The sequence below is a fragment of the Schistocerca serialis genome, chromosome 2, assembly GCF_023864345.2.
Source record: "Schistocerca serialis cubense isolate TAMUIC-IGC-003099 chromosome 2, iqSchSeri2.2, whole genome shotgun sequence".
Lineage (NCBI taxonomy): Eukaryota > Metazoa > Arthropoda > Insecta > Orthoptera > Acrididae > Schistocerca > Schistocerca serialis.
The window spans coordinates 3512624-4089339 of NC_064639.1; positions in this window are offsets into that span (position 1 = coordinate 3512624).

Below are 576716 nucleotides of genomic sequence, written 5' to 3' on the forward strand. Positions count from 1 at the left end.
GGTCCAAGGGATACAGTAAACCTGGAGTGAAGCATCGGAATCTATAACTAGTGTCAATGGAATGGTTCAAAGCATAGACAGCAAGAAGAGTCAGTCTTCTTGTACTTAGGTCGGCATTGTGCGTTTTGTATTTAATTCCGATGCAATTTCTGAGTTTCATCGTCAATTAGAAAGTCCAAGGTATACAGTAAACCTGAAGTGAAGCATCGGAATCTATAACTAGTGACACAGGAATGGTTCAGAACATAGTCAGTAAGAAGAGTCAGTCTTCTTGTACTTAAGTCGGCATTGTGAATTTTGTATTTAATTCCGATGCAATGTCTGTGTTTCATCGTCAATAAGAAGTTCAGAGGGATACAGTAAACCTGAAGTGAAGCATCGGAATCTATAACTAGTGACAGAGGAATGGTTCAAACATAGTCAGTAAAAAGAGTCAGTCTTCTTGTACTTAGTTCGGCATTGTGCGTTTTGTATTTAATTCCGATGCAATTTCTGTGTTTCATCGTCAATAAGAAGGTCCAAGGGATACAGTAAACCTGTGATGAAGCATCGGAATCTATGACTAGTGTAACCGGAATGGTTCAAAACATAGTCAGTAAGAAGAGTCAGTACTCTTGTACTTAAGTCGGCATTGTGCCTTTTCTATTTAATTCCGATGCAATTTCTGTGTTTCATCGTCAATAAGAAGGTCCAAGGGATACAGTAAACCTGGAGTGAAGCATCGGAATCTATAACTAGTGTCAATGGAATGGTTCAAAGCATAGACAGTAAGAAGAGTCAGTCTTCTTGTACTGAAGTCGGCATTGTGCCTTTTCTATTTAATTCCGATGCATTTTCTGAGTTTCATCGTCAATTAGAAAGTCCAAGGTATACAGTAAACCTGAAGTGAAGCATCGGAATCTATAACTAGTGACACAGGAATGGTTCAAAACATAGTCAGTAAGAAGAGTCAGTCTTCTTGTACTTAAGTCGGCATTGTGAATTTTGTATTTAATTCCGATGCAATTTCTGTGTTTCATCGTCAATAAGAAGTTCAGAGGGATACAGTAAACCTGAAGTGAAGCAATGGAATCTATAACTAGTGACAGAGGAATGGTTCAAACATAGTCAGTAAGAAGAGTCAGTCTTCTTGTACTTAGGTCGGCATTGTGCGTTTTGTATTTAATTCCGATGCAATTTCTGTGTTTCATCGTCAATAAGAAGGTCCAAGGGATACAGTAAACCTGTGGTGAAGCATCGGAATCTATGACTAGAGTAACCGGAATGGTTAAAAACATAGTCAGTAAGAAGAGTCAGTACTCTTGTACTTAAGTCGGCATTGTGCCTTTTCTATTTAATTCCGATGCAATTTCTGTGTTTCATCGTCAATAAGAAGGTCCAAGGGATACAATAAACCTGGAGTGAAGCATCGGAATCTATAACTAGTGTCAATGGAATGGTTCAAAGCATAGACAGTAAGAAGAGTCAGTCTTCTTGTACTGAAGTCGGCATTGTACCTTTTGTATTTAATTCCGATGCAATTTCTGTGCTTCATCGTCAATAAGAAGGTCAGAGGGATACAGTAAACCTGAAGTGAAGCATCGGAATCTATAGCTAGTGCCACAGCAATGGTTCAAGTCATTGTCAGTAAGAAGAGTAAGTCTTCTTGTCCTTATGTCGGCATTGTGCCTTTTGTATTTAATTCCGATGCAATTTCTGTGTTTCATCGTCAATAAGAATGTTTAAGGGATACAGTAAACCTGAAGTGTAGCATCGGAATCTATAACTAGTGTCACGAGTATGGTTCAAAGCATAGTCAGAAAGAAGAGTCAGTCTTCTTGTACTTAAGTCGATATTGTGCCTCTTGTATTAAATTCGGATGCAATTTCTGTGTTTCATGGTCTATAGGAAGGTCAGAGGGATACAGTAAACCTGAAGTGAAGCATCGGAATCTATAACTAGTGTCACAGGAATGGTTCAAACATAAACAGTAAGAAGAATCAGTCTTCTTGTACTTAAATCGACATTGTACCTTTTCTATTTCATTCCGATGAAATATCTATGTTTCATCGTCAATACGAAGGTCCAAGGGATACAGTAAACCTGAAGAGAAGCATCGGAATCAATAACTAGTGTCACAGGAAAGGTTCAAAAGCATAGTCAGTAAGAAGCGTCAGTCTTCTTGTACTTAAGTCGGCATTGTGACTTTTCTATTTAATTCTGATGCAATTTCTGTGTTTCATCGTCAATAAGAAGGTAAAAGGGAAACAGTAAACCTGGAGTGAGGCTCCGGAATCTATAACTAGTGTCACAGGAATGGTTCAAACATTGACAGTAGGAAGAGTCAGTCCTCTTGTACTTAAGTCGGCATTGTGCCTTTTCTATTTAATTCCGATGCAATTTCTGTGTTTCATCGTCAATAAGAAGGTCAGAGGGATACAGTAAACCTGAAGTGTAGCATGGAAATTTATAACTAGTGTCACAGGAATGGTTCAAACATTGACAGTAGGAAGAGTCAGTCCTCTTGTACTTAAGTCGGCATTGTGCCTTTTCTATTTAATTCCGATGCAATTTCTGTGTTTCATCGTCAATAAGAAGGTCCAAGGGATTCAGTAAACCTGGAGTGAAGCATCGGAATCTATAACTAGTGTCACGAGAATGGTTCAAAACATAGTCAGTAAGAAGAGTCAGTCTTCTTATACTTAAGTCGGCATTGTGAATTTTGTATTTAATTCCGATGCAATTTCTGTGATTCATCGTCAATAAGAAGGTCAGAGGGATACAGTAAACCTGAAGTGTAGCATGGAAATCTATAACTAGTGTCACAGGAATGGTTTAAAACATAGACAGTAGGAAGAGTCAGTCTTCTTGTACTTATGTCGATATTGTGCCTTGTGTATTTAATTCGGATGCAATTTCTGTGTTTCATCGTCTATAGGAAGGTCAGAGGGATACAGTAAACCTGAAGTGAAGCATCGGAATCTATAACTAGTGTCACAGGAATGGTTCAAACATAAACAGTAAGAAGAGTAAGTCTTCTTGTACTTAAGTCGGCATTGTGCCTTTTCTATTTCATTCCGATGCAATATCTGTGTTTCATCGTCAATAAGAAGGTCCAAGGGATACAGTAAACCTGAAGTGAAGCATCGGAATCTATGACAAGTGTCACCGGAATGGTTAAAAACATAGTCAGTAAGAGTAGTCAGTCTTCTTGTACTTAAGTCGGCATTGTGCCTTTTCTATTTAATTCCGATGCAATTTCTGTGTTTCATCGTCAATAAGAAGGTCAGAGGGATACAGCAAACCTGATGTGAAGCATCGGAATCTATAACTAGTGTCACAGGAATAGTTCAAAACATAGACAGTAGGAAGAGTAAGTCTTCTAGTACTTAAGTCGGCATTGTGCCTTTTGTATTTAATTCCGATGCAATTTTCTGTGTTTCATCGTCAATAAGAAGGTCAGAGGGATACAGTATACCTGAAGTGATGCATCGGAATCTATAACTAGTGTCACAGGAATGGTTCAAATCATAGTCAGTAGCAAGAGTCGGTCTTCATGTACTTAAATCGGCATTGTGCCTTTTGTATTTAATTCCGATGCAATTTCTGTGTTTCATCGTCAATAAGAAGGTCCAAGGATACAGTAAACCTGAAGTGAAGCATCGGAATCTATAACTAGTGTAACAGGAATGGTTCAAAACATAGACAGTAGGAAGAGTCAGTCTTCTTGTACTTAAGTCGGCATTGTGCCTTTTGTATTTAATTCCGATGCAAATGCTGTGTTTCATCGTCAATAAGAAGGTCAGAGGGATACAGCAAACCTGAAGTGAAGCATCGCAATCTATAACTAGTGTCACAGGAATGGTTCAAAACATAGTCAGTAAGAAGAGTCAGTCTATTTGTACTTAAGTCGGCATTGTGCCTTTTGTGTTTAATTCCGATGCAATTTCTGTGTTTCTTCGTCAATAAGAGGGTCCAAGGGATACTGTAAGCCTGAAGTGAAGCATCGGAATATATAACTAGTGTCACAGGAATGGTTCAAAACATAGACAGTAAGAAGAGTAAGTCTTCTTGTACTTAAGTCGGCATTGTGCCTTTTGTATTTAATTCCGATGCAATTTCTGTGTTTCATCGTCAATAAGAAGATCAGAGTGATACAGTAAACCTGAAGTGAAGCATCGGAATCTATAGCTAGTCTCACAGGAATGGTTCAAAACATAGACAGTAAGAAGAGTCAGTCTTCTTGTACTTAAGTCGTCATTGTGCCTTTTCTCTTTAATTCCGATGCAATTTCTGTGTTTCATCGTCAATTAGAAAGTCCAAGGTATACAGTAAACCTGAAGTGAAGCATCGTAATCTATAAATAGTGACACAGGAATGGTTCAAAACATAGTCAGTAAGAAGAGTCAGTCTTCTTGTCCCTAAGTCGGCATTGTGCCGTTTGTATTTCATTCCGATGCAATTTCTGTTTTTCATCGTCAATACGAAGGTCGAAGGGATACAGTAAACGTGGAGTGTAGCATCGGAATCTATAACTAGTGTCACCGGAATGGTTCAAAACATAGTCAGTAAGAAGAGTCAGTCATCTTGTACTTAAGTCGGCATTGTGCCTGTTGTATTTAATTCCGATGCAATTTCTGTGTTTCATCGTCAATAAGAAGGTACAAGGGATACAGTAAACCTGGAGTGAAGAATCGGAATGTGTAACTACTGTCACAGGAATGGGTCAAATCATAGTCAGTAAGAAGAGTCAGTCTTTTTGTACTTAAGTCGGCATTGTGCCTTTTGTGTTTAATTCCGATGCAATTTCTGTGTTTCATCGTCAATAAGAAGGTCCAAGGGATTCAGTAAGCCTGAAGTGAAGCATCGGAATCTATAACTAGTGTCACAGGAATGGTTCAAAACATAGACAGTAAGAAGAGTCAGTCTTCTTGTACTTAAGTCGGCATTATGCCTTTTGTATTTAATTCCGATGCAATTTCTGTGTTCATCGTCAATAAGAAGGTCAGAGGGATACAGTAAACCTGAAGTGAAGCATCGGAATCTATAACTAGTGTCACAGGAATGGTTCAAAACATAGACAGTAACAAGAGTCAGTCTTCTTGTACTTCGGTCGGTATTGAGCCTTTTGTATTTAATTCCGATGCAATTTCTGTGTTTCATCGTCAATAAGAAGGTCCAAGAGAGACAGTAAACCTGAAGTGAAGCATCGGAATCTATAACTAGTGTCACAGAAATGGTTCAAAACATAGACAGTAAGAAGAGTCAGTCTTCTGGTACTTAAGTCGGCATTGTGCCTTTTCTATTTAATTCCGATGCAATTTCTGAGTTTCATCGTCAATTAGAAAGTCCAAGGTATACATTAAACCTGAAGTGAAGCATCGGAATCTATAACTAGTGACACAGGAATGGTTCAAAACATAGTCAGTAAGAAGAGTCAGTCTTCTTGTACTTAAGTCGGCATTGTGAATTTTGTATTTAATTCCGATGCAATTTCTGTGTTTCATCGTCAATAAGAAGTTCAGAGGGATACAGTAAACCTGAAGTGAAGCATCGGAATCTATAACTAGTGACAGAGGAATGGTTCAAACATAGTCAGTAAGAAGAGTCAGTCTTCTTGTACTGAAGTCGGCATTGTACCTTTTGTATTTAATTCCGATGCAATTTCTGTGCTTCATCGTCAATAAGAAGGTCAGAGGGATACAGTAAACCTGAAGTGAAGCATCGGAATCTATAGCTAGTGCCACAGCAATGGTTCAAGTCATTGTCAGTAAGAAGAGTTAGTCTTCTTGTCCTTATGTCGGCATTGTGCCTTTTGTATTTAATTCCGATGCAATTTCTGTGTTTCATCGTCAATAAGAAGGTTTAAGGGATACAGTAAACCTGAAGTGTAGCATCGGAATCTATAACTAGTGTCACGAGTATGGTTCAAAGCATAGTCAGAAAGAAGAGTCAGTCTTCTTGTACTTAAGTCGATATTGTGCCTCTTGTATTAAATTCGGATGCAATTTCTGTGTTTCATGGTCTATAGGAAGGTCAGAGGGATACAGTAAACCTGAAGTGAAGCATCGGAATCTATAACTAGTGTCACAGGAATGGTTCAAACATAAACAGTAAGAAGAATCAGTCTTCTTGTACTTAAATCGACATTGTACCTTTTCTATTTCATTCCGATGCAATATCTATGTTTCATCGTCAATACGAAGGTCCAAGGGATACAGTAAACCTGAAGTGAAGCATCGGAATCAATAACTAGTGTCACAGGAAAGGTTCAAAAACATAGTCAGTAAGAAGCATCAGTCTTCTTGTACTTAAGTCGGCATTGTGACTTTTTTATTTAATTCTGATGCAATTTCTGTGTTTCATCGTCAATAAGAAGGTAAAAGGGAAACAGTAAACCTGGAGTGAGGCTCCGGAATCTATAACTAGTGTCACAGGAATGGTTCAAACATTGACAGTAGGAAGAGTCAGTCCTCTTGTACTTAAGTCGGCATTGTGCCTTTTCTATTTAATTCCGATGCAATTTCTGTGTTTCATCGTCAATAAGAAGGTCAGAGGGATACAGTAAACCTGAAGTGTAGCATGGAAATTTATAACTAGTGTCACAGGAATGGTTCAAACATTGACAGTAGGAAGAGTCAGTCCTCTTGTACTTAAGTCGGCATTGTGCCTTTTCTATTTAATTCCGATGCAATTTCTGTGTTTCATCGTCAATAAGAAGGTCCAAGGGATTCAGTAAACCTGGAGTGAAGCATCGGAATCTATAACTAGTGTCACGAGAATGGTTCAAAACATAGTCAGTAAGAAGCGTCAGTCTTCTTGTACTTAAGTCGGCATTGTGACTTTTTTATTTAATTCTGATGCAATTTCTGTGTTTCATCGTCAATAAGAAGGTAAAAGGGAAACAGTAAACCTGGAGTGAGGCTCCGGAATCTATAACTAGTGTCACAGGAATGGTTCAAACATTGACAGTAGGAAGAGTCAGTCCTCTTGTACTTAAGTCGGCATTGTGCCTTTTCTATTTAATTCCGATGCAATTTCTGTGTTTCATCGTCAATAAGAAGGTCAGAGGGATACAGTAAACCTGAAGTGTAGCATGGAAATCTATAACTAGTGTCACAGGAATGGTTTAAAACATAGACAGTAGGAAGAGTCAGTCTTCTTGTACTTAAGTCGATATTGTGCCTTGTGTATTTAATTCGGATGCAATTTCTGTGTTTCATCGTCTATAGGAAGGTCAGAGGGATACAGTAAACCTGAAGTGAAGCATCGGAATCTATAACTAGTGTCACAGGAATGGTTCAAACATAAACAGTAAGAAGAGTAAGTCTTCTTGTACTTAAGTCGGCATTGTGCCTTTTCTATTTCATTCCGATGCAATATCTGTGTTTCATCGTCAATAAGAAGGTCCAAGGGATACAGTAAACCTGAAGTGAAGCATCGGAATCTATGACAAGTGTCACCGGAATGGTTCAAAACATAGTCAGTAAGAGTAGTCAGTCTTCTTGTACTTAAGTCGGCATTGTGCCTTTTCTATTTAATTCCGATGCAATTTCTGTGTTTCATCGTCAATAAGAAGGTCAGAGGGATACAGCAAACCTGATGTGAAGCATCGGAATCTATAACTAGTGTCACAGGAATAGTTCAAAACATAGACAGTAGGAAGAGTAAGTCTTCTAGTACTTAAGTCGGCATTGTGCCTTTTGTATTTAATTCCGATGCAATTTTCTGTGTTTCATCGTCAATAAGAAGGTCAGAGGGATACAGTATACCTGAAGTGATGCATCGGAATCTATAACTAGTGTCACAGGAATGGTTCAAATCATAGTCAGTAGCAAGAGTCGGTCTTCATGTACTTAAATCGGCATTGTGCCTTTTGTATTTAATTCCGATGCAATTTCTGTGTTTCATCGTCAATAAGAAGGTCCAAGGATACAGTAAACCTGAAGTGAAGCATCGGAATCTATAACTAGTGTAACAGGAATGGTTCAAAACATAGACAGTAGGAAGAGTCAGTCTTCTTGTACTTAAGTCGGCATTGTGCCTTTTGTATTTAATTCCGATGCAAATGCTGTGTTTCATCGTCAATAAGAAGGTCAGAGGGATACAGCAAACCTGAAGTGAAGCATCGCAATCTATAACTAGTGTCACAGGAATGGTTCAAAACATAGTCAGTAAGAAGAGTCAGTCTATTTGTACTTAAGTCGGCATTGTGCCTTTTGTGTTTAATTCCGATGCAATTTCTGTGTTTCTTCGTCAATAAGAGGGTCCAAGGGATACTGTAAGCCTGAAGTGAAGCATCGGAATATATAACTAGTGTCACAGGAATGGTTCAAAACATAGACAGTAAGAAGAGTAAGTCTTCTTGTACTTAAGTCGGCATTGTGCCTTTTGTATTTAATTCCGATGCAATTTCTGTGTTTCATCGTCAATAAGAAGATCAGAGGGATACAGTAAACCTGAAGTGAAGCATCGGAATCTATAGCTAGTCTCACAGGAATGGTTCAAAACATAGTCAGTAAGAAGAGTCAGTCATCTTGTACTTAAGTCGGCATTGTGCCTGTTGTATTTAATTCCGATGCAATTTCTGTGTTTCATCGTCAATAAGAAGGTACAAGGGATACAGTAAACCTGGAGTGAAGAATCGGAATGTGTAACTACTGTCACAGGAATGGGTCAAATCATAGTCAGTAAGAAGAGTCAGTCTTTTTGTACTTAAGTCGGCATTGTGCCTTTTGTGTTTAATTCCGATGCAATTTCTGTGTTTCATCGTCAATAAGAAGGTCCAAGGGATTCAGTAAGCCTGAAGTGAAGCATCGGAATCTATAACTAGTGTCACAGGAATGGTTCAAAACATAGACAGTAAGAAGAGTCAGTCTTCTTGTACTTAAGTCGGCATTATGCCTTTTGTATTTAATTCCGATGCAATTTCTGTGTTCATCGTCAATAAGAAGGTCAGAGGGATACAGTAAACCTGAAGTGAAGCATCGGAATCTATAACTAGTGTCACAGGAATGGTTCAAAACATAGACAGTAACAAGAGTCGGTCTTCTTGTACTTCGGTCGGTATTGAGCCTTTTGTATTTAATTCCGATGCAATTTCTGTGTTTCATCGTCAATAAGAAGGTCCAAGAGAGACAGTAAACCTGAAGTGAAGCATCGGAATCTATAACTAGTGTCACAGAAACGGTTCAAAACATAGACAGTAAGAAGAGTCAGTCTTCTGGTACTTAAGTCGGCATTGTGCCTTTTCTATTTAATTCCGATGCAATTTCTGAGTTTCATCGTCAATTAGAAAGTCCAAGGTATACATTAAACCTGAAGTGAAGCATCGGAATCTATAACTAGTGACACAGGAATGGTTCAAAACATAGTCAGTAAGAAGAGTCAGTCTTCTTGTACTTAAGTCGGCATTGTGAATTTTGTATTTAATTCCGATGCAATTTCTGTGTTTCATCGTCAATAAGAAGTTCAGAGGGATACAGTAAACCTGAAGTGAAGCATCGGAATCTATAACTAGTGACAGAGGAATGGTTCAAACATAGTCAGTAAGAAGAGTCAGTCTTCTTGTACTGAAGTCGGCATTGTACCTTTTGTATTTAATTCCGATGCAATTTCTGTGCTTCATCGTCAATAAGAAGGTCAGAGGGATACAGTAAACCTGAAGTGAAGCATCGGAATCTATAGCTAGTGCCACAGCAATGGTTCAAGTCATTGTCAGTAAGAAGAGTTAGTCTTCTTGTCCTTATGTCGGCATTGTGCCTTTTGTATTTAATTCCGATGCAATTTCTGTGTTTCATCGTCAATAAGAAGGTTTAAGGGATACAGTAAACCTGAAGTGTAGCATCGGAATCTATAACTAGTGTCACGAGTATGGTTCAAAGCATAGTCAGAAAGAAGAGTCAGTCTTCTTGTACTTAAGTCGATATTGTGCCTCTTGTATTAAATTCGGATGCAATTTCTGTGTTTCATGGTCTATAGGAAGGTCAGAGGGATACAGTAAACCTGAAGTGAAGCATCGGAATCTATAACTAGTGTCACAGGAATGGTTCAAACATAAACAGTAAGAAGAATCAGTCTTCTTGTACTTAAATCGACATTGTACCTTTTCTATTTCATTCCGATGCAATATCTATGTTTCATCGTCAATACGAAGGTCCAAGGGATACAGTAAACCTGAAGTGAAGCATCGGAATCAATAACTAGTGTCACAGGAAAGGTTCAAAAACATAGTCAGTAAGAAGCGTCAGTCTTCTTGTACTTAAGTCGGCATTGTGACTTTTCTATTTAATTCTGATGCAATTTCTGTGTTTCATCGTCAATAAGAAGGTAAAAGGGAAACAGTAAACCTGGAGTGAGGCTCCGGAATCTATAACTAGTGTCACAGGAATGGTTCAAACATTGACAGTAGGAAGAGTCAGTCCTCTTGTACTTAAGTCGGCATTGTGCCTTTTCTATTTAATTCCGATGCAATTTCTGTGTTTCATCGTCAATAAGAAGGTCAGAGGGATACAGTAAACCTGAAGTGTAGCATGGAAATTTATAACTAGTGTCACAGGAATGGTTCAAACATTGACAGTAGGAAGAGTCAGTCCTCTTGTACTTAAGTCGGCATTGTGCCTTTTCTATTTAATTCCGATGCAATTTCTGTGTTTCATCGTCAATAAGAAGGTCCAAGGGATTCAGTAAACCTGGAGTGAAGCATCGGAATCTATAACTAGTGTCACGAGAATGGTTCAAAACATAGTCAGTAAGAAGAGTCAGTCTTCTTATACTTAAGTCGGCATTGTGAATTTTGTATTTAATTCCGATGCAATTTCTGTGATTCATCGTCAATAAGTAGGTCAGAGGGATACAGTAAACCTGAAGTGTAGCATGGAAATCTATAACTAGTGTCACAGGAATGGTTTAAAACATAGACAGTAGGAAGAGTCAGTCTTCTTGTACTTAAGTCGATATTGTGCCTTGTGTATTTAATTCGGATGCAATTTCTGTGTTTCATCGTCTATAGGAAGGTCAGAGGGATACAGTAAACCTGAAGTGAAGCATCGGAATCTATAACTAGTGTCACAGGAATGGTTCAAACATAAACAGTAAGAAGAGTAAGTCTTCTTGTACTTAAGTCGGCATTGTGCCTTTTCTATTTCATTCCGATGCAATATCTGTGTTTCATCGTCAATAAGAAGGTCCAAGGGAAACAGTAAACCTGAAGTGAAGCATCGGAATCTATGACAAGTGTCACCGGAATGGTTCAAAACATAGTCAGTAAGAGTAGTCAGTCTTCTTGTACTTAAGTCGGCATTGTGCCTTTTCTATTTAATTCCGATGCAATTTCTGTGTTTCATCGTCAATAAGAAAGTCAGAGGGATACAGCAAACCTGATGTGAAGCATCGGAATCTATAACTAGTGTCACAGGAATAGTTCAAAACATAGACAGTAGGAAGAGTAAGTCTTCTTGTACTTAAGTCGGCATTGTGCCTTTTGTATTTAATTCCGATGCAATTTTCTGTGTTTCATCGTCAATAAGAAGGTCAGAGGGATACAGTATACCTGAAGTGATGCATCGGAATCTATAACTAGTGTCACAGGAATGGTTCAAATCATAGTCAGTAGCAAGAGTCGGTCTTCATGTACTTAAATCGGCATTGTGCGTTTTGTATTTAATTCCGATGCAATTTCTGTGTTTCATCGTCAATAAGAAGGTCCAAGGATACAGTAAACCTGAAGTGAAGCATCGGAATCTATAACTAGTGTAACAGGAATGGTTCAAAACATAGACAGTAGGAAGAGTCAGTCTTCTTGTACTTAAGTCGATATTGTGCCTTGTGTATTTAATTCGGATGCAATTTCTGTGTTTCATCGTCTATAGGAAGGTCAGAGGGATACAGTAAACCTGAAGTGAAGCATCGGAATCTATAGCCAGGAATGGTTCAAAACATAGACAGTAAGAAGAGTCAGTCTTCTTGTACTTAAGTCGTCATTGTGCCTTTTCTCTTTAATTCCGATGCAATTTCTGTGTTTCATCGTCAATTAGAAAGTCCAAGGTATACAGTAAACCTGAAGTGAAGCATCGTAATCTATAAATAGTGACACAGGAATGGTTCAAAACATAGTCAGTAAGAAGAGTCAGTCTTCTCGTCCCTAAGTCGGCATTGTGCCGTTTGTATTTCATTCCGATGCAATTTCTGTTTTTCATCGTCAATACGAAGGTCCAAGGGATACAGTAAACGTGGAGTGTAGCATCGGAATCTATAACTAGTGTCACAGGAATTGTTCAAAACATAGGCAGTAAGAAGAGTCAGTCTTCGTGTACTTAAGTCGGCATTTTGCCCTTTGTATTTAATTCCGATGCAATTTCTGTGTTTCATCGTCTATAAGAAGGTCAGAGGGATACAGTAAACCTGAAGTGAAACATCGGAATCTATGACTAGTGTCACCGGAATGGTTCAAAACATAGTCAGTAAGAAGAGTCAGTCATCTTGTACTTAAGTCGGCATTGTGCCTGTTGTATTTAATTCCGATGCAATTTCTGTGTTTCATCGTCAATAAGAAGGTACAAGGGATACAGTAAACCTGGAGTGAAGAATCGGAATGTGTAACTACTGTCACAGGAATGGTTCAAATCATAGTCAGTAAGAAGAGTCAGTCTTTTTGTACTTAAGTCGGCATTGTGCCTTTTGTGTTTAATTCCGATGCAATTTCTGTGTTTCATCGTCAATAAGAAGGTCCAAGGGATTCAGTAAGCCTGAAGTGAAGCATCGGAATCTATAACTAGTGTCACAGGAATGGTTCAAAACATAGACAGTAAGAAGAGTCAGTCTTCTTGTACTTAAGTCGGCATTATGCCTTTTGTATTTAATTCCGATGCAATTTCTGTGTTCATCGTCAATAAGAAGGTCAGAGGGATACAGTAAACCTGAAGTGAAGCATCGGAATCTATAACTAGTGTCACAGGAATGGTTCAAAACATAGACAGTAACAAGAGTCAGTCTTCTTGTACTTCGGTCGGTATTGAGCCTTTTGTATTTAATTCCGATGCAATTTCTGTGTTTCATCGTCAATAAGAAGGTCCAAGAGAGACAGTAAACCTGAAGTGAAGCATCGGAATCTATAACTAGTGTCACAGAAATGGTTCAAAACATAGACAGTAAGAAGAGTCAGTCTTCTGGTACTTAAGTCGGCATTGTGCCTTTTCTATTTAATTCCGATGCAATTTCTGAGTTTCATCGTCAATTAGAAAGTCCAAGGTATACATTAAACCTGAAGTGAAGCATCGGAATCTATAACTAGTGACACAGGAATGGTTCAAAACATAGTCAGTAAGAAGAGTCAGTCTTCTTGTACTTAAGTCGGCATTGTGAATTTTGTATTTAATTCCGATGCAATTTCTGTGTTTCATCGTCAATAAGAAGTTCAGAGGGATACAGTAAACCTGAAGTGAAGCATCGGAATCTATAACTAGTGACAGAGGAATGGTTCAAACATAGTCAGTAAGAAGAGTCAGTCTTCTTGTACTTAGGTCGGCATTGTGCCTTTTGTATTTAATTCCGATTAAATTTCTGTGTTTCATCGTCAATAAGAAGGTCCAAGGGATACAGTAAACATGTGGTGAAGCATCGGAATCTATGACTAGTGTAACCGGAATGGTTCAAATCATAGTCAGTAAGAAGAGTCAGTACTCTTGTACTTAAGTCGGCATTGTGCCTTTTCTATTTAATTCCGATGCAATTTCTGTGTTTCATCGTCAATAAGAAGGTCCAAGGGATACAGTAAACCTGGAGTGAAGCATCGGAATCTATAACTAGTGTCAATGGAATGGTTCAAAGCATAGACAGTAAGAAGAGTCAGTCTTCTTGTACTTAGGTCGGCATTGTGCCTTTTCTATTTAATTCCGATGCATTTTCTGAGTTTCATCGTCAATTAGAAAGTCCAACGTATACTGTAAACCTGAAGTGAAGCATCGGAATCTATAACTAGTGACACAGGAATGGTTCAAAACATAGTCAGTAAGAAGAGTCAGTCTTCTTGTACTTAAGTCGGCATTGTGAATTTTGTATTTAATTCCGATGCAATTTCTGTGTTTCATCGTCAATAAGAAGTTCAGAGGGATACAGTAAACCTGAAGTGAAGCAATGGAATCTATAACTAGTGACAGAGGAATGGTTCAAACATAGTCAGTAAGAAGAGTCAGTCTTCTTGTACTTAGGTCGGCATTGTGCGTTTTGTATTTAATTCCGATGCAATTTCTGTGTTTCATCGTCAATAAGAAGGTCCAAGGGATACAGTAAACCTGTGGTGAAGCATCGGAATCTATGACTAGTGTAACCGGAATGGTTCAAAACATAGTCAGTAAGAAGAGTCAGTACTCTTGTACTTAAGCCGGCATTGTGCCTTTTCTATTTAATTCCGATGCAATTTCTGTGTTTCATCGTCAATAAGAAGGTCCAAAGGATACAGAAAACCTGGAGTGAAGCATCGGAATCTATAACTAGTGTCAATGGAATGGTTCAAAGCATAGACAGTAAGAAGAGTCAGTCTTCTTGTACTGAAGTCGGCATTGTACCTTTTGTATTTAATTCCAATGCAATTTCTGTGCTTCATCGTCAATAAGAAGGTCAGAGGGATACAGTAAACCTGAAGTGAAGCATCGGAATCTATAGCTAGTGCCACAGCAATGGTTCAAATCATTGTCAGTAAGAAGAGTTAGTCTTCTTGTCCTTAAGTCGGCATTGTGCCTTTTGTATTTAATTCCGATGCAATTTCTGTGTTTCATCGTCAATAAGAAGGTCCAAGGGATACAGTATACCTGGAGAGAAGAATCGGAATGTGTAACTACTGTCACAGGAATGGTTCAAAGCATAGACTGTAAGAAGAGTCAGTCTTCTTGTACTTATGTCGGCATTGTGCCTTTTGTATTTAATTCCGATGCAATTTCTGTGTTTCATCGTCAATAAGAAGGTCGAAGGGATACAGTAACCCTGATGTGAAGCATCGGAATCTATAACTAGTGTCACAGGAATGGTTCAAAACATAGTCAGTAGAAAGAGTCGGTCTCCATGTACTTAAATCGGCATTGTGCGTTTTGTATTTAATTCCGATGCAATTTCTGTGTTTCATCGTCAATAAGAAGGTCCAAGGGATACAGTAAACCTGTGGTGAAGCATCGGAATCTATGACTAGTGTAACCGGAATGGTTCAAAACATAGTCAGTAAGAAGAGTCAGTACTCTTGTACTTAAGTCGGCATTGTGCCTTTTCTATTTAATTCCGATGCAATTTCTGTGTTTCATCGTCAATAAGAAGGTCCAAGGGATACAGTTAACCTGGAGTGAAGCATCGGAATCTATAACTAGTGTCAATGGAATGGTTCAAAGCATAGACAGTAAGAAGAGTCAGTCTTCTTGTACTGAAGTCGGCATTGTACCTTTTGTATTTAATTCCAATGCAATTTCTGTGCTTCATCGTCAACAAGAAGGTCAGAGGGATACAGTAAACCAGAAGTGAAGCATCGGAATCTGTAGCTAGTGCCACAGCAATGGTTCAAATCATTGTCAGTAAGAAGAGTTAGTCTTCTTGTCCTTAAGTCGGCATTGTGCCTTTTGTATTTAATTCCGATGCAATTTCTGTTTTTCATCGTCAATAAGAATGTCCAAGGGATACAGTATACCTGGAGAGAAGAATCGGAATGTGTAACTACTGTCACAGGAATGGTTCAAAGCATAGACTGTAAGAAGAGTCAGTCTTCTTGTACTTATGTAGGCATTGTGCCTTTTGTATTTAATTCCGATGCAATTTCTGTGTTTCATCGTCAATAAGAAGGTCGAAGGGATACAGTAACCCTGATGTGAAGCATCGGAATCTATAACTAGTGTCACAGGAATGGTTCAAAACATAGTCAGTAGAAAGAGTCGGTCTCCATGTACTTAAATCGGCATTGTGCCTTTTGTATTTAATTCCGATGCAATTTCTGTATTTCATCGTCAATAAGAAGGTCCAAGGGATACAGTAAACCTGAAGTGAAGCATCGGAATCTATAACTAGTGTCACAGGAATGGTTCAAAACATAGTCTGTAGGAAGAGTCAGTCTTCTTGTACTTAAGTCTGCATTGTGCCTTTTGTATTTAATTCCGATGCAATTTCTGCATTTGATCATCAATAAGAAGGTCAGAGGGTTACAGTAAACCTGAAGTGAAGCATCGGAATCTATAACTAGTGTCTCAGGAATGGTTCAAAACATAGACAGTCAGATGGATCAGTCCTCTTGTACTTAAGTCGGCATTGTGCCTTTTGTATTTAATTCCGATGCAAATTCTGTGTTTCATCGTCAATAAGAAGGTCAGAGGGATACAGTAAACCTGAAGTGAAGCATCGCAATCTATAACTAGTGCCACAGGAATGGTTCAAAACATAGTCAGTAAGAAGAGTCAATCTTCTTGTACTTAAGTCGGCATTGTGAATTTTGTATTTAATTCCGATGCAATTTCTGTTTTTCATCGTCAATAAGAATGTCCAAGGGATACAGTATACCTGGAGAGAAGAATCGGAATGTGTAACTACTGTCACAGGAATGGTTCAAAGCATAGACTGTAAGAAGAGTCAGTCTTCTTGTACTTATGTAGGCATTGTGCCTTTTGTATTTAATTCCGATGCAATTTCTGTGTTTCATCGTCAATAAGAAGGTCGAAGGGATACAGTAACCCTGATGTGAAGCATCGGAATCTATAACTAGTGTCACAGGAATGGTTCAAAACATAGTCAGTAGAAAGAGTCGGTCTCCATGTACTTAAATCGGCATTGTGCCTTTTGTATTTAATTCCGATGCAATTTCTGTATTTCATCGTCAATAAGAAGGTCCAAGGGATACAGTAAACCTGAAGTGAAGCATCGGAATCTATAACTAGTGTCACAGGAATGGTTCAAAACATAGTCTGTAGGAAGAGTCAGTCTTCTTGTACTTAAGTCTGCATTGTGCCTTTTGTATTTAATTCCGATGCAATTTCTGCATTTGATCATCAATAAGAAGGTCAGAGGGTTACAGTAAACCTGAAGTGAAGCATCGGAATCTATAACTAGTGTCTCAGGAATGGTTCAAAACATAGACAGTCAGATGGATCAGTCCTCTTGTACTTAAGTCGGCATTGTGCCTTTTGTATTTAATTCCGATGCAAATTCTGTGTTTCATCGTCAATAAGAAGGTCAGAGGGATACAGTAAACCTGAAGTGAAGCATCGCAATCTATAACTAGTGCCACAGGAATGGTTCAATACATAGTCAGTAAGAAGAGTCAATCTTCTTGTACTTAAGTCGGCATTGTGCCTTTTCTATTTAATTCCGATGCAATTTCTGTGTTTCATCGTCAATAAGAAGGTCCAAGGGATACAGTAAACCTGGAGTGAAGCATCGGAATCTATAACTAGTGTCAATGGAATGGTTCAAAACATAGACAGTAAGAAGAGTCAGTCTTCTTGTACTTAAGTCGGCATTGTGCCTTTTGTATTTAATTCCGATGCAATTTCTGTGTTTCATCGTCAATACGAAGGTCAGAGGGATACAGTAAACCTGAAGTGAAGCATCGGAATCTGTAGCTAGTGTCACAGGAATGGTTCAAATCATTGTCAGTAAGAAGAGTTAGTCTTCTTGTCCGTAAGTCGGCATTGTGCATTTTGTATTTAATTCCGATGCAATTTCTGTGTTTCATCGTCAATAAGAAGGTCCAAGGGATACAGTAAACCTGGAGTGAAGATTCGGAATGTGTAACTAGTGTCACAGGATAGGTTCAAAGCATAGACTTTAAGAAGAGTCATTCTACTTGTACTTAAGTCGGCATTGTGCCTTTTGTATTTAATTCCGATGCAATTTCTGTGTTTCATCGTCAAGAAGAAGGTCCAAGGGATACAGTAATCTTGAAGTGAAGCATCGGAATCTATAACTAGTGTGACAGGAATGGTTCAAAACATAGTCATTAGAAAGAGTCGGTCTTCATGTACTTAAATCGGCATTGTGCCTTTTGTATTTAATTCCGATGCAATTTCTGTGTTTGATCAACAATAAGAAGGTCAGAGGGTTACAGTAAACCTGAAGTGAAGCATCGGATTCTATAACTAGTGTCTCAGGATTGGTTCAAACATAGACAGTAAGAAGAGTCAGTCTTCTTGTACTTAAGTCGGCATTGTGCCTTTTGTATTTAATTCCGATGCAATTTCTGTGTTTCAACATCAATAAGAAGGTTAGAGGGATACAGTAAACCTGAAGTGAAGCATCGGAATCTGTAACTAGTGTCATAGGAATGGTTGAAAACATAGACAGTATGAAGGATCAGTCCTCTTGTACTTAAGTCGGCATTGTGCCTTTTGTATTTAATTCCGATGCAATTTCTGTGTTTCATCGTCAATAAGAAGATCAGAGGGATACAGTAAACCTGAAGTGAAGCATCGGAATCTATAACTAGTGACACAGGAATAGTTCAAACATAGAGAGTAAGAAAAGTCAGTCGTCTTGTATTTAAGTCGGCATTATGCCTTTTCTATTTAATTCCGATGCATTTTCTGTGTTTCATCGTCAATAAGAAGGTCAGAGGGATACAGTGAACCAGAAGTGAAGCATCCGAATCCATAACTAGTGTCACAGGAATGATTCAAACATATTCAGTAAAAAGAGTCAGTCTTCTTGTACTTAAGTCGTCATTGTAACTTTTGTATTTAATTCCGATGCAATTTCTGTGTTTCATCGTCAATAAGAAGGTCCAAGGGATACAGTAAACCTGAAGTGAAGCATCGGAATCTATAACTAGTGTCACAGGAATGGTTCAAAGCATAGTCAGTAAGAAGAGTCAGTCTTTTTGTACTTAAGTCGGCATTGTGCCTTTTGTGTTTAATTCCGATGCAATTTCTGTGTTTCATCGTCAATAAGAAGGTCCAAGGGATACAGTAAGCCTGAAGTGAAGCATCGGAATCTATAACTAGTGTCACAGGAATGGTTCAAAACATAGACAGTAAGAAGAGTCAGTCTTGTTGTTCTTAAGTCGGCATTGTGCCTTTTCTATTTAATTCCGATGCAATTTCTGTGTTTCATCGTCAATAAGAAGGTCCAAGGGATACAGTAAACCTGGAGTGAAGCATCGGAATCTATAACTAGTGTCAATGGAATGGTTCAAAACATTGTCAGTAAGAAGAGTTAGTCTTCTTGACCTTAAGTCGGCATTGTGCCTTTTGTATTTAATTCCGATGCAATTTCTGTGTTTCATCGTCAATAAGAAGGTCCAAGGGATACAGTATACCTGGAGAGAAGAATCGGAATGTGTAACTACTGTCACAGGAATGGTTCAAAGCATAGACTGTAAGAAGAGTCAGTCTTTTTGTACTTATGTCGGCATTGTGCCTTTTGTATTTAATTCCGATGCAATTTCTGTGTTTCATCGTCAATAAGAAGGTCGAAGGGATACAGTAACCCTGATGTGAAGCATCGGAATCTATAACTAGTGTCACAGGAATGGTTCAAAACATAGTCAGTAGAAAGAGTCGGTCTTCATGTACTTAAATCGGCATTGTGCCTTTTGTATTTAATTCCGATGCAATTTCTGTGTTTGATCATCAATAAGAAGGTCAGAGGGTTACAGTAAACCTGAAGTGAAGCGTCGGAATCTATAACTAGTGTCTCAGGAATAGTTCAAAACATAGACAGTCAGATGGATCAGTCCTCTTGTACTTAAGTCGGCATTGTGCCTTTTGTATTTAATTCCGATGCAATTTCTGTGTTTTATCGTCAATAAGAAGGTCCAAGGGATACAGTATACCTGGAGTGAAGCATCGGAATCAATAACTAGTGTCACAGGAATGGTTCAAAACATAGACAGTAGGAAGAGTCAGTCTTCGTGTACTTAAGTCGGCATTGTGCCTTTTGTATTTAATTCCGATGCAAATTCTGTGTTTCATCGTCAATAAGTAGGTCAGAGGGATACAGCAAACCTGAATTGAGGCATCGCAATCTATAACTAGTGCCACAGGAATGGTTCAAAACATAGTCAGTAAGAAAAGTCAGTCTTCTTGTACTTAAGTCTGCATTGCGCCTTTTGTATTTAATTCCGATGCAATTTCTGTGTTTCAACATCAATAGGAAGGTCAGAAGGATACAGTGAACCAGAAGTGAAGCATCCGAATCCATAACTAGTGTCACAGGAATGGTTCAAACATAGTCAGTAAACGGAGTCAGTCTTCTTGTACTTAAGTCGGCATTGTAACTTTTGTATTTAATTCCGATGCAATCTGTGTTTCATCGTCAATAAGAAGGTCCAAGGGATACAGTAAACCTGAAGTGAAGCATCGGAATCTATAACTAGTGTCACAGGAATGGTTCAAAGCATAGTCCGTAAGAAGAGTCAGTCTTTTTGTACTTAAGTCGGCATTGTGCCTTTTGTGTTTAATTCCGATGCAATTTCTGTGTTTCATCGTCATTAAGAAGGGCCAAGGGATACAGTAAGCCTGAAGTGAAGCATCGGAATCTATAACTAGTGTCACAGGAATGGTTCAAAACATAGACAGTAAGAAGAGTCAGTCTTCTTGTACTTAAGTCGGCATTGTGCCTTTTCTATTTAATTCCGATGCAATTTCTGTGTTTCATCGTCAATAAGAAGGTCCAAGGGATACAGTAAACCTGGAGTGAAGCATCGGAATCTATAACTAGTGTCAATGGAATGGTTCAAAGCATACACAGTAAGAAGAATCAGTCTTCTTGTACTTAAGTCGGCATTGTGCCTTTTGTATTTAATTCCGATGCAATTTCTGTGTTTCATCGTCAATACGAAACTCAGAGGGATACAGTAAACCTGAAGTGAAGCATCGGAATCTATAGCTAGTGTCACAGGAATTGTTCAAAACATTGTCAGTAAGAAGAGTTAGTCTTCTTGTCCTTAAGTCGGCATTGTGCCTTTTGTATTTAATTCCGATACAATTTCTGTGTTTCATCGTCAATAAAAAGGTCCAAGGGATACAGTAAACCTGGAGTGAAGAATCGGAATGTGTAACTAGTGTCACAGGATAGGTTCAAAGCATAGACTGTAAGAAGAGTCAGTCTTCTTGTACTTAAGTCGGCATTGTGCCTTTTGTATTTAATTCCGATGCAATTTCTGTGTTTCATCGTCAAGAAGAAGGTCCAAGGGATACAGTAAACCTGAAGTGAAGCATCGGAATCTATAACTAGTGTCACAGGAATGGTTCAAAACATAGTCAGGAGAAAGAGTCGTTCTTATGTACTTAAATCGGCATTGTGCCTTTTTTATTTAATTCCGATGCAATTTCTGTCTTTCATCGTCAATAAGAAGGTCCAAGGGATACAGTAAACCTGAAGTGAAGCATCGGAATCTATAACTAGTGTAACAGGAATGGTTCAAAACATAGACAGTAGGAAGAGTCAGTCTTCTTGTACTTAAGTCGGCATTGTGCCCTTTGTATTTAATTCCGATGCAAATTCTGTGTTTCATCGTCAATAAGAAAGTCAGAGGGATACAGCAAACCTGATGTGAAGCATCGGAATCTATAACTAGTGTCACAGGAATAGTTCAAAACATAGACAGTAGGAAGAGTAAGTCTTCTTGTACTTAAGTCGGCATTGTGCCTTTTGTATTTAATTCCGATGCAATTTTCTGTGTTTCATCGTCAATAAGAAGGTCAGAGGGATACAGTATACCTGAAGTGATGCATCGGAATCTATAACTAGTGTCACAGGAATGGTTCAAATCATAGTCAGTAGCAAGAGTCGGTCTTCATGTACTTAAATCGGCATTGTGCCTTTTGTATTTAATTCCGATGCAATTTCTGTGTTTCATCGTCAATAAGAAGGTCCAAGGATACAGTAAACCTGAAGTGAAGCATCGGAATCTATAAATAGTGTAACAGGAATGGTTCAAAACATAGACAGTAGGAAGAGTCAGTCTTCTTGTACTTAAGTCGATATTGTGCCTTGTGTATTTAATTCGGATGCAATTTCTGTGTTTCATCGTCTATAGGAAGGTCAGAGGGATACAGTAAACCTGAAGTGAAGCATCGGAATCTATAGCTAGTCTCACAGGAATGGTTCAAAACATAGACAGTAAGAAGAGTCAGTCTTCTTGTACTTAAGTCGTCATTGTGCCTTTTCTCTTTAATTCCGATGCAATTTCTGTGTTTCATCGTCAATTAGAAAGTCCAAGGTATACAGTAAACCTGAAGTGAAGCATCGTAATCTATAAATAGTGACACAGGAATGGTTCAAAACATAGTCAGTAAGAAGAGTCAGTCTTCTCGTCCCTAAGTCGGCATTGTGCCGTTTGTATTTCATTCCGATGCAATTTCTGTTTTTCATCGTCAATACGAAGGTCCAAGGGATACAGTAAACGTGGAGTGTAGCATCGGAATCTATAACTAGTGTCACAGGAATTGTTCAAAACATAGGCAGTAAGAAGAGTCAGTCTTCGTGTACTTAAGTCGGCATTTTGCCCTTTGTATTTAATTCCGATGCAATTTCTGTGTTTCATCGTCAATAAGAAGGTCATAGGGATACAGTAAACCTGAAGTGAAACATCGGAATCTATGACTAGTGTCACCGGAATGGTTCAAAACATAGTCAGTAAGAAGAGTCAGTCATCTTGTACTTAAGTCGGCATTGTGCCTGTTGTATTTAATTCCGATGCAATTTCTGTGTTTCATCGTCAATAAGAAGGTACAAGGGATACAGTAAACCTGGAGTGAAGAATCGGAATGTGTAACTACTGTCACAGGAATGGTTCAAATCATAGTCAGTAAGAAGAGTCAGTCTTTTTGTACTTAAGTCGGCATTGTGCCTTTTGTGTTTAATTCCGATGCAATTTCTGTGTTTCATCGTCAATAAGAAGGTCCAAGGGATTCAGTAAGCCTGAAGTGAAGCATCGGAATCTATAACTAGTGTCACAGGAATGGTTCAAAACATAGACAGTAAGAAGAGTCAGTCTTCTTGTACTTAAGTCGGCATTATGCCTTTTGTATTTAATTCCGATGCAATTTCTGTGTTCATCGTCAATAAGAAGGTCAGAGGGATACAGTAAACCTGAAGTGAAGCATCGGAATCTATAACTAGTGTCACAGGAATGGTTCAAAACATAGACAGTAACAAGAGTCAGTCTTCTTGTACTTCGGTCGGTATTGAGCCTTTTGTATTTAATTCCGATGCAATTTCTGTGTTTCATCGTCAATAAGAAGGTCCAAGAGAGACAGTAAACCTGAAGTGAAGCATCGGAATCTATAACTAGTGGCACAGAAATGGTTCAAAACATAGACAGTAAGAAGAGTCAGTCTTCTGGTACTTAAGTCGGCATTGTGCCTTTTCTATTTAATTCCGATGCAATTTCTGAGTTTCATCGTCAATTAGAAAGTCCAAGGTATACATTAAACCTGAAGTGAAGCATCGGAATCTATAACTAGTGACACAGGAATGGTTCAAAACATAGTCAGTAAGAAGAGTCAGTCTTCTTGTACTTAAGTCGGCATTGTGAATTTTGTATTTAATTCCGATGCAATTTCTGTGTTTCATCGTCAATAAGAAGTTCAGAGGGATACAGTAAACCTGAAGTGAAGCATCGGAATCTATAACTAGTGACAGAGGAATGGTTCAAACATAGTCAGTAAGAAGAGTCAGTCTTCTTGTACTTAGGTCGGCATTGTGCCTTTTGTATTTAATTCCGATTAAATTTCTGTGTTTCATCGTCAATAAGAAGGTCCAAGGGATACAGTAAACATGTGGTGAAGCATCGGAATCTATGACTAGTGTAACCGGAATGGTTCAAATCATAGTCAGTAAGAAGAGTCAGTACTCTTGTACTTAAGTCGGCATTGTGCCTTTTCTATTTAATTCCGATGCAATTTCTGTGTTTCATCGTCAATAAGAAGGTCCAAGGGATACAGTAAACCTGGAGTGAAGCATCGGAATCTATAACTAGTGTCAATGGAATGGTTCAAAGCATAGACAGTAAGAAGAGTCAGTCTTCTTGTACTTAGGTCGGCATTGTGCCTTTTCTATTTAATTCCGATGCATTTTCTGAGTTTCATCGTCAATTAGAAAGTCCAACGTATACTGTAAACCTGAAGTGAAGCATCGGAATCTATAACTAGTGACACGGGAATGGTTCAAAACATAGTCAGTAAGAAGAGTCAGTCTTCTTGTACTTAAGTCGGCATTGTGAATTTTGTATTTAATTCCGATGCAATTTCTGTGTTTCATCGTCAATAAGAAGTTCAGAGGGATACAGTAAACCTGAAGTGAAGCAATGGAATCTATAACTAGTGACAGAGGAATGGTTCAAACATAGTCAGTAAGAAGAGTCAGTCTTCTTGTACTTAGGTCGGCATTGTGCGTTTTGTATTTAATTCCGATGCAATTTCTGTGTTTCATCGTCAATAAGAAGGTCCAAGGGATACAGTAAACCTGTGGTGAAGCATCGGAATCTATGACGAGTGTAACCGGAATGGTTCAAAACATAGTCAGTAAGAAGAGTCAGTACTCTTGTACTTAAGCCGGCATTGTGCCTTTTCTATTTAATTCCGATGCAATTTCTGTGTTTCATCGTCAATAAGAAGGTCCAAAGGATACAGAAAACCTGGAGTGAAGCGTCGGAATCTATAACTAGTGTCAATGGAATGGTTCAAAGCATAGACAGTAAGAAGAGTCAGTCTTCTTGTACTGAAGTCGGCATTGTACCTTTTGTATTTAATTCCAATGCAATTTCTGTGCTTCATCGTCAATAAGAAGGTCAGAGGGATACAGTAAACCTGAAGTGAAGCATCGGAATCTATAGCTAGTGCCACAGCAATGGTTCAAATCATTGTCAGTAAGAAGAGTTAGTCTTCTTGTCCTTAAGTCGGCATTGTGCCTTTTGTATTTAATTCCGATGCAATTTCTGTGTTTCATCGTCAATAAGAAGGTCCAAGGGATACAGTATACCTGGAGAGAAGAATCGGAATGTGTAACTACTGTCACAGGAATGGTTCAAAGCATAGACTGTAAGAAGAGTCAGTCTTCTTGTACTTATGTCGGCATTGTGCCTTTTGTATTTAATTCCGATGCAATTTCTGTGTTTCATCGTCAATAAGAAGGTCGAAGGGATACAGTAACCCTGATGTGAAGCATCGGAATCTATAACTAGTGTCACAGGAATGGTTCAAAACATAGTCAGTAGAAAGAGTCGGTCTCCATGTACTTAAATCGGCATTGTGCGTTTTGTATTTAATTCCGATGCAATTTCTGTGTTTCATCGTCAATAAGAAGGTCCAAGGGATACAGTAAACCTGTGGTGAAGCATCGGAATCTATGACTAGTGTAACCGGAATGGTTCAAAACATAGTCAGTAAGAAGAGTCAGTACTCTTGTACTTAAGTCGGCATTGTGCCTTTTCTATTTAATTCCGATGCAATTTCTGTGTTTCATCGTCAATAAGAAGGTCCAAGGGATACAGTTAACCTGGAGTGAAGCATCGGAATCTATAACTAGTGTCAATGGAATGGTTCAAAGCATAGACAGTAAGAAGAGTCAGTCTTCTTGTACTGAAGTCGGCATTGTACCTTTTGTATTTAATTCCAATGCAATTTCTGTGCTTCATCGTCAACAAGAAGGTCAGAGGGATACAGTAAACCAGAAGTGAAGCATCGGAATCTGTAGCTAGTGCCACAGCAATGGTTCAAATCATTGTCAGTAAGAAGAGTTAGTCTTCTTGTCCTTAAGTCGGCATTGTGCCTTTTGTATTTAATTCCGATGCAATTTCTGTTTTTCATCGTCATTAAGAATGTCCAAGGGATACAGTATACCTGGAGAGAAGAATCGGAATGTGTAACTACTGTCACAGGAATGGTTCAAAGCATAGACTGTAAGAAGAGTCAGTCTTCTTGTACTTATGTAGGCATTGTGCCTTTTGTATTTAATTCCGATGCAATTTCTGTGTTTCATCGTCAATAAGAAGGTCGAAGGGATACAGTAACCCTGATGTGAAGCATCGGAATCTATAACTAGTGTCACAGGAATGGTTCAAAACATAGTCAGTAGAAAGAGTCGGTCTCCATGTACTTAAATCGGCATTGTGCCTTTTGTATTTAATTCCGATGCAATTTCTGTATTTCATCGTCAATAAGAAGGTCCAAGGGATACAGTAAACCTGAAGTGAAGCATCGGAATCTATAACTAGTGTCACAGGAATGGTTCAAAACATAGTCTGTAGGAAGAGTCAGTCTTCTTGTACTTAAGTCTGCATTGTGCCTTTTGTATTTAATTCCGATGCAATTTCTGCATTTGATCATCAATAAGAAGGTCAGAGGGTTACAGTAAACCTGAAGTGAAGCATCGGAATCTATAACTAGTGTCTCAGGAATGGTTCAAAACATAGACAGTCAGATGGATCAGTCCGCTTGTACTTAAGTCGGCATTGTGCCTTTTGTATTTAATTCCGATGCAAATTCTGTGTTTCATCGTCAATAAGAAGGTCAGAGGGATACAGTAAACCTGAAGTGAAGCATCGCAATCTATAACTAGTGCCACAGGAATGGTTCAAAACATAGTCAGTAAGAAGAGTCAATCTTCTTGTACTTAAGTCGGCATTGTGAATTTTGTATTTAATTCCGATGCAATTTCTGTTTTTCATCGTCAATAAGAATGTCCAAGGGATACAGTATACCTGGAGAGAAGAATCGGAATGTGTAACTACTGTCACAGGAATGGTTCAAAGCATAGACTGTAAGAAGAGTCAGTCTTCTTGTACTTATGTAGGCATTGTGCCTTTTGTATTTAATTCCGATGCAATTTCTGTGTTTCATCGTCAATAAGAAGGTCGAAGGGATACAGTAACCCTGATGTGAAGCATCGGAATCTATAACTAGTGTCACAGGAATGGTTCAAAACATAGTCAGTAGAAAGAGTCGGTCTCCATGTACTTAAATCGGCATTGTGCCTTTTGTATTTAATTCCGATGCAATTTCTGTATTTCATCGTCAATAAGAAGGTCCAAGGGATACAGTAAACCTGAAGTGAAGCATCGGAATCTATAACTAGTGTCACAGGAATGGTTCAAAACATAGTCTGTAGGAAGAGTCAGTCTTCTTGTACTTAAGTCTGCATTGTGCCTTTTGTATTTAATTCCGATGCAATTTCTGCATTTGATCATCAATAAGAAGGTCAGAGGGTTACAGTAAACCTGAAGTGAAGCATCGGAATCTATAACTAGTGTCTCAGGAATGGTTCAAAACATAGACAGTCAGATGGATCAGTCCTCTTGTACTTAAGTCGGCATTGTGCCTTTTGTATTTAATTCCGATGCAAATTCTGTGTTTCATCGTCAATAAGAAGGTCAGAGGGATACAGTAAACCTGAAGTGAAGCATCGCAATCTATAACTAGTGCCACAGGAATGGTTCAAAACATAGTCAGTAAGAAGAGTCAATCTTCTTGTACTTAAGTCGGCATTGTGCCTTTTCTATTTAATTCCGATGCAATTTCTGTGTTTCATCGTCAATAAGAAGGTCCAAGGGATACAGTAAACCTGGAGTGAAGCATCGGAATCTATAACTAGTGTCAATGGAATGGTTCAAAACATAGACAGTAAGAAGAGTCAGTCTTCTTGTACTTAAGTCGGCATTGTGCCTTTTGTATTTAATTCCGATGCAATTTCTGTGTTTCATCGTCAATACGAAGGTCAGAGGGATACAGTAAACCTGTAGTGAAGCATCGGAATCTATAGCTAGTGTCACAGGAATGGTTCAAATCATTGTCAGTAAGAAGAGTTAGTCTTCTTGTCCGTAAGTCGGCATTGTGCATTTTGTATTTAATTCCGATGCAATTTCTGTGTTTCATCGTCAATAAGAAGGTCCAAGGGATACAGTAAACCTGGAGTGAAGATTCGGAATGTGTAACTAGTGTCACAGGATAGGTTCAAAGCATAGACTTTAAGAAGAGTCATTCTACTTGTACTTAAGTCGGCATTGTGCCTTTTGTATTTAATTCCGATGCAATTTCTGTGTTTCATCGTCAAGAGGAAGGTCCAAGGGATACAGTAATCTTGAAGTGAAGCATCGGAATCTATAACTAGTGTGACAGGAATGGTTCAAAACATAGTCATTAGAAAGAGTCGGTCTTCATGTACTTAAATCGGCATTGTGCCTTTTGTATTTAATTCCGATGCAATTTCTGTCTTTCATCGTCAATAAGAAGGTCCAAGGGATACAGTAAACCTGAAGTGAAGCATCAGAATCTATAACTAGTGTAACAGGAATGGTTCAAAACTTAGACAGTAGGAAGAGTCAGTCTTCTTGTACTTAAGTCGGCATTGTGCCTTTTGTATTTAATTCCGATGCAAATTCTGTGTTTCATCGTCAAAAAGAAGGTAAGAGGGATACAGCAAACCTGAAGTGAAGCATAGGAATCTATAACTAGTGTCACAGGAATGGTTCAAAGCATAGTCTGTAAGAAGAGTCAGTCTTCTTGTACTTAAGTCTGCATTGTGTCTTAACTATTTAATTCCGATGCAATTTCTGTGTTTCATCGTCAATAAGAAGGTCAGAGGGACACAGTAAACCAGAAATGAAGCATCCGAATCCATAACTAGTGTCACAGTAATGGTTCAAAACATAGTCAGTAAAAAGAGTCAGTCTTCTTGTACTTAAGTCGGAATTGTGCCTTTTGTATTTAATTCCGATGCAATTTCTGTGTTTGATCAACAATAAGAAGGTCAGAGGGTTACAGTAAACCTGAAGTGAAGCATCGGATTCTATAACTAGTGTCTCAGGATTGGTTCAAACATAGACAGTAAGAAGAGTCAGTCTTCTTGTACTTAAGTCGGCATTGTGCCTTTTGTATTTAATTCCGATGCAATTTCTGTGTTTCAACATCAATAAGAAGGTTAGAGGGATACAGTAAACCTGAAGTGAAGCATCGGAATCTGTAACTAGTGTCATAGGAATGGTTGAAAACATAGACAGTATGAAGGATCAGTCCTCTTGTACTTAAGTCGGCATTGTGCCTTTTGTATTTAATTCCGATGCAATTTCTGTGTTTCATCGTCAATAAGAAGATCAGAGGGATACAGTAAACCTGAAGTGAAGCATCGGAATCTATAACTAGTGACACAGGAATAGTTCAAACATAGAGAGTAAGAAAAGTCAGTCGTCTTGTATTTAAGTCGGCATTATGCCTTTTCTATTTAATTCCGATGCATTTTCTGTGTTTCATCGTCAATAAGAAGGTCAGAGGGATACAGTGAACCAGAAGTGAAGCATCCGAATCCATAACTAGTGTCACAGGAATGATTCAAACATATTCAGTAAAAAGAGTCAGTCTTCTTGTACTTAAGTCGTCATTGTAACTTTTGTATTTAATTCCGATGCAATTTCTGTGTTTCATCGTCAATAAGAAGGTCCAAGGGATACAGTAAACCTGAAGTGAAGCATCGGAATCTATAACTAGTGTCACAGGAATGGTTCAAAGCATAGTCAGTAAGAAGAGTCAGTCTTTTTGTACTTAAGTCGGCATTGTGCCTTTTGTGTTTAATTCCGATGCAATTTCTGTGTTTCATCGTCAATAAGAAGGTCCAAGGGATACAGTAAGCCTGAAGTGAAGCATCGGAATCTATAACTAGTGTCACAGGAATGGTTCAAAACATAGACAGTAAGAAGAGTCAGTCTTGTTGTTCTTAAGTCGGCATTGTGCCTTTTCTATTTAATTCCGATGCAATTTCTGTGTTTCATCGTCAATAAGAAGGTCCAAGGGATACAGTAAACCTGGAGTGAAGCATCGGAATCTATAACTAGTGTCAATGGAATGGTTCAAAACATTGTCAGTAAGAAGAGTTAGTCTTCTTGTCCTTAAGTCGGCATTGTGCCTTTTGTATTTAATTCCGATGCAATTTCTGTGTTTCATCGTCAATAAGAAGGTCCAAGGGATACAGTATACCTGGAGAGAAGAATCGGAATGTGTAACTACTGTCACAGGAATGGTTCAAAGCATAGACTGTAAGAAGAGTCAGTCTTTTTGTACTTATGTCGGCATTGTGCCTTTTGTATTTAATTCCGATGCAATTTCTGTGTTTCATCGTCAATAAGAAGGTCGAAGGGATACAGTAACCCTGATGTGAAGCATCGGAATCTATAACTAGTGTCACAGGAATGGTTCAAAACATAGTCAGTAGAAAGAGTCGGTCTTCATGTACTTAAATCGGCATTGTGCCTTTTGTATTTAATTCCGATGCAATTTCTGTGTTTGATCATCAATAAGAAGGTCAGAGGGTTACAGTAAACCTGAAGTGAAGCGTCGGAATCTATAACTAGTGTCTCAGGAATAGTTCAAAACATAGACAGTCAGATGGATCAGTCCTCTTGTACTTAAGTCGGCATTGTGCCTTTTGTATTTAATTCCGATGCAATTTCTGTGTTTTATCGTCAATAAGAAGGTCCAAGGGATACAGTATACCTGGAGTGAAGCATCGGAATCAATAACTAGTGTCACAGGAATGGTTCAAAACATAGACAGTAGGAAGAGTCAGTCTTCGTGTACTTAAGTCGGCATTGTGCCTTTTGTATTTAATTCCGATGCAAATTCTGTGTTTCATCGTCAATAAGTAGGTCAGAGGGATACAGCAAACCTGAATTGAGGCATCGCAATCTATAACTAGTGCCACAGGAATGGTTCAAAACATAGTCAGTAAGAAAAGTCAGTCTTCTTGTACTTAAGTCTGCATTGCGCCTTTTGTATTTAATTCCGATGCAATTTCTGTGTTTCAACCTCAATAGGAAGGTCAGAAGGATACAGTGAACCAGAAGTGAAGCATCCGAATCCATAACTAGTGTCACAGGAATGGTTCAAACATAGTCAGTAAACGGAGTCAGTCTTCTTGTACTTAAGTCGGCATTGTAACTTTTGTATTTAATTCCGATGCAATCTGTGTTTCATCGTCAATAAGAAGGTCCAAGGGATACAGTAAACCTGAAGTGAAGCATCGGAATCTATAACTAGTGTCACAGGAATGGTTCAAAGCATAGTCCGTAAGAAGAGTCAGTCTTTTTGTACTTAAGTCGGCATTGTGCCTTTTGTGTTTAATTCCGATGCAATTTCTGTGTTTCATCGTCATTAAGAAGGTCCAAGGGATACAGTAAGCCTGAAGTGAAGCATCGGAATCTATAACTAGTGCCACAGGAATGGTTCAAAACATAGACAGTAAGAAGAGTCAGTCTTCTTGTACTTAAGTCGGCATTGTGACTTTTCTATTTAATTCCGATGCAATTTCTGTGTTTCATCGTCAATAAGAAGGTCCAAGGGATACAGTAAACCTGGAGTGAAGCATCGGAATCTATAACTAGTGTCAATGGAATGGTTCAAAGCATACACAGTAAGAAGAATCAGTCTTCTTGTACTTAAGTCGGCATTGTGCCTTTTGTATTTAATTCCGATGCAATTTCTGTGTTTCATCGTCAATACGAAACTCAGAGGGATACAGTAAACCTGAAGTGAAGCATCGGAATCTATAGCTAGTGTCACAGGAATTGTTCAAAACATTGTCAGTAAGAAGAGTTAGTCTTCTTGTCCTTAAGTCGGCATTGTGCCTTTTGTATTTAATTCCGATACAATTTCTGTGTTTCATCGTCAATAAAAAGGTCCAAGGGATACAGTAAACCTGGAGTGAAGAATCGGAATGTGTAACTAGTGTTAGAGGATAGGTTCAAAGCATAGACTGTAAGAAGAGTCAGTCTTCTTGTACTTAAGTCGGCATTGTGCCTTTTGTATTTAATTCCGATGCAATTTCTGTGTTTCATCGTCAAGAAGAAGGTCCAAGGGATACAGTAAACCTGAAGTGAAGCATCGGAATCTATAACTAGTGTCACAGGAATGGTTCAAAACATAGTCAGGAGAAAGAGTCGTTCTTATGTACTTAAATCGGCATTGTGCCTTTTTTATTTAATTCCGATGCAATTTCTGTCTTTCATCGTCAATAAGAAGGTCCAAGGGATACAGTAAACCTGAAGTGAAGCATCGGAATCTATAACTAGTGTAACAGGAATGGTTCAAAACATAGACAGTAGGAAGAGTCAGTCTTCTTGTACTTAAGTCGGCATTGTGCCCTTTGTATTTAATTCCGATGCAAATTCTGTGTTTCATCGTCAATAAGAAGGTCAGAGGGATACAGCAAACCTGAAGTGAAGCATAGGAATCTATAACTAGTGTCACAGGAATGGTTCAAAACATAGTCTGTAAGAAGAGTCAGTCTTCTTGTACTTAAGTCTGCATTGTGTCTTAACTATTTAATTCTGATGCAATTTCTGTGTTTCATCGTCAATAAGAAGGTCAGAGGGATACAGTAAACCAGAAATGAAGCATCCGAATCCATAACTAGTGTCACAGGAATGGTTCAAAACATAGTCAGTAAAAAGAGTCAGTCTTCTTGTACTTAAGTCGGCATTGTGCCTTTTGTATTTAATTCCGATGCAAATTCTGTGTTTCATCGTCAATAAGAAGGTCAGAGGGATACAGCAAGCCTGAAGTGAAGCATCGCAATCTATAACCAGTGTCACAGGAATGGTTCAAATCATAGTCTGTAGGAAGAGTCAGTCTTCTTGTACTTAAGTCTGCATTGTGCCTTTTGTATTTCATTCCGATGCAATATCTGTGTTTGATCATCAATAAGATGGTCAGAGGGTTACAGTAAACCTGAAGTGAAGCATCGGAATCTATAACTAGTGTCTCAGGAATGGTTCAAATCATCGACAGTAAGAAGGATCAGTCCTCTTGTACTTAAGTCGGCATTGTGCCTTTTGTATTTAATTCCGATGCAATTTCTGTGTTTCAACATCAATAAGAAGGTCAGAGGGATACAGTAAACCCGAAGTGAAGCATCGGAATCTATAACTAGTGTCACAGGAATGGTTCAAAGCATAGTCAGTAAGAAGAGTCAGTCTTTTTGTACTTAAGTCGGCATTGTGCCTTTTGTGTTTAATTCCGATGCAATTTCTGTGTTTCATCGTCTATAAGAAGGTCCCAGGGATACAGTAAGCCTGAAGTGAAGCATCGGAATCTATAACTAGTGTCACAGGCATGGTTCAAAACATAGACAGTAAGAAGAGTCAGTCTTCTTGTACTTAAGTCGGCATTGTGCCTTTTCTATTTAATTCCGATGCAATTTCTGTGTTTCATCGTCAATAAGAAGGTCCAAGGGATACAGTAAACCTGGAGTGAAGCATCGGTATCTATAACTAGTGTCAATGGAATGGTTCAAAGCATAGACAGTAAGAAGAGTCAGTCTTCTTGTACTTAAGTCGGCATTGTGCCTTTTGTATTTAATTCCGATGCAATTTCTGTGTTTCATCGTCAATACGAAGGTCAGAGGGATACAGTAAACGTGAAGTGAAGCATCGGAATCTATAGCTAGTGTCACAGGAATGGTTCAAAACATTGTCAGTAAGAAGAGTTAGTCTTCTTGTCCTTAAGTCGGCATTGTGCCTTTTGTATTTAATTCCGATGCAATTTCTGTGTTTCATCGTCAATAAAAAGGTCCAAGGGGTACAGTAAACCTGGAGTGAAGAATCGGAATGTGTAACTAGTGTCACAGGATAGGTTCAAAGCATAGACTGTAAGAAGAGTCAGTCTACTTGTACTTAAGTCGGCATTGTGCCTTTTGTATTTAATTCCGATGCAATTTCTGTGTTTCATCGTCAAGAAGAAGGTCCAAGGGATACAGTAATCTTGAAGTGAAGCATCGGAATCTATAACTAGTGTCACAGGAATGGTTCAAAACATAGTCATTAGAAAGAGTCGGTCTTCATGTACTTAAATCGGCATTGTGCCTTTTGTATTTAATTCCGATGCAATTTCTGTCTTTCATCGTCAATAAGAAGGTCCAAGGGATACAGTAAACCTGAAGTGAAGCATCGGAATCTATAACTAGTGTAACAGGAATGGTTTAAAACATAGACAGTAGGAAGAGTCAGTCTTCTTGTACTTAAGTCGGCATTGTGCCTTTTGTATTTAATTCCGATGCAAATTCTGTGTTTCATCGTCAAAAAGAAGGTCAGAGGGATACAGCAAACCTGAAGTGAAGCATAGGAATCTATAACTAGTGTCACAGGAATGGTTCAAAACATAGTCTGTAAGAAGAGTGAGTCTTCTTGTACTTAAGTCTGCATTGTGTCTTAACTATTTAATTCCGATGCAATTTCTGTGTTTCATCGTCAATAAGAAGGTCAGAATGACACAGTAAACCAGAAATGAAGCATCCGAATCCATAACTAGTGTTACAGGAATGGTTCAAAACATAGTCAGTAAAAAGAGTCGGTCTTCTTGTACTTAAGACGGAATTGTGCCTTTTGTATTTAATTCCGATGCAATTTCTGTGTTTGATCAACAATAAGAAGGTCAGAGGGTTCCAGTAAACCTGAAGTGAAGCATCGGAATCTATAACTAGTGTCTCAGGATTGGTTCAAACATAGACCGTAAGAAGAGTCAGTCTTCTTGTACTTAAGTCGGCATTGTGCCTGTTGTATTTAATTCCGATGCAATTTCTGTGTTTCAACATCAATAAGAAGGTTAGAGGGATACAGTAAACCTGAAGTGAAGCATCGGAATCTATAACTAGTGTCATAGGAATGGTTGAAAACATAGACAGTATGAAGAATCAGTCCTCTTGTACTTAAGTCGGCATTGTGCCTTTTGTATTTAATTCCGATGCAATTTCTGTGTTTCATCGTCAATAAGAAGATCAGAGGGATACAGTAAACCTGAAGTGAAGCATCAGAATCTATAACTAGTGACACAGGAATAGTTCAAACATAGAGAGTAAGAAAAGTCAGTCGTCTTGTACTTAAGTCGGCATTATGCCTTTTCTATTTAATTCCGATGCATTTTCTGTGTTTCATCGTCAATAATAAGGTCAGAGGGATACAGTGAACCAGAAGTGAAGCATCCGAATCCATAACTAGTGTCACAGGAATGGTTCAAACATAGTCAGTAAAAAGAGTCAGTCTTCTTGTACTTAAGTCGGCATTGTAACTTTTGTATTTAATTCCGATGCAATTTCTGTGTTTTATCGTCAATAAGAAGGTCCAAGGGATACAGTAAACCTGAAGTGAAGCATCGGAATCTATAACTAGTGTCACAGGAATGGTTCAAAGCATAGTCAGTAAGAAGAGTCAGTCTTTTTGTACTTAAGTCGGCATTGTGCCTTTTGTGTTTAATTCCGATGCAATTTCTGTGTTTCATCGTCAATAAGAAGGTCCAAGGGATACAGTAAGCCTGAAGTGAAGCATCGGAATCTATAACTAGTGTCACAGGAATGGTTCAAAACATAGACAGTAAGAAGAGTCAGTCTTGTTGTACTTAAGTCGGCATTGTGCCTTTTCCATTTAATTAAGATGCAATTTCTGTGTTTCATCGTCAATAAGAAGGTCCAAGGGATACAGTAAACCTGGAGTGAAGCATCGGAATCTATAACTAGCGTCAATGGAATGGTTCAAAACATTGTCAGTAAGAAGAGTTAGTCTTCTGGTCCTTAAGTCGGCATTGTGCCTTTTGTATTTAATTCCGGTGCAATTTCTGTGTTTCATCGTCAATAAAAAGGTCCAAGGGATACAGTAAATCTGGAGTGAAGAATCGGAATGTGTAACTAGTGTCACAGGATAGGTTCAAACATAGTCAGTAAAGAGAGTCAGTCTTCTTGTACTTAATTCGGCATTGTAACTTTTGTATTTAATTCCGATGCAATTTCTGTGTTTCAACATCAATAAGATAGTTAGAGGGATACAGTAAACCTGAAGTGAAGCATCGGAATCTATAACTAGTGTCATAGGAATGGTTGAAAACATAGACAGTATGAAGGATCAGTCCTCTTGTACTTAAGTCGGCATTGTGCCTTTTGTATTTAATTCCGATGCAATTTCTGTGTTTCATCGTCAATAAGAAGATCAGAGGGATACAGTAAACCGGAAGTGAAGCATCGGAATCTATAACTAGTGACACAGGAATAGTTCAAACATAGAGAGTAAGAAAAGTCAGTCGTCTTGTACTTAAGTCGGCATTATGCCTTTTCTATTTAATTCCGATGCATTTTCTGTGTTTCATCGTCAATAAGAAGGTCAGAGGAATACAGTGAACCAGATGTGAAGCATCCGAATCCATAACTAGTGTCACAGGAATGGTTCAAACATACTCAGTAAAAAGAGTCAGTCTTCTTGTACTTAAGTCGGCATTGTAACTTTTGTATTTAATTCCGATGCAATTTCTGTGTTTCATCGTCAATAAGAAGGTCCAAGGGATACAGTAAACCTGAAGTGAAGAATCGGAATCTATAACTAGTGTCACAGGAATGGTTCAAAGCATAGTCAGTAAGAAGAGTCAGTCTTTTTGTACTTAAGTCGGCATTGTGCCTTTTGTGTTTAATTCCGATGCAATTTCTGTGTTTCATCGTCAATAAGAAGGTCCAAGGGATACAGTAAGCCTGAAGTGAAGCATTGGAATCTATAACTAGTGTCACAGGAATGGTTCAAAACATAGACAGTAAGAAGAGTCAGTCTTGTTGTACTTAAGTCGGCATTGTGCCTTTTCTATTTAATTCCGATGCAATTTCTGTGTTTCATCGTCAATAAGAAGGTCCAAGGGATACAGTAAACGTGGAGTGAAGCATCGGAATCTATAACTAGTGTCAATGGAATGGTTCAAAACATTGTCAGTAAGAAGAGTTAGTCTTCTTGTCCTTAAGTCGGCATTGTGCCTTTTGTATTTAATTCCGATGCAATTTCTGTGTTTCATCGTCAATAAAAAGGTCCAAGGGATACAGTAAATCTGGAGTGAAAAATCGGAATGTGTAACTAGTGTCACAGGATAGGTTCAAAGCATAGACTGTAAGAAGAGTCAGTCTTCTTGTACTTAAGTCGGCATTGTGCCTTTTGTATTTAATTCCGATGCAATTTCTGTGTTTCATCGTCAAGAAGAAGGTCCAAGGGATACAGTAAACCTGAAGTGAAGTATCGGAATCTATAACTAGTGTCACAGGAATGTTTCAAAACATAGTCAGTAGAAAGAGTCGGTCTTCATGTACTTAAATCGGCATTGTGCCTTTTGTATTTAATTCCGATGCAATTTCTGTCTTTCATCGTCAATAAGAAGGTCCAAGGGATACAGTAAACCTGAAGTGAAGCATCGGAATCTATAACTAGTGTCACAGGAATGGTTCAAAACAATGTCAGTAAGAAGAGTTAGTCTTCTTGTCCTTAAGTCGGCATTGTGCCTTTTGTATTTAATTCCGATGCAATTTCTGTGTTTCATCGTCAATAAAAAGGTCCAAGGGATACAGTAAATCTGGAGTGAAGAATCGGAATGTGTAACTAGTGTCACAGGATAGGTTCAAAGCATAGACTGTAAGAAGAGTCAGTCTTCTTGTACTTAAGTCGGCATTGTGCCTTTTGTATTTAATTCCGATGCAAATTCTGTGTTTCATCGTCAATAAGAAGGTCAGAGGGATACAGCAAACCTGGAGTGAAACATAGGAATCTATAACTAGTGTCACAGGAATGGTTCAAAACATAGTCTGTAAGAAGAGTCAGTCTTCTTGTACTTAAGTCTGCATTGTGTCTTAACTATTTAATTCCGATGCAATTTCTGTGTTTCATCGTCAATAAGAGGGTCAGAGGGATACAGTAAACCAGAAATGAAGCATCCGAATCCATAACTAGTGTCACAGGAATGGTTCAAAACATAGTCAGTAAAAAGAGTCAGTCTTCTTGTACTTAAGTCGGCATTGTGCCTTTTGTATTTAATTCCGATGCAATTTCTGTGTTTCATCGTCAATAAGAAGATCAGAGGGATACAGTAATCCTGAAGTGAAGCATCGGAATCTATAACTAGTGTCACTGGATTGGTTCAAATATAGACAGTAAGAAGAGTCAGTCTTCTTGTACTTAAGTCGGCATAGTGCCTTTTGTATTTAATTCCGATGGAATATCTGTGATTCTTCGTCAATAAGAAGGTCAGAGGGATACAGTAAACCTGAAGTGAAGCATCAGAATCTATAACTACTGTCACAGGAATGGTTCAAAACATAGACAGTAAGAAGAGTCAGTCTTCTTGTACTTAAGTCTGCATTGTGCCTTTTGTATTTAATTCCAATGCAATTTCTGTGTTTCATCATCAAAAAGAAGGTCAGAGGGATACAGTAAACCTGAAGTGAAGCATCGGAATCTATAACTAGTGTCTCAGTAATGGTTCAAAACAGAGACAGTAAGAAGGATCAGTCCTCTTGTACTTAGTCGCATTGTGCCTTTTGTATTTACTTCCGATGGAATTTCTGTGTTTCATCATCAATAAGAAGGTCAGAGGGATACAGTAAACCTGAAGTGAAGCTTCGGAATCTATAACTAGTGTCACAGGAATGGTTCAAATGATAGACAGTAAGAAAAGTCAGTCGTCTTGTACTTAAGTCGGCATTGTGCCTTTTGTATTTAATTCCGATGCAATTTCTGTGTTTCATCGTCAATAAGAAGCTCCAAGGGATACAGTAAACCTGGAGTGAAGAATCGGAATCTATAACGAGTGTCACAGGAATGGTTCAAATCATAGACAGTAAGAAGAATCAGTCTTCATGTACTTAAGTCGGCATTTTACCTTTTGTATTTACTTCCGATGGAATTACTGTGTTTCATCATCAATAAGAAGGTCAGAGGGATACAGTAAACCTGAAGTGAAGCATCGGAATCTATAATTAGTGTCTCAGGAATGGTTCAAAACATAGACAGTAAGAAGGATCAGTCCTCTTGTACTTAGGGTGGCATTGTGCCTTTTGTATTTAATTCCGATGCAATTTCTGTGTTTCATCGTCAATAAGAAGATCAGAGGGATACAGTAAACCTGAAGTGAAGCATCGGAATCTATAACTAGTGTCACAGGAATGGTTCAAAACATAGACAGTAAGTAAAGTCAGTCTCTTGTACTTTAGTCGGCATTGTGCCTTTTCTATTTAATTCCGATGCAATTTCTGTGTTTCATCGTCAATATGAAAGTCAGAGGGATACAGTAAACCAAAATTGAAGCATCCGAATCCATAAGTAGTGTCACAGGAATGGTTCAAAACATAGTCAGTAAAAAGAATCAGTCTTCTTGTCCTTAAGTCGGCTTTGTGCCTTTTGTATTTAATTCCGATGCAATTTCTGGGTTTCATCGTCAATAAGAAGATCAGAGGGATACAGTAATCCTGAAGTGAAGCATCGGAATCTATAACTAGTGTCACAGGAATGGTTCAAAACATAGACAGTAAGAAGAGTCAGTCTTCTTGTACTTAAGTCGGTATTGTGACTTTTGTATTTAATTCCGATGCAATTTCTGTGTTTCATCGTCAATAAGAAGGTCCAAGGGAGACAGTAAACCTGAAGTGAAGCATCGGAATCGATAACTAGTGTCACAGAAATGGTTCAAAACATAGACAGTAAGAAGAGTCAGTCTTCTTGTCCTTAAGTCGGCATTGTGCATTTTGTATTTAATTCCGATGTAATTTCTGTGTTTCATCGTCAATAAGAAGGTTGAAGGGATACAGTAAACCTGAAGTGATGCATCGGAATCTATAACTAGTGTAACAGGAATGGTTCAAAACATAGTCAGTAAGAAGAGTCAGTCTTCTTGTCCTTATGTCGGCATTGTGCATTTTGTATTTAATTCCGATGCAATTTCTGTTTTTCATCATCAATAAGAATCTCCAAGGGATACAGTAAACCTGGAGTGAAGCATCAGAATCTATAACTAGTGTCAATGGAATGGTTCAAAACATAGACAGTAAGAAGAGTCAGTCTTCTTGTACTTAAGTCGGCATTGTGCCTTTTGTATCTAATTCCGATGCAATTTCTGTGTTTCATCGTCAATAAGAAGGTCAGAGGGATACAGTAAACCTGAAGTGAAGCATCGGAATCTATAGCTAGTGTCACAGGAATGGTTCAAAACATTGTCAGTAAGAAGAGTTAGTCTTCTTGTCCTTAAGGCGGCATTGTGACTTTTGTATTTAATTCCGATGCAATTTCTGTGTTTCATCGTCAATAAGAAGGTCAGAGGGATACAGTAAACCTGAAGTGAAGCATCGGAATCTATAACTAGTGTCTCAGTAATGGTTCAAAACAGAGACATTAAGAAGGATCAGTCCTCTTGTACTTAGTCGGCATTGTGCCTTTTGTATTTACTTCCGATGGAATTTCTGTGTTTCACTATCAATAAGAAGGTCAGAGGGATACAGTAATCCTGAAGTGAAGCATCGGAATCTATAACTAGTGTCACAGGAATGGATCAAATGATAGACAGTAAGAAAAGTCAGTCGTCTTGTACTTAAGTCGGCATTGTGCCCTTTGTATTTAATTCCGATGCAATTTCTGTCTTTCATCGTCAATAAGAAGCTCCAAGGGATACAGTAAACCTGGAGTGAAGAATCGGAATCTATAACGAGTGTCACAGGAATGGTTCAAATCATAGACAGTAAGAAGAGTCAGTCTTCATGTACTTAAGTCGTCATTTTGCCTTTTGTATTTACTTCCGATGGAATTTCTGTGTTTCATCATCAACAAGAAGGTCAGAGGGATACAGTAAACCTGAAGTGAAGCATCGGAATCTGTAATTAGTGTCTCAGGAATGGTTCAAAACATAGACAGTAAGAAGGATCAGTCCTCTTGTACTTAGGGTGGCATTGTGCCTTTTGTATTTAATTCCGATGCAATTTCTGTGTTTCATCGTCAATAAGAAGATCAGAGGGATACAGTAAACCTGAAGTGAAGCATCGGAATCTATAACTAGTGTCACAGGAATGGTTCAAAACATAGACAGTAAGTAAAGTCAGTCGTCTTGTACTTTAGTCGGCATTGTGCCTTTTCTATTTAATTCCGATGCAATTTCTGTGTTTCATCGTCAATATGAAAGTCAGAGGGATACAGTAAACCAAAATTGAAGCATCCGAATCCATAAGTAGTGTCACAGGAATGGTTCAAAACATAGTCAGTAAAAAGAATCAGTCTTCTTGTTCTTAAGTCGGCTTTGTGCCTTTTGAATTTAATTCCGATGCAATTTCTGTGTTTCATCGTCAATAAGAAGATCAGAGGGATACAGTAATCCTGAAGGGAAGCATCGGAATCTATAACTAGTGTCACAGGAATGGTTCAAAACATAGACAGTAAGAAGAGTCAGTCTTCTTGTACTTAAGTCGGTATTGTGACTTTTGTATTTAATTCCGATGCAATTTCTGTGTTTCATCGTCAATAAGAAGGTCCAAGGGAGACAGTAAACCTGAAGTGAAGCATCGGAATCGATAACTAGTGTCACAGAAATGGTTCAAAACATAGACAGTAAGAAGAGTCAGTCTTCTTGTACTTAAGTAGGCATTGTGCCTTTTCTATTTTATTCAGATGCAATTTCTGTGTTTCATCGTCTATTAGAAAGTCCAAGGTATACTGTAAACCTGAAGTGATGCATCGGAATCTATAACTAGTGACACAGGAATGGTTCAAAACATAGTCAGTAAGAAGAGTCAGTCTTCTTGTACTTAAGTCGGCATTGTGCCGTTTGTATTTAATTCCGATGTAATTTCTGTGTTTCATCGTCAATAAGAAGGTTTAAGGGATACAGTAAACCTGAAGTGATGCATCGGAATCTATAACTAGTGTCACAGGAATGGTTCAAAACATAGTCAGTAAGAAGAGTCAGTCTTCTTGTCCTTAAGTCGGCATTGTGCATTTTGTATTTAATTCCGATGCAATTTCTGTTTTTCATCGTAAATAAGAAGCTCCAAGGGATACAGTAAACCTGGAGTGAAGCATCAGAATCTATAACTATTGTCAATGGAATGGTTCAAAACATAGACAGTAAGAAGAGTCAGTCTTCTTGTACTTAAGTCGGCATTGTGCCTTTTGTATTTAAGTCCGAAGCAAATTCTGTGTTTCATCGTCAATAAGAAGGTCAGAGGGATACAGCAAACCTGAAGTGAAGCATCGCAATCTATAACTAGTGCCACAGGAATGGTTCAAAACATAGTCAGTAAGAAGAGTCAGTCTTCATGTACTTAAGTCGGCATTTTGCCTTTTGTATTTACTTCCGATGGAATTTCTGTGTTTCATCATCAATAAGAAGGTCAGAGGGAGACAGTCAACCTGAAGTGAAGCATCGGAATCTATAACTAGTGTCACAGAAATGGTTCAAAACATAGACAGTAAGTAGAGTCAGTCTTCTTGTACTTAAGTCGGCATTGTGCCTTTTCTATTTTATTCCGATGAAATTTCTGTGTTTCATCGTCTATTAGAAAGTCCAAGGTATACTGTAAACCTGAAGTGAAGCATCGGAATCTATAACTAGTGACACAGGAATGGTTCAAAACATTGTCAGTAAGAAGAGTTAGTCTTCTTGTCCTTAAGTCGGCATTGTGCCCTTTGTATTTAATTCCGATGCAATTTCTGTGTTTCATCGTCAATAAAAAGGTCCAAGGGATACAGTAAATCTGGAGTGAAGAATCGGAATGTGTAACTAGTGTCACAGGATAGGTTCAAAGCATAGACTGTAAGAAGAGTCAGTCTTCTTGTACTTAAGTCGGCATTGTGCCTTTTGTATTTAATTCCGATGCAAATTCTGTGTTTCATCGTCAATAAGAAGGTCAGAGGGATACAGCAAACCTGAAGTGAAGCATAGGAATCTATAACTAGTGTCACAGGAGTGGTTCAAAACATAGTCTGTAAGAAGAGTCAGTCTTCTTGTACTTAAGTCTGCATTGTGCCTTAACTATTTAATTCCGATGCAATTTCTGTGTTTCATCGTCAATAAGAGGGTCAGAGGGATACAGTAAACAAGAAATGAAGCATCCGAATCCATAACTAGTGTCACAGGAATGGTTCAAAACATATTCAGTAAAAAGAGTCAGTCTTCTTGTACTTAAGTCGGCATTGTGCCTTTTGTATTTAATTCCGATGCAATTTCTGTGTTTCATCGTCAATAAGAAGATCAGAGGGATACAGTAATCCTGAAGTGAAGCATCGGAAACTATAACTAGTGTCACAGGATTGGTTCAAACATTGACATTAAGAAGAGTCAGTCTTCTTGTACTTAAGTCGGCATAGTGCCTTTTGTATTTAATTCCGATGGAATATCTGTGATTCATCGTCAATAAGAAGGTCAGAGGGATACAGTAAACCTGAAGTGAAGCATCAGAATCTATAACTACTGTCACAGGAATGGTTCAAAACATAGACAGTAAGAAGAGTCAGTCTTCTTGTACTTAAGTCTGCATTGTGCCTTTTGTATTTAATTCCAATGCAATTTCTGTGTTTCATCATCAAAAAGAAGGTCAGAGGGATACAGTAAACCTGAAGTGAAGCATCGGAATCTATAACTAGTGTCTCAGTAATGGTTCAAAACAGAGACAGTAAGAAGGATCAGTCCTCTTGTACTTAGTCGGCATTGTGCCTTTTGTATTTACTTCCGATGGAATTTCTGTGTTTCATCATCAATAAGAAGGTCAGAGGGATACAGTAAATCTGAAGTGAAGCTTCGGAATCTATAACTAGTGTCACAGGAATGGTTCAAATGATAGACAGTAAGAAAAGTCAGTCGTCTTGTACTTAAGTCGGTATTGTGACTTTTGTATTTAATTCCGATGCAATTTCTGTGTTTCATCGTCAATAAGAAGGTCCAAGGGAGACAGTAAACCTGAAGTGATGCATCGCAATCTATAACTAGTGTCACAGAAATGGTTCAAAACATAGACAGTAAAAAGAGTCAGTCTTCTTGTACTTAAGTCGGCATTGTGCCTTTTCTATTTTATTCAGATGCAATTTCTGTGTTTCATCGTCTATTAGAAAGTCCAAGGTATACTGTAAACCTGAAGTGAAGCATCGGAATCTATAACTAGTGACACAGGAATGGTTCAAAACATAGTCAGTAAGAAGAGTCAGTCTTCTTGTACTTAAGTCGGCATTGTGCCGTTTGTATTTAATTCCGATGTAATATCTGTGTTTCATCGTCAATAAGAAGGTTTAAGGGATACAGTAAACCTGAAGTGATGCATCGGAATCTATAACTAGTGTCACAGGAATGGTTCAAAACATAGTCAGTAAGAAGAGTCAGTCTTCTTGTTCTTAAGTCGGCATTGTGCATTTTGTATTTAATTCCGATGCAATTTCTGTTTTTCATCGTCAATAAGAAGCTCCAAGGGATACAGTAAACCTGGAGTGAAGCATCAGAATCTATAACTAGTGTCAATGGAATGGTTCAAAACATAGACGGTAAGAAGAGTCAGTCTTCTTGTACTTAAGTCGGCATTGTGCCTTTTGTATCTAATTCCGATGCAATTTCTGTGTTTCATCGTCAATAAGAAGGTCAGAGGGATACAGTAAACCTGAAGTGAAGCATCGGAATCTATAACTAGTGTCACAGGAATGGTTCAAAACATAGACAGTAAGTAAAGTCAGTCGTCTTGTACTTTAGTCGGCATTGTGCCTTTTCTATTTAATTCCGATGCAATTTCTGTGTTTCATCGTCAATATGAAAGTCAGAGGGATACAGTAAACCAAAATTGAAGCATCCGAATCCATAAGTAGTGTCACAGGAATGGTTCAAAACATAGTCAGGAAAAAGAATCAGTCTTCTTGTCCTTAAGTCGGCTTTCTGCCTTTTGTATTTAATTCCGATGCAATTTCTGTGTTTCATCGTCAATAAGAAGATCAGAGGGATACAGTAATCCTGAAGTGAAGCATCGGAATCTATAACTAGTGTCACAGGAATGGTTCATAACATAGACAGTAAGAAGAGTCAGTCTTCTTGTACTTAAGTCGGTATTGTGACTTTTGTATTTAATGCCGATGCAATTTCTGTGTTTCATCGTCAATAAGAAGGTCCAAGGGAGACAGTAAACCTGAAGTGAAGCATCGGAATCTATAACTAGTGTCACAGAAATGGTTCAAAACATAGACAGTAAGAAGAGTCAGTCTTCTTGAACTTAAGTCGGCATTGTGCCTTTTCTATTTTATTCAGATGCAATTTCTGTGTTTCATCGTCTATTAGAAAGTCCAAGGTATACTGTAAACCTGAAGTGATGCATCGGAATCTATAACTAGTGACACAGGAATGGTTCAAAACATAGTCAGTAAGAAGAGTCAGTCTTCTTGTACTTAAGTCGGCATTGTGCCGTTTGTATTTAATTCCGATGTAATTTCTGTGTTTCATCGTCAATAAGAAGGTTGAAGGGATACAGTAAACCTGAAGTGATGCATCGGAATCTATAACTAGTGTAACAGGAATGGTTCAAAACATAGTCAGTAAGAAGAGTCAGTCTTCTTGTCCTTAAGTCGGCATTGTGCATTTTGTATTTAATTCCGATGCAATTTCTGTTTTTCATCATCAATAAGAATCTCCAAGGGATACAGTAAACCTGGAGTGAAGCATCAGAATCTATAACTAGTGTCAATGGAATGGTTCAAAACATAGACAGTAAGAAGAGTCAGTCTTCTTGTACTTAAGTCGGCATTGTGCCTTTTGTATCTAATTCCGATGCAATTTCTGTGTTTCATCGTCAATAAGAAGGTCAGAGGGATACAGTAAACCTGAAGTGAAGCATCGGAATCTATAGCTAGTGTCACAGGAATGGTTCAAAACATTGTCAGTAAGAAGAGTTAGTCTTCTTGTCCTTAAGGCGGCATTGTGACTTTTGTATTTAATTCCGATGCAATTTCTGTGTTTCATCGTCAATAAGAAGGTCAGAGGGATACAGTAAACCTGAAGTGAAGCATCGGAATCTATAACTAGTGTCTCAGTAATGGTTCAAAACAGAGACATTAAGAAGGATCAGTCCTCTTGTACTTAGTCGGCATTGTGCCTTTTGTATTTACTTCCGATGGAATTTCTGTGTTTCACCATCAATAAGAAGGTCAGAGGGATACAGTAATCCTGAAGTGAAGCATCGGAATCTATACCTAGTGTCACAGGAATGGATCAAATGATAGACAGTAAGAAAAGTCAGTCGTCTTGTACTTAAGTCGGCATTGTGCCTTTTGTATTTAATTCCGATGCAATTTCTGTCTTTCATCGTCAATAAGAAGCTCCAAGGGATACAGTAAACCTGGAGTGAAGAATCGGAATCTATAACGAGTGTCACAGGAATGGTTCAAATCATAGACAGTAAGAAGAGTCAGTCTTCATGTACTTAAGTCGGCATTTTGCCTTTTGTATTTACTTCCGATAGAATTTCTGTGTTTCATCATCAATAAGAATGTCAGAGGGATACAGTAAACCTGAAGTGAAGCATCGGAATCTATAATTAGTGTCTCAGGAATGGTTCAAAACATAGACAGTAAGAAGGATCAGTCCTCTTGTACTTAGGGTGGCATTGTGCCTTTTGTATTTAATTCCGATGCAATTTCTGTGTTTCATCGTCAATAAGAAGATCAGAGGGATACAGTAAACCTGAAGTGAAGCATCGGAATCTATAACTAGTGTCACAGGACTGGTTCAAAACATAGACAGTAAGTAAATTCAGTCGTCTTGTACTCTAGTCGGCATTGTGCCATTTCTATTTAATTCCGATGCAATTTCTGTGTTTCATCGTCAATATGAAAGTCAGAGGGATACAGTAAACCAAAATTGAAGCATCCGAATCCATAAGTAGTGTCACAGGAATGGTTCAAAACATAGTCAGTAAAAAGAATCAGTCTTCTTGTCCTTAAGTCGGCTTTGTGCCTTTTGAATTTAATTCCGATGCAATTTCTGTGTTTCATCGTCAATAAGAAGATCAGAGGGATACAGTAATCCTGAAGTGAAGCATCGGAATCTATAACTAGTGTCACAGGAATGGTTCAAAACATAGTCAGTAAGAAGAGTCAGTCTTCTTGTCCTTAAGTCGGCATTGTGCATTTTGTATTTAATTCCGATGCAATTTCTGTTTTTCATCGTCAATAAGAAGCTCCAAGGGATACAGTAAACCTGGAGTGAAGCATCAGAATCTATAACTATTGTCAATGGAATGGTTCAAAACATAGACAGTAAGAAGAGTCAGTCTTCTTGTACTTAAGTCGGCATTGTGCCTTTTGTATTTAAGTCCGATGCAAATTCTGTGTTTCATCGTCAATAAGAAGGTCAGCGGGATACAGCAAACCTGAAGTGAGGCATCGCAATCTATAACTAGTGCCACAGGAATGGTTCAAAACATAGTCAGTAAGAAGAGTCAGTCTTCATGTACTTAAGTCGGCATTTTGCCTTTTGTATTTACTTCCGATGGAATTTCTGTGTTTCATCATCAATAAGAAGGTCAGAGGGAGACAGTCAACCTGACGTGAAGCATCGGAATCTATAACTAGTGTCACAGAAATGGTTCAAAACATAGACAGTAAGTAGAGTCAGTCTTCTTGTACTTAAGTCGGCATTGTGCCTTTTCTATTTTATTCCGATGAAATTTCTGTGTTTCATCGTCTATTAGAAAGTCCAAGGTATACTGTAAACCTGAAGTGAAGCATCGGAATCTATAACTAGTGACACAGGAATGGTTCAAAACATTGTCAGTAAGAAGAGTTAGTCTTCTTGTCCTTAAGTCGGCATTGTGCCTTGTGTATTTAATTCCGATGCAATTTCTGTGTTTCATCGTCAATAAAAAGGTCCAAGGGATACAGTAAATCTGGAGTGAAGAATCGGAATGTGTAACTAGTGTCACAGGATAGGTTCAAAGCATAGACTGTAAGAAGAGTCAGTCTTCTTGTACTTAAGTCGGCATTGTGCCTTTTGTATTTAATTCCGATGCAAATTCTGTGTTTCATCGTCAATAAGAAGGTCAGACGGATACAGCAAACCTGAAGTGAAGCATAGGAATCTATAACTAGTGTCACAGGAATGGTTCAAAACATAGTCTGTAAGAAGAGTCAGTCTTCTTGTACTTAAGTCTGCATTGTGCCTTAACTATTTAATTCCGATGCAATTTCTGTGTTTCATCGTCAATAAGAGGGTCCGAGGGATACAGTAAACCAGAAATGAAGCATCCGAATCCATAACTAGTGTCACAGGAATGGTTAAAACATAGTCAGTAAAAAGAGTCAGTCTTCTTGTACTTAAGTCGGCATTGTGCCTTTTGTATTTAATTCCGATGCAATTTCTGTGTTTCATCGTCAATAAGAAGATCAGAGGGATACAGTAATCCTGAAGTGAAGCATCGGAAACTATAACTAGTGTCACAGGATTGGTTCAAACATTGACATTAAGAAGAGTCAGTCTTCTTGTACTTAAGTCGGCATAGTGCCTTTTGTATTTAATTCCGATGGAATATCTGTGATTCATCGTCAATTAGAAGGTCAGAGGGATACAGTAAACCTGAAGTGAAGCATCAGAATCTATAACTACTGTCACAGGAATGGTTCAAAACATAGACAGTAAGAAGAGTCAGTCTTCTTGTACTTAAGTCTGCATTGTGCCTTTTGTATTTAATTCCAATGCAATTTCTGTGTTTCATCATCAAAAAGAAGGTCAGAGGGATACAGTAAACCTGAAGTGAAGCATCGGAATCTATAAATAGTGTCTCAGTAATGGTTCAAAACAGAGACAGTAAGAAGGATCAGTCCTCTTGTACTTAGTCGGCATTGTGCCTTTTGTATTTACTTCCGATGGAATTTCTGTGTTTCATCATCAATAAGAAGGTCAGAGGGATACAGTAAACCTGAAGTGAAGCTTCGGAATCTATAACTAGTGTCACAGGAATGGTTCAAATGATAGACAGTAAGAAAAGTCAGTCGTCTTGTACTTAAGTCGGTATTGTGACTTTTGTATTTAATTCCGATGCAATTTCTGTGTTTCATCGTCAATAAGAAGGTCCAAGGGAGACAGTAAACCTGAAGTGAAGCATCGGAATCTATAACTAGTGTCACAGAAATGGTTCAAAACATAGACAGTAAATAGAGTCAGTCTTCTTGTACTTAAGTCGGCATTGTGCCTTTTCTATTTTATTCAGATGCAATTTCTGTGTTTCATCGTCTATTAGAAAGTCCAAGGTATACTGTAAACCTGAAGTGAAGCATCGGAATCTATAACTAGTGACACAGGAATGGTTCAAAACATAGTCAGTAAGAAGAGTCAGTCTTCTTGGACTTAAGTCGGCATTGTGCCGTTTGTATTTAATTCCGATGTAATTTCTGTGTTTCATCGTCAATAAGAAGGTTTAAGGGATACAGTAAACCTGAAGTGATGCATCGGAATCGATAACTGGTGTCACAGGAATGGTTCAAAACATAGTCAGTAAGATGAGTCAGTCTTCTTGTTCTTAAGTCGGCATTGTGAATTTTGTATTTAATTCCGATGCAATTTCTGTTTTTCATCGTCAATAAGAAGCTCCAAGGGATACAGTAAACCTGGATTGAAGCATCAGAATCTATAACTAGTGTCAATGGAATGGTTCAAAACATAGACAGTAAGAAGAGTCAGTCTTCTTGTACTTAAGTCGGCATTGTGCCTTTTGTATCTATTTCCGATGCAATTTCTGTGTTTCATCGTCAATAAGAAGGTCAGAGGGATACAGTAAACCTGAAGTGAAGCATCGGAATCTATAACTAGTGTCACAGGAATGGTTCGAAACATTGACAGTAAGTAAAGTCAGTCGTCTTGTACTTTAGTCGGCATTGTGCCTTTTCTATTTAATTCCGATGCAATTTCTGTGTTTCACCGTCAATATGAAAGTCAGAGGGATACAGTAAACCAAAATTGAAGCATCCGAATCCATAAGTAGTGTCACAGGAATGGTTCAAAACATAGTCAGGAAAAAGAATCAGTCTTCTTGTCCTTAAGTCGGCTTTCTGCCTTTTGTATTTAATTCCGATGCAATTTCTGTGTTTCATCGTCAATAAGAAGATCAGAGGGATACAGTAATCCTGAAGTGAAGCATCGGAATCTATAACTAGTGTCACAGGAATGGTTCATAACATAGACAGTAAGAAGAGTCAGTCTTCTTGTACTTAAGTCGGTATTGTGACTTTTGTATTTAATGCCGATGCAATTTCTGTGTTTCATCGTCAATAAGAAGCTCCAAGGGATACAGTAAACCTGGAGTGAAACATCAGAATCTATAACTAGTGTCAATGGAATGGTTCAAAACATAGACAGTAAGAAGAGTCAGTCTTCTTGTACTTAAGTCGGCATTGTGCCTTTTGTATCTAATTCCGATTCAATTTCTGTGTTTCATCGTCAATACGAAGGTCAGAGGGATACAGTAAACCTGAAGTGAAGCATCGGAATCTATAGCTAGTGTCATAGGAATGGTTCAAAACATTGTCAGTAAGATGAGTTAGTCTTCTTGTCCTTAAGGCGGCATTGTGACTTTTGTATTTATTTCCGATGCAATTTCTGTGTTTCATCGTCAATAAGAAGATCAGAGGGCTACAGTAATCCTGAAGTGAAGCATCGGAATCTATAACTAGTGTCACAGGATTGGTTCAAACATAGACAGTAAGAAGAGTCAGTCTTCTTGTACTTAAGTCGGCATAGTGCCTTTTGTATTTAATTCCGATGGAATATCTGTGATTCATCGTCAATAAGAAGGTCAGAGGGATACAGTAAACCTGAAGTGAAGCATCAGATTCTATAACTACTGTCACAGGAATGGTTCAAAACATAGACAGTAAGAAGAGTCAGTCTACTTGTACTTAAGTCTGCATTGTGCCTTTTGTATTTAATTCCAATACAATTTCTGTGTTTCATCATCAATAAGAAGGTCAGAGGGATACAGTAAACCTGAAGTGAAGCATCGGAATCTATAACTAGTGTCTCAGTAATGGTTCAAAACAGAGACAGTAAGAAGGATCAGTCCTCTTGTACTTAGTCGGCATTGTGCCTTTTGTATTTACTTCCGATTGAATTTCTGTGTTTCATCGTCAATAAGAAGATCAGAGGGATACAGTAAACCTGAAGTGAAGCATCGGAATCTATAACTAGTGTCACAGGAATGGTTCAAAACATAGACAGTAAGTAAAGTCAGTCGTCTTGTACTTTAGTCGGCATTGTGCCTTTTCTATTTAATTCCGATGCAATTTCTGTGTTTCATCGTCAATATGAAAGTCAGAGGGATACAGTAAACCAAAATTGAAGCATCCGAATCCCTAAGTATTGTCACAGGAATGGTTCAAAACATAGTCAGTAAAAAGAATCAGTCTTCTTGTCCTTAAGTCGGCTTTGTGCCTTTTGTATTTAATTCCGATGCAATTTCTGTGTTTCATCGTCAATAAGAAGATCAGAGGGATACAGTAATCCTGAAGTGAAGCATCGGAATCTATAACTAGTGTCACAGGAATGGTTCAAAACATAGACAGTAAGAAGAGTCAGTCTTCTTGTACTTAAGTCGGTATTGCGACTTTTGTATTTAATTCCGATGCAATTTCTGTGTTTCATCGTCAATAAGAAGGTCCAAGGGAGACAGTAAACCTGAAGTGAAGCATCGGAATCTATAACTAGTGTCACAGAAATGGTTCAAAACATAGACAGTAAGAAGAGTCAGTCTTCTTGTACTTAAGTCGGCATTGTGCCTTTTCTATTTTATTCAGATGCAATTTCTGTGTTTCATCGTCTATTAGAAAGTCCAAGGTATACTGTAAACCTGAAGTGATGCATCGGAATCTATAACTAGTGACACAGGAATGGTTCAAAACATAGTCAGTAAGAAGAGTCAGTCTTCTTGTACTTAAGTCGGCATTGTGCCGTTTGTATTTAATTCCGATGTAATTTCTGTGTTTCATCGTCAATAAGAAGGTTTAAGGGATACAGTAAACCTGAAGTGATGCATCGGAATCTATAACTAGTGTCACAGGAATGGTTCAAAACATAGTCAGTAAGAAGAGTCAGTCTTCTTGTCCTTAAGTCGGCATTGTGCATTTTGTATTTAATTCCGATGCAATTTCTGTTTTTCATCGTCAATAAGAAGCTCCAAGGGATACAGTAAACCTGGAGTGAAGCATCAGAATCTATAACTAGTGTCAATGGAATGGTTCAAAACATAGACAGTAAGAAGAGTCAGTCTTCTTGTACTTAAGTCGGCATTGTGCCTTTTGCATCTAATTCCGATGCAATTTCTGTGTTTCATCGTCAATAAGAAGGTCAGAGGGATACAGTAAACCTGAAGTGAAGCATCGGAATCTATAGCTAGTGTCACAGGAATGGTTCAAAACATTGTCAGTAAGAAGAGTTAGTCTTCTTGTCCTTAAGGCGGCATTGTGACTTTTGTATTTAATTCCGATGCAATTTCTGTGTTTCATCGTCAATAAGAAGCTCCAAGGGATACAGTAAACCTGGAGTGAAGAATCGGAATCTGTAACTAGTGTAACAGGAATGGTTCAAAACATAGACAGTAAGAAGAGTCGGTCTTCTTGTACTTAAGTCGGCATTGTGCCTTTTGTATTTAATTCCCATGCAATTTCTGTGTTTCATCGTCAATAAGAAGGACCAAGGGATACAGTAAACCTGAAGTGAAGCATCGGAATCTATAACTAGTGTCACAGGAATGGTTCAAATCATAGACAGTAGGAAGAGTCAGTCTTCTTGTACTTAAGTCGGCATTGTGCCTTTTGTATTTAAGTCCGATGCAAATTCTGTGTTTCATCGTCAATAAGAAGGTCAGAGGGATACAGCAAACCTGAAGTGAAGCATCGCAATCTATAACTAGTGCCACAGGAATGGTTCAAAACATAGTCAGTAAGAAGAGTCAGTCTTCATGTACTTAAGTCGGCATTTTGCCTTTTGTATTTACTTCCGATGGAATTTCTGTGTTTCATCATCAGTAAGAAGGTCAGAGGGAGACAGTCAACCTGAAGTGAAGCATCGGAATCTATAACTAGTGTCACAGAAATGGTTCAAAACATAGACAGTAAGAAGAGTCAGTCTTCTTGTACTTAAGTCGGCATTGTGCCTTTTCTATTTTATTCCGATGCAATTTCTGTGTTTCATCGTCTATTAGAAAGTCCAAGGTATACTGTAAACCCGAAGTGAAGCATCGGAATCTATAACTAGTGACACAGGAATGGTTCAAAACATAGTCAGTAAGAAGAGTCAGTCTTCTTGTACTTAAGTCGGCATTGTGCCGTTTGTATTTAATTCCGATGTAATTTCTGTGTTTCATCGTCAATAAGAAGGTTTAAGGGATACAGTAAACCTGAAGTGATGCATCGGAATCTATAACTAGTGTCACGAGAATGGTTCAAAACATAGTCAGTAAGAAGAGTCAATCTTCTTGTACTTAAGTCGGCATTGTGCCTTTTCTATTTAATTCCGATGCAATATCTGTGTTTCATTGTCAATAAGAAGGTCAGAGGGATACAGTAAACCTGAAGTGAAGCATTGGAATCTATAACTAGTGTCACAGGAATGGTTCAAAACATAGACAGTATGAATAGTCAGTCTTCTTGTACTTAAGTCGGCTTTTTGCCTTTTGTATTTAAGTCCGATGCAATTTCTGTGTTTCATCGTCTATAGGAAGGTCAGAGGGATACAGTAAACCTGAAGTGAAGCATCGGAATCTATAACTAGTGTCACAGGAATGGTTCCAACATAAACAGTAAGAAGAGTCAGTCTTCTTGTACTTAAGTCGGCATTGTGCCTTTCCTATTTCATTCCGATGCAATATCTGAGTTTCATCGTCAATAAGAAGGTCCAAGGGATACAGTAAACCTGAAGTGAAGCATCGGAAACTATAACTAGTGTCACAGGAATGGTTCAAAACATAGACAGTATGAAGAGTCAGTCTTCTTGTACTTAAGTCGGCATTTTGCCTTTTGTATTTAAGTCCAATGCAATATCTGTGTTTCATCGTCAATAAGAAGGTCAGAGGGATACAGTAAACCTGAAGTGAAGAATCGGAATCTATAACGAGTGTCACAGGAATGGTTCAAATCATAGACAGTAAGAAGAGTCAGTCTTCATGTACTTAAGTCGGCATTTTGCCTTTTGTATTTACTTCCGATGGAATTTCTGTGTTTCATCATCAATAAGAAGGTCAGAGGGATACAGTAAACCTGAAGTGAAGCATCGGAATCTATAATTAGTGTCTCAGGAATGGTTCAAAACATACACAGTAAGAAGGATCAGTCCTCTTGTACTTAGGGTGGCATTGTGCCTTTTGTATTTAATTCCGATGCAATTTCTGTGTTTCATCGTCAATAAGAAGATCAGAGGGATACAGTAAACCTGAAGTGAAGCATCGGATTCTACAGTCCTGGAAATTGAAATAAGAACACCGTGAAGTCATTGTCCCAGGAAGGGGAAACTTTATTGACACATTCCTGGGGTCAGATACATCACATGATCACACTGACAGAACCACAGGCACATAGACACAGGCAACAGAGCATGCACAATGTCGGCACTAGTACAGTGTATATCCACCTTTCGCAGCAATGCAGGCTGCTATTCTCCCATGGAGTCGATCGTAGAGATGCTGGATGTAGTCCTGTGGAACGGCTTGCCATGCCATTTCCACCTGGCGTCTCAGTTGGACCAGCGTTCGTGCTGGACGTGCAGACCGCGTGAGACGACGCTTCATCCAGTCCCAAACATGCTCAATGGGGGACAGATCCGGAGATCTTGTTGGCCAGGGTAGTTGACTTACACCTTCTAGAGCACGTTGGGTGGCACGGGATACATGCGGACGTGCATTGTCCTGTTGGAACAGCAAGTTCCCTTGCCGGTCTAGGAATGGTAGAACGATGGGTTCGATGACGGTTTGGATGTACCGTGCACTATTCAGTGTCCCCTCGACGATCACCAGTGGTGTACGGCCAGTGTAGGAGATCGCTCCCCACACCATGATGCCGGGTGTTGGCCCTGTGTGCCTCGGTCGTATGCAGTCCTGATTGTGGCGCTCACCTGCACGGCGCCAAACACGCATACGACCATCATTGGCACCAAGGCAGAAGCGACTCTCATCGCTGAAGACGACACGTCTCCATTCGTCCCTCCATTCACGCTTGTCGCGACACCACTGGAGGCGGGCTGCACGATGTTGGGGCGTGAGCGGAAGACGGCCTAACGGTGTGCGGGACCGTAGCCCAGCTTCTTGGAGACGGTTGCGAACGGTCCTCGCCGATACCCCAGGAGCAACAGTGTCCCTAATTTGCTGGGAAGTGGCGGTGCGGTCGCCTACGGCACTGCGTAGGATCCTACGGTCTTGGCGTGCATCCGTGCGTCGCTGCGGTACGGTCCCAGGTCGACGGGAACGTGCACCTTCCGCCGACCACTGGCGACAACATCGATGTACTGTGGAGACCTCACGCCCCACGTGTTGAGCAATTCGGCGGTACGTCCACCCGGCCTCCCGCATGCCCACTATACGCCCTCGCTCAAAGTCCGTCAACTGCACATACGGTTCACGTCCACGCTGTCGCGGCATGCTACCAGTGTTAAAGACTGCGATGGAGCTCCGTATGCCACGGCAAACTGGCTGACACTGACGGCGGCGGTGCACAAATGCTGCGCAGCTAGCGCCATTCGACGGCCAACACCGCGGTTCCTGGTGTGTCCGCTGTGCCGTGCGTGTGATCATTGCTTGTAGAGCCCTCTCGCAGTGTCCGGAGCAAGTATGGTGGGTCTGACACACCGGTGTCAATGTGTTCTTTTTTCCATTTCCAGGAGTGTATAACTAGTGTCACGGGAATGGTTCAAAACATAGACAGTAAGTAAAGTCAGTCGTCTTGTACTTTAGTCGGCATTGTGCCTTTTCTATTTAATTCCGATGCAATTTCTGTGTTTCATCGTCAATATGAAAGTCAGAGGGATACAGTAAACCAAAATTGAAGCATCCGAATCCATAAGTAGTGTCACAGGAATGGTTCAAAACATAGTCAGTAAAAAGAATCAGTCTTCTTGTCCTTAAGTCGGCTTTGTGCCTTTTGTATTTAATTCCGATGCAATTTCTGTGTATCATCGTCAATAAGAAGATCAGAGGGATACAGTAATCCTGAAGTGAAGCATCGGAATCTATAACTAGTGTCACAGGAATGGTTCAAAACATAGACAGTAAGAAGAGTCAGTCTTCTTGTACTTAAGTCGGTATTGTGACTTTTGTATTTAATTCCGATGCTATTTCTGTGTTTCATCGTCGATAAGAAGGTCCAAGGGAGACAGTAAACCTGAAGTGAAGCATCGGAATCTATAACTAGTGTCACAGAAATGGTTCAAAACATAGACAGTAAGAAGAGTCAGTCTTCTTGTACTTAAGTCGGCATTGTGCCTTTTCTATTTCATTCAGATGCAATTTCTGTGTTTCATCGTCTATTAGAAAGTCCAAGGTATACTGTAAACCTGAAGTGATGCATCGGAATCTATAACTAGTGACACAGGAATGGTTCAAAACATAGTCTGTAAGAAGAGTCAGTCTTCTTGTACTTAAGTCGGCATTGTGCCGTTTGTATTTAATTCCAATGTAATTTCTGTGTTTCATCGTCAATAAGAAGGTTTAAGGGATACAGTAAACCTGAAGTGATGCATCGGAATCTATAACTAGTGTCACAGGAATGGTTCAAAACATAGTCAGTAAGAAGAGTCAGTCTTCTTGTCCTTAAGTCGGCATTGTGCATTTTGTATTTAATTCCGATGCAATTTCTGTTTTTCATCGTCAATAAGAAGCTCCAAGGGATACAGTAAACCTGGAGTGAAGCATCAGAATCTATAACTAGTGTCAATGGAATGGTTCAAAACATAGACAGTAAGAAGAGTCAGTCTTCTTGTACTTAAGTCGGCATTGTGCCTTTTGTATCTAATTCCGATGCAATTTCTGTGTTTCATCGTCAATAAGAAGGTCCAAGGGATACAGTAAACCTGAAGTGAAGCATCGGAATCTATAGCTAGTGTCACAGGAATGGTTCAAAACATTGTCAGTAAGAAGAGTTCGTCTTCTTGTCCTTAAGGCGGCATTGTGACTTTTGTATTTAATTCCGATGCAATTTCTGTGTTTCATCGTCAATAAGAAGCTCCAAGGGATACAGTAAACCTGGAGTGAAGAATCGGAATCTGTAACTAGTGTAACAGGAATGGTTCAAAACATAGACAGTAAGAAGAGTCAGTCTTCCTGTACTTAAGTCGGCATTGTGCCTTTTGTATTTAATTCCCATGCAATTTCTGTGTTTCATCGTCAATAAGAAGGACCAAGGGATACAGTAAACCTGAAGTGAAGCATCGGAATCTATAACTAGTGTCACAGGAATGGTTCAAAACATAGAAAGTAAGAAGAGTCAGTCTTCTTGTACTTAAGTCGGCATTGTGCCTGTTCTATTTAATTCCGATGCAATTTCTGTGTTTCATCGTCAATAAGAAGGTCAGAGGGATACAGTATACCTGAAGTGAAGCATCGGAATCTATAACTAGTGTCACAGAAATGGTTCAAAACATAGACAGTAAGAAGAGTCAGTCTTCTTGTACTTAAGTCGGCATTGTGCCTTTTCTATTTTATTCCGATGCAATTTCTGTGTTTCATCGTCTATTAGAAAGTCCAAGGTATACTGTAAACCTGAAGTGAAGCATCGAAATCTATAACCAGTGACACAGGAATGGTTCAAAACATAGTCAGTAAGAAGAGTCAGTCTTCTTGTACTTAAGTCGGCATTGTGCCGTTTGTATTTAATTCCGATGTAATTTCTGTGTTTCATCGTCAATAAGAAGGTTTAAGGGATACAGTAAACCTGAAGTGATGCATCGGAATCTATAACTAGTGTCACGAGAATGGTTCAAAACATAGTCAGTAAGAAGAGTCAGTCTTCTTGTACTTAAGTCGGCATTGTGCCTTTTCTATTTAATTCCGATGTAATTTCTGTGTTTCATCGTCAATAAGAAGATCAGAGGGATACAGTAATCCTGAAGTGAAGCATCGGAATCTATAACTAGTGTCACAGGAATGGTTCAAAACATAGACAGTAAGAAGAGTCAGTCTTCTTGTACTTAAGTTGGTATTGTGACTTTTGTATTTAATTCCGATGCAATTTCTGTGTTTCATCGTCGATAAGAAGGTCCAAGGGAGACAGTAAACCTGAAGTGAAGCATCGGAATCTATAACTAGTGTCACAGAAATGGTTCAAAACATAGACAGTAAGAAGAGTCAGTCTTCTTGTACTTAAGTCGGCATTGTGCCTTTTCTATTTTATTCAGATGCAATTTCTGTGTTTCATCGTCTATTAGAAAGTCCAAGGTATACTGTAAACCTGAAGTGATGCATCGGAATCTATAACTAGTGACACAGGAATGGTTCAAAACATAGTCTGTAAGAAGAGTCAGTCTTCTTGTACTTAAGTCGGCATTGTGCCGTTTGTATTTAATTCCAATGTAATTTCTGTATTTCATCGTCAATAAGAAGGTTTAAGGGATACAGTAAACCTGAAGTGATGCATCGGAATCTATAACTAGTGTCACAGGAATGGTTCAAAACATAGTCAGTAAGAAGAGTCAGTCTTGTTGTCCTTAAGTCGGCATTGTGCATTTTGTATTTAATTCCGATGCAATTTCTGTTTTTCATCGTCAATAAGAAGCTCCAAGGGATACAGTAAACCTGGAGTGAAGCATCAGAATCTATAACTAGTGTCAATGGAATGGTTCAAGACATAGACAGTAAGAAGAGTCAGTCTTCTTGTACTTAAGTCGGCATTGTGCCTGTTCTATTTAATTCCGATGCAATTTCTGTGTTTCATCGTCAATAAGAAGGTCCAAGGGATACAGTAAACCTGAAGTGAAGCATCGGAATCTTTAACTAGTGTCACAGGAATGGTTCAAATCATAGTCAGTAAGAAGCGTCAGTCTTCTTGTACTTAAGTCGGCATTGTGCCTTTTCTATTTAATTCTGATGCAATTTCTGTGTTTCATCGTCAATAAGAAGGTCCGAGGGAAACAGTAAACCTGGAGTGATGCACCGGAATTTATAACTATAATGGTTCAAAACATAGACAGTAGGAAGAGTCCGTCCTCTTGTACTTAAGTCGGCATTGTGCCTTTTCTATTTAATTTGGATGCAATATCTGTGTTTCATCGTCAATAAGAAGGTCCAAGGGATACAGTAAACCTGGAGTGAAGCATCGGAATCTATAACTAGTGTCACAGGAATGGTTCAAAATATAGACAGTAAGAAGAGTCAGTCTTCTTGTACTTAAGTCGGCATTGTGCCTGTTCTATTTAATTCCGATGCAATTTCTGTGTTTCATCGTCAATAAGAAGGTCAGAGGGATACAGTATACCTGAAGTGAAGCATCGGAATCTATAACTAGTGTCACAGGAATGGTTCAAAACATAGTCAGTAAGAAGAGTCAGTCTTCTTGTCCTTAAGTCGGCATTGTGCCTTTTGTATTTAATTCCGATGCAATTTCTGTTTTTCATCGTCAATAAGAAGGTCCAAGGGATACAGTAAACCTGGAGTGAAGCATCGGAATCTATAACTAGTGTCACAGGAATGGTTCAAAACATAGGCAGTAAGAAGCGTCAGGCTTCGTATACTTATGTCGGCATTTTGCCCTTTCTATTTAATTCCGATGCAATTTATGTGTTTCATCGTCTTTAAGAAGGCCCAAGGGATACAGTAAACCTGAAGTGAAGCATCGGAATCTATGACTAGTGTCACAGGAATGGTTCAAAACATAGTCAGTAAGAAGAGTCAGTCTTCTTGTACTTAAGTCGGCACTGTGCCATTTCTATTTAATTCCGATGCAATTTCTGTGTTTCATCGTCAATAAGAAGGTCCAAGGGATACAGTAAACCTGGAGTGAAGCATCGGAATCGATAGCTAGTGTTACAGGAATAGTTCAGAACATTGTCAGTAAGAAGAGTCAGTCTTCTTGTCCATAAGTCGGCATTGTGCCTTTGGTATTTAATTCGGATGCAAATTCTGTGTTTCATCGTCAATATGAAGGTCCAAGGGATACAGTAAACTAGAAGTGAAGCATCGGAATCTCTAACTAGTATCACAGGAATGGTTCAAAACATAGACAGTAAGAAGAGTTAGTTTTCTTGTACTTAAGTCGGCATTATGCCGTTTGTATTTAATTCCAATGCAATTTCTGTGTTTCATCGTCAAGAAGAAGGTCAGAGGGATACAGTAAACCTGAAGTGAAGCATCGGAATCTATAGCTAGTGTCACAGGAATGGTTCAGAACATTGTCAGTAAGAAGAGTCAGTCTTCGTGTCCATAATTCGGCATTGTGCTTTTGGTATTTAATTCCGATGCAAATTCTGTGTTTCATCGTCAATACGAAGGTCCAAGGGATACAGTAAACCTGGAGTGAAGCATCGGAATCTGTAACTAGTGTCACAGGAATGGATCAAAACATAGACAGTAAGAAGAGTGAGTCTTCTTGTACTTAAGTCGGCATTGTGCCTTTTGTATTTAATTCCAATGCAATTTCTGAGTTTCATCATCAATACGAAGGTCAGAGGGATACAGTAAACCTGAAGTGAAGCATCGGAATCTATAACTAGTGTCACAGGAATGGTTCAAAACATAGACAGTAAGAAGGGGCAGTCTTCTTGTACTTAAGTCGGCATTGTGCCTTTTGTATTTAATTCCGATGCAATTTCAGTGTTTCATCGTCAATAAGAAGGTCCAAGGGATACAGTAATACTGAAGTCAAGCATCGGAATCTATAACTAGTGTCACAGGAATGGTTCAAAACATAGCCAGTAAGTAGAGTCAGTCTTCTTGTACTTAAGTAGGCATTGTGCCTTTTGTATTTAATTCCGATTCAATTTCTGTGTTTCATCATCAATAAGAAGGTTTAAGGGATACAGTAAACCTGAAGTGAAGCATCGGAATCCATAACTAGTGTCACAAGAATGGTTCAAAAAATAGTCAGTAAGAAGAGTCAGTCTTCTTGTACTTCAGTCGGCATTGTGCCTTTTGTATTTAATTCCGATGCAATTTCTGTGTTTGATCGTCAATAAGAAGGTCAGAGGTATACAGTAAACCTGAAGTGAAGCATAGGAATCTATAACTAGTGTCACAGAAATGGTTCAAACATAGACAGTAGGAAAAGTCAGTCTTCATGTACTTACGACGGCATTGTGCCTTTTGTACTTAATTCCGATGCAGTATCTGTGTTTCATCGTCAATAAGAAGGTCAGAGGGATACCGTAAACCTGGCGTGAAGCACCGGAATCTATAACTAGTGTCACAGGAATGGTTCAAAGCATAGACTGTAAGAAGTGTCAGTCTTCTTGTACTTTAGTCGGCATTGTGCCTTTTGAATTTAATTCCGATGCGATTTCTGTGTTTCATCGTCAATAAGAAGGTCCCAGGGATACAGTAAACCTGATGTGAAGCATCGGAATCTATAACTAGTGTCACAGGAATGGTTCAAAACATAGTCAGTAAGAAGAGTCAGTCTTCTTGTACTTCAGTCGGCCATGTGCCTTTTGTATTTAATCCCGATGCAATTTCTGTGTTTTATCGTCAATAAGAAGGTCAGAGGGATACAGTAAACCTGAAGTGATGCATCGGAATCTATAACGAGTATCACAGGAATGGTTCAAAACATAACCAGTAGGAAGAGTCAGTCTTCTTGGACTTAAGTCGGCATTGTGCCTTTTGAGTTTAATTCCGATGCAATTTCTGTGTTTCATCGTCAATGAGAAGGTCCGAGGGAAACAGTAAACCTGGAGTGAAGCACCGGAATTTATAATTATAATGGTTCAAAACATAGACGTTAGGAAGAGTCCGTCCTCTTGTACTTAAGTCGGCATTGTGCCTTTTCTATTTAAATTCGATGCAATATCTGTGTTTCATCGTCAATAATAAGGTCCAAGGGATACAGTAAACCTGGAGTGAAGCATCGGAATCTATAACTAGTGTCACAGGAATGGTTCAAAACATAGACAGTAAGAAGAGTCAGTCTTCTTGTACTTAAGTCGGCATTGTGCCTGTTCTATTTAATTCCGATGCAATTTCTGTGTTTCATCGTCAATAAGAAGGTCAGAGGGATACAGTATACCTGAAGTGAAGCATCGGAATCTATAACTAGTGTCACAGGAATGGTTCAAAACATAGTCAGTAAGAAGAGTCAGTCTTCTTGTCCTTAAGTCGGCATTGTGCCTTTTGTATTTAATTCCGATGCAATTTCTGTTTTTCATCGTCAATAAGAAGGTCCAAGGGATACAGTAAACCTGGAGTGTAGCATCGGAATCTATAACTAGTGTCACAGGAATGGTTCAAAACATAGGCAGTAAGAAGCGTCACTCTTCGTGTACTTAAGTCGGCATTGTACCTTTGGTATTTAATTCCGATGCAATTTCTGTGTTTCATCGTCAATAAGAAGGTCAGAGGGATACAGTAAACCTGAAGTGAAGCATTGGAATCTATAACTAGTGTCACAGGAATGGTTCAAAACATAGACAGTATGAAGAGTCAGTCTTCTTGTACTTAAGTCAACATTTTGCCTTTTGTATTTAAGTCCGATGCAATTTCTGTGTTTCATCGTCTATTGGAGGGTCAGAGGGATACAGTAAACCTGAAGTGAAGCATCGGAATCCATAACTAGTGTCACAGGAATGGTTCCAACATAAACAGTAAGAAGAGTCAGTCTTCTTGTACTTAAGTCGGCATTGTGCCTTTTCTATTTAAATTCGATGCAATATCTGTGTTTCATCGTCAATAAGAAGGTCCAAGGGATACAGTAAACCTGGAGTGAAGCACCGGAATTTATAACTATAATGGTTCAAAACATAGACAGTAGGAAGAGTCCGTCCTCTTGTACTTAAGTCGGTATTGTGCCTTTTCTATTTAAATTCGATGCAATATCTGTGTTTCATCGTCAATAAGAAGGTCCAAGGGATACAGTAAACCTGGAGTGTAGCATCGGAATCTATAACTAGTGTCACAGGAATGGTTCAAAACATAGGCAGTAAGAAGCGTCAGGCTTCGTGTACTTATGTCGGCATTTTTCCCTTTGTATTTAATTCCGATGCAATTTCTGTGTTTCATCGACTTTAAGAAGGCCCAAGGGATACAGTAAACCTGAAGTGAAGCATCGGAATCTATGACTAGTGTCACAGGAATGGTTCAAAACATAGTCAGTAAGAAGAGTCAGTCTTCTTGTACTTAAGTCGGCACTGTGCCATTTCTATTTAATTCCGATGCAATTTCTGTGTTTCATCGTCAATAAGAAGGTCCAAGGGATACAGTAAACCTGGAGTGAAGCATCGGAATCTATAGCTAGTGTTACAGGAATGGTTCAGAACATTGTCAGTAAGAAGAGTCAGTCTTCTTGTCCATAAGTCGGCATTGTGCCTTTGGTATTTAATTCGGATGCAAATTCTGTGTTTCATCGTCAATAAGAAGGTCCAAGGGATACAGTAAACCTGGAGTGAAGCATCGGAATCTGTAATTAGTGTCACAGGAATGGATCAAAACATAGACAGTAAGAAGAGTCAGTCTTCTTGTACTTAAGGCGGCATTGTGCCTTTTGTATTTAATTCCGATGCAATTTCTGTGTTTCATCATCAATACGAAGGTCAGAGGGATACAGTAAACCTGAAGTGAAGCATCGGAATCTATAACTAGTGTCACAGGAATGGTTCAAAGCATAGACAGTAAGAAGGGGCAGTCTTCTTGTACTTAAGTCGGCATTGTGCCTTTTGTATTTACTTCCGATGCAATTTCAGTGTTTCATCGTCAATAAGAAGGTCCAAGGGATACAGTAAAACTGAAGTCAAGCATCGGAATCTATAACTAGTGTCACAGGAATGGTTTAAAACATAGCCAGTAAGTAGAGTCAGTCTTCTTGTACTTAAGTAGGCATTGTGCCTTTTGTATTTAATTCCGATTCAATTTCTGTGTTTCATCATCAATAAGAAGGTCCAAGGGATACAGTAAACCTGAAGTGAAGCATCGGAATCTATAACTAGTGTCACAAGAATGGTTCAAAAAATAGTCAGTAAGAAGAGTCAGTCTTCTTGTACTTCAGTCGGCATTGTGCCTTTTGTATTTAATTCCGATGCAATTTCTGTGTTTGATCGTCAATAAGAAGGTCAGAGGTATACAGTAAACCTGAAGTGAAGCATCGGAATCTATAACTAGTGTCACAGGAATGGTTCAAAACATAGACAGTAGGAAAAGTCAGTCTTCTTGTACTTAAGACGGCATTGTGCCTTTTGTATTTAATTCCGATGCAATATCTGTGTTTCATCGTCAATAAGAAGGTCCAAGGGATACAGTAAACCTGAAGTGAAGCATCGGAATCTATAACTAGTGTCACAGGAAAGGTTCAAAGCATAGTCAGTAAGAAGCGTCAGTCTTCTTGTATTTAAGTCAGCATTGTGCCTTTTCTATTTAATTCTGATGCAATTTCTGTGTTTCATCGTCAATAAGAAGGTCAGAGGGATACCGTAAACCTGGCGTGAAGCACCGGAATCTATAACTAGTGTCACAGGAATGGTTCAAAGCATAGACTGTAAGAAGTGTCAGTCTTCTTGTACTTTAGTCGGCATTGTGCCTTTTGAATTTAATTCCGATACGATTTCTGTGTTTCATCGTCAATAAGAAGGTCCCAGGGATACAGTAAACCTGATGTGAAGCATCGGAATCTATAACTAGTGTCACAGGAATGGTTCAAAGCATAGTCAGTAAGAAGAGTCAGTCTTCTTGTACTTAAGTCGGCATTGTGCCTTTTGTATTTAATTCCGATGCAATTTCTGTGTTTCATCGTCAATAAGAAGGTCCAAGGGATACAGTAGACCTGAATTGAAGCATCGGAACCTATAACTAGTGTCACAGGAATGGTTCAAAACATAGACAGTAGGAAGAGTCAGTCTTCTAGTACTTACGTCGGCATTGTGCCTTTTCTATTTAATTCCGATGCAATTTCTGTGTTTCATCGTCTATAGGAAGGTCAGAGGGATACAGTAAACCTGAAGTGAAGCATCGGAATCCATAACTAGTGTCACAGGAATGGTTCCAACATAAACAGTAAGAAGAGTCAGTCTTCTTGTACTTAAGTCGGCATTGTGCCTTTCCTATTTCATTGCGATGCAATATCTGAGTTTCATCGTCAATAAGAAGGTCCAAGGGATACAGTAAACCTGAAGTGAAGCATCGGAATCTTTAACTAGTGTCACAGGAATGGTTCAAATCATAGTCAGTAAGAAGCGTCAGTCTTCTTGTACTTAAGTCGGCATTGTGCCTTTTCTATTTAATTCTGATGCAATTTCTGTGTTTCATCGTCAATAAGAAGGTCCGAGGGAAACAGTAAACCTGGAGTGAAGCACCGGAATTTATAATTATAATGGTTCAAAACATAGACAGTAGGAAGAGTCCGTCCTCTTGTACTTAAGTCGGCATTGTGCCTTTTCTATTTAAATTCGATGCAATATCTGTGTTTCATCGTCAATAATGAGGTCCAAGGGATACAGTAAACCTGGAGTGAAGCATCGGAATCTATAACTAGTGTCACAGGAATGGTTCAAAACATAGACAGTAAGAAGAGTCAGTCTTCTTGTACTTAAGTCGGCATTGTGCCTGTTCTATTTAATTCCGATGCAATTTCTGTGTTTCATCGTCAATAAGAAGGTCAGAGGGATACAGTATATCTGAAGTGAAGCATCGGAATCTATAACTAGTGTCACAGGAATGGTTCAAAACATAGTCAGTAAGAAGAGTCAGTCTTCTTGTCCTTAAGTCGGCATTGTGCCTTTTGTATTTAATTCCGATGCAATTTCTGTTTTTCATCGTCAATAAGAAGGTCCAAGGGTTACAGTAAACCTGGAGTGTAGCATCGGAATCTATAACTAGTGTCACAGGAATGGTTCAAAACATAGGCAGTAAGAAGCGTCACTCTTCGTGTACTTAAGTCGGCATTGTGCCTTTGGTATTTAATTCGGATGCAAATTTTGTGTTTCATCGTCAATAAGAAGGTCCAAGGGATACAGTAAACCTGGATTGAAGCATCGGAATCTGTAACTAGTATCACAGGAAAGGTTCAAAACATAGACAGTAAGAAGAGTTAGTTTTCTTGTACTTAAGTCGGCATTATGCCGTTTGTATTTAATTCCGATGCAATTTCTGTGTTTCATCGTCAAGAAGAAGGTCAGAGGGATACAGTAAACCTGAAGTGAAGCATTGGAATCTATAACTAGTGTCACAGGAATGGTTCAAAACATAGTCAGTAAGAAGAGTCAGTCTTCTTGTACTTAAGTCGGCATTATGCCTTTTCTATTTTATTCCGATGCAATTTCTGTGTTTCATCGTCTATTAGAAAGACCAAGGGATACAGTAAACCTGAAGTGATGCATCGGAATCTATAACTAGTGTCACGAGAATGGTTCAAAACATAGTCAGTAAGAAGAGTCAGTCTTCTTGTACTTAAGTCGGCATTGTGCCTTTTCTATTTAAATACGATGCAATTTCTGTGTTTCATCGTCAATAAGAAGGTCAGAGGGATACAGTAAACCTGAAGTGAAGCATTGGAATCTATAACTAGTGTCACAGGAATGGTTCAAAACATAGACAGTATGAAGAGTCAGTCTTCTTGTACTTAAGTCAACATTTTGCCTTTTGTATTTAAGTCCGATGCAATTTCTGTGTTTCATCGTCTATAGGAAGGTCAGAGGGATACAGTAAACCTGAAGTGAAGCATCGGAATCCATAACTAGTGTCACAGGAATGGTTCCAACATAAAAAGGAAGAAGAGTCAGTCTTCTTGTACTTAAGTCGGCATTGTGCCTTTTCTATTTACATTCGATGCAATATCTGTGTTTCATCGTCAATAAGAAGGTCCAAGGGATACAGTAAACCTGGAGTGAAGCACCGGAATTTATAACTATAATGGTTCAAAACATAGACAGTAGGAAGAGTCCGTCCTCTTGTACTTAAGTCGGCATTGTGCCTTTTCTATTTAAATTCGATGCAATATCTGTGTTTCATCGTCAATAAGAAGGTCCAAGGGATACAGTAAACCTGGAGTGTAGCATCGGAATCTATAACTAGTGTCACAGGAATGGTTCAAAACATAGGCAGTAAGAAGCGTCAGGCTTCGTGTACTTATGTCGGCATTTTGCCCTTTGTATTTAATTCCGATGCAATTTCTGTGTTTCATCGTCTTTAAGAAGGCCCAAGGGATACAGTAAACCTGAAGTGAAGCATCGGAATCTATGACTAGTGTCACAGGAATGGTTCAAAACATAGTCAGTAAGAAGAGTCAGTCTTCTTGTACTTAAGTCGGCACTGTGCCATTTCTATTTAATTCCGATGCAATTTCTGTGTTTCATCGTCAATAAGAAGGTCCAAGGGATACAGTAAACCTGGAGTGAAGCATCGGAATCTATAGCTAGTGTTACAGGAATGGTTCAGAACATTGTCAGTAAGAAGAGTCAGTCTTCTTGTCCATAAGTCGGCATTGTGCCTTTGGTATTTAATTCGGATGCAAATTCTGTGTTTCATCGTCAATAAGAAGGTCCAAGGGATACAGTAAACCTGGAGTGAAGCATCGGAATCTGTAATTAGTGTCACAGGAATGGATCAAATCATAGACAGTAAGAAGAGTCAGTCTTCTTGTACTTAAGGCGGCATTGTGCCTTTTGTATTTAATTCCGATGCAATTCCTGTGTTTCATCATCAATACGAAGGTCAGAGGGATACAGTAAACCTGAAGTGAAGCATCGGAATCTATAACTAGTGTCACAGAAATGCTTCAAAGCATAGACAGTAAGAAGGGGCAGTCTTCTTGTACTTAAGTCGGCATTGTGCCTTTTGTATTTACTTCCGATGCAATTTCAGTGTTTCATCGTCAATAAGAAGGTCCAAGGGATACAGTAAAACTGAAGTCAAGCATCGGAATCTATAACTAGTGTCACAGGAATGGTTTAAAACATAGCCAGTAAGTAGAGTCAGTCTTCTTGTACTTAAGTAGGCATTGTGCCTTTTGTATTTAATTCCGATTCAATTTCTGTGTTTCATCATCAATAAGAAGGTCCAAGGGATACAGTAAACTTGAAGTGAAGCATCGGAATCTATAACTAGTGTCACAAGAATGGTTCAAAAAATAGTCAGTAAGAAGAGTCAGTCTTCTTGTACTTCAGTCGGCATTGTGCCTTTTGTATTTAATTCCGATGCAATTTCTGTGTTTGATCGTCAATAAGAAGGTCAGAGGTATACAGTAAACCTGAAGTGAAGCATCGGAATCTATAACTAGTGTCACAGGAATCGTTCAAAACATAGACAGTAGGAAAAGTCAGTCTTCTTGTACTTAAGACGGCATTGTGCCTTTTGTATTTAATTCCGATGCAATATCTGTGTTTCATCGTCAATAAGAAGGTCCAAGGTATACAGTAAACCTGAAGTGAAGCATCGGAATCCATAACTAGTGTCACAGGAATGGTTCAAAAAATAGGCAGTAAGAAGCGTCAGGCTTCGTGTACTTATGTCGGCATTTTGCCCTTTGTATTTAATTCCGATGCAATTTCTGTGTTTCATCGTCTTTAAGAAGGCCCAAGGGATACAGTAAACCTGAAGTGAAGCATCGGAATCTATGACTAGTGTCACAGGAATGGTTCAAAACATAGTCAGTAAGAAGAGTCAGTCTTCTTGTACTTAAGTCGGCACTGTGCCATTTCTATTTAATTCCGATGCAATTTCTGTGTTTCATCGTCAAGAAGAAGGTCAGAGGGATACAGTAAACCTGAAGTGAAGCATCGGAATCTATAGCTAGTGTCACAGGAATGGTTCAGAACATTGTCAGTAAGAAGAGTCAGTCTTCTTGTCCATACGTCGGCATTGTCCTTTGGTATTTAATTCCGATGCAAATTCTGTGTTTCATCGTCATAAGAAGGTCAGAGGGATACCGTAAACCTGGCGTGAAGCACCGGAATCTATATCTAGTGTCACAGGAATGGTTCAAAGCATAGACTGTAAGAAGTGTCAGTCTTCTTGTACTTAAGTCGGCATTGTGCCTTTTGTATTTAATTCCGATGCAATTTCAGTGTTTCATCGTCAATAAGAAGGTCCAAGGGATACAGTAAAACTGAAGTCAAGCATCGGAATCTATAACTAGTGTCACAGGAATGGTTCAAAACAGAGCCAGTAAGTAGAGTCAGTCTTCTTGTACTTAAGTAGGCATTGTGCCTTTTGTATTTAATTCCGATTCAATTTCTGTGTTTCATCATCAATAAGAAGGTTTAAGGGATACAGTAAACCTGAAGTGAAGCATCGGAATCTATAACTAGTGTCACAAGAATGGTTCAAAAAATAGTCAGTAAGAAGAGTCAGTCTTCTTGTACTTCAGTCGGCATTGTGCCTTTTGTATTTACTTCCGATGCAATTTCTGTGTTTGATCGTCAATAAGAAGGTCAGAAGTATACAGTAAACCTGAAGTGAAGCATCGGAATCTATAACTAATGTCACAGGAATGGTTCAAAACATAGACAGTAGGAAAAGTCAGTCTTCTTGTACTTAAGACGGCATTGTGCCTTTTGGATTTAATTCCGATGCAATATCTGTGTTTCATCGTCAATAAGAAGGTCCAAGGGATACAGTAAACCTGAAGTGAAACATCGGAATCTATAACTAGTGTCACAGGAAAGGTTCAAAACATAGTCAGTAAGAAGCGTCAGACTTCTTGTATTTAAGTCAGCAATGTGCCTTTTCTATTTAATTCTGATGCAATTTCTGTGTTTCATCGTCAATAAGAAGGTCAGAGGGATACCGTAAACCAGGCGTGAAGCACCGGAATCTATAACTAGTGTCACAGGAATGGTTCAAAGCATAGACTGTAAGAAGTGTCAGTCTTCTTGTACTTTAGTCGGCATTGTGCCTTTTGAATTTAATTCCGATGCGATTTCTGTGTTTCATCGTCAATAAGAAGGTCCCAGGGATACAGTAAAACTGATGTGAAGCATCGGAATCTGTAACTAGTGTCACAGGAATGGTTCAAAACATAGTCAGTAAGAAGAGTCAGTCTTCTTGTACTTAAGTCGGCATTGTGCCTTTTCTATTTAATTCCGATGCAATTTCTGTGTTTCATCGTCAATAAGAAGGTCAAAGGGATACAGTAGACCTGAATTGAAGCATCGGAACCTATAACTAGTGTCACAGGAATGGTTCAAAACATAGACAGTAGGAAGAGTCAGTCTTCTAGTACTTAAGTCGGCATTGTGCCTTTTCTATTTAATTCCGATGCAATTTCTGTGATTCATCGTCAATAAGACGGTCAGAGGGATACAGTAAACCTGAAGTGAGGCATCGGAATCTATAACTAGTGTCACAGGAATGGTTCAAAACATAGACAGTTGGATGAGTCAGTCTTCTTGTACTTAAGTCGGCATTGTGCTTTTTGTATTTAATTCCGGTGCAATATCTGTGTTTCATCGTCAATAAGAAGGTCCAAGGGATACAGTAGACCTGAATTGAAGCATCGGAATCTATAACTAGTGTCACAGGAATGGTTCAAATCATAGACAGTAAGAAGAGTCAGTCTTCTTGGACTTAAGTCGGCATTGTGCCTTTTGTATTTAATTCCGATGCAATATCTGTGTTTCATCGTCAATAAGAAGGTCCAAGAGATCAGTAAAACTGAAGTGAAGCATCGGAAACTATAACTAGTGTCACAGGAATGGTTCAAAGCATAGTCAGAATGAAGGGTCAGTCTTCTTGTACTTAAGTCGGCATTGTGCCTTTTCTATTTAATTCTGTTGAAATTTCTGTGTTTCATCGTCAATAAGAAGGTCCAAGGGATACAGTGATCCTGAAGTGAAGCATCGGAATCTATAACTAGTGTCACAGGAATGGTTCAAAGCATAGTCAGAATGAAGCGTCAGTCTTCTTGTACTTAAGTCGGCATTGTGCCTTTCTATTTAATTTTGTTGAAATTTCTGTGTTTCATCGTCAATAAGAAGGTCCAAGGGATACAGTGAACCTGAAGTGAATCACCGGAATCTATAACTAGTGTCACAGGAATGGTTCAAAGCATAGACAGTATGAAGAGTCAGTCTTCTTGTACTTTAGTCGGTATTGTTCCTTTTGTATTTAATTCCGATGCAATTTTTGTGTTTCATCGTCAATAAGAAGGTCCAAGGGATACAGTAAACCTGAAGTGAAGCATCGGAAACTATAACTAGTGTCACAGGAATGGTTCAAAGCATAGTCAGAATGAAGCGTCAGTCTTATTGTACTTAAGTCGGCAATGTGCCTTTTCTATTTAATTCTGTTGAAATTTCTGTGTTTCATCGTCAATAAGAAGGTCCAAGGGATGCAGTGAACCTGAAGTGAAGCATCGGAATCTATAACTAGTGTCACAGGAATGGTTCAAAACATAGACAGTAGGAAGAAGCGGTCTCCTAGTACTTAAGTCGGCATTGTGCCTTTTGTATTTAATTCCGATGCAATTTCTGCGTCTCATCGTCAATAAGAAGGTTTAAGGGATACAGTAAACCTGAAGTGAAGCATCGGAATCTATAACTAGTGTAACAGGAATGGTTCAAAACATAGACAGTAGGAAGAGTCAGTCTTCTTGTACTTAAGTCGGCATTGTGCCGTTTGTATTTAATTCCGATGCAATATCTGTGTTTCATCGTCAATAAGAAGGTCCAAGTGATACAGTAAACCTGAAGTGAAGCAACGGAATCCATAAGCAGTGTCACAGGAATGGTTCAGAACATAGTCAGTAAGAAGCGTCAGTCATCTTCTACTTAAGTCGGCATTGTGCCTTTTCTATTTAATTCTGATGCAATTTCTGTGATTCATCGTCAATAAGAAGGTCCAAGGGATACAGTAAACCTGGAGTGAAGCACCGGAATCTATAACTAGTGTCACAGGAATGGTTCAAAACATAGACTGTATGAAGAGTCAGTCTTGTTGTACTTTAATAGGTATTGTGACTTTTGTATTTAATTACGATGCAATTTCTGTGTTTCATCGTCAATAAGAAGGTCCAAGGGATACAGTAAACCTGAAGTGAAGCATCGGAATCTATAACTAGTGTCACAGGAATGGTTCGAAACATAGTCAGTAAGAAGCGTCAGTCTTCTTGTACTTAATTCGGCATTGTGCCTTTTCTATTTAATTCTGTTGAAATTTCTGTGTTTTATCGTCAATAAGAAGGTCCAAGGGATACAGTAAACCTGGAGTGAAGCACCGGAATCTATAACTAGTGTCACAGGAATGGTTCAAAACATAGACTGTAAAAAGAGTCAGTCTTCTTGTACTTTAGTCGGCATTGTGCCTTTTGTATTTAATTCCGATGCAATTTCTTTGTTTCATCGTCAATAAGAAGATCCAAGGGATACAGTAAACCTGAAGTGAAGCATCGGAATCTATAACTAGTGTCACAGGAATGGTTCAAAACATAGTCAGTAAGAAGAGTGAGTCCTCTTGTACTTAAGTCGGCATTGTGCCTTTGGTATTTAATTCCGATGCAATTTCTGTGTTTCATCGTCAATAAGAAGGTCCAAGGGATACAGTAAACCTGGAGTGAAGCATCGGAATCTATAACTAGTGTCACAGGAACGGTTCAAAACATAGACAGTAAGGTGAGTCAGTAATCTTGTACTTAAGTCGGCATTGTGACTTTTCTATTTAATTCCGATGCAATTTCTGTGTTTCATCGTCAGTAAGAAGGTGAGAGGGATACAGTAAACCCGACGTGAAGCGTCGGAATCTATAACTAGTGTCACCGGAATGGTTCAAAACATAGACATTTGGAAGAGTCAGTCTTCTTGTACTTAAGTCGGCATTGTGCCTTTTGTAGTTAATTCCGATGCAATTTCTGTGTTTCATCGTCAATAAGAAGGTCCAAGGGATACAGGAAACGTGAAATAAACCATGGGAATCTATAACTATTGTCAAGGGGAATGGTTCAAAACATAGTCAGTAGGAAATGTCAGTCTACATGTACTTAAGTCGACATTGTGCCTTTTGTATTTAATTCCGATGCAATTTCTGTGTTTCATCGTCAATAAGATGGTCAGAGGGATACAGTAAACCTGATGTGAAGCACCGGAATCTATAACTATTGTCACAGGAATGGTCTTCTTGTGCTTAAGTCGGCATTGTGCCTTTGTATTTAATTCCGATGCTCGTTCTGTGTTTCATCGCCAATAAGAAGGTCCAAGGGATACAGTGAACCTGAAGAGAAGCATCAGAATCTATAACTAGTTTCACAGGAATGGTTCATATCATAGACATTAGGAAAAGTCAGTCTACATGTACTTATGTCTCCTATGTGCCTTTTGTATTTAATTCCGATGCAATTTCTGTGATTCATCGTCAATAAGAAGCTCAGAGGGATACAGTAATACTGAAGTGAAGCATCGGAATCTATAACTAGTGTCACAGGAATGGTTCAAAACATAGTCAGTAGGAAGAGACCGTCTTCTTGTACTTAAGTCGGCATTGTGCCTTTTGTATTTAATTCCGATGCAATTTCTGTGTTTCATCGTAAATAAGAAGGTCCAAGGGATACAGTAAACCTGGAGTGAAGCATCTGAATCTGTAACTAGTGTCACAGGAATCGTTCAAAGCATAGACAGTAATAAGAGTCAGTCTTATTGTTCTTAAGTAGGCATTGTGCATTATTTATTTAATTCCGATGCAATTTCTGTGTTTCATCGTCAATAAGAAGGTCTAAAGGATTGAGTAAACCTTGAGTGAAGCATCGTAATCTATATCCAGTGTCACAGGAATGGTTCAAAACATAGTCAGTAAGAAGAGTCTGGCTTTTGTACTTAAGTCGGCATTGTGCCTTTTCTATTTAATTCCGATGCAATTTCTGTGTTTCATCGTCAATAAGAAGGTCCAAGGGATACAGTAAACGTGAAGTGAAGAATCGAAATCTATAACCAGTGACACAGGAATGGTTCAAAACATAGACAGAAGAAGAGGCAGTCTTATTGTAGTTAAGTCGGCATTGTGCCTTTTGTATTTAATTCCGATGCAATTTCCGTGTTTCATCGTCAATAAGAAGGTCAGAGGGATACAGTAAACCTGAAGTGAAGCATCGGAATCTATAACTAGTGTCACAGGAATGGTTCGAAACGTAGACAGTTGGAAGAGTCAGTCTTCTTGTAATTAAGTCGCCATTGTGCCTTTTGGATTTAATTCCGATGCAATTTCTGTGTTTCATCGTCAATAAGAATGTCCAAGGGATACAGTAAACCTGAAATGAACCATCGGAATCCATAACTAGTGTCACAGGAATGGTTCATATCATAGACATTAGGAAAAGTCAGTCTACATGTACTTATGTCTCCTTTGTGAATTTTGTATTTAATTCCGATGCAATTTCTGTGATTCATCGTCAATAAGAAGCTCAGAGGGATACAGTAAACCTGAAGTGAAGCATCGGAATCTATAACAAGTGTCACAGGAATGGCTCAAAACATAGTCAGTAGGAAGAGACAGTCTTCTTGTACTTAAGTCGGCATTGTGCCTTTTGTATTTAATTCCGATGCAATTTGTGTGTTTCATCGTTAATAAGAAGGTCGAAGGGATACAGTAAACCTGAAGTGAAGCATCGGAATCTATAACTAGTGTCACAGGAATGGTACAAAACATAGACAGTAGGAAGAGTCAGTCTTCTTGTACTTAACTCGGTATTGTGCCTTTTCTATTTAATTCCAATGCAATTTCTGTGTTTCATCGTCAATAAGAAGGTCAGACTGATACAGTAAACCTGAAGAGAAGCATCGGATTCGATGACTAGTGTCACAGGAATGGTTCAAAACATAGAGAGTTGGAAGTTTCAGTCTTCTTGTACTTAAGTCGGCATTGTGCCTTTTGTATTTTATTCCGATGCAATTTCTGTGTTTCATCGTCAATAAGAAGGTCCAAGGGATACAGTAAACGTGGAGTGAAGCTTCGGAATCAATAACTAGTGTCACAGGGACGGTTCAAAACATAGACAGTAAGATGAGTCAGTATTCTTGTACTTAAGTCGGCATTGTGCATTTTCTACTTAATTCCGACGCAATTTCTGTGTTTCAACGTCAATAAGAAAGTCCAAGAGATCAGTAAAACTGAAGTGAAGCATCGGAACCTATAACTAGTGTCACAGGAAGGGTTCAAAGCATAGTCAGAATGAAGCGTCAGTCTTCTTGTACTTAAGTCGGCATTGTGCCTTTTCTATTTAATTCTGTTGAAATTTCTGTGTTTCATCGTCAATAAGAAGGTCCAAGGGATACAGTGATCCTGAAGTGAAGCATCGGAATCTATAACTAGTGTCACAGGAATGGTTCAAAGCATAGTCAGAATGAAGCGTCAGTCTTCTTGTACTTAAGTCGGCATTGTGCCTTTCTATTTAATTCTGTTGAAATTTCTGTGTTTCATCGTCAATAAGAAGGTCCAAGGGATACAGTGAACCTGAAGTGAATCACCGGAATCTATAACTAGTGTCACAGGAATGGTTCAAAGCATAGACAGTATGAAGAGTCAGTCTTCTTGTACTTTAGTCGGTATTGTTCCTTTTGTATTTAATTCCGATGCAATTTTTGTGTTTCATCGTCAATAAGAAGGTCCAAGGGATACAGTAAACCTGAAGTGAAGCATCGGAAACTATAACTAGTGTCACAGGAATGGTTCAAAGCATAGTCAGAATGAAGCGTCAGTCTTCTTGTACTTAAGTCGGCATTGTGCCTTTTCTATTTAATTCTGTTGAAATTTCTGTGTTTCATCGTCAATAAGAAGGTCCAAGGGATGCAGTGAACCTGAAGTGAAGCATCGGAATCTATAACTAGTGTCACAGGAATGGTTCAAAACATAGACAGTAGGAAGAAGCGGTCTTCTAGTACTTAAGTCGGCATTGTGCCTTTTGTATTTAATTCCGATGCAATTTCTGCGTCTCATCGTCAATAAGAAGGTTTAAGGGATACAGTAAACCTGAAGTGAAGCATCGGAATCTATAACTAGTGTAACAGGAATGGTTCAAAACATAGACAGTAGGAAGAGTCAGTCTTCTTGTACTTAAGTCGGCATTGTGCCGTTTGTATTTAATTCCGATGCAATATCTGTGTTTCATCGTCAATAAGAAGGTCCAAGTGATACAGTAAACCTGAAGTGAAGCAACGGAATCTATAAGTAGTGTCACAGGAATGGTTCAGAACATAGTCAGTAAGAAGCGTCAGTCATCTTCTACTTAAGTCGGCATTGTGCCTTTTCTATTTAATTCTGATGCAATTTCTGTGATTCATCGTCAATAAGAAGGTCCAAGGGATACAGTAAACCTGGAGTGAAGCACCGGAATCTATAACTAGTGTCACAGGAATGGTTCAAAACATAGACTGTATGAAGAGTCAGTCTTGTTGTACTTTAATCGGTGTTGTGACTTTTGTATTTAATTACGATGCAATTTCTGTGTTTCATCGTCAATAAGAAAGTCCAAGGGATACAGTAAACCTGAAGTGAAGCATCGGAATCTATAACTAGTGTCACAGGAATGGTTCAAAACATAGTCAGTAAGAAGAGTGAGTCCTCTTGTACTTAAGTCGGCATTGTGCCTTTGGTATTTAATTCCGATGCAATTTCTGTGTTTCATCGTCAATAAGAAGGTCCAAGGGATACAGTAAACCTGGAGTGAAGCATCGGAATCTATAACTAGTGTCACAGGAACGGTTCAAAACATAGACAGAAAGGTGAGTCAGTAATCTTGTACTTAAGTCGGCATTGTGACTTTTCTATTTAATTCCGATGCAATTTCTGTGTTTCATCGTCAGTAAGAACGTGAGAGGGATACAGTAAACCCGACGTGAAGCGTCGGAATCTATAACTAGTGTCACCGGAATGGTTCAAAACATAGACATTTGGAAGAGTCAGTCTTCTTGTACTTAAGTCGGCATTGTGCCTTTTGTAGTTAATTCCGATGCAATTTCTGTGTTTCATCGTCAATAAGAAGGTCCAAGGGATACAGGAAACGTGAAATAAACCATCGGAATCTATAACTATTGTCAAGGGGAATGGTTCAAAACATAGTCAGTAGGAAATGTCAGTCTACATGTACTTAAGTCGACATTGTGCCTTTTGTATTTAATTCCGATGCAATTTCTGTGTTTCATCGTCAATAAGATGGTCAGAGGGATACAGTAAACCTGATGTGAAGCACCGGAATCTATAACTATTGTCACAGGAATGGTCTTCTTGTGCTTAAGTCGGCATTGTGCCCTTGTATTTAATTCCGATGCTCGTTCTGTGTTTCATCGCCAATAAGAAGGTCCAAGGGATACAGTGAACCTGAAGAGAAGCATCAGAATCTATAACTAGTTTCACAGGAATGGTTCATATCATAGACATTAGGAAAAGTCAGTCTACATGTACTTATGTCTCCTATGTGCCTTTTGTATTTAATTCCGATGCAATTTCTGTGATTCATCGTCAATAAGAAGCTCAGAGGGATACAGTAATACTGAAGTGAAGCATCGGAATCTATAACTAGTGTCACAGGAATGGTTCAAAACATAGTCAGTAGGAAGAGACCGTCTTCTTGTACTTAAGTCGGCATTGTGCCTTTTGTATTTAATTCCGATGCAATTTCTGTGTTTCATCGTAAATAAGAAGGTCCAAGGGATACAGTAAACCTGGAGTGAAGCATCTGAATCTGTAACTAGTGTCACAGGAATCGTTCAAAGCATAGACAGTAATAAGAGTCAGTCTTATTGTTCTTAAGTCGGCATTGTGCATTATTTATTTAATTCCGATGAAATTTCTGTGTTTCATCGTCAATAAGAAGGTCTAAAGGATTGAGTAAACCTTGAGTGAAGCATCGTAATCTATATCCAGTGTCACAGGAATGGTTCAAAACATAGTCAGTAAGAAGAGTCTGGCTTTTGTACTTAAGTCGGCATTGTGCCTTTTCTATTTAATTCCGATGCAATTTCTGTGTTTCATCGTCAATAAGAAGGTCCAAGGGATACAGTAAACGTGAAGTGAAGAATCGAAATCTATAACCAGTGACACAGGAATGGTTCAAAACATAGACAGAAGAAGAGGCAGTCTTATTGTAGTTAAGTCGGCATTGTGCCTTTTGTATTTAATTCCGATGCAATTTCCGTGTTTCATCGTCAATAAGAAGGTCAGAGGGATACAGTAAACCTGAAGTGAAGCATCGGAATCTATAACTAGTGTCACAGGAATGGTTCGAAACGTAGACAGTTGGAAGAGTCAGTCTTCTTGTAATTAAGTCGCCATTGTGCCTTTTGGATTTAATTCCGATGCAATTTCTGTGTTTCATCGTCAATAAGAATGTCCAAGGGATACAGTAAACCTGAAATGAACCATCGGAATCCATAACTAGTGTCACAGGAATGGTTCATATCATAGACATTAGGAAAAGTCAGTCTACATGTACTTATGTCTCCTTTGTGAATTTTGTATTTAATTCCGATGCAATTTCTGTGATTCATCGTCAATAAGAAGCTCAGAGGGATACAGTAAACCTGAAGTGAAGCATCGGAATCTATAACAAGTGTCACAGGAATGGCTCAAAACATAGTCAGTAGGAAGAGACAGTCTTCTTGTACTTAAGTCGGCATTGTGCCTTTTGTATTTAATTCCGATGCAATTTGTGTGTTTCATCGTTAATAAGAAGGTCGAAGGGATACAGTAAACCTGAAGTGAAGCATCGGAATCTATAACTAGTGTCACAGGAATGGTACAAAACATAGACAGTAGGAAGAGTCAGTCTTCTTGTACTTAACTCGGTATTGTGCCTTTTCTATTTAATTCCAATGCAATTTCTGTGTTTCATCGTCAATAAGAAGGTCAGACTGATACAGTAAACCTGAAGAGAAGCATCGGATTCGATGACTAGTGTCACAGGAATGGTTCAAAACATAGAGAGTTGGAAGTTTCAGTCTTCTTGTACTTAAGTCGGCATTGTGCCTTTTGTATTTTATTCCGATGCAATTTCTGTGTTTCATCGTCAATAAGAAGGTCAAAGGGATACAGTAAACGTGGAGTGAAGCTTCGGAATCAATAACTAGTGTCACAGGGACGGTTCAAAACATAGACAGTAAGATGAGTCAGTATTCTTGTACTTAAGTCGGCATTGTGCATTTTCTACTTAATTCCGACGCAATTTCTGTGTTTCAACGTCAATAAGAAGGTCCAAGCGATACAGTAAACCTGAAGTGAAGCATTGGAAACTATAACTAGCGTCACAGAAATGGTTTAAAATATAATCAGTAAGAAGAGTCTGTCTTTATGTACTTAAGTCATCATTGTGCATTTTCTATTTACTTCTGATGCAATTTCTGTGTTTCATCGTCAACAAGATTGTCCAAGGCATACAGTAAACCTGGAGTGAAGCATCGGAATCTATGACTAGTGTCACAGGAATGGTTAAAAACATAGTCAGTAAGAAGAGTCAGTCTTCTTGTACTTAAGTCGGCATTGTGCCTTTTGTATTTAATTCTGATGCAATTTCTGTGTTTCATCGTCAATAAGAAGGTCAGAGGGATACAGTAAACCTAAAGTGAAGCATCGGATTCTATAACTAGAGTCAAAGGAATGGTTCAAAACATAGACAGTAAGAAGAGTCAGTCTTCTTGTACTTAAGTCGGCATTGTGCCTTTTGTATTTAATTCCGATGCAATTTCTGCGTCTCATCGTCAATAAGAAGGTTTAAGGGATACAGTAAACCTGAAGTGAAGCATCGGAATCTATAACTAATGTAACAGGAATGGTTCAAAACATAGACAGTAGGAAGAGTCAGTCTTCTTGTACTTAAGTCGGCATTGTGCCTTTTGTATTTAATTCCGATGCAATATCTGTGTTTCATCGTCAATAAGAAGGTCCAAGAGATACAGTAAACCTGAAGTGAAGCAACGGAATCTATAAGTAGTGTCACAGGAATGGTTCAGAACATAGTCAGTAAGAAGCGTTAGTCATCTTCTACTTAAGTCGGCATTGTGCCTTTTCTATTTAATTCTGATGCAATTTCTGTGTTTCATCGTCAATAAGAAGGTCCAAGGGATACAGTAAACCTGGAGTGAAGCAGCGGAATCTATAACTAGTGTCACAGGAATGGTTCAAAACATAGACTGTATGAAGAGTCAACCTTCTTGTTCCTTAATCAGTATTGTGCCTTTTGTATTTAATTCCGATGCAATTTCTGTGTTTCATCGTCAATACGAAGGTCCAAGGGATACAGTAAACCTGAAGTGAAGCATCGGAATCTATAACTAGTGTCACATGAATGGTTCGAAACATAGTCAGTAAGAAGCGTCAGTCTTCTTGTACTTAATTCGGCATTGTGCCTTTTCTATTTAATTCTGTTGAAATTTCTGTGTTTCATCGTCAATAAGAAGGTCCAAGGGATACAGTAAACCTGGAGTGAAGCACCGGAATCTATAACTAGTGTCACAGGAATGGTTCAAAACATAGACTGTAAGAAGAATCAGTCTTCTTGTACTTTAGTCGGCATTGTGCCTTTTGTATTTAATTCCGATGCAATTTCTTTGTCTCATCGTCAATAAGAAGGTCCAAGGGATACAGTAAACCTGAAGTGAGGCATCGGAATCTATAACTAGTGTCACAGGAATGGTTCAAAACATAGTCAGTAAGAAGAGTGTGTCCTCTTGTACTTAAGTCGGCATTGTGCCTTTTGTATTTAATTCCGATGCAATTTCCGTGTTTCATCGTCAATAAGAAGGTCAGAGGGATACAGTAAACCTGAAGTGAAGCATCGGAATCTATAACTAGTGTCACAGGAATGGTTCGAAACGTAGACAGTTGGAAGAGTCAGTCTTCTTGTAATTAAGTCGCCATTGTGCCTTTTGGATTTAATTCCGATGCAATTTCTGTGTTTCATCGTCAATAAGAAGGTCCAAGGGATACAGTAAACCTGAAGTGAAGCATCGGAATCTATAACTAGTGTCACATGAATGGTTCGAAACATAGTAAGAAGCGTCTGTCTTCTTGTACTTAATTCGGCATTGTGCCTTTTCTATTTAATTCTGTTGAAATTTCTGTGTTTCATCGTCAATAAGAAGGTCCAAGGGATACAGTAAACCTGGAGTGAAGCACCGGAATCTATAACTAGTGTCACAGGAATGGTTCAAAACATAGACTGTAAGAAGAATCAGTCTTCTTGTACTTTAGTCGGCATTGTGCCTTTTGTATTTAATTCCGATGCAATTTCTTTGTTTCATCGGCAATAAGAAGGTCCAAGGGATACAGTAAACCTGAAGTGAAGCATCGGAATCTATAACTAGTGTCACAGGAATGGTTCAAAACATAGTCAGTAAGAAGAGTGAGTCCTTTTGTACTTAAGTCGGCATTGTGCTTTTTGTATTTAATTCCGATGCAATTTCCGTGTTTCATCGTCAATAAGAAGGTCAGAGGGATACAGTAAACCTGAAGTGAAGCATCGGAATCTATAACTAGTGTCACAGGAATGGTTCGAAACGTAGACAGTTGGAAGAGTCAGTCTTCTTGTAATTAAGTCGCCATTGTGCCTTTTCTATTTAATTCCGATGCAATTTCTGTGTTTCATCGTCAATAAGACGGTCAGAGGGATTCAGTAAACCTGAAGTGAAGCATCGGAATCTATAACTAGTGTCACAGGAATGGTTCAAAACATAGACATTTGGAAGAGTCTGTCTTCTTGTATGTAAGTCGGCATTGTGCCTTTTGCAGTTAATTCCGATGCAATTTCTGTGTTTCATCGTCAATAAGAAGGTCCAAGGGATACAGGAAACGTGAAATAAACCATCGGAATCTATAACTATTGTCAAGGGGAATGGTTCAAAACATAGACAGTAGGAAATGTCAGTCTACATGTACTTAAGTCGGCATTGTGCCTTTTGTATTTAATTCCGATGCAATTTCTGTGTTTCATCGTCAATAAAATGGTCAGAGGGATACAGTAAACCTGATGTGTAGCACCGGAATCTATAACTAGTGTCACAGGAATGGTCTTCTTGTGCTTAAGTCGGCATTGTGCCTTTGTATTTAATTCCGATGCTCTTTCTGTATTTCATCGCCAATAAGAAGGTCCAAGGGATACAGTAAGCCTGAAGAGAAGCATCAGAATCTATAACTAGTGTCACAGGAATGGTTCAAAACATAGTCAGTAAGAAGAGTCAGTCTTCTTGTACCTAAGTCGGCATTGTGCCTTTTGTTTTTAATTTCGATGCAATTTCTGTGTTTCATCGTCACTAATAAGGTCAGTGGGATACAGTTATCCTGAAGTTAAGCATCGGAATCTATAACTAGTGTCGCTGGAATGGTTCAAAACATAGTCAGTGAGATGAGTCAGTCTTCTTGTAGTTATGTCGGCATTGTGCCTTTTGTATTTAATTCCGATGCAATTTCTGTGTTTCATCGTCAATAAGAAGGTCAGAGGGATACAGTAAACCTGAAGTGAAGCATCGGAATCTATAACTAGTGTCACAGGAATGGTTCGAAACGTAGACAGTTGGAAGAGTCAGTCTTCTTGTACTTAAGTCGCCATTGTGCCTTTTGTATTTAATTCCGATGCAATTTCTGTGTTTCATCGTCAATAAGAATGTCCAAGGGATACAGTACACCTGAAATGAACCATCGGAATCTATAACTAGTGTCACAGGAATGGTTCATATCATAGACATTAGGAAAAGTCAGTCTACATGTACTTATGTCTCCTTTGTGAATTTTGTATTTTATTCCGATGCAATTTCTGTGATTCATCGTCAATAAGAAGATCAGAGGGATACAGTAAACCTGAAGTGAAGCATCGGAATCTATAACTAGTGTCACAGGAATGGTTCAAAACATAGTCAGTAGGAAGGGACAGTCTTCTTGTACTTAAGTCGGCATTGTGCCTTTTGTATTTAATTCCGATGCAATTTGTGTGTTTCATCGTTAATAAGAAGGTCGAAGGGATATAGTAAACCTGAAGTGATGCATCGGAATCTATAACTAGTGTCACAGGAATGGTTCAAAACATAGAGAGTTGGAAGTTTCAGTCTTCTTGTACTTAAGTCGGCATTGTGCCTTTTGTATTTTATTCCGATGCAATTTCTGTGTTTCATCGTCCATAAGAAGGTCCGAGGGATACAGTAAACCTCAAGTGAAGCATTGGAATAAAAAACTAGTGTCACAGGAATGGTTCAAAACATAGAGAGTAGGAAGAGTCAGTCTTTTTGTACTTAAGTCGGCATTGTGCTTCTTCTATTTAATTTCGATGCGATTTCTGTGTCTCATCGTCAATAGGAAGGTCCAAGGGATACAGTAAAACATGAAGTGAAGCATCGGAATCTATAACTAGTGTCACAGGAATGATTCAAAACATTGTCAGTAAAAAGAGTCCGTCTTCTTGTACTTAAGTCGGTACTGTGCCTTTTGTATTTAATTCCGATGCAATTTCTGTGTTTCATCGTTAATAAGAAGGTCCAAGGGATACAGTAAACCTGTAGTGAAGCAGCGGAATCTATAACTAGCGTCACAGGGACAGTTCAAATCATAGACAATAAGATGAGTCAGTTTTCTTGTACTTAAGTCGGCATTGTGCTTTTCATATTTAATTCCGGTGCAATTTCTGTGATTCATCGTCACTAAGAAGGTGAGAGGGATACAGTAATCATGAAGTTAAGCATCGGAATCCATAACTAGAGTCACAGGAATGGTTCAAATCATAGTCAGTAAGAAGAGTCAGTCTTCTTGTAGTTAAGTCGGCATTGAGCCTTTTGTATTTAATTCCGATGCAATTTCTGTGTTTCATCGTCAATAAGAAAGTCCAAGGGATACAGTAAACCTGAAGTGAAGCATCGGAATCTATAACTAGTGTCACAGGAATGGATCAAAACATAGACAGTAGGAAGACTCAGTCTTCTAGTACTTAAGTCGGCATTGTGCTTTTCTATTTAATTCCGATGCAATTTCTGTGTTTCTTCGTCAATACGACGGTCAGAGGGATAAAGAAAACCTGAAGTGAAGCATCGGAATCTATAACTAGTGTCACAGGAATTGTTCAAAACATAGACAGTTGGAAGAGTCAGTCTTCTTGTACTTAAGTCGGCATTGTGCCTTTTGTATTTAATTCCAATGCAATTTCTGTGTTTCATCGTCAATAAGAAGGTCCAAGCGATACAGTAAACCAGAAATGAACCATCGGAATCTATAACAAGTGTCACAGGAATGGTTCAAAACATAGACAGTAGGAAAAGTCAGTCTACATGTAATTAAGTCGGCATTGTGCCTTTTGTATTTAATTCCGATGCAATTTCTGTGTTTCATCGTCAATAAGAAGGTCAGAGGGATACAGTAATCCTGAAGTGAAGCATCGGAATCTATGACTAGTGTCACAGGAATGGTTCAAAACATACTCAGTAAGAAGAGTCAGTCTTCTTGTACTTAAGTTATCATTGTGCCTTTTCTATTTAATTATGATGCAATTTCTCTGTTTCATCGGCAATAAGAGGGTCCAAGGAATACAGTAAACCTGGAATGAGGCATAGTAATCTATAACTAGTGTCACATTAATAGTTCAAAACATAGACAGTAAGAAGAGTCATACTTCTTTTACTTCATTCGGCATTGTACCTTTTGAATTTAATTCCGATGCAATTTCTGTGTTTCATCGTCAATAAGAAGGCCCAAGGGATACAGTAAACCTGGAGTGATGCATCGGAGTCCATAACTAGTGTCACAGGAATGGTTCAAAACATAGACAGTAAGAAGAGTCAATCTTCTTGTACTCAATTCGGCATTGTGCCATTTGTATCTAATTCCGACGCAATTTCTGTGTTTCATCGTCAATAAGAGGGGCAGAGTGATAGAGTAAACCTGAAGTGAAGCATCGGAATCTATAACTAGTGTCACAGGAATGGTTCAAAACATAGTCAGTAAGAAGAGTCAGTCTTCTTGTACTTAAGTCGGCATTGTGCTTTTTGTATTTAATTCCGATGCAATATCTGTGTTTCATCGTCAATAAGAAGGTCCAAGGGATACAGTAAACCTGGAGTGAAGCTTCGGAATCAATAACTAGCGTCACAGGGACGGTTCAAAACATAGACCGTAAGATGAGTCAGTTTTCTTGTACTTAAGTCGGCTTTGTGCTTTTTGTATTTAATTCCGATGCAATTTCTGTGTTTCATCGTCACTAAGAAGGTCAGAGGGATACAGTAATCATGAAGTTAAGCATCGGAATCTATAACTAGAGTCACAGGAATGGTTCAAAGCATAGTCAGTAAGAAGAGTCAGTCTTCTTGTAGTTAAGTACTCATTGTGCCTTTTGTATTTAAATCCGATGCAATTTCTGTGTTTCATCGTCAATAAGAAACTCCAAGGGATACAGTAAACCTGAAGTGAAGGATCGGAATCTATAACTAGTGTCACAGGAATAGTTCAAAACATAGACAGTAGGAAGAGTCAGTCTTCTAGTACTTACCTCGGCATTGTGCCTTTTCTATTTAATTCCGATGCAATTTCTGTGTTTCTTCGTCAATACGACGGTCAGAGGGATAAAGAAAACCTGAAGTGAAGCATCGGAATCAATAACTAGTGTCACAGGAATTGTTCAAAACATAGAGAGTTGGAAGAGTCAGTCTTCTTGTAGTTAAGTCGGCATTGGGCCTATTGTATTTAATTCCGATGCGATTTCTGTGTTTCATCGTCAATAAGAAGGTCCAAGGGATAGAGTAAACCAGAAATGAACCATCGGAATCTATAACAAGTGTCACAGGAATGGTTCAAAGCATAGTCAGTAAGAAGAGTCAGTCTTCTTGTAGTTAAGTACTCATTGTGCATTTTGTATTTAATTCCGATGCAATTTCTGTGTTTCATCGTCAATAAGAAACTCCAAGGGTTACAGTGAACCTGAAGTGAAGCATCGGAATTTTCAACTAGTGTCACAGGAATGGTTCAAAGCATAGTCAGTATGAAGAGCCAGTCTTCTTGTACTTAAGTCGGCATTGTGCCTTTTGTATTTCAATCCAATGCAATTTCTGTGTTTCATCGTCAATAAGAAGGTCCAAGGGAGACACTAAACCTGGAGTGAAGCATCGGAATCTGTAACTAGTGTCACAGGAATGGTTTAAATCATAGACAGTAAGAAGAGTCAGTCTTCTTGTACTTAAGTCGGCATTGTGAATTTTGTATCTTATTCCGATGCAATTTGTGTGTTTCATCGTCAATTAGAAGGCCCAAGGGATACAGTGAAACTGAAGTGAAGCTTCGGAGTCTATAACTAGTGTCACAGGAATGGTTCAAAGCATAGGCAGTAAGAAGGGCCAGTCTTCTTGTACTTAAGTCGGCATCGTGCCTTTTGTATTTAATTCCGATGCAATTTCTGTGTTTCATCGTCAATAGGAAGGTCCAAGGGATACAGTAAACCTGGAGTGAAGCATCGAAATCTGTAACTAGTGTCACAGGAATGGTTCAAAAGATAGACAGTAAGAAGAGTCAGTCTTCTTGTACTTAAGTCGGCATTGTGCATTTTTTATTTAATTCCGATGCAATCTCTGTGTTTCATCGTCAATAAGTATGTCCAAGGGATACAGTAAACCTAGAGTGAAGCATCGGAAACTAAATCTAGTGTCACAGGAATGGTTCAAAACATATTCAGTAAGTAGGGTCAGTCTTCTTGTACTTAAGTCGGCATTGTGCTTTTTTGTATTTAATTCCGATGCAATTTCTGTGTTTCATCGTCAATATGAAGGTCCAAGAGATACAGTAACTCAGGACGGAAGCATCGGAATCTATAACTAGTGTCACAGGAATGGTTCATAACGTAGACAGTTTGAAGAGTCAGTCTTCTTGTACTAAAGTCGGCATTGTGCAGTTGTATTTAATTCCGATGCAATTTCTGTGTTTCATCGTAAATAAGGAGGTCCAAGGGATACAGTATACCTGAAATGAACCATCGGAATCTATAACTAGTGTCACAGGAATGGTTCAAAATATAGACATTATGAAAAGTCAGTCTACATGTACTTAAGTCTGCGTTGTGCCTATTGTATTTAATTCCGATGCAATTTCTGTGATTCATCGTCAATAACAAGGTCAAAGGGATACAGTAAACCTGAAGTGAAGCATCGGAATCCATAACTAGTGTCACAGGATTGGTTCAAAACATTGTCAGTAAGAAGAGTCAGTCTTCTTGTACTTAAGTCGGCATTGAGCCTTTTGTATTTAATTCCGATGCAATTTGTGTGTTTCATCGTTAATAAGAAGGTCCAAGGGATACAGTAAACCTGAAGTGAAGCATCGGAATCTATAACTAGTGTCACAGCAATGGTTCAAAACATAGACAGTAGGATGAGTCAGTCTTCTTGTACTTAAGTCGGTATTGTACCTTCTCTATTTCATTCCGATGTAATTTCTGTTTTTCATCGTCAATAAGATGGTCAGAGGGATACAGTAAACCTGAAGTGAAGCATCGGAAACTATAACTAGTGTCACAGGAATGGTACAAAACATAGAGAGTTGGAAGATTCAGTCTTCTTGTACTTAAGTCGGGATTTTGCCTTTTGTATTTTATTAGGATGCAAATTCTGTGTTTCACCGTCCATAAGAAGGTCCGAGGGATACAGTAAACCTCAAGTGAAGCATCGGAATAAAAAACTAGTGTCACAAGAATGATTCAAAACATAGAGAGTAGGAAGAGACAGTCTTTTTGTACTTAAGTCGGCAATGTGCTTTTTCAATTTAATTCCGATGTGATTTCTGTGTCCCATCGTCAATAGGAATGTCCAAGGGATACAGTAAACCTGAAGTGAAGCATCGGAATCTATAACTAGTGTCACAGGAATGGTTCAAAACATAGTCAGTAAGAAGAGTCCGTCTTCTTGTACTTAAGTCGGCATTGTGCTTTTGTATTTAATTCCGATGCAATTTCTGAGTTTCACGCCAATAAGAAGGTCCAAGGGATACAGTAAACCTGAAGTGAAGCATCAGAATCTATAACTAGTGTCACAGGAATGGTTCAAAATATAGTCAGTAAGAAGAGTCAGTCTTCTTGTACTTAAGTCGGCATTGTGCCTTTTGTATTTAATTGTGATGCAATTTCTGTGTTTCGTCGGCAATAAGAAGGTCCAAGGCATACAGTAAACCTGAAGTGAAGCATCAAAATCTATAACTAGTATCACAGGAATGGTTCAAATCATAGACAGTAGGAAGAGTCAGTCTTCTTGTACTTAAGTCGGCATTGGGCCTTTTCTATTTAATTCCGATGCAATTTCTGGGTTTCATCGTCAATAAGAAGGTGCAAGGGATACAGTGAAACTGAAGTGAAGCATCGGAATCTATAACTAGTGTCACAGGAATGGTTCAAAACATAGTCAGTAAGTAGAGTCAGTCTTCTTGTAGTTATGTCGGCATTGTGCCTTTTGTATTTAATTCCGATGCAATTACTGTGTTTCATCGTCAATAAGAAGGTCAGAGGGATACAGTGAACCTGAAGTGAAGCATCGGAATCTATAACTAGTGTCACAGGAATGGATCAAAACGTAGACAGTTTGAGGAGTCCGTCTTCTTGTACTAAAGTCGGCATTGTGCCTTTTGTATTTAATTACGATGCAATTTCTTTGTTTCATCGTCAATAAGAAGGTCCAAGGGATACAGTAAACCTGAAATGTACTATCGGAATCTATAACTAGTGTCACAGGAATGGTTCAAAACATAGACATTAGGAAAAGTCAGTCTACATGTACTTAAGTCTGCTTTGTGCCTTTTGTATTTAATTCCGATGCAATTTCTGTGTCAATAAGAAGGTCAGAGGGATACAGTAAACCCGAAGTGAAGCATCGGAAACCATAACTAGTGTTACAGGAATGGTTCAAAACATACTCAGTAAGAAGAGTCAGTCTTCTTGTACTTAAGTCGGCATTGTGCCTTTTGTATTTAATTCCGATGCAATATCTGTGTTTCATCGTTAATAAGAAGCTCCAAGGGATACAGTAAACCTGAAGTGAAGCATCGGAATCTATAACTAGTGTCACAGGAATGTTTCAAAACATAGACAGTAGGAAGAGTCAGTCTTCTTGTACTTAAGTCGGCATTGAGCCTTTTCTCTTTAATTCCGATGCAATTTCTGTGTTTCATCGTCAATAAGAAGGTCCAAGGATACAGTGAAACGGAAGTGAAGTATCGGAATCTATAACTAGTGTCACAGGAATGGTTCAAAGCATAGTCAGTAAGAAGAGCCAGTCTTCTTGTACTTAAGTCGGCATTGAACATTTTCTATTTAATTCCGATGCAATTTCTGTGTTTCATCGTCAATAAGAAGGTCCAAGGGATACAGTGAATCTGAAGTGAAGCATCGGAATCTATAACTAGTGTCACAGGAATGGTTCAAAGCATAGTCAGTAAGAAGAGCCAGTCTTCTTGTACTTAAGTCGGCATTCTGCCTTTTGTATTGAATTCCGATGCAATTTCTGTGTTTCATCGTCAATTAGAAGGTCCAAGGGATACAGTAAATCTGGAGAGAAGCATCGGAATCTGTAACTAGTGTCACAGGATTGGTTCAAAGCATAGACAGTAAGGAGAGTCAGTCCTCTTGTTCTTAAGTCGCCATTGTGCATTATTCTTTTAATTCCGATGCAATTTCTGTGTTTCATCGTCAATAAGAAGGTCCAAGGGATATAGTAAACGTAGAGTCAAGCATCGGAATCCATATCTAGTGTCACAGGAATGGTTCAAAACATAGACAGTAAAATGAGTCAGTCTTCTTGTACTTAATTCGGCGTTGTGCCTTTTGTATTTAATTCCGACGCAATTTCTGTGTTTCATCGTCAATAAGTAGGTCCAAGGAATACAGTCAACCTAGAGTGAAACATCGGAATCTATATCTAGTGTCTCAGGAATGGTTCAAAACATAGTCAGTAAGTAGAGTCAGTCTTCTTGTACTTAAGTCGGCATTGTGCCTTTTGTATTTAATTCCGATGCAATTTCTGTGTTTCATCGTCAATATGAAGGTCCAAGGGATACAGTTATCCTGAAGTTGAGCATCGGAATCTATAACTAGTGTCACAGGTATGGTTGAAAACATAGACAGTAGGAAGAGTCAGTCTTCTTGAACTTAAGTCGGTATTGTGCATTCTCTATTTAATTACGATGCAATTTCTGTGTTTCATCGTCAATAAGAAGGTCAGAGGGATACAATAAACCTGAAGTGAAGCATCGGAAACTATAACTAGTGTCACAGGAATGGTACAAAACATAGAGAGTTGGAAGATTCAGTCTTCTTGTACTTAAGTCGGGATTTTGCCTTTTGTATTTTATTAGGATGCAAATTCTGTGTTTCACCGTCCATAAGAAGGTCCGAGGGATACAGTAAACCTCAAGTGAAGCATCGGAATAAAAAACTAGTGTCACAAGAATGATTCAAAACATAGAGAGTAGGAAGAGACAGTCTTTTTGTACTTAAGTCGGCAATGTGCTTTTTCAATTTAATTCCGATGTGATTTCTGGGTTTCATCGTCAATAAGAAGGTGCAAGGGATACAGTGAAACTGAAGTGAAGCATCGGAATCTATAACTAGTGTCACAGGAATGGTTCAAAGAATAGTCAGTAAGAAGAGCCAGTCTTCTTGTACTTAGTCGGCATTGTGCCTTTTCTATTTAATTGCGATGAAATGTCTGTGTTTCATCGTCAATAAGAAGGTCCAAGGGATACAGTGAAACTGAAGTGAAGCATCGGAATCTGTAACTAGTGTCACAGGAATGGTTCAAAGCATAGTCAGTAAGATGAGCCAGTCTTCTTGAACTTAAGTCGGCATTGTGCCTTTTGTATTTAATTCCGATGCAATTTCTGTGTTTCATCGTAAATAAGAAGGTCCAAGGGATACAGTAAACCTGGAGTGAAGCATCTGAATCTGTAACTAGTGTCACAGGAATGGTTCAAAGCATAGACAGTAAGATGAGTCAGTCTTCTTGTTCTTAAGTCGGCATTGTGCATTTTTTATTTAATTCCGATGCAATTTCTGTGTTTCTTCGTCAATAAGAAGGTCCAAGGGATACAGTAAACCTAGAGTGAAGCATCGGAATCTATATCTAGTGTCACAGGAATGGTTCAAAACATAGACAGTAGGAAGCGTCAGTCTTCTTGTACTTAATTCGGCATTGTGCCTTTTGTATTTAATTCCGACGCAATTTCTGTGTTTCATCGTCAATAATAACGACAGAGGTATACAGTAAATCTGAAGTGAAGCATCGGAATCTATAACTAGTGACACAGGAATGGTTCAAAACATAGACAGTAAGAAGAGTCAGTCTTCTTGTACTTAAGTCGGCATTGTGCCTTTTGTATTTAATTCCGATGTAATTTCTGTGTTTTATCGACAATAAGTAGGTCGGAGGGATACAGTAAACCTGAAGTGAAGCAACGAAATCTATAAGTAGTGACACAGGAATGGTTCAAAACATAAACAGAAGAAGAGTCAGTCTTCTTGTACTTAAGTCGGCATTGTGCCTTTTGTATTTAATTCCGATGTAATTTCTGTGTTTTATCGACAATAAGAAGGTCGGAGGGATACAGTAAACCTGAAGTGAAGCAACGAAATCTATAATTAGTGACACAGCAATGGTTCAAAACATAGACAGTAAGATAAGTCAGTCTTCTTGTACTTAAGTCGGCATTGTGCCTTTTGCATTTAATTCCGATGCAATTTCTGTGTTTCATCGTCAATAAGAAGGTCCATGGGAACCAGTAAACCTGACATGAACCATCGGAATCTATAACTAGTGTCACAGGAATGGTTCAAATCATAGACATTAGGAAAAGTCAGTCTACATGTACTTATGTCTGCTATGTGCCTTTTGTATTTCATTCCGATGCAATTTCCTTGATTCATCGTCAATAAGAAGGTCCAAGGGATACAGTAAGCGTGAAATGAACCATCGGAATCTATAACTAGTGTCACAGGAATGGTTCAAATCATAGACATTAGGAAAAGTCAGTCTACATGTACTTATGTCTGCTATGTGCCTTTTGTATTTAATTCCGATGGAATTTCCTTGATTCATCGTCAATAAGAAGGTCAGAGGGATACAGTAAACCAGATGTGAAGCATCGGAATCCATGACTAGTGTCACAGGAATGGTTCAAAACGTAGTCAGTAGGAAGAGTCAGTCTTCTTGTACTTAAGTCGGCATTGTGCCTTTTGTATTTAATTCCGATGCAATTTGTGTGTTTCATCGTTAATAAGAAGGTCACAGGAATGGTTCAAAACATAGACAGTAAGAAGAGTCAGTCTTCTGATACTTAAGTCGGCATTGTGCCTTTTTTATTTATTTCCGATGCAATTTCTGTGTTTCATCGTCAATAAGAAGGTCAGATGGATACAGTAAACCTGAGGTGAAGCATCGGAATCTATAACTAGTGTCACAGGAATGGTTCAAAACATATCCAGTAAGAAGAGTCAGTCTTCTTCTACTTAAGTTGGCATTGTACCTTTTGTATTAAATTCCGATGCACTATCTGTGTTTCATCGTCAATAAGAAGGTCCTAGGGATACAGTAAACCTGAAGTGAAGCCTCGGAGTCTACAAATAGTGTCACAGGAATGGTTCAAAGCATACTCAGTAAGAAGAGCCAGTCATCTTGTACTTAAGTAGGCATTGTGCCTTTTGTATTCAATTCCGATGCAATTTCTGTGTTTCATCGTCAATAAGAAGGTCCAACGGATACAGTAAACCTAAAGTGAAGCATCGGAATCTTTAACTAGCGTCACAGGAATGGTTCAAAACATAGACACTAAGAAGAGTCAGTCTGCTTGTACTTAAGACGGCATTGTGCCATTTCTATTTAATTCCGATGCAATTTCTGTGTTTCATCGTCAATACGAAGGTCCCAGGGATACAGTATACCGGAAGTGAAGCATCGTAATCTATAACTAGTGTCACAGGAGTGGTTCAAAACATAGTCAGTAAGAAGAGTCAGTCTTCTTGTACTTAAGTCGGAATTGTGCCTTTTGTATTTAATTCCGATGCAATTTCTGTGTTTCATCGTCAATAAGAAGGTCCAAGGGATACAGTAAACCCGAAGTGAAGCATCGGAATCTATAACTAGTGTCACAGGAATGGATCAAGATAGAGTCAGTAAGAAGAGTCAGTCTTCTTGTACTTAAGTCGACATTGTGCCTTTTGTATTTAATTCCGATGCAATTTCTGTGTTTCATCGTCAATAAGAAGGTCAGAGGGATACAGTAAACCCGAAGTGAAGCATCGGAATCTGTAACTAGTGTCACAGGAATGGTTCAAATCATAGACAGTAGGAGGAGTCAGTCTTCTTGAACTTAAGTCGGGATTGTGCCTTTTCTATTTAATTCCGATGCAATTTCTGTGTTTCGTCGCCAATAGGAAGGTCCAAAGGATACAGTAAACCTGAAGTGAAGCATCGGAATCTATAACTAATGTCACAGGATTCGTTCAAACATAGACAGTAGGAAGAGTCAGTCGTCTTGTACTTAAGTCGGCATTGTGCCTTTTGTATTTTGTTCCGATGCAATTTCTGTCTTTCGTCGCCAATAGGAAGGTCGAAAGGATACAGTAAACCTTAAGTGAAGCATCGGAAACAATAACTAATGTCACAGGATTCGTTCAAACATAGTCAGTAGGAAGAGTCAGTCTTCTTGTACTTGAGTCAGCATTGTGCCTTTTGTATTTAATTCCGATGCAATTTTTGTGTTTCGTCGTCAATACGAAGGTCCAAGGGATACAGTAAACCAGAAGTGAAGCATCGGAATCTATAACTAGTGTCACAGGAATGGATCAAAACATAGTCAGTAAGAAGAGTCAGTCTGCTTGTACTTAAGTCGCCATTGTGCCTTTTGTATTTAATTCCGATGCAATATCTGTGTTTCATCGTTAATAAGAAGGTCAGAGGGATACAATAAACCTGAAGTGAAGCATCGGAATCTACAACTAGTGTCACAGGAATGGTTCAAATCATAGTCAGTAAGAAGAGTCAGTCTTCTTGTACTTAAGTCGGCATTGTGCCTTTTGTATTTAATTCCGATGCAATTTCTGTGTTTCATTGTCAATAAGAAGGTCCAAGGGATACAGTAAACCCGAAATGAAGCATCGGAATCTATAACTAGTGTCACAGGAACGGTTCAAAACATAGACAGTAAGAAGAGTCAGCCTTCTTGTACTTAATTCGGCATTGTTTCTTTTGTATTTAATTCCGATGCAATTTCTGTATTTCATCGTCAATAAGAAGGTCCAAGGGATACAGTAAACCAGAAGGGAAGCATCGGAATCTATAACTAGTGTCACAGGAATGGATCAAGATATAGTCAGTAAGAAGAGTCAGTCTTGTTGTACTTAAGTCGGCATTGTGCCTTTTGTATCTAATTCCGATGCAATTTCTGTGTTTCATCGTCAATAAGAAGGTCCATGAGATACAGTAAACCTGAAGTGAAGCATCGGAATCCATAACTAGTGTCACAGGAATGGTTCAAAGCATAGTCAGTAAGAAGAGTCAGTCTTCTTGTACGTAAGTCGGCATTGTGCCTTTTGTATTCAATTCCGATGAAATTTCTGTGTTTCATCATCAATACGACGGTGCAAGGGATACAGTAAACCAGAAGTGAAGCATCGGAATCTACAACTAGTATCACAGGAATTGTTCAAATCATAGTCAGTAAGAAGAGTCAGTCTTCTTGTACTTAAGTCGGCATTGTGCCTTTTCTATTTAATTCCGATGCAATTTCTTTGTTTCATCGTCAATAAGAAGGTCAGAGGGATACAGTGGACCTGAGGTGAAGCATCGGAATATATAACTAGTGTCACAGCAACGGTTCGAAACATAGACAGTAAGAAGAGTCAGTCTTCTTGTACTTAAGTCGGCATTGTGCATTTTCTATTTAATTCCGATGCAATTTCTGTGTTTCGTCGCCAATAAGAAGGTCCAAAGGATACAGTAACCCTGAAGTGAAGCATCGGAATCTATAACTAATGTCACAGGAATGGTTCAAACATAGACAGCAGTAAAGAGTCAGTCTTCTTATACTTAAGTCGGCATTGTGCCTTTTGTATTTAGTTCCGATGCAATTTCTGTGTTTCATCGTCAATAAGAAGGTCAGAGGGATACAGTAAACCTGAAGTGAATCCTCGGAATCTACAACTAGTGTCACAGGAATGTTTCAAAACATACTCAGTAAGAAGAGCCAGTCATCTTGTACTTAAGTAGGCATTGTGCCTTTTGTATTCAATTCCGATGCAATTTCTGTGTTTCATCGTCAATAAGAAGGTCCAACGGATACAGTAAACCTGAAGTGAAGCATCGGAATCTTTAACTAGCGTCACAGGAATGGTTCAAAACATAGACACTAAGAAGAGTCAGTCTGCTTGTACTTAAGACGGCATTGTGCCTTTTCTATTTAATTCCGATGCAATTTCTGTGTTTCATCGTCAATACGAAGCTCCAAGGATACAGTAGACCGGAAGTGAAGTATCGTAATATATAACTAGTGTCACAGGAGTGGTTCAAAACATAGTCAGTAAGAAGAGTCAGTCTTCTTGTACTTAAGTCAGCATTGTACCTTTTGTATTTAATTCCGATGCAATATCTGTGTTTTATCGTTAATAAGAACGTCAGAGGGATACGGTAAACCTGAAGTGAAGCATTGGGATCTACAACTAGTGTCACAGGAATGGTTCAAATCATAGTCAGTAAGAAGAGTCAGTCTTCTTGTACTTAAGTCGGCATTGTGCCTTTTGTATTTAATTCCGATGCAATTTCTGTGTTTCATAGTCAATAAGAAGGTCCAAGGGATACAGTAAACCCGAAGTGCAGCATCGGAATCTATAACTAGTGTCACAGGAATGGATCAAGATAGAGTCAGTAAGAAGAGTCAGTCATCTTGTACTTAAGTCGACATTGTGCCTTTTCTATTTAATTCCGATGCAATTTCTGTGTTTCGTCGCCAATAGGAAGGTCCAAAGGATACAGTAAACCTGAAGTGAAGCATCGGAATCTATAACTAATGTCACAGGATTCGTTCAAACATAGTCAGTAGGAAGAGTCAATCTTCTTGTACTTGAGTCAGCATTGTGCCTTTTGTATTTAATTCCGATGCAATTTTTGTGTTTCGTCGTCAATACGAAGTTCCAAGGGATACAGTAAACCAGAAGTGAAGCATGGGAATCTATAACTACTGTCACAGGAATGGATAAAAACATAGTCAGTAAGAAGAGTCAGTCTGCTTGTACTTAAGTCGGCATTGTGCCTTTTGTATTTAATTCGGATGCAATATCTGTGTTTCATCGTTAATAAGAAGGTCAGAGGGATACAGTAAACCTGAAGTGATGCATCGGAATCTACAACTAGTGTCACAGGAATGGTTCAAATCATAGTCGGTAAGAAGAGTCAGTCTTCTTGTACTTAAGTCGACATTGTGCCTTTTGTATTTAATTCCGATGCAATTTCTGTGTTTCATCGTCAATTAGAAGGTCCAAGGGATACAGTAAACCTGAAGTGAAGCATCGGAATCCAAAACTAGTGTCACAGGAATGGTTCAAAACATAGTCAGTAAGAAGAGTAAGTCTTCTTACGTAGGCATTGTGCCTTTTGTATTTAATTCCGATGCAATTTCTGTGTTTCATCGTCAATAAGAAGGTCAGAGGGATACAGAAAGCCTGAAGTGAAGCATCGGAATCTATAACTAGTGTCACAGGAATGGTTCAAAACATAGGCAGGAAGAAGATTCAGTCTTCTTGTCCTTAAGTCAGCATTGTGCCTTTTGTATTTAATTGCGATGTAATTTCTGTGTTTCATCGTCAATAAGAAGGTCCAAGGGATACAGTAAACCTGGAGTGAAGCGTCGGACTCTATAACTAGTGTCACAGGAACGGTTCAAAACGTAGACAGTAAGAAGAGTCAGCCTTCTTGTACTTAATTCGGCATTGTTTCTTTTGTATTTAATTCCGATGCAATTTCTGTGTTTCATCGTCAATAAGAAGGTCCAAGGGAGACAGTAAACCTGAAGTGAAGCATCGGAATCTATAACTAGTGTCACAGGAATGGTTCAAAACATAGTCAGTAAGAAGAGTCAGTCTTCTTGTACGAAAGTCGGCATTGTGCCTTTTGTATTCAATTCCGATGAAATTTCTGTGTTTCATCATCAATACGACGGTCCAAGGGATACTGTAAACCAGAAGTGAAGCATCGGAATCTACAACTAGTGTCACAGGAATTGTTCAAATCATAGTCAGTAAGAAGAGTCAGTCTTCTTGTACTTAAGTCGGCATTGTGCCTTGTCTATTTAATTCCGATGCAATTTCTGTGTTTCATCGTCAATAATAAGGTCAGAGGGATACAGTGGACCTGAGGTGAAGCATCGGAATATATAACTAGTGTCACAGCAATGGTTCGAAACATAGACAGTAAGAAGAGTCAGTCTTCTTGTACTTAAGTCGGCATTGTGCATTTTCTATTTAATTCCGATGCAATTTCTGTGTTTCGTCGCCAATAAGAAGTTCCAAAGGATACAGTAACCCTGAAGTGAAGCATCGGAATCTATAACTAATGTCACAGAAATGGTTCAAACATAGACAGCAGTAAAGAGTCAGTCTTCTTATACTTAAGTCGGCATTGTGCCTTTTGTATTTAGTTCCGATGCAATTTCTGTGTTTCATCGTCAATACGAAGGTCCAACGGATACAGTAACCTGAAGTGAAGCATCGGAATCTATAACTAGTGTCACAGGAATGGTTCAAAACATAGACGGTAAGAAGAGTCAGTCTTCTTGCTCTTAAGTCGGCATTGTGCCTTTTGTATTTAATTCAGATGCAATTTCTGTGTTTCATCGCCAATGAGAAGGTCAGAGGGATACAGTAAACCTGAAGTGAAGCATCGGAATCTATAACTAGTGTCACAGGAATGGTTCAAAACATAGGCAGTAAGAAGATCCAGTCTTCTTGTCCTTAAGTCGGCATTGTGCCTTTTGTATTTAATTCCGATGCAATTTCTGTGTTTCATCGTCACTAATAAGGTCCAAGGGATACAGTAAACCTAAAGTGAAGCATCGGAATCTATAACTAGTGTCACAGGAATGGTTCAAAACATAGAGAGTAGGAAGAGTCAGTCTTCTTCTACTTAAGTTGGCATTGTACCTTTTGTATTTAATTCCGATGCACTATCTGTGTTTCATCGTCATTACGAAGGTCCAAGGGATGCAGTAATCCTGAAATGAAGCATCGGAATCTGTAACTAGTGTCTCAGGAATGGTTTAAAACATAGACATTAGGAAGATTCAGTCTACATGTACTTAAGCCGGTATTGTGCCTTTTGTATTTATTTCCGATGCAATTTCTGTGTTTCATCGTCAATAAGAAGGTCAGAGGAATACAGTAAACCTGAAGTGAAGCATCGGAGACAATAACTAATGTCACAGGATTCGTTCAAACATAGTCAGTAGGAAGAGTCAGTCTTCTTGTACTTGAGTCAGCATTGTGCGATTTGTATTTAATTCCGATGCAATTTTTGTGTTTCGTCGTAAATTAGAAGGGCCAAGCTATACAGTAAAAATGAAGTGAAGCATCCGAATATATAACTAGTGTCACAGGAATGGTTCAAAACATACTCAGTAAGAAGAGCCAGTCATCTTGTACTTAAGTAGGCATTGTGCCTTTTGTATTCAATTCCGATGCAATTTCTGTGTTTCATCGTCAATAAGAATGTCCAACGGATACAGTAAACCTGAAGTGAAGCATCGGAATCTTTAACTAGCGTCACAGGAATGGTTCAAAACATAGACACCAAGAAGAGTCAGTCTGCTTGTACTTAAGACGGCATTGTGCTTTTTCTATTTAATTCCAATGCAATTTCTGTGTTTCATCGTCAATACGAAGGTCCAAGGGATACAGTAAACCGGAAGTGAAGCATCGTAATCTATAACTAGTGTCACAGGAATGGTTCAAAACATAGTCAGTAAGAAGAGTCAGTCTTCTTGTACTTAAGTCAGCATTGTGCCTTTTGTATTGAATTCCGATGCAATATCTGTGTTTCATCGTTAATAAGAACGTCAGAGGGATACAGTAAACCTGAAGTGAAGCATCGGGATCTACAATTAGTGTCACAAAAATTGTTCAAATCATAGTCAGTAAGATGAGTCAGTCTTCTTGTACTTAAGTCGGCATTGTGCCTTTTGTATTTAATTCCGATGCAATTTCTGTGTTTCGTCGTCAATAAGAAGGTCCAAGGTATACAGTAAAAATGAAGTGAAGCATCCGAATATATAACTAGTGTCACAGGAATGGTTCAAAACATATCCAGTGAGAAGAGTCAGTCTGCTTGTACTTAAGACGGCATTGCGCCTTTTCTATTTAATTCCGATGCAATTTCTGTGTTTCATCGTCAATAAGAAGGTCAGAGGGATACAGTGAACCTGAGGTGAAGCATCGGAATCTATAACTAGTGTCACAGGAATGGTTCAAAACATAGACAGTAGGAAGAGTCAGTCTTCTTGTGCTTAAGTCGGCATTGTGCCTTTTCTATTTAATTCCGATGCAATTTCTGTGTTTCGTCGCCAAGACGAAGGTCCCAAGGATACAGTAAACCTGAAGTGAAGCATCCGAATCTACAACTAATGTCACAGGATTCGTTCAAACATAGACAGTAGGAAGAGTCAGTCTTCTTGTACTTAAGTCGGCATTGTGCCTTTTGTTCTTTGTTCCGATGCAATTTCTGTGTTTCGTCGCCAATAGGAAGGTCGAAAGGATACAGTAAACCTGAAGTGAAGCATCGGAGACAATAACTAATGTCACAGGATTCGTTCAAACATAGTCAGTAGGAAGAGTCAGTCTTCTTGTACTTGAGTCAGCATTGTGCGATTTGTATTTAATACCGATGCAATTTTTGTGTTTCGTCGTCAATACGAAGGTCCAAGGGATACAGTAAACCAGAAGTGAAGCATCGGAATCTATAACTAGTTCACAGGAATGGATCAAAACATAGTCAGTAAGAAGAGTCAGTCTGCTTGTACTTAAGTCGGCATTGTGCCTTTTGTATTTAATTCCGATGCGATATCTGTGTTTCATCGTTAATAAGAAGGTCAGTGGGATACAATAAACCTGAAGTGAAGCATCGGAATCTACAACTAGTGTCACAGGAATGGTTCAAATCATAGTCAGTAAGAACAGTCAGTCTTCTTGTACTTAAGTCGGCTTTGTGCCTTTTGTAATTAATTCCGATGCAATTTCTGTGTTTCATCGTCAATAAGAAGGTCCAAGGGATACAGTAAACCCGAAGTGAAGCATCGGAATCTATAACTAGTGTCACAGGAATGGATCAAGAGAGAGTCAGTAAGAAGAGTCAGTCATCATGTACTTAAGTCGACATTGTGCCTTTTGTATTTAATTCCGATGCAATTTCTGTGTTTCATCGTCAATTAGAAGGTCCAAGGGATACAGTAAACCTGAAGTGAAGCATCGGAATCTATAACTAGTGTCACAGGAATGGATCAAGTTATAGTCAGTAAGAAGAGTCAGTCTTGTTGTACTTAAGTCGTCATTGTGCCTTTTGTATCTAATTCCGATGCAATTTCTGTGTTTCATCGTCAATAAGAAGGTCCATGGGATACAGTAAACCTGAAGTGAAGCATCGGAATCTACAACTAGTGTCACAGGAATTGTTCAAATCATAGTCAGTAAGAAGAGTCAGTCTTCTTGTACTTAAGTCGGCATTGTGCCTTGTCTATTTAATTCCGATGCAATTTCTGTGTTTCATCGTCAATAATAAGGTCAGAGGGATACAGTGGACCTGAGGTGAAGCATCGGAATATATAACTAGTGTCACAGCAATGGTTCGAAACATAGACAGTAAGAAGAGTCAGTCTTCTTGTACTTAAGTCGGCATTGTGCATTTTCTATTTAATTCCGATGCAATTTCTGTGTTTCGTCGCCAATAAGAAGGTCCAAAGGATACAGTAACCCTGAAGTGAAGCATCGGAATCTATAACTAATGTCACAGGAATGGTTCAAATATAGACAGCAGTAAAGAGTCAGTCTTCTTATACTTAAGTCGGCATTGTGCCTTTTGTATTTAGTTCCGATGCAATTTCTGTGCTTCATCGTCAATACGAAGGTCCAACGGATACAGTAAACCTGAAGTGAAGCATCGGAATCTATAACTAGTGTCACAGGAATGGTTCAAAACATAGACAGTAAGATGAGTCAGTCTTCTTGCTCTTAAGTCGGCATTGTGCCTTTTGTATTTAATTCAGATGCAATTTCTGTGTTTCATCGTCAATGAGAAGGTCAGAGGGATACAGTAAACCTGAAGTGAAGCATCGGAATCTATAACTAGTGTCACAGGAATGGTTCAAAACATAGGCAGTAAGAAGATCCAGTCTTCTTGTCCTTAAGTCGGCATTGTGCCTTTTGTATTTAATTCCGATGCAATTTCTGTGTTTCATCGTCACTAATAAGGTACAAGGGATACAGTAAACCTAAAGTGAAGCATCGGAATCTATAACTAGTGTCACAGGAATGGTTCAAAACATAGACAGTAGGAAGAGTCAGTCTTCTTCTACTTAAGTTGGCATTGTACCTTTTGTATTTAATTCCGATGCACTATCTGTGTTTCATCGTCATTACGAAGGTCCAAGGGATGCAGTAATCCTGAAATGAAGCATCGGAATCTGTAACTAGTGTCACAGGAATGGTTCAAAACATAGACATTAGGAAGACTCAGTCTACATGTACTTAAGCCGGTATTGTGCCTTTTGTATTTATTTCCGATGCAATTTCTGTGTTTCATCGTCAATAAGAAGGTCAGAGGAATACAGTAAACCTGAAGTGAAGCATCGGAGACAATAACTAATGTCACAGGATTCGTTCAAACATAGTCAGTAGGAAGAGTCAGTCTTCTTGTACTTGAGTCAGCATTGTGCGATTTGTATTAAATTCCGATGCAATTTTTGTGTTTCGTCGTCAATTAGAAGGGCCAAGGTATACAGTAAAAATGAAGTGAAGCATCCGAATATATAACTAGTGTCACAGGAATGGTTCAAAACATACTCAGTAAGAAGAGCCAGTCATCTTGTACTTAAGTAGGCATTGTGCCTTTTGTATTCAATTCCGATGCAATTTCTGTGTTTCATCGTTAATAAGAACGTCAGAGGGATACAGTAAACCTGAAGTGAAGCATCGGGATCTACAATTAGTGTCACAGAAATTGTTCAAATCATAGTCAGTAAGATGAGTCAGTCTTCTTGTACTTAAGCCGGCATTGTGCCTTTTGTATTTAATTCCGATGCAATTTCTGTGTTTCGTCGTCAATAAGAAGGTCCAAGGTATACAGTAAAAATGAAGTGAAGCATCCGAATATATAACTAGTGTCACAGGAATGGTTCAAAACATATCCAGTGAGAAGAGTCAGTCTGCTTGTACTTAAGACGGCATTGCGCCTTTTATATTTAATTCCGATGCAATTTCTGTGTTTCATCGTCAATAAGAAGGTCAGAGGGATACAGTGAACCTGAGGTGAAGCATCGGAATCTATAACTAGTGTCACAGGAATGGTTCAAAACATAGACAGTAGGAAGAGTCAGTCTTCTTGTGCTTAAGTCGGCATTGTGCCTTTTCTATTTAATTCCGATGCAATTTCTGTGTTTCGTCGCCAATACGAAGGTCCAAAGAATACAGTAAACCTGAAGTGAAGCATCCGAATCTACAACTAATGTCACAGGATTCGTTCAAACATAGACAGTAGGAAGAGTCAGTCTTCTTGTACTTAAGTCGGCATTGTGCCTTTTGTTCTTTGTTCCGATGCAATTTCTGTGTTTCGTCGCCAATAGGAAGGTCGAAAGGATACAGCAAACCTGAAGTGAAGCATCGGAGACAATAACTAATGTCACAGGCTTCGTTCAAACATAGTCAGTAGGAAGAGTCAGTCTTCTTGTACTTGAGTCAGCATTGTGCGATTTGTATTTAATACCGATGCAATTTTTGTGTTTCGTCGTCAGTACGAAGGTCCAAGGGATACAGTAAACCAGAAGTGAAGCATCGGAATCTATAACTAGTTCACAGGAATGGATCAAAACATAGTCAGTAAGAAGAGTCAGTCTGCTTGTACTTAAGTCGGCATTGTGCCTTTTGTATTTAATTCCGATGCGATATCTGTGTTTCATCGTTAATAAGAAGGTCAGTGGGATACAATAAACCAGAAGTGAAGCATCGGAATCTACAACTAGTGTCACAGGAATTGTTCAAATCATAGTCAGTAAGAACAGTCAGTCTTCTTGTACTTAAGTCGGCATTGTGCCTTGTCTATTTAATTCCGATGCAATTTCTGTGTTTCATCGTCAATAATAAGGTCAGAGGGATACAGTGGACCTGAGGTGAAGCATCGGAATATATAACTAGTGTCACAGCAATGGTTCGAAACATAGACAGTAAGAAGAGTCAGTCTTCTTGTACTTAAGTCGGCATTGTGCATTTTCTATTTAATTCCGATGCAATTTCTGTGTTTCGTCGCCAATAAGAAGTTCCAAAGGATACAGTAACCCTGAAGTGAAGCATCGGAATCTATAACTAATGTCACAGGAATGGTTCAAACATAGACAGCAGTAAAGAGTCAGTCTTCTTATACTTAAGTCGGCATTGTGCCTTTTGTATTTAGTTCCGATGCAATTTCTGTGTTTCATCGTCAATACGAAGGTCCAACGGATACAGTAACCTGAAGTGAAGCATCGGAATCTATAACTAGTGTCACAGGAATGGTTCAAAACATAGACGGTAAGAAGAGTCAGTCTTCTTGCTCTTAAGTCGGCATTGTGCCTTTTGTATTTAATTCAGATGCAATTTCTGTGTTTCATCGCCAATGAGAAGGTCAGAGGGATACAGTAAACCTGAAGTGAAGCATCGGAATCTATAACTAGTGTCACAGGAATGGTTCAAAACATAGGCAGTAAGAAGATCCAGTCTTCTTGTCCTTAAGTCGGCATTGTGCCTTTTGTATTTAATTCCGATGCAATTTCTGTGTTTCATCGTCACTAATAAGGTCCAAGGGATACAGTAAACCTAAAGTGAGGCATCGGAATCTATAACTAGTGTCACAGGAATGGTTCAAAACATAGAGAGTAGGAAGAGTCAGTCTTCTTCTACTTAAGTTGGCATTGTACCTTTTGTATTTAATTCCGATGCACTATCTGTGTTTCATCGTCATTACGAAGGTCCAAGGGATGCAGTAATCCTGAAATGAAGCATCGGAATCTGTAACTAGTGTCTCAGGAATGGTTTAAAACATAGACATTAGGAAGATTCAGTCTACATGTACTTAAGCCGGTATTGTGCCTTTTGTATTTATTTCCGATGCAATTTCTGTGTTTCATCGTCAATAAGAAGGTCAGAGGAATACAGTAAACCTGAAGTGAAGCATCGGAGACAATAACTAATGTCACAGGATTCGTTCAAACATAGTCAGTAGGAAGAGTCAGTCTTCTTGTACTTGAGTCAGCATTGTGCGATTTGTATTTAATTCCGATGCAATTTTTGTGTTTCGTCGTAAATTAGAAGGGCCAAGCTATACAGTAAAAATGAAGTGAAGCATCCGAATATATAACTAGTGTCACAGGAATGGTTCAAAACATACTCAGTAAGAAGAGCCAGTCATCTTGTACTTAAGTAGGCATTGTGCCTTTTGTATTCAATTCCGATGCAATTTCTGTGTTTCATCGTCAATAAGAATGTCCAACGGATACAGTAAACCTGAAGTGAAGCATCGGAATCTTTAACTAGCGTCACAGGAATGGTACAAAACATAGACACCAAGAAGAGTCAGTCTGCTTGTACTTAAGACGGCATTGTGCTTTTTCTATTTAATTCCGATGCAATTTCTGTGTTTCATCGTCAATACGAAGGTCCAAGGGATACAGTAAACCGGAAGTGAAGCATCGTAATCTATAACTAGTGTCACAGGAATGGTTCAAAACATAGTCAGTAAGAAGAGTCAGTCTTCTTGTACTTAAGTCAGCATTGTGCCTTTTGTATTGAATTCCGATGCAATATCTGTGTTTCATCGTTAATAAGAACGTCAGAGGGATACAGTAAACCTGAAGTGAAGCATCGGGATCTACAATTAGTGTCACAAAAATTGTTCAAATCATAGTCAGTAAGATGAGTCAGTCTTCTTGTACTTAAGTCGGCATTGTGCCTTTTGTATTTAATTCCGATGCAATTTCTGTGTTTCGTCGTCAATAAGAAGGTCCAAGGTATACAGTAAAAATGAAGTGAAGCATCCGAATATATAACTAGTGTCACAGGAATGGTTCAAAACATATCCAGTGAGAAGAGTCAGTCTGCTTGTACTTAAGACGGCATTGCGCCTTTTCTATTTAATTCCGATGCAATTTCTGTGTTTCATCGTCAATAAGAAGGTCAGAGGGATACAGTGAACCTGAGGTGAAGCATCGGAATCTATAACTAGTGTCACAGGAATGGTTCAAAACATAGACAGTAGGAAGAGTCAGTCTTCTTGTGCTTAAGTCGGCATTGTGCCTTTTCTATTTAATTCCGATGCAATTTCTGTGTTTCGTCGCCAAGACGAAGGTCCCAAGGATACAGTAAACCTGAAGTGAAGCATCCGAATCTACAACTAATGTCACAGGTTTCGTTCAAACATAGACAGTAGGAAGAGTCAGTCTTCTTGTACTTAAGTCGGCATTGTGCCTTTTGTTCTTTGTTCCGATGCAATTTCTGTGTTTCGTCGCCAATAGGAAGGTCGAAAGGATACAGTAAACCTGAAGTGAAGCATCGGAGACAATAACTAATGTCACAGGATTCGTTCAAACATAGTCAGTAGGAAGAGTCAGTCTTCTTGTACTTGAGTCAGCATTGTGCGATTTGTATTTAATACCGATGCAATTTTTGTGTTTCGTCGTCAATACGAAGGTCCAAGGGATACAGTAAACCAGAAGTGAAGCATCGGAATCTATAACTAGTTCACAGGAATGGATCAAAACATAGTCAGTAAGAAGAGTCAGTCTGCTTGTACTTAAGTCGGCATTGTGCCTTTTGTATTTAATTCCGATGCGATATCTGTGTTTCATCGTTAATAAGAAGGTCAGTGGGATACAATAAACCTGAAGTGAAGCATCGGAATCTACAACTAGTGTCACAGGAATGGTTCAAATCATAGTCAGTAAGAACAGTCAGTCTTCTTGTACTTAAGTCGGCTTTGTGCCTTTTGTAATTAATTCCGATGCAATTTCTGTGTTTCATCGTCAATAAGAAGGTCCAAGGGATACAGTAAACCCGAAGTGAAGCATCGGAATCTATAACTAGTGTCACAGGAATGGATCAAGAGAGAGTCAGTAAGAAGAGTCAGTCATCATGTACTTAAGTCGACATTGTGCCTTTTGTATTTAATTCCGATGCAATTTCTGTGTTTCATCGTCAATTAGAAGGTCCAAGGGATACAGTAAACCTGAAGTGAAGCATCGGAATCTATAACTAGTGTCACAGGAATGGATCAAGTTATAGTCAGTAAGAAGAGTCAGTCTTGTTGTACTTAAGTCGTCATTGTGCCTTTTGTATCTAATTCCGATGCAATTTCTGTGTTTCATCGTCAATAAGAAGGTCCATGGGATACAGTAAACCTGAAGTGAAGCATCGGAATCTACAACTAGTGTCACAGGAATTGTTCAAATCATAGTCAGTAAGAAGAGTCAGTCTTCTTGTACTTAAGTCGGCATTGTGCCTTGTCTATTTAATTCCGATGCAATTTCTGTGTTTCATCGTCAATAATAAGGTCAGAGGGATACAGTGGACCTGAGGTGAAGCATCGGAATATATAACTAGTGTCACAGCAATGGTTCGAAACATAGACAGTAAGAAGAGTCAGTCTTCTTGTACTTAAGTCGGCATTGTGCATTTTCTATTTAATTCCGATGCAATTTCTGTGTTTCGTCGCCAATAAGAAGGTCCAAAGGATACAGTAACCCTGAAGTGAAGCATCGGAATCTATAACTAATGTCACAGGAATGGTTCAAATATAGACAGCAGTAAAGAGTCAGTCTTCTTATACTTAAGTCGGCATTGTGCCTTTTGTATTTAGTTCCGATGCAATTTCTGTGCTTCATCGTCAATACGAAGGTCCAACGGATACAGTAAACCTGAAGTGAAGCATCGGAATCTATAACTAGTGTCACAGGAATGGTTCAAAACATAGACAGTAAGATGAGTCAGTCTTCTTGCTCTTAAGTCGGCATTGTGCCTTTTGTATTTAATTCAGATGCAATTTCTGTGTTTCATCGTCAATGAGAAGGTCAGAGGGATACAGTAAACCTGAAGTGAAGCATCGGAATCTATAACTAGTGTCACAGGAATGGTTCAAAACATAGGCAGTAAGAAGATCCAGTCTTCTTGTCCTTAAGTCGGCATTGTGCCTTTTGTATTTAATTCCGATGCAATTTCTGTGTTTCATCGTCACTAATAAGGTACAAGGGATACAGTAAACCTAAAGTGAAGCATCGGAATCTATAACTAGTGTCACAGGAATGGTTCAAAACATAGACAGTAGGAAGAGTCAGTCTTCTTCTACTTAAGTTGGCATTGTACCTTTTGTATTTAATTCCGATGCACTATCTGTGTTTCATCGTCATTACGAAGGTCCAAGGGATGCAGTAATCCTGAAATGAAGCATCGGAATCTGTAACTAGTGTCACAGGAATGGTTCAAAACATAGACATTAGGAAGACTCAGTCTACATGTACTTAAGCCGGTATTGTGCCTTTTGTATTTATTTCCGATGCAATTTCTGTGTTTCATCGTCAATAAGAAGGTCAGAGGAATACAGTAAACCTGAAGTGAAGCATCGGAGACAATAACTAATGTCACAGGATTCGTTCAAACATAGTCAGTAGGAAGAGTCAGTCTTCTTGTACTTGAGTCAGCATTGTGCGATTTGTATTAAATTCCGATGCAATTTTTGTGTTTCGTCGTCAATTAGAAGGGCCAAGGTATACAGTAAAAATGAAGTGAAGCATCCGAATATATAACTAGTGTCACAGGAATGGTTCAAAACATACTCAGTAAGAAGAGCCAGTCATCTTGTACTTAAGTAGGCATTGTGCCTTTTGTATTCAATTCCGATGCAATTTCTGTGTTTCATCGTTAATAAGAACGTCAGAGGGATACAGTAAACCTGAAGTGAAGCATCGGGATCTACAATTAGTGTCACAGAAATTGTTCAAATCATAGTCAGTAAGATGAGTCAGTCTTCTTGTACTTAAGCCGGCATTGTGCCTTTTGTATTTAATTCCGATGCAATTTCTGTGTTTCGTCGTCAATAAGAAGGTCCAAGGTATACAGTAAAAATGAAGTGAAGCATCCGAATATATAACTAGTGTCACAGGAATGGTTCAAAACATATCCAGTGAGAAGAGTCAGTCTGCTTGTACTTAAGACGGCATTGCGCCTTTTATATTTAATTCCGATGCAATTTCTGTGTTTCATCGTCAATAAGAAGGTCAGAGGGATACAGTGAACCTGAGGTGAAGCATCGGAATCTATAACTAGTGTCAAAGGAATGGTTCAAAACATAGACAGTAGGAAGAGTCAGTCTTCTTGTGCTTAAGTCGGCATTGTGCCTTTTCTATTTAATTCCGATGCAATTTCTGTGTTTCGTCGCCAATACGAAGGTCCAAAGAATACAGTAAACCTGAAGTGAAGCATCCGAATCTACAACTAATGTCACAGGATTCGTTCAAACATAGACAGTAGGAAGAGTCAGTCTTCTTGTACTTAAGTCGGCATTGTGCCTTTTGTTCTTTGTTCCGATGCAATTTCTGTGTTTCGTCGCCAATAGGAAGGTCGAAAGGATACAGCAAACCTGAAGTGAAGCATCGGAGACAATAACTAATGTCACAGGCTTCGTTCAAACATAGTCAGTAGGAAGAGTCAGTCTTCTTGTACTTGAGTCAGCATTGTGCGATTTGTATTTAATACCGATGCAATTTTTGTGTTTCGTCGTCAGTACGAAGGTCCAAGGGATACAGTAAACCAGAAGTGAAGCATCGGAATCTATAACTAGTTCACAGGAATGGATCAAAACATAGTCAGTAAGAAGAGTCAGTCTGCTTGTACTTAAGTCGGCATTGTGCCTTTTGTATTTAATTCCGATGCGATATCTGTGTTTCATCGTTAATAAGAAGGTCAGTGGGATACAATAAACCTGAAGTGAAGCATCGGAATCTACAACTAGTGTCACAGGAATGGTTCAAATCATAGTCAGTAAGAACAGTCAGTCTTCTTGTACTTATGTCGGCTTTGTGCCTTTTGTATTTAATTCCGATGAAATTTCTGTGTTTCATCGTCAATAAGATGGTCCAAGGGATACAGTAAACCCGAAGTGAAGCATCGGAATCTATAACTAGTGTCACAGGAATGGATCAAGAGAGAGTCAGTAAGAAGAGTCAGTCATCATGTACTTAAGTCGACATTGTGCCTTTTGTATTTAATACCGATGCAATTTCTGTGTTTCATCGTCAATTAGAAGGTCCAAGGGATACAGTAAACCTGAAGTGAAGCATCTGAATCCAAAACTAGTGTCACAGGAATGGTTCAAAACATAGTCAGTAAGAAGAGTAAGTCTTCTTAAGTAGGCATTGTACCTTTTGTATTTAATTCCGATGCAATTTCTGTGTTTCGTCGTCATTAAGAAGGTCAGAGGGATACAGTAAGCCTGAAGTGAAGCATCGGAATCTATAACTAGTATCACAGGAATGGTTCAAAACATAGGCAGTAAGAAGATTCAGGCTTCTTGTCCTTAAGTCAGCATTGTGCCTTTTGTATTTAATTGCGATGTAATTTCTGTGTTTCATCGTCAATAAGAATGTCCAAGGGTACAGTGAACCTGGAGTGAAGCATCGGACTCTATAACTAGTGTCACAGGAACGGTGCAAAACATAGACAGTAAGAAGAGTCAGCCTTCTTGTACTTAATTCGGCATTGTTTCTTTTGTATTTAATTCCGATGCAATTTCTGTGTTTCATCGTCAATAAGAAGGTCCAAGGGATGCAGTAAACCTGAAGTGAAGCATCGGAATCTACAACTAGTGTCACAGGAATGGAACAAGTTATAGTCAGTAAGAAGAGTCAGTCTTTTTGTACTTAAGTCGGCATTGTGCCTTTTGTATCTAATTCCGATGCAATTTCTGTGTTTCATCGTCAATAAGAAGGTCCATGGGATACAGTAAACCTGAAGTGAAGCATCGGAATCTATAACTAGTGTCACAGGAATGGTTCAAAACATAGTCAGTAAGAAGAGTAAGTCTTCTTGTTCTTAAGTCGGCATTGTGCCTTTTGTATTTAATTCCGATGCAATATCTGCGTTTCATCGTTAATAAGAACGTCAGAGGGATACAGTAAACCTGAAGTGAAGCATCGGAATCTATATCTAGTGTCACAGGAATGGTTCAAAACAGTCAGTAAGAAGAGTCAGTCTTCTTGTACTTAAGTCGCCATTTTGCCTTTTGTATTTAATTCCGATGCAATTTCTGTGTTTCATCGTCAATAAGAAGGTCCAAGGGACAGTAAACCTGAAGTGAAGCATCGGAATCTGTAACTAGCGTCACAGGAATGGTTCAAAACATAGACACTAAGAAGAGTCAGTCCGCTTGTACTTAAGACGACATTGTGCCTTTTCTATTTAATTCCGATGCAATTTCTGTGTTTCATAGTCAATAAGAAGGTCAGAGGACTACAGTGGACCTGAGGTGAAGCATCGGAATCTATAACTAGTGTCACAGCAATGGTTCGAAACATAGACAGTAAGAACAGTCAGTCTTCTTGTACTTAAGTCGGCATTGTGCATTTTCTATTTAATTCCGATGCAATTTCTGTGTTTCGTCGCCAATAAGAAAGTCCAAAGGACACTGAAGTGAAGCATCGGAATCTGTAACTAATGTCACAGGAATGGTTCAGACATAGACAGCAGTAAAGAGTCAGTCTTCTTATACTTATGTCGGCATTGTGCCTTACGTATTTAGTTCCGATGCAATTTCTGTGTTTCATCGTCAATAAGAAGGTCCTAGGGATACAGTAAACCTGAAGTGAAGCCTCGGAATCTGCAACTAGTGTCCCAGGAATGGTTCAAAACATACTCAGTAAGAAGAGCCAGTCATCTTGTACTTAAGTAGGCATTGTGGCTTTTGTATTCAATTCCGATGCAATTTCTGTGTTTCATCGTCAATAAGAAGGTCCAACGGATACAGTAAACCTGAAGTGAAGCATCGGATTCTTTAACTAGCGTCACAGGAATGGTTCAAAGCATAGACACTAAGAAGAGTCAGTCTGCTTGTACTTAAGACGGCATTATGCCTTTTCTATTTAATTCCGATGCAATTTCTGTTTCATCGTCAATACGAAGGTCCAAGCGATACAGTAAACCGGAAGAGAAGCATCGTAATCTATAACTAGTGTCACAGGAATGGTTCAAAACATAGTCAGTAAGAAGAGTCAGTCTTCTTGTACTTAAGTCAGCATTGTGCCTTTTGTATTTAATTCCGATGCAATATCTGTGTTTCATCGTTAATAAGAACGTCAGAGGGATACAGTAAACCTGAAGTGAAGCATCGGGATCTACAACTAGTGTCACAGGAATTGTTAAAATCATAGTCAGTAAGAAGAGTCAGTCTTCTTGTACTTAAGTCGGCATTGTGCCTTTTGTATCTAATTCCGATGCAATTTCTGTGTTTCATCGTCAATAAGAAGGTCCATGGGATACAGTAAACCTGAAGTGAAGCATCGGAATCCATAACTAGTGTCACAGGATTGGTTCAAAACATAGTCAGTAAGAAGAGTCAGTCTTCTTGTACGTAAGTCGGCATTGTGCCTTTTGTATTTAATTCCGATGAAATTTCTGTGTTTCATCATCAATACGACGGTCCAAGGGATACAGTAAACCAGACGTAAAGCATCGGAATCAGTAACTAGTGTCACAGGAATGGTTCAAAACATAGTCAGTAAGAAGAGTCAGTCTTCTTGTACTTAAGTCGCCATTTTGCCTTTTGTATTTAATTCCGATGCAATATCTGTGTTTCATCGTCAATAAGAAGGTCCAAGGGACACAGTAAACCTGAAGTGAAGCATCGGAATCCGTAACTAGCGTCACAGGGATGGTTCAAAACATAGACACTAAGAAGAGTCAGTCTGCTTGTACTTAAGACGGCATTGTGCCTTTTCTATTTAATTCCGATGCAATTACTGTGTTTCATCGTCAATAAGAAGGTCAGAGAGATACAGTGGACCTGAGGTGAAGCATCGGAATCTATAACTAGTGTCACAGCAATGGTTCGAAGCATAGACAGTAAGAACAGTCAGTCTTCTTGTACTTAAGTCGGCATTGTGCATTTTCTATTTAATTAGGACGCAATTCCTGTGTTTCGTCGCCAATAAGAAGGTCCAAAGGATACAGTACCTCTGAAGTGAAGCATCGGAATCTATAACTAATGTCACAGGAATGGTTCAAACATAGACAGCAGTAAAGAGTCAGTCTTCTTATACTTAAGTCGGCATTGTGCCTTTTGTATTTAGTTCCGATGCAATTTCTGTGTTTCATCGTCAATAAGAAGGTCCTAGGGATACAGTAAACCTGAAGTGAAGCCTCGGAATCTACAACTAGTGTCACAGGAATGGTTCAAAACATACTCAGTAACAAGAGCCAGTCATCTTGTACTTAAGTAGGCATTGTGCCTTTTGTATTTAATTCCGATGCAATTTCTGTGTTTCGTCGCCAATAGGAAGGTCCAAAGGATACAGTAAACCTGAAGTGAAGCATCGGAATCTATAACTAGTGTCACAGGAATGGATCAAAACATAGTCAGTAAGAAGAGTCAGTCTGCTTGTACTTAAGTCGGCATTGTGCCTTTTCTACTTAATTCCGATGCAATATCTGTGTTTCATCGTTAATAAGAAGGTCAGAGGGATACAATATACCTGAAGTGAAGCATCGGAATCTACAACTAGTGTCACAGGAATGGTTCAAATCATAGTCAGTAAGAAGAGTCAGTCTTCTTGTACTTAAGTCGGCTTTGTGCCCTTTGTATTTAAATCCAATGCAATTTCTGTTTTTCATCGTCAATAAGAAGGTCCAAGGGATACAGTAAACCCGAAGTGGAGCATCGGAATCTATAACTAGTGTCACAGGAATGGATCAAGGTAGAGTCAGTAAGAAGAGTCAGTCATCTTGTACTTAAGTCGACATTGTGCCTTTTGTATTTAATTCCGATGCAATTTCTGTGTTTCATCGTCAATTAGAAGGTCCAAGGGATACAGTAAACCTGAAGTGAAGCATCGGAATCCAAAACTAGTGTCACAGGAATGGTTCAGAACATAGTCAGTAAGAAGAGTAAGTCTTCTTAAGTAGGCATTGTGCCTTTTGTATTTAATTCCGATGCAATTTCTGTGTTTCGTCGTCAGTAAGAAGGTCAGAGGGATACAGTAAGCTTGAAGTGAAACATCGGAATCTGTATTTAGTGTCACAGGAATGGTTCAAAACATAGGCAGTAAGAAGATTCAGGCTTCTTGTCCTTAAGTCAGCATTGTGCCTTTTGTATTTAATTGCGATGTAATTTCTGTGTTTCATCGTCAATGAGAAGGTTCAAGGGATACAGTGAACCTGGAGTGAAGCATCGGACTCTATAACTAGTGTCACAGGAACGGTTCAAAACATAGACAGTAAGAAGAGTCAACCTTCTTGTACTTAATTCGGCATTGTTTCTTTTGTATTTAATTCCGATGCAATTTCTGTGTTTCATCGTCAATAAGAAGGTCCAAGGGATGCAGTAAACGTGAAGTGAAGCATCGGAATCTATAACTACCGTCACAGTAATGGTTCAAAACATACTCAGTAAGAAGAGTCAGTCTTCTAGTACGTCAGTCGGCATTGTGCCTTTTGTATTTAATTCCGATGAAATTTCTGTGTTTCATCATCAATACGACGGTCCAAGGGATACAGTAAACCAGAAGTGAAGCATCGGAAACAATAACAAATGTCACAGGATTCGTTCAAACATAGTCAGTAGGAAGAGTCAGTCTTCTTGTACTTGAGTCAGCATTGTGCCTTTTGTATTTAATTCCGATGCAATTTTTGTGTTTCGTCGTCAATACGAAGGTCAAAGGGATACAGTAAACCAGAAGTGAAGCATCGGAATCTATAACTAGTGTCACAGGAATGGATCAAAACATAGTCAGTAAGAAGAGTCAGTCTGCTTGTACTTAAGTCGGCATTGTGCCTTTTGTATTTAATTCCGATGCAATATCTGTGTTTCATCGTTAATAAGAAGGTCAGAGGGATACAATAAACCTGAAGTGAAGCATCGGAATCTACAACTAGTGTCACAGGAATGGTTCAAATCATAGTCAGTAAGAAGAGTCAGTCTTCTTGTACTTAAGTCGGCTTTGTGCCTTTTGTATTTAAATCCAATGCAATTTCTGTGTTTCATCGTCAATAAGAAGGTCCAAGGGATACAGTAAACCCGAAGAGGAGCATCGGAAACTATAACTAGTGTCACAGGAATGGATCAAGGTAGAGTCAGTAAGAAGAGTCAGTCATCTTGTACTTAAGTCGACATTGTGCCTTTTGTATTTAATTCCGATGCAACTTCTGTGTTTCTTCGTCAATTGGAAGGTCCAAGGGATACAGTAAACCTGAAGTGAAGCATCGGAATCCAAAACTAGTGTCACAGGAATGGTTCAGAACATAGTCAGTAAGAAGAGTAAGTCTTCTTAAGTAGGCATTGTGCCTTTTGTATTTAATTCCGATGCAATTTCTTTGTTTCGTCGTCAACAAGAAGGTCAGAGGGATACAGTAAGCTTGAAGTGAAACATCGGAATCTGTATCTAGTGTCACAGGAATGGTTCAAAACATAGGCAGTAAGAAGGTTCAGGCTTCTTGTCCTTAAGTCAGCATTGTAACTTTTGTATTTAATTGCGATGTAATTTCTGTGTTTCATCGTCAATGAGAAGGTTCAAGGGATACAGTGAACCTGGAGTGAAGCATCGGACTCTATAACTAGTGTCACAGGAACGGTTCAAAACATAGACAGTAAGAAGAGTCAACCTTCTTGTACTTAATTCGGCATTGTTTCTTTTGTATTTAATTCCGATGCAATTTCTGTGTTTCATCGTCAATAAGAAGGTCCAAGGGATACAGTAAACCTGAAGTGAAGCATCGGAATCTATAACTAGTGTCACAGGAATGGTTCAAATCATAGTCAGTAAGAAGAGTCAGTCTTCTTGTACGTAAGTCGGCATTGTGCCTTTTGTATTTAATTCCGATGAAATTTCTGTGTTTCATGATCAATACGACGGTCCAAGGGATACAGTAAACCAGAAGTGAAGCATCGTAATCTATAACTAGTGTCACAGGAATGGTTCAAAACATAGTCAGTAAGAAGAGTCAGTCTTCTTGTACTTAAGTCGGCATTGTGCCTTTTGTATTTAATTCAGATGCAATCTCTGCGTTTCATCGTTAATAAGAACGTCAGAGGGATACAGTATACCTGAAGTGAAGCATCGGAATCTATATCTAGTGTCACAGGAATGGTTCAAAACAGTCAGTAAGAAGAGTCAGTCTTCTTGTACTTAAGTCGCCATTTTGCCTTTTGTATTTAATTCCGATGCAATATCTGTGTTTCATCGTCAATAAGAAGGTCCAAGGGACACAGTAAACCTGAAGTGAAGCATCGGAATCTGTAACTAGCGTCACAGGAATGGTTGAAAACATAGACACTAAGAAGAGTCAGTCTGCTTGAACTTAAGACGGCATTGTGCCTTTTCTATTTAATTCCGATGCAATTTCTGTGTTTCATCGTCAATAAGAAGGTCAGAGGGATACAGTGGACCTGAGGTGAAGCATCGGAATCTATAACTAGTGTCACAGCAAAGGTTCGAAACATAGACAGTAAGAAGAGTCAGTCTGCTTGTACTTAAGACGGCATTGTGCCTTTTCTATTTAATTCCGATGCAATTTCTGTGTTTCATCGTCAATACGAAGGTCCAAGGGATACAGTAAACGGGAAGTGAAGCATCGTAATCTATAACTAGTGTCACAGGAATGGTTCAAAACATAGTCAGTAAGAAGAGTCAGTCTTCTTGTACTTAAGTCAGCATTGTGCCTTTTGTATTTAATTCCGATGCAATATCTGTGTTTCATCGTTAATAAGAACGTCAGAGGGATACAGTAAACCTGAAGTGAAGCCTCGGAATCTACAACTAGTGTCACAGGAATGGTTCAAAACATACTCAGTAAGAAGAGCCAGTCATCTTGTACTTTAGTAGGCATTGTGCCTTTTGTATTCAATTCCGATGCAATTTCTGTGTTTCGTCGTCAATAAGAAGGTCCAAGGCATACAGTAAACCTGAAGTGAAGCATCCGAATCTATAACTAGTGTCACAGGAATGGATCAATATATAGTCAGTAAGAAGAGTCAGTGATCTTGTACTTAAGTCGGCATTGTGCCATTTGTATTTAATTCCGATGCAATTTCTGTGTTTCATCGTCAATAAGAAGGTCCAAGGGATACAGTAAACCTGAAGTGAAGCATCGGAATCTATAACTAGTGTCACAGGAATGAATCAAGGTATAGTCAGTAAGAGGAGTCAGTCTTCTCGTACTTAGGTCGGCACTGTGCCTTTTGTATTTAATACCGATGCAATTTCAGTGTTTCATCGTCAATACGAAGGTCCAAAGGATACAGTAAACCTGAAGTGAAGCATCGGAATCTATAACTAGTGTCAGAGGAATGGTTCAAAACATAGTCAGTAAGAAGAGTCAGTCTTCTAGTACTTCATTGGGCATTGTGCCTTTTGTATTTAATTCCCATGCAATTTCTGTGTTTCATCGTCAATACGAAGATCCAAGGGATACAGTAAACCAGAAGTGAAGCATCGGAATCTATAACTAGTGACACAGGAATGGTTCAAAACATAGTCAGTAAGAAGAGTCAGTCTTCTTGTACTTAAGTCGGCATTGTGCCTTTTGTATTTAATACCGATGCAATTTCAGTGTTTCATCGTCAATACGAAGGTCCAAAGGATACAGTAAACCTGAAGTGAAGCATCGGAATCTATAACTAGTGTCAGAGGAATGGTTCAAAACATAGTCAATAAGAAGAGTCAGTCTTCTAGTACTACATTGGGCATTGTGCCTTTTGTATTTAATTCCCATGCAATTTCTGTGTTTCATCGTCAATACGAAGATCCAAGGGATACAGTAAACCAGAAGTGAAGCATCGTAATCTATAACTAGTGACACAGGAATGGTTCAAAACATAGTCAGTAAGAAGAGTCAGTCTTCTTGTACTTAAGTCGGCATTGTGCCTTTTGTATTTAACTCCGTTGCAATTTCTGTGTTTCATCGTCAATAAGAATGTCCAAGGGATAGAGTGAACCTGAGGTGAAGCAATGGAAACTATAACTAGTGTCACAGGAATTGTTCGAAACATAGACAGTAGGAAGAGTCAGTCTTCTTCTACTTAAGTTGGCATTGTACCTTTTGTATTTAATTCCGATGCACTATCTGTGTTTCATCGTCATTAAGAAGGTCCGAGGGATGCAGTAATCCTGAAATGAAGCATCGGAATCCATAACTAGTCTCACAGGAATGGTTCAAAATATAGACAGTAGGAAGATTCAGTCTACATGTACTTAAGTCGGTATTGTGCCTTTTGTATTTATTTCCGATGCAATTTCTGTGTTTCATCGTCAATAAGAAGGTCAGAGGGATACACTAAACCTGAAGTGAAGCATCGGAATCTATAACTAGTGTCACAGGAATGGTTCAAATCATAGTCAGTAAGAAGAGTCAGTCTTCTTGTACGTAAGTCGGCATTGTGCCTTTTGTATTTAATTCCGATGAAATTTCTGTGTTTCATGATCAATACGACGGTCCAAGGGATACAGTAAACCAGAAGTGAAGCATCGTAATCTATAACTAGTGTCACAGGAATGGTTCAAAACATAGTCAGTAAGAAGAGTCAGTCTTCTTGTACTTAAGTCGGCATTGTGCCTTTTGTATTTAATTCAGATGCAATCTCTGCGTTTCATCGTTAATAAGAACGTCAGAGGGATACAGTATACCTGAAGTGAAGCATCGGAATCTATATCTAGTGTCACAGGAATGGTTCAAAACATATCCAGTAAGAAGAGTCAGTCTTGTTGTACTTAGGTAGGCATTGTGCCTTTTGTATTTATTTTCGATGCAATTTCTGTGTTTCATCGTCAATAAGAAGGTCCAAGGGATACAGCAAACCTGAAGTGAAGCATCGGAATCTTTAACTAGTGTCACAGGAATGGTTCAAAACATAGACACTAAGAAGAGACAGTCTGCTTGTACTTAAGACGGCATTGTGCCTTTTCTATTCAATTCCGATGCAATTTCTGTGTTTCATCGTCAATAAGAAGGTCAGAGGGATACAGTGAACCTGAGGTGAAGCATCGGAATCTATAACTAGTGTCACAGGAATGGATCCAAACATAGTCAGTAAGAAGAGTCAGTCTGCTTGTACTTAAGTTGGCATTGTGCCTTTTGTATTTAATTCCGATGCAATATCTGTGTTTCATCGTTAATAAGAAGGTCAGAGGGATACAATAAACCTGAAGTGAAGCATCGGAATCTACAACTAGTGTCACAGGAATGGTTCAAATCATAGACAGTGGGAAGAGTCAGTCTGCTTGTACTTAAGTCGGCATTGTGCCTTTTGTATTTAATTCCGATGCAATTCCTGTGTTTCATCGTCAATAAGAAGGTCCAAGGGATACAGTAATCCCGAAGTGAAGCATCGGAATCTATAACTAGTGTCACAGGAATGGATCAAGATATAGTCAGTAAGAAGAGTCAGTCTTCTTGTACTTAAGTCGACATTGTGCCTTTTGTATTTATTTTCGATGCAATTTCTGTGTTTCATCGTCAATATGAAGGTCCAAGGGATACAGTAAACCTGAAGTGAAGCATCGGAATCGTTAACTAGTGTCACAGGAATGGTTCAAAACATAGACATTAAGAAGAGTCAGTCTGCTTGTACTTAAGACGGCATTGTGCCTTTTGTATTTAATTCCGATGCAATTTCTGTGTTTCATAGTCAATAAGAAGGTCAGAGGGATACAGTGAACCTGAGGTGAAGCATCGGAATCTATAACTAGTGTCACAGGAATGGTTCAAAACATAGACAGTAGGAAGAGTCAGTCCTCTTGTACTTAAGTCGGCATTGTGCATTTTCTATTTAATTCCAATGCAATTTCTGTGTTTCATAGTCAATAAGAAGGTCCAAGGGATACAGTAAACCTGGAGTGAAGCATCGGACACTATAAGTAGTGTCACAGGATCGGTTGAAACATAGACAGTAACAAGAGTCAGCCTTCTTGTACTTAAGTCGGCATTGTTTCTTTTGTATTTAATTCCGATGCAATATCTGTGTTTCATCGTCAATAAGAAGGTCCAAGGGATACAGTAAACCTGAAGTGAAGCATCGGAATCTGTAACTAGTGTCACAGGTATGGATCAAGAAGTAGTCAGTAAGAAGAGTCAGTCTTGTTGTACTTAAGTCGGCATTGTGCCTTTTGTATCTAATTCCGATGCAATTTCTGTGCTTCATCGTCAATGAGAAGGTCCATGGGATACAGTAAACCTGAAGTGAAGCATCGGAATCCATAACTAGTGTCACAGGAATGGTTCAAAACATAGTCAGTAAGACGAGTCAGTCTTCTTGTACGTAAGTCGGCATTGTGCCTTTTGTATTTAATTCCGATGAAATTTCTGTGTTTCATCATCAATGCGACGGTCCAAGGGATACATTAAACCAGAAGTGAAGCATCGCAATCTATAACTAGTGTCACAGGAATGGTTCAAAACATCGTCAGTAAGAAGAGTCATTCTTCTTGTACTTAAGTTGGCATTGAGCCTTTTGTATTTAAATCCGATGCACTATCTGTGTTTCATCGTCATTAAGAAGGTCCAAGGGATACAGTAAACCTGAAATGAAGCATCGGAATCTATAACTAGTGTCACAGGAATGGTTCAAAACATAGACAGTAGCAAGATTCAGTCTACATGTACTTAAGTCGGTATTGTGCCTGTTGTATTTATTTCCGATACAATTTCTGTGTTTCATCGTCAATAAGAAGGTCAGAGGGATACAGTTAACTTGAAGTGAAGCATCGGAATCTATTACTAGTGTCACACGAATGGTTCAAAACATAGTCAGTAAGAAGAGTCAGTCTTCTTGTACTTAAGTCGGCATTGTGCCTTTTGTATTTAATTTCGGTGAAATTTCTGTGTTTCATCGTCAATAAGAAGGTGCAAGAGATACAGTAAACCTGAAGGTCAGCATCGGAAACTATAACTAGTGTCACTGGAATGGTTCAAACATAGACAGTAAGAAGAGTCAGTCTTCTTGTACTTATGACAACATTGTGCCTTTTCTATTTAATTCCGATGCAATTTCTGTGTTTCATCGTCAATAAGAAGGTCAGAGGGATACAGTGGACCTGAGGTGAAGCATCGGAATCTATAACTAGTGTCACAGCAATGGTTCGAAACATAGACAGTAAGAACAGTCAGTCTTCTTGTACTTAAGTCGGCATTGTGCATTTTCTATTTAATTAGGATGCAATTTCTGTGTTTCGTCGCCAATAAGAAGGTCCAAAGGATACAGTAACCCTGAAGTGAAGCATCGGAATCTATAACTAATATCACAGGAATGGTTCAAACGTAGACAGCAGTAAAGAGTCAGTCTTCTTATACTTAAGTCGGCATTGTGCCTTTTGTATTTAGTTCCGATGCAATTTCTGTGTTTCATCGTCAATAAGAAGGTCCTAGGGATACACTAAACCTGAAGTGAAGCCTCGGAATCTACAACTAGTGTCACAGGAATGGTTCAAAACATAGGCACTAAGAAGAGTCAGTCTGCTTGTACTTAAGACGGCATTATGCCTTTTCTATTTAATTCCGATGCAATTTCTGTGTTTCTTCGTCAATACGAAGGTCCAAGGGATACAGTAAACCGGAAGTGAAGCATCGTAATCTATAACTTGTGTCACAGGAATGGTTCAAAACATAGTCAGTAAGAAGAGACCGTCTTCTTGTACTTAAGTCAGCATTGTGCCTTTTGTATTTAATTCCGATGCAATATCTGTGTTTCATCGTTAATAAGAACGTCAGAGGGATACAGTAAACCTGAAGTGAAGCCTCGGAATCTACAACTAGTGTCACAGGAATGGTTCAAATCATACTCAGTAAGAAGAGCCAGTCATCTTGTACTTAAGTAGGCTTTGTGCCATTTGTATTCAATTCCGATGCAATTTCCGTGTTTCGTCGTCAATAAGAAGGTCCAAGGTATACAGTAAACCTGAAGTGAAGCATCCGAATCTATAACTAGTGTCACAGTAATGGATCAATATATAGTCAGTAAGAAGAGTCAGTGTTCTTGTACTTAAGTCGGCTTTGTGCCTTTTGTATTTAATTCCGATGCAATTTCGGTGTTTCATCGTCAATAAGAAGGTCCAAGGGATACAGTAAACCTTGTGTGAAGCATCGGAATCTATAACTAGTGTCACAGGAATGGTTCAAAACACAGACAGTAAGAAGAGTCAGTCTTCTTGCACTTAAGTCGGAATTGTGCCTTTTGCATTTAATTCAGATGCAATTTCTGTGTTTCATCGTCAATGAGAAGGTCAGAGGGATACAGTAAACCTGAAGTGAAGCATCGGAATCTATAACTAGTGTCACAGGAATGTTTCAAAACATAGGCAGTAAGAAGATCCAGTCTTCTTGTCCTTTAGTCGGCATTGTGCCTTTTGTATTTAATTTCGATGCAATTTCTGCGTTTCATCGTCAATAATAAGGTCCAAGGGATTCAGTAAACCTGAAGTGAAGCATCGGAATCTATAACTAGTGTCACAGGAATGAATCAAGGTATAGTCAGTAAGAGGAGTCAGTCTTCTCGTACTTAGGTCGGCACTGTGCCTTTTGTATTTAATACCGATTCAATTTCAGTGTTTCATCGTCAATACGAAGGTCCAAGGAATACAGTAAACCTGAAGTGAAGCATCGGAATCCATAACTAGTGTCACAGGAATGGTTCAAAACATAGTCAGTAAGAAGAGTCAGTCTTCTAGTACTTCATTGGGCATTGTGCCTTTTGTATTTAATTCCCATGCTATTTCTGTGTTTCATCGTCAATACGAAGGTCCAAGGGATACAGTAAACCAGAAGTGAAGCATCGGAATCTATAACTAGTGACACAGGAATGGTTCAAAACATAGTCAGTTAGAAGAGTCAGTCTTCTTGTACTTAAGTCGGCATTGTGCCTTTTGTATTTAATTCCGATGCAATATCTGTGTTTCATCGTTAATAAGAAGGTCAGAGGGATACAGTAAACCTGAAGTGAAGCATCGTAATCTATAACTAGTGTCACAGGAATGGTTCAAACAGTCAGTAAGACGAGTGAGTCTTCTTGTACTTAGGTCGGCAATGTGCCTTTTGTATTTAACTCCGTTGCAATTTCTGTGTTTCATCGTCAATAAGAAGGTCCAAGGGATATAGTGAACCTGAGGTTTAGCATCGGAAACTATAACTAGTGTCACAGGAATTGTTCAAAACATAGACAGTAGGAAGAGTCAGTCTTCTTCTACTTAAGTTGGCATTGTGCCGTTTGTATTTAATTCCGATACAATATCTGTGTTTCATCGTTAATAAGAAGGTCAGAGGGATACAATAAACATGAAGTGAAGCATCGGAATCAATAACTAGTGTCACAGGAATGGTTCAAATCATAGTAAGAAGAGTCAGTCTTCTTGTACTTAAGTCGGCATTGTGCCTTTTGTATTTAATTCCGATGCAATTCCTGTGTTTCATCGTCAATAAGAAGGTCCAAGGGATACAGTAATCTCGAAGTGAAGCATCGGAATCTATAACTAGTGTCATAGGAATGGATCAAGATATATTCAGTAAGAAGAGTCAGTCTTCTTGTACTTAAATCGACATTGTGCCTTTTATATTTAATTCCGATGCAATTTCTGTGTTTCATCGTCAATGAGAAGGTCAAAGGGATACAGTAAACCTGAAGTGAAGCATCGGAATCCAAAACTAGTGTCACAGGAATGGTTCAAATCATAGTCAGTAAGAAGGGTAAGTCTTCTTAAGTCGGCATTGTGCCTTTTGTATTTAATTCCGATGCAATTTCTGTGTTTCATCGATAATAAGAAGGTCAGAGGGATACAGTAAGCCTGAAGTGAAGCATCACAATCTATAACTAGTGTCAGTGGAATGTTTCAAAACATATCCAGTGAGAAGAGTCAGTCTTGTTGTACTTAAGTCGGCATTGTGCCTTTTGTTTTTATTTTCGATGCAATTTCTGTGTTTCATCGTCAATAAGAAGGTCCAAGGGATACAGTAAACCTGAAGTGAAGCATCGGAATCTTTAACTAGTGTCACAGGAATGGTTCAAAACATAGACATTAAGAAGAGTCAGTCTGCTTGTACTTAAGATGGCATTGTGCCTTTTGTATTTAATTCCGATGCAATTTCTGTGTTTCATCGTCTATAAGATGGTCAGAGGGATACAGTGAACCTGAGGTGAAGCATCGTAATCTATAACTAGTGTCACAGGAATGGTTCAAAACAGAGACAGTAGGAAGAGTCAGTCTTCTTGTACTTATGTTGCATTGTGCCTTTTCTATTTAATTCCGATGCAATTTCTGTGTTTCATCGTCAATAAGAAGGTCCAAGAGATACAGTAAACCTAAGTGGAGCATCGGAAACTATAACTAGTGTCACTGGAATGGTTCAAACATAGACAGTAAGAAAAGTCAGTCTTCTTGTACATAAGTCGGCATTGTGCCTTTTCTATTTAATTCCGATGCAATTTCTGTGTTTCACCGTCAATAAGAGGGTCAGAGGGATACAGTGAACTTGAAGTGATTCAACGGAATATATAACTAGTGGCACCGGAATGGTTCAGAACATAGTCAGTAAGAAGAGTCAGTCTACTTGTCCTTAAGTCGGCATTGTGCCTTTTGTATTTAATTCCGATGCAATTTCTGTGTTTCGTCGCCAATAAAAAGGTCCAAAGGATACAGTAACCCTGAAGTGAAGCATCGGAATCCATAACTAATGTCACAGGAATGGGTCAAAACATAGACAGTAGGAAGATTCAGTCTTCTTATACTTAAGTCGGCATTGTACCATTTGTATTTAGTTCCGATGCAATTTCTGTGTTTCATCGTCAATAAGAAGGTCCAAGGGATACAGTAAACCTGAAGCGAAGCATCGGAATCTATAACTAGTGTCACAGGAATGGTTCAAAACATAGTCAGTAAGAAGAATCAGTCTTCTAGTACTTTAGTCGGCATTGGACCTTTTCTATTTAATTCCGATGCAATTTCTGTGTTTCATCGTCAAAAAGAAGGTCAGAGTGATTCAGTAAACCTGACGTGAAGCATCGGAATCCATAACTAGTGTCACAGGAATGGTCCAAAACATAGACAGTAAGAAGAGTCAGTCTTCTTGTACTCAAGTCGGCATTGTGCCTTTTGTATTTAATTCCGATGCAATTTCTGTGCTTCATCGTCAATAAGAAGGTTAGAGGGATACAGTGGACCTGAGGTGAAGCATCGGAATCTGTAACTAGTGTCACAGGAATGGTTCAAAGCATAGTCCGTAAGAAGTGTTAGTCTTCTTGTACTTAAGTAGGCATTGTACCTTTTGTATTTAATTCCGATGCAATTTCTGTGTTTCATCGTCAATGAGAAGGTCCAAGGGATACAGTAAACCTGAAGTGAAGCATCGGAATTTATGACTAGCGTCACAGGAACGGTTCAAAGCAGTCAGTAAGAAGAGTCAGTCTTCTTGTACTTAAGTCGGCATTGTGTCTCTTGTATTTAATTCCGATGCAATTTCTGTGTTTCATCGTCAATAAGAAGGTCCACGGGATACAGTAACCCAGAAGTGAAGCTTCGGAATCCATAACTAATGTCACAGGAATGGTTCAAAACATAGACATTAGGAAGAGTCAGTCTTCTTATACTTAAGTCGGCATTGTGCCTTTTGTATTTAGTTCCGATGCAATTTCTGTGGTTCATCGTCAATAAGAAGGTCCTAGGGATACAGTAAACCTGAAGTGAAGCATCGGAATCTTTAACTAGTGTCACAGGAATGGTTCAAAGCATAGTCAGTAAGAAGTGTCAGTCTTCTTGTACTTAAGTAGGCATAGTACCTTTTGTATTTAATTCCGATGCAATTTCTGTGTTTCATCGTCAATAAGAAGGTCCAAAGGATACAGTAAACCTGAAGTGAAGCATCGGAATCAATAACTAGTGTCACAGGAATGGATCAAGATATGGTCAGTAAGAAGAGTCAGTCTTCTTGTACCTAAGTCGGCATTGTGCCTTTTGTATTTAATTTCGGTGAAATTTCTGTGTTTCATCGTCAATAAGACGGTCCAAGAGATACAGTAAACCTGAAGTGGAGCATCGGAAACTATAACTAGTGTCACTGGAATGGTTCAAACATAGACAGTAAGAAAAGTCAGTCTTCTTGTACATTAGTCGGCATTGTGCCTTTTCTATTTAATTCCGATGCAATTTCTGTGTTTTACCGTCAATAAGAGGGTCAGAGGGATACAGTGAACATGAAGTCATTCAACGGAATATATAACTAGTGTCACAGGAATGGTTCAGAACATAGTCAGTAAGAAGAGTCAGTCTACTTGTCCTTAAGTCGGCATTGTGCCTTTTGTATTTAATTCCGATGCAATTTCTGTGTTTCGTCGCCAATAAAAAGGTCCAAAGGATACAGTAACCCTGAAGTGAAGCATCGGAATCCATAACTAATGTCACAGGAATGGGTCAAAACATAGACAGTAGGAAGATTCAGTCTTCTTATACTTAAGTCGGCATTGTACCATTTGTATTTAGTTCCGATGCAATTTCTGTGTTTCATCGTCAATAAGAAGGTCCAAGGGATACAGTAAACCTGAAGCGAAGCATCGGAATCTATAACTAGTGTCACAGGAATGGTTCAAAACATAGTCAGTAAGAAGAATCAGTCTTCTAGTACTTTAGTCGGCATTGGACCTTTTCTATTTAATTCCGATGCAATTTCTGTGTTTCATCGTCAAAAAGAAGGTCAGAGTGATTCAGTAAACCTGACGTGAAGCATCGGAATCCATAACTAGTGTCACAGGTATGGTCCAAAACATAGACAGTAAGAAGAGTCAGTCTTCTTGTACTCAAGTCGGCATTGTGCCTTTTGTATTTAATTCTGATGCAATTTCTGTGCTTCATCGTCAATAAGAAGGTTAGAGGGATACAGTGAACCTGAGGTGAAGCATCGGAATCTATAACTAGTGTCACAGGACTGGTTCAAAGCATAGTCCGTAAGAAGTGTGAGTCTTCTTGTACTTAAGTAGGCATTGTACCTTTTGTATTTAATTCCGATGCAATTTCTGTGTTTCATCGTCAATGAGAAGGTCCAAGGGATACAGTAAACCTGAAGTGAAGCATCGGAATTTATGACTAGCGTCACAGGAACGGTTCAAAGCAGTCAGTAAGAAGAGTCAGTCTTCTTGTACTTAAGTCGGCATTGTGTCTCTTGTATTTAATTCCGATGCAATTTCTGTGTTTCATCGTCAATAAGAAGGTCCACGGGATACAGTAACCCAGAAGTGAAGCTTCGGAATCCATAACTAATGTCACAGGAATGGTTCAAAACATAGACATTAGGAAGAGTCAGTCTTCTTATACTTAAGTCGGCATTGTGCCTTTTGTATTTAGTTCCGATGCAATTTCTGTGGTTCATCGTCAATAAGAAGGTCCTAGGGATACAGTAAACCTGAAGTGAAGCATCGGAATCTTTAACTAGTGTCACAGGAATGGTTCAAAGCATAGTCAGTAAGAAGTGTCAGTCTTCTTGTACTTAAGTAGGCATTGTACCTTTTGTATTTAATTCCGATGCAATTTCTGTGTTTCATCGTCAATAAGAAGGTCCAAAGGATACAGTAAACCTGAAGTGAAGCATCGGAATCAATAACTAGTGTCACAGGTATGGATCAAGATATGGTCAGTAAGAAGAGTCAGTCTTCTTGTACCTAAGTCGGCATTGTGCGTTTTCTGTTTAATTCCGATGCAATTTCTGTGTTTCATCGTCAAAATGAAGGTCAGAGGGATACAGTAAACCCTAAGTGAAGCATCGGAATCCATAACTAGTGTCACAGGAATGGTTCAAATCATAGTCAGTAAGAAGAGTCAGTGCTCTTGTACTTAAGTCGGCATTGTGCCCTTTCTATTTAATTCCGATTCAATTTCTGTGTTTCATCGACAATAAGAAGACCCAAAGGATACAGTAACCCTGAAGTGAAGCATCGGAATCCATAACTAATATCACAGGAATGGTTCAAATCATAGACAGTACGAAGAGTCAGTCTTCTTGTACTTAAGTTGGCATTGTGACTTTTGTACTTAATTCCCATGCACTGTCTGTGTTTCATCGTCATTAAGAAGGTCCAAGGGATACAGTAATACTGAAATGAAGCATCGGAATCTATAACTAGTGTCACTGGAATGGATCAAGTTATAGTCAGTAAGAAGAGTCAGTGCTCTTGTTCTTAAGTCGGCATTGTGCCTTTTCTATTTAATTCCGAAGCAATTTCTGTGTTTCATCGTCAAAAAGAAGTTCAGAGGGATACAGTAAACCTGAAGTGAAGCATCGGAATCTATAACTAGTGTCACTGGAATGGTTCAAATCGTAGACAGTAGGAAGAGTCAGTCTTCTTGTACTTAAGTTGGCATTGTGACTTTTGTACTTAATTCCCATGCACTGTCTGTGTTTCATCGTCATTAAGAAGGTCCAAGGGATACAGTAATACTGAAATGAAGCATCGGAATCTATAACTACTGTCACTGGAATGGTTCAATACATAGACAGTAAGAAGAGTCAGGCTTCTTGTACTTAAGTCGGCATTGTGCCTTTTCTATTTAATTCCGATGCAATTTCTGTGTTTCATCGTCAATAAGAACGTCCAAGGGATACAGTAAACCTGAAATGAAGCATTGGAATTTATAACTAGTGTCACAGGAATGGTTCCAAATATAAACAGTAGGAAGATTCAGTATACATGTACTTAAGTCGGTATTGTGCATTTTGTATTTATTTCCGATGCAATTTCTGTGTTTCATCGTCAATACGAAGGTCAGAGGGATACAGTAAACTTGAAGTGAAGCATCTGCATCTATAACTAGTGTCACAGGAATGGTTCAAAGCATAGTCAGTAAGAAGAGTCAGTCCTCTTGTACTTAAGTCGGCATTGTGCCTTTTCTATTTAATTCCGATGCAATTTCTGTGTTTCATCGTCAATAAGAGGGTCAGAGGAATACAGTGAACATGAAGTGAAGCATCGGAATCTACAACTAGTGTCACAGGAATGGTTCAAAGCATCGTCCGTAAGAAGTGTCAGTCTTCTTGTACTTAAGTAGGCATTGTACCTTTTGTATTTAATTCCGATGCATTTTCTGTGTTTCATCGTCAATAAGAAGGTCCAAGGGATACAGTAAACCTGAAGTGAAGCATCGGAATCAATAACTAGTGTCACAGGAATGGATCACGATATGGTCAGTAAGAAGAGTCTGACTTCTTGTACCTAAGTCGGCATTGTGCGTTTTCTATTTAATTCAGATGCAATTTCTGTGTTTCATCGTCAAAAAGAAGGTCAGTGGGATACAGTAAACCTGAAGTGAAGCATCGGAATTTATGACTAGCGTCACAGGAACGGTTCAAAGCAGTCAGTAAGAAGAGTCTGTCTTCTTGTACTTAAGTCGGCATTGTGTCTTTTGTATTTAATTCCCTTGCAATTTCTGTGTTTCATCGTCAATAAAAAGGTCCTAGGGATACAGTAAACCTGAAGTGAAGCATCGGAATATACAACTAGTGTCACAGGAATGGGTCAAAGCATAGTCAGTAAGAAGAGTCAGTCTTCTTGTACTTAAGTAGGCATTGTACCTTTTGTATTTAATTCCGATGCAATTTCTGTGTTTCATCGTCAATAAGAAGGTCCAAGGGATACAGTAAACCTGAAGTGAAGCATCGGAATCAATAACTAGTGTCACAGGAATGGATCAAGATATGGTCAGTAAGAAGAGTCAGTCTTCTTGTACCTAAGTCGGCATTGTGCGTTTTCTATTTATTTCAGATGCAATTTCTGTGTTTCATCGTCAAAAAGAAGGTCAGAGGGATACAGTAAACCTGAAGTGAAGCATCGGAATCTATAACTAGTGTCACAGGAATGGTTCAAAGCATAGACAGTAGGAAGAGTCAGTCTTCTTGTACTTAAGTTGGCATTGTGACTTTTGTATTTAATTCCGATGCACTATCTGTGTTTCATCGTCATTAAGAAGGTCGAAGCTATACAGTAAACCTGAAATGTAGCATCGGAATCTATAACTAGTGTCACAGGAATGGTTCAAAACATAGACAGTAGGAAGATTCAGTCTACATGTACTAAAGTCGGTATTGTGCCTTTTGTATTTATTTCCGATGCAATTTCTGTGTTTCATCGTCAATACGAAGGTCAGAGGGATACAGTAAATTTGAAGTGAAGCATCTGCATCTATAACTAGTGTCACAGGAATGGTTCAAAGCATAGTCAGTAAGAAGACCAGTCCTCTTGTACTTAAGTCGGCATTGTGCCTTTTCTATTTAATTCCGATGCAATTTCTGTGTTTCATCGTCAATAAGAGGGTCAGAGGAATACAGTGAACTTGAAGTGAAGCATCGGAATCTATAACTAGTTTCACAGGAATGGTTCAAAACATAGTCAGTAAGAAGAGTCAGTCTTCTTATCCTTAAGTCGGCATTGTGCCTATTGTATTTAATTCCGATGCAATTTCTGTGTTTCGTCGCCAATAAGAAGGTCCAAAGGATACAGTAACCCTGAAGTGAAGCTTCGGAATCCATAACTAATGTCACAGGAATGGTTCAAAACATAGACAGTAGGAAGAGTCAGTCTTCTTATACTTAAGTCGGCATTGTGCCTTTTGTATTTAGTTCCGATGCAATTTCTGTGGTTCATCGTCAATTAGAAGGTCCTAGGGATACAGTAAACCTGAAGTGAAGCATCGGAATCTACAACTAGTGTCACAGGAATTGTTCAAAGCATAGTCCGTAAGAAGTGTCAGTCTTCTTGTACTTAAGTAGGCATTGTACCTTTTGTATTTAATTCCGATGCAATTTCTGTGTTTCATCGTCAATAAGAAGGTCCAAGGGATACAGTAAACCTGAAGTGAAGCATCGGAATCAATAACTAGTGTCACGGGAATGGATCAAGATGTGGTCAGTAAGAAGAGTCAGTCTTCTTGTACCTAAGTCGGCATTGTGCGTTTTCTATTTAATTCAGATGCAATTTCTGTGTTTCATCGTCAATAAGAAGGCCCAAGGGATACAGTAAACCTGAAGTGAAGCATCGGAATCAATAACTAGTGTCACAGGAATGGTTCAAAACATAGACAGTAGGAAGATTCAGTCTACATGTACTAAAGTCGGTATTGTGCCTTTTGTATTTATTTCCGATGCAATTTCTGTGTTTCATCGTCAATAAGAAGGTCAGAGGGATATAGTAAACCTGAAGTGAAGCATCGGAATCTATAACTAGTGTCACAGGAATGGTTCAAACATAGACAGTAAGAAGAGTCAGTCTTCTTGTACTTAAGTCGGCATTGTGCCTATTCTATTTAATTCCGATGCAATTTCTGTGTTTCATCGTCCATAAGAGGGTTAGAGGGATACAGTAAACCTGAAGTGAAGCCTCGGAATCTTCAACTAGTGTCACAGGGTTGGTTCAAAGCATAGTCAGTAAGAAGAGTCAGTCTTCTTGTACTTAAGTCGGCAATGTGCCTTTTGTATTTAATTTCGATGCAATTTCTGCGTTTCATCGTCAATAAAAATGTCCAAGAGATACAGTAAACCTGAAGTGGAGCATCGGAATCTATAACTAGTGTCACAGGAATGGTTCAAACATAGACAGTAAGAAGAGTCAGTCTTCTTGTACTTAAGTCGGCATTGTGCCTATTCTATTTAATTCCGATGCAATTTCTGTGTTTCATCGTCAATAAGAGGGTCAGAGGGATACAGTAAACCTGAAGTGAGGCATCGGAATCTATAACTAGTGTCACAGGAATGGTTCAAATCATAGACCGTAGGAAGAGTCAGTCTTCTTGTACTTAAGTCCGCATTGGGCTTTTTCTATTTAATTCAGATGCAATTTCTGTGTTTCGTCGCCGATAAGAAGACCCAAAGGATACAGTAACCCTGAAGTGAAGCATCGGAATCCAAAACTAATGTCACAGGAATGGTTCAAATCATAGACAGTGAGAAGAGTCAGTCTTCTTATACTTAAGTAGGCATTGTACCTTTTGTATTTGGTTCCGATGCAATTTCTGTGGTTCATCGTCAATTAGAAGGTCCAAGGGATACAGTAAACCTGAGGTGAAGCATCGGAATCTACAACTAGTGTCACAGGAATGGTTCAAAGCATCGTCCGTAAGAAGTGTCAGTCTTCTTGTACTTAAGCAGGCATTGTACCTTTTGGATTTAATTCCGATGCAATTTCTGTGTTTCATCGTCAATAAGAAGGTCCAAGGGATACAGTAAACCTGAAGTGAAGCATCGGAATCAATAACTAGTGTCACAGGAATGGATCACGATATGGTCAGTAAGAAGAGTCTGTCTTCTTGTACCTAAGTCGGCATTGTGCGTTTTCTATTTAATTCAGATGCAATTTCTGTGTTTCATCGTCAAAAAGAAGGTCAGTGGGATACAGTAAACCTGAAGTGAAGCATCGGAATTTATGACTAGCGTCACAGGAACGGTTCAAAGCAGTCAGTAAGAAGAGTCTGTCTTCTTGTACTTAAGTCGGCATTGTGTCTTTTGTATTTAATTCCCTTGCAATGTCTGTGTTTCATCGTCAATAAGAAGGTCCTAGGGATACAGTAAACCTGAAGTGAAGCATCGGAATATACAACTAGTGTCACAGGAATGGGTCAAAGCATAGTCAGTAAGAAGAGTCAGTCTTCTTGTACTTAAGTAGGCATTGTACCTTTTGTATTTAATTCCGATGCAATTTCTGTGTTTCATCGTCAATAAGAAGGTCCAAGGGATACAGTAAACCTGAAGTGAAGCATCGGAATCAATAACTAGTGTCACAGGAATGGATCAAAGCATAGACAGTAGGAAGAGTCAGTCTTCTTGTACTTAAGTTGGCATTGTGACTTTTGTATTTAATTCCGATGCACTATCTGTGTTTCATCGTCATTAAGAAGGTCGAAGCTATACAGTAAACCTGAAATGTAGCATCGGAATCTATAACTAGTGTCACAGGAATGGTTCAAAACATAGACAGTAGGAAGATTCAGTCTACATGTACTAAAGTCGGTATTGTGCCTTTTGTATTTATTTCCGATGCAATTTCTGTGTTTCATCGTCAATAAGAAGGTCAGAGGGATACAGTAAACCTGAAGTGAAGCATCGGAATCTATAACTAGTGTCACAGGAATGGTTCAAACATATACAATAAGAAGAGTCAGTCTTCTTGTACTTAAGTCGGCATTGTGCCTATTCTATTTAATTCCGATGCAATTTCTGTGTTTCATCGTCAATAAGAGGGTCAGAGGGATACAGTAAACCTGAAGTGAAGCATCGGAATCATCAACTAGTGTCACAGGAATGGTTCAAAGCATAGTCCGTAAGAAGTGTCAGTCTTCTTGTACTTAAGTAGGCATTGTACCTTTTGTATTTAATTCCGATGCAATTTCTGTGTTTCATCGTCAATAAGAAGGTCCAAGGGATACAGTAAACCTGAAGTGAAGCATCGGAATCTATAACTAGTGTCACAGGAATGGTTCAAACATAGACAGTAAGAAGAGTCAGTCTTCTTGTACTTAAGTCGGCATTTTGCCTATTCTATTTAATTCCGATGCATTTTCTGTGTTTCGTCGCCAATAAGAAGACCCAAAGGATACAGTAAACCTGAAGTGAAGCATCGGAATCCATAACTAATGTCACAGGAATGGTTCAAATCATAGACAGTGGGAAGAGTCAGTCTTCTTGTACTTAAGTTGGCATTGTGACTTTGTACTTAATTCCGATGCACTGTCTGTGATTCATCGTCATTAATAAGGTCCAAGGGATACAGTAAACCTGAAGTGAAGCATCGGAATCTATAACTAGTGTCACTGGAATGGTTATAACATAGACAGTAAGAAGAGTCAGGCTTCTTGTACTTAAGTCGGCATTGTGCCTCTTCTATTTAATTCCGATGCAATTTCTGTGTTTCACCGTCAATAAGAGTGTCAGAGGGATACAGTGAACATAAAGTGAAGCATCGGAATCTATAACTAGTGTCACCGGAATGGTTCAAAACATAGTCAGTATGAAGAGTCAGTCTTTATGTCCTTAAGTCGGCATTGTGCCTTTTGTATTTAATTCCGATCCATTTTCTGTGTTTCATCATCAATAAGAAGGTCAGAGGGATACAGTAAACCTGAAGTGAAGCATCGGAATCAATAACTAGTGTCACAGGAAAGGTTCAAAGCAGTCAGTAAGAAGAGTCAGTCTTCTTGTACTTAAGTCGGCATTGTGTCTTTTCTATTTAATTCCGATGCAATTTCTGTGTTTCATCGTCAATAAGAAGGTCCAAGGGATACAGTAAACCTGAAATGTAGCATCGGAATCTATAACTAGTGTCACAGGAATGGTTCAAAACATAGACAGTAGGAAGATTCAGTCTACATGTACTAAAGTCGGTATTGTGCCTTTTGTATTTATTTCCGATGCAATTTCTGTGTTTCATCGTCAATAAGAAGGTCAGAGGGATATAGTAAACCTGAAGTGAAGCATCGGAATCTGTAACTAGTGTCACAGGAATGGTTCAAACATAGACAGTAAGAAGAGTCAGTCTTCTTGTACTTAAGTCGGCATTGTGCCTATTCTATTTAATTCCGATGCAATTTCTGTGTTTCATCGTCAATAAGAGGGTCAGAGGGATACAGTAAACCTGAAGTGAAGCATCGGAATCTTCAACTAGTGTCACAGGGTTGGTTCAAAGCATAGTCAGTAAGAAGAGTCAGTCTTCTTGTACTTAAGTCGGCAATGTGCCTTTTGTATTTAATTTCGATGCAATTTCTGCGTTTCATCGTCAATAAAAATGTCCAAGAGATACAGTAAACCTGAAGTGGAGCATCGGAATCTATAACTAGTGTCACAGGAATGGTTCAACCATAGACAGTAAGAAGAGTCAGTCTTCTTGTACTTAAGTCGCCATTGTGCCTATTCTATTTAATTCCGATGCAATTTCTGTGTTTCATCGTCAATAAGAGGGTCAGAGGGATACAGTAAACCTGAAGTGAGGCATCGGAATCTATAACTAGTGTCACAGGAATGGTTCAAATCATAGACCGTAGGAAGAGTCAGTCTTCTTGTACTTAAGTCCGCATTGGGCTTTTTCTATTTAATTCAGACGCAATTTCTGTGTTTCGTCGCCAATAAGAAGACCCAAAGGATACAGTAACCCTGAAGTGAAGCATCGGAATCCAAAACTAATGTCACAGGAATGGTTCAAATCATAGACAGTGAGAAGAGTCAGTCTTCTTATACTTAAGTAGGCATTGTACCTTTTGTATTTAGTTCCGATGCAATTTCTGTGGTTCATCGTCAATTAGAAGGTCCAAGGGATACAGTAAACCTGAAGTGAAGCATCGGAATCTACAACTAGTGTCACAGGAATGGTTCAAAGCATCGTCCGTAAGAAGTGTCAGTCTTCTTGTACTTAAGTAGGCATTGTACCTTTTGTATTTAATTCCAATGCAATTTCTGTGTTTCATCGTCAATAAGAAGGTCCAAGGGATACAGTAAACCTGAAGTGAAGCTTCGGAATCAATAACTAGTGTCACAGGAATGGATCACGATATGGTCAGTAAGAAGAGTCTGTCTTCTTGTACCTAAGTCGGCATTGTGCGTTTTCTATTTAATTCAGATGCAATTTCTGTGTTTCATCGTCAAAAAGAAGGTCAGTGGGATACAGTAAACCTGAAGTGAAGCATCGGAATTTATGACTAGCGTCACAGGAACGTTTCAAAGCAGTCAGTAAGAAGAGTCAGTCTTCTTGTACTTAAGTCGGCATTGTGTCTTTTGTATTTAATTCCGATGCAATTTCTGTGTTTCATCGTCAATAAGAAGGTCCTAGGGATACAGTAAACCTGAAGTGAAGCATCGGAATATACAATTAGTGTCACAGGAATGGGTCAAAGCATAGTCAGTAAGAAGAGTCAGTCTTCTTGTACTTAAGTAGGCATTGTACGTTTTGTATTTAATTCCGATGCAATTTCTGTGTTTCATCGTCAATAAGAAGGTCCAAGGGTTTACAGTAAACCTGAAGTGAAGCATCGGAATTAATAACTAGTGTCACAGGAATGGATCAAGATATGGTCAGTAAGAAGAGTCAGTCTTCTTGTACCTAAGTCGGCATTGTGCGTTTTCTATTTATTTCAGATGCAATTTCTGTGTTTCATCGTCAAAAAGAAGCTCAGAGGGATACAGTAAACCTGAAGTGAAGCATCGGAATCTATAACTAGTGTCACAGGAATGGTTCAAACATAGACAGTAAGAAGAGTCAGTCTTCTTGTACTTAAGTCGGCATTGTGCCTATTCTATTTAATTCCGATGCAATTTCTGTGTTTCGTCGCCAATAAGAAGACCCAAAGGATACAGTAAACCTGAAGTGAAGCATCGGAATCCATAACTAATGTCACAGGAATGGTTCAAATCATAGACAGTGGGAAGAGTCAGTCTTCTTGTACTTAAGTTGGCATTGTGACTTTGTACTTAATTCCGATGCACTGTCTGTGTTTCATCGTCATTAATAAGGTCCAAGGGATACAGTAAACCTGAAGTGAAGCATCGGAATCTATAACTAGTGTCACTGGAATGGTTATAACATAGACAGTAAGAAGAGTCAGGCATCTTGTACTTAAGTCGGCATTGTGCCTCTTCTATTTAATTCCGATGCAATTTCTGTGTTTCACCGTCAATAAGAGTGTCAGAGGGATACAGTGAACATGAAGTGAAGCATCGGAATCTATAACTAGTGTCACCGGAATGGTTCAAAACATAGTCAGTATGAAGAGTCAGTCTTTATGTCCTTAAGTCGGCATTGTGCCTTTTGTATTTAATTCCGATGCATTTTCTGTGTTTCATCATCAATAAGAAGGTCAGAGGGATACAGTAAACCTGAAGTGAAGCATCGGAATCAATAACTAGTGTCACAGGAAAGGTTCTAAGCAGTCAGTAAGAAGAGTCAGTCTACTTGTACTTAAGTCGGCATTGTGCCTTTTGTATTTAATTCCGATGCAATTGCTGTGTTTCATCGTCAATAAGAAGGTCCTAGGGATACAGTGAACCTGAAAAGAAGCATCGGAATCTACAACTAGTGTCACAGGAATGGTTCAAAGCATAGTCAGTAAGAACAGTCAGTCTTCTTGTACTTCAGTAGGCATTGTACCTTTTGTATTTAATTCCGATGCAATCTCTGTGTTTCATCGTCAATAAGAAGGTCCAAGGGATACAGTAAACCTGAAGTGAAGTATCGGAATCTATAACTAGTGTCACAGGGATGGATCAAGATATGGTCAGTAAGAAGAGTCAGTCTTCTTGTACTTAAGTCGGCATTGTGCCTTTTCTATTCATTTCCGATGCAATTTCTGTGTTTCATCGTCAAAAAGAAGGTCAGAGGGATACAGTAAACCTGAAGTGAAGCATCGGAATCTATTACTAGTGTCACAGGAATGTTTCGAAGCATAGACAGTAGGAAGAGTCAGTCTGGTTGTACTTAAGTTGGCATTGTGCCTTTTGTATTTAATTCCGATGCACTATCTGTGTTTCATCGTCATTAAGAAGGTCCAAGGGATACAGTAAATCTGAAATGTAGCATCGGAATCTATAACTAGTGTCACAGCAATGGTTCAAAACATAGTCAGTAACAAGATTCAGTCTTCATGTACCTAAGTCGGCATTGTGCCTTTTCTATTTAATTCCGTTGCAATTTCGGTGTTTCATCGTCATTAAGAAGGTCCAAGGGATAAAGTATACCTGGTGTGAAGCATCGGAATCTATAACTAGTGACACAGGAATGGTTCAAAGCATAGGCAGTAAGAAGATTCAGTCTTCTTGTCCTTAAGTCGGCATTATGCCTTTTGTATTTAATTCCGATGCAATTTCTGTGTTTCATCGTCAATAAGAAGGTCCAAGGTTTATAGTAAACCTGGAGTGAAGCATCGGAATCTATAACTAGTGTCACAGGAATGGTTCAAATCATAGACAGTAAGAAGAGTCAGCCATCTTGTACTTAAGTCGGCATTGTGCCTTTTGTATTTAATTCCGATGCAATTTCTGTGTTTCATCGTCACTAAGAAGGTCCAAGGGATACAGTAAACCTGAAGTGAAGCATCCGAATCTACAACTAGTGTCACAGGAGTGGTTAAAAGCATAGTCAGTAAGAAGAGTCAGTCTTCATATACTTAAGTCGGCATTGTGCCTTTTGTATTTAATTCCGATGCAATTTCATTGATTAGTCGTCAATAAGAAGGTCCAAGGGAAACAGTAAACATGAAGTGAAGCATCGGAGTCTATAACTAGTGTCAATGGAATGGTTCAAACATAGACAGTAGGAAGAGTCAGTCTTCTTGTACTTAAGTCGGCATTGTGCCTTTTGTATTTAATTCCGAGGCAATATCGGTGTTTAATCGTCAATAAGAAGGTCCAAGGGATACAGTAAACCTGAAGTGAAGCATCGGAATCCATAACTAGTGACACACGAATGGTTCAAAACATAGGCAGTAAGAAGATTCAGTCTTGTTCTCCTTACGTCGGCATTGTGCCTTTTGTATTTAGTTTCGATGCAATTTCTGTGTTTCATCGTCAATAAGAAGGTCCAAGGTATACAGTAAACCTGGAGAGAGGCATCGGAAACTATAACTAGTGTCACACGAATGGTTCAAAACATAGACAGTAAGAAGAGTCAGCTTTCTTGCACTTAAGTCGGCATTGTGCATTTTGTATTTAATTCCGATGCAGTTTCTGTGTTTCATAGTCAATAAGAAGGTCGGAGGGATACAGTAAACCTGAAGTGAAGCATCGGAATCTATAACTAGTGTCACAGGAATGGTTCAAAACAGTCAGAAAGAAGAGTCAGTCTTCTTGTACTTAAGTCGGCATTGTGCCCTTTCTATTTAATTCCGATGCAATTTCTGTGTTTCACCGTCAATAAGAGTGTCAGAGGGATACAGTGAACATGAAGTGAAGCATCGGAATCTATAACTAGTGTCACCGGAATGGTTCAAAACAGAGTCAGTATGAAGAGTCAGTCTTTTTGTCCTTAAGTCGGCATTGTGCCTTTTGTATTTAATTCCGATGCATTTTCTGTGTTTCATCATCAATAAGAAGGTCAGAGGGATACGGTAAACCTGAAGTGAAGCATCGGAATCAATAACTAGTGTCACAGGAATGGTTCTAAGCAGTCAGTAAGAAGAGTCAGTCTTCTTGTATTTAAGTCGGCATTGTGCCTTTTGTATTTAATTCCGATGCAATTGCTGTGTTTCATCGTCAATAAGAAGGTCCTAGGAATACAGTGAACCTGAAAAGAAGCATCGGAATCTACAACTAGTGTCACAGGAATGGTTCAAAGCATAGTCAGTAAGAACAGTCAGTCTTCTTGTACTTCAGTAGGCATTGTACCTTTTGTATTTAATTCCGATGCAATCTCTGTGTTTCATCGTCAATAAGAAGGTCCAAGGGATACAGTAAACCTGAAGTGAAGCATCGGAATCTATAACTAGTGTCACAGGGATGGATCAAAATATGGTCAGTAAGAAGAGTCAGTCTTCTTGTACTTAAGTCGGCATTGTGCCTTTTCTATTCATTTCCGATGCAATTTCTGTGTTTCATCGTCAAAAAGAAGGTCAGAGGGATACAGTAAACCTGAAGTGAAGCATCGGAATCTATAACTAGTGTCACAGGAAAGGTTCAAAACATAGATAGTACGAAGAGTCAGTCTTCTTGTACTTAAGCCGGCATTGTGCCTTTTCTATTTAATTCCGATGCAATTTCTGTGTTTCATCGTCAATAAGAGGGTTAGAGGGATACAGTGAACATGAAGTGAAGCATCGGAATCTATAACTAGTGTCACTGGAATGGTTCAAAGCATAGTAAGTAAGAAGAGTTAGTCATCTTGTCCTTAAATCGGCATTGTGCCTTTTGTATTTAATTCCGATGCAATTTCTGTGTTTCATCGTTAATAAGAAGGTCCAAGGTATACAGTAAAAATGAAGTGAAGCATCGGAATCCATAACTAGTGTCACAGCAATGGTTCAAAACATAGTCAGTAACAAGAGTCAGTCTTCATGTACCTAAGTCGGCATTATGCCTTTTCTATTTAATTCCGTTGCAATTTCGGTGTTTCATCGTCATTAAGAAGGTCCAAATGATAAAGTATACCTGGTGTGAAGCATCGGAATCTATAACTAGTGTCACAGGAATGGTTCAAAACATAGACAGTAAGAAGAGTCAGTCTTCTTGCACTTAAGTCGGCATTGTGCTTTTTTCATTTAATTCCGATGCATTTTCTGTGTTTCATCTTCAATAAGAAGGTCAGAGGGATACAGTAAACCTGAAGTGATGCATCGGAGTCTATAACTAGTGACACAGGAATGGTTCAAAGCATAGGCAGTAAGAAGATTCAGTCTTCTTGTCTTTAAGTCGGCATTGTGCCTTTTGTATTTAATTCCGCTGCAGTTTCTGTGTTTCATAGTCAATAAGAAGGTCGGAGGGATACAGTAAACCTGAAGTGAAGCATCGGAATCTATAACTAGTGTCACAGGAATGGTTCAAAACAGTCAGAAAGAAGAGTCAGTCTTCTTGTACTTAAGTCGGCATTGTGCCTTTTGTATTTAATTCCGATGCAATTTCTGTGTTTCATAGTCAAAAAGAAGGTCCAAGGGATAAAGTAAACCTGAAGTGTAGCATCGGAATCTGTAACTAGCGTCACAGGAATGGTTAAAATCAGAGACACCAAGAAGAGTCAGTCTGCTTGTACTTAAGACGGCATTGTGCCTTTTCTATTTAATTCCGATGCAATTTCTGTGTTTCATCGTCAATAAGAAGGTCAGAGGGATTCAGTGAACCTGAGGTGAAGCATCGGAATCTAGAACTAGTGTCACAGGAATGGTTCAAAACATAGACAGTAAGAAGAGTCAGTCTTCTTGTACTTAAGTAGGCATTGTGCCTTTTATAATTAATTCCGATGAAATTTGTGTGATTCGTCGCCAATAAGAAGGTCCAAAGGATACAGTAAACCTGAAGTGAAGCATTGGAATCCATAAATAATGTCACAGGAATGGTTCAAACATAGACAGTAGGAAGAGTCCGTCATCTTATACATAAATCGGCATTGCCTTTTGTATTTAGTTCCGATGCAATTTCTGTGTTTCATCGTCAATAAGAAGGTCCTAATGATGCAGTAAACCTGAAGTAAAGCATGGAAATATACAACTAGTGTCACAGGAATGGTTCAAAACATAGTCAGTAAGAAGAGTCAGTCTTCTTGTACTTAAGTAGGCATTGTCCCTTTTGTATTTAATTCCGATGCAATTGCTGTATTTCATCGTCAATAAGAAGGTCCAAGGGATACAGTAAACATGAAGTGAAGCATCGGAATCTACAACTAGTATCACTGGAATGGTTCAAATCACAGTCAGTAAGAAGAGTCAGTCTTCTTGAACTTAAGTCGGCATTGTGCCTTTTGTATTTAATTCCGATGCAATTTCTGTGTTTCATCGTCAATAATAAGATCCAAGGGATACAGTAAACCTGAAGTGAAGCATCGGAATCTATAACTAGTGTTACAGGAATGGATCAAGATATAGTCAGTATGAAGAGTCAGTCTTCTTGTACATAAGTCGGCATTGTGCCTTTTGTATTCAATTCCGATGCAATTTCTGTGTTTCATTGTCAATACGAAGGTCCAAGGGATACAGTAAACCTAAAGAGAAGCATCGGAATCCATAACTAGTGTCACAGGAATGGTTCAAAACATAGACAGTAGGAAGCGGCAGTCTTCTTGTACATAAGTCGGCATTATGCCTTTTCTATTTAATTCCGATGCAATTTCTGTGTTTCGTCATCAATAAGAAGGTCCAAGGGATACAGTAAACCTGAAGTGAAGCATCGGAATCTATAACTAGCGTCACAGGAATGGTTCAAAATATAGACAGTAAGAAGAGTCAGTTTTCTTGTACTTAAGTAGGCATTTTGCCTTTTGTATTTAATTCCGATGCAATTTCTGTGTTTCATCGTCAATAAGAAGGTCCAAGGGATACAGTAAACCTGAAGTGAAGCATCGGAATCAATAACTAGTGTCATAGGAATGGATCAAGATATGGTCAGTAAGAAGAGTCAGTCTTCTTGTACCTAAGTCGGCATTGTGCGTTTTCTATTTATTTCAGATGCAATTTCTGTGTTTCATCGTCAAAAAGAAGGTCAGAGGGATACAGTAAACCTGAAGTGAAGCATCGGAATCTATAACTAGTGTCACAGGAATGGTTCAAAGCATAGACAGTAGGAAGAGTCAGTCTTCTTGTACTTAAGTTGGCATTGTGACTTTTGTATTTAATTCCGATGCACTATCTGTGTTTCATCGTCATTAAGAAGGTCGAAGCTATACAGTAAACCTGAAATGTAGCATCGGAATCTATAACTAGTGTCACAGGAATGGTTCAAAACATAGACAGTAGGAAGATTCAGTCTACATGTACTAAAGTCGGTATTGTGCCTTTTGTATTTATTTCCGATGCAATTTCTGTGTTTCATCGTCAATAAGAAGGTCAGAGGGATACAGTAAACCTGAAGTGAAGCATCGGAATCTATAACTAGTGTCACAGGAATGGTTCAAACATATACAATAAGAAGAGTCAGTCTTCTTGTACTTAAGTCGGCATTGTGCCTATTCTATTTAATTCCGATGCAATTTCTGTGTTTCATCGTCAATAAGAGGGTCAGAGGGATACAGTAAACCTGAAGTGAAGCATCGGAATCATCAACTAGTGTCACAGGAATGGTTCAAAGCATAGTCCGTAAGAAGTGTCAGTCTTCTTGTACTTAAGTAGGCATTGTACCTTTTGTATTTAATTCCGATGCAATTTCTGTGTTTCATCGTCAATAAGAAGGTCCAAGGGATACAGTAAACCTGAAGTGAAGCATCGGAATCTATAACTAGTGTCACAGGAATGGTTCAAACATAGACAGTAAGAAGAGTCAGTCTTCTTGTACTTAAGTCGGCATTTTGCCTATTCTATTTAATTCCGATGCATTTTCTGTGTTTCGTCGCCAATAAGAAGACCCAAAGGATACAGTAAACCTGAAGTGAAGCATCGGAATCCATAACTAATGTCACAGGAATGGTTCAAATCATAGACAGTGGGAAGAGTCAGTCTTCTTGTACTTAAGTTGGCATTGTGACTTTGTACTTAATTCCGATGCACTGTCTGTGATTCATCGTCATTAATAAGGTCCAAGGGATACAGTAAACCTGAAGTGAAGCATCGGAATCTATAACTAGTGTCACTGGAATGGTTATAACATAGACAGTAAGAAGAGTCAGGCTTCTTGTACTTAAGTCGGCATTGTGCCTCTTCTATTTAATTCCGATGCAATTTCTGTGTTTCACCGTCAATAAGAGTGTCAGAGGGATACAGTGAACATAAAGTGAAGCATCGGAATCTATAACTAGTGTCACCGGAATGGTTCAAAACATAGTCAGTATGAAGAGTCAGTCTTTATGTCCTTAAGTCGGCATTGTGCCTTTTGTATTTAATTCCGATCCATTTTCTGTGTTTCATTTTCAATAAGAAGGTCAGAGGGATACAGTAAACCTGAAGTGAAGCATCGGAATCAATAACTAGTGTCACAGGAAAGGTTCAAAGCAGTCAGTAAGAAGAGTCAGTCTTCTTGTACTTAAGTCGGCATTGTGTCTTTTCTATTTAATTCCGATGCAATTTCTGTGTTTCATCGTCAATAAGAAGGTCCAAGGGATACAGTAAACCTGAAATGTAGCATCGGAATCTATAACTAGTGTCACAGGAATGGTTCAAAACATAGACAGTAGGAAGATTCAGTCTACATGTACTAAAGTCGGTATTGTGCCTTTTGTATTTATTTCCGATGCAATTTCTGTGTTTCATCGTCAATAAGAAGGTCAGAGGGATATAGTAAACCTGAAGTGAAGCATCGGAATCTGTAACTAGTGTCACAGGAATGGTTCAAACATAGACAGTAAGAAGAGTCAGTCTTCTTGTACTTAAGTCGGCATTGTGCCTATTCTATTTAATTCCGATGCAATTTCTGTGTTTCATCGTCAATAAGAGGGTCAGAGGGATACAGTAAACCTGAAGTGAAGCATCGGAATCTTCAACTAGTGTCACAGGGTTGGTTCAAAGCATAGTCAGTAAGAAGAGTCAGTCTTCTTGTACTTAAGTCGGCAATGTGCCTTTTGTATTTAATTTCGATGCAATTTCTGCGTTTCATCGTCAATAAAAATGTCCAAGAGATACAGTAAACCTGAAGTGGAGCATCGGAATCTATAACTAGTGTCACAGGAATGGTTCAACCATAGACAGTAAGAAGAGTCAGTCTTCTTGTACTTAAGTCGCCATTGTGCCTATTCTATTTAATTCCGATGCAATTTCTGTGTTTCATCGTCAATAAGAGGGTCAGAGGGATACAGTAAACCTGAAGTGAGGCATCGGAATCTATAACTAGTGTCACAGGAATGGTTCAAATCATAGACCGTAGGAAGAGTCAGTCTTCTTGTACTTAAGTCCGCATTGGGCTTTTTCTATTTAATTCAGACGCAATTTCTGTGTTTCGTCGCCAATAAGAAGACCCAAAGGATACAGTAACCCTGAAGTGAAGCATCGGAATCCAAAACTAATGTCACAGGAATGGTTCAAATCATAGACAGTGAGAAGAGTCAGTCTTCTTATACTTAAGTAGGCATTGTACCTTTTGTATTTAGTTCCGATGCAATTTCTGTGGTTCATCGTCAATTAGAAGGTCCAAGGGATACAGTAAACCTGAAGTGAAGCATCGGAATCTACAACTAGTGTCACAGGAATGGTTCAAAGCATCGTCCGTAAGAAGTGTCAGTCTTCTTGTACTTAAGTAGGCATTGTACCTTTTGTATTTAATTCCAATGCAATTTCTGTGTTTCATCGTCAATAAGAAGGTCCAAGGGATACAGTAAACCTGAAGTGAAGCTTCGGAATCAATAACTAGTGTCACAGGAATGGATCACGATATGGTCAGTAAGAAGAGTCTGTCTTCTTGTACCTAAGTCGGCATTGTGCGTTTTCTATTTAATTCAGATGCAATTTCTGTGTTTCATCGTCAAAAAGAAGGTCAGTGGGATACAGTAAACCTGAAGTGAAGCATCGGAATTTATGACTAGCGTCACAGGAACGTTTCAAAGCAGTCAGTAAGAAGAGTCAGTCTTCTTGTACTTAAGTCGGCATTGTGTCTTTTGTATTTAATTCCGATGCAATTTCTGTGTTTCATCGTCAATAAGAAGGTCCTAGGGATACAGTAAACCTGAAGTGAAGCATCGGAATATACAATTAGTGTCACAGGAATGGGTCAAAGCATAGTCAGTAAGAAGAGTCAGTCTTCTTGTACTTAAGTAGGCATTGTACGTTTTGTATTTAATTCCGATGCAATTTCTGTGTTTCATCGTCAATAAGAAGGTCCAAGGGTTTACAGTAAACCTGAAGTGAAGCATCGGAATTAATAACTAGTGTCACAGGAATGGATCAAGATATGGTCAGTAAGAAGAGTCAGTCTTCTTGTACCTAAGTCGGCATTGTGCGTTTTCTATTTATTTCAGATGCAATTTCTGTGTTTCATCGTCAAAAAGAAGCTCAGAGGGATACAGTAAACCTGAAGTGAAGCATCGGAATCTATAACTAGTGTCACAGGAATGGTTCAAAGCATAGACAGTAGGAAGAGTCAGTCTTCTTGTACTTAAGTTGGCATTGTGACTTTTGTATTTAATTCCGATGCACCATCTGTGTTTCATCGTCATTAAGAAGGTCGAAGCTATACAGTAAACCTGAAATGTAGCATCGGAATCTATAACTAGTGTCACAGGAATGGTTCAAAACATAGACAGTAGGAAGATTCAGTCTACATGTACTAAAGTCGGTATTGTGCCTTTTGTATTTATTTCCGATGCAATTTCTGTGTTTCATCGTCAATAAGAAGGTCAGAGGGATACAGTAAACCTGAAGTGAAGCATCGGAATCTATAACTAGTGTCACAGGAATGGTTCAAACATAGACAGTAAGAAGAGTCAGTCTTCTTGTACTTAAGTCGGCATTGTGCCTATTCTATTTAATTCCGATGCAATTTCTGTGTTTCGTCGCCAATAAGAAGACCCAAAGGATACAGTAAACCTGAAGTGAAGCATCGGAATCCATAACTAATGTCACAGGAATGGTTCAAATCATAGACAGTGGGAAGAGTCAGTCTTCTTGTACTTAAGTTGGCATTGTGACTTTGTACTTAATTCCGATGCACTGTCTGTGTTTCATCGTCATTAATAAGGTCCAAGGGATACAGTAAACCTGAAGTGAAGCATCGGAATCTATAACTAGTGTCACTGGAATGGTTATAACATAGACAGTAAGAAGAGTCAGGCATCTTGTACTTAAGTCGGCATTGTGCCTCTTCTATTTAATTCCGATGCAATTTCTGTGTTTCACCGTCAATAAGAGTGTCAGAGGGATACAGTGAACATGAAGTGAAGCATCGGAATCTATAACTAGTGTCACCGGAATGGTTCAAAACATAGTCAGTATGAAGAGTCAGTCTTTATGTCCTTAAGTCGGCATTGTGCCTTTTGTATTTAATTCCGATGCATTTTCTGTGTTTCATCATCAATAAGAAGGTCAGAGGGATACAGTAAACCTGAAGTGAAGCATCGGAATCAATAACTAGTGTCACAGGAAAGGTTCTAAGCAGTCAGTAAGAAGAGTCAGTCTACTTGTACTTAAGTCGGCATTGTGCCTTTTGTATTTAATTCCGATGCAATTGCTGTGTTTCATCGTCAATAAGAAGGTCCTAGGGATACAGTGAACCTGAAAAGAAGCATCGGAATCTACAACTAGTGTCACAGGAATGGTTCAAAGCATAGTCAGTAAGAACAGTCAGTCTTCTTGTACTTCAGTAGGCATTGTACCTTTTGTATTTAATTCCGATGCAATCTCTGTGTTTCATCGTCAATAAGAAGGTCCAAGGGATACAGTAAACCTGAAGTGAAGTATCGGAATCTATAACTAGTGTCACAGGGATGGATCAAGATATGGTCAGTAAGAAGAGTCAGTCTTCTTGTACTTAAGTCGGCATTGTGCCTTTTCTATTCATTTCCGATGCAATTTCTGTGTTTCATCGTCAAAAAGAAGGTCAGAGGGATACAGTAACCCTGAAGTGAAGCATCGGAATCTATTACTAGTGTCACAGGAATGTTTCGAAGCATAGACAGTAGGAAGAGTCAGTCTGGTTGTACTTAAGTTGGCATTGTGCCTTTTGTATTTAATTCCGATGCAATTTCTGTGTTTCATCGTCACTAAGAAGGTCCAAGGGATACAGTAAACCTGAAGTGAAGCATCCGAATCTACAACTAGTGTCACAGGAGTGGTTAAAAGCATAGTCAGTAAGAAGAGTCAGTCTTCATATACTTAAGTCGGCATTGTGCCTTTTGTATTTAATTCCGATGCAATTTCATTGATTAGTCGTCAATAAGAAGGTCCAAGGGAAACAGTAAACATGAAGTGAAGCATCGGAGTCTATAACTAGTGTCAATGGAATGGTTCAAACATAGACAGTAGGAAGAGTCAGTCTTCTTGTACTTAAGTCGGCATTGTGCCTTTTGTATTTAATTCCGAGGCAATATCGGTGTTTAATCGTCAATAAGAAGGTCCAAGGGATACAGTAAACCTGAAGTGAAGCATCGGAATCCATAACTAGTGACACACGAATGGTTCAAAACATAGGCAGTAAGAAGATTCAGTCTTGTTCTCCTTACGTCGGCATTGTGCCTTTTGTATTTAGTTTCGATGCAATTTCTGTGTTTCATCGTCAATAAGAAGGTCCAAGGTATACAGTAAACCTGGAGAGAGGCATCGGAAACTATAACTAGTGTCACACGAATGGTTCAAAACATAGACAGTAAGAAGAGTCAGCTTTCTTGCACTTAAGTCGGCATTGTGCATTTTGTATTTAATTCCGATGCAGTTTCTGTGTTTCATAGTCAATAAGAAGGTCGGAGGGATACAGTGAACCTGAAGTGAAGCATCGGAATCTATAACTAGTGTCACAGGAATGGTTCAAAACAGTCAGAAGGAAGAGTCAGTCTTCTTGTACTTAAGTCGGCATTGTGCCCTTTCTATTTAATTCCGATGCAATTTCTGTGTTTCACCGTCAATAAGAGTGTCAGAGGGATACAGTGAACATGAAGTGAAGCATCGGAATCTATAACTAGTGTCACCGGAATGGTTCAAAACAGAGTCAGTATGAAGAGTCAGTCTTTTTGTCCTTAAGTCGGCATTGTGCCTTTTGTATTTAATTCCGATGCATTTTCTGTGTTTCATCATCAATAAGAAGGTCAGAGGGATACGGTAAACCTGAAGTGAAGCATCGGAATCAATAACTAGTGTCACAGGAATGGTTCTAAGCAGTCAGTAAGAAGAGTCAGTCTTCTTGTATTTAAGTCGGCATTGTGCCTTTTGTATTTAATTCCGATGCAATTGCTGTGTTTCATCGTCAATAAGAAGGTCCTAGGAATACAGTGAACCTGAAAAGAAGCATCGGAATCTACAACTAGTGTCACAGGAATGGTTCAAAGCATAGTCAGTAAGAACAGTCAGTCTTCTTGTACTTCAGTAGGCATTGTACCTTTTGTATTTAATTCCGATGCAATCTCTGTGTTTCATCGTCAATAAGAAGGTCCAAGGGATACAGTAAACCTGAAGTGAAGCATCGGAATCTATAACTAGTGTCACAGGGATGGATCAAAATATGGTCAGTAAGAAGAGTCAGTCTTCTTGTACTTAAGTCGGCATTGTGCCTTTTCTATTCATTTCCGATGCAATTTCTGTGTTTCATCGTCAAAAAGAAGGTCAGAGGGATACAGTAAACCTGAAGTGAAGCATCGGAATCTATAACTAGTGTCACAGGAAAGGTTCAAAACATAGATAGTACGAAGAGTCAGTCTTCTTGTACTTAAGCCGGCATTGTGCCTTTTCTATTTAATTCCGATGCAATTTCTGTGTTTCATCGTCAATAAGAGGGTTAGAGGGATACAGTGAACATGAAGTGAAGCATCGGAATCTATAACTAGTGTCACTGGAATGGTTCAAAGCATAGTAAGTAAGAAGAGTTAGTCATCTTGTCCTTAAATCGGCATTGTGCCTTTTGTATTTAATTCCGATGCAATTTCTGTGTTTCATCGTTAATAAGAAGGTCCAAGGTATACAGTAAAAATGAAGTGAAGCATCGGAATCCATAACTAGTGTCACAGCAATGGTTCAAAACATAGTCAGTAACAAGAGTCAGTCTTCATGTACCTAAGTCGGCATTATGCCTTTTCTATTTAATTCCGTTGCAATTTCGGTGTTTCATCGTCATTAAGAAGGTCCAAATGATAAAGTATACCTGGTGTGAAGCATCGGAATCTATAACTAGTGTCACAGGAATGGTTCAAAACATAGACAGTAAGAAGAGTCAGTCTTCTTGCACTTAAGTCGGCATTGTGCTTTTTTCATTTAATTCCGATGCATTTTCTGTGTTTCATCTTCAATAAGAAGGTCAGAGGGATACAGTAAACCTGAAGTGATGCATCGGAGTCTATAACTAGTGACACAGGAATGGTTCAAAGCATAGGCAGTAAGAAGATTCAGTCTTCTTGTCTTTAAGTCGGCATTGTGCCTTTTGTATTTAATTCCGCTGCAGTTTCTGTGTTTCATAGTCAATAAGAAGGTCGGAGGGATACAGTAAACCTGAAGTGAAGCATCGGAATCTATAACTAGTGTCACAGGAATGGTTCAAAACAGTCAGAAAGAAGAGTCAGTCTTCTTGTACTTAAGTCGGCATTGTGCCTTTTGTATTTAATTCCGATGCAATTTCTGTGTTTCATAGTCATAAAGAAGGTCCAAGGGATAAAGTAAACCTGAAGTGTAGCATCGGAATCTGTAACTAGCGTCACAGGAATGGTTCAAATCAGAGACACCAAGAAGAGTCAGTCTGCTTGTACTTAAGACGGCATTGTGCCTTTTCTATTTAATTCCGATGCAATTTCTGTGTTTCATCGTCAATAAGAAGGTCAGAGGGATTCAGTGAACCTGAGGTGAAGCATCGGAATCTAGAACTAGTGTCACAGGAATGGTTCAAAACATAGACAGTAAGAAGAGTCAGTCTTCTTGTACTTAAGTAGGCATTGTGCCTTTTATAATTAATTCCGATGAAATTTGTGTGATTCGTCGCCAATAAGAAGGTCCAAAGGATACAGTAAACCTGAAGTGAAGCATTGGAATCCATAAATAATGTCACAGGAATGGTTCAAACATAGACAGTAGGAAGAGTCCGTCATCTTATACATAAATCGGCATTGCCTTTTGTATTTAGTTCCGATGCAATTTCTGTGTTTCATCGTCAATAAGAAGGTCCTAATGATGCAGTAAACCTGAAGTAAAGCATGGAAATATACAACTAGTGTCACAGGAATGGTTCAAAACATAGTCAGTAAGAAGAGTCAGTCTTCTTGTACTTAAGTAGGCATTGTCCCTTTTGTATTTAATTCCGATGCAATTGCTGTATTTCATCGTCAATAAGAAGGTCCAAGGGATACAGTAAACATGAAGTGAAGCATCGGAATCTACAACTAGTATCACTGGAATGGTTCAAATCACAGTCAGTAAGAAGAGTCAGTCTTCTTGAACTTAAGTCGGCATTGTGCCTTTTGTATTTAATTCCGATGCAATTTCTGTGTTTCATCGTCAATAATAAGATCCAAGGGATACAGTAAACCTGAAGTGAAGCATCGGAATCTATAACTAGTGTTACAGGAATGGATCAAGATATAGTCAGTATGAAGAGTCAGTCTTCTTGTACATAAGTCGGCATTGTGCCTTTTGTATTCAATTCCGATGCAATTTCTGTGTTTCATTGTCAATACGAAGGTCCAAGGGATACAGTAAACCTAAAGAGAAGCATCGGAATCCATAACTAGTGTCACAGGAATGGTTCAAAACATAGACAGTAGGAAGCGGCAGTCTTCTTGTACATAAGTCGGCATTATGCCTTTTCTATTTAATTCCGATGCAATTTCTGTGTTTCGTCATCAATAAGAAGGTCCAAGGGATACAGTAAACCTGAAGTGAAGCATCGGAATCTATAACTAGCGTCACAGGAATGGTTCAAAATATAGACAGTAAGAAGAGTCAGTTTTCTTGTACTTAAGTAGGCATTTTGCCTTTTGTATTTAATTCCGATGCAATTTCTGTGTTTCATCGTCAATAAGAACGTCCAAGGGATACAGTAAACCTGAAGTGAAGCATCGGAATCTATAACTAGTGTCACAGGAATGGTTCAAAACATAGTCAGTAAGAAGAGTCAGTTTTCTTGTATTTAAGTCAGCATTGTGCCTTTTGTATTTAATTCCGATGCTATTTCTGTGTTTCATCTTCAATAAGAAGGTCAGAGGGACACAGTAGACCTGAAGTGAATCATCGGAATCTATAACTAGTGTCACAGGAATGGTTCCAATTATAGTCAGTTAGAAGAGTCAGTCTTCTTGTACTTGATTCGGCATTGTGCCTTTTCTATTTAATTCCGATGCTATTTCAGTGTTTCATCGTCAATAAGAAGGTCCAAGGGATACAGTAAAGCTGAAGTGAAGCATCGGAATCTATAACTAGTGTCACAGATATGGTTCAAAACATAGTCAGTAAGAAGAGTCAGTCTTCTTGTACTTAAGTCGGCATTGTGCCTTTTGTATTTAATTCCGATTCAATTTCTGTGTTTCATCGTCAATAGGATGGTCAGAGGGATACAGTAAACCTGAAGTGAAGCATCGGAATCTAGAACTTTTGTCACATGAATGGTTCAGAACATAGACAGTAAGAAGGGTCGGTCATCTTCTACTTAAGTCGGCATTGTGCCTTTTGTATTTAATTCCGATGCAATTTCTGTATTTCATTGTCAATAAGAAGGTCCAAGGGATACAGTAAACCTGAAGTGAAGCATCGGAATCTATAACTAGTGTCACAGGAATGGTTCAAAACATAGACAGTAAGAAGAGTCAGTCTTCTTGTACTTAAGTCGGCATTGTGCCCTTTTCAAATTAAGTCCAATGCAATTACTGTGTTTCATCGTCAATACGAAGGTCAGAGGGATACAATAAACCTGAAATGAAGCATCGGAATCTCTAACTGGTGTCACAGGAATGGTTCAAATCATAGCCAGTATGACGAGTCAGTCTTCTTGTACTTAAGTCGGTATTGTGCCTTTTGTATTTCATTCCGATGCTATTTCTGTGTTTCATTGTCAATAAGATGGCCAAAGGGATACAGTAAACCTGATGTGAAGCATCGGAATCTATAACTAGTGTCACAGGAATGGTTCAAACATAGTCAGTAAGATAAGTCAGTCTTCTTGTACTTAAGTCGGCATTGTGACTTTTCTATTTAATTCCGATGCAATTTCTGTGTTTCATCGTCAGTAAGAAGGTGAGAGGGATACAGTAAAATTGACGTGAAGCGTCGGAATCTATAACTAGTGTCACAGGAATGGTTCAAAACATAGACAGTAAGAAGAGTCAGCTTTCTTGCACTTAAGTCGGCATTGTGCCTTTTGTATTTATTTCCGATGCAGTTTCTGTGTTTCATAGTCAATAAGACGGTCGGAGGGATACAGTAAACCTGAAGTGAAGCATCGGAATCTATAACTAGTGTCACAGGAATGGTTCAAAACAGTCAGAAAGAAGAGTCAGTCTTCTTGTACTTAAGTCGGCATTGTGCCTTTTGTATTTAATTCCGATGCAATTGCTGTGTTTCATCGTCAAAAAGAAGGTCCAAGGGATAAAGTAAACCTGAAGTGTAGCATCGGAATCTGTAACTAGCGTCACAGGAATGGTTCAAATCAGAGACACCAAGAAGAGTCAGTCTGCTTGTACTTAAGTCGGCATTGTGCCTTTTCTAATTAATTCCGATGCAATTTGTGTGATTCGTCGCCAATAAGAAGGTCCAAAGGATACAGTAAACCTGAAGTGAAGCATTGGAATCCATAAATAATGTCACAGGAATGGTTCAAAACATAGACAGTAGGAAGAGTCAGTCATCTTATACATAAATCGGCATTGCCTTTTGTATTTAGTTCCGATGCAATTTCTGTGTTTCATCGTCAATAAGAAGGTCCTAGGGATGCAGTAAACCTGAAGTGAAGCATGGAAATATACAACTAGTGTCACAGGAATGGTTCAAAACATAGTCAGTAAGAAGAGTCAGTCTTCTTGTACTTAAGTAGGCATTGTCCCTTTTGTATTTAATTCCGATGCAATTGCTGTGTTTCATCGTCAATAAGAAGGTCCAAGGGATACAGTAAACCTGAAGTGAAGCATCGGAATCTATAACTAGTGTCACAGGAATGGATCAAGATATAGTCAGTAAGAAGAGTCAGTCTTCCTGTACTTAAGTCGGCATTGTGCCTTTTCTATTTAATTCCGATGCAATTTCTGTGTTTCATCGTCAAAAAGAAGGTCAGAGGGATACAGTAAACCTGAAGTGAAGCATCGGAATCTATAACTAGTTACACAGGAATGGTTCAAAACATAGACAATAGGAAGAGTCAGTCTTCTTGTACTTAAGTTGGCATTGTGCCTTTTGTACTTAATTCCGATGCACTATCTGTGTTTCATCGTCATTAAGAAGGTCCACGGGATACAGTAAACCTGATATGAAGCATCGGAATCTATAGCTAGTGTCACGGGAATGGTTCATAACTTAGACAGTAGGAAGATTCAGTCTACATGTACTTCAGTCCGTATTGTGCCTTTTGTATTTATTTCCGATGCAATTTCTGTGTTTCATCGTCAATAAGAAGGTCAGAGGGATACAGTAAACCTGAAGTGAAGCATCGGAATCTATAACTAGTGTCACAGGAATGGTTCAAAGCATAGTCGGTAAGAAGAGTCAATCTTCTTGTACTTAAGTCGGCATTGTGCCTTTTGTATTTAATTCCGATGCATCTTCTGTGTTTCATCGTCAATAAGAAGGTCCAAGAGATACAGTAAACCTGAAGTGGAGCATCGGAATCTATAACTAGTGTCACCGGAATGGTTCAAAACATAGACAGTAGGAAGAGTCAGTCTTCTTGTACTTAAGTCAGCATTGTGCCCTTTTCAATTTAATTCCGATGCAATATCTGTGTTTCATCGTCAATAAGAAGGTCAGAGGCTTACAGTGAACCTGAGGTGAAGCAACGGAACCTATAACTAGTGTCACAGGAATGGTTCAAAACATAGACAGTTGGAAGAGTCGGTCTTCTTGTACTTAAGACGTCATTGTGCCTTTTCTATTTAATTCCGATGCAATATCGGTGTTTCATCGTTAATAAGAAGGTCAGAGGGATACAGTAAACATGAAGTGAAGCATCGGAATCTACAACTAGTATGACTGGATAGGTTCAAATCACAGTCAGTAAGAAGAGTCAGTCTTCTTGTACTTAAGTCGGCATTGTGCCTTTTGTATTTAATTCCGATGCAATTTCTGTGTTTCATCGTCAATAATAAGATCCAAGGGATACAGTAAACCTGAAGTGAAGCATCGGAATCTATAACTAGTGTTACAGGAATGGATCAAGATATAGTCAGTATGAATAGTCAGTCTTCTAGTACATAAGTCGGCATTGTGCCTTTTGTATTCAATTCCGATGCAATTTCTGTGTTTCATTGTCAATAAGAAGGTCCAAGGGATACAGTAAACCTAAAGAGAAGCATCGGAACCCATAACTAGTGTCACAGGAATGGTTCAAAACATAGACAGTAGGAAGAGGCAGTCTTCTTGTACATAAGTCGGCATTGTGCCTTTTCTATTTAATTCCGATGCAATTTCTGTGTTTAGTCATCAATAAGAAGGTCCAAGGGATACAGTAAACCTGAAGTGAAGCGTCGGAATCTATAACTAGCGTCACAGGAATGGTTCAAAACATAGACAGTATGAAGAGTCAGTCTTCTTGTACTTAAGTAGGCATTGTCCCTTTTGTATTTAATCCCGATGCAATTGCTGTGTTTTATCGTCAATAAGAAGGTCCAAGGGATGCAGTAAACCTGAAGTGAAGCATCGATATCTATAACTAGTGTCACAGGAATGGTTCAAAACATACACAATAGGAAAAGTCAGCCTTCTTGTACTTAAGTCGGCATTGTGCCTTTACTATTTAATTCCGATGCAATTTCTGTGTTTCATCGTCAATAATAAGGTCAGAGGGATTCAGTGAAACTGAGGTGAAGCATCGGAATCTATAACTAGTGTCACAGGAATGGTTCAAGATATAGTCAGTAAGAAGAGTCAGTCTTCATGTACTTAAGACGGCATTGTGCCTTTTCTATTTAATTCCGATGCAATTTCTGTGTTTCATCGTCAATAAGAAGGTCAGAGGGATTCAGTGAAACTGAGGTGAAGCATCGGAATCTATAACTAGTGTCACAGGAATGGTTCAAAACATAGACAGTAAGAAGAGTCAGTCTTCTTGTACTTAAGTCGGCATTGTGCCTTTTCTAATTATTTCCGATGCAATTTCTGTGTTTCGTCGCCAATAAGAAGGTCCAAAGGATACAGTAAACCTGAAGTGAAGCATTGGAATCCATAGATAATGTCACAGGAATGGTTCAAAACATAGACAGTAGGAAGAGTCAGTCATCTTATACATAAGTCGGCATTGTGCCTTTTGTATTTAGTTCCGATGCAATTTCTGTGTTTCATCGTCAATAAGAAGGTCCTAGGGATGCAGTAAACCTGAAGTGAAGCATCGAAATATACAACTAGTGTCACAGGAATGATTCAAAACATAGTCAGTAAGAAGAGTCAGTCTTCTTGTACTTAAGTAGGCATTGTCCCTTTTGTATTTAATTCCGATGCAATTGCTGTGTTTTATCGTCAATAAGAAGGTCCAAGGGATACAGTAAACCTGAAGTGAAGCATCGGAATCTATAACTAGTGTCACAGGAATGGATCAAGATATAGTCAGTAAGAAGAGTCAGTCTTCCTGTACTTAAGTCGGCATTGTGCCTTTTCTATTTAATTCCGATGCAATTTCTGTGTTTCATCGTCAAAAAGGTCAGAGGGATACAGTAACCCTGAAGTGAAGCATCGGAATCTATAACTAGTGTCACAGGAATGGTTCAAAACATACACAATAGGAAGAGTCAGTCTTCTTGTACTTAAGTTGGCATTGGGCCTTTTGTATTTAATTCCGATGCACTATCTGTGTTTCATCGTCATTAAGAAGGTCCAAGGGATACAGTAAACCCGATATGAAGCATCGGAATCTATAACTAGTGTCATGGGAATGGTTCTTAACTTAGACAGTAGGAAGATTCAGTCTACATGTACTTCAGTCCGTATTGTGCCATTTGTATTTATTTCCGATGATATTTCTGTGTCCATCGTCAATAAGAAGGTCAGAAGGATACAGTAAAAATGAAGTGAAGCTTCGGAATCTATAACTAGTGACACAGGAATGGTTCAAATCATAGTCGGTAAGAAGAGTCAGTCTTCTTGTACTTAAGTCGGCATTGTGCCTTTTGTATTTAATTCCGATGCAACCTCTGTGTTTCATCGTCAATAAGAAGGTCCAAGAGATACAGTAAGTCTGAAGTGGAGCATCGGAATCTATAACTAGTGTCACCGGAATGGTTCAAAACATAGACAGTAAGAAGAGTCAGTCTTCCTGTACTTAAGTCGGCATTGTGCCCTTTTCAATTTAATTCCGATGCAATTACTGTGTTTAATCGACAATAAGAAGGTCAGAGGGATAAAGTAAACCTGAAGGGAAGCATCGGAATCTCCAAATAGTGTCACAGGAATGGTTCAACACATAGTCAGTAAGAAGAGTCAGTCTTCTTGTACTTAAGTCGGCATTGTGCCTTTTGTATTTAATTCCGATGCAATTTCTGTGTTTCATCGTCAATAAGAAGGTCCAAGGGATACAGTAAACCTGAAGTGAAGCATCGGAATCTGTAACTAGCGTCACAGGAATGGTTCAACACATAGACACTAAGAAGAGTCAGTCTGCTTGTACATAAGACGGCATTGTGCCTTTTCTATTTAATTCCGATGCAATTTCTGTGTTTCATCGTCAATAAGAAGGTCAGAGGGATACAGTGAACCTGAGGTGAAGCATCGGAATCTATAACTAGTGTCACAGGAATGGTTCAAAACATAGACAGTTGGAAGAGTCGATCTTCTTGTACTTAAGTCGGCATTGTGCCTTTTCTAATTAATTCCGATGCAATATCGGTGTTTCATCGTTAATAAGAAGGTCAGAGGGATACAGTAAACATGAAGTGAAGCATCGGAAACTACAACTAGTGTCACAGGAATGGTTCAAAACATACACAATAGGAAGAGTCAGCCTTCTTGTACTTAAGTCGGCATTGTGCCTTTAGTATTTAATTCCGATGCAATTTCTGTGTTTCATCGTCAATAAGAAGGTCAGAGGGATTCAGTGAAACTGAGGTGAAGCATCGGTATCTATAACTAGTGTCACAGGAATGGTTCAAGGTATAGTCAGTAAGAAGAGTCAGTCTTCATGTACTTAAGACGGCATTGTGCCTTTTCTATTTAATTCCGATGCAATTTCTGTGTTTCATCGTCAATAAGAAGGTCAGAGGGATTCAGTGAAACTGAGGTGAAGCATCGGAATCTATAACTAGTGTCACAGGAATGGTTCAAAACATAGACAGTAAGAAGAGTCAGTCTCCTTGTACTTAAGTCGGCATTGTGCCTTTTCTAATTATTTCCGATGCAATTTCTGTGTTTCGTCGACAATAAGAAGGTCCAAAGGATACAGTAAACCTGAAGTGAAGCATTGGAATCCATAAATAATGTCACAGGAATGGTTCAAAACATAGACAGTAGGAAGAGTCAGTCATCTTATACATAAGTCGGCTTTGTGCGTTTTGTATTTAGTTCCGATGCAATTTCTGTGTTTCATCGTCAATAAGAAGGTCCTAGGGATGCAGTAAACCTGAAGTGAAGCATCGAAATATACAACTAGTGTCACAGGAATGGTTCAAAACATAGTCAGTAAGAAGAGTCAGTCTTCTTGTACTGAAGTAGGCATTGTCCCTTTTGTATTTAATTCCGATGCAATTGCTGTGTTTTATCGTCAATAAGAAGGTCCAAGGGATACAGTAAACCTGAAGTGAAGCATCGGAATCTATAACTAGTGTCACAGGAATGGATCAAGATATAGTCAGTAAGAAGAGTCAGTCTTCCTGTAGTTAAATCGGCATTGTGCCTTTTCTATTTAATTCCGATGCAATTTCTGTGTTTCATCGTCAAAAAGATGGTCAGAGGGATACAGTAACCCTGAAGTGAAGCATCGGAATCTATAACTAGTGTCACAGGAATGGTTCAAAACATACACAATAGGAAGAGTCAGTCTTCTTGTACTTAAGTTGGCATTGTGCCTTTTGTATTTAATTCCGATGCAATTTCTGTGTTTCATCGTCAATAAGAAGGTCCAAGGGATACAGTAAACCTGAAGTGAAGCATCGGAATCTATAACTAGCGTCACAGGAATGGTTCAAAACATAGACACTAAGAAGAGTCAGTCTGCTTGTACTTAAGACGGCGTTGTGCCTTTTCTATTTAATTCCGTTGCAATTTCTGTGTTTCATCGTCAATAAGATGGTCAGAGGGATACAGTGAACCTGAGGTGAAGCATCGGAATCTATAACTAGTGTCACAGGAATGGTTCAAAACATAGACATTTGGAAGAGTCGATCTTCTTGTACTTAAGTCGGCATTGTGCCTTTTCTATTTAATTCCGATGCAATATCGGTGTTTCATCGTTAATAAGAAGGTCAGAGGGATACAGTAAACATGAAGTGAAGCATCGGAAACTACAACTAGTATCACTGGAATGGTTCAAATCATAGTCAGTAAGAAGAGTCAGTCTCCTTGTACATAAGTCGGCATTGTGCCTTTTGTATTCAATTCCGATGCAATTTCTGTGTTTCATTGTCAATAAGAAGGTCCAAGGGATACAGTAAACCTGAAGTGAAGCATCGGAATCCACAACTAGTGTCACAGGAATGGTTCAAAACATAGACAGTAGGAAGAGGCAGTCTTCTTGTACATAAGTCGGCATTGTACCTTTTCTATTTAATTCCGATGCAATTTCTGTGTTCCGTCATCAATAAGAAGGTCCAAGGGATACAGTAAACCTGAAGTGAAGCATCGGAATCTATAACTATCGTCACAGGAATGGTTCAAAACATAGACAGTAAGAAGAGTCAGTCTTCTTGTACTTAAGTCAGCATTGTGCATTTTGTATTTAATTCCGATGCTATTTCTGTGTTTCATCTTCAATAAGAAGGTCAGAGGGATACAGTGAACCTGAGGTGAAGCATCGGAATCTATAACTAGTGTCACAGGAATGGTTCAAAACATAGACAGTTGGAAGAGTCGATCTTCTTGTACTTAAGTCGGCATTGTGCCTTTTCTAATTAATTCCGATGCAATATCGGTGTTTCATCGTTAATAAGAAGGTCAGAGGGATACAGTAAACATGAAGTGAAGCATCGGAAACTACAACTAGTGTCACAGGAATGGTTCAAAACATACACAATAGGAAGAGTCAGCCTTCTTGTACTTAAGTCGGCATTGTGCCTTTAGTATTTAATTCCGATGCAATTTCTGTGTTTCATCGTCAATAAGAAGGTCAGAGGGATTCAGTGAAACTGAGGTGAAGCATCGGTATCTATAACTAGTGTCACAGGAATGGTTCAAGATATAGTCAGTAAGAAGAGTCAGTCTTCATGTACTTAAGACGGCATTGTGCCTTTTCTATTTAATTCCGATGCAATTTCTGTGTTTCATCGTCAATAAGAAGGTCAGAGGGATTCAGTGAAACTGAGGTGAAGCATCGGAATCTATAACTAGTGTCACAGGAATGGTTCAAAACATAGACAGTAAGAAGAGTCAGTCTCCTTGTACTTAAGTCGGCATTGTGCCTTTTCTAATTATTTCCGATGCAATTTCTGTGTTTCGTCGACAATAAGAAGGTCCAAAGGATACAGTAAACCTGAAGTGAAGCATTGGAATCCATAAATAATGTCACAGGAATGATTCAAAACATAGACAGTAGGAAGAGTCAGTCATCTTATACATAAGTCGGCTTTGTGCGTTTTGTATTTAGTTCCGATGCAATTTCTGTGTTTCATCGTCAATAAGAAGGTCCTAGGGATGCAGTAAACCTGAAGTGAAGCATCGAAATATACAACTAGTGTCACAGGAATGGTTCAAAACATAGTCAGTAAGAAGAGTCAGTCTTCTTGTACTGAAGTAGGCATTGTCCCTTTTGTATTTAATTCCGATGCAATTGCTGTGTTTTATCGTCAATAAGAAGGTCCAAGGGATACAGTAAACCTGAAGTGAAGCATCGGAATCTATAACTAGTGTCACAGGAATGGATCAAGATATAGTCAGTAAGAAGAGTCAGTCTTCCTGTAGTTAAATCGGCATTGTGCCTTTTCTATTTAATTCCGATGCAATTTCTGTGTTTCATCGTCAAAAAGATGGTCAGAGGGATACAGTAACCCTGAAGTGAAGCATCGGAATCTATAACTAGTGTCACAGGAATGGTTCAAAACATACACAATAGGAAGAGTCAGTCTTCTTGTACTTAAGTTGGCATTGTGCCTTTTGTATTTAATTCCGATGCAATTTCTGTGTTTCATCGTCAATAAGAAGGTCCAAGGGATACAGTAAACCTGAAGTGAAGCATCGGAATCTATAACTAGCGTCACAGGAATGGTTCAAAACATAGACACTAAGAAGAGTCAGTCTGCTTGTACTTAAGACGGCGTTGTGCCTTTTCTATTTAATTCCGTTGCAATTTCTGTGTTTCATCGTCAATAAGATGGTCAGAGGGATACAGTGAACCTGAGGTGAAGCATCGGAATCTATAACTAGTGTCACAGGAATGGATCAAAACATAGACATTTGGAAGAGTCGATCTTCTTGTACTTAAGTCGGCATTGTGCCTTTTCTATTTAATTCCGATGCAATATCGGTGTTTCATCGTTAATAAGAAGGTCAGAGGGATACAGTAAACATGAAGTGAAGCATCGGAAACTACAACTAGTATCACTGGAATGGTTCAAATCATAGTCAGTAAGAAGAGTCAGTCTCCTTGTACATAAGTCGGCATTGTGCCTTTTGTATTCAATTCCGATGCAATTTCTGTGTTTCATTGTCAATAAGAAGGTCCAAGGGATACAGTAAACCTGAAGTGAAGCATCGGAATCCACAACTAGTGTCACAGGAATGGTTCAAAACATAGACAGTAGGAAGAGGCAGTCTTCTTGTACATAAGTCGGCATTGTACCTTTTCTATTTAATTCCGATGCAATTTCTGTGTTCCGTCATCAATAAGAAGGTCCAAGGGATACAGTAAACCTGAAGTGAAGCATCGGAATCTATAACTATCGTCACAGGAATGGTTCAAAACATAGACAGTAAGAAGAGTCAGTCTTCTTGTACTTAAGTCAGCATTGTGCATTTTGTATTTAATTCCGATGCTATTTCTGTGTTTCATCTTCAATAAGAAGGTCAGAGGGACACAGTAGACCTGAAGTGAATCATCGGAATCTATAACTAGTGTCACAGGAATGGTTCCAATCATAGTCAGTTAGAAGAGTCAGTCTTCTTGTACTTGATTCGGTATTGTGCTTTTTCTATTTAATTCCGATGCTATTTCAGTGATTCATCGTCAATAAGAAGGTCCAAGGGATACAGTAAAGCTGAAGTGAAGCATCGGAATCTATAACTAGTGTCACAGATATGGTTCAAAACATAGTCAATAAGAAGAGTCAGTCTTCTTGTACTTAAGTCGGCAATGTCCCTTTTGTATTTAATTCCGATTCTATTTCTGTGTTTCATCGTCAATAGGATGGTCAGAGGGATACAGTAAACCTGAAGTGAAGCGTCGGAATCTAGAACTTTTATCACATGAATGGTTCAGAACATAGACAGTAAGAAGGGTCGGTCATATTCTACTTAAGTCGGCATTGTGCCTTTTGTATTTCATTCCGATGCTATTTCTGTGTTTCATCGTCAATAAGAAGGCCAAAGGGATACAGTAAACCTGAATTGAAGCATCGAAATCTACAACTAGTGTCACAGGAATGGTTCAAACATAGTCAGTAAGATGAGTCAGTCTTCTTGTCCTTAAGTCGGCATTGTGACTTTTCTATTTAATTCCGATGCAATTTCTGTGTTTCATCGTCAGTAAGAAGGTGAGAGGGATACAGTAAACCTGACGTGAAGCGTCGGAATCTATAACTAGAATCACAGGAATGGTTGATAACATAGTCAGTAAGGACAATCAGTCTTCTTGTACTAATGTCGGCATTGTGCTTTTTCTATTTAATTGCGATGCAATTTCTGTGTTTCATCGCCAATAAGAATGTCCAAGGGATACAGTAAACCTGAAGTGAAGCATCGGAACCTGTAACTAGCGTCACAGGAATGGTTCAAAACATAGACAGTAAGAAGAGTCAGTCTTCTTGTACTTAAGTCGGCTTTGTGCCTTTTCTATTTAATTCCGATGCAATTTCTGTGTTTCATCGCCAATAAGAAGGTGAGAGGGATACAGATAACCGGAGGTGAAGCATCGGAATCTATAACTAGTGTCACAGGAATGGTTCAAAACATAGACAGTAAGGAGAGTTAGTCTTCTTGTAATTAAGTCGGCATTGTGCCTTTTGTATTTAATTCCGATGCAATTTCTGTGTTTCATCGTTCATAAAAAGGTCCAAGGTATACAGTAAAAATGAAGTGAAGCATCGGAATCCATAACTAGTGTCACAGGAATGGTTTAAAACATACTCAGTAACAAGAGTCAGTCTTCTTGTAACTAAGTCGGCATTGTGCCTTTTCTATTTAATTCCGTTGCAATTTCGGTGTTTCATCGTCATTAAGAAGGTCCAAGGGATACAGTATACCTGGTGTGAAGCATCGGAATCTATAACTAGTGTCACAGGAGTGGTTCAAAACATAGACAGTAAGAAGAGTCAGTCTTCTTGCACTTAAGTCGGCATTGTGCCTTTTGTATTTAATTCCGATGCATTTTCTGTGTTTCATCGTCATTAAGAAGGTCTGAGGGATACAGTAAACCTGAAGTGAAGCATCGGAATCTATAACTAGTGTCACAGGAATGGTTCAAAAAATAGGCAGTAAGAAGATTCAGTCTTCTTGTCCTTAAGTCGGCATTGTGCCGTTTGTATTTAATTCCGATGCAATTTCTGTGTTTCATCGTCAATAAGAAGGTCCAAGGTATACAGTAAACCTGGAGTGAAGAATCGGAATCTATAACTAGTGTCACAGGAATGGTTCAAATCATAGACAGTAAGAAGGGTCAGCCATCTTGTACTTAAGTCGGCATTGTGCCATTTGTATTTAATTCCAATGCAATTTCTGTGTTTCATCGCCAATAAAAAGGTGCAAGGAATACAGTAAACCTGAAGTGAAGCATCCGAATCTACAAGTAGTGTCACTGGAGTGGTTAAAAACATAGTAAGTAAGAAGAGTCAGTCTTCATGTACTTAAGTCGGCATTGTGCCTTTTGTATTTAATTCCGATGCAATTTCATTGTTTAGTGGTCAATAAGAAGATCCAAGGGAAACAGTAAACCTGAAGTGAAGCATCGGAGTCTATAACTAGTGTCAATGGAATGGTTCAAACATAGACAGTAGGAAGAGTCAGTCTTCTTGTACTTAAGTCGGCATTGTGCCTTTTGTATTTAATTCCGAGACAATATCTGTGTTTAATCGTCAATAAGAAGGTCCAAGGGATACAGTAAATCTGAAGTGAAGCATCGCAATCCATAACTAGTGTCACAGGAATGGTTCAAAACATAGACAGTAAGATGAGTCAGTCTTCTTGAACTTAAGTCGGCATTGTGCCTTTTCTAATTAATTCCGATGCAATTTCTGTTTTTCGTCGCCAATAAGAATGTCCAAAGGATACCGTAAACCTGAAGTGAAGCATTGGAATCCATAAATAATGTCACAAGAATGGTTCAAAACATAGACAGTAGGAAGAGTCAGTCATCTTATACATAAGTTGGCATTGTGCCTTTTGTATTTAGTTCCGATGCAATTTCTGTGTTTCATCGTCAATAAGAAGGTACTAGGGATGCAGTAAATCTGAAGGGAAGCATCGGAATCTCCAAATAGTTTCACAGGAATGGTTCAACACATAGTCAGTAAGAAGAGTCAGTCTTCTTGTACTTAAGTCGGCATTGTGCCTTTTGTATTTAATTCCGATGCAATTTCTGTGTTTCATTGTCAATAAGAAGGTCCAAGGGATACAGTAAAGCTGAAGTGAAGCATCGGAATCTATAACTAGTGTCACAGATATGGTTCAAAACATAGTCAATAAGAAGAGTCAGTCTTCTTGTACTTAAGTCGGCAATGTGCCTTTTGTATTTAATTCCGATTCTATTTCTGTGTTTCTTCGTCAATAGGATGGTCAGAGGGATACAGTAAACCTGAAGTGAAGCGTCGGAATCTAGAACTTTTGTCACATGAATGGTTCAGAACATAGACAGTAAGAAGGGTCGGTCATATTCTACTTAAGTCGGCATTGTGCCTTTTGTATTTAATTCCGATGCAATTTCTGTGTTTCATCGCCAATAAGAAGGTCCAAGAGATACAGTAAACCTAAAGTGGAGCATCGGAATCTATAACTAGTGTCACCGGAATGGTTCAAAACATAGACAGTAAGAAGAGTCAGTCTTTTTGTACTTAAGTCGGCATTGTGCCCTTTTCAATTTAATTCCGATGCAATTACTGTGTTTAATCGACAATAAGAAGGTCAGAGGGATAAAGTAAACCTGAAGGGAAGCATCGGAATCTATAACTAGTGTCACAGGAATGGTTCAAAACATAGACAGTTGGAAGAGTCGATCTTCTTGTACTTAAGTCGGCATTGTGCCTTTTCTATTTAATTCCGATGCAATATCGGTGTTTCATCGTTAATAAGAACGTCAGAGGGATACAGTAAACATGAAGTGAAGCATCCGAATCTACAACTAGTGTCACAGGAGTGGTTAAAAACATAGTCATTAAGAAGAGTCAGTCTTCATGTACTTAAGTCGGCATTGTGCCTTTTCTATTTAATTCCGATGCAATTTCTGTGTTTCATCGTCAAAAAGAAGGTCAGAGGGATACAGTAACCCTGAAGTGAAGCATCGGAATCTATAACTAGTGTCACAGGAATGGTTCAAACCATACACAATAGGAAGAGTCAGCTTACTTGTACTTAAGTCGGCATTGTGCCTTTAGTATTTAATTCCGATGCAATTTCTGTGTTTCATCGTCAATAAGAAGGTCAGAGGGATACAGTGAACCTGAGGTGAAGCATCGGAATCTATAACTAGTGTCACAGGAATGGTTCAAAACATAGACATTTGGAAGAGTCGATCTTCTTGTACTTAAGTCGGCATTGTGCCTTTTCTATTTAATTCCGATGCAATATCGGTGTTTCATCGTTAATAAGAAGCTCAGAGGGATACAGTAAACATGAAGTGAAGCATCGGAAACTACAACTAGTATCACTGGAATGGTTCAAATCATAGTCACTAAGAAGAGTCAGTCTTCTTGTACATAAGTCGGCATTGTGCCTTTTGTATTCAATTCCGATGAAATTTCTGTGTTTCATTGTCAATAAGAAGGTCCAAGGGATACAGTAAACCTGAAGTGAAGCATCGGAATCCACAACTAGTGTCACAGGAATGGTTCAAAACACAGACAGTAGGAAGAGGCAGTCTTCTTGTACATAAGTCGGCATTGTACCTTTTCTATTTAATTCCGATGCAATTTCTGTGTTCCGTCATCAATAAGAAGGTCCAAGGGATACAGTAAACCTGAAGTGAAGCATCGGAATCTATAACTATCGTCACAGGAATGGTTCAAAACATAGACAGTAAGAAGAGTCAGTCTTCTTGTACTTAAGTCAGCATTGTGCATTTTGTATTTAATTCCGATGCTATTTCTGTGTTTCATCTTCAATAAGAAAGTCAGAGGGACACAGTAGACCTGAAGTGAATCATCGGAATCTATAACTAGTGTCACAGGAATGGTTCCAATCATAGTCAGTTAGAAGAGTCAGTCTTCTTGTACTTGATTCGGCATTGTGCTTTTTCTATTTAATTCCTATGCTATTTCAGTGTTTCATCGTCAATAAGAAGGTCCAAGGGATACAGTAAAGCTGAAGTGAAGCATCGGAATCTATAACTAGTGTCACAGATATGGTTCAAAACATAGTCAATAAGAAGAGTCAGTCTTCTTGTACTTAAGTCGGCAATGTCCCTTTTGTATTTAATTCCGATTCTATTTCTGTGTTTCATCGTCAATAGGATGGTCAGAGGGATACAGTAAACCTGAAGTGAAGCGTCGGAATCTAGAACTTTTATCACATGAATGGTTCAGAACATAGACAGTAAGAAGGGTCGGTCATATTCTACTTAAGTCGGCATTGTGCCTTTTGTATTTAATTCCGATGCAATTTCTGTATTTCATCGTCAATTAGAAGGTCCAAGGGATACAGTAAACCTGAAGTGAAGCATCGGAATCTCTAAATGGTGTCACAGGAATGGTTCAAATCATAGTCAGTAAGACGAGTCAGTCTTCTTGTACTTAAGTCGGTATTGTGCCTTTTGTATTTCATTCCGATGCTATTTCTGTGTTTCATCGTCAATACGAAGGCCAAAGGGATACAGTAAACCTGAATTGAAGCATCGAAATCTACAACTAGTGTCACAGGAATGGTTCAAACATAGTCAGTAAGATGAGTCAGTCTTCTTGTCCTTAAGTCGGCATTGTGACTTTTCTATTTAATTCCGATGCAATTTCTGTGTTTCATCGTCAGTAAGAAGGTGAGAGGGATACAGTAAACCTGACGTGAAGCGTCGGAATCTATAACTAGAATCACAGGAATGGTTGATAACATAGTCAGTAAGGACAATCAGTCTTCTTGTACTAATGTCGGCATTGTGCTTTTTCTATTTAATTGCGATGCAATTTCTGTGTTTCATCGCCAATAAGAATGTCCAAGGGATACAGTAAACCTGAAGTGAAGCATCGGAACCTGTAACTAGCGTCACAGGAATGGTTCAAAACATAGACAGTAAGAAGAGTCAGTCTTCTTGTACTTAAGTCGGCTTTGTGCCTTTTCTATTTAATTCCGATGCAATTTCTGTGTTTCATCGCCAATAAGAAGGTGAGAGGGATACAGATAACCGGAGGTGAAGCATCGGAATCTATAACTAGTGTCACAGGAATGGTTCAAAACATAGACAGTAAGAAGAGTTAGTCTTCTTGTAATTAAGTCGGCATTGTGCCTTTTGTATTTAATTCCGATGCAATTTCTGTGTTTCATCGTTCATAAAAAGGTCCAAGGTATACAGTAAAAATGAAGTGAAGCATCGGAATCCATAACTAGTGTCACAGGAATGGTTTAAAACATACTCAGTAACAAGAGTCAGTCATCTTGTACCTAAGTCGGCATTGTGCCTTTTCTATTTAATTCCGTTTTAATTTCGGTGTTTCATCGTCATTAAGAAGGTCCAAGGGATACAGTATACCTGGTGTGAAGCATCGGAATCTATAACTAGTGTCACAGGAGTGGTTCAAAACATAGACAGTAAGAAGAGTCAGTCTTCTTGCACTTAAGTCGGCATTGTGCCTTTTGTATTTAATTCCGATGCATTTTCTGTGTTTCATCGTCATTAAGAAGGTCTGAGGGATACAGTAAACCTGAAGTGAAGCATCGGAATCTATAACTAGTGTCACAGGAATGGTTCAAAAAATAGGCAGTAAGAAGATTCAGTCTTCTTGTCCTTAAGTCGGCATTGTGCCGTTTGTATTTAATTCCGATGCAATTTCTGTGTTTCATCGTCAATAAGAAGGTCCAAGGTATACAGTAAACCTGGAGTGAAGCATCGGAATCTATAACTAGTGTCACAGGAATGGTTCAAATCATAGACAGTAAGAAGGGTCAGCCATCTTGTACTTAAGTCGGCATTGTGCCTTTTGTATTTAATTCCAATGCAATTTCTGTGTTTCATCGCCAATAAAAAGGTGCAAGGGATACGGTAAACCTGAAGTGAAGCATCCGAATCTACAAGTAGTGTCACTGGAGTGGTTAAAAACATAGTCAGTAAGAAGAGTCAGTCTTCATGTACTTAAGTCGGCATTGTGCCTTTTGTATTTAATTCCGATGCAATTTCATTGTTTAGTGGTCAATACGAAGATCCAAGGGAAACAGTAAACCTGAAGTGAAGCATCGGAGTCTATAACTAGTGTCAATGGAATGGTTCAAACATAGACAGTAGGAAGAGTCAGTCTTCTTGTACTTAAGTCGGCATTGTGCCTTTTGTATTTAATTCCGAGACAATATCTGTGTTTAATCGTCAATAAGAAGGTCCAAGGGATACAGTAAATCTGAAGTGAAGCATCGCAATTTATAACTAGTGTCACAGGAATGGTTCAAAACATAGACAGTAAGATGAGTCAGTCTTCTTGAACTTAAGTCGGCATTGTGCCTTTTCTAATTAATTCCGATGCAATTTCTGTTTTTCGTCGCCAATAAGAATGTCCAAAGGATACCGTAAACCTGAAGTGAAGCATTGGAATCCATAAATAATGTCACAAGAATGGTTCAAAACATAGACAGTAGGAAGAGTCAGTCATCTTATACATAAGTTGGCATTGTGCCTTTTGTATTTAGTTCCGATGCAATTTCTGTGTTTCATCGTCAATAAGAAGGTACTAGGGATGCAGTAAACCTGAAGGGAAGCATCGGAATCTCCAAATAGTTTCACAGGAATGGTTCAACACATAGTCAGTAAGAAGAGTCAGTCTTCTTGTACTTAAGTCGGCATTGTGCCTTTTGTATTTAATTCCGATGCAATTTCTGTGTTTCATTGTCAATAAGAAGGTCCAAGGGATACAGTAAAGCTGAAGTGAAGCATCGGAATCTATAACTAGTGTCACAGATATGGTTCAAAACATAGTCAATAAGAAGAGTCAGTCTTCTTGTACTTAAGTCGGCAATGTGCCTTTTGTATTTAATTCCGATTCTATTTCTGTGTTTCTTCGTCAATAGGATGGTCAGAGGGATACAGTAAACCTGAAGTGAATCGTCGGAATCTAGAACTTTTGTCACATGAATGGTTCAGAACATAGACAGTAAGAAGGGTCGGTCATATTCTACTTAAGTCGGCATTGTGCCTTTTGTATTTAATTCCGATGCAATTTCTGTGTTTCATCGCCAATAAGAAGGTCCAAGAGATACAGTAAACCTGAAGTGGAGCATCGCAATCTATAACTAGTGTCACCGGAATGGTTCAAAACATAGACAGTAAGAAGAGTCAGTCTTTTTGTACTTAAGTCGGCATTGTGCCCTTTTCAATTTAATTCCGATGCAATTACTGTGTTTAATCGACAATAAGAAGGTCAGAGGGATAAAGTAAACCTGAAGGGAAGCATCGGAATCTCCAAATAGTGTCACAGGAATGGTTCAACACATAGGCAGTAAGAAGAGTCAGTCTTCTTGTACTTAAGTCGGCATTGTGCCTTTTGTATTTAATTCCGATGCAGTTTCTGTGTTTCATCGTCAATAAGAAGGTCCAAGGGATACAGTAAACCTGAAGTGAAGCATCGGAATCTGTAACTAGCGTCACAGGAATGGTTCAAAACATAGACACTAAGAAGAGTCAGTCTGCTTGTTCTTAAGACGGCATTGTGCCTTTTCTATTTAATTCCGATGCAATTTCTGTGTTTCATCGTCAATAAGAAAGTCAGAGGGATACAGTGAACCTGACGTGAAGCATCGGAATCTATAACTAGTGTCACAGGAATGGTTCAAAACATAGACAGTTGGAAGAGTCGATCTTCTTGTACTTAAGTCGGCATTGTGCCTTTTCTATTTAATTCCGATGCAATATCGGTGTTTCATCGTTAATAAGAACGTCAGAGGGATACAGTAAACATGAAGTGAAGCATCGGAAACTACAACTAGTATCACTGGAATGGTTCAAATCATAGTCAGTAAGAAGAGTCAGTCTTCTTGTACATAAGTCGGCATTGTGCCTTTTGTATTCAATTCCGATGCAATTTCTGTGTTTCATTGTCAATAATAAGGTCCAACGGATACAGTAAACCTGAAGTGAAGCATCGAAATCCACAACTAGTGTCACAGGAATGGTTCAAAACATAGACAGTTGGAAGAGGCAGTCTTCTTGTACATAAGTCGGCATTGTGCCTTTTCTATTTAATTCCGATGCAATTTCTGTGTTCCGTCATCAATAAGAAGGTCCAAGGGATACAGTAAACCTGAAGTGAAGCATCGGAATCTATAACTAGCGTCACAGGAATGGTTCAAAACATAGACAGTAAGAAGAGTCAGTCTTCTTGTACTTAAGTCGGCATTGTGACTTTTCTATTTAATTCCGATGCAATTTCTGTGTTTCATCGTCAGTAAGAAGGTGAGAGGGATACAGTAAACCCGACGTGAAGCGTCGGAATCTATAACTAGTGTCACAGGAATGGTTCAAAACATAGACAGTAAGAAGAGTCAGTCTTCTTGTACTTATGTCGGCATTATGCCTTTTGTATTTAATTCCGATGCAATTTTTGTGTTTCATCGTCAATAAGAAGGTCCAAGGGATTCAGTAAACCTGAAGTGAAGCATCAGAATCTATAACTAGTGTCACAGGAATGGTTCCAAACATAGACAGTAGGAAGAGTCAGTCTTCTTGTACTTAAGTCGGCATGGTGCCTTTTGTATTTAATTCCGATGCAATGGATGTGTATCATCGTTAATAAGAAGGTCCAAGGTATAGAGTAAACCTGGAGTGAAGCATCGGAATCTATAACTAGTGTCACAGGAATGGTTCAAATCATAGACAGTAAGAAGATTCAGCCATCTTACACTTAAGTCGGCATTGTGCCTTTTGTATTTAATTCCGATGCAATTTCTGTGTTTCATCGTCACTAAGAAGGTCCAAGGGATACAGTAAACCTGAAGTGAAGCATCCGAATCTACAACTAGTGTCACAGGAGTGGTTAAAAACATAGTCATTAAGAAGAGTCAGTCTTCATGTACTTAAGTCGGCATTGTGCCTTTTCTATTTAATTCCGATGCAATTTCTGTGTTTCATCGTCAAAAAGAAGGTCAGAGGGATACAGTAACCCTGAAGTGAAGCATCGGAATCTATAACTAGTGTCACAGGAATGGTTCAAAACATACACAATAGGAAGAGTCAGCTTTCTTGTACTTAAGTCGGCATTGTGCCTTTAGTATTTAATTCCGATGCAATTTCTGTGTTTCATCGTCAATAAGAAGGTCAGAGGGATTCAGTGAAACTGAGTTGAAGCATCGGAATCTGTAACTAGTGTCACAGGTATGGTTCAAGATATAGTCAGTAAGAAGAGTCAGTCTTCATGTACTTAAGACGGCATTGTGCCTTTTCTATTTAATTCCGATGCAATTTCTGTGTTTCATCGTCATTAAGAAGGTCAGAGGGATTCAGTGAAACTGAGGTGAAGCATCGGAATCTATAACTAGTGTCACAGGAATGGTTCAAAACATAGACAGTAGGAAGAGTCAGTCTTCTTGTACTTAAGTCGGCATTGTGCCTTTTTTAATTATTTCCGATGCAATTTCTGTGTTTCGTCGCCAATAAGAAGGTCCAAAGGATACAGTAAACCTGAAGTGAGTCATTGGAATCCATAAATAATGTCTCAGGAATGGTTCTAAACATAGACAGTAGGAAGAGTCAGTCATCTTATACATAAGTCGGCATTGTGCCTTTTGTATTTAGTTCCGATGCAATTTCTGTGTTTCATCGCCAATAAGAAGGTCCTAGGGATGCAGTAAACCTGAAGTGAAGCATCGAAATATACAACTAGTGTCACAGGAATGGTTCAAAACATAGTCAGTAAGAAGAGTCAGTCTTCTTGTACTTAAGTAGGCATTGTCCCTTTTGTATTTAATTCCGATGCAATTGCTGTGTTTTATCGTCAATAAGAAGGTCCAAGGGATACAGTAAACCTGAAGTGAAACATCGGAATCTATAACTAGTGTCACAGGAATGGATCAAGATATAGTCAGTAAGAAGAGTCAGTCTTCCTGTACTTAAGTCGGCATTGTGCCTTTTCTATTTAATTCCGATGCAATTTCTGTGTTTCATCGTCAAAAAGAAGGTCAGAGGGATACAGTAACCCTGAAGTGAAGCATCGGAATCTATAACTAGTGTCACAGGAATGGTTCAAAACATACACAATAGGAAGAGTCAGTCTTCTTGTACTTAAGTTGGCATTGGGCCTTTTGTATTTAATTCCGATGCACTATCTGTGTTTCATCGTCATTAAGAAGGTCCAAGGGATACAGTAAACCCGATATGATGCATCGGAATCTATAACTAGTGTCATGGGAATGGTTCTTAACTTAGACAGTAGGAAGATGCAGTCTACATGTACTTCAGTCCGTATTGTGCCTTTTGTATTTATTTCCGATGATATTTCTGTGTCCATCGTCAATAAGAAGGTCAGAAGGATACAGTAAAAATGAAGTGAAGCATCGGAATCTATAACTAGTGTCACAGGAATGGTTCAAATCATAGTCGGTAAGAAGAGTCAGTCTTCTTGTACTTAAGTCGGCATTGTGCCTTTTGTATTTAATTCCGATGCAACTTCTGTGTTTCATCGTCAATAAGAAGGTCCAATAGATACAGTAAACCTGAAGTGGAGCATCGGAATCTATAACTAGTGTCACCGGAATGGTTCAAAACATAGACAGTATGAAGAGTCAGTCTTCTTGTACTTAAGTCGGCATTGTGCCCTTTTCAATTTAATTCCGATGCAATTACTGTGTTTAATCGACAATAAGAAGGTCAGAGGGATAAAGTAAACCTGAAGGGAAGCATCGGAATCTCCAAATAGTGTCACAGGAATGGTTCAAGACATAGTCAGTAAGAAGAGTCAGTCTTCTTTTACTTAAGTCGGCATTGTGCCTTTTGTATTTAATTCCGATGCAATTTCTGTGTTTCATCGTCAATAAGAAGGTCCAAGGGATACAGTAAACCTGAAGTGAAGCATCGGAATCTGTAACTAGCGTCACAGGAATGGTTCAAATCATAGACACTAAGAAGAGTCAGTCTGCTTGTACTTAAGACGGCATTGTGCCTTTTCTATTTAATTCCGATGCAATTTCTGTGTTTCATCGTCAATAAGAAGGTCAGAGGGATACAGTGAACCTGAGGTGAAGCATCGGAATCTATAACTAGTGTCACAGGAATGGTTCAAAACATAGACAGTTGGAAGAGTCGATCTTCTTGTACTTAAGTCGGCATTGTGCCTTTTCTATTTAATTCCGATGCAATATCGGTGTTTCATCGATAATAAGAAGGTCAGAGGGATACAGTAAACATGAAGTGAAGCATCGGAAACTACAACTAGTATCACTGGAATGGTTCAAATCATAGTCAGTAAGGAGAGTCAGTCTTCTTGTACATAAGTCGGCATTGTGCCTTTTGTATTCAATTCCGATGCAATTTCTGTGTTTCATTGTCAATAAGAAGGTCCAAGGGATACAGTAAACCTGAAGTGAAGCATCGGAATCCACAACTAGTGTCACAGGAATGGTTCAAAACATAGACAGTAGGAAGAGGCAGTCTTCTTGTACATAAGTCGGCATTTTGCCTTTTCTATTTAATTCCGATGCAATTTCTGTGTTCCGTCATCAATAAGAAGGTCCAAGGGATACAGTAAACCTGACGTGAAGCGTCGGAATCTATAACTAGTGTCACAGGAATGGTTCAAAACATAGACAGTAAGAAGAGTCAGTCTTCTTGTACTTAAGTCGGCATTGTGCCTTTTGTATTTAATTCCGATGCAATTTTTGTGTTTCATCGTCAATAAGAAGGTCCAAGGGATTCAGTAAACCTGAAGTGAAGCATCAGAATCTATAACTAATGTCACAGGAATGGTTCCAAACATAGACAGTAGGAAGAGTCAGTCTACTTGTACTTAAGTCGGCATGGTGCCTTTTGTATTTAATTCCGATGCAATGTATGTGTATCATCGTTAATAAGAAGGTCCAAGGAATAGAGTAAACCTGGAGTGAAGCATCGGAATCTATAACTAGTGTCACAGGAATGGTTCAAATCATAGACAGTAAGAAGAGTCAGTCTTCTTGTACTTAAGTCGGCATTGTGCCTTTTGTATTTAATTCCGATGCAATTTCTGTGTTTCATCGTCACTAAGAAGGTCCAAGGGATACAGTAAACCTGAAGTGAAGCATCCGAATCTACAACTAGTGTCACAGGAGTGGTTAAAAACATAGTCATTAAGAAGAGTCAGTCTTCATGTACTTAAGTCGGCATTGTGCCTTTTCTATTTAATTCCGATGCAATTTCTGTGTTTCATCGTCAAAAAGAAGGTCAGAGGGATACAGTAACCCTGAAGTGAAGCATCGGAATCTATAACTAGTGTCACAGGAATGGTTCAAAACATACACAATAGGAAGAGTCAGCCTTCTTGTACTTAAGTCGGCATTGTGCCTTTAGTATTTATTTCCGATGCAATTTCTGTGTTTCATCGTCAATAAGAAGGTCAGAGGGATTCAGTGAAACTGAGGTGAAGCATCGGAATCTATAACTAGTGTCACAGGAATGGTTCAAGATATAGTCAGTAAGAAGAGTCAGTCTTCATGTACTTAAGACGGCATTGTGCCTTTTCTATTTAATTCCGATGCAATTTCTGTGTTTCATCGTCAATAAGAAGGTCAGATGGATTCAGTGAAACTGAGGTGAAGCATCGGAATCTATAACTAGTGTCACAGGAATGGTTCAAAACATAGACAGTAAGAAGAGTCAGTCTTCTTGTACTTAAGTCGGCATTGTGCCTTTTCTAATTATTTCCGATGCAATTTCTGTGTTTCGTCGCCAATAAGAAGATCCAAAGGATACAGTAAACCTGAAGTGAAGCATTGGAATCCATAAATAATGTCACAGGAATGGTTCAAAACATAGACAGTAGGAAGAGTCAGTCATCTTATACAAAAGTCGGCTTTGTGCGTTTTGTATTTAGTTCCGATGCAATTTCTGTGTTTCATCGTCAATAAGAAGGTCGTAGGGATGCAGTAAACCTGAAGTGAAGCATCGAAATATACAACTAGTGTCACAGGAATGGTTCAAAACATAGTCAGTAAGAAGAAACAGTCTTCTTGTACTTAAGTAGGCATTGTCCCTTTTGTATTTAATTCCGATGCAATTGCTGTGTTTTATCGTCAATAAGAAGGTCCAAGGGATACAGTAAACCTGAAGTGAAGCATCGGAATCTATAACTAGTGTCACAGGAATGGATCAAGATATAGTCAGTAAGAAGAGTCAGTCTCCCTGTAGTTAAGTCGGCATTGTGCCTTTTCTATTTAATTCCGATGCAATTTCTGTGTTTCATCGTCAAAAAGAAGGTCAGAGGGATACAGTAACCCTGAAGTGAAGCATCGGAATCTATAACTAGTGTCACAGGAATGGTTCAAAACATACACAATAGGAAGAGTCAGTCTTCTTGTACTTAAGTTGGCATTGGGCCTTTTGTATTTAATTCCGATGCACTATCTGTGTTTCATCGTCATTAAGAAGGTCCAAGGGATACAGTAAACCCGATATGAAGCATCGGAATCTATAACTAGTGTCATGGGAATGGTTCTTAACTTAGACAGTAGGAAGATTCAGTCTACATGTACTTCAGTCCGTATTGTGCCTTTTGTATTTATTTCCGATGATATTTCTGTGTCCATCGTCAATAAGAAGGTCAGAAGGATACAGTAAAAATGAAGTGAAGCATCGGAATCTATAACTAGTGTCACAGGAATGGTTCAAATCATAGTCGGTAAGAAGAGTCAGTCTTCTTGTACTTAAGTCGGCATTGTGCCTTTTGTATTTAATTCCGATGCAACTTCTGTGATTCATCGTCAATAAGAAGGTCCAAGAGATACAGTAAACCTGAAGTGGAGCATCGGAATCTATAACTAGTGTCACCGGAATGGTTCAAAACATAGACAGTAAGAAGAGTCAGTCTTCTTGTACTTAAGTCGGCATTGTGCCCTTTTCAATTTAATTCCAATGCAATTACTGTGTTTAATCGACAATAAGAAGGTCAGAGGGATAAAGTAAACCTGAAGGGAAGCATCGGAATCTCCAAATAGTGTCACAGGAATGGTTCAACACATAGTCAGTAAGAAGAGTCAGTCTTCTTGTACTTAAGTCGGCATTGTGCCTTTTGTATTTAATTCCGATGCAATTTCTGTGTTTCATCGTCAATAAGAACGTCCAAGGTATACAGTAAACCTGAAGTGAAGCATCGGAATCTATAACTAGCGTCACAGGAATGGTTCAAAACATAGACACTAAGAATAGTCAGTCTGCTTGTACTTAAGACGGCATTGTGCCTTTTCTATTTAATTCCGATGCAATTTCTGTGTTTCATCGTCAATAAGAAGGTCAGAGGGATACAGTGAACCTGAGGTGAAGCATCGGAATCTATAACTAGTGTCACACGAATGGTTCAAAACATAGACATTTGGAAGAGTCGATCTTCTTGTACTTAAGTCGGCATTGTGCCTTTTCTATTTAATTCCGATGCAATATCGGTGTTTCATCGTTAATAAGAACGTCAGAGGGATACAGTAAACATGAAGTGAAGCATCGGAAACTACAACTAGTATCACTGGAATGGTTCAAATCATAGTCAGTAAGAAGAGTCAGTCTTCTTGTGCATAAGTCGGCATTGTGCCTTTTGTATTCAATTCTGATGCAATTTCTGTGTTTCATTGTCAATAAGAAGGTCCAAGGGATACAGTAAACCTGAAGTGAAGCATCGGAATCCACAACTAGTGTCACAGGAATGGTTCAAAACATAGACAGTAGGAAGAGGAAGTCTTCTTGTACATAAGTCGGAATTGTACCTTTTCTATTTAATTCCGATGCTATTTCTGTGTTTCATCTTCAATAAGAAGGTCAGAGGGACACAGTAGACATGAAGTGAATCATCGGAATCTATAACTAGTGTCACAGGAATGGTTCCAATCATAGTCAGTTAGAAGAGTCAGTCTTCTTGTACTTGATTCGGCATTGTGCTTTTTCTATTTAATTCCGATGCTATTTCAGTGTTTCATCGTCAATAAGAAGGTCCAAGGGATACAGTAAAGCTGAAGTGAAGCATCGGAATCTATAACTAGTGTCACAGATATGGTTCAAAACATAGTCAATAAGAAGAGTCAGTCTTCTTGTACTTAAGTCGGCAATGTGCCTTTTGTATTTAATTCCGATTCTATTTCTGTGTTTCATCGTCAATAGGATGGTCAGAGGGATACAGTAAACCTGAAGTGAAGCGTCGGAATCTAGAACTTTTGTCACATGAATGGTTCAGAACATAGACAGTAAGAAGGGTCGGTCATATTCTACTTAAGTCGGCATTGTGCCTTTTGTATTTAATTCCTATGCCATTTCTGTATTTCATCGTCAATAAGAAGGTCCAAGGGATACAGTAAACCTGAAGTGAAGCATCGGAATCTCTAAATGGTGTCACAGGAATGGTTCAAATCATAGTCAGTAAGACGAGTCAGTCTTCTTGTACTTAAGTCGGTATTGTGCCTTTTGTATTTCATTCCGATGCTATTTCTGTGTTTCATCGTCAATAAGGCGGCCAAAGGGATACAGTAAACCTGAAATGAAGCATCGAAATCTACAACTAGTGTCACAGCAATGGTTCAAACATAGTCAGTAAGATGAGTCAGTCTTCTTGTACTTAAGTCGGCATTGTGACTTTTCTATTTAATTCCGATGCAATTTCTGTGTTTCATCGTCAGTAAGAAGGTGAGAGGGATACAGTAAACCTGACGTGAAGCGTCGGAATCTATAACTAGAATCACAGGAATGGTTGATAACATAGTCAGTAAGGACAATCAGTCTTCTCGTACTTATGTCGGCATTGTGCTTTTTCTGTTTAATTGCGATGCAATTTCTGTGTTTCATCGCCAATAAGAATGTCCAAGGGATACAGTAAACCTGAAGTGAAGCATCGGAACCTGTAACTAGCGTCACAGGAATGGTTCAAAACATAGACAGTAAGAAGAGTCAGTCTTCTTGTACTTAAGTCGGCATTGTGCCTTTTCTATTTAATTCCGATGCAATTTCTGTGTTTCATCGTCAATAAGAAGGTCCTAGGGATGCAGTAACCCTGAAGTGAAGCATCGAAATATACAACTAGTGTCACAGGAATGGTTCAAAACATAGTCAGTAAGAAGAGTCAGTCTTCTTGTACTTAAGTAGGCATTGTCCCTTTTGTATTTAATTCCGATGCAATTGCTGTGTTTTATCGTCAATAAGAAGGTCCAAGGGATACAGTAAACCTGAAGTGAAGCATCGGAATCTATAACTAGTGTCACAGGAATGGATCAAGATATAGTCAGTAAGAAGTGTCAGTCTTCCTGTACTTAAGTCGGCATTGTGCCTTTTCTATTTAATTCCGATGCAATTTCTGTGTTTCATCGTCAAAAAGAAGGTTAGAGGGATACAGTAACCCTGAAGTGAAGCATCGGAATCTATAACTAGTGTCACAGGAATGGTTCAAAACATACACAATAGGAAGAGTCAGTCTTCTTGTTCTTAAGTTGGCATTGGGCCTTTTGTATTTAATTCCGATGCACTATCTGTGTTTCATCGTCATTAAGAAGGTCCAAGGGATTCAGTAAACCCGATATGAAGCATCGGAATCTATAACTAGTGTCATGGGAATGGTTCTTAACTTAGACAGTAGGAAGATTCAGTCTACATGTACTTCAGTCCGTATTGTGCCTTTTGTATTTATTTCCGATGATATTTCTGTGTCCATCGTCAATAAGAAGGTCAGAAGGATACAGTAAAAATGAAGTGAAGCATCGGAATCTATAACTAGTGTCACAGGAATGGTTCAAATCATAGTCGGTAAGAAGAGTCAGTCTTCTTGTACTTAAGTCGGCATTGTGCCTTTTGTATTTAATTCCGATGCAACTTCTGTGTTTCATCGTCAATAAGAAGGTCCAAGAGATACAGTAAACCTGAAGTGGAGCATCGGAATCTATAACAAGTGTCACCGGAATGGTTCAAAACATAGACAGTAAGAAGAGTCAGTCTTCTTGTACTTAAGTCGGCATTGTGCCCTTTTCAATTTAATTCCGATGCAATTACTGTGTTTAATCGACAATAAGAAGGTCAGAGGGATAAAGTAAACCTGAAGGGAAGCATCGGAATCTCCAAATAGTGTCACAGGAATGGTACAACACATAGTCAGTAAGAAGAGTCAGACTTCTTGTAGTTAAGTCGGCATTGTGCCTTTTGTATTTAATTCCGATGCAATTTCTGTGTTTCATCGTCATTAAGAAGGTCCAAGGGATACAGTAAACCTGAAGTGAAGCATCGGAATCTGTAACTAGCGTCACAGGAATGGTTCAAAACATAGACACTAAGAAGAGTCAGTCTGCTTGTACTTAAGACGGCATTGTGCCTTTTCTATTGAATTCCGATGCAATTTCTGTGTTTCATCGTCAATATGAAGGTCAGAGGGATACAGTGAACCTGAGGTGAAGCATCGGAATCTGTAACTAGTGTCACACGAATGGTTCAAAACATAGACATTTGGAAGAGTCGATCTTCTTGTACTTAAGTCGGCATTGTGCCTTTTCTATTTAATTCCGATGCAATATCGGTGTTTCATCGTTAATAAGAAGGTCAGAGGGATACAGTAAACATGAAGTGAAGCATCGGAAACTACAACTAGTATCACTGGAATGGTTCAAATCATAGTCAGTAAGAAGAGTCTGTCTTCTTGTACATAAGTCGGCATTGTGTCTTTTGTATTCAATTCCGATGCAATTTCTGTGTTTCATTGTCAATAAGAAGGTCCAAGGGATACAGTAAACCTGAAGTGAAGCATCGGAATCCACAACTAGTGTCACAGGAATGGTTCAAAACATAGACAGTAGGAAGAGGCAGTCTTCTTGTACATAAGTCGGCATTGTACCTTTTCTATTTAATTCCGATGCAATTTCTGTGTTCCGTCATCAATAAGAAGGTCCAAGGGATACAGTAAACCTGAAGTGAAGCATCGGAATCTATAACTAGTGTCACAGATATGGTTCAAAACATAGTCAATAAGAAGAGTCAGTCTTCTTGTACTTAAGTAGGCAATGTGCCTTTTGTATTTAATTCCGATTCTATTTCTGTGTTTCATCGTCAATAGGATGGTCAGAGGGATACAGTAAACCTGAAGTGAAGCGTCGGAATCTAGAACTTTTGTCACATGAATGGTTCAGAACATAGACAGTAAGAAGGGTCGGTCATATTCTACTTAAGTCGGCATTGTGCCTTTTGTATTTAATTCCGATGCAATTTCTGTATTTCATCGTCAATAAGAAGGTCCAAGGGATACAGTAAACCTGAAGTGAAGCATCGGAATCTCTAAATGGTGTCACAGCAATGGTTCAAATCATAGTCAGTAAGACGAGTCAGTCTTCTTGTATTTAAGTCGGTATTGTGCCTTTTGTATTTCATTCCGATGCTATTTCTGTGTTTCATCGTCAATAAGAAGGCCAAAGGGATACAGTAAACCTGAAACGAAGCATCGAAATCTACAACTAGTGTCACAGGAATGGTTCAAACATAGTCAGTAAGATGAGTCAGTCTTCTTGTACTTAAGTCGGCATTGTGACTTTTCTATTTAATTCCGATGCAATTTCTGTGTTTCATCGTCAGTAAAAAGGTGAGAGGGATACAGTAAACCTGACGTGAAGCGTCGGAATCTATAACTAGAATCACAGGAATGGTTGACAACATAGTCAGTAAGGACAATCAGTCTTCTTGTACTAATGTCGGCATTGTGCTTTTTCTATTTAATTGCGATGCAATTTCTGTGTTTCATCGCCAATAAGAATGTCCAAGGGATACAGTAAACCTGAAGTGAAGCATCGGAACCTGTAACTAACGTCACAGGAATGGTTCAAAACATAGACAGTAAGAAGAGTCAGTCTTCTTGTACTTAAGTCGGCATTGAGCCTTTTCTATTTAATTCCGATGCAATTTCTGTGTTTCATCGCCAATAAGAAGGTCAGAGGGATACAGATAACCGGAGGTGAAGCATCGGAATCTATAACTAGTATCACAGGAATGGTTCAAAACATAGACGGTAAGAAGAGTCAGTCTTCTTGCACTTAAGTCGGCATTGTGCCTTTTGTATTTAATTCCGATGCATTTTCTGTGTTTCATCGTCATTAAGAAGGTCTGAGGGATACAGTAAACCTGAAGTGAAGCATCGGATTCTATAACTAGTGTCACAGGAATGGTTCAAAAAATAGGCAGTAAGAAGATTCAGTCTTCTTGTCCTTAAGTCGGCATTGTGCCTTTTGTGTTTAATTCCAATGCAATTTCTGTGTTTCATCGCCAATATAAAGGTGCAAGGGATACAGTAAACCTGAAGTGAAGCATCCGAATCTACAACTAGTGTCACAGGAGTGGTTAAAAACATAGTCAGTAAGAAGAGTCAGTCTTCTTGTACTTAAGTCGGCATTGTGCCTTCTGTATTTAATTCCGAGACAATATCTGTGTTTAATCGTCAATAAGAAGGTCCAAGGGATACAGTAAATCTGAAGTGAAGCATCGCAATCCATAACTAGTGTCACAGGAATGGTTCAAAACATAGACAGTAAGATGAGTCAGTCTTCTTGAACTTAAGTCGGCATTGTGCCTTTTCTAATTAATTCCGATGCAATTTCTGTTTTTCGTCGCCAATAAGAATGTCCAAAGGATACCGTAAACCTGAAGTGAAGCATTGGAATCCATAAATAATGTCACAAGAATGGTTCAAAACATAGACAGTAGGAAGAGTCAGTCATCTTATACATAAGTCGGCATTGTGCCTTTTGTATTTAGTTCCGATGCAATTTCTGTGTTTCATCGTCAATAAGAAGGTACTAGGGATGCAGTAAACCTGAAGGGAAGCATCGGAATCTCCAAATAGTGTCACAGGAATGGTTCAACCCATAGTCAGTAAGAAGAGTCAGTCTTCTTGTACTTAAGTCGGCTTTGTGCCTTTTGTATTTAATTCCGATGCAATTTCTGTGTTTCATTGTCAATAAGAAGGTCCAAGGGATACAGTAAACCTGATGTGAAGCATCGGAATCCATAACTAGTGTCACAGGAATGGTTCAAAACATAGACAGTAGGAAGAGGCAGTCTTCTTGTACATAAGTCGGCATTGTGCCTTTTCTATTTAATTCCGATGCAGTTTCTGTGTTCCGTCATCAATAAGAAGGTCCAAGGGATACAGTAAACCTGAAGTGAAGCATCGGAATCTATAACTAGCGTCACAGGAATGGTTCAAAACATAGACAGTAAGAAGAGTCAGTCTTCTTGTACTTAAGTCAGCATTGTGCTTTTTTTATTTAATTCCGATGCTATTTCTGTGTTTCATCTTCAATAAGAAGGTCAGAGGGACACAGTAGACCTGAAGTGAATCATCGGAATCTATAACTAGTGTCACAGGAATGGTTCCAATCATAGTCAGTTAGAAGAGTCAGTCTTCTTGTACTTGATTCGGCATTGTGCCTTTTCTATTTAATTCCGATGCTATTTCAGTGTTTCATCGTCAATAAGAAGGTCCAAGGGATACAGTAAAGCTGAAGTGAAGCATCGGAATCTATAACTAGTGTCACAGATATGGTTCAAAACATAGTCAATAAGAAGAGTCAGTCTTCTTGTACTTAAGTCGGCAATGTGCCTTTTGTATTTAATTCCGATTCTATATCTGTGTTTCATCGTCAATAGGATGGTCAGAGGGATACAGTAAACCTGAAGTGAAGCGTCGGAATCTAGAACTTTTGTCACATGAATGGTTCAGAACATAGACAGTAAGAAGGGTCAGTCATATTCTACTTAAGTCGGCATTGTGCCTTTTGTATTTAATTCCGATGCAATTTCTGTGTTTCATCGCCAATAAGAAGGTCCAAGAGATACAGTAAACCTGAAGTGGAGCATCGGAATCTATAACTAGTGTCACCGGAATGGTTCAAAACATAGACAGTAAGAAGAGTCAGTCTTCTTGTACTTAAGTCGGCATTGTGCCCTTTTCAATTTAATTCCGATGCAATTACTGTGTTTAATCGACAATAAGAAGGTCAGAGGGATAAAGTAAACCTGAAGGGAAGCATCGGAATCTCCAAATAGTGTCACAGGAATGGTTCAACACATAGTCAGTAAGAAGAGTCAGTCTTCTTGTACTTAAGTCGGCATTGTGCCTTTTGTATTTAATTCCGATGCAATTTCTGTGTTTCATCGTCAATAAGAAGGTCCAAGGGATACAGTAAACCTGAAGTGAAGCATCGGAATCTGTAACTAGCGTCACAGGAATGGTTCAAAACATAGACACTAAGAAGAGTCAGTCTGCTTGTACTTAAGACGGCATTGTGCCTTTTCTATTTAATTCCGATGCAATTTCTGTGTTTCATCGTCAATAAGAAGGTCAGAGGGATACAGTGAACCTGAGGTGAAGCATCGGAATCTATAACTAGTGTCACAGGAATGGTTCAAAACATAGACAGTTGGAAGAGTCGATCTTCTTGTACTTAAGTCGGCATTGTGCCATTTCTATTTAATTCCGATGCAATATCGGTGTTTCATCGTTAATAAGAACGTCAGAGGGATACAGTAAACATGAAGTGAAGCACTTAAGTCGGCATTGTGCCATTTCTATTTAATTCCGATGCAATATCGGTGTTTCATCGTTAATAAGAACGTCAGAGGGATACAGTAAACATGAAGTGAAGCATCGGAAACTACAACCAGTATCACTGGAATGGTTCAAATCATAGTCGGTAAGAAGAGTCAGTCTTCTTGTACATAAGTCGGCATTGTGCCTTTTGTATTCAATTCCGATGCAATTTCTGTGTTTCATTGTCAATAAGAAGGTCCAAGGGATACAGTAAACCTGAAGTGAAGCATCGGAATCCACAACTAGTGTCACAGGAATGGTTCAAAACATAGACAGTTGGAAGAGGCAGTCTTCTTGTACATAAGTCGGCATTGTGCCTTTTCTATTTAATTCCGATGCAATTTCTGTGTTCCGTCATCAATAAGAAGGGCCAAGGGATACAGTAAACCTGAAGTGAAGCATCGGAAACTATAACTAGCGTCACAGGAATGGTTCAAAACATAGACAGTAAGAAGAGTCAGTCTTCTTGTACTTAAGTCGGCATTGTGACTTTTCTATTTATTTCCGATGCAATTTTTGTGTTTCATCGTCAGTAAGAACGTGAGAGGGATACAGTAAACCTGACGTGAAGCGTCGGAATCTATAACTAGTGTCACAGGAATGGTTCAAAACATAGACAGTAAGAAGAGTCAGTCTTCTTGTACTTAAGTCGGCATTGTGCCTTTTCTATTTAATTCCGATGCAATATCGGTGTTTCATCGTTAATAAGAAGGTCAGAGGGATACAGTAAACATGAAGTGAAGCATCGGAAACTACAACTAGTATCACTGGAATGGTTCAAATCATAGTCAGTAAGAAGAGTCAGTCTTCTTGTACATAAGTCGGCATTGTGCCTTTTGTATTCAATTCCGATGCAATTTCTGTGTTTCATTGTCAATAAGAAGGTCCAAGGGATACAGTAAACCTGAAGTGAAGCATCGGAATCCACAACTAGTGTCACAGGAATGGTTCAAAACATAGACAGTTGGAAGAGGCAGTCTTCTTGTACATAAGTCGGCATTGTGCCTTTTGTATTTAATTCCGATGCAACTTCTGTGTTTCATCGTCAATAAGAAGGTCCAAGAGATACAGTAAACCTGAAGTGGAGCATCGGAATCTATAACTAGTGTCACCGGAATGGTTCAAAACATAGACAGTAAGAAGAGTCAGTCTTCTTGTACTTAAGTCGGCATTGTGCCCTTTTCAATTTAATTCCGATGCAATTACTGTGTTTAATCGACAATAAGAAGGTCAGAGGGATAAAGTAAACCTGAAGGGAAGCATCGGAATCTCCAAATAGTGTCACAGGAATGGTACAACACATAGTCAGTAAGAAGAGTCAGACTTCTTGTAGTTAAGTCGGCATTGTGCCTTTTGTATTTAATTCCGATGCAATTTCTGTGTTTCATCGTCATTAAGAAGGTCCAAGGGATACAGTAAACCTGAAGTGAAGCATCGGAATCTGTAACTAGCGTCACAGGAATGGTTCAAAACATAGACACTAAGAAGAGTCAGTCTGCTTGTACTTAAGACGGCATTGTGCCTTTTCTATTGAATTCCGATGCAATTTCTGTGTTTCATCGTCAATATGAAGGTCAGAGGGATACAGTGAACCTGAGGTGAAGCATCGGAATCTGTAACTAGTGTCACACGAATGGTTCAAAACATAGACATTTGGAAGAGTCGATCTTCTTGTACTTAAGTCGGCATTGTGCCTTTTCTATTTAATTCCGATGCAATATCGGTGTTTCATCGTTAATAAGAAGGTCAGAGGGATACAGTAAACATGAAGTGAAGCATCGGAAACTACAACTAGTATCACTGGAATGGTTCAAATCATAGTCAGTAAGAAGAGTCTGTCTTCTTGTACATAAGTCGGCATTGTGTCTTTTGTATTCAATTCCGATGCAATTTCTGTGTTTCATTGTCAATAAGTAGGTCCAAGGGATACAGTAAACCTGAAGTGAAGCATCGGAATCCACAACTAGTGTCACAGGAATGGTTCAAAACATAGACAGTAGGAAGAGGCAGTCTTCTTGTACATAAGTCGGCATTGTACCTTTTCTATTTAATTCCGATGCAATTTCTGTGTTCCGTCATCAATAAGAAGGTCCAAGGGATACAGTAAACCTGAAGTGAAGCATCGGAATCTATAACTAGTGTCACAGATATGGTTCAAAACATAGTCAATAAGAAGAGTCAGTCTTCTTGTACTTAAGTAGGCAATGTGCCTTTTGTATTTAATTCCGATTCTATTTCTGTGTTTCATCGTCAATAGGATGGTCAGAGGGATACAGTAAACCTGAAGTGAAGCGTCGGAATCTAGAATTTTTGTCACATGAATGGTTCAGAACATAGACAGTAAGAAGGGTCGGTCATATTCTACTTAAGTCGGCATTGTGCCTTTTGTATTTAATTCCGATGCAATTTCTGTATTTCATCGTCAATAAGAAGGTCCAAGGGATACAGTAAACCTGAAGTGAAGCATCGGAATCTCTAAATGGTGTCACAGCAATGGTTCAAATCATAGTCAGTAAGACGAGTCAGTCTTCTTGTATTTAAGTCGGTATTGTGCCTTTTGTATTTCATTCCGATGCTATTTCTGTGTTTCATCGTCAATAAGAAGGCCAAAGGGATACAGTAAACCTGAAACGAAGCATCGAAATCTACAACTAGTGTCACAGGAATGGTTCAAACATAGTCAGTAAGATGAGTCAGTCTTCTTGTACTTAAGTCGGCATTGTGACTTTTCTATTTAATTCCGATGCAATTTCTGTGTTTCATCGTCAGTAAAAAGGTGAGAGGGATACAGTAAACCTGACGTGAAGCGTCGGAATCTATAACTAGAATCACAGGAATGGTTGACAACATAGTCAGTAAGGACAATCAGTCTTCTTGTACTAATGTCGGCATTGTGCTTTTTCTATTTAATTGCGATGCAATTTCTGTGTTTCATCGCCAATAAGAATGTCCAAGGGATACAGTAAACCTGAAGTGAAGCATCGGAACCTGTAACTAACGTCACAGGAATGGTTCAAAACATAGACAGTAAGAAGAGTCAGTCTTCTTGTACTTAAGTCGGCATTGAGCCTTTTCTATTTAATTCCGATGCAATTTCTGTGTTTCATCGCCAATAAGAAGGTCAGAGGGATACAGATAACCGGAGGTGAAGCATCGGAATCTATAACTAGTGTCACAGGAATGGTTCAAAACATAGACGGTAAGAAGAGTCAGTCTTCTTGCACTTAAGTCGGCATTGTGCCTTTTGTATTTAATTCCGATGCATTTTCTGTGTTTCATCGTCATTAAGAAGGTCTGAGGGATACAGTAATCCTGAAGTGAAGCATCGGATTCTATAACTAGTGTCACAGGAATGGTTCAAAAAATAGGCAGTAAGAAGATTCAGTCTTCTTGTCCTTAAGTCGGCATTGTGCCTTTTGTGTTTAATTCCAATGCAATTTCTGTGTTTCCTCGCCAATATAAAGGTGCAAGGGATACAGTAAACCTGAAGTGAAGCATTCGAATCTACAACTAGTGTCACAGGAGTGGTTAAAAACATAGTCAGTAAGAAGAGTCAGTCTTCTTGTACTTAAGTCGGCATTGTGCCTTCTGTATTTAATTCCGAGACAATATCTGTGTTTAATCGTCAATAAGAAGGTCCAAGGGATACAGTAAATCTGAAGTGAAGCATCGCAATCCATAACTAGTGTCACAGGAATGGTTCAAAACATAGACAGTAAGATGAGTCAGTCTTCTTGAACTTAAGTCGGCATTGTGCCTTTTCTAATTAATTCCGATGCAATTTCTGTTTTTCGTCGCCAATAAGAATGTCCAAAGGATACCGTAAACCTGAAGTGAAGCATTGGAATCCATAAATAATGTCACAAGAATGGTTCAAAACATAGACAGTAGGAAGAGTCAGTCATCTTATACATAAGTCGGCATTGTGCCTTTTGTATTTAGTTCCGATGCAATTTCTGTGTTTCATCGTCAATAAGAAGGTACTAGGGATGCAGTAAACCTGAAGGGAAGCATCGGAATCTCCAAATAGTGTCACAGGAATGGTTCAACCCATAGTCAGTAAGAAGAGTCAGTCTTCTTGTACTTAAGTCGGCTTTGTGCCTTTTGTATTTAATTCCGATGCAATTTCTGTGTTTCATTGTCAATAAGAAGGTCCAAGGGATACAGTAAACCTGATGTGAAGCATCGGAATCCATAACTAGTGTCACAGGAATGGTTCAAAACATAGACAGTAGGAAGAGGCAGTCTTCTTGTACATAAGTCGGCATTGTGCCTTTTCTATTTAATTCCGATGCAATTTCTGTGTTTCATCGCCAATAAGAAGGTCCAAGAGATACAGTAAACCTGAAGTGGAGCATCGGAATCTATAACTAGTGTCACCGGAATGGTTCAAAACATAGACAGTAAGAAGAGTCAGTCTTCTTGTACTTAAGTCGGCATTGTGCCCTTTTCAATTTAATTCCGATGCAATTACTGTGTTTAATCGACAATAAGAAGGTCAGAGGGATAAAGTAAACCTGAAGGGAAGCATCGGAATCTCCAAATAGTGTCACAGGAATGGTTCAACACATAGTCAGTAAGAAGAGTCAGTCTTCTTGTACTTAAGTCGGCATTGTGCCTTTTGTATTTAATTCCGATGCAATTTCTGTGTTTCATCGTCAATAAGAAGGTCCAAGGGATACAGTAAACCTGAAGTGAAGCATCGGAATCTGTAACTAGCGTCACAGGAATGGTTCAAAACATAGACACTAAGAAGAGTCAGTCTGCTTGTACTTAAGACGGCATTGTGCCTTTTCTATTTAATTCCGATGCAATTTCTGTGTTTCATCGTCAATAAGAAGGTCAGAGGGATACAGTGAACCTGAGGTGAAGCATCGGAATCTATAACTAGTGTCACAGGAATGGTTCAAAACATAGACAGTTGGAAGAGTCGATCTTCTTGTACTTAAGTCGGCATTGTGCCATTTCTATTTAATTCCGATGCAATATCGGTGTTTCATCGTTAATAAGAACGTCAGAGGGATACAGTAAACATGAAGTGAAGCACTTAAGTCGGCATTGTGCCATTTCTATTTAATTCCGATGCAATATCGGTGTTTCATCGTTAATAAGAACGTCAGAGGGATACAGTAAACATGAAGTGAAGCATCGGAAACTACAACCAGTATCACTGGAATTGTTCAAATCATAGTCGGTAAGAAGAGTCAGTCTTCTTGTACATAAGTCGGCATTGTGCCTTTTGTATTCAATTCCGATGCAATTTCTGTGTTTCATTGTCAATAAGAAGGTCCAAGGGATACAGTAAACCTGAAGTGAAGCATCGGAATCCACAACTAGTGTCACAGGAATGGTTCAAAACATAGACAGTTGGAAGAGGCAGTCTTCTTGTACATAAGTCGGCATTGTGCCTTTTCTATTTAATTCCGATGCAATTTCTGTGTTCCGTCATCAATAAGAAGGTCCAAGGGATACAGTAAACCTGAAGTGAAGCATCGGAAACTATAACTAGCGTCACAGGAATGGTTCAAAACATAGACAGTAAGAAGAGTCAGTCTTCTTGTACTTAAGTCGGCATTGTGACTTTTCTATTTATTTCCGATGCAATTTTTGTGTTTCATCGTCAGTAAGAAGGTGAGAGGGATACAGTAAACCTGACGTGAAGCGTCGGAATCTATAACTAGTGTCACAGGAATGGTTCAAAACATAGACAGTAAGAAGAGTCAGTCTTCTTGTACTTAAGTCGGCATTGTGCCTTTTCTATTTAATTCAAATGCAATTTCTGTGTTTCATCGTCAATAAGAAGGTAGGAGGGATTCAGTGAAACTGAGGTGAAGCATCGGAATCTATAACTAGTGTCACAGGAATGGTTCAAGAAATAGTCAGTAAGAAGAGTCAGTCTTCATGTACTTAAGACGGCATTGTGCCTTTTCTATTTAATTCCGATGCAATTTCTGTGTTTCATCGTCAATAAGAAGGTCAGAGGGATTCAGTGAAACTGAGGTGAAGCATCGGAATCTGTAACTAGTGTCACAGGAATGGTTCAAAACATAGACAGTAAGAAGAGTCAGTCTTCTTGTACTTAAGTCGGCATTGTGCCTTTTCTAATTATTTCCGATGCAATTTCTGTGTTTCGTCGCCAATAAGAAGGTCCAAAGGATACAGTAAACCTGAAGTGAAGCATTGGAATCCATAAATAATGTCACAGGAATGGTTCTAAACATAGACAGTAGGAAGAGTCAGTCATCTTATACATAAGTCGGCATTGTGCGTTTTGTATTTAGTTCCGATGCAATTTCTGTGTTTCATCGTCAATAAGAAGGTCCTAGGGATGCAGTAAACCTGAAGTGAAGCATCGAAATATACAACTAGTGTCACAGGAATGGTTCAAAACATAGTCAGTAAGAAGAGTCAGTCTTCTTGTACTTAAGTAGGCATTGTCCCTTTTGTATTTAATTCCGATGCAATTGCTGTGTTTTATCGTCAATAAGAAGGTCCAAGGGATACAGTAAACCTGAAGTGAAGCATCGGAATCTATAGCTAGTGTCACAGGAATGGATCAAGATATAGTCAGTAAGAAGAGTCAGTCTTCCTGTACTTAAGTCGTCATTGTGCCTTTTCTATTTAATTCCGATGCAATTTCTGTGTTTCATCGTCAAAAAGAAGGTCAGAGGGATGCAGTAACCCTGAAGTGAAGCATCGGAATCTATAACTAGTGTCTCAGGAATGGTTCAAAGCATACACAATAGGAAGAGTCAGTCTTCTTGTACTTAAGTTGGCATTGGGGCTTTTGTATTTAATTCCGATGCACTATCTGTGTTTCATCGTCATTAAGAAGGTCTAAGGGATACAGTAAACCCGATATGAAGCATCGGAATCTATAACTAGTGTCAGGGGAATGGTTCTTAACTTAGACAGTAGGAAGATTCAGTCTACATGTACTTCAGTCCGTATTGTGCCTTTTGTATTTATTTCCGATGATATTTCTGTGTCCATCGTCAATAAGAAGGTCAGAAGGATACAGTAAAAATGAAGTGAAGCATCGGAATCTATAACTAGTGTCACAGGAATGGTTCAAATCATAGTCGGTAAGAAGAGTCAGTCTTCTTGTACTTAAGTGGGCATTGTGCCTTTTGTATTTAATTCCGATGCAACTTCTGTGTTTCATCGTCAATAAGAAGGTCCAAGAGATACAGTAAACATGAAGTGGAGCATCGGAATCTATAACTAGTGTCACCGGAATGGTTCAAAACATAGACAGTAAGAAGAGTCAGTCTTCTTGTACTTAAGTCGGCATTGTGCCCTTTTCAATTTAATTCAGATGCAATTACTGAGTTTAATCGACAATAAGAAGGTCAGAGGGATAAAGTAAACCTGAAGGGAAGGATCGGAATCTCCAAATAGTGTCACAGGAATGGTTCAACACATAGTCAGTAAGAAGAGTCAGTCTTCTTGTACTTAAGTCGGCATTGTGCCTTTTGTATTTAATTCCGATGCAATTTCTGTGTTTCATCGTCAATAAGAAGGTCCAAGGGATACAGTAAACCTGAAGTGAAGCATCGGAATCTGTAACTAGCGTCACAGGAATGGTTCAAAACATAGACAGTAAGAAGAGTCAGTCTTCTTGTACTTAAGTCGGCATTGTGCCTTTTCTATTTAATTCCGATGCAATTTCTGTGTTTCATCGTCAATAAGAAGGTCAGAGGGATACAGTGAACCTGAGGTGAAGCATCGGACTCTATAACTAGTGTCACAGGAATGGTTCAAAACATAGACAGTTGGAAGAGTCGATCTTCTTGTACTTAAGTCGGCATTGTGCCTTTTCTATTTAATTCCGATGCAATATCGGTGTTTCATCGTTAGTAAGAAGGTCAGAGGGATACAGTAAACATGAAGTGAAGCATCGGAAACTACAACTAGTATCACTGGAATGGTTCAAATCATAGTCAGTAAGAAGAGTCAGTCTTCTTGTACATAAGTCGACATTGTGCCTTTTGTATTCAATTCCGATGCAATTTCTGTGTTTCATTGTCAATAAGAAGGTCCAAGGGATACAGTAAACCTGAAGTGAAGCATCGGAATCCACAACTAGTGTCACAGGAATGGTTCAAAACATAGACAGTAGGAAGAGGCAGTCTTCTTGTACATAAGTCGGCATTGTACCTTTTCTATTTAATTCCGATGCAATTTCTGTGTTCCGTCATCAATAAGAAGGTCCAAGGGATACAGTAAAACCTGAAGTGAAGCATCGGAATCTATAACTAGTGTCACAGGAATGGTTCCAATCATAGTCAGTTAGAAGAGTCAGTCTTGTTGTACTTGATTCGGCATTGTGCTTTTTCTATTTAATTCCGATGCTATTTCAGTGTTTCATCGTCAATAAGAAGGTCCAAGGGATACAGTAAAGCTGAAGTGAAGCATCGGAATCTATAACTAGTGTCACAGATATGGTTCAAAACATAGTCAATAAGAAGAGTCAGTCTTCTTGTACTTGAGTCGGCAATGTGCCTTTTGTATTTAATTCCGATTCTATTTCTGTGTTTCATCGTCAATAGGATGGTCAGAGGGATACAGTAAACCTGAAGTGAAGCGTCGGAATCTAGAACTTTTGTCACATGAATGGTTCAGAACATAGACAGTAAGAAGGGTCGGTCATATTCTACTTAAGTCGGCATTGTGCCTTTTGTATTTAATTCCGATGCAATTTCTGTATTTCATCGTCAATAAGAAGGTCCAAGGGATACAGTAAACCTGAAGTGAAGCATCGGAATCTCTAAATGGTGTCACAGGAATGGTTCAAATCATAGTCAGTAAGACGAGTCAGTCTTCTTGTACTTAAGTTGGTATTGTGCCTTTTGTATTTCATTCCGATGCTATTTCTGTGTTTCATCTTCAATAAGAAGGCCAAAGGGATACAGTAAATCTGAAATGAAGCATCGAAATCTACAACTAGTGTCACAGGAATGGTTCAAACATAGTCAGTAAGATGAGTCAGTCTTCTTGTACTTAAGTCGGCATTGTGACTTTTCTATTTAATTCCGATGCAATTTCTGTGTTTCATCGTCAGTAAGAAGGTGAGAGGGATACAGTAAACCTGACGTGAAGCGTCGGAATCTATAACTAGAATCACAGGAATGGTTGATAACATAGTCAGTAAGGACAATCAGTCTTCTTGTACTTATGTCGGCATTGTGCTTTTTCTATTTAATTGCGATGCAATTTCTGTGTTTCATCGCCAATAAGAATGTCCAAGGGATACAGTAAACCTGAAGTGAAGCATCGGAACCTGTAACTAGCGTCACAGGAATGGTTCAAAACATAGACAGAAGAAGAGTCAGTCTTCTTGTACTTAAGTCGGCATTGTGCCTTTTCTATTTAATTCCGATGCAATTTCTGTGTTTCATCGTCAATAAGAAGGTCAGAGGGATATAGATAACCGGAAGTGAAGCATCGGAATCTATAACTAGTGTCACAGGAATGGTTCAAAACATAGACAGTAAGAAGAGTCAGTCTTCTTGTAATTAAGTCGACATTGTGCCTTTTGTATTTAATTCCGATGCAATTTCTGTGTTTCATCGTTCATAAAAAGGTCCAAGGTATACAGTAAAAATGAAGTGAAGCATCGGAATCCATAACTAGTGTCACAGGAATGGTTTAAAACATACTCAGTAACAAGAGTCAGTCTTCTTGTACCTAAGTCGGCATTGTGCCTTTTCTATTTAATTCCGTTGCAATTTCGGTGTTTCATCGTCATTAAGAAGGTCCAAGGGATACAGTATACCTGGTGTGAAGCATCGGAATCTATAACTAGTGTCACAGGAATGGTTCAAAGCATAGACAGTAAGAAGAGTCAGTCTTCTTGCACTTAAGTCAGCATTGTCCCTTTTGTATTTAATTCCGATGCATTTTCTGTGTTTCATCGTCAATAAGAAGGTCTGAGGGATACAGTAAACCTGAAGTGAAGCATCGGAATCTATAACTAGTGTCACAGGAATGGTTCAAAAAATAGGCAGTAAGAAGATTCAGTCTTCTTGTCCTTAAGTCGGCATTGTGCCTTTTGTATTTAATTCCGATGCAATTTCTGTGTTTCATCGTCAATAAGAAGGTCCAAGGGATACAGTAAATCTGAAGTGAAGCATCGCAATCCATAACTAGTGTCACAGGAATGGTTCAAAACATAGACAGTAAGATGAGTCAGTCTTCTTGTACTTAAGTCGGCATTGTGCCTTTTCTAATTAATTCCGATGCAATTTCTGTTTTTCGTCGCCAATAAGAATGTCCAAAGGATACCGTAAACCTGAAGTGAAGCATTGGAATAAATAAATAATGTCACAAGAATGGTTCAAAACATAGACAGTAGGAAGAGTCAGTCATCTTATACATAAGTCGGCATTGTGCCTTTTGTATTTAGTTCCGATGCAATTTCTGTGTTTCATCGTCAATAAGAAGGTCCTAGGGATGCAGTAAACCTGAAGGGAAGCATCGGAATCTCCAAATAGTGTCACAGGAATGGTTCAACACATAGTCAGTAAGAAGAGTCAGTCTTCTTGTACTTAAGTCGGCATTGTGCCTTTTGTATTTAATTCCGATGCAATTTTTGTGTTTCATTGTCAATAAGAAGGTCCAAGGGATACAGTAAACCTGAAGTGAAGCATCGGAATCCATAACTAGTGTCACAGGAATGGTTCAAAACATAGACAGTAGGAAGAGGCAGTCTTCTTGTACATAAGTCGGCATTGTGCCTTTTCTATTTAATTCCGATGCAATTTCTGTGTTCCGTCATCAACAAGAAGGTCCAAGGGATACAGTAAACCTGAAGTGAAGCATCGGAATCTATAACTAGCGTCACAGGAATGGTTCAAAACATAGACAGTAAGAAGAGTCAGTCTTCTTGTACTTAAGTCAGCATTGTGCTTTTTGTATTTAATTCCGATGCTATTTCTGTGTTTCATCTTCAAAAAGAAGGTCAGAGGGACACAGTAGACCTGAAGTGAATCATCGGAATCTATAACTAGTGTCACTGTAATGGTTCCAATCATAGTCAGTTAGAAGAGTTAGTCTTCTTGTACTTGATTCGGCATTGTGCCTTTTCTATTTAATTCCGATGCTATTTCAGTGTTTCATCGTCAATAAGAAGGTCCAAGGGATACAGTAAAGCTGAAGTGAAGCATCGGAATCTATAACTATTGTCACAGATATGGTTCAAAACATAGTCAATAAGAAGAGTCAGTCTTCTTGTACTTAAGTCGGCAATGTGCCTTTTGTATTTAATTCCGATTCTATTTCTGTGTTTCATCGTCAATAGGATGGTCAGAGGGATACAGTAAACCTGAAGTGAAGCGTCGGAATCTAGAACTTTTGTCACATGAATGGTTCAGAACATAGACAGTAAGAAGGGTCGGTCATATTCTACTTAAGTCGGCATTGTGCCTTTTGTATTTATCTCCGATGCAATTTCTGTATTTCATCGTCAATAAGAAGGTCCAAGGGATACAGTATACCTGGTGTGAAGCATCGGAATCTATAACTAGTGTCACAGGAAAGGTTCAAAACATAGACAGTAAGAAGAGTCAGTCTTCCTGCACTTAAGTCGGCATTGTGCCTTTTGTATTAAATTCCGATGCATTTTCTGTGTTTCATCGTCATGAAGAAGGTCTGAGGGATACAGTAAACCTGAAGGGAAGCATCAGAATCTATAACTAGTGTCACAGGAATGGTTCAAAAAATTGGCAGTAAGAAGATTCAGTCTTCTTGTCCTTAAGTCGGCATTGTGCCTTTTGTATTTAATTCCGAGACAATATCTGTGTTTAATCGTCAATAAGAAGGTCCAAGGGATACAGTAAACCTGAAGTGAAGCATCCGAATCTACAACTAGTGTCACAGGAGTGGTTAAAAACATAGTCAGCAAGAAGAGTCAGTCTTCTTGTACTTAAGTAGGCATTGTGCCTTTTGTATTTAATTCCGATGCAATTGCTGTGTTTCATCGTCAATAAGAAGGTCCAAGGGATACAGTAAACCTGAAGTGAAGCATCGGAATCTATAACTAGTGTCACAGGAATGGATCAAGATATAGTCAGTAAGAAGAGTCAGTCTTCGTGTACTTAAGTCGGCATTGTTCCTTTTCTATTTCATTCCGATGCAATTTCTGTGTTTCATCGTCAAAAAGAAGGTCAGAGGGATACAGTAGACCTGAAGTGAAGCATCGGAATCTGTAACTAGCGTCACAGGAATGGTTCAAAACATAGACACTAAGAAGAGTCGGTCTTCTTGTACTTAAGTCGGCATTGTGCCTTCTCTATTTAGTTCCGATGCAATATCGGTGTTTTATCGTTAATAAGAAGGTAAGAGGGATACAGTAAACCTGAAGTGAAGCATCGGAATCTACAACTAGTATCACTGGAATGGTTCTAATCATAGTCAGTAAGATGAGTCAGTCTTCTTGTACTTAAGTCGGCATTTAATTCCGATGCAATTTCTGTGTTTCATCGTCAATAAGAAGATCCAAGGGATACAGTAAACGTGAAGTGAAGCATCGGAATCTATAACTAGTGTCACGGGAATGGATCAAGATATAGTCAGTATGAAGAGTCAGTCTTCTTGTACTTAAGTCGGCATTGTGTTTTTGTATCCAATTCCGATGCAATTTCTGTGTTTCATTGTCAATAAGAAGGTCCAATGGATACAGTAAACCTGAAGTGAAGCATCGGAATCCATAACTAGTGTCACAGGAATGGTTCAAAACATAGACAGTAGGAAGAGGCAGTCTTCTTGTACTTAGGTCGGCATTGTGCCTTTTCTATTTAATTCCGATGCAATTTCTGTGTTTCGTCATCAATCAGAAGGTCCAAGGGATACAGTAAACCTGAAGTGAAGCATCGGAATCTATAACTAGTGACACAGGAATGGTTCCAAACATAGTCAGTTAGAAGAGTCAGTCTTCTTGTACTTGATTCGTCATTGTGCCTTTTCTATTTAATTCCGATAAAATTTCTGTGTTTCATCGTCAATAAGAAGGGCTAAGGGATACAGTAAACCTGAAGTGAAGCATCGAATTCTATAACTAGTGTCACAGGAATGGTTCAAACATAGTCAGTAAGATGAGTCAGTCTTCTTGTACTTAAGTCGGCATTGTGACTTTTCTATTTAATTCCGATGCAATTTCTGTGTTTCATCGTCAGTAAGAAGGTGAGAGGGATACAGTAAACCTGAGGTGAAGCGTCGGAATCTATACTTAGTGTCACTGGAATGGTTCAAAACATAGACAGTAGGAAGAGTCAGTCTTCTTGTACTTAAGTCGGCATTGTGCCTTTTCTGTTTAATTCCGATGCAATTTCTGTGTTTCGGCGCCAATAAGAAGGTGCAAAGGATACAGTAAACCTGAAGTGAAGCATCGGAATCTGTAACTAATGTCACAGGAATGGTTCAAAACATAGACAGTAGGAATAGTCAGTATTCTTGTACTGTAGTCTGCATTGTGCCTTTTGTATTTAATTCCTATGCAATTTCTGTGTTTCATCGTCAATAAGAACGTCCAAGAGATACAGTAAACCTGAAGTGAAGCATCGGAATCTATACTTAGTGTCACGGGAATGGTTCAAAACATAGTCTGTAGAAAGAGCCAGTCTTTTTGTACTTAATTCGGCATTGTGCTTTTTGTATTATTTCCGATGCAATTTCTGTGTTTCATCATCAATAAGAAGATCCAAGGGATACAGTAAGTGTGAAGGAAAGCATCGGAATCAATAACTAGTGTCACAGGAATGGTTCAAAATATAATCAGTAAGAAGAGTCAGTCTTCTTGTACTTAAATCGGCATTATGCCTTTTGTATTTAATTCCGATGCAGTTTCTGAGTTTCATCGTCAATAAGAAGGTCCAACGGATACAGTAAACCTGAAGTGAAGCATCGGAATCTAAAACTAGTGTCACAGGAATGGTTCCAAACATACACAGTAGGAAGAGTCAGTCTTCTTGTACTTAAGTCGGCATTGTGCCTTTTGTATTTAATTCCGATGCAATTTATGTGTATCATCGTTAATAAGAATGTCCAAGGGATACAGTAAGCCTGAAGTAAAGCGTCGGAATCTATAACTAGTGTCACAGGAATGGTACAAAACATAGACCGTAGGAAGAGATAGTCTTCTTGTACTTAAGTCGGCATTGTGCCTCTTCTATTTAATTCCGACGCTATTTCTGTGTTTCGTCATCAATAAGAAGGTCCAAGTTATACAATAAACCTGAAGTGAAGCATCGGAATCTACAACTAGCGTCACTGGAATGGTTCAAAACGTAAACAGTAAGAAGAGTCAGTCTTCTTGTACTTAAGTCGGCATTGTGCCTTTTGTATTTAATTCTGATGCAATTTCTGTGTTTCATCGACAATAAGAATATCCAAGGGATTCAGCAAACCTGAAGTGAAGCATCAGAATCTATAACTAGTGTCACAGGAATGGTTCAAAACATAGTCAGTAAGAAGAGTCAGTCTTCTTGTACTTAAGTCGGCAATGTGCCTTTTGTATTTAATTCCGATGCAATTTCTGTGTTTCATCGCCAATAAGAAGGTCCAAGGGATACAGTAAACCTGAAGTGAAGCATCGGAATCTATAACTAGTGTCACAGGAATGGTTTAAAACATAGACAGTAGGAGGAGTCAGTCATCTTGTACTTAAGTCGGCATTGTGCCTTTTGTATTTCATTCCGATGCAATTTATGTGTTTCATCGTCGATTAGAAGGTCCAAGGGATACAGTAAACCTGAAGTGAAGCATCGGAATCTATAACTAGTGTCACAGGAATGGTTCAAAACATAGTCAGTGAGAAGAGTCGGTCTTCTTGTACTTAAGTCGGCATTGTGCCTTTTCTATTTAATTCCGATGCAATTTCTGAGTTTCATCGTCAATAAGAAGTACCAAGGGATACAGTGAACCTGGAGTGAAGCATGGGAATCTATAACTAGTGTCACAGGAATGGTTCAAAACATAGACAGTAAGAAGAGTCAGACTTCTTGTACTTAAGTCGGCATTGTGCCTTTTGTATTTAATTCCAATACAATTTCTGTGTTTCATCGTCACTAAGAAGGTCAGAGGGATACAGTAAACCTGAAGTGAAGCATCGGAATCTATAACTAGTGTCACAGGAATGGTTCAAAACATAGTCAGCAAGGAGAGTCAGTCTTCATGTACTTAAGTCGGCATTGTGCCTTTTGTATTTAATTCCGATGCAATTTCGGTGTTTCATCGTCAATAAGAAGGTCCAAGCGATACAGTAAACCTGGAGTGAAGCATCGGATCTATAACTAGTGTCACAGGAATGGTTCAAAGCATAGACACTAAGAAGATTCAGTCTTCTTCTACTTAAGTCGGCATTGTGCCTTTTGTATTTAATTCCGATGCAATTTTTGTGTTTCATCGTCAATAAGAAGGTCCAAGGGATTCAGTAAACCTGAAGTGAAACATCGGAATCCATAACTAGTGTCACAGGAATGGTTCAAAAATAGACAGTAGGAAGAGGCAGTCTTCTTGTACTTAAGTCGGCATTGTGCCTTTTCTATTTAATTCCGATGCAATTTCTGTGTTTCGTCATTAATAAGAAGGTCCAAGGGATACAGCAAACCTGAAGTGAAGCATCGGAAGCTATAAATAGCGTCACAGGAATGGTTCAAACATAGACAGTAAGAAGAGTCATTCTTTTTCTACTTAAGTCGGCATTGTGACTTTTGTATTTAATTCCGATGCAATTTCTGTGTTTCATCGTCAATAAGAAGATCTAAGGGATACAGTAAACCTGAAGTGAAGCATCGGAATCTATAACTAGTGTCACAGGAATGGCTCAAGATATAGTCAGTATGTAGAGTCAGTCTTCTTGTACTTAAGTCGGCATTGTGCCTTCTGTATCCAATTCCGATGCAATTTCTGTGTTTCATTGTCAATAGGAAGGTCCAAGGGATACAGTAAACCTGAAGTGAAGTATCGGAATCCATAACTAGTGTCACAGGAATGGTTCAAAACATAGTCAGTAAGAAGAGTCAGTTTTCTTGTACTTAAGTCGGCATTGTGCTTTTTGTATTATTTCCGATGCAATTTCTGTGTTTCATCATCAATAAGAAGATCCAAGGGATACAGTAAACCTGAAGTGAAGCATCGGAATCAATAACTAGTGTCACAGGAATGGTTCAAAATATAATCAGTAAGAGGTGTCAGTCTTCTTGTACTTAAGTCGGCATTGTGCTTTTTGTATTATTTCCGATGCAATTTCTGTGTTTCATCGTCAATAAGAAGGTCCAAGCGATACAGTAAACCTGGAGTGAAGCATCGGAATCTATAACCAGTGTCACAGGAATGGTTCAAAGCATAGACAGTAAGAAGAGTCAGTCTTCATCTACTGAAGTCGGCATTGTGCTTTTTGTATTTAATTCCGATGCAATTTTTGTGTTTCATCGTCAATAAGAAGGTCCAAGGGATTCAGTAAACCTGAAGTGAAGCATCGGAATCTAAAACTAGTGTCACAGGAATTGTTCCAAACATAGACAGTAGGAAGAGTCTGTCTTCTTGTACTTAAGTCGGCATTGTGCCTTTTGTATTTAATTCCGATGCAATTTATGTGTATCATCGTTAATAAGAAGGTCCAAGGGATACAGTAAATCTGAAGTGAAGCATCTGAATCTATAACTAGTGTCACAGGAATGGTACAAAACATAGACAGTAGGAAGAGATAGTCTTCTTGTACTTAAGACGGTATTGTGCCTCTTCTATTTAATTCCGACGCTATTTCTGTGTTTCGTCGTCAATAAGAAGGTCCAAGTTATACAATAAACCTGAAGTGAAGCATCGGAATCTACAACTAGCGTCACTCGAATGGTTCATAACATAAACAGTAAGAAGAGTCAGTCTTCTTGTTCTTAATTCGGCATTGTGCCTTTTGTATTTAATTCTGATGCAATTTCTGTGTTTCATCGTCAATAAGAATATCCAAGGGATTCAGCAAACCTGAAGTGAAGCATCGGAATCTATAACTAGTGTCACAGGAATGGTTCAAAACTTAGTCAGTAAGAAGAGTCAGTTTTCTTGTACTTAAGTCAGCATTGTGCCTTTTGAATATAATTCCGATTCTATTTCTGTGTTTCATCTTTAATAAGTAGGTCAGAGGGACACAGTAGAGCTGAAGTGAAGAATCGGAATCTATAACTAGTGTCACAGGAATGGTTCCAAACATAGTCAGTTAGAAGAGCAGACTTCTTGTACTTGATTCGGCATTGTGCCTTTTCTCTTTAAGTCCGATGCAATTTCTGTGTTTCATCGTCAGTAAGAAGGTGAGAGGGTTACAGTAAACCTGGGGTGAAGCGTCGGAATCTGTAACTAGAATTACAGGAATGGTTCATAACATAATCAGTAAGGACAATCAGTCTTCTTGTACTTAAGTCGGCATTGTGCTTTTTCTATTTAATTTCGATGCAATTTCTGTGTTTCATCGCCAATAAGAAGATCCAAGGGATACAGTAAACCTGAAGTGAAGCATCGGAATCTGTAACTAGCGTCACAGGAATGGTTCAAAACATAGACAGTAAGAAGAGTCAGTCTTCTTGTACATAAGTCGGCATTGTGCTTTTTCTATTTGATTCCGATGCAATTTCTGTGTTTCATCGTCAATAAGAAGGTCAGAGGGATACAGATAACCGGAGGTGAAGCAACGGAATCTATAACTAGTGTCACAGGAATGGTTCAAAACATAGACAGTAGGAAGAGTCAGAATTCTTGTACATAAGTCGGCATTGTGCCATTTCTATTTCATTTCGATGCAATTTCTGTGTCTCGTCGCCAATAAGAAGGTGCAAAGGATACAGTAAACCTGAAGTGAAGCATCGGAATCTGTAACTAATGTCACAGGAATGGTTCAAAGCATAGACAGTAGGAATAGTCAGTCTTCTTGAAATGAAGTCTGCATTGTGCCTTTTGTATTTAATTCCGATGCAATTTCTGTGTTTCATCGTCAATAAGAACGTCCAAGGGATACAGTATACCTGAAGTGGAGCATCGGAATCTATACTTAGTGTCACGGGAATGGTTCAAAACATAGTCAGTTGAAAGAGCCAGTCTTTTTGTACTTAAGTCGGCATTGTGCTTTTTGTATTATTTCCGATGCAATTTCTGTGTTTCATCATCAATAAGAAGATCCAAGGGATACAGTAAACCTGAAGTGAAGCATCGGAATCAATAACTAGTGTCACAGGAATGGTTCAAAATATAATCAGTAAGAAGTGTCAGTCTTCTTGTACTTAAGTCGGCATTGTGCTTTTTGTATTATTTCCGATGCAATTTCTGTGTTTCATCGTCAATAAGAAGGTCCAAGCGATACAGTAAACCTGGAGTGAAGCATCGGAATCTATAACTAGTGTCACAGGAATGGTTCAAAGCGTAGACAGTAAGAAGAGTCAGTCTTCTTCTACTTAAGTCGGCATTGTGCCTTTTGTATTTAATTCCGATGCAATTTTTGTGTTTCATCGTCAATAAGAAGTTCCAAGCGATACAGTAAACCTGGAGTGAAGCATCGGAATCTATAACTAGTGTCACAGGAATGGTTCAAAGCGCAGACAGTAAGAAGAGTCTGTCTTCTTGTACTTAAGTCGGCATTGTGCCTTTTCTATTTAATTCCGATCCAATTTCTGAGTTTCATCGTCAGTAAGAAGGTGAGAGGGATACAGTAAACCTGAGGTGAAGCGTCGGAATCTATAACTAGAATCACAGGAATGGTTCATAACATAGTCAGTAAGGACAATCAGTTTTCTTCTACTTAAGTCGGCATTGTGCATTTTCTATTTAATTGCGATGCAATTTCTGTGTTTCATCGCCAATAAGAAGGTCCAAGGGATACAGTAAACCTGAAGTGAAGCATCGGAATCTGGAACTAGTGTCACAGGAATGGTTCAAAACATAGACAGTAAGAAGATTCAGTCTTCTTGTACTTAAGTCAGCATTGTGCCTTTTCTATTTAATTCCGATGCAATTTCTGTGTTTCATCGTCAATAAGAAGGTCAAAGGGATACAGATAACCGGAGGTGAAGCATCGGAATCTATAACTAGTGTCTCAGGAATGGTTCAAAACATAGACAGTAGGAAGAGTCAGTCTTCTTGTACTTAAGTCGGCATTGTGCCTTTTGTATTTAATTCCGATGCAATTTATGTGTATCATCGTTAATAAGAAAGTCCAAGGGATACAGTAAACCTGAAGTGAAGCGTCGGAATCTATAACTAGTGTCACAGGAATGGTACAAAACATAGACAGTAGGAAGAGATAGTCTTCTTGTACTTAAGTCGGCATTGTGCCTCTTCTATTTAATTCCGACGCTATTTCTGTGTTTCAACGTCAATAAGAAGGTCCAAGTTATAGAATAAACCTGAAGTGAAGCATCCGAATCTTCAACTAGCGTCACTGGAATGGTTCATAACATAAACAGTAAGAAGAGTCAGTCTTCTTGTACTTAAGTCGGCATTGTGCCTTTTGTAATTAATTCTGATGCAATTTCTGTGTTTCGTCATCAATAAGAATATCCAAGGGATTCAGCGAACCTGAAGTGAATCATCGGAATCTATAACTAGTGTCACAGGAATGGTTCAAACATAGTCAGTAAGAAGAGTCAGTCTTCTTGTACTTAAGTAGGCATTGTGCCATTTGTATTTAATTCCGATGCCATTTCTGTGTTTCATCGTCAATAAGAAGGTCCAAGGGATACAGTAAACCTGAAGTGAAGCATCGGAATCTATAACTAGTGTCACAGGAATGGTTCAAAACATAGACAGTAGGAGGAGTCAGTCATCTTGTACTTAAGTCGGCATTGTGCCTTTTGTATTTAATTCCGATGCAATTTATGTGTTTCATCGTCAATAACAAGGTCCAAGGGATACAGTAATCCTGAAGTGAAGCATCGGAATCTATAACTAGTGTCACAGGAGTGGTTCAAAACATAGTCAGTGAGAAGAGTCGGTCTTCTTGTACTTAAGTCGGCATTGAGCCATTTCTATTTAATTCCGATGCAATTTCTGAGTTTCATCGTCAATAAGAAGTACCAAGGGATACAGTAAACCTGGAGTGAAGCATCGGAATCTATAACTAGTGTCACAGGTATGGGTCAAAACATAGACAGTAAGAAGAGTCAGTCTTCTTGTACTTAAGTCGGCATTGTGCCTTTTGTATTTAATTCCGATGCAATTTATGTGTATCATCGTTAATAAGAAAGTCCAAGGGATACAGTAAACCTGAAGTGAAGCGTCGGAATCTATAACTAGTGTCACAGGAATGGTACAAAACATAGACAGTAGGAAGAGATAGTCTTCTTGTACTTAAGTCGGCATTGTGCCTCTTCTATTTAATTCCGACGCTATTTCTGTGTTTCAACGTCAATAAGAAGGTCCAAGTTATAGAATAAACCTGAAGTGAAGCATCCGAATCTTCAACTAGCGTCACTGGAATGGTTCATAACATAAACAGTAAGAAGAGTCAGTCTTCTTGTACTTAAGTCGGCATTGTGCCTTTTGTAATTAATTCTGATGCAATTTCTGTGTTTCGTCATCAATAAGAATATCCAAGGGATTCAGCGAACCTGAAGTGAAGCATCGGAATCTATAACTAGTGTCACAGGAATGGTTCAAACATAGTCAGTAAGAAGAGTCAGTCTTCTTGTACTTAAGTAGGCATTGTGCCATTTGTATTTAATTCCGATGCCATTTCTGTGTTTCATCGTCAATAAGAAGGTCCAAGGGATACAGTAAACCTGAAGTGAAGCATCGGAATCTATAACTAGTGTCACAGGAATGGTTCAAAACTTAGTCAGTAAGAAGAGTCAGTTTTCTTGTACTTAAGTCAGCATTGTGCCTTTTGAATATAATTCCGATTCTATTTCTGTGTTTCATCTTTAATAAGAAGGTCAGAGGGACACAGTAGAGCTGAAGTGAAGAATCGGAATCTATAACTAGTGTCACAGGAATGGTTCCAAACATAGTCAGTTAGAAGAGCAGACTTCTTGTACTTGATTCGGCATTGTGCCTTTTCTCTTTAAGTCCGATGCAATTTCTGTGTTTCATCGTCAATAAGAAGGCCTAAGGGATACAGTAAACCTGAAGTGAAGCATCGGAATCTATAACTAGTGTCACAGGAATGGTTCAATCATAGTCAGTAAGATGAGTCAGTCTTCTTGTACTTAAGTCGGCATTGTGACTTTTCTATTTAATTCCGATGCACTTTCTGTGTTTCATCGTCAGTAAGAAGGTGAGAGGGTTACAGTAAACCTGGGGTGAAGCGTCGGAATCTGTAACTAGAATTACAGGAATGGTTCATAACATAATCAGTAAGGACAATCAGTCTTCTTGTACTTAAGTCGGCATTGTGCTTTTTCTATTTAATTTCGATGCAATTTCTGTGTTTCATCGCCAATAAGAAGATCCAAGGGATACAGTAAACCTGAAGTGAAGCATCGGAATCTGTAACTAGCGTCACAGGAATGGTTCAAAACATAGACAGTAAGAAGAGTCAGTCTTCTTGTACATAAGTCGGCATTGTGCTTTTTCTATTTAATTCCGATGCAATTTCTGTGTTTCATCGTCAATAAGAAGGTCAGAGGGATACAGATAACCGGAGGTGAAGCAACGGAATCTATAACTAGTGTCACAGGAATGGTTCAAAACATAGACAGTAGGAAGAGTCAGAATTCTTGTACATAAGTCGGCATTGTGCCATTTCTATTTCATTTCGATGCAATTTCTGTGTCTCGTCGCCAATAAGAAGGTGCAAAGGATACAGTAAACCTGAAGTGAAGCATCGGAATCTGTAACTAATGTCACAGGAATGGTTCAAAGCATAGACAGTAGGAATAGTCAGTCTTCTTGAACTGAAGTCTGCATTGTGCCTTTTGTATTTAATTCCGATGCAATTTCTGTGTTTCATCGTCAATAAGAACGTCCAAGGGATACAGTATACCTGAAGTGGAGCATCGGAATCTATACTTAGTGTCACGGGAATGGTTCAAAACATAGTCAGTAGAAAGAGCCAGTCTTTTTGTACTTAAGTCGGCATTGTGCTTTTTGTATTATTTCCGATGCAATTTCTGTGTTTCATCATCAATAAGAAGATCCAAGGGATACAGTAAACCTGAAGTGAAGCATCGGAATCAATAACTAGTGTCACAGGAATGGTTCAAAATATAATCAGTAAGAAGTGTCAGTCTTCTTGTACTTAAGTCGGCATTGTGCTTTTTGTATTATTTCCGATGCAATTTCTGTGTTTCATCGTCAATAAGAAGGTCCAAGCGATACAGTAAACCTGGAGTGAAGCATCGGAATCTATAACTAGTGTCACAGGAATGGTTCAAAGCGTAGACAGTAAGAAGAGTCAGTCTTCTTCTACTTAAGTCGGCATTGTGCCTTTTGTATTTAATTCCGATGCAATTTTTGTGTTTCATCGTCAATAAGAAGTTCCAAGCGATACAGTAAACCTGGAGTGAAGCATCGGAATCTATAACTAGTGTCACAGGAATGGTTCAAAGCGCAGACAGTAAGAAGAGTCTGTCTTCTTGTACTTAAGTCGGCATTGTGCCTTTTCTATTTAATTCCGATCCAATTTCTGAGTTTCATCGTCAGTAAGAAGGTGAGAGGGATACAGTAAACCTGAGGTGAAGCGTCGGAATCTATAACTAGAATCACAGGAATGGTTCATAACATAGTCAGTAAGGACAATCAGTCTTCTTCTACTTAAGTCGGCATTGTGCATTTTCTATTTAATTGCGATGCAATTTCTGTGTTTCATCGCCAATAAGAAGGTCCAAGGGATACAGTAAACCTGAAGTGAAGCATCGGAATCTGGAACTAGTGTCACAGGAATGGTTCAAAACATAGACAGTAAGAACATTCAGTCTTCTTGTACTTAAGTCAGCATTGTGCCTTTTCTATTTAATTCCGATGCAATTTCTGTGTTTCATCGTCAATAAGAAGGTCAAAGGGATACAGATAACCGGAGGTGAAGCATCGGAATCTATAACTAGTGTCTCAGGAATGGTTCAAAACATAGACAGTAGGAAGAGTCAGTCTTCTTGTACTTAAGTCGGCATTGTGCCTTTTGTATTTAATTCCGATGCAATTTATGTGTATCATCGTTAATAAGAAAGTCCAAGGGATACAGTAAACCTGAAGTGAAGCGTCGGAATCTATAACTAGTGTCACAGGAATGGTACAAAACATAGACAGTAGGAAGAGATAGTCTTCTTGTACTTAAGTCGGCATTGTGCCTCTTCTATTTAATTCCGACGCTATTTCTGTGTTTCAACGTCAATAAGAAGGTCCAAGTTATAGAATAAACCTGAAGTGAAGCATCCGAATCTTCAACTAGCGTCACTGGAATGGTTCATAACATAAACAGTAAGAAGAGTCAGTCTTCTTGTACTTAAGTCGGCATTGTGCCTTTTGTAATTAATTCTGATGCAATTTCTGTGTTTCGTCATCAATAAGAATATCCAAGGGATTCAGCGAACCTGAAGTGAAGCATCGGAATCTATAACTAGTGTCACAGGAATGGTTCAAACATAGTCAGTAAGAAGAGTCAGTCTTCTTGTACTTAAGTAGGCATTGTGCCATTTGTATTTAATTCCGATGCCATTTCTGTGTTTCATCGTCAATAAGAAGGTCCAAGGGATACAGTAAACCTGATGTGAAGCATCGGAATCTATAACTAGTGTCACAGGAATGGTTCAAAACATAGACAGTAGGAGGAGTCAGTCATCTTGTACTTAAGTCGGCATTGTGCCTTTTGTATTTAATTCCGATGCAATTTATGTGTTTCATCGTCAATAACAAGGTCCAAGGGATACAGTAATCCTGAAGTGAAGCATCGGAATCTATAACTAGTGTCACAGGAGTGGTTCAAAACATAGTCAGTGAGAAGAGTCGGTCTTCTTGTACTTAAGTCGGCATTGAGTCTTTTCTATTTAATTCCGATGCAATTTCTGAGTTTCATCGTCAATAAGAAGTACCAAGGGATACAGTAAACCTGGAGTGAAGCATCGGAATCTATAACTAGTGTCACAGGTATGGTTCAAAACATAGACAGTAAGAAGAGTCAGTCTTCTTGTACTTAAGTCGGCATTGTGCCTTTTGTATTTAATTGCAATACAATTTCTGTGTTTCATCATCACTAAGAAGGTCAGACGGATACAGTAAACCTGAAGTGAAGCATCGGAATCTATAACTAGTGTCACAGGAATGGTTCAAAACATAGTCAGCAAGGAGAGTCAGTCTTCACGTACTTAAGTCCTCATTGTGCCTTTTGTATTTAATTCCGATGCAATTTCGGTGTTTCATCGTCAATAAGAAGGTCCAAGCGATACAGTAAACCTGGAGTGAAGCATCGGAATCTATAACTAGTGTCACAGGAATGGTTCAAAGCGTAGACAGTAAGAAGAGTCAGTCTTCTTCTACTTAAGTCGGCATTGTGCCTTTTGTATTTAATTCCGATGCAATTTTTGTGTTTCATCGTCAATAAGAAGTTCCAAGCGATACAGTAAACCTGGAGTGAAGCATCGGAATCTATAACTAGTGTCACAGGAATGGTTCAAAGCGCAGACAGTAAGAAGAGTCTGTCTTCTTGTACTTAAGTCGGCATTGTGCCTTTTCTATTTAATTCCGATCCAATTTCTGAGTTTCATCGTCAGTAAGAAGGTGAGAGGGATACAGTAAACCTGAGGTGAAGCGTCGGAATCTATAACTAGAATCACAGGAATGGTTCATAACATAGTCAGTAAGGACAATCAGTCTTCTTCGACTTAAGACGGCATTGTGCATTTTCTATTTAATTGCGATGCAATTTCTGTGTTTCATCGCCAATAAGAAGGTCCAAGGGATACAGTAAACCTGAAGTGAAGCATCGGAATCTGGAACTAGTGTCACAGGAATGGTTCAAAACATAGACAGTAAGAAGATTCAGTCTTCTTGTACTTAAGTCAGCATTGTGTCTTTTCTATTTAATTCCGATGCAATTTCTGTGTTTCATCGTCAATAAGAAGGTCAAAGGGATACAGATAACCGGAGGTGAAGCATCGGAATCTATAACTAGTGTCTCAGGAATGGTTCAAAACATAGACAGTAGGAAGAGTCAGTCTTCTTGTACTTAAGTCGGCATTGTGCCTTTTGTATTTAATTCCGATGCAATTTATGTGTATCATCGTTAATAAGAAAGTCCAAGGGATACAGTAAACCTGAAGTGAAGCGTCGGAATCTATAACTAGTGTCACAGGAATGGTACAAAACATAGACAGTAGGAAGAGATAGTCTTCTTGTACTTAAGTCGGCATTGTGCCTCATCTATTTAATTCCGACGCTATTTCTGTGTTTCGTCGTCAATACGAAGGTCCAAGTTATAGAATAAACCTGAAGTGAAGCATCGGAATCTTCAACTAGCGTCACTGGAATGGTTCATAACATAAACAGTAAGAAGAGTCAGTCTTCTTGTACTTAAGTCGGCATTGTGCCTTTTGTATTTAATTCTGATGCAATTTCTGTGTTTCGTCATCAATAAGAATATCCAAGGGATTCAGCGAACCTGAAGTGAAGCATCGGAATCTATAACTAGTGTCACAGGAATGGTTCAAACATAGTCAGTAAGAAGAGTCAGTCTTCTTGTACTTAAGTAGGCATTGTGCCATTTGTATTTAATTCCGATGCCATTTCTGTGTTTCATCGTCAATAAGAAGGTCCAAGGGATACAGTAAACCTGAAGTGAAGCATCGGAATCTATAACTAGTGTCACAGGAATGGTTCAAAACATAGACAGTAGGAGGAGTCAGTCATCTTGTACTTAAGTCGGCATTGTGCCTTTTGTATTTAATTCCAATGCAATTTATGTGTTTCATCGTCAATAACAAGGTCCAAGGGATACAGTAATCCTGAAGTGAAGCATCGGAATCTATAACTAGTGTCACAGGAGTGGTTCAAAACATAGTCAGTGAGAAGAGTCGGTCTTCTTGTACTTAAGTCGGCATTGTGCCTTTTCTATTTAATTCCGATTCAATTTCGGTGTTTCATCGTCAATACGAAGGTTCAAGCGATACAGTAAACCTGGAGTGAAGCATCGGAATCTATAACTAGTGTCACAGGAATGGTTCAAAGCATAGACAGTAAGAAGAGTCAGTCTTCTTCTACTTAAGTCGGCATTTTGCCTTTTGTATTTAATTCCGATGCAATTTTTGTGTTTCATCGACAATAAGAAGGTCCAAGAGATTTAGTAAACCTGAAGTGAAGCATCGGAATCTAAAACTAGTGTCACAGGAATGGCTCCTAACATAGACAGTAGGAAGAGTCAGTCTTCTTGCACTTAAGTCGGCATTGTGCTTTTTGTATTTATTCCGATGCAATTTCTGTGTTTTATCGTCAATAAGAAGGTCAGAGGGATACAGTAACCCTGAAGTGAAGCATCGGAATCTATGACTAGTGTCACAGAAATGGTTCAAAACATAGACAGTAGGAAGAGTCAGTCTTCTTGTACTTAAGTCGGCATTGTGCCATTTGTATTTAATTCCGATGCAATTTCTGTGTTTCATCGTCAATAAGAAGGTCCAAGGGATACAGTAAACCTGAAGTCAAGCATCGGAATCTATACCTAGTGACACAGGAATGGTTCAAAACATAGTCAGTAAGACGAGTCAGTCATCTTGTACTTAAGTCGGCATAGTGCCATTTCTATTTAATACCGATGCAATTTCTGTGTTTCATCGTCAATAAGAAGGTCCAAGGGATACACTAAACCTGAAGCATCGGAAGCTATAACTAGTGTCACAGGAATGGTTCAAAACATAGACAGTAAGAAGAGTCAGTCTTCTTGTACTTAAGTCGGCATTGTGCCTTTTCTATTTAATTCCGATGCAATTTCAGTGTATTATCGTCAATAAGAAGGTCCAAGGGATACAGAACACCTGAAGTGAAGCATCGGAATCTATAACTAGTGTCAATGGAATGGTTCAAAACATAGACAGTAAGAGGAGTCTGTCTTCTTGTACTTAAGTCGGCATTGTGCCTTTTGTATCTAATTCCGGTGCAATTTCTGTGCTTCATCGTCAATAAGAAGGTCAGAGGGATACAGTAAACATGAAGTGAAGCATCGGAATCTTTATCTAGTGTCTCAGAAATGGTTCAAAACATAGACAGTGGGAACAGTCAGTCTTCTTGTACTTATGTCGGCATTGTGCCTTATGTATTTAATTCCGAAGCAATTTCTGTGTTTCATCGTAAATAAGAAGGTCAGAGGGATACAGTAAAACTGAAATGAAGCATCGGAATCTAAAATTAGTGTCACAGGTATGGTTCAAATCATAGACAGTAGGAAGAGTCAGTCTTCTTGTATATAATTCGGCATTATGCCTCTTGTATTTAATTCCGATGCAATTTCGGAGTTTCATCGTCAATAACAAGGTCCAAGGGATAGAGTAAACCTGAAGGAAGCATCGGAATCTATAACTAGTGTCACAGGAATGGTTCAAAACATAGTCAGTAAGAAGAGTCAGTCTTCTTGTACTTAAGTCGGCATTGTGTCTTTTCTATTTAATTCCGATGCAATTTCTGTGTTTCATCGTCAATAAGAAGGTCCAAGGGATACACTAAACCTGGAGTGAAGCATCGGAATCTATAACTAGTGTCACAGGAATGGTTCAAAGCATAGACTGTAAGAAGAATCAGTCTTCTTGTACTTAAGTCGGCATTGTGCCTTTTCTATTTAATTATGATTCAATATCTGTGTTTCATCGTCAATAAGTCGGTCAGAGGGATACAGTAAACTGAAGTGATGCATCGCAACTATAACTAGTGTCACAGGAATGGTTCAAAACATAGTCAGTAAGAAGAGTCAGTCTTCATGTACTTAAGTCGGAATTGTGCATTTTGTATTTAATTCCGATGCAATTTCATTGTTTCATCGTTAATAAGAAGGTCCAAAAGATACAGTAAACCTGAAGTGAGGCATCGGAATCAATAACTAGTGTCAAAGGAATGTTTCAAACATAGACAGTAAGTAGAGTCAGTCTTCTTGTACGTAAGTCGGCATTGTGCTTTTTGTATTTAATTCCGAGGCAATTTCTGTGTTTCATCGTCAATAAGATGGTCCAAGGGATACAGTAAACCTGAAGTGAAGCATCGGAATCCATAACTAGTGTCACAGGAATGGTTGAAAACATAGACAGAAAGAATAGCCTGTCTTCTTGTACTTAAGTCGGCTTTGTGCCTTTTGTATTTAATTCCGATGCAATTTCTGTGTTTCATCGTCAATAAGAAGGTCAGAGGGATACAGTCACCCTGAAGTGAAGCATCGGAAACTATGACTAGTGTCACAGAAATGGTTCAAAACATAGACAGTAAGATGAGTCAGTCATCATGTACTTAAGTCGGCATTGTGCATTTTGTATTTAATTCCGATGCAATTTCTGTGTTTCATCGTCAATAAGAATGTCAGACCGATACAGTAAACCTGAAGTGAGGCATCGGAATCTATAACTAGTGGCACAGGAATGGTTCACAACAAAGACAGTCAGAAGAGTCAGTCTTCTTGTACTTGAGTCGGCATTGTGCCTTTTGTATTACATTCCGATGCTATTTCTGTGTTTCATCGTCAATAAGATGGTCCAAGGGATACACTAAACCTGGAGTGAAGCATCGGAATCTATTACTAGTGTCACAGGAATGGTTCAAAACATAGACAGTAAGAAAAGTCAGTCTTCTTATACTAAAGTCGGCATTGTGCCTTTTGTATTTAATTCCGATGCAATTTCTGTGTTTCATCGTCAATAAGAAGGTCGGACCGATACAGTAAACCTGATGTGCGGCATCGGAAACTATAACTAGTGTCACATGAATGGTTCACAACATAGACAGTCAGAAGAGTCAGTCTTCTTGTACTTGATTCGGCATTGTGCCTTGTGTATTAAATTCCGATGCAATTTATGTGTATCATCGTTAATAAGAAGGACCAGGGGATACAGTAAATCTGAAGTGAAGCGTCGGAATCTATAACTAGTGTCACAGGAATGGTACAAAACATAGACAGTAGGAAGAGATAGTCTTCTTGTACTTAAGTCGGTATTGTGCCTCTTCTATTTAATTCCGACGCTATTTCTGTGTTTCGTCGTCAATAAGAAGGTCCAAGTTATACAATAAACCTGAAGTGAAGCATCGGAATCTACAACTAGCGTCACTGGAATGGTTCATAACATAAACAGTAAGAAGAGTCAGTCTTCTTGTTCTTAATTCGGCATTGTGCCATTTGTATTTAATTCTGATGCAATTTCTGTGTTTCATCGTCAATAAGAATATCCAAGGGATTCAGCAAACCTGAAGTGAAGCATCGGAATCTCTAACTAGTGTCACAGGAATGGTTCAAAACATAGTCAGCAAGGAGAGTCAGTCTTCACGTACTTAAGTCCTCATTGTGCCTTTTGTATTTAATTCCGATGCAATTTCGGTGTTTCATTGTCAATAAGAAGGTCCAAGCGATACAGTAAACCTGGAGTGAAGCATCGGAATCTATAACTAGTGTCACAGGAATGGTTCAAAGCGTAGACAGTACGAAGAGTCAGTCTTCTTCTACTTAAGTCGGCATTGTGCCTTTTGTATTTAATTCCGATGCAATTTTTGTGTTTCATCGTCAATAAGAAGGTCCAAGCGATACAGTAAAACCTGGAGTGAAGCATCGGAATCTATAACTAGTGTGTCAGGAATGGTTCAAAACGTAGACAGTAAGAAGAGTCTGTCTTCTTGTACTTAAGTCGGCATTGTGCCTTTTCTATTTAATTCCGATCCAATTTCTGTGTTTCATCGTCAGTAAGAAGGTGAGAGGGATACAGTAAACCTGAGGTGAAGCGTCGGAATCTATAACTAGAATCACAGGAATGGTTCATAACATAGTCAGTAAGGACAATCAGTCTTCTTGTACGTAACTCGGCATTGTGCATTTTCTATTTAATTGTGATGCAATTTCTGTGTTTCATCGCCAATAAGAAGGTCAAAGGGATACAGTAAACCTGAAGTGAAGCATCGGAATCTGTAACTAGTGTCACAGGAATGGTTCAAAACATAGACAGTAAGAAGAGTCAGTCTTCTTGTACTTAAGTCAGCATTGTGCCTTTTCTATTTAATTCCGATGCAATTTCTGTGTTTCATCGTCAATAAGAAGGTCAAAGGGATACAGATAACCGGAGGTGAAGCATCGGAATCTATAACTAGTGTCTCTGGAATGGTTCAAAACATAGACAGTAGGAAGAGTCAGTCTTCTTGTACTTAAGTCGGCATTGTGCCTTTTGTATTTAATTCCGATGCAATTTATGTGTATCATCGTTAATAAGAAAGTCCAAGGGATACAGTAAACCTGAAGTGAAGCGTCGGAATCTATAACTAGTGTCACAGGAATGGTACAAAACATAGACAGTAGGAAGAGATAGTCTTCTTGTACTTAAGTCGGCATTGTGCCTCTTCTATTTAATTCCGACGCTATTTCTGTGTTTCGTCGTCAATAAGAAGGTCCAAGTTATACAATAAACCTGAAGTGAAGCATCGGAATCTTCAACTAGCGTCACTGGAATGGTTCATAACATAAACAGTAAGAAGAGTCAGTCTTCTTGTACTTAAGTCGGCATTGTGCCTTTTGTATTTAATTCTGATGCAATTTCTGTGTTTCGTCATCAATAAGAATATCCAAGGGATTCAGCGAACCTGAAGTGAAGCATCGGAATCTATAACTAGTGTCACAGGAATGGTTCAAACATAGTCAGTAAGAAGAGTCAGTCTTCTTGTACTTAAGTCGGCATTGTGCCATTTGTATTTAATTCCGATGCCATTTCTGTGTTTCATCGTCAATATGAAGGTCCAAGGGATACAGTAAACCTGAAGTGAAGCATCGGAATCTATAACTAGTGTCACAGGAATGGTTCAAACATAGTCAGTAAGAAGAGTCAGTCTTCTTGTACTTAAGTCGGCATTGTGCCATTTGTATTTAATTCCGATGCCATTTCTGTGTTTCATCGTCAATAAGAAGGTCCAAGGGATACAGTAAACCTGAAGTGAAGCATCGGAATCTATAACTAGTGTCACAGGAATGGTTCAAAACATAGACAGTAGGAGGAGTCAGTCATCTTGTACTTCAGTCGGCATTGTGCCTTTTGTATTTAATTCCGATGCAATTTATGTGTTTCATCGTCCATAACAAGGTCCAAGGGATACAGTAATCCTGAAGTGAAGCAACGGAATCTATAACTAGTGTCACAGGAATGGTTCAAAACATAGTCAGTGAGAAGAGTCGGTCTTCTTGTACTTAAGTCGGCATTGTGCGTCTTCTATTTAATTCCGACGCTATTTCTGTGTTTCGTCGTCGATAAGAAGGTCCAAGTTATACAATAAACCTGAAGTGAAGCATCGGAATCTTCAACTAGCGTCACTGGAATGGTTCATAACATAAACAGTAAGAAGAGTCAGTCTTCTTGTACTTAAGTCGGCATTGTGCCTTTTGTATTTAATTCTGATGCAATTTCTGTGTTTCGTCATCAATAAGAATATCCAAGTTATTCAGCGAACCTGAAGTGAAGCATCGGAATCTATAACTAGTGTCACAGGAATGGTTCAAACATAGTCAGTAAGAAGAGTCAGTCTTCTTGTACTTAAGTCGGCATTGTGCCTTTTCTATTTAATTCCGATGCAATTTATGTGTTTCATCGTCAATAACAAGGTCCAAGGGATACAGTAATCCTGAAGTGAAGCAACGGAATCTATAACTAGTGTCACAGGAATGGTTCAAACCATAGTCAGTGAGAAGAGTCGGTCTTCTTGTACTTAAGTCGGCATTGTGCCTTTTCTATTTAATTCCGATGCAATTTCGGTGTTTCATCGTCAATAAGAAGGTTCAAGCGATACAGTAAACCTGGAGTGAAGCATCGGAATCTATAACTAGTGTCACAGGAATGGTTCAAAACATAGACAGTAGGAGGAGTCAGTCATCTTGTACTTAAGTCGGCATTGTGCCTTTTGTATTTAATTCCGATGCAATTTATGTGTTTCATCGTCAATAACAAGGTCCAAGGGATACAGTAATCCTGAAGTGAAGCAACGGAATCTATAACTAGTGTCACAGGAATGGTTCAAACCATAGTCAGTGAGAAGAGTCGGTCTTCTTGTACTTAAGTCGGCATTGTGCCTTTTCTATTTAATTCCGATGCAATTTCGGTGTTTCATCGTCAATAAGAAGGTTCAAGCGATACAGTAAACCTGGAGTGAAGTATCGGAATCTATAACTAGTGTCACAGGAATGGTTCAAAGCATAGACAGTAAGAAGAGTCAGTCTTCTTCTACTTAAGTCGGCATTTTGCCTTTTGTATTTAATTCCGATGCAATTTTTGTGTTTCATCGACAATAAGAAGGTCCAAGGGATTTAGTAAACCTGAAGTGAAGCTTCGGAATCTAAAACTAGTGTCACAGGAATGGCTCCAAACATAGACAGTAGGAAGAGTCAGTCTTCTTGCACTTAAGTCGGCATTGTGCCTTTTGTATTTAATTCCGATGCAATTTCTGAGTTTTATCGTCAATAAGAAGGTCAGAGGGATACAGTAACCCTGAAGTGAAGCATCGGAATCTATGACTAGTGTCACAGAAATGGTTCAAAACATAGACAGTAGGAAGAGTCAGTCTTCTTGTACTTAAGTCGGCATTGTGCCTTTTGTATTTAATTCCGATGCAATTTCTGTGTTTCATCGTCTATAAGAAGGTCCAAGGGATACAGTAAACCTGAAGTCAAGCATCGGAATCTATAACTAGTGACACAGGAATGGTTCAAAACATAGTCAGTAAGTAGAGTCAGTCATCTTGTACTTAAGTCGGCATAGTGCCATCTCTACTTAATACCGATGCAATTTCTGTGTTTCATCGTCAATAAGAAGGTCCAAGGGATACACTAAACCTGAAGCATCGGAAGCTATAACTAGTGTCACAGGAATGGTTCAAAACATAGACAGTAAGAAAAGTCAGTCTTCTTGTACTAAAGTCGGCATTATGCCTTTTCTATTTAATTCCGAGGCAACTTCCGTGTTTCATCGTCAATAAGAAGGTCTGAGGGATACAGTAAACCTGAAGTGAAGCATCGGAATCTATAACTAGTGTCACAGGAATGGTTCAAAACATAGTCAGTAAGAAGAGTCGTCTTCTTGTCCTTAAGTCGGCATTGTGCCTTTTGTATTTAATTCCGGTGCAATTTCTGTGTTTCATCGTCAATAAGAAGGTGCAAGGGATACAGTAAACCTGGAGTGAAGCATCGGAATCTATAACTAGTGTCACAGGAATGGTTCAAAACAGAGACAGTAAGAAGAGTCAGCCTTCTTGTACTTAAGTCGGCATTGTGCCATTTGTATTTAATTCCGATGCAATTTCTGTGTTTCATCGTCAATAAGAAGGTCCAAGGGATACAGTAAACCTGAAGTCAATCATCGGAATCTATAACTAGTGTCACAGGAATGGTTCAAAACATAGTCAGTAAGAAGAATCAGTCTTCATGTACTTAAGTCGGCATTGTGCCTTTTGTATTTAATTCCGATGCAATTTCATTCTTTCATCGTTAATAAGAAGGTCCAAGGGATACAGTAAACCTGAAGTGAAGCATCGGAATCTATAACTAGTGTCAATGGAATGGTTCAAACATAGACAGTAGGAAGAGTCAGTCTTCATGTACTTATGTCGGCATTGTGCCTTTTGTATTTAATTCCGAGGCAATTTCTGTGTTTCATCGTCAATAAGAAGGTCCAAGGGATACATTAAACCTGAAGTGAAGCATCGGAATCTATAACTAGTGTCACAGGAATGGTTCAAAACATAGACAGAAAGAAGAGTCAGTCTTCTTGTACTTAAGTCGGCATTGTGCCCTTTGTATTTAATTCCGATGCAATTTCTGTGTTTCATCGTCAATAAGTAGGTCAGAGGGATACAGTAACCCTGAAGTGAAGCCTCGGAATCTATAACTAGTGTCACAGAAATGGTTCAAAATATAGACAGTAAGATTAGTCAGTCTTCATGTACTTAAGTCGGAATTGTGCATTTTGTATTTAATTCCGATGCAATTTCTGTGTTTCATCGTCAATAAGAAGGTCAGACCGATACAGTAAACCTGATGTGCGGCATCGGAAACTATAATTAGTGTCACATGAATGGTTCACAACATAGACAGTCAGAAGAGTCAGTCTTCTTGTACTTGATTCGGCATTGTGCCTTGTGTATTAAATTCCGATGCTATTTCTGTGTTTCATCGTCAATAATAAGGTCCAAGGGATACAGTAAACCTGAAGCCAAGCATCGGAATCTATAACTAGTGTCACGGGAATGGTTCAAAGCATAGACTGTAAGAAGAATCAGTCTTCTTGTACTTAAGTCGGCATTGTGCCTTTTCTATTTAATTATGATCCAATTTCTGTGTTTCATCGTCAATAAGTAGGTCAGAGGGATACAGTAAACTGAAGTGAAGCATCGAAATCTATAACTAGTGTCACAGGAATGGTTCAAAACATAGTCAGTAAGAAGAGTCAGTCTTCATGTACTTAAGTCGGAATTGTGCATTTTGTATTTAATTCCGATGCAATTTCATTGTTTCATCGTTAATAAGAAGGTCCAAGGGATACAGTAAACCTGAAGTGAGGCATCGGAATCAATAACTAGTGTCAAAGGAATGTTTCAAACATAGACAGTAAGTAGAGTCAGTCTTCTTGTACGTAAGTCGGCATTGTGCTTTTTGTATTTAATTCCGAGGCAATTTCTGTGTTTCATCGTCAATAAGATGGTCCAAGGGATACAGTAAACCTGAAGTGAAGCATCGGAATCCATAACTAGTGTCACAGGAATGGTTGAAAACATAGACAGAAAGAATAGCCAGTCTTCTTGTACTTAAGTCGGCTTTGTGCCTTTTGTATTTAATTCCGATGCAATTTCTGTGTTTCATCGTCAATAAGAAGGTCAGAGGGATACAGTCACCCTGAAGTGAAGCATCGGAATCTATGACTAGTGTCACAGAAATGGTTCAAAACATAGACAGTAAGATGAGTCAGTCATCATGTACTTAAGTCGGCATTGTGCATTTTGTATTTAATTCCGATGCAATTTCTGTGTTTCATCGTCAATAAGAATTTCAAACCGATACAGTAAACCTGAAGTGAGGCATCGGAATCTATAACTAGTGGCACAGGAATGGTTCACAACATAGACAGTCAGAAGAGTCAGTCTTCTTGTACTTGAGTCGGCATTGTGCCTTTTGTATTACATTCCGATGCTATTTCTGTGTTTCATCGTCAATAAGAAGGTCCAAGGGATACAGTAAACCTGAAGTCAAGCATCGGAATCTGTAACTAGTGTCACAGGAATGGTTCAAAGCATAGACAGTAAGAAGAGTCAGTCCTCTTGTACTTAAGTCGGCATTGTGCCTTTTCAATTTAATTCCGGTCCAATTTCTGTGTTTCATCGTCAATAAGAAGGTCAGAGGGATACAGTAAACCTGAAGTGAAGCATCGGAATCTATAACCAGTGTCACAGGAACGGTGCAAAACATAGTCAGTAAGAAGAGTCAGTCTTTTTGTACGTAAGTCGGAATTGTGCCTTTTGTATTTAATTCCGATGTAATTTCTGTGTTTCATCGCCAATAAGAAGGTGCAAATGATAGAGTAAACCTGACGTGAAGCATCGGAATCTATATCTAGTGTCACAGGAGTGGTTCAAAACATAGACAGTAAGGAGAGTCAGTATTCTTGTACTTAAGTCGGTATTGTGCCTTTTGTATTTAATTCCGTTGCAATTTCTGTGTTTCATCGTCAATAAGGTCAGAGGGATACAGTAAAAATGAAGTGAAGCATCGGAATCTATACCTAGTGTCACAGGAATGGTTCAAAACATAGACAGTAGGAAGAGTCAGTCTTCTTGTACTTAAGTCGGCATTGTGCCTTTTGTATTTAATTCCGATGCAATTTCTGTGTTTCATCGTCAATAAGAAGGTCCAAGGGATACACTAAACCTGGAGTGAAGCATCGGAATCTATTACTAGTGTCACAGGAATGGTTCAAAACATAGACAGTAAGAAAAGTCAGTCTTCTTGTACTAAAGTCGGCATTGTGCCTTTTGTATTTAATTCCGATGCAATTTCTGTGTTTCATCGTCAATAAGAAGGTCAGACCGATACAATAAACCTGATGTGCGGCATCGGAAACTATAACTAGTGTCACATGAATGGTTCACAACATAGACAGTCAGAAGAGTCAGTCTTCTTGTACTTGATTCGGCATTGTGCCTTGTGTATTAAATTCCGATGCAATTTATGTGTATCATCGTTAATAAGAAGGTCCAAGGGATACAGTAAATCTGAAGTGAAGCGTCGGAATCTATAACTAGTGTCACAGGAATGGTACAAAACATAGACAGTAGGAAGAGATAGTCTTCTTGTACTTAAGTCGGTATTGTGCCTCTTCTATTTAATTCCGACGCTATTTCTGTGTTTCGTCGTCAATAAGAAGGTCCAAGTTATACAATAAACCTGAAGTGAAGCATCGGAATCTACAACTAGCGTCACTGGAATGGTTCATAACATAAACAGTAAGAAGAGTCAGTCTTCTTGTTCTTAATTCGGCATTGTGCCTTTTGTATTTAATTCTGATGCAATTTCTGTGTTTCATCGTCAATAAGAATATCCAAGGGATTCAGCAAACCTGAAGTGAAGCATCGGAATCTCTAACTAGTGTCACAGGAATGGTTCAAAACATAGTCAGTAAGAAGAGTCAGTCTTCTTGTACTTAAGTCGGCATTGTGCCTTTTGTATTTAATTCCGATGCCATTTCTGTGTTTCATCGCCAATAAGAAGGTCCAAGGGATACAGTAAACCTGAAGTGAAGCATCGGAATCCATAACTAGTGTCACAGGAATGGTTCATAACATAGACAGTAGGAGGAGTCAGTCATCTTGTACTTAAGTCGGCATTGTGCCTTTTGTATTTAATTCCGATGCAATTTGTGTGTTTCATCGTCAATAAGAAGGTTCAAGGGATACAGTACACCTGAAGTGAAGCATCGGAATCTATAACTAGTGTCACAGGAATGGTTCAAGACATAGACAGTGAGAAGAGTCGGTCTTCTTGTACTTAAGTCGGCATTGTGCCTTTTCTATTTAATTCCGATGCAATTTCTGAGTTTCATCGTCAATAAGAAGTACCAAGGGATACAGTAAACCTGGAGTGAAGCATCGGAATCTATAACTAGTGTCACAGGTATGGTTCAAAACATAGACAGTAAGAAGAATCAGTCTTCTTGTACTTAAGTCGGCATTGTGCCTTTTGTATTTAATTCCAATACAATTTCTGTGTTTCATCATCACTAAGAAGGTCAGACGGATACAGTAAACCTGAAGTGAAGCATCGGAATCTATAACTAGTGTCACAGGAATGGTTCAAAACATAGTCAGCAAGGAGAGTCAGTCTTCACGTACTTAAGTCCTCATTGTGCCTTTTGTATTTAATTCCGATGCAATTTCGGTGTTTCATCGTCAATAAGAAGGTCCAAGCGATACAGTAAACCTGGAGTGAAGCATCGGAATCTATAACTAGTGTCACAGGAATGGTTCAAAGCGTAGACAGTAAGAAGAGTCAGTCTTCTTCTACTTAAGTCGGCATTGTGCCTTTTGTATTTAATTCCGATGCAATTTTTGTGTTTTATCGTCAATAAGAAGGTCCAAGCGATACAGTAAATCTGGAGTGAAGCATCGGAATCTATAACTAGTGTCTCAGGAATGGTTCAAAGCGTAGACAGTAAGAAGAGTCTGTCTTCTTGTACTTAAGTCGGCATTGTGCCTTTTCTATTTAATTCCGATCCAATTTCTGTGTTTCATCGTCAGTAAGAAGGTGAGAGGGATACAGTAAACCTGAGGTGAAGCGTCGGAATCTATAACTAGAATCACAGGAATGGTTCATAACATAGTCAGTAAGGACAATCAGTCTTCTTGTACTTAAGTCGGCATTGTGCATTTTCTATTTAATTGTATTGCAATTTCTGTGTTTCATCGCCAATAAGAAGGTCCAAGGGATACAGTAAACCTGAAGTGAAGCATCGGAATCTGTAACTAGTGTCACAGGAATGGTTCAAAGCATAGACAGTAAGAAGAGTCATTCTTCTTGTACTTAAGTCAGCATTGTGCCTTTTCTATTTAATTCCGATGCAATTTCTGTGTTTCATCGTCAATAAGAAGGTCAAAGGGATACAGATAACCGGAGGTGAAGCATCGGAATCTATAACTAGTGTCTCAGGAATGGTTCAAAACATAGACAGTAGGAAGAGTCAGTCTTCTTGTACTTAAGTCGGCATTGTGCCTTTTGTATTTAATTCCGTGCAATTTATGTGTATCATCGTTAATAAGAAAGTCCAAGGGATACAGTAAACCTGAAGTGAAGCGTCGGAATCTATAACTAGTGTCACAGGAATGGTACAAAACATAGACAGTAGGAAGAGATAGTCTTCTTGTACTTAAGTCGGCATTGTGCCTCTTCTATTTAATTCCGACGCTATTTCTGTGTTTCGTCGTCAATAAGAAGGTCCAAGTTATACAATAAACCTGAAGTGAAGCATCGGAATCTTCAACCAGCGTCACTGGAATGGTTCATAACATAAACAGTAAGAAGAGTTAGTCTTCTTGTACTTAAGTCGGCATTGTGCCTTTTGTATTTAATTCTGATGCAATTTCTGTGTTTCGTCATCAATAAGAATATCCAAGGGATTCAGCGAACCTGAAGTGAAGCATCGGAATCTAAAACTAGTGTCACAGGAATGGCTCCAAACATAGACAGTAGGAAGAGTCAGTCTTCTTGCACTTAAGTCGGCATTGTGGCTTTTGTATTTAATTCCGATGCAATTTCTGTGTTTTATCGTCAATAAGAAGGTCAGAGGGATACAGTAACCCTGAAGTGAAGCATCGGAATCTATGACTAGTGTCACAGAAATGGTTCAAAACATAGACAGTGGGAACAGTCAGTCTTCTTGTACTTATGTCGGCATTGTGCCTTATGTATTTAATTCCGAAGCAATTTCTCTGTTTCATCGTCAATAAGAAGGTCAGAGGGATACAGTATAACTGAAATGAAGCATCGGAATCTAAAATTAGTGTCACATGTATGGTTCAAATCATAGACAGTAGGAAGAGTCAGTCTTCTTGTACATAATTCGGCATTATGCCTCTTGTATTTAATTCCGATGCAATTTCTGTGTTTCATCGTCAACAAGAAGGTCCAAGGGATACACTAAACCTGGAGTGAAGCATCGGAATGTATTACTAGTGTCACAGGAATGGTTCAAAACATAGACAGTAAGAAAAGTCAGTCTTCTTGTACTAAAGTCGGCATTGTGCCTTTTCTATTTCATTCCGAGGCAACTTCCGTGTTTCATCGTCAATAAGAAGGTCAGAGGGATACAGTAAACCTGAAGTGAAGCATCGGAATCTATAACTAGTGTCACAGGAATGGTTCAAAACATAGTCAGTAAGAAGAGTCGTCTTCTTCTCCTTAAGTCGGCATTGTGCCTTTGTATTTAATTCCGGTGCAATTTCTGTGTTTCATCATCAATAAGAAGGTGCAAGGGATACAGTAAACCTGGAGTGAAGCATCGGAATCAATAACTAGTGTCACAGGAATGGTTCAAAACAGAGACAGTAAGAAGAGTCAGCCTTCTTGTACTTAAGTCGGCATTGTGCCATTTGTATTTAATTCCGATGCAATTTCTGTGTTTCATCGTCAATAAGAAGGTCCAAGGGATACAGTAAACCTGAAGTGAAGCATCGGAATCTATAACTAGTGTCAATGGAATGGTTCAAAAATAGACAGTAGGAAGAGTCAGTCTTCATGTTCTGATGTCGGCATTGTGCCTTTTGTATTTAATTCCGAGGCAATTTCCGTGTTTCATCGTCAATAAGAAGGTCCAAGGGATACAGTAAACCTGAAGTGAAGCATCGGAATCTATAACTAGTGTCACAGGAATGGTTCAAAACATAGACAGAATGAAGAGTCAGTCTTCTTGTACTTAAGTCGGCATTGTGCCCTTTGTATTTAATTCCGATGCAATTTCTGTGTTTCATCGTCAATAAGTAGGTCAGCGGGATACAGTAACCCTGAAGTGAAGCATCGGAATCTATAACTAGTGTCACAGAAATGGTTCAAAACATAGACAGTAAGATTAGTCAATCTTCATGTACTTAAGTCGGAATTGTGCATTTTGTATTTAATTCCGATGCAATTTCTGTGTTTCATCGTCAATAAGAAGGTCAGACCGATACAGTAAACCTGATGTGCGGCATCGGAAACTATAACTAGTGTCACATGAATGGTTCACAACATAGACAGTCAGAAGAGTCAGTCTTCTTGTACTTGATTCGGCATCGTGCCTTGTGTATTAAATTCCGATGCTATTTCTGTGTTTCATCGTCAATAAGAAGGTCCAAGGGATACAGTAAACCTGAAGCCAACCATCGGAATCTATAACTAGTGTCACAGGAATGGTTCAAAGCATAGACTGTAAGAAGAATCAGTCTTCTTGTACTTAAGTCGGCATTGTGCCTTTTCTATTTAATTATGATCCAATTTCTGTGTTTCATCGTCAATAAGTAGGTCAGAGGGATACAGTAAACTGAAGTGAAGCATCGGAATCTATAACTAGTGTCACAGGAATGGTTCAAAACATAGCCAGTAAGAAGAGTCAGTCTTCATGTACTTAAGTCGGAATTGTGCATTTTGTATTTAATTCCGATGCAATTTCATTGTTTCATCGTTAATAAGAAAGTCCAAGGGATACAGTAAACCTGAAGTGAGGCATCGGAATCAATAACTAGTGTCAAAGGAATGTTTCAAACATAGACAGTATGTAGAGTCAGTCATCATGTACTTAAGTCGGCATTGTGCATTTTGTATTTAATTCCGATGCAATTTCTGTGTTTCATCGTCAATAAGAATGTCAGACCGATACAGTAAACCTGAAGTGAAGCATCGGAATCTATAACCAGTGTCACAGGAATGGTGGAAAACATAGTCAGTAACAAGAGTCAGTCTTTTTGTACTTAAGTCGGCATTGTGCCTTTTGTATTTAATTCCGATGTAATTTCTGTGTTTCATCGCCAATAAGAAGGTCCAAATGATAGAGTAAACCTGACGTGAAGCATCGGAATCTATATCTAGTGTCACAGGAGTGGTTCAAAACATAGACAGTAAGGAGAGTCAGTATTCTTGTACTTAAGTCGGTATTGTGCCTTTTGTATTTAATTCCGTTGCAATTTCTGTGTTTCATCGTCAATAAGGTCAGAGGGATACAGTAAAAATGAAGTGAAGCATCGGAATCTATACCTAGTGTCACAGGAATGGTTCAAAACATAGTCAGTAAGAAGAGTCGTCTTCTTGTCCTTAAGTCGGCACTGTGCCTTTTGTATTTAATTCCGGTGCAATTTCTGTGTTTCATCGTCAATAAGAAGGTCAGAGGGATACAGTAACCCTGAAGTGAAGCATCGGAATCTATAACTAGTGTCACAGGAATGGTTCAACACATAGTCAGTAAGAAGAGTCAGTCTTTTTGTATCTAAGTCGGCATTGTGCCTTTTGTATTTAATTCCCATGTGATTTCTGTGTTTCATCGTCAATAAGAAGGTCCAAATGATACAGTAAACCTGAAGTGAAGCATCGGAATCTATATCTAGTCTCACAGGAGTGGTTCAAAACATAGACAGTAAGAAGAGTCAGTCTTCTTGTACTTAAGTCCGTATTGTGCCTTTTGTATTTAATTCCGATGTAATTTCTGTGTTTCATCGTCAATAAGGTCAGAGGCATACAGTAAAAATGAAGTGAAGCATCGGAATCTATAGCTAGTGTCACAGGAATGTTTCAAAACATAGACAGTAAGAAGAGTCTGTCTTCTTGTACTTAAGTCGGCATTGTGCCTTTTGTATTTAATTCCGGTGCAATTTCAGTGTTTCATCGTCAATAAGAAGGTGAGGGATACAGTAAACCTGAAGTGAAGCATTGGAATCTTCAACTAGTGTCTCAGGAATGGTTCAAAACATAGACAGTGGGAACAGTCAGTCTTCTTGTACTTAAGTCGGCATTGTGCCTTATGTATTTAATTCCAATGCAATTTCTGTGTTTCATCGTCAATAAGAGGGTCAGAGGGATACAGTAAACCTGAAGTGAAGCATCGGAATCCAATATTAATGTCACAGGAATGGTTCAAATCATAGAGAGTAGGAAGAGTCAGTCTTCATGTACTTATGCCGGCATTATGCTTTTGTATCTAATTCCGATGCAATTTCTGTGTTTCATCGTCTATTAGAAGGTCCAAGGGATACAGTAAACCTGAAGTGAAGCATCGGAATCTATAACTAGTGTCACAGGAGTGGTTCAAAACATAGTCAGTAAGAGGAGTCGGTCTTCCTGTACTTAAGTCGGCATTGTGCCTTTTGTATTTAATTCCGATGCAATTTCTGTGTTTCATCGTCAATAAGAAGGTCAGAGGGATACAGTAAACCTGAAGTGTAGCATCGAAATCTATAACTAGTGTCACAGGAATGGTTCAAATCATAGCCAGTAGGAAGAGTCAGTCTTCTTGTACATAAGTCGATATTGTGCCTTTTGTATTTAATTCGGATGCAATTTCTGTGTTTCATCGTCAATACGAAAGTCAGAGGGATACAGTAAACCTGAAGTGAAGCATCGGAATCTATAACTAGTGTCACAGGAATGATTCAAATCATAGACAGTAAGGAGAGTCAGTCTTCTTATACTTAAGTCGGCATTGTGCCTTTTGTATTTAATTCCGATGCAATTTCTGTGTTTCATCGTCTATTAGAAGGTCCAAGGGATACAGTAAACCTGAAGTGAAGCATCTGAATCTATAACTAGTGTCACAGGAATGGTTCAAAACATAGTCAGTAAGAAGAGTCAGTCTTCTTGCCCTTAAGTGGGCAGTGTGCCTTTTGTATTTAATTCCGGTGCAATTTCTGTCTTTCATCGTCAATAAGAAACTCAGAGGGATACAGTAAACCTAAAGTGAAGCATCGGAATCTATATCTAGTGTCACAGGAATGGTTCAAAACATAGACAGTAAGGAGAGTCAGTCTTCTTGTCCTTAAGTCGGCATTGTGCCTTTTGTATTTACTTCCGATGCAATTTCTGTGTTTCATCGTCAATAAGAAGGTCCAAGGGATACAGTAAACCTGAAGTCAAGCATCGGAATCTATAACTAGTGACACAGGAATTGTTCAAAACGTAGTCAGTAAGAAGAGTCAGTCATCTTGTACTTAAGTCGGCATGGTGCCTTTTCTATTTAATTCCGATGCAATTTCTGTGTTTCATCTTCAATAAGAAGGTCCAAGGGATACACTAAACCTGGAGTGAAGCATCGGAAGCTATAACTAGTGTCAATGGAATGGTACAAAACATAGACAGTAAGAAGGGTCTGTCTTCTTGTGCTTAAGTCGGCATTTTGCCTTTTGTAATTAATTCCGATGCAATTTATGTGTTTCATCGTTAATAAGAAGGTCCAAGGGATACAGTAAACCTGAAGTGAAGCATCGGAATCTATAACTAGGGTCACAGGAATGGTTCAAAACATAGTCAGTGAGAAGAGTCAGTCTTCTTGTACTATAGTCGGCATTGTGCCTTTTGTATTTAATTCCGATGCAATTTCTGAGTTTCATCGTCAATAAGAAGGTCCAAGGGATACAGTAAACCTGGAGTGAAGCATCGGAATCTATAGCAAGTGTCACAGGAATGGTTCAAAACAAAGACAGTAAGAAGAGTCAGTCTTCTTGTACTTAAGTCGGCATTGTGCCTTTTCTATTTAATTCCGATGCAATTTCTGTGTTTCATCGTCAATAAGAGGGTTAGAGGGATACAGTGAACATGAAGTGAAGCATCGGAATCTATAACTAGTGTCACTGGAATGGTTCAAAAAATAGTAAGTAAGAAGAGTCAGTCTTCTTGTCCTTAAGTCGGCATTGTGCCTTTTGTATTTACTTCCGATGCAATTTCTGTGTTTCATCGTCAATAAGAAGGTCCAAATTATACAGTAAACCTGAAGTGAAGCATCGGATCCTATATCTAGTTTCACAGGAGTGGTTCAAAACATAGACAGTAAGAGTCAGTCTTCTTGTACTTAAGTCGGTATTGTGCCTTTTGTATATAATTCCGATGCAATTTCTGTGTTTCATCGTCAATAAGGTCAGAGGGATACAGTAAAAATGAAGTGAAGAATCGGAATCTATAGCTAGTGTCACAGGAATGGTTCAAAACATAGACAGTAGGAAGAGTCAGTCTTCTTGTACTTAAGTCGGCATTGTGCCTTTTGTATTTAATTCCGATGCAATTTCTGAGTTTCATCGTCATTAAGAAGGTCCAAGGGATACAGTAAACCTGGAGTGAAGCATCGGAATCTATAGCAAGTGTCGCAGGAATGGTTCAAAACAAAGACAGTAAGAAGAGTCAGTCTTCTTGTACTTAAGTCGGCATTGTGCCTTTTCTGTTTAATTCCGATGCAATTTCAGTGTATTATCGTCAATAAGAAGGTCCAAGGGATACAGTAAACATGGAGTGATGCATCGGAATCTATAACTAGTGTCAATGGAATGGTTCAAAACATAGACAGTAAGAAGGGTCTGTCTTCTTGTACTTAAGTCGGCATTGTGCCTTTTCTATTTAATTCCGATGCAATTTCAGTGTATTATCGTCAATAAGAAGGTCCAAGGGATACAGTAAACCTGGAGTGATTCATCGGAATCTATAACTAGTGTCAATGGAATGGTTCAAACATAGACAGTAAGAAGGGTCTGTCTTCTTGTACTTAAGTCGGCATTGTGCCTTTTGTATTTAATTCCGGTGCAATTTCAGTGTTTCATCGTCAATAAGAAGGTCAGAGGGATACAGTAAACCTGAAGTGAAGCATCGGAATCCAAAATTAGTGTCACAGGAATGGTTCAAAACATAGACAGTAAGAAGAGTCAGTCTTCATGTACTTAAGTCGGCATTGTGCCTTTTCTATTTAATTCCGATGCAATTTCTGTGTTTCATCGTCAATAAGAAGGTCCAAGGGATACACTAAACCTGGAGTGAAGCATCGGAATCTATAACTAGTGTCACAGGAATGGTTCAAAGCATAGTCAGTAAGACGAGTCAGTCTTCTTGTCCTTAAGTCGGCATTGTGCTTTTTGTCTTTAATTCCGGTGCAATTTCTGTGTTTCATCGTCAATAAGAAGGTTCAAGGGATACAGTACACCTGAAGTGAAGCATCGGAATCTATAACTAGTGTCACAGGAATGGTTCAAGACATAGACAGTGAGAAGAGTCGGTCTTCTTGTACTTAAGTCGGCATTGTGCCTTTTCTATTTAATTCCGATGCAATTTCTGAGTTTCATCGTCAATAAGAAGTACCAAGGGATACAGTAAACCTGGAGTGAAGCATCGGAATCTATAACTAGTGTCACAGGTATGGTTCAAAACATAGACAGTAAGAAGAATCAGTCTTCTTGTACTTAAGTCGGCATTGTGCCTTTTGTATTTAATTCCAATACAATTTCTGTGTTTCATCATCACTAAGAAGGTCAGACGGATACAGTAAACCTGAAGTGAAGCATCGGAATCTATAACTAGTGTCACAGGAATGGTTCAAAACATAGTCAGCAAGGAGAGTCAGTCTTCACGTACTTAAGTCCTCATTGTGCCTTTTGTATTTAATTCCGATGCAATTTCGGTGTTTCATCGTCAATAAGAAGGTCCAAGCGATACAGTAAACCTGGAGTGAAGCATCGGAATCTATAACTAGTGTCACAGGAATGGTTCAAAGCGTAGACAGTAAGAAGAGTCAGTCTTCTTCTACTTAAGTCGGCATTGTGCCTTTTGTATTTAATTCCGATGCAATTTTTGTGTTTTATCGTCAATAAGAAGGTCCAAGCGATACAGTAAATCTGGAGTGAAGCATCGGAATCTATAACTAGTGTCTCAGGAATGGTTCAAAGCGTAGACAGTAAGAAGAGTCTGTCTTCTTGTACTTAAGTCGGCATTGTGCCTTTTCTATTTAATTCCGATCCAATTTCTGTGTTTCATCGTCAGTAAGAAGGTGAGAGGGATACAGTAAACCTGAGGTGAAGCGTCGGAATCTATAACTAGAATCACAGGAATGGTTCATAACATAGTCAGTAAGGACAATCAGTCTTCTTGTACTTAAGTCGGCATTGTGCATTTTCTATTTAATTGTATTGCAATTTCTGTGTTTCATCGCCAATAAGAAGGTCCAAGGGATACAGTAAACCTGAAGTGAAGCATCGGAATCTGTAACTAGTGTCACAGGAATGGTTCAAAGCATAGACAGTAAGAAGAGTCATTCTTCTTGTACTTAAGTCAGCATTGTGCCTTTTCTATTTAATTCCGATGCAATTTCTGTGTTTCATCGTCAATAAGAAGGTCAAAGGGATACAGATAACCGGAGGTGAAGCATCGGAATCTATAACTAGTGTCTCAGGAATGGTTCAAAACATAGACAGTAGGAAGAGTCAGTCTTCTTGTACTTAAGTCGGCATTGTGCCTTTTGTATTTAATTCCGTGCAATTTATGTGTATCATCGTTAATAAGAAAGTCCAAGGGATACAGTAAACCTGAAGTGAAGCGTCGGAATCTATAACTAGTGTCACAGGAATGGTACAAAACATAGACAGTAGGAAGAGATAGTCTTCTTGTACTTAAGTCGGCATTGTGCCTCTTCTATTTAATTCCGACGCTATTTCTGTGTTTCGTCGTCAATAAGAAGGTCCAAGTTATACAATAAACCTGAAGTGAAGCATCGGAATCTTCAACCAGCGTCACTGGAATGGTTCATAACATAAACAGTAAGAAGAGTTAGTCTTCTTGTACTTAAGTCGGCATTGTGCCTTTTGTATTTAATTCTGATGCAATTTCTGTGTTTCGTCATCAATAAGAATATCCAAGGGATTCAGCGAACCTGAAGTGAAGCATCGGAATCTAAAACTAGTGTCACAGGAATGGCTCCAAACATAGACAGTAGGAAGAGTCAGTCTTCTTGCACTTAAGTCGGCATTGTGGCTTTTGTATTTAATTCCGATGCAATTTCTGTGTTTTATCGTCAATAAGAAGGTCAGAGGGATACAGTAACCCTGAAGTGAAGCATCGGAATCTATGACTAGTGTCACAGAAATGGTTCAAAACATAGACAGTGGGAACAGTCAGTCTTCTTGTACTTATGTCGGCATTGTGCCTTATGTATTTAATTCCGAAGCAATTTCTCTGTTTCATCGTCAATAAGAAGGTCAGAGGGATACAGTATAACTGAAATGAAGCATCGGAATCTAAAATTAGTGTCACATGTATGGTTCAAATCATAGACAGTAGGAAGAGTCAGTCTTCTTGTACATAATTCGGCATTATGCCTCTTGTATTTAATTCCGATGCAATTTCTGTGTTTCATCGTCAACAAGAAGGTCCAAGGGATACACTAAACCTGGAGTGAAGCATCGGAATGTATTACTAGTGTCACAGGAATGGTTCAAAACATAGACAGTAAGAAAAGTCAGTCTTCTTGTACTAAAGTCGGCATTGTGCCTTTTCTATTTCATTCCGAGGCAACTTCCGTGTTTCATCGTCAATAAGAAGGTCAGAGGGATACAGTAAACCTGAAGTGAAGCATCGGAATCTATAACTAGTGTCACTGGAATGGTTCAAAACATAGTCAGTAAGAAGAGTCGTCTTCTTCTCCTTAAGTCGGCATTGTGCCTTTGTATTTAATTCCGGTGCAATTTCTGTGTTTCATCATCAATAAGAAGGTGCAAGGGATACAGTAAACCTGGAGTGAAGCATCGGAATCAATAACTAGTGTCACAGGAATGGTTCAAAACAGAGACAGTAAGAAGAGTCAGCCTTCTTGTACTTAAGTCGGCATTGTGCCATTTGTATTTAATTCCGATGCAATTTCTGTGTTTCATCGTCAATAAGAAGGTCCAAGGGATACAGTAAACCTGAAGTGAAGCATCGGAATCTATAACTAGTGTCAATGGAATGGTTCAAACATAGACAGTAGGAAGAGTCAGTCTTCATGTTCTGATGTCGGCATTGTGCCTTTTGTATTTAATTCCGAGGCAATTTCCGTGTTTCATCGTCAATAAGAAGGTCCAAGGGATACAGTAAACCTGAAGTGAAGCATCGGAATCTATAACTAGTGTCACAGGAATGGTTCAAAACATAGACAGAATGAAGAGTCAGTCTTCTTGTACTTAAGTCGGCATTGTGCCCTTTGTATTTAATTCCGATGCAATTTCTGTGTTTCATCGTCAATAAGTAGGTCAGCGGGATACAGTAACCCTGAAGTGAAGCATCGGAATCTATAACTAGTGTCACAGAAATGGTTCAAAACATAGACAGTAAGATTAGTCAATCTTCATGTACTTAAGTCGGAATTGTGCATTTTGTATTTAATTCCGATGCAATTTCTGTGTTTCATCGTCAATAAGAAGGTCAGACCGATACAGTAAACCTGATGTGCGGCATCGGAAACTATAACTAGTGTCACATGAATGGTTCACAACATAGACAGTCAGAAGAGTCAGTCTTCTTGTACTTGATTCGGCATCGTGCCTTGTGTATTAAATTCCGATGCTATTTCTGTGTTTCATCGTCAATAAGAAGGTCCAAGGGATACAGTAAACCTGAAGCCAACCATCGGAATCTATAACTAGTGTCACAGGAATGGTTCAAAGCATAGACTGTAAGAAGAATCAGTCTTCTTGTACTTAAGTCGGCATTGTGCCTTTTCTATTTAATTATGATCCAATTTCTGTGTTTCATCGTCAATAAGTAGGTCAGAGGGATACAGTAAACTGAAGTGAAGCATCGGAATCTATAACTAGTGTCACAGGAATGGTTCAAAACATAGCCAGTAAGAAGAGTCAGTCTTCATGTACTTAAGTCGGAATTGTGCATTTTGTATTTAATTCCGATGCAATTTCATTGTTTCATCGTTAATAAGAAGGTCCAAGGGATACAGTAAACCTGAAGTGAGGCATCGGAATCAATAACTAGTGTCAAAGGAATGTTTCAAACATAGACAGTATGTAGAGTCAGTCATCATGTACTTAAGTCGGCATTGTGCATTTTGTATTTAATTCCGATGCAATTTCTGTGTTTCATCGTCAATAAGAATGTCAGACCGATACAGTAAACCTGAAGTGAGGCATCGGAATCTATAACTAGTGGCACAGGAATGGTTCACAACATAGACAGTCAGAAGAGTCAGTCTTCTTGTACTTGAGTCGGCATTGTGCCTTTTGTATTACATTCCGATGCTATTTCTGTGTTTCATCGTCAATAAGAAGGTCCAAGGGATACAGTAAACCTGAAGTCAAGCATCGGAATCTGTAACTAGTGTCACAGGAATGGTTCAAAGCATAGACAGTAAGAAGAGTCAGTCTTCTTGTACTTAAGTCAGCATTGTGAATTTTCAAATTTAATTCCGGTCCAATTTCTGTGTTTCATCGTCAATAAGAAGGTCAGAGGGATACAGTAAACCTGAAGTGAAGCATCGGAATCTATAACCAGTGTCACAGGAATGGTGGAAAACATAGTCAGTAACAAGAGTCAGTCTTTTTGTACTTAAGTCGGCATTGTGCCTTTTGTATTTAATTCCGATGTAATTTCTGTGTTTCATCGCCAATAAGAAGGTCCAAATGATAGAGTAAACCTGACGTGAAGCATCGGAATCTATATCTAGTGTCACAGGAGTGGTTCAAAACATAGACAGTAAGGAGAGTCAGTATTCTTGTACTTAAGTCGGTATTGTGCCTTTTGTATTTAATTCCGTTGCAATTTCTGTGTTTCATCGTCAATAAGGTCAGAGGGATACAGTAAAAATGAAGTGAAGCATCGGAATCTATACCTAGTGTCACAGGAATGGTTCAAAACATAGTCAGTAAGAAGAGTCGTCTTCTTGTCCTTAAGTCGGCACTGTGCCTTTTGTATTTAATTCCGGTGCAATTTCTGTGTTTCATCGTCAATAAGAAGGTCAGAGGGATACAGTAACCCTGAAGTGAAGCATCGGAATCTATAACTAGTGTCACAGGAATGGTTCAACACATAGTCAGTAAGAAGAGTCAGTCTTTTTGTATCTAAGTCGGCATTGTGCCTTTTGTATTTAATTCCCATGTGATTTCTGTGTTTCATCGTCAATAAGAAGGTCCAAATGATACAGTAAACCTGAAGTGAAGCATCGGAATCTATATCTAGTCTCACAGGTGTGGTTCAAAACATAGACAGTAAGAAGAGTCAGTCTTCTTGTACTTAAGTCCGTATTGTGCCTTTTGTATTTAATTCCGATGTAATTTCTGTGTTTCATCGTCAATAAGGTCAGAGGCATACAGTAAAAATGAAGTGAAGCATCGGAATCTATAGCTAGTGTCACAGGAATGTTTCAAAACATAGACAGTAAGAAGAGTCTGTCTTCTTGTACTTAAGTCGGCATTGTGCCTTTTGTATTTAATTCCGGTGCAATTTCAGTGTTTCATCGTCAATAAGAAGGTGAGGGATACAGTAAACCTGAAGTGAAGCATTGGAATCTTCAACTAGTGTCTCAGGAATGGTTCAAAACATAGACAGTGGGAACAGTCAGTCTTCTTGTACTTAAGTCGGCATTGTGCCTTATGTATTTAATTCCAATGCAATTTCTGTGTTTCATCGTCAATAAGAGGGTCAGAGGGATACAGTAAACCTGAAGTGAAGCATCGGAATCCAATATTAATGTCACAGGAATGGTTCAAATCATAGAGAGTAGGAAGAGTCAGTCTTCATGTACTTATGCCGGCATTATGCTTTTGTATCTAATTCCGATGCAATTTCTGTGTTTCATCGTCTATTAGAAGGTCCAAGGGATACAGTAAACCTGAAGTGAAGCATCGGAATCTATAACTAGTGTCACAGGAGTGGTTCAAAACATAGTCAGTAAGAGGAGTCGGTCTTCCTGTACTTAAGTCGGCATTGTGCCTTTTGTATTTAATTCCGATGCAATTTCTGTGTTTCATCGTCAATAAGAAGGTCAGAGGGATACAGTAAACCTGAAGTGTAGCATCGAAATCTATAACTAGTGTCACAGGAATGGTTCAAATCATAGACAGTAGGAAGAGTCAGTCTTCTTGTACATAAGTCGATATTGTGCCTTTTGTATTTAATTCGGATGCAATTTCTGTGTTTCATCGTCAATACGAAAGTCAGAGGGATACAGTAAACCTGAAGTGAAGCATCGGAATCTATAACTAGTGTCACAGGAATGATTCAAATCATAGACAGTAAGGAGAGTCAGTCTTCTTATACTTAAGTCGGCATTGTGCCTTTTGTATTTAATTCCGATGCAATTTCTGTGTTTCATCGTCTATTAGAAGGTCCAAGGGATACAGTAAACCTGAAGTGAAGCATCTGAATCTATAACTAGTGTCACAGGAATGGTTCAAAACATAGTCAGTAAGAAGAGTCAGTCTTCTTGCCCTTAAGTGGGCAGTGTGCCTTTTGTATTTAATTCCGGTGCAATTTCTGTCTTTCATCGTCAATAAGAAACTCAGAGGGATACAGTAAACCTAAAGTGAAGCATCGGAATCTATATCTAGTGTCACAGGAATGGTTCAAAACATAGACAGTAAGGAGAGTCAGTCTTCTTGTCCTTAAGTCGGCATTGTGCCTTTTGTATTTACTTCCGATGCAATTTCTGTGTTTCATCGTCAATAAGAAGGTCCAAGGGATACACTAAACCTGGAGTGAAGCATCGGAAGCTATAACTAGTGTCAATGGAATGGTACAAAACATAGACAGTAAGAAGGGTCTGTCTTCTTGTGCTTAAGTCGGCATTTTGCCTTTTGTAATTAATTCCGATGCAATTTATGTGTTTCATCGTTAATAAGAAGGTCCAAGGGATACAGTAAACCTGAAGTGAAGCATCGGAATCTATAACTAGGGTCACAGGAATGGTTCAAAACATAGTCAGTGAGAAGAGTCAGTCTTCTTGTACTATAGTCGGCATTGTGCCTTTTGTATTTAATTCCGATGCAATTTCTGAGTTTCATCGTCAATAAGAAGGTCCAAGGGATACAGTAAACCTGGAGTGAAGCATCGGAATCTATAGCAAGTGTCACAGGAATGGTTCAAAACAAAGACAGTAAGAAGAGTCAGTCTTCTTGTACTTAAGTCGGCATTGTGCCTTTTCTATTTAATTCCGATGCAATTTCTGTGTTTCATCGTCAATAAGAGGGTTAGAGGGATACAGTGAACATGAAGTGAAGCATCGGAATCTATAACTAGTGTCACTGGAATGGTTCAAAAAATAGTAAGTAAGAAGAGTCAGTCTTCTTGTCCTTAAGTCGGCATTGTGCCTTTTGTATTTACTTCCGATGCAATTTCTGTGTTTCATCGTCAATAAGAAGGTCCAAATTATACAGTAAACCTGAAGTGAAGCATCGGATCCTATATCTAGTTTCACAGGAGTGGTTCAAAACATAGACAGTAAGAGTCAGTCTTCTTGTACTTAAGTCGGTATTGTGCCTTTTGTATATAATTCCGATGCAATTTCTGTGTTTCATCGTCAATAAGGTCAGAGGGATACAGTAAAAATGAAGTGAAGAATCGGAATCTATAGCTAGTGTCACAGGAATGGTTCAAAACATAGACAGTAGGAAGAGTCAGTCTTCTTGTACTTAAGTCGGCATTGTGCCTTTTGTATTTAATTCCGATGCAATTTCTGAGTTTCATCGTCATTAAGAAGGTCCAAGGGATACAGTAAACCTGGAGTGAAGCATCGGAATCTATAGCAAGTGTCGCAGGAATGGTTCAAAACAAAGACAGTAAGAAGAGTCAGTCTTCTTGTACTTAAGTCGGCATTGTGCCTTTTCTGTTTAATTCCGATGCAATTTCAGTGTATTATCGTCAATAAGAAGGTCCAAGGGATACAGTAAACATGGAGTGATGCATCGGAATCTATAACTAGTGTCAATGGAATGGTTCAAAACATAGACAGTAAGAAGGGTCTGTCTTCTTGTACTTAAGTCGGCATTGTGCCTTTTCTATTTAATTCCGATGCAATTTCAGTGTATTATCGTCAATAAGAAGGTCCAAGGGATACAGTAAACCTGGAGTGATTCATCGGAATCTATAACTAGTGTCAATGGAATGGTTCAAACATAGACAGTAAGAAGGGTCTGTCTTCTTGTACTTAAGTCGGCATTGTGCCTTTTGTATTTAATTCCGGTGCAATTTCAGTGTTTCATCGTCAATAAGAAGGTCAGAGGGATACAGTAAACCTGAAGTGAAGCATCGGAATCCAAAATTAGTGTCACAGGAATGGTTCAAAACATAGACAGTAAGAAGAGTCAGTCTTCATGTACTTAAGTCGGCATTGTGCCTTTTCTATTTAATTCCGATGCAATTTCTGTGTTTCATCGTCAATAAGAAGGTCCAAGGGATACACTAAACCTGGAGTGAAGCATCGGAATCTATAACTAGTGTCACAGGAATGGTTCAAAGCATAGTCAGTAAGACGAGTCAGTCTTCTTGTCCTTAAGTCGGCATTGTGCTTTTTGTCTTTAATTCCGGTGCAATTTCTGTGTTTCATCGTCAATAAGAAAGACAGAGGGATACAGTAAACCGAAAGTGAAGCATCGGAATCTATAACCAGTGTCACAGGAATGGTTCAAAACATAGACAGTAAGAAGAGTCAGTCTTCTTGTCCTTAAGTCGGCATTGTGCCTTTTGTATTTAATTCCGGTGCAATTTCTGTGTTTCATCGTCAATACGAAAGTCAGAGGGATACAGTAAACCTGAAGTGAAGCATCGGAATCTATAGCTAGTGTCACAGGAATGGTTCAAAACATAGTCAGTAAGAAGAATCAGTCTTGATGTACTTAAGTCGGCTTTGTGCCTTTTGTATTTAATTCCGATGCAATTTCATTGTTTCATCGTTAATATGAAGGTCCAAGGGAAACAGTAAACCTGAAATGGAGCATCGGAATCTATAACTAGTGTCAATGGAATGGTTCAAACATAGACAGTAGGAAGAATCAGTCTTCTTGTACTTAAGTCGGCATTGTGCCTTTTGTATTTAATTCCGAGGCAATTTCTGGGTTTCATCGTCAATAAGAAGGTCCAAAAGATACAGTAAACCTGAAGTGAAGCAATGGAATCCATAACTAGTGTCACAGGAATGGTTCAAAACATAGACAGTAAGATGAGTAAGTCTTCATGTACTTAAGTCGGCATTGTGCATTTTGTATTTAATTCCGATGCAATTTCTGTATTTCATCGTCAATAAGAAGGTCAGACCGATACAGTAAACCTGAAGTGTGGCATCGGAATCTATAACTAGTGTCACTGGAATGGTTCACAACATAGACACTCAGAACAGTCAGTCTTCTTCTACTTGAGTCGGCATTGTGCCTTTTGTATTAAATTCCGATGCTATTTCTGCGTTTCATCGTCAATATGAAGGTCCAAGGGATACAGTAAACCTGAAGTGAAGCATCGGAATCTATAACTAGTGTCACAGGAGTGGTTCAAAACATAGTCAGTGACAAGAGTCAGTCATCTTGTACTTAAGTCGGCATTGTGCCTTTTCGATTTAATTCCGATGCAATTTCTGTGTTTTATCGTCAATAAGAGAGATAGAGGGATACAGTGAACATGAAGTGAAGCATCGCAATCTATAACTAGTGTCACTGGAATGGTTCAAAAAATAGTAAGTAAGAAGAGTCAGTCTTCTTGTCCTTAAGTCGGCATTGTGCCTTTTGTATTTAATTCCGATGCAATTTCTGTGTTTCATCGTTAATAAGAAGGTCAAAGGTATACAGTAAAAATGAAGTGAAGCATCGGAATCCATAACTAGTGTCACAGGAATGGTTCAAAGCATAGACGGAAAGAAGTGTCAGTCTTCTTGTACGTAAGTCGGCATTGTGCCTTTTGTATTTAATTCCGATGCAATTTCTGTGTTTCATCGTCAATAAGAATTTCAGAGGGATACAGTAACCCTGAAGTGAAGCATCGGAATCTATAACTAGTGTCACAGAAATGGTTCAGAACATAGACAGTAAGATGAGTCAGTCTTCATGTACTTAAGTCGGCATTGTGCATTTTGTGTTTAATTCCGATGTAATTTCTGTGTTTCATCGTCAATAAGAAGGTCAGACCGATACAGTAAACCTGAAGTGAGGCATCGGAATCTATAACAAGTGTCACAGCAATGGTTCACAACATAGACAGTCAGAAGAGTCAGTCTCCTTGTACTTGAGCCGGCATTGTGCCTTTTGTATTAAATTCCGATGCTATTTCTGTGTTTCATCGTCAATAAGCAGGACCAAGGGATACAGTAAACCTGAAGTCAAGCATCGGAATCTATAACTAGTGTCACAGGAATGGTTCAAAGCATTGACAGTAAGAAGAGTCAGTCGTCTTGTACTTAAGTCGGCATTGTGCCTTTTCTATTTAATTCCGATGCAATTTCTGTGATTCATCGACAATAAGAAGATCAGAGGGATACAGTAAACCTGAAGTGAAGCATCGGAATCTATAACTAGTGTCACAGGAATGGTTCAAAACATAGACAGTAAGAAGAGTCAGTCTTCTTGTACTTAAGTCGGTATTGTGCCTTTTGTATTTAATTCCGATGCAATTTCTGTGTTTCATCGTCAATAAGATGGTCCAAGGGAGACAGTAAACCTGAAGTGGAGCATCGGAATCTATAACTAGTGTCACAGAAATGGTTCAAAACATAGACAGTAAGAAGAGTCAGTCTTCTTGTACTTAAGTCGTCATTGTGCCTTTTCTATTTAATTCCGATGCAATTTCTGTGTTTCATCGTCAATTAGAAAGTCCAAGGTATACAGTAAACCTGAAGTGAAGCATCGGAATCTATAACTAGTGACACAGGAATGGTTCAAAACATAGTCAGTAAGAAGAGTCAGTCTTCTTGTACTTAAGTCGGCATTGTGCCTTTTGTATTTAATTCCGATGCAATTTCTGTGTTTCATCGTGAATAAGCAGGTCCAAGGGATACAGTAAACCTGAAGTGAAGCATCGGAATCTATAACTAGTGTCACAGGAATGGTGCAAAACATAGACAGTAAGAAGAGGCAGCCTTCTTGTACTTAAGTCGGCATTGTGCCTTTTCTATTTAATTCTGATGCAATTTCTGTGTTTCATCGTCAATAAGAAGGCCCAAGGGATACAGTAAACCTGGAGTGAAGAATCGGAATGTGTAACTACTGTCACAGGAATGGTTCAAACCATAGACAGTAAGAAGAGTCAGTCTTCTTGTACTTAAGTCGGCATTGTGCCTTTTGTATTTAATTCCGATGCAATTTCTGTGTTTCATCGTCAATAAGCAGGTCCAAGGGATACAGTAAACCTGAAGTGAAGCATCGGAATCTATAACTAGTGTCACAGGAATGGTTCAATACATAGACAGTAAAAAGAGGCAGCCTTCTTGTACTTAAGTCGGCATTGTGCCTTTTCTATTTAATTCCGATGCAATTTCTGTGTTTCATCGTCAATAAGAAGGACCAAGGGATACAGTTAACCTGGAGTGAAGAATCGGAATGTGTAACTACAGTCACAGGAATGGTTCAAAGCATAGACAGTAAGAAGAGTCAGTCTTCTTGTACTTAAGTCGGCATTGTGCCTTTTGTATTTAATTCCGATGCAATTTCTGTGTTTCATCGTCAATAAGCAGGTCCAAGGGATACAGTAAACCTGAAGTGAAGCATCGGAATCTATAACTAGTGTCACAGGAATGGTGCAAAACATAGACAGTAAAAAGAGGCAGCCTTCTTGTACTTAAGTCGGCATTGTGCCTTTTCTATTTAATTCTGATGCAATTTCTGTGTTTCATCGTCAATAAGAAGGTCCAAGGGAAACAGTAAACCTGGAGTGAAGCACCGGAATCTATAACTAGTGTCACAGGATTGGTTCAAAACATTGACAGTAGGAAGAGTCAGTCCTCTTGTACTTAAGTCGGCATTGTGCCTTTTCTAATTAATTCCGATGCAATTTCTGTGTTTCATCGTCAATAAGAAGGTTCAAGGCATACAGTAAACCTGGAGTGAAGCATCGGAATCTATAACTAGTGTCACAGGAATAGTTCAAAACATAGACAGTAAGAAGAGTTAGTCTTCTTGTACTTAAGTCGGCATTGTGCCCTTTGTATTTAATTCCGATGCAATTTCTGTGTTTCATCGTCAATACGAAGGTCAGAGGGATACAGTAAACCTGAAGTGAAGCATCGGAATCTATAGCTAGTGTCACAGGAATGGTTCAAAACATTGTCAGTAAGAAGAGTTAGCCTTCTTGTACTTAAGTCGGCATTGTGCTTTTTGTATTTAATTCCGATGCAATTTCTGTGTTTCATCGTCAATAAAAAGGTCCAAGGGATACAGTAAACGTGGAGTGAAGAATCGGAATGTGTAACTAGTGTCACAGGAATGCTTCAAAGCATAGACTGTAAGAGGAGTCAGTCTTCTTGTAATTAAGTCGGCATTGTGCCTTTTGTATTTAATTCCGATGCAATTTCTGTGTTTCATCGTCACGAAGAAGGTCCAAGGGATACAGTAAACCTGATGTGAAGCATCGGAATCTATAACTAGTGTCACAGGAATGGTTCAAAACATAGTCAGTAGAAAGAGTCGGTCTTCATGTACTTAAATCGGCATTGTGCCATTTGTATTTAATTCCGATGCAATTTCTGTGTTTCATCGTCAATAAGAAGGTCAGAGGGATACAGTAAACCTGAAGTGTAGCATCGAAATCTATAACTAGTGTCACAGGAATGGTTCAAAACATAGACAGTACGAAGAGTCAGTCTTCTTGTACTTAAGTCGATATTGTGCCTTTTGTATTTAATTCGGATGCAATTTCTGTGTTTCATCGTCTATAGGAAGGTCACAGGGATACAGTAAACCTGAAGTGAAGCATCGGAATCTATAACTAGTGTCACAGGAATGGTTCAAACATAAACAGTAAGAAGAGTCAGTCTTCTTGTACTTAAGTCGGCATTGTGCCTTTTCTATTTCATTCCGATGCAATATCTGTGTTTCATCGTCAATAAGAAGGTCCAAGGGATACAGTAAACCTGAAGTGAAGCATCGGAATCTATAACTAGTGTCACAGGAATGGTTAAAAATCATAGTCAGTAAGAAGCGTCAGTCTTCTTGTACTTAAGTCGGCATTTTGCCTTTTCTATTTAATTCTGATGCAATTTCTGTGTTTCATCGTCAATAAGAAGGTCCAAGGGAAACAGTAAACCTGGAGTGAAGCACCGGAATCTATAACTAGTGTCACAGGATTGGTTCAAAACATTGACAGTAGGAAGAGTCAGTCCTCTCGTACTTAAGTCGGCATTGTGCCTTTTCTATTTAATTCCGATGCAATTTCTGTGTTTCATCGTCAATAAGAAGGTCCAAGGCATACGGTAAACCTGGAGTGAAGCATCGGAATCTATAACTAGTGTCACAGGAATAGTTCAAAACATAGTCAGTAAGAAGAGTTAGTCTTCTTGTACTTAAGTCGGCATTGTGCATTTTGTATTTAATTACGATGCAATTTCTGTGATTCATCGTCAATAAGAAGTTCAGAGGGATTCAGTAAACCTGAAGTGAAGCATCGGAATCTATAACTAGTGTCACAGGAATGGTTCAAATCATAGACAGTAAGAAGAGTCAGTCTTCTTGTACTTAAGTCGATATTGTGCCTTTTGTATTTAATTCGGATGCAATTTCTGTGTTTCATCGTCTCTAGGAAGGTCAGCGGGATACAGTAAACCTAAAGTGAAGCATCAGAATCTATAACTAGTGTCACAAGAATGGTTCAAACATAAACAGTAAGAAGAGTCAGTCTTCTTGTACTTAAAGTCGGCATTGTGCCTCTTCTATTTCATTCCGATGCAATATCTGTGTTTCATCGTCAATAACAAGGTCCAAGGGATACAGTAAACCTGAAGTGAAGCATCGGAATCTATAACTAGTGTCACAGGAATGGTTCAAAATCATAGTCAGTAAGAACCGTCAGTCTTCTTGTACTTAAGTCGGCATTGTGCCTTTTCTATTTAATTCCGATGCAATTTCTGTGTTTCATCGTCAATAAGAAGGTCCAAGGCATACAGTAAACCTGGAGTCAAGCATCGGAATCTATAACTAGTGTCACAGGAATGGTTCAAAACATAGACAGTAAAAAGAGGCAGCCTTCTTGTACTTAAGTCGGCATTGTGCCTTTTCTATTTAATTCCGATGCAATTTCTGTGTTTCATCGTCAATAAGAAGGACCAAGGGATACAGTAAACCTGGAGTGAAGAATCGGAATGTGTAACTACTGTCACAGGAATGGTTCAAAGCATAGACAGTAAGAAGAGTCAGTCTTCTTGTACTTAAGTCGGCATTGTGCCTTTTGTATTTAATTCCGATGCAATTTCTGTGATTCATCGTCAATAAGAAGATCAGAGGGATACAGTAAACCTGAAGTGAAGCATCGGAATCTATAACTAGTGTCACAGGAATGGTTCAAAACATAGACAGTAAGAAGAGTCAGTCTTCTTGTACTTAAGTCGATATTGTGCCTTTTGTATTTAATTCGGATGCATTTTCTGTGTTTCATCGTCTATAGGAAGGTCAGAGGGATACAGTAAACCTGAAGTGAAGCATCGGAATCCATAACTAGTGTCACAGGAATGGTTCAAAACATAGACAGTAAAAAGAGGCAACCTTCTTGTACTTAAGTCGGCATTGGGCCTTTTCTATTTAATTCTGATGCAATTTCTGTGTTTCATCGTGAATAAGAAGGTCCAAGGGAAACAGTAAACCTGGAGTGAAGCACCGGAATCTATAACTAGTGTCACAGGATTGGTTCAAAACATAGACAGTAAGAAGAGTTAGTCTTCTTGTACTTAAGTCGGCATTGTGCCCTTTGTATTTAATTCCGATGCAATTTCTGTGTTTCATCGTCAATACGAAAGTCAGAGGGATACAGTAAACCTGAAGTGAAGCATCGGAATATATAGCTAGTGTCACAGGAATGGTTCAAAACATTGTCAGTAAGAAGAGTTAGCCTTCTTGTACTTAAGTCGGTATTGTGCTTTTTGTATTTAATTCCGATGCAATTTCTGTGTTTCAACGTCAATAAAAAGGTCCAAGGGATACAGTAAACCTGGAGTGAAGAATCGGAATGTGTAACTAGTGTCACAGGAATGCTTCAAAGCATAGACTGTAAGAGGAGTCAGTCTTCTTGTACTTAAGTCGGCATTGTGCCTTTTGTATTTAATTCCGATGCAATTTCTGTGTTTCATCGTCACGAAGAAGGTCCAAGGGATACAGTAAACCGGATGTGAAGCATCGGAATGTATAACTAGTGTCACAGGAATGGTTCAAAACATAGTCAGTAGAAAGAGTCGGTCTTCATGTACTTAAATCGGCATTGTGCCTTTTGTATTTAATTCCGATGCAATTTCTGTGTTTCATCGTCAATAAGAAGGTCAGAGGGATACAGTAAACCTGAAGTGTAGCATCGAAATCTATAACTAGTGTCACAGGAATGGTTCAAAACATAGACAGTAGTTAGAGTCAGTCTTCTTGTACTTAAGTCGATATTGTGCCTTTTGTATTTAATTCGGATGCAATTTCTGTGTTTCATCGTCTATAGGAAGGTCAGAGGGATACAGTAAACCTGAAGTGAAGCATCGGAATCTATAACTAGTGTCACAGGAATGGTTCAGACATAAACAGTAAGAAGAGTCAGTCTTCTTGTACTTAAGTCGGCATTGTGCCTTTTCTATTTCATTCCGATGCAATATCTGTGTTTCATCGTCAATAAAAAGGTCCAACGGATACAGTAAACCTGAAGTGAAGCATCGGAATCTGTAACTAGTGTCACAGGAATGGTTCAAACTCATAGTCAGTAAGAAGCGTCAGTCTTCTTGTACTTAAGTCGGCATTGTGCCTTTTATATTTAATTCTGATGCAATTTCTGTGTTTCATCGTCAATAAGAAGGTCCAAGGGAAACAGTAAACCTGGAGTGAAGCACCGGAATCTATAACTAGTGTCACAGGATTGGTTCAAAACATTGACAGTAGGAAGAGTCAGTCCTCTCGTACTTAAGTCGGCATTGTGCCTTTTCTATTTAATTCCGATGCAATTTCTGTGTTTCATCGTCAATAAGAAGGTCCAAGGCATACAGTAAACCTGGAGTGAAGCATCTGAATCTATAACTAGTGTCACAGGAATAGTTCAAAACATAGTCAGTAAGAAGAGTTAGTCTTCTTGTACTTAAGTCGGCAATGTGCCTTTTGTATTTAATTCCGATGCAATTTCTGTGATTCATCGTCAATAAGAAGATCAGAGGGATACAGTAAACCTGAAGTGAAGCATCGGAATCTATAACTAGTGTCACAGGAATGGTTCAAAGCATAGACAGTAAGAAGAGTCAGTCTTCTTGTACTTAAGTCGATATTGTGATTTTTGTATTTAATTCGGATGCAATTTCTGTGTTTCATCGTCTATAGGAAGGTCAGAGGGATACAGTAAACCTGAAGTGAAGCATCGGAATCTATAACTAGTGTCACAGGAATGGTTCAAACATAAACAGTAAGAAGAGACAGTCTTCTTGTACTTAAGTCGGCATTGTGCCTTTTCTATTTCATTCCGATGCAATATCTGTGTTTCATCGTCAATAAGAAGGTCCAAGGGATACAGTAAACCTGAAGTGAAGCATCGGAATCTATAACTAGTGTCACAGGAATGGTTCAAAATCATAGTCAGTAAGAAGCGTCAGTCTTCTTGTACTTAGGTCGGCATTGTGCCTTTTCTATTTAATTCCGATGCAATTTCTGTGTTTCATCGTGACGAAGAAGGTCCAAGGGATACAGTAAACCTGAAGTGAAGCATCGGAATCTATAACTAGTGTCACAGGAATGGTTCAAAACATAGTCAGTAGAAAGAGTCGGTCTTCATGTACTTAAATCGGCATTGTGCCTTTTGTATTTAATTCCGATGCAATTTATGTGTTTTATCGTCAATAAGAAGGCCCAAGGGATACAGTAAACCTGAAGTGAAGCATCGGAATCTATAACTAGTGTAACAGGAATGGTTCAAAACATAGACAGTAGGAAGAGTCAGTCTTCTTGTACTTATGTCGGCATTGTGCCTTTTGTATTTAATTCCGATGCAAATGCTGTGTTTCATCGTCAATAAGAAGGTCAGAGGGATCCAGCAAACCTGAAGTGAAACATCGCAATCTATAACTACTGTCACAGGAATGTTTCAAAACATAGTCTGTAAGAAGAGTCAGTCTTCTTGTACTTATGTCTGCATTGTGCCTTTTATATTTAACTCCGATGCAATTTCTGTGTTTCATCATCAATAAGAAGGCCCAAGGGATACAGTAAACCTGAAGTGAAGCATCGGAATCTATAACTAGTGTAACAGGAATGGTTCAAAACATAGACAGTAGGAAGAGTCAGTCTTCTTGTACTTACGTCGGCATTGTGCCTTTTGTATTTAATTCGGATGCAATTTCTGTGTTTCATCGTCTATAGGAAGGTCAGAGGGATACAGTAAACCTGAAGTGAAGCATCGGAATCTATAACTAGTGTCACAGGAATGGTTCAGTAATAAACAGTAAGAAGAGTCAGTCTTCTTGTACTTAAGTCGGCATTGTGCCTTTTCTATTTCATTCCGATGCAATATCTGTGTTTCATCGTCAATAAAAAGGTCCAAGGGATACAGTAAACCTGAAGTGAAGCATCGGAATCTGTAACTAGTGTCACAGGAATGGTTCAAACTCATAGTCAGTAAGAAGCGTCAGTGTTCTTGTACTTAAGTCGGCATTGTGCCTTTTATATTTAATTCTGATGCAATTTCTGTGTTTCATCGTCAATAAGAAGGTCCAAGGGAAACAGTAAACCTGGAGTGAAGCACCGGAATCTATAACTAGTGTCACAGGATTGGTTCAAAACATTGACAGTAAGAAAAGTCAGTCGTCTTGTTCTTAAGTCGGCATTGTGTCTTTACTATTTAATTCCGATGCAATTTCTGTGTTTCATCGTCAATAAGAAGGTCAGAGGGATACAGTAAACCAGAAGTAAAGCATCCGAATCCATAACTAGTGTCACAGGAATGGTTCAAAACATAGTCAGTAAAAAGAGTCAGTCTTCTTGTCCTTAAGTCGGCATTGTGCCTTTTGTGTTAATTCCGATGCAATTTCTGTGTTTCATCGTCAATAAGAAGGTCAGAGGGGTACTGTAAACCTGAAGTGAAGCATCAGAATCTATAACCAGTGTCACAGGAATGGTTCAAAACATAGTCAGTAAGAAGAGTCAGTCTATTTGTACTTAAGTCGGCATTGTGCCTTTTGTGTTTAATTCCGATGCAATTTCTGTGTTTCATCGTCAATAAGAAGGTCCAAGGGATACAGTGAGCCTGAAGTTAAGCATCGGAATCTATAACTAGTGTCACAGGAATGGTTCAAAACATAGACAGTAAGAAGAGTCCGTCTTCTTGCACTTAAGTCGGCATTGTGCCTTTTGTATTTAATTCCGATGCAATTTCTGTGATTCATCGTCAATACGAAGGACCAAGGGAGACAGTAAACCTGAAGTGGAGCATCGGAATCTATAACTAGTGTCACAGAAATGGTTAAAAACATAGAGAGTAAGAAGAGTCAGTCTTCTTGTACTTAAGTCGGCATTGTGCCTTTTGTATTTAATTCCGATGCAATTTCTGTGATTCATCGTCAATAAGAAGATCAGAGGGATACAGTAAACCTGAAGTGAAGCATCGGAATCTATAACTAGTGTCACAGGAATGGTTCAAAACATAGACAGTAAGAAGAGTCAGTCTTCTTGTACTTAAGTCGGTATTGTGCCTTTTCTATTTAATTCCGATGCAATTTCTGTGTTTCATCGTCAATTAGAAAGTCCAAGGTATACAGTAAACCTGAAGTGAAGCAAATGAATCTATAACTAGTGACACAGGAATGGTTCAAAACATAGTCAGTAAGAAGAGTCAGTCTTCTTGTCCTTAAGTCGGCATTGTGCCTTTTGTATTTCATTCCGATGTAATTTCTGTTTTTCATCGTCAACAAGAAGGTCCAAGGGATACAGTAACCCTGAAGTGAAGCATCGGAATCTATGACTAGTGTCACCGGAATGGTTCAAAACAAAGTCAGTAAGAAGAGTCAGTCTTCTTGTACTTAAGTCGGCATTGTGCCTTTTGTATTTAATTCCGATGCAATTTCTGTGTTTCATCGTCAATAAGAAGGACCAAGGGATACAGTAAACCTGGAGTGAAGAATCGGAATGTGTAACTACTGTCACAGGAATGGTTCAAACCATAGACAGTAAGAAGAGTCAGTCTTCTTGTACCTTGTGCCTTTTGTATTTAATTCCGATGCAATTTCTGTGTTTCATCGTCAATAAGCAGGTCCAAGGGATACAGTAAACCTGAAGTGAAGCATCAGAATCTATAACTAGTGTCACAGAAATGGTTCAAAACATAGACAGTAAAAAGAGGCAGCCTTCTTGTACTTAAGTCGGCATTGTGCCTTTTCTATTTAATTCCGATGCAATTTCTGTGTTTCATCGTCAATAAGAAGGACCAAGGGATACAGTAAACCTGGAGTGAAGAATCGGAATGTGTAACTACTGTCACAGGAATGGTTCAAAGCATAGACAGTAAGAAGAGTCAGTCTTCTTGTACTTAAGTCGGCATTGTGCCTTTCGTATTTAATTCCGATGCAATTTCTGTGTTTCATCGTCAATAAGCAGGTCCAAGGGATACAGTAAACCTGAAGTGAAGCATCGGAATCTATAACTAGTGTCACAGGAATGGTTCAAAACATAGACAGTAAAAAGAGGCAGCCTTCTTGTACTTAAGTCGGCATTGTGCCTTTTCTATTTAATTCTGATGCAATTTCTGTGTTTCATCGTCAATAAGAAGGTCCAAGGGAAACAGTAAACCTGGAGTGAAGCACCGGAATCTATAACTAGTGTCACAGGATTGATTCAAAACATTGACAGTAGGAAGAGTCAGTCCTCTTGTACTTAAGTCGGCATTGTGCCTTTTCTATTTAATTCCGATGCAATTTCTGTGTTTCAACGTCAATAAGAAGGTCCAAGACATACAGTAAACCTGGAGTGAAGCATCGGAATGTATAGCTAGTGTCACAGGAATAGTTCAAAACATAGACAGTAAGAAGAGTTAGTCTTCTTGTACTTAAGTCGGCATTGTGCCTTTTGTATTTAATTCCGATGCAATTTCTGTGTTTCATCGTCAATACGAAGGTCAGAGGCATACAGTAAACCTGAAGTGAAGCATCGGAATCTATAACCAGTGTCACAGAAATGGTTCAAAGCATAGACTGTAAGACGAGTCAGTCTTCTTGTACTTAAGTCGGCATTGTGCCTTTTGTATTTAATTCCGATGCAATTTCTGTGTTTCATCGTCACGAAGAAGGTCCAAGGGATACAGTAAACCTGATGTGAAGCATCGGAATCTATAACTAGTGTCACAGGAATGGTTCAAAACATAGTCACTAGAAAGAGTCGGTCTTCATGTACTTAAATCGGCATTGTGCCTTTTGTATTTAATTCGGATGCAATTTCTGTGTTTCATCGTCAATAAGAAGGTCAGAGGGATACAGTAAACCTGAAGTGTAGCATCGAAATCTATAACTAGTGTCACAGGAATGGTTCAAAACATAGACAGTAGGAAGAGTCAGTCTTCTTGTACTTAAGTCGATATTGTGCCTTTTGTATTTAATTCGGATGCAATTTCTGTGTGTCATCGTCTATAGGAAGGTCAGAGGAATACAGTAAACCTGAGGTGAAGCATCGGAATCTATAACTAGTGTCACAGGAATGGTTCAAACATAAACAGTAAGAAGAGTCAGTCTTCTTGTACTTAAGTCGGCATTGTGACTTTTCTATTTCATTCCGATGCAATATCTGTGTTTCATCGTCAATAAGAAGGTCCAAGGCATACAGTAAACCTGGAGTGAAGCATCGGAATCTATAACTAGTGTCACAGGAATAGTTCAAAACATAGTCAGTAAGAAGAGTTAGTCTTCTTGTACTTAAGTCGGCATTGTGCCTTTTGTATTTAATTCCGATGCAATTTCTGTGATTCATCGTCAATAAGAAGATCAGAGGGATACAGTAAACCTGGAGTGAAGCATCGGAATCTATAACTAGTGTCACAGGAATAGTTCAAAACATAGACAGTAAGAAGAGTTAGTCTTCTTGTACTTAAGTCGGCATTGTGCCTTTTGTTTTAATTCCGATGCAATTTCTGTGTTTCATCGTCAATACGAAGGTCAGAGTGATACAGTAAACCTGAAGTGAAGCATCGGAATCTATAGCTAGTGTCACAGGAATGGTTCAAAGCATTGTCAGTAAGGAGAGTTAGCCTTCTTGTCCTTAAGTCGGCATTGTGCTTTTTGTATTTAATTCCGATGCAATATCTGTGTTTCATCGTCAATAAAAAGGTCCAAGGGAAACAGTAAACCTGGAGTGAAGAATCGGAATGTGTAACTAGTGTCACAGGAATGGTTCAAAGCATAGACTGTAAGAGGAGTCAGTCTTGTTGTACTTAAGTCGGCATTGTGCCTTTTGTATTTAATTCCGATGCAATTTCTGTGTTTCATCGTCAATAAGAAGGTCATAGGGATACAGTAAACCTGAAGTATAGCATCGAAATCTATAACTAGTGTCACAGGAATGGTTCAAAACATAGACAGTAGGAAGAGTCAGTCTTCTCGTACTTAAGTCGATATTGTGCCTTTTGTATTTAATTCGGATGCAATTTGTGTGTTTCATCGTCTATAGGAAGGTCAGAGGGATACAGTAAACCTGAAGTGAAGCATCGGAATCTATAACTAGTGTCACAGGAATGGTTCAAACATAAACAGTAAGAAGAGTCAGTCTTCTTGTACTTAAGTCGGCATTGTGCCTTTTCTATTTCATTCCGATGCAATATCTGTGTTTCATCGTCAATAAGAAGGTCCAAGGGATTCAGTAAACCTGAAGTGAAGCATCGGAATCTATAACTAGTGTCACAGGAATGGTTCAAAATCATAGTCAGTAAGAAGCGTCAGTCTTCTTGTACTTAAGTCGGCATTGTGCCTTTTCTATTTAATTCTGATGCAATTTCTGTGTTTCATCGTCAATAAGAAGGTCCAAGGGAAACAGTAAACCTGGAGTGAAGCACCGGAATCTATAACTAGTGTCACAGGATTGGTTCAAAACATTGACAGTAGGAAGAGTCAGTCCTCTCGTACTTAAGTCGGCATTGTGCCTTTTCTATTTAATTCCGATGCAATTTCTGTGTTTCATCGTCAATAAGAAGGTCCAAGGCATACAGTAAACCTGGAGCGAAGCATCGGAATCTATAACTAGTGTCACAGGAATAGTTCAAAACATAGTCAGTAAGAAGAGTTAGTCTTCTTGTACTTAAGTCGGCATTGTGCCTTTTGTGTTTAATTCCGATGCAATTTCTGTGATTCATCGTCAATAAGAAGATCAGAGGGATACAGTAAACCTGGAGTGAAGCATCGGAATCTATAACTAGTGTCACAGGAATAGTTCAAAACATAGACAGTAAGAAGAGTTAGTCTTCTTGTCCTTAAGTCGGCATTGTGCTTTTTGTATTTAATTCCGATGCAATTTCTGTGTTTCATCGTCAATAAAAAGGTCCAAGGGATAAAGTAAACCTGGAGTGAAGAATCGGAATGTGTAACTAGTGTAACAGGAATGGTTCAAAGCATAGACTGTAAGAGGAGTCAGTCTTCTTGTACTTAAGTCGGCAATGTGCGTTTTGTATTTAATTCCGATGCAATTTCTGTGTTTCATCGTCACGAAGAAGGTCCAAGGGATACAGTAAACATGAAGTGAAGCATCGGAATCTATAACTAGTGTAACAGAAATGGTTCAAAACATAGACAGTAGGAAGAGTCAGTCTTCTTGTACTTAAGTCGGCATTGTGCCTTTTGTATTTAATTCCAATGCAAATGCTCTGTTTCATCGTCAATAAGAAGGTCAGAGGGATACAGCAAACCTGAAGTGAAGCATCGCAATCTATAACTACTGTCACAGGAATGTTTCAAAACATAGTCTGTAAGGAGAGTCAGTCTTCTTGTACTTAAGTCTGCATTGTGCCTTTTATATTTAACTCCGATGCAATTTCTGTGTTTCATCATCAATAACAAGGTCAGAGGGTTACAGTAAACCTGAAGTGAAGCATCGGAATCTATAACTAGTGTCTCAGAAATGGTTCAAAACATAGACGGTAAGAAGGATCAGTTCTCTTGTACTTAAGTCGGCATTGTGCCTTTTGTATTTAATTCCGATGCAATTTCTGTGATTCATCGTCAATAAGAAGATCAGAGGGATACAGTAAACCTGAAGTGAAGCATCGGAATCTATAACTAGTGTCACAGGAATGGTTCAAAACATAGACAGTAAGAAGAGTCAGTCTTCTTGTACTTAAGTCGGTATTGTGCCTTTTCTATTTCATTCCGATGCAATTTCTGTGTTTCATCGTCAATACGAAGGACCAAGGGAGACAGTAAACCTGAAGTGGAGCATCGGAATCTATAACTAGTGTCACAGAAATGGTTAAAAACATAGAGAGTAAGAAGAGTCAGTCTTCTTGTACTTAAGTCGTCATTGTGCCTTTTCTATTTAATTCCGATGCAATTTCTGTGTTTCATCGTCAATTAGAAAGTCCAAGGTATACAGTAAACCTGAAGTGAAGCAAATGAATCTATAACTAGTGACACAGGAATGGTTCAAAACATAGTCAGTAAGAAGAGTCAGTCTTCTTGTCCTTAAGTCGGCATTGTGCCTTTTGTATTTCATTCCGATGCAATTTCTGTTTTTCATCGTCAATAAGAAGGTCCAAGGGATACAGTAAACGTGGAGCGTAGCATCGGAATCTATAACTAGTGTCACAGGAATTGTTCAAAACATAGGCAGTAAGAAACGTCAGTCTTCGTGTACTTAAGTCGGCATTTTGCCCTTTGTATTTAATTCCGATGCAATTTCTGTGTTTCATCGTCAATAAGAAGGTCCAAGGGATACAGTAACCCTGAAGTGAAGCATCGGAATATATGACTAGTGTCACCGGAATGGTTCAAAACATAGTCAGTAAGAAGAGTCAGTCTTCTTGTACTTAAGTCGGCATTGTGCCTTTTGTATTTAATTCCGATGCAATTTCTGTGTTTCATCGTCAATAAGAAGGACCAAGGGATACAGTAAACCTGGAGTGAAGAATCGGAATGTGTAACTACTGTCACAGGAATGGTTCAATCCATAGACAGTAAGAAGAGTCAGTCTTCTTGTACTTAAGTCGGCATTGTGCCTTTTGTATTTAATTCCAATGCAATTTCTGTGTTTCATCGTCAATAAGCAGGTCCAAGGGATACAGTAAACCTGAAGTGAAACATCGGAATCTATAACTAGTGTCACAGGAATGGTTCAAAACATAGACAGTAAAAAGAGGCAGCCTTCTTGTACTTAAGTCGGCATTGTGCCTTTTCTATTTAATTCCGATGCGATTTCTGTGTTTCATCGTCAATAAGAAGGACCAAGGGATACAGTAAACCTGGAGTGAAGAATCGGAATGTGTAACTACTGTCACAGGAATGGTTCAAAGCATAGACAGTAAGAAGAGTCAGTCTTCTTGTACTTAAGTCGGCATTGTGCCTTTTGTATTTAATTCCGATGCAATTTCTGTGTTTCATCGTCAATAATCAGGTCCAAGGGATACAGTAAACCTGAAGTGAAGCATCGGAATCTATAACTAGTGTCACAGGAATGGTTCAAAACATAGACAGTAAAAAGAGGCAGCCTTCTTGTACTTAAGTCGGCATTGTGCCTTTTCTATTTAATTCTGATGCAATTTCTGTGTTTCATCGTCAATACGAAGGTCCAAGGGAAACAGTAAACCTGGAGTGAAGCACCGGAATCTATAACTAGTGTCACAGGATTGGTTCAAAACATTGACAGTAGGAAGAGTCAGTCCTCTTGTACATAAGTCTGCATTGTGCCTTTTCTATTTAATTCCGATGCAATTTCTGTGTTTCATCGTCAATAAGAAGGTCCAAGGCATACAGTTAACCTGGAGTGAAGCATCGGAATCTATAACTAGTGTCACAGGAATAGTTCAAAACATAGACTGTAAGAAGAGTTAGTCTTCTTGTACTTAAGTCGGCATTGTGCCTTTTGTATTTAATTCCGATGCAATTTCTGTATTTCGTCGTCAATACGAAGGTCAGAGGCATACAGTAAACCTGAAGTGAAGCATCGGAATCTATAGCTAGTGTCACAGGAATGGTTCAAAACATTGTCAGTAAGAAGAGTTAGCCTTCTTGTCCTTAAGTCGGCATTGTGCTTTTTGTATTTAATTCCGATGCAATGTCTGTGTTTCATGGTCAATAAAAAGGTCCAAGGGATACAGTAAACCTGGAGTGAAGAATCGGAATGTGTAACTAGTGTCACAGGAATGGTTCAAAGCATAGACTGTAAGAGGAGTCAGTCTTCTTGTACTTAAGTCGGCATTGTGCCTTTTGTATTTAATTCCGATGCAATTTCTGTGTTTCATCGTCACGAAGAAGGTCCAAGGGATACAGTAAACCTGATGTGAAGCATCGGAATCTATAACTAGTGTCACAGGAATGGTTCAAAGCATAGTCAGTAGAAAGAGTCGGTCTTCATGTACTTAAATCGGCATTGTGCCTTTTGTATTTAATTCCGATGCAATTTCTGTGTTTCATCGTCAATAAGAAGGTCAGAGGGATACAGTAAACCTGAAGTGTAGCATCGAAATCTATAACTAGTGTCTCAGAAATGGTTCAAAACATAGACAGTAGGAAGAGTCAGTCTTCTTGTACTTAAGTCGGCATTGTGCCTTTTGTATTTAATTCCAATGCAAATGCTGTGTTTCATCGTCAATAAGAAGGTCAGAGGGATACAGCAAACCTGAAGTGAAGCATCGCAATCTATAACTACTGTCACAGGAATGTTTCAAAACATAGTCTGTAAGGAGAGTTAGTCTTCTTGTACTTAAGTCTGCATTGTGCCTTTTATATTTAACTCCGATGCAATTTCTGTGTTTCATCATCAATAAGAAGGTCAGAGGGTTACAGTAAACCTGAAGTGAAGCATCGGAATCTATAACTAGTGTCTCAGAAATGGTTCAAAACATAGACGGTAAGAAGGATCAGTTCTCTTGTACTTAAGTCGGCATTGTGCCTTTTGTATTTAATTCCGATGCAATTTCTGTGATTCATCGTCAATAAGAAGATCAGAGGGATACAGTAAACCTGAAGTGAAGCATCGGAATCTATAACTTGTGTCACAGGAATGGTTCAAAACATAGACAGTAAGAAGAGTCAGTCTTCTTGTACTTAAGTCGGTATTGTGCCTTTTGTATTTAATTCCGATGCAATTTCTGTGTTTCATCGTCAATACGAAGGACCAAGGGAGACAGTAAACCTGAAGTGGAGCATCGGAATCTATAACTAGTGTCACAGAAATGGTTAAAAACATAGAGAGTAAGAAGAGTCAGTCTTCTTGTACTTAAGTCGTCATTGTGCATTTTCTATTTAATTCCGATGCAATTTCTGTGTTTCATCGTCAATTAGAAAGTCCAAGGTATACAGTAAACCTGAAGTGAAGCAAATGAATCTATAACTAGTGACACAGGAATGGTTCAAAACATAGTCAGTAAGAAGAGTCAGTCTTCTTGTCCTTAAGTCGGCATTGTGCCTTTTGTATTTCATTCCGATGCAATTTCTGTTTTTCATCGTCAATTAGAAGGTCCAAGGGATACAGTAAACGTGGAGTGTAGCATCGGAATCTATAACTAGTGTCACAGGACTTGTTCAAAACATAGGCAGTAAGAAACGTCAGTCTTCGTGTACTTAGGTCGGCTTTTTGCCCTTTGTATTTAATTCCGATGCAATTTCTGTGTTTCATCGTCAATAAGAAGGTCCAAGGGATACAGTAACCCTGAAGTGAAGCATCGGAATCTATGACTAGTGTCACCGGAATGGTTCAAAACATAGTCAGTAAGAAGAGTCAGTCTTCTTGTACTTAAGTCGGCATTGTGCCTTTTGTATTTAATTCCGATGCAATTTCAGTGTTTCATCGTCAATAAGAAGGACCAAGGGATACAGTAAACCTGGTGTGAAGAATCGGAATGTGTAACTACTGTCACAGGAATGGTTCAATCCATAGACAGTAAGAAGAGTCAGTCTTCTTGTACTTAAGTCGGCATTGTGCCTTTTGTATTTAATTCCAATGCAATTTCTGTGTTTCATCGTCAATAAGCAGGTCCAAGCGATACTGTAAACCTGAAGTGAAGCATCGGAATCTATAACTAGTGTCACAGGAATGGTTCAAAACATAGACAGTAAAAAGAGGCAGCCTTCTTGTACTTAAGTCGGCATTGTGCCTTTTCTATTTAATTCCCATGCAATTTCTGTGTTTCATCGTCAATAAGAAGGACCAAGGGATACAGTAAACCTGGAGTGAAGAATCGGAATGTGTAACTACTGTCACAGGAATGGTTCAAAGCATAGACAGTAAGAAGAGTCAGTCTTCTTGTACTTAAGTCGGCATTGTGCCTTTTGTATTTAATTCCGATGCAATTTCTGTGTTTCATCGTCAATAATCAGGTCCAAGGGATACAGTAAACCTGAAGTGAAGCATCGGAATCTATAACTAGTGTCACAGGAATGGTTCAAAACATAGACAGTAAAAAGAGGCAGCATTCTTGTACTTAAGTCGGCATTGTGCCTTTTCTATTTAATTCTGATGCAATTTCTGTGTTTCATCGTCAATAAGAAGGTCCAAGGGAAACAGTAAACCTGGAGTGAAGCACCGGAATCTATAACTAGTGTCACAGGATTGGTTCAAAACATTGACAGTAGGAAGAGTCAGTCCTCTTGTACTTAAGTCGGCATTGTGCCTTTTCTATTTAATTCCGATGCAATTTCTGTGTTTCATCGTCAATAAGAAGGTCCAAGGCATACAGTAAACCTGGAGTGAAACATCGGAATCTATAACTAGTGTCACAGGAATAGTTCAAAACATAGACAGTAAGAAGAGTTAGTCTTCTTGTACTTAAGTCGGCATTGTGCCTTTTGTATTTAATTCCGATGCAATTTCTGTGTTTCATCGTCAATTCGAAGGTCAGAGGCATACAGTAAACCTGAAGTGAAGCATCGGAATCTATAGCTAGTGTCACAGGAATGGTTCAAAACATTGTCAGTAAGAAGAGTTAGCCTTCTTGTCCATAAGTCGGCATTGTGCTTTTTGTATTTAATTCCGATGCAATGTCTGTGTTTCATCGTCAATAAAAAGGTCCAAGGGATACAGTAAACCTGGAGTGAAGAATCGGAATGTGTAACTAGTGTCACAGGAATGGTTCAAAGCATAGACTGTAAGAGGAGTCAGTCTTCTTGTACTTAAGTCGGCATTGTGCCTTTTGTATTTAATTCCGATGCAATTTCTGTGTTTCATCGTCACGAAGAAGGTCCAAGGGATACAGTAAACCTGATGTGAAGCATCGGAATCTATAACTAGTGTCACAGGAATGGTTCAAAACATAGTCAGTAGAAAGAGTCGGTCTTCATGTACTTAAATCGGCATTGTGCCTTTTGTATTTAATTCCGATGCAATTTCTGTGATTCATCGTCAATAAGAAGATCAGAGGGATACAGTAAACCTGAAGTGAAGCATCGGAATCTATAACTAGTGTCACAGGAATGGTTCAAAACATAGACAGTAAGAAGAGTCAGTCTTCTTGTACTTAAGTCGGTATTGTGCCTTTTCTATTTCATTCCGATGCAATTTCTGTGTTTCATCGTCAATACGAAGCACCAAGGGAGACAGTAAACCTGAAGTGGAGCATCGGAATCTATAACTAGTGTCACAGAAATGGTTAAAAACATAGAGAGTAAGAAGAGTCAGTCTTCTTGTACTTAAGTCGTCATTGTGCCTTTTCTATTTAATTCCGATGCAATTTCTGTGTTTCATCGTCAATTAGAAAGTCCAAGGTATACAGTAAACCTGAAGTGAAGCAAATGAATCTATAACTAGTGACACAGGAATGGTTCAAAACATAGTCAGTAAGAAGAGTCAGTCTTCTTGTACTTAAGTCGGCATTGTGCCTTTTGTATTTAATTCCGATGCAATTTCTGTGTTTCATCGTCAATAAGAAGGACCAAGGGATACAGTAAACCTGGAGTGAAGAATCGGAATGTGTAACTACTGTCACAGGAATGGTTCAATCGATAGACAGTAAGAAGAGTCAGTCTTCTTGTACTTAAGTCGGCATTGTGCCTTTTGTATTTAATTCCAATGCAATTTCTGTGTTTCATCGTCAATAAGCAGGTCCAAGGGATACAGTAAACCTGAAGTGAAGCATCGGAATCTATAACTAGTGTCACAGGAATGGTTCAAAACATAGACAGTAAAAAGAGGCAGCCTTCTTGTACTTAAGTCGGCATTGTGCCTTTTCTATTTAATTCCGATGCAATTTCTGTGTTTCATCGTCAATAAGAAGGACCAAGGGATACAGTAAACCTGGAGTGAAGAATCGGAATGTGTAACTACTGTCACAGGAATGGTTCAAAGCATAGACAGTAAGAAGAGTCAGTCTTCTTGTACTTAAGTCGGCATTCTGCCTTTTGTATTTAATTCCGATGCAATTTCTGTGTTTCATCGTCAATAATCAGGTCCAAGGGATACAGTAAACCTGAAGTGAAGCATCGGAATCTATAACTAGTGTCACAGGAATGGTTCAAAACATAGACAGTAAAAAGAGGCAGCCTTCTTGTACTTAAGTCGGCATTGTGCCTTTTCTATTTAATTCTGATGCAATTTCTGTGTTTCATCGTCAATACGAAGGTCCAAGGGAAACAGTAAACCTGGAGTGAAGCACCGGAATCTATAACTAGTGTCACAGGATTGGTTCAAAACATTGACAGTAGGAAGAGTCAGTCCTCTTGTACTTAAGTCGGCATTGTGCCTTTTCTATTTAATTCCGATGCAATTTCTGTGTTTCATCGTCAATAAGAAGGTCCAAGGCATACAGTTAACCTGGAGTGAAGCATCGGAATCTATAACTAGTGTCACAGGAATAGTTCAAAACATAGACTGTAAGAAGAGTTAGTCTTCTTGTACTTAAGTCGGCATTGTGCCTTTTGTATTTAATTCCGATGCAATTTCTGTGTTTCATCGTCAATACGAAGGTCAGAGGCATACAGTAAACCTGAAGTGAAGCATCGGAATCTATAGCTAGTGTCACAGGAATGGTTCAAAACATTGTCAGTAAGAAGAGTTAGCCTTCTTGTCCTTAAGTCGGCATTGTGCTTTTTGTATTTAATTCCGATGCAATGTCTGTGTTTCATGGTCAATAAAAAGGTCCAAGGGATACAGTAAACCTGGAGTGAAGAATCGGAATGTGTAACTAGTGTCACAGGAATGGTTCAAAGCATAGACTGTAAGAGGAGTCAGTCTTCTTGTACTTAAGTCGGCATTGTGCCTTTTGTATTTAATTCCGATGCAATTTCTGTGTTTCATCGTCACGAAGAAGGTCCAAGGGATACAGTAAACCTGATGTGAAGCATCGGAATCTATAACTAGTGTCACAGGAATGGTTCAAAACATAGTCAGTAGAAAGAGTCGGTCTTCATGTACTTAAATCGGCATTGTTCCTTTTGTATTTAATTCCGATGCAATTTCTGTGTTTCATCGTCAATAAGAAGGTCAGAGGGATACAGTAAACCTGAAGTGTAGCATCGAAATCTATAACTAGTGTCTCAGAAATGGTTCAAAACATAGCCAGTAGGAAGAGTCAGTCTTCTTGTACTTATGTCGGCATTGTGCCTTTTGTATTTAATTCCAATGCAAATGCTGTGTTTCATCGTCAATAAGAAGGTCAGAGGGATACAGCAAACCTGAAGTGAAGCATCGCAATCTATAACTACTGTCACAGGAATGTTTCAAAACATAGTCTGTAAGGAGAGTCAGTCTTCTTGTACTTAAGTCTGCATTGTGCCTTTTATATTTAACTCCGATGCAATTTCTGTGTTTCATCATCAATAAGAAGGTCAGAGGGTTACAGTAAACCTGAAGTGAAGCATCGGAATCTATAACTAGTGTCTCAGAAATGGTTCAAAACATAGACGGTAAGAAGGATCAGTTCTCTTGTACTTAAGTCGGCATTGTGCCTTTTGTATTTAATTCCGATGCAATTTCTGTGATTCATCGTCAATAAGAAGATCAGAGGGATACAGTAAACCTGAAGTGAAGCATCGGAATCTATAACTTGTGTCACAGGAATGGTTCAAAACATAGACAGTAAGAAGAGTCAGTCTTCTTGTACTTAAGTCGGTATTGTGCCTTTTGTATTTAATTCCGATGCAATTTCTGTGTTTCATCGTCAATACGAAGGACCAAGGGAGACAGTAAACCTGAAGTGGAGCATCGGAATCTATAACTAGTGTCACAGAAATGGTTAAAAACATAGAGAGTAAGAAGAGTCAGTCTTCTTGTACTTAAGTCGTCATTGTGCATTTTCTATTTAATTCCGATGCAATTTCTGTGTTTCATCGTCAATTAGAAAGTCCAAGGTATACAGTAAACCTGAAGTGAACCAAATGAATCTATAACTAGTGACACAGGAATGGTTCAAAACATAGTCAGTAAGAAGAGTCAGTCTTCTTGTCCTTAAGTCGGCATTGTGCCTTTTCTATTTCATTCCGATGCAATTTCTGTTTTTCATCGTCAATAAGAAGGTCCAAGGGATACAGTAAACGTGGAGTGTAGCATCGGAATCTATAACTAGTGTCACAGGAATTGTTCAAAACATAGGCAGTAAGAAACGTCAGTCTTCGTGTACTTAAGTCGGCATTTTGCCCTTTGTATTTAATTCCGATGCAATTTCTGTGTTTCATCGTCAATAAGAAGGTCCAAGGGATACAGTAACCCTGAAGTGAAGCATCGGAATCCATGACTAGTGTCACCGGAATGGTTCAAAACATAGTCAGTAAGAAGAGTCAGTCTTCTTGTACTTAAGTCGGCATTGTGCCTTTTGTATTTAATTCCGATGCAATTTCAGTGTTTCATCGTCAAAAAGAAGGACCATGGGATACAGTAAACCTGGAGTGAAGAATCGGAATGTGTAACTACAGTCACAGGAATGGTTCAATCCATAGACAGTAAGAAGAGTCAGTCTTCTTGTACTTAAGTCGGCATTGTGCCTTTTGTATTTAATTCCAATGCAATTTCTGTGTTTCATCGTCAATAAGCAGGTCCAAGCGATACAGTAAACCTGAAGTGAAGCATCGGAATCTATAACTAGTGTCACAGGAATGGTTCAAAACATAGACAGTAAAAAGAGGCAGCCTTCTTGTACTTAAGTCGGCATTGTGCCTTTTCTATTTAATTCCGATGCAATTTCTGTGTTTCATCGTCAATAAGAAGGACCAAGGGATACAGTAAACCTGGAGTGAAGAATCGGAATGTGTAACTACTGTCACAGGAATGGTTCAAAGCATAGACAGTAAGAAGAGTCAGTCTTCTTGTACTTAAGTCGGCATTGTGCCTTTTGTATTTAATTCCGATGCAATTTCTGTGTTTCATCGTCAATAATCAGGTCCAAGGGATACAGTAAACCTGAAGTGAAGCATCGGAATCTATAACTAGTGTCACAGGAATGGTTCAAAACATAGACAGTAAAAAGAGGCAGCCTTCTTGTACTTAAGTCGGCATTGTGCCTTTTCTATTTAATTCTGATGCAATTTCTGTGTTTCATCGTCAATAAGAAGGTCCAAGGGAAACAGTAAACCTGGAGTGAAGCACCGGAATCTATAACTAGTGTCACAGGATTGGTTCAAAACATTGACAGTAGGAAAAGTCAGTCCTCTTGTACTTAAGTCGGCATTGTGCCTTTTCTATTTAATTCCGATGCAATTTCTGTGTTTCATCGTCAATAAGAAGGTCCAAGGCATACAGTAAACCTGGAGTGAAGCATCGGAATCTATAACTAGTGTTACAGGAATAGTTCAAAACATAGACAGTAAGAAGAGTTAGTCTTCTTGTACTTAAGTCGGCATTGTGCCTTTTGTATTTAATTCCGATGCAATTTCTGTGTTTCATCGTCAATAGGAAGGTCAGAGGCATACAGTAAACCTGAAGTGAAGCATCGGAATCTATAGCTAGTGTCACAGGAATGGTTCAAAACATTGTCAGTAAGAAGAGTTAGCCTTCTTGTCCATAGGTCGGCATTGTGCTTTTTGAATTTAATTCCGATGCAATGTCTGTGTTTCATCGTCAATAAAAAGGTCCAAGGGATACAGTAAACCTGGAGTGAAGAATCGGAATGTGTAACTAGTGTCACAGGAATGGTTCAAAGCATAGACTGTAAGAGGAGTCAGTCTTCTTGTACTTAAGTCGGCATTGTGCCTTTTGTATTTAATTCCGATGCAATTTCTGTGTTTCATCGTCACGAAGAAGGTCCAAGGGATACAGTAAACCTGATGTGAAGCATCGGAATCTATAACTAGTGTCACAGGAATGGTTCAAAACATAGTCAGTAGAAAGAGTCGGTCTTCATGTACTTAAATCGGCATTGTGCCTTTTGTATTTAATTCCGATGCAATTTCTGTGTTTCATCGTCAATAAGAAGGTCAGAGGGGTACAGTAAACCTGAAGTGAAGCATCAGAATCTATAACCAGTGTCACAGGAATGGTTCAAAACATAGTCAGTAAGAAGAGTCAGTCTATTTGTACTTAAGTTGGCATTGTGCCTTTTGTGTTTAATTCCGATGCAATTTTTGTGTTTCATCGTCAATAAGAAGATCAGAGGGATACAGTAAACCTGAAGTGAAGCATCGGAATCTATAACTAGTGTCACAGGAATGGTTCAATTCATAGACAGTAAGAAAAGTCAGTCGTCTTGTACTTAAGTCGGCATTGTGTCTTTACTATTTAATTCCGATGCAATTTCTGTGTTTCATCGTCAATAAGAAGGTCAGAGGGATACAGTAAACCAGAAGTAAAGCATTCGAATCCATAACTAGTGTCACAGGAATGGTTCAAATCATAGTCAGTAAAAAGAGTCAGTCTTCTTGTCCTTAAGTCGGCATTGTGCCTTTTGTATTTAATTCCGATGCAATTTCTGTGTTTCATCGTCAATAAGAAGGTCAGAGGGGTACAGTAAACCTCAAGTGAAGCATCAGAATCTATAACCAGTGTCACAGGAATGGTTCAAAACATAGACAGTAAGAAGAGTCAGTCTTCTTGTACTTAAGTCGGCATTGTGCCTTTTGTATTTAATTCCGATGCAATTTCTGTGATTCATCGTCAATAAGAAGATCAGAGGGATACAGTAAACCTGAAGTGAAGCATCGGAATCTATAACTAGTGTCACAGGAATGGTTCAAAACATAGACAGTAAAAAGAGGCAGCCTTCTTGTACTTAAGTCGGCATTGTGCCTTTTGTATTTAATTCCGATGCAATTTCTGTGTTTCATCATCAATAAGAAGGTCAGAGGGATACAGTAAACCTGAAGTGTAGCATCGGAATCTATAACTAGTGTCACAGGAATGGTTCAAAACATAGACAGTAAAAAGAGGCAGCCTTCTTGTACTTAAGTCGGCATTGTGCCTTTTCTATTTAATTCCGATGCAATCTCTGTGTTTCATCGTCAATTATAAGGTCCAAGGTATACAGTAAACCTGAAGTGAAGCATCGGAATCTATAACTAGTGACACAGGAATGGTTCAAACATACTCAGTAGGAAGAGTCAGTCTTCTTGTACTTAAGTCGGCATTGTGCCTTTTGTATTTAATTCCGATGCAATTTCTGTGTTTCATCGTCAATAAGAAGGTTTAAGGGATACAGTAAACCTGAAGTGAAGCATAGGAATCTACAACTAGTGTCACGAGAATGGTTCAAAACATAGTCAGTAAGAGGAGTCAGTCTTCCTGTACTTAAGTCGGCATTGTGCCTTTTGTATTTAATTCCGATGCAATTTCTGTGTTTCATCGTCAATAAGAAGGTCAGAGGGATACAGTAAACCTGAAGTGTAGCATCGAAATCTATAACTAGTGTCACAGGAATGGTTCAAATCATAGACAGTAGGAAGAGTCAGTCTTCTTGTACATAAGTCGATATTGTGCCTTTTGTATTTAATTCGGATGCAATTTCTGTGTTTCATCGTCTATAGGAAGGTCAGAGGGATACAGTAAACCTGAAGTGAAGCATCGGAATCTATAACTAGTGTCACAGGAATGGTTCAAAACATAGTCAGTAAGATGAGTCAGTCTTCTTGTCCTTAAGTCGGCATTGTGCCTTTTGTATTTAATTTTGATGCAATTTCTGTTTTTCATCGTCAATAAGAAGGTCCAAGGGATACAGTAAACCTGGAGTGTAGCATCGGAATCTATATCTAGTGTCACAGGAATGGTTCAAAACATAGACAGTAAGAAGATTCAGTCTTCTTGTACTTAAGTCGGCATTGCGCCTTATGTATTTAATTCAGATGTAATTTCTGTGTTTTATCGTCAATTAGAAGGTCAGAGGGATACAGTAAATGTGAAGTGAAGCATCGGAATCTATAACTTGCGTCACAGGAATGGTTCAAAACATATTCAGTAAGTAGAGTCAGTCTTCTTGTACTTAAGTCGGCATTGTGCTTTTTTGTATTTAATTCCGATGCAATTTCTGTGTTTCATCGTCAATATGAAGGTCCAAGAGATACAGTAAACCTGGAGTGAACCATCGGAATCTATAACTAGTGTCACAGGAATGGTTGAAAACATAGACAGTAAGATGATTCAGTCTTCTTGTACTTAATTCGGCAATGTGCCTTTTGTATTTAATTCCGATGCAATTTCTCTGTTTCATCGTCACTAAGAAGGTCAGTGGGATACAGATATCCTGAAGTTAAGCATCGGAATCTATAACTAGTGTCACATGAATGGTTCAAAATATAGTCAGTAAGACGAGTCAGTCTTCTTGTAGTTAAGTCGGCATTGTGCCTTTTCTATTTAATTCCGATGCAATTTCTGTGTTTCATCGTCTATACGAAGGTCACAGGGATACAGTAAATCTGAAGTGAAGCATCGGAATCTATAACTAGTGTCACAGGAATGGTTCAAAACATAGACAGTAAGAAGAGTCAGTCTTCTTGTACTTAAGTCGGCATTGTGCCTTTTGTATTTAATTCCGATGCAATTTCTGTGATTCATCGTCAATAAGAAGATCAGAGGGATACAGTAAACCTGAAGTGAAGCATCGGAATCTATAACTAGTGTCACAGGAATGGTTCAAAGCATAGACAGTAAGAAGAGTCAGTCTTCTTGAACTTAAGTCGGTATTGTGCCTTTTGTATTTAATTCCGATGCAATTTCTGTGTTTCATCGTCAATAAGAAGGTCCAAGGGAGACAGTAAACCTGAAGTGGAGCGTCGGAATCTGTAACTAGTGTCACAGAAATGGTTCAAAACATAGAGAGTAAGAAGAGTCAGTCTTCTTGTACTTAAGTCGTCATTGTGCCTTTTTTATTTAATTCCGATGCAATTTCTGTGTTTCATCGTCAATTAGAAAGTCCAAGGTATACAGTAAACCTGAAGTGAAGCATCGGAATGTATAACTAGTGACACAGGAATGGTTCAAAACATAGTCAGTAAGAAGAGTCAGTCTTCTTGCCCTTAAGTCGGCATTGTGCCTTTTGTATTTCATTCCGATGCAATTTCTGTTTTTCATCGTCAATAAGAAGGTCCAAGGGATACAGTAAACGTGGAGTGTAGCATCGGAATCTATAACTAGTGTCACAGGAATAATTCAAAACATAGGCAGTAAGAAACGTCAGTCTTCGTGTACTTAAGTCTGCATTTTGCCCTTTGTATTTAATTCCGATGCAATTTCTGTGTTTCATCGTCAATAAGAAGGTCCAAGGGATACAGTAACCCTGAAGTGAAGCATCGGAATCTATGACTAGTGTCACCGGAATGGTTCAAATCATAGTCAGTAAGAAGAGTCAGTCTTCTTGTACTTAAGTCGGCATTGTGCCTTTTGTATTTAATTCCGATGCAATTTCTGTGTTTCATCGTCAATAAGAAGGACCAAGGGATACATTAAACCTGGAGTGAAGAATCGGAATGTGTAACTACTGTCACAGGAATGGTTCAAAGCATAGACAGTAAGAAGAGTCAAACTTCTTGTACTTAAGTCCGCATTGTGCCTTTTGTATTTAATTCCGATGCAATTTCTGTGTTTCATCGTCAATAAGCAGGTCCAAGGGATACAGTAAACCTGAAGTGAAGCATCGGAATCTATAACTAGTGTCACAGGAATGGTTCAAAACATAGACAGTAAAAAGAGGCAGCCTTCTTGTACTTAAGTCGGCATTGTGCCTTTTGTATTTAATTCCGATGCAATTTCTGTGTTTCATCATCAATAAGAAGGTCAGAGGGATACAGTAAACCTGAAGTGTAGCATCGGAATCTATAACTAGTGTCACAGGAATGGTTCAAAACATAGACAGTAGGAAGAGTCAGTCTTCTTGTACTTAAGTCGATATTGTGCCTTTTGTATTTAATTCGGATGCAATTTCTGTGTTTCATCGTCTATAGGAAGGTCAGAGGGATACAGTAAACCTGAAGTGAAGCATCGGAATCTATAACTAGTGTCACAGGAATGGTTCAAACATAAACAGTAAGAAGAGTCAATCTTCTTGTACTTAAGTCGGCATTGTGCCCTTTCTATTTCATTCCGATGCAATATCTGTGTTTCATCGTCAATAAGAAGGTCCAAGGGAAACAGTAAACCTGGAGTGAAGCACCGGAATCTATAACTAGTGTCACAGGAATGGTTCAAAACATAGACTGTAAGAAGAGTCAGTATTCTTGCACTTAAGTCAGCATTGTGCCTTTTGTATTTAATTCCGATGCAATTTCTGTGTTTCATCGTCAATAAGAAGGTCCAAGGGAGACAGTAAACCTGAAGTGAAGCATCGCAATCTGTAACTAGTGTCACAGAAATGGTTCAAAACATAGACAGTAAAAAGAGGCAGCCTTCTTGTACTTAAGTCGGCATTGTGCTTTTTTGTATTTAATTCCGATGCAATTTCTGTGTTTCATCGTCAATATGAAGGTCCAAGAGATACAGTAAACCTGGAGTGAACCATCGGAATCTATAACTAGTGTCACAGGAATGGTTCAAAACATAGACAGTAAGATGATTCAGTCTTCTTGTACTTAATTCGGCAATGTGCCTTTTGTATTTAATTCCGATGCAATTTCTCTGTTTCATCGTCACTAAGAAGGTCAGTGGGATACAGATATCCTGAAGTTAAGCATCGGAATCTATAACTAGTGTCACAGGAATGGTTCAAAACATAGTCAGTAAGAAGAGTCAGTCTTCTTGTAGTTAAGTCGGCATTGTGCCTTTTCTATTTAATTCCGATGCAATTTCTGTGTTTCATCGTCAATACGAAGGTCACAGGGATACAGTAAATCTGAAGTGAAGCATCGGAATCTATAACTAGTGTCACAGGAATGTTCATAACGTAGACAGTTGGAAGAGTCAGTCTTCTTGTACTAAAGTCGGCATTGTGCATTTGTATTTAATTCCGATGCAATTTCTGTGTTTCATCGTCAATAAGGAGGTCCAAGGGATACAGTATACCTGAAATGAACCATCGGAATCTATAACTAGTGTCACAGGAATGGTTCAAAACATAGACGTTAGGAAAAGTCAGTCTACATGTACTTAAGTCTGCGTTGTGCCTATTGTATTTAATTCCGATGCAATTTCTGTGATTCATCGTCAATAACAAGGTCAGAGGGATACAGTAAACCCGAAGTGAAGCATCGGAATCTATAACTAGTGTCACAGGAATGGTTCAAAACATAGACACTAGGATGAGTCAGTCTTCTTGTACTTAAGTCGGTATTGTACCTTCTCTATTTCATTCCGATGCAATTTCTGTTTTTCATCGTCAATAAGATGGTCAGAGGGATACAGTAAACCTGAAGTGAAGCATCGGAAACTATATCTAGTGTCACAGGATTGGTACAAAACATAGAGAGTTGGGACATTCAGTCTTCTTGTACTTAAGTCGGGATTGAGCCTTTTGTATTTTTTCCGATGCAATTTCTGTGTTTCACCGTCCATAAGAAGGTCCGAGGGGTACAGTAAACGTCAAGTGAAGCATCGGAATAACAAACTAGTGTCACAGGAATGGTTCAAAATATAGAGAGTAGGAAGAGTCAGTCTTTTTGTACTTATGTCGGCATTGTGCTTTTTCTATTTAATTCCGATGCGATATCTGTGTCTCATCGTCAATAGGAATGTCCAAGGGATACAGTGAATCTGAAGTGATGCATCGGAATCTATAACTAGTGTCACAGGAATGGTTCAAAACATAGTCAGTAAGAAGAGTCCGTCTTCTTGTACTTAAGTCGGCATTGTGCCTTTTGTATTTAATTGCGATGCAATTTCTGTGTTTCGTCGGCAATAAGAAGGTCCAAGGCATACAGTAAACCTGAAGTGAAGCATCAAAATCTATAACTAGTATCACAGGAATGGTTCAAATCATAGACAGTAGGAAGAGTCAGTCTTCTTGTACTTAAGTCGGCATAGGGCCTTTTCTATTTAATTCCGATGCAATTTCTGGGTTTCATCGTCAATAAGATGGTGCAAGGGATACAGTGAAACTGAAGTGAAGCATCGGAATCAATAACTAGTGTCACAGGAATGGTTCAAAGCATAGTCAGGAAGAAGAGCCAGTCTTCTTGTACTTAGTCGGCATTGTGCCTTTTCTATTTAATTCCGATGAAATGTCTGTGTTTCATCGTCAATAAGAAGGTCCAAGGGATACAGCGAAACTGAAGTGAAGCATCGGAATCTGTTACTAGTGTCACAGGAATGGTTCAAAGCATAGTCAGTAAGAAGAGCCAGTCTGCTTGAACTTAAGTCGGCATTGTGCCTTTTGTATTTAATTCCGATGCAATTTCTGTGTTTCATCGTAAATAAGAAGGTCCAAGGGATACAGTAAACCTGGAGTGAAGCATCTGAATCCGTAATTAGTGTCACAGGAATGGTTCAAAGCATAGACAGTAAGAAGAGTCGGTCTTCTTGTCCTTAAGTCGGCATTGTGCATTTGTTATTTAATTCCGATGCAATTTCTGTGTTTCATCGTCAATAAGAAGGTCCAAGGGATACAGTAAACCTAGAGTGAAGCATCGGAATCTATATCTAGTGTCACAGGAATGGTTCAAAACATAGACAGTAGGAAGAGTCAGTCTTCTTGTACTTAATTCGGCATTGTGCCTTTTGTATTTAATTCCGACGCAATTTCTGTGTTTCATCGTCAATAAGAACGACAGAGGGATACAGTAAATCTGAAGTGAAGCATCGGAATCTATAACTAGTGACACAGGAATGGTTCAAAACATAGACAGTAAGAAGAGTCAGTCTTCTTGTACTTAAGTCGGCATTGTGCCTTTTGTATTTAATTCCGATGTAATTTCTGTGTTTTATCGACAATAAGAAGGTCGGAGGGATACAGTAAACGTGAAGTGAAGCAACGAAATCTATAAGTAGTGACACAGGAATGGTTCAAAACATAGACAGAAGAAGAGTCAGTCTTCTTGTACTTAAGTCGGCATTGTGCCTTTTGTATTTAATTCCGATGTAATTTCTGTGTTTTATCGACAATAAGAAGGTCGGAGGGATACAGTAAACCTGAAGTGAAGCAACGAAATCTATAAGTAGTGACACAGGAATGGTTCAAAACATAGACAGTAAGATAATTCAGTCTTCTTGTACTTAAGTCGGCATTGTGCCTTTTGCATTTAATTCCGATGCAATTTCTGTGTTTCATCGTCAACAAGAAGGTCCAAGGGAACCAGTAAACCTGACATGAACCATCGGAATCTATAACTAGTGTCACAGGAATGGTTCAAATCATAGACATTAGGAAAAGGCAGTCTACATGTACTTATGTCTGCTATGTGCCTTTTGTATTTAATTCCGATGCAATTTGTGTGTTTCATCGTTAATAAGAAGGTCACAGGAATGGTTCAAAACATAGACAGTAAGAAGAGTCAGTCTTCTGATACCTTAGTCGGCATTGTGCCTTTTTTATTTATTTCCGATGCAATTTCTGTGTTTCATCGTCAATAAGAAGGTCAGATGGATACAGTAAACCTGAGGTGAAGCATCGGAATCTATAACTAGTGTCACAGGAATGGTTCAAAACATATCCAGTAAGAAGAGTCAGTCTTCTTCTACTTAAGTTGGCATTGTACCTTTTGTATTAAATTCCGATGCACTATCTGTGTTTCATCGTCATTACGAAGGTCCAAGGGATGCAGTAATCCTGAAATGAAGCATCGGAATCTGTAACTAGTGTCACAGGAATGGTTCAAAACATTGACAGTAGGAAGATTCAGTCTACATGTACTTAAGCCGGTATTGTGCATTTTGTATTTATTTCCGATGCAATTTCTGTGTTTCATCGTCAATAAGAAGGTCAGAGGGATACACTAAACCTGAAGTGAAGCATCGGAATCTATAACTAGTGTGACAGGAATGGTTCAAAACATATCCAGTGAGAAGTGTCAGTCTTGTTGTACTTAAGTCGGCATTGTCCCTTTTGTATTTAATTTTGATGCAATTTCTGTTTTTCATCGTCAATAAGAAGGTCCAAGGGATACAGTAAACCTGGAGTGTAGCATCGGAATCTATATCTAGTGTCACAGGAATGGTTCAAAACATAGACAGTAAGAAGATTCAGTCTTCTTGTACTTAAGTCGGCATTGCGCCTTATGTATTTAATTCAGATGTAATTACTGTGTTTTATCGTCAATTAGAAGGTCAGAGGGATACAGTAAATGTGAAGTGAAGCATCGGAATCTATAACTTGCGTCACAGGAATGGTTCAAAACATATTCAGTAAGTAGAGTCAGTCTTCTTGTACTTAAGTCGGCATTGTGCTTTTTTGTATTTAATTCCGATGCAATTTCTGTGTTTCATCGTCAATATGAAGGTCCAAGAGATACAGTAAACCTGGAGTGAACCATCGGAATCTATAACTAGTGTCACAGGAATGGTTCAAAACATAGACAGTAAGATGATTCAGTCTTCTTGTACTTAATTCGGCAATGTGCCTTTTGTATTTAATTCCGATGCAATTTCTCTGTTTCATCGTCACTAAGAAGGTCAGTGGGATACAGATATCCTGAAGTTAAGCATCGGAATCTATAACTAGTGTCACAGGAATGGTTCAAAACATAGTCAGTAAGAAGAGTCAGTCTTCTTGTAGTTAAGTCGGCATTGTGCCTTTTCTATTTAATTCCGATGCAATTTCTGTGTTTCATCGTCAATACGAAGGTCACAGGGATACAGTAAATCTGAAGTGAAGCATCGGAATCTATAACTAGTGTCACAGGAATGTTCATAACGTAGACAGTTGGAAGAGTCAGTCTTCTTGTACTAAAGTCGGCATTGTGCATTTGTATTTAATTCCGATGCAATTTCTGTGTTTCATCGTCAATAAGGAGGTCCAAGGGATACAGTATACCTGAAATGAACCATCGGAATCTATAACTAGTGTCACAGGAATGGTTCAAAACATAGACGTTAGGAAAAGTCAGTCTACATGTACTTAAGTCTGCGTTGTGCCTATTGTATTTAATTCCGATGCAATTTCTGTGATTCATCGTCAATAACAAGGTCAGAGGGATACAGTAAACCTGAAGTGAAGCATCGGAATCTATAACTAGTGTCACAGGAATGGTTCAAAACATAGACACTAGGATGAGTCAGTCTTCTTGTACTTAAGTCGGTATTGTACCTTCTCTATTTCATTCCGATGCAATTTCTGTTTTTCATCGTCAATAAGATGGTCAGAGGGATACAGTAAACCTGAAGTGAAGCATCGGAAACTATATCTAGTGTCACAGGATTGGTACAAAACATAGAGAGTTGGGACATTCAGTCTTCTTGTACTTAAGTCGGGATTGTGCCTTTTGTATTTTTTCCGATGCAATTTCTGTGTTTCACCGTCCATAAGAAGGTCCGAGGGGTACAGTAAACGTCAAGTGAAGCATCGGAATAACAAACTAGTGTCACAGGAATGGTTCAAAATATAGAGAGTAGGAAGAGTCAGTCTTTTTGTACTTATGTCGGCATTGTGCTTTTTCTATTTAATTCCGATGCGATATCTGTGTCTCATCGTCAATAGGAATGTCCAAGGGATACAGTGAATCTGAAGTGAAGCATCGGAATCTATAACTAGTGTCACAGGAATGGTTCAAAACATAGTCAGTAACAAGAGTCCGTCTTCTTGTACTTAAGTCGGCATTGTGCCTTTTGTATTTAATTGCGATGCAATTTCTGTGTTTCGTCGGCAATAAGAAGGTCCAAGGCATACAGTAAACCTGAAGTGAAGCATCAAAATCTATAACTAGTATCACAGGAATGGTTCAAATCATTGACAGTAGGAAGATTCAGTCTACATGTACTTAAGCCGGTATTGTGCATTTTGTATTTATTTCCGATGCAATTTCTGTGTTTCATCGTCAATAAGAAGGTCAGAGGGATACACTAAACCTGAAGTGAAGCATCGGAATCTATAACTAGTGTGACAGGAATGGTTCAAAACATATCCAGTGAGAAGTGTCAGTCTTGTTGTACTTAAGTCGGCATTGTGCCTTTTGTATTTATTTTCGATGCAATTTCTGTGTTTCATCGTCAAGAAGAAGGTCCAAGGGATACAGTAAACCTGAAGTGAAGCATCGGAATCTTTAACTATTGTCACAGGAATGGTTCAAAACATAGACATTAAGAAGAGTCAGTCTGCTTGTACTTAAGACGGCATTGTGCCTTTTCTATTTAATTCCGATGCAATTTCTGTGTTTCATCGTCAATAAGAATTTCAGAGGGATACAGTGAACCTGAGGTGAAGCATCGGAATCTATAACTAGTGTCACAGGAATGTTTCAAATCATAGACAGTAGGAAGAGTCAGTCTTCTTGTACTTATGTCGGTATTGTGCCTTTTCTATTTAATTCCGATGCAATTTCTGTGTTTCTTCGCCAATAGGAAGGTCCAAAGGATACAGTACACCTAAAGTGAAGCATCGGAATCTATAACTAATGTCACAGGATTCGTTCAAACATAGACAGCAGGAAGAGTCAGTCTTCTTGTACTTAAGTCGGCATTGTGCATTTTGTATTTTGTTCCGATGCAATTTCTGTGTTTCGTCGCCAATAGGAAGGTCGAAAGGATACAGTAAACCTGAAGTGAAGCATCGGACACAATAACTAAAGTCACAGGATTCGTTCAAACATAGTCAGTAGGAAGAGTCAGTCTACTTGTACTTGAGTCAGCATTGTGCCTTTTGTATTTAATTCCGATCCAATTTTTGTGTTTCGTCGTCAATACGAAGGTCCAAGGGATACAGTAAACCTGAAGTGAAGCATCGGAATCTATAACTAGTGTCACAGGAATGGATAAAAACATAGTCAGTAAGAAGAGTCAGTCTTCTTGTACTTAATTCGGCATTGTGCCTTTTGTATTTAATTCCGATGCAATAACTGTGTTTCATCGTTAATAAGAAGGTCAGAGGGATACAACAAACCTGAAGTGAAGCATCGGAATCTACAACTAGTGTCACAGGAATGGTTCATATCATAGTCAGTAAGAAGAGTCAGTCTTCTTGTACTTAAGTCGGCATTGTGCATTTTGTATTTAATTCCGATGCAATTTCTGTGTTTCATCGTCAATAAGAAGGTCCAAGGGACACAGTAAACCCGAAGTGAAGCATCGGAATCTATAACTAGTGTCACAGGAATGGATCATGATAGAGTCAGTAAGAAGAGTCAGTCATCTTGTACTTAAGTCGACATTGTGCCTTTTGTATTTAATTCCGATGCAATTTCTGTGTTTCATCGTCAATAAGAAGGTCCAAGGGATACAGTAAACCCGAAGTGAAGCATCAGAATCTATAACTAGTGTCACAGGAATGGATCAAGATAGAGTCAGTAAGAAGAGTCAGTCATCTTGTACTTAAGTCGACATTGTTCCTTTTGTATTTAATTCCGATGCAATTTCTGTGTTTCATCGTCAATAAGAAGGTCAGAGGGATACAGTGAACCTGAGGTGAAGCATCGGAATCTATAACTAGTGTCACAGGAATGGTTCAAATCATAGACAGTAGGAAGAGTCAGTCTTCTTGTACTTAAGTCGGCATTGTGCCTTTTCTATTTAATTCCGATGATATTTCTGTGTTTCGTCGCAAATAGGAAGGTCCAAAGGATACAGTAAACCTGAAGTGAAGCATCGGAATCTATAACTAATGTCACAGGATTCGTTCAAACATAGACAGCAGGAAGAGTCAGCCTTCTTGTACTTAAGTCGGCATTGTGCCTTTTGTATTTTGTTCCGATGCAATTTCTGTGTTTCGTCGCCAATAGGAAGGTCGAAAGACACAGTAAACCTGAAGTGAAGCATCGGACACAATAACTAATGTCACAGGATTCGTTCAAACATAGTCAGTAGGAAGAGTCAGTCTTCTTGTACTTGAGTCAGCATTGTGCCTTTTGTATTTAATTCCGATGCAATTTTGGTGTTTCGTCGTCAATACGAAGGACCAAGGGATACAGTAAACCAGAAGTGAAGCATCGGAATCTATAACTAGTGTAACAGGAATGGATCAAAACATAGTCAGTAAGAAGAGTCAGTCTTCCTGTACTTAAGTCGGCATTGTGCCTTTTGTATTTAATTCCGATGTAATTTCTGTGTTTCATCGTCAATAAGAAAGTCCAAGGGATACAGTAAACCCGAAGTGAAGCATCGGATTCTATAACTAGTGTCACAGGAATGGATCAAGATAGAGTCAGTAAGAAGAGTCAGTCATCTTGTACTTAAGTCGACATTGTGCCTTTTGTATTTAATTCCGATGCAATTTCTGTGTTTCATAGTTAATTACAAGGTCCAAGGGATACAGTAAACCTGAAGTGAAGCATCGGAATCAAAAACTAGTGTCACAGGAATGGTTCAAAACATAGTCAGTAAGAAGAGTAAGTCTTCTTAAGTAGGCATTGTGCCTTTTGTATTTAATTCCGTGCAATTTCTGTGTTTCATCGTCAATAAGAAGTTCACAGGGATACAGTAAGCCTGAAGTGAAGCATCGGAATCTATAACTAGTGTCACAGGAATGGTTCAAAACATAGGCAGTAAGAAGATTCAGTCTTCTTGTCCTTAAGTCAGCATTATGCCTTTTGTATTTAATTGCGATGTAATTTCTGTGATTCATCGTCAATAAGAAGGTCCAAGGGATACAGTAAACCTGGAGTGAAGCATCGGACTCTATAACTAGTGTCACAGGAACGGTTCAAAACATAGACAGTAAGAAGAGTCAGCCTTCTTGTACTTAATTCGGCATTGTTTCTTTTGTATTTAATTCCGATGCAATTTCTGTGTTTCATCGTCAATAAGAAGGTCCAAGGGATACAGTAAACCTGAGGTGAAGCATCGGAATCTATAACTAGTGTCACAGGAATGGATCAAGATATAGTCAGTAAGAGGACTCAGTCTTGTTGTACTTAAGTCGGCATTGTGCCTATTGTATCTAATTTCGATGCAAATTCTGTGTTTCATCGTCAATAAGAGGGTCCATGGGATACAGTAAACCTGAAGTGAAGCATCGGAATCCATAACTAGTGTCACAGGAATGGTTCAAAACATAGTCAGTAAGAAGAGTCAGTCTTCTTGTACGTAAGTCGGCATTGTGCCTTTTGTAATCAATTCCGATGAAATTTCAGTGTTTCATCATCAATACGACGTTCCAAGGGATACAGTAAACCAGAAGTTAAGCATCGGAATCTACAACTAGTGTCACAGGAATTGTTCAAATCATAGTCAGTAAGAAGAGTCAGTCTTCTTGTACTTAAGTCGGCATTGTGCCTTTTCTATTTAATTCCGATGCAATTTCTTTGTTTCATCGTCAATAAGAAGGTCAGAGGGATACAGTGGACCTGAGGTGAAGCATCGGAATATATAACTAGTGTCACAGCAATGGTTCGAAACATAGACAGTAAGAAGAGTCAGTCTTCTTGTACTTAAGTCGGCATTGTGCATTTTCTATTTAATTCCGATGCAATTTCTCTGTTTCGTCGCCAATAAGAAGGTCCAAAGGATACAGTAACCCTGAAGAGAAGCATCGGAATCTATAACTAATGTCACAGGACTGGTTCAAACATAGACAGCAGTAAAGAGTCAGTCTTCTTACACTTAAGTCGGCATTGTGCCTTTTGTATTTAGTTCCGATGCAATTTCTGTGTTTCATCGTCAATAAGAAGGTCCTAGGGATACAGTAAACCTGAAGTGAAGCCTCGGAATCTACAACTAGTGTCACAGGAATGGTTCAAAACATACTCAGTAAGAAGAGCCTGTCATCTTGTACTTAAGTAGGCATTGTGCCTTTTGTATTCAATTCCGATGCAATTTATGTGTTTCATCGTCAATAAGAAGGTCCAACGGATACAGTAAACCCGAAGTGAAGCATCGGAATCTATAACTAGTGTCACAGGAATGGATCAAGATAGAGTCAGTAAGAAGAGTCAGTCATCTTGTACTTAAGTCGACATTGTGCCTTTTGTATTTAATTCCGATGCAATTTCTGTGTTTCATCGTCAATAAGAAGGTCCAAGGGATACAGTAAACCCGAAGTGAAGCATCAGAATCTATAACTAGTGTCACAGGAATGGATCAAGATAGAGTCAGTAAGAAGAGTCAGTCATCTTTTACTTAAGTCGACATTGTTCCTTTTGTATTTAATTCCGATGCAATTTCTGTGTTTCATCGTCAATAAGAAGGTCAGAGGGATACAGTGAACCTGAGGTGAAGCATCGGAATCTATAACTAGTCTCACAGGAATGGTTCAAATCATAGACAGTAGGAAGAGTCAGTCTTCTTGTACTTAAGTCGGCATTGTGCCTTTTCTATTTAATTCCGATGATATTTCTGTGTTTCGTCGCAAATAGGAAGGTCCAAAGGATACAGTAAACCTGAAGTGAAGCATCGGACACAATAACTAATGTCACAGGATTCGTTCAAACATAGACAGCAGGAAGAGTCAGCCTTCTTGTACTTAAGTCGGCATTGTGCCTTTTGTATTTTGTTCCGATGCAATTTCTGTGTTTCGTCGCCAATAGGAAGGTCGAAAGGATACAGTAAACCTGAAGTGAAGCATCGGACACAATAACTAATGTCACAGGATTCGTTCAAACATAGTCAGGAGGAAGAGTCAGTCTTCTTGTACTTGAGTCAGCATTGTGCCTTTTGTATTTAATTCCGATGCAATTTTTGTGTTTCGTCGTCAATACGAAGGACCAAGGGATACAGTAAACCAGAAGTGAAGCATCGGAATCTATAACTAGTGTAACAGGAATGGATCAAAACATAGTCAGTAAGAAGAGTCAGTCTTCCTGTACTTAAGTCGGCATTGTGCCTTTTGTATTTAATTCCGATGTAATTTCTGTGTTTCATCGTCAATAAGAAAGTCCAAGGGATACAGTAAACCCGAAGTGAAGCATCGGATTCTATAACTAGTGTCACAGGAATGGATCAAGATAGAGTCAGTAAGAAGAGTCAGTCATCTTGTACTTAAGTCGGCATTGTGCCTTTTGTATTTAATTCCGATGCAATTTCTGTGTTTCATCGTTAATTACAAGGTCCAAGGGATACAGTAAACCTGAAGTGAAGCATCGGAATCAAAAACTAGTGTCACAGGAATGATTCAAAACATAGTCAGTAAGAAGAGTAAGTCTTCTTAAGTAGGCATTGTGCCTTTTGTATTTAATTCCGTGCAATTTCTGTGTTTCATCGTCAATAAGAAGGTCACAGGGATACAGTAAGCCTGAGGTGAAGCATCGGAATCTATAACTAGTGTCACAGGAATGGTTCAAAACATAGGCAGTAAGAAGATTCAGTCTTCTTGTCCTTAAGTCAGCATTATGCCTTTTGTATTTAATTGCGATGTAATTTCTGTGATTCATCGTCAATAAGAAGGTCCAAGGGATACAGTAAACCTGGAGTGAAGCATCGGACTCTATAACTAGTGTCACAGGAACGGTTCAAAACATAGACAGTAAGAAGAGTCAGCCTTCTTGTACTTAATTCGGCATTGTTTCTTTTGTATTTAATTCCGATGCAATTTCTGTGTTTCATCGTCAATAAGAAGGTCCAAGGGATACAGTAAACCTGAGGTGAAGCATCGGAATCTATAACTAGTGTCACAGGAATGGATCAAGATATAGTCAGTAAGAGGAGTCAGTCTTGTTGTACTTAAGTCGGCATTGTGCCTTTTGTATCTAATTCCGATGCAATTTCTGTGTTTCATCGTCAATAAGAGGGTCCATGGGATACAGTAAACCTGAAGTGAAGCATCGGAATCCATAACTAGTGTCACAGGAATGGTTCAAAACATAGTCAGTAAGAAGAGTCAGTCTTCTTGAACGTAAGTCGGCATTGTGCCTTTTGTAATCAATTCCGATGAAATTTCAGTGTTTCATCATCAATACGACGGTCCAAGGGATACAGTAAACCAGAAAAGAAGCATCGGAATCTACAACTAGTGTCACAGGAATTGTTCAAATCATAGTCAGTAAGAAGAGTCAGTCTTCTTGTACTTAAGTCGGCATTGTGCCTTTTCTATTTAATTCCGATGCAATTTCTGTGTTTCATCGTCAATAAGAAGGTCAGAGGGATACAGTGGAAATGAGGTGAAGCATCGGAATATATAACTAGTGTCACAGCAATGGTTCGAAACATAGACAGTAAGAAGCGTCAGTCTTCTTGTACTTAAGTCGGCATTGTGCATTTTCTATTTAATTCCGATGCAATTTCTCTGTTTCGTCGCCAATAAGAAGGTCCAAAGGATACAGTAACCCTGAAGAGAAGCATCGGAATCTATAACTAATGTCACAGGACTGGTTCAAACATAGACAGCAGTAAAGAGTCAGTCATCTTACACTTAAGTCGGCATTGTGCCTTTTGTATTTAGTTCCGATGCAATTTCTGTGTTTCATCGTCAATAAGAAGGTCCTAGGGATACAGTAAACCTGAAGTGAAGCCTCGGAATCTACAACTAGTGTCACAGGAATGGTTCAAAACATACTCAGTAAGAAGAGACAGTCAACTTGTACTTAAGTAGGCATTGTGCCTTTTGTATTCAATTCCGATGCAATTTCTGTGTTTCATCGTCGATAAGAAGGTCCAACGGATACAGTTAACCTGAAGTGAAGCATCGGAATCTTTAACTAGCGTCACAGGAATGGTTCAAAACATAGACACTAAGAAGAGTCAGTCTTGTTGTACTTAAGTCGGCATTGTGCCTTTTGTATCTAATTCCGATGCAATTTCTGTGTTTCATCGTCAATAAGAAGGTCCATGGGATACAGTAAACCTGAAGTGAAGCATCGGAATCCATAACTAGTGTCACAGGAATGGTTCAAAACATAGTCAGTAAGAAGAGTCAGTCTTCTTGTACTTAAGTCGGCATTGTGCCTTTTGTATTTAATTCCGATGAAATTTCTGTGTTTCATCGTCAATAAGAAGGTCCAAGGGATACAGTAAACCCGAAGTGAAGCATCGGAATCTATAACTAGTGTCACAGGAATGGATCAAGATAGAGTCAGTAAGAAGAGTCAGTCATCTTGTACTTAAGTCGACATTGTGCCTTTTGTATTTAATTCCGATGCAATTTCTGTGTTTCATCGTCAATAAGAAGGTCCAAGGGATACAGTAAATCCGAAGTGAAGCATCAGAATGTATAACTAGTGTCACAGGAATGGATCAAGATAGAGTCAGTAAGAAGAGTCAGTCATCTTGTACTTAAGTCGACATTGTGCCTTTTGTATTTAATTCCGATGCAATTTCTGTGTTTCATCGTTAATTACAAGGTCCAAGGGATACAGTAAACCTGAAGTGAAGCATCGGAATCAAAAACTAGTGTCACAGGAATGGTTAAAAACATAGTCAGTAAGAAGAGTAAGTCTTCTTAAGTAGGCATTGTGCCTTTTGTATTTAATTCCGTGCAATTTCTGTGTTTCATCGTCAATAAGAAGGTCACAGGGATACTGTAAGCCTGAAGTGAAGCATCGGAATCTATAACTAGTGTCACAGGAATGGTTCAAAACATAGGCAGTAAGAAGATTCAGTCTTCTTGTCCTTAAGTCAGCATTATGCCTTTTGTATTTAATTGCGATGTAATTTCTGTGATTCATCGTCAATAAGAAGGTCCAAGGGATACAGTAAACCTGGAGTGAAGCATCGGACTCTATAACTAGTGTCACAGGAACGGTTCAAAACATAGACAGTAAGAAGAGTCAGCCTTCTTGTACTTAATTCGGCATTGTTTCTTTTGTATTTAATTCCGATGCAATTTCTGTGTTTCATCGTCAATAAGAAGGTCAGAGGGATACAGTGGACCTGAGGTGAAGCATCGGAATATATAACTAGTGTCACAGCAATGGTTCGAAACATAGACAGTAAGAAGAGTCAGTCTTCTTGTACTTAAGTCGGCATTGTGCATTTTCTATTTAATTCCGATGCAATTTCTCTGTTTCGTCGCCAATAAGAAGGTCCAAAGGATACAGTAACCCTGAAGAGAAGCATCGGAATCTATAACTAATGTCACAGGACTGGTTCAAACATAGACGGCAGTAAAGAGTCAGTCTTCTTACACTTAAGTCGGCATTGTGCCTTTTGTATTTAGTTCCGATGCAATTTCTGTGTTTCATCGTCAATAAGAAGGTCCTAGGGATACAGTAAACCTGAAGTGAAGCCTCGAATCTACAACTAGTGTCACAGGAATGGTTCAAAACATACTCAGTAAGAAGAGCCTGTCATCTTGTACTTAAGTAGGCATTGTGCCTTTTGTATTCAATTCCGATGCAATTTATGTGTTTCATCGTCAATAAGAAGGTCCAACGGATACAGTAAACCTGAAGTGAAGCATCGGAATCTGTAACTAGTGTCACAGGAATGGTTCAAAACATATCCAGTAAGAAGAGTCAGTCTTCTTCTACTTAAGTTGGCATTGTACCTTTTGTATTAAATTCCGATGCACTATCTGTGTTTCATCGTCATTACGAAGGTCCAAGGGATGCAGTAAACCTGAAGTGAAGCATCGGAATCTTTAACTAGTGTCACAGGAATGGTTCAAAACATAGACATTAAGAAGAGTCAGTCTGCTTGTACTTAAGTCGGCATTGTGCCTTTTGTATTTAATTCCGATGCAATTTCTGTGTTTCATAGTCAATAAGAAGGTCCAAGGGATACAGTAAACCCGAAGTGAAGCATCGGAATCTATAACTAGTGTCACAGGAATGGATCAAGATAGAGTCAGTAAGAAGAGTCAGTCATCTTGTACTTAAGTCGACATTGTGCCTTTTGTAGTTAATTCCGATGCAATTTCTGTGTTCCATCGTCAATTAGAAGGTCCAAGGGATACAGTAAACCTGAAGTGAAGCATCGGAATACAATACTAGTGTCACAGGAATGGTTCAAAACATAGTCAGTAAGAAGAGTAAGTCTTCTTAAGTATGCATTGTGTTTTTTGTATTTAATTCCGATGCAATTTCTGTGTTTCATCGTCAATAAGAAGGTCAGAGGGGTACAGTAAGCCTGAAGTGAAGCATCGGAATCTATAACTAGTGTCACAGGAATGGTTCAAAACATAGGCAGTAAGAAGATTCAGTCTTCTTGTTCTTAAGTCAGCATTGTGTCTTTTGTATTTAATTGCGATGTAATTTCTGTGCTTCATCGTCAATAAGAAGGTCCAAGGGATACAGTAAACCTGGAGTGAAGCATCGGACTCTATAACAAGTGTCACAGGAACGGTTCATAACATAGACAGTAAGAAGAGTCAGCCTTCTTGTACTTAATTCGGCATTGTTTCTTTTGTATTTAATTCCGATGCAGTTTCTGTGTTTCATCGTCAATAAGAAGGTCCAAGGGATACAGTAAACCTGAAGTGAAGCATCGGAATCTATAACTAGTGTCACAGGAATGGTTCAAAACATAGGCAGTAAGAAGATTCAGTCTTCTTGTTCTTAAGTCAGCATTGTGTCTTTTGTATTTAATTGCGATGTAATTTCTGTGTTTCATCGTCAATAAGAAGGTCCAAGGGATACAGTAAACCTGGAGTGAAGCATCGGAATCCATAACTAGTGTCACAGGAATGGTTCAAAACATAGTCAGTAAGAAGAGTCAGTCTTCTTGTACGTAAGTCGGCATTGTGCCTTTTGTATTCAATTCCGATGAAATTTCGGTGTTTCGTCATCAATACGACGGTCCAAGGGATACAGTAAACCAGAAGTGAAGCATCGGAATCTACAACTAGTGTCACAGGAATTGTACAAATCATAGTCAGTAAGAGGAGTCAGTCTTCTTGTACTTAAGTCGGCATTGTGCCTTTTCTATTTAATTCCGATGCAATTTCTGTGTTTCATCGTCAATAAGAAGGTCAGAGGGATACAGTGGACCTGAGGTGAAGCATCGGAATATATAACTAGTGTCACAGCAATGGTTCGAAATATAGACAGTAAGAAGAGTCAGCCTTCTTGTACTTAATTCGGCATTGTGCCTTTTGTATCTAATTCCGATGCAATTTCTGTGTTTCATCGTCAATAAGAAGGTCCATGGGATACAGTAAACCTGAAGTGAAGCATCGGAATCCATAACTAGTGTCACAGGAATGGTTCAAAACATAGTCAGTAAGAAGAGTCAGTCTTCTTGTACGTAAGTCGGCATTGTGCCTTTTGTAATCAATTCCGATGAAATTTCAGTGTTTCATCATCAATACCACGGTCCAAGGGATACAGTAAACCAGAAGTGAAGCATCGGAATCTACAACTAGTGTCACAGGAATTGTTCAAATCGTAGTCAGTAAGAAGAGTCAGTCTTCTTGTACTTAAGTCGGCATTGTGCCTTTTCTATTTAATTCCGATGCAATTTCTGTGTTTCATCGTCAATAAGAAGGTCAGAGGGATACAGTGGACCTGAGGTGAAGCATCGGAATATATAACTAGTGTCGCAGCAATGGTTCGAAACATAGACAGTAAGAAGAGTCAGTCTTCTTGTACTTAAGTAGGCATTGTGCCTTTTGTATTCAATTCCGATGCAATTTATGTGTTTCATCGTCAATAAGAAGGTCAGAGGGATACAGTAAACCTGAAGTGAAGCATCGGAATCTATAACTAGTGTCACAGGAATAGTTCAAAACATATCCATAAAGAAGAGTCTGTCTTCTTCTACTTATGTTGGCATTGTACCTTTTGTATTAAATTCCGATGCACTATCTGTGTTTCATCGTCATTACGAAGGTCCAAGGGATGCAGTAAACCTGAAGTGAAGCATCGGAATCTTTAACTAGTGTTACAGGAATGGTTCAAAACATAGACATTAAGAAGAGTCAGTCTGCTTGTACTTAAGTCGGCATTGTGCCTTTTCTATTTAATTCCGATGCAATTTCTGTGTTTCATCGTCAATAAGAAGGTCAGAGGGATACAGTGAACCTGAGGTGAAGCATCGGAATATATAACTAGTGTCACAGCAATGGTTCGAAACATAGACAGTAAGAAGAGTCAGTCTTCTTGTACTTAAGTCGGCATTGTGCATTTTCTATTTAATTCCGATGCAATTTCTCTGTTTTGTCGCCAATAAGAAGGTCCAAAGGATACAGTAACCCTGAAGTGAAGCATCGGAATCTATAACTAATGTCACAGTATTGGTTCAAACATAGACAGCAGTAAAGAGTCAGTCTTCTTATACTTAAGTCGGCATTGTGCCTTTTGTATTTAGTTCCGATGCAATTTCTGTGTTTCGTCTTCAATACGAAGGTCCAAGGGATACAGTAAACCAGAAGTGAAGCATCGTAATCTATAACTAGTGTCACAGGAATGGATCAAAACATAGTCAGTAAGAAGAGTCAGTCTGCTTGTACTTAAGTCGGCATTGTGCCTTTTGTATTTCATTCCGATGCAATATCTGTGTTTCATCGTTAATAAGAAGGTCAGAGGGATACAATAAACCTGAAGTGAAGCATCGGAATCTACAACTAGTGTCACAGGAATGGTTCAAATCATAGTCAGTAAGAAGAGTCAGTCATCTTGTACTTAAGTCGACATTGTGCCTTTTGTATTTAATTCCGATGCAATTTCTGTGTTTCATCGTCAATTAGAAGGTCCAAGGGATACAGTAAACCTGAAGTGAAGCATCGGAATACAAAACTAGTGTCACAGGAATGGTTCAAAACATAGTCAGTAAGAAGAGTAAGTCTTCTTAAGTATGCATTGTGCCTTTTGTATTTAATTCCGATGCACTTTCTGTGTTTCATCGTCAATAAGAAGGTCAGAGGGATACAGTAAGCCTGAAGTGAAGCATCGGAATCTATAACTAGTGTCACAGGAATGGTTCAAAACATAGGCAGTAAGAAGATTCAGTCTTCTTGTTCTTAAGTCAGCATTGTGTCTTTTGTATTTAATTGCGATGTAATTTCTGTGTTTCATCGTCAACAAGAAGGTCCAAGGGGTACAGTAAACCTGGAGTGAAGCATCGGACTCTATAACTAGTGTCACAGGAACGGTTCAAATCATAGACAGTAAGAAGAGTCAGCCTTCTTGTACTTAATTCGGCATTGTTTCTTTTGTATTTAATTCCGATGCAGTTTCTGTGTTTCATCGTCAATAAGAAGGTCCAAGGGATACAGTAAACCTGAAGTGAAGCATCGGAATCTATAACTAGTGTCACAGGAATGGATCAAGATATAGTCAGTAAGAAGAGTCAGTCTTGTTGTACTTAAGTCGGCATTGTGCCTTTTGTATCTAATTCCGATGCAATTTCTGTCTTTCATCGTCAATAAGAAGGTCCATGGGATACAGTAAACCTGAAGTGAAGCATCGGAATCCATAACTAGTGTCACAGGAATGGTTCAAAACATAGTCAGTAAGAAGAGTCAGTCTTCTTGTACGTAAGTCGGCATTGTGCCTTTTGTATTCAATTCCGATGAAATTTCAGTGTTTCATCATCAATTCGACGGTCCAAGGGATACAGTAAACCAGAAGTGAAGCATCGGAATCTACAACTAGTGTCACAGGAATTGTACTAATCATTGTCAGTAAGAAGAGTCAGTCTTCTTGTACTTAAGTCGGCATTGTGCCTTTTCTATTTAATTCCGATGCAATTTCTGTGTTTCATCGTCAATAAGAAGGTCAGAGGGATACAGTGGACCTGAGGTGAAGCATTGGAATATATAACTAGTGTCACAGCAATGGTTCGAAACATAGACAGTAAGAAGAGTCAGTCTTCTTGTACTTAAGTCGGCATTGTGCATTTTCTATTTAATTCCGATGCAATTTCTGTGTTTCGTCACCAATAAGAATGTCCAAAGGATACAGTAACCCTGAAGTGAAGCATCGGAATCTATAACTAATGTCACAGGAATGGTTCTAACATAGACAGCAGTAAAGAGTCAGTCTTCTTACACTTAAGTCGGCATTGTGCCTTTTGTATTTAGTTCCGAAGCAATTTCTGTGTTTCATCGTCAACAAGAAGGTCACAGGGATACAGTAAACCTGAAGTGAAGCCTCGGAATCTACAACTAGTGTCACAGGAATGGTTCAAAACATACTCAGTAAGAAGTGCCAGTCATCTTGTACTTAAGTAGGCATTGTGCCTTTTGTATTCAATTCCGATGCAATTTCTGTGTTTCATCGTCAATACGAAGGTCCAACGGATACAGTAAACCTGAAGTGAAGCATCGGAATCTTTAACTAGCGTCACAGGAATGGTTCAAAACATAGACATTAAGAAGAGTCAGTCTGCTTGTACTTAAGTCGGCATTGTGCCTTTTGTATTTAATTCCGATGCAATTTCTGTGTTTCATCGTCAATAAGAAGGTCCAAGGGATACAGTAAACCCGAAGTGAAGCATCGGAATCTATAACTAGTGTCACAGGAATGGATCAAGATAGAGTCAGTAAGAAGAGTCAGCCATCTTGTACTTAAGTCGACATTGTGCCTTTTGTATTTAATTCCGATGCAATTTCTGTGTTCCATCGTCAATTAGAAGGTCCAAGGGATACAGTAAACCTGAAGTGAAGCATCGGAATACAAAACTAGTGTCACAGGAATGGTTCAAAACATAGTCAGTAAGAAGAGTAAGTCTTCTTAAGTATGCATTGTGCCTTTTGTATTTAATTCCGATGCAATTTCTGTGTTTCATCGTCAATAAGAAGGTCAGAGGGATACAGTAAGCCTGAAGTGAAGCATCGGAATCTATAACTAGTGTCACAGGAATGGTTCAAAACATAGGCAGTAAGAAGATTCAGTCTTCTTGTTCTTAAGTCAGCATTGTGTCTTTTGTATTTAATTGCGATGTAATTTCTGTGTTTCATCGTCAATAAGAAGGTCCAAGGGATACAGTAAACCTGGAGTGAAGCATCGGACTCTATAACAAGTGTCACAGGAACGGTTCAAAACATAGACAGTAAGAAGAGTCAGCCTTCTTGTACTTAATTCGGCATTGTTTCTCTTGTATTTAATTCCGATGCAGTTTCTGTGTTTCATCGTCAATATGAAGGTCCAAGGGATACAGTAAACCTGAAGTGAAGCATCGGAATCTATAACTAGTGTCACAGGAATGGTTCAAATCATAGTCAGTAAGAAGAGTCAGTCTTCTTGTACTTAAGTCGGCATTGTGCATTTTCTATTTAATTCCGATGCAATTTCTCTGTTTTGTCGCCAATAAGAAGGTCCAAAGGATACAGTAACCCTGAAGTGAAGCATCGGAATCTATAACTAATGTCACAGTATTGGTTCAAACATAGACAGCAGTAAAGAGTCAGTCTTCTTATACTTAAGTCGGCATTGTGCCTTTTGTATTTAGTTCCGATGCAATTTCTGTGTTTCGTCGTCAATACGAAGGTCCAAGGGATACAGTAAACCAGAAGTGAAGCATCGTAATCTATAACTAGTGTCACAGGAATGGATCAAAACATAGTCAGTAAGAAGAGTCAGTCTGCTTGTACTTAAGTCGGCATTGTGCCTTTTGTATTTCATTCCGATGCAATATCTGTGTTTCATCGTTAATAAGAAGGTCAGAGGGATACAATAAACCTGAAGTGAAGCATCGGAATCTACAACTAGTGTCACAGGAATGGTTCAAATCATAGTCAGTAAGAAGAGTCAGTCATCTTGTACTTATGTCGACATTGTGCCTTTTGTATTTAATTCCGATGCAATTTCTGTGTTTCATCGTCAATTAGAAGGTCCAAGGGATACAGTAAACCTGAAGTGAAGCATCGGAATACAAAACTAGTGTCACAGGAATGGTTCAAAACATAGTCAGTAAGAAGAGTAAGTCTTCTTAAGTATGCATTGTGCCTTTTGTATTTAATTCCGATGCACTTTCTGTGTTTCATCGTCAATAAGAAGGTCAGAGGGATACAGTAAGCCTGAAGTGAAGCATCGGAATCTATAACTAGTGTCACAGGAATGGTTCAAAACATAGGCAGTAAGAAGATTCAGTCTTCTTGTTCTTAAGTCAGCATTGTGTCTTTTGTATTTAATTGCGATGTAATTTCTGTGTTTCATCGTCAACAAGAAGGTCCAAGGGGTACAGTAAACCTGGAGTGAAGCATCGGAATCTATAACTAGTGTCACAGGAATGGATCAAGATATAGTCAGTAAGAAGAGTCAGTCTTGTTGTACTTAAGTCGGCATTGTGCCTTTTGTATCTAATTCCGATGCAATTTCTGTCTTTCATCGTCAATAAGAAGGTCCATGGGATACAGTAAACCTGAAGTGAAGCATCGGAATCCATAACTAGTGTCACAGGAATGGTTCAAAACATAGTCAGTAAGAAGAGTCAGTCTTCTTGTACGTAAGTCGGCATTGTGCCTTTTGTATTCAATTCCGATGAAATTTCAGTGTTTCATCATCAATTCGACGGTCCAAGGGATACAGTAAACCAGAAGTGAAGCATCGGAATCTACAACTAGTGTCACAGGAATTGTACTAATCATAGTCAGTAAGAAGAGTCAGTCTTCTTGTACTTAAGTCGGCATTGTGCCTTTTCTATTTAATTCCGATGCAATTTCTGTGTTTCATCGTCAATAAGAAGGTCAGAGGGATACAGTGGACCTGAGGTGAAGCATTGGAATATATAACTAGTGTCACAGCAATGGTTCGAAACATAGACAGTAAGAAGAGTCAGTCTTCTTGTACTTAAGTCGGCATTGTGCATTTTCTATTTAATTCCGATGCAATTTCTGTGTTTCGTCACCAATAAGAATGTCCAAAGGATACAGTAACCCTGAAGTGAAGCATCGGAATCTATAACTAATGTCACAGGAATGGTTCTAAAATAGACAGCAGTAAAGAGTCAGTCTTCTTACACTTAAGTCGGCATTGTGCCTTTTGTATTTAGTTCCGAAGCAATTTCTGTGTTTCATCGTCAACAAGAAGGTCAGAGGGATACAGTAAACCTGAAGTGAAGCCTCGGAATCTACAACTAGTGTCACAGGAATGGTTCAAAACATACTCAGTAAGAAGTGCCAGTCATCTTGTACTTAAGTAGGCATTGTGCCTTTTGTATTCAATTCCGATGCAATTTCTGTGTTTCATCGTCAATACGAAGGTCCAACGGATACAGTAAACCTGAAGTGAAGCATCGGAATCTTTAACTAGCGTCACAGGAATGGTTCAAAACATAGACACTAAGAAGAGTCAGTCTGCTTGTACTTAAGACGGCATTGTGCCTTTTCTATTTAATTCCGATGCAATTTCTGTGTTTCATCGTCAATACGAAGGTCCAAGGGATACAGTATACCGGAAGTGAAGCATCGGAATCCAAAACTAGTGTCACAGGAATTGTTCAAAACATAGTCAGTAAGAAGAGTAAGTCTTCTTACTTAGGCATTGTGCCTTTTGTATTTAATTCCGAAGCAATTTCTGTGTTTCATCGTCAATAAGAAGGTCAGAGGGATACAGTGGACTTGAGGTGAAGCATCGGAAACTATAACTAGTGTCACAGGAATGGTTCAAAACATAGACATTAAGAAGAGTCAGTCTGCTTGTACTTAAGTCGGCATTGTGCCTTTTGTATTTAATTCCGATGCAATTTCTGTGTTTCATCGTCAATAAGAAGGTCCAAGGGATACAGTAAACCCGAAGTGAAGCATCGGAATCTATAACTAGTGTCACAGGAATGGATCAAGATAGAGTCAGTAAGAAGAGTCAGCCATCTTGTACTTAAGTCGACATTGTGCCTTTTGTATTTAATTCCGATGCAATTTCTGTGTTCCATCGTCAATTAGAAGGTCCAAGGGATACAGTAAACCTGAAGTGAAGCATCGGAATACAAAACTAGTGTCACAGGAATGGTTCAAAACATAGTCAGTAAGAAGAGTAAGTCTTCTTAAGTATGCATTGTGCCTTTTGTATTTAATTCCGATGCAATTTCTGTGTTTCATCGTCAATAAGAAGGTCAGAGGGATACAGTAAGCCTGAAGTGAAGCATCGGAATCTATAACTAGTGTCACAGGAATGGTTCAAAACATAGGCAGTAAGAAGATTCAGTCTTCTTGTTCTTAAGTCAGCATTGTGTCTTTTGTATTTAATTGCGATGTAATTTCTGTGTTTCATCGTCAATAAGAAGGTCCAAGGGATACAGTAAACCTGGAGTGAAGCATCGGACTCTATAACAAGTGTCACAGGAACGGTTCAAAACATAGACAGTAAGAAGAGTCAGCCTTCTTGTACTTAATTCGGCATTGTTTCTCTTGTATTTAATTCCGATGCAGTTTCTGTGTTTCATCGTCAATATGAAGGTCCAAGGGATACAGTAAACCTGAAGTGAAGCATCGGAATCTATAACTAGTGTCACAGGAATGGATCAAGATATAGTCAGTAAGAAGAGTCAGTCTTGTTGTACTTAAGTCGGCATTGTGCCTTTTGTATATAATTCCGATGCAATTTCTGTGTTTCATCGTCAATAAGAAGGTCCATGGGATACAGTAAACCTGAAGTGAAGCATCGGAATCCATAACTAGTGTCACAGGAATGGTTCAAAACATAGTCAGTAAGAAGAGTCAGTCTTCTTGTACGTAAGTCGGCATTGTGCCTTTTGTATTCAATTCCGATGAAATTTCAGTGTTTCATCATCAATACGACGGTCCAAGGGATACAGTAAACCAGAAGTGAAGCATCGGAATCTACAACTAGTGTCACAGGAATTGTACAAATCATAGTCAGTAAGAAGAGTCAGTCTTCTTGTACTTAAGTCGGCATTGTGCCTTTTCTATTTAATTCCGATGCAATTTCTGTGTTTCATCGTCAATAAGAAGGTCAGAGGGATACAGTGGACCTGAGGTGAAGCATCGGAATATATAACTAGTGTCACAGCAATGGTTCGAAACATAGACAGTAAGAAGGGTCAGCCTTCTTGTACTTAATTCGGCATTGTTTCTTTTGTATTTAATTCCGATGCAATTTCTGTGTTTCGTCACCAATAAGAATGTCCAAAGGATACAGTAACCCTGAAGTGAAGCATCGGAATCTATAACTAATGTCACAGGAATGGTTCAAACATAGACAGCAGTAAAGAGTCAGTCTTCTTATTCTTAAGTCGGCATTGTGCCTTTTGTATTTAGTTCCGAAGCAATTTCTGTGTTTCATCGTCAATAAGAAGGTCAGAGGGATACAGTAAACCTGAAGTGAAGCCTCGGAATCTACAACTAGTGTCACAGGAATGGTTCAAAACATACTCAGTAAGAAGAGCCAGTCATCTTGTATTTAAGTAGGCATTGTGCCTTTTGTATTCAATTCCGATGCAACTTCTGTGTTTCATCGTCAATAAGAAGGTCCAACGGATACAGTAAACCTGAAGTGAATCATCGGAATCTTTAACTAGCGTCACAGGAATGGTTCAAAACATAGACACTAAGAAGAGTCAGTCTTGTTGTTCTTAAGTCGGCATTGTGCCTTTTGTATGTAATTCCGATGCAATTTCTGTGTTTCATCGTCAATAAGAAGGTCCATGGGATACAGTAAACCTGAAGTGAAGCATCGGAATCCATAACTAATGTCACAGGAATGGTTCAAAACATAGTCAGTAAGAAGAGTCAGTCTTCTTGTACGTAAGTCGGCATTGTGCCTTTTGTAATCAATTCCGATGAAATTTCAGTGTTTCATCATCAATACGACGGTCCAAGGGATACAGTAAACCAGAAGTGAAGCATCGGAATCTACAACTAGTGTCACAGGAATTGTTCAAATCATAGTCAGTAAGAAGAGTCAGTCTTCTTGTACTTAAGTCGGCATTGTGCCTTTTCTATTTAATTCCGATGCAATTTCTGTGTTTCATCGTCAATAAGAAGGTCAGAGGGATACAGTGGACCTGAGGTGAAGCATCGGAATATATAACTAGTGTCACAGCAATGGTTCGAAACATAGACAGTAAGAAGAGTCAGTCTTCTTGTACTTACGTCGGCATTGTGCATTTTCTATTTAATTCCGATGCAATTTCTCTGTTTCGTCGCCAATAAGAAGGTCCAAAGGATACAGTAACCCTGAAGTGAAGCATCGTAATCTATAACTAGTGTCACAGGAATGGATCAAGATAGAGTCAGTAAGAAGAGTCAGTCATCTTGTACTTAAGTCGACATTGTGCCTTTGGTATTTAATTCCGATGCAATTTCTGTGTTTCATCGTCAATTAGAAGGTCCAAGGGATACAGTAACACTGAAGTGAAGCATCGGAATCTATAACTAATGTCACAGGAATTTTTCAAACATAGACAGCAGTAAAGAGTCAGTCTTCTTATACTTAAGTCGGCATTGTGCCTTTTGTCTTTAGTTCCGATGCAATTTCTCTGTTTCGTCGCCAATAAGAAGGTCCAAAGGATACAGTAACCCTGAAGTGAAGCATCGGAATCTTTAACTAGCGTCACAGGAATGGTTCAAAACATAGACACTAAGAAGAGTCAGTCTTCTTGTACTTAAGTCGGCATTGTGCCTTTTGTATTTAATTCCGATGCAATTTCTGTGTTTCGTCGTCAATAAGAAGGTCCAAGGTATACAGTAAACCGTAAGTGAAGCATCCGAATCTATAACTAGTGTCACAGGAATGGATCAATATATAGTCAGTAAGAAGAGACAGTGTTCTTGTACTTAAGTCGGCATTGTGCATTTTGTATTTAATTCCGATGCAATTTCTGTGTTTCATCGTCAATAAGAAGGTCCAAGGGATACAGTAAACCTTGTGTGAAGCATCGGAATCTATAACTAGTGTCACAGGAATGGTTCAAAACATAGACACTAAGAAGAGTCAGTCTTCTTGCACTTAAGTCGGCATTGTGTTTTTGTATTTAATTAAGATGCAATTTCTGTGTTTCATCGTCAATGAGAAGGTCAGAGGGATACAGTAAACCTGAAGTGAAGCATCGGAATCTATAACTAGTGTCACAGGAATGGTGCAAAACATAGGCAGTAAGAACATCCAGTCTTTTTGTCCTTTAGTCGGCATTGTGCCTTTTGTATTTAATTCCGATGCAATTTCTGTGTTTCATCGTCAATAATAAGGTCCAAGGGATACAGTAAACCTGAAGTGTAGCATCGCAATCTATAACTAGTGTCACAGGAATGATTAAAGGTATAGTCAGTAAGAGGAGTCAGTCTTCTCGTACTTAGGTCGGCACTGTGCCTTTTGTATTTAATACCGATGCTATTTCAGTTTTTCATCGTCAATACGAAGGTCCAAGGGATACAGTAAACCTGAAGTGAAGCATCGAAATCCATAACTAGTGTCACAGGAATGGTTCAAAACATAGACATTAAGAAGAGTCAGTCTGCTTGTACTTAGGTCGGCATTGTGCCTTTTCTATTTAATTCCGATGCAATTTCTGTGTTTCATCGTCAATAAGAAGGTCAGAGGGATACAGTGGACCTGAGGTGAAGCATCGGAATATATAACTAGTGTCACAGCAATGGTTCGAAACATAGACAGTAAGAAGAGTCAGTCTTCTTGTACTTAAGTCGGCATTGTGCATTTTCTATTTAATTCCGATGCAATTTCTCTGTTTCGTCGCCAATAAGAAGGTCCAAAGGATACAGTAACCCTGAAGTGAAGCATCGGAATCTATAACTAATGTCACAGGACTGGTTCAAACATAGACAGCAGTAAAGAGTCAGTCTTCTTACACTTAAGTCGGCATTGTGCCTTTTGTATTTAGTTCCGATGCAATTTCTGTGTTTTGTCGTCAATACGAAGGTCCAAGGGATACAGTAAACCAGAAGTGAAGCATCGTAATCTATAACTAGTGTCACAGGAATGGATCAAAACATAGTCAGTAAGAAGAGTCAGTCTGCTTGTACTTAAGTCGGCATTGTGCCTTTTGTATTTAATTCCGATGCAATATCTGTGTTTCATCGTTAATAAGAAGGTCAGAGGGATACAATAAACCTGAAGTGAAGAATCGGAATCTACAACTAGTGTCACAGGAATGGTTCAAATCATAGTCAGTAAGAAGAGTCAGTCTTCTTGTACTTAAGTCGGCATTGTGCCTTTTGTATTTAATTCCGATGCAATTTCTGTGTTTCATCGTCAATAAGAAGGTCCAAGGGATACAGTAAACCCGAAGTGAAGCATCGGAATCTATAACTAGTGTCACAGGAATGGATCAAGATAGAGTCAGTAAGAAGAGTCAGTCATCTTGTACTTAAATCGACATTGTGCCTTTGGTATTTAATTCCGATGCAATTTCTGTGTTTCATCGTCAATTAGAAGGTCCAAGGGATACAGTAACACTGAAGTGAAGCATCGGAATCTATAACTAATGTCACAGGAATGGTTCAAACATAGACAGCAGTAAAGAGTCAGTCTTCTTATACTTAAGTCGGCATTGTGCCTTTTGTCTTTAGTTCCGATGCAATTTCTGTGTTTCATCGTTAATAAGAAGGTCCTAGGGATACAGTAAACCTGAAGTGAAGCCTCGGAATCTACAACTAGTGTCACAGGAATGGTTCAAAACATACTCAGTTAGAAGAGCCAGTCATCTTGTACTTAAGTAGGCATTGTGCCTTCTGTATTCAATTCCGATGCAATTTCTGTGTTTCATCGTCAATAAGAAGGTCCAACGGATACAGTAAACCTGAAGTGAAGCATCGGAATCTTTAACTAGCGTCACAGGAATGGTTCAAAACATAGACACTAAGAAGAGTCAGTCTTCTTGTACTTAAGTCGGCATTGTGCCTTTTGTATTTAATTCCGATGCAATTTCTGTGTTTCGTCGTCAATAAGAAGGTCCAAGGTATACAGTAAACCGTAAGTGAACCATCCGAATCTATAACTAGTGTCACAGGAATGGATCAATATATAGTCAGTAAGAAGAGACAGTGTTCTTGTACTTAAGTCGGCATTGTGCCTTTTGTATTTAATTCCGATGCAATTTCTGTGTTTCATCGTCAATAAGAAGGTCCAAGGGATACAGTAAACCTGAAGTGAAGCATCGGAATCCATAACTAGTGTCACAGGAATGGTTCAAACATAGACAGTAAGAAGAGACAGTCTTCTTGTACCTAAGTCGGCATTGTGCCTTTTCTATTTAATTCCGATGCAATTTCGGTGTTTCATCGTCAATAAGAAGGTCCAAGGGATACAGTAAACCTTGTGTGAAGCATCGGAATCTATAACTAGTGTCACAGGAATGGTTCAAATCATAGACACTAAGAAGAGTCAGTCTTCTTGCACTTAAGTCGGCATTGTGCTTTTTGTATTTAATTAAGATGCAATTTCTGTGTTTCATCGTCAATGAGAAGGTCAGAGGGATACAGTAAACCTGAAGTGAAGCATCGGAATCTATAACTAGTGTCACAGGAATGGTGCAAAACATAGGCAGTAAGAACATCCAGTCTTTTTGTCCTTTAGTCGGCATTGTGCCTTTTGTATTTAATTCCGATGCAATTTCTGTGTTTCATCGTCAATAATAAGGTCCAAGGGATACAGTAAACCTGAAGTGAAACATCGAAATCCATAACTAGTGTCACAGGAATGGTTCAAAACATAGTCAGTAAGAAGAGTCAGTCTTCTTGTACGTCATTGGGCATTGAGCCTTTTGTATTTAATTCCCATGCAATTTCTGTGTTTCATCGTCAATACGAAGGTCCAAGGGATACAGTAAACCAGAAGTGAAGCATTGAATCTATAACTAGTGACACAGGAATGGTTCAAAACATAGTCAGTAAGAAGAGTCAGTCTTCTTGTACTTAAGTCGGCATTGTGCCTTTTGTATTTAATTCCGATGCAATATCTGTGTTTCATCGTTAATAAGAAGGTCAGAGGGATACTGTAAACCTGAAGTGAAGCATCGTAATCTATAACTAGTGTCACAGGAATGGTTCAAATCAGTCAGTAAGAAGAGTCAGTCTTCTTGTACCTTAGTCGGCATTGTACCTTTTGTTTTTAATTCCGATGCACTATCTGTGTTTCATCGTCATTACGAAGGTCCAAGGGATGCAGTAATCCTGAAATGAAGCATCGGAATCTGTAACTAGTGTCACAGGAATGGTACAAAACATAGACAGTAGGAAGATTCAGTCTACATGTACTTAAGCCGGTATTGTGCCTTTTGTATTTATTTCCGATGCAATTTCTGTGTTTCATCGTCAATAAGAAGGTCACAGGGATACACTAATCCTGAAGTGAAGCATCGGAAAATACAACTAGTGTCACAGGAATGGTTCAAAACATATCCAGTGAGAAGAGTCAGTCTGCTTGTACTTAAGTCGGCATTGTGCCTCTTCTATTTAATTCCGATGCAATTTCTGTGTTTCGTCGCCAATAGGAAGGTCCAAAGGATACAGTAAACTTGAAGTGAAGCATCGGAATCTAACACTAATGTCACATAATTCGTTCAAACATAGACAGTAGGAAGAGTCAGTCTTCTTGTACTTAAGTCGGCATTGTGCCTTTTGTATTTTGTTCCGATGCAATTTCTGTGTTTCGTCGCCAATAGGAAGGTCGAAAGTATACTGTAAACCTGAAGTGATGCATCGGAAGCAATAACTAATGTCACAGGATTCGTTCAAACATAGTCAGTAGGAAGAGTCAGTCTTCTTGTACTTGAGTCAGCATTGTGCCTTTTGTATTTAATTCCGATGCAATTTTTGTGTTGCGTCGTCAATACGAAGGTCCAAGGGATACAGTAAACCAGAAGTGAAGCATCGGAATCTATAACTAGTGTCACAGGAATGGATCAAACATAGTCAGTAAGAAGCGTCAGTCTGCTTGTACTTAAGTCGGCATTGTGCCTTTTGTATTTATTTCCGATGCAATATCTGTGTTTCATCGTTAATAAGAAGGTCAGAGGGATACAATAGACCTGAAGTGAAGCATCGGAATCTACAACTAGTGTCACAGGAATGGTTCAAATCATAGTCAGTAAGAAGAGTCAGTCTTCTTGTACTTAAGTCGGCTTTGTGCCTTTTGTATTTAATTCCGATGCAATTTCTGTGTTTCATCGTCAATAAGAAGGTCCAACGGATACAGTAAACCTGAAGTGAAGCATCGGAATCTTTAACTAGCGTCACAGGATTGGTTCAAAACATAGACACTAAGAAGAGTCAGTCTGCTTGTACTTAAGACGGAATTGTGCCTTTTCTATTTAATTCCGATGCAATTTCTGTGTTTCATCGTCAATACGAAGGTCCAAGGGATACAGTAAACCGGAAGTGAAGCATCGTAATCTATAACTAGTGTCACAGGAATGGTTCAAAACACAGACAGTAAGAAGAGTCAGTCTGCTTGTACTTAAGTCGGCATTGTGCCTTTTGTATTTAATTCCGATGCAATATCTGTGTTTCATCGTTAATAAGAAGGTCAGAGGGATACAATAAACCTGAAGTGAAGCATCGGAATCTACAACTAGTGTCACAGGAATGGTTCAAATCATAGTCAGTAAGAAGAGTCAGTCTTCTTGTACTTAAGTCGGCTTTGTGCCTTTAGTATTTAATTCCAATGCAATTTCTGTGTTTCATCGTCAATAAGAAGGTCCAAGGGATACAGTAAACCCGAAGTGAAGCATCGGAATCTATAACTAGTGTCACAGGAATGGATCAAGGTAGAGTCAGTAAGAAGAGTCAGTCATCTTGTACTTAAATCGACATTGTGCCTTTTGTATTTAATTCCGATGCAATTTCTGTATTTCATCGTCATTTAGAAGGTCCAAGGGATACAGTAAACCTTAAGTGAAGCATCGGAATCTATAACTAGTGTCACAGGAATGGAACAAGATATAGTCAGTAAGAAGAGTCAGTCTTTTTGTACTTAAGTCGGCATTGTGCCTTTTGTATCTAATTCCGATGCAATTTCTGTGTTTCATCGTCAATACGACGGTCCAAGGGATACAGTAAACCAGAAGTGAAGCATCGGAATCTATAAGTAGTGTCACAGGAATGGTTCAAAACATAGTCAGTAAGAAGAGTCAGTCTTCTTGTACTTAAGTCGGCATTGTGCCTTTTGTATTCAACTCCGTTGCAATCTCTGTGTTTCATCGTCAATAAGAAGGTCCAAGGGATAGAGTGAACCTGAAGTGAAGCATCGGAATCTATAACTAGTGTCACAGGAATGGTTCAAAACATATCCAGTGAGAAGAGTCAGTCTGCTTGTACTTAAGTCGGCATTGTGCCTTTTCTATTTAATTCCGATGCAATTTTTGTGTTTCGTCGTCAATACGAAGGTCCAAGGGATACAGTAAACCAGAAGTGAAGCATCGGAATCTATAACTAGTGTCACAGGAATAGATCAAAACATAGTCAGTAAGAAGAGTCAGTCTGCTTGTACCTAAGTCGGCATTGTGCCTTTTGTATTTAATTCCGATGCAATATCTGTGTTTCATCGTCAATAAGAAGGTCCAAGGGATACAGTAAACCTGAAGTGAAGCATCGGAATCTATAACTAGTGTCACAGGAATGGTTCAAAACATAGTCAGTAAGAAGAGTCAGTTTTCTTGTACGTAAGTCGGCATTGTGCCTTTTGTATTTAATTCCGATGAAATTTCTGTGTTTCATCGTTAATAAGAACGTCAGAGGGATACAGTAAACCTGAAGTGAAGCATCGGAATCTATATCTAGTGTCACAGGAATGGTTCAAAACAGTCAGTAAGAAGAGTCAGTCTTCTTGTACTTAAGTCGCCATTTTGCCTTTTGTATTTAATTCCGATGCAATATCTGTGTTTCATCGTCAATAAGAAGGTCCAAGGGAAACAGTAAACCTGAAGTGAAGCATCGGAATCTGTAACTAGCGTCACAGGAATGGTTCAAAATATAGACACTAAGAAGAGTCAGTCTGCTTGTACTTAAGACGGCATTGTGCCTTTTCTATTTAATTCCGATGCAATTTCTGTGTTTCATCGTCAATAAGAAGGTCAGAGGGATACAGTGGACCTGAGGTGAAGCATCGGAATCTATAACTAGTGTCACAGGAATGGTTCAAAACATACCCAGTAAGAAGAGCCAGTCATCTTGTACTTTAGTAGGCATTGTGCCTTTTGTATTCAATTCCGATGCAATTTCTGTGTTTCGTCGTCAATAAGAAGGTCCAAGGTATACAGTAAACCTGAAGTGAAGCATCCGAATCTATAACTAGTGTCACAGGAATGGATCAATATATAGTCAGTAAGAAGAGTCAGTGTTCTTGTACTTAAGTCGGCATTGTGCCTTTTCTATTTAATTCCGATGCAATTTCTGTGTTTCATCGTCAATACGAAGGTCCAAGGGATACAGTAAACCAGAAGTGAAGCATCGGAATCTATAACTAGTGACACAGGAATGGTTCAAAACATATTCAGTAAGAAGAGTCAATCTTCTTGTACTTAAGTCGGCATTGTGCCTTTTGTATTTAATTCCGATGCACTATCTGTGTTTCATCGTCATTAAGAAGGTCCGAGGGATACACTAAACCTGAAGTGAAGCATCGGAATCTATAACTAGTGTCACAGGAATGGTTCAAAACATATCCAGTAAGAAGAGTCAGTCTTGTTGTACTTAGGTCGGCATTGTGCCTTTTGTATTTATTTTCGATGCAATTTCTGTGTTTCATCATCAATAAGAAGGTCCAAGGGATACAGCAAACCTGAAGTGAAGCATCGGAATCTTTAACTAGTGTCACAGGAATGGTTCAAAACATAGACACTAAGAAGAGTCAGTCTGCTTGTACTTAAGATGGCATTGTGCCTTTTCTATTCAATTCCGAAGCAATTTCTGTGTTTCATCGTCAATAAGAAGGTCAGAGGGATACAGTGAACCTGAGGTGAAGCATCGGAATCTATAACTAGTGTCACAGGAATGGATCAAAACATAGTCAGCAAGAAGAGTCAGTCTGCTTGTACTTAAGTTGGCATTGTGCCTTTTGTATTTAATTCAGATGCAATATCTGTGTTTCATCGTTAATAAGAAGGTCAGAGGGATACAATAAACCTGAAGTGAAGCATCGGAATCTACAACTAGTGTCACAGGAATGGTTCAAATCATAGTCAGTAAGAAGAGTCAGTCTTCTTGTACTTAAGTCGGCATTGTGCCTTTTGTATTTAATTCCGATGCAATTCCTGTGTTTCATCGTCAATAAGAAGGTCCAAGGGATACAGTAATCCCGAAGTGAAGCATCGGAATCTATAACTAGAGTCACAGGAATGGAACAAGATATAGTCAGTAAGAAGAGTCAGTCTTCTTGTACTTAAGTCGACTTTGTGCCTTTTGTATTTAATTCCGATGAAATTTCTGTGTTTCATCGTCAATAAGAAGGTCCAAGGGATACAGTAAACCTGAAGTGAAGCATCGGAATCCAAAACTAGTGTCACTGGAATGGTTCAAATCATAGTCAGTAAGAAGGGTAAGTCTTCTTAAGTCGGCATTAAGCATTTTCTATTTAATTAGGATGCAATTTCTGTGTTTCGTCGCCAATAAGAAGGTCCAAAGGATACAGTAACCCTGAAGTGAAGCATCGGAATCTATAACTAATGTCACAGGAATGGTTCAAACATAGACAGCAGTAAAGAGTCAGTCTTCTTATACTTAAGTCGGCATTGTGCCTTTTGTATTTAGTTCCGATGCAATTTCTGTGTTTCATCGTCAATAAGAAGGTCCTAGGGATACAGTAAACCTGAAGTGAAGCCTCGGAATCAACAACTAGTGTCACAGGAATGGTTCAAAACATACTCAGTAAGAAGAGCCAGTCATCTTGTACTAAGTAGGCATTGTGCCTTTTGTATTCAATTCCGATGCAATTTCTGTGTTTCATCGTCAACAAGAAGGTCCAACGGATACAGTAAACCTGAAGTGAAGCATCGGAATCTTTAACTAGCGTCACAGGAATGGTTCAAAACATAGACACTAATAAGAGTCAGTCTGCTTGTACTAAATACGGCATTGTGCCTTTTGTATTTAATTCTGATGCAATTTCTGTGTTTCATCGTCAATAAGAAGGTCAGTGGGATACAGTGAACCTGAGGTGAAGCATCGGAATCTATAACTAGTGTCACAGGAATGGTTCAAAACATAGACAGTAGGAAGAGTCAGTCTTCTTGTACTTAAGTCGGCATTGTGCCTTTTCTATTTAATTCCTATGCAATTTCTGTGTTTCATCGTCAATAAGAAGGTCCAAGGGATACAGTAAACCTGAAGTGAAGCATCGGAATCCAAAACTAGTGTCACAGGAATGGTTCAAAACATAGACAGTAAGAAGAGACAGTTCTTGTACCTAAGTCGGCATTGTGCCTTTTCTATTTAATTCCGATGCAATTTTGGTGTTTCATCGTCAATAAGAAGGTCCAAGGGATACAGTAAACCTTGTGTGAAGCATCGGAATCTATAACTAGTGTCACAGGAATTTTTCAAAACATAGGCAGTAAGAAGATCGAGTCTACTTGTCCTTTAGTCGGCATTGTGCCTTTTGTATTTAATTCCGATGCAATTTCTGTGTTTCATCGTCAACAATAGGGTCCCAGGGATACAGTAAACCTGAAGTGAAGCATCGGAATCTATAACTAGTGTCACAGGAATGAATCAAGGTATAGTCAGTAAGAGGAGTCAGTCTTCTCGTACTTAGGTCGGCACTGTGCCTTTTGTATTTAATACCGATGCAATTTCAGTGTTTCATCGTCAATACGAAGGTCCAAGGGATACAGTAAACCTGAAGTGAAGCATCGGAATCCATAACTAGTGTCAAAGGAATGGTTCAAAACATAGTCAGTAAGAAGAGTCAGTCTTCTTGTACTTCATTGGGTATTGTGCCTTTTGTATTTAATTCCCATGCAATTTCTGTGTTTCATCGTCAATACGAAGGTCCAAGGGATACAGTAAACCAGAAGTGAAGCATCGGAATCTATAACTAGTGACATAGGAATGGTTCAAATCATAGACAGTAGGAAGATTCAGTCTACATGTACTTAAGTCGGTATTGTGCCTTTTGTATTTATTTCCGATGCAATTTCTGTGTTTCATCGTCAATACGAAGGTCAGAGGGATACACTAAACCTGAAGTGAAGTATCGGAATCTATAACTAGTGTCACAGGAATGGTTCAAAACATATCCAGTAAGAAGAGTCAGTCTTGTTGTACTTAGGTCGGCATTGTGCCTTTTGTATTTATTTTCGATGCAATTTCTGTGTTTCATCGTCAATAAGAAGGTCCAAGGGATACAGTAAACCTTGTGTGAAGCATCGGAATCTATAACTAGTGTCACAGGAATGGTTCAAAACACAGACAGTAAGAAGAGTCAGTCTGTTTGTACTTAAGTCGGCATTGTGCCTTTTGTATTTAATTCCGATGCAATATCTGTGTTTCATCGTTAATAGGAAGGTCAGAGGGATACAATAAACCTGAAGTGAAGCATCGGAATCTACAACTAGTGTCACAGGAATGGTTCAAATCATAGTCAGTAAGAAGAGTCAGTCTTCTTGTACTTAAGTCGGCTTTGTGCCTTTAGTATTTAATTCCAATGCAATTTCTGTGTTTCATCGTCAATAAGAAGGTCCAAGGGATACAGTAAACCCGAAGTGAAGCATCGGAATCTATAACTAGTGTCACAGGAATGGATCAAGGTAGAGTCAGTAAGAAGAGTCAGTCATCTTGTACTTAAATCGACATTGTGCCTTTTGTATTTAATTCCGATGCAATTTCTGTATTTCATCTTCATTTAGAAGGTCCAAGGGATACAGTAAACCTGAAGTGAAGCATCGGAATCTATAACTAGTGTCACAGGAATGGAACAAGATATAGTCAGTAAGAAGAGTCAGTCTTTTTGTACTTAAGTCGGCATTGTGCCTTTTGTATCTAATTCCGATGCAATTTCTGTGTTTCATCGTCAATACGACGGTCCAAGGGATACAGTAAACCAGAAGTGAAGCATCGGAATCTATAAGTAGTGTCACAGGAATGGTTCAAAACATAGTCAGTAAGAAGAGTCAGTCTTCTTGTACTTAAGTCGGCATTGTGCCTTTTGTATTCAACTCCGTTGCAATTTCTGTGTTTCATCGTCAATAAGAATGTCCAAGGGATAGAGTGAACCTAAAGTGAAGCATCGGAATCTATAACTAGTGTCACAGGAATGGTTCAAAACATATCCAGTGAGAAGAGTCAGTCTGCTTGTACTTAAGTCGGCATTGTGCCTTTTCTATTTAATTCCGATGCAATTTTTGTGTTTCGTCGTCAATTCGAAGGTCCAAGGGATACAGTAAACCAGAAGTGAAGCATCGGAATCTATAACTAGTGTCACAGGAATAGATCAAAACATAGTCAGTAAGAAGAGTCAGTCTGCTTGTACCTAAGTCGGCATTGTGCCTTTTGTATTTAATTCCGATGCAATATCTGTGTTTCATCGTCAATAAGAAGGTCCAAGGGATACAGTAAACCTGAAGTGAAGCATCGGAATCTATAACTAGTGTCACAGGAATGGTTCAAAACATAGTCAGTAAGAAGAGTCAGTTTTATTGTACGTAAGTCGGCATTGTGCCTTTTGTATTTAATTCCGATGAAATTTCTGTGTTTCATCGTTAATAAGAACGTCAGAGGGATACAGTAAACCTGAAGTGAAGCATCGGAATCTATATCTAGTGTCACAGGAATGGTTCAAAACAGTCAGTAAGAAGAGTCAGTCTTCTTGTACTTAAGTCGCCATTTTGCCTTTTGTATTTAATTCCGATGCAATATCTGTGTTTCATCGTCAATAAGAAGGTCCAAGGGAAACAGTAAACCTGAAGTGAAGCATCGGAATCTGTAACTAGCGTCACAGGAATGGTTCAAAACATAGACACTAAGAAGAGTCAGTCTGCTTGTACTTAAGACGACATTGTGCCTTTTCTATTTAATTCCGATGCAATTTCTGTGTTTCATCGTCAATAAGAAGGTCAGAGGGATACAGTGGACCTGAGGTGAAGCATCGGAATCTATAACTAGTGTCACAGGAATGGTTCAAAACATACCCAGTAAGAAGAGCCAGTCATCTTGTACTTTAGTAGGGATTGTGCCTTTTGTATTCAATTCCGATGCAATTTCTGTGTTTCGTCGTCAATAAGAAGGTCCAAGGTATACAGTAAACCTGAAGTGAAGCATCCGAATCTATAACTAGTGTCACAGGAATGGATCAATATATAGTCAGTAAGAAGAGTCAGTGTTCTTGTACTTAAGTCGGCATTGTGCCTTTAGTATTTAATTCCGATGCACTATCTGTGTTTCATCGTCATTAAGAAGGTCCGAGGGATACACTAAACCTGAAGTGAAGCATCGGAATCTATAACTAGTGACACAGGAATGGTTCAAAACATATTCAGTAAGAAGAGTCAGTCTTGTTGTCCTTAGGTCGGCATTGTGCCTTTTGTATTTATTTTCGATGCAATTTCTGTGTTTCATCATCAATAAGAAGGTCCAAGGGATACAGCAAACCTGAAGTGAAGCATCGGAATCTTTAACTAGTGTCACAGGAATGGTTCAAAACATAGACACTAAGAAGAGTCAGTCTGCTTGTACTTAAGATGGCATTGTGCCTTTTCTATTCAATTCCGATGCAATTTCTGTGTTTCATCGTCAATAAGAAGGTCAGAGGGATACAGTGAACCTGAGGTGAAGCATCGGAATCTATAACTAGTGTCACAGGAATGGATCAAAACATAGTCAGCAAGAAGAGTCAGTCTGCTTGTACTTAAGTTGGCATTGTGCCTTTTGTATTTAATTCCGATGCAATATCTGTGTTTCATCGTTAATAAGAAGGTCAGAGGGATACAATAAACCTGAAGTGAAGCATCGGAATCTACAACTAGTGTCACAGGAATGGTTCAAATCATAGTCAGTAAGAAGAGTCAGTCTTCTTGTACTTAAGTCGGCATTGTGCCTTTTGTATTTAATTCCGATGCAATTCCTGTGTTTCATCGTCAATAAGAAGGTCCAAGGGATACAGTAATCCCGAAGTGAAGCATCGGAATCTATAACTAGAGTCACAGGAATGGAACAAGATATAGTCAGTAAGAAGAGTCAGTCTTCTTGTACTTAAGTCGACATTGTGCCTTTTGTATTTAATTCCGATGAAATTTCTGTGTTTCATCGTCAATAAGAAGGTCCAAGGGATACAGTAAACCTGAAGTGAAGCATCGGAATCCAAAACTAGTGTCACAGGAATGGTTCAAATCATAGTCAGTAAGAAGGGTAAGTCTTCTTAAGTCGGCATTAAGCATTTTCTATTTAATTAGGATGCAATTTCTGTGTTTCGTCGCCAATAAGAAGGTCCAAAGGATACAGTAACCCTGAAGTGAAGCATCGGAATCTATAACTAATGTCACAGGAATGGTTCAAACATAGACAGCAGTAAAGAGTCAGTCTTCTTATACTTAAGTCGGCATTGTGCCTTTTGTATTTAGTTCCGATGCAATTTCTGTGTTTCATCGTCAATAAGAAGGTCCTAGGGATACAGTAAACCTGAAGTGAAGCCTCGGAATCAACAACTAGTGTCACAGGAATGGTTCAAAACATACTCAGTAAGAAGAGCCAGTCATCTTGTACTAAGTAGGCATTGTGCCTTTTGTATTCAATTCCGATGCAATTTCTGTGTTTCATCGTCAACAAGAAGGTCCAACGGATACAGTAAACCTGAAGTGAAGCATCGGAATCTTTAACTAGCGTCACAGGAATGGTTCAAACATAGACACTAATAAGAGTCAGTCTGCTTGTACTAAATACGGCATTGTGCCTTTTGTATTTAATTCTGATGCAATTTCTGTGTTTCATCGTCAATAAGAAGGTCAGTGGGATACAGTGAACCTGAGGTGAAGCATCGGAATCTATAACTAGTGTCACAGGAATGGTTCAAAACATAGACAGTAGGAAGAGTCAGTCTTCTTGTACTTAAGTCGGCATTGTGCCTTTTCTATTTAATTCCTATGCAATTTCTGTGTTTCATCGTCAATAAGAAGGTCCAAGGGATACAGTAAACCTGAAGTGAAGCATCGGAATCCAAAACTAGTGTCACAGGAATGGTTCAAAACATAGACAGTAAGAAGAGACAGTTCTTGTACCTAAGTCGGCATTGTGCCTTTTCTATTTAATTCCGATGCAATTTTGGTGTTTCATCGTCAATAAGAAGGTCCAAGGGATACAGTAAACCTTGTGTGAAGCATCGGAATCTATAACTAGTGTCACAGGAATGGTTCAAAACACAGACAGTAAGAAGAGTCAGTCTTCTTGCACTTAAGTCGGCATTGTGCCTTTTGCATTTAATTCAGATGCAATTTCTGTGTTTCATCGTCAATGAGAAGGTCAGAGGGATACAGTAAACCTGAAGTGAAGCATCGGAATCTATAACTAGTGTCACAGGACGGGTTCAAAACATATTCAGTAAGAAGATCCAGTCTTCTTGTCCTTTAGTCGGCATTGTGCCTTTTGTATTTAATTCCGATGCAATTTCTGCGTCTCATCGTCAATAATAAGGTCCAAGGAATACAGTAAACCTGAAGTGAAGCATCGGAATCTATAACTAGTGTCACAGGAATGAATCAAGATATAGTCAGTAAGAGGAGTCAGTCTTCTCGTACTTAGGTCGGCACTGTGCCTTTTGTATTTAATACCGATGCAATTTCAGTGTTTCATCGTCAATACGAAGGTCCAAGGGATACAGTAAACCTGAAGTGAAGCATCGGAATCCATAACTAGTGTCACAGGAATGGTTCAAAACATAGTCAGTACGAAGAGTCAGTCTTCTAGTACTTCATTGGGCATTGTGCCTTTTGTATTTAATTCCCATGCAATTTCTGTGTTTCATCGTCAATACGAAGGTCTAAGGGATACAGTAAACCAGAAGTGAAGCATCGGAATCTATAACTAGTGACACAGGAATGGTTCAAAACATAGTCAGTTAGAAGAGTCAGTCTTCTTGTACTTAAGTCGGCATTGTGCCTTTTGTATTTAATTCCGATGCAATATCTGTGTTTCATCGTTAATAAGAAGGTCAGAGGGATACAGTAAACCTGAAGTGAAGCATCGTAATCTATAACTAGTGTCACAGGAATGGTTCAAAACAGTCAGTAAGAAGAGTCAGTCTTCTTGTACTTAAGTCGGCATTGTGCCTTTTGTATTTAACTCCGTTGCAATTTCTGTGTTTCATCGTCAATAAGAAGGTTCAAGGGATAGAGTGAACCTGAGGTGAAGCATCGGAAACTATAACTAGTGTCACAGGAATGGTTCAAAACATAGACAGTAGGAAGAGTCAGTCTTCTTCTACTTAAGTTGGCATTGTACCTTTTGTATTTAATTCCGATGCACTATCTGTGTTTCATCGTCAATAAGAAGGTCCGAGGGATGCAGTAATCCTGAAATTAAGCATCGGAATCTATAACTAGTGTCACAGGAATGGTTCAAAACATAGACAGTAGGAAGATTCAGTCTACATGTGCTTAAGTCGGTATTGTGCCTTTTGTATTTATTTCCGATGCAATTTCTGTGTTTCATCGTCAATAAGAAGGTCAGAGGGATACACTAAACCTGAAGTGAAGCATCGGAATCTATAACTAGTGTCACAGGTATGGTTCAAAACATATCCAGTAAGAAGAGGCAGTCTTGTTGTACTTAGGTCGGCATTGTGCCTTTTGTATTTATTTTCGATGCAATTTCTGTGTTTCATCGTCAATAAGAAGGTCCAAGGGATACAGCAAACCTGAAGTGAAGCATCGGAATCTTTAACTAGTGTCACAGGAATGGTTCAAAACATATACACTAAGAAGAGTAAGTCTGCTTGTACTTAAGACGGCATTGTGCCTTTTCTATTGAATTCCGATGCAATTTCTGTGTTTCATCGTCAACAAGAAGGTCAGAGGGATACAGTGAACCTGAGGTGAAGCATCGGAATCTATAACTAGTGTCACAGGAATGGATCAAAACATAGTCAGTAAGAAGAGTCAGTCTGCTTGTACTTAAGTTGGCATTGTGCCTTTTGTATTTAATTCCGATGCAATATCTGTGTTTCATCGTTAATACGAAGGTCAGAGGGATACAATAAACCTGAAGTGAAGCATCGGAATCTACAACTAGTGTCACAGGAATGGTTCAAATCATAGTCAGTAAGAAGAGTCAGTCTTCTTGTACTTAAGTCGGCATTGTGCCCTTTGTATTTAATTCCGATGCAATTCCTGTGTTTCATCGTCAATAAGAAGGTCCAAGGGATACAGTAATCCCGAAGTGAAGCATCGGAATCTATAACTAGTGTCACAGGAATGGATCAAGATATAGTCAGTAAGAAGAGTCAGTCTTCTTGTACTTAAGTCGGCATTGTGCCTTTTCTATTTAATTCCGATGCAATTACGGTGTTTCATCGTCAATAAGAAGGTCCAAGGGATACAGTAAACCTTGTGTGAAGCATCGGAATCTATAACTAGTGTCACAGGAATGGTTCAAAACACAGACAGTAAGAAGAGTCAGTCTTCTTGCACTTAAGTCGGCATTGTGCCGTTTGCATTTAATTCAGATGCAATTTCTGTGTTTCATCGTCAATGAGAAGGTCAGAGGGATACAGTAAACCTGAAGTGAAGCATCTGAATCTATAACTAGTGTCACAGGAATGGTTCATAACATAGGCAGTAAGAAGATCCAGTCTTCTTGTCCTTTAGTCGGCATTGTGCCTTTTGTATTTAATTCCGATGCAATTTCTGCGTCTCATCGTCAATAATAAGGTCCAAGGGATACAGTAAACCTGAAGTGAAGCATCGGAATCTATAACTAGTGTCACAGGAATGAATCAAGATATAGTCAGTAAGAGGAGTCAGTCTTCTCGTACTTAGGTCGGCACTGTGCCTTTTGTATTTAATACCGATGCAATTTCAGTGTTTCATCGTCAATACGAAGGTCCAAGGGATACAGTAAACCTGAAGTGAAGCATCGGAATCCATAACTAGTGTCACAGGAATGGTTCAAAACATAGTCAGTAAGAAGAGTCAGTCTTCTAGTACTTCATTGGGCATTGTGCCTTTTGTATTTAATTCCCATGCAATTTCTGTGTTTCATCGTCAATACGAAGGTCCAAGGGATACAGTAAACCAGAAGTGAAGCATCGGAATCTATAACTAGTGACACAGGAATGGTTCAAAACATAGTCAGTTAGAAGAGTCAGTCTTCTTGTACTTAAGTCGGCATTGTGCCTTTTGTATTTAATTCCGATGCAATATCTGTGTTTCATCGTTAATAAGAAGGTCAGAGGGATACAGTAAACCTGAAGTGAAGCATCGTAATCTATAACTAGTGTCACAGGAATGGTTCAAAACAGTCAGTAAGAAGAGTCAGTCTTCTTGTACTTAAGTCGGCATTGTGCCTTTTGTATTTAACTCCGTTGCAATTTCTGTGTTTCATCGTCAATAAGAAGGTCCAAGGGATAGAGTGAACCTGAGGTGAAGCATCGGAAACTATAACTAGTGTCACAGGAATGGTTCAAAACATAGACAGTAGGAAGAGTCAGTCTTCTTCTACTTAAGTTGGCATTGTACCTTTTGTATTTAATTCCGATGCACTATCTGTGTTTCATCGTCAATAAGAAGGTCCGAGGGATGCAGTAATCCTGAAATGAAGCATCGGAATCTATAACTAGTGTCACAGGAATGGTTCAAAACATAGACAGTAGGAAGATTCAGTCTACATGTGCTTAAGTCGGTATTGTGCCTTTTGTATTTATTTCCGATGCAATTTCTGTGTTTCATCGTCAATAAGAAGGTCAGAGGGATACACTAAACCTGAAGTGAAGCATCGGAATCTGTAACTAGTGTCACAGGAATGGTTCAAAACATATACACTAAGAAGAATCAGTCTGCTTGTACTTAAGTTGGCATTGTGCCTTTTGTATTTAAGTCCGATGCAATATCTGAGTTTCGTCGTTAATAAGAAGGTCAGAGGGATACAATAAACGTGAAGTGAAGCATCGGAATCTACAACTAGTGTCACAGGAATGGTTCAAATCATAGTCAGTAAGAAGAGCCAGTCATCTTGTACTTAAGTCGGCATTGTGCCTTTTGTATTTAATTCCGATGCAATTCCTGTGTTTCATCGTCAATAAGAAGGTCCAAGGGATACAGTAATCCCGAAGTGAAGCATCGGAATCTATAACTAGTGTCACAGGAATGGATCAAGATATAGTCAGTAAGAAGAGTCAGTCTTCTTGTACTTAAGTCGACATTGTGACTTTTGTATTTAATTCCGATGCAATTTCTGTGTTTCATCGACAATAAGAAGGTCCAAGGGATACAGTAAACCTGAAGTGAAGCATCGGAATCCAAAACTAGTGTCACAGGAATGGTTCAAATCATAGTCAGTAAGAAGGGTAAGTCTTCTTAAGTCGGCATTGTGCCTTTTGTTTTTAATTCCGATGCAATTTCTGTGTTTCTTCGTCAATAAGAAGGTCAGAGGGATACAGTAAGTCTGAAGTGAAGCATCGCAATCTATAACTAGTGTCACCGGAATGGTTCAAAACATAGACAGTAAGAAGAGTCAGTCTGCTTGTACTTAAGTTGGCATTGTGCCTTTTGTATTTAAGTCCGATGCAATATCTGAGTTTCGTCGTTAATAAGAAGGTCAGAGGGATACAATAAACGTGAAGTGAAGCATCGGAATCTACAACTAGTGTCACAGGAATGGTTCAAATCATAGTCAGTAAGAAGAGCCAGTCTTCTTGTACTTATGTCGGCATTGTGCCTTTTGTATTTAATTCCGATGCAATTCCTGTGTTTCATCGTCAATAAGAAGGTCCAAGGGATACAGTAATCCCGAAGTGAAGCATCGGAATCTATAACTAGTGTCACAGGAATGGATCAAGATATAGTCAGTAAGAAGAGTCAGTCTTCTTGTACTTAAGTCGACATTGTGCCTTTTGTTTTTAACTCCGATGCAATTTCTGTGTTTCATCGTCAATAAGAAGGTCCAAGGGATACAGTAAACCTGAAGTGAAGCATCGGAATCCTAAACTAGTGTCACAGGAATGGTTCAAATCATAGTCAGTAAGAAGGGTAAGTCTTCTTAAGTCGGCATTGTGCCTTTTGTATTTAATTCCGATGCAATTTCTGTGTTTCATCGTCAATAAGAAGGTCAGAGGGATACAGTAAGCCTGAAGTGAAGCATCGCAATCTATAACTAGTGTCACAGGAATGGTTCAAAACATATCCAGTGAGAAGAGTCAGTCTTGTTGTACTTAAGTCGGCATTGTGCCTTTTGTATTTATTTTCGATGCAATTTCTGTGTTTCATCGTCAATAAGAAGGTCCAAGGGATACAGTAAACCTGAAGTGAAGCATCGGAATCTTTAACTAGTGTCACAGGAATGGTTCAAAACATAGACATTAAGAAGAGTCAGTCTGCTTGTACTTAAGACTGCATTGTGCCTTTTGTATTTAATTCCGATGCAATTTCTGTGTTTCATCGTCAATAAGAAGGTCAGAGGGATACAGTGAACCTGAGGTGAAGCATCGGAATCTATAACTAGTGTCACAGGAATGGTTCAAAACATAGACAGTAGGAAGAGTCAGTCTTCTTGTACTTAAGTCGGCATTGTGCCTTTTCTATTTAATTCCGATGCAATTTCTGTGTTTCATCGTCAATAAGAAGGTCCCAGGGATACAGTAAACCTGGAGTGAAGCATCGGACACTATAACTAGTGTCACAGGAACGGTTCAAAACATAGACACTAGGAAGAGTCAGCCTTCTTGTACTTATGTCGGCATTGTTTCTTTTGTATTTAATTCCGATGCAATATCCGTGTGTCATCGTCAATAAGAAGGTCCAAGGGATACAGTAAACCTGAAGTGAAGCATCGGAATCTGTAACTAGTGTCACAGGTATGGATCAAGATGTAGTCAGTAAGAAGAGTCAGTCTTGTTGTACTTAAGTTGGCATTGTGCCTTTTATATTTAAATCCGATGCACTATCTGTGTTTCATCGTCATTAAGAAGGTCCAAGGGATACAGTAAACCTGAAATGAAGCATCAGAATCTATAACTAGTGTCACAGGAATGGTTCAAAACATAGACAGTAGGAAGATTCAGTCTACATGTACTTAAGTCGGTATTGTGCCTGTTGTATTTATTTCCGATGCAATTTCTGTGTTTCATCGTCAATAAGATGGTCAGAGGGATACAGTTAACTTGAAGTGAAGCATCGGAATCTATAACTAGTGTCACACGAATGGTTCAAAACATAGTCAGTAACAAGAATCAGTCTTCTAGTACTTTAGTCGGCATTGGGCATTTTCTATTTAATTCCGATGCAATTTCTGTGTTTCATCGTCAAAAAGAAGGTCAGAGTGATTCAGTAAACCTGACGTGAAGCATCGGAATCCATAACTAGTGTCACAGGAATGGTCCAAAACATAGACAGTAAGAAGAGTCAGTCTTCTTCTACTTCAGTCGGCATTGTGCCTTTTCCATTTAATTCCGATGCAATTTCTGTGCTTCACCGTCAATAAGAGGGACAGAGGGATACAGTGAACATGAAGTGATGCAACGGAATGTATAACTAGTGTCACCGGAATGGTTCAAAACATAGTCAGTAAGAAGAGTCAGTCTACTTGTCCTTAAGTCGGCATTGTGGCTTTTGTATTTAATTCGGATGCAATTTCTGTGTTACATCCTCAATAAGAATGTCCAAGTGATACAGTAAACCTGAAGTGGAGCATCGGAATCTATAACTAGTGTCACAGGAATGGTTCAAAACATAGACATTTAGAAGAGTCAGTCTTCTTGTACTTAAGTCGGTATGTGCCTTTTCTATTTAATTCCGATGCAATTACTGTGTTTCATCGTCCATAAGAGGGTCAGAGGGATACAGTAAACCTGAAGTGAAGCATCGGAATCTATAACTAGTGTCACAGGAATGGTTCAAATCATAGACAGTAGGAAGCGTCAGTCTTCTTGTACTTAAGTAGGCATTGGGCCTTTTGTCTATAATTCCGATGCAATTTCTGTGTTTCATCGTCAATAAGAAGATCCAAGGGATACAGTAAACCTGACGTGATGCATTGCAATATATAACTAGTGACACAGGAATGGATCAAGATATAGTCGATAAGAAGAGTCAGTCTTCTTGTACTTAAGTCGGCATTGTGCCATTTCTATTTAATTCCGATGCAATTTCTGTGTTTCATCGTCAAAAAGAAGGTCAGAGGGATACAGTAAACCTGAAGTGAAGCATCGGAATCTATAACTAGTGTCACAGGAATGGTTAAAAGCATAGACAGTAGGAAGAGTCAGTCTTCTTGTACTTAAGTTGGCATTGTGACTTTTGTACTTAATTCCGATGCACTGTCTGTGTTTCATCGTCATTAAGAAGGTCCAAGGGATACAGTAAACCTGAAATGAAGCATAGGAATCTATAACTAGTGTCACTGGAATGGTTCAAAACATAGACAGTAAGAAGAGTCAGGCTTCTTGTACTTAAGTCGGTATTGTGCACTTTGTATTTATTTCCGATGCAATTTCTGTGTTTCATCGTCAATACGAAGGTCAGTGGGATACAGTAAACTTGAAGTGAAGCATCGGAATCTATAACTAGTGTCACAGGAATGGTTCAAAGCATAGTCAGTAAGAAGAGTCAGTCCTCTTGTACTTAAGTCGGCATTGTGCCTTTTCTATTTAATTCCGATGCAATTTCTGTGTTTCATCGTCAATAAGAAGGTCAGAGGGATTCAGTGAACCTGAGGTGAAGCATCGGAATCTAGAACTAGTGTCACAGGAATGGTTCAAAACATAGACAGTAAGAAGAGTCAGTCTTCTTGTACTTAAGTCGCCATTGTGCCTTTTCTAATTAATTCCGATGCAATTTCTGTGTTTCGTCGCCAATAAGAAGGTCCAAAGGATACAGTTTACCTGAAGTGAAGCATTGGAATCCATAAATAATGTCACAGGAATGGTTCAAAACATAGACAGTAGGAAGAGTCAGTCATCTTATACATAAGTCGGCATTGCCTTTTGTATTTAGTTCCGATGCAATTTCTGTGTTTCATCGTCAATAAGAAGGTCCTAGGGATGCAGTAAACCTGAAGTGAAGCATGGAAATATACAACTAGTGTCACAGGAATGGTTCAAAACATAGTCAGTAAGAAGAGTCAGTCTTCTTGTACTTAAGTAGGCATTGTCCCTTTTGTATTTAATTCCGATGCAATTGCTGTGTTTCATCGTCAATAAGAAGGTCCAAGGGATACAGTAAACCTGAAGTGAAGCATCGGAATCTATAACTAGTGTCACAGGAATGGATCAAGATATAGTCTGTAAGAAGAGTCAGTCTTCCTGTACTTAAGTCGGCATTGTGCCTTTTCTATTTAATTCCGATGCAATTTCTGTGTTTCATCGTCAAAAAGAAGGTCAGAGGGATACAGTAAACCTGAAGTGAAGCATCGGAATCTATAACTAGTTACACAGGAGTGGTTCAAAACGTAGACAATAGGAAGAGTCAGTCTTCTTGTACTTAAGTTGGCATTGTGCCTTATGTACTTAATTCCGATGCACTATCTGTGTTTCATCGTCATTAAGAAGGTCCAAGGGATACCGTAAACCTGATATGAAGCATCGGAATCTATAACTAGTGTCACGGGAATGGTTCATAACTTAGACAGTAGGAAGATTCAGTCTACATGTACTTCAGTCCGTATTGTGCTTTTTGTATTTATTTCCGATGCAATTTCTGTGTTTCAACGTCAATAAGAAGGTCAGAGGGATACAGTAAACCTGAAGTGAAGCATCGGAATCTATAACTAGTGTCACAGGAATGGTTCAAAGCATAGTCGGTAAGAAGAGTCAGTCTTCTTGTACTTAAGTCGGCACTGTGCCTTTTGTATTTAATTCCGATGCAACTTCTGTGTTTCATCGTCAATAAGAAGGTCCAAGAGATACAGTAAACCTGAAGTGGAGCTTCGGAATCTATAACTAGTGTCACCGGAATGGTTCAAAACATAGACAGTAAGAAGAGTCAGTCTTCTTGTACTTAAGTCGGCATTGTGCCCTTTTCAATTTAATTCCAATGCAATTGCTGTGTTTAATCGACAATAAGAAGGTCGGAGGGATACAGTAAACCTAAAGAGAAGCATCGGAATCCATAACTAGTGTCACAGGAATGGTTCAAAACATAGACAGTAGGAAGAGGCAGTCTTCTTGTACATAAGTCGGCATTGTGCCTTTTCTATTTAATTCCCATGCAATTTCTGTGTTTCATCGTCAATAAGAACGTCCAAGGGATACAGTAAACCTGAAGTGAAGCTTCGGAATCTATAACTAGTGTCACAGGAATGGTTCAAAACATAGTCAGTAAGAAGAGTCAGTTTTCTTGTACTTAAGTCAGCATTGTGCCTTTTGTATTTAATTCCGATGCTATTTCTGTGTTTCATCGTCAATAAGAAGGTCAGAGGGACACAGTAGACCTGAAGTGAATCATCGGAATCTATAACTAGTGTCACAGGAATGGTTCCAATCATAGTCAGTTAGAAGAGTCAGTCTTCTTGTACTTGATTCGGCATTGTGCCTTTTCTATTTAATTCCGATGCTATTTCAGTGTTTCATCGTCAATAAGAAGGTCCAAGGGATACAGTAAAGCTGAAGTGAAACATCGGAATCTATAACTAGTGTCACAGATATGGTTCAAAACATAGTCAGTAAGAAGAGTCAGTCTTCTTGTACTTATGTCGGCATTGTGCCTTTCGTATTTAATTCCGATTCAATTTCTGTGTTTCATCGTCAATAGGATGGTCAGAGGGATACAGTAAACCTGAAGTGAAGCATCGGAATCTAGAACTTTTGTCACATGAATGGTTTAGAACATAGACAGTAAGAAGGGTCGGTCATCTTCTACTTAAGTCGGCATTGTGCCTTTTGTATTTAATTCCGATGCAATTTCTGTATTTCATCGTCAATAAGAAGGTCCAAGAGATACAGTAAACCTGAAGTGAAGCATCAGAATCTATAACTAGTATCACAGGAATGGTTCCAAACATAGACAGTAGGAGGAGTCAGCCTTCTTGTACTTAAGTCGGCATGGTGCCTTTTGTATTTAATTCCGATGCAATTTATGTGTATCATCGTTAATAAGAAGGTCCAAGGAATTGAGTAAACCTGGAGTGAAGCATCGGAATCTATAACTAGTGTAACAGGAATGGTTCAAATCATAGACAGTAAGAAGAGTCAGCCATCTTACACTTAAGTCGGCATTGTGCCTTTTGTCTATAATTCCGATGCAATTTCTGTGTTTCATCGTCAGTAAGAAGGTCCAAGGGATACAGTAAACCTGACGTGAAGCATCCGAATCTACAACTAGTGTCACAGGAGTGGTTAAAAACATAGTCATTAAGAAGAGTCAGTCTTCATGTACTTAAGTTGGCATTGTGCCTTTTCTATTTAATTCCGATGCAATTTCTGTGTTTCATCGTCAAAAACAAGGTCAGAGGGATACAGTAACCCTGAAGTGAAGCATCGGAATCTATAACTAGAGTCACAGGAATGGTTCAAAACATACACAATAGGAAGAGTCAGTCTTCTTGTACTTAAGTTGGCATTGGGCCTTTTGTATTTAATTCCGATGCACTATCTGTGTTTCATAGTCATTAAGAAGGTCCAAGGGATACAGTAAACCTGATATGAAGCATCGGAATCTATAACTAGTGTCATGGGAATGGTTCTTAACTTAGACAGTAGGAAGATTCAGTCTACATGTACTTCAGTCCGTATTGTGCCTTTTGTATTTATTTCCGATGATATTTCTGTGTTTCATCGTCAATAAGAAGGTCAGAGGGAAACAGTAAACCTGAAGTGAAGCATCGGAATCTATAACTAGCGTCACCGGAATGGTTCAAAACATAGACAGTAAGAAGAGTCAGTCTTCTTGTACTTAAGTCGGCATTGTGCCCTTTTCAATTTAATTCCGATGCAATTACTGTGTTTAATCGACAATAAGAAGGTCAGAGGGATACAGTAAACCTGAAGGGAAGCATCGGAATCTCCAAATAGTGTCACAGGAATGGTTCAACACATAGTCAGTAAAAAGAGTCAGTCTTCTTGTACTTAAGTCGGCATTGTGCCTTTTGTATTTAATTCCGATGCAATTTCAGTGTTTCATCGTCAATAAGAAGGTCCAAGGGATACAGTAAACCTGAAGTGAAGCATCGGAATCTGTAACTAGCGTCACAGGAATGGTTCAAAACATAGACACTAAGAAGAGTCAGTCTGCTTGTACTTAAGACGGCATTGTGCCTTTTCTATTTAATTCCGATGCAATTTCTGTGTTTCATCGTCAATAAGAAGGTCAGAGGGATACAGTGAACCTGAGGTGAAGCATCGGAATCTATAACTAGTGTCACAGGAATGGTTCAAAACGTAGACAGTTGGAAGAGTCGGTCTTCTTGTACTTAAGTCGGCATTGTGCCTTTTCTATTTAATTCCGATGCAATATCGGTGTTTCATCGTTAATAAGAAGGTCAGAGGGATACAGTAAACATGAAGTGAAGCATCGGAATCTACAACTAGTATCACTGGAGTGGTTCAAATCATAGTCAGTAAGAAGAGTCAGTCTTCTTGTACTTAAGTCGGCATTGTGCCTTTTGTATTTAATTCCGATGCAATTTCTGTGTTTCGACGCCAATAAGACGGTCCAAAGGATACAGTAAACCTGAAGTGAAGCATCGGCATCTATAACTAGTGTCACAGGAATGGTTCAAAACATAGACAGTAGGAAGAGGCAGTCCTCTTGTACATAAGTCGGCATTGTGCTTTTTCTATTTAATTCCGATGCAATTTCTGTGTTTCGTCATCAATAAGAAAGTCCAAGGGATACAGTAAACCTGAAGTGAAGCATCGGATTCTATAACTAGCGTCACAGGTATGGTTCAAAGCATAGACAGTAAGAAGAGTCAGTCTTCTTGTACTTAAGTTGGCATTGTGCCTTATGTACTTAATTCCGATGCACTAACTGTGTTTCATCGTCATTAAGAAGGTCCAAGGGATACCGTAAACCTGATATGAAGCATCGGAATCTATAACTAGTGTCACGGGAATGGTTCATAACTTAGACAGTAGGAAGATTCAGTCTACATGTACTTCAGTCCGTATTGTGCTTTTTGTAATTATTTCCGATGCAATATCTGTGTTTCATCGTCAATAAGAAGGTCAGAGCGATACAGTAAACCTGAAGTGAAGCATCGGAATCTATAACTAGTGTCACAGGAATGGTTCAAAGCATAGTCGGTAAGAAGTGTCAGTCTTCTTGTACTTAAGTCGGCATTGTGCCTTTAGTATTTAATTCCGATGCAACTTCTGTGTTTCATCGTCAATAAGAAGGTCCAAGAGATACAGTAAACCTGAAGTGGAGCATCGGAATCTATAACTAGTGTCACCGGAATGGTTCAAAACATAGACAGTAAGAAGAGTCAGTCTTCTTGTACTTAAGTCGGCATTGTGCCCTTTTCAATTTAATTCCAATGCAATTGCTGTGTTTAATCGACAATAAGAAGGTCGGAGGGATACAGTAAACCTGAAGAGAAGCATCGGAATCTCCAAATAGTGTCACAGGAATGGTTCAACACATAGTCAGTAAGAAGAGTCAGTCTTCTTGTACTTAAGTCGGCATTGTGCCTTTTGTATTTAATTCCGATGCAATTTCTGTGTTTCATCGTCAATAAGAAGGTCCAAGGGATACAGTAAACCTGAAGTGAAGCATCGGAATCTGTAACTAGCGTCACAGGAATGCTTCAAAACATAGACACTAAGAAGAGTCTGTCTGCTTGTACTTAAGACGGCATTGTGCCTTTTCTATTTAATTCCGATGCAATTTCTGTGTTTCATCGTCAATAAGAAGGTCAGAGGGATACAGTGAACCTGAGGTGAAGCATCGGAATCTATGACTAGTGTCACAGGAATGGTTCAAAACGTAGACACTTGGAAGAGTCGGTCATCTTGTACTTAAGTCCGCATTGTGCCTTTTCTATTTAATTCCGATGCAATATCGGTGTTTCATCGTTAATAAGAAGGTCAGAGGGATACAGTAAACATGAAGTGAAGCATCGGAATCTACAACTAGTATCACTGGAGTGGTTCAAATCATAGTCAGTAAGAAGAGTCAGTCTTCTTGTACTTAAGTCGCCATTGTGCCTTTTCTAATTAATTCCGATGCAATTTCTGTGTTTCGACGCCAATAAGACGGTCCAAAGGATACAGTAAACCTGAAGTGAAGCATTGGAATACATAAATAATGTCACAGGAATGGTTCAAAACATAGACAGTAGGAAGAGTCAGTCATCTTATACATGAGTCGGCATTGCCTTTTGTATTTAGTTCCGATGCAATTTCTGTGTTTCATCATAAATAAGAAGGTCCTAGGGATGCAGTAAACCTGAAGTGAAGCATCGGAATCTATAACTAGTGTCACAGGAATGGTTCAAAACATACACAATAGGAAGAGTCAGTCTTCTTGTACTTAAGTTGGCATTGGGCCTTTTGTATTTAATTCCGATGCACTATCTGTGTTTCATAGTCATTAAGAAGGTCCAAGGGATACAGTAAACCTGATATGAAGCATCGGAATCTATAACTAGTGTCATGGGCATGGTTCTTAACTTAGACAGTAGGAAGATTCAGTCTACATGTACTTCAGTCCGTATTGTGCCTTTTGTATTTATTTCCGATGATATTTCTGTGTTTCATCGTCAATAAGAAGGTCAGAGGGAAACAGTAAACCTGAAGTGAAGCATCGGAATCTATAACTAGCGTCACCGGAATGGTTCAAAACATAGACAGTAAGAAGAGTCAGTCTTCTTGTACTTAAGTCGGCATTGTGCCCTTTTCAATTTAATTCCGATGCAATTACTGTGTTTAATCGACAATAAGAAGGTCAGAGGGATACAGTAAACCTGAAGGGAAGCATCGGAATCTCCAAATAGTGTCACAGGAATGGTTCAACACATAGTCAGTAAAAAGAGTCAGTCTTCTTGTACTTAAGTCGGCATTGTGCCTTTTGTATTTAATTCCGATGCAATTTCAGTGTTTCATCGTCAATAAGAAGGTCCAAGGGATACAGTAAACCTGAAGTGAAGCATCGGAATCTGTAACTAGCGTCACAGGAATGGTTCAAAACATAGACACTAAGAAGAGTCAGTCTGCTTGTACTTAAGACGGCATTGTGCCTTTTCTATTTAATTCCGATGCAATTTCTGTGTTTCATCGTCAATAAGAAGGTCAGAGGGATACAGTGAACCTGAGGTGAAGCATCGGAATCTATAACTAGTGTCACAGGAATGGTTCAAATCGTAGACAGTTGGAAGAGTCGGTCTTCTTGTACTTAAGTCGGCATTGTGCTTTTCTATTTATTTCCGATGCAATATCGGTGTTTCATCGTTAATAAGAAGGTCAGAGGGATACAGTAAACATGAAGTGAAGCATCGGAATCTACAACTAGTATCACTGGAGTGGTTCAAATCATAGTCAGTAAGAAGAGTCAGTCTTCTTGTACTTAAGTCGGCATTGTGCCTTTTGTATTTAATTCCGATGCAATTTCTGTGTTTCATCGTCAATAAGAAGATCCAAGGGATACAGTAAACCTGAAGTGAAGCATCGGCATCTATAACTAGTGTCACAGGAATGGTTCAAAACATAGACAGTAGGAAGAGGCAGTCTTCTTGTACATAAGTCGGCATTGTGCCTTTTCTATTTAATTCCGATGCAATTTCTGTGTTTCGTCATCAATAAGAAAGTCCAAGGGATACAGTAAACCTGAAGTGAAGCATCGGATTCTATAACTAGCGTCACAGGAATGGTTCAAAGCATAGACAGTAAGAAGAGTCAGTCTTCTTGTACTTAAGTTGGTATTGTGCCTTATGTACTTAATTCCGATGCACTATCTGTGTTTCATCGTCATTAAGAAGGTCCAAGGGATACCGTAAACCTGATATGAAGCATCGGAATCTATAACTAGTGTCACGGGAATGGTTCATAACTTAGACAGTAGGAAGATTCAGTCTACATGTACTTCAGTCCGTATTGTGCTTTTTGTAATTATTTCCGATGCAATTTCTGTGTTTCATCGTCAATAAGAAGGTCAGAGGGATACAGTAAACCTGAAGTGAAGCATCGGAATCTATAACTAGTGTCACAGGAATGGTTCAAAGCATAGTCGTTAAGAAGAGTCAGTCTTCTTGTACTTAAGTCGGCATTGTGCCTTTAGTATTTAATTCCGATGCAACTTCTGTGTTTCATCGTCAATAAGAAGGTCCAAGAGATACAGTAAACCTGAAGTGGAGCATCGGAATCTATAACTAGTGTCACCGGAATGGTTCAAAACATAGACAGTAAGAAGAGTCAGTCTTCTTGTACTTAAGTCGCCATTGTGCCCTTTTCAATTTAATTCCAATGCAATTGCTGTGTTTAATCGACAATAAGAAGGTCGGAGGGATACAGTAAACCTGAAGAGAAGCATCGGAATCTCCAAATAGTGTCACAGGAATGGTTCAACACATAGTCAGTAAGAAGAGTCAGTCTTCTTGTACTTAAGTCGGCATTGTGCCTTTTGTATTTAATTCCGATGCAATTTCTGTGTTTCATCGTCAATAAGAAGGTCCAAGGGATACAGTAAACCTGAAGTGAAGCATCGGAATCTGTAACTAGCGTCACAGGAATGGTTCAAAACATAGACACTAAGAAGAGTCTGTCTGCTTGTACTTAGGACGGCATTGTGCCTTTTCTATTTAATTCCGATGCAATTTCTGTGTTTCATCGTCAATAAGAAGGTCAGAGGGATACAGTGAAACTGAGGTGAAGCATCGGAATCTATGACTAGTGTCACAGGAATGGTTCAAAACGTAGACAGTTGGAAGAGTCGGTCTTCTTGTACTTAAGTCGGCATTGTGCCTTTTCTATTTAATTCCGATGCAATATCGGTGTTTCATCGTTAATAAGAAGGTCAGAGGGATACAGTAAACATGAAGTGAAGCATCGGAATCTACAACTAGTATCACTGGAGTGGTTCAAATCATAGTCAGTAAGAAGAGTCAGTCTTCTTGTACTTAAGTCGCCATTGTGCCTTTTCTAATTAATTCCGATGCAATTTCTGTGTTTCGTCGCCAATAAGAAGGTCCAAAGGATACAGTAAACCTGAAGTGAAGCATTGGAATACATAAATAATGTCACAGGAATGGTTCAAAACATAGACAGTAGGAAGAGTCAGTCATCTTATACATGAGTCGGCATTGCCTTTTGTATTTAGTTCCGATGCAATTTCTGTGTTTCATCATCAATAAGAAGGTCCTAGAGATGCAGTAAACCTGAAGTGAAGCATGGAAATATACAACTAGTGTCACAGGAATGGTTCAAAACATAGTCCGTAAGAAGAGTCAGTCTTCTTGTATATAAGTAGGCATTGTCCCTTTTGTATTTAATTCCGATGCAATTGCTGTGTTTCATCGTCAATAAGAAGGTCCAAGGGATACAGTAAACCTGAAGTGAAGCATCGGAATCTATAACTAGTGTCACAGGAATGGATCAAGATATAGTCAGTAAGAAGAGTCAGTTTTCCTGTACTTAAGTCGGCATTGTGCCTTTTCTATTTAATTCCGATGCAATTTCTGTGTTTCATCGTCAAAAAGAAGGTCAGAGGGATACAGTAAACCTGAAGTGAAGCATCGGAATCTATAACTAGTTACACAGGAGTGGTTCAAAACATAGACAATAGGAAGAGTCAGTCTTCTTGTACTTAAGTTGGCATTGTGCCTTATGTACTTAATTCCGATGCACTATCTGTGTTTCATCGTCATTAAGAAGGTCCAAGGGATACCGTAAACCTGATATGAAGCATCGGAATCTATAACTAGTGTCACGGGAATGGTTCATAACTTAGACAGTAGGAAGATTCAGTCTACATGTACTTCAGTCCGTATTGTGCTTTTTGTATTTATTTCCGATGCAATTTCTGTGTTTCATCGTCAATAAGAAGGTCAGAGGGATACAGTAAACCTGAAGTGAAGCATCGGAATCTATAACTAGTGTCACAGGAATGGTTCAAAGCATAGTCGGTAAGAAGAGTCAGTCTTCTTGTACTTAAGTCGGCATTGTGCCTTTTGTATTTAATTCCGATGCAACTTCTGTGTTTCATCATCAATAAGAAGGTCCAAGAGATACAGTAAACCTGAAGTGGAGCATCGGAATCTATAACTAGTGTCACCGGAATGGTTCAAAACATAGACAGTAAGAAGAGTCAGTCTTCTTGTACTTAAGTCGGCATTGTGCCCTTTTCAATTTAATTCCAATGCAATTGCTGTGTTTAATCGACAAAAAGAAGGTCAGAGGGATACAGTAAACCTGAAGTGAAGCATCGGAATCTAGAACTTTTGTCACATGAATGGTTCAGAACATAGACAGTAAGAAGGGTCGGTCATCTTCTACTTAAGTCGGCATTGTGCCTTTTGTATTTAATTCCGATGCAATTTCTGTATTTCATCGTCAATAAGAAGGTCCAAGGGATACAGTAAACCTGAAGTGAAGCATCGGAATCTATAACTAGTGTCACAGGAATGGTTCAAAACATAGACAGTAAGAAGAGTCAGTCTTCTTGTACTTAAGTCGGCATTGTGCCCTTTTCAAATTAAGTCCGATGCAATTACTGTGTTTCATCGTAAATACGAAGGTCAGAGGGATACAATAAACCTGAAATGAAGCATCGGAATCTCTAACTGGTGTCACAGGAATGGTTCAAATCATAGTCAGTAAGACGAGTCAGTCTTCTTGTACTTAAGTCGGTATTGTGCCTTTTGTATTTCATTCCGATGCTATTTCTGTGTTTCATCGTCAAAAAGAAGGCCAAAGGGATACAGTAAACCTGACGTGAAGCGTCGGAATCTATAACTAGAATCACAGGAATGGTTGATAACATAGTCAGTAAGGACAATCAGTCTTCTTGTACTTATGTCGGCATTGTGCTTTTTCTATTTAATTGCGATGCAATTTCTGTGTTTCATCGCCAATAAGAAGGTCCAAGGGATACAGTAAACCTGAAGTGAAGCATCGGAATCTGTAACTAGCGTCACAGGAATGGTTCAAAACATAGACACTAAGAAGAGTCAGTCTGCTTGTACTTAAGACGGCATTGTGCCTTTTCTATTTAATTCCGATGCAATTTCTGTGTTTCATCGTCAATAAGAAGGTCAGAGGGATACAGTGAACCTGAGGTGAAGCATCGGAATCTATAACTAGTGTCATGGGAATGGTTCTTAACTTAGACCGTAGGAAGATTCAGTCTACATGTACTTCAGTCCGTATTGTGCCTTTTGTATTTATTTCCGATGATATTTCTGTCTTTCATCGTCAATAAGAAGGTCAGAGGGATACAGTAAACCTGAAGTGAAGCATCGGAATCTATAACTAGTGTCACCGGAATGGTTCAAAACATAGACAGTAAGAAGAGTCAGTCTTCTTGTACTTAAGTCGGCATTGTGCCCTTTTCAATTTAATTCCGATGCAATTACTGTGTTTAATCGACAATAGGAAGGTCAGAGGGATACAGTAAACCTGAAGGGAAGCATCGGAATCTCCAAATAGTGTCACAGGAATGGTTCAACACATAGTCAGTAAAAAGAGTCAGTCTTCTTGTACTTAAGTCGGCATTGTGCCTTTTGTATTTAATTCCGATGCAATTTCAGTGTTTCATCGTCAATAAGAAGGTCCAAGGGATACAGTAAACCTGAAGTGAAGCATCGGAATCTGTAACTAGCGTCACAGGAATGGTTCAAAACATAGACACTAAGAAGAGTCAGTCTGCTTGTACTTAAGACGGCATTGTGCCTTTTCTATTTAATTCCGATGCAATTTCTGTGTTTCATCGTCAATAAGAAGGTCAGAGGGATACAGTGAACCTGAGGTGAAGCATCGGAATCTATAACTAGTGTCACAGGAATGGTTCAAAACGTAGACAGTTGGAAGAGTCGGTCTTCTTGTACTTAAGTCGGCAATGTGCCTTTTGTATTTAATTCCGATGCAATTTCTGTGTTTCATCGTCAATAAGAAGATCCAAGGGATACAGTAAACCTGAAGTGAAGCAGCGGCATCTATAACTAGTGTCACAGGAATGGTTCCAATCAGTCAGTTAGAAGAGTCAGTCTTCTTGTACTTGATTCGGCATTGTGCCTTTTCTATTTAATTCCGATGCTATTTCAGTGTTTCATCGTCAATAAGAAGGTCCAAGGGATACAGTAAAGCTGAAGTGAAGCATCGGAATTTATAAGTAGTGTCACAGATATGGTTCAAAACATAGTCAATAACAAGAGTCAGTCTTCTTGTACTTAAGTCGGTATTGTGCCTTTTGTATTTCATTCCGATGCTATTTCTGTGTTTCATCGTCAATAAGAAGGCCAAAGGGATACAGTAAACCTGAAATGAAGCATCGAAATCTATAACTAGTGTCACAGGAATGGTTCAAACATAGTCAGTAAGATGAGTCAGTCATCTTGTACTTAAGTCGGCATTGTGACTTTTCTATTTAATTCCGATGCAATTTCTGTGTTTCATCGTCAGTAAGAAGGTGAGAGGGATACAGTAAACCTGACGTGAAGCGTCGGAATCTATAACTAGAATCACAGGAATGGTAGATAACATAGTCAGTAAGGACAATCAGTCAACTTGTACTTATGTCGGCATTGTGCTTTTTCTATTTAATTGCGATGCAATTTCTGTGTTTCATCGCCAATAAGAATGTCCAAGGGATACAGTAAACCTGAAGTGAAGCATCGGAACCTGTAACTAGCGTCACAGGAATGGTTCAAAACATAGACAGTAAGAAGAGTCAGTCTTCTTGTACTTAAGTCGGCATTGTGCCTTTTGTATTTAATTCCGATGCAATTTCTGTGTTTCATCGTTCGTAAAAAGATTTTCTAATCCGACGCAAAACTGATTGTTAATTGTAACGTTCAGGGCCTCCTAGTTACGATGGAACACTCAAATTGCGTCGCGATCCAATACATCGTCCTCCAGCGGACTGGTCGCCAAGGGAATATAGCTGCCTCGGGCACCTTATGGTCCGTCTCCAGTAAGTCTAGATTTTCGAATCCGACGCAAAACTGATAGTTAATTGTAACGTTGAGCGCCTCCTAGTTACGATGGAACACTCAAATTGCGTCGCGAACCAATACATCGTCCTCCAGCCGACTTGTCTCCAAGGGTCTATTGCTGCCTCGGGCACTTTATGATCGTTTTCCGGTGGGTCTTAATTTTCGAACCCGACGGAAAACTGATAGTTAATTGTAACGTCCAGGGCCACCTAATGACCATGGAATATTCAATTTGCGTCGAGTTTCAATACATCGTCCTCCAGTCGACTTGTATCCAAGGGGATATTGCTGTCTCGGGCATCATATGATCCTTCTCCTGTGAGTAGATTTTCGAATCCCACGCAAAACTGATAGTTAATAGTAACGTTCAGGGCCACCTAATGACCATGGAACACTCAAATTGCGTCGCGAACCAATACATCGTCCTCCAGCCGACTTGTCTCCAAGGGTCTATTGCTGCCTCGGGCACTTTATGATCGTTCTCCAGTGAGTCTTAATTTTCGAACCCGACGCAAAACTGATAGTTAATTGTAACCTTCAGGGCCTCCTAATGACGATGAACACTCAAATTGGGACGAGATCAAATACATCGTCCTTCAGCCGACTTGTCTCCAAGGGTCTATTGCTGCCTCGGGCACCACGTGGACGTTCTCCTGTGAGTCAATATTTTCTAATCCGACGAAAAATTGATTGTTAATTGTAACGTTCAGGGCCTCCTAATGACGATGGAACACTCAAATTTCGTCGAGATTCAATACATCGTCCTTCAGCCGACTTGTCTCCAATGGTATATTGCTGCCTCGGGCACCTTATGATCGTTCTCCTGTGAGTCTGGATTTTCGAACCCGACGGAAAACTGATAGTTAATTGTAACGTTCAGGGCCTCCTAATGACGATGGACACCTCAAATTGCGTCGAGATTCAATATATCGTCCTCCAGCCGACTTGTATCCAAGGGGATAAAGCTGACACGGGCACCATATGATCCTTCTCCTGTGAGTAGATTTTCGAATCCGACGCAAAACTGATAGTTAATTGTAACGTTGAGCGCCTCCTAGTTACGATGGAACACTCAAATTGCGTCGCGAACCAATACATCGTCCTCCAGCCGACTTGTCTCCAAGGGTCTATTGCAGCCTCGGGCACGTTATGATCGTTCTCCTGTGAGTCTAGATTTTCGAATCCGACGCATAACTGATAGTTTATTGTAACGTTGAGCGCCTCCTAGTTACGATGGAACACTCAAATTGCGTCGCGATCCAATACATCGTCCTCCAGCCGACTTGTCTCCAAGGGTCTATTGCTGCCTCGGGCACCTTTTCGTCGGTCTCCTGTGAGTCTAGATTTTCGAATCCGACGCAAAACTGATAGTTAATTGTAACGTTCAGGGCCTCCTAATGACGATGGAGCACTCAAATTGCGTCGGGATTCAATACATCGTCCTCCAGCGGACTGGTCTCCAAGGGGATATTGCTGCCTCGGTCACCTTATGGTCCGTCTCTAGTAAATCTAGATTTTCGAATCCGACGCAAAACTGATAATTAATTGTAACATTCAGGTACTCCTAATGACGATGGAACACTCAAATTGCGTCGAGATTCAATACATCGTCCTTCAGCCGACTTGTCTCCAATGGTATATTGCTGCCTCGGGCACCTTAAGATCGTTCTCCTGTGAGTCTGGATTTTCGAACCCGACGGAAAACTGATAGTTAATTGTAACGTTCAGGGCCACCTAATGACCATGGAACATTCAAATTGCGTCGAGTTTCAATACATCGGCCTCCAGCCGACTTGTCTCAAAGGGTCTATTGCTGTCTCGGGCACCTTATCGTAGGTCTCCTGTGAGTCAAGATTTTCGAATCCGACGCAGAACTGTTAGTTAATTGTAGCCTTCAGGGCCTCCTAATGACGATGGAACACTCAAGTTGCGTCGACATTCATTATATCGTCCTCCAGTCGACTTGTATCCAAGGGGATATTGCTGTCTCGGGCATCATATGATCCTTCTCCTGTGAGTAGATTTTCGAATCCCACGCAAAACTGATAGTTCATTGTAACGTTCAGGGCCACCTAATGACGATGGAACATTCAAATTGCGTCGAGATTCAATACATCGTCCTCCAGCGGACTGGTCTCCAAAGGAGTATTGCTGCCTCGGGCACCTTATGGTCCGTCTAAAGTAAGTCTAGATTTTCGAACCCGACGCAAAACTGATAGTTAATTGTAACGTTGAGCGCCTCCTAGTTACGATGGAACAATCAAATTGCGTCGCGAACCAATACATCGTCCTCCAGCCGACTTGTCTCCAAGGGTCTATTGCTGCCTCGGGCACTTTATGATCGTTCTCCAGTGAGTCTTGATTTTCGAACCCGACGGAAAACTTTTAGTTAATTGTAACGTTCAGGGCCACCTAATGACCATGGAGCATTCAAATTGCGTCGAGTTTCAATACATCGGCCTCCAGCCGACTTGTCTCCAAGGGTCTGTTGCTGTTTCGGGCACCTTATCGTAGGTCTCCTGTGAGTCTAGATTTTCGAATCCGACGCAGAACTGATAGTTAATTGTAGCCTTCAGGGCCTCCTAATGACGTTGAACACTCAAATTGCGTCGAGATTCAATACATCGTTCCCAGCCGACTTGTCTCCAAGGATCTATTGCAGCCTCGGGCACCTTATGATCGTTCTCCTGTGAGTCTAGATTTTCGAACCCGACGCAAAACTGATAGTTAATAGTAACGTTCAGGGCCACCTAATGACCATGGAACAATCAAATTGCGTCGAGATTCAATACATCGGCCTCCAGCCGACTTGTGTCCAAGGGTCTATTGCAGCCTCGGTCACCTTATGGTCGTTCTCCTGTGAGTCTAGATTTTCGAATCCGACGCAAAACTGATAGTTAATTGTAACGTTCAGGGCCTCCTAATGACGATGGAGCACTCAAATTGCGTCGCGATTCAATACATCGTCCTCCACCGGACTGGTCTCCAAGGGGATGTTGCTGCCTCGGGCACCTTATGGTCCGTCTCCTGTGAGTCTCGATTTTCGAATCCGACGCATAACTGATAGTTTATTGTAACGTTGAGCGCCTCGTAGTTACGATGGAACACTCAAATTGCGTCGCGATCCAATACATCGTCCTCCAGCAGACTTGTCTCCAAGGGTCTATTGCTGCCTCGGGCACCTTATGAACGTTCTCCTGTGAGTCTAGATTTTCGAACCCGACGCAAAACTGATAGTTAATTGTAACGTTCAGGGCCACCTAATGACCATGGAACATTCAAAATGCGTCGAGATTCAATACATCGGATCCAGCCGACTTGTCTCCAAGAGTCTATTGCAGCCTCCGGCACCTTATGTTCGTTCTCCTGTGAGTCTCGATTTTCTAATCCGCCGCAAAACTGATACTTAATTGTAACGTTACGGGCCTCCTAATGACGATTTTGCACTCAAATTGCATCGCGATTCAATACATCGTCCTCCAGCGAACTGGTCTCCAAGGGAGTATTGCTGCCTCGGGCACCTTATGGTCCGTCTCCAGTAAGTCTAGATTTTCGAATCCGACGCAAAACTGATAGTTAATTGTAACGTTCAGGGCCTCCTAATGACGTTGAACACTCAAATTGCGACGAGATCCAATACATCGTCCTTCAGCCGACTTGTCTCCAAGGGTCTATTGCTGCCTCGGGCACCTTATGATCGTTCTCCTGTGAGTCTAGATTTTCGAACCCGACGCAAAACTGATAGTTAATAGTAACGTTCAGGGCCACCTAATGACCATGAAACATTCAAATTGCGTCGATATTCAATACATCGGCCTCCAGCCGACTTGTCTCCAAGGGTCTATTGCTGCCTCGGCCACCATGTGGTCGTTCTCCTGTGAGTCTAGATTTTCTAATCCGACGCAAAACTGATAGTTAATTGTAACGTTCAGGGCCTCCTAATGACGATGGAACACTCAAATTTCGTCGAGTTTCAATACATCGTCCTTCAGCCGACTTCTGTCCAAGGGTCTATTGCAGCCTCGGGCACCTTATGGTCGTTCTCCTGTGAGTCTAGATTTTCGAACCCGACGCAAAACTGATAGTTAATAGTAACGTTCAGGGCCACCTAATGACCATGGAACATTCAAATTGCGTCGAGATTCAATACATCAGCCTCCAGCCGACTTGTGTCCAAGGGTCTATTGCAGCCTCGGTCAACTTATGGTCGTTCTCCTGTGAGTCTAGATTTTCGAATCCGACGCAAAACTGATAGTTAATTGTAACGTTCAGGGCCTCCTAATGACAATGGAGCACTCAAATTGCGTCGCGATTCAATACATCGTACTCCACCGGACTGGTCTCCAAGGGGATGTTGCTGCCTCGGGCACCTTATGGTCCATCTCCTGTGAGTCTAGATTTTCGAATCCGACGCATAACTGATAGTTTATTGTAACGTTGAGCGCCTCCTAGTTACGATGGAACACTCAAATTGCGTCGCGATCCAATACATCGTCCTCCAGCCGACTTCTCTCCAAGGGTCTATTGCTGCCTGGGGCACCTTATGATCGTTCTCCTGTGAGTCTAGATTTTCGAATCCAACGCAAAACTGATAGTTAATTGTAACGTTCAGGGCCTCCTAATGACGATGGAGCACTCAAATTGCGTTGCGATTCAATACATCGTCCTCCAGCGGACTGGACTCCAAGGGGATATTGCTGCCTCGGGCACCTTATGGTCCGCCTCCAGTAAGTCTAGATATTCGAATCCGACGCAAAACTGATAGTTAATTGTAACGTTGTGCGCCTCCTAGTTACGATGGAACACTCAAATTGCGTCGCGATCCAATACATCGTCCTCCAGCCGACTTGTATCCAATGGGATATTGCTGTCTCGGGCATCATATGATCCTTCTCCTGTGAGTAGATTTTCGAATCCCACGAAAAACTGATAGTTAATTGTAACGTTCAGGGCCTCCCAATGACGATGGAACACTCAAATTGCGTCGAGATTCAATATATCGTTCTTCAGCCGACTTGTCTCCAAGGGTCTATTGCTGCCTCGGGCACCTTATCGTCGGTCTCCTGTGAGTCTAGATTTTCGAATCCGACGCAGAACTGATAGTTAATTGTAACGTTCAGGGCGTCCTAATGACGATGGAACACTCAAATTGCGTCGAGATTCAATACATCGTTCTCCAGCCGACTTGTCTCCAAGGGTCTATTGCAGCCTCGGGCACCTTATGATCGTTCTCCTGTGAGTCTAGATTTTCGAATCCGACGCAACTGATTGTTAATTGTAACGTTCAGGGCCACCTAATGACGATGGAACACTCAAATTGCGTTGAGATCCAATACATCGTCCTTCAGCCGACTTGTCTCCAAGGGTCTATTGCTGCCTCGGGCACCTTATGATCGTTCTCCTGTGAGTCTAGATTTTCGAACCCGACGCAAAACTGATAGTTAATAGTAACCTTCAGGGCCTCCTAATGACGATTTAGCACTCAAATTGCGTCGCGATTCAATACATCGTCCTCCAGCGGACTGGTCTCCAAGGGAGTATTGCTGCCTCGGGCACCTTATGGTCCGTCTCCTGTGAGTCTAGATTTTCGAATCCGACGCATAACTGATAGTTTATTGTAACTTTGAGCGCCTCCTAGTTACGATGGAACACTCAAATTGCGTCGCGATCCAATACATCGTCCTCCAGCCGACTTGTCTCCAAGGGTCTATTGCTGCCTCGGGCACCTTTTCGTCGGTCTCCTGTGAGTCTAGATTTTCGAATCCGACGCAAAACTGATAGTTAATTGTAACATTCAGGTACTCCTAATAACGATGGAACACTCAAATTGCGTCGAGATTCAATACATCGTCCTTCAGCCGACTTGTCTCCAAGTGTATATTGCTGCCTCGGGTACTTTATGATCGTTCTCCTGTGAGTCTAGATTTTCGAACCCGACGGAAAACTGATAGTTAATTGTAACGTTCAGGGCCACCTAATGACCATAGAACATTCAAATTGCGTCGAGTTTCAATACATCGGTCTCCAGCCGACTTGTCTCAAAGGGTCTATTGCTGTCTCGGGCACCTTATCGTAGGTCTCCTGTGAGTCTAGATTTTCGAATCCGACGCAGAACTGTTAGTTAATTGTAGCCTTCAGGGCCTCGTAATGACGATGGAACACTCAAGTTGCGTCGAGATTCATTATATCGTCCTCCAGTCGACTTGTATCCAAGGGGATATCTGTCTCGGGCACCATATGATCCTTCTCCTGTGAGTAGATTTTCGAATCCCACGCAAAACTGATAGTTCATTGTAACGTTCAGGGCCACCTAATGACGATGAACACTCAAATTGGGTAGAGATCCAATACATCGTCCTTCAGCCGACTTGTCTCCAAGGGTCTATTGCTGCCTCGGGCTCCTTATGATCGTTCTCCTGTGAGTCTAGATTTTCGAACCCGACGCAAAACTGATAGTTAATAGTAACGTTCAGGGCCACCTAATGACCATGAAACATTCAAATTGCGTCGATATTCAATACATCGGCCTCCAGCCGACTTCTCTCCAAGGGTCTATTGCTGCCTCGGGCACCATGTGGTCGTTCTCCTGTGAGTCAAGATTTTCTAATCCGACGCAAAACTGATAGTTAATTGTAACGTTCAGGGCCTCCTAATGACGATGGAACACTCAAATTTCGTCGAGATTCAATACATCGTCCTTCAGCCGACTTGTGTCCAAGGGTCTATTTCAGCCTCGGGCACCTTATGGTCGTTCTCCTGTGAGTCTAGATTTTCGAATCCGACGCAAAACTGATAGTTAATTGTACCGTTCAGGGCCTCCTAATGACGATGGAGCACTCAAATTGCGTCGCGATTCAATACATCGCCCTCCACCGGACTGGTCTCCAAGGGGATGTTGCCGCCTCGGGCACCTTATGGTCCGTCTCCTGTGAGCCTAGATTTTCGAATCCGACGCATAACTGATAGTTTATTGTAACGTTGAGCGCCTCCTAGTTACGATGGAACACTCAAATTGCGTCGCGATCCAATACATCGTCCTCCAGCCGACTTGTCTCCAAGGGTCTATTGATGCCTGGCGCACCTTATGATCGTTCTCCTGTGAGTCTAGAATTTCGAATCCAACGCAAAACTGATAGTTAATTGTAATGTTCAGGGCCTCCTAGTTACGATGGAACAATCAAATTTCGTCGAGATTCAATACATCGTCCTTCAGGCGACTTGTGTCCAAGGGTCTATTGCAGCCTCGGCCACCTTATGGTCGTTCTCCTGTGAGTCTAGATATTCGAATCCGACGCAAAACTGATAGTTAATTGTACCGTTCAGGGCCTCCTAATGACGCTGGAACACTCAAATTGCGTCGAGATTCAATACATCGTTCCCAGCCGACTTGTCTCCAAGGGTCTATTGCAGCCTCGGGCACCTTATGATCGTTCTCCTGTGAGTCTAGATTTTCGAACCCGACGCCAAACTGATAGTTAATAGTAACGTTCAGGGCCACCTAATGACCATGGAACATTCAAATTGCGTCGAGATTCAATACATCGGCCTCCAGCCGACTTGTCTCTTGCCTCGGGCACCATGTGGTCGTTCTCCTGTGAGTCTAGATTTTCTAATCCGGTGCAAAACTGATTGTTAATTGTAACGTTCAGCGCCTCCTAATGACGATGGAACACTCAAATTTCGTCGAGATTCAATACATCGTCCTTCAGCCGACTTGCCTCCAAGGGTCTATTGTAGCCTCGGGCACCTTATGGTCGTTCTCCTGTGAGCCTAGATTTTCTTTACCGACGCAAAACTGATTGTTAATTGTAATGTTCAAGGCCTCCTAATGACGATGGAACACTCAAATTGCGTCGAGATTCAATACATCATTCTCCAGCCGACTTGTCTCCAAGGGTTTATTGCTTCCTCCGGCACCTTATGGTCGTTCTCCTGTGAGTCTAGATTTTCGAATCCAACTCAGAACAGATAGTTAATTGTAACTTTCAGGGCGTCCTAATGACGATGGTGCACTCAAATTGAGTCGAGATTCATACATCGTCCTCCAGCCGACTTGTCTCCAAGGGTCTATTGCTGCCTCGGGCACCTTATGGTCGTTCTCCTGTGAGTCTAGATTTTCGAATCCGACGCATAACAGATAGTTTATTGTGACGTTGAGCGCCTCCTAGTTACGATGGAACACACAAATTGCGTCGCGATCCAATACATCGTCCTCCAGCCGACTTGTCTCCAAGGGTCTATTGCTGCCTGGGGCACCTCATGATCGTTCTCATGTGAGTCTAGATTTTCGAATCCAACGCAAAACTGATAGTTAATTGTAACGTTCAGGGCCTCCTAATGACGATGGAGCACTCAAATTGCGTTGCGATTCAATACATCGTCCTCCAGCGGACTGGACTCCAAGGGGATATATCTGCCTCGGGCACCTTATGGTCCGCCTCCAGTAAGACTAGATATTCGAATCCGACGCAAAACTGATAGTTAATTGTAACGTTCAGGTCCTCCTAATGACGATGGCACACTCAAATTGCAACGAGATCCAATACATCGTCCTTCAGCCGATTTGTCTCCAAGGGTCTATTGCTGCCTCGGGCACCTTATGATCGTTCTCCTGTGAGTCTAGATTTTCGAACCCGACGCAAAACTGATAGTTAATAGTATCGTTCAGGGCCACCTAATGACCATGGAGCATTCAAATTGCGTCGAGATTCAATACATCGGCCTCCAGCCGACTTGTTTCTTGCCTCCGGCACCATGTGGTCGTTCTCCTGTGAGTCTAGATTTTCTAATCCGACGCAAAACTGATTGTTAATTGTAACGTTCAGCGCCTCCTAATGACGATGGAACACTCAAATTTCGTCGAGATTCAATACATCGTCCTTCAGCCAACTTTTCTCCAAGGGTCTATTGCAGCCTCGGGCACCTTATGGTCGTTCTCCTGTGAGTCTAGATTATTTTTACCGACGCAAACCTGATTGTTAATTGTAATGTCCAGGGCCTCCTAATGACGATGGAACACTCAAATTGCGTCGAGATTCAATATATCGTCCTCCAGCCGACTTGTATCCAAGAGGATTTCGCTGTCTCGGGCATCATATGATCCTTCTCCTGTGAGTAGATTTTCGAATCCCACGCAAAACTGATACTTACTTGTAACGTTGAGCGCCTCCTAGTTACGATGGAACACTCAAATTGCGTCGCGATCCAATACATCGTCCTCCAGCCGACTTGTCTCCAAGGGTCTATTGCTGCCTGGGGCACCTTATGATCGTTCTCCTGTGAGTCTAGATTTTCGAATCCAACGCAAAACTGATAGTTAATTGTAACGCTCAGGGCCTCCTAATGACGATGGAATACTCAAATTGCGTCGAGATTCAATACATCGTCCTTCAGACGACTTGTCTCCAAGGGGATATTGCTTTCACGGGCACCTTATTGTCGTTCTCCTGTGAGTCTAGTTCATCGATTCCGACGCAAAACTGATTGTTAATTGTAACGTTCAGGGCATCCCAATGACGATGGAACACTCAAATTGCGTCGAGATTCAATACATCGTCCTTCAGCTGACTTGTCTCCAAAGGTATATTGCTGCCTCGGGCACGTTATGATCGTTCTCCTGTGAGTCTAGATTTTCGAATCCGACGCAAAACTAATAGTTAATTGTAACGTTCAGGGCCTCCTAATGACGGTGGAGCACTCAAATTGCGTCGCGATTCAATACATCGTCCTGCACTGGACTGGTCTCCAAGGGGATGTTGCTGCCTCGGGCACCTTATGGTCCGTCTCCAGTAAGTCTAGATTTTCGAATCCGACGCAAAACTGATAGTTAATTGTAACGTTCAGGGCCTCCTAATGACGATGGAACACTCAAATTTCGTCGAGATTCAATACATCGTCCTTTAGCCGACTTGTGTCCAAGGGTCTATTGCTTTCTCGGGCACCTTATTGTCGTTCTGCTGTGAGTCTAGTTCATCGATTCCGACGCAAAACTGATTGTTAATTGTAACGTTCAGGGCCTCCTAATGACGATGGAACACTCAAATTGCGTCGAGATTCAATATATCTTCCTCCAGCCGACTTGTATCCAAGTGGATATTGCTGTCTCGGGCACCTGATGGTCGTTCTCCTGTGAGTCTAGATTTTCGAATCCAACGCAGAACAGATAGTTAATTGTAACTTTCAGGGCCTCCTAATGACGATGGTACACTCAAATTGCGTCGAGATTCAATACATCGTCCTCCAGCCGACTTGTCTCCAAGGGTCTATTGTAGCCCCGGGCACCTTATGGTCGTTCTCCTGTGAGTCTAGATTTTCGAATCCGACGCATAACTGACAGTTTATTGTAACGTTGAGCGCCTCCTAGTTACGATGGAACACTCAAATAGCGTTGCGATCCAATACATCGTCCTCCAGCTGACTTGTCTCCAAGGGTCTATTGCTGCCTGGGGCACCTTATGATCGTTCTCCTGTGGGTCTAGATTTTCGAATCCAACGCAAAACTGATAGTTAATTGTAACGTTCAGGGCCTCCTAATGACCGTGGAGCACTCAAATTGCGTTGCGATTCATTACATCGTCCTCCAGCGGACTGGACTCCAAAGGGATATTGCTGCCTCGGGCACCTCCAGTAAGTCTAGATATTCGAATCCGACGCAAAACTAATTGTTAATTTAACGTTCAGGTCCTCGTAATGACGATGGCACACTCAAATTGCGTCGAGATTCAATACATCGTCCTTCAGCCGACTTGTCTCCAAGGGTATATTGCTGACTCGGGCACCTTATGATCGTTCTCCTGTGAGTCTAGATTTTCGAACCCGACGCAAAACTGATAGTTAATTGTAACGCTCAGGGCCTCCTAATGACGATGGAACACTCAAATTGCGTCGAGATTCAATACATCGTCCTTCAGACGACTTGTCTCCAAGGGGATATTGCTTTCTCGGGCACCATATTGTCGTTCTCCTGTGAGTCTAGTTCATCGATTCCGACGCAAAACTGATTGTTAATTGTAACGTTCAGGGCCTCCTAATGACGATGGAACACTCAAATTGCGTCGAGATTCAATACATCGTCCTTCAGCTGACTTGTCTCCAAAGGTATATTGCTGCCTCGGGCACCTTATGATCGTTCTCCTGTGAGTCTAGATTTTCTAATCCGACGCTAAACTGATAGTTAATTGTATCGCTCAGGGCCTCCTAATGACGATGAAACACTCAAATTGCGTCGCGATCCAATACATCGTCCTTCTGCCGACTTGACTTCAAGGGTCTATTGCTGCTCGAGCACCTTATGATCGTTCTCCTGTGAGTCTAGATTTTCGAATCCGACGCAAAACTGATAGTTAATTGTAACGTTCAGGGCCTCCTAATGACGATTTAGCACTCAAATTGCGTCGCGATTCAATACATCGTCCTCCAGCGCACTGGTCTCCAAGGGAATATTGCTGCCTCGGGCACCTGATGGTCCGTCTCCAGTAAGTCTAGATTTTCGAATCCGACGCAAAACCGATAGTTAATAGTAACGTTCAGGGCCACCTAATGACCATGGAACATTCAAATTGCGTCGAGATTCAATACATCGGCCTCCAGCCGACTTGTCTCTTGCCTCGGGCACTATGTGGTCATTCTCCTGTTAGTCTAGATTTTCTAATCCGACGCAAAACTGATTGTTAATTGTAACGTTCAGGGGCTCCTAATGACGATGGAGCACTCAAATTGCGTCGCGATTCGATACAACGTCCTCCAGCGGACTGGACTCCAAGGGGATATTGCTGCCTCGGGCACCTCCAGTAAGTCTAGATTTTCGAATCCGACGCAAAACTAATAGTTAATTTAACATTCAGGTCCTCCTAATGACGATGGCGCACTCAAATTGCATCGAGATTCAATACATCGTCCTTCAGCCGACTTGTCTCCAAGGGTATATTGCTGACTCGGGCACCTTATGATCGTTCTCCTGTGAGTCTAGATTTTCGAACCCGACGCAAAACTGATGGTTAATTGTAACGTTCAGGGCCTCCTAATGACGATGGAGCACTCAAATTGCGTCGCGATTCGATACATCGTTCTCCAGCGGAATGGTCTCCAAGGGGATATTGCTGCCTCGGGCACCTTATGGTCCGTCTCCAGTAAGTCTAGATTTTCGAATCCAACGCAAAACTGATAGTTAATTGTAACGCTCAGGGCCTCCTAATGACGATGGAACACTCAAATTGCGTCGAGATTCAATACATCGTCCTTCAGCTGACTTGTCTCCAAAGGTATATTGCTGCCTCGGGCACCTTATGATCGTTCTCCTGTGAGTCTAGATTTTCGAATCCGACGCTAAACTGATAGTTAATTGTATCGTTCAGGGCCTCCTAATGACGATGAAATACTCAAATTGCGTCGCGATCCAATACATCGTCCTTCTGCCGACTTGATTTCAAGGGTCTTTTGCTGCTCGAGCACCTTATGATCGTTCTCCTGTGAGTCTAGATTTTCGAATCCGACGCAAAACTGATAGTTAATTGTAACGTTCAGGGCCTCCTAATGACGATTTAGCACTCAAATTGCGTCGGGATTCAATACATCGTCCTCCAGCGCACTGGTCTCCAAGGGAATATTGCTGCCTCGGGCACCTGATGGTCCGTCTCCAGTAAGTCTAGATTTTCGAATCCGACGCAAAACCGATAGTTAATAGTAACGTTCAGGGCCACCTAATGACCATGGAACATTCAAATTGCGTCGAGATTCAATACATCGGCCTCCAGCCGACTTGTCTCTTGCCTCGGGCACTATGTGGTCATTCTCCTGTGAGTCTAGATTTTCTAATCCGACGCAAAACTGATTGTTAATTGTAACGTTCATGGGCTCCTAATGACGATGGAGCACTCAAATTGCGTCGCGATTCGATACAACGTCCTCCAGCGGACTGGACTCCAAGGGGATATTGCTGCCTCGGGCACCTCCAGTAAGTCTACATTTTCGAATCCGACGCAAAACTAATAGTTAATTTAACATTCAGGTCCTCCTAATGACGATGGCGCACTCAAATTGCGTCGAGATTCAATACATCGTCCTTCAGCCGACTTGTCTCCAAGGGTATATTGCTGACTCGGGCACCTTATGATCGTTCTCCTGTGAGTCTAGATTTTCGAACCCGACGCAAAACTGATGGTTAATTGTAACGTTCAGGGCCTCCTAATGACGATGGAGCACTCAAATTGCGTCGCGATTCGATACATCGTTCTCCAGCGGAATGGTCTCCAAGGGGAAATTGCTGCCTCGGGCACCTTATGGTCCGTCTCCAGTAAGTCTAGATTTTCGAATCCAACGCAAAACTGATAGTTAATTGTAACGCTCAGGGCCTCCTAATGACGATGGAACACTCAAATTGCGTCGAGATTCAATACATCGTCCTTCAGCTGACTTGTCTCCAAAGTTATTTTGCTGCCTCGGGCACCTTATGATCGTTCACCTGTGAGTCTAGATTTTCGAATCCGACGCAAAACTAATAGTTAATTGTAACGATCAGGGCCTCCTAATGACGGTGGAGCACTCAAATTGCGTCGCGATTCAATACATCGCCCTCCAGCGGACTGGTCTCCAAGGGAATATTGCTGCCTCGGGCACCTTATGGTCCGTCTCCAGTAAGTCTAGATTTTCGAATCCGACGCTAAACTGATAGTTAATTGTATCGCTCAGGGCCTCCTAATGACGATTTAGCACTCAAATTGCGTCGCGATTCAATACATCGTCCTCCAGCGGACTGGTCTCCAAGGGAATATTGCTGCCTCGGGCACCTTATGGTCCGTCTCCAGTACGTCTAGATTTTCGAATCCGACGCAAAACTGAATGTTAATTGTAACGTCCAGGGCCTCCTAATGACGATGGAACACTCAAATTGCGTCGCGATTCAATACATCGTCCTCCACTGGACTTGTCTCCAAGGGAATATTGCAGCCTCTGGCACCTTATGATCGTTCTCCTGTGAGTCCAGATTTTCGAATCCGACGCAAAACTGATAGTTAGTAGTAACGTTAAGGGCCACCAAATGACCATGGAACATTCAAATTGCGTCGAGATTCAATACATCGGCCTCCAGCCGACTTGTCTCCAAGGGTCTATTGCTGCCTCGGGCACCATGTGGTCGTTCTCCTGTGAGTTTAGATTTTCTAATCCGACGCAAAACTGATTGTTAATTTCAACGTCCAGGGCCTCCTAATGACGATGGAACACTCTAATTGCGTCGAGATTCAATACATCGTCCTTCAGCCGACTTGTCTCCAAGGGTCTATTGCTGCCTCGGGCACTTTATCGTCGGTCTCCTGTGATTCTAGATTTTCGAATCCGACGCAGAACTGATAGTTAATTGTAGCCTTCAGGGCCTCCTAAATACGATGGAACACTCAAATTGCGTCGAGATTCAATACATCGTTCTCCAGCCGAATTGTCTCCAAGGGTCTATTGCAGCCTCTGGCACCTTATGATCGTTCTCCTGTGAGTCCAGATTTTCGAATCCGACGCAAAACTGATTGTTAATTGTAACATTCTGGGCCTCTTAATGACGATTGAACACTCAAATTGCGTTGCGATTCAATACATCGTCCTCCAGCGGACTGGACTCCAAGGGGATATTGCTGCCTCGGGCACCTTATGGTCCGCCTCCAGTAAGACTAGATATTAGAATCCGACGCAAAACTGATAGTTAATTGTAACGTTCAGGCCCTCCTAATGACGATGGCACACTCAAATTGCGTCGAGAATCAATACATCGTCCTTCAGCTGACTTGTCTCCAAAGGTATATTGCTGCCTCGGGCACCTTATGATCGTTCTCCTGTGAGTCTAGATTTTCGAACCCGACGAAAAACTGATAGTTCATTGTAACGTTCAGGGCCTCCTAATGACGATGGAGCACTCAAATTTCGTCGCGATTCGATACAACATCCTCCAGCGGAATGGTCTCCAAGGGGATATTGCTGAATCGGGCACCTTATGGTCCGTCTCCAGTAAGTCTAAATTTTCGATTCCGACGCAAAACTGATTGTTTATTGTAACGTCCAGGGCCTCCTAATGACGATGGAACACTCAAATTGCGTCGAGATTCAATATATCGTCCTCCAGCCGACTTGTATCCAAGAGGATTTTGCTGTCTCGGGCATCATATGATCCTTCTCCTGTGAGTAGATTTTCGAATCCCACGCAAAACTGATACTTAATTGAAACGTTCAGGGCCTACTAATGACAACGGAACACTCTAATTGCGTCGAGATTCAATACATCGTCCTTCAGCCGACTTGTCTCCAAGGGTCTATTGCTGCCTCGGGCACCTTATCGTCGGTCTCCTGTGATTCTAGATTTTCGAATCCGACGCAGAACTGATAGTTAATTGTAGCCTTCAGGGCCTCCTAATGACGATGGAACACTCAAATTGCGTCGAGATTCAATACATCGTTCTCCAGCTGACTTGTCTCCAAGGGTCTATTGGAGCCTCTGGCACCTTATGATCGTTCTCCTGTGAGTCCAGATTTTCGAATCAGACGCAAAACTGATAGTTAATAGTAACGTTAAGGGCCTCCAAATTACCATGGAACATTCAAATTGCGTTGCGATTCAATACATCGTCCTCCAGCGGACTGGACTCCAAGGGGATATTGCTGCCTCGGGCACCTTATGGTCCGCCTCCAGTAAGACTAGACATTAGAATCCGACGCAAAACTGATAGTTAATTGTAACGCTCAGGGCCTCCTAATGACGATGGATCACTCAAATTGCGTCGAGATTCAATACATCGTCCTTCAGACGACTTGTCTCCAAGGGGATATTGCTTTCTCGGGCACCTTATTGTCGTTCTCCTGTGAGTCTAGTTCATCGATTCCGATGCAAAACTGATTGTTAATTGTAACGTTCAGGGACTCCTAATGACGATGGAACACTCAAATTGCGTCGAGATTCAATACATCGTCCTTCAGCTGACTTGTCTCCAAAGGTATATTGCTGCCTCGGGCACCTTATGATCGTTCTCCTGTGAGTCTAGATTTTCGAATCCGACGCAAAACTAATAGTTAATTGTAACGTTCAGGGCCTCCTAATGACGGTGGAGCACTCAAACTGCGTCGCGATTCAATACATCGTCCTCCACTGGACTGGTCTCCAAGGGGATGTTGCTGCCTCGGGCACCTTATGGTCCGTCTCCAGTAAGTCTAGATTTTCGAATCCGACGCTAAACTGTTGTTAATTGTATCGCTCAGGGCCTCCTAATGACGATGAAACACTCAAATTGCGTCGCGATCCAATACATCGTCCTTCTGCCGACTTGACTTCAAGGGTCTTTTGCTGCCTCGAGCACCTTATGATCGTTCTCCTGTGAGTCTAGATTTTCGAATCCGACGCAAAACTGATAGTTAATTGTAACGTTCAGGGCCTCCTAATGACGATTTAGCACTCAAATTGCGTCGCGATTCAATACATCGTCCTCCAGCGGACTGGTCTCCAAGGGAATATTGCTGCCTCGGGCACCTGATGGTCCGTCTCCAGTAAGTCTAGATTTTCGAATCCGACGCAAAACTGATAGTTAATAGTAACGTTCAGGGCCACCTAATGACCATGGAACATTCAAATTGCGTCGAGATTCAATACATCGGCCTCCAGCCGACTTGTCTCTAGCCTCGGGCACTACGTGGTCATTCTCCTGTGAGTCTAGATTTTCTAATCCGACGCAAAACTGATTGTTAATTGTAACGTTCAGGGGCTCCTAATGACGATGGAGCACTCAAATTGCGTCGCGATTCGATACAACGTCCTCCAGCGGACTGGTCTCCAAGGGGATATTGCTGCCTAGGGCACCTTATGGTCCGTCTCCAGTAAGTCTAGATTTTCGAATCCGTCGCAAAACTGATTGTTAATTGTAACGTCCAGGGCCTCCTAATGACGATGGAACACTCTAATTGCGTCGAGATTCAATTCATCGTTCTCCAGCCGACTTGTCTCCAAGGGTCTATTGCTGCCTCGGGCACCATGTGGTCGTTCTCCTGTGAGTCTAGATTTTCTAATCCGACGCAAAACTGATTGTTAATTGTAACGTTCAGGGCCTCCTAATGACGATGGAACACTCAAATTGCGTTGCGATTCAATACATCGTCCTCCAGCGGACTGGACTCCAAGGGGATATTGCTGCCTCGGGCTCCTCCAGTAAGTCTAGATATTCGAATCCGACGCAAAACTAATAGTTAATTTAACATTCAGGTCCTCCTAATGACGATGGCGCACTCAAATTGCGTCGAGATTCAATACATCGTCCTTCAGCTGACTTGTCTCCAAAGTTATATTGCTGCCTCGGGCACCTTATGGTCCGTCTCCAGTAAGTCTAGATTTTCGAATCCAACGCAAAACTGATAGTTAATTGTAACGCTCAGGGCCTCCTAATGACGATGGAACACTCAAATTGCGTCGAGATTCAATACATCGTCCTTCAGCTGACTTGTCTCCAAAGTTATATTGCTGCCTCGGGCACCTTATGATCGTTCACCTGTGAGTCTAGATTTTCGAATCGGACGCAAAACTAATAGTTAATTGTAACGACCAGGGCCTCCTAATGACGGTGGAGCACTCAAATTGCGTCGCGATTCAATACATCATCCTCCAGCGGACTGGTCTCCAAGGGAATATTGCTGCCTCGGGCACCTTATGGTCCGTCTCCAGGTAGTCTAGATTTTCTAATCCGACGCAAAACTGATTGTTAATTGTAACGTTCAGGGGCTCCTAATGTCGATGGAACACTCAAATTGCGTCGCGATTCGATACAACGTCCTCCAGCGGACTGGTCTCCAAGGGGATATTGCTGCCTCGGGCATCTCCAGTAAGTGTAAATATTCGAATCCGACGCAAAACTAATAGTTAATTTAACGTTCAGGTCCTCCTAATGACGATGGCGCACTCAAATTGCGTCGAGATTCAATACATCGTCCTTCAGCCGACTTGTCTCCAAGGGTATATTGCTGACTCGGCCACCTTATGATCGTTCTCCTGTGAGTCTAGATTTTCGAACCCGACGCAAAACTGATGGTTAATTGTAACGTTCAGGGCCTCCTAATGACGATGGAGCACTCAAATTGCGTCGCGATTCGATACATCGTTCTCCAGCGGAATGGTCTCCAAGGGGATATTGCTGCCTCGGGCACCTTATGGTCCGTCTCCAGTAAGTCTAGATTTTCGAATCCAACGCAGGGCCTCCTAATGACGATGGAACACTCAAATTGCGTCGTGATTCAATACATCGTCCTTCAGCTGACTTGTCTCCAAAGGTATATTGCTGTCTCGGGCACCTTATCGTCGGTCTCCTGTGATTCTAGATTTTCGAATCCGACGCAGAACTGATAGTTAATTGTAGCCTTCAGGGCCTCCTAATGACGATGGAACACTCAAATTGCGTCGAGATTCAATACATCGTTCTCCAGCCGAATTGTCTCCAAGGGTCTATTGCAGCCTCTGGCACCTTATGATCGTTCTCCTGTGAGTCCAGATTTACGAATCCGACGCAAAACTGATAGTTAATAGTAACGTTAAGGGCCACCAAATGACCATGGAACATTCAAATTGCGTCGAGATTCAATACATCGGCCTCCAGCCGACTTGTCTCCAAGGATCTATTGCTGCCTCGGGCACCATGTGGTCGTTCTCCTGTGAGTCTAGATTTTCTAATCCGACGCAAAACTGATTGTTAATTGTAACGTTCAGGGCCTCTTAATGACGATGGAACACTCAAATTGCGTTGCGATTCAATACATCGTCCTCCAGCGGACTGGACTCCAAGGGGATATTGCTGCCTCGGGCATCTCCAGTAAGTCTAGATATTCGAATCCGACGCAAAACTAATAGTTAATTTACCGTTCAGGTCCTCCTAATGACGATGGCGCCCTCAAATTGCGTCGAGATTCAATACATCGTCCTTCAGCCGACTTGTCTCCAAGGGTATATTGCTGACTCGGGCACCTTATGATCGTTCTCCTGTGAGTCTAGATTTTCGAACCCGACGCAAAACTGATAGTTAATTGTAACGTTCAGGGCCTCCTAATGACGATGGAGCACTCAAATTGCGTCGCGATTCGATACATCGTTCTCCAGCGGAATGGTCTCCAAGGGGATATTGCTGCCTCGGGCACCTTATGGTCCGTCTCCAGTAAGTCTAGATTTTCGAATCCAAGACAAAACTGATAGTTAATTGTAACGCTCAGGGCCTCCTAATGACGATGGAACACTCAAATTGCGTCGAGTTTCAATACATCGTCCTTCAGACGACTTGTCTCCAAGGGGATATTGCTTTCTCGGGCACCTTATTGTCGTTCTCCTGTGAGTCTAGTTCATCGATTCCGACGCAAAACTGATTGTTAAGTGTAACGTTCAGGGCCTCCTAATGACGATGGAACACTCAAATAGCGTCGAGAGTCAATACATCGTCCTTCAGCTGACTTGTCTCCAAAGGTATATTGCTGCCTCGGGCACCTTATGATCGTTCTCCTGTGAGTCTAGATTTTCGAATCCGACGCCAAACTAATAGTTAATTGTATCGTTCAGGGCCTCCTAATGACGGTGGAGCACTCAAATTGCGTCGCGATTCAATACATCGTCCTCCACTGGACCGGTCTCCAAGGGGATGTTGCTGCCTCGGGCACCTTATGGTCCGTCTCCAGTAAGTCTAGATTTTCGAATCCGACGCTAAACTGATAGTTAATTGTATCGCTCAGGGCCTCCTAATGACGATGGAACACTCAAATTGCGTCGCGATCCAATACATCGTCCTTCTGCCGACTTGACTTCAAGGGTCTTTTGCTGCCTCGAGCACCTTATGATCGTTCTCCTGTGAGTCTAGATTTTCGAATCCGACGCAAAACTGATAGTTAGTTGTAACGTTCAGGGCCTCCTAATGACGATTTAGCACTCAAATTGCGTCGCGATTCAATACATCGTCCTCCAGCGGACTGGTCTCCAAGGGAATATTGCTGCCTCGAGCACCTTATGGTCCGTCTCCAGTAAGTCTAGATTTTCGAATCCGACGCAAAACTGATAATTAATAGTAACGTTCAGGGCCACCTAATGACCATGGAACATTCAAATTGCGTCGAGATTCAATACATCGGCCTCCAGCCGACTTGTCTCTTGCCTCGGGCACTATGTGGTCATTCTCCTGTGAGTCTAGATTTTCTAATCCGACGCAAAACTGATTGTTAATTGTAACGTTCAAGGGCTCCTAATGACGATGGAGCACTCAAATTGCGTCGCGATTCGATACAACGTCCTCCAGCAGACTGGTCTCCAAGGGGATATTGCTGCCTCGGGCACGTTATGGTCCGTCTCCAGTAAGTCTAGATTTTCGAATTCGACGCAAAACTGAATGTTAATTGTAACGTCCAGGGCCTCCTAATGACGATGGAACACTCTAATTGCGTCGAGATTCAATACATCGTCCTTCAGCCGACTTGTCTCCAAGGGTCTATTGCTGCCTCGGGCACCTTATCGTGGCTCTCCTGTGATTCTAGATTTTCGAATCCGACGCAGAACTGATAGTTAATTGTAGCCTTCAGGGCCTCCTAATGACGATGGAACACTCTAATTGCGTCGAGATTCAATACATCGTTCTCCAGCCGACTTGTCTCCAAGGGTCTATTGCAGCCTCTGGCACCTTATGATCGTTCTCCTGTGAGTCCAGATTTTCGAATCCGACGCAAAACTTATAGTTAATAGTAACGTTAAGGGCCACCAAATGACCATGGAACATTCAAATTGCGTCGAGATTCAATACATCGGCCTCCAGCCGACTTGTCTCCAAGGGTCTATTGCTGCCTCGGGCACCATGTGGTCGTTCTCCTGTGAGTCTAGATTTTCTAATCCGACGCAAAACTGATTGTTAATTGTAACGTTCAGGGCCTCCTAATGACGATGGAACACTCTAATTGCGTTGCGATTCAATACATCGTCCTCCATTGGACTGGACTCCAAGGGGATATTGCTGCCTCGGGCACCTCCAGTAAGTCTAGATATTCGAATCCGACGCAAAACTAATAGTTAATTTAACGTTCAGGTCCTCCTAATGACGATGGCGCACTCAAATTGCGTCGAGATTCAATACATCGTCCTTCAGCCGACTTGTGTCCAAGGGTATATTGCTGACTCGGGCACCTTATGATCGTTCTCCTGTGAGTCTAGATTTTCGAACCCGACGCAAAACTGATAGTTAATTGTAACGTTCAGGGCCTCCTAATGACGATGGAGCACTCAAATTGCGTCGCGATTCGATACATCGTTCTAGAGCTGAATGGTCTCCAAGGGGATATTGCTGCCTCGGGCACCTTATGGTCCGTCTGCAGTAAGTCTAGATTTTCGAATCCAACGCAAAACTGATAGTTAATTGTAACGTTCAGGGCCTCCTAATGACGATGGAACACTCAAATTGCGTCGAGATTCAATACATCGTCCTTCAGACGACTTGTCTCCAAGGGGATATTGCTTTCTCGGGCACCTTATTGTCGTTCTCCTGTGAGTCTAGTTCATCGATTCCGACGCAAAACTGATTGTTAATTGTAACGTTCAGGGCCTCCTAATGAAGATGAACACTCAAATTGCGACGAGATCCAATACATCGTCCTTCAGCCGACTTGTCTCCAAGGGTCTATTGCTGCCTCGGGCACCTTATGATCGTTCTCCTGTGAGTCTAGATTTTCGAACCAGACGCAAAACTGTTAGTTAATAGGAACGTTCAGGGCCACCTAATGACCATGGAACATTCAAATTGCGTCGAGATCCAATACATCGTCCTTCAGCCGACTTGTCTCCAAGGGTCTATTGCAGCCTCGGGCACCTTATGGTCGTTCTCCTGTGAGTCTAGATTTTCTTTACCGACGCAAAACTGATTATTAAATGTAATGTTCAGGGCCTCCTAATGACGATGGAACGCTCAAATGGCGTCGAGATTCAATACATCGTTCTCAAGCCGACTTGTCTCCAAGGGTCCATTGCAGCCTCGGGCACCTTATGATCGTTCTCCTGAGAGTCTAGATTTTCTAATCCGACGCAAAACTGATTGTTAATTGTAACGTTCAGGGGAATGACGATGGAACAATCAAATTGCGTCGAGATTCAATACATCGTCCTTCAGCCGACTTGTCTCCAAGGGTCTATTGCTTCCTCGGGCACGTTATGGTCATTTTCCTGTGAGTCTAGATTTTCGAATCCGACACATAACTGATAGTTTATTGTAACGTTGAGCGCCTCCTAGTTACGATGGAATACACAAATTGCGTCGCGATTCAATACATCGTCCTCCAGCGGACTGGTCTCCAAGGGAATATTGCTGCCTCGGGCACCTAATGGTCCGTCTCCAGTAGGTCTAGATTTTCGAATCCGACGCAAAACTGATAGTTAATTGTAACGTTCAGGGCCTCCTAATGACGATGAACACTCTAATTGCGTCGAGATTCAATACATCGTCCTTCAGCCGACTTGTCTCCAAGGGTCTATTGCTGCCTCGGGCCTCTTATCGTCGCTCTCCTGTGATTCTAGATTTTCGAATCCGACGCAGAACTGATAGTTAATTGTAGCCTTCAGGGCCTCCTAATGACGATGAAACACTCAAATTGCGTCGAGATTCAATACATCGTTCTCCAGCCGACTTGTCTCCAAGGGTCTATTGCAGCCTCTGGCACCTTATGGTCGTTCTCCTGTGAGTCTAGATTTTCTAATCCGACGCGAAACTGATTGTTAATTGTAACGTTCAGGGCCTCCTAATGACGATGGAGCACTCAAATTGCGTTGCGATTCAATACATCGTCCTCCAGCGGACTGGACTCCAAGGGGATATTGCTGCCTCGGGCACCTCCAGTAAGTCTAGATATTCGAATCCGACGCAAAACTAATAGTTAATTTAACGTTCAGGTCCACCTAATGACGATGGCGCACTCAAATTGCGTCGAGATTCAATACATCGTCCTTCAGCCGACTTGTCTCCAAGGGTATATTGCTGACTCGGGCACCTTATGATCGTTCTCCTGTGAGTCTAGATTTTCGAACCCGACGCAAAACTGATAGTTAATTGTAACGTTCAGGGCCTCCTAATGACGATGGAGCACTCAAATTGCGTCGCGATTCGATACATCGGTCTCCAGCTGAATGGTCTCAAAGGGGATATTGCTGCCTCGGGCACCTTATGGTCCGTCTCCAGTAAGTCTAGATTTTCGAATCCAACGCAAAACTGATAGTTAATTGTAACGCTCAGGGCCTCCTGATGACGATGGAACACTCAAATTTAGTCGAGATTCAATACATCGTCCTTCAGACGACTTGTCTCCAAGGGGATATTGCTTTCTCGGGCACCTTATTGTCGTTCTCCTGTGAGTCTAGTTCATCGATTCCGACGCAAAACTGATCTTTAATTGTAACGTTCAGGGCCTCCTAATGACGATGGAACACTCAAATTGCGTCGAGATTCAATACATCGACCTTCAGCTGACTTGTCTCCAAAGGTATATTGCTGCCTCGGGCACCTTATGATCGTTCTCCTGTGAGTCTAGATTTTCGAACCCGACGCAAAACTGTTAGTTAATAGTAACGTTCAGGGCCACCTAATGACCATGGAACATTCAAATTGCGTCGAGATTCAATACATCGGCCTCCAGCCGACTTGTCTCTTGCCTCGGGCACTATGTTGTCGTTCTGCTGTGAGTCTAGATTTTCTAATCCGACGCAAAACTGATTGTTAATTGTAACGTTCAGCGCATCCTAATGACGATGGAACACTCAAAATTCGTCGAGATTCAATACATCGTCCTTCAGCCGACTTGTCTCCAAGGGTCTATTGCAGCCTCGCGCACCTTATGGTCGTTCTCCTGTGAATCTAGATTTTCTTTACCGACGCAAAACTGATTATTAATTGTAATGTTCAGGGCCTCCAAATGACGATAGAACACTCAAATTGCGTCGAGATTCAATACATCGTTCTCCAGCCGACTTGTCTCCAAGGGTCTATTGCAGCCTCGGGCACCTTATGATCGTTCTCCTGTGAGTCTAGATTTTATAATCCGACGCAAAACTGATTGTTAATTGTAACGTTCAGGGTAATGACGATGGAACACCCAAATTGTGTCGAGATTCAATACATCTTCCTTCAGCCGACTTGTCTCCAAGGCTCTATTGCTTCCTCGGGCACCTTATGGTCATTCTCCTGTGAGTCTAGATTTTCGAATCCGACGCATAACTGACAGTTTATTGTAACGTTGAGCGCCTCCTAGTTACGATGGAACACACAAATTGCGTGGCGATTCAATACATCGTCCTCCAGCGGACTGGTCTCCAAGGGAATATTGCTGCCTCGGGCACCTTATGGTCCGTCTCCAGTAAGTCTAGATTTTCGAATCCGACGCAAAACTGATAGTTAATTGTAACGTTCAGGGCCTCCTAATGACGATGAACACTCAAATTGCGACGAGATCCAATACATCGTCCTTCAGGCGACTTGTCTCCAAGGGTCTATTGCTGCCTCGGGCACCTTATGATCGTTCTCCTAAGAGTCTAGATTTTCGAACCCGACGCAAAACTGTTAGTTAATAGTAACGTTCAGGGCCACCTAATGACCATGGTACATTCAAATTGCGTCGAGATTCAATACATCGGCCTCCAGTCGACTTGTCTCTTGCCTCGGGAACCATGTGGTCGTTCTCCTGTGAGTCTAGATTTTCTAATCCGACGCAAAACTGATTGTTAATTGTAACATTCAGGGCCTCCTAATGACGATGGAGCACTCAAATTGCGTCTCGATTCCAGACAACGTCCTCCAGCGGACTGGTCTCCAAGGGGATATTGCTGCCTCGGGCACCTTATGGTCCGTCTCCAGTAAGTCTAGATTTTCGAATCCGACGCAAAACTGATTGTTAATTGTAACGTCCAGGGCCTCCTAATGACGATGGAACACTCAAATTGCGTCGAGATTCAATACATCGTTCTCCAGCCGACTTGTCTCCAAGGGTCTATTGCAGCCTCTGGCACCTTATGTTCGTTCTCCTGTGAGTCCAGATTTTCGAATCCGACGCAAAACTGATAGTTAATAGTAACGTTAAGAGCCACCAAATGACCATGGAACATTCAAATTGCGTCGAGATTCAATACATCGGCCTCCAGCCGACTTGTCTCCAAGGGTCTACTGCTGCCTCGGGCACCATGTGGTCGTTCTCCTGTGAGTCTAGATTTTCTAATCCGACGCAAAACTGATTGTTAATTGTAACGTTCAGGGCCTCCTAATGACGATGGAACACTCAAATTGCGACGAGATTCAATACATCGTCCTTCAGCCGACTTGTGTCCAAGGGTCTATTGCAGCCTCCTGTGAGTCTAGATTTTCTAATCCGACGCAAAACTGTTAATTGTAACGTTCAGGGCCTCCTAATGACGATGGAACACTCAAATTGCGTCGCGATCCAATACATCGTTCTCCAGCTGACTCGTCTCCAAGGGTCTATTGCTGCCTGGGGCACCTTATGATCGTTCTCCTGTGGGTCTAGATTTTCGAATCCAACGCAAAACTGATAGTAAATTGTAACTTTCAGGGCCTCCTAATGACGATGGAGCACTCAAATTGCGTTGCGATTCAATACATCGTCCTCCAGCGGACTGGACTCCAAGGGGATATTGCTGCCTCGGGCACCTCCAGTAAGTCTAGATATTCGAATCCGACGCAAAACTAATAGTTAATTTAACGTTCAGGTCCTCCTACTGACGATGGCGCACTCAAATTGCGTTTAGATTCAATACATTGTACTTCAGCCGACTTGTCTCCAAGGGTATATTGCTGACTCGGGCACCTTATGATCGTTCTCCTGTGAGTCTAGATTTTCGAAGCCGACGCAAAACTGATAGTTAATTGTAACGTTCAGGGCCTCCTAATGACGATGGAGCACTCAAATTGCGTCGCGATTCGATACATCGGTCTCCAGCTGAATGGTCTCCAAGGTGATATTGCTGCCTCGGGCACCTTATGGTCCGTCTCCAGTAAGTCTAGATTTTCGAATCCAACGCAAATCTGATAGATAATTGTAACGCTCAGGGCCTCCTAATGACGATGGAACACTCAAATTGCGTCGAGATTCAATACATCGTCCTTCAGACGACTTGTCTCCAAGGGGATATTGCTTTCTCGGGCACCTTATTGTCGTTCTCCTGTGAGTCTAGTTCATCGATTCCAACGCAAAACTGACTGTTAATTGTAACGTTCAGGGCCTCCTAATGACGATGGAACACTCAAATTGCGTCGAGATTCAATACATCGTCCTTCAGCTGACTTGGCTCCAAAGGTATACTGCTGCCTCGAGCACCTTATGATCGTTCTCCTGTGAGTCTAGATTTTCGAATCCGACGCAAAACTAGTAGTTAATTGTAACGTTCAGGGCCTCCTAATGACGGTGGAGCACTCAAATGGCGTCGCGATTCAATACATCGTCCACCACTGGACAGGTCTCCAAGGGCATGTTGCTGCCTCGGGCACCTTATGGTCCTTCTCCAGTAAGTCTAGATTTTAGAATCCGACGCAAAACTGGTAGTTAGTTGTATCGCTCAGGGCCTCCTAATGACGATGGAACACTCAAATTGCTTCGCGATCCAATACATCGTCCTTCAGCCGACTTGTCTCCAAGGGTCTATTGCAGCCTCGGGCACCTTATGGTCGTTCTCCTGTGAGTCTAGATTTTCTTTACCGACGCAAAACTGATTATTAATTGTAATGTTCAGGGCCTCCTAATGACGATGGAACACTCAAATTGCGTCGAGATTCAATACATCGTTCTCCAGCCGACTTGTCTCCAATGGTCTATTGCAGCCTCGGGCACCTTATGATCGTTCTCCTGTGAGTCTAGATTTTCTAATCCGACGCAAAACTGATTGTTAATTGTAACGTTCAGGGTAATGACGATGTAACACCCAAATTGCGTAGAGATTCAATACATCGTCCTCCAGCGGACTGGTCTCCAAGGGAATATTGCTGCCTCGGGCACCTTATGGTCCGTCTCCAGTGATTCTAGATTTTCGAATCCGACGCAAAACTGATAGTTAATTGTAACGTTCAGGGCCTCCTAATGACGATGAACACTCAAATTGCGACGAGATCCAATACATCGGCCTCCAGCCGACTTGTCTCTTGCCTCGGGAACCATGTGGTCGTTCTGCTGTGAGTCTAGATTTTCTAATCCGACGCAAAACTGATTGTTAATTGTAACGTTCAGGGCCTCCTAATGACGATGGAGCACTCAAATTGCGTCGCGATTCGATACAACGTCCTCCAGCGGACTGTTCTCCAAGGGGATACTGCTGCCTCGGGCACCTTATGGTCCGTCTCCAGTAAGTCTAGATTTTCGAATCCGACGCAAAACTGATAGTTAATTGTAACGTCCAGGGCCTCCTAATGACGATGGAACACTCAAATTGCGTCGAGATTCAATACATCGTTCTCCAGCCGACTTGTCTCCAAGGGTCTATTGCAGCCTCAGGCACCTTATGATCGTTCTCCTGTGAGTCCAGATTTTCGAATCCGACGCAAAACTGATAGTTAATAGTAACGTTAAGGGCCACCAAATAACCATGGAACATTCAAATTGTGTCGAGATTCAATACATTGGCCTCCAGCCGACTTGTCTCCAAGGTCTATTGCTGCCTCGGGCACCATGTGGTCGTTCTCCTGTGTGTCTAGATTTTCTAATCCGACGCAAAACTGATTGTTAATTGTAACGTTCAGGGCCTCCGAATGACGATGGAACACTCAAATTTCGACGAGATTCAATACATCGTCCTTCAGCCTACTTGTGTCCAAGGGTCTATTGCAGTCTCGGGCACCTTATGGTCGTTCTCCTGTGAGTCTAGATTTTCTAATCCGACGCAAAACTGTTAATTGTAACGTTCAGGGCCTCCTAATGACGATGGAACACTCAAATTGCGTCGCGATCCAATACATCGTTCTCCAGCTGACTTGTCTCCAAGGGTCTATTGCTGCCTGGGGCAACTTATGATCGTTCTCCTGTGGGTCTACATTTTCGAATCCAACGCAAAACTGATAGTTAATTATAACGTTCAGGGCCTCCTAATGACGATGGAGCACTCAAATTGCGTTCCGATTCAATACATCGTCCTCCAGCGGACTGGACTCCAAGGGGATATTGCTGCCTCGGGCACCTCCAGTAAGTCTAGATATTCGAATCCGACGCAAAACTAATAGTTAATTTAACGTTCAGGTCCTCCTAATGGCGATGGCGCACTCAAATTGCGTTTAGATTCAATACATCGTCCTTCAGCCGACTTGTGTCCAAGGGTCTATTGCAGCCTCGGGCACCTTATGGTCGTTCTCCTGTGAGTCTAGATTTTCTAATCCGACGCAAAACTGTTAATTGTAACGCTCAGGGCCTCCTAATGACGATGGAACACTCAAATTGCGTCGAGATTCAATACATCGTCCTTCAGACGACTTGTCTCCAAGGGGATATTGCTTTCTCGGGCACCTTATTGTCGTTCTCCTGTGAGTCTAGTTCATCGATTCCAACGCAAAACTGACTGTTAATTGTAACGTTCAGGGCCTCCTAATGACGATGGAACACACAAATTGGGTCGAGATTCAATACATCGTCCTTCAGCTGACTTGTCTCCAAAGGTATATTGCTGCCTCGGGCACCTTATGATCGTTCTCCTGTGAGTCTAGATTTTCGAATCCGACGCAAAACTGATAGTTAGTTGTATCGCTCAGGGCCTCCTAATGACGATGGAACACTCAAATTGCGTCGCGATCCAATACATCGTCCTTCTGCCGACTTGACTTCAAGGGTCTTTTGTTGCCTCGAGCACCTTATGATCGTTCTCCTGTGAGGGTAGATTTTCTAATCCGACGCAAAACTGATTGTTAATTGTAATGTTCAGGGCCTCCTAATGACGATGGAACACTCAAATTGCGTCGAGATTCAATACATCGTTCTCCAGCCGACTTGTCTCCAAGGGTCTATTGCAGCCTCGGGCACCTTATGATGGTTCTCCTGTGAGTCTAGATTTTCGAATCGGACGCATAACTGATAGTTTATTGTAACGTTGAGCGCCTCCTAGTTACGATGGAACACACAAATTGCGTCGCGATCCAATACATCGTCCTCCCGCCGACTTGCCTCCAAGGGTCTATTGCTGCCTGGGGCACCTTATGATCGTTGTCCTGTGAGTCTAGATTTTCAATCCAACGCAAAACCGATAGTTAATTGTAACGTTCAGGGCCTCCTAATGACAATGGAGCACTCAAATTGCGTTGCGATTCAATACATCGTCCTCCAGCGGATAGACTCCAAGGGGATATTGCTGCCTCGGGCACCTTATGGTCCGCCTCCAGTAAGACTCGATATTCGAATCCGACGCAAAACTGATAGTTAATTGTATCGTTCAGGTCCTCCTAATGACGATGGCACACTCAAATTGCGTCGAGATTCAATCCATCGTCCTTCAGCTGACTTGTCTCCAAAGGTATATTGCTGCCTCGGGCACCTTATGATCGTTCTCCTGTGAGTCTAGATTTTCGAACCCGACGAAAAACTGATAGTTAATTGTAACGTTCAGGGCCTCCTAATGACGAAGGAGCACTCAAATTGCGTCGCGATTCGATACAACGTCCTCCAGCGGACTGGTCTCCAAGGGGATATTGCTGCCTCGGGCACATTATGGTCCTTCTCCAGTAAGTCTAGATTTTCGAATCCGACGCAAAACTGATTGTTAATTGTAACGTCCAGGGCCTCCTAATGACGATGGAACACTCAAATTGCGTCGAGATTCAATAAATCGTCCTCCAGCCGACTTGTATCCAAGGGGATTTTGCTGTCTCGGGCATCATATGATCATTCTCCTGTGAGTAGATTTTCGAATCCCACGCAAAACTGAAACTTAATTGTAACGTTCAGGGCCTCCTAATGACAATGGAACACTCTAATTGCGTCGAGATTCAATACATCGTCCTTCAGCCGACTTGTCTCCAAGGGTCTATTGCTGCGTCGGGAACCTTATCGTCGGTCTCCTGTGATTCTGGATTTTCGAATCCGACGCAGAACTGATAGTTAATTGTAGCCTTCAGGGCCTCGTAATGACGATGGAACACTCAAATTGCGTCGAGATTCAATACATCGTTCTCCAGCCGACTTGTCTCCAAGGGTCTATTGCAGCCTCTGGCACCTTATGATCGTTCTATTGTGAGTCTAGATTTTCGAACCCGACGCAAAACTGATAGTTAATTGTAACGTTCAGGGCCACCAAATGACCATGGAACATTCAAATTTCGTCGAGATTCAATACATCGTCCTTCAACCGACTTGTGTCCAAGGGTCTATTGCAGCATCGGGCACCTTATGGTCGTTCTCCTGTGGGACTGAATTTTCGAATCCAACGCAAAACTGATAGTTAATTGTAACGTTCAGGGCCTCCTAATGACGATGGAGCACTCAAATTGCGTTGCGATTCAATACATCGTCCTCCAGCGGACTGGACTCAAAGGGGATATTGCTGCCTCGGGCACCTTATGGTCCGTCTCCAGTAAGTCTAGATTTTGGAATCCGACGCAAAACTGATAGTTAATTGTAACTTCCAGGGCCTCGTAATGACGATGGTACACTCAAATTGCGTCGAGATTCAATTGATCGTCCTCCAGCCGACTTGTCTCCATGGGTCTATTGCAGCCCCGGGAACCTTATGGTCGTTCTCCTGTGAGTCTAGATTTTCGAATCCGACGCATAACTGACAGTTTATTGTAACGTTGAGCGCCTCCTAGTTACGATGGAACAGTCAAATTGCGTCGCGATCCAATACATCGTCCTCCAGCCGACTTGTGTCCAAGGGTCTATTGCTGCCTGGGGCACCTTATGATCGTTCTCCTGTGAGTCTAGATTTTCGAATCCAACGCAAAACTGATAGTTAGTTGTAACGCTCAGGGCCTCCTAATGACGATGGAACACTCAAATTGCGTCGAGATTCAATACATTGTCCTTCAGACGACTTGTCTCCAAGGGGATATTGCTTTCTCGGGCACCTTATTGTCGTTCTCCTGTGAGTATAGTTCATCGATTCCGACGCAAAACTGATTGTTAATTGTAACGTTCAGGGCCTCCTAATGACGATGGAACACTCAAATTGCGTCGAGATTCAATACATCGTCCTTCAGCTGACTTGTCTCCAAAGGGATTGTGCTGCCTCAGGCACCTTATGATCGTTCTCCTGTGAGTCTAGATTTTCGAATCCGACGCAAAACTGATAGTTAATTGTAACGTTCAGGGCCTCCTAATGACGATGGAGCACTCAAATTGCGTCGCGATTCGATACATCGTCCTCCAATGGACTGGTCTGCTAGGGGATGTTGCTGCCTCGGGCACCTTATGGTCCGTCTCCAGTAAGTCTAGATTTTCGAATCCGACGCAAAACTGATAGTTAATTCTAACGTTCAGGGCCTCCTAATGACGATGAACACTCAAATTGCGACGAGATCCAATACATCGTACTTCAGCCGACTTGTCTCCAAGGGTCTATTGCTGCCTCGGGCACCATGTGGTCGTTCTCCTGTGAGTCTAGATTTTCGAATCCGACGCATAACTGATAGTTTATTGTAACGTTGAGCGCCTCCTAGTTACGATGGAACACACAAATTGCGTCGCGATCCAATACATCGTCCTCCAGCCGACTTGCCTCCAAGGGTCTATTGCTGCCTGGGGCACCTTATGATCGTTGTCCTGTGAGTCTAGATTTTCAATCCAACGCAAAACTGATAGTTAATTGTAACGTTCAGGGCCTCCTAATGACGATGGAGCACTCAAATTGCGTTGCGATTCAATACATGGTCCTCCAGCGGACTAGACTCCAAGGGGATATTGCTGCCTCGGGCACCTTATGGTCCGCCTCCAGTAAGACTCGATATTCGAATCCGACGCAAAACTGATAGTTAATTGTTTCGTTCAGGTCCTCCTAATGACGATGGCACACTCAAATTGCGACGCGATTCAAAACATCGTCCTCCAGCGGACTGGTCTCCAAGGGAATATTGCTGCTTCGGGCACCTTATGGTCCGTCTCCAGTAAGTCTAGATTTTCGAATCCGACGCAAAACTGATAGTTAATTGTAACGTTCGGGGCCACCTAATGACCATGGAACATTCAAATTGCGTCGAAATTCAATACATCGGCCTCCAGCCGACTTGTCTCCAAGGGTCTATTGCTGCCTCCGGCACCATGTGGTCGTTCTCCTGTGAGTCTAGATTTTCGAATCCGACGCATAACTGATAGTTTATTGTAACGTTGAGCGCCTCCTAGTTACGATGGAACACACAAATTGCGTCGCGATCCAATACATCGTCCTCCAGCCGACTTGTCTCCAAGGGTCTATTGCAGCCTCGGGCACGTTATGGTCCGTCTCCAGTAAGTCTAGATTTTCGAATCCGACGCAAAACTGATAGTTAATAGTAACGTTAAGGGCCACCAAATGACCATGGAACATCCAAATTGCGTCGAGATTCAATACATCGGCCTCCAGCCGACTTGTCTCCAAGGGTCTATTGCTGCCTCGCGCACCATGTAATCGTTCTCCTGTGAGTCTAGATTTTCTAATCCGACGCAAAACTGATTGTTAATTGTAACGTTCAGGGCCTCCTAATGACGATGGAGCACTCAAATTGCGTTGCGATTCAATACATCGTCCTCCAGCGGACTGGACTCCAAGGGGATATTGCTGCCTCGGGCACCTCCAGTTAGTCTAGATAGTCGAATCCGACGCAAAACTGATAGTTAATTGTAACGTTCAGGTCCTCCTAATGACGATGGCACACTCAAATTGCGTCGAGATTCAATACATCGTCCTTCAGGCGACTTTTCTCCAAGGGTATATTGCTGCCTCGGGCACCTTATGATCGTTCTCCTGTGATTCTAGATTTTCGAACCCGACGCAAAACTGATAGTTAATTGTAACGTTCAGGGCCTCCTAATGACGATGGAACACTCAAATTGCGTCGCGATCCAATACATCGTGCTTCAGCCGACTTGTCTCCAAGGGTCTATTGCGTTCTCGGGCACCTTACTGTCGTTCTCGTGTGAGTCTAGTTCATCGATTCCGACGCAAAACTGATTGTTAATTGTAACGTTCAGGGCCTCCTAATGACGATGGAACACTCAAATTGCGTCGAGATTCAATACATCGTCCTTCAGCCGACTTGTCTCCAAGCGTCTATTGCTGCCTCGGGCACCTTATCGTCGGTCTCCTGGGATTCTAGATTTTCGAATCCGACGCAGAACTGATAGTTAATTGTAGGCTTCAGGGCCTCCTAATGACGATGGTACACTCAAATTGCGTCGAGATAAATACATCGTCCTCCAGCCGACTTGTCTCCAATGGTCTATTGCAGCCTCGGGCACCTTATGATCGTTCTCGTGTGAGTCTAGATTTTCGAAACCAACGCAAAACTGATAGTTAATTGTAACGTTCAAGGCATCCTAATGACGATGGAGCACTCAAAATGCGTCGCGAGTCAATACATCGTCCTCCAGCCGACTTGTCTCCAAGGGTCTATTGCTGCCTCGGGCACCATATGATCCTTCTCCTGTGAGTAGATTTTCGAATCAGACGCTAAACTGGTAGTCTATTGTAACGTTGAGCGCCTCCTAGTTACGATGGAACACTCAAATTGCGTCGCGATCCAATACATCGTCCTCCAGCCGACTTGTCTCCAAGGGTCTATTGCAGCCTCTGGCACCTTATGATCGTTCTATTGTGAGTCTAGATTTTCGAACCCGACGCAAAACTGATAGTTAATTGTAACGTTCAGGGCCACCAAATGACCATGGAACATTCAAATTTCGTCGAGATTCAATACATCGTCCTTCAACCGACTTGTGTCCAAGGGTCTATTGCAGCATCGGGCACCTTATGGTCGTTCTCCTGTGGGTCTGAATTTTCGAATCCAACGCTAAACTGATAGTTAATTGTAACGTTCAGGGCCTCCTAATGACGATGGAGCACTCAAATTGCGTTGCGATTCAATACATCGTCCTCCAGCGGACTGGACTCAAAGGGGATATTGCTGCCTCGGGCACCTTATGGTCCGTCTCCAGTAAGTCTAGATTTTGGAATCCGACGCAAAACTGATAGTTAATTGTAACGTTCAGGGCCTCCTAATGACGATGGAACACTCAAATTGCGTCGCGATCCAATACATTGTCCTTCATCCGACTTGTCTCCAAGGGTCCATTGCTTTCTCGGGCACCTTATTGTCGTTCTCCTGTGGGTCTAGTTCATCGATTCCGACGCAAAACTGATTGTTAATTGTAACGTCCAGGGCCTCCTAATGACGATGGAACACTCAAATTGCGTCGAGATTCAATATATCGTCCTCCAGCCGACTTGTATCCAAGGGGATATTGCTGTCTCGGGCACCTTATGGTCGTTCTCCTGTGAGTCTAGATTTTCGAATCCAACGCAGAAAAGATAGTTAATTGTATCTTCCAGGGCCTCCTAATGACGATGGTACACTCAAATTGCGTCGAGATTCAATTCATCGTCCTCCAGCCGACTTGTCTCCATGGGTCTATTGCAGCCCCGGGAACCTTATGGTCGTTCTCCTGTGAGTCTAGATTTTCGAATCCGACGCATAACTGACAGTTTATTGTAACGTTGAGCGCCTCCTAGTTACGATGGAACACTCAAATTGCGTCGCGATCCAATACATCGTCCTCCAGCCGACTTGTGTCCAAGGGTCTATTGCTGCCTGGGACACCTTATGATCGTTCTCCTGTGAGTCTAGATTTTCGAATCCAACGCAAAACTGATAGTTAATTGTAACGCTCAGGGCCACCTAATGACCATGGAACATTCAAATTGCGTCGAGATTCAATACATCGGCCTCCAGCCGACTTGTCTCCAAGGGTCTATTGCTGCCTCGGGCACCATGTGGTCGTCCTCCTGTGAGTCTAGATTTTCGAATCCGACGCATAACTGATAGTTTATTGTAACGTTGAGCGCCTCCTAGTTACGATGGAACACACAAATTGCGTCGCGATCCAATACATCGTCCTCCAGCCGACTTGTCTCCAAGGGTCTATTGTTGCCTGGGGCACCTTATGATCATTCTCCTGTGAGTCTAGATTTTCGAATCCGACGCAAAACTGATAGTTAATTGCAACTTTTAGGGCCTCCTTGTGACGATGGAGCACTCAAATTGCGTCGCGATTCAATACATCGTCCTCCACTGGACTGGTCTCCATGGGGATGTTGCTGCCTCGGGCACCTTATGGTCCGTCTCCAGTAAGTCTAGATTTTCGAATCCGACGCAAAACTGATAGTTAATTGTAACGTTCAGGGCCTCCTAATGACGATGGAACACTCAAATTTCGTCGAGATTCAATACATCGTCGTCATGCCGACTTGTGTCCAAGGGTCTATTGCAGCCTCGGGCACCTTATGGTCGCTCTCCTGCGAGTCTAGATTTTCTAATCCGACGCAAAACAGATTGTTAATTGTAACTTTCAGGGCCTCCTAATGACGATGGTACACTCAAATTGCGTCGAGATTCAATACATCGTCCTCCAGCCGACTTGTCTCCAAGGGTCTATTGCAGCCCCGGGCACCTTATGGTCGTTCTCCTGTGAGTCTAGATATTCGAATCCGACGCATAACTGTCAGTTTATTGTAACGTTGAGCGCCTCCTAGTTACGATGGAACACGCAAATTGCGTCGCGATCCAATACATCGTCCTCCAGCCGACTTGTCTCCAAGGGTCTATTGTTGCCTGGGGCACCATATGATCGTACTCCTGTGAGTCTAGATTTTCGAATCCAACGCAAAACTGATAGTTAATAGTAACGCTCAGGGCCACCTAATGACCATGGAACATTCAAATTGCGTCGAGATTCAATACATCGGCCTCCAGCCGACTTGTCTCCAAGGGTCTTTTGCAGCCTCGGGCACCTTATGGTCGTTCTCCTGTGAGTCTAGATTTTCGAATCCGACCCAAAAATGATAGTTAATTGTAACGTTCAGGGCCTCCTAATGACGATGGAACACTCAAATTGCGTCGAGATTCAATACATCGTCCTTCAGCCGACTTTTCTCCAAGGGTCCATTGCTTTCTCGGGCACCTTATTGTCGTTCTGCTGTGAGTCTAGTTCATCGATTCCGACGCAAAAGTGATTGTTAATTGTAACGTTCAGGGCCTCCTAATGACGATGGAACACTCAAATTGCGTCGAGATTCAATATATCTTCCTCCAGCCGACTTGTATCCAAGGGGAATATTGCGGTCTCGGGCACCTTATGGTCGTTCTCCTGTGAGTCTAGATTTTCGAATCCAACGCAGAACAGATAGTTAATTGTAACTTCCAGGGCTTCCTAATGACGATGGTACACTCAAATTGCGTCGAGATTCAATACATCGTCCTCCAGCCGACTTGTCTCCAAGGGTCTATTGCTTTCTCGGGCACCTTATAGTCGTTCTCCTGTGAGTCTAGTTCATCGATTCCGACGCAAAACTGATTGTTAATTGTAACGTTCAGGGCCTCCTAATGACGATGGAACACTCAACTTGCGTCGAGATTTAATATATCTTCCTCCAGCCGATTTGTATCCAAGGGGATATTGCTGTCTCGGGCACCATATGATACTTCTCCTGTGAGTAGATTTTCGAATCCATAGCAAAACTGATAGTTATTTGTAACGTTCAGGGACTCCTAATGACGATGGAGCACTCAAATTGCGTCGCGATTCGAAACATCGTCCTCCAGCGGACTGGTCCCCAAGGGGATATTGCTACCTCGAGCACCTTATGGTCTGTATCCAGTAAGTCTAGATTTTGGAATCCGACGCAAAACTGATAGTTAATTGTAACGTTCAGGGCCTCCTAATGACGATGGAACAGTCAAATTGCGTCGAGAGTCAATACATCGACCTCCAACCGTCTTGTCTACAAGGGGATATTGCTGTCTCGGGCACCTCCAGTAAGTCTAGATATTCGAATCCGACGCAAAACTGATAGTTAATTGTAACGTTCAAGGCATCCTAATGACGATGGAGCACTCAAAACGCGTCGCGAGTCAATACATCGTCCTCCAGCCGACTTGTCTCCAAGGGTCTATTGCTGCCTCGGGCACCATATGATCCTTCTCCTGTGAGTAGATTTTCGAATCCGACGCTAAACTGATAGTTTATTGTAACGTTGAGCGCCTCCTAGTTACGATGGAACACTCAAATTGCGTCGCGATCCAATACATCGTCCTCCAGCCGACTTGTCTCCAAGGGTCTATTGCTGCCTGGGGCACCTTATGATCGTTCTCCTGTGAGTCTAGATTTTCGAATCCAACGCAAAACTGATAGTTAATTGTAACGTTCAAGGCATCCTAATGGTGATGGAGCACTGAAATTGCGTCGCGATTCAATACATCGTCCTCCAACCGACTTGTATCCAAGGGGATACTGCTGTCTCGGGCATCATATGATCCTTCTCCTGTGAGTAGATTTTCGAATTCCACGCAAAACTGATAGTTAATTGTAACGTTCCGGGCCTCCTAATGACGATGGAACACTCTAATTGCGTCGAGACTCAATACATCGTTGTTCAGCCGACTTGTCTCCAAAGGTCTATTGCTGCCTCGGGCACCTTATCGTCGGTCTCCTGTCAGTCTAGATTTTCGAATCCAACGCAGAACAGATAGTTAATTGTAACTTTCAGGGAGTCCTAAAGACGATGGTACACTCAAATTGCGTCGAGATTCAATACATCGTCATCCAGCCGACTTGTCTCCAAGGGTCTTTTGCAGCCTCGGGCACCTTATGGTCGTTCTCCTGTGAGTCTAGATTTTCGAAACCGACCCAAAAATGATAGTTAATTGTAACGTTCAGGGCCTCTTAAAACGATGGAACACTCAAATTGCGTCGAGATTCAATATATCTTCCTCCAGCCGATTGTCTCCAAGGGTCTATTGCTGCCTGGGGCACCTTATGATCGTTCTCCTGTGAGTCTAGATTTTCGAATCCAACGCAAAACTGATAGTTAATTGTAACGTTCAGGGCCTCCTAATGACGATGGAGCACTCAAATTGCTTTGCGATTCAATACATCGTCCTCAAGCGGACTGCACTCCAAGGGGATATTGCTGCCTCGGGCACCTCCAGTAAGTCTAGATATTCGAATCCGACGCAAAACTGATAGTTAATCGTAACGTTCAGGTCCTCCTAATGACGATGGCTCACTCAAATTGCGTCGAGATTCAATACATCGTCCTTCAGCCGACTTGTCTCCATGGGTATATTGCTGCCTCGGGCACCTTATGACCGTTCTCCTGTGAGTCTAGATTTTCGAACCCGACGCAAAATTGATAGTTAATTGTAACGTTCAGGGCCTCCTAATGACGATGGAGCACTCAAATTGTGTCGCGATTCGATACACCGTTCTCCAGCGGAATGGTCTCCAAGGGGATATTGCTGCCTCGGGCACCTTATGGTCCGTCTCCAGTAAGTTTTGGAATCCGACGCAAAACTGATAGTTAATTGTAACGTTCAGGGCCTCCTAATGACGATGGAACACTCAAATTGCGTCGCGATCCAATACATCGTCCTTCATCCGACTTGTCTCCAAGGGTCTATTGCTTTCTCGGGCACCATATTGTCGTTCTCCTGGGAGTCTAGTTCATCGATTCCGACGCAAAACTGATTGTTAATTGTAACGTTTAGGGCCCCCTAATGACGATGGAACACTCAAATTGCGTCGAGATTCAATATATCTTCCTCCAGCCGACTTGTATTCAAGGGTATATTGCTGTCTCGGGCAACTTATGGTCGTTCTACTGTGAGTCTAGATTTTCGAATCCAATAGTTAATTGTAACTTTCAGGGCCTCCTAATGACGATGGTACACTCAAATTGCGTCGAGATTCAATACATCGTCCTCCAGCCGACTTGTCTCCAAGGGTCTATTGCAGCCCCGGGCACCTTATGGTCGTTCTCCTGTGTGTCTAGAATTTCGAATCCGACGCATAACTGACAGTTTATTGTAACGTTGAGCGCCTCCTAGTTACGATGGATCACTCAAATTGCGTTGCGATTCAATACATCGTCCTCCAGCGGACTGGACTCCAAGGGAATATTGCTGCCTCGGGCACCATACGGTCCGTCTCCAGTAAGTCTAGATTTTGGATTCCGACGCAATACTGATAGTTAATTGTAACGTTCACGGACTCCTATTGACGATGGAACACTCAAATTTCATCGCGATCCAATACATCGTTCTTCATCCGACTTGTCTCCAAGGGTCTATTGCAGCCTCGGGCACCTTATGATCGTTCTCCTGTGGGTCTAGATTTTCGAATCAGACGCAAAACTGATACGTAATTGTAACGTTCAGGGCCTCCTAATGACGATGGAGAACTCAAATTGCAGCGCGATTCAATACATTGTCCTCCACTGGACTGGTCTCCAAGCGGATGTTGCTGCCTCGGGCACCTTATGGTCCGTCTCCAGTAAGTCTAGATTTTCGAATCCGACGAAAAATTGATAGTTAATTGTAACGTTCAGGGCCACCTAATGACGATGGAACATTCAAATTTCGTCGAGATTCAATACATCGGCCTCCAGCCGACTTGTCTCCAAGGGTCTGTTGCTGCCTCGGGCACCATATGGTCGTTCTCCTGTGAGTCTAGATTTTCGAATCCGACGCCAAACTGATAGTTAATTGTAACGTTCAGGGCCTCCTAATGACGATTTAGCACTCAAATTGCGTCGCGATTCAATACATCGTCCTCCAGCGGACTGGTCTCCAAGGGGATATTGCTGCCTCGGGCACCTTATGGTCCGTCTCCAGTAAGTCTAGATTGTCGAATCCGACGCAAAACTCATTGTTAATTGTAACGTTCAGGGCCTCCTAATGACGATGGAACACTCAAATTGCGTCGAGATTCAATATATCTTCCTCCAGCCGACTTGTCTCCAAGGGTCTATTGCAGCCCCGGGCACCTTATGGTCGTTCTCCTGTGTGTCTAGATTTTCGAATCCGACGCATAACTGACAGTTTATTGTAACGTTGAGCGCCTCCTAGTTACGATGGAACACTCAAATTGGGTCGCGATCCAATACATCGTCCTCCAGCCGACTTGTCTCCAAGGGTCTTTTGCTGCCTGGGGCACCTTATGATCGTTCTCCTGTGAGTCTAGATTTTCGAATCCAACGCAAAACTGATAGTTAATTGTAACGTTCAGGGCCTCCTAATGACGATGGAGCTCTCAAAATGCGTTGCGATTCAATACATCGTCCTCCAGCGGACTGGACTCCAAGGGGATATTGCTGCCTCGGGCACCTCCAGTAAGTCCAGATATTCGAATCCGACGCAAAACTGATAGTTAATTGTAACGTTCAGGTCCTCCTAATGACGATGGCACACTCCAATTGCGTCGAGATTCAATACATCGTCCTTCAGCCGACTTGTATCCAAGGGTATATTGCTGCCTAGGGCACCTTATGGTCCGTCTCCAGTAAGTCTAGACTTTCGAATCCGACGCAAAACTGATAGTTAATTGTAACGTTCAGGGCCACCTAATGACGATGGAACATTCAAATTTCGTCGAGATTCAATACATCGGCCTCCAGCCGACTTGTCTCCAAGGGTCTATTCCTGCCTCGGGCACCATATGGTCGTTCTCCTGTGAGTCCAGATTTTCGAATCCGACGCAAAACTGATAGTTAATTGTAACGTTCAGGGCCTCCTAATGACGATTTAGCACTCAAATTGCGTCGCGATTCAATACATCGGCTTCCAGCCGTCTTGTCCCCAAGGGTATATTGCTGCCTCGGGCACCTTATGGTCGTTCTCCTGTCAGTCTAGAATTTCGAATCCAACGCAGAACAGATGGTTAATTGTAACTTTCTGGGAGTCCTAATGACGATGGTACACTCAAATTGCGTCGAGATTCAATACATCGTCATCCAGCCGACTTGTCTCCAAGGGTCTTTTGCAGCCTCGGGCACCTTATGGTCGTTCTCCTGTGAGTCTAGATTTTCGAATCCGACCCAAAAATGATAGTTAATTGTAACGTTCAGGGCCTCCTAATGACGATGGAACACTCAAATTGCGTCGAGATTCAATACATCGTCCTTCAGCCGACTTGTCTCCAAGGGTCTATTGCTTTCTCGGGCACCTTATTGTCGTTCTGCTGTGAGTCTAGTTCATCGATTCCGACGCAAAACTGATTGTTAATTGTAACGTTCAGGGCCTCCTAATGACGATGGAACACTCAAATTGCGTCGAGATTCAATATATCTTCCTCCAGCCGACTTGTATCCAAGGGGATATTGCCGTCTCGGGCACCTTATGGTCGTTCTCCTGTGAGTCTAGATTTTCGAATCCAACGCAGAACAGATAGTTAATTGTAACTTCCAGGGCTTCCTAATGACGATGGTACACTCAAATTGCGTCGAGATTCAATACATCGTCCTCCAGCCGACTTGTCTCCAAGGGTCTATTGCAGCCCCGGGCACCTTATGGTCGTTCTCCTGTGAGTCTACATTTTCGAATCCGACGCATAACTGACAGTTTATTGTAACGTTGAGCGCCTCCTAGTTACGATGGAACACTCAAATTGCGTCGCGATCCAATACATCGTCCTCCAGCCGATTGTCTCCAAGGGTCTATTGCGGCCTGGGGCACCTTATGATCGTTCTCCTGTGAGTCTAGATTTTCGAATCCAACGCAAAACTGATAGTTAATTGTAACGTTCAGGGCCTCCTAATGACGATGGAGCACTCAAATTGCGTTGCGATTCAATACATCGTCCTCAAGCAGACTGCACTCCAAGGGGATACTGCTGCCTCGGGCACCTCCAGTAAGTCTAGATATTCGAATCCGACGCAAAACTGATAGTTAATCGTAACGTTCAAGTCCTCCTAATGACGATGGCACACTCAAATTGCGTCGAGATTCAATACATCGTCCTTCAGCCGACTTGTCTCCAAGGGTATATTGCTGCCTCGGGCACCTCATGATCGTTCTCCTGTGAGTCTAGATTTTCGAACCCGACGCAAAATTGATAGTTAATTGTAACGTTCAGGGCCTCCTAATGACGATGGAGCACTCAAATTGCGTCGCGATTCGATACATCGTTCTCCAGCGGAATGGTCTCCAAGCGGATATTGCTGCCTCGGGCACCTTATGGGCCGTCTCCAGTAAGTTTTGGAATCCGACGCAAAACTGATAGTTAATTGTAACGTTCAGGGCCTCCTAATGACGATGGAACACTCAAATTGCGTCGCGATCCAATACATCGTCCTTCATCCGACTTGTCTCCAAGGGTCTATTGCTTTCTCGGGCACCATATTGTCGTGCTCCTATGAGTCTAGTTCATCGATTCCGACGCAAAACTGATTGTTAATTGTAACGTTCAGGGCCTCCTAATGACGATGGAACACTCAAATTGCGTCGAGATTCAATATATCTTCCTCCAGCCGACTTGTATACAAGGCCATATTGCTGTCTCGGGCAACTTATGGTCGTTCTACTGTGAGTCTAGATTTTCGAATCCAATAGTTAATTGTAACTTTCAGGGCCTCCTAATGACGATGGTACACTCAAATTGCGTCGAGATTCAATACATCGTCCTCCAGCCGACTTGTCTCCAAGGGTCTATTGCAGCCCCGGGCACCTTATGGTCGTTCTCCTGTGTGTCTAGATTTTCGAATCCGACGCATAACTGACAGTTTATTGTAACGTTGGGCGCCTCCTAGTACGATGGAACACTCAAATTGCGTCGCGGTCCAATACATCGTCCTCCAGCCGACTTGTCTCCAAGGGTCTATTGCAGCCTCGGACACCTTATGATCGTTCTCCTGTGGGTCTAGATTTTAGAATCAGACGCAAAACTGATACGTAATTGTAACGTTCAGGGCCTCCTAATGACGATGGAGAACTCAAATTGCAGCGCGATTCAATACATTGTCCTCCACTGGACTGGTCTCTAAGGGGATGTTGCTGCCTCGGGCACCATATGGTCGTTCTCCTGTGAGTCTAGATTTTCGAATCCGACGCCAAACTGATAGTTAATTGTAACGTTCAGGGCCTCCTAATGACGATTTAGCACCCAAATTGCGTCGCGATTCAATACATCGTCCTCCAGCGGACTGGTCTCCAAGGGGATATTGCTGCCTCGGGCACCTTATGGTCCGTCTCCAGTAAGTCTAGATTGTCGAATCCGACGCAAAACTCATTGTTAATTGTAACGTTAAGGGCCTCCTAATGACGATGGAACACTCAAATTGCGTCGAGATTCAATATATCTTCCTCCAGCCGACTTGTCTCCAAGGGTCTATTGCAGCCCCGGGCACCTTATGGTCGTTCTCCTGTGTGTCTAGATTTTCGAATCCGACGCATAACTGACAGTTTATTGTAACGTTGAGCGCCTCCTAGTTACGATGGAACACTCAAATTGGGTCGCGATCCAATACATCGTCCTCCAGCCGACTTGTCTCCAAGGGTCTTTTGCTGCCTGGGGCACCTTATGATCGTTCTGCTGTGAGTCTAGATTTTCGAATCCAACGCAAAACTGATAGTTAATTGTAACGTTCAGGGCCTCCTAATGACGATGGAGCTCTCAAAATGCGTTGCGATTCAATACATCGTCCTCCAGCGGACTGGACTCCAAGGGGATATTGCTGCCTCGGGCACCTCCAGTAAGTCCAGATATTCGAATCCGACGCAAAACTGATAGTCAATTGTAACGTTCAGGTCCTCCTAATGACGATGGCACACTCAAATTGCGTCGAGATTCAATACATCGTCCTTCAGCCGACTTGTATCCAAGGGTATATTGCTGCCTAGGGCACCTTATGGTCCGTCTCCAGTAAGTCTAGACTTTCGAATCCGACGCAAAACTGATAGTTAATTGTAACGTTCAGGGCCACCTAATGACGATGGAACATTCAAATTTCGTCGAGATTCAATACATCGGCCTCCAGCCGACTTGTCTCCAAGGGTCTATTGCTGCCTCGGGCACCATATGGTCGTTCTCCTGTGAGTCCAGATTTTCGAATCCGACGCAAAACTGATAGTTAATTGTAACGTTCAGGGCCTCCTAATGACGATTTAGCACTCAAATTGCGTCGCGATTCAATACATCGGCTTCCAGCCGACTTGTCCCCAAGGGTATATTGCTGCCTCGGGCACCTTATGGTCGTTCTCCTGTCAGTCTAGATTTTCGAATCCAACGCAAAACTGATAGTTAATAGTAACGCTCAGGGCCACCTAATGACCATGGAACATTCAAATTGCGTCGAGATTCAATACATCGGCCTCCAGCCGACTTGTCTCCAAGGGTCTTTTGCAGCCTCGGGCACCTTATGGTCGTTCTCCTGTGAGTCTAGATTTTCGAATCCGACCCAAAAATGATAGTTAATTGTAACGTTCAGGGCCTCCTAATGACGATGGAACACTCAAATTGCGTCGAGATTCAATACATCGTCCTTCAGCCGACTTTTCTCCAAGGGTCCATTGCTTTCTCGGGCACCTTATTGTCGTTCTGCTGTGAGTCTAGTTCATCGATTCCGACGCAAAAGTGATTGTTAATTGTAACGTTCAGGGCCTCCTAATGACGATGGAACACTCAAATTGCGTCGAGATTCAATATATCTTCCTCCAGCCGACTTGTATCCAAGGGGAATATTGCGGTCTCGGGCACCTTATGGTCGTTCTCCTGTGAGTCTAGATTTTCGAATCCAACGCAGAACAGATAGTTAATTGTAACTTCCAGGGCTTCCTAATGACGATGGTACACTCAAATTGCGTCGAGATTCAATACATCGTCCTCCAGCCGACTTGTCTCCAAGGGTCTATTGCTTTCTCGGGCACCTTATAGTCGTTCTCCTGTGAGTCTAGTTCATCGATTCCGACGCAAAACTGATTGTTAATTGTAACGTTCAGGGCCTCCTAATGACGATGGAACACTCAACTTGCGTCGAGATTTAATATATCTTCCTCCAGCCGATTTGTATCCAAGGGGATATTGCTGTCTCGGGCACCATATGATACTTCTCCTGTGAGTAGATTTTCGAATCCATAGCAAAACTGATAGTTATTTGTAACGTTCAGGGACTCCTAATGACGATGGAGCACTCAAATTGCGTCGCGATTCGAAACATCGTCCTCCAGCGGACTGGTCCCCAAGGGGATATTGCTACCTCGAGCACCTTATGGTCTGTATCCAGTAAGTCTAGATTTTGGAATCCGACGCAAAACTGATAGTTAATTGTAACGTTCAGGGCCTCCTAATGACGATGGAACAGTCAAATTGCGTCGAGAGTCAATACATCGACCTCCAACCGTCTTGTCTACAAGGGGATATTGCTGTCTCGGGCACCTCCAGTAAGTCTAGATATTCGAATCCGACGCAAAACTGATAGTTAATTGTAACGTTCAAGGCATCCTAATGACGATGGAGCACTCAAAACGCGTCGCGAGTCAATACATCGTCCTCCAGCCGACTTGTCTCCAAGGGTCTATTGCTGCCTCGGGCACCATATGATCCTTCTCCTGTGAGTAGATTTTCGAATCCGACGCTAAACTGATAGTTTATTGTAACGTTGAGCGCCTCCTAGTTACGATGGAACACTCAAATTGCGTCGCGATCCAATACATCGTCCTCCAGCCGACTTGTCTCCAAGGGTCTATTGCTGCCTGGGGCACCTTATGATCGTTCTCCTGTGAGTCTAGATTTTCGAATCCAACGCAAAACTGATAGTTAATTGTAACGTTCAAGGCATCCTAATGGTGATGGAGCACTGAAATTGCGTCGCGATTCAATACATCGTCCTCCAACCGACTTGTATCCAAGGGGATACTGCTGTCTCGGGCATCATATGATCCTTCTCCTGTGAGTAGATTTTCGAATTCCACGCAAAACTGATAGTTAATTGTAACGTTCCGGGCCTCCTAATGACGATGGAACACTCTAATTGCGTCGAGACTCAATACATCGTTGTTCAGCCGACTTGTCTCCAAAGGTCTATTGCTGCCTCGGGCACCTTATCGTCGGTCTCCTGTCAGTCTAGATTTTCGAATCCAACGCAGAACAGATAGTTAATTGTAACTTTCAGGGAGTCCTAAAGACGATGGTACACTCAAATTGCGTCGAGATTCAATACATCGTCATCCAGCCGACTTGTCTCCAAGGGTCTTTTGCAGCCTCGGGCACCTTATGGTCGTTCTCCTGTGAGTCTAGATTTTCGAAACCGACCCAAAAATGATAGTTAATTGCAACGTTCAGGGCCTCTTAAAACGATGGAACACTCAAATTGCGTCGAGATTCAATATATCTTCCTCCAGCCGATTGTCTCCAAGGGTCTATTGCTGCCTGGGGCACCTTATGATCGTTCTCCTGTGAGTCTAGATTTTCGAATCCAACGCAAAACTGATAGTTAATTGTAACGTTCAGGGCCTCCTAATGACGATGGAGCACTCAAATTGCTTTGCGATTCAATACATCGTCCTCAAGCGGACTGCACTCCAAGGGGATATTGCTGCCTCGGGCACCTCCAGTAAGTCTAGATATTCGAATCCGACGCAAAACTGATAGTTAATCGTAACGTTCAGGTCCTCCTAATGACGATGGCTCACTCAAATTGCGTCGAGATTCAATACATCGTCCTTCAGCCGACTTGTCTCCATGGGTATATTGCTGCCTCGGGCACCTTATGATCGTTCTCCTGTGAGTCTAGATTTTCGAACCCGACGCAAAATTGATAGTTAATTGTAACGTTCAGGGCCTCCTAATGACGATGGAGCACTCAAATTGCGTCGAGATTCAATACATCGGCCTCCAGCCGACTTGTCTCCAAGGGGATATTGCTGCCTCGGGCACCTTATCGTCCGCCTCCAGTAAGTCTAGATATTCGAATCCGACGCAAAAGTGATAGTTTATTGTAACGTTCAAGTCCACCGAATGACGATGGCACACTCAAATTGCGTCGAGACTCAATACATCGTCCTTCAGCCGACTTGTCTCCAAGGGTATATTGCTGTCTCGGGCACCATATGATCCTTCTCCTGAGAGTAGATTTTCGAATCCGACGCAAAAGTGATTGTTAATTGTAACGTTCAGTGCCTCCTAATGACGATGGAGCACTCAAATTGCGTCGCGATCGATACATCGTCCTCCAGCGGACTTGTCTCCAAGGGATATTGCTGCCTCGGGCACCTTATGGTCCGTCTCCAGTAAGTCTAGATTTTGGAATCCGACGCACAACTGATTGTTAATTGTAACGTTCAGGGCCTCCTAATGACGATGGAACACTCTAATTGCGTCCAGATTCAATACATCGTCCTTCAGCCGACTTGTCTCCAAGGGTCCATTGCTGCCTCAGGCACCTTATCGTCGTTCTCCTGTGAGTCTAGATTTTCGAATCCGACGCGAAACTGATTGTTAATTGTAATGTTCAGGTCTTCCTAATGACGATGGAACACTCAAATTGTGTCGATATTCAATACATCGGCCTCCAGCCGACTTGTCTCCAAGGGTCTATTGCTGCCTCGGGCTCGTTATGGTCCGCCTCCAGTAAGTCTAGATATTCGAATCCGACGCAAAACTGATAGTTAATTGTAACGTTCAAGTCCACCGAATGACGATGGCACACTCAAATTGCGTCGAGACTCAATACACCGTCCTTCAGCCGACTTGTCTCCAAGGGTATATTGCTTTCTCGGGCACCATTTGATCCTTCTCCTGAGAGTAGATTTTCGAATCCGACGCAAAACAGATTGTTAATTGTAACGTTCAGGGCCTCCTAATGACGATGGAACACTCAAATTGCGTCGGGATTCAATACATCGTTCTCCAGCCGACTTATCTCCAAGGGTCTATTGCAGCCTCGGGCACCTTATGATCGTTCTCCTGTGGGTCTAGATTTTCGAATCAAACGCAAAACTGATACGTAATTGTAACGTTCAGGGCCTCCTAATGACGATGGAGCACTCAAATTTCGTCGAGGGTCAGTACATCGGCCTCCAGCCGACTTGTCTCCAAGGGTCTATTGCTGCCTCGGGCACCATATGGTCGTTCTCCTGTGAGTCTAGATTTTCGAATCCGACGCAAAACTGAGAGTTAATTGTAACGTTCAGGGCATCCTAATGACGATTTAGCACTCAAATTGCGTCGCGATTCAATACATCGTCCACCAGCGGACTGGTCTCCAAGGGGATATTGCTGCCTCGGGCACCTTATGGTCCGTCTCCAGTAAGTCTAGATTTTCGAATCCGACGCAAAACTGATAGTTAATTGTAACGTTCAGGGCCACCTAATGACCATGGAACATTCAAATTGCGTCGAGATTCAATACATCGGCCTCCAGCCGACTTGTATCCAAGGGTATATTGCTGCCTCGGGCACCATATGATCCTTCTCCTGTGAGTAGATTTTCGAATCCGACGCTAAACTGATAGTTTATTGTAACGTTGAGCACCACCTAGTTACGATGGAACACTCAAATTGCATCGCAATCCAATACATCGTCCTCCAGCCGACATGTCTCCAAGTGTCTAATGCTGCCTGGGGCACCTTATGATCGTTCTCCTGTGAGTCTAGATTTTCGAATCCAACGCTAAACTGATAGGTAATTGTAACGTTCAAGGCATCCTAATGATGATGGAGCACTCAAATTGCGTCGCGATTCAATACATCGTCCTCCAGCCGACTTGTATCCAAGGGGATATTGTTGTCTAGGGCACCTTATCGTCGTTCTTTTGTGAGTCTAGATTTTCGAATCCGACGCAGAACTGATAGTTAATTGTAGCCTTCAGGGCCTCCTAATGACGATGGTACACTCAAATTGCGTCGAGGTAAATACATCGTCCTCCAGCCGACTTGTCTCCAAGGGTCTATTGCAGCCTCGGGCACCTTATGATCGTTCTCCAGTGACTCTAGATTTTCGAATCCGACGCAAAACTGATAGTTAATTGTAACGTTCAAGGCCTCCTAATGACGAAGGAAACCTCAAATTGCGTCGCGATTCAATACATCGTCCTCCAGCGGAATGGTCTCCAAGGGGATATTGCTGCCACGGTCAACTTATGGTCCGTCTCCAGTGAGTCTAGATTTTCAAATCCGACGTGAAACTGATTGTTAATTGTAATGTTCAGGGTTTCCTAATGACGATGGAACACTCAAATTGCGTCGAGATTCAATACATCGGCCTCCAGCCGACTTGTCTCCAAGGGGATATTGCTGCCTCGGGCACCTTATAGTCCGCCTCCAGTAAGTCTAGATATTCGAATCCGACGCAAAACTGATAGTTAATTGTAACGTTCAAGTCCACCTAAAGACGATGGCACACTCAAATTGCGTCGAGATTCAATACATCGTCCTTTTGCCGACTTGTCTCCAAGGGTATATTGCTGTCTCGGGCACCATATGATCCTTCTCCTGAGAGTAGATTTTCGAATCCGACTCAAAACTGATTGTTAATTGTAACGTTCAGGGCCTCCTAATGACGATGGAACACTCAAATTGGGTCGAGATTCAATACATCGTCCTTCAGTCGACTTGTCTCCAAGGGTCTAATGCTTCCTCGGGCACCTTATTGTCGTTCTCCTGTGAGTCTAGATTTTCGATTCCGACGCAAAACTAATTGTTAATTGTAACGTTCAGGGCCTCCTAATGACGATGGAACACTCAAATTGCGTCGAGATTCAATATATCGTCCTCCAGCCGACTTATATCCAAGGGGATATTGCTGTCTCGGGCACCATATGATCCTTCTCCTGTGAGTAGATTTTCGAATCCAACGCTAAACTGATAGTTAATTGTAACGATCAGGGCCTCCTAATGACGATGGAACACGCAAATTGCGTCGAGATTCAATACATCGACATCCAGCCGACTTGCTCCAAGGGGCTATTGCAGCCTCGGGCACCTTATGGTCTTTCTCCTGTGAGTCTAGATTTTCGAACCCGACGCAAAACTCATAGTTAATTGTAACGTTCAGGGCCACCTAATGACCATGGAACATTCAAATTGCGTCGAGTTTCAATACATCGGCCTCCAGCCGACTTGTCTCCAAGGGACTATTGCTGTCTCGGGAACCATATGGTCGTTCTCCTGTGAGTCTAGATTTTCTAATCCGACGCAAAACTGATTGTTAATTGTAACGTTCAGGGCCCCCTAATGACGATGGACCACTCAAATTGCGTCGCGATTCAATACATCGTCCTCCAGCGGACAGGTCTCAAAGGGGATATTGCTGCCTCGGGCACCTTATTGTCCGTCTCCAGTAAGTCTAGATTTTCGAATCCAACGCAAAACTGATAGTTAATTGTAACGTTCAGGGCGTCCTAATGACGATGGATCACTCTAATTGCGTCGATATTCAATACATCGTCCTTCTGCCGACTTGTTTCCAAGGGTCTATTGCTGCCTCAGGCACCTTATCGTCGTTCTCCTGTGAGTCTAGATTTTCGAATCCGACGCAGAACTGATAGTTAATTGTAGCCTTCAGGGACTCCTAATGACGATGGTACACTCAAATTGCGTCGAGGTAAATACATCGTCCTCCAGCCGACTTGTCTCCAAGGGTCTATTGCAGCCTCGGGCACCTTATGATCGTTCTCCAGTGACTCTAGATTTTCGAATCCGACGCAAAACTGATAGTTAATTGTAACGTTCAAGGCCTCCTAATGACGAAGGAAAACTCAAATTGCGTCGCGATTCAATACATCGTCCTCCAGCGGACTGGTCTCCAAGAGGATATTGCTGCCACGGTCAATTTATGGTCCGTCTCCAGTGAGTCTAGATTTTCGAATCCGACGCGAAACTGATCCTTAATTGTAATGTTCAGGGCTTCCTAATGACGATGGAACACTCAAATTGCGTCGAGATTCAATACATCGGCCTCCAGCCGACTTGTCTCCAAGGGGATATTGCTGCCTCGGGCACTTTATGGTCCGCCTCCAGTATGTCTAGATACTCGAATCCGATGCAAAACAGATTGTTAATTGTAACGTTCAGGGCCTCCTAATGACGATGGAACACTCAAATTGCGTCGAGATTCAATACATCGTTCTCTAGCCGACTTGTCTCCAAGGGTCTATTGCAGCCTCGGGCACCTTATGATCGTTCTCCTGTAGGTCTAGATTTTCGTATCAGACGCAAAACTGATACGTAATTGTAACGTTCAGGGCCTCCTAATGACGATGGAGCACTCAAATTGCGGCGCGATTCAATACATTGTCCTCCACTGGACTGGTCTCCAAGGGGATGTAGCTGCCTCGGGCACCTTATGGTCCGTCTCCAATAAGTCTAGATTTTCGAATCCGACGCAAAACTGATAGTTAATTGTAACGTTCAGGGAAACCTAATGACGATGGAACATTCAAATTTCGTCGAGATTCAATACATCGGCCTCCAGCCGACTTGTCTCCAAGGGTCTATTGCTGCCTCGGGCACCATATGGTCGTTCTCCTGTGAGTCTAGATTTTCGAATCCGACGCAGAACTGATAGTTTATTGTTACGTTGAGCGCCTCCTAGTTACGATGGATCACTCAAATTGCGTCGCTATCCAATACATCGTCCTCCAGCCGACCTGTCTCCAAGGGTCTATTGCTGCCTGGCGCACCTTATGATCGTTCTCCTGTGAGTCGAGATTTTCGAATCCAACGCAAAACTGATAGTTAATTGTAACGTTAAAGGCATCCAAATGATGATGGAGCACTCAAATTGCGTCGCGATTCAATACATCGTCCTCCAGCCGACTTGCTGTCTCGGGCATCATATGATCCTTCTCCTGTGAGTAGATTTTCGAATTGCACGCATAACTGATAGTTAATTGTAACGTTCAGGGCGTCCTAATGACGATGGATCACTCTAATGGCATCGAGATTCAATACATCGTCCTTCAGCCGACTTGTCTCCAAGGGTCTATTGCTGCCTCAGGCACCTTATCGTCATTCTCCTGTGAGTCTAGATTTTCGAATCCGACGCAGAACTGATAGTTAACTGTAGCCTTCAGGGCCTCCTAATGACGATGGTACACTCAAATTGCGTCGAGGTAAATACATCGTCCTCCAGCCGACTTGTCTCCAAGGGTCTATTGCAGCCTCGGGCACCTTATGATCGTTCTCCAGTGACTCTAGATTTTCGAATCCGACCCAAAACTGATAGTTAATTGTAACGTTCAAGGCCTCCTAATGACGAAGGAAAATTCAAATTGCGTCGCGATTCAATACATCGTCCTCCAGCGGACTGGTCTCCAAGAGGATATTGCTGCCACGGTCAATTTATGTTCCGTCTCCAGTGAGTCTAGATATTCGAATCCGACGCGAAACTGATCCTTAATTGTAATGTTCAGGGCTTCCTAATGACGATGGAACACTCAAATTGCGTCGAGATTCAATACATCGGCCTCCAGCCGACTTGTCTCCAAGGGGATATTGCTGCCTCGGGCACCTTATGGTCCGCCTCCAGTATGTCTAGATACTCGAATCCGACGCAAAACTGATAGTTAATTGTAACGTTCAGGGCCAGCTAATGACCTTGGAACATTCAAACTGCGTCGAGATTCAATACATCGGCCTCCAGCCGGCTTGTATCCAAGGGGATATTGCTGCCTCGGGCACCATATGATCCTTCTCCTGTGAGTGGATTTTCGAATCAAACGCTAAACTGATAGTTAATTGTAACGTTCAGGGCCTCCTAATGACGATGGAACACTCATATTGCGTCGAGATTCAATACATCGTCCTTCAGGCGACTTGTCTCCAAGGGTCTATTGCTTCCTCGGGCACCTTATGGTCTTTCTCCTGTGAGTCTAGATTTTCGAACCCGACGCAAAACTCATAGTTAATTGTAACGTTCAGGGCCACCTAATGACCATGGAACATTCAATTTGCGACGAGTTTCAATACATCGTTCTCCAGCCGACTTGTCTCCAAGGGTCTATTGCAGCCTCGGGCACCTAATGATCGTTCTCCTGTGGGTCTAGATTTTCGTATCAGTCGCAAAACTGATATGTAATTGTAACGTTCAGGGCCTCCTAATGACGATGGAGCACTCAAATTGCGGCGCGATTCAATACATTGTCCTCCACTGGACTGGTCTCCAAGGGGATGTAGCTGCCTCGGGCACCTTATGGTCCGTCTCCAGTAAGTCTAGATTTTCGAATCCGATGCAAAACTGATAGTTAATTGTAACGTTCAGGGCCACCTAATGACGATGGATCATTCAAATTTCGTCGAGATTCAATACATCGGCCTCCAGCCGACTTGTCTCCAAGGGTCTAATGCTTCCTCGGGCACCTTATTGTCGCTCTCCTGTGAGTCTAGATTTTCGATTCCGACGCAAGACTGATTGTTAATTGTAACGTTTAGGACGTCCTAATGACGATGGAATACTCAAATTGCTTCGAGATTCAATATATCGTCCTCCAGCCGACTTATATCCAAGGGGATATTGCTGTCTCGGGCACCATATGATCCTTCTCCTGTGAGTGGATTTTCGAATCCATCGCTAAAGTGATAGTTAATTGTAACGTTCAGGGCCTCCTAATGACGATGGAACACTCAAATTGAGTCGCGATTCAATACATCGTTCTCCAGCGGACTGGTCTCCAAGGGGATATTGCTGCCTCGGGCACCTTATGGTGCGTCTCCAGTATGTCTAGATTTTCGAATCCGACGCAAAACTGATAGTTAATTGTAACGTTCAGGGCCACCTAATGACCATGGAACATTCAAATTGCGTCGAGATTCAATACATCGGCCTCCAGCCGACTTGTATCCAAGGGGATTTTGCTGCCTCGGGCACCATATGATCCTTCTCCTGTGAGTAGATTTTCGAATCCGACGCTAAACTGATAGTTTATTGTAACGTTGAGCACCACCTAGTTATAATGGAACACTCAAATTGCATCGCGATCCAATACATCGTCCTCCAGCCGACTTGTCTCCAAGTGTCTAATGCTGCCTGGGGCACCTTATGATCGTTCTCCTGTGAGTCTAGATTTTCGAATCCGACGCAAAACTGATAGTTAATTGTAACGTTCAAGGCATCCCAATGATGATGGAGGACTCAAATTGCGTCGCGATTCAATACATCGTCCTCCAGCCGACTTGTATCCAAGGGGATATTGCTGTCTCGGGCATCATATGATCCTTCTCCTGTGAGTAGATTTTCGAATTGCACGCAAAACTGATAGTTAATTGTAACGTTCAGGGCCTCCTAATGACGATGGAACACTCTAATTGCGTCGAGATTCAATACATCGTCCTTCAGCCGACTTGTCTCCAAAGGTCTATTGCTGCCTCAGTCACCTTATCGTCGTTCTCCTGTGAGACTAGATTTTCGAATCCGACGCAGAACTGATAGTTAACTGTAGCCTTCAGGGCCTCCTAATGACGATGGTACACTCAAATTGCGTCGAGGTAAATACATCGTCCTCCAGCCGACTTGTCTCCAAGGGTCTATTGCAGCCTCGGGCACCTTATGATCGTTCGCCAGTGACTCTAGATTTTCGAATCCGACGCAAAACTGATAGTTAATTGTAACGTTCAAGGCCCCCTAATGACGAAGGAAAACTCAAATTGCGTCGCGATTCAATACATCGTCCTCCAGCGGACTGGTCTCCAAGGGGATATTGCTGCCTCGGGCACCTTATGTTCCGCCTCCAGTAAGTCTAGATATTCGAAACCCACGCAAAACTGATAGTTAATTGTAACGTTCAAGTCCACCTAATGACGATGGCACACTCAAATTGCGTCGAGATTCAATACATCGTCCTTCAGCCGACTTTTCTCCAGGGGTATATTGCTGTCCCGGGCACCATATGATCCTTCTCCTGAGAGTAGATTTTCGAATCCGACGCAAAACTGATTGTTAATTGTAACGTTCAGGGCCTCCTAATGACGATGGAACACTCAAATTGCGTCGAGGTTCAATACATCGTCCTTCAGTTGACTTGTCTCCAAGGGTCTAATGCTTCCTCGGACACCTTACTGTCGTTCTCCTGTGAGTCTAGATTTTCGATTCCGATGCAAAACTGATTGTTAATTGTAACGTTCAGGGCCTCCTAATGACGATGGAACACTCAAATTGCGTCGAGATTCAATATATGGTCCTCCAGCCGACTTATATCCAAGGGTCTATTGCAGCCTCGGGCACCTTTTGGTCGTTCTCCTGTGAGTCTAGATTTTCGAATCCGACCCAAAAATGATAGTTTATTGTAACGTTCAGGGCCTCCTAATGACGATGGAACACTCTAATTGCGTCGAGATTCAATACATTGTCCTTCAGCCGACTTGTCTCCAAGGGTCTATTGCTGCCTCAGGCACCTTATCGTCGTTCTCCTGTGAGTCTAGATTTTCGAATCCGACGCAGAACTGATAGTTAATTGTAGCCTTCAGGGCCTCCTAATGACGATGGTACACTCAAATTGCGTCGAGGTAAATACATCGTCCTCCAGCCGACTTGTCTCCAAGGGTCTATTGTAGCCTCGGGCACCTTATGATCGTTCTCCAGTGACTCTAGATTTTCGAATCCGAGCAAAACTGATAGTTAATTGTAACGTTCAAGGCCTCCTAATGACGAAGGAAAACTCAAATTGCGTCGCGATTCAATACATCGTCCTCCAGCGGACTGGTCTCCAAGAGAATATTGCTGCCACGGTCAATTTATGGTCCGTCTCCAGTGAGTCTAGATTTTCGAATCCGACGCGAAACTGATCCTTAATTGTAATGTTCAGGGCTTCCTAATGACGATGGAACACTCAAATTGCGTCGAGATTCAATACATCGGCCTCCAGCCGACTTGTCTCCAATGGGATATTGCTGCCTCGGGCACCTTATGGTCCGCCTCCAGTATGTCTAGATACTCGAATCCGACGCAAAACTGATAGTTAATTGTAACGTTCAGGGCCACCTAATGACCATGGAACATTCAAATTGCGTCGAGATTCAATACATCGGCCTCCAGCTGGCTTGTATCCATGGGGATATTGCTGCCTCGGGCACCATATGATCCTTCTCCTGTGAGTGGATTTTCGAATCAAACGCTAAACTGATAGTTAATTGTAACGTTCAGGGCCACCTAATGACCATGGAACATTCAAATTGCGTCGAGATTCAATACATCGGCCTCCAGCCGACTTGTCTCCAAGGGGATATTGCTGCCTCGGACACCTTATGGTCCGCCTCCAGTATGTCTAGATACTCGAATCCGACGCAAAACTGATAGTTAATTGTAACGTTCAAGTCCACCTAATGACGATGGCACACTCAAATTGCGTCGAGATTTAATACATCGTCCTTTTGCCGACTTGTCTCCAAGGGTATATTGCTGTCTCGGGCACCATATGATCCTTCTCCTGAGAGTAGATTTTCGAATCCGACGCAAAACTGATTGTTAATTGTAACGTTCAGGGCCTCCTAATGACGATGGAACACTCAAATTGCGTCGAGGTTCAATACATCGTCCTTCAGTCGACTTGTCTCCAAGGGTCTAATGCTTCCTCGGGCACCTTACTGTCGTTCTCCTGTGAGTCTAGATTTTCGATTCCGACGCAAAACTGATTGTTAATTATAACGTTCAGTGCCTCCTAATGACGATGGAACACTCAAATTGCGTCGAGATTCAATACATCGTCCTTCTGCCGACTTGACTTCAAGGGTCTTTTGCTGCCTCGAGCACCTTATGATCGTTCTCCTATGAGTCTAGATTTTCGATACCGACGCAAAACTGATAGTTAATTGTAATGTTCAGGGCCTCCTAATGACGATGGAACACTCAAATTCCGTCGAGATTCAATACATCATCCATAAGCCGACTTGTCTCCAAGGGTCTACTGCTTCCTCGGGCACCTTATGGTCGTTCTCCTGTGAGTCTAGATTTTCGAATCCAACGCAGAACTGATAGTTAATTGTAACTTTCAGGGCCTCCTAATGACAATGGTACACTCAAATTGCGTCGAGGGCAATACATCGTCCTCCAGCCGACTTGTATCCAAGGGTCTATTGCAGCCTCGGGCACCTTATGGTCGTACTCCTGTGAGTCTAGATTTTCGAATCCGACGCATAACAGATAGTTTATTGTAACGTTGAGCGCCTTCTAGTTACGATGGATCACACAAATTGCGTCGCGATTCAATACATCGTCCTCCAGCCGACTTGTCTCCAAGGGTCTATTGCTTCCTCGGGCACCTTATTGTCGTACTCCCGTGAGTCTAGATTTTCGAATCCGACCCAAAAGTGATAGTTTACTGTAACGTTCATGGCCTCCTAATGACGACGGAATACTCAAATTGCGTCGAGATTCAATACGTCGACCTCCAGCCGACTTGTCTCTGCTGCTGCTGCTGCCTCGGGCACTTTATGATCGTTCTCATGTGAGTCTAGATTTTCGAACCCGTCGCAAAACTGATAGTTAATTGTTGCGTTCAGGGCTACCTAATGACCATGGAACATTCAAATTGCGTCGAGTTTCAATACATCGGCCTCCAGCCGACTTGTCTCCGAGGGTCTATTGCTGCCTCGGGATCCATATGGTCGTTCTCCTGTGAGTCTAGATTTTCTAATCCGACGCAAAACTGATTGTTAATTGTAACGTTCAGGGCCTCCTAATGACGATGGAACACTCAAATTGCGTCGAGAGTCAATACATCGACCCCCAGCCGACTTGTCTACAAGGGGATATTGCTGCCTCGGGCTTCATGTGATCCGTCTCCTGTGAGTCGGGATTTTCGAAACCGACGCGAAACTGACAGTTAATTGTAACGTTCATAGCCTCCTAATGACGATGGAGCATTCAAATTGCGTCGCGATTCAATACAGCGTCTTCTGCCGACTTGATTTCAAGGGTCTTTTGCTGCCTCGAGCACCTTATGATCGTTCTCCTGTGAGTCTAGATTTTCGAACCCGACGCAAACCTTATAGTTAATTGTAACGTTCAGGGCCACCTAATGACGATGGAACATTCAAATTGCGTCGAGATTCAATACATCGGCCTCCATCCGACATGTCTCCAAGGGTCTATTGCTGCCTCGGGCATCATATGGTCGCTCTCCTGTGAGTCTAGATTTTCGAATCCGACGCAAAACTGATAGTTAATTGTAACGTTCAGGGCCTCCTAATGACGATGGAACACTCAAATTGCGTCGAGATTCAATACATCGTCCTTCAGCCGACTTGTCTCCAAGAGTCAATTGCTTCCTCGGGCACCTTATGGTCGTTCTCCTAAGAGTCTAGATTTTCGAATCCGAAGCAGAACTGCTAGTTAATTGTAGCTTTTAGGGCCTCCTAATGACGATGGAACATTCCAATTGCGTCGAGATTCAATACATCGGCCTCCAACTGACTTGTCTCCAAGGGTCTATTGCTGCCTCGCGCACCATATGGTCGTTCTCCTGTGAGTCTAGATTTGCGAATCCGACGCAAAACTGATAGTTAATTGTAACGTTCAGGGCCTCCTAATGACGAAGGAGCACTCAAATTGCGTCGCGATTCAATACATCGTCCTCCAGCGGACTGGTCTCCAAGGGGATATTGCTGCATCGGGCACCTTTTGGTCCCTCTCCAGTAAGTCTAGATTTTCGAATCCGACGCAAAACTGATAGTTCAATGTAACGTTCAGGGCCTCCTAATGACGATGAACACTCAAATTGCGACGAGATCCAATACATCGTCCTTCTACCGACTTGTCTCCAAGGGTTTATTGCAGCCTCGGGCATCTTATGGTCGTACTCCTGTGAATCTAGATTTTCTAATCCGACGAAAAACTGATTGTTAATTGTAACGTTCAGGGCCTCCTAATGACGATGTATCACTCAAATTGCGTCGAGATTCAATATATCGTCCTCCAGCCGACTTGTTTCCAAGGGGATATTGCTGTCTCGGGCACCATATGTTCCTTCACCTGAGAGTAGATTTTCGAATCCGACCCTAAACTGATTGTTAATTGTAACGTTCAGGGCCTCCTAATGACGATGGAACATTCAAATTGCGTCGAGATTCAATACATCCTCCTTCAGCCGACTTGTCTCCAAGGGTCTATTGCTTCCTCGGGCACCTTATGGTCGCTCTCCTGTGAGTCTAGATTTTCGAATCGAACGCAGAACAGATAGTTAATTGCATCTTTCAGGGCCTCCTAATGACGATGGTACACTCAAATTGAGTCGAGATTCAATACATCGGCCTCCAGCAGACTTGTCTCCAAGGGTCTGTTGCTGTCTCGGGCACCTTATGATCGCTCTCCTGTGAGTCTAGATTGTCGAATCCAATGCAGAACTGAAAGTTAATTGTAGCCTTCAGGGCCTCCTAATGACGATGGAACACTCAAATTGCTTCGAGATTCAATACATCGTCCTCCAGCGGACTGGTCTCCAAGGGGATATTGCTGCCTCGGGCACCTTATGGTCGTACTCCTGTGAATCTAGATTTTCTAATCCGACGCAAAACTGATTGTTAATTGTAACGTTCAATTCCTCCTAATGATGATGGAACACTCAAATTGCGTCGACATTCAATACATCATCCTTCAGCCGACTTGTCTCCAGGGGTCTATTGCTTCCTCGGGCACCTTATTGTCGTTCTCCTGTGAGTCTAGTTCTTCGATTCCGAAGCAAAACTGATTGTTAATTGTACCGTTCAGGGCCTCCTAATGTCGATGGAACACTCAAATTGGGACGAGATTCAATATATCGTCTTCCAGTCGACTTGTATCCAAGGGGATATTGCTGTCTCCGGCACCATATGATCCTTCTCCTGTGAGTAGATTTTCGAATCCGACGCTAAACTGATAGTTAATTGTAACGTTCAGGGCCTCCTAATGACGATGGAACACTCAAATAGCGTCGCGATTTAATACATCGTTCTCCAGCGGACTGGTCTCCAAGGGGCTATTGCTGCCTTGGGGACCTTATGGTCCGTCTCCAGTAAGTATAGATTTTCGATTCCGACCCAAAACTGATAGTTAAATGTAACGTTCAGGGCCTCCTAATGACGATGAACACTAAAATTGCGACGAGATCCAATACATCGTCCTTCAGCCGACTTGTCTCCAAGGGTCTATTGCTGCCGCGGGCACCTTATGATCGCTCTCCTGTGAGTCTAGATTGTCGAATCCAATGCAGAACTGAAAGTTAATTGTAGCCTTCAGTGCCTCCTAATGACGATGGAATACTCAAATTGCTTCGAGATTCAATACATCGTCCTCCAGCGGACTGGTCTCCAAGGGGATATTGCTGCCTCGGGCACCTTATGGTCGTACTCCTGTGAATCTAGATTTTCTAATCCGACGCAAAACTGATTGTTAATTGTAACGTTCAGGCCCTCCTAATGGCGATGGAACACTCAAATTGCGTCGAGATTCAATTCATCATCCTTCAGCCGACTTGTCTCCAAGGGTCTATTGCTTCCTCGGGCACCTTATTGTCCTTCTCCTATGAGTCTAGTTCTTCGATTCCGAAGCAAAACTGATTGTTAATTTTACCGTTCAGGGCCTTCTAATGTCGATGGAACACTCAAATTGGGACGAGATTCAATATATCGTCCTCCAGTCGACTTGTATCCAAGGGGATATTGCTGTCTCGGGCACCATATGATCCTTCTCCTGTGAGTAGATTTTCGAATCCGACGCTAAACTGATAGTTAATTGTAACGTTCAGGGCCTCCTAATGACGATGGAACACTCAAATAGCGTCGCGATTTAATACATCGTTCTCCAGCGGACTGGTCTCCAAGGGGCTATTGCTGCCATGGGGACCTTATGGTCCGTCTCCAGTAAGTCTAGATTTTCGATTCCGACGCAAAACTGATAGTTAAATGTAACTTTCAGGCTCTCCTAATGAGGATGAACACTCAAATTGCGACGAGATCCAATACATCGTCCTTCAGCCGACTTGTCTCCAAGGGTCTAATGTTGCCTCGGGCACCTTATGATCGTTCTCCTGTGAGTCTAGATTTTCGAACCCGACGCAAACCTGATAGTTAATTGTAACGTTCACGGCCACCTAATGACGATGGAACATTCAAATTCCGTCGAGATTCAATACATCGGCCTCCAGCCGACTTGTCTCCAAGGGTCTATTGCTGCCACTGGCACCTTATGGTCCGTCTCCAGTAAGTCGAGATTTTCGAATCCGACGCAAAACTGATAGTTAATTGTAACGTTCAGGACCTCCTAATGACGATGGATTACTCAAATTGCGTGGAGAGTCAATACATCGACCTCCAGCCGACTTGTCTACAAGGGGATATTGCTGCCTCGGGGTCCATGTCGTTCGTCTTCTGTGAGTCGGGATTTTCGAATCAGACGCGAAACTGATAGTTAATTGTAACGTTCAGGGCCTCCTAATGACGAAGGAGCACTCAAATTGCGTCGCGATTCAATACATCGTCCTCCAACGGACTGGTCTCAAAGGGGATATTGCTCCCTCGCGCACCTTATGGTCCGTCTCCAGTAAGTCGAGATTTTCGAATCCGACGCAAAACTGATACTTAATTGTAACGTTCAGGACCTCCTAATGACGATGGATTACTCAAATTGCGTCGAGATTCAATACATCGTCCTTCAGCCGACTTGTCTCCAAGGGTCTATTGCTTCCTCGGGCAACTTATTGTCGTTCTCCTGTGAGTCTAGTTCTTCGATTCCGACGCAAAACTGATTGTTAATTGTAACGTTCAGGGCCTCCTAATGTCGATGGAACACTCAAAATGCGTCGCGACCCAATACATCGTTCTCCAGCCGACTTGTATCCAAGGGGATATAGCTGTCTCGGGCACCATATGATCCTTCTCCTGAGAGTAGATTTTCGAATCCGACGATAAACTGATAGTTAATTGTAACTTTCACGGCCTCCTAATGACGATGGAACACTCAAACTGCGTCGACATTCAATACAACGTCCTTCAACCGACTTTGTCTCCAATGGTCTATTGCTTCCTCGGACACCTTATGGTCGTTCTCCTGTGAGTCTAGATTTTCGAATCCAACGCAGAACAGATAGTTAATTGTAACTTTCAGTGCCTCCTAATGACGATGGTACACTCGAATTGAGTCGAGATTCAATATATGGTCCTCTAGCCGAATTGTCACCAAGGGTCTATTGCAGCCTCGGGCACCTTATGGTCGTTCTCCTGTGAGTCTAGATTTTCGAATCGAACGCAGAACAGATAGTTACTTGTAACTTTCAGGGCCTCCTAATGACGATGGTACACTCAAATTGTGACGAGATCCAATACATCGTCCTTCAGCCGACTTGTCTCCAAGGGTCTATTGCAGCCTCGGGCACCTTATGGTCGTACTCCTGTGAGTCTAGATTTTCGAACCCGACGCAAAACTGATAGTTAATTGTAAAGTTCAGGGCCTCCTAATGACGAAGGAGCACTCAAATTGCGTCGCGATTCAATACATCGTCCTCCAACGGACTGGTCTCAAAGGGGATATTGCTGCCTCGCGCACCTTATGGTCCGTCTCCAGTAAGTCGAGATTTTCGAATCCGACGCAAAACTGATAGTTAATTGTAACGTTCAGGACCTCCTAATGACGATGGATTACTCAAACTGCGTCGAGATTCAATACATCGTCCTTCAGCCGACTTGTCTCCAAGGGTCTATTGCTTCCTCGGGCAACTTATTGTCGTTCTCCTGTGAGTCTAGTTCTTCGATTCCGACGCAAAACTGATTGTTAATTGTAACGTTCAGGGCCTCCTAACGTCGATGGAACACTCAAAATGCGTTGCGATCCAATACATCGTTCTCCAGCCGAATTGTATCCAAGGGGATATAGCTGTCTCGGGCACCATATGATCCTTCTCCTGAGAGTAGATTTTCGAATCCGACGATAAACTGATAGTTAATTGTAACTTTCACGGCCTCCTAATGACGATGGAACACTCAAACTGCGTCGACATTCAATACAACGTCCTTCAACTGACTTTGTCTCCAATGGTCTATTGCTTACTCGGACACCTTATGGTCGTTCTCCTGTGAGTCTAGATTTTCGAATCCAACGCAGAACAGATAGTTAATTGTAACTTTCAGTGCCTCCTAATGACGATGGTACACTCGAATTGAGTCGAGATTCAATATATGGTCCTCTAGCCGAATTGTCACCAAGGGTCTATTGCAGCCTCGGGCACCTTATGGTCGGTCTCCTGTGAGTCTAGATTTTCGAATCGAACGCAGAACAGATAGTTACTTGTAACTTTCAGGGCCTCCTAATGACGATGGTACACTCAAATTGAATCGAGATTCAATACATCGTCCTCCAGCCGACTTGTCTCCATGGGTCTATTGCTTCCTCGGGCACCTTATTGTCGTTCTCCTGTGAGTCTAGTTCTTCGATTCCGACGCAAAACTGATTGTTAATTGTAACGTTCAGGGCCTCCTAAAGTCGATGGAACACTCCAAATGCGTCGCGATCCAATACATCGTCCTCCAGCCGACTTGTATCCAAGGGGATATAGCTGTCTCGGGCACCATATGATCCTTCTCCTGAGAGTAGATTTTCGAATCCGACGCTAAACAGATAGTTAATTGAAACGTTCAGTGCCTCCTAATGACGATGGTACACTCGAATTGAGTCGAGATTCAATATATGGTCCTCTAGCCGAATTGTCACCAAGGGTCTATTGCAGCCTCGGGCACCTTATGGTCGTTCTCCTGTGAGTCTAGATTTTCGAATCGAACGCAGAACAGATAGTTACTTGTAACTTTCAGGGCCTCCTAATGACGATGGTACACTCAAATTGAATCGAGATTCAATACATCGTCCTCCAGCGGACTGGTCTCAAAGGGGATATTGCTGCCTCGGACACCTTATGGTCCGTCTCCAGTAAGTCTAGATTTTCGAATCCGACGCAAAACTGATAGTTAATTGTAACGTTCAGGTCCTCCTAATGACGATGGATCACTCAAATTGCGTCGAGATTTAATATATCGTCCTCCAGCCGACGTGTTTCCAAGGGGATATTGCTGTCTCGGGCACCATATGATCCTTCTCCTGAGAGTAGATTTTCGAATCCGACGCTAAACAGATAGTTAATTGAAACGTTCAGGGCCTCCTAATGACGATAAACACTAAAATTGCGACGAGATCCAATACATCGTCCTTCAGCCGACTTGTCTCCAAGGGTCTATTGCTGCCTCGGGCGCCTTATGGTCCGTCTCCAGTAAGTCTAGATTTTCGATTCCGTCGCAAAACTGATAGTTAAATGTAACGTTCAGGGCCTCCTAATGACGATGAACACTCAAATTACGACGAGATCCAAAACATCGTCCTTCAGCCGACTTGTCTGCAAGGGTCTATTGTTGCCTCGGGCACCTTATGATCGTTCTCCTGTGAGTCTAGATTTTCGAACCCGACGCAAAACTGATAGTTAATTGTAACGTTCAGGGCCATCTAATGACCATGGAACATTCAAAATGCGTCGAGATTCAATACATCGGCCTCCAGCCGACTTGTCTCCAAGAGTCTACTGCTGCCTCGGGCACCATGTGGTCCGTATCCTGTGAGTCTAGATTTACTAATCCGACGCGTAACGTTGAGCGCCTGCTAGTTACGATGGAACACTCAAAATGCGTCGCGATCCAATACATCGTCCTCCAGCCGACTTGTATCCAAGGGGATATTGCTGTCTCGGGCACCATATGATCCTTCTCCTGAGAGTAGATTTTCGAATCCAACGATAAACTGATAGTTAATTGTAACGTTCAGGGCCTCCTAATGACGACGGAACACTCAAACTGCGTCGAGATTCAATACATCGTCCTTCAGCCGACTTGTCTCCAAGGGTCTATTGCTTCCTCGGACACCTTATGGTCGTTCTCCTGTGAGTCTAGATTTTCGAATCCAACGCAGAACAGATAGTTAATTGTAACTTTCAACACTCAAATTGCGACGAGATCCAATACATCGTCCTTCAGCCGACTTGTCTCCAAGGATCTATTGTTGCCTCGGGCACCTTATGATCGTTCTCCTGTGAGTCTAGATTTTCGAACCCGACGCAAAACTGATAGTTAATTGTAACGTTCAGGGCCATCTAATGACCATGGAACATTCAAGGGGATATTGCTGTCTCGGGCACCATATCATCCTTCTCCTTAGAGTAGATTTTCGAATCCGACGATAAACTGATAGTTAATTGTAACGTTCAGGGCCTCCTAATGACGACGGAACACTCAAACTGCGTCGAAATGCAATACATCGTCCTTCAGCCGACTTGTCTCCAAGGGTCTATTTCTTCCTCGGACACCTTATGGTCGTACTCCTGTGAGTCTAGATTTTCGAATCGAACGCAGAACAGATAGTTAATTGTAACTTTCAGGGCCTCCTAATGACGATGGTACACTCAAATTGTGTCGAGATTCAATACATCGGCCTCCAGCAGACTTGTCTCCAAAAGTCTATAGCTGCATCGGGCACCATATGGTCGTTCTCCTGTGAGTAGATTTTCTAATCCGACTCAAAACTGATTTTTAATTGTAACGTTCAGGGCCTCCTAATGACGATGGTGCATTCAAATTGCGTCGCGATTCAATACATCGTCCTCCAGCGGACATGTCTCCAAGGGGATATTGCTACTCGGGCACCTTATGGTCCGTCTCCAGTGAGTCTAGATTTTCGATTCCGACGCAAAACTGATAGTTAAGTGTAACGTTCAGGTCCTCCTAATGACGATGGATCACTCATATTGCGTCGACATTCAATATATCGTCCTCCAGCCGATTTGTTTCCAAGGGGATGTTGCTGTCTCGTCCACCATATGATCCTTCTCCTGAGAGTAGATTTTCGAATCCGACGCTAAACTGATAGTTAATTGTAACGTTCAGTTCCTCCTAATGACGAAGGAGCACTCAAATTGCGTCGCGATTCAATACATCGTCCTCCAACGGACTGGTCTCCAAGGGGATATTGCAGGCTCGGGCACTTTATGGTCGTACTCCTGTGAATCTAGATTTCCTAATCCGACGCAAAACTGATTGTTAATTGTAACGTTCAGGGCCACCTAATGACGATGGAACACTCAAATTGCGTCGAGATTTAATACATCGTCCTTCAGCCGAATTGTCTCCAAGGGTCTATTGCTTCCTCGGGCACCTTATGATCGTTCTCCTGTGAGTCTAGATTTTCGAGCCCGACGCAAAACTGATAGTTAACTGTAACGTTCAGGGCCATCTAATGACCATGGAACATTCAAATTGCGTCGAGATTCAATACATCGGCCTCCAGCCGACTTGTCTCCAAGGGTCTACTGCTGCCTCGGGCAGCATGTGATCCGTCTCCTGTGAGTCTAGATTTACTAATCCGACGCGTAACGTTGAGCGCCTCCTAGTTACGATGGAACACTCAAAATGCTTCGCGATCCTATACATCGTCCTCCAGCCGACTTGTATCCAAGTGGATATTGCTGTCTCGGGCACCATATGATCCTTCTCCTGAGAGTAGATTTTCGAATCCGACGATAAACTGATAGTTAATTGTAACGTTCAGGACCTCCTAATGACGATGGAACACTCAAATTGCGTCGAGATTTAATACATCGTCCTTCAGCCGAATTGTCTCCAAGGGTCTATTGCTTCCTCGGGCACCTTATGATCGTTCTCCTGTGAGTCTAGATTTTCGAGCCCGACGCAAAACTGATAGTTAACTGTAACTTTCAGGGCCATCTAATGACCATGGAACATTCAAATTGCGTCGAGATTCAATACATCGTCCTTCAGCCGATTTGTCTCCAAGGGTCTATTGCTTCCTCGGACACCTTATGGTCGTTCTCTTTTGAGTCTAGATTTTCGACTCCAACGCAGAACAGATAGTTAATTGTAACTTTCAACACTCAAATTGCGACGAGATCCAAACATCGTCCTTCAGCCGACTTGTCTCCAAGGGTCTATAGCTTCCTCGGACACCTTATGGTCGTTCTCCTGTGAGTCTAGATTTTCGAATCGAACGCAGAACAGATAGTTAATTGTAACTTTCAGGGCCTCCTAATGACGATGGTACACTCAAATTGAGTCGAGATTCAATACATCGGCCTCCAGCAGACTTGTCTCCAAAAGTCTATAGCTGCATCGGGCACCATATGGGCGTTCTCCTGAGAGTAGATTTTCGAATCCGACGCAAAACTGATAGTTAATTGTAGCGTTCAGGTCCTCCTAATGACGATGGATCACTCAAATTGCGTCGAGATTCAATATATCGTCCTCCAGCCGACTTGTTTCCAAGGGGATATTGCTGTCTCGTCCACCATATGATCCTTCTCCTGAGAGTAGATTTTCGAATCCGACGCTAAACTGATAGTTAATTGTAACGTTCAGTTCCTCCTAATGACGAAGGAGCACTCAAATTGCGTCGCGATTCAATACATCGTCCTCCAACGGACTGGTCTCCAAGGGGATATTGCAGCCTCGGGCACTTTATGGTCGTACTCCTGCGAATCTAGATTTCCTAATCCGACGCAAAACTGATTGTTAATTGTAACGTTCAGGGCCTCCTAATGACGATGGAACACTCAAATTGCGTCGAGATTTAATACATCGTCCTTCAGCCGAATTGTCTCCAAGGGTCTATTGCTTCCTCGGGCACCTTATGATCGTTCTCCTGTGAGTCTAGATTTTCGAGCCCGACGCAAAACTGATAGTTAACTGTAACGTTCAGGGCCATCTAATGACCATGGAACACTCAAATTGCGTCGAGATTCAATACATCGTCCTTCAGCCGATTTGTCTCCAAGGGTCTATTGCTTCCTCGGACACCTTATGGTCGTTCTCCTGTGAGTCTAGATTTTCGACTCCAACGCAGAACAGATAGTTAATTGTAACTTTCAACACTCAAATTGCGACGAGATCCAATACATCGTCCTTCAGCCGACTTGTCTCCAAGGGTGTATTGCTTCCTCGGACACCTTATGGTCGTTCTCCTGTGAGTCTAGATTTTCGAATCGAACGCAGAACAGATAGTTAATTGTAACTTTCAGGGCCTCCTAATGACGATGGTACACTCAAATTGAGTCGAGATTCAATACATCGGCCTCCAGCAGACTTGTCTCCAAAAGTCTATAGCTGCATCGGGCACCATATGGGCGTTCTCCTGTGAGTAGATTTTCTAATCCGACTCAAAACTGATTTTTAATTGTAACGTTCAGGGCCTCCTAATGACGATGGAGCATTCAAATTGCGTCGCGATTCAATACATCGTCCTCCAGCGGACTGGGCTCCAAGGGGATATTGCTGCCTCGGGCACCTTATGGTCCGTCTCCAGTGAGTCTAGATTTTCGATTCCGACGCAAAACTGATAGTTAATTGTAACGTTCAGGTCCTCCTAATGACGATGCATCACTCAAATTGCGTCGAGATTCAATATATCGTCCTCCAGCCGACTTGTTTCCAAGGGGATATTGCTGTCTCGGGCACCATATGATCTTTCTCCTGAGAGTAGATTTTCGAGTCCGACGCAAAACTGATAGTTAATTGTAACGATCAGGTCCTCCTAATGACGATGGATCACTCAAATTGCGTCGAGATTCAATATATCGTCCTTCAGCCGACTTGTCTCCAATGGTCAATTGCTGCCTCGGGCACCTTATCGTCCGTCTCCAGTAAGTCTAGATTTTCGAATCGAACGCAGAACAGATAGTTAATTGTAACCTTCAGGTCCTCCTAATGACGATGGAACACTCAAATTGCGTCGAGATTCAATACATCGTCCTTCAGCCGACTTGTCTCCAAGGGTCTATTGCTTCCTCGGGCACCTCATGGTCGTTCTCCTGTGAGTCTAGATTTTCTAATCCGACGCAAAACTGATAGTTAATTGTAGCGTTCAGGGCCTCCTAATGACGATGGAACACTCAAATTGCCTCGAGATTCAATACATCGTCCTCCATCGGACTGGACTCCAAGGGGATATTGCTGCCTCGGGCACCTTGTGGTCCGTCACCTGTGAGTCTAGATTTACTAATCCGACGTATAACTGATAGTTTATTTAACGTTGAGCGCCTCCTACTTACAATGGAACACTCAAATTGCGTCGAGATTCAATATATCGTCCTCCAGCCGACTTGTTTCCAAGGGGATATTGCTGTCTCGGGCACCATATGATCCTTCTCCTGAGAGTAGATTTTCGAATCCGACGCAAAACTGATAGTTAATTGTAACGTTCAGGTCCTCCTAATGACGATGGATCACTCAAATTGCGTCGAGATTCAATATATCGTCCTTCAGCCGACTTGTCTCCAATGGTCAATTGCTGCCTCGGGCACCTTATGGTCCGTCTCCAGTAAGTCTAGATTTTCGAATCGAACGCAGAACAGATAGTTAATTGTAACCTTCAGGTCCTCCTAATGACGATGGAACACTCAAATTGCGTCGAGATTCAATACATCGTCCTTCAGCCGACTTGTCTCCAAGGGTCTATTGCTTCCTCGGGCACCTCAAGGTCGTTCTCCTGCGAGACTAGATTTTCTAATCCGACGCAAAACTGATAGTTAATTGTAGCGTTCAGGGCCTCCTAATGACGATGGAACACTCAAATTGCCTCGAGATTCAATACATCGTCCTCCATCGGACTGGACTCCAAGGGGATATTGCTGCCTCGGGCACCTTGTGGTCCGTCACCTGTGAGTCTAGATTTACTAATCCGACGTATAACTGATAGTTTATTTAACGTTGAGCGCCTCCTAGTTACAATGGAACACTCAAATTGCGTCGAGATTCAATATATCGTCCTCCAGCCGACTTGTTTCCAAGGGGATATTGCTGTCTCGGGCACCATATGATCCTTCTCCTGAGAGTAGATTTTCGAATCCGACGCAAAACTGATAGTTAATTGTAACGTTCAGGAATCCTAATGACGATGGATCACTCAAATTGCGTCGAGATTCAATATATCGTCCTTCAGCCGACTTGTCTCCAATGGTCTATTGCTGCCTCGGGCACCTTATGGTCCGTCTCCAGTAAGTCTAGATTTTCGAATCGAACGCAGAACAGATAGTTAATTGTAACCTTCAGGTCCTCCTAATGACGATGGAACACTCAAATTGCGTCGAGATTCAATACATCGTCCTTCAGCCGACTTGTCTCCAATGTCTATTGCTTCCTCGGGCACCTTATTGTCGTTCTCCTGTGAGTCTAGTTCTTCGATTCCGTCGCAAAACTGATTGTTAATTGTAACGTTCAGGGCCTCCTACTGTCGATCTAACACTCAAATTGCGTCGAGATTCAATATATCGTCATCCAGCCGAATTGTATCCAAGGGGATATTGCTGTCTCAGGCACCATATGATCCTTCTCCTGTGAGTAGATTTTCGAATCCGACGCTAAACTGATAGTTAATTGTAACGTTCAGTGCCTCCTAATGACGATGGAACATTCAAATTGCGGCGAGATTCAATACATCGTCTTTCAGCCGACTTGTCTTCAAGGGTCTACTGCTTCCTCGGGCACCTCATGGTCGTTCTCCTGTGAGTCTAGATTTTCGAATCGAACGCAGAACAGATAGTTAATTGTAACTTTCAGGGCCTTCTAATGACGATGGTACACTCAAATTGAATCGAGATTCAATACATCGTCCTCCAGCGGACTGGTCTCCAAGGGGATATTGCTGCCTCGGACACCTTATGGTCCGTATCCAGTAAGTCTAGATTTTCGAATCCGACGGAATACTGATAGTTAATTGTAACGTTCAGGGCCTCCTAAAGACGATGGAGTACTCAAATTGCGTCGCGATTCAATACATCGTCCTCCAGCGGACTGGACTCCAAGGGGATATTGCTGCCTCGGGCACCTTATGGTCCGTCTCCAGTAAGTCTAGATTTTCGAATCCGACGCAAAACTGATAGTTAATTGTAACGTTCAGGACCTCCTAATGACGATGGATTACTCAAATTGCGTCGAGAGGTAATACATCGACCTCCAGCCGACTTGTCCACAAGGGGATATTGCTGCCTCTGGATCCATGTGGTTCGACGTCTGTGAGTAGGGATTTTCGAATCCGACGCGAAACTGATAGTTAATTGTAACGTTCAGGGCCATCTAATGACGATGGTACACTCAAATTGAGTCGAGATTCAATACATCGTCCTCCAGCGGATGGTCTCCAAGGGGATATTGCTGCCTCGGACACCTTATGGTCCGTCTCCAGTAAGACTAGATTTTGGAATCCGACGGAAAACTGAGAGTTAATTGCAACGTTCAGGGCCTCCTAAAGACGATGGAGCACTCAAATTGCGTCGCGATACAATACAGCGTCCTCCAGCGGACTGGACTCCAAAGGGATATTGCTGCCTCGGGCACCATATGATCCTTCTCCTGAGAGTAGATTTTCGAATCCGAAACTAAACTTATAGTTAATTGTAACGTTCAGGGCCTCATAATGACGATGGAGCATTCAAATTGCGTCGACATTCAATACATCCTCCAACAGCCGACTTGTCTCCAAGGTTCTATTGCTTCCTCGGGGACCTTATGGTCGTTCTCCTGTGAGTCTAGATTTTCGAATCGAACGCAGAACAGATAGTTTAATTGTAACTTTCAGGGCCTCCTAATGACGATGGTACACTCAAATTGAGTCGAGATTCAATACATCGGCCTCCAGCAGACTTGTCTCCAAGGGTCTATAGCTTCATCGGGCACCATATGTTCGTTCTCCTGTGAGTAGATTTTCTAATCCGACGCAAAACTGATTTTTAATTGTAACGTTCAGGGCCTCCTAATGACGATGGAGCATTCAAATTCCGTCGCGATTCAATACATCGTCCTCCAGCGGACTGGTCTCCAAGGGGATATTGCTGCCTCGGGCACCTTATGGTCCGTCTCCAGTGAGTCTAGATTTTCGATTCCGACGCAAAACTGATAGTTAATTGTAACGTTCAGGTCCTCCTAATGACGATGGATCACTCAAATTGCGTCGAGATTCAATATATCTTCCTTCAGCCGACTTGTCTCCAAGGGTCTATTGCTGCCACGGGCACCTTATGCTCGTTCTCCTGTGAGTCTAGATTTTCGAATCGAACGCAGAACAGATAGTTAATTGTAACTTTCAGGGCCTCCTAATGACGATGGTACACTCGAATTGAGTCGAGATTCAATACATCGTCCTTCAGCCGACTTGTCTCCAAGGGTCTATTGCTTCCTCGGGCACCTTATGGTTCTTCTCCTGTTAGTCTAGATTTTCGAATCCAACGCAGAACAGATAGTTAATTGTAACTTTCAGGGCCTCCTAATGACGATGGTACACTCGAATTGAGTCGAGATTCAATACATCGTCCTCCAGCCGACTTGTCACCAAGGGTCTATTGCTGCCACGGGCACCTTATGCTCGTTCTCCTGTGAGTCTAGATTTTCGAATCGAACGCAGAACAGATAGTTAATTGTAACTTTCAGGGCCTCCTAATGACGATGGTACACTCGAATTGAGTCGAGATTCAATACATCGTCCTCCAGCCGACTTGTCACCAAGGGTTTTTTGCTGCCTCGGGCACCTTATGATCGTTCTCCTGTGAGTCTAGATTTTCAAACCCGACGCAAAACTGATAGTTAATTGTAACGTTCAGGGCCTCCTAATGACGATGGAACACTCAAATTGCGTCGAGATTCAATACATCGGCCTCCAGCCGACTTAACTCCAAGGGGATATTGCTGCCTCGGGCACCATATGGTCCGTCTCCTGTGAGTCTAGATTTTCGAATCCGACGCAAAAATGATAGTTAATTGTAACGTTCAGCGCCTCCTAATGACGATGGAACACTCAAATTGCGTCGAGAGACAATACATCGACCTCCAGCCGACTTGTCTACAAGGGGATTTTGCTGCCACGGGCTCCATGTGGTTCGTCTCTTGTGAGTCGGGATTTTCAAATCCGACGCGGAACTGATAGTTAATAGTAAAGTTCAGCGCATCCTAATGACGATGGAACACTCAAATTGCGTCGAGATTCAATACATCGTCCTTCAGCCGACTTGTCTCCAAGGGTCTATTGCTTCCTCGGGTACCTTATTGTCGTTCTCCTGTGAGTCTAGTTCTTCGATTCCGACGCAAAACTGATTGTTAATTGTAACGTTCAGGGCCTCCTAATGTCGATGGAACTCTCAAATTGCGTCGAGATTCAATATATCGTCCTCCAGCCGACTTGTATCCAAGGGGATATTGCTGTCTCGGGCACCATATGATCCTTCTCCTGTAAGTAGATTTTCGAATCCGACGCTAAACTGATAGTTAACTGTAACGTTCAGGGCCTCCTAATGACGATGGAACATTCAAATTGCGTCGAGATTCAATACATCGTCCTTCAGCCGACTTGTCTCCAAGGGTCTATTGCATCCTCGGACACCTTATGGTCGTTCTCCTGTGAGTCTAGATTTTCGAATCGAACGCAGAACAGATAGTTAATTGTAACTTTCAGGGCCTCCTAATGACGATGGTACACTCAAATTGAGTCGAGATTCAATACATCGGCCTCCAGCAGACTTGTCTCCAAAAGTCTATAGCTGCATCGGGCACCATATGGGCGTTCTCCTGTGAGTAGATTTTCTAATCCGACTCAAAACAGATTTTTAATTGTAACGTTCAGGGCCTCCTAATGACGATGGAGCATTCAAATTGCGTCGCGATTCAATACATCGTCCTCCAGCGGACTGGGCTCCAAGGGGATATTGCTGCCTCGGGCACCTTATGGTCCGTCTCCAGTGAGTCTAGATTTTCGATTCCGACGCAAAACTGATAGTTAATTGTAACGTTCAGGTCCTCCTAATGACGATGCATCACTCAAATTGCGTCGAGATTCAATATATCGTCCTCCAGCCGACTTGTTTCCAAGGGGATATTGCTGTCTCGGGCACCATATGATCCTTCTCCTGAGAGTAGATTTTCGAGTCCGACGCAAAACTGATAGTTAATTGTAACGTTCAGGTCCTCCTAATGACGATGGATCACTCAAATTGCGTCGAGATTCAATATATCGTCCTTCAGCCGACTTGTCTCCAATGGTCAATTGCTGCCTCGGGCACCTTATCGTCCGTCTCCAGTAAGTCTAGATTTTCGAATCGAACGCAGAACAGATAGTTAATTGTAACCTTCAGGTCCTCCTAATGACGATGGAACACTCAAATTGCGTCGAGATTCAATACATCGTCCTTCAGCCGACTTGTCTCCAAGGGTCTATTGCTTCCTCGGGCACCTCATGGTCGTTCTCCTGTGAGTCTAGATTTTCTAATCCGACGCAAAACTGATAGTTAATTGTAGCGTTCAGGGCCTCCTAATGACGATGGAACACTCAAATTGCCTCGAGATTCAATACATCGTCCTCCATCGGACTGGACTCCAAGGGGATATTGCTGCCTCGGGCACCTTGTGGTCCGTCACCTGTGAGTCTAGATTTACTAATCCGACGTATAACTGATAGTTTATTTAACGTTGAGCGCCTCCTACTTACAATGGAACACTCAAATTGCGTCGAGATTCAATATATCGTCCTCCAGCCGACTTGTTTCCAAGGGGAAATTGCTGTCTCGGGCACCATATGATCCTTCTCCTGAGAGTAGATTTTCGAATCCGACGCAAAACTGATAGTTAATTGTAACGTTCAGGTCCTCCTAATGACGATGGATCACTCAAATTGCGTCGAGATTCAATATATCGTCCTTCAGCCGACTTGTCTCCAATGGTCAATTGCTGCCTCGGGCACCTTATGGTCCGTCTCCAGTAAGTCTAGAGTTTCGAATCGAACGCAGAACAGATAGTTAATTGTAACCTTCAGGTCCTCCTAATGACGATGGAACACTCAAATTACGTCGAGATTCAATACATCGTCCTTCAGCCGACTTGTCTCCAAGGGTCTATTGCTTCCTCGGGCACCTCAAGGTCGTTCTCCTGTGAGACTAGATTTTCTAATCCGACGCAAAACTGATAGTTAATTGTAGCGTTCAGGGCCTCCTAATGACGATGGAACACTCAAATTGCCTCGAGATTCAATTCATCGTCCTCCATCGGACTGGACTCCAAGGGGATATTGCTGCCTCGGGCACCTTGTGGTCCGTCACCTGTGAGTCTAGATTTACTAATCCGACGTATAACTGATAGTTTATTTAACGTTGAGCGCCTCCTAGTTACAATGGAACACTCAAATTGCGACGAGATTCAATATATCGTCCTCCAGCCGACTTGTTTCCAAGGGGATATTGCTGTCTCGGGCACCATATGATCCTTCTCCTGAGAGTAGATTTTCGAATCCGACGCAAAACTGATAGTTAATTGTAACGTTCAGGTCCTCCTAATGACGATGGATCACTCAAATTGCGTCGAGATTCAATATATCGTCCTTCAGCCGACTTGTCTCCAATGGTCTATTGCTGCCTCGGGCACCTTATGGTCCGTCTCCAGTAAGTCTAGATTTTCGAATCGAACGCAGAACAGATAGTTAATTGTAACCTTCAGGTCCTCCTAATGACGATGGAACACTCAAATTGCGTCGAGATTCAATACATCGTCCTTCAGCCGACTTGTCTCCAAGGGTCTATTGCTTCCTCGGGCACCTTATTGTCGTTCTCCTGTGAGTCTAGTTCTTCGATTCCGTCGCAAAACTGATTGTTAATTGTAACGTTCAGGGCCTCCTACTGTCGATCTAACACTCAAATTGCGTCGAGATTCAATATATCGTCATCCAGCCGAATTGTATCCAAGGGGATATTGCTGTCTCAGGCACCATATGATCCTTCTCCTGTGAGTAGATTTTCGAATCCGACGCTAAACTGATAGTTAATTGTAACGTTCAGTGCCTCCTAATGACGATGGAACATTCAAATTGCGGCGAGATTCAATACATCGTCTTTCAGCCGACTTGTCTTCGAGGGTCTACTGCTTCCTCGGGCACCTCATGGTCGTTCTCCTGTGAGTCTAGATTTTCGAATCGAACGCAGAACAGATAGTTAATTGTAACTTTCAGGGCCTTCTAATGACGATGGTACACTCAAATTGAATCGAGATTCAATACATCGTCCTCCAGCGGACTGGTCTCCAAGGGGATATTGCTGCCTCGGACACCTTATGGTCCGTATCCAGTAAGTCTAGATTTTCGAATCCGACGGAATACTGATAGTTAATTTTAACGTTCAGGGCCTCCTAAAGACGATGGAGTACTCAAATTGCGTCGCGATTCAATACATCGTCCTCCAGCGGACTGGACTCCAAGGGGATATTGCTGCCTCGGGCACCTTATGGTCCGTCTCCAGTAAGTCTAGATTTTCGAATCCGACGCAAAACTGATAGTTAATTGTAACGTTCAGGTCCTCCTAATGACGATGGATCACTCAAATTGCGTCGAGATTCAATATATCGTCCTCCAGCCGACTTGTTTCCAAGGGGATATTGCTGTCTCGGGCACCATATGATCCTTCTCCTGAGAGTAGATTTTCGAATCCGACGCTAAACAGATAATTAATTGAAACGTTCAGGGCCTCCTAATGACGATGAACACTAAAATTGCGACGAGATCCAAAACATCTTCCTTCAGCCGACTTGTCTCCAAGGGTATATTGCTGCCTCGGGCACCTTATGGTCCGTCTCCAGTAAGTCTAGATTTTCGAATCCGACGCAAAACTGATAGTTAATTGTAACGTTCAGGACCTCCTAATGACGATGGATTACTCAAATTGCGTCGAGAGGTAATACATCGACCTCCAGCCGACTTGTCCACAAGGGGATATTGCTGCCTCTGGATCCATGTGGTTCGACGTCTGTGAGTAGGGATTTTCGAATCCGACGCGAAACTGATAGTTAATTGTAACGTTCAGGGCCTCCTAATGACGATGGAGTACTCAAATTGCGTCGCGATTCAATACATCGTCCTCCAACTGACCGGTCTCCAAGGGGATATTGCTGCCTCGCGCACCTTATGGTCCGTCAGCAGTAAGTCTAGATTTTCGAATCCGACGCAAAACTGATAGTTAAATGTAACGTTCAGGGCCTCCTAATGACGATGAACACTCAAATTGCAACGAGATCCAATACATCGTCCATCAGCCGACTTGTCTCCAAGGTTCTATTGCAGCTTCGGGCACCTTATGGTCGTACTCCTGTCAGTCTAGATTTTCGAACCCGACGCAAAACTGATAGTTAATTGTAACGTTCAGGGCCATCTAATGACGATGGTACACTCAAATTGAGTCGAGATTCAATACATCGTCCTCCAGCGGATGGTCTCCAAGGGGATATTGCTGCCTCGGATACCTTATGGTCCGTCTCCAGTAAGACTAGATTTTGGAATCCGACGGAAAACTAAGAGTTAATTGCAACGTTCAGGGCCTCCTAAAGACGATGGAGCACTCAAATTGCGTCGCGATACAATACAGCGTCCTCCAGCGGACTGGACTCCAAAGGGATATTGCTGCCTCGGGCACCTTATGGCTCGTCTCCGGTAAGTGTACATTTTCGAATCCGACGCAAAACTGATAGTTAATTGTAACGTTCTGGTCCTCCTAATGACGATGGATCACTCAAATTGCGTCGAGATTCAATATATCGTCCTTCAGCCAACTTGTCTCCATGGGTCTATTGCTTCCTCGGGCGCCTTATTGTCGTTCTCCTGTGAGTCTATTTCTTCGATTCCGACGCAAAACTGATTATTAATTGTAACGTTCAGGGCCTCCTAATGTCGATGGAACACTCAAATTGCGTCGAGATTCAATATATCGTTCTCCAGCCGACTTGTATCCAAGGGGATATTGCTGTCTCGGGCACCATATGATCCTTCTCCTGAGAGTAGATTTTCGAATCCGACGCTAAACTTATAGTTAATTGTAACGTTCAGGGCCTCATAATGACGATGGAGCATTCAAATTGCGTCGAGATTCAATACATCCTCCAACAGCCGACTTGTCTCCAAGGGTCTATTGCTTCCTCGGGCACCTTATGGTCGTTCTCCTGTGAGTCTAGATTTTCGAATCGAACGCAGAACAGATAGTTTAATTGTAACTTTCAGGGCCTCCTAATGACGATGGTACACTCAAATTGAGTCGAGATTCAATACATCGGCCTCCAGCAGACTTGTCTCCATGGGTCTATAGCTTCATCGGGCACCATATGGTCGTTCTCCTGTGAGTAGATTTTCTAATCCGACGCAAAACTGATTTTTAATTGTAACGTTCAGGGCCTCCTAATGACGATGGAGCATTCAAATTGCGTCGCGATTCAATACATCGTCCTCCAGCGGACTGGTCTCCAAGGGGATATTGCTGCCTCGGGCACCTTATGGTCCGTCTCCAGTGAGTCTAGATTTACGATTCCGACGCAAAACTGATAGTTAATTGTAACGTTCAGGTCCTCCTAATGACGATGGATCACTCAAATTGCGTCGAGATTCAATATATCTTCCTTCAGCCGACTTGTCTCCAAGGGTCTATTGCTGCCTGGGGCACCTTATGGTCCGTCTCCAGTAAGTCTAGATTTTCGAATCGAACGCAGAACAGATAGTTAATTGTAACTTTCAGGGCCACCTAATGACGATGGAACATTCAAATTGCGTCGAGATTCAATACATCGTCCTTCAGCCGACTTGTCTCCAAGGGTCTATTGCTTCCTCGGGCACCTTATGGTCGTTCTCCTGTTAGTCTAGATTTTCGAATCCAACGCAGAACAGATAGTTAATTGTAACTTTCAGGGCCTCCTAATGACGATGGTACACTCGAATTGAGTCGAGATTCAATACATCGTCCTCCAGCCGACTTGTCACCAAGGGTCTATTGCTGCCACGGGCACCTTATGCTCGTCCACCTGTGAGTCTAGATTTTCGAATCGAACGCAGAACAGATAGTTAATTGTAACTTTCAGGGCCTCCTAATGACGATGGTACACTCGAATTGAGTCGAGATTCAATACATCGTCCTCCAGCCGACTTGTCACCAAGGGTCTTTTGCTGCCTCGGGCACCTTATGATCGTTCTCCTGTGAGTCTAGATTTTCAAACCCGACGCAAAACTGATAGTTAATTGTAACGTTCAGGGCCTCCTAATGACGATGGAACACTCAAATTGCGTCGAGATTCAATACATCGGCCTCCAGCCGACTTAACTCCAAGGGGATATTGCTGCCTCGGGCACCATATGGTCCGTCTCCTGTGAGTCTAGATTTTCGAAACCGACGCAAAAATGATAGTTAATTGTAACGTTCAGCGCCTCCTAATGACGATGGAACACTCAAATTGCGTCGAGAGACAATACATCGACCTCCAGCCGACTTGTCTACAAGGGGATTTTGCTGCCACGGGCTCCATGTGGTTCGTCTCTTGTGAGTCGGGATTTTCAAATCCGACGCGGAACTGATAGTTAATAGTAAAGTTCAGCGCATCCTAATGACGATGGAACACTCAAATTGCGTCGAGATTCAATACATCGTCCTTCAGCCGACTTGTCTCCAAGGGTCTATTGCTTCCTCGGGTACCTTATTGTCGTTCTCCTGTGAGTCTAGTTCTTCGATTCCGACGCAAAACTGATTGTTAATTGTAACGTTAAGGGCCTCCTAATGTCGATGGAACTCTCAAATTGCGTCGAGATTCAATATATCGTCCTCCAGCCGACTTGTATCCAAGGGGATATTGCTGTCTCGGGCACCATATGATCCTTCTCCTGTGAGTAGATTTTCGAATCCGACGCTAAACTGATAGTTAACTGTAACGTTCAGGGCCTCCTAATGACGATGGAACATTCAAATTGCGTCGAGATTCAATACATCGTCATTCAGCCCACTTGTCTCCAAGGGTCTATTGCTTCCTCGGGCACCCATGGTCGTTCTCCTGTGAGTCTAGATTTTCGAATCGAACGCAGAACAGATAGTTAATTGTAACTTTCAGGGCCTCCTAATGACGATGGTACACTCAAATTGAGTCGAGATTCAATACATCGTCCTTCTGCCGACTTTACTTCAAGGGTCTTTTGCTGCTTCGAGCACCTTATGATCGTTCTCCTGTGAGTCTAGATTTTCGAACCCGACGCAAAACTGATAGTTAATTGTAACGTTCAGGGCCATCTAATGACCATGGAACATTCAAGGGGATATTGCTGTCTCGGGCACCATATCATCCTTCTCCTTAGAGTAGATTTTCGAATCCGACGATTAACTGATAGTTAATTGTAACGTTCAGGGCCTCCTAATGACGACGGAACACTCAAACTGCGTCGAGATTCAATACATCGTCCTTCAGCGGACTTGTCTCCAAGGGTCTATTTCTTCCTCTGACACCTTATGGTCGTTCTCCTGTGAGTCTAGATTTTCGAATCGAACGCAGATCAGATAGTTAATTGTAACTTTCAGGGCCTCCTAATGACGATGGTACACTCAAATTGTGTCGAGATTCAATACATCGGCCTCCAGCAGACTTGTCTCCAAAAGTCTATAGCTGCATCGGGCACCATATGGTCGTTCTCCTGTGAGTAGATTTTCTAATCCGACTCAAAACTGATTTTTAATTGTAACGTTCAGGGCCTCCTAATGACGATGGAGCATTCAAATAGCGTCGCGATTCAATACATCGTCCTCCAGCGGGCATGTCTCCAAGGGGATATTGCTGCCTCGGGCACCTTATGGTCCGTCTCCAGTGAGTCTAGATTTTCGATTCCGACGCAAAACTGATAGTTAATTGTAACGTTCAGGTCCTCCTAATAACGATGGAACACTCAAATTGCGCCGAGATTTAATACATCGTCCTTCAGCCGAATTGTCTCCAAGGGTCTATTGCTTCCTCGGGCACCTTATGATCGTTCTCCTGTGAGTCTAGATTTTCGAGCCCGACGCAAAACTGATAGTTAACTGTAACGTTCAGGGCCATCTAATGACCATGGAACATTCAAAATGCGTCGAGATTCAATACATCGGCCTCCAGCCGACTTGTCTCCAAGGGTCTACTGCTGCCTCGGGCACCATGTGATCCGTCTCCTGTGAGTCTAGATTTACTAATCCGACGCGTAACGTTGAGCGCCTCCTAGTTACGATGGAACACTCAAAATGCGTCGCGATCCTATACATCGTCCTCCAGCCGACTTGTATCCAAGTGGATATTGCTGTCTCGGGCACCATATGATCCTACTCCTGAGAGTAGATTTTCGAATCCGACGATAACCTGATAGTTAATTGTAACGTTCAGGACCTCCTAATGACGATGGAACACTCAAATTGCGTCGAGATTTAATACATCGTCCTTCAGCCGAATTGTCTCCAAGGGTCTATTGCTTCCTCGGGCACCTTATGATCGTTCTCCTGTGAGTCTAGAGTTTCGAGCCCGACGCAAAACTGATAGTTAACTGTAACGTTCAGGGCCATCTAATGACCATGGAACATTCAAATTGCGTCGAGATTCAATACATCGTCCTTCAGCCGATTTGTCTCCAAGGGTCTATTGCTTCCTCGGACACCTTATGGTCGTTCTCCTGTGAGTCTAGATTTTCGACTCCAACGCAGAACAGATAGTTAATTGTAACTTTCAACACTCAAATTGCGACGAGATCCAATACATCGTCCTTCAGCCGACTTGTCTCCAAGGGTCTATTGCTTCCTCGGACACCTTATGGTCGTTCTCCTGTGAGTCTAGATTTTCGAATCGAACGCAGAACAGATAGTTAATTGTAACTTTCAGGGCCTCCTAATGACGATGGTACACTCAAATTGAGTCGAGATTCAATACATCGGCCTCCAGCAGACTTGTCTCCAAAAGTCTATAGCTGCATCGGGCACCATATGGGCGTTCTCCTGTGAGTAGATTTTCTAATCCGACTCAAAACTGATTTTTAATTGTAACGTTCAGGGCCTCCTAATGACGATGGAGCATTCAAATTGCGTCGCGATTCAATACATCGTCCTCCAGCGGACTGGTCTCCAAGGGGATATTGCTGCCTCGGGCACCTGATGGTCCGTCTCCAGTGAGTCTAGATTTTCGATTCCGACGCAAAACTGATAGTTAATTGTAACGTTCAGGTTCTCCTAATGACGATGGATCACTCAAATTGCGTCGAGATTCAATATATCGTCCTCCAGCCGACTTGTTTCCAAGGGGATATTGCTGTCTCGGGCACCATATGATCCTTCTCCTGAGAGTAGATTTTCGAGTCCGACGCAAAACTGATAGTTAATTGTAACGTTCAGGTCCTCCTAATGACGATGGATCACTCAAATTGCGTCGAGATTCAATATATCGTCCTTCAGCCGACTTGTCTCCAATGGTCAATTGCTGCCTCGGGCACCTTATGGTCCGTCTCCAGTAAGTCTAGATATTCGAATCGAACGTAGAAGAGATAGTTAATTGTAACCTTCAGGTCCTCCTAATGACGATGGAACACTCAAATTGCGTCGAGATTCAATACATCGTCCTTCAGCCGACTTGTCTCCAAGGGTCTATTGCTTCCTCGGGCACCTCATGGTCGTTCTCCTGTGAGTCTAGATTTTCTAATCCGACGCAAAACTGATAGTTAATTGTAGCGTTCAGGGCCTCCTAATGACGATGGAACACTCAAATTGCCTCGAGATTCAATACATCGTCCTCCATCGGACTGGACTCCAAGGGGATATTGCTGCCTCGGGCCCCTTGTGGTCCGTCACCTGTGAGTCTAGATTTACTAATCCGACGTATAACTGACAGTTTATTTAACGTTGAGCGCCTCCTAGTTACAATGGAACACTCAAATTGCGTCGAGATTCAATATATCGTCCTCCAGCCGACTTGTTTCCAAGGGGATATTGCTGTCTCGGGCACCATATGATCCTTCTCCTGAGAGTAGATTTTCGAATCCGACGCAAAACTGATAGTTAATTGTAACGTTCAGGTCCTCCTAATGACGATGGATCACTCAAATTGCGTCGAGATTCAATATATCGTCCTTCAGCCGACTTGTCTCCAATGGTCTATTGCTGCCTCGGGCACCTTATGGTCCGTCTCCAGTAAGTCTAGATTTTCGAATCGAACGCAAAACAGATAGTTAATTGTAACCTTCAGGTCCTCCTAATGACGATGGAACACTCAAATTGCGTCGAGAATCAATACATCGTCCTTCAGCCGACTTGTCTCCAAGGGTCTATTGTTGCCTCGGGCACCTTATGATCGTTCTCCTGTGAGTCTAGATTTTCGAACCCGACGCAAAACTGATAGTTAATTGTAACGTTCAGGGCCATCTAATGAAAATGGAACATTCAAGGGGATATTGCAGTCTCGGGCACCATATGATCCTTCTCCTTAGAGTAGATTTTCGAATCCGACGATAAACTGATAGTTAATTGTAACGTTCAGGGCCTCCTAATGACGACGGAACACTCAAACTGCGTCGAGATTCAATACATCGTCCTTCAGCCGACTTGTCTCCAAGGGTCTATTGCTTCCTCGGACACCTTATGGTCGTTCTCCTGTGAGTCTAGATTTTCGAATCGAACGCAGAACAGATAGTTAATTGTAACTTTCAGGGCCTCCTAATGACGATGGTACACTCAAATTGAGTCGAGATTCAATACATCGGCCTCCAGCAGACTTGTCTCCAAAAGTCTATAGCTGCATCGGGCACCATATGGGCGTTCTCCTGTGAGTAGATTTTCTAATCCGACTCAAAACTGATTTTTAATTGTAACGTTCAGGGCCTCCTAATGACGATGGAGCATTCAAATTGCGTCGCGATTCAATACATCGTCCTCCAGCGGACATGTCTCCAAGGGGATATTGCTGCCTCGGGCACCTTATGGTCCGTCTCCAGTGAGTCTAGATTTTCGATTCCGACGCAAAACTGATAGTTAATTGTAACGTTCAGGTCCTCCTAATGACGATGGATCACTCAAATTGCGTCGAGATTCAATATATCGTCCTCCAGCCGACTTGTTTCCAAGGGGATATTGCTGTCTCGTCCACCATATGATCCTTCTCCTGAGAGTAGATTTTCGAATCCGACGCTAAACTGATAGTTAATTGTAACGTTCAGTTCCTCCTAATGACGAAGGAGCACTCAAATTGCGTCGCGATTCAATACATCGTCCTCCAACGGACTGGTCTCCAAGGGGATATTGCAGCCTCGGGCACTTTATGGTCGTACTCCTGTGAATCTAGATTTCCTAATCCGACGCAAAATTGATTGTTAATTGTAACGTTCAGGGCCTCCTAATGACGATGGAACACTCAAATTGCGTCGAGATTTAATACATCGTCCTTCAGCCGAATTGTCTCCAAGGGTCTATTGCTTCCTCGGGCACCTTATGATCGTTCTCCTGTGAGCCTAGATTTTCGAGCCCGACGCAAAACTGATAGTTAACTGTAACGTTCAGGGCCATCTAATGACCATGGAACATTCAAATTGCGTCGAGATTCAATACATCGGCCTCCAGCCGACTTGTCTCCAAGGGTCTACTGCTGCCTCGGGCACCATGTGATCCGTCTCCTGTGAGTCTAGATTTACTAATCCGACGCGTAACGTTGAGCGCCTCCTAGTTACGATGGAACACTCAAAATGCGTCGCGATCCTATACATCGTCCTCCAGCCGACTTGTATCCAAGTGGATATTGCTGTCTCGGGCACCATAAGATCCTACTCCTGAGAGTAGATTTTCGAATCCGACGATAAACTGATAGTTAATTGTAACGTTCAGGACCTCCTAATGACGATGGAACACTCAAATTGCGTCGAGATTTAATACATCGTCCTTCAGCCGAATTGTCTCCAAGGGTCTATTGCTTCCTCGGGCACCTTATGATCGTTCTCCTGTGAGTCTAGATTTTCGAGCCCGACGCAAAACTGATAGTTAACTGTAACGTTCAGGGCCATCTAATGACCATGGAACATTCAAATTGCGTCGAGATTCAATACATCGTCCTTCAGCCGATTTGTCTCCAAGGGTCTATTGCTTCCTCGGACACCTTATGGTCGTTCTCCTGTGAGTCTAGATTTTCGACTCCAACGCAGACCAGATAGTTAATTGTAACTTTCAACACTCAAATTGCGACGAGATCCAATACATCGTCCTTCAGCCGACTTGTCTCCAAGGGTCTATTGCTTCCTCGGACACCTTATGGTCGTTCTCCTGTGAGTCTAGATTTTCGAATCGAACGCAGAACAGATAGTTAATTGTAACTTTCAGGGCCTCCTAATGACGATGGTACACTCAAATTGAGTCGAGATTTAATACATCGGCCTCCAGCAGACTTGTCTCCAAAAGTCTATAGCTGCATCGGGCACCATATGGGCGTTCTCCTGTGAGTAGATTTTCTAATCCGACTCAAAACTGATTTTTAATTGTAACGTTCAGGGCCTCCTAATGACGATGGAGCATTCAAATTGCGTCGCGATTCAATACATCGTCCTCCAGCGGACTGGGCTCCAAGGGGATATTGCTGCCTCGGGCACCTTATGGTCCGTCTCCAGTGAGTCTAGATTTTCGATTCCGACGCAAAACTGATAGTTAATTGTAACGTTCAGGTCCTCCTAATGACGATGGATCACTCAAATTGCGTCGAGATTCAATATATCGTCCTCCAGCCGACTTGTTTCCAAGGGGATATTGCTGTCTCGTCCACCATATGATCCTTCTCCTGAGAGTAGATTTTCGAATCCGACGCTAAACTGATAGTTAATTGTAACGTTCAGGTCCTCCTAATGACGATGGATCACTCAAATTGCGTCGAGATTCAATATATCGTCCTTCAGCCGACTTGTCTCCAATGGTCAATTGCTGCCTCGGGCACCTTATGGTCCGTCTCCAGTAAGTCTAGATTTTCGAATCGAACGCAGAACAGATAGTTAATTGTAACCTTCAGGTCCTCCTAATGACGATGGAACACTCAAATTGCGTCGAGATTCAATACATCGTCCTTCAGCTGACTTGTCTCCAAGGGTCTATTGCTTCCTCGGGCACCTCATGGTCGTTCTCCTGTGAGTCTAGATTTTCTAATCCGACGCAAAACTGATAGTTAATTGTAGCGTTCAGGGCCTCCTAATGACGATGGAACACTCAAATTGCCTCGAGATTCAATACATCGTCCTCCATCGGACTGGACTCCAAGGGGATATTGCTGCCTCGGGCACCTTGTGGTCCGTCACCTGTGAGTCTAGATTTACTAATCCGACGTATAACTGATAGTTTATTTAACGTTGAGCGCCTCCTAGTTACAATGGAACACTCAAATTGCGTCGAGATTCAATATATCGTCCTCCAGCCGACTTGTTTCCAAGGGGATATTGCTGTCTCGGGCACCATATGATCCTTCTCCTGAGAGTAGATTTTCGAATCCGACGCAAAACTGATAGTTAATTGTAACGTTCAGGTCCTCCTAATGACGATGGATCACTCAAATTGCGTCGAGATTCAATATATCGTCCTTCAGCCGACTTGTCTCCAATGGTCAATTGCTGCCTCGGGCACCTTATGGTCCGTCTCCAGTAAGTCTAGATTTTCGAATCGAACGCAGAACAGATAGTTAATTGTAACCTTCAGGTCCTCCTAATGACGATGGAACACTCAAATTGCGTCGAGATTCAATACATCGTCCTTCAGCCGACTTGTCTCCAAGGGTCTATTGCTTCCTCGGGCACCTCAAGGTCGTTCTCCTGTGAGACTAGATTTTCTAATCCGACGCAAAACTGATAGTTAATTGTAGCGTTCAGGGCCTCCTAATGACGATGGAACACTCAAATTGCCTCGAGATTCAATACATCGTCCTCCATCGGACTGGACTCCAAGGGGATATTGCTGCCTCGGGCACCTTGTGGTCCGTCACCTGTGAGTCTAGATTTACTAATCCGACGTATAACTGATAGTTTATTTAACGTTGAGCGCCTCCTGGTTACAATGGAACACTCAAATTGCGTCGAGATTCAATATATCGTCCTCCAGCCGACTTGTTTCCAAGGGGATATTGCTGTCTCGGGCACCATATGATCCTTCTCCTGAGAGTAGATTTTCGAATCCGACGCAAAACTGATAGTTAATTGTAACGTTCAGGTCCTCCTAATGACGATGGATCACTCAAATTGCGTCGAGATTCAATATATCGTCCTTCAGCCGACTTGTCTCCAATGGTCTATTGCTGCCTCGGGCACCTTATGGTCCGTCTACAGTAAGTCTAGATTTTCGAATCGAACGCAGAACAGATAGTTAATTGTAACCTTCAGGTCCTCCTAATGACGATGGAACACTCAAATTGCGTCGAGAATCAATACATCGTCCTTCAGCCGACTTGTCTCCAAGGGTCTATTGTTGCCTCGGGCACCTTATGATCGTTCTCCTGTGAGTCTAGATTTTCGAACCCGACGCAAAACTGATAGTTAATTGTAACGTTCAGGGCCATCTAATGAAAATGGAACATTCAAGGGGATATTGCAGTCTCGGGCACCATATGATCCTTCTCCTTAGAGTAGATTTTCGAATCCGACGATAAACTGATAGTTAATTGTAACGTTCAGGGCCTCCTAATGACGACGGAACACTCAAACTGCGTCGAGATTCAATACATCGTCCTTCAGCCGACTTGTCTCCAAGGGTCTATTGCTCCCTCGGACACCTTATGGTCGTTCTCCTGTGAGTCTAGATTTTCGAATCGAACGCAGAACAGATAGTTAATTGTAACTTTCAGGGCCTCCTAATGACGATGGTACACTCAAATTGAGTCGAGATTCAATACATCGGCCTCCAGCAGACTTGTCTCCAAAAGTCTATAGCTGCATCGGGCACCATATGGGCGTTCTCCTGTGAGTAGATTTTCTAATCCGACTCAAAACTGATTTTTAATTGTAACGTTCAGGGCCTCCTAATGACGATGGAGCATTCAAATTGCGTCGCGATTCAATACATCGTCCTCCAGCGGACATGTCTCCAAGGGGATATTGCTGCCTCGGGCACCTTATGGTCCGTCTCCAGTGAGTCTAGATTTTCGATTCCGACGCAAAACTGATAGTTAATTGTAACGTTCAGGTCCTCCTAATGACGATGGATCACTCAAATTGCGTCGAGATTCAATATATCGTCCTCCAGCCGACTTGTTTCCAAGGGGATATTGCTGTCTCGTCCACCATATGATCCTTCTCCTGAGAGTAGATTTTCGAATCCGACGCTAAACTGATAGTTAATTGTAACGTTCAGTTCCTCCTAATGACGAAGGAGCACTCAAATTGCGTCGCGATTCAATACATCGTCCTCCAACGGACTGGTCTCCAAGGGGATATTGCAGCCTCGGGCACTTTATGGTCGTACTCCTGTGAATCTAGATTTCCTAATCCGACGCAAAACTGATTGTTAATTGTAACGTTCAGGGCCTCCTAATGACGATGGAACACTCAAATTGCGTCGAGATTTAATACATCGTCCTTCAGCCGAATTGTCTCCAAGGGTCTATTGCTTCCTCGGGCACCTTATGATCGTTCTCCTGTGAGCCTAGATTTTCGAGCCCGACGCAAAACTGATAGTTAACTGTAACGTTCAGGGCCATCTAATGACCATGGAACATTCAAATTGCGTCGAGATTCAATACATCGGCCTCCAGCCGACTTGTCTCCAAGGGTCTACTGCTGCCTCGGGCACCATGTGATCCGTCTCCTGTGAGTCTAGATTTACTAATCCGACGCGTAACGTTGAGCGCCTCCTAGTTACGATGGAACACTCAAAATGCGTCGCGATCCTATACATCGTCCTCCAGCCGACTTGTATCCAAGTGGATATTGCTGTCTCGGGCACCATAAGATCCTACTCCTGAGAGTAGATTTTCGAATCCGACGATAAACTGATAGTTAATTGTAACGTTCAGGACCTCCTAATGACGATGGAACACTCAAATTGCGTCGAGATTTAATACATCGTCCTTCAGCCGAATTGTCTCCAAGGGTCTATTGCTTCCTCGGGCACCTTATGATCGTTCTCCTGTGAGTCTAGATTTTCGAGCCCGACGCAAAACTGATAGTTAACTGTAACGTTCAGGGCCATCTAATGACCATGGAACATTCAAATTGCGTCGAGATTCAATACATCGTCCTTCAGCCGATTTGTCTCCAAGGGTCTATTGCTTCCTCGGACACCTTATGGTCGTTCTCCTGTGAGTCTAGATTTTCGACTCCAACGCAGACCAGATAGTTAATTGTAACTTTCAACACTCAAATTGCGACGAGATCCAATACATCGTCCTTCAGCCGACTTGTCTCCAAGGGTCTATTGCTTCCTCGGACACCTTATGGTCGTTCTCCTGTGAGTCTAGATTTTCGAATCGAACGCAGAACAGATAGTTAATTGTAACTTTCAGGGCCTCCTAATGACGATGGTACACTCAAATTGAGTCGAGATTTAATACATCGGCCTCCAGCAGACTTGTCTCCAAAAGTCTATAGCTGCATCGGGCACCATATGGGCGTTCTCCTGTGAGTAGATTTTCTAATCCGACTCAAAACTGATTTTTAATTGTAACGTTCAGGGCCTCCTAATGACGATGGAGCATTCAAATTGCGTCGCGATTCAATACATCGTCCTCCAGCGGACTGGTCTCCAAGGGGATATTGCTGCCTCGGGCACCTTATGGTCCGTCTCCAGTGAGTCTAGATTTTCGATTCCGACGCAAAACTGATAGTTAATTGTAACGTTCAGGTCCTCCTAATGACGATGGATCACTCAAATTGCGTCGAGATTCAATATATCGTCCTCCAGCCGACTTGTTTCCAAGGGGATATTGCTGTCTCGTCCACCATATGATCCTTCTCCTGAGAGTAGATTTTCGAATCCGACGCTAAACTGATAGTTAATTGTAACGTTCAGGTCCTCCTAATGACGATGGATCACTCAAATTGCGTCGAGATTCAATATATCGTCCTTCAGCCGACTTGTCTCCAATGGTCAATTGCTGCCTCGGGCACCTTATGGTCCGTCTCCAGTAAGTCTAGATTTTCGAATCGAACGCAGAACAGATAGTTAATTGTAACCTTCAGGTCCTCCTAATGACGATGGAACACTCAAATTGCGTCGAGATTCAATACATCGTCCTTCAGCTGACTTGTCTCCAAGGGTCTATTGCTTCCTCGGGCACCTCATGGTCGTTCTCCTGTGAGTCTAGATTTTCTAATCCGACGCAAAACTGATAGTTAATTGTAGCGTTCAGGGCCTCCTAATGACGATGGAACACTCAAATTGCCTCGAGATTCAATACATCGTCCTCCATCGGACTGGACTCCAAGGGGATATTGCTGCCTCGGGCACCTTGTGGTCCGTCACCTGTGAGTCTAGATTTACTAATCCGACGTATAACTGATAGTTTATTTAACGTTGAGCGCCTCCTAGTTACAATGGAACACTCAAATTGCGTCGAGATTCAATATATCGTCCTCCAGCCGACTTGTTTCCAAGGGGATATTGCTGTCTCGGGCACCATATGATCCTTCTCCTGAGAGTAGATTTTCGAATCCGACGCAAAACTGATAGTTAATTGTAACGTTCAGGTCCTCCTAATGACGATGGATCACTCAAATTGCGTCGAGATTCAATATATCGTCCTTCAGCCGACTTGTCTCCAATGGTCAATTGCTGCCTCGGGCACCTTATGGTCCGTCTCCAGTAAGTCTAGATTTTCGAATCGAACGCAGAACAGATAGTTAATTGTAACCTTCAGGTCCTCCTAATGACGATGGAACACTCAAATTGCGTCGAGATTCAATACATCGTCCTTTCAGCCGACTTGTCTCCAAGGGTCTATTGCTTCCTCGGGCACCTTATGGTCGTTCTCCTGTTAGTCTAGATTTTCGAATCCAACGCAGAACAGATAGTTAATTGTAACTTTCAGGGCCTCCTAATGACGATGGTACACTCGAATTGAGTCGAGATTCAATACATCGTCCTCCAGCCGACTTGTCACCAAGGGTCTATTGCTGCCACGGGCACCTTATGCTCGTCCACCTGTGAGTCTAGATTTTCGAATCGAACGCAGAACAGATAGTTAATTGTAACTTTCAGGGCCTCCTAATGACGATGGTACACTCGAATTGAGTCGAGATTCAATACATCGTCCTCCAGCCGACTTGTCACCAAGGGTCTTTTGCTGCCTCGGGCACCTTATGATCGTTCTCCTGTGAGTCTAGATTTTCAAACCCGACGCAAAACTGATAGTTAATTGTAACGTTCAGGGCCTCCTAATGACGATGGAACACTCAAATTGCGTCGAGATTCAATACATCGGCCTCCAGCCGACTTAACTCCAAGGGGATATTGCTGCCTCGGGCACCATATGGTCCGTCTCCTGTGAGTCTAGATTTTCGAAACCGACGCAAAAATGATAGTTAATTGTAACGTTCAGCGCCTCCTAATGACGATGGAACACTCAAATTGCGTCGAGAGACAATACATCGACCTCCAGCCGACTTGTCTACAAGGGGATTTTGCTGCCACGGGCTCCATGTGGTTCGTCTCTTGTGAGTCGGGATTTTCAAATCCGACGCGGAACTGATAGTTAATAGTAAAGTTCAGCGCATCCTAATGACGATGGAACACTCAAATTGCGTCGAGATTCAATACATCGTCCTTCAGCCGACTTGTCTCCAAGGGTCTATTGCTTCCTCGGGTACCTTATTGTCGTTCTCCTGTGAGTCTAGTTCTTCGATTCCGACGCAAAACTGATTGTTAATTGTAACGTTAAGGGCCTCCTAATGTCGATGGAACTCTCAAATTGCGTCGAGATTCAATATATCGTCCTCCAGCCGACTTGTATCCAAGGGGATATTGCTGTCTCGGGCACCATATGATCCTTCTCCTGTGAGTAGATTTTCGAATCCGACGCTAAACTGATAGTTAACTGTAACGTTCAGGGCCTCCTAATGACGATGGAACATTCAAATTGCGTCGAGATTCAATACATCGTCATTCAGCCCACTTGTCTCCAAGGGTCTATTGCTTCCTCGGGCACCCATGGTCGTTCTCCTGTGAGTCTAGATTTTCGAATCGAACGCAGAACAGATAGTTAATTGTAACTTTCAGGGCCTCCTAATGACGATGGTACACTCAAATTGAGTCGAGATTCAATACATCGTCCTTCTGCCGACTTTACTTCAAGGGTCTTTTGCTGCTTCGAGCACCTTATGATCGTTCTCCTGTGAGTCTAGATTTTCGAACCCGACGCAAAACTGATAGTTAATTGTAACGTTCAGGGCCATCTAATGACCATGGAACATTCAAGGGGATATTGCTGTCTCGGGCACCATATCATCCTTCTCCTTAGAGTAGATTTTCGAATCCGACGATTAACTGATAGTTAATTGTAACGTTCAGGGCCTCCTAATGACGACGGAACACTCAAACTGCGTCGAGATTCAATACATCGTCCTTCAGCCGACTTGTCTCCAAGGGTCTATTTCTTCCTCTGACACCTTATGGTCGTTCTCCTGTGAGTCTAGATTTTCGAATCGAACGCAGATCAGATAGTTAATTGTAACTTTCAGGGCCTCCTAATGACGATGGTACACTCAAATTGTGTCGAGATTCAATACATCGGCCTCCAGCAGACTTGTCTCCAAAAGTCTATAGCTGCATCGGGCACCATATGGTCGTTCTCCTGTGAGTAGATTTTCTAATCCGACTCAAAACTGATTTTTAATTGTAACGTTCAGGGCCTCCTAATGACGATGGAGCATTCAAATAGCGTCGCGATTCAATACATCGTCCTCCAGCGGGCATGTCTCCAAGGGGATATTGCTGCCTCGGGCACCTTATGGTCCGTCTCCAGTGAGTCTAGATTTTCGATTCCGACGCAAAACTGATAGTTAATTGTAACGTTCAGGTCCTCCTAATAACGATGGAACACTCAAATTGCGCCGAGATTTAATACATCGTCCTTCAGCCGAATTGTCTCCAAGGGTCTATTGCTTCCTCGGGCACCTTATGATCGTTCTCCTGTGAGTCTAGATTTTCGAGCCCGACGCAAAACTGATAGTTAACTGTAACGTTCAGGGCCATCTAATGACCATGGAACATTCAAAATGCGTCGAGATTCAATACATCGGCCTCCAGCCGACTTGTCTCCAAGGGTCTACTGCTGCCTCGGGCACCATGTGATCCGTCTCCTGTGAGTCTAGATTTACTAATCCGACGCGTAACGTTGAGCGCCTCCTAGTTACGATGGAACACTCAAAATGCGTCGCGATCCTATACATCGTCCTCCAGCCGACTTGTATCCAAGTGGATATTGCTGTCTCGGGCACCATATGATCCTACTCCTGAGAGTAGATTTTCGAATCCGACGATAACCTGATAGTTAATTGTAACGTTCAGGACCTCCTAATGACGATGGAACACTCAAATTGCGTCGAGATTTAATACATCGTCCTTCGCCGAATTGTCTCCAAGGGTCTATTGCTTCCTCGGGCACCTTATGATCGTTCTCCTGTGAGTCTAGATTTTCGAGCCCGACGCAAAACTGATAGTTAACTGTAACGTTCAGGGCCATCTAATGACCATGGAACATTCAAATTGCGTCGAGATTCAATACATCGTCCTTCAGCCGATTTGTCTCCAAGGGTCTATTGCTTCCTCGGACACCTTATGGTCGTTCTCCTGTGAGTCTAGATTTTCGACTCCAACGCAGAACAGATAGTTAATTGTAACTTTCAACACTCAAATTGCGACGAGATCCAATACATCGTCCTTCAGCCGACTTGTCTCCAAGGGTCTATTGCTTCCTCGGACACCTTATGGTCGTTCTCCTGTGAGTCTAGATTTTCGAATCGAACGCAGAACAGATAGTTAATTGTAACTTTCAGGGCCTCCTAATGACGATGGTACACTCAAATTGAGTCGAGATTCAATACATCGGCCTCCAGCAGACTTGTCTCCAAAAGTCTATAGCTGCATCGGGCACCATATGGGCGTTCTCCTGTGAGTAGATTTTCTAATCCGACTCAAAACTGATTTTTAATTGTAACGTTCAGGGCCTCCTAATGACGATGGAGCATTCAAATTGCGTCGCGATTCAATACATCGTCCTCCAGCGGACTGGTCTCCAAGGGGATATTGCTGCCTCGGGCACCTGATGGTCCGTCTCCAGTGAGTCTAGATTTTCGATTCCGACGCAAAACTGATAGTTAATTGTAACGTTCAGGTTCTCCTAATGACGATGGATCACTCAAATTGCGTCGAGATTCAATATATCGTCCTCCAGCCGACTTGTTTCCAAGGGGATATTGCTGTCTCGGGCACCATATGATCCTTCTCCTGAGAGTAGATTTTCGAGTCCGACGCAAAACTGATAGTTAATTGTAACGTTCAGGTCCTCCTAATGACGATGGATCACTCAAATTGCGTCGAGATTCAATATATCGTCCTTCAGCCGACTTGTCTCCAATGGTCAATTGCTGCCTCGGGCACCTTATGGTCCGTCTCCAGTAAGTCTAGATATTCGAATCGAACGTAGAAGAGATAGTTAATTGTAACCTTCAGGTCCTCCTAATGACGATGGAACACTCAAATTGCGTCGAGATTCAATACATCGTCCTTCAGCCGACTTGTCTCCAAGGGTCTATTGCTTCCTCGGGCACCTCATGGTCGTTCTCCTGTGAGTCTAGATTTTCTAATCCGACGCAAAACTGATAGTTAATTGTAGCGTTCAGGGCCTCCTAATGACGATGGAACACTCAAATTGCCTCGAGATTCAATACATCGTCCTCCATCGGACTGGACTCCAAGGGGATATTGCTGCCTCGGGCACCTTGTGGTCCGTCACCTGTGAGTCTAGATTTACTAATCCGACGTATAACTGACAGTTTATTTAACGTTGAGCGCCTCCTAGTTACAATGGAACACTCAAATTGCGTCGAGATTCAATATATCGTCCTCCAGCCGACTTGTTTCCAAGGGGATATTGCTGTCTCGGGCACCATATGATCCTTCTCCTGAGAGTAGATTTTCGAATCCGACGCAAAACTGATAGTTAATTGTAACGTTCAGGTCCTCCTAATGACGATGGATCACTCAAATTGCGTCGAGATTCAATATATCGTCCTTCAGCCGACTTGTCTCCAATGGTCTATTGCTGCCTCGGGCACCTTATGGTCCGTCTCCAGTAAGTCTAGATTTTCGAATCGAACGCAAAACAGATAGTTAATTGTAACCTTCAGGTCCTCCTAATGACGATGGAACACTCAAATTGCGTCGAGAATCAATACATCGTCCTTCAGCCGACTTGTCTCCAAGGGTCTATTGTTGCCTCGGGCACCTTATGATCGTTCTCCTGTGAGTCTAGATTTTCGAACCCGACGCAAAACTGATAGTTAATTGTAACGTTCAGGGCCATCTAATGAAAATGGAACATTCAAGGGGATATTGCAGTCTCGGGCACCATATGATCCTTCTCCTGAGAGTAGATTTTCGAATCCGACGCTAAACTGATAGTTAATTGTAACGTTCAGTTCCTCCTAATGACGAAGGAGCACTCAAATTGCGTCGCGATTCAATACATCGTCCTCCAACGGACTGGTCTCCAAGGGGATATTGCAGCCTCGGGCACTTTATGGTCGTACTCCTGTGAATCTAGATTTCCTAATCCGACGCAAAACTGATTGTTAATTGTAACGTTCAGGGCCTCCTAATGACGATGGAACACTCAAATTGCGTCGAGATTTAATACATCGTCCTTCAGCCGAATTGTCTCCAAGGGTCTATTGCTTCCTCGGGCACCTTATGATCGTTCTCCTGTGAGCCTAGATTTTCGAGCCCGACGCAAAACTGATAGTTAACTGTAACGTTCAGGGCCATCTAATGACCATGGAACATTCAAATTGCGTCGAGATTCAATACATCGGCCTCCAGCCGACTTGTCTCCAAGGGTCTACTGCTGCCTCGGGCACCATGTGATCCGTCTCCTGTGAGTCTAGATTTACTAATCCGACGCGTAACGTTGAGCGCCTCCTAGTTACGATGGAACACTCAAAATGCGTCGCGATCCTATACATCGTCCTCCAGCCGACTTGTATCCAAGTGGATATTGCTGTCTCGGGCACCATAAGATCCTACTCCTGAGAGTAGATTTTCGAATCCGACGATAAACTGATAGTTAATTGTAACGTTCAGGACCTCCTAATGACGATGGAACACTCAAATTGCGTCGAGATTTAATACATCGTCCTTCAGCCGAATTGTCTCCAAGGGTCTATTGCTTCCTCGGGCACCTTATGATCGTTCTCCTGTGAGTCTAGATTTTCGAGCCCGACGCAAAACTGATAGTTAACTGTAACGTTCAGGGCCATCTAATGACCATGGAACATTCAAATTGCGTCGAGATTCAATACATCGTCCTTCAGCCGATTTGTCTCCAAGGGTCTATTGCTTCCTCGGACACCTTATGGTCGTTCTCCTGTGAGTCTAGATTTTCGACTCCAACGCAGACCAGATAGTTAATTGTAACTTTCAACACTCAAATTGCGACGAGATCCAATACATCGTCCTTCAGCCGACTTGTCTCCAAGGGTCTATTGCTTCCTCGGACACCTTATGGTCGTTCTCCTGTGAGTCTAGATTTTCGAATCGAACGCAGAACAGATAGTTAATTGTAACTTTCAGGGCCTCCTAATGACGATGGTACACTCAAATTGAGTCGAGATTTAATACATCGGCCTCCAGCAGACTTGTCTCCAAAAGTCTATAGCTGCATCGGGCACCATATGGGCGTTCTCCTGTGAGTAGATTTTCTAATCCGACTCAAAACTGATTTTTAATTGTAACGTTCAGGGCCTCCTAATGACGATGGAGCATTCAAATTGCGTCGCGATTCAATACATCGTCCTCCAGCGGACTGGGCTCCAAGGGGATATTGCTGCCTCGGGCACCTTATGGTCCGTCTCCAGTGAGTCTAGATTTTCGATTCCGACGCAAAACTGATAGTTAATTGTAACGTTCAGGTCCTCCTAATGACGATGGATCACTCAAATTGCGTCGAGATTCAATATATCGTCCTCCAGCCGACTTGTTTCCAAGGGGATATTGCTGTCTCGTCCACCATATGATCCTTCTCCTGAGAGTAGATTTTCGAATCCGACGCTAAACTGATAGTTAATTGTAACGTTCAGGTCCTCCTAATGACGATGGATCACTCAAATTGCGTCGAGATTCAATATATCGTCCTTCAGCCGACTTGTCTCCAATGGTCAATTGCTGCCTCGGGCACCTTATGGTCCGTCTCCAGTAAGTCTAGATTTTCGAATCGAACGCAGAACAGATAGTTAATTGTAACCTTCAGGTCCTCCTAATGACGATGGAACACTCAAATTGCGTCGAGATTCAATACATCGTCCTTCAGCTGACTTGTCTCCAAGGGTCTATTGCTTCCTCGGGCACCTCATGGTCGTTCTCCTGTGAGTCTAGATTTTCTAATCCGACGCAAAACTGATAGTTAATTGTAGCGTTCAGGGCCTCCTAATGACGATGGAACACTCAAATTGCCTCGAGATTCAATACATCGTCCTCCATCGGACTGGACTCCAAGGGGATATTGCTGCCTCGGGCACCTTGTGGTCCGTCACCTGTGAGTCTAGATTTACTAATCCGACGTATAACTGATAGTTTATTTAACGTTGAGCGCCTCCTAGTTACAATGGAACACTCAAATTGCGTCGAGATTCAATATATCGTCCTCCAGCCGACTTGTTTCCAAGGGGATATTGCTGTCTCGGGCACCATATGATCCTTCTCCTGAGAGTAGATTTTCGAATCCGACGCAAAACTGATAGTTAATTGTAACGTTCAGGTCCTCCTAATGACGATGGATCACTCAAATTGCGTCGAGATTCAATATATCGTCCTTCAGCCGACTTGTCTCCAATGGTCAATTGCTGCCTCGGGCACCTTATGGTCCGTCTCCAGTAAGTCTAGATTTTCGAATCGAACGCAGAACAGATAGTTAATTGTAACCTTCAGGTCCTCCTAATGACGATGGAACACTCAAATTGCGTCGAGATTCAATACATCGTCCTTCAGCCGACTTGTCTCCAAGGGTCTATTGCTTCCTCGGGCACCTCAAGGTCGTTCTCCTGTGAGACTAGATTTTCTAATCCGACGCAAAACTGATAGTTAATTGTAGCGTTCAGGGCCTCCTAATGACGATGGAACACTCAAATTGCCTCGAGATTCAATACATCGTCCTCCATCGGACTGGACTCCAAGGGGATATTGCTGCCTCGGGCACCTTGTGGTCCGTCACCTGTGAGTCTAGATTTACTAATCCGACGTATAACTGATAGTTTATTTAACGTTGAGCGCCTCCTGGTTACAATGGAACACTCAAATTGCGTCGAGATTCAATATATCGTCCTCCAGCCGACTTGTTTCCAAGGGGATATTGCTGTCTCGGGCACCATATGATCCTTCTCCTGAGAGTAGATTTTCGAATCCGACGCAAAACTGATAGTTAATTGTAACGTTCAGGTCCTCCTAATGACGATGGATCACTCAAATTGCGTCGAGATTCAATATATCGTCCTTCAGCCGACTTGTCTCCAATGGTCTATTGCTGCCTCGGGCACCTTATGGTCCGTCTACAGTAAGTCTAGATTTTCGAATCGAACGCAGAACAGATAGTTAATTGTAACCTTCAGGTCCTCCTAATGACGATGGAACACTCAAATTGCGTCGAGAATCAATACATCGTCCTTCAGCCGACTTGTCTCCAAGGGTCTATTGTTGCCTCGGGCACCTTATGATCGTTCTCCTGTGAGTCTAGATTTTCGAACCCGACGCAAAACTGATAGTTAATTGTAACGTTCAGGGCCATCTAATGAAAATGGAACATTCAAGGGGATATTGCAGTCTCGGGCACCATATGATCCTTCTCCTTAGAGTAGATTTTCGAATCCGACGATAAACTGATAGTTAATTGTAACGTTCAGGGCCTCCTAATGACGACGGAACACTCAAACTGCGTCGAGATTCAATACATCGTCCTTCAGCCGACTTGTCTCCAAGGGTCTATTGCTCCCTCGGACACCTTATGGTCGTTCTCCTGTGAGTCTAGATTTTCGAATCGAACGCAGAACAGATAGTTAATTGTAACTTTCAGGGCCTCCTAATGACGATGGTACACTCAAATTGAGTCGAGATTCAATACATCGGCCTCCAGCAGACTTGTCTCCAAAAGTCTATAGCTGCATCGGGCACCATATGGGCGTTCTCCTGTGAGTAGATTTTCTAATCCGACTCAAAACTGATTTTTAATTGTAACGTTCAGGGCCTCCTAATGACGATGGAGCATTCAAATTGCGTCGCGATTCAATACATCGTCCTCCAGCGGACATGTCTCCAAGGGGATATTGCTGCCTCGGGCACCTTATGGTCCGTCTCCAGTGAGTCTAGATTTTCGATTCCGACGCAAAACTGATAGTTAATTGTAACGTTCAGGTCCTCCTAATGACGATGGATCACTCAAATTGCGTCGAGATTCAATATATCGTCCTCCAGCCGACTTGTTTCCAAGGGGATATTGCTGTCTCGTCCACCATATGATCCTTCTCCTGAGAGTAGATTTTCGAATCCGACGCTAAACTGATAGTTAATTGTAACGTTCAGTTCCTCCTAATGACGAAGGAGCACTCAAATTGCGTCGCGATTCAATACATCGTCCTCCAACGGACTGGTCTCCAAGGGGATATTGCAGCCTCGGGCACTTTATGGTCGTACTCCTGTGAATCTAGATTTCCTAATCCGACGCAAAACTGATTGTTAATTGTAACGTTCAGGGCCTCCTAATGACGATGGAACACTCAAATTGCGTCGAGATTTAATACATCGTCCTTCAGCCGAATTGTCTCCAAGGGTCTAATGCTTCCTCGGGCACCTTATGATCGTTCTCCTGTGAGCCTAGATTTTCGAGCCCGACGCAAAACTGATAGTTAACTGTAACGTTCAGGGCCATCTAATGACCATGGAACATTCAAATTGCGTCGAGATTCAATACATCGGCCTCCAGCCGACTTGTCTCCAAGGGTCTACTGCTGCCTCGGGCACCATGTGATCCGTCTCCTGTGAGTCTAGATTTACTAATCCGACGCGTAACGTTGAGCGCCTCCTAGTTACGATGGAACACTCAAAATGCGTCGCGATCCTATACATCGTCCTCCAGCCGACTTGTATCCAAGTGGATATTGCTGTCTCGGGCACCATAAGATCCTACTCCTGAGAGTAGATTTTCGAATCCGACGATAAACTGATAGTTAATTGTAACGTTCAGGACCTCCTAATGACGATGGAACACTCAAATTGCGTCGAGATTTAATACATCGTCCTTCAGCCGAATTGTCTCCAAGGGTCTATTGCTTCCTCGGGCACCTTATGATCGTTCTCCTGTGAGTCTAGATTTTCGAGCCCGACGCAAAACTGATAGTTAACTGTAACGTTCAGGGCCATCTAATGACCATGGAACATTCAAATTGCGTCGAGATTCAATACATCGTCCTTCAGCCGATTTGTCTCCAAGGGTCTATTGCTTCCTCGGACACCTTATGGTCGTTCTCCTGTGAGTCTAGATTTTCGACTCCAACGCAGACCAGATAGTTAATTGTAACTTTCAACACTCAAATTGCGACGAGATCCAATACATCGTCCTTCAGCCGACTTGTCTCCAAGGGTCTATTGCTTCCTCGGACACCTTATGGTCGTTCTCCTGTGAGTCTAGATTTTCGAATCGAACGCAGAACAGATAGTTAATTGTAACTTTCAGGGCCTCCTAATGACGATGGTACACTCAAATTGAGTCGAGATTTAATACATCGGCCTCCAGCAGACTTGTCTCCAAAAGTCTATAGCTGCATCGGGCACCATATGGGCGTTCTCCTGTGAGTAGATTTTCTAATCCGACTCAAAACTGATTTTTAATTGTAACGTTCAGGGCCTCCTAATGACGATGGAGCATTCAAATTGCGTCGCGATTCAATACATCGTCCTCCAGCGGACTGGTCTCCAAGGGGATATTGCTGCCTCGGGCACCTTATGGTCCGTCTCCAGTGAGTCTAGATTTTCGATTCCGACGCAAAACTGATAGTTAATTGTAACGTTCAGGTCCTCCTAATGACGATGGATCACTCAAATTGCGTCGAGATTCAATATATCGTCCTCCAGCCGACTTGTTTCCAAGGGGATATTGCTGTCTCGTCCACCATATGATCCTTCTCCTGAGAGTAGATTTTCGAATCCGACGCTAAACTGATAGTTAATTGTAACGTTCAGGTCCTCCTAATGACGATGGATCACTCAAATTGCGTCGAGATTCAATATATCGTCCTTCAGCCGACTTGTCTCCAATGGTCAATTGCTGCCTCGGGCACCTTATGGTCCGTCTCCAGTAAGTCTAGATTTTCGAATCGAACGCAGAACAGATAGTTAATTGTAACCTTCAGGTCCTCCTAATGACGATGGAACACTCAAATTGCGTCGAGATTCAATACATCGTCCTTCAGCTGACTTGTCTCCAAGGGTCTATTGCTTCCTCGGGCACCTCATGGTCGTTCTCCTGTGAGTCTAGATTTTCTAATCCGACGCAAAACTGATAGTTAATTGTAGCGTTCAGGGCCTCCTAATGACGATGGAACACTCAAATTGCCTCGAGATTCAATACATCGTCCTCCATCGGACTGGACTCCAAGGGGATATTGCTGCCTCGGGCACCTTGTGGTCCGTCACCTGTGAGTCTAGATTTACTAATCCGACGTATAACTGATAGTTTATTTAACGTTGAGCGCCTCCTAGTTACAATGGAACACTCAAATTGCGTCGAGATTCAATATATCGTCCTCCAGCCGACTTGTTTCCAAGGGGATATTGCTGTCTCGGGCACCATATGATCCTTCTCCTGAGAGTAGATTTTCGAATCCGACGCAAAACTGATAGTTAATTGTAACGTTCAGGTCCTCCTAATGACGATGGATCACTCAAATTGCGTCGAGATTCAATATATCGTCCTTCAGCCGACTTGTCTCCAATGGTCAATTGCTGCCTCGGGCACCTTATGGTCCGTCTCCAGTAAGTCTAGATTTTCGAATCGAACGCAGAACAGATAGTTAATTGTAACCTTCAGGTCCTCCTAATGACGATGGAACACTCAAATTGCGTCGAGATTCAATACATCGTCCTTCAGCCGACTTGTCTCCAAGGGTCTATTGTTGCCTCGGGCACCTTATGATCGTTCTCCTGTGAGTCTAGATTTTCGAACCCGACGCAAAACTGATAGTTAATTGTAACGTTCAGGGCCATCTAATGAAAATGGAACATTCAAGGGGATATTGCAGTCTCGGGCACCATATGATCCTTCTCCTTAGAGTAGATTTTCGAATCCGACGATAAACTGATAGTTAATTGTAACGTTCAGGGCCTCCTAATGACGACGGAACACTCAAACTGCGTCGAGATTCAATACATCGTCCTACAGCCGACTTGTCTCCAAGGGTCTATTGCTTCCTCGGACACCTTATGGTCGTTCTCCTATGAGTCTAGATTTTCGAATCGAACGCAGAACAGATAGTTAATTGTAACTTTCAGGGCCTCCTAATGACGATGGTACACTCAAATTGAGTCGAGATTCAATACATCGGCCTCCAGCAGACTTGTCTCCAAAAGTCTATAGCTGCATCGGGCACCATATGGGCGTTCTCCTGTGAGTAGATTTTCTAATCCGACTCAAAACTGATTTTTAATTGTAACGTTCAGGGCCTCCTAATGACGATGGAGCATTCAAATTGCGTCGCGATTCAATACATCGTCCTCCAGCGGACTGGTCTCCAAGGGGATATTGCTGCCTCGGGCACCTTATGGTCCGTCTCCAGTGAGTCTAGATTTTCGATTCCGACGCAAAACTGATAGTTAATTGTAACGTTCAGGGCCTCCTAATGACGATGGAACACTCAAATTGCGTCGAGATTTAATACATCGTCCTTCAGCCGAATTGTCTCCAAGGGTCTATTGCTTCCTCGGGCACCTTATGATCGTTCTCCTGTGAGTCTAGATTTTCGAGCCCGACGCAAAACTGATAGTTAACTGTAACGTTCAGGGCCATCTAATGACCATGGAACATTCAAATTGCGTCGAGATTCAATACATCGGCCTCTAGCCGACTTGTCTCCAAGGGTCTACTGCTGCCTCGGGCACCATGTGATCCGTCTCTTGTGAGTCTAGATTTACTAATCCGACGCGTAACGTTGAGCGCCTCCTAGTTACGATGGAACACTCAAAATGCGTCGCGATCCTATACATCGTCCTCCAGCCGACTTGTATCCAAGTGGATATTGCTGTCTCGGGCACCATATGATCCTACTCCTGAGAGTAGATTTTCGAATCCGACGATAAACTGATAGTTAATTGTAACGTTCAGGACCTCCTAATGACGATGGAACACTCAAATTGCGTCGAGATTTAATACATCGTCCTTCAGCCGAATTGTCTCCAAGGGTCTATTGCTTCCTCGGGCACCTTATGATCGTTGTCCTGTGAGTCTAGATATTCGAGCCCGACGCAAAACTGATAGTTAACTGTAACGTTCAGGGCCATCTAATGACCATGGAACACTCTAATTGCGTCGAGATTCAATACATCGTCCTTCAGCCGATTTGTCTCCAAGGGTCTATTGCTTCCTCGGACACCTTATGGTCGTTCTCCTGTGAGTCTAGATTTTCGACTCCAGCGCAGAACAGATAGTTAATTGTAACTTTCAACACTCAAAATGCGACGAGATCCAATACATCGTCCTTCAGCCGACTTGTCTCCAAGGGTCTATTGCTTCCTCGGACACCTTATGGTCGTTCTCCTGTGAGTCTAGATTTTCGAATCGAACGCAGAACAGATAGTTAATTGTAACTTTCAGGGCCTCCTAATGACGATGGAACACTCAAATTGCGTCGAGATTCAATACATCGTCCTTCAGCCGACTTGTCTCCAAGGGTCTATTGCTTCCTCGGGCACCTCATGGTCGTTCTCCTGTGAGTCTAGATTTTCTAATCCGACGCAAAACTGATAGTTAATTGTAGCGTTCAGGGCCTCCTAATGACGATGGAACACTCAAATTGCCTCGAGATTCAATACAACGTCCTCCATCGGACTGGACTCCAAGGGGATATTGCTGCCTCGGGCACCTTGTGGTCCGTCACCTGTGAGTCTAGATTTACTAATCCGACGTATAACTGATAGTTTATTTAACGTTGAGCGCCTCCTAGTTACAATGGAACACTCAAATTGCGTCGAGATTCAATATATCGTCCTCCAGCCGACTTGTTTCCAAGGGGATATTGCTGTCTCGGGCACCATATGATCCTTCTCCTGAGAGTAGATTTTCGAATCCGACGCAAAACTGATAGTTAATTGTAACGTTCAGGTCCTCCTAATGACGATGGATCACTCAAATTGCGTCGAGATTCAATATATCGTCCTTCAGCCGACTTGTCTCCAATGGTCAATTGCTGCCTCGGGCACCTTATGGTCCGTCTCCAGTAAGTCTAGATTTTCGAATCGAACGCAGAACAGATAGTTAATTGTAACGTTCAGGGCCTCCTAATGACGATGGAACACTCAAATTGCGTCGAGATTTAATACATCGTCCTTCAGCCGAATTGTCTCCAAGGGTCTATTGCTTCCTCGGGCACCTTATGATCGTTCTCCTGTGAGCCTAGATTTTCGAGCCCGACGCAAAACTGATAGTTAACTGTAACGTTCAGGGCCATCTAATGACCATGGAACATTCAAATTGCGTCGAGATTCAATACATCGGCCTCCAGCCGACTTGTCTCCAAGGGTCTACTGCTGCCTCGGGCACCATGTGATCCGTCTCCTGTGAGTCTAGATTTACTAATCCGACGCGTAACGTTGAGCGCCTCCTAGTTACGATGGAACACTCAAAATGCGTCGCGATCCTATACATCGTCCTCCAGCCGACTTGTATCCAAGTGGATATTGCTGTCTCGGGCACCATAAGATCCTACTCCTGAGAGTAGATTTTCGAATCCGACGATAAACTGATAGTTAATTGTAACGTTCAGGACCTCCTAATGACGATGGAACACTCAAATTGCGTCGAGATTTAATACATCGTCCTTCAGCCGAATTGTCTCCAAGGGTCTATTGCTTCCTCGGGCACCTTATGATCGTTCTCCTGTGAGTCTAGATTTTCGAGCCCGACGCAAAACTGATAGTTAACTGTAACGTTCAGGGCCATCTAATGACCATGGAACATTCAAATTGCGTCGAGATTCAATACATCGTCCTTCAGCCAATTTGTCTCCAAGGGTCTATTGCTTCCTCGGACACCTTATGGTCGTTCTCCTGTGAGTCTAGATTTTCGACTCCAACGCAGACCAGATAGTTAATTGTAACTTTCAACACTCAAATTGCGACGAGATCCAATACATCGTCCTTCAGCCGACTTGTCTCCAAGGGTCTATTGCTTCCTCGGACACCTTATGGTCGTTCTCCTGTGAGTCTAGATTTTCGAATCGAACGCAGAACAGATAGTTAATTGTAACTTTCAGGGCCTCCTAATGACGATGGTACACTCAAATTGAGTCGAGATTTAATACATCGGCCTCCAGCAGACTTGTCTCCAAAAGTCTATAGCTGCATCGGGCACCATATGGGCGTTCTCCTGTGAGTAGATTTTCTAATCCGACTCAAAACTGATTTTTAATTGTAACGTTCAGGGCCTCCTAATGACGATGGAGCATTCAAATTGCGTCGCGATTCAATACATCGTCCTCCAGCGGACTGGGCTCCAAGGGGATATTGCTGCCTCGGGCACCTTATGGTCCGTCTCCAGTGAGTCTAGATTTTCGATTCCGACGCAAAACTGATAGTTAATTGTAACGTTCAGGTCCTCCTAATGACGATGGATCACTCAAATTGCGTCGAGATTCAATATATCGTCCTCCAGCCGACTTGTTTCCAAGGGGATATTGCTGTCTCGTCCACCATATGATCCTTCTCCTGAGAGTAGATTTTCGAATCCGACGCTAAACTGATAGTTAATTGTAACGTTCAGGTCCTCCTAATGACGATGGATCACTCAAATTGCGTCGAGATTCAATATATCGTCCTTCAGCCGACTTGTCTCCAATGGTCAATTGCTGCCTCGGGCACCTTATGGTCCGTCTCCAGTAAGTCTAGATTTTCGAATCGAACGCAGAACAGATAGTTAATTGTAACCTTCAGGTCCTCCTAATGACGATGGAACACTCAAATTGCGTCGAGATTCAATACATCGTCCTTCAGCTGACTTGTCTCCAAGGGTCTATTGCTTCCTCGGGCACCTCATGGTCGTTCTCCTGTGAGTCTAGATTTTCTAATCCGACGCAAAACTGATAGTTAATTGTAGCGTTCAGGGCCTCCTAATGACGATGGAACACTCAAATTGCCTCGAGATTCAATACATCGTCCTCCATCGGACTGGACTCCAAGGGGATATTGCTGCCTCGGGCACCTTGTGGTCCGTCACCTGTGAGTCTAGATTTACTAATCCGACGTATAACTGATAGTTTATTTAACGTTGAGCGCCTCCTAGTTACAATGGAACACTCAAATTGCGTCGAGATTCAATATATCGTCCTCCAGCCGACTTGTTTCCAAGGGGATATTGCTGTCTCGGGCACCATATGATCCTTCTCCTGAGAGTAGATTTTCGAATCCGACGCAAAACTGATAGTTAATTGTAACGTTCAGGTCCTCCTAATGACGATGGATCACTCAAATTGCGTCGAGATTCAATATATCGTCCTTCAGCCGACTTGTCTCCAATGGTCAATTGCTGCCTCGGGCACCTTATGGTCCGTCTCCAGTAAGTCTAGATTTTCGAATCGAACGCAGAACAGATAGTTAATTGTAACCTTCAGGTCCTCCTAATGACGATGGAACACTCAAATTGCGTCGAGATTCAATACATCGTCCTTCAGCCGACTTGTCTCCAAGGGTCTATTGTTGCCTCGGGCACCTTATGATCGTTCTCCTGTGAGTCTAGATTTTCGAACCCGACGCAAAACTGATAGTTAATTGTAACGTTCAGGGCCATCTAATGAAAATGGAACATTCAAGGGGATATTGCAGTCTCGGGCACCATATGATCCTTCTCCTTAGAGTAGATTTTCGAATCCGACGATAAACTGATAGTTAATTGTAACGTTCAGGGCCTCCTAATGACGACGGAACACTCAAACTGCGTCGAGATTCAATACATCGTCCTACAGCCGACTTGTCTCCAAGGGTCTATTGCTTCCTCGGACACCTTATGGTCGTTCTCCTGTGAGTCTAGATTTTCGAATCGAACGCAGAACAGATAGTTAATTGTAACTTTCAGGGCCTCCTAATGACGATGGTACACTCAAATTGAGTCGAGATTCAATACATCGGCCTCCAGCAGACTTGTCTCCAAAAGTCTATAGCTGCATCGGGCACCATATGGGCGTTCTCCTGTGAGTAGATTTTCTAATCCGACTCAAAACTGATTTTTAATTGTAACGTTCAGGGCCTCCTAATGACGATGGAGCATTCAAATTGCGTCGCGATTCAATACATCGTCCTCCAGCGGACTGGTCTCCAAGGGGATATTGCTGCCTCGGGCACCTTATGGTCCGTCTCCAGTGAGTCTAGATTTTCGATTCCGACGCAAAACTGATAGTTAATTGTAACGTTCAGGGCCTCCTAATGACGATGGAACACTCAAATTGCGTCGAGATTTAATACATCGTCCTTCAGCCGAATTGTCTCCAAGGGTCTATTGCTTCCTCGGGCACCTTATGATCGTTCTCCTGTGAGTCTAGATTTTCGAGCCCGACGCAAAACTGATAGTTAACTGTAACGTTCAGGGCCATCTAATGACCATGGAACATTCAAATTGCGTCGAGATTCAATACATCGGCCTCTAGCCGACTTGTCTCCAAGGGTCTACTGCTGCCTCGGGCACCATGTGATCCGTCTCTTGTGAGTCTAGATTTACTAATCCGACGCGTAACGTTGAGCGCCTCCTAGTTACGATGGAACACTCAAAATGCGTCGCGATCCTATACATCGTCCTCCAGCCGACTTGTATCCAAGTGGATATTGCTGTCTCGGGCACCATATGATCCTACTCCTGAGAGTAGATTTTCGAATCCGACGATAAACTGATAGTTAATTGTAACGTTCAGGACCTCCTAATGACGATGGAACACTCAAATTGCGTCGAGATTTAATACATCGTCCTTCAGCCGAATTGTCTCCAAGGGTCTATTGCTTCCTCGGGCACCTTATGATCGTTCTCCTGTGAGTCTAGATTTTCGAGCCCGACGCAAAACTGATAGTTAACTGTAACGTTCAGGGCCATCTAATGACCATGGAACACTCTAATTGCGTCGAGATTCAATACATCGTCCTTCAGCCGATTTGTCTCCAAGGGTCTATTGCTTCCTCGGACACCTTATGGTCGTTCTCCTGTGAGTCTAGATTTTCGACTCCAGCGCAGAACAGATAGTTAATTGTAACTTTCAACACTCAAAATGCGACGAGATCCAATACATCGTCCTTCAGCCGACTTGTCTCCAAGGGTCTATTGCTTCCTCGGACACCTTATGGTCGTTCTCCTGTGAGTCTAGATTTTCGAATCGAACGCAGAACAGATAGTTAATTGTAACTTTCAGGGCCTCCTAATGACGATGGAACACTCAAATTGCGTCGAGATTCAATACATCGTCCTTCAGCCGACTTGTCTCCAAGGGTCTATTGCTTCCTCGGGCACCTCATGGTCGTTCTCCTGTGAGTCTAGATTTTCTAATCCGACGCAAAACTGATAGTTAATTGTAGCGTTCAGGGCCTCCTAATGACGATGGAACACTCAAATTGCGTCGAGATTTAATACATCGTCCTTCAGCCGAATTGTCTCCAAGGGTCTATTGCTTCCTCGGGCACCTTATGATCGTTCTCCTGTGAGCCTAGATTTTCGAGCCCGACGCAAAACTGATAGTTAACTGTAACGTTCAGGGCCATCTAATGACCATGGAACATTCAAATTGCGTCGAGATTCAATACATCGGCCTCCAGCCGACTTGTCTCCAAGGGTCTACTGCTGCCTCGGGCACCATGTGATCCGTCTCCTGTGAGTCTAGATTTACTAATCCGACGCGTAACGTTGAGCGCCTCCTAGTTACGATGGAACACTCAAAATGCGTCGCGATCCTATACATCGTCCTCCAGCCGACTTGTATCCAAGTGGATATTGCTGTCTCGGGCACCATAAGATCCTACTCCTGAGAGTAGATTTTCGAATCCGACGATAAACTGATAGTTAATTGTAACGTTCAGGACCTCCTAATGACGATGGAACACTCAAATTGCGTCGAGATTTAATACATCGTCCTTCAGCCGAATTGTCTCCAAGGGTCTATTGCTTCCTCGGGCACCTTATGATCGTTCTCCTGTGAGTCTAGATTTTCGAGCCCGACGCAAAACTGATAGTTAACTGTAACGTTCAGGGCCATCTAATGACCATGGAACATTCAAATTGCGTCGAGATTCAATACATCGTCCTTCAGCCGATTTGTCTCCAAGGGTCTATTGCTTCCTCGGACACCTTATGGTCGTTCTCCTGTGAGTCTAGATTTTCGACTCCAACGCAGACCAGATAGTTAATTGTAACTTTCAACACTCAAATTGCGACGAGATCCAATACATCGTCCTTCAGCCGACTTGTCTCCAAGGGTCTATTGCTTCCTCGGACACCTTATGGTCGTTCTCCTGTGAGTCTAGATTTTCGAATCGAACGCAGAACAGATAGTTAATTGTAACTTTCAGGGCCTCCTAATGACGATGGTACACTCAAATTGAGTCGAGATTTAATACATCGGCCTCCAGCAGACTTGTCTCCAAAAGTCTATAGCTGCATCGGGCACCATATGGGCGTTCTCCTGTGAGTAGATTTTCTAATCCGACTCAAAACTGATTTTTAATTGTAACGTTCAGGGCCTCCTAATGACGATGGAGCATTCAAATTGCGTCGCGATTCAATACATCGTCCTCCAGCGGACTGGTCTCCAAGGGGATATTGCTGCCTCGGGCACCTTATGGTCCGTCTCCAGTGAGTCTAGATTTTCGATTCCGACGCAAAACTGATAGTTAATTGTAACGTTCAGGTCCTCCTAATGACGATGGATCACTCAAATTGCGTCGAGATTCAATATATCGTCCTCCAGCCGACTTGTTTCCAAGGGGATATTGCTGTCTCGTCCACCATATGATCCTTCTCCTGAGAGTAGATTTTCGAATCCGACGCTAAACTGATAGTTAATTGTAACGTTCAGGTCCTCCTAATGACGATGGATCACTCAAATTGCGTCGAGATTCAATATATCGTCCTTCAGCCGACTTGTCTCCAATGGTCAATTGCTGCCTCGGGCACCTTATGGTCCGTCTCCAGTAAGTCTAGATTTTCGAATCGAACGCAGAACAGATAGTTAATTGTAACCTTCAGGTCCTCCTAATGACGATGGAACACTCAAATTGCGTCGAGATTCAATACATCGTCCTTCAGCTGACTTGTCTCCAAGGGTCTATTGCTTCCTCGGGCACCTCATGGTCGTTCTCCTGTGAGTCTAGATTTTCTAATCCGACGCAAAACTGATAGTTAATTGTAGCGTTCAGGGCCTCCTAATGACGATGGAACACTCAAATTGCCTCGAGATTCAATACATCGTCCTCCATCGGACTGGACTCCAAGGGGATATTGCTGCCTCGGGCACCTTGTGGTCCGTCACCTGTGAGTCTAGATTTACTAATCCGACGTATAACTGATAGTTTATTTAACGTTGAGCGCCTCCTAGTTACAATGGAACACTCAAATTGCGTCGAGATTCAATATATCGTCCTCCAGCCGACTTGTTTCCAAGGGGATATTGCTGTCTCGGGCACCATATGATCCTTCTCCTGAGAGTAGATTTTCGAATCCGACACAAAACTGATAGTTAATTGTAACGTTCAGGTCCTCCTAATGACGATGGATCACTCAAATTGCGTCGGGATTCAATATATCGTCCTTCAGCCGACTTGTCTCCAATGGTCAATTGCTGCCTCGGGCACCTTATGGTCCGTCTCCAGTAAGTCTAGATTTTCGAATCGAACGCAGAACAGATAGTTAATTGTAACCTTCAGGTCCTCCTAATGACGATGGAACACTCAAATTGCGTCGAGATTCAATACATCGTCCTTCAGCCGACTTGTCTCCAAGGGTCTATTGCTTCCTCGGGCACCTCAAGGTCGTTCTCCTGTGAGACTAGATTTTCTAATCCGACGCAAAACTGATAGTTAATTGTAGCGTTCAGGGCCTCCTAATGACGATGGAACACTCAAATTGCCTCGAGATTCAATACATCGTCCTCCATCGGACTGGACTCCAAGGGGATACTGCTGCCTCGGGCACCTTGTGGTCCGTCACCTGTGAGTCTAGATTTACTAATCCGACGTATAACTGATAGTTTATTTAACGTTGAGCGCCTCCTGGTTACAATGGAACACTCAAATTGCGTCGAGATTCAATATATCGTCCTCCAGCCGACTTGTTTCCAAGGGGATATTGCTGTCTCGGGCACCATATGATCCTTCTCCTGAGAGTAGATTTTCGAATCCGACGCAAAACTGATAGTTAATTGTAACGTTCAGGTCCTCCTAATGACGATGGATCACTCAAATTGCGTCGAGATTCAATATATCGTCCTTCAGCCGACTTGTCTCCAATGGTCTATTGCTGCCTCGGGCACCTTATGGTCCGTCTACAGTAAGTCTAGATTTTCGAATCGAACGCAGAACAGATAGTTAATTGTAACCTTCAGGTCCTCCTAATGACGATGGAACACTCAAATTGCGTCGAGATTCAATACATCGTCCTTCAGCCGACTTGTCTCCAAGGGTCTATTGTTGCCTCGGGCACCTTATGATCGTTCTCCTGTGAGTCTAGATTTTCGAACCCGACGCAAAACTGATAGTTAATTGTAACGTTCAGGGCCATCTAATGAAAATGGAACATTCAAGGGGATATTGCAGTCTCGGGCACCATATGATCCTTCTCCTTAGAGTAGATTTTCGAATCCGACGATAAACTGATAGTTAATTGTAACGTTCAGGGCCTCCTAATGACGACGGAACACTCAAACTGCGTCGAGATTCAATACATCGTCCTACAGCCGACTTGTCTCCAAGGGTCTATTGCTTCCTCGGACACCTTATGGTCGTTCTCCTGTGAGTCTAGATTTTCGAATCGAACGCAGAACAGATAGTTAATTGTAACTTTCAGGGCCTCCTAATGACGATGGTACACTCAAATTGAGTCGAGATTCAATACATCGGCCTCCAGCAGACTTGTCTCCAAAAGTCTATAGCTGCATCGGGCACCATATGGGCGTTCTCCTGTGAGTAGATTTTCTAATCCGACTCAAAACTGATTTTTAATTGTAACGTTCAGGGCCTCCTAATGACGATGGAGCATTCAAATTGCGTCGCGATTCAATACATCGTCCTCCAGCGGACTGGTCTCCAAGGGGATATTGCTGCCTCGGGCACCTTATGGTCCGTCTCCAGTGAGTCTAGATTTTCGATTCCGACGCAAAACTGATAGTTAATTGTAACGTTCAGGGCCTCCTAATGACGGTGGAACACTCAAATTGCGTCGAGATTTAATACATCGTCCTTCAGCCGAATTGTCTCCAAGGGTCTATTGCTTCCTCGGGCACCTTATGATCGTTCTCCTGTGAGTCTAGATTTTCGAGCCCGACGCAAAACTGATAGTTAACTGTAACGTTCAGGGCCATCTAATGACCATGGAACATTCAAATTGCGTCGAGATTCAATACATCGGCCTCTAGCCGACTTGTCTCCAAGGGTCTACTGCTGCCTCGGGCACCATGTGATCCGTCTCTTGTGAGTCTAGATTTACTAATCCGACGCGTAACGTTGAGCGCCTCCTAGTTACGATGGAACACTCAAAATGCGTCGCGATCCTATACATCGTCCTCCAGCCGACTTGTATCCAAGTGGATATTGCTGTCTCGGGCACCATATGATCCTACTCCTGAGAGTAGATTTTCGAATCCGACGATAAACTGATAGTTAATTGTAACGTTCAGGACCTCCTAATGACGATGGAACACTCAAATTGCGTCGAGATTTAATACATCGTCCTTCAGCCGAATTGTCTCCAAGGGTCTATTGCTTCCTCGGGCACCTTATGATCGTTGTCCTGTGAGTCTAGATTTTCGAGCCCGACGCAAAACTGATAGTTAACTGTAACGTTCAGGGCCATCTAATGACCATGGAACACTCTAATTGCGTCGAGATTCAATACATCGTCCTTCAGCCGATTTGTCTCCAAGGGTCTATTGCTTCCTCGGACACCTTATGGTCGTTCTCCTGTGAGTCTAGATTTTCGACTCCAGCGCAGAACAGATAGTTAATTGTAACTTTCAACACTCAAAATGCGACGAGATCCAATACATCGTCCTTCAGCCGACTTGTCTCCAAGGGTCTATTGCTTCCTCGGACACCTTATGGTCGTTCTCCTGTGAGTCTAGATTTTCGAATCGAACGCAGAACAGATAGTTAATTGTAACTTTCAGGGCCTCCTAATGACGATGGAACACTCAAATTGCGTCGAGATTCAATACATCGTCCTTCAGCCGACTTGTCTCCAAGGGTCTATTGCTTCCTCGGGCACCTCATGGTCGTTCTCCTGTGAGTCTAGATTTTCTAATCCGACGCAAAACTGATAGTTAATTGTAGCGTTCAGGGCCTCCTAATGACGATGGAACACTCAAATTGCCTCGAGATTCAATACAACGTCCTCCATCGGACTGGACTCCAAGGGGATATTGCTGCCTCGGGCACCTTGTGGTCCGTCACCTGTGAGTCTAGATTTACTAATCCGACGTATAACTGATAGTTTATTTAACGTTGAGCGCCTCCTAGTTACAATGGAACACTCAAATTGCGTCGAGATTCAATATATCGTCCTCCAGCCGACTTGTTTCCAAGGGGATATTGCTGTCTCGGGCACCATATGATCCTTCTCCTGAGAGTAGATTTTCGAATCCGACGCAAAACTGATAGTTAATTGTAACGTTCAGGTCCTCCTAATGACGATGGATCACTCAAATTGCGTCGAGATTCAATATATCGTCCTTCAGCCGACTTGTCTCCAATGGTCAATTGCTGCCTCGGGCACCTTATGGTCCGTCTCCAGTAAGTCTAGATTTTCGAATCGAACGCAGAACAGATAGTTAATTGTAACCTTCAGGTCCTCCTAATGACGATGGATCACTCAAATTGCGTCGAGACTCAAGATATCGTCCTCCAGCCGACTTGTTTCCAAGGGGATATTGCTGTCTCGGGCACCATATGATCCTTCTCCTGAGAGTAGATTTTCGAATCCGACGCAAAACTGATAGTTAATTGTAACGTTCAGGTCCTCCTAATGACGATGGATCACTCAAATTGCGTCGAGATTCAATATATCGTCCTTCAGCCGACTTGTCTCCAATGGTCTATTGCTGCCTCGGGCACCTTATGGTCCGTCTCCAGTAAGTCTAGATTTTCGAATCGAACGCAGAACAGATAGTTAATTGTAACCTTCAGGTCCTCCTAATGACGATGGAACACTCAAATTGCGTCGGGATTCAATACATCGTCCTTCAGCCGACTTGTCTCCAAGGGTCTATTGCTTCCTCGGGCACCTTATTGTCGTTCTCCTGTGAGTCTAGTTCTTCGATTCCGTCGCAAAACTGATTGTTAATTGTAACGTTCAGTGCCTCCTAATGACGATGGAACATTCAAATTGCGGCGAGATTCAATACATCGTCTTTCAGCCGACTTGTCTTCAAGGGTCTACTGCTTCCTCGGGCACCTCATGGTCGTTCTCCTGTGAGTCTAGATTTTCGAATCGAACGCAGAACAGATAATTAATTGTAACTTTCAGGGCCTTCTAATGACGATGGTATACTCAAATTGAATCGAGATTCAATACATCGTCCTCCAGCGGACTGGTCTCCAAGGGGATATTGCTGCCTCGGACACCTTATGGTCCGTATCCAGTAAGTCTAGATTTTCGAATCCGACGGAATACTGATAGTTAATTGTAACGTTAAGGGCCTCCTAAAGACGATGGAGTACTCAAATTGCGTCGCGATTCAATACATCGTCCTCCAGCGGACTGGACTCCAAGGGGATATTGCTGCCTCGGGCACCTTATGGTCCGTCTCCAGTAAGTCTAGATTTTCGAATCCGACGCAAAACGGATAGTTAATTGTAACGTTCAGGTCCTCCTAATGACGATGGATCACTCAAATTGCGTCGAGATTCAATATATCGTCCTCCAGCCGACTTGTTTCCAAGGGGATATTGCTGTCTCGGGCACCATATGATCCTTCTCCTCAGAGTAGATTTTCGAATCCGACGCTAAACAGATAATTAATTGAAACGTTCAGGGCCTCCTAATGACGATGAACACTAAAATTGCGACGAGATCCAAAACATCTTCCTTCAGCCGACTTGTCTCCAAGGGTATATTGCTGCCTCGGGTACCTTACGGTCCGTCTCCAGTAAGTCTAGATTTTCGAATCCGACGCAAAACTGATAGTTAATTGTAACGTTCAGGACCTCCTAATGACGATGGATTACTCAAATTGCATCGAGAGGTAATACATCGACCTCCAGCCGACTTGTCTACAAGGGGATATTGCTGCCTCTGGATCCATGTGGTTCGACGTCTGTGAGTAGGGATTTTCGAATCCGACGCGAAACTGATAGTTAATTGTAACGTTCAGGGCCTCCTAATGACGATGGAGTACTCAAATTGCGTCGCGATTCAATACATCGTCCTCCAACTGACCGGTCTCCAAGGGGATATTGCTGCCTCGCGCACCTTATGTTCCGTCAGCAGTAAGTCTAGATTTTCGAATCCGACGCAAAACTGATAGTTAAATGTAACGTTCAGGGCCTCCTAATGACGATGAACACTCAAATTGCGACGAGATCCAATACATCGTCCTTCAGCCGACTTGTCTCCAAGGTTCTATTGCAGCTTCGGGCACCTTATGGTCGTACTCCTGTCAGTCTAGATTTTCGAACCCGACGCAAAACTGATAGTTAATTGTAACGTTCAGGGCCATCTAATGACGATGGTACACTCAAATTGAGTCGAGATTCAATACATCGTCCTCCAGCGGATGGTCTCCAAGGGGATATTGCTGCCTCGGACACCTTATGGTCCGTCTCCAGTAAGACTAGATTTTGGAATCCGACGGAAAACTGAGAGTTAATTGCAACGTTCAGGGCCTCCTAAAGACGATGGAGCACTCAAATTGCGTCGCGATACAATACAGCGTCCTCCAGCGGACTGGACTCCAAAGGGATATTGCTGCCTCGGGCACCTTATGGCTCGTCTCCGGTAAGTGTACATTTTCGAATCCGACGCAAAACTGATAGTTAATTGTAACGTTCAGGTCCTCCTAATGACGATGGATCACTCAAATTGCGTCGAGATTCAATACATCGTCCTTCAGCCAACTTGTCTCCATGGGTCTATTGCTTCCTCGGGCACCTTATTGTCGTTCTCCTGTGAGTCTATTTCTTCGATTCCGACGCAAAACTGATTATTAATTGTAACGTTCAGGGCCTCCTAATGTCGATGGAACACTCAAATTGCGTCGAGATTCAATATATCGTTCTCCAGCCGACTTGTTTCCAAGGGGATATTGCTGTCTCGGGCACCATATGATCCTTCTCCTGAGAGTAGATTTTCGAATCCGACGCTAAACTTATAGTTAATTGTAACGTTCAGGGCCTCATAATGACGATGGAACATTCAAATTGCGTCGAGATTCAATACATCCTCCAACAGCCGACTTGTCTCCAAGGGTCTATTGCTTCCTCGGGCACCTTATGGTCGTTCTCCTGTGAGTCTAGATTTTCGAATCGAACGCAGAACAGATAGTTAATTGTAACTTTCAGGGCCTCCTAATGACGATGGTACACTCAAATTGAGTCGAGATTCAATACATCGTCCTCCAGCCGACTTGTCTCCAAGGGTCTATTGCAGCCTCGGGCAACTTATGGTCGATCTCCTGTGAGTCTAGATTTTCTAATCCGACGCAAAACTGATAGTTAATTGCAGCGTTCATGGCCTCCTAATGACGATGGAACACTCAAATTGCCTCGAGATTCAATACATCGTCCTTCATCGGACTTGTTCTCCAAGGGATTATTGCTGCCTCTGGCACCTTATGGTCCGTCTCCAGTAAGTCTAGATTTTCGAATCCGACGCAAAACTGATAGTTAAATGTAACGTTCAGGGCCTTCTTATGACGATGGAAAACACAAAATTGCGTCGCGATCCAATACATCGTCCTTCTGCCGACTTTACTTCAAGGGTCTTTTGCTGCTTCGAGCACCTTATGATCGTTCTCCTGTGAGTCTAGATTTTCGAACCCGACGCAAAACTGATAGTTAATTGTAACGTTCAGGGCCATCTAATGACCATGGAACATTCAAAATGCGTCGAGATTCAATACATCGGCCTCCAGCCGACTTGTCTCCAAGAGTCTACTGCTGCCTCGGGCACCATGTGGTCCGTCTCCTGTGAGTCTAGATTTACTAATCCGACGCGTAACGTTGAGCGCCTGCTAGTTACGATGGAACACTCAAAATGCGTCGCGATCCAATTCATCGTCCTCCAGCCGACTTGTATCCAAGGGGATATTGCTGTCTCGGGCACCATATGATCCTTCTCCTGAGAGTAGATTTTCGAATCCAACAATAAACTGATAGTTAATTGTAACGTTCAGGGCCTCCTAATGACGACGGAACACTCAAACTGCGTCGAGATTCAATACATCGTCCTTAAGCCGACTTGTCTCCAAGGGTCTATTGCTTCCTCGGACACCTTATGGTCGTTCTCCTGTGAGTCTAGATTTTCGAATCCAACGCAGAACAGATAGTTAATTGTAACTTTCAACACTCAAATTGCGACGAGATCCAATACATCGTCCTTCAGCCGACTTGTCTCCAAGGGTCTATTGTTGCCTCGGGCACCTTATGATCGTTCTCCTGTGAGTCTAGATTTTCGAACCCGACGCAAAACTGAAAGTTAATTGTAACGTTCAGGGCCATCTAATGACCATGGAACATTCAAGGGGATATTGCTGTCTCGGGCACCATATCATCCTTCTCCTTAGAGTAGATTTTCGAATCCGACGATAAACTGATAGTTAATTGTAACGTTCAGGGCCTCCTAATGACGACGGAACACTCAAACTGCGTCGAGATTCAATACATCGTCCTTCAGCCGACTTGTCTCCAAGGGTCTATTGCTTCCTCGGACACCTTATGGTCGTTCTTCTGTGAGTCTAGATTTTCGAATCGAACGCAGAACAGATAGTTAATTGTAACTTTCAGGGCCTCCTAATGACGATGGTACACTCAAATTGAGTCGAGATTCAATACATCGGCCTCCAGCAGACTTGTCTCCAAAAGTCTATAGCTGCATCGGGCACCATATGGGCGTTCTCCTGTGAGTAGATTTTCTAATCCGACTCAAAACTGATTTTTAATTGTAACGTTCAGGGCCTCCTAATGACGATGGAGCATTCAAATTGCGTCGCGATTCAATACATCGTCCTCCAGCGGACTGGTCTCCAAGGGGATATTGCTGCCTCGGGCACCTTATGGTCCGTCTCCAGTGAGTCTAGATTTTCGATTCCGACGCAAAACTGATAGTTAATTGTAACGTTCAGGTCCTCCTAATGACGATGGATCACTCAAATTGCGTCGAGATTCAATATATCGTCCTCCAGCCGACTTGTTTCCAAGGGGATATTGCTGTCTCGGGCACCATATGATCCTTCTCCTGAGAGTAGATTTTCGAGTCCGACGCAAAACTGATAGTTAATTGTAACGTTCAGGTCCTCCTAATGACGATGGATCACTCAAATTGCGTCGAGATTCAATATATCGTCCTTCAGCCGACTTGTCTCCAATGGTCAATTGCTGCCTCGGGCACCTTATGGTCCGTCTCCAGTAAGTCTAGATTTTCGAATCGAACGCAGAACAGATAGTTAATTGTAACCTTCAGGTCCTCCTAATGACGATGGAACACTCAAATTGCGTCGAGATTCAACACATCGTCCTTCAGCCGACTTGTCTCCAAGGGTCTATTGCTTCCTCGGGCACCTCATGGTCGTTCTCCTGTGAGTCTAGATTTTCTAATCCGACGCAAAACTGATAGTTAATTGTAGCGTTCAGGGCCTCCTAATGACGATGGAACACTCAAATTGCCTCGAGATTCAATACATCGTCCTCCATCGGACTGGACTCCAAGGGGATATTGCTGCCTCGGGCACCTTGTGGTCCGTCACCAGTGAGTCTAGATTTACTAATCCGACGTATAACTGATAGTTTATTTAACGTTGAGCGCCTCCTAGTTACAATGGAACACTCAAATTGCGTCGAGATTCAATATATCGTCCTCCAGCCGACTTGTTTCCAAGGGGATATTGCTGTCTCGGGCACCATATGATCCTTCTCCTGAGAGTAGATTTTCGAATCCGACGCAAAACTGATAGTTAATTGTAACGTTCAGGTCCTCCTAATGACGATGGATCACTCAAATTGCGTCGAGATTCAATATATCGTCCTTCAGCCGACTTGTCTCCAATGGTCAATTGCTGCCTCGGGCACCTTATGGTCCGTCTCCAGTAAGTCTAGATTTTCGAATCGAACGCAGAACAGATAGTTAATTGTAACCTTCAGGTCCTCCTAATGACGATGGAACACTCAAATTGCGTCGAGATTCAATACATCGTCCTTCAGCCGACTTGTCTCCAAGGGTCTATTGCTTCCTCGGGCACCTCAAGGTCGTTCTCCTGTGAGACTAGATTTTCTAATCCGACGCAAAACTGATAGTTAATTGTAGCGTTCAGGGCCTCCTAATGACGATGGAACACTCAAATTGCCTCGAGATTCAATACATCGTCCTTCAGCCGACTTGTCTCCAAGGGTCTATTGTTGCCTAGGGCACCTTATGATCGTTCTCCTGTGAGTCTAGATTTTCGAACCCGACGCAAAACTGATAGTTAATTGTAACGTTCAGGGCCATCTAATGAAAATGGAACATTCAAGGGGATATTGCAGTCTCGGGCACCATATGATCCTTCTCCTTAGAGTAGATTTTCGAATCCGACGATAAACTGATAGTTAATTGTAACGTTCAGGGCCTCCAAATGACGATGGAACACTCAAATAGCGTCGCGATTTAATACATCGTTCTCCAGCGGACTGGTCTCCAAGGGGCTATTGCTGCCATGGGGACCTTATGGTCCGTCTCCAGTAAGTCTAGATTTTCGATTCCGACGCAAAACTGATAGTTAAATGTAACGTTCAGGCCCTCCTAATGAGGATGAACACTCAAATTGCGACGAGATCCAATACATCGTCCTTCAGCCGACTTGTCTCCAAGGGTCTATTGTTGCCTCGGGCACCTTATGATCGTTCTCCTGTGAGTCTAGATTTTCGAACCCGACGCAAAACTTATAGTTAATTGTAACGTTCAGGGCCACCTAATGACCATGGAACATTCAAATTGCGTCGAGATTCAATAGATCGGCCTCCAGACGACTTGTCTCGAAGGGTCTACTGCTGCCTCGGGCACCATGTGGTCCGTCTCCTGTGAATCTAGATTTTCTAATCCGACGCAAAACTGATTTTTAATTGTAACGTTCAGTGCCTCCTAATGACGATGGAGCATTCTCATTGCGTCGCGATTCAATACATCGTCCTCCAGCGGACTGGTCTCCAAGGGGATATTGCTGCCTCGGGCACCTTATGGTCCGTCTCCAGTAAGTCTAGATTTTCGAATCCGACGGAAAACTGATAGTTAATTGTAACGTTCTGGGAGTCCTAAAGACGATGGAGCACTCAAATTGCGTCCCGATACAATACAGCGTCCTCCAGCGGACTGGACTCCAAGGGGATATTGCTGCCTCGGGCACCTTATGATCGCTCTCCTGTGAGTCTAGATTTTCGAACCCGACGCAAACCTGATAGTTAATTGTAACGTTCACGGCCACCTAATGACGATGGAACATTCAAATTCCGTCGAGATTCAATACATCGGCCTCCAGCCGACTTGTCTCCAAGGGTCTATTGCTGCCTCGGGCACCTTGTGGTCCTTCACCTGTGAGTCTAGATTTACTAATCCGACGCATAACTGATAGTTTATTGTAACGTTGAGCGCCTCCTAGTTACGATGGAACACTCAAAATGCGTCGCGATCCAATACAACGTCCTCCAGCTGACTTGTATCCAAGGGGATATAGCTGTCTCGGGCACCATATGATCCTTCTCCTGAGAGTAGATTTTCGAATCCGACGCTAAACAGATAGTTAATTGTAACGTTCAGGACCTCCTAATGACGATGGAATACTCAAATTGCGTCGAGAGTCAATACATCGACCATCAGCCGACTTGTCTCCAAGGGTCTATTGCTTCCTCGGGCACCTTATTGTCGTTCTCCTGTGAGTCTAGTTCTTCGATTCCGACGCAAAACTGATTGTTAATTGTAACGTTCAGGGCCTCCTAATGTCGATGGAACACTCAAATTGCGTCGAGATTCAATATATCGTCCTCCAGCCGAATTGTATCCAAGGGGATATTGCTGTCTCGGGCACCATATGATCCTTCTCCTGTGAGTTGACTTTCGAATCCGACGCTAAACTAATAGTTAATTGTAACGTTCAGGGCCTCCTAATGACGATGGAACATTCAAATTGCGTCGAGATTCAATACATCGTCTTTCAGCCGACTTGTCTCCAAGGGTCTATTGCTTCCTCGGGCACCTCATGGTCGTTCACCTGTGAGTCTAGATTTTCGAATCGAACGCAGAACAGATAGTTAATTGTAACTTTCAGGGCCTCCTAATGACGATGGTACAATCAAATTGAGTCGAGATTCAATGCATCGTCCTCCAGCCGAATTGTCTCCAAGGGTCTATTGCAGCCTGGGGCACCTTATGGTCGTTCTCCTGTGAGTCTAGATTTTCGAATCGAACGCAGAACAGATAGTTAATTGTAACTTTAAGGGCCTCCTAATGACGATGGTACACTCAAATAGAATCGAGATTCAATACATCGTCCTCCAGCGGACTGGTCTCCAAGGGGATATTGCTGCCTCGGACACCTTATGGTCCGTATCCAGTAAGGCCAGATTTTCGAATCCGACGGAAAACTGATAGTTAATTGTAACGTTCAGGGCCTCCTAAAGACGATGGAGTACTCAAATTGCGTCGCGATTCAATACATCGTCCTCCAGCGGACTGGACTCCAAGGGGATATTGCTGCCTCGGGCACCTTATGGTCCGTCTCCAGTAAGTCTAGATTTTCGAATCCGACGCAAAACTGATAGTTAATTGTAACGTTCAGGTCCTCCTAATGACGATGGATCACTCAAATTGCGTCGAGATTCAATATATCGTCCTCCAGCCGACTTGTTTCCAAGGGGATATTGCTGACTCGGGCACCATATGATCCTTCTCCTGAGAGTAGATTTTCGAATCCGACGCTAAACAGATAATTAATTGAAACGTTCAGGGCCTCCTAATGACGATGAACACTAAAATTGCGGCGAGATCCAAAACATCTTCCTTCAGCCGACTTGTCTCCAGGGGTATATTGCTGCCTCGGGCACCTTATGGTCCGTCTCCAGTAAGTCTAGATTTTCGAATCCGACGCAAAACTGATAGTTAATTGTAACGTTCAGGACCTCCTAATGACGATGGATTACTCAAATTGCGTCGAGAGGTAATACATCGACCTCCAGCCGACTTGTCTACAAGGGGATATTGCTGCCTCTGGATCCATGTGGTTCGACGTCTGTGAGTAGGGATTTTCGAATCCGACGCGAAACTGATAGTTAATTGTAACGTTCAGGGCCTCCTAATGACGATGGAGTACTCAAATTGCGTCGCGATTCAATACATCGTCCTCCAACTGACCGGTCTCCAAGGGGTTATTGCTGCCTCGCGCACCTTATGGTCCGTCAGCAGTAAGTCTAGATTTTCGAATCCGACGCAAAACTGATTGTTAAATGTAACGTTCAGGGCCTCCTAATGACGATGAACACTCAAATTGCGACGAGATCCAATACATCGTCCTTCAGCCGACTTGCCTCCAAGGTTCTATTGCAGCTTCGGGCACCTTATGGTCGTACTCCTGTCAGTCTAGATTTTCAAACCCGACGCAAAACTGATAGTTAATTGTAACGTTCAGGGCCATCTAATGACGATGGTACACTCAAATTGAGTCGAGATTCAATACATCGTCCTCCAGCGGATGGTCTCCAAGGGGATATTGCTGCCTCGGCCACCTTATGGTCCGTCTCCAGTAAGACTAGATTTTGGAATCCGACGGAAAACTGAGAGTTAATTGCAACGTTCAGGGCCTCCTAAAGACGATGGAGCACTCAAATTGCGTCGCGATACAATACAGCGTCCTCCAGCGGTCTGGACTCCAAAGGGATATTGCTGCCTCGGGCACCTTATGGCTCGTCTCCGGTATGTGTACATTTTCGAATCCGACGCAAAACTGATAGTTAATTGTAACGTTCAGGTCCTCCTAATGACGATGGATCACTCAAATTGCGTCGAGATTCAATATATCGTCCTTCAGCCAACTTGTCTCCATGGGTCTATTGCTACCTCGAGCACCTTATTGTCGTTCTCCTGTGAGTCTATTTCTTCGATTCCGACGCAAAACTGATTATTAATTGTAACGTTCAGGGCCTCCTAATGTCGATGGAACACTCAAATTGCGTCGAGATTCAATATATCGTTCTCCAGCCGACTTGTACCCAAGGGGATATTGCTGTCTCGGGCACCATATGATCCTTCTCCTGAGAGTAGATTTTCGAATCCGACGATAAACTGATAGTTAATTGTAACGTTCAGGGCCTCCAAATGACGATGGAACACTCAAATAGCGTCGCGATTTAATACATCGTTCTCCAGCGGACTGGTCTCCAAGGGGCTATTGCTGCCATGGGGACCTTATGGTCCGTCTCCAGTAAGTCTAGATTTTCGATTCCGACGCAAAACTGATAGTTAAATGTAACGTTCAGGCCCTCCTAATGAGGATGAACACTCAAATTGCGACGAGATCCAATACATCGTCCTTCAGCCGACTTGTCTCCAAGGGTCTATTGTTGCCTCGGGCACCTTATGATCGTTCTCCTGTGAGTCTAGATTTTCGAACCCGACGCAAAACTGATAGTTAATTGTAACGTTCAGGGCCACCTAATGACCATGGAACATTCAAATTGCGTCGAGATTCAATAGATCGGCCTCCAGACGACTTGTCTCGAAGTGTCTACTGCTGCCTCGGGCACCATGTGGTCCGTCTCCTGTGAATCTAGATTTTCTAATCCGACGCAAAACTGATTTTTAATTGTAACGTTCAGTGCCTCCTAATGACGATGGAGCATTCTCATTGCGTCGCGATTCAATACATCGTCCTCCAGCGGACTGGTCTCCAAGGGGATATTGCTGCCTCGGGCACCTTATGGTCCGTCTCCAGTAAGTCTAGATTTTCGAATCCGACGGAAAACTGATAGTTAATTGTAACGTTCTGGGAGTCCTAAAGACGATGGAGCACTCAAATTGCGTCCCGATACAATACAGCGTCCTCCAGCGGACTGGACTCCAAGGGGATATTGCTGCCTCGGGCACCTTATGATCGCTCTCCTGTGAGTCTAGATTTTCGAACCCGACGCAAACCTGATAGTTAATTGTAACGTTCACGGCCACCTAATGACGATGGAACATTCAAATTCCGTCGAGATTCAATACATCGGCCTCCAGCCGACTTGTCTCCAAGGGTCTATTGCTGCCTCGGGCACCTTATTGTCGTTCTCCTGTGAGTCTAGTTCTTCGATTCCGACGCAAAACTGATTGTTAATTGTAACGTTCAGGGCCTCCTAATGTCGATGGAACACTCAAATTGCGTCGAGATTCAATATATCGTCCTCCAGCCGAATTGTATCCAAGGGGATATTGCTGTCTCGGGCACCATATGATCCTTCTCCTGTGAGTTGACTTTCGAATCCGACGCTAAACTAATAGTTAATTGTAACGTTCAGGGCCTCCTAATGACGATGGAACATTCAAATTGCGTCGAGATTCAATACATCGTCTTTCAGCCGACTTGTCTCCAAGGGTCTATTGCTTCCTCGGGCACCTCATGGTCGTTCACCTGTGAGTCTAGATTTTCGAATCGAACGCAGAACAGATAGTTAATTGTAACTTTCAGGGCCTCCTAATGACGATGGTACAATCAAATTGAGTCGAGATTCAATGCATCGTCCTCCAGCCGAATTGTCTCCAAGGGTCTATTGCAGCCTGGGGCACATTATGGTCGTTCTCCTGTGAGTCTAGATTTTCGAATCGAACGCAGAACAGATAGTTAATTGTAACTTTAAGGGCCTCCTAATGACGATGGTACACTCAAATAGAATCGAGATTCAATACATCGTCCTCCAGCGGACTGGTCTCCAAGGGGATATTGCTGCCTCGGACACCTTATGGTCCGTATCCAGTAAGGCCAGATTTTCGAATCCGGCGGAAAACTGATAGTTAATTGTAACGTTCAGGGCCTCCTAAAGACGATGGAGTACTCAAATTGCGTCGCGATTCAATACATCGTCCTCCAGCGGACTGGACTCCAAGGGGATATTGCTGCCTCGGGCACCTTATGGTCCGTCTCCAGTAAGTCTAGATTTTCGAATCCGACGCAAAACTGATAGTTAATTGTAACGTTCAGGTCCTCCTAATGACGATGGATCACTCAAATTGCGTCGAGATTCAATATATCGTCCTCCAGCCGACTTGTTTCCAAGGGGATATTGCTGACTCGGGCACCATATGATCCTTCTCCTGAGAGTAGATTTTCGAATCCGACGCTAAACAGATAATTAATTGAAACGTTCAGGGCCTCCTAATGACGATGAACACTAAAATTGCGGCGAGATCCAAAACATCTTCCTTCAGCCGACTTGTCTCCAGGGGTATATTGCTGCCTCGGGCACCTTATGGTCCGTCTCCAGTAAGTCTAGATTTTCGAATCCGACGCAAAACTGATAGTTAATTGTAAAGTTCAGGACCTCCTAATGACGATGGATTACTCAAATTGCGTCGAGAGGTAATACATCGACCTCCAGCCGACTTGTCTACAAGGGGATATTGCTGCCTCTGGATCCATGTGGTTCGACGTCTGTGAGTAGGGATTTTCGAATCCGACGCGAAACTGATAGTTAATTGTAACGTTCAGGGCCTCCTAATGACGATGGAGTACTCAAATTGCGTCGCGATTCAATACATCGTCCTCCAACTGACCGGTCTCCAAGGGGTTATTGCTGCCTCGCGCACCTTATGGTCCGTCAGCAGTAAGTCTAGATTTTCGAATCCGACGCAAAACTGATTGTTAAATGTAACGTTCAGGGCCTCCTAATGACGATGAACACTCAAATTGCGACGAGATCCAATACATCGTCCTTCAGCCGACTTGCCTCCAAGGTTCTATTGCAGCTTCGGGCACCTTATGGTCGTACTCCTGTCAGTCTAGATTTTCAAACCCGACGCAAAACTGATAGTTAATTGTAACGTTCAGGGCCATCTAATGACGATGGTACACTCAAATTGAGTCGAGATTCAATACATCGTCCTCCAGCGGATGGTCTCCAAGGGGATATTGCTGCCTCGGCCACCTTATGGTCCGTCTCCAGTAAGACTAGATTTTGGAATCCGACGGAAAACTGAGAGTTAATTGCAACGTTCAGGGCCTCCTAAAGACGATGGAGCACTCAAATTGCGTCGCGATACAATACAGCGTCCTCCAGCGGTCTGGACTCCAAAGGGATATTGCTGCCTCGGGCACCTTATGGCTCGTCTCCGGTAAGTGTACATTTTCGAATCCGACGCAAAACTGATAGTTAATTGTAACGTTCAGGTCCTCCTAATGACGATGGATCACTCAAATTGCGTCGAGATTCAATATATCGTCCTTCAGCCAACTTGTCTCCATGGGTCTATTGCTACCTCGAGCACCTTATTGTCGTTCTCCTGTGAGTCTATTTCTTCGATTCCGACGCAAAACTGATTATTAATTGTAACGTTCAGGGCCTCCTAATGTCGATGGAACACTCAAATTGCGTCGAGATTCAATATATCGTTCTCCAGCCGACTTGTACCCAAGGGGATATTGCTGTCTCGGGCACCATATGATCCTTCTCCTGAGAGTAGATTTTCGAATCCGACGCTAAACTTATAGTTAATTGTAACGTTCAGGGCCTCATAATGACGATGGAACATTCAAATTGCGTCGAGATTCAATACATCCTCCAACAGCCGACTTGTCTCCAAGGGTCTATTGCTTCATCGGGCACCATATGGTCGTTCTCCTGTGAGTAGATTTTCTAATCCGACGCAAAACTGATTTTTAATTGTAACGTTCAGGGCCTCCTAATGACGATGGAGCATTCAAATTGCGTCGCGATTCAATACATCGTCCTCCAGCGGACTGGTCTCCAAGGGGATATTGCTGCCTCGGGCACCTTATGGTCCGTCTCCAGTGAGTCTACATTTTCGATTCCGACGCAAAACTGATAGTTAATTGTAACGTTCAGGTCCTCCTAATGACGATGGATCACTCAAATTGCGTCGAGATTCAATATATCTTCCTTCAGCCGACTTGTCTCCAAGGGTCTATTGCTGCCTCGGGCACCTTATGGTCCGTCTCCAGTAACTCTAGATTTTCGAATCGAACGCAGAACAGATAGTTAATTGTAACTTTCAGGGCCACCTAATGACGATGGAACATTCAAATTGCGTCGAGATTCAATACATCGTCCTTCAGCCGACTTGTCTCCAAGGGTCTATTGCTTCCTCGGGCACCTTATGGTCGTTCTCCTGTGAGTCTAGATTTTCGAATCGAACGCAGAACAGATAGTTAATTGTAACTTTCAGGGCCTCCTAATGACGATGGTACACTCGAATTGAGTCGAGATTCAATACATCGTCCTCCAGCCGACTTGTCACCAAGGGTCTAAGGCAGCCACGGGCACCTTATGCTCGTTCTCCTGTGAGTCTAGATTTTCGAATCGAACGCAGAACAGATAGTTAATTGTAACTTTCAGGGCCTCCTAATGACGATGGTACACTCGAATTGAGTCGAGATTCAATACATCGTCCTCCAGCCGACTTGTCACCAAGGGTCTTTTGCTGCCTCGGGCACCTTATGATCGTTCTCCTGTGAGTCTAGATTTTCAAACCCGACGCAAAACTGATAGTTAATTGTAACGTTCAGGGCCTCCTAATGACGATGGAACATTCAAATTGCGTCGAGATTCAATACATCGTCATTCAGCCCACTTGTCTCCAAGGGTCTATTGCTTCCTCGGGCACCCATGGTCGTTCTCCTGTGAGTCTAGATTTTCGAATCGAACGCAGAACAGATAGTTAATTGTAACTTTCAGGGCCTCCTAATGACGATGGTACACTCAAATTGAGTCGAGATTCAATACATCGTCCTCCAGCCGACTTGTCTCCAAGGGTCTATTGCAGCCTCGGGCACCTTATGGTCGATCTCCTGTGAGTCTAGATTTTCTAATCCGACGCAAAACTGATAGTTAATTGCAGCGTTCATGGCCTCCTAATGACGATGGAACACTCAAATTGCCTCGAGATTCAATACATCGTCCTCCATCGGACTTGTTCTCCAAGGGGATATTGCTGCCTCTGGCACCTTATGGTCCGTCTCCAGTAAGTCTAGATTTTCGAATCCGACGCAAAACTGATAGTTAAATGTAACGTTCAGGGCCTTCTTATGACGATGGAAAACACAAAATTTCGTCGCGATCCAATACATCGTCCTTCTGCCGACTTTACTTCAAGGGTCTTTTGCTGCTTCGAGCACCTTATGATCGTTCTCCTGTGAGTCTAGATTTTCGAACCCGACGCAAAACTGATAGTTAATTGTAACGTTCAGGGCCATCTAATGAGCATGGAACATTCAAAATGCGTCGAGATTCAATACATCGGCCTCCAGCCGTCTTGTCTCCAAGAGTCTACTGCTGCCTCGGGCACCATGTGGTCCGTCTCCTGTGAGTCTAGATTTACTAATCCGACGCGTAACGTTGAGCGCCTGCTAGTTACGATGGAACACTCAAAATGCGTCGCGATCCAATTCATCGTCCTCCAGCCGACTTGTATCCAAGGGGATATTGCTGTCTCGGGGACCATATGATCCTTCTCCTGAGAGTAGATTTTCGAATCCAACAATAAACTGATAGTTAATTGTAACGTTCAGGGCCTCCTAATGACGACGGAACACTCAAACTGCGTCGAGATTCAATACATCGTCCTTCAGCCGACTTGTCTCCAAGGGTCTATTGCTTCCTCGGACACCTTATGGTCGTTCTCCTGTGAGTCTAGATTTTCGAATCCAACGCAGAACAGATAGTTAATTGTAACTTTCAACACTCAAATTGCGACGAGATCCAATACATCGTCCTTCAGCCGACTTGTCTCCAAGGGTCTATTGTTGCCTCGGGCACCTTATGATCGTTCTCCTGTGAGTCTAGATTTTCGAACCCGACGCAAAACTGATAGTTAATTGTAACGTTCAGGGCCATCTAATGACCATGGAACATTCAAGGGGATATTGCTGTCTCGGGCACCATATCATCCTTCTCCTTAGAGTAGATTTTCGAATCCGACGCTAAACTGATAGTTAATTGTAACGTTCAGGTCCTCCTAATGACGATGGATCACTCAAATTGCGTCGAGATTCAATATATCGTCCTCCAGCCGACTTGTTTCCAAGGGGATATTGCTGTCTCGTCCACCATATGATCCTTCTCCTGAGAGTAGATTTTCGAATCCGACGCTAAACTGATAGTTAATTGTAACGTTCAGTTCCTCCTTATGACGAAGGAGCACTCAAATTGCGTCGCGATTCAATACATCGTCCTCCAACGGACTGGTCTCCAAGGGGATATTGCAGCCTCGGGCACTCTATGGTCGTACTCCTGTGAATCTAGATTTCCTAATCCGACGCAAAACTGATTGTTAGTTGTAACGTTCAGGGCCTCCTAATGACGATGGAACACTCAAATTGCGTCGAGATTTAATACATCGTCTTTCAGCCGAATTGTCTCCAAGGGTCTATTGCTTCCTCGGGCACCTTATGATCGTTCTCCTGTGAGTCTAGATTTTCGAGCCCGACGCAAAACTGATTGTTAACTGTAACGTTCAGGGCCATCTAATGACCATGGAACATTCAAATTGCGTCGAGATTCAATACATCGGCCTCCAGCCGACTTGTCTCCAAGGGTCTACTGCTGCCTCGGGCACCATGTGATCCGTCTCCTGTGACTCTAGATTTACTAATCCGACGCGTAACGTTGAGCGCCTCCTAGTTACGATGGAACACTCAAAATGCGTCGCGATCCTATACATCGTCCTCCAGCCGACTTGTATCCAAGTGGATATTGCTGTCTCGGGCACCATATGATCCTACTCCTGAGAGTAGATTTTCGAATCCGACGATAAACTGATAGTTAATTGTAACGTTCAGGACCTCCTAATGACGATGGAACACTCAAATTGCGTCGAGATTTAATACATCGTCCTTCAGCCGAATTGTCTCCAAGGGTCTATTGCTTCCTCGGGCACCTTATGATCGTTCTCCTGTGAGTCTAGATTTTCGAGCCCGACGCAAAACTGATAGTTAACTGTAACGTTCAGGGCCATCTAATGACCATGGAACATTCAAATTGCGTCGAGATTCAATACATCGTCCTTCAGCCGATTTGTCTCCAAGGGTCTATTGCTTCCTCGGACACCTTATGGTCGTTCTCCTGTGAGTCTAGATTTTCAACTCCAACGCAGAACAGATAGTTAATTGTAACTTTCAACAGTCAAATTGCGACGAGATCCAATACATCGTCCTTCAGCCGACTTGTCTCCAAGGGTCTATTGCTTCCTCGGACACCTTATGGTCGTTCTCCTGTGAGTCTAGATTTTCGAATCGAACGCAGAACAGATAGTTAATTGTAACTTTCAGGGCCTCCTAATGACGATGGTACACTCAAATTGAGTCGAGATTCAATACATCGGCCTCCAGCAGACTTGTCTCCAAAAGTCTATAGCTGCATCGGGCACCATATGGGCGTTCTCCTGTGAGTAGATTTTCTAATCCGACTCAAAACTGATTTTTAATTGTAACGTTCAGGGCCTCCTAATGACGATGGAGCATTCAAATTGCGTCGCGATTCAATACATCGTCCTCCAGCGGACTGGGCTCCAAGGGGATATTGCTGCCTCGGGCACCTTATGGTCCGTCTCCAGTGAGTCTAGATTTTCGATTCCGACGCAAAACTGATAGTTAATTGTAACGTTCAGGTCCTCCTAATGACGATGGATCACTCAAATTGCGTCGAGATTCAATATATCGTCCTCCGGCCGACTTGTTTCCAAGGGGATATTGCTGTCTCGGGCACCATATGATCCTTCTCCTGAGAGTAGATTTTCGTGTCCGACGCAAAACTGATAGTTAATTGTAACGTTCAGGTCCTCCTAATGACGATGGATCACTCAAATTGCGTCGAGATTCAATATATCGTCCTTCAGCCGACTTGTCTCCAATGGTCAATTGCTGCCTCGGGCACCTTATGGTCCGTCTCCAGTAAGTCTAGATTTTCGAATCGAACGCAGAACAGATAGTTAATTGTAACCTTCAGGTCCTCCTAATGACGATGGAACACTCAAATTGCGTCGAGAATCAATACATCGTCCTTCAGCCGACTTGTCTCCAAGGGTCTATTGCTTCCTCGGGCACCTCAAGGTCGTTCTCCTGTGAGACTAGATTTTCTAATCCGACGCAAAACTGATAGTTAATTGTAGCGTTCAGGGCCTCCTAATGACGATGGAACACTCAAATTGCCTCGAGATTCAATACATCGTCCTCCATCGGACTGGACTCCAAGGGGATATTGCTGCCTCGGGCACCTTGTGGTCCGTCACCTGTGAGTCTAGATTTACTAATCCGACGTATAACTGATAGTTTATTTAACGTTGAGCGCCTCCTAGTTACAATGGAACACTCAAATTGCGTCGAGATTCAATATATCGTCCTCCAGCCGACTTGTTTCCAAGGGGATATTGCTGTCTCGGGCACCATATGATCCTTCTCCTGAGAGTAGATTTTCGAATCCGACGCAAAACTGATAGTTAATTGTAACGTTCAGGTCCTCCTAATGACGATGGATCACTCAAATTGCGTCGAGATTCAATATATCGTCCTTCAGCCGACTTGTCTCCAATGGTCTATTGCTGCCTCGGGCACCTTATGGTCCGTCTCCAGTAAGTCTAGATTTTCGAATCGAACGCAGAACAGATAGTTAATTGTAACCTTCAGGTCCTCCTAATGACGATGGAACACTCAAATTGCGTCGAGATTCAATACATCGTCCTTCAGCCGACTTGTCTCCAAGGGTCTATTGTTGCCTCGGCCACCTTATGATCGTTCTCCTGTGTGTCTAGATTTTCGAACCCGACGCAAAACTGATAGTTAATTGTAACGTTCAGGGCCATCTAATGAAAATGGAACATTCAAGGGGATATTGCAGTCTCGGGCACCATATGATCCTTCTCCTTAGAGTAGATTTTCGAATCCGACGATAAACTGATAGTTAATTGTAACGTTCAGGTCCTCCTAATGACGATGGAACACTCAAATTGCGTCGAGATTCAATACATCGTCCTTCAGCCGACTTGTCTCCAAGGGTCTATTGTTGCCTCGGGCACCTTATGATCGTACTCCTGTGAGTCTAGATTTTCGAACCCGACGCAAAACTGATAGTTAAATGTAACGTTCAGGGCCATCTAATGAAAATGGAACATTCAAGGGGATATTGCAGTCTCGGGCACCATATGATCCTTCTCCTTAGAGTAGATTTTCGAATCCGACGATAAACTGATAGTTAATTGTAACCTTCAGGGCCTCCTAATGACGATGGAGCATTCAAATAGCGTCGCGATTCAATACATCGTCCTCCAGCCGACTTGTTTCCAAGGGGATATTGCTGTCTCGTCCACCATATGATCCTTCTCCTGAGAGTAGATTTTCGAATCCGACGCTAAACTGATAGTTAATTGTAACGTTCAGTTCCTCCTAATGACGAAGGAGCACTCAAATTGCGTCGCGATTCAATACATCGTCCTCCAACGGACTGGTCTCCAAGTGGATATTGCAGCCTCGGGCACTTTATGGTCGTACTCCTGTGAATCTAGATTTCCTAATCCGACGCAAAACTGATTGTTAATTGTAACGTTCAGGGCCTCCTAATGACGATGGAACACTCAAATTGCGTCGAGATTTAATACATCGTCCTTCAGCCGAATTGTCTCCAAGGGTCTATTGCTTCCTCGGGCACCTTATGATCGTTCTCCTGTGAGTCTAGATTTTCGAGCCCGACGCAAAACTGATAGTTAACTAACGTTCAGGGCCATCTAATGACCATGGAACATTCAAATTGCGTCGAGAATCAATACATCGGCCTCCAGCCGACTTGTCTCCAAGGGTCTACTGCTGCCTCGGGCACCATGTGATCCGTCTCCTGTGAGTCTAGATTTACTAATCCGACGCGTAACGTTGAGCGCCTCCTAGTTACGATGGAACACTCAAAATGCGTCGCGATCCTATACATCGTCCTCCAGCCGACTTGTATCCAAGTGGATATTGCTGTCTCGGGCACCATATGATCCTACTCCTGAGAGTAGATTTTCGAATCCGACGATAAACTGATAGTTAATTGTAACGTTCAGGACCTCCTAATGACGATGGAACACTCAAATTGCGTCGAGATTTAATACATCGTCCTTCAGCCGAATTGTCTCCAAGGGTCTATTGCTTCCTCGGGCACCTTATGATCGTTCTCCTGTGAGTCTAGATTTTCGAGCCCGACGCAAAACTGATAGTTAACTGTAACGTTCAGGGCCATCTAATGACCATGGAACATTCAAATTGCGTCGAGATTCAATACATCGTCCTTCAGCCGACTTGTCTCCAAGGGTCTATTGCTTCCTCGGGCACCTCAAGGTCGTTCTCCTGTGAGACTAGATTTTCTAATCCGACGCAAAACTGATAGTTAATTGTAGCGTTCAGGGCCTCCTAATGACGATGGAACACTCAAATTGCCTCGAGATTCAATACATCGTCCTTCAGCCGACTTGTCTCCAAGGGTCTATTGTTGCCTCGGGCACCTTATGATCGTTCTCCTGTGAGTCTAGATTTTCGAACCCGACGAAAACTGATAGTTAATTGTAACTTTCAGGGCCATCTAATGAAAATGGAACATTCAAGGGGATATTGCAGTCTCGGGCACCATATGATCCTTCTCCTTAGAGTAGATTTTCGAATCCGACGATAAACTGATAGTTAATTGTAACGTTCAGGGCCTCCTAATGACGATGGAACACTCAAATAGCGTCGCGATTTAATACATCGTTCTCCAGCGGACTGGTCTCCAAGGGGCTATTGCTGCCATGGGGACCTTATGGTCCGTCTCCAGTAAGTCTAGATTTTCGATTCCGACGCAAAACTGATAGTTAAATGTAACGTTCAGGCCCTCCTAATGAGGATGAACACTCAAATTGCGACGAGATCCAATACATCGTCCTTCAGCCGACTTGTCTCCAAGGGTCTATTGTTGCCTCGGGCACCTTATGATCGTTCTCCTGTGAGTCTAGATTTTCGAACCCGTCGCAAAACTGATAGTTAATTGTAACGTTCAGGGCCACCTAATGACCATGGAACATTCAAATTGCGTCGAGATTCAATAGATCGGCCTCCAGACGACTTGTCTCGAAGGGTCTACTGCTGCCTCGGGCACCATGTGGTCCGTCTCCTGTGAATCTAGATTTTCTAATCCGACGCAAAACTGATTTTTAATTGTAACGTTCAGTGCCTCCTAATGACGATGGAGCATTCTCATTGCGTCGCGATTCAATACATCGTCCTCCAGCGGACTGGTCTCCAAGGGGATATTGCTGCCTCACGCACCTTATGGTCCGTCTCCAGTAAGTCTAGATTTTCGAATCCGACGGAAAACTGATAGTTAATTGTAACGTTCTGGGAGTCCTAAAGACGATGGAGCACTCAAATTGCGTCCCGATACAATACAGCGTCCTCCAGCGGACTGGACTCCAAGGGGATATTGCTGCCTCGGGCACCTTATGATCGCTCTCCTGTGAGTCTAGATTTTCGAACCCGACGCAAACCTGATAGTTAATTGTAACGTTCACGGCCACCTAATGACGATGGAACATTCAAATTCCGTCGAGATTCAATACATCGGCCTCCAGCCGACTTGTCTCCAAGGGTCTATTGCTGCCTCGGGCACCTTGTGGTCCTTCACCTGTGAGTCTAGATTTACTAATCCGACGCATAACTGATAGTTAATTGTAACGTTGAGCGCCTCCTAGTTACGATGGAACACTCAAAATGCGTCGCGTTCCAATACAACGTCCTCCAGCTGACTTGTATCCAAGGGGATATAGCTGTCTCGGGCACCATATGATCCTTCTCCTGAGAGTAGATTTTCGAATCCGACGCTAAACAGATAGTTAATTGTAACGTTCAGGACCTCCTAATGACGATGGAATACTCAAATTGCGTCGAGAGGCAATACATCGACCATCAGCCGACTTGTCTCCAAGGGTCTATTGCTTCCTCGGGCACCTTATTGTCGTTCTCCTGTGAGTCTAGTTCTTCGATTCCGACGCAAAACTGATTGTTAATTGTAACGTTCAGGGCCTCCTAATGTCGATGGAACACTCAAATTGCGTCGAGATTCAATATATCGTCCTCCAGCCGAATTGTATCCAAGGGGATATTGCTGTCTCCTTCTCCTTCTCCTGTGAGTAGACTTTCGAATCCGACGCTAAACTGATAGTTAATTGTAACGTTCAGGGCCTCCTAATGACGATGGAACATTCAAATTGCGTCGAGATTCAATACATCGTCTTTCAGCCGACTTGTCTCCAAGGGTCTATTGCTTCCTCGGGCACCTCATGGTCGTTCACCTGTGAGTCTAGATTTTCGAATCGAACGCAGAACAGATAGTTAATTGTAACTTTCAGGGCCTCCTAATGACGATGGTACAATCAAATTGAGTCGAGATTCAATGCATCGTCCTCCAGCCGAATTGTCTCCAAGGGTCTATTGCAGCCTGGGGCACCTTATGGTCGTTCTCCTGTGAGTCTAGATTTTCGAATCGAACGCAGAACAGATAGTTAATTGTAACTTTAAGGGCCTCCTAATGACGATGGTACACTCAAATAGAATCGAGATTCAATACATCGTCCTCCAGCGGACTGGTCTCCAAGGGGATATTGCTGCCTCGGACACCTTATGGTCCGTATCCAGTAAGGCCAGATTTTCGAATCCGACGGAAAACTGATAGTTAATTGTAACGTTCAGGGCCTCCTAAAGACGATGGAGTACTCAAATTGCGTCGCGATTCAATACATCGTCCTCCAGCGGACTGGACTCCAAGGGGATATTGCTGCCTCGGGCACCTTATGGTCCGTCTCCGGTAAGTCTAGATTTTCGAATCCGACGCAAAACTGATAGTTAATTGTAACGTTCAGGTCCTCCTAATGACGATGGATCACTCAAATTGCGTCGAGATTCAATATATCGTCCTCCAGCCGACTTGTTTCCAAGGGGATATTGCTGACTCGGGCACCATATGATCCTTCTCCTGAGAGTAGATTTTCGAATCCGACGCTAAACAGATAATTAATTGAAACGTTCAGGGCCTCCTAATGACGATGAACACTAAAATTGCGGCGAGATCCAAAACATCTTCCTTCAGCCGACTTGTCTCCAGGGGTATATTGCTGCCTCGGGCACCTTATGGTCCGTCTCCAGTAAGTCTAGATTTTCGAATCCGACGCAAAACTGATAGTTAATTGTAACGTTCAGGACCTCCTAATGACGATGGATTACTCAAATTGCGTCGAGAGGTAATACATCGACCTCCAGCCGACTTGTCTACAAGGGGATATTGCTGCCTCTGGATCCATGTGGTTCGACGTCTGTGAGTAGGGATTTTCGAATCCGACGCGAAACTGATAGTTAATTGTAACGTTCAGGGCCTCCTAATGACGATGGAGTACTCAAATTGCGTCGCGATTCAATACATCGTCCTCCAACTGACCGGTCTCCAAGGGGATATTGCTGCCTCGCGCACCTTATGGTCCGTCAGCAGTAAGTCTAGATTTTCGAATCCGACGCAAAACTGATAGTTAAATGTAACGTTCAGGGCCTCCTAATGACGATGAACACTCAAATTGCGACGAGATCCAATACATCGTCCTTCAGCCGACTTGTCTCCAAGGTTCTATTGCAGCTTCGGGCACCTTATGGTCGTACTCCTGTCAGTCTAGATTTTCAAACCCGACGCAAAACTGATAGTTAATTGTAACGTTCAGGGCCATCTAATGACGATGGTACACTCAAATTGAGTCGAGATTCAATACATCGTCCTCCAGCGGATGGTCTCCAAGGGGATATTGCTGCCTCGGCCACCTTATGGTCCGTCTCCAGTAAGACTAGATTTTGGAATCCGACGCAAAACTGATTTTTAATTGTAACGTTCAGGGCCTCCTAATGACGATGGAGCATTCAAATTGCGTCGCGATTCAATACATCGTCCTCCAGCGGACTGGTCTCCAAGGGGATATTGCTGCCTCGGGCACCTTATGGTCCGTCTCCAGTGAGTCTAGATTTTCGATTCCGACGCAAAACTGATAGTTAATTGTAACGTTCAGGTCCTCCTAATGACGATGGATCACTCAAATTGCGTCGAGATTCAATATATCTTCCTTCAGCCGACTTGTCTCCAAAGGTCTATTGCTGCCTCGGGCACCTTATGGTCCGTCTCCAGTAACTCTAGATTTTCGAATCGAACGCAGAACAGATAGTTAATTGTAACTTTCAGGGCCACCTAATGACGATGGAACATTCAAATTGCGTCGAGATTCAATACATCGTCCTTCAGCCGACTTGTCTCCAAGGGTCTATTGCTTCCTCGGGCACCTTATGGTCGTTCTCCTGTGAGTCTAGATTTTCGAATCCAACGCAGAACAGATAGTTAATTGTAACTTTCAGGGCCTCCTAATGACGATGGTACACTCGAATTGAGTCGAGATTCAATACATCGTCCTCCAGCCGACTTGTCACCAAGGGTCTAAGGCAGCCACGGGCACCTTATGCTCGTTCTCCTGTGAGTCTAGATTTTCGAATCGAACGCAGAACAGATAGTTAATTGTAACTTTCAGGGCCTCCTAATGACGATGGTACACTCGAATTGAGTCGAGATTCAATACATCGTCCTCCAGCCGACTTGTCACCAAGGGTCTTTTGCTGCCTCGGGCACCTTATGATCGTTCTCCTGTGAGTCTAGAATTTCAAACCCGACGCAAAACTGATAGTTAATTGTAACGTTCAGGGCCTCCTAATGACGATGGAACACTCAAATTGCGTCGAGATTCAATACATCGGCCTCCAGCCGACTTAACTCCAAGGGGATATTGCTGCCTCGGGCACCATATGGTCCGTCTCCTGTGAGTCTAGATTTTCGAATCCGACGCAAAAATGATAGTTAATTGTAACGTTCAGCGCCTCCTAATGACGATGGAACACTCAAATTGCGTCGAGAGACAATACATCGACCTCCATCCGACTTGTCTACAAGGGGATATTGCTGCCTCGGGCTCCATGTGGTTCGTCTCTTGTGAGTCGGGATTTTCAAATCCGACGCGGAACTGATAGTTAATAGTAAAGTTCAGCGCATCCTAATGACGATGGAACACTCAAATTGCGTCGAGATTCAATACATCGTCCTTCAGCCGACTTGTCTCCAAGGGTCTATTGCTTCCTCGGGTACCTTATTGTCGTTCTCCTGTGAGTCTAGTTCTTCGATTCCGACGCAAAACTGATTGTTAATTGTAACGTTCAGGGCCTCCTAATGTCGATGGAACTCTCAAATTGCGTCGAGATTCAATATATCGTCCTCCAGCCGACTTGTATCCAAGGGGATATTGCTGTCTCGAGCACCATATGATCCTTCTCCTGTGAGTAGATTTTCGAATCCGACGCTAAACTGATAGTTAACTGTAACGTTCAGGGCCTCCTAATGACGATGGAACATTCAAATTGCGTCGAGATTCAATACATCGTCATTCACCCCACTTGTCTCCAAGGGTCTATTGCTTCCTCGGGCACCCATGGTCGTTCTCCTGTGAGTCTAGATTTTCGAATCGAACGCAGAACAGATAGTTAATTGTAACTTTCAGGGCCTCCTAATGACGATGGTACACTCAAATTGAGTCGAGATTCAATACATCGTCCTCCAGCCGACTTGTCTCCAAGGGTCTATTGCAGCCTCGGGCACCTTATGGTCGATCTCCTGTGAGTCTAGATTTTCTAATCCGACGCAAAACTGATAGTTAATTGCAGCGTTCATGGCCTCCTAATGACGATGGAACACTCAAATTGCCTCGAGATTCAATACATCGTCCTCCATCGGACTTGTTCTCCAAGGGGATATTGCTGCCTCTGGCACCTTATGGTCCGTCTCCAGTAAGTCTAGATTTTCGAATCCGACGCAAAACTGATAGTTAAATGTAACGTTCAGGGCCTTCTTATGACGATGGAAAACACAAAATTTCGTCGCGATCCAATACATCGTCCTTCTGCCGACTTTACTTCAAGGGTCTTTTGCTGCTTCGAGCACCTTATGATCGTTCTCCTGTGAGTCTAGATTTTCGAACCCGACGCAAAACTGATAGTTAATTGTAACGTTCAGGGCCATCTAATGACCATGGAACATTCAATATGCGTCGAGATTCAATACATCGGCCTCCAGCCGACTTGTCTCCAAGAGTCTACTGCTGCCTCGGGCACCATGTGGTCCGTCTCCTGTGAGTCTAGATTTACTAATCCGACGCGTAACGTTGAGCGCCTGCTAGTTACGATGGAACACTCAAAATGCGTCGCGATCCAATTCATCGTCCTCCAGCCGACTTGTATCCAAGGGGATATTGCTGTCTCGGGCACCATATGATCCTTCTCCTGAGAGTAGATTTTCGAATCCAACAATAAACTGATAGTTAATTGTAACGTTCAGTGCCTCCGAATGACGACGGAACACTCAAACTGCGTCGAGATTCAATACATCGTCCTTCAGCCGACTTGTCTCCAAGGGTCTATTGCTTCCTCGGACACCTTATCGTCGTTCTCCTGTGAGTCTAGATTTTCGAATCCAACGCAGAACAGATAGTTAATTGTAACTTTCAACTCTCAAATTGCGACGAGATCCAATACATCGTCCTTCAGCCGACTTGTCTCCAAGGGTCTATTGTTGCCTCGGGCACCTTATGATCGTTCTCCTGTGAGTCTAGATTATCGAACCCGACGCAAAACTGATAGTTAATTGTAACGTTCAGGGCCATCTAATGACCATGGAACATTCAAGGGGATATTGCTGTCTCGGGCACCATATCATCCTTCTCCTTAGAGTAGATTTTCGAATCCGACGATAAACTGATAGTTAATTGTAACGTTCAGGGCCTCCTAATGACGACGGAACACTCAAACTGCGTCGAGATTCAATACATCGTCCTTCAGCCGACTTGTCTCCAAGGGTCTATTTCTTCCTCGGACACCTTATGGTCGTTCTCCTGTGAGTCTAGATTTTCGAATCGAACGCAGATCAGATAGTTAATTGTAACTTTCAGGGCCTCCTAATGACGATGGTACACTCAAATTGTGTCGAGATTCAATACATCGGCCTCCAGCAGACTTGTCTCCAAAAGTCTATAGCTGCATCGGGCACCATATGGTCGTTCTCCTGTGAGTACATTTTCTAATCCGACTCAAAACTGATTTTTAATTGTAACGTTCAGGGCCTCCTAATGACGATGGAGCATTCAAATAGCGTCGCGATTCAATACATCGTCCTCCAGCGGACATGTCTCCAAGGGGATATTGCTGCCTCGGGCACCTTATGGTCCGTCTCCAGTGAGTCTAGATTTTCGATTCCGACGCAAAACTGATAGTTAATTGTAACGTTCAGGTCCTCCTAATGACGATGGATCACTCAAATTGCGTCGAGATTCAATACATCGTCCTCCAGCCGACTTGTTTCCAAGGGGATATTGCTGTCTCGTCCACCATATGATCCTTCTCCTGAGAGTAGATTTTCGAATCCGACGCTAAACTGATAGTTAATTGTAATGTTCAGTTCCTCCTAATGACGAAGGAGCACTCAAATTGCGTCGCGATTCAATACATCGTCCTCCAACGGACTGGTCTCCAAGGGGATATTGCAGCCTCGGGCACTTTATGGTCGTACTCCTGTGAATCTAGATTTCCTAATCCGACGCAAAACTGATTGTTAGTTGTAACGTTCAGGGCCTCCTAATGACGATGGAACACTCAAATTGCGTCGAGATTTAATACATCGTCTTTCAGCCGAATTGTCTCCAAGGGTCTATTGCTTCCTCGGGCACCTTATGATCGTTCTCCTGTGAGTCTAGATTTTCGAGCCCGACGCAAAACTGATTGTTAACTGTAACGTTCAGGGCCATCTAATGACCATGGGACATTCAAATTGCGTCGAGATTCAATACATCGGCCTCCAGCCGACTTGTCTCCAAGGGTCTACTGCTGCCTCGGGCACCATGTGATCCGTCTCCTGTGAGTCTAGATTTACTAATCCGACGCGTAACGTTGAGCGCCTCCTAGTGACGATGGAACACTCAAAATGCGTCGCGATCCTATACATCGTCCTCCAGCCGACTTGTATCCAAGTGGATATTGCTGTCTCGGGCACCATATGATCCTACTCCTGAGAGTAGATTTTCGAATCCGACGATAAACTGATAGTTAATTGTAACGTTCAGGACCTCCTAATGACGATGGAACACTCAAATTGCGTCGAGATTTAATACATCGTCCTTCAGCCGAATTGTCTCCAAGGGTCTATTGCTTCCTCGGGCACCTTATGATCGTTCTCCTGTGAGTCTAGATTTTCGAGCCCGACGCAAAACTGATAGTTAACTGTAACGTTCAGGGCCATCTAATGACCATGGAACATTCAAATTGCGTCGAGATTCAATACATCGTCCTTCAGCCGATTTGCCTCCAAGGGTCTATTGCTTCCTCGGACACCTTATGGTCGTTCTCCTGTGAGTCTAGATTTTCAACTCCAACGCAGAACAGATAGTTAATTGTAACTTTCAACACTCAAATTGCGACGAGATCCAATACATCGTCCTTCAGCCGACTTGTCTCCAAGGGTCTATTGCTTCCTCGGACACCTTATGGTCGTTCTCCTGTGAGTCTAGATTTTCGAATCGAACGCAGAACAGATAGTTAATTGTAACTTTCAGGGCCTCCTAATGACGATGGTACACTCAAATTGAGTCGAGATTCAATACATCGGCCTCCAGCAGACTTGTCTCCAAAAGTCTATAGCTGCATCGGGCACCATATGGGCGTTCTCCTGTGAGTAGATTTTCTAATCCGACTCAAAACTGATTTTTAATTGTAACGTTCAGGGCCTCCTAATGACGATGGAGCATTCAAATTGCGTCGCGATTCAATACATCATCCTCCAGCGGACTGGGCTCCAAGGGGATATTGCTGCCTCGGGCACCTTATGGTCCGTCTCCAGTGAGTCTAGATTTTCGATTCCGACGCAAAACTGATAGTTAATTGTAACGTTCAGGTCCTCCTAATGACGATGGATCACTCAAATTGCGTCGAGATTCAATATATCGTCCTCCAGCCGACTTGTTTCCAAGGGGATATTGCTGTCTCGGGCACCATATGATCCTTCTCCTGAGAGTAGATTTTCGTGTCCGACGCAAAACTGATAGTTAATTGTAACGTTCAGGTCCTCCTAATGACGATGGATCACTCAAATTGCGTCGAGATTCAATATATCGTCCTTCAGCCGACTTGTCTCCAATGGTCAATTGCTGCCTCGGGCACCTTATGGTCCGTCTCCAGTAAGTCTAGATTTTCGAATCGAACGCAGAACAGATAGTTAATTGTAACCTTCAGGTCCTCCTAATGACGATGGAACACTCAAATTGCGTCGAGATTCAATACATCGTCCTTCAGCCGACTTGTCTCCAAGGGTCTATTGCTTCCTCGGGCACCTCATGGTCGTTCTCCTGTGAGTCTAGATTTTCTAATCCGACGCAAAACTGATAGTTAATTGTAGCGTTCAGGGCCTCCTAATGACGATGGAACACTCAAATTGCCTCGAGATTCAATACATCGTCCTCCATCGGACTGGACTCCAAGGGGATATTGCTGCCTCGGGCACCTTGTGGTCCGTCACCTGTGAGTCTAGATTTACTAATCCGACGTATAACTGATAGTTTAATTAACGTTGAGCGCCTCCTAGTTACAATGGAACACTCAAATTGCGTCGAGATTCAATATATCGTCCTCCAGCCGACTTGTTTCCAAGGGGATATTGCTGTCTCGGGCACCATATGATCCTTCTCCTGAGAGTAGATTTTCGAATCCGACGCAAAACTGATAGTTAATTGTAACGTTCAGGTCCTCCTAATGACGATGGATCACTCAAATTGCGTCGAGATTCAATATATCGTCCTTCAGCCGACTTGTCTCCAATGGTCAATTGCTGCCTCGGGCACCTTATGGTCCGTCTCCAGTAAGTCTAGATTTTCGAATCGAACGCAGAACAGATAGTTAATTGTAACCTTCAGGTCCTCCTAATGACGATGGAACACTCAAATTGCGTCGAGAATCAATACATCGTCCTTCAGCCGACTTGTCTCCAAGGGTCTATTGCTTCCTCGGGCACCTCAAGGTCGTTCTCCTGTGAGACTAGATTTTCTAATCCGACGCAAAACTGATAGTTAATTGTAGCGTTCAGGGCCTCCTAATGACGATGGAACACTCAAATTGCCTCGAGATTCAATACATCGTCCTCCATCGGACTGGACTCCAAGGGGATATTGCTGCCTCGGGCACCTTGTGGTCCGTCACCTATGAGTCTAGATTTACTAATCCGACGTATAACTGATAGTTTATTTAACGTTGAGCGCCTCCTAGTTACAATGGAACACTCAAATTGCGTCGAGATTCAATATATCGTCCTCCAGCCGACTTGTTTCCAAGGGGATATTGCTGTCTCGGGCACCATATGATCCTTCTCCTGAGAGTAGATTTTCGAATCCGACGCAAAACTGATAGTTAATTGTAACGTTCAGGTCCTCCTAATGACGATGGATCACTCAAATTGCGTCGAGATTCAATATATCGTCCTTCAGCCGACTTGTCTCCAATGGTCTATTGCTGCCTCGGGCACCTTATGGTCCGTCTCCAGTAAGTCTAGATTTTCGAATCGAACGCAGAACAGATGGTTAATTGTAACCTTCAGGTCCTCCTAATGACGATGGAACACTCAAATTGCGTCGAGATTCAATACATCGTCCTTCAGCCGACTTGTCTCCAAGGGTCTATTGTTGCCTCGGGCACCTTATGATCGTTCTCCTGTGTGTCTAGATTTTCGAACCCGACGCAAAACTGATAGTTAATTGTAACGTTCAGGGCCATCTAATGAAAATGGAACACTCAAGGGGATATTGCAGTCTCGGGCACCATATGATCCTTCTCCTTAGAGTAGATTTTCGAATCCGACGATAAACTGATAGTTAATTGTAACGTTCAGGTCCTCCTAATGACGATGGAACACTCAAATTGCGTCGAGATTCAATACATCGTCCTTCAGCCGACTTGTCTCCAAGGGTCTATTGTTGCCTCGGGCACCTTATGATCGTTCTCCTGTGAGTCTAGATTTTCGAACCCGACGCAAAACTGATAGTTAATTGTAACGTTCAGGGCCATCTAATGAAAATGGAACATTCAAGGGGATATTGCAGTCTCGGGCACCATATGATCCTTCTCCTTAGAGTAGATTTTCCAATCCGACGATAAACTGATAGTTAATTGTAACCTTCAGGGCCTCCTAATGACGATGGAGCATTCAAATAGCGTCGCGATTCAATACATCGTCCTCCAGCCGACTTGTTTCCAAGGGGATATTGCTGTCTCGTCCACCATATGATCCTTCTCCTGAGAGTAGATTTTCGAATCCGACGCTAAACTGATAGTTAATTGTAACGTTCAGTTCCTCCTAATGACGAAGGAGCACTCAAATTGCGTCGCGATTCAATACATCGTCCTCCAACGGACTGGTCTCCAAGGGGATATTGCAGCCTCGGGCACTTTATGGTCGTACTCCTGTGAATCTAGATTTCCTAATCCGACGCAAAACTGATTGTTAATTGTAACGTTCAGGGCCTCCTAATGACGATGGAACACTCAAATTGCGTCGAGATTTAATACATCGTCCTTCAGCCGAATTGTCTCCAAGGGTCTATTGCTTCCTCGGGCACCTTATGATCGTTCTCCTGTGAGTCTAGATTTTCGAGCCCGACGCAAAACTGATAGTTAACTAACGTTCAGGGCCATCTAATGACCATGGAACATTCAAATTGCGTCGAGAATCAATACATCGGCCTCCAGCCGACTTGTCTCCAAGGGTCTACTGCTGCCTCGGGCACCATGTGATCCGTCTCCTGTGAGTCTAGATTTACTAATCCGACGCGTAACGTTGAGCGCCTCCTAGTTACGATGGAACACTCAAAATGCGTCGCGATCCTATACATCGTCCTCCAGCCGACTTGTATCCAAGTGGATATTGCTGTCTCGGGCACCATATGATCCTACTCCTGAGAGTAGATTTTCGAATCCGACGATAAACTGATAGTTAATTGTAACGTTCAGGACCTCCTAATGACGATGGAACACTCAAATTGCGTCGAGATTTAATACATCGTCCTTCAGCCGAATTGTCTCCAAGGGTCTATTGCTTCCTCGGGCACCTTATGATCGTTCTCCTGTGAGTCTAGATTTTCGAGCCCGACGCAAAACTGATAGTTAACTGTAACGTTCAGGGCCATCTAATGACCATGGAACATTCAAATTGCGTCGAGATTCAATACATCGTCCTTCAGCCGATTTGTCTCCAAGGGTCTATTGCTTCCTCGGACACCTTATGGTCGTTCTCCTGTGAGTCTAGATTTTCAACTCCAACGCAGAACAGATAGTTAATTGTAACTTTCAACACTCAAATTGCGACGAGATCCAATACATCGTCCTTCAGCCGACTTGTCTCCAAGGGTCTATTGCTTCCTCGGACACCTTATGGTCGTTCTCCTGTGAGTCTAGATTTTCGAATCGAACGCAGAACAGATAGTTAATTGTAACTTTCAGGGCCTCCTAATGACGATGGTACACTCAAATTGAGTCGAGATTCAATACATCGGCCTCCAGCAGACTTGTCTCCAAAAGTCTATAGCTGCATCGGGCACCATATGGGCGTTCTCCTGTGAGTAGATTTTCTAATCCGACTCAAAACTGATTTTTAATTGTAACGTTCAGGGCCTCCTAATGACGATGGAGCATTCAAATTGCGTTGCGATTCAATACATCGTCCTCCAGCGGACTGGGCTCCAAGGGGATATTGCTGCCTCGGGTACCTTATGGTCCGTCTCCAGTGAGTCTAGATTTTCGATTCCGACGCAAAACTGATAGTTAATTGTAACGTTCAGGTCCTCCTAATGACGATGGATCACTCAAATTGCGTCGAGATTCAATATATCGTCCTCCAGCCGACTTGTTTCCAAGGGGATATTGCTGTCTCGGGCACCATATGATCCTTCTCCTGAGAGTAGATTTTCGAGTCCGACGCAAAACTGATAGTTAATTGTAACGTTCAGGTCCTCCTAATGACGATGGATCACTCAAATTGCGTCGAGATTCAATATATCGTCCTTCAGCCGACTTGTCTCCAATGGTCAATTGCTGCCTCGGGCACCTTATGGTCCGTCTCCAGTAAGTCTAGATTTTCGAATCGAACGCAGAACAGATAGTTAATTGTAACCTTCAGGTCCTCCTAATGACGATGGAACACTCAAATTGCGTCGAGATTCAATACATCGTCCTTCAGCCGACTTGTCTCCAAGGGTCTATTGCTTCCTCGGGCACCTCATGGTCGTTCTCCTGTGAGTCTAGATTTTCTAATCCGACGCAAAACTGATAGTTAATTGTAGCGTTCAGGGCCTCCTAATGACGATGGAACACTCAAATTGCCTCGAGATTCAATACATCGTCCTCCATCGGACTGGACTCCAAGGGGATATTGCTGCCTCGGGCACCTTGTGGTCCGTCACCTGTGAGTCTAGATTTACTAATCCGACGTATAACTGATAGTTTAATTAACGTTGAGCGCCTCCTAGTTACAATGGAACACTCAAATTGCGTCGAGATTCAATATATCGTCCTCCAGCCGACTTGTTTCCAAGGGGATATTGCTGTCTCGGGCACCATATGATCCTTCTCCTGAGAGTAGATTTTCGAATCCGACGCAAAACTGATAGTTAATTGTAACGTTCAGGTCCTCCTAATGACGATGGATCACTCAAATTGCGTCGAGATTCAATATATCGTCCTTCAGCCGACTTGTCTCCAATGGTCTATTGCTGCCTCGGGCACCTTATGGTTCGTCTCCAGTAAGTCTAGATTTTCGAATCGAACGCAGAACAGATAGTTAATTGTAACCTTCAGGTCCTCCTAATGACGATGGAACACTCAAATTGCGTCGAGATTCAATACATCGTCCTTCAGCCGACTTGTCTCCAAGGGTCTATTGCTTCCTCGGGCACCTCAAGGTCGTTCTCCTGTGAGACTAGATTTTCTAATCCGACGCAAAACTGATAGTTAATTGTAGCGTTCAGGGCCTCCTAATGACGATGGAACACCCAAATTGCCTCGAGATTCAATACATCGTCCTCCATCGGACTGGACTCCAAGGGGATATTGCTGCCTCGGGCACCTTGTGGTCCGTCACCTGTGAGTCTAGATTAACTAATCCGACGTATAACTGATAGTTTATTTAACGTTGAGCGCCTCCTAGTTACAATGGAACACTCAAATTGCGTCGAGATTCAATATATCGTCCTCCAGCCGACTTGTTTCCAAGGGGATATTGCTGTCTCGGGCACCATATGATCCTTCTCCTGAGAGTAGATTTTCGAATCCGACGCAAAACTGATAGTTAATTGTAACGTTCAGGTCCTCCTAATGACGATGGATCACTCAAATTGCGTCGAGATTCAATATATCGTCCTTCAGCCGACTTGTCTCCAATGGTCTATTGCTGCCTCGGGCACCTTATGGTCCGTCTCCAGTAAGTCTAGATTTTCGAATCGAACGCAGAACAGATAGTTAATTGTAACCTTCAGGTCCTCCTAATGACGATGGAACACTCAAATTGCGTCGAGATTCAATACATCGTCCTTCAGCCGACTTGTCTCCAAGGGTCTATTGTTGCCTCGGGCACCTTATGATCGTTCTCCTGTGAGTCTAGATTTTCGAACCCGACGCAAAACTGATAGTTAATTGTAACGTTCAGGGCCATCTAATGAAAATGGAACATTCAAGGGGATATTGCAGTCTCGGGCACCATATGATCCTTCTCCTTAGAGTAGATTTTCGAATCCGACGATAAACTGATAGTTAATTGTAACGTTCAGGGCCTCCTAATGACGACGGAACACTCAAACTGCGTCGAGATTCAATACATCGTCCTACAGCCGACTTGTCTCCAAGGGTCTATTGCTTCCTCGGACACCTTATGGTCGTTCTCCTGTGAGTCTAGATTTTCGAATCGAACGCAGAACAGATAGTTAATTGTAACTTTCAGGGCCTCCTAATGACGATGGTACACTCAAATTGAGTCGAGATTCAATACATCGGCCTCCAGCAGACTTGTCTCCAAAAGTCTATAGCTGCATCGGGCACCATATGGGCGTTCTCCTGTGAGTAGATTTTCTAATCCGACTCAAAACTGATTTTTAATTGTAACGTTCAGGGCCTCCTAATGACGATGGAGCATTCAAATTGCGTCGCGATTCAATACATCGTCCTCCAGCGGACTGGTCTCCAAGGGGATATTGCTGCCTCGGGCACCTTATGGTCCGTCTCCAGTGAGTCTAGATTTTCGATTCCGACGCAAAACTGATAGTTAATTGTAACGTTCAGGTCCTCCTAATGACGATGGATCACTCAAATTGCGTCGAGATTCTATATATCGTCCTCCAGCCGACTTGTTTCCAAGGGGATATTGCTGTCTCGGGCACCATATGATCCTTCTCCTGAGAGTAGATTTTCGAATCCGACGCAAAACTGATAGTTAATTGTAACGTTCAGGTCCTCCTAATGACGATGGATCACTCAAATTGCGTCGAGATTCAATATATCGTCCTTCAGCCGACTTGTCTTCAAGGGTCTACTGCTTCCTCGGGCACCTCATGGTCGTTCTCCTGTGAGTCTAGATTTTCGAATCGAACGCAGAACAGATAGTTAATTGTAACTTTCAGGGCCTTCTAATGACGATGGTACACTCAAATTGAATCGAGATTCAATACATCGTCCTCCAGCGGACTGGTCTCCAAGGGGATATTGCTGCCTCGGACACCTTATGGTCCGTATCCAGTAAGTCTAGATTTTCGAATCCGACGGAATACTGATAGTTAATTGTAACGTTCAGGGCCTCCTAAAGACGATGGAGTACTCAAATTGCGTCGCGATTCAATACATCGTCCTCCAGCGGACTGGACTCCAAGGGGATATTGCTGCCTCGGGCACCTTATGGTCCGTCTCCAGTAAGTCTAGATTTTCGAATCCGACGCAAAACTGATAGTTAATTGTAACGTTCAGGTCCTCCTAATGACGATGGATCACTCAAATTGCGTCGAGATTCAATATATCGTCCTCCAGCCGACTTGTTTCCAAGGGGATATTGCTGTCTCGGGCACCATATGATCCTTCTCCTGAGAGTAGATTTTCGAATCCGACGCTAAACAGATAATTAATTGAAACGTTCAGGGCCTCCTAATGACGATGAACACTAAAATTGCGACGAGATCCAAAACATCTTCCTTCAGCCGACTTGTCTCCAAGGGTATATTGCTGCCTCGGGCACCTTATGGTCCGTATCCAGTAAGTCTAGATTTTCGAATCCGACGCAAAACTGATAGTTAATTGTAACGTTCAGGACCTCCTAATGACGATGGATTACTCAAATTGCGTCGAGAGGTAATACATCGACCTCCAGCCGACTTGTCTACAAGGGGATATTGCTGCCTCTGGATCCATGTGGTTCGACGTCTGTGAGTAGGGATTTTCGAATCCGACGCGAAACTGATAGTTAATTGTAACGTTCAGGGCCTCCTAATGACGATGGAGTACTCAAATTGCGTCGCGATTCAATACATCGTCCTCCAACTGACCGGTCTCCAAGGGGATATATGCACCTTATGGTCCGTCTCCAGTAAGACTAGATTTTGGAATCCGACGGAAAACTGAGAGTTAATTGCAACGTTCAGGGCCTCCTAAAGACGATGGAGTACTCAAATTGTGTCGCGATACAATACAGCGTCCTCCAGCGGACTGGACTCCAAAGGGATATTGCTGCCTCGGGCACCTTATGGCTCGTCTCCGGTAAGTGTAGATTTTCGAATCCGACGCAAAACTGATAGTTAAATGTAACGTTCAGGTCCTCCTAATGACGATGGATCACTCAAATTGCGTCGAGATTCAATATATCGTCCTTCAGCCAACTTGTCTCCATGGGTCTATTGCTTCCTCGTGCACCTTATTGTCGTTCTCCTGTGAGTCTATTTCTTCGATTCCGACGCAAAACTGATTATTAATTGTAACGTTCAGGGCCTCCTAATGTCGATGGAACACTCAAATTGCGTCGAGACTCAATATATCGTTCTCCAGCCGACTTGTATCCAAGGGGATATTGCTGTCTCGGGCACCATATGATCCTTCTCCTGAGAGTAGATTTTCGAATCCGACGCTAAACTTATAGTTAATTGTAACGTTCAGGGCCTCATAATGACGATGGAACATTCAAATTGCGTCGAGATTCAATACATCCTCCAACAGCCGACTTGTCTCCAAGGGTCTATTGCTTCCTCGGGCACCTTATGGTCGTTCTCCTGTGAGTCTAGATTTTCGAATCGAACGCAGAACAGATAGTTTAATTGTAACTTTCAGGGCCTTCTAATGACGATGGTACACTCAAATTGAGTCGAGATTCAATACATCGGCCTCCAGCAGACTTGTCTCCAAGGGTCTATAGCTTCATCGGGCACCATATGGTCGTTCTCCTGTGAGTAGATTTTCTAATCCGACGCAAAACTGATTTTTAATTGTAACGTTCAGGGCCTCCTAATGACGATGGAGCATTCAAATTGCGTCGCGATTCAATACATCGTCCTCCAGCGGACTGGTCTCCAAGGGGATATTGCTGCCTCGGGCACCTTATGGTCCGTCTCCAGTGAGTCTAGATTTTCGATTCCGACGCAAAGCTGATAGTTAATTGTAACGTTCAGGTCCTCCTAATGACGATGGATCACTCAAATTGCGTCGAGATTCAATATATCTTCCTTCAGCCGACTTGTCTCCAAGGGTCTATTGCTGCCTCGGGCACCTTATGGTCCGTTTCCAGTAAGTCTAGATTTTCGAATCGAACGCAGAACAGATAGTTAATTGTAACTTTCATCGCCACCTAATGACGATGGAACATTCAAATTGCGTCGAGATTCAATACATCGTCCTTCAGCCGACTTGTCTCCAAGGGTCTCTTGCTTCCTCGGGCACCTTATGGTCGTTCTCCTGTGAGTCTAGATTTTCGAATCCAACGCCGAACAGATAGTTAATTGTAACTTTCAGGGCCTCCTAATGACGATGGTACACTCGAATTGAGTCGAGATTCAATACATCGTCCTCCAGCCGACTTGTCACCAAGGGTCTATTGCTGCCACGGGCACCTTATGCTCGTTCTCCTGTGAGTCTAGATTTTCGAATCGAACGCAGAACAGATAGTTAATTGTAACTTTCAGGGCCTTCTAATGACGATGGTACACTCGAATTGAGTCGAGATTCAATACATCGTCCTCCAGCCGACTTGTCACCAAGGGTCTTTTGCTGCCTCGGGCACCTTATGATCGTTCTCCTGTGAGTCTAGATTTTCAAACCCGACGCAAAACTCATAGTTAATTGTAACGTTCAGGGCCTCCTAATGACGATGGAACACTCAAATTGCGTCGAGATTCAATACATCGGCCTCCAGCCGACTTAACACCAAGGGGATATTGCTGCCTCGGGCATCATATGGTCCGTCTCCTGTGAGTCTAGATTTTCGAATCCGACGCAAAAATGATAGTTAATTGTAACGTTCAGCGCCTCCTAATGACGATGGAACACTCAAATTGCGTCGAGAGACAATACATCGACCTCCAGCCGACTTGTCTACAAGGGGATATTGCTGCCTCGGGCTCCATGTGGTTCGTCTCTTGTGAGTCGGGATTTTCAAATCCGACGCGGAACTGATAGTTAATAGTAAAGTTCAGCGCATCCTAATGACGATGGAACACTCAAATTGCGTCGAGATTCAATACATCGTCCTTCAGCCGACTTGTCTCCAAGGGTCTATTGCTTCCTCGGGTACCTTATGGTCGTTCTCCTGTGAGTCTAGTTCTTCGATTCCGACGCAAAACTGATTGTTAATTGTAACGTTCAGGGCCTCCTAATGTCGATGGAACTCTCAAATTGCGTCGAGATTCAATATATCGTCCTCCAGCCGACTTGTATCCAAGGGGATATTGCTGTCTCGGGCACCATATGATCCTTCTCCTGAGAGTAGATTTTCGATACCGACGCTAAACTTATAGTTAATTGTAACGTTCAGGGCCTCATAATGACGATGGAACATTCAAATTGCGTCGAGATTCAATACATCCTCCAACAGCCGACTTGTCTCCAAGGGTCTATTGCTTCCTCGGGCACCTTATGGTCGTTCTCCTGTGAGTCTAGATTTTCGAATCGAACGCAGAACAGATAGTTTAATTGTAACTTTCAGGGCCTCCTAATGACGATGGTACACTCAAATTGAGTCGAGATTCAATACATCGGCCTCCAGCTGACTTGTCTCCAAGGGTCTATAGCTTCATCGGGCACCATATGGTCGTTCTCCTGTGAGTAGATTTTCTAATCCGACGCAAAACTGATTTTTAATTGTAACGTTCAGGGCCTCCTAATGACGATGGAGCATTCAAATTGCGTCGCGATTCAATACATCGTCCTCCAGCGGACTGGTCTCCAAGGGGATATTGCTGCCTCGGGCACCTTATGGTCCGTCTCCAGTGAGTCTAGATTTTCGATTCCGACGCAAAACTGATAGTTAATTGTAACGTTCAGGTCCTCCTAATGACGATGGATCACTCAAATTGCGTCGAGATTCAATATATCTTCCTTCAGCCGACTTGTCTCCAAGGGTCTATTGCTGCCTCGGGCACATTATGGTCCGTCTCCAGTAAGTCTAGATTTTCGAATCGAACGCAGAACAGATAGTTAATTGTAACTTTCAGGGCCACCTAATGACGATGGAACATTCAAATTGCGTCGAGATTCAATACATCGTCCTTCAGCCGACTTGTCTCCAAGGGTCTATTGCTTCCTCGGGCACCTTATGGTCGTTCTCCTGTGAGTCTAGATTTTCGAATCCAACGCAGAACAGATAGTTAATTGTAACTTTCAGGGCCTCCTAATGACGATGGTACACTCGAATTGAGTCGAGATTCAGTACATCGTCCTCCAGCCGACTTGTCACCAAGGGTCTATTGCAGCCACGGGCACCTTATGCTCGTTCTCCTGTGAGTCTAGATTTTCGAATCGAACGCAGAACAGATAGTTAATTGTAACTTTCAGGGCCTCCTAATGACGATGGTACACTCAAATTGAGTCGAGATTCAATACATCGTCCTCCAGCCGACTTGTCTCCAAGGGTCTATTGCAGCCTCGGGCACCTTATGGTCGATCTCCTGTGAGTCTAGATTTTCTAATCCGACGCAAACCTGATAGTTAATTGTAACGTTCAGGGCCACCTAATGACGATGGAACACTCAAATTGTGTCGAGATTCAGTACATCGGCCTTCAGCCGACTTGTCTCCAAGGGGATATTGCTGTCTCGGGCACCATATGAACCTTCTGTGAGTCTAGATTTTCGAATCCGACGCAAAAATGATAGTTAATTGTAACGTTCAGGGCCACCTAATGACGATGGAATACTCAAATTGCGTCGAGATACAATACATCGTCCTCCAGCCGACTTGTCTAGAAGGAGATATTGCTGCCTCGGGCAACAAATGGTTCGTCTCCTGTGAGTCTAGATTTTTGAATCCGACGCGAAACTGATAGTTAATTGTAACGTTCAGGGCCACCTAATGACGATGGAAGAATCAAATTGCGTCGAGAGTCAATACATCGACCTCCAACCGTCTTGTCTACAAGGGGATACTGCTGCCTCGGGCTCCATGTGGTTGGTCTCCTGTGAGTCCGGATTTTCGAATCCGACGCAGAACTGATTGTTAATTGTAAGTTCAGGGCCTCCTGTTTACGATGGAACACTCAAATTGCGTCGCGATCCAATACATCGTCCTCCAGCCGACTTGTCTCCAAGGGTCTATTGCTGCCTCGGGCAATTAATGGTCGTTCTCCTGTGAGTCTAGATTTTCTAATCCGACGAAAAACTGATTATTAATTGTAACGTTCAGGCCCTAATAATGACGATGGAACACTCAAATTGCATCGAGATTGAATATATCGTCCTCCGGCCGACTTGTATCCAGGGTATATTGCTGTCTCGGGCACCATATGATCCCTCTCCTGTGAGTCTAGATTTTCAAATCCGACGCACAACTGATAGTTAATTCTAGCCTTCAGGACCTCCTAATGACGATGGAACACTCAAATTGCGTCGAGAGTCAATACATCGACCTCCAACCGTCTTGTCTACAAGGGGATATTGCTGCCTCGGGCTCCATGTGGTACGTCTTCTGTGAGTCGTAATTTTCGAATCCGACGCGGAACTGATAGTTAATTGTAGCCTTCAGGGCCTCCTAATGACGAAGGAACACTCAAATTGCGTCGAGAGTCAATACATCGACCTCCAGCCGACATGTCTACAAGCGTCTATTGCTGCCTCGGGCTCCTTATGGTCGTTCTCCTGTGAGTCTAGATTTTCGAATCGAACGCAGAACAGATAGATAATTGTAACTTTCAGGGCCTCCTAATGACGATGGTACACTCAAATTGAGTCGAGATTCAATACATCGGTCTCCAGCAGACTTGTCTCCAAGGGTCTATAGCTTCATCGGGCACCATATGGTCGTTCTCCTGTGAGTAGATTTTTCTAATCCGACGCAAAACTGATTTTTAATTGTAACGTTCAGGGCCTCCTAATGACGATGGAGCATTCAAATTGCGTCGCGATTCAATACATCGTCCTCCAGCGGACTGGTCTCCAAGGGGATATTGCTGCCTCGGGCACCTTATGGTCCGCCTCCAGTGAGTCTAGATTTTCGATTCCGACGCAAAACTGATAGTTAATTGTAACGTTCAGGGCCAACTAATGGCGAAGGAACACTCAAATTGCGTCGCGATCCAATACATCGTACTTCTCCTAATGACGATGGATCACTCAAATTGCGTCGAGATTCAATATATCGTCCTTCAGCCGACTTGTCTCCAAGGGTCTATTGCTGCCTCGGGCAACTTATGGTCCGGCTCCAGTAAGTCTAGATTCTCGAATCGAACGCAGAACAGATAGTTAATTGTAACTTTCAGGTCCTCCTAATGACGATGGAACACTCAAATTGCGTCGAGATTCCATACATCGTCCTTCAGCCGACTTGACTCCAAGGGTCTATTGCTTCCTCGGGCACCTTATTGTCGTTCTCCTGTGAGTCTAGTTCTTCGATTCCGACGCAAAACTGATTGTTAATTGTAACGTTCAGGGCCTCCTAATGTCGATGGAACACTCAAATTGCGTCGAGATTCAATATATCGTCCTCCAGCCGACTTGTATCCAAGGGGATATTGCTGTCTCGGGCACCATATGGTCGTTCTCCTGTGAGTAGATTTTCTAATCCGACGCAAAACTGATTTTTAATTGTAACGCTCAGGGCCTCCTAATGACGATGGAGCAATCAAATTGCGTCGCGATTCAATACATCGTCCTCCAGCGGACTGGTCTCCAAGGGGATATTGCTGCCTCGGGCACCTTATGGCTCGTCTCCAGTAAGTCTTGATTTTCGAATCCGACGCAAAACTGATAGTTAAATGTAACGTTCAGAGCCTTCTTATGACGATGGAAAACACAAATTGCGTTGCGATCCAGTACATCGTCCTTCTGCCGACTTTCCTTCAAGGGTCTTTTGCTGCTTCGAGCACCTTATGATCGTTCTCCTGAGAGTCTAGAATTTCGAACCCGACGCAAACCTGATAGTTAATTGTAACGTTCAAGGCCACCTAATGACGATGGAACACTCAAATTGCGTCGAGATTCAATACATCGGCCTCCAGCCGACTTGTCTCCAAAGGTCTATTGCTGCCTCGAGCACCATATGGTCGTTCTCCTGTGAGTTTAGAATTTCGAATCCGACGCAAAACTGATAGTTAATTGTAACGTTCAGGGCCTCCTAATGACGATGGAGCACTCAAATTGCGTCGCAATGCAATACATCGTTCTCCAGCGGACTGGTCTCCAAGGGGATATTGCTGCCTCGGGCACCTTATGGTCCGTCTCCAGTATGTCTAGATTTTCGAATCCGACGCAAACCTGATAGTTAATTGTAACGTTCAGGGCCACCTAATGACGATGGAACACTCAAATTGTGTCGAGATTCAGTACATCGGCCTTCAGTCGACTTGTCTCCAAGGGGATATTGCTGTCTCGGGCACCATATGAACCTTCTGTGAGTCTAGATTTTCGAATCCGACGCAAAAATGATAGTTAATTGTAACGTTCAGGGCCACCTAATGACGATGGAATACTCAAATTGCGTCGAGATACAATACATCGTCCTCCAGCCGACTTGTCTAGAAGGAGATATTGCTGCCTCGGGCAACAAATGGTTCGTCTCCTGTGAGTCTAGATTTTTGAATCCGACGCGAAACTGATAGTTAATTGTAACGTTCAGGGCCACCTAATGACGATGGAAGAATCAAATTGCGTCGAGAGTCAATACATCGACCTCCAACCGTCTTGTCTACAAGGGGATACTGCTGCCTCGGGCTCCATGTGGTTGGTCTCCTGTGAGTCCGGATTTTCGAATCCGACGCAGAACTGATTGTTAATTGTAAGTTCAGGGCCTCCTGTTTACGATGGAACACTCAAATTGCGTCGCGATCCAATACATCGTCCTCCAGCCGACTTGTCTCCAAGGGTCTATTGCTGCCTCGGGCAATTAATGGTCGTTCTCCTGTGAGTCTAGATTTTCTAATCCGACGAAAAACTGATTATTAATTGTAACGTTCAGGCCCTAATAATGACGATGGAACACTCAAATTGCATCGAGATTGAATATATCGTCCTCCGGCCGACTTGTATCCAGGGTATATTGCTGTCTCGGGCACCATATGATCCCTCTCCTGTGAGTCTAGATTTTCAAATCCGACGCACAACTGATAGTTAATTGTAGCCTTCAGGGCCTCCTAATGACGATGGAACACTCAAATTGCGTCGAGAGTCAATACATCGACCTCCAACCGTCTTGTCTACAAGGGGATATTGCTGCCTCGGGCTCCATGTGGTACGTCTCCTGTGAGTCGTAATTTTAGAATCCGACGCGGAACTGATAGTTAATTGTAAAGTTCAGCGCATCCTAATGACGATGGAACACTCAAATTGCGTCGAGATTCAATACATAGGCCTCCAGCCGACTTGTCTCCAATGGTCTGACGCTGCCTCGGGCACCATATGGTCGTTCTCCTGTGAGTCTAGATTTACTAATCCGACGCAAAACTGATTGTTAATTGTAAGTACAGGGCCTCCTAGTTACGATGGAACACTCAAATTGCGTCGCGATCCAATACATCGTCCTCCAGAAGACTTGTCTCCAAGGATCTATTGCTGCCTCGGGCACCATATGGTCGTTCTCGTGAGAGATTTGCTAATCCAACGCAAAACTGATTGTCAGTTGTAAGTTCAGGGCCTCCTAATGACGATGGAACACTCAAATTGCGTCGAGATTCAATATATCATCCTCCAGCCGACTTGTATCCAAGTCTGTCTCGGGCACCATGTGATCCTTCTCCTGTGAGTAGATTTTCGAATCCGACGCCAAACTGATAGTTAATTGTAACGTTCAGTGCCTCCTAATGACGATGGAACACTCAAATTGCGTCGATTGTGAATACATCGACCTCCAGCCGACTTGTCTACAAGGGGATACTGCTGCCTCGGGCTCCATGTGGTTGGTCTCCTGTGAGTCCGGATTTTCGAATCCGACGCAGAACTGATTGTTAATTGTAAGTTCAGGGCCTCCTGTTTACGATGGAACACTCAAATTGCGTCGCGATCCAATACATCGTCCTCCAGCCGACTTGTCTCCAAGGGTCTATTGCTGCCTCGGGCAATTAATGGTCGTTCTCCTGTGAGTCTAGATTTTCTAATCCGACGAAAAACTGATTATTAATTGTAACGTTCAGGCCCTAATAATGACGATGGAACACTCAAATTGCATCGAGATTGAATATATCGTCCTCCGGCCGACTTGTATCCAGGGTATATTGCTGTCTCGGGCACCATATGATCCCTCTCCTGTGAGTCTAGATTTTCAAATCCGACGCACAACTGATAGTTAATTGTAGCCTTCAGGGCCTCCTAATGACGATGGAACACTCAAATTGATTCGAGATTCAATATATCGTCCTCCAGCCAACTTGTATCCAAAGGGATATTGCTGACTCGGGCACCATATGATCCTTCTCCTGTGAGTAGATTTTCGAATCCGACGCACAACTGATAGTTAATTGTAACGTACAGCGCATCCTAATGACGATGGAACACTCAAATTGCGTCGAGTTTCGATACATAGGCCTCCAGCCGACTTGTCTCCAATGGGCTGATGCTGCCTCGGGCACCATATGGTCAACCTCCTGTGAATCTAGATTTACTAATCCGACGCAAAACTGATTGTTAATTGTAAGTTCAGGGCCTCCTAGTTACGATGGAACACTCAAATTGCGTCGCGATCCAATACATCGTCCTCCAGCCGACTTGTCTCCAAGGGTCTATTGCTGCCTCGGGCAATATATGGTCTTTCTCCTGTGAGTCTAGATTTTCTAATCCGACGCAAAACTGATAGTTAATTGTAACGTTCAGGGCCTTCTAATGACGATGGAACATTCAAATTGCGTCGCGATTCAATAATCGTCCTCCGCGGACTGGTCTCCAAGGAGATAATGCAGCCTCGGGCACCTTATGGTCCGTCTAGAATCCGACGGAGAGCTGATAGTTAATTGTAGCCTTCAGGGCCTCCTAATGACGATGGAGCACACAAATTGCGTCGCGATTCAATACATCGTCCTCCAGCGGACTGGTCTCCAAGGGGACCTCTTGGTCCGTCTCCAATAAGTCTAGATTTTCGAATCCAACGCAAAACTGATAGTTAATTGTAACGTTCAGGGCCATCTAATGACGATGGAACACTCGAATTGCGTCGCGATACAATACATCGTCCTTCTGCCGACTTGACTTCAAGGGTCTTTTGCTGCCTCGGGCACCTTATGATCGTTCTCTTGTGAGTCTAGATTTTCGAACCCGACGCAAAACTGATAGTTAATTGTAACGTTCAGGGCCACCTAATGACGATGAACATTCAAATTGCGTCGAGATTCAATACATCGGCCTCCAGCCGAATTGTCTCCGAGGGTCTATTGCTGCCTCGGGCACCATATGGTCGTTCTCTTGTGAGTCTAGATTTACTAATCCGACGCAAAACTGATTGTTAATTGTAAGTTCAGGGCCTATTAATGACGATGGAACACTCAAATTGCGTCGCGATTCAATACATCGTCCTCCAGCGGACTGGTGTCCAAGGGGATATTGCTGCCTCGGGCACCTTATGATCGTTCTCCTGTGAGTCTACATTTTCGAATCCGACGCAAAAATGATAGTGAATTGTAACGTTCAGCGCCTCCTAATGACGTTAGAACACTCAAATTGCGTCGAGATACAATACATCGTCCTCCAGCCGACTTGTCTCCGAGGGTCTATTGCTGCCTCGGGCACCATATGGTCGTTCTCCTGTGAGTCTAGATGTACTAATCCGACGCAGAACTGATTGTTAATTGGAAGTTCAGGGCCTCCTAATGACGATGGAACACTCAAATTGCGTCGAGATTCAATATATCGTCCTCCAGGCGACTTGAATCCAAGGGGATATTGCTGTCTCGGGCACCATATGTTCCTTCTCCTGTGAGCAGATTTTCGAATCCGATGATGGTCAATTGTAACGTTCAGGGCCTCCTAATGACGATGGAACTCCCAAATTGCGTCGAGATTCAATACATCGGCCTCCAGCCGACTTAACTCCAAGGGGATATTGCGCCTCGGGCACCATATGGTCCGTCTCCTGTGAGTTTAGATTTTCGAATCCGACGCAGAACTGATAGTTAATTGTAGCCTTCAGGGCCTCCTAATGACGAAGGAACACTCAAATTGCGTCGAGAGTCAATACATCGACCTCCAGCCGACATGTCTACAAGCGTCTATTGCTGCCTCGGACTCCTTATGGTCGTTCTCCTGTGAGTCTAGATTTTCGAATCGAACGCAGAACAGATAGTTAATTGTAACTTTCAGGGCCTCCTAATGACGATGGTACACTCAAATTGAGTCCAGATTCAATACATCGGTCTCCAGCAGACTTGTCTCCAAGGGTCTATAGCTTCATCGGGCACCATATGGTCGTTCTCCTGTGAGTAGATTTTTCTAATCCGACGCAAAACTGATTTTTAATTGTAACGTTCAGGGCCTCCTAATGACGATGGAGCATTCAAATTGCGTCGCGATTCAATACATCGTCCTCCAACGGACTGGTCTCCAAGGGGATATTGCTGCCTCGGGCACCTTATGGTCCGCCTCCAGTGAGTCTAGATTTTCGATTCCGACGCAAAACTGATAGTTAATTGTAACGTTCAGGGCCAACTAATGGCGAAGGAACACTCAAATTGCGTCGCGAACCAATACATCGTACTTCTCCTAATGACGATGGATCACTCAAATTGCGTCGAGATTCAATATATCGTCCTTCAGCCGACTTGTCTCCAAGGGTCTATTGCTGCCTCGGGCAACTTATGGTCCGGCTCCAGTAAGTCTAGATTCTCGAATCGAACGCAGAACAGATAGTTAATTGTAACTTTCAGGTCCTCCTAATGACGATGGAACACTCAAATTGCGTCGAGATTCCATACATCGTCCTTCAGCCGACTTGACTCCAAGGGTCTATTGCTTCCTCGGGCACCTTATTGTCGTTCTCCTGTGAGTCTAGTTCTTCGTTTCCGACGCAAAACTGATTGTTAATTGTAACGTTCAGGGCCTCCTAATGTCGATGGAACACTCAAATTGCGTCGAGATTCAATATATCGTCCTCCAGCCGACTTGTATCCAAGGGGATATTGCTGTCTCGGGCACCATATGGTCGTTCTCCTGTGAGTAGATTTTCTAATCCGACGCAAAACTGATTTTTAATTGTAACGCTCAGGGCCTCCTAATGACGATGGAGCAATCAAATTGCGTCGCGATTCAATACATCGTCCTCCAGCGGACTGGTCTCCAAGGGGATATTGCTGCCTAGGGCACCTTATGGCTCGTCTCCAGTAAGTCTTGATTTTCGAATCCGACGCAAAACTGATAGTTAAATGTAACGTTCAGAGCCTTCTTATGACGATGGAAAACACAAATTGCGTTGCGATCCAATACATCGTCCTTCTGCCGACTTTCCTTCAAGGGTCTTTTGCTGCTTCGAGCACCTTATGATCGTTCTCCTGAGAGTCTAGAATTTCGAACCCGACGCAAACCTGATAGTTAATTGTAACGTTCAAGGCCACCTAATGACGATGGAACACTCAAATTGCGTCGAGATTCAATACATCGGCCTCCAGCCGACTTGTCTCCAAAGGTCTATTGCTGCCTCGAGCACCATATGGTCGTTCTCCTGTGAGTTTAGAATTTCGAATCCGACGCAAAACTGATAGTTAATTGTAACGTTCAGGGCCTCCTAATGACGATGGAGCACTCAAATTGCGTCGCAATGCAATACATCGTTCTCCAGCGGACTGGTCTCCAAGGGGATATTGCTGCCTCGGGCACCTTATGGTCCGTCTCCAGTATGTCTAGATTTTCGAATCCGACGCAAAACTGATAGTTAATTGTAACGTTCAGGGCCAAGTAATGACGATGGAACATTCAAATTGCGTCGAGATTCAATACATCCTCCTTCATTCGACTTGTCTGCAAGGGTCTATTGCTTCCTCGGGCACCTTATGATCGTTCTCCTGTGAGTCTAGATTTTCGAACCCGACTTGTAACGATCAGGGCCACCTAATGACCATGGAACATTCAAATTGCGTCGAGATTCAATACATCGACCTCCAGCCGACTTCTCCCCAAGGGTCTATTGCTGCCTCGGGCTCCATGTGGTTCGTCTCTTGTGAGTCGGGATTTTCGAATCCGACGCGGAACTGATAGTTAATTGTAAAGTTCAGCGCATCCTAATGACAATGGAACACTCAAATTGCGTCGAGATTCAATACATAGGCTTCCAGCCGACTTGTCTCCAATGGTCTGACGCTGCCTCGGGCACCATATGGTCGTTCTCCTGTGAGTCTAGATTTACTAATCCGACGCAAAACTGATTGTTAATTGTAAGTTCAGGGCCTCCTAGTAACGATGGAACACTCAAATTGCGTCGCGATCCAATACATCGTCCTCCAGCCGACTTGTCTCCAAGGGTCTATTACTGCCTCGGGCACCTTATGGTCGTTCTCCTGTGAGTCTAGATTTTCTAATCCGACGCAAAACAGGGCCACCTAATGACGATGAACATTCAAATTGCGTCGAGATTCAATACATCGGCCTCCAGCCGACTTGTCTCCAAGGGTCTATTGCTGCCTCGGGCACCATATGGTCATTCTCCTGTAGGTCTAGATTTACTAATCCGACGCAAAACTGATTGTTAATTGTAAGTTCAGGGCCTCCTAATGACGATGGAACACTCAAATTGCGTCGCGATTCAATTATCGTCCTCCAGGGGACTGGTCTCCAGGGGATAATGCTGCCTCGGGCACCTTATGGTCCGTCAGGAATCCGACGGAGAGCTGATAGTTAATTGTAGCCTTCAGGGCCTCCTAATGACGATGGAGCACTCAAATTGCGTCATGATTCAATACATCGTCCTCCAGCGAACTGGTCTCCAAGGGGATAATGCTGCCTCGGGCACCTTATGGTCCGTCTCCAATAAGTCTAGATTTTCGAATCCAACACAAAACTGATAGTTAATTGTAACGTTCAGGGCCTTCTAATGGCGATGGAGCACTCGAATTGCGTCGCGATCCAATACGTCGTCCTTCTGCCGACTTGACTTCAAGGGTCTTTTGCTGCCTCGAGCACCTTATGATCGTTCTCTTGTGAGTCTAGATTTTCGAACCCGACGCAAAACTGATAGTTAATTGTAACGTTCAGGGCCTCTTAATGACGATGGAACACTCAAATTGCGTCGAGATTCAATACATCGGCCTCCAGCCGACTTAACTCCAAGGGGATATTGCTGCCTTGGGCACCATATGGTCCTTCTCCTGTGAGTCTAGATTTTCGAATCCGACGCAGAACTGATAGTTAATTTTAGCCTTCATGGCCTCCTAATGACGATGGAACACTCAAATTGCGTCGAGATTTAATACATCGTTCTCCAGCGGACTGGTCTCCAAGGGGATATTGCTGCCTCGATCACCTTATTGTCGGGATCCGGTAAGTCTAGATTTTCGAATCCGACACAAACCTGATAGTTAATTGTAACGTTCAGGGCCTCCTAACGACGATGGAACACTCAAATTGCGTCGCGATCCAATACATCGACCTTCTGCCGACTTGAATTCAAGGGTCTTTTGCTGTCTCGGGCACCTTATGATCGTTCTCTTGTGAGTCTAGATTTTCGAACCCGACGCAAAACTGATAGTTAATTGTAACGTTCAGGGCCACCTAATGACGATGAACATTCAAATTGCGTCGAGATTGAGTACATCGGCCTCCAGCCGACTTGTCTCCAAGGGTCTATTGCTGACTCGGGCAATATATGGTCGTTCTGTTGTGAGTCTAGATTTTCGAACCCGACGCAAAACTGATAGTTAATTCTAACGTTCAGGGCCACCTAATGACGATGGAACACTCAAATTGCGTCGAGATTCAGTACATCGGCCTTCAGCCGAATTGTCTCCAAGGGGATATTGCTGTCTCGGTCACCATTTGATCCTTCTCCTGTGAGTCTAGATTTTCGAATCCGACGCAAAAATGATAGTGAATTGTAACGTTCAGCGCCTCCTAATGATGTTAGAACACTCAAATTGCGTCGAGATACTATACATCGTCCTCCAGCCGACTTGTATCCAAGGGGATATTGCTCACTCGGGCACCATATGATCCTTCTCCTGTGAGTAGATTTTCGAATCCGACGCTAAAATGATAGTTAATTGTAACGTTCAGCGCATCCTAATGACGATGGAACACTCAAATTGCGTCGAGTTTCAATACATAGGCCACCAGCCGACTTGTCTCCAATGGTCTGATGCTGCCTCGGGCACCATATGGTCAATCTCCTGTGAGTCTAGATTTACTAATCCGACGCAAAACTGATTGTTAATTGTAAGTTCAGGGCCTCCTAATGACGATGGAACACTCAAATTGCGTCGCGATTCAATTATCGTCCTCCAGCGGACTCGTCTCCAAGGGGATAATGCTGCCTCGGGCACCTTATGGTCCGTCTAGAATCCGACGGAGAGCTGATAGTTAATTGTAGCCTTCAGGGCCTCCTAATGACGATGGAACACTCAAATTGCGTCGAGATTCAATACATCGTTCTCCAGCGGACTGGTCTCCAAGGGGGTATTGCTGCCTCGAGCACCTCATTGTCGGGATCCGGTAAGTCTAGATTTTCGAATCCGACACAAAACTGATAGTTAATTGTAACGTTCAGGGCCTCCTAACGACGATGGAACACTCAAATTGCGTCGCGATCCAATACATCGTCCTTCTGCCGACTTGACTTCAAGGGTCTTTTGCTGCCTCGAGCACCTTATGATCGTTCTCCTGTGAGTCTAGATTTTCGAACCCGACGCAAACCTGATAGTTAATTGTAACGTTCAGGGCCAAGTAATGACGATGGAACATTCAAATTGCGTCGAGATTCAATACATCCTCCTTCATTCGACTTGTCTGCAAGGGTCTATTGCTTCCTCGGGCACCTTATGATCGTTCTCCTGTGAGTCTAGATTTTCGAACCCGACTTGTAACGATCAGGGCCACCTAATGACCATGGAACATTCAAATTGCGTCGAGATTCAATACATCGACCTCCAGCCGACTTCTCCCCAAGGGTCTATTGCTGCCTCGGGCTCCATGTGGTTCGTCTCTTGTGAGTCGGGATTTTCGAATCCGACGCGGAACTGATAGTTAATTGTAAAGTTCAGCGCATCCTAATGACAATGGAACACTCAAATTGCGTCGAGATTCAATACATAGGCTTCCAGCCGACTTGTCTCCAATGGTCTGACGCTGCCTCGGGCACCATATGGTCGTTCTCCTGTGAGTCTAGATTTACTAATCCGACGCAAAACTGATTGTTAATTGTAAGTTCAGGGCCTCCTAGTAACGATGGAACACTCAAATTGCGTCGCGATCCAATACATCGTCCTCCAGCCGACTTGTCTCCAAGGGTCTATTACTGCCTCGGGCACCTTATGGTCGTTCTCCTGTGAGTCTAGATTTTCTAATCCGACGCAAAACAGGGCCACCTAATGACGATGAACATTCAAATTGCGTCGAGATTCAATACATCGGCCTCCAGCCGACTTGTCTCCAAGGGTCTATTGCTGCCTCGGGCACCATATGGTCATTCTCCTGTGAGTCTAGATTTACTAATCCGACGCAAAACTGATTGTTAATTGTAAGTTCAGGGCCTCCTAATGACGATGGAACACTCAAATTGCGTCGCGATTCAATTATCGTCCTCCAGGGGACTGGTCTCCAGGGGATAATGCTGCCTCGGGCACCTTATGGTCCGTCAGGAATCCGACGGAGAGCTGATAGTTAATTGTAGCCTTCAGGGCCTCCTAATGACGATGGAGCACTCAAATTGCGTCGCGATTCAATACATCGTCCTCCAGCGAACTGGTCTCCAAGGGGATAATGCTGCCTCGGGCACCTTATGGTCCGTCTCCAATAAGTCTAGATTTTCGAATCCAACACAAAACTGATAGTTAATTGTAACGTTCAGGGCCTTCTAATGGCGATGGAGCACTCGAATTGCGTCGCGATCCAATACGTCGTCCTTCTGCCGACTTGACTTCAAGGGTCTTTTGCTGCCTCGAGCACCTTATGATCGTTCTCTTGTGAGTCTAGATTTTCGAACCCGACGCAAAACTGATAGTTAATTGTAACGTTCAGGGCCTCTTAATGACGATGGAACACTCAAATTGCGTCGAGATTCAATACATCGGCCTCCAGCCGACTTAACTCCAAGGGGATATTGCTGCCTTGGGCACCATATGGTCCTTCTCCTGTGAGTCTAGATTTTCGAATCCGACGCAGAACTGATAGTTAATTTTTGCCTTCATGGCCTCCTAATGACGATGGAACACTCAAATTGCGTCGAGATTTAATACATCGTTCTCCAGCGGACTGGTCTCCAAGGGGATATTGCTGCCTCGGGCACCTTATGATCGTTCTCCTCTGAGTCTATATTTTCGAACCCGACGCAAAACTGATAGTTAATTGTAACGTTCAGGGCCACCTAATGACGATGGAAGACTCAAATTGCGTCGAGATACAATACATCGTCCTCCAGCCGACTTGTCTAGAAGGAGATATTGCTGCCTCGGGCACCAAATGGTCCGTCTCTTGTGAGTCTAGATTTTTGAATCCGACGCGAAACTGATAGTTAATTGTAACGTTCAGGGCCTCCTAATGACGATGGAACAGTCAAATTGCGTCGAGAGTCAAAACATCGACCTCCAACCGTCTTGTCTACAAGGGGATATTGCTGCCTCGGGCTCCATGTGGTTGGTCTCCTGTGAGTCGGGATTTTCGAATCCGACGCGGAACTGATATTTAATTCTAACGTTCAGCGCATCCTAATGACGATGGAACACTCCAGCCGACTTGTCTCCAATGGTCTGACGCTGCCTCGGGCACCATATGGTCGTTCTCCTGTGAGTCTAGATTTACTAATTCGACGCAAAATTGATTGTTAATTGTAAGTTCAGGGCCTCCTAGTTACGATGGAACACTCAAATTGCGTCGCGATCCAATACATCGTCCTCCAGCCGACTTGTCTCCAAGGGTCTATTGCTGCCTCGGGCAATTTATGGTCGTTCTCCTGTGAGTCTAGATTTTCGAATCCGACGCAGAACTGATAGTTAATTGCAACGTTCAGCGCCTCCTAATGACGATGGAACACTCAAATTGCGTCGCGATCCAATACATCGTTCTTCTGCCGACCTGACTTTAAGGGTCTTTTGCTGCCTCAGGCACCTTATGATCGTTCTCCTGTGAGTCTAGCTTTTCGAACCCGACGCAAAAATGATAGTTAATTGTAACGTTCAGCGCCTCCTAATGACGATGGAACACTCAAATTGCGTCGAGAGTCAATATATCGACCTCCAGCCGACTTGTCTACAAGGGGAAATTGCTGCCTCGGGCTCCATGTGGTTCGTCTCCTGTGAGTCGGGATTTTCGTTTCCGACGCGGAACTGATTGTTAAATGTAAAGTTCAGCGCATCCTAATGACGATGGAGTACTCAAATTGCGTCGAGATTCAATACATAGGCCTCCAGCCGACTTGTCTCCAATGGACTAACGATGCCTCGGGCACCATATGGTCGTTCTCCTGTGAGTCTAGATTTACTAATCCGACGCAAAATTGATTGTTAATTGTAAGTTCAGGGCCTCCTAGTTACGATGTAACACTCAAATTGCGTCGCGATCCAATACATCGTCCTCCAGCCGACTTGTCTCCAAGGGTCTATTGCTGCCTCGGGCAATATATGGTTGTTCTCCTGTGAGTCTAGATTTTCTAATCCGACGCAAAACTGATTAGTAATTGCAACGTTCAGGGCCTAATAATGACGATGGAACACTCAAATTGTGTCGAGATTCAGTACATCGGCCTTCAGCCGACTTGTCTCCAAGGGGATATTGCTGTCTCGGGAACCATATGGTCGTTCCCCTGTGAGTCTTTATTTTCGAACCCGACGCAAAACTGATAGTTAATTGTAACGTTCAGGGCCACCTAATGACGATGGAACACTCAAATTGTGTCGAGATTCAGTACATCGGCCTTCAGCCGACTTGTCTCCAAGGGGATATTGCTGTCTCGGGCACCGTATGAACCTTCTCCTGTGAGTCTAGATTTTCGAATCCGACGCTAAAATGATAGTTAATTGTAACGCTCAGGGCCTCCTAATGACGATGGAACACTCAAATACCGTCGAGATTCAATACATCGTCCTTCAGCCCACTTGTCTCCAAGGGTCTAATGCTGCCTCGGGCATCTTATGGTCGTTCTCCTGTGAGTCTAGATTTTCGAATCCGACGCAGAACTGATAGTTAATTGCAACGTTCAGGGCCTCCTAATGACGATGGAACACTCAAATTGCGTCGAGATTCAATACATCGTCCTTCAGCCGACTTGTCTAGAAAGGGTCCATTGCAGCCTCGAGCACCTTATGGTCGTTCTCCTGTGAGTCTAGATTTTCCAATCCGACGCCAAACTGATAGTTAATTGTAACGTTCAGGGCCTCCTAATGACGATGGAACACACAAATTGCGTCGCGATTCAATACATCGTCCTCCAGCGGACTGGTCTCCAAGGGGATAATGCTGCCTCGCGCACCTGATGGGCCGCCTCCAGTAAGTCAAGATTTTTGAATCCGACGCAAAACTGATAGTTAATTGTAACGTTCAGGGCCTTCTAATTACGATGGAACACTCAAATTGCGTCGCGATCCAATACATCGTTCTTCTGCCGACTTGACTTTAAGGGTCTTTTGCTGCCTCGGGCACCTTATGATCGTTCTCCTGTGAGTCTAGATTTTCGAACCCGACGCAAAACTGATAGTTAATTGTAACGTTCAGGGCCACCTAATGACGATGGAACATTAAATTGCGTCGAGATTCAATACATCGGCCTCCAGCCAACTTGTCTCCAAGAGTCTATTGCAGCCTCGGGCACCATATGGTCGTTCTCCTCTGAGTCTAGATTTACTCATCCGACGCAAAACTGATTGTTAATTGTAAGTTCAGGGCCTCCTAATGACGAGGGAACACTCAAATTGCATCGAGATTCAATATATCGTCCTCCAGCCGACTTGTATATAACGGGATATTGCTGTCTCGGGCACCAAATGGTCCGTCTCCTGTGAGTCTAGATTTTCAAATCCGACGCACAACTGATAGTTAATTGTAGCCTTCAGGGCCTCCTAATGACGATGGAACACTCAAATTGCGTCGAGATTCAATACATCGGCCACCAGCCGACTTACCTCCAAGGGGATATTGCTGCCTCGGGCACCAAATGGTCCGTCTCCTGTGAGTCGGGATTTTCGAATCCGACGCGGAACTGATATTTAATTCTAACGTTCAACGCATCCTAATGACGATGGAACACTCCAGCCGACTTCTCTCCAATGGTCTGACGCTGCCTCGGGCACCATATCGTCGTTCTCCTGTGAGTCTAGATTTACTAATCCGACGCAAAATTGATTGTTAATTGTAAGTTCAGGGCCTCCTAGTTACGATGGAACACTCAAATTGCGTCGCGATCCAATACATCGACCTCCACCCGACTTGTCTACAAGGGGAAATTGCTGCCTCGGGCTCCATGTGGTTCGTCTCCTGTGAGTCGGGATTTTCGAATCCGACGCGGAACTGATTGTTAATTGTAAAGTTCAGCGCATCCTAATGACGATGGAGCACTCAAATTGCGTCGAGATTCAATACATAGGCCTCCAGCCGACTTGTCTCCAATGGACTGACGCTGCCTCGGGCACCATATGGTCGTTCTCCTGTGCGTCTAGATTTACTAATCCGACGTAAAACTGATTGTTAATTGTAAGTTCAGGGCCTCCTAGTTACGATGGAACACTCAAATTGCGTCGCGATCCAATACATCGTCCTCCAGCCGACTTGTCTCCAAGGGTCTATTGCTGCCTCGGGCAATATATGGTTGTTCTCCTGTGAGTCTAGATTTTCTAATCCGACGCAAAACTGATTAGTAATTGTAACGTTCAGGGCCTAATAATAACGATGGAACACTATTATTGCGTCGGGATTCAATATATCGTCCTCCGGCCGACTTGTATCCAGGGGATATTGCTGTCTCGGGCACCAAGTGATCCTTCTCCTGTGAGTAGATTTTCGAATCCGACGCTAAAATGATAGTTAATTGTAACGTTCAGGGCCTCCTAATGACGATGGAACACTCAAATACCGTCGAGATTCAATGCATCGTCCTTCTGCCGACATGTCTCCAAGGGTCTATTGCTGCCTCGGACACCTTATGGTCGTTCTCCTGTGAGTCTAGATTTTCGAATCCGACGCAGAACTGATAGTTAATTGTAACGTTCAGGGCCTCCTAATGACGTTGGAACACTCAAATTGCGTCGAGATTCAATACATCGTCCTTCAGCCGACTTGTCTAGAAAGGGTCTATTGCAGCTTCGAGCACCTTACGGTCGTTCTCCTGTGAGTGTAGATTTTCTAATCCGACGCAAAACTGATTGTTAATTCTAACGTTCAGGGTCTCCTAATGACGATGGAACACTCAAATTGCGTCGAGATTCAATACATCGTCCTTCAGCCGACTTGTCTCCAAGCGTCTATTGCTGCCTCGGGCAATATATGGTTGTTCTCCTGTGAGTCTAGATTTTCTAATCCGACGCAAAACTGATTAGTAATTGTAACGTTCAGGGCCTAATAATAACGATGGAACACTATTATTGCGTCGAGATTCAATATATCGTCCTCCGGCCGACTTGTATCCAGGGGATATTGCTGTCTCGGGCACCAAGTGATCCTTCTCCTGTGAGTAGATTTTCGAATCCGACCCTAAAATGATAGTTAATTGTAACGTTCAGGGCCTCCTAATGACGATGGAACACTCAAATACCGTCGAGATTCAATGCATCGTCCTTCTGCCGACTTGTCTCCAAGGGTCTATTGCTGCCTCGGACACCTTATGGTCGTTCTCCTGTGAGTCTAGATTTTCGAATCCGACGCAGAACTGATAGTTAATTGTAACGTTCAGGGCCTCCTAATGACGTTGGAACACTCAAATTGCGTCGAGATTCAATACATCGTCCTTCAGCCGACTTGTCTAGAAAGGGTCTATTGCAGCCTCGAGCACCTCGTTATGGTCGTTCTCCTGTGAGTCTAGATTTTCTAATCCGACGCAAAACTGATTGTTAATTGTAACGTTGAGGGCCTCCTAATGACGATGGAACACTCAAATTGCGTCGCGATCCAATACATCGTCCTCCAGCCGACTTGTCTCCAAGGGTCTACTGCTGCCTCGGGCAATATATGGTTGTTCTCCTGTGAGTCTAGATTTTCTAATCCGACGCAAAACTGATTAGTAATTGTAACGTTCAGGGCCTAATAATAACGATGGAACACTATAATTGCGTCGAGATTCAATATATCGTCCTCCGGCCGACTTGTATCCAGGGGATATTGCTGTCTCGGGCACCATGTATCCTTCTCCTGTGAGTAGATTTTCGAATCCGACGCTAAAATGATAGTTAATTGTAACGTTCAGCGCCTCCTAATGACGATGGAACACTCAAATTGCGTCGAGTGTCTATACATCGACCTCCAGCCGACTTGTCTACAAGGGGATATTGCTGCATCGGGCTCTATGTGGTCCGTCTCCTGTGAGTCGGGATTTTCGAATCTGACGCGAAACTGATATTTAATTGTAACATTCAGGGCCTCCTAATGACGATGGAACATTCAAATTGCGTCGCGATTCAATTCATCGTCCTCCAGCGGACTGGTGTCCAAGGGGATATTGCTGCCTCGGGCACCTTATGGTCAGTCTCCAGTGAGTCTAGATTGTCGAATCCGACGAAAAACCGACAGTTAATTGTAATATTCAGGGCCTCCTAATGACGATGGAACACTAAAATTGCGTGGCAATCCATCCATGGTCCTCCAGCCGACTTGTCTCCAAGTGTCTATTGCTGCCTCGGGCACCATATGGTCGTTCCCCTGTGAGTCTATATTTTCGAACCCGACGCAAAACTGATAGTTAATTGCAACGTTCAGGGCCTCCTAAAGACGATGGAACACTCAAATTGCGTCGAGATTCAGTACATCGGCATTCAGCCGACTTGTCTCCAAGGGGATATTGCTGTCTCGGGCACCGTATGACCCTTCTCCTGTGAGTCTAGATTATCGAATCCGACGCTAAAATGATAGTTAATTGTAACGCTCAGGGCCTCCTAATGACGATGGAACACTCAAATACCGTCGAGATTCAATACATCGTCCTTCAGCCGACTTGTCTCCAAGGGTCTAATGCTGCCTCGCGAACCTTATGGTCGTTCTCCTGTGAGTCTAGATTTTCGAATCCGACGCAGAACTGATAGTTAATTGCAACGTTCAGGGCCTCCTAAAGACGATGGAACACTCAAATTGCGTCGAGATTCAATACATCGTCCTTCAGCCGACTTGTCTAGAAAGGGTCCATTGCAGCCTCGAACACCTTATGGTCGTTCTCCTGTGAGTCTAGATTTTCTAATCCGACGCAAAACTGATAGTTAATTGTAACGTTCAGGGCCTCCTAATGACGATGGAACACACAAATTGCGTCGCGATTATACATCGTCCTCTAGCGGACTGGTCTCCAAGGGGATAATGCTGCCTCGCGCACCTGATGGTCCGCCTCCAGTAAGTCAAGATTTTTGAATCCGACGCAAAACTGATAGTTAATTGTAACGTTCAGGGCCTTCTAATGACGATGGAACACTCAAATTGCGTCGCGATCCAATACATCGTTCTTCTGCCGACTTGACTTTAAGGGTCTTTTGCTGCCTCGGGCACCTTATGATCGTTCTCCTGTGAGTCTAGATTTTCGAACCCGACGCAAAACTGATAGTTAATTGTAACGTTCAGGGCCACCTAATGACGATGGAACATTCAAATTGCGTCGAGATTCAATACATCGGCCTCCAGCCGACTTGTCTCCAAGGGTTTATTGCTGCCTCGGTCACCATATGGTCGTTCTCCTCTGAGTCTAGATTTACTAATCCCACGCAAACCTGATTGTTAATTGTAAGTTCAGGGCCTCCTAATGACGATGGAACACTCAAATTGCATCGAGATTCAATATATCGTCCTCCAGCCGACTTGTATATAACGTGATTTTCCTGTCTCGGGCACCAAATGGTCCGTCTCCTGTGACTCTAGATTTTCAAATCCGACGCACAACTGATAGTTAATTGTAGCCTTCAGGGCCTCCTAATGACGATGGAACACTCAAATTACGTCGAGAGTCAATACATCGACATCCAGCCGACTTGTCTACAAGGGGATATTACTGCCTCGGGCTCCATGTGGTTCGTCTCCTGTGAGTCGGGATTTTCAAATCCGACGCGGAACTGATAGTTAATTGTAAAGTTCAGCGCATCCTAATGACGATGGAACACTCAAATTGCGTCGAGATTCAATACATTGGCCTCCAGCCGACTTGTCTCCAATGGTCTGACGCTGCCTCCGGCACCATATGGCCGTTCTCCTATGAGTCAAGATTTACTAATCCGACGCAAAACTGATTGTTAATTGTAAGTTCAGGACCTCCTAGTTACGATGGAACACTCAAATTGCATCGCGATCCAATACATCGTCCTCCAGCCGACTTGTCTCCAAGGGTCTATCGCTGCCTCGGGCAATATATGGTCGATCTCCTGTGAGTCTAGATTTTTTAATCCGACGCAAAACTGATTATTAATTGTAACGTTCAGGGCCTAATAATGACGATGGAACACTATAATTGCGTCGACATTCAATATATCGTCCTCCGGCCTACTTGTATCCAGGGGATAATGCTGTCTCGGGCACCATGTGATCCTTCTCCTGTGAGTCTAGATTTTCGAATCCGACGATAAAATGATAGTTAATTGTAACGTTCAGGGCCTCCTAATGACGATGGAACACTCAAATACCGTCGAGATTCAATACATCGCCCTTCTGCCGACTTGTCTCCAAGGGTCTATTGCTGCCTCGGGCACCTTATGGTCGTTCTCCTGTGAGTCTAGATTTTCGAAGCCGACGCAGAACTGATAGTTAATTGTAACGTTCAGGGCCTCCTAATGACGATGGAACACTCAAACTGCGTCGAGATTCAATACATCGTCCTTCAGCCGACTTGTCTAGAAAGGGTCTATTGCAGCTTCGAGCACCTTACGGTCGTTCTCCTGTGAGTCTAGATTTTCTAATCCGACGCAAAACTGATTGTTAATTCTAACGTTCAGGGCCTCCTAATGACGATGGAACACTCAAATTGCGTCGAGATTCAATACATCGTCCTTCAGCCGACTTGTCTCCAAGGGTCTATTGCTGCCTCGACACCTTATGGTCGTTCTCCTGTGAGTCTAGATTTTCGAATCCGACGTAAAACTGATAGTTAATTGTAACGGTCAGGGCCACCTAATGACGAAGGAACATTCAAATTGGGCTTGTATATAACGGGATATTGTTGCATCGGGCTCCATGTGGTCCGTCTCCTGTGAGTCGGGATTTTCGAATCTGACGCGAAACTGATATTTAATTGTAACATTCAGGGCCCCCTAATGACGATGGAACATTCAAATTGCGTCGCGATCCAATACATCGTCCTCCAGCCGCCTTGTCTCCAAGGGTCTAATGACTTGTATCCAGGGGATAATGCTGTCTCGGGCACCATGTGATCCTTCTCCTGTGAGTCTAGATTTTCGAATCCGACGATAAAATGATAGTTAATTGTAACGTTCAGGGCCTCCTAATGACGATGGAACACTCAAATACCGTCGAGATTCAATACATCGCCCTTCTGCCGACTTGTCTCCAAGGGTCTATTGCTGCCTCGGGCAGCTAATGGTCGTCTCCTGTGAGTCTAGATTTTCGAATCCGACGCAGATCTGATAGTTAATTGCAACGTTCAGGGCCTCCTAATGACGATGGAACACTCAAATTGCGTCGAGATTCAATAGATCGTCCTTCAGCCGACTTGTCTAGAAAAGGGTCTATTGCAGCCTCGAGCACCTTATGGTCGTTCAACTGTGTGTGTAGATTTTCGAATCCGACGCAGAACTGATAGTTAATTGTAGCCTTCAGGGCCTCCTAATGACGATGGAACATTCCAATTGCGTCGAGATTCAATACATCGGCCACCAGCCGACTTACCTCCATGGGGATATTGCTGCCTCGGGCACCATATGGTCCGTCTCCTGTGAGTCTAGATTTTCGAATCCGACGCAAAAATGATAGTTAATTGTAACGTTCAGCGCCTCCTAATGACGATGGAACACTCAAATTGCGTCGAGAGTCAATACATCGACCTCCAGCCGACTTGTCTACAAGGGGATATTACTGCCTCGGGCTCCATGTGGTTCGTCTCCTGTGAGTCGGGATTTTCAAATCCGACGCGGAACTGATAGTTAATTGTAAAGTTCAGCGCATCCTAATGACGATGGAACACTCATATTGCGTCGAGATTCAATACATCGTCCTTCAGCCGACTTGTCTCCAAGGGTCTATTGCTGCCTAGGCACCTTATGGTCGTTCTCCAGTGAGTCTAGATTTTCGAATCCGACGCAAAACTGATAGTTAATTGTAACGTTCAGGGCCTCCTAATGACGATGGAACACTCAAATTGCATCGAGATTCAATATATCGTCCTCCAGCCGACTTGTATATAACGGGATATTGCTGTCTCGGGCACCATATGGTCCGTCTCCTGTGAGTCTAGATTTTTTAATCCGACGCTAAACTGATTATTAATTGTAACGTTCAGGGCCTAATAATGACAATGGAACACTATAATTGCGTCGAGATTCAATTTATCGTCCTCCGGCCGACTTGTATCCAGGGGATATTGCTGTCTCGGGCACCATGTGATCCTTCTCCTGTGAGTAGATTTTCGAATCCGACGCTAAAATGATAGTTAATTGTAACGTTCAGGGCCTGCTAATGACGATGGAACACTCAAATACCGTCGAGATTCAATACATCGCCCTTCTGCCGACTTGTCTCCAAGGGTCTATTGCTGCCTCGGGCACCTTATGGTCGTTCTCCTGTGAGTCTAGATTTTCGAAGCCGACGCAGAACTGATAGTTAATTGTAACGATCAGGGCCTCCTAATGACGATGGAACACTCAAATTGCGTCGAGATTCAATACATTGTCCTTCAGCCGACTTGCCTCCAAGGGTCTATTGCTGCCTCGGCACCTTATGGTCGTTCTCCTGTGAGTCTAGATTTTTGAATCCGACGCAAAACTGATAGTTAATTGTAACGTTCAGGCCCACCTAATGACGATGGAACATTCAAATTGCGTCGAGATTCAATACATCGTCCTCCAGCAGACTTGTATCCAAGGGGATATTGTTGTCTCTGGCACCATTTGTACCTTCCCCTGTGAGTAGATTTTCGAATCCGACGCTAAACTGATAGTTAATTGTAAGTTCAGGGCCTCCTAATGACGATGGAACACTCAAATTGCGTCGAGATTCAATATATCGTCCTCCAGCAGACTTGTATGCAAGGGGATATTGTTGTCCTGGGCACCATTTGTACCTTCCCCTGTCAGTAGATTTACGAAGCCGACGCAGAACTGATAGTTAATTGTAACGTTCAGGGCCTCCTAATGACGATGGAACACTCAAATTGCGTCGAGATTCAATACATCGTCCTTCAGCCGACTTGCCTCCAGGGGTCTATTGCTGCCTCGGCACCTTATGGTCGTTCTCCTGTGAGTCTAGATTTTCGAATCCGACGCAAAACTGATAGTTAATTGTAACGTTCAGGCCCACCTAATGACGATGGAACATTCAAATTGCGTCGAGATTCAATACATCGGCCTCCAGCCGACTTAACTCCAAGGGGATATTGCAGCCTCGGGCACCATATGGTCCGGCTCCTGTGAGTGTAAATTTTCGAATCCGACGCAAAAATGATAGTTAATTGTAACGTTCAGCGCCTCCTAATGACGAGGGGAACACTCAAATTGCGTCGAGATTCAGTACATCGACCTCCAGCCGACTAGTCTACAAGGGGATATTGCTGCATCGGGGCTCTATGTGGTCCGTCTCCTGTGAGTCAGGATTTCGAATCTGACGCGAAACTGATATTTAATTGCAACATTCAGGCCTCCTAATGACGATGGAACATTCAAATTGCGTCGCGATTCAATACATCGTCCTCCAGCGGACTGGTGTCCAAGGGGATATTGCTGCCTCGGGCACCATATGATCCTTCTCCTGCGAGTAGATTTTCGAATCCGACGCTAAACTGATCGTTAATTGTAACGCTCAGGGCCTCCTAATGACGATGGAACACTCAAATACCGTCGAGATTCAATACATCGTCCTTCAGCCGACTTGTCTCCAAGGGTCTAATGCTGCCTCGGGCACCTTATGGTCGTCTCCTGTGAGTCTAGATTTTCGAATCCGACGCAGAACTGATAGTTAATTGCAACGCTCAGGGCCTCCTAATGACGATGGAACACTCAAATTGCGTCGAGTTTCAATACATTGTCCTTCAGCCGACTTGTCTAGAAAGGGTATATTGCAGCCTCGAGCACCTTATGGTCGTTCTCCTGTGAGTGTAGATTTTCTAATCCGACGCAAAAACTGATAGTTAATTGTAACGTTCAGGGCCTCCTAATGACGATGGAACACTCAAATTGCGTCGAGATTCAATACATCGTCCTCCAGCCGACTTGTATATAAGGGGATATTGCTGTCTCGGGCACCATATGGTCCGTCTCCTGTGAGTCTAGATTTTCAAATCCGACGCAGAACTGATAGTTAATTGTAGCCTTCAGGGCCTCCTAAAGACGATGGAACACTCAAATTGCGTCAAGATTCAATACATCGTCCTCCAGCTGACAGGTCTCCAAGGGGATATTGCTGCCTCGGGCACCTAATGGTCCGTCTCCAGTAAGTCTATATTTTCGACCTCCCGACGCAAACTGATGGTTAATTGTAACGTTCAGGGGCTCCTAATGACGATGGAACACTCAAACTGCGTCGCGATTCGATACATCGTCCTCCAGCCGACTTGTCTCCAAGGGGATATTGCTGTCTCGGGCACCATATGAACCTTCTCCTGTGAGTCTAGATTTTCGAATCCGACGCAAAAATGATAGTGAATTGTAACGTTCAGCACCTCCTAATGACGTTAGAGCACTCAAATTGCGTCAAGATACAATACATCGGTTCCAGCCGACTTGTCTCCAAGGGTCTATTGGAGCCTCGGGCACCTTAATTTCGTTCTCCTGTGAGTCTAGATTTTCGAATCCGAAGCAAAAATTATAGTTAATTGTAACGTTCATGTCCTCCTAATGACGATGGAACACTCAAATTGCGTCGCGATCCAATACATCGTCCTCCAGCCGACTTGTCTCCAAGGGTCTATTGCTGCCTCGGACACCATATGGTCGTTCCCCTGTGAATCTAGATTTTCTAAACCGACGCGAAACTGATAGTTAATTGTAACGTTCAGGGCCTTCTAATGACGATGGAACACTCAAATTGCGTCGCGATCCAATACATCGGCCTCCAGCCGACTTAACTCCAAGGGGATATTGCTGCCTCGGGCACCATATGGTCCGTCTCCTGTGAGTCTAGATTTTCGAATCCGACGCAAAAATGATAGTTAATTGTAACGTTCAGCGCCTCCTAAGAACGATGGAACACTCAAATTGCGTCGAGTGTCTATACATCGACCTCCAGCTGACTTGTCTACAAGGGGATATTGCTGCATCGGGCTCCATGTGGTCCGTCTCCTGTGAGTCGGGAATTTCGAATCTGACGCGAAACTGATATTTAATTGTAAAATTCAGGGCCTCCTAATGACGATGGAACATTCAAATTGCGTCGCGATTCAATACATCGTCCTCCAGCGGACTGGTGTCCAAGGGGATATTGCTGCCTCGGGCACCTTGTGGTCAGTCTCCAGTGAGTCTAGATTTTCTAATCCGACGAAAAACCGATAGTTAATTGTAATATTCAGGGCCTCCTAATGACGATGGAACACTAAAATTGCGTCGCAATCCATCCATCGTCCTCCAGCCGACTTGTCTCCAAGTGTCTATTGCTGCCTCGGGCACCATATGGTCGTTCCCCTGTGAGTCTATATTTTCGAACCCGACGCAAAACTGATAGGTAATTGTAACGTTCAGGGCCACCTAATGACGATGGAACACTCAAATTGTGTCGAGATACAATACATCGTCCTCCAGCCGACTTGTCTAGAAGGAAATAATGCTGCCTCGGGCACCAAATGGTCCGTCTCCTGTGAGTCTAGATTTTTGAATCCGACGCGAAACTGATAGTTAATTGTAACGTTCAGGTCCTCCTAATGACGATGGAACACTCAAATTGCGTCGAGATTCAATACATCGGCCACCAGCCGACTTAACTCCAAGGGGATATTGCTGCCTCGGGCACCATATGGTCCGTCTCCTGTGAGTCTAGATTTTCGAATCCGACGCAAAATTGATAGTTAATTGTAACGTTCAGGGCCTCCTAATGACGATTGAACACTCAAATTGCATCGCGATCCAATACATCGGCCTCCAGCCGACTTGTCTCCAAGGGTCTATTGCTGCCTCGGGCACCATATGGTCGTTCTCCTGTGAGATTTACTAATCCGACGCAAAACTGATTGTTAATTGTAAGTTCAGGGCCTCCTAATGACGATGGAACTCTCTAATTGCGTCGAGATTCAATATATCGTCCTCCAGCCGACTTGTATCCAAGGGGATATTGTTGTCTCGGGCACCAATTGTACCTTCCCCTGTAAGTAGATTTTCGAATCCGACGCTAAACTGATAGTTAATTGTAACGTTCAGCGCATCCTAACGACGATGGAACACTCCAGCCGACTTGTCTCCAATGGTCTGACGCTGCCTCGGGCAACATATGGTCGTTCTCCTGTGAGTCTAGATTTACTAATCCGACGCAAAACTGATTGTTAATTGTAAGTTCAGGGCCTCCTAGTTACGATGGAACACTCAAATTGCGTCGCGATCCAATACATCGTCCTCCAGCCGACTTGTCTCCAAGGGTCTATTGCTGCCTCGCGCAATTTAAGGTCGTTCTCCTGTGATTCTAGATTTTCTAATCCGACGAAAAACTGATTATTAATTGTAACGTTCCGGCCCTAATAATGACGATGGAACACTCAAATTGCACCGAGATTGAATATATCGTCCTCCGGCCGACTTGTATCCAGGGGATATTGCTGTCCCGGGCACCGTATGATCCTTCTCCTGTGAGTAGATTTTCGAATCCGACGCTAAAATGATAGTTAATTGTAACGCTCAGGGCCTCCTAATGACGATGGAACACTCAAATACCGTCGAGATTCAATACATCGTCCTTCAGCCGACTTGTCACCAAGGGTCGAATGCTGCTTCAGGCACCTTATGGTCGTTCTCCTGTGAGTCTAGATTTTCTAATCCGACGCAAAACTGATAGTTAATTGTAACGTTCAGGGCCTCCTAATGACGATGGAACACTCAAATTGCACCGAGATTCAATACATCGTCCTTCAGCCGACTTGTCTAGAAAGGGACTATTGCAGCCTCGAGCACCTTATGGTCGTTCTCCTGTGAGTCTAGATTTTCGAATCCGACGCAAAACTGATAGTTAATTGTAACGTTCAGCGCCTCCTAATGACGATGGAACACTCAAATTGCGTCGAGTGTCAATACATCGACCTCCAGCCGACTTGTCTACTAGGGGATATTGCTGCATCGGGCTCCATGTGGTCCGTCTCCTGTGAGTCGGGATTTTCGAATCTGACGCGAAACTGATATTTAATTGTAACATTCAGGGCCTCCTAATGACGATGGAACATTCAAATTGCGTCGCGATTCAATACATCGTCCTCCAGCGGACTGGTGTCCAAGGGGATATTGCTGCCTCGGGCACCTTATGGTCAGTCTCCAGTGAGTCTAGATTTTCGAATCCGACGAAAAACTGATAGTTAATTGTAACGTTCAGGGCCTCCTAATGACGATGGAACACTCAAATTGCACCGAGATTGAATATATCGTCCTCCGGCCGACTTGTATCCACGGGATATTGTTGTCTCGGGCACCGTATGATCCTTCTCCTGTTAGTAGATTTTCGAATCCGATAGTTAATTGTAACGCTCAGGGCCTCCTAATGACGATGGAACACTCAAATACCGTCGAGATTCAATACATCGTCCTTCAGCCGACTTGTCTCCAAGGGTCTAATGCTGCCTCAGGCACCTTATGGTCGTTCTCCTGTGAGTCTAGATTTACTAATCCGACGCAAAACTGATTGTTAATTGTAAGTTCAGGGACTCCTAGTTACGATGGAACACTCAAATTGCGTCGCGATCCAATACATCGTCCTCCAGCCGACTTGTCTCCAAGGGTCTATTGCTGCCTCGCGCAATTTAAGGTCGTTCTCCTGTGAGTCTAGATTTTCTAATCCGACGAAAAACTGATTATTAATTGTAACGTTCAGGCCCACCTAATGACGATGGAACACTCAAATTGCACCGAGATTGAATATATCGTCCTCCGGCCGACTTGTATCCAGGGGATATTGCTGTCTCGGGCACCGTATGATCCTTCTCCTGTGAGTAGATTTTCGAATCCGACGCTAAAATGATAGTTAATTGTAACGCTCAGGGCCTCCTAATGACGATGGAACACTCAAATACCGTCGAGATTCAATACATCGTCCTTCAGCCGACTTGTCACCAAGGGTCGAATGCTGCCTCTGGCACCTTATGGTCGTTCTCCTGTGAGTCTAGATTTTCTAATCCGACGCAAAACTGATAGTTAATTGTAACGTTCAGGGCCTCCTAATGACGATGGAACACTCAAATACCGTCGAGATTCAATACATCGTCCTTCAGCCGACTTGTCTCCAAGGGTCTAATGCTGCCTCAGGCACCTTATGGTCGTTATCCTGTGAGTCTAGATTTTCGAATCCGACGCAGAACTGATAATTAATTGCAACGTTCAGGGCCTCCTAATGACGATGGAACACTCAAATTGCGTCGAGATTCAATACATCGTCCTTCAACCGACTTGTCTAGAAAGGGACTATTGCAGCCTCGAGCACCTTATGGTCGTTCTCCGGTGAGTCTAGATTTTCGAATCCGACGCAGAACTGATAGTTAATTGGAACGATCAGGGCCTCCTAATGACGATGGAACACTCAAATTGCATCGAGATTCAATATATCGTCCTCCAGCCCACTTGTATATAACGGGATATTGCTGTCTCTGGCACCATATGGTCCGTCTCCTGTGAGTCTAGATTTTCAAATCCGACGCACAACTGATAGTTAATTGTAGCCTTCAGGGCCTCCTAATGACGATGGAACACTCAAATTGCGTCGAGATTCAATACATCGGCCTATAGCCGACTTAACTCCAAGGGGATATTGCTACTTCGGGCACCATATGGTCCGTCTCCTGTGAGTCTAGATTTTCGAATCCGACGCAAAAATGATAGTTAATTGTAACGTTCAGCGCCTCCTAATGACGATGGAACACTCAAATTGCGTCGAGTGTCAATACATCGACCTCCAGCCGACTTGTCTATTAGGGGATATTGCTGCATCGGGCTCCATGTGGTCCGTCTCCTGTGAGTCGGGATTTTCGAATCTGACGCGAAACTGATATTTAATTGTATCACTCAGGGCCTCCTAATGACGATGGAACATTCAAATTGCGTCGCGATTCAATACATCGTCCTCCAGCGGACTGGTGTCCAAGGGGACATTGCTGCCTCGGGCACCTTATGGTCAGTCTCCAGTGAGTCTAGATTTTAGAATCCGACGAAAAACTGATAGTTAATTGTAACGTTCAGGGCCTCCTAATGACGATGGAACACTCAAACTGCGTCGCGATTCGATACATCGTCCTCCAGCCGACTTGTCTCCAAGGGGATATTGCTGTCTCGGGCACCATATGAACCTTCTCCTGTGAGTCTAGATTTTCGAATCCGACGCAAAACTGATAGTTAATTGTAACGTTCAGGGCCTCCTAATGACGATGGAACACTCAAATTGCACAGAGATTCAATACATCGTCCTTCAGCCGACTTGTCTAGAAAGGGACTATTGCAGCCTCGAGCATCATATGGTCGTTCCCCAGTGAATCTAGATTTTCTAATCCGACGCGAAACTGATAGTTAATTGTAACGTTCGGGGCCTTCTAATGACGATGGAACACTCAAATTGCGTCGCGATCCAATACATCGGCCTCCAGCCGACTTAACTCCAAGGGGATATTGCTGCCTCGGGCACCATATGGTCCGTCTCCTGTGAGTCTAGATTTTCGAATCCGACGCAAAAATGATAGTTAATTGTAACGTTCAGCGCCTCCTAATGACGATGGAACACTCAAATTGCGTCGAGTGTCTATACATCGACCTCCAGCTGACTTGTCTACAAGGGGATATTGCTGCATCGGGCTCCATGTGGTCCGTCTCCTGTGAGTCGGGAATTTCGAATCTGACGCGAAACTGATATTTAATTGTAAAATTCAGGGCCTCCTAATGACGATGGAACATTCAAATTGCGTCGCGATTCAATACATCGTCCTCCAGCGGACTGGTGTCCAAGGGGATATTGCTGCCTCGGGCACCTTGTGGTCAGTCTCCAGTGAGTCTAGATTTTCTAATCCGACGAAAAACCGATAGTTAATTGTAATATTCTGTGCCTCCTAATGACGATGGAACACTAAAATTGCGTCGCAATCCATCCATCGTCCTCCAGCCGACTTGTCTCCAAGTGTCTATTGCTGCCTCGGGCACCATATGGTCGTTCCCCTGTGAGTCTATATTTTCGAACCCGACGCAAAACTGATAGTTAATTGTAACGTTCAGGGCCACCTAATGACGATGGAACACTCAAATTGTGTCGAGATACAATACATCGTCCTCCAGCCGACTTGTCTAGAAGGATATAATGCTGCCTCGGGCACCAAATGGTCCGTCTCCTGTGAGTCTAGATTTTTGAATCCGACGCGAAACTGATAGTTAATTGTAACGTTCAGGGCCTCCTAATGACGATGGAACACACAAATACCGTCGAGATTCAATACATCGTCCTTCTGCCGATTTGTCTCCATGGGTCTATTGATGCCTCGGGCACCTTATGGTCGTTCTCCTGTGAGTCTAGATTTTCGAATCCGATGCAGAACTGATACTTAATTGTAACGTTCAGGGCTACCTAATGACGATGGAACACTCAAATTGCGTCGAGATTCAATGCATCGTCCTTCAGCCGACTTGTCTAGAAAGGGTCTATTGCAGCCTCGAGCACCTTATGGTCGTGATGGAACACTCAAATTGCGTCGAGATTCAATACATCGGCCACCAGCCGACTTCACTCCAAGGGGATATTGCTGCCTCGGGCACCATATGGTCCGTCTCCTGTGAGTCTAGATTTTCGAATCCGACGCAAAATTGATAGTTAATTGTAACGTTCAGGGCCTCCTAATGACGATGGAACACTCAAATTGCGTAGCGATCCAATACATCGGCCTCCAGCCGACTTGTCTCCAAGGGTCTATTGCTGCCTCGGGCACCATATGGTCGTTCTCCTGTGAGATTTACTAATCCGACGCAAAATTGATAGTTAATTGTAACGTTCAGGGCCTCCTAATGACGATGGAACACTCAAATTGCGTCGAGATTCAATATATCGTCCTCCAGCCGACTTGTATCCAAGGGGATATTGTTGTCTCGGGCACCATTTGTACCTTCCCCTGTAAGTAGATTTTCGAATCCGACGCTAAACTGATAGTTAATTGTAACGTTCAGCGCATCCTAATGACGATGGAACACTCCAGCCGACTTGTCTCCAATGGTCTGACGCTGCCTCGAGCACCATATGGTCGTTCTCCTGTGAGTCTAGATTTACGAATCCGACGCAAAACTGATTGTTGATTCTAAGTTCAGGGCCTCCTAGTTACGATGGAACACTCAAATTGCATCGAGATTCAATATATCGTCCTCCAGCCGACTTGTATATAACGGGATATTGCTGTCTCGGGCACCATATGGTCCGTCTCCTGTGAGTCTAGATTTTCAAATCCGACGCACAACTGATTGTTAATTGTAAGTTCAGGGCCTCCTAGTTACGATGGAACACTCAAATTGCGTCGCGATCCAATACATCGTCCTCCAGCCGACTTGTCTCCAAGGGTCTATTGCTGCCTCGGGCAATTTATGGTCGTTCTCCTGTGAGTCTAGATTTTCTAATCCGACGAAAAACTGATTATTAATTGTAACGTTCAGGGCCTAATAATGACGATGGAACACTCAAATTGCATCGAGATTGAATTTATCGTCCTCCGGCCGATTTGTATCCAGGGGATTTTGCTGTCTCGGGCACCGTATGATCCTTCTCCTGTTAGTGGATTTTCGAATCCGACGCTAAAATGATAGTTAATTGTAACGCTCAGGGCCTCCTAATGACGATGGAACACTCAAATACCGTCGAGATTCAATATATCGTCCTTCAGCCGACTTGTCCTCAAGGGTCTAATGCTGCCTCAGGCACCTTATGGTCGTTCTCCTGTGAGTCTAGATTTACTAATCCGACGCAAAACTGATTGTTAATTGTAAGTTCAGGGTCTCCTAGTTACGATGGAACACTCAAATTGCGTCGCGATCCAATACATCGTCCTCCAGCCGACTTGTCTCCAAGGGTCTATTGCTGCCTCGCGCAATTTAAGGTCGTTCTCCTGTGAGTCTAGATTTTCTAATCCGACGAAAAACTGATTATTAATTGTAACGTTCAGGCCCTAATAATGACGATGGAACTCTCAAATTGCACCGAGATTGAATATATCGTCCTCCGGCCGACTTGTATCCAGGGGATATTGCTGTCTCGGGCACCGTATGATCCTTCTCCTGTGAGTAGATTTTCGAATCCGACGCTAAAATGATAGTTAATTGTAACGCTCAGGGCCTCCTAATGACGATGGAACACTCAAATACCGTCGAGATTCAATACATCGTCCTTCAGCCGACTTGTCTAGAAAGGGACTATTGCAGCCTCGAGCACCTTATGGTCGTTCTCTGGTGAGTCTAGATTTTCGAATCCGACGCAGAACTGATAGTTAATTGCAACGTTCAGGGCCTCCTAATGACGATGGAACACTCAAATTGCATCGAGATTCAATAAATCGTCCTCCAGCCCACTTGTATATAACGGGATATTGCTGTCTCGGGCACCATATGGTCCGTCTCCTGTGAGTCTAGATTTTCAAATCCGACGCACAACTGATTGTTAATTGTAAGTTCAGGGCCTCCTAGTTACGATGGAACACTCAAATTGCGTCGCGATCCAATACATCGTCCTCCAGCCGACTTGTCTCCAAGGGTCTATTGCTGCCTCGGGCAATTTATGGTCGTTCTCCTGTGAGTCTAGATTTTCTAATCCGACGAAAAACTGATTATTAATTGTAACGTTCAGGCCCTAATAATGACGATGGAACATTCAAATTGCACCGAGATTGAAAATATCGTCCTCCGGCCGATTTGTATCCAGGGTATATTGCTGTCTCGGGCACCGTATGATCCTTCTCCTGTGAGTGGATTTACGAATCCGACGCTAAAATGATAGTTAATTGAAACGCCCAGGGCCTCCTAATGACGATGGAACACTCAAATACCGTCGAGATTCAATTCATCGTCCTTCAGCCGACATGTCTCCAAGGGTCTAATGCTGCCTCAGGCACCATATGGACGTTCTCCTGTGAGTCTAGATTTTCGAATCCGACGCAGAATTGATAGTTAATTGCAACGCTCAGGGCCTCCTAATGACGATGGAACACTCAAATTGCGTCGAGATTCAATACATCGTCCTTCAGCCGACTTGTCTAGAAAGGGACTATTGCAGCCTCGAGCACCTTATGGTCGTTCTGTGAGTTTAGAATTTCGAATCCGACGCAGAACTGATAGTTAATTGCAACGTTCAGGGCCTCCTAATGACGATGGAACACTCAAATTGCGTCGAGATTCAATACATCGTCCTTCAGCCGACTTGTCTAGAAAGGGACTATGGCAGCCTCGAGCACCTTATCGTCGTTCTCCTGTGAGTCTAGATTTTCGAATCCGACGCAGAACTGATAGTTAATTGCAACGTTCAGGGACTCCTAATGACGATGGAACACTCAAATTGCATCGAGATTCAATACATCGTCCTTCAGCCGACTTGTCTAGAAAGGGACTATTGCAGCCTCGAGCACCTTATGGTCGTTCTCCTGTGAGTGTAGATTTTCTAATCCGACTCAAAACTGATAGGTAATTGTAACGTTCAAGGCCTCCTAATGACGATGGAACACTCAAATTGCGTCGAGATTCAATACATCGTCCTTCAGCCGACTTGTGTCCAAGGGTCTATTGCTGCCTCGGGCACCATATGGTCGTTCTCCTCTGAGTCTAGATTTACCAATCCGACGCAAAACTGATTGTTAATTGTAAGTTCAGGGCCTCCTAATGACGATGGAACACTCAAATTGCATCGAGATTCAATATATCGTCCTCCAGCCGACTTGTATATAACGGGATATTGCTGTCTCAGGCACCATATGGTCCGTCTCCTGTGAGTCTAGATTTTCAAATCCGACGCACAACTGATAGTTAATTGTAGCCTTCAGGGCCTCCTAATGACGATGGAACACTCAAATTGCGTCGAGATTCAATACATCGGCCACCAGCCGACTTACCTCCAAGGGGATATTGCTGCCTCGGGCACCATATGGTCCGTATCCTGTGAGTCTAGATTTTCGAATCCGACGCAAAAATTATAGTTAATTGTAACGTTCAGCGCCTCCTAATGACGATGGAACACTCAAATTGCGTCGAGAGTCAATACATCGACCTCCAGCCGACTTGTCTACAAGGGGATATTACTGCCTCGGGCTCCATGTGGTTCGTCTCCTGTGAATCGGGATTTTAGATTCCGACGCGGAACTGATAGTTAATTGTAAAGTTCAGCGCATCCTAATGACGATGGAACACTCAAATTGCGTCGAGATTCAATACACAGGCCTATAGCCGACTGATCTCCAATGGTCTGACGCTGTCTCGGGCACTATGTGATCCTTCTCCTGTGAGTAGATTTTCGAATCCGACGCTAAAATGATAGTTAATTGTAACGTTCAGCGCCTCCTAATGACGAGGGAACACTCAAATTGCGTCGAGATTCAATATATCGTCCTCCAGCAGACTTGTATCCAAGGGGATTTTGTTGTCTCGGGCACCATTTGTACCTTCCCCTGTGAGTAGATTTTCGAATCCGACGCTAAACTGATAGTTAATTGTAACGTTCAGCGCCTCCTAATGACGAGGGAACACTCAAATTGCGTCGAGTGTCAATACATCGACCTCCAGCCGACTTGTCTACAAGGGGATATTGCTGCATCGGGCTCCATGTGGTCCGTCTCCTGTGAGTCAGGATTTTCGAATCTGACGCGAAACTGATATTTAATTGTAACATTCAGGGCCTCCTTATGACGATGGAACATTCAAATTGCGTCGCGATTCAATACATCGTCCTCCAGCGGACTGGTGTCCAAGGGGATATTGCTGCCTCGGGCACCTTATGGTCAGTCTCCAGTGAGTCTAGATTTTAGAATCCGACGAAAAAATGATGGTTAATTGTAATATTCAGGGCCTCCTAATGACGATGGAACACTCAAATTGCGTGGCGATCCAATACATCGGCCTCCAGCCGACACAACTCCAAGGGTCTATTGCTGCCTGGGGCAATTTATGGTCGTTCTCCTGTGAGTCTAGATTTTCTAATCCGACGAAAAACTGATTATTAATTGTAACGTTCAGGGCCTAATAATGACGATGGAACACTCAAATTGCATCGAGATTGAATTTATCGTCCTCCGGCCGACTTGTATCCAGGGGATATTGCTGTCTCGGGCACCATACGATCCTGCTCCTGTGAGTAGATTTTCGAATCCGACGCTAAACTGATCGTTAATTGTAACGTTCAGGGGCTCCTAATGACGATGGAACACTCAAACTGCGTCGCGATTCGATACATCGTCCTCCAGCCGACTTGTCTCCAAGGGGATATTGCTGTCTCGGGCACCATATGAACCTTCTCCTGTGAGTCTAGATTTTCGAATCCGACGCAAAAATGATTGTGAATTGTAACGTTCAGCACCTCCTAATGACGTTAGAGCACTCAAATTGCGTCGAGATACAATACATCGGTTCCAGCCGACTTGTCTCCAAGGGTCTATTGGAGCCTCGGGCACCTTAATTTCGTTCTCCTGTGAGTCTAGATTTTCGAATCCGAAGCAAAAATTATAGTTAATTGTAACGTTCATGTCCTCCTAATGACGATGGAACACTCAAATTGCGTCGCGATCCAATACATCGTCCTCCAGAAGACTTGTCTCCAAGGGTCTATTGCTGCCTCGGGCACCATATGGTCGTTCCCCTGTGAATCTAGATTTTCTAAACCGACGCGAAACTGATAGTTAATTGTAACGTTCAGGGCCTTCTAATGACGATGGAACACTCAAATTGCGTCGCGATCCAATACATCGGCCTCCAGCCGACTTAACTCCAAGGGGATATTGCTGCCTCGGGCACCATATGGTCCGTCTCCTGTGAGTCTAGATTTTCGAATCCGACGCAAAAATGATAGTTAATTGTAACGTTCAGCGCCTCCTAAGAACGATGGAACACTCAAATTGCGTCGAGTGTCTATACATCGACCTCCAGCTGACTTGTCTACAAGGGGATATTGCTGCATCGGGCTCCATGTGGTCCGTCTCCTGTGAGTCGGGAATTTCGAATCTGACGCGAAACTGATATTTAATTGTAAAATTCAGGGCCTCCTAATGACGATGGAACATTCAAATTGCGTCGCGATTCAATACATCGTCCTCCAGCGGACTGGTGTCCAAGGGGATATTGCTGCCTCGGGCACCTTGTGGTCAGTCTCCAGTGAGTCTAGATTTTCTAATCCGACGAAAAACCGATAGTTAATTGTAATATTCAGGGCCTCCTAATGACGATGGAACACTAAAATTGCGTCGCAATCCATCCATCGTCCTCCTGCCAACTTGTCTCCAAGTGTCTATTGCTGCCTCGGGCACCATATGGTCGTTCCCCTGTGAGTCTATATTTTCGAACCCGACGCAAAACTGATAGGTAATTGTAACGTTCAGGGCCACCTAATGACGATGGAACACTCAAATTGTGTCGAGATACAACACATCGTCCTCCAGCCGACTTGTCTAGAAGGAAATAATGCTGCCTCGGGCACCAAATGGTCCGTCTCCTGTGAGTCTAGATTTTTGAATCCGACGCGAAACTGATAGTTAATTGTAACGTTCAGGGCCTCCTAATGACGATGGAACACTCAAATTGCGTCGAGATTCAATACATCGGCCACCAGCCGACTTAACTCCAAGGGGATATTGCTGCCTCGGGCACCATATGGTCCGTCTCCTGTGAGTCTAGATTTTCGAATCCGACGCAAAATTGATAGTTAATTGTAACGTTCAGGGCCTCCTAATGGCGATTGAACACTCAAATTGCGTCGCGATCCAATACATCGGCCTCCAGCCGACTTGTCTCCAAGGGTCTATTGCTGCCTCGGGCACCATATGGTCGTTCTCCTGTGAGATTTACTAATCCGACGCAAAACTGATTGTTAATTGTAAGTTCAGGGCCTCCTAATGACGATGGAACACTCAAATTGCGTCGAGATTCAATATATCGTCCTCCAGCCGACTTGTATCCAAGGGGATATTGTTGTCTCGGGCACCATTTGTACCTTCCCCTGTAAGTAGATTTTCGAATCCGACGCTAAACTGATAGTTAATTGTAACGTTCAGCGCATCCTAACGACGATGGAACACTCCAGCCGACTTGTCTCCAATGGTCTGACGCTGCCTCGGGCAACATATGGTCGTTCTCCTGTGAGTCTAGATTTACTAATCCGACGCAAAACTGATTGTTAATTGTAAGTTCAGGGCCTCCTAGTTACGATGGAACACTCAAATTGCGTCGCGATCCAATACATCGTCCTCCAGCCGACTTGTCTCCAAGGGTCTATTGCTGCCTCGCGCAATTTAAGGTCGTTCTCCTGTGAGTCTAGATTTTCTAATCCGACGAAAAACTGATTATTAATTGTAACGTTCAGGCCCTAATAATGACGATGGAACACTCAAATTGCACCGAGATTGAATATATCGTCCTCCGGCCGACTTGTATCCAGGGGATATTGCTGTCTCGGGCACCGTATGATCCTTCTCCTGTGAGTAGATTTTCGAATCCGACGCTAAAATGATAGTTAATTGTAACGCTCAGGGCCTCCTAATGACGATGGAACACTCAAATACCGTCGAGATTCAATACATCGTCCTTCAGCCGACTTGTCACCAAGGGTCGAATGCTGCCTCAGGCACCTTATGGTCGTTCTCCTGTGAGTCTAGATTTTCTAATCCGACGCAAAACTGATAGTTAATTGTAACGTTCAGGGCCTCCTAATGACGATGGAACACTCAAATTGCACCGAGATTCAATACATCGTCCTTCAGCCGACTTGTCTAGAAAGGGACTATTGCAGCCTCGAGCACCTTATGGTCGTTCTCCTGTGAGTCTAGATTTTCGAATCCGACGCAAAACTGATAGTTAATTGTAACGTTCAGCGCCTCCTAATGACGATGGAACACTCAAATTGAGTCGAGTGTCAATACATCGACCTCCAGCCGACTTGTCTACTAGGGGATATTGCTGCATCGGGCTCCATGTGGTCCGTCTCCTGTGAGTCGGGATTTTCGAATCTGACGCGAAACTGATATTTAATTGTAACATTCAGGGCCTCCTAATGACGATGGAACATTCAAATTGCGTCGCGATTCAATACATCGTCCTCCAGCGGACTGGTGTCCAAGGGGATATTGCTGCCTCGGGCACCTTATGGTCAGTCTCCAGTGAGTCTAGATTTTCGAATCCGACGAAAAACTGATAGTTAATTGTAACGTTCAGGGCCTCCTAATGACGATGGAACACTCAAATTGCACCGAGATTGAATATATCGTCCTCCGGCCGACTTGTATCCACGGGATATTGTTGTCTCGGGCACCGTATGATCCTTCTCCTGTTAGTAGATTTTCGAATCCGATAGTTAATTGTAACGCTCAGGGCCTCCTAATGACGATGGAACACTCAAATACCGTCGAGATTCAATACATCGTCCTTCAGCCGACTTGTCTCCAAGGGTCTAATGCTGCCTCAGGCACCTTATGGTCGTTCTCCTGTGAGTCTAGATTTACTAATCCGACGCAAAACTGATTGTTAATTGTAAGTTCAGGGACTCCTAGTTACGATGGAACACTCAAATTGCGTCGCGATCCAATACATCGTCCTCCAGCCGACTTGTCTCCAAGGGTCTATTGCTGCCTCGCGCAATTTAAGGTCGTTCTCCTGTGAGTCTAGATTTTCTAATCCGACGAAAAACTGATTATTAATTGTAACGTTCAGGCCCTAATAATGACGATGGAACACTCAAATTGCACCGAGATTGAATATATCGTCCTCCGGCCGACATGTATCCAGGGGATATTGCTGTCTCGGGCACCGTATGATCCTTCTCCTGTGAGTAGATTTTCGAATCCGACGCTAAAATGATAGTTAATTGTAACGCTCAGGGCCTCCTAATGACGATGGAACACTCAAATACCGTCGAGATTCAATACATCGTCCTTCAGCCGACTTGTCTCCAAGGGTCGAATGCTGCCTCAGGCACCTTATGGTCGTTCTCCTGTGAGTCTAGATTTTCTAATCCGACGCAAAACTGATAGTTAATTGTAACGTTCAGGGCCTCCTAATGACGATGGAACATTCAAATTGCGTCGCGATTCAATACATCGTCCTCCAGCGGACTGGTGTCCAAGGGGATATTGCTGCCTCGGGCACCTTATGGTCAGTCTCCAGTGAGTCTAGATTTTCGAATCCGACGCAAAAATGATAGGTAATTGTAACGCTCAGGGCCTCCTAATGACGATGGAACACTCAAATACCGTCGAGATTCAATACATCGTCCTTCAGCCGACTTGTCTCCAAGGGTCTAATGCTGCCTCAGGCACCTTATGGTCGTTATCCTGTGAGTCTAGATTTTCGAATCCGACGCAGAACTGATAGTTAATTGCAACGTTCAGGGCCTCCTAATGACGATGGAACACTCAAATTGCGTCGAGATTCAATACATCGTCCTTCAACCGACTTGTCTAGAAAGGGACTATTGCAGCCTCGAGCACCTTATGGTCGTTCTCCGGTGAGTCTAGATTTTCGAATCCGACGCAGAACTGATAGTTAATTGCAACGATCAGGGCCTCCTAATGACGATGGAACACTCAAATTGCATCGAGATTCAATATATCGTCCTCCAGCCCACTTGTATATAACGGGATATTGCTGTCTCTGGCACCATATGATCCGTCTCCTGTGAGTCTAGATTTTCAAATCCGACGCACAACTGATAGTTAATTGTAGCCTTCAGGGCCTCCTAATGACGATGGAACACTCAAATTGCGTCGAGATTCAATACATCGGCCTATAGCCGACTTAACTCCAAGGGGATATTGCTACTTCGGGCACCATATGGTCCGTCTCCTGTGAGTCTAGATTTTCGAATCCGACGCAAAAATGATAGTTAATTGTAACGTTCAGCGCCTCCTAATGACGATGGAACACTCAAATTGCGTCGAGTGTCAATACATCGACCTCCAGCCGACTTGTCTATTAGGGGATATTGCTGCATCGGGCTCCATGTGGTCCGTCTCCTGTGAGTCGGGATTTTCAAATCTGACGCGAAACTGATATTTAATTGTAACACTCAGGGCCTCCTAATGACGATGGAACATTCAAATTGCGTCGCGATTCAATACATCGGCCTCCAGCGGACCCAGTCCGCTGACTTGTCTACAAGGGGACATTGCTGCCTCGGGCACCTTATGGTCAGTCTCCAGTGAGTCTAGATTTTAGAATCCGACGAAAAACTGATAGTTAATTGTAACGTTCAGGGCCTCCTAATGACGATGGAACACTCAAACTGCGTCGCGATTCGATACATCGTCCTCCAACCGACTTGTCTCCAAGGGGATATTGCTGTCTCGGGCACCATATGAACCTTCTCCTGTGAGTCTGGATTTTCGGATCCGACGCAAAACTGATAGTTAATTGTAACGTTCAGGGCCTCCTAATGACGATGGAACACTCAAATTGCACCGAGATTCAATACATCGTCCTTCAGCCGACTTGTCTAGAAAGGGACTATTGCAGCCTCGAGCATCATATGGTCGTTCCCCAGTGAATCTAGATTTTCTAATCCGACGCGAAACTGATAGTTAATTGTAACGTTCAGGGCCTTCTAATGACGATGGAACACTCAAATTGCGTCGCGATCCAATACATCGGCCTCCAGCGGACTTAACTAAAAGGGGATATTGCTGCCTCGGGCACCATATGGTCCGTCTCCTGTGAGTCTAGATTTTCGAATCCGACGCAAAAATGATAGTTAATTGTAACGTTCAGCGCCTCCTAATGACGATGGAACACTCAAATTGCGTCGAGTGTCTATACATCGACCTCCAGCTGACTTGTCTACAAGGGGATATTGCTGCATCGGGCTCCATGTGGTCCGTCTCCTGTGAGTCGGGAATTTCGAATCTGACGCGAAACTGATATTTAATTGTAAAATTCAGGGCCTCCTAATGACGATGGAACATTCAAATTGCGTCGCGATTCAATACATCGTCCTCCAGCGGACTGGTGTCCAAGGGGATATTGCTGCCTCGGGCACCTTGTGGTCAGTCTCCAGTGAGTCTAGATTTTCTAATCCGACGAAAAACCGATAGTTAATTGTAATATTCAGGGCCTCCTAATGACGATGGAACACTAAAATTGCGTCGCAATCCATCCATCGTCCTCCAGCCGACTTGTCTCCAAGTGTCTATTGCTGCCTCGGGCACCATATGGTCGTTCCCCTGTGAGTCTATATTTTCGAACCCGACGCAAAACTGATAGTTAATTGTAACGTTCAGGGCCACCTAATGACGATGGAACACTCAAATTGTGTCGAGATACAATACATCGTCCTCCAGCCGACTTGTCTAGAAGGAAATAATGCTGCCTCGGGCACCAAATGGTCCGTCTCCTGTGAGTCTAGATTTTTGAATCCGACGCGAAACTGATAGTTAATTGTAACGTTCAGGGCCTCCTAATGACGATGGAACACACATATACCGTCGAGAATCAATACATCGTCCTTCTGCCGATTTGTCTCCATGGGTCTATTGATGCCTCGGGCACCTTATGGTCGTTCTCCTGTGAGTCTAGATTTTCTAATCCGACGAAAAACTGATTATTAATTGTAACGTTCAGGCCCTAATAATGACGATGGAACACTCAAATTGCACCGAGATTGAATATATCGTCCTCCGGCCGACATGTATCCAGGGGATATTGCTGTCTCGGGCACCGTATGATCCTTCTCCTGTGAGTAGATTTTCGAATCCGACGCTAAAATGATAGTTAATTGTAACGCTCAGGGCCTCCTAATGACGATGGAACACTCAAATACCGTCGAGATTCAATACATCGTCCTTCAGCCGACTTGTCTCCAAGGGTCGAATGCTGCCTCAGGCACCTTATGGTCGTTCTCCTGTGAGTCTAGATTTTCTAATCCGACGCAAAACTGATAGTTAATTGTAACGTTCAGGGCCTCCTAATGACGATGGAACATTCAAATTGCGTCGCGATTCAATACATCGTCCTCCAGCGGACTGGTGTCCAAGGGGATATTGCTGCCTCGGGCACCTTATGGTCAGTCTCCAGTGAGTCTAGATTTTCGAATCCGACGCAAAAATGATAGGTAATTGTAACGCTCAGGGCCTCCTAATGACGATGGAACACTCAAATACCGTCGAGATTCAATACATCGTCCTTCAGCCGACTTGTCTCCAAGGGTCTAATGCTGCCTCAGGCACCTTATGGTCGTTATCCTGTGAGTCTAGATTTTCGAATCCGACGCAGAACTGATAGTTAATTGCAACGTTCAGGGCCTCCTAATGACGATGGAACACTCAAATTGCGTCGAGATTCAATACATCGTCCTTCAACCGACTTGTCTAGAAAGGGACTATTGCAGCCTCGAGCACCTTATGGTCGTTCTCCGGTGAGTCTAGATTTTCGAATCCGACGCAGAACTGATAGTTAATTGCAACGATCAGGGCCTCCTAATGACGATGGAACACTCAAATTGCATCGAGATTCAATATATCGTCCTCCAGCCCACTTGTATATAACGGGATATTGCTGTCTCTGGCACCATATGATCCGTCTCCTGTGAGTCTAGATTTTCAAATCCGACGCACAACTGATAGTTAATTGTAGCCTTCAGGGCCTCCTAATGACGATGGAACACTCAAATTGCGTCGAGATTCAATACATCGGCCTATAGCCGACTTAACTCCAAGGGGATATTGCTACTTCGGGCACCATATGGTCCGTCTCCTGTGAGTCTAGATTTTCGAATCCGACGCAAAAATGATAGTTAATTGTAACGTTCAGCGCCTCCTAATGACGATGGAACACTCAAATTGCGTCGAGTGTCAATACATCGACCTCCAGCCGACTTGTCTATTAGGGGATATTGCTGCATCGGGCTCCATGTGGTCCGTCTCCTGTGAGTCGGGATTTTCAAATCTGACGCGAAACTGATATTTAATTGTAACACTCAGGGCCTCCTAATGACGATGGAACATTCAAATTGCGTCGCGATTCAATACATCGGCCTCCAGCGGACCCAGTCCGCTGACTTGTCTACAAGGGGACATTGCTGCCTCGGGCACCTTATGGTCAGTCTCCAGTGAGTCTAGATTTTAGAATCCGACGAAAAACTGATAGTTAATTGTAACGTTCAGGGCCTCCTAATGACGATGGAACACTCAAACTGCGTCGCGATTCGATACATCGTCCTCCAACCGACTTGTCTCCAAGGGGATATTGCTGTCTCGGGCACCATATGAACCTTCTCCTGTGAGTCTGGATTTTCGGATCCGACGCAAAACTGATAGTTAATTGTAACGTTCAGGGCCTCCTAATGACGATGGAACACTCAAATTGCACCGAGATTCAATACATCGTCCTTCAGCCGACTTGTCTAGAAAGGGACTATTGCAGCCTCGAGCATCATATGGTCGTTCCCCAGTGAATCTAGATTTTCTAATCCGACGCGAAACTGATAGTTAATTGTAACGTTCAGGGCCTTCTAATGACGATGGAACACTCAAATTGCGTCGCGATCCAATACATCGGCCTCCAGCCGACTTAACTAAAAGGGGATATTGCTGCCTCGGGCACCATATGGTCCGTCTCCTGTGAGTCTAGATTTTCGAATCCGACGCAAAAATGATAGTTAATTGTAACGTTCAGCGCCTCCTAATGACGATGGAACACTCAAATTGCGTCGAGTGTCTATACATCGACCTCCAGCTGACTTGTCTACAAGGGGATATTGCTGCATCGGGCTCCATGTGGTCCGTCTCCTGTGAGTCGGGAATTTCGAATCTGACGCGAAACTGATATTTAATTGTAAAATTCAGGGCCTCCTAATGACGATGGAACATTCAAATTGCGTCGCGATTCAATACATCGTCCTCCAGCGGACTGGTGTCCAAGGGGATATTGCTGCCTCGGGCACCTTGTGGTCAGTCTCCAGTGAGTCTAGATTTTCTAATCCGACGAAAAACCGATAGTTAATTGTAATATTCAGGGCCTCCTAATGACGATGGAACACTAAAATTGCGTCGCAATCCATCCATCGTCCTCCAGCCGACTTGTCTCCAAGTGTCTATTGCTGCCTCGGGCACCATATGGTCGTTCCCCTGTGAGTCTATATTTTCGAACCCGACGCAAAACTGATAGTTAATTGTAACGTTCAGGGCCACCTAATGACGATGGAACACTCAAATTGTGTCGAGATACAATACATCGTCCTCCAGCCGACTTGTCTAGAAGGAAATAATGCTGCCTCGGGCACCAAATGGTCCGTCTCCTGTGAGTCTAGATTTTTGAATCCGACGCGAAACTGATAGTTAATTGTAACGTTCAGGGCCTCCTAATGACGATGGAACACACATATACCGTCGAGAATCAATACATCGTCCTTCTGCCGATTTGTCTCCATGGGTCTATTGATGCCTCGGGCACCTTATGGTCGTTCTCCTGTGAGTCTAGATTTTCGAATCCGACGCAGAACTGATACTTAATTGTAACGTTCAGGGCTACCTAATGACGATGGAACACTCAAATTGCGTCGAGATTCAATGCATCGTCCTTCAGCCGACTTGTCTAGAAAGGGTCTATTGCAGCCTCGAGCACCTTATGGTCGTGATGGAACACTCAAATTGCGTCGAGATTCAATACATCGTCCTTCAGCCTAATTGTCTCCAAGGGTCTATTGCTGCCTCGGCACCTTATGGTCGTTCTCCTGTGAGATTTACTAATCCGTTGCAAAACTGATTGTTAATTGTAAGTTCAGGGCCTCGTAATGACGATGGAACACTCAAATTGCGTCGAGATTCAATATATCGTCCTCCAGCCGACTTGTATCCAAGGGGATATTGTTGTCTGGGGCACCATTTGTACCTTCCCCTGTAAGTAGATTTTCGAATCCGACGCTAAACTGATAGTTAATTGTAACGTTCAGGGCCTCCTAATGACGATGGAACACTCAAATTGCGTCGAGATTCAATACATCGGCCACCAGCCGACTTAACTCCAAGGGGATATTGCTGCCTCGGGCACCATATGGTCCGTCTCCTGTGAGTCTAGATTTTCGAATCCGACGCAAAATTGATAGTTAATTGTAACGTTCAGGGCCTCCTAATGACGATGGAACACTCAAATTGCGTCGCGATCCAATACATCGGCCTCCAGCCGACTTGTCTCCAAGGGTCTATTGCTGCCTCGGGCACCATATGGTCGTTCTCCTGTGAGAATTACTAATCCGACGCAAAATTGATAGTTAATTGTAACGTTCAGGGCCTCCTAATGACGATGGAACACTCAAATTGCGTCGAGATTCAATATATCGTCCTCCAGCCAACTTGTATCCAAGGGGATATTGTTGTCTCGGGCACCATTTGTACCTTCCCCTGTAAGTAGATTTTCGAATCCGACGCTAAACTGATAGTTAATTGTAACGTTCAGCGCATCCTAATGACGATGGAACACTCCAGCCGACTTGTCTCCAATGGTCTGACGCTGCCTCGGGCACCATATGGTCGTTCTCCTGTGAGTCTAGATTTACTAATCCGACGCAAAACTGATTGTTAATTGTAAGTTCAGGCCCTCCTAGTTACGATGGAACACTCAAATTGCGTCGCGATCCAATACATCGTCCTCCAGCCGACTTGTCTCCAAGGGTCTATTGCTGCCTCGCGCAATTTAAGGTCGTTCTCCTGTGAGTCTAGATTTTCTAATCCGACGAAAAACTGATTATTAATTGTAACGTTCAGGCCCTAATAATGACGATGGAACACTCAAATTGCACCGAGATTGAATATATCGTCCTCCGGCCGACTTGTATCCAGGGGATATTGCTGTCTCGGGCACCGTATGATCCTTCTCCTGTGAGTAGATTTTCGAATCCGACGCAAAAATGATAGTTAATTGTAACGTTCAGCGCCTCCTAATGACGATGGATCACTCAAATTGCGTCGAGTGTCAATACATCGACCTCCAGCCGACTTGTCTATTAGGGGATATTGCTGCATCGGGCTCCATGTGGTCCGTCTCCTGTGAGTCGGGATTTTCGAATCTGACGCGAAACTGATATTTAATTGTAACGTTCAGGGCCTCCTAATGACGAGGGAACACTCAAATTGCATCGAGATTCAATATATCGTCCTCCAGCCGACTTCTATATAACGGGATATTGCTGTCTCAGGCACCATATGGTCAGTCTCCAGTGAGTCTAGATTTTAGAATCCGACGAAAAAATGATGGTTAATTGTAATATTCAGGGCCTACTAATGACGATGGAACACTCAAATTGCGTGGCGATCCAATACATCGGCCTCCAGCCGACATAACTGCCTGGGGCAATTTATGGTCGTTCTCCTGTGAGTCTAGATTTTCTAATCCGACGAAAAACTGATTATTAATTGTAACGTTCAGGGCCTAATAATGACGATGGAACACTCAAATTGCATCGAGATTGAATTTATCGTCCTCCGGCCGACTTGTATCCAGGGGATATTGCTGTCTCGGGCACCATATGATCCTGCTCCTGTGAGTAGATTTTCGAATCCGACGCTAAACTGATCGTTAATTGTAACGCTCAGGGCCTCCTAATGACGATGGAACACTCAAATACCGTCGAGATTCAATACATCGTCCTTCAGCCGACTTGTTTCCAAGGGTGTAATGCTGCCTCGGGCACCTTATGGTCGTCTCCTGAGAGTCTAGATTTTCGAATCCGACGCAGAACTGATAGTTAATTGCAACGTTCAGGGCCTCCTAATGACGATGGAACACTCAAATTGCGTCGAGTTTCAATACATTGTCCTTCAGCTGACTTGTCTATAAAGGGTCTATTGCAGCCTCGAGCACCTTATGGTCGTTCTCCTGTGAGTGTAGATTTTTCTAATCCGTCGCAAAACTGATAGTTAATTGTAACGTTCAGGGCCTCCTAATGACGATGGAACACTCAAATTGCGTCGCGATCCAATACATCGACCTCCAGGCGACTTGTCTCCAAGGGTCTATTGCTGCCTCGGACAATATATGGTCGTTCTCCTGTGAGTCTAGATTTTCTAATCCGACGCAAAACATTATTAATTGAAACGTTCAGGGCCTAATAATGACGATGGAACACTCAAATTGCGTCGAGATTCAATATATCGACCTCCGGCCGACTTATATCCTGCTGTCTCGGGCACCATTTGATCCTTCTCCTGTGAGTAGATTTTCGAATCCGACGCTAAAATGATAGTTAATTGCAACGTTCAGTGCCTCCTAATGACGATGGAACACTCAAATTGCGTCGAGATTCAATACATAGGCCTCCAGCCGACTTGTCTCCAATGGTCTGACGCTGCCTCGGGCACCATATGGTCGTTCTCCTGTGGGTCTAGATATACTAATCCGACGCAAAACTGATTGTTAATTGTAAGTTCAGGGCCTCCTAGTTACGATGGAACACTCAAATTTCGTCGCGATCCAATACATCGTCCTCCAGCCGACTTGTCTCCAAGGGTCTATTGCTGCCTCGGGCAATATATGGTCGTTCTCCTGTGAGTCTAGATTTTCTAATCCGACGCAAAACTGATTATTAATTGTAACGTTCAGGGCCTCCTAATGACGATGGAACACTCAAATTGCGTCGAGATTCAATACATCGTCCTTCAGCCGACTTGCCTCCAAGGGTCTATTGCTGCCTCGGCACCTTATGGTCGTTCTCCTGTGAGTCTAGATTTTCGAATCCGACGCAAAACTGATAGTTAATTGTAACGTTCAGGCCCACCTAATGACGATGGAACATTCAAATTGCGTCGAGATTCAATACATCGGCCTCCAGCCGACTTGTCTCCAAGGATCTATTGCTGCCTCGGGCACCATATGGTCGTTCTCCTGTGAGTCTAGATTTTCTAATCCGACGCAAAACTGATTATTAATTGTAACGTTCAGGGCCTAATAATGACGATGGAACACTATAATTGCGTCGAGATTCAATATATCGTCCTCCGGCCGACTTGTATCCAGGGGATATTGCTGTCTCGGGCACCATGTAATCCTTCTCCTGTGAGTAGATTTTCGAATCCGACGCTAAAATGATAGTTAATTGCAACGTTCAGTGCCTCCTAATGACGATGGAACACTCAAATTGCGTCGAGATTCAATACATAGGCCTCCTGCCGACTTATCTCCAAGGGTCTATTGCTGCCTCGGCCACCATATGTTCGTTCTCCTGTGAGTCTAGATTTACTAATCCGACGCAAAACTGATTGTTAATTGTAAGTTCAGGGCCTCCTAGTTACGACGGAACACTCAAATTGCGTCGCGATCCAATACATCGGCCTCCAGCCGACATAACTCCAAGGGTCTATTGCTGCCTGGGGCAATTTATGGTCGTTCTCCTGTGAGTCTAGATTTTCTAATCCGACGAAAAACTGATTATTAATTGTAACGTTCAGGGCCTAATAATGACGATGGAACACTCAAATTGCATCGAGATTGAATTTATCGTCCTCCGGCCGACTTGTATCCAGGGGATATTGTTGTCTCGGGCACCATATGATCCTTCTCCTGTGAGTAGATTTTCGAATCCGACGCTAAACTGATCGTTAATTGTAACGCTCAAGGCCTCCTAATGACGATGGAACACTCAAATACCGTCGAGATTCAATACATCGTCCTTCAGCCGACTTGTCTAGCAAGGGTCTATTGCAGCCTCGAGCACCTTATGGTCGTTCTCCTGTGAGTGTAGATTTTTCTAATCCGACGCAAAACTGATAGTTAATTGTAACGTTCAAGGCCTCCTAATGACGATGGAACACTCAAATTGCGTCGCGATCCAATACATCGACCTCCAGCCGACTTGTCTCCAAGGGTCTATTGCTGCCTCGGGCAATATATGGTCGTTCTCCTGTGAGTCTAGATTTTCTAATCCGACGCAAAACATTATTAATTGTAACGTTCAGGGCCTAATAATGACGATGGAACACTCAAATTGCGTCGAGATTCAATATATCGACCTCCGGCCGACTTATATCCTGCTGTCTCGGGCACCATTTGATCCTTCTCCTGTGAGTAGATTTTCGAATCCGACGCTAAAATGATAGTTAATTGCAACGTTCAGTGCCTCCTAATGACGATGGAACACTCAAATTGCGTCGAGATTCAATACATCGGCCTCCAGCCGACTTGTCTCCAAGGGGATATTGCTGTCTCGGGCACCATATGAACCTTCTCCTGTGAGTCTAGATTTTCGAATCCGAAGCAAAAATTATAGTTAATTGTAACGTTCATGTCCTCCTAAAGTCGATGGAACACTCAAATTGCGTCGCGATCCAATACATCGTCCTCCAGCCGACTTGTCTCCAAGGGTCTATTGCTGCCTCGGGCACCATATGGTCGTTCCCCTGTGAGTCTAGATTTTCTAATCCGACGCGAAACTGATAGTTAATTGTAACGTTCAGGGCCACCTAATGACGATGGAACACTCAAATTGCGTCGAGTGTCTATACATCGACCTCCAGCCGACTTGTCTACAAGGGGATATTGCTGCATCGGGCTCCATGTGGTCCGTCTCATGTGAGTCGGGAATTTCGAATCTGACGCGAAACTGATGTTTAATTGTAAAATTCAGGGCCTCCTAATGACGATGGAACATTCAAATTGCGTCGCGATTCAATACATCATCCTCCAGCGGACTGGTGTCCAAGGGGTTATTGCTGCCACGGGCACCTTGTGGTCAGTCTCCAGTGAGTCTAGGTTTTCGAATCCGACGCAGAACTGATAGTTAATTGCAACGTTCAGGGCCTCCTAATGACGATGGAACACTCAAATTGCGTCGTGATCCAGTACATCGTTCTTCTGCCGACTTGACTTTAAGGGTCTTTTGCTGCCTCGGGCACCTTCTGATCGTTCTCCTGTGAGTCTAGATTTTCGAACCCGACGCAAAACTGATAGTTAATTGTAACGTTCAGGGCCACCTAATGACAATGGAACATTCAAATTGCGTCGAGAGTCACTACATCGACCTCCAGCCGACTTGTCTACAAGGGGATATTGCTGCCTCGGGCTCCATGTGGTTCGTCTCCTGTGAGTCGGGATTTTCGAATCCGACGCGAAACTGATAGTTAATTGTAAAGTTCAGCGCATCCTAATGACGATGGAACACTCAAATTGCGTCGAGATTCAATACATAGGCCTCCAGCCGACTTGTCTCCAATGGTCTGACGCTGCCTCGGGCAATATATGGTCGTTCTCCTGTGAGTCTAGATTTTCTAATCCGACGCAAAACTGATTATTAATTGTAACGTTCAGGGCCTAATAATGACGATGGAACACTATAATTGCGTCGAGATTCAATATTTCGTCCTCCGGCCGACTTGTATCCAGGGGATATTGCTGTCTCGGGCACCATGTAATCCTTCTCCTGTGAGTAGATTTTCGAATCCGACGCTAAAATGATAGTTAATTGTAACGTTCAGGGCCTCCTAATGACGATGGAACACACAAATACCGTCGAGATTCAATACATCGTCCTTCTGCCGACTTGTCTCCAAGGGTCTATTGATGCCTCGGGCACCTTATGGTCGTTCTCCTGAGAGTCTAGATTTTCGAATCCGACGCAGAACTGATACTTAATTGTAACGTTCAGGGCCTGCTAATGATGATGGAACACTCAAATACCGTCGAGATTCAATACATCGCCCTTCTGCCGACTTGTCTCCAAGGGTCTATTGCTGCCTCGGGCACCTTATGGTCGTTCTCCTGTGAGTCTAGATTTTCGAAGCCGACGCAGAACTGATAGTTAATTGTAACGTTCAGGGCCTCCTAATGACGATGGAACACTCAAATTGCGTCGAGATTCAATACATCGTCCTTCAGCCGACTTGCCTCCAAGGGTCTATTGCTGCCTCGGGCACCTTATGGTCACTCTCCAGTGAGTCTAGATTTTAGAATCCGACGAAAAACTGATAGTTAATTGTAATTTTCAGGGCCTCCTAATGACGATGGAACACTCAAATTGGGTCGCAATCCATCCATCGTCCTCCAGCCGACTTATCTCCAAGGGTCTATTGCTGCCTCGGGCACCATATGTTCGTTCTCCTGTGAGTCTAGATTTACTAATCCGACGCAAAACTGATTGTTAATTGTAAGTTCAGGGCCTCCTAGTTACGATGGAACACTCAAATTGCGTCGCGATCCAATACATCGGCCTCCAGCCGACATAACTCCAAGGTGCTATTGCTGCCTGGGGCAATTTATGGTCGTTCTCCTGTGAGTCTAGATTTTCTAATCCGACGAAAAACTGATTATTAATTGTAACGTTCAGGGCCTATTAATGACGATGGAACACTCAAATTGGATCGAGATTGAATTTATCGTCCTCCGGCCGACTTGTATCCAGGGGATATTGATGTCTCGGGCACTATATGCTCCTTCTCCTGTGAGTAGATTTTCGAATCCGACGCTAAACTGATCGTTAATTGTAACGCTCAAGGCCTCCTAATGACGATGGAACACTCAAATACCGTCGAGATTCAATACATCGTCCTTCAGCCGACTTGTCTCCAAGGGTCTAATGCTGCCTCGGGCACCTTACGGACGTCTCCTGTGAGTCTAGATTTTCGAATCCGACGCAGAACTGATAGTTAATTGCTACGTTCAGGGCCTCCTAATGACGATGGAACACTCAAATTGCGTCGAGATTCAATACATCGTCCTTCAGCCGACTTGTCTAGAAAGGGTCTGTTGCAGCCTCTAGCACCTTATGGTCGTTCTCCTGTGAGTGTAGATTTTCTAATCCGACGCAAAACTGATAGTTAATTGTAACGTTCAGGGCCTCCTAATGACGATGGAACACTCAAATTGCGTCGAGATTCAATACATCGTGCTCCAGCCGACTTGTTTATAAGGGGATATTGCTGTCTCGCGCACCATATGGTCCGTCTCCTGTGAGTCTAGATTTTCAAATCCGACGCAGAACTGATAGTTAATTGTGGCCTTCAGGACCTCCTAATGACGATGGAACACTCAAATTGCGTCGAGATTCAATACATCGTCCTCCAGCGGACAGGTCTCCCAGGGGATATTGCTGCCTCGGGCACCATATGGTCGTTCCCCTGTGAGTCTAGATTTTCTAATCCGACGCGAAACTGATAGTTAATTGTAACGTTCAGGGCCTTCTAATGACAATGGAACACTCAAATTGGGTCGCGATCCAATACATCGTCCTTCAGCCGACTTGTCTCCAAGGGGATATTGCTGTCTCGGGCACCATATGAACCTTCTCCTGTGAGTCTAGATTTTCGAATCCGACTCAAAAATGATAGTGAATTGTAACGTTCAGCGCCTCCTAATGACGTTAGAACACTCAAATTGCGTCGAGATACAATACATCGTCCTCCAGCCGACTTGTCTAGAAGTGGATACTGCTGCCTCGGGCACCAAATGGTCCGTCTCCTGTGAGTATAGATTTTTGAATCCGACGCGAAACTGATAGTTAATTGTAACGTTCAGGGCCTCCTAATGACGACGGAACAGTCAAATTGCATCGAGATTCAATATATCGTCCTCCAGCCGACTTGTATATAAGGGGATATTGCTGTCTCGGGCACCATATGTTCCTTCTCCTGTGAGTAGATTTTCGAATCCGACGCTAAAATGATAGTTAGTTGTAACGTTCATGTCCTCCTAATGACGATGGAACACTAAAATAGCGTCGAGAGTCAATACATCGACCTCCAACCGTCTTGTCTACAAGGGGATATTGCTGCCTCGGGCTCCATATGAACCTTCTCCTGTGAGTCGGGATTTTCGAATCAGACGCGAAACTGATTGTTAATTGTGACGTTCAGAGCCTCCTAATGACGATGGAACTTTCAAATTGCATCGTGATTCAATACATCGTCCAGCAGCGGACTGGTCCCCAAGGGGATATTGCTGCCTCGCTCTCCTTATGGTCCGTCTCCCGTGAGTCGGGATTTTCGAATACGACGAAAAACTGATAGTTAATTGTAACATTCAGGGCCTCCTAGTGACGATGGAACACTCAAATTGCGTCGCCATCCATTACATCGTCCTCCAACGGACTTGTCTCCAAGCGTCTATTGCTGCCTCGGGCACCTTATGATCGTTCTCCTGTGAGGCTAGATTTTCGAACCTGACGCAAAACTCATAGTTAATTGTAACGTTCATGGCCACCTAATGACGATGGAACACTCAAATTGCGTCGAGATTCAATACATCGGCCTCCAGCCGACTTGTCTCCAAGGGGATATTGCTGTCTCGGGCACCATATGATCCTTCTCCTGTGAGTCTTGATTTTCGAATCCGACGCAAAAATGATAGTGAATTGTAACGTTCAGCGCCTCCTAATGATGTTAGAACACTCAAATTGCGTCGAGATACAATACATCGTCCTCCAGCCGACTTGTATCCAAGGTGATATTGCTGACTCGGGCACCATAAGATCCTTCTCCTGTGAGTAGATTTTCGAATCCGACGCAAAAATGATAGTGAATTGTTACTTTCAGCGCCTCCTAATGATGATAGAACACTCAAATTGCGTCGAGATACTATACATCGTCCTCCAGCCGACTTGTATCCAAGGGGATATTACTGACTCGGGCACCATATGATCCTTCTCCTGTGAGTAGATTTTCGAATCCGACGCTAAAATGATAGTTAATTGTAACGTTCAGCGCATCCTAATGACGATGGAACACTCAAATTGCGTCGCGATCCAATACATCGTCCTCCAGCCGACTTGTCTCCAAGGGTCTATTGCTGACCCGGGCAATATATGGTCGTTCTCCTGTGAGTCTAGATTTTCTAATCCGACGCAAAACTGATTATTAATTGTCACGTTCAGGGCCTAATAATGACGATGGAACACTCAAATACCGTCGAGATTCAATATATCGTCCTTCAGCCGACTTGTCTCCAAGGGTCTATTGCTGCCTCGGGCACCATATGGTCGTTGTCCTGTGAGGTTTACTAATCCGACGCAAAACTGATTGTTAATTGCAACGTTCAGGGCCTCCTAATGACGATGGAACACTCAAATTGCGTCGAGATTCAATACATCGTCCTTCAGCCGGCTTGTCTAGAAAGGGTCTATTGCAGCCTCGAGCACCTAATGGTCGTTCTCCTGTGAGTGTAGATTTTCTAATCCGACGCATAACTGATAGTTAATTGTAACGTTCAGGGCCTCCTAATGACGATGGAACACTCAAATTGCGTCGAGATTCAATACATCGTCCTTCAGCCGACTTGTCTAGAAAGGGTCTATTGCAGCTTCGAGCACCTTACGGTCGTTCTCCTGTGAGTCTAGATTTTCTAATCCGACGCAAAACTGATTGTTAATTGTAAGTTCAGGACCTCCTAGTTACGATGGAACACTCAAATTGCGTCGCGATCCAATACATCGTCCTCCAGCCGACTTGTCTCCAAGGGTCTATCGCTGCCTCGGGCAATATATGGACGTTCTCCTGTGAGTCTAGATTTTTTAAACCGACGCTAAACTGATTAATTGTAACGTTCAGGGCCTAATAATGACGATGGAACACTATAATTGCGTCGAGATTCAATATATCGTCCTCCGGCCGACTTGTATCCAGGGGATATTGCTGTCTCGGGCACCATGTGATCCTTCTCCTGTGAGTAGATTTTCGAATCCGACACTAAAATGATAGTTAATTGTAACGTTCGGGGCCTCCTAATGACGATGGAACACTCAAATACCGTCGAGATTCAATACATCGCCCTTCTGCCGACTTGTCTCCAAGGGTCTATTGCTGCCTCGGGCACCTAATGGTCGTTCTTCTGTGAGTCTAGATTTTCGAAGCCGACGCAGAACTGACAGTTAATTGTTACGTTCAGGGCCTCCTGATGACGATGGAACACTCAAATTGCGTCGAGATTCAATACATCGTCCTTCAGCCGACTTGTCTAGAAAGGGACTATTGCAGCTTCGAGCACCTTACGGTCGTTCTCCTGTGAGTCTAGATTTTCTAATCCGACGCAAAACTGATTGTTAATTGTAACGTTCAGGGCCTCCTAATGACGATGGAGCACTCAAATTGCGTCGAGATTCAATACATCGTCCTTCAGTCGACTTGTCTCCAAGGGTCTATTGCTGCCTCGGCACCTTATGGTCGTTCTCCTGTGAGTCTAGATTTTCGAATCCGACGCCAAACTGATAGTTAATTGTAAAGTTCAGGGCCTCCTAATGACGATGGAACACTCAAACTGCGTCGAGATTCAATACATCGTCCTTCAGCCGACTTGTCTCCAAGGGTCTATTGCTTCCTCGGGCACCATATGGTCGTTCTCCTGTGAGTCTAGATTTACTAATCCGACGCAAAACAGATTGTTAATTGTAAGTTCAGGGCCTCCTAGTTACGATGGAACACTCAAATTGCGTCGCGATCCAATACATCGTCCTCCAGCCGACTTGTCTCCAATGGTCTATTGCTGCCTCGGGCAATTTATGGTCGTTCTGCTGTGAGTCTAGATTTTCTAATCCGACGAAAAACTGATTATTAATTGTAACGTTCAGGCCCTAATAATGACGAGGGAACACTCAAATTGCAACGAGATTGAATACATCGTCCTCCAGCGGACGGGTGTCCAAGGGGATATTGCTGCCTCGGGCACCTTATGGTCAGTCTGCAGTGAGTCTAGATTTTCGAATCCGACGAAAAACCGATAGTTAATTGTAATATTCAGGGTCTCCTAATGACGATGGAACACTCAAATTGCGTCGCAATCCATCCATCGTCCTCCAGGCGACTTGTCTCCAAGTGTCTATTGCTGCCTCGGGCTCCTTATGGTCGTTCTCCTGTGAGTCTATATTTTCCAACCCGACGCAAAACTGATAGTTAATTGTAACGTTCAGGGCCACCTAATGACGATGGAACACTCAAATTGTGTCGAAATTCAGTACATCGGCCTTCAGCCGACTTGTCTCCAAGGGGATATTGCTGTCTCGGGCACCAAATGAACCTTCTGTGAGTCTAGATTTTCTAATCCGACGAAAAACTGATTATTAATTGTTACGTTCAAGTCCTAATAATGACGATGGAACCCTCAAATTGCATCGAGATTGAATATATCGTCCTCCGGCCGACTTGTATCCAGGGTAAATTGCTGTCTCGGGCACCATATGATCCCTCTCCTGTGAGTCTAGATTTTCAAAGCCGACGCACAACTGATAGTTAATTGTAGCCTTCAAGGCCTCCTAATGACGATGGAACACTCAAATTGCGTCGAGAGTCAATACATCAACCTCCTACCGTCTTGTCTACAAGGGGATATTGCTGCCTCAGGCTCCATGTGGTTGGTCTCCTGTGAGTCGGGATTTTCGAATCCGACGCGGAACTGATAGTTAATTGTAAAGTTCAGCGCATCCTAATGACGATGGAACACTCAAATTGCGTCGAGATTCTATACATAGGCCTCCAGCCGACTTGTCTCCAATGGTCTGACGCTGCCTCGGGCACCATATGGTCGTTCTCCTGTGAGTCTAGATTTACTAATCCGACGCTAAAATGATACTTAATTGTAACGTTCAGGGCCTCCTAATGACGATGGAACACTCAAATACCGTCGAGATACAATACATCGTCCTTCTGCCGTCTTGTTTCCAAGGGTCTATTGCTGCCTCGGCACCTTATAGTCGTTCTCCTGTGAGTCTAGATTTTCGAATCCGACGCAAAACTGATAGTTAATTGTAACGTTCAGGCCCACCTAATGACGATGGAACATTCAAATTGCGTCGAGATTCAATACATCGGCCTCCAGCCGACTTGTCTCCTAGGATCTTTTGCTGCCTCGGGCACCATATGGACGTTCTCGTGTGAGATTTGCTAATCCAACGCAAAACTGATTGTCAATTGTAAGTTCAGGGCCTCCTAATGACGATGGAACACTCAAATTGCGTCGAGATTCAATATATCGTCCTCCAGTCGACTTATATCCAAGGGGATATTGCTGACTCGGGCACCATATGATCCTTCTCCTGTGAGTAGATTTTCGAATCCGACGCTAAAATGATAGTTAATTGTAACGTTCAGCGCAACCTAATGACGATGGAACACTCAAATTGCGTCGAGTTTCAATACATAGGCCTCCAGCCGACTTGTCTCCAATGGTCTGATGCTGCCTCGGGCACCATATGGTCAATCTCCTGTGAATCTAGATTTACTAATCCGACGCAAAACTGATTGTTAGTTGTAAGTTCAGGGCCTCCTAGTTACAATGGAACACTCAAATTGCGTCGCGATCCATTACATCGTCCTCCAGCGGACTTGTCTCCAAGGGTGTATTGCTGCCTCGGGCAATATATGGTCATTCTCCTGTGAGTCTAGATTTTCTAATCCGACGCAAAACTGATTATTAAGTATAACGTTCAGGGCCTAATAATGACGATGGAACACTCAAATACCGTCGAGATTCAATACATCGTCCTTCAGCCGACTTGTCTCCAAGGGTCTATTGCTGCCTCGGGCACCTAATGGTCGTTCTCCTGTGAGTCTAGATTTTCTAATCCGACGCAAAACTGATAGTTAATTGTAACGTTCAGGGCCACCTAATGACGATGAACATTCAAATTGCGTCGAGATTCAATACATCGGCCTCCAGCCGACTTGTCTCTGAGGGTTTATTGCTGCCTCGGGCACCATAAGGTCGTTCTCTTGTGAGTCTAGATTTACTAATCCGACGCAAAACTGATTGTTAATTGTAAGTTCATGGCCTCCTAATGACGATGGAACACTCAAATTGCGTCGCGATTCAATACATCGTCCTCCAGCGGACTGGTGTCCAAGGGGATATTGCTGCCTCGTGCACCTTATGATCGTTCTCCTGTGAGTCTATATTATCGAACCCGACGCAAAACTGATAGTTAATTGTAACGTTCAGAACCACCTAATGACGATGGAACACTCAAATTGCGTCGAGAGTCACTACAGCGACCTCTAGCCGTCTTGTCTACAAGGGGATATTGCTGCCTCGGGCTGCATGTGGTTCTTCTCCGTTGAGTCGGGATTTTCGAATCCGACGCAGAACTGATAGTTAATTGTAGCCTTCAGGGCCTCCTAATGACGATGGAGCACTCAAATTGCGTCGCGATTCAATACATCGTCCTCCAGCGGACTGGTCTCCAAGGGGATAATGCTGCCTCGGGCACCTTATGGTCCGTCTCCAGTAAGTCTAGATTTTCGAATCCAACGCGAAACTGATAGTTAATTGTAACGTTCAGGGCCTCCTAATGACGATGGAACACTCAAATTGCGTCGAGATTCAATATATCGTCCTCCAGCCGACTTGTATCCAAGGGGATATTGCTGTCTCGGGCACCATATATTCCTTCTCCTGTGAGCAGATTTACGAATCCGACGCTAAAATGATGGTTAATTGTAACGTTCAGGGCCTCCTAATGACGATGGAACACTCAAATTGAGTCGAGATACAATGCATCGTCCTCCAGCCGACTTGTCTAGAAGGGGATATTGCTGCCTCGGGCACCAAATGGTCCGTCTTCTCTGAGTCTAGATTTTTGAATCCGACGCGAAACTGATAATTAATTGTAACGTTCAGGGCCTCCTAATGACGATGGTACAGTCAAATTGCGTCGAGAGTCTATACATCGACCTCTAGCCGTCTCGTCTACAAGGGGATTTTGCTGCCTCGGGCTCTCTCGCTTTTGAGTCGGGATTTTCGAATCCGACGCAGAACTGATAGTTAATTGTTACGTTCAGGGCCTCCTAATGACGATGGAACACTCAAGTTGCGTAGCGAATCAATACATCGTCCTCCAGCGGACAGGTCTCCAAGGGGATATTGCTGCCTCGTGCAACTTATGGTCCGTCTCCAGTGACTCTAGATTTTCGAATCCGACGCAAAACTGATCGTTAATTGTATGTTCAGGGCCTCATAATGACGATGGAACACTCAAATTGCGTCGAGATTCAATACTTCGGCTTCCAGCCGACTTGTCTCCAAGGGTCTATTGCTGCCTCGGGCACCATAAGGTCGTTCTCCTGTGAGTCTAGATGTACTAATCCGACGCAAAACTGATTGTTAATTGTAAGTTCAGGGCCTCATAATGACGATGGAAAACTCAAATTGCGTCGAGATTCAATATACCGTCCTCCAGGCGACTTGTCTCCAAGGGTCTATTGCTGCCTCGGGCACCTTATGGTCCGTCTCCTGTGAGTCTAGATTTTTGAATCCGACGCGAAACTGATAGTTAATTGTAACGTTCAGGGCCTCCTAATGACGATGGAACAGTCAAATTGCGTCGAGAGTCACTACAGCGACCTCTAGCCGTCTTGTCTACAAGGGGATATTGCTGCCTCGGGCTGCATGTGGTTCTTCTCCGTTGAGTCGGGATTTTCGAATCCGACGCAGAACTGATAGTTAATTGTTACGTTCAGGGCCTCCTAATGACGATGGAGCACTCAAATTGCGTCGCGATTCAATACATCGTCCTCCAGCGGACTGGTCTCCAAGGGGATAATGCTGCCTCGGGCACCTTATGGTCCGTCTCCAGTAAGTCTAGATTTTCGAATCCAACGCAAAACTGATAGTTAATTGTAACGTTCAGGGCCTCCTAATGACGATGGAACACTCAAATTGCGTCGAGATTCAATATATCGTCCTCCAGCCGACTTGTATCCAAGGGGATATTGCTGTCTCGGGCACCATATATTCCTTCTCCTGTGAGCAGATTTTCGAATCCGACGCTAAAATGATGGTTAATTGTAACGTTCAGGGCCTCCTAATGGCGATGGAACACTCAAATTGCATCGAGATTCAATACATCGGCCTCCAGCCGACATAACTCCAAGGGGATATTGCTGCCTCGGGCACCATATGGTCCGTCTCCTGTGAGTCTAGATTTTCGAATCCAACGCAGAACTGATAGTTAATTGTAGCCTTCAGGGCCTCCCAATGACGATGGAACACTCAAATTGCGTCGAGAGTCAATACATCGACCTCCAGCCGACATGTCTACAAGCGTCTATTGCTGCCTCGGACACACTAAGATCGTTCTCCTGTGAGGATAGATTTTCGAACCTGACGCAAAACTCATAGTTATTTGTTACGTTCAGGGCCACCTAATGACGATGGAACACTCAAATTGCGTCGCGATCCAATACCTCGTCCTTCTGCCGAGTTGACTTCAAGGGTCTTTTGCTGCCTCGGGCACCTTATGAACGTTCTGTTGTGAGTCTAGATTTTCGAACCCGACGCAAAACTGATAGTTAATTGTAACGTTCAGGGCCACCTAATGACGATGGAACAGTCAAATTGCGTCGACATTCAGTACATCGGCCTTCAGCCGACTTGTCTCCAAGGGGATATTGCTGTCTCGAGCACCATATGAACCCTCTCCTGTGAGTTTAGATTTTCGAATCCGACGCAAAAATGATAGTGAATTGTAACGTTCAGCGCCTCCTAATGACGTTAGAACACTCAAATTGCGTCGAGATACAATACATCGTCCTCCAGCCGACTTGTCTCCAAGGGTCTATTGCTGACTCGGGCAATATATGGTCGTTCTCCTGTGAGTCTATATTATCGAACCCGACGCAAAACTGATAGTTAATTGTAACGTTCAGGGCCACCTAAAAACGATGGAACACTCAAATTGCGTCGAAATTCAGTACATTGGCCTTCAGCCGACTTGTCTAGAAGGGGATATTGCTGCCTCGGGCAGCAAATGGTCCGTCTTCTGTGAGTCTAGATTTTTGAATCCAACGCGAAACTGATAGTGAATTGTAACGTTCTGGGCCTCCGAATGACGATGGTACAGTCAAATTGCGTCGAGAGTCAATACATCGACCTCTAGCCGTCTTGTCTACAAGGGGATATTGCTGCCTCGGGCTCTCTCTCTTTTGAGTCGGGATTCTCGAATCCGACGCAGAACTGATAGTTAATTGTAACGTTCAGGGCCTCCTAATGACGATGGAACATTCAAGTTGCGTCGCGATTCAATACATCGTAATCCAGCAGGCAGGTCTCCAAGGGGATATTGCTGCCTCGGGCAACTTATGGTCCGTCTCCAGTGACTCTAGATTTTCGAATCCGACGCAAAACTGATAGTTAATTGTAACGTTCAGGGCCAACTAATGGCGAAGGAACACTCAAATTGCGTCGCGATCCAATACATCGTCCTTCTGCCGACCTGACTTCAAGGGTCTTTTGCTGTCTCAGCCACCTTATGATCGTTCTCTTGTGAGTCTAGATTTTCGAACCCGACGCAAAACTGATAGTTAATTGTAACGTACAGGGCCACCTAATGACGACGGAACATTCAAATTGCGTCGAGATTCAATACTTCGGCCTCAAGCCGACTTGTCTCGAAGGGTCTATTGCTGCCTCGGGCACCATATGGTCGTTCTCCTATGAGTCTAGATTTACTAATCCGACGCAAAACTGATTGTTAATTGTAAGTTCAGGGCCTCCTAATGACGATGGAACACTCAAATTGCGTCGAGATTCAATATATCGTCCTCCAGCCGACTTGTATCCAAGGGGATATTGCTGTCTCGTGCACCATATGTTCCTTACCCTGTGAGCAGATTTTCGAATCCGACGCTAAAATGATGGTTAATTGTAACGTTCAGGGCCTCCTAATGACGATGGAACACCCAAATTGCGTCGAGATTCAATACATCGGCCTCCAGCCGACTTAACTCCAAGGGGATATTGCGCCTCGGGCACCATATGGTCCGTCTCCTGTGAGTCTATATTTTCGAATCCGACGCAGAACTGATAGTTAATTGTAGCCTTCAGGGCCTCCTAATGACGATGGAACACTCAAATTGAGTCGAGAATCAATACATCGACCTCCAGCCGACATGTCTACAAGCGTCTATTGCTGCCTCGGACACCCTAAGATCGTTCTCCTGTGAGGATAGATTTTCGAACCTGACGCAAAACTCATAGTTATTTGTTACGTTCAGGGCCACCTAATGACGATGGAACACTCCAATTGCGTCGAGATTCAATACATCGTCCTCCAGCCGACTTGTCTCCAATGGTCTGATGCTGCCTGGGGCAGCTTATGGTCGTTCTCCTGTGAGTCTAGATTTTCGAATCCGACGCATAACTGATAGTTTATTGTAACGCTCAACACCTCCTAGTTACGATGGAACACTCAAATTGCGTTGAGATTCAGTACATCGGCCTTCAGCCGACTTGTCTCCAAGGGTCTATTGCTGCCTCGGGCACTATATGGTCGTTCTCTTGTGAGTCTAGATTTTCGAACCCGACGCAAAACTGATAGTTAATTGTAACGTTCAGGGCCACCTAATGACGATGGAACACTCAAATTGCGTTGAGATTCAGTACATTGGCCTTCAGCCGACTTGTCTCCAAGGGGATATTGCTGTCTCGGGCACCATATGAACCTTCTCCTGTGAGTCTATATTTTCGAATCCGACGCAAAACTGATAGTGAATTGTAACGTTCAGCGCCTCCTAAAGACGTTACAACACTCAAATTGCGTCTAGATACAATACATCGTCCTCCAGCCAACTTGTCTAGAAGGGGATATTGCTGCCTCGGGCACCAAATGGTCCGTCTCCTGTGAGTCTAGATTTTTGAATCCGACGCGAAACTGATAGTTAATTGTAACGTTCAGGGCCTCCTAATGACGATGGTACAGTCAAATTGCGTCGAGAGTCAATACATCGACCTCTAGCCGTCTTGTCTACAAGGGGATATTGCTGCCTCGGGCTCTCTCTCTTTTGAGTCGGGATTTTCGAATCTGACGCAGAACTGATAGTTAATTGTAACGTTCAGGGCCTCCTAATGATGATGGAACACTCAAGTTGCGTCGCGATTCAATACATCGTCCTCCAGCGGACAGGTCTCCAAGGGATATTGCTGCCTCGGGCAACTTATGGTCCGTCTCCAGTGACTCTAGATTTTCGAATCCGACGCAGAACTGATAGTTAATTGTAAGTTCAGGGCCTCCTAGTAACGATGGAACACTCAAATTGCGTCGCGATCGAATACATCGTCCTCCAGCCGACTTGTCTCCAAGGGGTCTATTGCTGCCTCGGGCACCATATGGTCGTTCTCCTGTGAGTCTAGATTTTCTAATCCGACGCAAAACTGATAATTAATTGTAACGTTCAGGGCCTAATAATGACGATGGAACACTCAAATACCGTCGAGATTCAATACATCGTCCTTTAGCCGACTTGTCTCCAAGGGTCTATTGCTGCCTCGGGCACCTTATGGTCGTTCTCCTGTGAGTCTAGATTTTCTAATCCGACGCAAAACTGATAGTTAATTGTAACGTTCAGGGCCACCTAATGACGATGGGACACTCAAATTGCGTCGAGATTCAGTACATTGGCCTTCAGCCGACCTGTCTCCAAGGGGATATTACTGTCTCGGGCACCTGTGAGTCTACATTTTCGAATCCGACGCAAAAATGATAGTGAATTGTAACGTTCAGCGCCTCCTAATGATGTTAGAACACTCAAATTGCGTCGAGATACTATACATCGTCCTCCAGCCGACTTGTATCCAGGGGGATATTGCAGACTCGGGCACCATATGATCCTTCTCCTGTGAGTAGATTTTCGAATCCGACGCTAAAATGATAGTTAATTGTAACATTCAGCGCATCCTAATGACGATGGAACACTCAAATTGCGTCGCGATCCAATACATCGTCCTCCAGCCGACTTGTCTCCAAGGGTCTATTGCTGCCTCGGGCAATATATGGACGTTCTCCTGTGAGTCTAGAATTTCTAATCCGACGCAAAACTGATAATTAATTGTAACGTTCAGGGCCTAATAATGACGATCGAACACTCAAATACCGTCGAGATTCAATAGATCCTCCTTCAGCCGACTTGCCTCCAAGGGTCTATTGCTGCCTCGGGCACCTTATGGTCGTTCTCCTGTGAGTCTGGATTTTCTAATCCGACGCAATTCTGATAGTTAATTCTAATGTTCAGGGCCACCTAATGACGATGGAACACTCAAATTGCGTCGAGATTCAGTACATTGGCCTTCAGCCGACTTGTCTCCAAGGGGATATTGCGGTCTCGGGCACCATATGAACCTTCTCCTGTGAGTCTACATTTTCGAATCCGACGCAAAAATGATAGTGAATTGTAACGTTCAGCGCCTCCTAATGACGTTAGAACACTCACATTGCGTCGAGATACAATACATCGTCCTCCAGCCGACTTGTCTCGAAGGGGATTTGCTGCCTCGGGCACCAAATGGTCCGTCTCCTGTGAGTCTAGATTTTTGAATCCGACGCGAAACTGATAGTTAATTGTAACGTTCAGGGCCTCCTAATGACGTTGGAACAGTCAAATTGCGTCGAGAGTCAATACATCGACCTCTAGCCGTCTTGTCTACAAGGGGATATTGCTGCCTCTGGCTCCATGTGGTTCTTCTCCTTTGAGTCGGGATTTTCGAATCCGACGCAGAACTGATAATTAATTGTAACGTTCAGGATCTCCTAATGACGATGGAACACTCAAGTTGCGTCGCGATTCAATACATCGTCCTCCAACGGACAGGTCTCCAAGGGGATATTGCTGCCTCGGGCAACTTATGGTCCGTCTCCAGTGACTCTAGATTTTCGAATCCGACGCAAAACTGACAGTTAATTGTAACGTTCAGGGCCAACTAATGGCGAAGGAACACTCAAATTGCGTCGCGATCCAATACATCGTCCTCCAGCCGACTTGTTTCCAAGGGGATTTGCAGTATCGGGCACTATATGATCGTTCTCCTGTGAGTAGATTTTCGAATCCGACGCTAAACAGATAGTTAATTGTAACGTTCAGGGCCTCCTAATGACAATGGGACACTCAAATTGCGTCGAGATTCAATACATCGTCCTTCAGCCGACTCTTCTCCAAGGGTCTATTGCTGCCTCGGGCACCTTATCGTCGTTCTCCTGTGAGTCTAGATTTTCGATCCGACGCAGAACTGATAGTTAATTATAGCCTTCAAGGCCTCCTAATGACGATGGAGCACTCAAATTGCGTCGCGATTCAATACATCGTTCTCCAGCGGACTGGTCTCCAAAGGGATAATGCAGCCTCGGGCACCTTATGGTCCGTCTCCAGTAAGTCTAGATTTTCGAATCCAACGCAAAACTGATAGTTAATTGTAACGTTCAGGGCCTTCTAATGACGATGGAACACTCAAATTGCGTCGCGATCCAATACATCGTCCTTCTGCCGACCTGACTTCAAGGGTCTTTTGCTGTCTCAGCCACCTTATGATCGTTCTCTTGTGAGTCTAGATTTTCGAACCCGACGCAAACTGATAGTTAATTGTAACGTACAGGGCCACCTAATGACGACGGAACATTCAAATTGCGTCGAGATTCATTACATCGGCCTCCAGCCGACTTGTCTCCAAGGGTCTATTGCTGCCTCGGGCACCATATGGTCGTTCTCCTGTGAGTCTACATTTACTAATCCGACGTCAAACTGATTGTTAATTGTAAGTTCAGGGCCTCCTAATGACGATGGAACCCTCAGATTGCGTCGAGATTCAATATATCGTCCTCCAGCCGACTTGTATCCAAGGGGATATTGCTGTCTCGGGCACCATATGTTCCTTCTCCTGTGAGCAGATTTTCGAATCCGACGCTAAAATGATGGTTAATTGTAACGTTCAGCGCCTCCTAGTTACGATGGAACACTCAAATTGCGTCGCGATCCAATACTTCGTCCTTCAGCTGACTTGACTTCAAGGGTCCTTTGCTGCCTCGGGCACCTTATGATCGTTCTGTTGTGAGTCTAGATTTTCGAACCCGACGCAAAAATGATAGTGAATTGTAACTTTCAGCGCCTCCTAATGTTGTTAGAACACTCAAATTGCGTCGAGATACTATACATCGTCCTCCAGCCGACTTGTATCCAAGGGGATATTGCTGACTCGGGCACCATATGATCCTTCTCCTGTGAGTAGATTCTCTTATCCGACGCTAAAATGATAGTTAATTGTAACGTTCAGCGCATCCTAATGACGATGGAACACTCAAATTGCGTCGAGTTTCAATACATAGGCCACCAGCCGACTTGTCTCCAATGGTCTGATGCTGCCTCGGGCACCATATGGTCAATCTCCTGTGAGTCTAGATTTACTAATCCGACGCAAAACTGAGTGTTAATTGTAAGTTCAGGGCCTCCTAATGACGATGGAACACTGAAATTGCGTCGAGATTCAATACATCGTCCTCCAGCCGACTTGTCTACAAGGGGATATTGCTGCCTCGGGCACCAAATGGTTCGTCTCCTGTGAGTCGGGATTTTCGAATCCGACGCAGAACTGATAGTTAATTGTAACGTTCAGGGCCTCCTAATGACGATGGAACACTCAAGTTGCGTCGCGATTCAATACATCGTCCACCAGCGGACAGGTCTCCAAGGGGATTTTGCTGCCTCAGGCAACATATGGTCCGTCTCCAGTGACTCTAGATTTTCGAATCCGACGCTAAACTGATAGTTAATTGTAACGTTCAGGGCCTCCTAACGACGATGGAACACTCAAATTGCGTCGCGATCCATTACATCGTCCTTCTGCCGACTTGAATTCAAGGTTCTTTTGCTGCCTCGGGCACCTTATGGTCGTTCTCCTGTGAGTCTAGATTTTCTAATCCGACGCAAAACTGATAATTAATTGTAACGTTCAGGGCCTAATAATGACGATGGAACACTCAAATACCGTCGAGATTCAATACATCGTCCTTTAGCCGACTTGTCTCCAAGGGTCTATTGCTGCCTCGGGCACCTTATGGTCGTTCTCCTGTGAGTCTAGATTTTCTAATCCGACGCAAAACTGATAGTTAATTGTAACGTTCAGGGCCACCTAATGACGATGGGACACTCAAATTGCGTCGAGATTCAGTACATTGGCCTTCAGCCGACCTGTCTCCAAGGGGATATTACTGTCTCGGGCACCTGTGAGTCTACATTTTCGAATCCGACGCAAAAATGATAGTGAATTGTAACGTTCAGCGCCTCCTAATGATGTTAGAACACTCAAATTGCGTCGAGATACTATACATCGTCCTCCAGCCGACTTGTATCCAGGGGGATATTGCAGACTCGGGCACCATATGATCCTTCTCCTGTGAGTAGATTTTCGAATCCGACGCTAAAATGATAGTTAATTGTAACATTCAGCGCATCCTAATGACGATGGAACACTCAAATTGCGTCGCGATCCAATACATCATCCTCCAGCCGACTTGTCTCCAAGGGTCTATTGCTGACTCGGGCAATATATGGTCGTTCTCGTGTGAGTCTAGATTTTCTAATCCGACGCAATGTGATTGTTAATTGTAACGTTCAGGGTCTCCTAATGACGATGGAACACTCAAATTGCGTCGAGTGTCTATACATCGACCTCCAGCCGACTTGTCTACAAGGGGATATTGCTGCATCGGGCTCCATGTGGTCCGTCTCCTGTGAGTCGGAATTTTCGAATCTGACGCGAAACTGATATTTAATTGTAACATTCAGGGCCTCCTAATAACGATGGAACATTCAAATTGCGTCGGGATTCAATACATCGTCCTCCAGCGGACTGGTGTCCAAGGGGATATTGCTGCCTCGGGCACCTTATAGTCAGTCTCCAGTGAGTCTAGATTTTCGAATCCGACGAAAAACCGATCGTTAATTGTAATATTCAGGGCCTCCTAATGACGATGGAACACTGAAATTGCGTCGCAATCCATCCATCGTCCTCCAGCCGACTTGTCTCCAAGTGTCTATTGCTGCCTCGGGCACCTTATGATCGTTCTCCTCTGAGTCTATATTTTCGAACCCGACGCAAAACTGATAGTTAATAGTAACGTTCAGGGCCACCTAATGACGATGGAACACTCAAATTGTGTCGAGATTCAGTACATCGGCCTTCAGCCGACTTGTCTCGGCCACCATATGAACCTTCTCCTGTGAGTCTAGATTTTCGAATCCGACGCAAAAATGATAGTTAATTATAACGTTCAGGGCCACCTAATGACGATGGAACACTCAAATTGCGTCGAGATACAATACATCGTCCTCCAGCCGACTTGTCTAGAAGGAGATATTGCTGCCTCGGGCACCAAATGGTCCGTCTCCTGTGAGTCTAGATTTTTGAATCCGACGCGAAACTGATAGTTAATTGTAACGTTCAGGGCCTCCTAATGAAGATGGAACAGTCAAATTGCGTCGAGAGTCAAAACATCGACCTCCAACCGTCTTGTCTACAAGGGGATATTGTTGCCTCGGGCTCCATGTGGATGGTCTCCTGTGAGTCGGGATTTTCGAATCCGACGCGGAACTGATATTTAATTCTAACGTTCAGCGCATCCTAATGACGATGGAACACTCCAGCCGACTTGTCTCCAATGGTCTGACGCTGCCTCGGGCACCATATGGTCGTTCTCCTGTGAGTCTAGATTTACTAATCCGACGCAAAATTGATTGTTAATTGTAAGTTCAGGGCCTCCTAGTTACGATGGAACACTCAAATTGCGTCGCGATCGAATACATCGTTCTTCTGCCGGCCTCACTTTAAGGGTCTTTTGCTGCCTCGGGCACCTTATGATCGTTCTCCTGTGAGTCTAGCTTTTCGAACCCGAAGCAAAAATGATAGTTAATTGTAACGTTCAGCGCCTCCTAATGACGATTGAACACTCAAATTGCGTCGAGAGTCAATACATCGACCTCCAGCCGACTTGTCCCCAAGGGGATATTGCTGTCTCGGGCACCATGTGATCCTTCTCCTGTGAGTAGATTTTCGAATCCGACGCTAAAATGATAGTTAATTGTAACGTTCAGGGCCTCCTAATGACGATGGAACACTCAAACTGCGTCGAGATTCAATATATCGTCCTCCAGCCGACTTGTATCCAAGGGGATATTGTTGTCTCGGGCACCATTTGTACCTTCCCCTGTAAGTAGATTTTCGAATCCGACGCAAAAATGATAGTTAATTTTAACGTTCAGGGCCACCTAATGACGATGGAACACTCAAATACCGTCGAGATTCAATACATCGTCCTTCTGCCGACTTGTCTCCAAGGGTCTATTGCTGCCTCGGGCAACTTATGGTCGTTCTCCTGTGAGTCTAGATTTTCGAATCCGACGCAGAACTGATAGTTAATTGTAACGTTCAGCGCCTCCTAATGACGATGGAACACTCAAATTGCGTCGAGATTCAATACATCGTCCTTAAGCCGACTTGTCTAGAAAGGGTCTAATGCAGCCTCGAGCACCTTATGGTCGTTCTCCTGTGAGTCTAGATTTTCTAATCCGACGCAAAACTGATTGTTAATTGTAACGTTCAGGGCCTCGTAATGACCTTGGAACACTCAAATTGCGTCGAGATTCAATACATCGTATTTCAGCCGACTTGTCTCCAAGGGTCTATTGCTGCCTCGGCACCTTATGGTCGTTCTCCTGTGAGTCTAGATTTTCGAATCCGACGCAAAACTGATAGTTAATTGTACCGTTCAGGCCCACCTAATGACGATGGAACACTAAAATTGCGTCGAGATTCATCACATCGGCCTCCAGCCGACTTGTCTCCAAGGATCTATTGCTGCCTCGGGCACCATATGGTCGTTCTCCTGTGAGATTTACAAATCCGACGCAAAACTGATTGTTAATTGTAAGTTCAGGGCCTCCTAATGACGATGGAACACTCAAACTGCGTCGAGATTCAATATATCGTCCTCCAGCCGACTTGTATCCAAGGGGATATTGTTGTCTCGGGCACCATTTGTACCTTCCCCTGTAAGTAGATTTTCGAATCCGACGCTAAACTGATAGTTAATTGTAACGTTCAGCGCCTCCTAATGTCGATGGAACACTCAAATTGCGTCGAGTGTCTATACATCGACCTACAGCCGACTTGTCTACAAGGGGATGTTGCTGCATCGGGCTCTATGTGGTCCGTCTCCTGTGAGTCGGGATTTTCGAATCTGACACGAAACTGATATTTAATTGTAACATTCAGGGCCTCCTAATGACGATGGAACATTCAAATTGCGTCGCAATTCAATACATCGTCCTCCAGCGGACTGGTGTCCAAGGGGATATTGCTGCCTCGGGCACCTTATGGTCAGTCTCCAGTGAGTCTAGATTTTCGAATCCGACGAAAAACCGACATTTAATTGTAATATTCAGGGCCTCCTAATGACGATGGAGCACTAAAATTGCGTGGCAATCCATCCTTCGTCCTCCAGCCGACTTGTCTCCAAGTGTCTATTGCTGCCTCGGGCACCATATGGACGTTCCCCTGTGAGTCTATATTTTCGAACCCGACGCAAAACTGATAGTTAATTGTAACGTTCAGGGCCACCTAATGACGATGGAACACTCAAATTGCGTCGAGAGTCAATACATCGACCTCCAGCCGACTTGTCCCCAAGGGGATATTGCTGTCTCGGGCACCATGTGATCCTTCTCCTGTGAGTAGATTTTCGAATCCGACGCTAAAATGATAGTTAATTGTAACGTTCAGGGCCTCCTAATGACGATGGAACACTCAAACTGCGTCGAGATTCAATATATCGTCCTCCAGCCGACTTGTATCCAAGGGGATATTGTTGTCTCGGGCACCATTTGTACCTTCCCCTGTAAGTAGATTTTGGAATCCGACGCAAAAATGATAGTTAATTATAACGTTCAGGGCCACCTAATGACGATGGAACACTCAAATACCGTCGAGATTCAATACATCGTCCTTCTGCCGACTTGTCTCCAAGGGTCTATTGCTGCCTCGGGCACCTTATGGTCGTTCTCCTGTGAGTCTAGATTTTCGAATCCGACGCAGAACTGATAGTTAATTGTAACGTTCAGCGCCTCCTAATGACGATGGAACACTCAAATTGCGTCGAGATTCAATACATCGTCCTTAAGCCGACTTGTCTAGAAAGGGTCTAATGCAGCCTCGAGCACCTTATGGTCGTTCTCCTGTGAGTCTAGATTTTCTAATCCGACGCAAAACTGATTGTTAATTGTAACGTTCAGGGCCTCGTAATGACCTTGGAACACTCAAATTGCGTCGAGATTCAATACATCGTCCTTCAGCCGACTTGTCTCCAAGGGTCTATTGCTGCCTCGGCACCTTATGGTCGTTCTCCTGTGAGTCTAGATTTTCTAATCCGACGCAAAACTGATTAGTAATTGTAACGTTCAGGGCCTAATAATGACGATGGAACACTATAATTGCGTCGAGATTCAATATATCGTCCTGCGGCCGACTTGAATCCAGGGGATATTGCTGTCGCCGGCACCATGTGATCCTTCTCCTGTGAGTAGATTTTCGAATCCGACGCTAAAATGATAGTTAATTGTAACGTTCAGCGCCTCCTAATGACGATGGAACACTCAAATTGCGTCGAGATTCAATATATCGTCCTCCAGCCGACTTGTATCCAAGGGGATATTGTTGTCTCGGGCACCATTTGTACCTTCCCCTGTAAGTAGATTTTCGAATCCGACGCTAAACTGATAGTTAATTGTAACGTTCAGCGCCTCCTAATGACGATGGAACACTCAAATTGCGTCGAGATTCAATACATCGTCCTCCAGCCGACTTGTCTACAAGGGGATATTGCTGCATCGGGCACCTTATGGTCGTTCTCCTGTGAGTCTAGATTTTCGAATCCGACGCAGAACTGATAGTTAATTGCAACGTTCAGGGCCTCCTAATGACGATGGAACACTCAAATTGCGTCGAGATTCAATACATCGTCCTCCAGCCGACTTGTCTACAAGGGGATATTGCTGCATCGGGCTCCATGTGGTCCGTCTCCTGTGAGTTGGGATTTTCGAATCTGATTCGAAACTGATATTTAATTGTAATGTTCAGGGCCTCCTAATGATGATGGAGCATTCAAATTGCGTCGCGATTCAATACATCGTCCTCCAGCGGACTGGTGTCCAAGGGGATATTGCTGTCCCGGGCACCATATGAACCTTCTCCTGTGAGTCAACATTTTCGAATCCGACGCAAAAATGATAGTGAATTGTAACGTTCAGCGCCTCCTAATGACGTTAGAACACTCAAATTGCGTCGAGATTCAATACATCGGCCTCCAGCCGACTTGTCTCCAAGGGTCTATTGCTGACTCGGGCAATATATGGTCGTTCTCGTGTGAGTCTAGATTTTCTAATCCGACGCAATGTGATTGTTAATTGTAACGTTCAGGGCCCCCTAATGACGATGGAACACTCATATTGCGTCGAGATTCAATACATCGGCCTCCAGCCGACTTGCCTCCAAGGATCTATTGCTGCCTCGGGCTCCAAATGGTCCGTCTCCTGTGAGTCTAGATTTTTGAATCCGACGCGAAACTGATAGTTAATTGTAACGTTCAGGGCCTCCTAATGACGATGGAACAGTCAAATTGCGTCGAGAGTCAAAACATCGACCTCCAACCGTCTTGTCTACAAGGGGATATTGCTGCCTTGACCTCCATGTGGTTGGTCTCCTGTGAGTCGGGATTTTCGAATCCGACGCGGAACTGATATTTAATTCTATCGTTCAGCGCATCCTAATGACGATGGAACACTCCAGCCGACTTGTCTCCAATGGTCTGACGCTGCCTCGGGCACCATATGGCCGTTCTCCTGTGAGTCTAGATTTAGTAATCCGACGCAAAATTGATTGTTAATTGTAAGTTCAGGGCCTCCTAGTTACGATGGAACACTCAAATTGCGTCGCGATCCAATACATCGTCCTCCAGCCGACTTGTCTCCAAGGGTCTATTGCTGCCTCGGGCAATTTATGGTCGTTCTCCTGTGAGTCTAGATTTTCGAATCCGACGCAGAACTGATAGTTAATTGCAACGTTCAGCGCCTCCTAATGACGATGGAACACTCAAATTGCGTCGCGATCCAATACATCGTTCTTCTGCCGACCTGACTTTAAAGGTCTTTTGCTGCCTCAGGCACCTTATGATCGTTCTCCTGTGAGTCTAGCTTTTCGAACCCGACGCAAAAATGATAGTTAATTGTAACGTTCAGCGCCTCCTAATGACGATGGAACACTCAAATTGCGTCGAGAGTCAATACATCGACCTCCAGCCGACTTGTCTACAAGGGGAAATTGCTGCCTCGGGCTCCATGTGGTTCGTCTCCTGTGAGTCGGGATTTTCGAATCCGACGCGGAAATGATAGTTAATTGTAACGTTCAGCGCCTCCTAATGACGATGGAACACTCAAATTGCGTCGAGATTCAATACATAGGCCTCCAGCCGACTTGTCTCCAATGGACTGACGCTGCCTCGGGCACCATATGGTCGTTCTCCTGTGAGTCTAGATTTACTAATCCGACGCAAAACTGATTGTTAATTGTAAGTTCAGGGCCTCCTAGTTACGATGGAACAGTCAACTTGCGTCGCGATCCAATACACCGTCCTCCAGCCGACTTGTCTCCAAGGGTCTATTGCTGCCTCGGGCAATATATGGTCGTTCTCCTGTGAGTCTAGATTTTCTAATCCGACGCCTAATAATGACGATGGAACACTATAATTGCGTCGAGATTCAATATATCGTCCTCCGGCCGACTTGTATCCAGGGGATATTGCTGTCTCGGGCACCATGTGATCCTTCTCCTGTGAGTAGATTTTCGAATCCGACGCTAAAATGATAGTTAATTGTAACGTTCAGGGCCTCCTAATGACGATGGAACACTCAAATACCGTCGAGATTCAATACATCGTCCTTCTGCCGACTTGTCTCCAAGGGTCTATTGCAGCCTCGAGCACCTTATGGTCGTTCTCCTGTGAGTCTAGATTTTCTAATCCGACGCAAAACTGATAGTTAATTGTAACGTTCAGCGCCTCCTAATGACGATGGAACACTCAAATTGCGTCGAGAGTCAATACATCGACCTCCAGCCGACTTGTCTACAAGGGGATATTGCTGCATCGGGCTCTATGTGGTCCGTCTCCTGTGAGTCGGGATTTTCGAATCTGACACGAAACTGATATTTAATTGTAACATTCAGGGCCTCGTAATGACGTTGGAACACTCAAATTGCGTCGAGATTCAATACATCGTCCTTCAGCCGACTTGTCTCCAAGGGTCTATTGCTGCCTCGGCACCTTATGGTCGTTCTCCTGTGAGTCTAGATTTTCGAATCCGACGCAAAACTGATAGTTAATTGTAACGTTCAGGCCCACCTAATGACGATGGAACATTATAATTGCGTCGAGATTCAATACATCGGCCTCCAGCCGACTTGTCTCCAAGGATCTATTGCTGCCTCGGGCACCATATGGTCGTTCTCCTGTGAGATTTACTAATCCCACGCAAAACTGATTGTTAATTGTAAGTTCAGGGCCTCCTAATGACGATGGAACACTCAAATTGCGTCGAGATTCAATATATCGTCCTCCAGCCGACTTGTATCTAAGGGGATATTGTTGTCTCGGGCACCATTTGTACCTTCCCCTGTAAGTAGATTTTCGAATCCGACGCGGAACTGATATTTAATTTTATCGTTCAGCGCATCCTAATGACGATGGAACACTCCAGCCGACTTGTCTCCAAGGGACTATTGCTGCCTCGGGCAATATATGGTCGTTCTCCTGTGAGTCTAGATTTTCTAATCCGACGCAAAACTGATTAGTAATTGTAACGTTCAGGGCCTAATAATGACGATGGAACACTATAATTGCGTCGAGATTCAATATATCGTCCTCCGGCCGACTTGTATCCAGGGGATATTGCTGTCTCGGGCACCATGTGATCCTTCTCCTGTGAGTAGATTTTCGAATCCGACGCTAAAATGATAGTTAATTGTAACGTTCAGGGCCTCCTAATGACGATGGAACACTCAAATACCGTCGAGATTCAATACATCGTCCTTCTGCCGATTTGTCTCCAAGGGTCTATTGCTGCCTCGGGCACCTTATGGTCGTTCTCCTATGAGTCTAGATTTTCGAATCCGACGCAGAACTGATAGTTAATTGTAACGTTCAGGGCCTCCTAGTTACGATGGAACACTCAAATTGCGTCGCGATCCAATACATCGTCCTCCAGCCGACTTGTCTCCAAGGGTCTATTGCTGCCTCGGGCAATTTATGGTCGTTCTCCTGTGAGTCTAGATTTTCGAATCCGACGCAGAACTGATAGTTAATTGCAACGTTCAGCGCCTCCTAATGACGATGGAACACTCAAATTGCGTCGCGATCCAATACATCGTTCTTCTGCCGACCTGACTTTAAGGGTCTTATGCTGCCTCGGGTACCTTATGATCGTTCTCCTGTGAGTCTAGCTTTTCGAACCCGACGCAAAAATGATAGTTAATTGTAAAGTTCAGCGCCTCCTAATGACGATGGAACACTCAAATTGCGTCGAGAGTCAATACATCGACCTCCAGCCGACTTGTCTACAAGGGGAAATTGCTGCCTCGGGCTCCATGTGGTTCGTCTCCTGTGAGTCGGGATTTTCGAATCCGACGCGGAACTGATAGTTAATTGTAAAGTTCAGCGCATCCTAATGACGATGGAGCACTCAAATTGCGTCGAGATTCAATTCATAGGCCTCCAGCCGACTTGTCTCCAATGGACTGACGCTGCCTCGGGCACCATATGGTCGTTCTCTTGTGAGTCTAGATTTTCTAATCCGACGCAAAACTGATTAGTAATTGTAACGTTCAGGGCCTAATAATGACGATGGAACACTATAATTGCGTCGAGATTCAATTTATCGTCCTCCGGCCGACTTGAATCCAGGGGATATTGCTGTCTCGGGAACCATGTGATCCTTCTCCTGTGAGTAGATTTTCGAATCCGACGCTAAAATGATAGTTAATTGTAACGTTCAGCGCCTCCTAATGACGATGGAACACTCAAATTGCGTCGAGATTCAATATATCGTCCTCCAGCCGACTTGTATCCAAGGGGATATTGTTGTCTCGGGCACCATTTGTACCTTCCCCTGTAAGTAGATTTTCGAATCCGACGCTAAACTGATAGTTAATTGTAACGTTCAGCGCCTCCTAATGACGATGGAACACTCAAATTGCGTCGAGTGTCTATACATCGACCTCCAGCCGACTTGTCTACAAGGGGATATTGCTGCATTGGGCTCTATGTGGTCCGTCTCCTGTGAGTCGGGATTTTCGAATCTGACACGAAACTGATATTTAATTGTAACATTCAGGGCCTCCTAATGACGATAGAACATTCAAATTGCGTCGCGATTCAATACATCGTCCTCCAGGGGACTGGTGTCCAAGGGGATATTGCTGCCTCGGGCACCTTATGGTCAGTCTCCAGTGAGTCTAGATTTTCGAATCCGACGAAAAACCGACAGTTAATTGTAATATTTAGGGCCTCCTAATGACGATGGACCACTAAAATTGCGTGGCAATCCATCCATCGTCCTCCAGCCGACTTGTCTCCAAGTGACTATTGCTGCCTCGGGCACCATATGGTCGTTCCCCCGTGAGTCTATATTTTCGAACCCGACGCAAAACCGATAGTTAATTGTAACATTCATGGCCACATAATGACGATGGAACACTCAAATTGTGTCGAGATTCAGTACATCGGCCTTCAGCCGACTTGTCCCCAAGGGGATATTGCTGTCTCAGGCACCGTATGAACCTTCTCCTGTGAGTCTAGATTTTCGAATCCGACGCTAAAATGATAGTTAATTGTAACGCTCAGGGCCTCCTCATGACGATGGAACACTCAAATACCGTCGAGATTCAATACATCGTCCTTCAGCCGACTTGTCTCCAAGGGTCTAATGCTGCCTCGGGCACCTTATGGTCAGTCTCCAGTGAGTCTAGATTTTCGAATCCGACGAAAAACCGACAGTTAATTGTAATATTCAGGGCCACCTAATGACGATGGAACACTCAAATTGTGTCGAGATTCAGTACATCGGCCTTCAGCCGACTTGTCCCCAAGGGGATATTGCTGTCTCGGGCACCGTATGAACCTTCTCCTGTGAGTCTAGATTTTCGAATCCGACGCAGAACTGATAGTTAATTGCAACGTTCAGGGCCTCCTAATGACGATGGAACACTCAAATTGCGTCGAGATTCAATACATCGTCCTTCAGCCGACTTGTCTAGAAAGGGTCCATTGCAGCCGCGAGCACCTTATGGTCGTTCTCCTGTGAGTCTAGATTTTCCAATCCGACGCAAAACTGATAGTTAATTGTAACGTTCAGGGCCTCCTAATGACGATGGAACACTCAAATTGCGTCGCGTTTCAATACATCGTCCTCCAGCGGACTGGTCTCCAAGGGGATAATGCTGTCTCGCGTACCTGATGGTCCGCCTCCAGTAAGTCAAGATTTTTGAATCCGACGCAAAACTGATAGTTAATTGTAACGTTCAGGGCCTTCTAATGACGATGGAACACTCAAATTGCGTCGCGATCCAATTCATCGTTCTCCTGCCGACTTGACTTTAAGGGTCTTTTGCTGCCTCGGGCACCTTATGATCGTTCTCCTGTGAGTCTAGATTTTCGAACCCGACGCAAAACTGATAGTTAATTGTAACGTTCAGGGCCACCTAATGACGATGGAACATTCAAATTGCGTCGAGATTCAATACATCGGCCTCCAGCCGACTTGTCTCCAAGGGTCTATTGCTGCCTCGGGCACCATATGGTCGTTCTCCTCTGAGTCTCGATTTACTAATCCGACGCAAAACTGATTGTTAATTGTAAGTTCAGGGCCTCCTAATGACGATGGAACACTCAAATTGCATCGAGATTCAATATATCGTCCTCCAGCCGACTTGTATATAACTGGATATTGCTGTCTCGGGCACCAAATGGTCCGTCTCCTGTGAGTCTAGATTTTCGAATCCGACGCAAAAAAGATAGTTAATTGTAACGTTCAGCGCCTCCTAATGACGATGGAATACTCAAATTGCGTCGAGAGTCAATACATCGACCTCCAGCCGACTTGTCTACAAGGCGATATTACTGCCTCGGGCTCCATGTGGTTCGTCTCCTGTGAGTCGGGATTTTCAAATCCGACGCGGAACTGATAGTTAATTGTAAAGTTCAGGGCATCCTAATGACGATGGAACACTCAAATTGCGTCGAGATTCAATACATAGGCCTCCAGTCGACTTGTCTCCAATGGTCTGACGCTGCCTCCGGCACCATATGGTCGTTCTCCTGTGAGTCTAGATTTACTAATCCGACGCAAAACTGATTGTTAATTGTAAGTTCAGGACCTCCTAGTTACGATGGAACACTCAAATTGCGTCGCGATCCAATACATCGTCCTCCAGCCGACTTGTCTCCAAGGGTCTATCGCTGCCTCGGGCAATATATGGTCGTTCTCCTGTGAGTCTAGATTTTTTAATCCGACGCAAAACTGATTATTAATTGTAACGTTCCGGGCCTAATAATGACGATGGAACACTATAATTGCGTCGAGATTCAATATAACGTCCTCCGGCCGACTTGTATCCAGGGGATATTGCTGTCTCGGGCACCATGTGATCCTTCTCCTGTGAGTAGATTTTCGAATCCGACGCTAAAATGATAGTTAATTGTAACGTTCAGGGCCTCCTAATGACGATGGAACACTCAAATACCGTCGAGATTCAATACATCGGCCTCCAGCCGACTTGTCTCCAAGGATCTATTGCTGCCTCGGGCCCCATATGGTCGTTCTCCTGTGAGATTTACTAATCCGACGCAAAACTGATTGTTAATTGTAAGTTCAGGGCCTCCTAATGACGATGGAACACTCAAATTGCGTCGAGATTCAATATATCGTCCTCCAGCCGACTTGTCTCCAAGGGTCCATTGCTGCTTCGGGCAATTTATGGTCGTTCTCCAGTGAGTCTAGATTTTCTAATCCGACGAAAAACTGATTATTAATTGTAACGTTCAGGGCCTAATAATGACGATGGAACACTCAAATTGCATCGAGATATCCTCGATGCATCGTCCTCCGGCCGACTTGTATCCAGGGGATATTGCTGTCTGGGGCACCATATGATCCTTCTCTTGTGAGTAGATTTTCGAATCCGACGCTAAACTGATAGTTAATTGTAACGCTCAGGGCCTCCTAATGACGATGGACACTCAAATACCGTCGAGATTCAATACATCGTCCTTCAGCCGACTTGTCTCCAAGGGTCTATTGCTGCCTCGGGCACCTTATGGTCGTTCTCCTATGAGTCTAGATTTTCGAATCCGACGCAGAACTGATAGTTAATTGTAACGTTCAGTGCCTCCTAGTTACGATGGAACACTCAAATTGCGTCGCGATCCAATACATCGTCCTCCAGCCGACTTGTCTCCAAGGGTCTATTGCTGCCTCGGGCAATTTATGGTCGTTCTCCTGTGAGTCTAGATTTTCGAATCCGACGCAGAACTAATAGTTAATTGCAACGTTCAGCGCCTCCTAATGACGATGGAACACTCAAATTGCGTCGCGATCCAATACATCGTTCTTCTGCCGACCTGACTTTAAGGGTCTTTTGCTGCCTCGGGCACCTTATGATCGTTCTCCTGTGAGTCTAGCTTTTCGAACCCGACGCAAAAATGATAGTTAATTGTAACGTTCAGCGCATCCTAATGACGATGGAGCACTCAAATTGCGTCGAGATTCAATACATAGGCCTCCAGCCGACTTGTCTCCAATGGACTGACGCTGCTTCGGGCACCATATGGTCGTTCTCCTGTGAGTCTAGATTTTCTAATCCGACGCAAAACTGATTAGTAATTGTAACGTTCAGGGCCTAATAATGACGATGGAACACTATAATTGCGTCGAGATTCAATATATCGTCCTGCGGCCGACTTGAATCCAGGGGATATTGCTGTCGCCGGCACCATGTGATCCTTCTCCTGTGAGTAGATTTTCGAATCCGACGCTAAAATGATAGTTAATTGTAACGTTCAGCGCCTCCTAATGACGATGGAACACTCAAATTGCGTCGAGTGTCTATACATCGACCTCCAGCCGACTTGTCTACAAGGGGATATTGCTGCATTGGGCTCTATGTGGTCCGTCTCCTGTGAGTCGGGATTTTCGAATCTGACACGAAACTGATATTTAATTGTAACATTCAGGGCCTCCTAATGACGATAGAACATTCAAATTGCGTCGCGATTCAATACATCGTCCTCCAGGGGACTGGTGTCCAAGGGGATATTGCTGCCTCGGGCACCTTATGGTCAGTCTCCAGTGAGTCTAGATTTTCGAATCCGACGAAAAACCGACAGTTAATTGTAATATTTAGGGCCTCCTAATGACGATGGACCACTAAAATTGCGTGGCAATCCATCCATCGTCCTCCAGCCGACTTGTCTCCAAGTGACTATTGCTGCCTCGGGCACCATATGGTCGTTCCCCCGTGAGTCTATATTTTCGAACCCGACGCAAAACCGATAGTTAATTGTAACATTCATGGCCACATAATGACGATGGAACACTCAAATTGTGTCGAGATTCAGTACATCGGCCTTCAGCCGACTTGTCCCCAAGGGGATATTGCTGTCTCAGGCACCGTATGAACCTTCTCCTGTGAGTCTAGATTTTCGAATCCGACGCTAAAATGATAGTTAATTGTAACGCTCAGGGCCTCCTCATGACGATGGAACACTCAAATACCGTCGAGATTCAATACATCGTCCTTCAGCCGACTTGTCTCCAAGGGTCTAATGCTGCCTCGGGCACCTTATGGTCAGTCTCCAGTGAGTCTAGATTTTCGATTCCGACGAAAAACCGACAGTTAATTGTAATATTCAGGGCCACCTAATGACGATGGAACACTCAAATTGTGTCGAGATTCAGTACATCGGCCTTCAGCCGACTTGTCCCCAAGGGGATATTGCTGTCTCGGGCACCGTATGAACCTTCTCCTGTGAGTCTAGATTTTCGAATCCGACGCAGAACTGATAGTTAATTGCAACGTTCAGGGCCTCCTAATGACGATGGAACACTCAAATTGCGTCGAGATTCAATACATCGTCCTTCAGCCGACTTGTCTAGAAAGGGTCCATTGCAGCCGCGAGCACCTTATGGTCGTTCTCCTGTGAGTCTAGATTTTCCAATCCGACGCAAAACTGATAGTTAATTGTAACGTTCAGGGCCTCCTAATGACGATGGAACACTCAAATTGCGTCGCGTTTCAATACATCGTCCTCCAGCGGACTGGTCTCCAAGGGGATAATGCTGTCTCGCGTACCTGATGGTCCGCCTCCAGTAAGTCAAGATTTTTGAATCCGACGCAAAACTGATAGTTAATTGTAACGTTCAGGGCCTTCTAATGACGATGGAACACTCAAATTGCGTCGCGATCCAATTCATCGTTCTCCTGCCGACTTGACTTTAAGGGTCTTTTGCTGCCTCGGGCACCTTATGATCGTTCTCCTGTGAGTCTAGATTTTCGAACCCGACGCAAAACTGATAGTTAATTGTAACGTTCAGGGCCACCTAATGACGATGGAACATTCAAATTGCGTCGAGATTCAATACATCGGCCTCCAGCCGACTTGTCTCCAAGGGTCTATTGCTGCCTCGGGCACCATATGGTCGTTCTCCTCTGAGTCTCGATTTACTAATCCGACGCAAAACTGATTGTTAATTGTAAGTTCAGGGCCTCCTAATGACGATGGAACACTCAAATTGCATCGAGATTCAATATATCGTCCTCCAGCCGACTTGTATATAACTGGATATTGCTGTCTCGGGCACCAAATGGTCCGTCTCCTGTGAGTCTAGATTTTCAAATCCGACGCACAACTGATAGTTAATTGTAACCTTCAGGGCCTCCTAATGACAATGGAACACTCAAATTGCGTCCAGATTCAATACATCGGCCACCAGCCGACTTACCTTCAAGGGGATATTGCTGCCTCGGGCACCATATGGTCCGTCTCCTGTGAGTCTAGATTTTCGAATCCGACGCAAAAAAGATAGTTAATTGTAACGTTCAGCGCCTCCTAATGACGATGGAATACTCAAATTGCGTCGAGAGTCAATACATCGACCTCCAGCCGACTTGTCTACAAGGCGATATTACTGCCTCGGGCTCCATGTGGTTCGTCTCCTGTGAGTCGGGATTTTCAAATCCGACGCGGAACTGATAGTTAATTGTAAAGTTCAGGGCATCCTAATGACGATGGAACACTCAAATTGCGTCGAGATTCAATACATAGGCCTCCAGTCGACTTGTCTCCAATGGTCTGACGCTGCCTCCGGCACCATATGGTCGTTCTCCTGTGAGTCTAGATTTACTAATCCGACGCAAAACTGATTGTTAATTGTAAGTTCAGGACCTCCTAGTTACGATGGAACACTCAAATTGCGTCGCGATCCAATACATCGTCCTCCAGCCGACTTGTCTCCAAGGGTCTATCGCTGCCTCGGGCAATATATGGTCGTTCTCCTGTGAGTCTAGATTTTTTAATCCGACGCAAAACTGATTATTAATTGTAACGTTCCGGGCCTAATAATGACGATGGAACACTATAATTGCGTCGAGATTCAATATAACGTCCTCCGGCCGACTTGTATCCAGGGGATATTGCTGTCTCGGGCACCATGTGATCCTTCTCCTGTGAGTAGATTTTCGAATCCGACGCTAAAATGATAGTTAATTGTAACGTTCAGGGCCTCCTAATGACGATGGAACACTCAAATACCGTCGAGATTCAATACATCGGCCTCCAGCCGACTTGTCTCCAAGGATCTATTGCTGCCTCGGGCCCCATATGGTCGTTCTCCTGTGAGATTTACTAATCCGACGCAAAACTGATTGTTAATTGTAAGTTCAGGGCCTCCTAATGACGATGGAACACTCAAATTGCGTCGAGATTCAATATATCGTCCTCCAGCCGACTTGTCTCCAAGGGTCCATTGCTGCTTCGGGCAATTTATGGTCGTTCTCCTGTGAGTCTAGATTTTCTAATCCGACGAAAAACTGATTATTAATTGTAACGTTCAGGGCCTAATAATGACGATGGAACACTCAAATTGCATCGAGATTGAATATATCGTCCTCCGGCCGACTTGTATCCAGGGGATATTGCTGTCTGGGGCACCATATGATCCTTCTCTTGTGAGTAGATTTTCGAATCCGACGCTAAACTGATAGTTAATTGTAACGCTCAGGGCCTCCTAATGACGATGGACACTCAAATACCGTCGAGATTCAATACATCGTCCTTCAGCCGACTTGTCTCCAAGGGTCTAATGCTGCCTCGGGCACCTTATGGTCGTCTCCTGTGAGTCTAGATTTTCGAATCCGACGCAGAACTGATAGGTAATTGCAACGTTCAGGGCCTCCTAATGACGATGGAACACTCAAATTGCGTCCAGATTCAATACATCGGCCTCCAGCCGACTTAACTCCAAGGGGATATTGCTGCCTCGGGCACCATATGGTCCGTCTCCTGTGAGTCTAGATTTTCGAATCCGACGCAGAACTGATAGTTAATTGTAGCCTTCAGGGCCTCCTAATGACGATGGAACACACAAATCGCGTCGAGAGTCAATACATCGACCTCCAGCCGAAATTTCTACAAGCGTCTATTGCTGTATCGGACACCTTAAGATCGTTCTCCTGTGAGGCTAGGTTTTCGAACCTGACGCAAAACTCATAGTTAATTGTTCAGGGCCACCTAATGACGATGGAACACTCAAATTGCGTCGAGATTCAATACATCGTCCTCCAGCCGACTTGTCTCCAAGGGTCTTTTACAGCCTCGGGCACCATATGGTCGTTCTCCTGTGAGATTTACTAATCCGACGCAAAACTGATTGTTAATTGTAAGTTCAGGGCCTCCTAATGACGATGGAACACTCAAATTTCGTCGAGATTCAATATATCGTCCTCCAGCCGAATTGTATCCAAGGGGATATTGTTGTCTCGGGCACCATTTGTACCTTCCCCTGTAAGTAGATTTTCGAATCCGACGCTAAACTGATAGTTAATTGTAACGTTCAGCGCCTCCTAATGACGATGGAACACTCAAATTGCGTCGAGTGTCTATACATCGACCTCCAGCCGACTTGTCTACAAGGGGATATTGCTGCATTGGGCTCTATGTGGTCCGTCTCCTGTGAGTCGGGATTTTCGAATCTGACACGAAACTGATATTTAATTGTAACTTTCAGGGCCTCCTAATGACGATGGAACATTCAAATTGCGTCGCGATTCAATACATCGTCCTCCAGGGGACTGGTGTCCAAGGGGATATTGCTGCCTCGGGCACCTTATGGTCAGTCTCCAGTGAGTCTAGATTTTCGAATCCGACGAAAAACCGATAGTTACTTGTAATATTCAGGGCCTCCTAATGACGATGGAACACTAAAATTGCGTGGCAATCCATCCATCGTCCTCCAGCCGACTTGTCTCCAAGTGTCTATTGCTGCCTCGGGCACCATATGGTCGTTCCCCTGTGAGTCTATATTTTCGAACCCGACGCAAAACTGATAGTTAATTGTAACATTCATGGCCACCTAATGACGATGGAACACTCAAATTGTGTCGAGATTCAGTACATCGGCCTTCAGCCGACTTGTCCCCAAGGGGATATTGCTTTCTCGGGCACCGTACGAACCTTCTCCTGTGAGTTTTCGAATCCGACGCTAAAATGATAGTTAATTGTAACGCTCAGGGCCTCCTCATGACGATGGAACTCTCAAATACCGTCGAGATTCAATACATCGTCCTTCAGCCGACTTGTCTCCAAGGGTCTAATGCTGCCTCGGGCACCTTATGGTCAGTCTCCAGTGAGTCTAGATTTTCGAATCCGACGAAAAACCGACAGTTAATTGTAATATTCAGGGCCACCTAAAGACGATGGAACACTCAAATTGTGTCGAGATTCAGTACATCGGCCTTCAGCTTGACTTGTCCCCAAGGGGATATTGCTGTCTCGGGCACCGTATGAACCTTCTCCTGTGAGTCTAGATTTTCGAATCCGACGCAGAACTGATAGTTAATTGCAACGTTCAGGGCCTCCTAATGACGATGGAACACTCAAATTGCGTCGAGATTCAATACATCATCCTTCACCCGACTTGTCTAGAAAGGGTCCATTGCAGCCGCGAGCACCTTATGGTCGTTCTCCTGTGAGTCTAGATTTTCCAATCCGACGCAAAACTGATAGTTAATTGTAACGTTCAGGGCCTCCTAATGACGATGGAACACTCAAATTGCGTCGCGATTCAATACATCGTCCTCCAGCGGACTGGTCTCCAAGGGGATAATGCTGTCTCGCGCACCTGATGGTCCGCCTCCAGTAAGTCAAGATTTTTGAATCCGACGCAAAACTGATAGTTAATTGTAACGTTCAGGACCTTCTAATGACGATGGAACACTCAAATTGCGTCGCGATCCAATTCATCGTTCTTCTGCCGACTTGACTTTAAGGGTCTTTTGCTGCCTCGGGCACCTTATGATCGTTCTCCTGTGAGTCTAGATTTTCGAACCCGACGCAAAACTGATAGTTAATTGTAACGTTCAGGGCCACCTAATGACGATGGAGTATTCAAATTGCGTCGAGATTCAATACATCGGCCTCCAGCCGACTTGGCTCCAAGGGTCTATTGCTGCCTCGGGCACCATATGGTCGTTCTCCTCTGAGTCTAGATTTACTAATCCGACGCAAAACTGATTGTTAATTGTAAGTTCAGGGCCTCCTAATGACGATGGAACACTCAAATTGCATCGAGATTCAATATATCGTCCTCCAGCCGACTTGTATATAACGGGATATTGCTGTCTCGGGCACCAAATGGTCCGTCTCCTGTGAGTCTAGATTTTCAAATCCGACGCACAACTGATAGTTAATTGTAGCCTTCAGGGCCTCCTAATGACGATGGAATACTCAAATTGCGTCGAGAGTCAATACATCGACCTCCAGCCGACTTGTCTACAAGGCGATATTACTGCCTCGGGCTCCATGTGGTTCGTCTCCTGTGAGTCGGGATTTTCAAATCCGACGCGGAACTGATAGTTAATTGTAAAGTTCAGGGCATCCTAATGACGATGGAACACTCAAATTGCTTCGAGATTCAATACATAGGCCTCCAGTCGACTTGTCTCCAATGGTCTGACGCTGCCTCCGGCACCATATGGTCGTTCTCCTGTGAGTCTAGATTTACTAATCCGACGCAAAACTGATTGTTAATTGTAAGTTCAGGACCTCCTAGTTACGATGGAACACTCAAATTGCGTCGCGATCCAATTCTTCGTCCTTCTGCTGACTTGACTTCAAGGGTCTTTTGCTGCCTCGGGCACCTTATGATCGTTCTGTTGTGAGTCTAGATTTTCGAACCCGACGCAAAAATGATAGTGAATTGTAACGTTCAGCGCCTCCTAATGATGTTAGAACACTCAAATTGCGTCGAGATACTATACATCGTCCTCCAGCCGACTTGTATCCAACGGGATATTGCTGACTCGGGCACCATATGATCCTTCTCCTGTGAGTAGATTTTCGAATCCGACGCTAAAATGATAGTTAATTGTAACGTTCAGCGCATCCTAATGACGATGGAACACTCAAATTGCGTCGAGTTTCAATACATAGGCCACCAGCCGACTTGTCTCCAATGGTCTGATGCTGCCTCGGGCACCATATGGTCAATCTCCTGTGAGTCTAGATTTACTAATCCGACGCAAGACTGATTGTTAATTGTAAGTTCTGGGCCTCCTAGTAACGATGGAACACTCAAATTGCGTCGCGATCCAATACATCGTCCACCAGCGGACAGGTCTCCAAGGGGATAATGCTGCCTCGGGCACCTTATGGTCCGTCTAGAATCCGACGGAGAGCTGATAGTTAATTGTAGCCTTCAGGGCCTCCTAATGACGATGGAGCACTCAAATTGCGTCGCGATTCAATACATCGTCCTCCAGCGAACTGGTCTCCAAGGGGATAATGCTGCCTCGGGCACCTTATGGTCCGTCTCCAATAAGTCTAGATTTTCGAATCCAACACAAAACTGATAATTAATTGTAACGTTCAGGGCCTTCTAATGACGATGGAACACTCGAATTGCGTCGCGATCCAATACGTCGTCCTTCTGCCGACTTGACTTCAAGGGTCTTTTGCTGCCTCGGGCACCTTATGGTCGTTCTCCTGTGAGTCTAGATTTACTAATCCGACGCAAAACTGATTGTTAATTGTAAGTTCAGGGCCTCCTAACGATGGAACACTCAAATTGCGTCGCGATCCAATACATCGTCCTTCTGCCGACATGAATTCAAGGGTCTTTTGCTGCCTCGGGCACCTTATGATCGTTCTCTTGTGAGTCTAGATTTTCGACCCCGTCGCAAAACTGATAGTTAATTGTAACGTTCAGGGCCACCTAATGACGATGAACATTCAAATTGCGTTGAGATTCAATACATCGGCCTCCAGCCGACTTGTCTCCAAGGGTCTATTGCTGACTCGGGCAATATATGGTCGTTCTCGTGTGAGTCTAGATTTTCTAATCCGACGCAATGTGATTGTTAATTGTAACGTTCAGGGCCCCCTAATGACGATGGAACACTAAAATTGCGTCGCAATCCATCCATCGTCCTCCAGCCGACTTGTCTCGAAGTGTCTATTGCTGCCTCGGGCACCTTATGATCGTTCTCCTCTGAGTCTATATTATCGAACCCTACGCAAAACTGATAGTTAATTGTAACGCTCAGGGCCACCTAATGACGATGGAACATTCAAATTGTGTCGAGATTCAGTACATCGGCCTTCAGCCGACTTGTCTCGGGCACCATATGAACCTTCTCCTGTGAGTCTACATTTTCGAATCCGACGCAAAAATGATAGTTAATTATAACGTTCAGGGCCACCTAATGACGATGGAACACTCAAATTGCGTCGAGATACAATATATCGTCCTCCAGCCGACTTGTCTAGAAGGAGATATTGCTGCCTCGGGCACCAAATGGTCCGTCTCCTGTGAGTCTAGATTTTTGAATCCGACGCGAAACTGATAGTTAATTGTAACGTTCAGGGCCTCCTAATGACGATGGAACAGTCAAATTGCGTCGAGAGTCAAAACATCGACCTCCAACCGTCTTGTCTACAAGGGGATATTGCTGCCTCGGGCTCCATGTGGTTGGTCTCCTGTGAGTCGGGATTTTCGAATCCAACGCGGAACTGATATTTAATTCTAACGTTCAGCGCATCCTAATGACGATGGAACACTCCAGCCGACTTGTCTCCAATGGTCTGACGCTGCCTCGGGCACCATATGGTCGTTCTCCTGTGAGTCTAGATTTACTAATCCGACGCAAAATTGTTTGTTAATTGTAAGTTCAGGGCCTCCTAGTTACGATGGAACACTCAAATTGCGTCGCGATCCAATACATCGTCCTCCAGCCGACTTGTCTCCAAGGGTCTATTGCTGCCTCGGGCACCTTATGTTCGTTCTCCTGTGAGTCTAGATTTTCGAATCCGACGCAGAACTGATAGTTAATTGCAACGTTCAGCGCCTCCTAATGACGATGGAACACTCAAATTGCGTCGCGATCCAATACATCGTTCTTCTGCCGACCTGACTTTAAGGGTCTTTTGCTGCCTCGGGCACCTTATGATCGTTCTCCTGTGAGTCTAGCTTTTCGAACCCGACGCAAAAATGATAGTTAATTGTAACGTTCAGCGCCTCCTAATGACGATGGAACACTCAAATTGCGTCGAGAGTCAATACATCGACCTCCAGCCGACTTGTCTACAAGGGGAAATTGCTGCCTCGGGCTCCATGTGGTTCGTCTCCTGTGAGTCGGGATTTTCGAATCCGACGCGGAACTGATAGTTAATTGTAAAGTTCAGCGCATCCTAAAGACGATGGAGCACTCAAATTGCGTCGAGATTCAATACATCGTCCTCCAGCCGACTTGTCTAGAAGGGGATATTGCTGCCTCGGGCACCAAATGGTTCGTCTCCTGTGAGTCGGGATTTTCGAATCCGACGCAGAACTGACAGTTAATTGTAACGCTCAGGGCCTCCTAATGACGATGGAACACTCAAGTTGCGTCGCGATTCAATACATCGTCCAACAGCGGACAGGTCTCCAAGGGGATTTTGCTGCCTCGGGCAACTTCTGGTCCGTCTCCAGTGACTCTAGATTTTCGAATCCGACGCTAACCTGATAGTTAATTGTAACGTTCAGGGCCTCCTAACGACGATGGAACACTCAAATTGCGTCGCGATTCAATACATCGTCCTTCTGCCGACTTGAATTCAAGGGTCTTTTGCTGCCTCGGGCACCTAATGATCGTTCTCTTGTAAGTCTAGATTTTCGACCCCGACGCAAAACTGATAGTTAATTGTAACGTTCAGGGCCACCTAATGACTATGAACATTCAAATTGCGTCGAGATTCAATACATCGGCCTCCAGCCGACTTGTCTCCAAGGGTCTATTGCTGACTCGGGCAATATATGGTCGTTCTCGTGTGAGTCTATATTTTCTAATCCGACGCAATGTGATTGTTAATTGTAACGTTCAGGGCCCCCTAATGACGATGGAACACTCAAATTGCGTCGAGATTCAACACATCGGCCTCCAGCCGACTTGTCTCCAAGGATCTATTGCTGCCTCGGGCACCATATGGTCGTTCTCCTGTGAGATTTACTGATCCGACGCAAAACTGATTGTTAATTGTAAGTTCAGGGCCTCCTAATGACGATGGAACACTCAAATTGCGTCGAGATTCAATATATTGTCCTCCAGCCGACTTGTATCCAAGGGGATATTGTGGTCTCGGGCACCATTTGTACCTTCCCCTGTAAGTAGAGTTTCGAATCCGACGCTAAACTGATAGTTAATTGTAACGTTCAGGGCCACCTAATGACGATGGAACACTCAAATTGTGTCGAGATTCAGTACATCGGCCTTCAGCCGACTTGTCTCGGGCACCATATGAACCTTCTCCTGTGAGTCTAGATTATCGAATCCGACGCAAAAATGATAGTTAATTATAACGTTCAGGGCCACCTAATGACGATGGAACACTCAAATTGCGTCGAGATACAATACATCGTCCTCCAGCCGAATTGTCTAGAAGGAGATATTGCTGCCTCGGGCACCAAATGGTCCGTCTCCTGTGGGTCTAGATTTTTGAATCCGACGCGAAACTGATAGTTAATTGTAACGTTCAGGGCCTCCTAATGACGTTGGAACAGTCAAATTGCGTCGAGAGTCAAAACATCAACCTCCAACCGTCTTGTCTACAAGGGGATATTGCTGCCTCGGGCTCCATGTGGTTGGTCTCCCGTGAGTCGGGATTTTCGAATCCGACGCGGAACTGATAGTTAATTGTAAAGTTCAGCGCATCCTAATGACGATGGAGCACTCCAGCCGACTTGTCTCCAATGGTCTGACGCTGCCTCGGGCACCATATGGTCGTTCTCCTGTGAGTCTAGATTTACTAATCCGACGCAAAATTGATTGTTAATTGTAAGTTCAGGGCCTCCTAGTTACGATGGAACACTCAAATTGCGTCGCGATCCAATACATCGTCCTCCAGCCGACTTGTCTCCAAGGGTCTATTGCTGCCTCGGGCAATTTATGGTCGTTCTCCTGTGAGTCTAGATTTTCGAATCCGGCGCAGAACTGATAGTTAATTGTAACGTTCAGCGCCTCCTAATGACGATGGAACACTCAAATTGCGTCGCGATCCAATACATCGTTCTTCTGCCGACCTGACTTTAAGGGTCTTTTGCTGCCTCGGGCACCTTATGATCGTTCTCCTGTGAGTCTAGCTTTTCGAACCCGACGCAAAATTGATAGTTAATTGTAACGTTCAGCGCCTCCTAATGACGATGGAACACTCAAATCGCGTCGAGAGTCAATACATCGACCTCCAGCCGACTTGTCTACAAGGGGAAATTGCTGCCTCGGGCTCCATGTGGTTCGTCTCCTGTGAGTCGGGATTTTCGAATCCGACGCGGAACTGATAGTTAATTGTAAAGTTCAGCGCATCCTAATGACGATGGAGCACTCAAATTGCGTCGAGATTCAATACATAGGCCTCCAGCCGACTTGTCTCCAATGGACTGACGCTGCCTCGGGCACCATATGGTCGTTCTCCTGTGAGTCTAGATTTACTAATCCGACGCAAAATTGATTGTTAATTGTAAGTTCAGGGCCTCCTAGTTACGATGGAACACTCAAATAGCGTCGCGATCCAATACATCGTCCTCCAGCCGACTTGTCTCCAAGGATCTATTGCTGCCTCGGGCACCATATGGTCGTTCTCCTGTGAGATTTACTAATCCGACGCAAAACTGATTGTTAATTGTAAGTTCAGGGCCTCCTAATGACGATGGAACACTCAAATTGCGTCGAGATTCAATATATCGTCCTCCAGCCGACTTGTATCCAAGGGGATATTGTTGTCTCGGGCACCATTTGTACCTTCCCCAGTAAGTAGATTTTCGAATCCGACGCTAAACTGATAGTTAATTGTAACGTTCAGCGCCTCCTAATGACGATGGAACACTCAAATTGCGTCGAGTGTCTATACATCGACCTCCAGCCGACTTGTCTACAAGGGGAAATTGCTGCCTCGGGCTCCATGTGGTTCGTCTCCTGTGAGTCAGGATTTTCGAATCTGACACGAAACTGATATTTAATTGTAACATTCAGTGCCTCCTAATGACGATGGAACATTCAAATTGCGTCGCGATTCAATACATCGTCCTCCAGCGGACTGGTGTCCAAGGGGATATTGCTGCCTCGGGCACCTTATGGTCAGTCTCCAGTGAGTCTACATTTTCGAATCCGACGAAAAACCGACAGTTAATTGTAATATTCAGGGCCTCCTAATGACGATGGAACACTAAAATTGCGTGGCAATCCATCCATCGTCCTCCAGCCGACTTGTCTCCAAGTGTCTATTGCTGCCTCGGGCACCATATGGTCGTTCCCCTGTGAGTCTATATTTTCGAACCCGACGCAAAACTGATAGTTAATTGTAACGTTCAGGGCCACCTAATGACGATGGAACACTCAAATTGTGTCGAGATTCAGTACATCGGCCTTCAGCCGACTTGTATCCAAGGGGATATTGCTGTCTCGGGCACCGTATGAACCTTCTCCTGTGAGTCTAGATTTTCCAATCCGACGCTAAAAATGATAGTTAATTGTAACGCTCAGGGCCTCCTAATGACGATGGAACACTCAAATACCGTCGAGATTCAATACATCGTCCTTCAGCCGACTTGTCACCAAGGGTCTAATGCTGCCTCGGGCACCTTATGGTCAGTCTCCAGTGAGTCTAGATTTTCGAATCCGACGAAAAACCGACAGTTAATTGTAATATTCAGGGCCACCTAATGACGATGGAACACTCAAATTGCATCGAGATTCAATATATCGTCCTCCAGCCGACTTGTATATAACGGGATATTGCTGTCTCGGGCACCAAATGGTCCGTCTCCTGTGAGTCTAGATTTTCAAATCCGACGCACAACCGATAGTTAATTGTAGCCTTCAGGGCCTCCTAATGACGATGGAACACTCAAATTGCGTCGAGATTCAATACATCGGCCACCAGCCGACTTACCTCCAAGGGGATATTGCTGCCTCGGGCACCATATGGTCCGTCTCTTGTGAGTCTAGATTTTCGAATCCGACGCAAAAATGATAGTTAATTGTATCCATGGGGATTTTGTTGTCTCTGGCACCATTTGTACCTTCCCCTGTGAATAGATTTTCGAATCCGACGCTAAACTGATAGTTAATTTTAACGTTCAGGGCCTCCTAATGACGATGGAACACTCAAATTGCGTCGAGATTCAATACATCGGCCTCCAGCCGACTTAACTCCAAGGGGATATTGCTGCCTCGGGCACCATATGGTCCGTCTCCTGTGAGTCTAGATTTTCTAATCCGACGCACAACTGATTGTTAATTGTAAGTTCAGGGCCTCCTAATGACGATGGAACACTCAAATACCGTCGGGATTCAATACATCGCCCTTATGCCGACTTGTCTCCAAGGGTCTATTGCTGCCTCGGTCACCTTATGGTCGTTCTCCTGTGAGTCTAGATTTTCGAAGCCGACGCAGAACTGATAGTTAATTGTAACGTTCAGGGCCTCCTAATGACGATGGAAAACTCAAATTGCGTCGAGATTCAATACATCGCCTTCAGCCGACTTAACTCCAAGGGGATATTGCAGCCTCGGGCACAATATGGTAGGCTCCTGTGAGTCTAAATTTTCGAATCCGACGCAAAAATGATAGTTAATTGTAACGTTCAGCGCCTCCTAATGACGAGGGAACACTCAAATTGCGTCGAGTGTCAATACATCGACCTCCAGCCGACTTGTCTACAAGGGGAAATTGCTGCATGGGGCACCATGTGGTCCGTCTCCTGTGAGTCAGGATTTTCGAATCTGACGCGAAACTGATATTTAATTGTAACATTCAGGGCCTCCTAATGACGATGGAACATTCAAATTGCGTCGCGATTCAATACATCGTCCTCCAGCGGACTGGTGTCCAAGGGGATATTGCTGCCTCGGGCACCTTATGGTCAGTCTCCAGTGAGTCTAGATTTTCGAATCCGACGAAAAACCGACAGTTAATTGTAATATTCAGGGCCTCCTAATGACGATGGAACACTAAAATTGCGTGGCAATCCATCCATCGTCCTCCAGCCGACTTGTCTCCAAGTGTCTATTGCTGCCTCGGGCACCATATGGTCGTTCCCCTGTGAGTCTATATTTTCGAACCCAACGCAAAACTGATAGTTAATTGTAACGTTCAGGGCCACCTAATGACGATGGAACACTCAAATTGTGTCGAGATTCAGTACATCGGCCTTCAGCCGACTTGTATCCAAGGGGATATTGCTGTCTCGGGCACCGTATGAACCTTCTCCTGTGAGTCTAGATTTTCGAATCCGACGCTAAAAATGATAGTTAATTGTAACGCTCAGGGCCTCCTAATGACGATGGAACACTCAAATACCGTCGAGATTCAATACATCGTCCTTCAGCCGACTTGTCACCAAGGGTCTAATGCTGCCTCGGGCACCTTATGGTCAGTCTCCAGTGAGTCTAGATTTTCGAATCCGACGAAAAACCGACAGTTAATTGTAATATTCAGGGCCACCTAATGACGATGGAACACTCAAATTGTGTCGAGATTCAGCACATCGGCCTTCAGCCGACTTGTCCCCAAGGGGATATTGCTGTCTCGGTCGCCGTATGAACCTTCTCCTGTGAGTCTAGATTTTCGAATCCGACGCAGAACTGATAGTTAATTGCAACGTTCAGGGCCTCCTAATGACGATGGAACACTCAAATTGCGTCGCGATTCAATACATCGTCCTCCAGTGGACTGGTCTCCAAGGGAATAATGCTGTCTCGCGCACCTGATGGTCCGCCTCCAGTAAGTCAAGATTTTTGAATCCGACGCAAAACTGATAGTTAATTGTAAGTTCAGGGCCTTCTAATGACGATGGAACACTCAAATTGCATCGAGATTCAATATATCGTCCTCCAGCCGACTTGTATATAACGGGATATTGCTGTCTCGGGCACCAAATGGTCCGTCTCCTGTGAGTCTAGATTTTCAAATCCGACGCACAACTGATAGTTAATTGTAGCCTTCAGGGCCTCCTAATGACGATGGAACACTCAAATTGCGTCGAGATTCAATACATCGGCCACCAGCCGACTTACCTCCAAGGGGATATTGCTGCCTCGGGCACCATATGGTCCGTCTCTTGTGAGTCTAGATTTTCGAATCCGACGCAAAAATGATAGTTAATTGTAACGTTCAGCGCCTCCTAATGACGATGGAACACTCAAATTGCGTCGAGAGTCAATACATCGACCTCCAGCCGACTTGTCTACAAGGGGATATTACTGCCTCGGGCTCCATGTGGTTCGTCTCCTGTGAGTCGGGATTTTCAAATCCGACGCGGAACTGATAGTTAATTGTAAAGTTCAGCGCATCCTAATGACGATGGAACACTCAAATTGTGTCGAGATTCAATACATAGGCCTCCAGTCGACTTGTCTCCAATGGTCTGACGCTGCCTCCGGCACCATATGGTCGTTCTCCTGTGAGTCTAGATTTACTAATCCGACGCAAAACTGATTGTTATTTGTAAGTTCAGGACCTCCTAGTTACGATGGAACACTCAAATTGCGTCGCGATCCAATACATCGTCCTCCAGCCGACTTGTCTCCAAGGGTCTATCGCTGCCTCGGGCAATATATGGTCGTTCTCCTGTGAGTCTAGTTTTTTTAATTCGACGCAAAACTGATTATTAATTGTAACGTTCCGGGCCTAATTATGACGATGGAACACTATAATTGCGTCGAGATTCAATATATCGTCCTCCGGCCGTCTTGTATCCAGGGGATATTGCTGTCTCGGGCACCATGTGATCCTTCTCCTGTGAGTAGATTTTCGAATCCGACGCTAAAATGATAGTTAATTGTAACGTTCAGGGCCTCCTAATGACGATGGAACACTCAAATACCGTCGAGATTCAATACATCGGCCTCCAGCCGACTTGTCTCCAAGGATCTATTGCTGCCTCGGGCACCAAATTGTCGTTCTCCTGTGAGATTTACTAATCCGACGCAAAACTGATTGTTAATTGTAAGTTCAGGGCCTCCTAATGACGATGGAACACTCAAATTGCGTCGAGATTCAATATATCGTCCTCCAGCCGACTTGTCTCCAAGGGTCCATTGCTGCCTCGGGCAATTTATGGTCGTTCTCCTGTGAGTCTAGATTTTCTAATCCGACGAAAAACTGATTATTAATTGTAACGTTCAGGGCCTAATAACGACGATGGAACACTCAAATTGCATCGAGATTGAATATATCGTCCTCCGGCCGACTTGTATCCAGGGGATATTGCTGTCTCGGGCACCATATGATCCTTCTCCTGTGAGTAGATTTTCCAATCCGACGCTAAACTGATAGTTAATTGTAACGCTCAGGGCCTCCCAATGACGATGGAACACTCAAATACTGTCGAGGTTCAATACATCGTCCTTCAGCCGACTTGTCTCCAAGGGTCTAATGCTGCCTCGGGCACCTTATGGTCGTCTCCTGTGAGTCTAGATTTTCGAATCCGACGCAGAACTGATAGGTAATTGCAACATTCAGGGCCTCCTAATGACGATGGAACACTCAAATTGCGTCGAGATTGAATAGATCGTCCTTCAGCCGACTTGTCTAGAAAGGGTCTACTGCAGCCTCGAGCACCTTATGGTCGTTCACCTGTGAGTGTAGCCTTTCGAATCCGACGCAAAACTGATAGGTAATTGTAACGTTCAGGGCTTCCTAATGACGATGGAACACTCAAATTGGGTCGAGATTCAATACATCGGCCACCAGCCGACTTACCTCCAAGGGGATATTGCTGCCTCGGGCAACATATGGTCCGTCTCCTGTGAGTCTAGATTTTCGAATCCGACGCAAAAATGATAGTTAATTGTAACGTTCAGCGCCTCCTAATGACGATGGAACACTCAAATTGCGTCGAGAGTCAATACATCGACCTCCAGCCGACTTGTCTACAAGGGGATATTACTGCCTCGGGCTCCATGTGGTTCGTCTCCTGTGAGTCGGGATTTTCAAATCCGACGCGGAACTGATAGTTAATTGTAAAGTTCAGCGCATCCTAATGACGATGGAACACTTAAATTACGTCGAGATTCAATTCATCGTCCTTCAGCCGACTTGTCTCCAAGGGTCTATTGCTGCCTAGGCACCTTATGGTCGTTCTCCTGTGAGTCTAGATTTTCGAATCCGACGCAAAACTGATAGTTAATTGTAACGTTCAGGGCCACCTAATGACGATGGAACATTCAAATTGCGTCGAGATTCAATACATCGGCCTCCAGCCGACTTGTCTCCAAGGGTCTAATGCTGCCTCGGGTACCATATGGTCGTTCTCCTCTGAGTCTAGATTTACTAATCCGACGCAAAACTGATTGTTAATTGTTAAGTTCAGGGCCTCCTAATGACGATGGAACACTCAAATTGCATCGAGATTCAATTTATCGTCCTCCAGCCGACTTGTATATAACGGGATATTGCTGTCTCGGGCACCATTGGTCCGTCTCCTGTGAGTCTAGATTTTCAAATCCGACGCACAACTGATAGTTAATTGTAGCCTTCAGGGCCTCCTAATGACGATGGAACACTCAAATTGCGTCGAGATTCAATACATCGGCCACCAGCCGACTTACCTCCAAGGGGATATTGCTGCCTCTGGCACCATATGGTCCGTAACCTGTAGGTCTAGATTTTCGAATCCGACTCAAAAATGATAGTTAATTGTAACGTTCAGCGCCTCCTAATGACGATGGAACACTCAAATTGCGTCGAGAGTCAATACATCGACCTCCAGCCGACTTGTCTACAAGGGGATATTACTGCCTCGGGCTCCATGTGGTTCGTCTCCTGTGAATCGGGATTTTCAAATCCGACGCGGAACTGATAGTTAATTGTAAAGTTCAGCGCATCCTAATTACGATGGAACACTCAAATTGCGTCGAGATTCAATACATAGGCCTCCAGCCGACTTATCACCAATGGTCTGACGC